We start from the raw sequence: 553,251 nt of genomic DNA, 5'->3' as shown, positions 1-553,251 counted from the left end.
ATCATTTGGAATACATGTACAGTGGTACCTCGGTTCTCAAACCTATTTGGTTCAGGAAGACAGTTTGAAAACTAAGCAGTGTTTTCCCATAGGAAATAATGTAAATGTGTTTAATTGGTTCTAGCAGCCACCAATAATTACCTACAGTACCAATATATTACATTGAAAAGTGCCCAGTTTATTCTCAGTAAAGCACTATACTGTACAGGACATTATACACAAGAAACATTCAACAAAACCAGCAATTATAGTATAGTAGTCAGTAACTCCTCACTCATCCTTTACTGTATAGAGTCCCCCCATCCCAGCACTGTAAAGTATGGGAGATGGTGGTGCACTGACTGTACTACTACTATACTGTATATACACTCCGGCAATCTCATACAGTACAAGTTGGGAGATGATTGTGAACTGACTGTACTACTACTGTACTGTATATGCACTCCAGCAATCTGTACTGTATGTGAGTCCTCACCAGTGCTAAACTCACAATGTACAAACCACTATCCACGCTCGCTTCCGATACTGAGCAAAGTCTGAATTCTAAACGTCACTTCCAGGTAAATTTTCGTTTGAATACCGCGGTATTACTGTAGCAAGAGTTTGAGAACCGAGGCAAACTTTCCTGGAAAATACAGTTTGAGAACCAAGGTATGGCTGTATCCTAAAATAATACTTACAACACCAGCAACTCGTTTTTATATGGTAAGACTTCAAAGCTTTCCAAAGCCCCTGGCTGCTGAAAAACAACGTTTGTAAAAGTTTTCAGGGAGTGGATCATAAGCAGGGCCATATTAACAGCTGCTGCTGCCCTAGGCACAAAACCTGAAGACGCCCCAGCGTGGGGGAGCGTGGTTTTGGCCACATGCATTTCTTTACTTGTTGAAACATTGAATCATTGAAGATTGAATTTTCATGGTTTTTAATTGCTTATAACATAAATTTCCACATTGAATGAATGATTAGAGCCGTCTGCATATTGTCTGAAGGAATTCTCACCACAGGATTGGTAGATTGGTAGGTAATAGCTCCAGGCTTCACAGTCATAGCAGACCTGAACAATACTGCCACACCAGACCTGATCATACCTCCCCCACCCCCACCCCCCTCAAAAAGTCACCAGGTTTACTGGCAAGTCTGACCAGGAGGTGGGAGACTAAAAAAATAAAAATAAAAAAAAAAGTAGTTTCCCCCCCCCTGCAAGGTGCTGCCCTAGGCACCGGACCACGGGTGCCTAGTGGTAAATACGGCCCTGATCATAAGCCTCCTTTATGAGGGGAATAAAGTCCTCTGACACTCACTCGATACCCAGTGATCACATGATCACCAGGAGAGGAAGCAGGAAGGTGACTAATCCATCAGCCCACACCTCCTCCCCACCTTGCCATGTCCCTCTCCCCACTCATCAGGAAAGTGGGGCCTTTACCATGGAAAAAAGGTGCAGATTTTTGTGCAAAGAGGGTGGTTTGCACAAAAATCTGCACCTTTTTTCTGTGGCGTATACCAGGGTGTATAATAATAAATGTGCCCGTTTGTGTACACATATATTACCGGACAGTACAGAGATCTGCTTTATTATCTTATACCAAAGTTGATTATTGCAGGTTTAAAAAATACAAAAAAATTAGATGGGCTTTATCACTTTAAAAAAAACTTGGCGTGTGAGTGTTCAGACCTCCATCAGTCAACTGCTTCACCACCCAGTTTGCCACCATTTTACCTATAGAAAACGGCCTTTATTATATTATCTACTGCAGCCAGCCGGGGAGGACCCTTTTCCCAGCTCTATATAACAAATGTTGGGGTCTAAACCACCAGACCCCCGACCGATCAACAGTTTTATAATCTTTGTAACCATTGCTGGTAGCCTTATAGTCTTCTAACAGGCACATGCGTGTATGGGCCCCTCACCCACTTCTTGTTACTGCATTATTTATTTTGTTTCTCTCCCTATCGATGATTGCTGTTTTTGTTAGCTTGTTGGTAAGGAAAGCTGAAAGAGCTCAAATAGCCGTCTGTGAAAGCTGCCAGAGGAACTAGCTAAATTGTTCGTTATCATGACAATCTTAAAGCCTGAACTCTAATTGAAATGGGAGGGAACTGGTACTGAGTGATACCCAAATCAAAAAAAAAAAAACTTGGTGGAACTTTTAAAGCTGAGAGAAAATACACAGAGAGACAGAGATTATGCAGCAGCAGCGACAGGAGATCACTGAATCCAAATGTATTGCAGAAATAAAGAATACAAAGCGGAGTAGTTTATCAATATGAAAGCTGCCATAGAAATCTGAATACAGCGTCTGGAACATTCACCCCACTTCTACATATTAAAGAATAAAGTCGCATTGGTGGACTGTTCAGAAGGATTAACGCTAAGAATAAAAACAGAAAGGTAAGGAAGACAGCATTTTTATTTATTTCATATACTTTTCATGCATTTTGGAGATTTACTATTTATTTATAACATGCTGTAATGCTGCGTTTACACGGAGCGATAATTCGCCCGATCGTACGATTAACGATTTCGAAGTAACGGTTTTTTTTATAACGATCAGCGTTTAGACGTAACGATATATTGTACGGAAAAATCGTTTTGTGATCGCTTAAGCCTATCTCGCACATAGGTTAAATCGGTGAACGACTGTTTACGCGGAACGATCTGCGAATTTTTTGCGAACGACCAACGACCATTTGAGAACATGTTCAAAGATCAAAATGAACGATTTCTCGCTCGTGGCTTGATTGTTCGCTGTGTTTACACGTATGACTATCGTTCGAATTTGATAGTTATCGTGCAAATTCGCACAATAATCGTTCCATGTAAACGCAGCATTAGCTTACATTATATAATTGTATCAACTAGTGGTAAAGTTAGGTAAAGTCCACTGAAGTGATGAAGCAGTGATGAAGATAATACAGCATAACATGGACAGGACTGACTAAAAAATTTGGAGACTACAAACCATGTACTATCAACATCATGCCCATGAACGTACTGTGTACTGTGTATGTATTTCGAGCCAGGAATGGAATAGGTTCCCATTCGTCATACACGTATAGTGTTCCTGCACGGTAATGTAATGTGTATTGGAGCTCCTAATATAGTTCAGTAAATACAGTTTATGTAAATATCTCAGGTGTTACCATAGGCAAATATTTCAACCGATACGACTCTAACTATACTATAGCTAAATTCACGGGTTATACCAAAAACAGATGCATGGACGCGCATATTCTGTGCTTGTTTCCATAGACTTTTTTTTTTCTAAAGGTGTATGAAAGAAAAATTATACATTTAACACACAATGGGGGAGATTTATCAAAGGGTGTAAAATTTAGACTGGTGCAAACTACCCACAGCAACCAATCACACCTCCTCTTTCCTTTCAGCACTGCCTAAAGCTGAGCTGTGATTGGTTGCTGTGGGTAGTTTGCACCAGTCTAAATTTTACACCCTTTGATAAATCTCCCCCAATATGTTCTGTGCGTTGAAATGAAAATCTGGTTTAGAAAACATAGGGGGAAATTTATCAAGGGCTTTGCGTCTATTTTTAGGCGAATAATTTGATTTTTCACCCATTTAAGTCCCCATTTTTAATCTGCCTGTTTTGAGGGGGCTAATTCGGGTTTAGCACCCAATTTATCATTTGCGATTTTTTAAAAAGTCACATAAACAGGTGCAGGCCGACGTCTGGGCAATACCAGGTGAATATGCTTGCGCAATTTTTGCAACTTTTTGTGCGACTTTTTTACTGCGATACATTCACTGTAGCAGTGCTACATTTTAATAAATCGGTCACAAGATATTGGAACAAAGTATACAGCAATCCTCAATAGAGGAGTTGCACACATTAGACTCCTTAGTAAATGTCCCACATAGACTGTAAAAGCCTGTTAGGGTAATTTATTTTTACTATGTATTACAATGGCAGCATATACAACAGTGTTTGAGTCTAGTGTCGGACTGGGATACCTGGGGCCCACCAGAGAAAATGATCCTCGGGGCCCACCTATATAGAACCAGTGAGACACGACATGATGACCCCATCCTTTCCTGGATTAATCTGTATCTGTGACAAATCTTAGAACACCCTACATTTATACAGCTCTCAGGGTATGCTGGGAGTTGTAGTCTCTGAGAGGACAACCCTTTAATAAATCACTGTGTAAGAAACTACTGGTGGCTGCAATCAGTGGGTGACAACCATCAGCCCTGAAGGTCCAGCAATACATGTCTACAGCAGCAGTTATCTGAGAATTATACTACTGTACTACAACTTCCAGCATATCCTGAGGGCTGCAGACTGTCAGTAAATGCTGGGATTTGTAGTGCCGGCAGCTGTTGTAGTTGGGTCCTAGGTGCATTATACACTGGATGCTTTGTGGGAGATCAGACTACATAGATCTGTGGGGGCTCAGTGTAGGGAAGTGACCCCAGAACATCACTAATAGGGGATAGAACAAAAACATCTACCCCTTCCAGCTCTACACAGGCTCTATACACCATATACATTACAGTGCAGTTATATCAGGTGACTCACAGGGGATGTCTTCTCTGATCAGAGTTCTTCACTTTTCATCTTCTTCTCCATCTGCCCTGGGCCATTAGAACTTCTCCAAGCACGAATCCACAGAATCTGCAATATCTGACAGACATATTAGGCTCCTCACTCTGGCACCATCCTCATCTCTATACACACTGCACATCTGTATTGGCCTCTTTACACCCTCATTTAGTGGGTGATCCCCCTTATAGTATATGTCCCCCTCTGTGTATTCCCTCTTATAGATGGCCCGTTATCCCCTTATAGATTGCACTCCTGTTAGCCCCCTCATAGATGCCCCCTGTTAGCCCCCCTTATAGATGTGTCCCCCTGTTAGCCCCCCTTATAGATGCCCCTGTTGATGTCCCCCTGTTAGCCCCCTTATAGATGCCCCCTGTTAGCCTTTCTTAAAGATGGCCCCCGTTAGCCCCCCCTTATAGATGGGCCCTGTTGATGTCCCCCCTGTTAGCCCCCTTTATAGATGCCTCCTGTTAGCCCCCCTGATAGATGCCCCCTGTTAGCCCCCCTTATAGATGCCCCCTATTAGCCTTCCTTATAGATGGTCCCCTGTTAGCCCTCTTATAGATGCCCCCTATTAGCCCCCCTTATAGAGGCCCCCTGTTAGCCCCCCTTATAGATGCCCCCTGTTAGCCCCCTTATAGATTGCCCCCTGTGCAGATAAAAAGAAAAAAAAACCTCACCTAACCACTCGCTCCCCCGCCGGCTGTCTTCTCTTCTTCCCCGGCTGACGCTCTGCTCCCTGGAGGGGTGTCCCGGGGATTCTCGTCCGCTGCACGCATCAGGAAGCTCAGTGTGCGCCAGGGCCAGTACTTCCGGTAACACGGGCACCCTGTACTGTAAGTTCCGCCCCCCCGGCACACACAGAGCTTCCTGATGCGTGCGGCGGCCGGTGCGGGACACCCCCCAGCGAGCGGAGAGTCAGCTGGGGGCCGGTGAGGGACACCCCCCAGGGAGCGGAGAGTCAGCTGGGGGCCGGTGTGGGACACCCCCCAGAGAGCGGAGAGTCAGCTGGGGACCGTGGCAGCACTGTAACTGTCGGGGGCCCCTGCCACCCGACAGTCTGTGCATCGCATCAGCGTGGGGACCGGGGCTGTTTGAGTCTGATCGCTTGTTCTCTAAGGAGAGGTGTCTGGCAGTGGCTTATTCTCCTCTCTCCAATAAGGTCACATGTACTCTCGACTGAGAAAAATGTATGTAGGGAAGTGTTGGTGTTAGAAAGTAGCAAGCTGGGGATTTACTCAAGATTTTGATCCTTAAGGAAGCCGCTCAGGGACCTGGGGTACCAGACGTTTGGTTTGGTGCTGCAGATCAGATCCAGGACAATAGGTAAGTACTCACCTAGGGTGTTGTAGAACTTCTAGCAGTGATAGCAACAGGGAATTCAGGTCACTTGCCTTGTCACATGTTAATACCACTTTAACTATATGAACATTGTTAGGACATGCATGCAGTTGAAGGCTGGGTTCACACTACATATATTTCAGTCAGTATTGTGGTCCTCATATTGCAACCAAAACCAGGAGTGGATTAAAAACACAGAAAGGCTCTGTTCACACAATATTGAAATTGAGTGGATGGCCGCCATATAACGGTAAATATCTGCCATTATAGTAACATAGTAAATAAGGTTGAAAGAAGACAAGAGTCCATCAGGTTCAACCTAGGGAAACCCTACTGTGTTGATCCAGGGAAGGCAAAACCCCTATGAGGCAGACGACAATTATTTCAATATAACAGCCGTTGTTTTAAAATAACAGCAAATATTTGCCAACATTGTGTGAACAGAGCCTTTCTGTGTTTTTAATCCACTCCTGGTTTTGGTTGCAATACTGACTGAAATATACGTAGTGTGAACCCAGCGAAAGCTGTGATGGAGGAAAGAGCATTGGTGCCTTTGTACTGCTACTTAATCTTTGAGTTCATGGGCTGTCTTTGACCTGCACCATACAAGAGGTCAGAATCTGCTCACGATTTCCTTGTCCACAACTGTAAAGACATCACTCATCGCTTCGTCTGTAAGAAAGGAAAGGTCCTACTGTTTGACATGGGATTTCTTTTCATGTAGGTTATGTTCACACTGAGGAATAGGCAAGGAGGATTAAAGTGGAAAGTTTTCTGCTTAAATTTTCCTCTTTTTTAGCTCTGGTGGAATTCAAACAGATTCAAGCAAAATTCAAACCCCCAATGACTTCTATAAGACTTCTCTAGTGGAATGAGCAACAGAACAGAAATCCCATTGAACACAATGGAACATTGCTCTGTACATATTTTACAGGTGGAATTTCAAACAGAATTCCACTTGAAATTTCTCCCCTATTCCTCAGTGTGAACATGTGTTGTCCCAAAATAGATAGGCCAACCTACTTACTAGGGGGGAACTACCTATCTACTGAGGAGACTTACCTACTTATTAGGCAGACATACCTACCTATCTAGACATGGAGAGAAAGGATGCTGCTGCACCTCACACCTATGGCTGACACTAATGCCTCTCGGCTACATTTAAAAACCATCACCAGGATGTTGGTATATAATTTGATTAAACCATATTGCTTTATGTAACACGTGCAGGTCCTTTGGTTCACATGAGTCCCTACACTAAACCAACACTGTGTCGGTGAAAAACCGCCAACCCCGCAAAGTGAGCGCAAGCAGGTCACAAAATGGCCCTGCAACCCCAGTGTCAAATGACTAAACCCCAAGGGCCCCCAAAACCCAGCAGGCAATGCTGGTGGAGAAAGCGGCCATCAAGCAAGGTCCATTTCAGCAGCAGTTATACCCAGTGTTTTACCACTTAAGACATAACTGTACAACCTCACATTTAACCCCTTCACATGCAGCCACAGTCAAGCAGCTGCCTGTCATTAAAGCGACTCTGTACCCACAATCTGACCACCCCTCCCCACCCTCTTCATCATTAGAAATGCTCCAGGCAATGTCTCCTATTCCGTGTTCCTGTTCCGTGTGACTACGGAACATGGGCTGGATCGTTAAGCACCTGTGCAATGTTCAGCATGGAGAAAATGTTCCAGTGGCATTCCTAATGATCAAGAGGGTGGGGAGGAGGGACGGAGGGGTGATGCAAAGTTAGGGAACAAATACTCCCGTTTGGCACGGGATGCAAGTTTAAAAGTAGTTTTTTTGGACAATAACTGCATCACCTGCTGAACGGACCCCAGGACAGATCTTGGTTTAAAAGCGGCTATCTGAAGGTACAAGTGGTTTGGGGGGTCAGATTGTGGGTACAGAGTCGCTTTAAACCCCTTAAACGCTGCAATGCATAGGGATCGTGGAGTATAAGGAAGTCAGTGACAGGAAGGCACCTGTTCCAGTCATATTCTATGGGCGTCGGACTCACCTCTGATGAGTGCATGCACGGCTTCGGACGGGGATTCCTTGGCAACGGGACGGGATCTGGGACCGGGACTTAGGGCAAGGGGTAAGTATAAGGGGCTCCACTGGGGGGTCGGGAGGGCGTCACCCTGGCAGCGGAGGTGACAGATTCCCTTTAAATAGTAGTTTACAAGTTTACAAATTTATATAACTTTCTGACACCAGTTAAGTTAATAGTGTTCCCCTTTAGGTCAGGGCACCCTTTGTATTAGAAAAATCACTGTATAAGGATGGTTACATACTTTTTGAATGCTGCAGATGTTTGCCAACAAAAAATTTTGTGAACATGGAAATGCTTGTTAAAAACTGTAAATGATGACAGTGTATACATTAGAAAATCTAATAGTTGGGTCATGCTTCTTTGGGAAGCTGAGCTGGGTAACTGTTACATACATTTAATTTTTAACCCCTTTGCGTCCACAATACGTTTAAATACGCTCCTGCTTCAGATGCCCCATGCAGCAGGAGCGTATATAAACATTCCTGACTTTAGGGGCTTTAGAAGTGTGCAGGACTACTGCAGTGAGATTAGTCCCACACAGATCAGTGCGTCTGTGATCCCGCAGCTGGCTGTCATTAACCCCTTAAACTCCGCAATCTATAGCGATCGCAGTTATGCACCTGTCACTGACTGATCGGGACTGACAGGGGGGAGGGGTAAGCCACTTACCTCCGCTCTGTTGGTTTAGCGATCTGTGCATCTCAGTGGCTCTCAGTGAATCTGTGCTCTCAGGCTGGCGCTATGCACAGATTGCCGATAGTACTGATCTATGCTTTGCCATGGCATAGCATAGATCAGTATATGCAATCTAATCTAATTGCATGCTTTACAGTGAAATAAAAGTGTAAAAAAAAGTAATTAAATAAAAGTATTAAAAATAACCCTTCTATACCATCCAATAAAAGTTCAAAATACCCCCTTGCCCATTCTAAAAATAAAAATATGTAAAAAAAAATTAAAATAAATAAACATATTACATCGTAGCGTGCGGAATTGTCCGATTTACTAAAATATAACAATATTGTTCCCGGCGTAAACAGAAAAAACCCCAAAACAAAACACCGGGATTGCGGATTTTTGAAGGTCATAAAGGGGTTAATGACTATATAGAAGTGATAATTATGTAACAAATATTATCTCTGCATATAATAATTCTTAAAAAAGTGTGATTTTGATTTTCTTTGGTTTTAACTATTTTTCACAGGCGGCACAATGGTGACAACCACTCTACCTGAAGAGATCTCCGTGGAGCCAGACGAAAATAGAGTCGAGTTCAGAACCTGTGAGAGTGAACGACCTAAAAAGAGCACTGAGGATCCACATTTGCTCAGCACTACCACTGGAGGGATGGAAAACTCCTGCCACAGCTGCCTGCTGGGTTTCGGAATGGTCACCCTTATAATTGGCATATCAACGACAGGATTATACTATGCGAGCAAACCCCATGATTTCATCCTATCAGTTATTGGACACTCAATTCTGGCCCTAGGGATTACAGCCATCCTATTTAGTTGTGTTTGGCGCTACTATAGAAAGAAACGTAAGGCAAAGATAAATGAGGATTTAGCAGAATTATTTTATGAGAATCAGCAGAAGAGATATCGCATCTAATAAATGGTTTATAGATATGGAAGCGGGATTAGAATGAGGCCTACAATGTTTGCCTTTTACTTCACTTGATGCACAAAGCTTTATAGATGTTCATTCATACTTCTAGATAAAGGGGTTGGCCACTATAGAGCAAAATTGCTCAGTGTACAGTATTAGTATGTGCACTCACTGTATATACTGACAGCAGCTTCCTTTGTACCTCATAGAGCTAAAATCAGACTTCCCTCCTCCAGGCTGTGCTGTCCTGCTCTGTGGTGAGTCTGTCCATAAGATGGCTGACATGGAGGAGCATGTGACCATGCCTTGTCCACCCCTGAACCTGTATATGCCTTTGGAGGACACTGGGGCGCGAGGCATGGTCACATGCTCCTTCAAGTCGGCCATCTTAAGGACAGAATCACCACAGAGCAGGGCAGCCCAGCCTGGTGGAGGGGAGTCTGATATTAGCTCTATAAGGTACACAGGGAGCTATTGTCATATATATAGTGAGTACACTTACTAATACTGTACACTGAGTAATTTTACAATAAAGTGGCCAACCCCTTTAATTTCTTTCAAGTGGAGTATTCACAAAGAAACAATTAGCTGCAGATATCAGAATATAAATATCTGTCCCCATTCTCAGAACATTCAGATCTCCCAAGCTACGCTGGTGTCTAGAGCCAAAGCACAATATAAACAGTCAGATACTACTGAAATAAAAGGAATATATTATGTATTTAATTTTAGTTCCATCTAAGTGTGTTAAAGGTTTTTTTATTTTTATATTTTATTATGTAGTTCTCTTCCCTATGCCCTGTGGCTGCCGGATAAGGGTATATTAATATACAACAGAAATTTCTGTGCTGTGTAATTTATTTAGTTTGCAGAAATGCAGGTGGTTTATTCCAAATCATCCCCATTTATAAAGCGTAACTGTCATGTACAAGCGATTTTAAGAAACTCTATCATAGGTCTTAAAGGGAACCAATCACCGGAAAAACGCATATAGAGCTTTTGAAATGTGCTGTTAGAGCACACAGCACACTTGCCACACGTGTTTCCATAGCCTCCGTGCCTTCCCCGTGTAAGCCGCAAAGTAGCTTTATAAAACTGGCGCCCTATATGCTAATTACCTGAGGTAGTCACCTGGGCGGTGTTCGGCTAGCAGGTAGTCACTGTCCCCTGGGCGTTCTACCGCTGTAATCACGCCCCTCTGGGCGTGATTCAAATGGCCGAGTAGCTGTGACATTCTGATGCCAGACGCCGCCGCACATGTGCAGTGCAGCCGCTTCCATTCCGGCGGTACTGCGCCTGTGCAGAATAGCCTCAAATAGCCTGTTAGCCGGAGTTCGAGGCTATTCTGCACAGGCGCAGTCCAACCGGAATGGAAGCGGCTGCATGTGCGGCGGCGTCCGGCATCAGTACGTAAGCGCGCCGACGTTGGGCACGGCGCGCTCCCAAGTGACGCCACAGCCACTCTGCCGTTTGAATCACGCCCAGAGGGGCGTGATTACAGAGGAAGAACGCCCAGGGGACCGTGACTACCTGCTAGCCGAACACCGCCCAGGTGACTACCTCAGGTAATTAGCATACAGGGCGCCAGTTTTATAAAGCTACTTTGCGGCTTACACGGGGAAGGCACGGAGGCTATGGAAACACGTGTGGCAAGTGTGCTGTGTGCTCTAACAGCACATTTCAAAAGCTATATATGCTTTTTTCCAGTGATTGGTTCCCTTTAAGCCAAAGTGTTTCCTCCTGTACTCAAAAAGCAGTTTTCCTACCTCCCCCTTCACGTCAGAAGAAGCAGGGGAGGGGTCAGGGGGTGAGGGAGCATGGAAAGGAGAAAAGTCAACCCTGCAAAACACTACATCCTGCAATCTTACCTCACCAAGATCCTATATAAGCACTGATCTTTCTGTCTGTGCTCAGACAGTCCGACAAACAGCAGAGCTGCTTGTCTCCTCTTCCTGCTCACTCATCCCCCTTGACCCCTCCCCATATATCCATAGGATATATGGGACTTAGCAAACCCGTCTTCACTTTGTGCCTTTGTAATGAAGACGGCTTTGCCTGATAATGCATAGATAGAAAGTTAGGGGGGAGGTAGGAAAACAGCTTTTTGAGTACAGAAAGAACATTACAACATTATGTGAACAGAGCCTTTCTGTGTTTTCAATCCACTCCTGGTTTTGGTTGCTATGAGGACCTGACATGAGGACCAAATACTGCCTGAAATATACATATTGTGAACCCAGCTTAAATAGGTATAGAACTAATTTTGAATACCATAGAATAACAAGATCTATTATATTCATATGTATTCTTGCAATAGAATTTCACATGGTAGAATTTGAGGCCATAAACGTAGTCACAATGTCTACATGCAGCTTTTGATGTTGTTTTTGCCACAGACTCTTGTGGTGCACAGTTTTGCATTTTCTGCTTCATGACATCTGCAATGATTGGGAATTATTGCTCAGAAATTGGTCAACAAACTGGGGGCGATCATTAGCCAAATAGGCCAATAACCACTGTGTAATATGCCTGGTGATAAACAAATGCTCTTATATTGGCTGACCACATGGTTTTGACCTGCGAAAAAACTTATTACACATCTGGGGTTGTAATAGGGCATGTGCAGCCAACAAATAATAACAAAGTATAGACCCACACAAACGGTCCAGCAATTATTTGACCCTGCTTGCTGGAAAGCCGAGCCATGTAGAGGTACTATTACACTGCGTGATTATCTGCCAAATCAAGTATCTCCCAGTGTAATGGAGACAGAGATTAACATGTCAGAAAATCAAATCATCTGCTGCAGGCTGCACATCTCTCTCTGTAATAGGTGATGCACAGCCAATGGCAGACTAAAGTAAGGACTGCATTGATATCGCTGAAGATGTCTGTGCAGCCCTGCCTGCAAAATTATCGAGCCGTGTAATAGACTGGGTTTACAGGGCCGTATTACCAGCTGTTGCTGCCCAAGGAACTAAACCTGCAGACGCCCCATCTTCCCTCACCAATTAGCATCATGATTTTCTAGTTTCTGATCATCATAGTGATATCTGATCAGTCTTAGGCTGCGTTCCCACATTTACTGTATGTCACCACATGCAGCCGAAGCCAGATCCAATAGTCGTAATAATCCTGGTAACAGCACACGACTACTGGGAAAGAAATGGGAGCGTGGTTCCGGCCACATGCATTTCTCTACATGTAGAAACATTGTCTGAATCTCGTTTTTCATGGTTTTTAACTGCTTAAACATAAACAAATTTCCACATTGAATCAATGATTAGAGCAGTCTGCATATTGTCTGATGGAATTCTCACCTCAGGATTGGTAGATTGGTAGGTAATAGTTCCGGGTGTCAAATTTAACACCGCCACACCAGACCTGACCAATACCGCCATACTGTGGCTGAAAAACACCACCATACCAGACCTGAACAATACCGCCATGCTGTCACTTAATAACACCCCCACACCAGACCTGAACAATACCGCCATGCTGTCGCTTAATAACACCTCCACACCAGACCTGAACAATATCGCCATACTCTGCCAACACCGCCATACCAGTCCTGACCAATACCAACATACTCCCCCCCCCTCTCTTGAAAAGACGCCAGATTTACTGGCAAGGCTGAATGGGAGGTGGAAGACTACAAAATAAATAAAAAAAAAAAGTTGTTTCCTTCCCTCTGCTCCTGGTGCTGCCCCCCTGCAAGGTGCTGCCCTAGGCAGTGGACTATGGGTGCCTATTGGTAAATACGGCCCAGTTGGTGTAGTTAAAGAAGTGGCAATCTACTTGATCAGAGTTTGGATTGGGCAGTAGTTCTCTATTACATTACATCTCTACGCTATAATGATTATAGCACGACTTTACTGAACCTATCCCAGTGGATGCGGCAAAGCTGACAAATACACTGCATAAACGTGTGCTTCCGTAGCTACTGGGATTACTGGAATATTTTGAGATTTTTTTGTCATTATCACTCGGAAATTTGCTTTGCGAACTTCACGACTATTACAGAGTAGCGATTTTTTTCAACAGATGTTACAGTGTCAAAATTGGAAAATGTAAATAAAAAAAATGGCAATCAGCTTGTTAATCATTCAATTTCTGCCATGGACAGTAGTGGACGTTGGTGGATCATCGGCGTAATATCAGTTTTCTCCCAGGACAGCAGTGGACATTGCTAAATTAGCACCCAGTGAGTTTTTTTAAGATGGACACTGTGTTCCCTGTGACTTCCTATAATGCACACCCAGCACCCAGTGACTTGGTATAATGCACACCCAGCACCCAGTGACTTGGTATAATGCACACCCAGCACCCAGTGACTTCCTATAATGCACACCCAGCACCCAGTGACTTGGTATAATGCACACCCAGCACCCAGTGACTTGGTATAATGCACACCCAGCACCAAGTGACTTGGTATAATGCACACCCAGCACCCAGTGACTTGGTATAATGCACACCCAGCACCCAGTGACTTGGTATAATGCACACCCAGCACCAAGTGACTTGGTATAATGCACACCCAGCACCCAGTGACTTGGTATAATGCACACCCAGCACCCAGTGACTTGGTATAATGCACACCCAGCACCCAGAAACTTGGTATAATGCACACCCAGCACCAAGTTACTTGGTATAATGCACAGCCAGCACCCAGTGACTTGGTATAATGCACACCCAGCACCCAGTGACTTGGTATAATGCACACCTAGCACCCAGTTACTTGGTATACTGGACATTTGGTTCACTGCTCCCACAGAAGAAAACCACCCACACTCTACCCTCCTCTCTTCTCTGTTCCTATATCTCCCCTATTTCTCTCCCTGCTCTAACTGCCTGCTCTCCACTATACACAGCCAACTGGCCGCCTCCTGGAAGCCAATCACCTTCTATACAGGGTGAGGGGGGGATGCTGACATTACAGTGGGGCTTGCAGCTGATTGGATAGGTGCTAGGTATTATAGATAATCCCTTGCTCCGGCCAAAAGACAGTTCTGTAAGCTAGCATGTGCAGCCACCATATTTAGAAATTTGTGAAGCGAATCTGGCACATTCACTAATTGCTGCAAAGCGAACTTATTGCCTGATTTGCTGTGAATCGGAATTCATCAGATTCCCTTCGCTCATCTCTTTCTATAATATACCTGCTATAAATAATATTAACCAATGATACATTCTCTTTACAACTTTCTAAATCTGAGTGCCTTAGTTGATCATTCTATTTGGTGCTATCCTCTTTTCCTTTTTCATAGACTCCATGAAACATACCAGTAAATCACCAACTGCATGTGACATTGTGTAATAACCATAACTATTAGCATTGCCCAAGCATACAGTCCCTGCGGTTCTGCCTATGCATTTATATACTGTGCCTTCTTATGGTCATCTGACTATGGGACCATCCACAACCAGCAGCAATGCTTCTAGAGACCAATATGCCTGGTCTGGTTTTGTTACTCTTTCCATAGAGATACGGCCACTTTGTTTAGTAGTCAGGGATGAAGCTAATGATTGTCTCTGGTTATAATCCAGGACACCACACAATGCTCTGAATATATCCAAGCCTCAGCTTGACCTTCTATACGGCTCAGCTTATGTTAACCTTGAATGTGTCACGTCAGTCGGCTGCAACAGATCTCTGCATCAGATATGAATTATTATCTGTCTATGGGCACCTGAGTTCAGTGGCGATGGTTCAATCGAGTGTATCTGGTTAAATGAAACAGATACATTCTTTTGTATATAAGATTTACTAAAATGTTATTGTTATGTCGTAAAATGTGTTTATTGTATTACGTGTATTTATAGAATGGAATCCACATAATAAAACCCTTCTCGTCCAATCATTAGCAGGGCTTTCATTTGCTATGGTGGGAACAATGTCTATTCCCATCCACTGTCTCTAAATGTTTAATTGGGTAAATGACTTTGTAACTTGAGAGCTTCATTACATTCCTTGACTTTTCTTTCTATACATTACATTGACATTTGCATTGTTTTGTGCCCTACTATTTTGTGTTGTGTAACATTCAGATTCAGGCACTAAGTTTAGCCACAATTTATTTAGATGATGTTTTAGAACAAGGGCGGGAAATATTCTTTCTGCCAAGGGCCATTTGTGTGCCTGATAGCATAGTGCCCTTTGAGGAAGCTGAAGCATGGCAGCTAGGGATGGTCCGAACCGAGTTTGCTTCGGGTTCGTACGAACCCGAACCCTCGGCAATGATTCCCGCTGTCTGCCCTCTCCGTGGAGTGGGCGGATCCAGCGGGAGGACCGCCTGGAAAACTGGGATACAGCCATAGCCATAGGCTGTATCCCAGTTTTCCAGGCGTTCCTCCCGCTGTATCCGCCCACTCCACGGAGCGGGCAGACAGCGGGAATCTGCTGCCGAGGGTTCGGGTTCATACGAACCCGAAGCAAACTCGGTTCGGACCATCCCTAGCTGCCATGCTTCAGCTTCCTCAAAGGGCACTATGCTATCAGGGAATCTGCTGCCGAACCCCAACCTCGGCAGGTTCGGACCATCCCTAATGACAGCTATTAAGTTGGCGTCTGCCACATCCGTATTTATTTTGGTCTGTGGGTCAGTTTGATCACAGCAATATCTAATATCTATAATTTTACTTCATTTTTACTACTTTAAAGAGATTAAACAATATTTTTTTTACTGTACATACTGTATTCAAGTGTCAGGACTGGTCACATATGTAGCTTATTGACATCCTGAATTACAACCCCACCATGGTGCATTCAGTTTCTGGAAGTGTTCAGCAAATGTCTGCTCCCGTCCAAATAGGTGAAGATTGGTGCATGTACTGGAAGAAACACACACTGAACACCAGCTCAGCTGTGACAGACTTCCGCTATATTGTGGGTTACATTGGTTCACATGGATGGCTTGGTCAGTGCCGTGTGCAAAGCACTACGTAACCTTTCCATAGTGGACTGGTCTCTTAGGATTTGTTGTCTCCTCATACGGGCGCTCTTCCTCTCGGACTTAGGGTGGGTCCACACTGTGTTTTTGCAATCCGTTTAACGGATCCGTTTTTTTTAACGGTCAAAAAAGTAGTGTCAACAGTACTTTATTGTGCTTAAAAAAAAACGCATCCGTTTTGATCCATTTTTTTTTTATAATGGAAGTCAATGGAAAAACGGATCAAAAACGGATGCACACAAATGCATCCGTTTTTTGCAAAAAACGGATCCGTTAAACGGATGCTAAAAACGCAGTGTGAACCTAGCCTTAGGGTGTTATTACACGGGCCGATAAAGGCCAGATAGTAACTGTAAATGAGCACCGATCTGCTAGGTCGGCGCTCGTTTGCTGGGCCTATTACATGGCCCGATTATTGTTTAACAAGGACTGCAGGGACATCATTACCGATGTCCTTGCAGCTTTTGCTTTTACTTAAAGGACAAGTTCCATGAAAAACTTTTTCCCAGTAATTGAAGCACATTACAAAGTTATATAACTCTGTAATATGCTTCAATCACCCATCTGCCTCCCTTCCCTGTCTTTTCCCCCCTCCACCCCCACCAGGAAGTATCCTAACTCACACAGACCTAATGACTGCCGTCACCGTCACCTGGCAGCTCCTTCTTGTGAGGATGAGTCATCAGCAGGAGGGCTGCTCTAGGTCCTGTTACACCAGCCTCCCTCTCCCCAGTCCAAGTGATGGCTTGCAGTTGTTCAGCCAATGGGAGCTGAGCAAGCCTGTCACCTGACAAGGCAGGGGAGGGGGGAGGCTATTGTAACAGGAGAAGGAGCTGAGAGAAGAGCCTGGTGACGGTGACGACAGTAATCAGGTCTGTGTGAGTCAGGACACTTCCTGGTGGGGGGTGGAGGGGGGAAAAGACAGGGAAGGGAGGCAGATAGGTGATTGAAGCATATTACAGAGTTATATAACTTTGTAATGTGCTTCAATTACTGGAAAAAGGTTTTTCATGGCACTTGTCCTTTAATACATTATCTGTCCATGCTGCAGGGCTCCTCTTGCAGTCTTCTCCCCGGGTCCCACGCGCTCCAGCTTCAGAGCAGCCTGTCTCAGCTGACAGGCCGCTTAGCCAATCACTGGCCATGGTGGTCCCGGCCAGTGATTGGCTGAGCAGCCTGTCAGCTCAGACAGGCCGCTCTGAAGCTAGAGCGTGCGGGACCCGGGGAAAAGAAGTGCACAAGAGGAGCCCTGCATGTATATTGTCAGCCACCGGCCGCGCATCGCTATTACACGTAGACATGCACGGTCGGAGCCCGACAATTATAGGTCCAAACTATATCAACGATCCGCCGATGATCGTTGTCATCGGCTGATCATTGTATTTATTACACGGAGCGATAATCAGCAGAATAAGGCCGATTATCGTTCTGTGTAATAGTACCCTAAGTAGAGCTCAAAATCTATGTCTACAGGTTCTCTTGTGATCTAGGAGGGAAAAGGGTGGCATTTTTGGAGAAAAAAAAAAGATTTTCTGTGAGGTATTTAACAAAGTTTCTTGTTTTTGCTTGTACTATTGATGTAATGTAAGTGTGTTACTTCAAAATATAGCTATTCAAAAAGTATATATTTACTTAGAGACCTTACTTTATTTTTCCAGACCTCTGCACTTTCTTCTATTTGTAATTTTCTTGCCTGTGTTTTATGTTTATCCACTTTTTATGCTAAAACAGGGATGGAGAACCCCTTGTCTGTTTACGGGCCACGTGATCCTTTACTTTGGCTTTTGTGATGGTGAATATTACTGAAGTGGCAAGACAGGCTCCCTATCACAGTGCCCAGAAGAGTCCCCTGTGGCTTCCCCTGTGTTGTAAGCGGAGTATGCCTCATTTTTGTGCGCTGTGTGCATGCTGCCGCCATGGCTCTGTCTGCTCACTGGGCCTGCACGTCATTTTTCAACTGTCACTGCCAGCTAGCAGTGTGCAGCACCACCAAAAAGTGAGTCACTGAGACTGTCCAAGCCACACATGCTTTTGTACGCTCACACCTATATAGTTTTGCATGCTTCACCTATATACTTCTGTATGCTTACGCCTATATACTTTGCCCGCTGAAGAAACTCCCAGGAGTACAAAGATGGCACCTCCACGTGAGACTACACCCAATATGTTGATATCTAAGTTCAGGTTACAGATACCTGTAGAGTTCCGTGGGTAAGGTATAGGGAGGAGGAAACACTTATTACTGACTTGCTGCAATGATGTGTACCATACACAGCATACAGGGAAAATCTTGCTCCCCTATTGCTTACACACACACACACATACACACACACGTGGCAACTGAATGGAGAACAATTTACAGCAGTAAGCAGCAGTGTCATGTAAATTCAGAACTGCAGTCAGGAAGAACACATTGGAAGAGATTTATGAAAGGGTGTAAATATACACCTGGTGTAAACTGCCCACAGCAACCAATCACAGCTCAGATTTTATTCTACCAGAGCTGAAAGCTGAGCTGTGATTGGTTGCTGTGAGCAGTTTACACTAGGTGTATATTTACACCTTTTCATAAATCTCCCCCATTGTCTCTGCTTCAGACCCCTTCTTGTATCCCCCCCTTATTGAGTTTTATGACTAGCTGTACTCTATTCCAGTGTTTCTCAACCTTAGGGGGAGCATCACTGGAGCATTGATTGGTCATCAGTGACAGCTTTAACCCCGCCCTCCCCTCGCTGACCCCACCAGCCTTCATGCTTCAGCAACCAGCCAGTTTGCACAAAAATCGGAGACTTTTTTGCGGATGTGCACCCTGCTCACCATATGTGCTAGTGTGGGGACGTGGCAAAGTGCAGAGGGAACATGGCCTCATCTTGTGCTTGATTTACCATTGTAAAAACCTGTACCTGCGCAGACCTGTTGTAGATTTCACCAAATATAATGACGTGCACCTCTAAAGAAATCTGCCATGGGGCATGTCAGCAGGGGTTTAGGTAAGACTGGCATACAGGTACACCAGTCTTGATAAATCACCCCCCCCCCCATAGACCTGCAGAGTTTACCCGTTAGTGACTATCTGTAAATGTTTTAATGGCAGCCATTAAGGCGTCTTTAGCTAGGCTGCTGCATTTAAAGGGATCGCATTACAGCTAGGCTCCCAAGCTAAATGCCGCCAATTAAAGGGGTTATCCAGTGCTACAAAAACATGGCCACTTTCTTCCAGAGACAGCCCCACTCTTGTCTTCAGCTGGGGTTTTGCTCCTCTGTTCCTTTGAAGTGAATGGAGCTTAATTGCAAACCGCAGCTGAATTGGAGACAAGAGTCGTGTTGTCTTTGAAAGAAAGAGGCCATGTTTTTGTAGCGCTGGATAACCCCTTTAACCCTTTGTTTGCATAATGATCAGAAAAAAACGGTGCAAGAATCAAGGTAAGAAAATACCCTACATCCTCACTATGTGCTATAGTGGCATCTTCTTTCCTCTACTTCTAACCTCTCTTTAATGCCCCGCTGATCTCTGAGGTTACAGTCAGTAGTATTTGTGAAAAACATTTTTTTTTATAGATTATTAAAGTCACCTCTGTTTCAAATATTAGCCTATATGGCTATGTGTGGGGGCTTTTCTGTAGTTTTCCTCAGGTAGCAGAGTGGCTTGATTCACCCATGACTACAGATACCAGCAAATTCCCTATTAAACTGCTGGGGTATACGCAGGTATACCCACCACCCTCTGTACTGCCCCACCACAAGACCTGTGAATTACAGAACCACCTCTGTGTTGTCTGATGGTTTTCTCATATTATAGTTGTTGTTTTTTTGTAATAGTATTCATCTGTATATTAAACTGTACTGTATGTAATGTATATACGTAAAAAAAAAAAACTTAAAAATATTTCTTATAATATTATTATTATTACTATTATTATTGTTATTATTATTATTATTATTATTATTATTAATAATCTAAATCTAGTTTATTGTTCTTATTCTGAAGCTGAGAGGCAGCGATCTCTCTGGTCAGTTCATGGCCAGTATAGGAAATAGAAATGCAGACAAAAACTAAGCAACACCAACATAAATTTAAATTTTTTATTCTTAAAAAAAAAAGAAAAAGAAAAAAAAATAGCAGTATGCAACATTGTAATGAAATATTACCGTCCCTTTAATAACCAGTTGATCCGGTGACTCTCAGGTCAGGTCTGGTGGAGAATACAGAACGTGCTGCAGTCATTCCCACTCGTCCTCTATTATCCTGGTCTGAGAGTCACCGGACATAAAGATCCAGAGGAAGGCGAAGAAACCCCCCGGAGAGTTCTACCTCAGGGGGGAAAAAAATTCCTTCCTGACCCCACAAGTGGCGATCGGATCTGATCTCCCTGGATCACCACTAGCCTGCCGCATACAGCTGTATATGTGTATGGAGTATACAGGATCAGGAGACTTCACTCTGTAACGAAAGAGAGAGACATTAATGCTGCACAATATGTTGTCCCTATAGAAATAACTATAATTATTACATATACATCCATCTTATATAGAAAACATGTCCTGCTCCTAACAGCTTACAATCTTTATAGTTCGGAAGACCTGCCCTTAAAGGACAACTCCCACAAAAAATTTTTTTGCTCATTTAACACACATTACAAAGTTATATAACTTTGTAATGTGGTTAAATACCCGGCCTGGCCCCCTTCCCCCACTTTCGGACCCCCGACCCCCCACCCCGGAAGTTAAGGAATGTATACATTACCTATTACGATCGTCACGGTCCTCTTCTCCGGGGCGGCATCTGGTGAAGACCACGTCAGAGCCGAGGGGCGGTCCGGGTCTTCTTCCTCCTCGGCGTCTTCATGCAAAGTGAATGGGGATGAAAAGGCTGCTGGTGCACATGCGCACCAGCAGCCTTTTCATTGGCTGGAGCGCATCACATGGCTTCCAGCTTGCTCAGCCCTGATTGGCTGAGCTTGCTGGAAGCCATGTGATGCGCTCCAGCCAATGAAAAGGCTGCCGGTGCGCAAGCGCACTGGCAGCCTTTTCCATCCCCTGGACCCGGAAGTCGGAGACATCGCTGGATGGCGGACGGCGGCGACGGAGAGGCGGACGGCGGGCGAATCGAGTGGCGATCGTCACCGGAGAGATGGTGAGTATGGTGTCTGTGTGTGTCTGTGTTTTGTTTTTTTTTGGGGTCCCGCGGGAGTTGTCCTTTAAGAGTTTAAAAGCTAATATTCACAATACATGTCCTGCCCACAGAGCTTACAATCCAATATACAGTACATGTCCTGCCGACAGAGCTTACACTCTAATATACAGTACATGTCCTGCCCACAGAGCTTACAATCCAATATACAGTACATGTCCTGCCCACAGAGCTTACACTCTAATATACAGTACATGTCCTGCCCACAGAGCTTACACTCTAATATACAGTACATGTCCTGCCCACAGAGCTTACACTCTAATATACAGTACATGTCCTGCCCACAGAGCTTACAATCTAATATACAGTACATGTCCTGCCCACATAGCTTACAATCCAATATACAGTACATGTCCTGCCCACAGAGCTTACACTCTAATATACAGTACATGTCCTGCTCACAGAGCTTACAATCTAATATATAATACAATCTCTGGAATAGAAGGCAACGATCAGCCGACATCGTTCATGTTGGCTGATTGCTGCAGTCATTTGTTTTTCAACATGTTGAAAAACAACGACTGATACTGATCTGCTGCCATCGCTCCGCGGAATAGGAGCGTCGGCAGCAGACGCTGCTGTATGCTATAGGCTCCCCGGCCCTCCCCAGACTCACCCGCTCGCTGCTGCCGCGTGGAATAGCGGCGGCAGTGAGCGGGGAACGAGGAGCAAACGAGCGCTGAGAGCGCTCGTTTGCTCCTCAAGTCGGCCCATGGAATAGGGCCTTAAGTGAAGAGCTCCCTACCTGGACGTTTCTTCTCCAAGCTGCCAACCTGTAAATAACAGCAGAAGCCTCAGCTCTACAACCAAGTTCCGCACCATGTGTGACATCATCAGCCTTGTACTTGTGATGTCATCATAACTGCCACTGTTGTTTATGTAAAGCATATAATCAATAATAAGTGCTCCGCTGAGATTGGTTGCTATGGGCAACAAAGGACATTAGTGCTCAGTTAGGATTGGTTGCTATAGGCAACAAAGGACATTAGTGCCCAGCTGGGATTGGTTGCTATGGGCAACAGAGGACATTAGTGCTCAGCTGGGATTGGTTGCTATGGGCAACAAAGGACATATCTACTGTACTATGCGATAAATCTCCACCTAAGTGATTAATTCCAACCGATGGAAACAACGTTTCATCCATTTTCAATCAATGCATGATGGTCAATGGTCCATATTTATAGAGTGCAAACTAACTAACATACATCCATATTCATGAATGAATGTATAAAGTGCTAACAGTGCATAGAAGTTATGCACATATATAATATCAGTTATTATATAAACATTGAGACATAATCATAGAAAGTGCTAATGTGAAAGATAAAAACAATTATTGAGTCCATAGAATAAACTAAACTAAGTGCGGAGGTGCAAAAAAAAAACCCAAAAACCTTTTGCTTTTGCTGCCGAGACATTGCCGGGACATCTACCCTCTGGTAGCTCTTCCCACCAGCCTTGTCCTTCCTACTTTAGCACCTGCTGACCAACTGGCAAAGAGAAACGTATCTACCTAGATCTACATGTATCTGGCTACAAGGGGGAAACATACCTAGCAGAAAGAGGAATATGTGGCTGCAGGGGGCATACCTGTCTAGGGATGTATCTGGCTCCATGGGACACATCTGGCTGCAAGGGTCATATGTGACTGCAGAGCATACCTGGCAACGAGACTTATGTGGCTGCAGTGGTTGTACTTGGTTGTATGTGTCATACCTAGGAGGGCATATCTGGCTACAAGATGAATACCCGGCTACTGAGGCTATAGGAAGCATTGCACCTAGCTACTGGGTGGGCATTATTACTGGCCACAGGGCTGTTATTATTGAGAAGGGGGAGGGGGTTATAAATGGCTACAGGGGGTATTATTATTTGATATAACTTGCCACATTGTTATGGGAGGATCTGATCTGGGAATCAATTGCTGACAGAGACTTTATACAGGCAGCAGGCATTGGGCAGTCTGTAAACCACCAGTGACAGCATGACAGGACAGGAAAGTATACATGTTTGTTATGTTCCCGCAGCCCCAGCAGCATGATTAATTATTAGTGTTAATTGGACAACCCCTTTAATAATTTTGTACTTATTAATACTACTTTTTTACTGTGCTCCACTGAACCTTAATTCGCTTCTCTTGTCGGTTTTGAACAATTTTTTTATTTTTTTTTATTTTTTGTAAACATTTATTCTTGCCTGAGGAGGTGTAATTTCCAAGCGGAAGACACAGCTTTTCTGTATCAAGTGTTGTACTTGTGTTTAATTTTACCATGCCAATCACAGCACAGAAACATTATCCAGTATATTGCAAAGGAGGGCTGATGAGAGTACCCCAACTTATCATACCCTGCTTGATCTATTCTTGGAGACATTTAAAACTGGACTTCAGTACAGACTACTTTTAAGAATCGTGATGATTGATCCAGGTCTTTAATCTAAAGTCAGGAAGGAACTCTTCTGAATGTAGGCATTTATTTTGCCTTCCTTTGGTTGAAAACAAAGCTGTAACAATTAGAATTAGATAAGCATGTATCTTTCTTATCTTACATTTAGAAGCGATGAGCGAGCGAGTTAGAAGAACAAATGTAAATATCCTTTAAATGTGTAGTTATGGGCCAAGATGGATCAAAACTGGACGCAAATCTACAAATGTAGCATATTTATATAGTTTATCAGGTTTGGTATATGATTATAATTTTCTGCTGTTCTTTGTGCTATTGCAACTTTGCCGCATTAATGTAAATGTGATGCAACGGCTTGCTGTTTCAGACACAGCACTTATAGTACAAGAGTATAATCCATGAACAACTGCAGTGATTAAAAAAAGAACACTTTGTAGACAAAAAAAAAACCAATGAAAACATCTTTCACAGAGAATTATAGCATCATTCCAATAAACTAACCGTTTATGTGGAAAACTAACTTTAAGTTCGATGATAGTTTCCTAAGAATAAAACACTAAAAGTGGATGAATTACTATCTCATATGTTATTCTCATAGAAATGTCTCTAAGGATCAGTATCAAATGTCTCTAGGGTCTAATAAATTCTGCCTGTAAAATCTTCTTATCTCTCCATCCCCTTTACCCACTGATCTGAAGGGCCTTTCACATGGGCTGATTATCGCCAAGGAGTAATGCTAGAAATGGATGAGGATCAGAGAGGCCACTAACAGCCCTCTCTGCCTGTCAATCACCCCTGCACTGCGTGCTGACAGGCGGAGATCAGTGACTAGTAATGGGCGTCTTCCCATCCAGATGATTAGTTGCCGCCCCTCTTTTCTGCTTAGCGGGGCAGAATAAAAGTACTTTTTCTCCTTACTAAGGCTACTGCTCCAGCCATGCTGGTATGTGCCACGAGCTGCACAGTAGCTCTATACTATGATTCATGGAACCATATCAGCACAATCTTGCTGATTGGTTCCCTTTAAAGGGGTTATCCAATTAGGTAAAATATATCATGAAACATCCCCCCCCCCCCTCCTAGGGGTCTAACAATTCATTTCATTCATGTATTTACCTTATCAGTCTCCTTCCCTCAGTTTTGAGCTGCTGCTTTTTGCTAAAGACACAGAAAACTGAGTAAGAGCTGTTCAGGCCATCTCTGTTCTCAACCCCCTCCTTCCCCCTACCTTCCACACTGCTGATGTCCACGTGTCTCGCAGGTGTTTTCTGCAACAGTGTAGCTTCTTTGAAATGCTGGGAGGGTTAATCTGAGGTCATATTGCTGAAGAACTCACTGTGACTATCTCTCCCTTCATTACAACATTGGCACAATGTTGCAGATAGGGAGTTATTTACATCACCCATCTGGAAGGGAGGGGGGAGGAGGTCGAGAGCAGAAACCGACTGAACAAACTCACACACAGTTTTCTGTGTCTTTAGCAGAAAGCAACATGCTAAAAACTAAAGGAAGGAGACAGATAAGGTAATGACATGTATGGAGTAAATTGTTGTTAGTCTCCAAGAGTCTCCATTTCTCTAGATGTTAACCCCTTTAACCTCTCCTACCATTCTTTTTCCACACTTCAAAACCTTCCTTCCCAAAACGTTCCCGACATCATAGTTACATAGACACATGTTCATCAAGTTAAACCGAGGAGGGGGTGGATGCAGAAAAGGATAAATTCTGCATTCTATACATATGCATTTATGTTACCTAAGGGTTTGTTATCTGTGGTCTAAGTTATCTGTGGTCTAGTGTTTTTGCTGTGACCAGATCCTGGGGTAGACCGGTATACAGGCTTCTCACCTCTGGAGTTTGAACCTTTTTTTCTCCAGTCGGAGGCAGTGCCGCCTTGTCTTTTGAGCGATTTTTACCTGGGACATCTTTTTCGCATATTTCTTGTAGGAGCCATTTATATATTTAAATTAATTAATTTAATTAAATTTAATTATTTTAATCTTTCCTTGTAACTTAGTCTGCATTCCCACGTTCGTGGAATGCATGTACCGGAGTCCCCCTGGGAGACTGTATTCATAAGCGCTGCGCTGTAGTAACAGCACCGCGCGGCTGGTTCATTACAGCACGGCGCTTTAGAATACAGTCTCCCCCGCTCCCAGCATCTAATTACAGATGCTGTCCGGGCGCGGGGGGACTCCGGTACATGCATTCCACGTCTGTGATCCGTCAGGATCACGGAACGTGGGAATGCAGCCTAAGATGCTCCATTCCCCTTGTACCTTTTCCAGCTCTAGGACATCCTTTCTTTGAATCGGTGCGCAGAACTGAACAGCCTACTCCACATAAGCCCCCACCAAAGCTTTATAAATATTATATATTATAATATTTTATCCCGAGAGTCCATGTCTGTTTTAATGCATGACAATATCCTGCTGGCCTTAGAAGCAGCTGACTGACATTGTGTGCTGTTCTGTAGTCTATTATCTACAAGTACACCCAGATCCTTCTCTATCAGTGACTCTTGCAGTGTAACTCCTCCTAGGAGTTACGTGTTATTAGTACCCAAGTGCATAACTTTACATTTACCCACATTGAACCTGCCAACTGGATGCCCCAACACTTAGTGTGTCTACGTTAGCCTGCAACATATGCACATAGACTGTCCCTATCTACAAAGCCTGGTGTCAATTTGCACACTACCCCTACTCGCTCAGGGAACAGCGGGGTGATTGTCCTTATAAGGTTGGCCCCTGCCCCGTACTTCCCTCACCCTACACTCACCCTTCCTATCCTCCTGACACCAATATTTCGTTGGGTTACTCATCAGGGGATCAAGCAGTAGGAAAGGATAATAGACATTAAACAATTGTGGCAGAACGGCGACCCATCACAAATAGGTTAGGGACACTGCACTCACGTGGCCCAATGGCTTCCCATTCAAACCTACTCACTGGGGTCATGCACTAAGAAAGAACACACCACTGTTTGGAGTCTCCATTCGAATGGTCACAGGATGGCAGCAGTGGAGCCCTCAGTGATCAGATGTTTATTCCGTATCATGTGGATAGGTAATACATCTTCATTGTGAACAAAATACTTATAAAATCTAACAATTAACATGATAATATTTCCAGCAATTTTTTAAACACAGGTCCATTTCTCTAGATGTTTGCTTACAGAATTTCAGCACTAATGCACTGTAACGCCCGGAGTAGTGGATCCACTGGACCGGCACCAGCGATGGCACAAACCTCACCAGGGAGCGGAGTCTAAGGGGCCGCTGGTTTTCACCAGAGCCCGCCGCAAGGCGGGATGGACTTGCTGCGGCAGGCGACCCCCAGGTCGCTACCCCTGGCTTGGTTGCTGGTGTCGGCAGGCGAGGCGTGGCAGGAGCGGTAGGCAGGAGATGGCACTGGCAATGGTCTGCAGGTGAGAGCGCACGTGACAGGCTGAACGCAGGAACAGATGGAGTGACAGGGAAACAGGAACCAGGAACAGGGACTAGGGACCGGGTAACGGATAGGACTCAGGAAAAGGGACTTGGGACCAGGTAACGGATAGGACTCAGGAACAACAGGGGGCTGGGCAAACGCTATGGGAAGCATGTAGAGGCTCCAACCCTAAGGACAGGGCATGCTGGGATTTATAGGGGAGTGATTGGTGACACTAACCAATTAGGAGCGCACTGCCCCTTTAAATCTGAGACAGCCGGCGCGCGCGCGCCCTAGGAGGCGGGGACGCGCGCGTCGGCCGGCACAGACCGCGACATGCACGGAGGAGAGGTGAGGCGCCCCAGGGGCCGAAGCAGCAGCAGCGCCGGGTCCCTACACAAGGACCCCGGCGGCTGCACGGGACAGGAGGCGGTCGCGGCGGCAACCCGGAACGCGGGAAGCCGCCGCGGCCGTGACATGCACATTGACCCAATGAAAATAATGTCACTTGAGGTTGATATTCATATTGCACATAAACTTGGCAAGAGGTATTCATGTTTTCAGTGAACAGAAGAACATTTAGGAGCCTCTTTGTTATGCCAGTCCTGGATAAGCTTATCAGCTGATGGTTGGCGGGAATAACAAGAGGTCACTGTATTGTTAAACTGTCCCTGGATATGGTAAATGAATTTTGAAGTCTTCTATAAACCATACAGGATGTCTACAGCAATACAGGGTGGTTAATGATACAAAAGGAGGGGTACTTCCTGCTTCAGAATTCAAAATCCACCTGCTTTAAATATTTAATCAGAAAGCAGTCTTATTACACTGGATATGTTCACACACAGCATGTGGCATGTATATCAAAAAGGAGAAATCTGTTAAATAAATACACATTTCTCCTTTTTTAATTTGCGGCAAATTTTTACTTTAACCCCTTGCCTCTAAAGCCTGTTTTGGCCTTAATGACCAGGCTCATTTTTCAAAATCTGACCTGTCTCACTTCATGCGCTTATAGCTCAGTGATGCTGTAATGTATGCTAGCGATTCTGAGATTGTTTTTTCGTCACATATGGCACTTTATATTAGTAGCAAAATTTGGTCACTACTCTGTGTATTTTTTGTGAAAAACATCAAAATATCATGAAAAATTTGAAAATTTTGCATTTTATGAACTTCTGAAATTCTCTGCTTCTAAAAAAGCAAGTCATAGCACATAAATTAGTTGCTAAATCACATTACCAATATGTCCTCTTTATTCTGGCATAATTTGGGAAACATATTTTACTTTTTTAGGGTGTTACTGGGCTTAGAAATTTATTAGCAAATTATCACATTTTGTGAAAATTTCCAAAACTGATTTTTTTTAGGGACCAGTTATTTTTTTAAATGGATTTAGAAGGCTTGTATACTGGAAACCCCCATAAGTGACCCCATTTTGGAAACTAGACACCTTAAAGAATTAATCTAGGGGTATAATGAGCATTTTAACCCTACAGGGGCTGGAGGAAAGTATTCACAATTAGGCCGTAAAAAAATCGAAAATTTAAATTTTCAAATAATATAAACGTTTAGATTAAAGTTTCTCATTTTCAAAAGGAACATGAGTAAAAAAGCATGCCAAAATTTGTAACGCAGGTTTTCTTGAATACAACTGTACCCCATATGTGGGCGTAAACCACTGTATGGGCACACAGCAGGGCTCAGAAGGAAGGGAGCGACAATTGGCTTTTTTAATGCAGATTTTGCTGAAGAAGTTTCTGAGCGCCAGGTGCGTTTGCAGAGCCCCTGTAGTGTCCGCAGAATAGAATCCCCCCAAAAGTCACCCCATTTTCGAAAGTACACCCCTCAAACAATTCATCTTTGGGTAGGATGAGCACTTTGACCCCACAGGTATTAGAGGAAAGTATTCAGAATTAGACAGTAAAAATGAAAAACACGAATTTTTCCAATAATATGTTTGTTTAGTTTGAAATTTCTCAATTTCACGAGGAACAAGAGAAAAAAAGTACCCCAAAATTTGTAACGCAGGTTCTCCTGAATACAACGGTACCCCATATGTGGGCATAAACCACTGTATGGCCACACAGCCGGGCTCAGAAGGGAAGGAGCGCCAATTAGCTTTTTCAATGCAGATTTTTCTGAAGAAGTTTCTGAGCGCCAGGAGCGTTTGCAGCGCCCCTGTAGTGTCCGCAGACGAGAAACCCCCCATAAGTCACTCCATTTTGGAAAGTACACCCCTCAAGGAATTCATCTTTGGGTGTGGTGACCATTTTGACCCCACAGGTATTAGAGGAAAGTATTCAAAATAAGACAGTAAAATTGAAAAACTAGAATTTTTCCAATAATATGTTCGTTTAGTTGGAAATTTCTCAATTTCACGAGGAACAGGGGAGAAGCTGCATGCCAAAATCTGTAACGCAGGTTCTCCTGAGTAGAATGGTACCCCATATGTGGGCATAAACCACTGTATGGGCACCCAGCTGGGCTCAGAAGGGAAGGAGCGCCAATTAGCATTTTCAGTGCAGATTTTTCCGAAGAAGTTTCTGAGCGCCAGGTGCGTTTGCAGCGCCCCTGTAGTGTCAGCAGAATAGAACCCCCCAAAAGTCCCCCCATTTAGGAAAGTACACCCCTCAAAGAATTCATCTTGGGGTGTGGTGACCATTTTGACCCAACAGGTATTAGAGGAAAGTATTTAAAAGTAGAGAGTAAAAAAGAAAAACTCAAATTTTTCCAATAATATGTTTGTTTAGTTTGAAATTTCTCAATTTCACGAGGAACAGGAGAGAAAATGTACCCAAAAATTTATAACGCAGGTTCTCGTGAGTAGAACGGTACCGCATATGTGGGTATAAACCACTCTATGGGCACACAGCAGGGATCAGAAGGAAGGGAGCGCCAATTAGCATTTTCAGTGCAGATTTTGCTGAAGAAGTTTCTGAGCGCCAGGTGCATTTTTTAGTGCACCTGTAGTGCCAGCGTAGTAAAATCTCGCCATAAGTCATTCCATTTTGGAAAGTACACCCCTCAAAGAATTCATCTTGGGGTGTGGTGACCATTTTGACCCCACAGGTATTAGAGGAAAGTATTCAAAAGTAGACAGTAAAAATGAAAAACTCGAATTTTTCCAGTAATATGTTCCTTTAGTTGGAAATTTCTAAATTTCACGAGGAACAGGAAAGAAATCGTACCCCAAAATCTGTAACGCAGGTTCTCCTGAGTAGAACGGTACCCCATATGTGGGCATAAACCACTGTATGGGCACACAGCAGGGCTCAGAAGGAAGGGAGCGCCAATTTGCTGGAGCAAAACCGCAGCTAGAAACAGTTATTAGAATAGCGCAGTTACTAAAATACAATAAAAAAATTAGATTACAGGTAATGTGGGGTGGTTATGGGTAATCTGGAGGTGGTTATGGGTAATCTGCGGTGGTTACAGACAATCTGGGGTGGTTACAGGTAACCTGCTGTGGTTACGGCCAACGTGGGGTGGTTACGGACAATCTGGGTTGGTTACGGATAAACTGAAGTGCTTATATGTAATTTGGGTTGGTTACGGCAATCTGGAGGGGGTCTTTGGCAATTTGGGGTGGTTAGAGGCAACGTGCGGCCATCAGTGGCAACGTGCGGCCGTCAGTGGCAACGTGCGGCCGTCAGTGGCAACGTGCGGTCGTCAGTGGCAACGTGCGGTGGTTACGTGTAATCTGGCGTGATTACGGGCAACCTGGGGTGATTAGGGGCAACGTGCAGTGGTTACGGGTAATCTGGTGTGATTACAGGCAACCTGGGGCGGTTAGGGGCAACGTGCGGTGGTTACGTGCAATCTGGCGTGATTACGGGCAACGTGCGGTGGTTACCGGCAACGTGCGGTGGTTACGGGCAACGTGCGGTGGTTAAGTGTAATCTGGCGTGATTATGGGCAACCTGGGGTGGTTACGGGTAATCTGTTGTGATTACATGCAACCTGGGGTGGTTAGAAGCAACGTGCGGTGGTTAGGGGCAACGTGTGGTTGTTACGGGCAATCTGGCATGATTACGGGCAACGTGCGGTGGTTACCGGCAACGTGCGGTGGTTACGGACAACGTGCGGTGGTTACGTGCAATCTGGCATGATTACGGGCAACGTGCGGTGGTTACGGGCAACGTGCGGTGGTTACGGGCAACGTGCGGTGGTTACGGGCAACGTGCGGTGGTTACGGGCAACGTGCGGTTGTTACGGGCAATGTGCGGTTGTTACGGGCAATGTGCGGTGGTTAAGTGTAATCTGGCGTGATTACGGGCAACCTGGGGTGGTTAGGGGCAACGTGCAGTGGTTACGGGTAATCTGGTGTGATTACAGGCAACCTGGGGCGGTTAGGGGCAACGTGCGGTGGTTACGTGCAATCTGGCGTGATTACGGGCAACGTGCGGTGGTTACCGGCAACGTGCGGTGGTTACGGGCAACGTGCGGTGGTTAAGTGTAATCTGGCGTGATTATGGGCAACCTGGGGTGGTTACGGGTAATCTGTTGTGATTACATGCAACCTGGAGTGGTTAGGGGCAACGTGCGGTGGTTAGGGGCAACGTGTGGTTGTTACGGGCAATCTGGCATGATTACGGGCAACGTGCAGTGGTTACGAGCAACGTGCGGTGGTTACGGGCAACGTGCGGTGGTTACGGGCAATGTGCGGTTGTTACGGGCAACGTGCGGTGGTTACGTGCAATCTGGCGTGATTTCGGCCAACCTGGGGCGGTTATGGGCAACATGCGGTGGTTACGGGTAATCTGGGGGGGTTAGGGGTAATTTGGGAGTAAACTGCAATTATTACTATAATAAAAAGTGTGTGTTTTTTTTTTGTGTGTTTTTCACTTTTTGTACTTTATCCATTCATTTTCACTGTATTACTATGATTACTGTGATATTTTCTATCTCAGTAATCATAGTTTAGTGACAGAGACCAAATTGGTCTCTGTCACTTTAAATTTTCAGAGCTGGATGCTTCTGGCGCACATGCGCACATCAGAAGCAGCCAGGACACCGAAGAGGAAGGAGCTCCAGGATCAGGTAACGTATAATGGGAAGGGCGGGTGACTGGGGGACGGGGGTGACTGGGGGGGTGGGGGGCGACTTGGGGGGCGACACTGTAACACTTTTTATCCCCTGTCACCAATGATTTATGGTGACAGGGGATAAAAAGTGGCGGCAGCACTGGGAACAGGCGATCGGCGGTATATAGTATATACCGCCGATCGCCTGCTCCGGGACCACACGGGGGGGTCCCCGATCACTGCCCCATGCTCTCCGCTACCTCCGGTGGCGGAGAGCATGGGGCTTTGATCATTCTTTCATTTCCATCCCTGCGAACAAACATCGTTTGTTCGCTGGGATGGGGGCGGCCATCTTGGATCTGATGGCCGCCCGGGGAGGGAGCGGGTTAGTGATCGGGGCACTAGGGCGGCTGATCTGGGGTCTGATTATTACATTTTCATCTCCCCCCACCGTGGATTCACGGTGGGGGGGAGATGAAAGCTGTCGGCGGCGCCGGTACCGGAGATTGCCGGTATAATGTTGATATCGGCGATCTCCGGTACCGGCGGCAGTGGAAGGGGGGCCAGGGGACACTGTGACAGTGGCGGCGGGAGGAGGCAACGTGCTGCAGCCTCCTCCCGCCGCCCGATCGGCGGAAAACACCACATCTCCCCCATAGACGCTGCGGTCGCATCGACCGCGGCGTTTATGGGGTTAACTGCCCGGGGGGAGCGCGGCTCCCCTCCGGGCAGAGGCAGCGGGAGGATGTGGTGTGATACTGCCTCCTCCCGCTGCCCGATCTCACTTACAGACAGCGGGGGGAGGCAGGAACAACATGACGTTTGGGGAACGTCATGTTGCATTAACTACCTACTTTACATGACGTTCCCCAAACGTCATTTTGCGGCAAGGGGTTAAAGGGATATTTTCATCTCCACTAATGTAGTTGATCTCTTAGGGCTCATCAAATTATACATTTTTGCGTATACATTCATTTAGCAAACTTGCCTTCTCCTGAAACTCTGCTCTTTTTGCTCCAGTTTGCTACAATTGATGACAGCTCATTGTCCAGGTTACCCACCACCACTCTGCTCTAAAAAAGGGATTTGGTTGGTGCATATATATACAGTAAATATAATTTACCTATCTATATATACACAATGGTGCCTTGGATTACGAGGACTGTGCTTCGTTCCAGGACCGTGCTTGTAATCCAAATCACTCTTAAACCAAAGCAAATGTTCCCATAAGAAATTATTGAAATGCAGAAAATTGGTTCCACATCCCAAAAATATATATATTTTTTTTCTAAACATGTAAAACGGATAAAACAAACATTAGGAAACGGCAGAAGTTTGTAGATACAGGATGGAACTGCAGTTCCTTATTATTCAGTAGCGTAGTACAACATGCTAGAATAGAGAAGCAGGGCTGCTGTCAGAGGCAGGGCCATCTCTAGGGCCGGGTGAGCCGGGCCACCGCATGGGGCTCCCACAGCTTGGGGCACCCTGCGGCGCCCGACAGTACCCGGCCCGCACCCCCCCAACATCCTCAGGGCTCCTCAGGGCTTGCCCCTCTCCAACTCCGCCTCCCACCCAGTATAAGGAGCTCTTAAACCAAGTTACAATTTTGAAAAACTGTGAGCTCTTCTTGCAAAATGCTCTTAAAACCAAGGTACCACTGTATGTATTATATACAAACACTATCTCAATATATCTACAATTTAGTTATATATACACCAGACAGACCACTGCTTTTACAGCATTTGCACAAACTTGCAGAATAAAGTTCACATGCATGGTGAAAGAAAAAAAAACTAAAGCCCCACATTTTTTATTTTTGACCCAATTTAATCCAACATATTTTACATTAAATGGTAGACAGCTTGCCCTTGGTATGGCAATTTGTTTTTGGTCATTTTCACTTTTCTATAGGAATTGAAAGATGCCAGGAAAAAGGAAGGTACAAACAGGGCCATATTTCCGACTAGGCAGTGGGAGTTCACCGCCTAGGGCTGCAGCTGGTGTGTGTGTGTGGGGGGGGGGGGGGGGCTCAGCACTTCTGGGCAATAATAAAAGTACTTTTTGTTTAACAACCCCTCCACTGTCCCCTCCTGGAATTACCATTCAAAATTATTATTTGGAGGGGGTAGGGGTGTCTCCAGCAGCTACAGGGTAGAATGGAGTACTCCGCAGTGAAGCAGGGAGAATTTATCTCTGATGTTTAATTCATCAGCTCCTGCCCTGCACAAGACTCAGCTGGCAGCACCAGACAGGAAAGAGGAAGCTTACCAAGAGGAGTGGAGGACTGATTTCCAGCAGCATCCATTCTCCAGCCACCGGGAGTCAAATGCGAGTTTTTGCGAACCCGGACTTAAACCTGAACTGTAAATTCACTTATCTTTACTTATAAGGCCATTTCCAAACAATTTAAAGTCCAACATTTTATAGAAAGAAAGATTATTCACAAGTGGAAAACATTCAGGACAGTTGCCAATTTTCCAGCAATTTCATCCTAGTGAAATAAAAAAAAAAGAAAAAGCAAGAAAGATACATTGCAGTCTCTACAGACCCCAGTTAACATGGTAGATGTTTAAGGTTCTGACTGTACAATTGTTTCACAATTTTTAGACGGCTTCTGAGAGACTCCGATAAATGTTTAATGTTTAAATTCATGACAGTAAAATTAGAACAAGACTGGTTTGTTTGGAGATTCTGCAAGGGAAAACTGTTTTAGCTTGCAAAGTAGCATCTGAACAAACCACAAGACTTCTGGAACAATATCCTGTGGAGACAATAGACTAAAGTAGAGATGTTTGGCCGCTTCACTTCGTTCCTACTGTAAATTCCTACTGTAAATTCGCTTGGCTCATGGCCAATGTTCCCTCTAAGCTTCGGCCAATGCTGAGCAATGTTCAAGCAAAGTTGGGCAAACCAAAAACCTAACGCAGGAACGTCGTCTAACCTAAGTCTAATGTAAGATAGCAAATTAACTCTAGTGGAAAAGTTAGTGTACATTCACATGGACATCAGTTACAGATTTGAGGCAATAGTTAGAAATTAAGATTAATTGGTTTACATCATACAGCATCCGATCAGTGCAGTTACATTCAGCGACTCACGTGGGTCTTCTTCTCTGATCAGTCACTCAATCTCCAAATGTTTCTCCAGAATCTGCGAGAGAAATCTTTTAGGTTTCTTGCTCCAGCACATATAGTAATGGATTTTAGTTAGGCACCTCTGTGCCCCTATATAGTTTTAAGGCCCCCTCTAGGATGCCCCTGAGTATTATTGTTAACTCCTCCACTGCCAGGATGCCCCTAGTAACATATATAACCCATCCCCCATCCAGGATTCCCCTAGTAATGTATATAACTTCTGTCTCCTCCAGGATGCCCCCAGTATAACTCCCCCCCTCCCCCTTGGATGCCCCCAGTATAAATCTCCCCCTCCCCCTTGGATGTCCCCTGTATAACTCCCGCCTCCCCTTGGATGCCCCCAGTATAACTCTCCCCCTTGGATGTCCCCAGTATAACTCTCTCCTCCCCCCTTGGATGCCCCCAGTATAACTCCCCCCCTTGGATTCCCCCAGTATAAACCCCTCCCCCCTTGGATGTATAGTTAAGTCCAATTAAAAAATATATATATATCCCACTCACCTGTCCTGCTGCCCAGCCTCATCCTTCTGTAGTCTATAAGGCTTACAGATCTTCTCCTACAGGCGGCGCGTGATGAAATGACGTCATCACGCATGGCAAGCAAAAGAGGAGGTGCGCCGTTCTTCTGTACAGGAGCAGGGAGTCCCTGCTTCTGTACGCACATTAAGTAGAAAGCTACGAAATGTAGATAGAGGAGCAGGGATTTCCCTCCTCCTGTACTGTAGTGAGTGGCAATGCATACATAGTACGCATTGGCCCATACTTTACAAAGTTTTGAGCCGCTGAGCGGATGGCCGGAGTCAGTGAGCACAGCTTAAAGGGAACACTGCTCATGGCCAAACATCTCTACTTTAGTCTATTGTCTCCAAAGGACATTGTTTCAGAAGTCTTGGGGTTTGTTCAGATGCTGCTTTGCATAGTGCATAGTGGTAGGTTTGGTGAAAACCAGACACACTATAAGGGCTTATTCCTACATCCCATATCTTACGAATGCTACGAAGGGGGAAGCCCTGTGTTTCCCTGCCCGGCATGATATCAATACATGCAAGAAAACGGTTTGTATCAGCACTGTAGTCACAATTTCGGAGATGAATTGTGCATCTGTGGTAAAATAGTGCCACTTTTTTAAAAATATATTTTGCAAAATCCTAGCAACAACTCAATGTATGAACACAGCCTGAGAAAGCTGTGCCCAAATCCTACTGACCTGAAGAAATTTTGTAAAGAAAAGAGGGACAAGTGACATCCAGTGCTAAGGACTCCACCAGCAGACATGCCTTTTCTTCAGCTCGCAGGGGATCGCAGCAGTCACACCATCACCAATAAAACTTTTATAACATAAATTTATTATGTAACAATTCTCCTTTAAACAACAGAGTGAGTGAGTGAGTGTGTGTGTGAAAAAGCTGCATTTGTTTTATTAGTCTTACATCCCTTTTTAACTAGCATATACTGACATCTAAAGGTGTCCTGCTGTAATTACATGAGCTGCAGCTGAAACCAGTGAAGTCCCTTTTTATAGTCAGTAAACTGCTAATAGTATTTATAAGGTACTAGAACACATTTCATCATTTCCAGTATACTATACAACTGAGCCACCAGAATGGTGAACTTAACCCCTTAGTGCTGCAGCTAGTTTGGTCCCTAATGATCAGGCTCATTTTTCAAAATCTGACCTGTCTCACTTTATGCAATTACAGCTCAGTGATGCTTTAATGTATGTCCTCTTTATTCTGGCATAATTTGGTAAACACATTTTACTTCTTTAGGGTGTTACGGGACCTAGAAATTTATCAGCAAATTGTCCTATTTTTGTGACAGTTTCCAAAACTGATTTTTTTTTAGGGACCAGTTCTTTTTTTAAATAGATTTAGGAGGCTTGTATACTGGAAAAACCCATAAGTGACCCCATTTTGGAAACTACACACCTAAAAGAATTAATCTAGGGGTATAATGAGCATTTTGACCCTACAGGGGCTGGAGGAAAGTATTCACCATTAGTCCATAAAAAATTGAAAATTTAAATTTTCCAATAATATATCCGTTTAGATTAAAGTTTCTCATTTTGAAAAGGGACATGAGAAAAAAAAGCACCACAAAATTTGTAACGCAGGTTCTCCTGAGTAAAAAGGTACCCCATATGTGGGCATAAGCCACTGCATGGGCACACAGCAGGACTCAGAAGGGAAGGAGCGCCAATTAGCTTTTTCAATGGAGATTTTGCTGAAGAAGTTTCTGAGCACCAGGTGCGTTTGCAGAGCCCCTATAGTGCTAGCAGAGAGAAAAACCCCCATAAGTCACCCCATTTTGGAAAGTACACCCCACAAGGAATTCATCTTGCGGTGTGGTGACCATTTTGACCCCACAGGTATTACAGGAAAGTATTCAAAATTAGCAATAAAAATGAAAAACTCGAATTTTTCCAATAATATGTTGGTTTAGTTTGAAATTTCTCAATTTCCTGAGAAACAGGAGAGAAAATACCCCCCAAAGTCTGTAACACAGGTTCTTCTGAATACAACAGTACCCCATATGTGGGCATAAACCACTGTATGGGCACACAGCTGGGCTCAGAAGAGAAGTAGTGCCAATTAACATATTCAGTGCAGATTTTGCTGAGGAAATTTCTGAGCCCCAGATGCATTTGCAGTGCCCCTGTAGTGTCAGCAGAGTGAAATACCCCCATAAGTCTCCCCATTTTGGAAAGTGCACCCCTCAAAGAATTCATCTTGCGGTGTGGTAAGCATTTTGACCACACAGGTATAAGAAGAAAGTATTTAAAATTGGCCAGTAAAAATGAAAAACTAGAATTTTTCCAATACGATGTTCTTTTAATTAAAAATTTCTCAATTTCCAGAGGAACAGGAGAGAAAATGCACCCCAAAATATGTAACACAGGTTCTTCTGAGTACAATGGTACCCCATATGTGGGCATAAACCACTGTATGGGCACACAGCAGGGCTCAGAAGGGAAGGAGCGACAATTTGCTGGAGCAAAACTGCAGCTAGTAACAGTTATTAGAATAGTTACTAAAATAAAATAAAAAATTAGATTACAGGTAAACTGGGGGTGGTGACAACAATCTGGGGTGGTTACAAACAACCTGGGGTGGTCACGAGCAATGTGCAGTGGTTACGGGCAACCTGCGGTGGTTACAGGCAACCTGTGGTGGTTACAGACAATCTGGTTATGACCAATCTGGGGTGGTTGTGAACAATCAGGAGTGGTTGTGAACAATCTGGGGTGGCTACAAACAATCTGGGGTGGTCACGGGCAATGTGCGGTGCTTACAGACAATCTGGGGTGGTTACGGACAACCTGGGGTGGTTACCGGCAATGTGCGGTGGTTACGGACAACCTGCGGTAGTTACGGGCAACCTGCGGTGGTTACGGGCAACCTGGGGTGGTTACGGACAATCTGGGGTGGTTACGGATAAACTGAAGTACTTATAGTTACACTGGGGTGGGTACATGTAATTTGAGGTGGTTACAGCAATCTGGCATAGTTAAGGACAATCTGGAGGGGGTCACTGGCAACTTGCGGTGGTTACGGGCAACGTGAGGTGGTTACGGGCAACGTGCGGTGGTTACGTGTAATCTGGCGTGATTACGGGCAACCTGCGGTGGTTATAGGTAATCTGCGAGGGCTACGGACGATCTGGGGGGTTACAGACGATCTGGGGTGGTTACGGGCAATTTGCAGTGGTTATGGGTAATCTGCAGGGGCTACGGACAATCTAGGGGGTTACGGACGATCTGGGGTGGTTACGGATGATCTGATGGTGGTTACAGATAATCTGGGGTAGTTATGGATAAACTGAAGTGCTTATAGGTAATCTGGGGTAGGTACATGTAATTTGAGGTGGTTACGGCAATCTGGCATGGTTACGGGCAATATGGAGGGGGTCACTGGCAATTTGGGGTGGTTATGGGCAACGTGCGGTAGCTACAGGCAATGTGCAGTGGTTACATGCAATCTGGCGTGATTACGGGCAACCTGGGGCGGTAACGGGCAACCGGCGGTGGTTACGGGTAATCTGGGAGTAAACCGCAATTATTACTATAATAAAAAGTGTGTGTTTTATTTTATTTGTAAGTTTTTCACTTTTTGTACACTTAACACTTTTTTTTTTTACTATATTACTATGATCACTGTGATATTTCTATCACAGTAATCATAGTTCAGTGACAGGGACCAAATTGGTCTCTGTCACTTAAAATTTTCAGAGATGACTGGTTCTGGAGCGCATGCGCACTTCAGAAGCAGTCTGGACGCCGAGGAGGAAGGACCTCCCTGTATGAGGTGAGTATAGGGGTTGGGGGGGTGGGGGGTGGAGCACACTTCACTTTTTATCCCCTGTCACCAATGATTTATGGTGAATTCATGTGGATTCATGGTGAGGGGAGATGAAAGTCAGCAGCGGCGCCGCCGATGCGGGGGCCGGCCGCGACGGACCCCACATACTTCCCCAACCCCTCAGCTACCTCCGGTAGCTGGGGGGACGGGGTGGGGGCCTTACCGGCGCCATTGCCTTATTCTCTGCCATCGCCGTAAAAAGCTGATGACAGCGGAATAAGGCCCCTTAGTGACTGCCGTAAAAAGCCATATGGGCGGTCACTAAGGGGTTAAACGTTACAATATTAACTGGTTCCAGGACGACCATTGTTTGTTGGAACTTATGGAAAACTGGTTATTGGTTTAGGAGCCTCCAAAATGTCAACCCAAATGAGAAAAAAAATTAAGGTTTAAAGAAAAATAAGCAGATAACTAATCTGAATAAAGCAAGTCCTTACATATAACAGTGAAAAAGAGCTAATGGCAGGGTTGCACTGGGCATCTGGCAGTTTGGACAAATGCCAAAGGGGCCTCTGTGCTAGGTGGGCCAGTCTCTTCTTCCCTTGCATGATGCTGAGGCTGTGTAGTACAGACTGGGCCATGCAGGAGAAAAGCAGCCATCACACTATATGCAGCCGCTGGTATTCTCCTCTACAGGTCCATAACAGTCCCCATCTCTTCAGGAGCCATATTCACAGGAGCATAGTTGCCAACAGTCCCGTTTTCGCCGGGACTGTCCTGGGTTTGTCCTGGTAAGCTCCGCCCCCGATTCGGCCGGTATGGGATTCGGTTCGGATTTTTCCAAAAGTCCGATCGGATTCGGATTTTTGGAAGTCCACTCCGAATTTTTTTTCTTGATTTCTAAAATGGCAGCCGCCTTGCGAGAGTGTATATGACATAGGTGTTTTCCTGAGGCACAAATATATACCTGGCCTCCATGTTGACTACTGCTGCTCTTGTACTGGCCTCAAATGATTATTGCTGGACCTTCACTAGCCTTCAATGACTACTGCTGCTTCTTCACTGCATTTGTGACATTTTTCCTGCATAGACCCTGTAATGGTGAATTTCCTGCATAGACCCTGTAATGGTGAATATTGAAGTCTAAAAAAAAAAAAGATTTGAGATATTGAAAAGATAATGATGTTACTGACATGTAGAGCCCTAAATTCAACCAAATACACTACCCCCGTATCATATAGATGCTTTAAACTATAAAATCCGAAGAAATCCAAAATTCGATCAAACCAAACTTTTCAAAAAAATCCGGAAGTCCGGTCGGAACGAACTTTTGAAAAGTTCGCTCATCTCTACCTGTGACGTCACGCTCACTTTTTGGCTGGAGGCTGTATATTCTGCCTCCAGCCACCAGAGGCCGCTCATTCCTCCTAGCTACAGGGCCTGACAGTAAGGTCTCTCACTCCTGCCTCTAGGATAGAAGAGCCTTAACCCCTTCACGTCAGCCATCTGTATATATACGTTCCTATTGCACATGCCCCGTGCAGTAGGAATGTACATATAGGTTCCTGCTTTGACGGGGGTTTGTGATGAGAACGGGATCGCTGCAGGGACAGCGATCCCACTCTCATCTGAGTGAGGCACCGGAGATAATGAGAATCAGCTGCGATCCCGCAGCTGACCCCCATTAGCCCCTTAGTGACCGCCGAAACGGCGGTCACTAATGGGCCGGTGCCGACGCTATATTTCATCTCCCCCCACCGTGAATCCACGGTGGGGGGAGATGAAATAGTTAAAATCAGACCCCAGACCAGCCCCCCTAGTGCCCCGGTATCTAACCCCCCCTCCCCGCGGCGGCCATCAGATCCAAGATGGCCGCCGTGATCACTGTGAACAGACTAATGTCTGTTCACAGTGATCTCTTTGTAAAAATGAATGAAAACCCCATGCTCTCCGCCACCGGAGGTAGCGGAGAGCATGGGGCAGTCATCGGGGACCCCCCCCTGTCGGGTCCCGGTACAAGCGATCAGCGGTATATACTATATACCGCTGATCGCTTGTGCCATGTGCCGCCGGAACATTTTATCCCGTCACCATGAATGATTGGTGACAGGAGATAAAAAGTGATGTCCCCCCAGTCGCCCCCGTCCCCGAGTCACCCTCCCCTACCCCATATACTCACCTGATCCTGGAGCTCCTTCCTCCTCGGTGTCCTGGCTGGTTATGAAGTGCGCATGCGCTCCACAACCAGCCAGCTCTGAAAATTTAAAGTGACAGGGACCAATTTGGTCTCTTTCACTAAACTATGATTACTGTGATAGAAAATATCACAGTAATCATAGTAATACAGTGAAAAAGAATGTGAAAAGTACAAAAAGTGAAAAATATACAAAAAAATAAAAAACACACACTTTCTATTATAGTAATAATTGCAGTTTACTCCCAAATTACCCCTAACCCCCCCAGATTACCCGTAACTACCGCAGCTAGCCCGTAACCACCCCAGGTTGTCCGTAATCACGTCAGATTGCACGTAACCCCCCAGATTACCCGTAACCACCGCACGTTGACTGCAACCACCGCACGTTGCCCGTAACCACCGCACGTTGACCGCAACCACCGCACGTTGCCCGTAACCACCGCACGTTGCCCGTAACCACCGCACGTTGCCAGTGACCCCCTCCAGATTGTCCGTAATCACCCCAGATTGCCTGTAACCACCCCAAATTACATGTACCCACCCCAGATTACCTATAAGCACTTCAGTCTATCCGTAACAATTCTAGATTGTCTGTAACCCCTCCAGGTTGCCCGTAACCACCGCAGGTTGCGCATAACCACCCCAGGTTGCCCGTAATCATGCCAGATTACATGTATCCCCCCAGATTGCACGCAACCACCGCAGGTCGCGTCTGACCACCGCACGTCGCCTCTGACCACCGCACCTTGCCTCTCACCACCGCACCTTGCCTCTCACCACCGCACCTTGCCTCTCACCACCGCACCTTGCCTCTCACCACCGCACCTTGCCTCTCACCACCCCAAATTGCCAGTGACCCCCTCCAGATTGCCCGCAACCACGCCAGATTACAGGTACCCACCTCAGATTACCAATTAGCACTTCAGTTTATCCGTAACCACAGCAGGTTGCCTGTAACCACCCCAGATTGTCTGTAACCACCCCAGACTGTCTGTAACCACCCCAGACTGTCTGTAACCACCCCAGACTGTCTGTAACCACCCCATGTTGCCCGTAACCACAGCAGGTTGCCCGTAACCACAGCAGGTTGCCTATAACCACCCCAGGTTGCCTGTAACCACCCCAGGTTGCCTGTAACCACCCCAGGTTGCCCGTGACCACCCCAGGTTGCCCGTGACCTCCCCATGTTGACGGTATCCACCCCAGATTACCCGTAACCACCCCAGATTACCCGTAACCACCTCAGACTGCCCGTAACCACCCCAGACTGCCCGTAACCACCCCAGACTGCCCGTAACCACCTCCAAATTTTTTTTATTTTATTTTAGTAACTGCGCTATTCTAATAAACTATTACTAGCTACTGTTTTGCTCCAGCAAATTGGCACTCCTTCCCTTCTGAGCCCTGCTGTGTGCCCATACAGTGGTTTATGCCCACATATGGGGTACCGTTGTACTCGGGAGAACCTGAGTTACAGATTTTGGGGTACGTTTTGTCTCATGTTCCTTGTGAAATTTAGAAATTTCAAACTAAACCAACATATTATTGGAAAAATTCAAGTTTTTCATTTTTACTGGCCAATTTTGAATACTTTCCTCTAATACCTGTGGGGTCAAAATGCTCACCACACCCCAAAATGAATTATTTGAGGGGTGTACTTTCCAAAATGGGGTGACTATGGGCGAGATTTTACTCCGCTGGCACTACAGGGGCACTGCAAACGCACCTGGCGCTCAGAAACTTCTTCAGCAAAATCTGCATTGAAAAAGCTAATTGGCACTCCTTCCGTTCTGAGCCCTGCTGTGTGCCCATACAGTGGATTATGCCCACATATGAGGTACCTTTTTACTCAGGAGAACCTGCGTTACAGATTTTGGGGTGAATTTTCTCTCCTGTTCCTCGTGAAATGGAGAAAATTCAAACTAAAGGAACATATTATTGGAAAAATTCGAGTTTTTCATTTTTACTGTCTAATTTTGAATACTTTCCTCTAACACCTGTGGGGTCAAAATGCTCATCCTACCCCAAGATGAATTCTTTGAGGGGTGTACTTTCCAAAATGGGGTGACTTATGGGGGGGTTTCTCTCTGCTGACACTACAGGGGCACTGCAAATGCACCTGGCGCTCGGAAACTTCTTCAGCAAAATCTGCAATGGAAAAGCTAGATGGCGCTCCCTTCCTTCTGAGCCCCGCTGTGTGCCCATACAGTGGTTTACGCCCACATATGGGGTACCGTAGTACTCAAGAGAACCTGCGTTACAAATTTTGGGGTGCGTTTTCTCTCATGTTCCTTTTGAAAATGAGAAACTTTAATCTAAACGTATATATTATTGGAAAATTTTAATTTTTCATTTTTTTACGGCCTTAGGCTGGGTTCACACACAGTATATTTGAGGCTGTATTTGTGAGGCTGTATAGCAACCAAAACCAGGAGTGGATTGAAAACACAGAAAGGCTATGTTCACATAATGTTGTAATTGAGTGGATGGCCGTCATTTAATGGCAAATTTTTGCTGTTATTTCAAAACAACGGCTGTTATATTGAAATAATGGCAGTTATTTACCGTTATATGACGGCCCTCCACTCAATTTCAACATTGTGTGAACAGATCTTTTCTGTGTTTTCAATCCACTCCTGGTTTTGGTTGCAATGAGGACCTGACATGAGGACCAAATACAGCCTGAAATATACTGTGTGTGAACCCAGCCTAATGGTGAATACTTTCCTCCAGCCCCTGTAGGGTTAAAATGCTCATTATACCCCTAGATTAATTCTTTAAGGTGTCTAGTTTCCAAAATGGGGTCACTTATGGGGGTTTCCAATATACAAGCCTCCTAAATCAACTTAAGAAAAGAACTGGTCCCTAAAAAAATCAGTTTTGGAAACTTTTATGAAAATGTGGTAATTTGCTGATAAATTTCTAAGCCCCGTAACACCCTAAAAAAGTAAAATATGTTTATGAAATGAAGCCAGAATAAAGAGGACATATCGGTAATGTGACTTAGTAACTAATTTATGTGATACGACTTTCTTTTTTAGAAGCAGAGAATTTCAAAGTTCATAAAATGCTAATTTTTTCAATTTTTCATGATATTTTGATGTTTTTCACAAAAAACACACAAAGTAGTGACCAAATTTTGCCACTAATATAAAGTGCCATATGTGACGAAAAAAACTATCTCAGAATCGCTAGCATACGTTAAAGCATCACTGAGCTATAAGAGCATAAAGTGAGACAGGTCAGATTTTGAAAAATGAGCCTGGTCTTTTAGGTGCAAATAGGCTTGGTCTTGAAGGGGTTAAGGAACAAGATGGCCGTATGCTGCAGGGAGCCAGGTAATAAGGTGACCACATGAGGGGGATTATGCTGAAGGACTGGTATACAGTGTATACCAGTGACTGGTATACACTGTATACCAGTCATAGCTCTGGTTACCAGTCTTCCAGTATACTAGACTCTCACACCAATGTATAGTTTATAATCCCCCTCATGAGGGCTTCTCATTATACCACCAGTATTATTCAGTGCTGTGAGACTGCTGGTATACTGAGGTGCCCACATGATAGGATGATGCTGAAGGACATAAAGCTATATACACTGGTTTGAGAGGATAGTATACTGGAAGACTGGTAATCAGAGCTGTGACTGATATACAGTGTCCCAGCCTCTCACACCCAGGGGCGGGCTGGGCCGGGGGGCAGGAGGGCATGTGCCCCCCGGGCCGGTCTTCCCCACCAATGAGTGGGCCGCAACCCGCGGCCGACTCTCTGCAGTAGTTGAGACTGAAAGAATAGCGCGGCCGGCCGCCGCGCTATTCCCTCAGTCTCTTCCGGGCCGCCTGATCCCCCCAGGAGCCGCAGACGTGCTGTACGCAGGCACGTCTGCAGGCACCTACATCAGGTCCCCAGCGGTGACGTCACTTCCCTGACGCGCCGCTGAGGACCTGATAGGAAAGGGAGAGGAGAGGAGCCGCCGCGCTGCAGCAGCAGGGAGAAGCTGCTGCACACTGAAGATCCGGCCCGAGGAGAGGTGAGTTGTTTTTCTTTTTTTTTAAACCCATTAACAAGTGGCCACACCGGGGGGGGGGGGCGGGGGGGCGGGGGGCGGGGGGGGGGGGGGGATGGGAGGATGCGCAGGGGGGCTATTCTAGATTGCGGGGATGCACAGGGGGGCTATTCTATGAAGGGGGATGCGCAGGGGGGCTATTCTATGAAGGGGGAGGCACAGGGAGCTATTCTATGAGGGGGGAGGCTCAGGAGGCTATTCTATGAGGGGGGATGGACAAGGAGGCTATTCTATATGGGGGGGGGTGCATGGGGGGCTATTATATGAGGGGGGATGCGCAGGGGGGCTATTCTATGAAGGGGGATGCGCAGGGGGGCTATTCTATGAAGGGGGATGCACAGGGAGCTATTCTATGAGGGGGGAGGCTCAGGAGGCTATTCTATGAGGGGGGATGGACAAGGAGGCTATTCTATATGGGGGGGGGGGTGCATGGGGGGCTATTATATGAGGGGGGATGGACAAGGAGGCTATTCTATATGGGGGGGGGGTGCATGGGGGGCTATTATATGAGGGGGGATGGACAAGGAGGCTATTCTAAATGGGGGGGGTGCATGGGGGGCTATTATATGAGGGGGGATGGACAAGGAGGCTATTCTATATGGGGGGGGGGGTGCATGGGGGGCTATTATATGAGGGGGGATGGACAAGGAGGCTATTCTATATTGGGGGGATGCACAGGGGGGCTATTCTATGAAGGGGGATGCACAGGGGGCTATTCTATGAAGGGGGATGCACAGGGGGGCTATTCTATGAAGGGGGATGCACAGGGGGGCTATTCTATGAAGGGGGATGCACAGGGGGCTATTCTATGAGGGGGGAGGCTCAGGAGGCTATTCTATATGGGGGGGGGTGCATGGGGGGCTATTATATGAGGGGGGATGGACAAGGAGGCTATTCTATATGGGGGGGTGCATGGGGGGCTATTATATGAGGGGGGATGCACAGGGGGCTATTCTATGAGGGGGGATGCGCAGGGGGGCTATTCTATGAAGGGGGATGCACAGGGGGCTATTCTATGAGGGGGATGCACAGGGGGAGCTATTCTATGAGGGGGGATGCTCAGGAGGCTATTCTATGAGGGGGGGTGCACAAGGGGGCTATTCTATATTGCGGGGATGCACAGGGGGGCTATTCTATGAAGGGGGATGCACAAGGGGCTATTCTATGAGGGGGGAGGCTCAGGAGGCTATTCTATGAGGGGGGATGGACAAGGAGGCTATTCTATATGGGGGGGGGTGCATGGGGGGCTATTATATGAGGGGGGATGGACAAGGAGGCTATTCTATATGGGGGGGGTGCATGGGGGGCTATTCTATGAAGGGGGATGCACAGGGGGCTATTCTATATGGGGGGGGTGCATGGGGGGCTATTATATGAGGGGGGATGGACAAGGAGGCTATTCTATATTGGGGGGATGCACAGGGGGGCTATTCTATGAAGGGGGATGCACAGGGGGCTATTCTATGAAGGGGGATGCACAGGGGGGCTATTCTATGAAGGGGGATGCACAGGGGGCTATTCTATGAGGGGGGAGGCTCAGGAGGCTATTCTATGAGGGGGATGGACAAGGAGGCTATTCTATATGGGGGGGGGGGGTGCATGGGGGGCTATTATATGAGGGGGGATGGACAAGGAGGCTATTCTATATGGGGGGGGTGCATGGGGGGCTATTATATGAGGGGGGATGCACAGGGGGCTATTCTATGAGGGGGGATGCGCAGGGGGGCTATTCTATGAAGGGGGATGCACAGGGGGGCTATTCTATGAAGGGGGATGCACAGGGGGCTATTCTATGAGGGGGGATGCACAGGGGGGAGCTATTCTATGAGGGGGATGCACAGGGGGAGCTATTCTATGAGGGGGATGCACAGGGGGAGCTATTCTATGAGGGGGATGCACAGGGGGAGCTATTCTATGAGGGGGATGCACAGGGGGAGCTATTCTATGAGGGGGGATGCTCAGGAGGCTATTCTATGAGGGGGGGTGCACAAGGGGGCTATTCTATGAAGGGGGATGCACAGGGGGCTATTCTATGAGGGGGGAGGCTCAGGAGGCTATTCTATGAGGGGGATGGACAAGGAGGCTATTCTATATGGGGGGGGGGTGCATGGGGGGCTATTATATGAGGGGGGATGGACAAGGAGGCTATTCTATATGGGGGGGGTGCATGGGGGGCTATTATATGAGGGGGGATGCACAGGGGGCTATTCTATGAGGGGGGATGCGCAGGGGGGCTATTCTATGAAGGGATGCACAGGGGGGCTATTCTATGAGGGGGGATGCGCAGGGGGGCTATTCTAGATTGCGGGGATGCACAGGGGGGCTATTCTATGAAGGGGGATGCGCAGGGGGCTATTCTATGAAGGGGGAGGCACAGGGAGCTATTCTATGAGGGGGGAGGCTCAGGAGGCTATTCTATGAGGGGGGATGGACAAGGAGGCTATTCTATATGGGGGGGGGGTGCATGGGGGGCTATTATATGAGGGGGAATGCACAGGGGGGCTATTCTATGAAGGGGGATGCGCAGGGGGGCTATTCTATGAAGGGGGATGCACAGGGAGCTATTCTATGAGGGGGGAGGCTCAGGAGGCTATTCTATGAGGGGGGATGGACAAGGAGGCTATTCTATATGGGGGGGGGGTGCATGGGGGGCTATTCTATGAGGGGGGATGGACAAGGAGGCTATTCTATATGGGGGGGGTGCATGGGGGGCTATTATATGAGGGGGGATGGACAAGGAGGCTATTCTATATTGGGGGGATGCACAGGGGGCTATTCTATGAAGGGGGATGCACAGGGGGGCTATTCTATGAAGGGGGATGCACAGGGGGCTATTCTATGAAGGGGGATGCACAGGGGGGCTATTCTATGAAGGGGGATGCACAGGGGGCTATTCTATGAAGGGGGATGCACAGGGGGCTATTCTATGAAGGGGGATGCACAGGGGGGCTATTCTATGAAGGGGGATGCACAGGGGGCTATTCTATGAAGGGGGATGCACAGGGGGGCTATTCTATGAAGGGGGATGCACAGGGGGCTATTCTATGAAGGGGGATGCACAGGGAGCTATTCTATGAGGGGGGAGGCTCAGGAGGCTATTCTATGAGGGGGGATGGACAAGGAGGCTATTCTATATGGGGGGGGGTGCATGGGGGGCTATTATATGAGGGGGGATGGACAAGGAGGCTATTCTATATGGGGGGGGGTGCATGGGGGGCTATTATATGAGGGGGGATGGACAAGGAGGCTATTCTATATGGGGGGGGTGCATGGGGGGCTATTATATGAGGGGGGATGGACAAGGAGGCTATTCTATATGGGGGGGGGGTGCATGGGGGGCTATTATATGAGGGGGGATGGACAAGGAGGCTATTCTATATTGGGGGGATGCACAGGGGGGCTATTCTATGAAGGGGGATGCGCAGGGGGGCTATTCTATGAAGGGGGATGCACAGGGAGCTATTCTATGAGGGGGGAGGCTCAGGAGGCTATTCTATGAGGGGGGATGGACAAGGAGGCTATTCTATATGGGGGGGGGTGCATGGGGGGCTATTCTATGAGGGGGGATGGACAAGGAGGCTATTCTATATGGGGGGGGTGCATGGGGGGCTATTATATGAGGGGGGATGGACAAGGAGGCTATTCTATATTGGGGGGATGCACAGGGGGGCTATTCTATGAAGGGGGATGCACAAGGGGGCTATTCTATGAAGGGGGATGCACAGGGGGCTATTCTATGAAGGGGGATGCACAGGGGGCTATTCTATGAAGGGGGATGCACAGGGGGGCTATTCTATGAAGGGGGATGCACAGGGGGCTATTCTATGAAGGGGGATGCACAGGGGGGCTATTCTATGAAGGGGGATGCACAGGGGGCTATTCTATGAAGGGGGATGCACAGGGGGGCTATTCTATGAAGGGGGATGCACAGGGGGCTATTCTATGAAGGGGGGTGCACAGGGGGGCTATTCTATGAAGGGGGATGCACAGGGAGCTATTCTATGAGGGGGGAGGCTCAGGAGGCTATTCTATGAGGGGGGATGGACAAGGAGGCTATTCTATATGGGGGGGGGGTGCATGGGGGGCTATTATATGAGGGGGGATGGACAAGGAGGCTATTCTATATGGGGGGGGGGGTGCATGGGGGGCTATTATATGAGGGGGGATGGACAAGGAGGCTATTCTATATGGGGGGGGTGCATGGGGGGCTATTATATGAGGGGGGATGGACAAGGAGGCTATTCTATATGGGGGGGGGGGTGCATGGGGGGCTATTATATGAGGGGGGATGGACAAGGAGGCTATTCTATATTGGGGGGATGCACAGGGGGGCTATTCTATGAAGGGGGATGCACAGGGGGCTATTCTATGAAGGGGGATGCACAGGGGGGCTATTCTATGAAGGGGGATGCACAGGGGGGCTATTCTATGAAGGGGGATGCACAGGGGGCTATTCTATGAGGGGGGAGGCTCAGGAGGCTATTCTATATGGGGGGGGTGCATGGGGGGCTATTATATGAGGGGGGATGGACAAGGAGGCTATTCTATATGGGGGGGTGCATGGGGGGCTATTATATGAGGGGGGATGCACAGGGGGCTATTCTATGAGGGGGGATGCGCAGGGGGGCTATTCTATGAAGGGGGATGCACAGGGGGCTATTCTATGAGGGGGATGCACAGGGGGAGCTATTCTATGAGGGGGGATGCTCAGGAGGCTATTCTATGAGGGGGGGTGCACAAGGGGGCTATTCTATATTGCGGGGATGCACAGGGGGGCTATTCTATGAAGGGGGATGCACAAGGGGCTATTCTATGAGGAGGGAGGCTCAGGAGGCTATTCTATGAGGGGGGATGGACAAGGAGGCTATTCTATATGGGGGGGGGTGCATGGGGGGCTATTATATGAGGGGGGATGGACAAGGAGGCTATTCTATATGGGGGGGGTGCATGGGGGGCTATTCTATGAAGGGGGATGCACAGGGGGCTATTCTATATGGGGGGGGTGCATGGGGGGCTATTATATGAGGGGGGATGGACAAGGAGGCTATTCTATATTGGGGGGATGCACAGGGGGGCTATTCTATGAAGGGGGATGCACAGGGGGCTATTCTATGAAGGGGGATGCACAGGGGGGCTATTCTATGAAGGGGGATGCACAGGGGGCTATTCTATGAGGGGGGAGGCTCAGGAGGCTATTCTATGAGGGGGATGGACAAGGAGGCTATTCTATATGGGGGGGGGTGCATGGGGGGCTATTATATGAGGGGGGATGGACAAGGAGGCTATTCTATATGGGGGGGGTGCATGGGGGGCTATTATATGAGGGGGGATGCACAGGGGGCTATTCTATGAGGGGGGATGCGCAGGGGGGCTATTCTATGAAGGGGGATGCACAGGGGGGCTATTCTATGAAGGGGGATGCACAGGGGGCTATTCTATGAGGGGGGATGCACAGGGGGGAGCTATTCTATGAGGGGGATGCACAGGGGGAGCTATTCTATGAGGGGGATGCACAGGGGGAGCTATTCTATGAGGGGGATGCACAGGGGGAGCTATTCTATGAGGGGGATGCACAGGGGGAGCTATTCTATGAGGGGGATGCACAGGGGGAGCTATTCTATGAGGGGGATGCACAGGGGGAGCTATTCTATGAGGGGGGATGCTCAGGAGGCTATTCTATGAGGGGGGGTGCACAAGGGGGCTATTCTATGAAGGGGGATGCACAGGGGGCTATTCTATGAGGGGGGAGGCTCAGGAGGCTATTCTATGAGGGGGATGGACAAGGAGGCTATTCTATATGGGGGGGGGTGCATGGGGGGCTATTATATGAGGGGGGATGGACAAGGAGGCTATTCTATATGGGGGGGGTGCATGGGGGGCTATTATATGAGGGGGGATGCACAGGGGGCTATTCTATGAGGGGGGATGCGCAGGGGGGCTATTCTATGAAGGGATGCACAGGGGGCTATTCTATGAGGGGGGATGCGCAGGGGGGCTATTCTATGAAGGGGGATGCACAGGGGGGCTATTCTATGAAGGGGGATGCACAGGGGGCTATTCTATGAGGGGGGATGCACAGGGGGAGCTATTCTATGAGGGGGATGCACAGGGGGAGCTATTCTATGAGGGGGATGCACAGGGGGAGCTATTCTATGAGGGGGATGCACAGGGGGAGCTATTCTATGAGGGGGATGCACAGGGGGAGCTATTCTATGAGGGGGGATGCTCAGGAGGCTATTCTATGAGGGGGGGTGCACAAGGGGGCTATTCTATATTGCGGGGATGCACAGGGGGGCTATTCTATGAAGGGGGATGCACAAGGGGCTATTCTATGAGGGGGGAGGCTCAGGAGGCTATTCTATGAGGGGGGATGGACAAGGAGGCTATTCTATATGGGGGGGGGGGTGCATGGGGGGCTATTATATGAGGGGGGATGGACAAGGAGGCTATTCTATATGGGGGGGGGTGCATGGGGGGCTATTATATGAGGGGGGATGGACAAGGAGGCTATTCTATATGGGGGGGGGTGCATGGGGGGCTATTATATGAGGGGGGATGCACAGGGGGCTATTCTATGAGGGGGGATGCGCAGGGGGGCTATTCTATGAAGGGGGATGCACAGGGGGCTATTCTATGAAGGGGGATGCACAGGGTGCTATTCTATGAGGGGGGATGCACAGGGGGAGCTATTCTATGAGGGGGATGCACAGGGGGAGCTATTCTATGAGGGGGGATGCTCAGGAGGCTATTCTATGAGGGGGGATGCTCAGGAGGCTATTCTATGAGGGGGGGTGCACAAGGGGGCTATTCTATGAGGGGGGATGCACAAGGGGGCTATTCTATATTGCGGGGATGCACAGGGGGGCTATTCTATGAAGGGGGATGCACAGGGGGGCTATTCTATGAAGGGGGATGCACAGGGGGCTATTCTATGAGGGGGGATGCTCAGGAGGCTATTCTATGAGGGGGGGTGCACAAGGGGGCTATTCTATATGGGAGGATGCGCAGGGGGCTATTCTATATTGCGGGGATGCACAGGGGGGCTATTCTATGAAGGGGGATGCACAGGGGGGCTATTCTATGAAGGGGGATGCACAGGGGGCTATTCTATGAGGGGGGATGCACAGGGGGAGCTATTCTATATGGGGGGATGCACAGGGGGGCTATTCTATGAGGGGGGATGCACAGGGGGAGCTATTCTATGAGGGGGATGCACAGGGGGCTATTCTATGAGGGGGTGCACAGGGGGCTATTCTATATGGGAGGATGCACAGGGGGGCTATTCTATATTGGGGGGATGCACAGGGGGGCTATTCTATGAGGGGGGATGCACAGGGGGCTATTCTATAAGGGGGATGCACAGGGGGAGCTATTCTATAAAGGAGAACGCACAGGGGGGCTATTCTATGAAGGGGGATGCACAGGGGGCTATTCTATGAGGGGGGATGCACAGGGGGCTATTCTACGAGGGGGGTTGCACAAGGGGGCTATTCTATATGGGGGGATGCACAGGGGGGGCTATTCTATATGGGGAGATGCACAGGGGGGGGCTATTCTAAATGGGGGGATGCACAGGGGGGGGCTATCCTATATGGGGGATGCACAGGTGGGCTTTTCTTTATGGAGAGATGTGCAGCGGGGGGGGGGCTATTCTATATGGAGAGATGTGCAGCGGGGGGGAGCTATTCTATATGTAGAGATGTGCTGCGGGGGGCTATTCTATATGGAGGGATGTATTGATGAGGATGTTGCTGGAGCAAGAAGCCTAAAATGTCTGTCTGACAGATCCCGTGGAGAGGAGTCATGGCCAGAGAAGCCTTCATGATGGCCGGAGACGGATGGAGAAGAAAAGGAAAAGTGGACGTCTCTTCATGCAGAGAAGACGCCTACCGTGAGTCACTGAATGTAACTGCACTATAATAACTTATAAGGTCTTATAACTTATCAGGGGTGTCAAACTATGTCCCTCCAGATGTTGCAAAACTACAATTCCCGTCATGGTTTATCTGTCCAGTCATGATGGGATTTGTAGTGTTGTAACAACTGGAGGGACGGAGTTTGACAACTGTGTTCTATTGTCAGTGTTCTTATACCGGAGATAGATAGGAGATAGATAGGAGATAGATAGGAGATAGATAGGAGATAGATAGGAGATAGATAGGAGATAGATAGGAGATAGATAGGAGATAGATAGGAGATAGATGATAGATAGATAAGAGATAGATAGATAGGAGATAGATAGATAGGAGATAGATATATAGATAGATAGATAGATAGATAGATAGATAGATAGATAGATAGATAGATAGGAGATAGATAGATAGATAGATAGATAGATAGATAGATAGATAGGAGATAGATAGATAGATAGATAGATAGATAGATAGGAGATAGATAGATAGATAGATAGATAGGAGATAGATAGATAGATAGATAGATAGATAGATAGATAGATAGATAGATAGATAGATAGATAGGAGATAGATAGATAGGAGATAGATAGATAGATAGATAGATAGATAGATAGATAGGAGATAGATAGATAGGAGATGGATAGATAGATAGATAGATAGATAGATAGATAGGAGATAGATAGATAGATAATGGATAGATAGATAGATAGATAGATAGATAGATAGATAGATAGATAGATAGATAGATAGGAGATGGATAGATAGATAGGAGATAGATAGATGGATAGATAGATAGATGGATAGATAGATAGATAGATAGATAGATAGATAGATAGATAGATAGATAGGAGATAGATAGGAGATGGATAGATAGATAGATAGATAGATAGATAGATAGATAGATAGATAGATAGATAGATAGATAGATAGATATCCAGTAGGAAATAGCTATCTAGCAGTTCATTATGTATCTTTGATTACACATGAGATCACGACCATTCGACACATTTTAATAATGAGAACCTTCTATGTGGATGATCCTGGTATTTGTACGGTGGATGTTAGTTAGTAATGGCGGCGGTGAAGGGGTTGTGATATTTGTTTCTTTTATACTGGTATTATTGGTCTTGTTATACTGGATCTCAGTTATGGTGTGGTGGTATTAGTTAGTATAGGGTGGTAATGGTTGTGGTCACAGTGACAATATATGTTTCTTATATACTGGTGTATTGGATTTGGTCAGTAACGGTATATTTCTTCTATCCCCTATTAGTTCTGTTCTGGGGTCACATCCACATACTGATCCCCCACAGAACTCTGTATACTGATCTCTCACAAAGCCTCCAGTATACAATACACCAGGAATCCTCCAAGTACAACAGCTGCAAACACTACAACTCCCAGCATTTACTGACAGTCTGCAGCCCTCAGGATATGCTGGGAGTTGTAGTACATCCTCTGATAACAGCTGGTGCTGCAGAGATTCAGGGCTGATGGTTTTAACATGATAAGAGAACCAAAAGGGCATTACAGCACTGATAACAGGGTCACCGGGTACACAGCATGGTACCTTAAGGGTGCATTCACACAGACAGATTTAGCTGACAGATTTTTGAAGCCAAAGCCAGGAATGGAGTTGAAAAGAGGAGAAATCTCAGTTTTTCCTTTATTACCTGTTCTCTGCTTATAGTCTGTTCCTGGCTTTGGCTTCAAACAACGGTCAGATAAATCTCTCTGTTTAAAGGCATCCTAAGGTACTATGCTGTGCACCTGGAGCTAGGTTCCCTTTAATCCAATAGATGTATATCACAAGGGCTTTTCGTGGCTGGGAACACTGGCCACAATACTATAATTCTGTGGCGCATGTGTAATCTTCCTTTCCCGCACTTATTTGGGGAGGGTAATACCAGGTAAGGGCCAGGGTGGTGGATGGGCCGCTAGCCTGCCAGTCAAGGGCCAGTGCCGTGTGCTTGCCCCCCAGGCTAAAATCTGCCAGCCAGCCCCTGCTCACACCAATGTATATAGCTTTACCTCCTTCAGCATCATCCCCTCATGTGGGCCCCTCAGTATACCATCAGCCTCACACCTCACTGTATTATACTGGTGGTATAATGAGGGCCCACATGAGGGGGATGATGGTGGAGGAGGAAAAGCTATATTCATCAGTGTGAGAGGACAGGAGAATAGTGATCAGAGCTGTGACTGGTATACACTGTATACACAGCTCTGATTACTAGTCCCTCATGCCAATGTATATAGCTTTACCTCCTTCAGCACCATCAGTCTCACATCACTGTATTATACTGGTGGTATAATGAGGGGCCCACATGAGGGGATGATGCTAAAGTCTGCCCCAGTCACCCCCCAGTCTGCCTCAGCTACCCCAAGTAGCCCCCAGTCTGCCCCAGTCACCCCCCAGTCTGCTTCAGCCACCCCCAGTCTGCTCGTCACCCTCAGTCTGCCCCAGCTACCCCCAGTCTCCACCAGTCACCCCCCAGTCTGCTCCAGCCACCCCTCAGTCACCCTCAGTCTGCCAAGGTTTCATGGGGCCCCATGACTCCTAGCTGCACCCCTGCCCCTCATCTGTTCCTGTACTACTACACCCCTCATGTATTCCTGTACTACTAGTACATCCCTTATCCTTTTGTATTGTTCTGACTGTAAAGTTCTAACTGGAAAATTCTGGACACCCCCCCCAAAAAAAACTCTGGTGACAAGCCACACCCCGTAAACACCCACAATAGGCCACACCCACCCAGACCACACCTACTATAAGCCACACCCCTTGTTGACAATGCTAATGTGTCCCTGGAACAATTTTTCAAATGTTGGCAACTATGCAGGAGTATTTTTTTTTAAATTGTCTAAAATTGTGGAACTAAAGGGGCGGGGCTTGAACAATGGGCAGGGCTTAATTGAGGGCAGGGCTCATACAGAGTTTAGTGATGGCCAGGAATGTTAGGTGCAGGGTTCTGGTTCTGTCAGCTCCTGTTCACCTACAGGAAAAACGTATTATTTTTATATGTAGTTTCTTCATATGACATCACATTTGTGACATCACATTTTATTTTATTTTTAGAGGAAATGAAGCCTGTCTGATCTACTAAACTGAGAGAAATAGCACTTTGGGGAGATTTATGAAAGAGTGTAAATATACACCTGGTGTAAACTGCCAACCGCAACCAATCACAGCTCCTCTTATATTTTACCAGAGCTGAAAGCTGAGCTGTGATTGGTTGCTGTGGGCAGTTTACACCAGATGGATATTTACACCCTTTCATAAAACTCCCCCTATGTGTGCATTTCCCATAATTTCCCACATTAGGAATTTGTCTAACTTTGCTTATGATATAACATATTAATAAAAAAATTTGGGCTGGAGTTTTCCTTTAATGGCACATGTGGTATGTAGCGGGTATATTGGTGGCACATGTGGTATGTACTGGGTTTGTTAGTAGCACATAAGTATATTGGCGCCACATGTGGTATGTACTGGGTATGTTATTGGCACATGCGATATGTAGCAGATCCCCTGCTGAACGCTGCTGTCACCACTTCCGAGACTAACTCGTTTCAGCAGTGACAGCCCACGTAGCCTGTCACTGCCCGTGGTGCTTTCCCGTCTCAGTCAGTGATTGGCTGAGTGGCTATCACTGCTGAGACAAGTTTATCCTAGCTGCAGCATTTGGCAGGGGACACAGGAAATGCCACAGAATGATATTGGGAAAGCATGGTAAAGTAAGGATAAGATGTTTATTATGTCCTCACCTCACACCCAATGGAGCAATTCATCCTGGCACAGATAAAGAGCAGTACAGGCCATGTTCACACAACGTATGTTTAGCATAAATCATGACCGTTGTGTGCAGCGGTAAATTAGATGCGAGCGCACACGGAGATACTTGACACACACAGCAATAAAGGACATGTAGTATCACACTGTACTGTAGAGAAGAGATACTAGACACACAGCAGTACATGACATGTAGTATCACACTATACTGTAGAGAGGAGATACTAGACACACCAGTACAGGACATGTAGTATCACACTATACTGTAGAGAGGAGATACTAGACACACAGCAGTACAGGACATGTAGTATCACACTGTACTGTAGAGAGGAGATACTAGACACACCAGTACAGGACATGTAGTATCACACTATACTGTAGAGAGGAGATACTAGATACACTCAGCAGTACAGGACATTTAGTATCACACTGCACTATATGCACTATAGAGAGGAGACATTAGACACACACAGCAGTACAGGACATGTAGTATCACACTAATATAGAGAGGAGATACTAGACACACAACAGTACAGGACATGTAGTATCACACTGTAATATAGAGAGGAGATACTAGACACACAGCAGTACAGGACTTGTAGTATGACACTGCACTATAGAGAGGAGGTATTAGACACACGCAGCAGTACAGGACATTTTGTATCACACTGTACTGTAGAAAGGAGATACTGGACACACACAGCAGTACAGCACATGTAGTATCACCCTGCACTGTAGAGAGGAGATACTAGACACACAGAAGTACAGGACATGTAGTATCACCCTGCACTGTAGAGAGGAGATACTAGACACACACAGCAGTACAGGACATGTAGTATCACACTATACTGTAGAGAGGAGATACTAGACACACACAGCAGTACAGGACATGCAGTAATAAAGTACAGTAATACTGGGGTTTTACCAGTAAAATGACCACTCAATCATCTAGTTATTCACATGTGCCGCAGATCATGACTTTCTGTAGCATTGCATGTTGAATCAGTATTGTATGTTTCAACTTACAATGGTTCAGAAAGGGCCATTGTATATTTTGTATATTAACAATCTTCTCCACCTACTGGGAGTGAAAAGAACAGAGTTCGGTGTTTCACCAACCCGAACTTACTGTAGTTTTGCTCATCTCTAATGGTGATGCAAAAATATCTTTTGTTTTTTAATTGACTTTATAGGGAAAAAAAATTAAAAAGAACTATATAATTTGGTATCATCGTAATCTTATTGCATTGCAGAATAAATAAATGAATAAATAAATAACATAAATAACAGATTTTGGGGTACGTTTTCTCTCATGTTCCTTGTGAAATTTAGAAATTTCAAACTAAACCAACATATTATTGGAAAAATTCAAGTTTTTCATTTTTACTGGCCAATTTTGAATACTTTCCTCTAATACCTGTGGGGTCAAAATGCTCACCACACCCCAAAATGAATTATTTGAGGGGTGTACTTTCCAAAATGGGGTGACTATGGGCGAGATTTTACTCCGCTGGCACTACAGGGGCACTGCAAACGCACCTGGCGCTCAGAAACTTCTTCAGCAAAATCTGCATTGAAAAAGCTAATTGGCACTCCTTCCGTTCTGAGCCCTGCTGTGTGCCCATACAGTGGATTATGCCCACATATGAGGTACCTTTTTACTCAGGAGAACCTGCGTTAGATTTTGGGGTGAATTTTCTCTCCTGTTCCTCGTGAAATGGAGAAAATTCAAACTAAAGGAACATATTATTGGAAAAATTCGAGTTTTTCATTTTTACTGTCTAATTTTGAATACTTTCCTCTAACACCTGTGGGGTCAAAATGCTCATCCTAGTGGCGTGGCCTGGACATGGCGCTGACCGGACGCGTGGTGTGAGAGCTCCGTCCCGCCGCCGGCCCTGACCGCCCTTCTCCAGCGTCTGACAGCTTCAGCATTGAGCCCACATGCCGGTGAAGCCCCGCCGCAGGTCCCCGCTCGTCTCTACAGCCCCCCCGGGTCGCACCAGAAGCGGTATTCGGCAGTTTCTCCTGGACGCTGCCGGCTCTAGTCTTGCCGCGGACGGATCCAAGATGGCCGCCCGCAACACTCTCTCTGCTGCACGCCAGAGCCCTCTGCAGGACGCGGCACCCGCTCTCTCACAGGACTTTCCTGCCCGTTAAGGGAACAACCACCTCCTGACCAGCCTGCCACCTCCACCTTCAGCCTGTCTGGACCATCGGGTAAGGAATTGCAAGCTTTACAGTCTCATATAGCTGCAATGCCCACAAAAGCAGACATGGAGGGCTACATAGCCCGTATGGAGGCTGTTTGCAAGTCTGAAATTAGATCCTTAAAAGACGACCTGGTCTCTCTCACTACTACGGTGCAGGCCCTAGAACATACTACAGGGGACCTACAGGACGAGCAGCAAACGCAGCGATCTCAGCTCGATCTCCATACGCAGCAGATACAGATGTTGTTCGACATGGCGGATGACGCCGAAAACAGAAACCGCCGGAACAATATCCGGGTAAGGGGGATCCCAGAATCAATTAAGCCCCCGGACCTCATGTCCACTTTGCAGGGTCTCTTTAACCACTTTTGGGGAAACCCCCCACTGCACCCCTGGAAATAGACCGAGCCCATAGGACACTAGGACCACCTAGTAATGACCCTGCCAGACCCCGGGACATAGTGTGCAGGGTGCATTATTTTCAGGTCAAAGAGACTATAATGCGCAAAGCCAGAGATCGCGATCATATTGACTTATATGGTGCCGCTATTCAGCTCCTAACGGACCTGTCCAGGACCACTCTGGCTAAACGGAGAGCGCTTCGTCCCTTATTATCCCTGCTCCGGGAACGCAATGTCCCTTACTCGTGGGGCTACCCGTTCCAGCTTCAGATCCGCCATGAAGGGGGCCAGGTTCATCTTCGTACACCTTCTAACCTACCACATGTCCTGGAGACCCTGGACCTCCCCCGCTTAGAGATCCCGGAATGGCCGTTTCAGCCTCCCCTACTACAAGGTGCAACGCGAGCAGACCGACCAAGACCCCCACGGGAGCGGAGACGTGGACGCCGCTCTCCAGAGATGGTGTGACCTGACAGTTGCACGGGAGCTGTCTTTATTTAGCCCACATCAATGACTTCCATCGCATGTTAAGGCCTCGTCGGTGATTGCTGAGACTACTGCGGATGCTGTAATTGTGATGTCACTACCATCGAGGTTGAGACGCCCTCACTCCCCCCGCTCCCTCCCCACCCCTCCTCTCCACCCTTCCATGCCGCAGTAACCCCGCTCCTCTCCACCCTTCCTTCCCCCCCCTCCCCCCACTCCTTTCCCCCTTCCCCCTTCCCCCCCCCCTTCCCTCTCCCTTTCACCCCTTCCCTCCCTTGGAGTGTTACGTCCTCCTCCCTGGGGACCATTAAGGAGGTCATGCATCGTGGACATTATAGCCCTGGTTAAGGTTGGCCTGTTTGTCAGCTATTGGGGGGTGGCGTTGATGCGACTTGTTTGGGGGCCGGCCTGGGGTGGTCTCTCGTTTAGGCACCCTATCAGGGGCCGAATGTGGAACCGCTTTCGCGGTTAGTTAGTTATTACTACCTGCCGATTGTTGGGACCCACCCGGGGCCGGCTACCCATGTATTCCATAACTCTGACTGGACAACTGTTGCTCTACCGCCAGGTTGGGTTTGTGTTGTACACATACATTGTCTTGTCCCTGGGTATTGCGGCCTTTAGACGTGGACTACCCCTGAATCGGGTGTACCCGGTTACATACAGTCATGGGCTGCACATGAGGGGGACCGCATATGTGAGAGCGAGTCGGGTGTGCGATAACATACCTAGTGGCACGGCCGCGACCCTGATTTTACCTTGCAGACTGCATATGCGCTCCTCCTCAGCACTCCCTCACATATTTTTTTTCTTGAGGTCCCCCCTTTGGGGTAGTTTATATGTTTATGCTTTCTGGGTTTGCTGACACAAGATGTTTAGGCGGCGAGGTGCTGGAGGCGTTTGGTGCGTACGTTGGTGTCACTCCAGTCACTTCCCCACATAGCCTACCTTAGGTGTTTACTATAAACACGATAACACGTAAGTGTTTATACTTTCCTCTGTCCTTAGTGGATTGAGGCGGGCAGAATCTATCCTTCTGCCTTTTTCTTTCCTTCAGTGCTTTCACTCATCTACCTATTTGCTTCTTCTCTTTCTTCTGCTCCCTGTCCTCCGCCTTCCTCTCCTCCCTCGGTACCACCCTCTCCCCCTCCACCTCCCTATACCCACCATGACGTCCCTACGGGTCACGACATTGAATGTGCGAGGTTTTAACAAGCCTGAAAAACGCTCACAAATTCTTTATCATATGCACAAAAAAAGGATCCATGTTCTACTCCTTCAGGAAACCCATTTCAGGACGGGTCATGTCCCGGCACTACCCACCCGTCATTACAACTTATGGTTCCATAGTACCAACACAGCTGCTAAGACAAAGGGCGTCAGTATTGCCTTGCATAAATCACTAGCGGCATCTGTGGTGGATACCTGTGTAGACACTGAGGGGCGGTACCTCTTTTTAAAACTCAAACTTTCTGAGAGAGTGTTTACTATCGCTAATCTCTATCTTCCCAATCATAATCAGGTACAGGTGGGCAGGCGATACCTCCGGGAGTTCAACCGCTTCGCTGAGGGCCTTCTCATCACGGCAGGCGATTTCAATTTGGTGATGGACCGACAGTCGGACTCTTCCGCGGGTAGATCTTCTATTCCCTCCTCACAGCTTTGCGCTCTGAAAAGAACGCTATTTGACAATAGACTAGTGGATGTCTGGAGGATTCTCCACCCAGGGGTAAGAGACTACACGTATTACTCATCTGTGCATGACTCCTATAGCCGGATTGATCTCATCCAAGTCGATCACCACCTCCTCTCCTGGCGCCCTCAAGTAGTCATAGACCCGATCATATGGGCAGACCATGCCGCGGTTACCCTGTCACTCCCCCTTCCTGACCGGGTACCGCGTGAATGGACGTGGCGCCTGAACCCTAATCTACTGAAAGACACAGTGTGTCAGGCTCAGGTCAGATCCGCCATCTCGGACTTTCTTGCCACCCACGGGGCTGATGATACCCAGTTACCCCTACAATGGGAAGCGCTTAAGTGTGTAATTAGGGGGGTCTTCATTCAGAACGGAGCTAGACTTAAGAAAGACAATGGCCTTAAAATTCAAAAACTCCTATCCCACATACAGACTGAACTCACGCACAAACAGACACGGGATACGGAGGTCCTGGCGACCCTCCTGGAAGCCAGAACTCAACTAAAAGCCCTGATCGATCAAAAATATACACGCTTCCGTGAACGCCTACGGCGTTTTTATTACGAACACTCCAACAAATGTGGCGCACCGCTGGCCAGATTCCTGCACCCCAAATCGGGCAGTACATTTATCCCCTCCATAGACTTTGGACATGGAACTAAGCACAACCCGACGGACATAGTCACGGTTTTCAGAGAGTATTATCAAAACCTATATAATCTGAAAGGACCCTTGCACGACATGGACCCGACTGCCTTCTCGGACAGGGTGGAGTCATACGCCACGTCTAGTGCGTTGCCAGTCCTTTCGGGGGAGGCAGTTGATTCGTTGGAGGCCCCATTTTCTGAGATTGAGCTATCCACAGTCATTAAAAATACGCCAAATGGGAAGAGCCCGGGTCCGGACGGGTACACCGCACAGTTCTATAAGCAGTTCTCTGGCCAGCTCGCGCCCTTTCTTGCCCGGGTTTTCAACTCCATTTCCCCGTCCTGTCCCTTCCCACCCCAGTCCCTAATGGCCACAATTGTAGTGATCCCCAAACCGGGTAAAGACGCGTCTTCGTGCGCCAACTACCGGCCAATCTCCCTGATTAACTCAGACATTAAATTCTTCTCTAAAATGATAGCCGGCAGACTGGCCCCCTCGCTCCCCTCGATCATCCATACCGATCAAGTGGGTTTTGTCCCTAGACGTGAAGCGAGGGATAACCTCAATAAAACGTTGCTGTTGATGTCCCATGCCCAGGGGACGCGGTCCCCAGCGTGTATGCTATCAATCGATGCTGAGAAAGGATTTGACCGCGTCCACTGGGCATTTCTCTGGGCCACACTACGCCAGCTGGGTATGGGAGATGGGATGATGGGCAAGATAGGCGCCTTATACCGCGGACCAACAGCTAGGGTTAAAGTAAACGGACTCCTCTCAGCCCCCCTTACAATTGCAAATGGGACACATCAGGGGTGCCCGCTTTCTCCTCTGCTGTATGTCCTGGTTATGGAACACTTGGCGGTGGCACTGCGGGCATCTCCTGATATAGCGGGTATACGTCTGAAGGGCTCCCATTATAAGGCGGCACTTTACGCAGATGACCTGCTGCTGTATATATCTAACCCTGTTATAACCCTTCCAGCAGTCTTGCGGGAATTAGAGCTCTTTGGCCAGGTCAGCAACTTTAGGGTCAACTATTCAAAAACGGAGGCCTTAAATATTTCCCTCCCGGCCCCTATGGTACGGCAGCTCAGGGAAGCCTTTTCATTTAAATGGCAATCACAGGCCCTCAAATATCTGGGAATCTGGGTTCCAACGGACCTGTCATTGCTGTTCTCTCTAAATTTCTCCCCATTGCTGGCCCGAACAAAGACTGACCTTTCTAACTATAATCGATACCTCCTCTCCTGGTTCGGAAGAGTCAACGTGATCAAAATGGATGTCCTGCCCAGATTTTTATATCTCTTCCAGGCCCTTCCTCTACACATACCCGGCCCGTTCTTTAAACAATTACGAACCGTTGTCCGGAACTTTGTCTGGGGCTCCGTCAGACCCCGCATCAAATACAAGACGCTCACGCGTGCGAAGCACTCGGGAGGCGCTGGACTGCCAGATTTCTCCATCTACAGTAAGGCATGTACGCTGTTACGCCTTGTGGATTGGTTCCACAGAGCCTCAGACAAACAGTGGGTGGGGTTGGAGGGGGCCCTGTCCCCGATTCCATTAAAATCTCTGCCTTGGGTGCTTCCTGTGGACCGCCCTGCTATCTCTGCCTTTCCCCCGCTGACTGGACAGTTCCTGTCGGTGTGGGACAGGCTCCTACCGTTATATAGTCTCTCACATCGCCCAGGTCTCATGAGCCCCCTGTTTGGTGACCCAGCTTTCCCTCCAGCTTGCGATAGGGAGTCTTTTCTGCTATGGTCAGCCTCGGAGGGCGCCCGGATAGCCCAGGTCTTAGGCGCTAATGCCACTCTTCCACCGCTAGCAACTATGCAACAACTTTGCCCCGAGAAAAATCTATCCTGGTTCGAGCATGCACAGTTGAGAGCGTACCTGACCCTGCATTTCCCAGGAGGAGTCCGCACTGTAGAACAAACTGACTTGGAGTCCTTGCTCCTGTCACCGTCGCCGCCCGAGAGGGTTGTCTCCCGGCTGTATCGTCTTCTCATGGCTAAAGATGCAGATACGGCTCTTGCCTTCATCTCGGCCTGGGAAACGGACCTAGGCGTCACATTCTCAGAGCCAGACTTGCAGAAAATCTTCACCCTGACGCATAAATGGCCACTGGCTTGTCACACGCAGGAGAAGAACTTTAAGATACTCACCCGATGGTACCGTTGTCCCTCGCTGCTTCACAGGTTCTACCCGGACGTGCCCGACACATGTTGGCGCTGCACCACAGGGGTGGGATCTATGCTCCACATCTGGTGGGACTGCCCGGTCCTGCGCCCCTTCTGGAATGCAGTCTTCGAAATCTATACCACGGTCACGGATAAGAGGTTGGTCCCTTCCCCTGCTCTCCTTGGTCCCGGGCCCTCCCTCGGCCGCCAAGAGGGGCCTACTTCGTCATTTTCTGACGGCTGCCAGGGCTGTTATTCCTAGGTACTGGAAGTCCACAGCAGCCCCTTCCATTGCTGATTGGCTAGCCGAGATGGACTCCCTCTATCGAATGGAATCCTTGACGGCAGAGGAGCACGGCCGCAGTAAAAAAGTGGACCGTACCTGGCTCCCGTGGGTGACCTTCAAAACCAGCCCTTCCCTTGCGAGATGGCTCACGTGAGCTGCCAGGACGAGGTTAGCCCTCTCCCGGGCCCCGGTACTGGGGGTTGTCTCTCCTGCCCTGGGGACGTCATGGCCCCCCCCTATCCTCACATGTACCCCCCCCTCCCCCCACATGTTCCCCCCCCTCCCTCCTGACCCCCCCCCCCCATATGTACCCCCTCCCCCTCCCTGACCCCCCCCCCCTCCTTCCTCTTTTCTTCTTTCTCTCACTTTTTTTATCCTCCTGATGGGAGGTAGAATTACGCACCATCTGCCTCTTCTCTCCTACTCTGTATTTTTCTTTCTCCTTTTCTACGGAGTAGTGCTTTGAACGAGTTAACCGCCTAGACAGGCGATTCTGTTACGCTATTGAATTGTATGGTGGACACCAAAGCCCACATTTCCGTCCTGCGTGGGCGGAATTGTTCCAATATACTGCTTGCTTCGACGAATACCTCGAACTGTTCCTCTCCTGGACTACTAGCTGTCTGAGGACCCATTATTTGTTGGACTCTGTTTGGTCTACCATTACTTTACTACTTTATTACTTTGTTCTTTGTCTGCTTTGTTATTGTGACATACCTTTCAATAAAAGCCTGATTTACAAAAAAAAAAAAAAAAATGCTCATCCTACCCCAAGATGAATTCTTTGAGGGGTGTACTTTCCAAAATGGGGTGACTTATGGGGGTTTTTCTCTCTGCTGACACTACAGGGGCACTGCAAATGCACCTGGCGCTCGGAAACTTCTTCAGCAAAATCTGCAATGGAAAAGCTAGATGGCGCTCCCTTCCTTCTGAGCCCCGCTGTGTGCCCATACAGTGGTTTACGCCCACATATGGGGTACCGTAGTACTCAAGAGAACCTGCGTTACAAATTTTGGGGTGCGTTTTCTCTCATGTTCCTTTTGAAAATGAGAAACTTTAATCTAAACGTATATATTATTGGAAAATTTTAATTTTTCATTTTTTTACGGCCGGGGGCTGGGTTCACACTATGTATATTTCAGGCTGTATTTGGTCCTCATGTCAGGTCCTCATAGCAACCAAAACCAGGAGTGGATTGAAAACCCAGAAAGGATCTGTTCACACAATGTTGAAATTGAGTGGATGGCCGCCATATAACGGTAAATAACTTCCATTATTTCAATATAACAGCCGTTGTTTTAAAATAACAGCAAATATTTGCCATTAAATGACGGCCATCCACTCAATTACAACATTATGTGAACAGAGCCTTTCTGTGTTTTCAATCCACTCCTTGTTTTGGTTGCTATACAGCCTCAAACATACAGCCTCAAATATACGTAGTGTGAACGTATATGTGAACGTAGTGTGAACGTAGTGTAAAATGCTCATTATACCCCTAGATACTAGACACACACAGCAGTACAGGACATGCAGTAATAAAGTACAGTAATACTGGGGTTTTACCAGTAAAATGACCACTCAATCATCTAGTTATTCACATGTGCCGCAGATCATGACTTTCTGTAGCATTGCATGTTGAATCAGTATTGTATGTTTCAACTTACAATGGTTCAGAAAGGGCCATTGTATATTTTGTATATTAACAATCTTCTCCACCTACTGGGAGTGAAAAGAACAGAGTTCGGTGTTTCACCAACCCGAACTTACTGTAGTTTTGCTCATCTCTAATGGTGATGCAAAAATATCTTTTGTTTTTTAATTGACTTTATAGGAAATAAAATTAAAAAGAACTATATAATTTGGTATCATCGTAATCTTATTGCATTGCAGAATAAATAAATGAATAAATAAATAACATGTCATTTATACTGCACAGGGAATACAATAAATAAAAAAACAGAATTAATATTTTTTTCCATCTCACCTCCCCTCAAAATTGTCTAAAGTTTCACAAAACCACAGCTCGTTCCACAAAATGCCAAGCCTCTAAACAACCCCATTACTTTATTGCACAATATTAGAGTAAAAATACGACCATGTTTTATACCTATTTTATTGTCGTATTTTGCTTTTATTTTATTGTGTTTGAATATAGCCTTAGGCAATGTTTTCCGACCTTTTCCACCTTTCACCCCTTGGAGGTAGTCTGCTCCTTGTTGGTAGGAACCCAACCCCTAGGTATTCTTACCCTTTAGGTAAGACTCCCCTGTAAGAAGGATTCCTCTGTATGTAGTTAAGCCCCCTGTAAAAGGGACCCCCTTGAAGGTAGTTTGTCCCCTGTAGGTAGGATCCTGTGAATACAGTAGGTAGGATCCCTCTGAAGGTAGCTTGCCCCTAAGGATGGAGTCCTACTTAAAGGGGTTATCCAGCGCTACAAAAACATGGCCACTTTCCCCCTACTGTTGCCTCCAGTTTGGGTTGGGTTTTGAAACTCAGTTGCATTGAAGTAAATGGAGCTTAAAGGGGTTATCCAGCGCTACAAAAAACATGGCCACTTTTCCCCCTACTGTTGTCTCCAATTCAGGTGTGGTTTGCATTTAAGCTCCATTTACTTCAATGGAACTGAGTTTCAAAGCCCCACCCTAACTGGAGACAATAGTAGGGAGAAAGTGGTCATGTTTTTGTAGCGCTGGATAACCCCTTTAATTGCAAACCACACCTTACCTGGAGACAACAGTAGGGGGAAAAGTGGTCATGTTTTTGTAGCGCTGGATAACCCCATTTAAAGGGAATCTAGCAGCTGCACATCACGGTCCAACCCACTGACAATGTTAGATAGTGGTTATATCATGGGACTCCATAACATAGAAAAATGCTTTTTTATATATAGTAATTAGAGTCAAAGAGGCTTTTCTGAGCTCCTGAAGTGCAGCAAGCTGTAACATCTCCTGGCTCCCCCTCCCATACCTGACCCTGCTTGGGACTCAGTTTCCAGGTGTCAATCAAGCAGAGAAGAAGGAGAGAGGAGACATTACAGCTTGCTGCAGATCAGGAGCTTGGAAAAGCGTCTTTAACTTGTTGTACCAGAGAATAAAATAATTTTTCTACATCCTGGTAGCACTGCTGTATATATGAAAGGCACAGTGGGCCCCCTGTTTTGCCGTAGTTTGTGTTGTATTATTTATTATCTAGTTTACTTATGTGTCCCATCGTCCTAAGTAAATCTAGCATGTGATTCACATGGCAAAACTAAAACCCGACCATCCCGTCACACTAGAAGTGGCTGATGGGGACCGACAGGAGCTGGGAGCCTCACACAGCCGCGGCGCCGAGCAGGTAATGCATGCTCCGGGCCGGTGTTGCGGGCTACAGAATGCAGGGGATTAAAGGGGCCGGGTCACATACCTGCAGCGGAATGAAAATGGACACAAAACCGACACTTTTCTGACAGACGCACATTAGTAAATGAGCCCCAGAGTGTCTCCTTCATCTAACAGTCAGCAGTTTGGTACCTGTGTTTACACAAAGAGATTTATCTGACAGATTTTTGAAGCCAAAGCCAGGAATGGAAATGAAAAGAAGAGAAATCTCAGTCTTTCCTTTATGACTTGTTCCCTGTTTATTGTCTGTTCTTGGCTTTGGCTTCAAAAATCTGTCAGAAAATGTTTTACATGTAAACCCACCATTAAAGGGGTTATCCAGAGAAAATCTTTTTATTTCAAATCAACTGATATTAGAAAGTTATATAGATTTGTAATTTACTTCTATTAGAAAATGTCTTCCCATACTTATCAGCTGCTGTATGTCCTGCAGGAAATGTTTTCTTTTCAGTCTGAAACGGTATGTGCCAGCAGAGAGAGGCAGTAAGCAGCGGTGGAGAGAGGCAGTAAGCAGCGGTAGAGAGAGGCAGTAAGCAGCGGTAGAGAGAGGCAGTAAGCAGCGGTAGAGAGAGGCAGTAAGCAGCGGTAGAGAGAGGCAGTAAGCAGCGGTAGAGAGAGGCAGTAAGCAGCGGTAGAGAGAGGCAGTAAGCAGCGGTAGAGAGAGGCAGTAAGCAGCGGTAGAGAGAGGCAGTAAGCAGCGGTGGAGAGAAGCAGTAAGCAGCGGTGGAGAGAAGCAGTAAGCAGCGGTGAAGAGAGGCAGTAAGCGGCGGCGATGATCGACGCAATAGTTACAACTTGTTAGCAAGGACACTTGCTCCCCAAAGTATTTCATAAATGAATTCAATCAAAAACATACTGTATAGTACATTCCCATACACATTCATTGTAATTCCAATGGAGTGTCCAGCAGGGGCGCACTATATATAGAAGTCAATGGTACTCATTGACTTCTATATATAGTGCGCCCCTGCTGGACACTCCATTGTAATTACACTCCCGGTTTGTGACGTCATCTCTTTTTAGAGAATCTGAAGTCTCCCTGATCTACTAAATTAAGGGAAATAGCCCTACATGTGCATTTCCCATAATTAATGTACATTAAAAATTAGTCTAACTTTCCAGAAGTAATAACATATTAAAAAATAGCTTTGGCCGGACTTCTTTTTTAAATTCCCCCAACCCCCTAGCAGTGTAATTATCAAATGTGCTGGACTTCTCATGTTATATTTGAATAGTTTGGACAATTTGATTTGTGATGATACTAAACATGTTAGACTTTTAATCGCAGGTCCATTTACACAGAAAGATTATCTGACAGATTATCTGACAAAGATTTAAAGGACAACTCCGGCGAAATTTTTTTTTGGCTTATTTAACACACATTACAAAGTTATATAACTTTGTAATGTGGTTAAATACCCGGTCTGGCCCCCTTCCCCCACTTTCCGACCCCCGACCCCCCACCCCGGAAGTTAAAGACTGTAAACATTACCTATTACGGTCGTCACGGTCCTCTTCTCTGGTGTCGGGTGACGTCAGAGCTGGGGGGCGGTCCGGGTCTTCTTCCTCTTCGGCGTCTTCATTGAGAGTGAATGGGAGAGAAAAGGCTGCTGGTGCACATGCGCACCATCAGCCTTTTCATTGGCTGGAGCGCATCACATGGCTTCCAGCTTGCTCAGCCCTGATTGGCTGAGCTTGCTGGAAGCCATGTGATGCGCTCCAGCCAATGAAAAGGCTGCCGGTGCGCAAGCGCACTGGCAGCCTTTTCTCTCTCATGGACCGGGAAGCAAGAGACATCGCTGGACGGCGGACGCAGGTGACGGTGAGGCGGACGGCGGGCGAATGGAGTGGCGATCGTCACCGGAGGGATGGTGAGTATGGTGTCTGTGTTTTTTTTTTGGGGGGGGGGGGGGTCCCGCCGGAGTTGTCCTTTAAAGCCAAAGCCAGAAATGGATTTGAAAAGAGGAGAAATCTCAGGCTTTCCTTTATGACCTGATCTCTGTTTATAGTCTGTTTCTGGCTTTGGCTTCAAATCTTTGGCAGATAATCTGTCAGATAATCTTTCTGTGTAAATGGACCCTGACTCTCCCGCATTATAGATTGCATAATAAGCCAGCCAGGGACGAGGGATCATTGTTTACATGAGCCATCTCGGAAGGGGGGGAGGAGGGGGAGACAGAGTGAACAGCTCTTATACAGTTATTTGCGTCTTCAGCAGAAAGCAGCAGGCTCAGAACTAGGGGAAATAGACAGATAAGGTAATGACATGTATGGAATAAATTGTTAGTCTCCAGGAGGGGGGGGGGGGTGATTTAGCATGTTTTTTTCCTGAGTAGAATACCCCTTTAAATCTTGCAATCAATAATAATCTTGGCATTTAAAAGCTAAATAACATGTGCCCAATTAGCACCCAAGCAAGACAATTGTGGGTCGTAAGTTACCACGGTAGCCAGAGGCCTTTGTGCCTGCCATATGGTAAAGTAGCTGTAGTAGATGAGCAACAATTCAACTGACTAATGGTGTGTTTACACAGACAGATTTATCTGACAGATTTTTGAAGCCAAAGCCAGGAACAGAATATAAACAGGGAACAGATCATAAAGGAAAGACTGAGATTTTTCTTCTTCTCAAATCCATCCCTGGCTTTGGCTTCTAAAATCTGCCAGATAAATCTGTCTGTGTAAACGCACCATCATTCTAAGGTCAATTTACTTGTGACCGTACTGTAATTAACCCTCCTGGCCGGACAGAGAGCAGAAACAGTGCAAATGCAGCTGGTCAGGGACACTGTTTACATGAGCCATCTCGAAAGGGCGGGCGAAGGCAACATCTCTTTTTCAGTTTTCTGTGTCTTCAGCAGAAAGCAGCAGGCTCAGAACTGGGGGAAGGAGACAAAAAAGGTAACGAAATGTATGGAATAAATTGTTAGTCTCCACAAGAGGGGACGATTTGACATGTATTTTACCTGAGTGGGAAACCCCTTTTAAGGGCCCTTTTACACAGAAAGATTATCTGACAGATTATCTGCCAAAGATTTGAAGCCAAAGCCAGGACTGGATTTGAAAAGAGGAGAAATCTCAGGCTTTCCTTTATGACCTGATCTCTGTTTATAGTCTGTTCCTGGTTTTGGCTTCAAATCTTTGGCAGATAATCTGTCAGATAATCTTTCTGTGTAAAAGGGCCCTAAGGTGTTAAGTGACCACTGATTATGGTAATTTCATGGTAAGGGTTAAATTCTATGCATTTATACATAGCCAGGGGTTGTGTACTGATTACAAGGGTTGTCCAGAGAGCAGAAAAAGTTCCTCACCTTCTGCTCTCTGACACTCCACTTCCTCCTTCTGACCCATCTCTTGTCTGACAAGGGCTGGGGGGAGGATGTTGCAGTATTGTGTGTGGGCACATTTATCATTGCCTCCAATATGCTCCCACTCCTCTTGAAAGTTATCACCAGTGGTGTATTCTTTCCAGTCTAACACCTCTGTCCATATCAGGAACTGTACAAAGCAGGAAAAGTTTTCTATGGGGATTTGTTACTGCTCTGGACAGTTCCTGTCAGGGAGATAGCCGCAGAGAGCACTGTGTCAGACTGGAAAGAATACACCACTTCCTATAGAACATACAGCAGCTGACAAGTACTGGAAGGATTGAAATTTTTAAAGGGGAACAATCAGCAAGTTAGACGAATCTAACCTACTGCTAGCCTCCTATAGTGCCCAGCACGCTGAGGAGCAAGGTGTGTCTGTTACCTTCATCCTCAGGGCTGGTCCCCTGCTGTTAGTCAGCTGGGAGCATAGTTAGAACCACTGCCCTGCCCCCACAGTGTCATCCAGCCCACCCACTCCAATGATTATCAATGGCACATACCTTCCTCCTCCTCCTCTGACACAGTGCTCTCTGCTGCCACCTCTGTCCCTGCAAGGAACTGTCCAGAGCAGCAGCAAATCCCCATAGAAAACCTCTCCTGCTCTGGGCAGTTCCTGACATGGACAGAGGTGGCAGCAGAGAGCACTGTCAGACTGGAAAGAATACACCACTTCCTGCAGAACATACAGCAGCTGATAAGTAGAAGAAAATTTACTTAAAACATTTTTTCTTTGAAGTACCCCTTTAAGGTTTGTGGAAGGAGGGATGCGCAGTGCAAGAAGGAAATTAGCAAAATTGGACGCAATAATATAAGCCAGGTGTGAACAGAGTCATATCACAGGATGTTTAGAGGAGTCCGATGGTCCGGCATTTGAATGGCTGAAGCTGTATGCAATGTTTATTATAAGAGTTAGTATAGCGACACATACACGACATCCAATGAATTCAGTGCTTATTAGCTATATATATATGTATAGCTGTGTGCATACATAACCATACAGCACAAGTATATGGAAGACCACGTGACAGTATTTCCCAGGCGGCTGAATAGCAGATGTTACGTCAGTATATGTGAGCCCGACATGTCCGTATACCAGCGCCCATAACTCTCTCTCATATTCTCAGCGCTCTCGTTGCCAAGAACCAGCCCAGCCGCCCCTAACAGCAGGAACTTCCCGTGTTACCTCAGCGACACTTTGCTATATTCAAACCGACCAATCCGGATGCGTGTAGTTTTCGTCCAGCGAATCGCTCTTACATTCTTTCCTGTTATTGGTTGCTGTAAGTGTCAATCATACGGGAGTCCCGGCAACGGGTCAAAATTCGTTTGCGTGTGCGTCCATTGGTCAGCCTTCCGTGACGTTGCTGCGCTCTAATAGGATGGTAAGAGCGATTTTTAAGTGGGCGTGTCCAGAAAGAGGCGAAGGTTATATGAAGGGGTGTCGGTGGGCCGTGGAGGCTTAGTGCCGGGGAGCCAAAGCTAGGAAAGGTGGCCTGGGTGTCGGGAGACCGGGCGAGTGACTTGAGGGGGGAAGGGCCCCGTGAGCTGACGAACGAGAACGGACGTCACCGCCTGTAAATAAAGACTAGGCCCGAACTTGGCAGCGGCGGCGCATTTGTTTCCTAAGCACTGGTTGGTACCCAGGCCTACCTCTCCTAGCTCCCCAGACACCTCGGAGGAGAGTGCGGTATCGTGTGTGGCGGCCGGTAACCTGCTGCGGCATGGTGAGTGTCGGTACCGGGTCTGGGCCTGTGGGGTGCTGTGAGGCCGGGGGTTCAGCATCTTCTATTGTCTATGGCTACTGTGTATGGCAATGCTCTGTGTGTCCTGACCACTGAGGGCTCTGTCACCTGCCTGGCTGTACATGGAGGACTGAGGGCTCTATCACCTGCCTGGCTGTACATGGCTGAGGATGGAGGACTGAGGGCTCTATCACCTGCCTGGCTGTACATGGAGGACTGAGGGCTCTATCACCTGCCTGGCTGTACATGGAGGACTGAGGGCTCTATCACCTGCCTGGCTGTACATGGCTGAGGATGGAGGACTGAGGGCTCTATCACCTGCCTGGCTGTACATGGAGGACTGAGGGCTCTATCACCTGCCTGGCTGTACATGGAGGACTGAGGGCTCTATCACCTGCCTGGCTGTACATGGCTGAGGATGGAGGACTGAGGGCTCTATGACCTGGCTGTACATGGCAGTGGATGGAGTACTGAGGGCTCTATGACCTGGCTATACATGGCAGTGGATGGAGGACTCCGGGATTCTATAACCTGCCTGGTTGACCATTGCTGTGGATCATTCCTTATAGTCATATCCTCTCATCTTTCCTATACAGTGCTATGGGTTTCCTGTTGCTGCTTGTAGCTCATAGTGGTAACTTATGGCGCTGTCCACTATTAGGAACAGACAGAACACAATGTGTCTATATTGACAGAAAAGGATAGCACTGCCACTATTTCTCCTGTGGGAGCTATAGTCCCTTGGAGTATGAAGGACCCCAGTATCACTTGAAGGGATGCATTGGGTGCTGCTGGTCAGTTTTGTTGCCTTCTCCACCAGGCAGCGCTCAGTTACATTACTGAAATGTTCCCAGCCCAGAGTATTTGGTAGCCCACTAGCCACCTTATTTACACGGTTTCCTATAAGGTACCAATTACTTTCACTTAGAAGTCTTATACCTGAGTACTCATGTGATTTGTTGCCTCACCAAAGGACCTTCAGATACTGATGTTTCTTATCTCTTGCTTGTTTCCAGAATTCAAACGTTGAAAACTTGCCCCCACACATAATCCGCCAGGTTTACAAGGAGGTCTCTACGTTAACGTCTGACCCACCAGAAGGCATAAAGATCATTCCCAATGAAGAGGATATAACTGATGTACAAGTCAGCATTGAAGGACCAGGTTGGTATTATATAAAAAAATATCCTCCAAAGCAGGTAAAGCATACACTGCCTAATGTAGTGTGACAGAACGGTGCCCTCACCTCTTCCTCATCATTTCCAGCCTCATAGCTATACACTTTCAGTATGCCTTTTGTACTGTGATTTTTATTAACAGTAGCAGATGGGACGATTCCAGTTAAAGGGACCCAATCACACCGAATCTGCCCCTAATGTTAAGGAAACGTGCTGGTACATCCCCCAGCACGCTTCCCAAACATCCCCCTGTAGCCTCCGTCCCCTCCTTGGTTATGCCGCAATCTTACATTTTTGAAGTCCCGCGCTGTATGGTAATAAGGTGTATGTAGTCATGGTCCTGGGCGGCTGTAGTCATGGTCCTGGGCGGCTGTAGTCATGGTCCTGGGCGGCTGTAGTCATGGTCCTGGGCGGCTGTAGTCATGGTCCTGGGCGGCTGTAGTCATGGTCCTGGGCGGCTGTAGTCATGGTCCTGGGCGGCTGTGAACGCTGTAATCACACCCAGAGGGGTGTGATTGAAGGAGCTGGCTCTGCTGACGTCACCTGTGGATTGCGTTCGGCGGCGCGGCGACATCTTTAGCACGCCATTCATGTGTAGTACGGCAGGAGAAGAAGCTGATGTTCTGCGCTTGCACGGCGTGCTGAAGACGACACAGAGCTGCAGACGTGAACGCAGTCCCCCGGGTGACGTCGGCAGAGACAGCTCCTTCAATCACGCCCCTCTGGGCGTGATTACAGCGTTCACAGCCGCCCAGGACCATGACTACATACGCCCACCGTGACTACTTACACCTTATTACCGTACAGCACGGGACTTCAAAAGTGTAAGATTGCGGCATAACCAAGGAGGGGGCGGAGGGTACAGGGGGATGTTTGGGAAGCGTGCTGGGTGATGTACCAGCACGTTTCCTTAACATTAGGGGCATATTCGGTGTGATTGGTTCCCTTTAATGTTTATCTGAAAATTGTATGGCATGATCATGTGAGGCCACAGGTATTAGGCCTTATTCACACACACCTTGTTTTACGGACGTTCTGCATCATTACAGTGCAGTGAATATTAGAAGACTCCCCACCACCCCAGCAGTATATTGGCAGATAATGCTGTGAGGGGGGATGGGGGACTCCACGTCAGGCCTTCCACGGACATGAAACGGAACGTGTGAAGGATAAAGTGTGGTGTCGTTTATTGTGGCAGGCCCATTCACTTTATTCCTTTTTGCTTTCTGGAATAGTCAGCACATCTTCATACATGTTCGATGGTCGCCTGGCCCTGCTTAAAGGGGTTATCCGGTGTGTTTTTTTTTTTTTAATATACACGGCTGTCATGTTGGTAATCATAATAAACAAACACCTTTCTGATTACTTCTCTGTGCTCCTCCGGTGTCCCTCACAGACTGCAGCCCCCGCTACTTCCGAGATGAACTTTTCTCAGGAGTGACAGCTTGCTTAGCTAATTCGTGCCCGCTGGGCGTTCCCATCTCAGTCAGTGACTGGCTGAGTGGCCTGTTACTCCTGACACAAGCTCATCTCAGACGTAGCAGGGCTGACAAATTTCCAGGGTTCTTTTTTTCTGTTCAAGTCCAGATATGGACTTTTTTTTTTTTTTTTTTTTAACTGCAGGGGAGGAGGTGCAAAGCATACACTTACCTGGCCCCATGACTGGGGGTCTGTTCTCCGCTCTGGTCCCTGGCCGCTGCTTGGTTTATAGAGGAAACTGGGATGTGACATTCCAAACCTGTTAAGCCAGTCAGCAGCCATAGTGGTGTCCTGCCGCTGTCTCGCTGAGTGGGCCTGGCACGTCACATCCCAGATCAGACTCAGGCCTAGTAGCAGCTGGGTACTAGAGCGGAGGACAGCAGACCCCAGCGATGGGACCGGGGAGGTAAGTGCATGTTTTGTTTACCCATCTCCTCCCCAGCAGTTTTGGAAAAAAAGTCCGGTCTTATACTTTAATACAATTTTACCTGTCCACAGGTGATAAATGCTGGAGCTCTGTGCACAGGGACTGCCAGCACTTTTGTGGAGGCATTCGTTCCTCTCAAAGTAGTAGGAATAACTTAAAGATGCCTAAATTGGCCTAAAGTTGTGTTTCCACATTCTGAGCGCAGTCAAAATCCCTAATAGTTGGGTTACAATTTGAGAATGCAACTCGGCCTATACAATACCCCTGCTTTTCTACTGTCAGTTTCATACAATACTAACAAGTATTTTCTTTTTCTTTTTAGAGGGGACTCCATATGCAGGAGGGATTTTCAGAATGAAGTTAATCTTGGGCAAAGATTTTCCAGCTGCTCCTCCCAAAGGATACTTCCTTACAAAGATATTTCATCCAAATGTTAGCAACAATGGAGAAATCTGTGTTAATGTTTTAAAGAGAGACTGGAAAGCTGAACTTGGCATTAGACACGTGTTACTGGTGAGTAAATGGATTATAAAATGCACCCAAACTGCGTTAAAAACTAGATTGCAGGACTGAGCTTCAATAAAATTACTGCCATACACGCATTCTAATGCCTCTTGTGACATCTAAAGTGAATCTTGCTATCAAAACTTCTGTCAGTCTCATAGACTATAGGAGTGGGAGTGGAATAATTCTTGGTGATGCAACTGGTATTGTCAAGGCTGCCGCAAGTGTCTTAAGTGGCAGGCTCTTATGTCTAAAAGGCTGTTTGCGTGAAGCGCTCTCCTGGTTCCTCTTCCTATATGATTGATAGCTCTACTGCTGCGTTTACACGGAACGATAATTTGCCTGATCATACGATTAACTATTTCGAAGTAACAATTTTTTTTTTTTTTAATCAGCATTTAGATGGAACAATCTTTTATGGAAAAATCGTTTTGCGATCACTTAAGCATATCTCGCACATTGGTTAAATTGGTGAACGACTGTTTACACGGAACGATATGCGAATTTTTGCGAACAACCAACGACTATTTGAGAACATATTCAAAGATCAAAATGAACGAATTCTCGCTCGTCACTTGATTGTTCGCTGCGTTTACACATACGATTATTGTTCGAATTCGATCGTTATCGTGCAAATTCGCACGATAATCGTTCCGTGTAAACACAGCATTACATTCACTCACAGGTCATAATTAGAGAGGCTGTGAAAGCTGACAATGTGGAGAGCTCCATGCATGGAAGAGTCCTGATTCTTGCAGCATCTGCCAGGGAATAGATTGGTGTTTATATTTGTGCAGGATAGAGCCCTTAACTTTGACTACTTTCCCTGTTTTCCTAGTCTGCTCTCCCCACCCTCCCATTTGGTTAACATGCAGAGCTCTCTGAGCCAAACTTGGAGACCAGTGTGTACAAGCACTAAGCAGCTAGAGCAGTGTAAGAGCTCTAATAAGCTGACAGTGATGGTGTACATACAGTGTGGCAGTGACGCTGGCATGCTCACCATGTCTGTGCTGTAATTGAAATGCATGATGCAGGACTCATCCCTGTCTTTCATTGGAGGAGGGCTAGGGAGAAGGTAAAGATATGGCAAATATTTTAAGGTGGGAGAAAAAGTGGGTGAGGACACCCTGCAGCGAGTCGGGTAAATGAACCTGCTCACAGCTTCCTTCAGCTGCGTACCTCATGTTTCTGACGAAGGTCGATCCTGCCGATTTCAATAAATATTTAAATTAGTGCCATAGCAGCACTTGGGATGTTCCTCAGCCCACTTCCTCCTTTGGTCACACCAAAGAAGGTGGCAGGTGGGCCGAACAGCGCTCTGGGGGGGGCAGGGGATCGCCCCCAGTACTTCTAAGGCACTAATTTACAGTATTTGTTTTAAAGTTGTCAAATGACGGGACAAACAAAGGAAAGACTGGCCCCGGGAAAGGTAAGGTACGTGGATTGCGCGAACCTGCCCATAGCTTACATTTAAACCATGTGAGGCATGCTTTTTAAGGGCACATTTACACAGATTATCTGCCAAAGATTTGAAGCCAAAGCCAGGAATGGATTTGAAAAGAGGAGAAATCTCTGGCTTTCCTTTATGACCTGATCTGTTTATAGTCTTTCTGGTTTTGACTTCAAATCTTTGCAGATAATCTGTCAGATAGTCTATCTGTGTAAATGGGCCCTAACTTCTCTAGATGAAGGTATGAACTTTTCATTGACAGTAATTACTGCTGCCAGCCAGTGCTCTGGGCAGTTCCTGACGTGGCTGCAGTACAGTGCACTTTGGTGGATTGGGAAGAACTACATGGTTTCTGGGTATACAGCTGATAATCGCTGAAAGGCTTAAAATTATTAAATGGAGGTAATTTAATCTGTATAACTTTCTCTCGCACCAGTTTTTAATTTTTCCCTTTGGTATACCCCTATTTAAAGGGGTATTCTAGCTCACGGTAAACTGCTGCCAGGGCAGGAAAAACAATACTTAGCCTGGTTCCCTGGTGCTCCTGTTCTCCTCTTGGAGCGCTGATCTTAGAGATAAACGAACCGGTTTTGAGTCAACCCGAACGTTCGGCATTTGATTAGCAGTGGCTGCTGAACTTGGATAAAGCTCTAAGGTTGTCTGGAAAATATGGATACAGCCAATGACTATATCCATGTTTTCCACATAGGGCTTTATCCAACTTCAGCAGCCACTGCTAATCAAATGCCGAAAGTTCGGGTTCGGATGGACTCGAACCCGAACCTGTTTCGCTCATCTCTAATCTTTCTCCTTCTTGCTACTCAGATGCGGACTCACAGCAGGACTATCACTGACTTAGATGGGACATTGCTGTGGCCAGTGACTGGCTGGGGCAACAAGTGCTCCACTGAACGCTTGTCTGGGAACCAGGAAGATAAGGGAAAAACCAGGGGGACCAGTAGGAGAACAGGATAAATGAATAAGCCAGTATAGGTGGTGGTGATCTCTGCATCTTTCTGTATAAATTGTACATACATGCACAAAGCTATAACTTTTATAGGACCAAAGGAATACTAATTCTCCTTGGAGAGTCGTAATTTTTGTATGCATCAGACATGGGGAGACTGCTTTTATTTCTGGTATTTTGTAGCTTTCTTACACATATATTTTTTTCTTTTGAAAGACCATAAAGTGTTTGCTGATTCACCCGAACCCAGAATCTGCTCTGAATGAGGAGGCTGGTCGCCTATTATTGGAGAATTATGAGGAGTATGCATCCCGAGCAAGACTTATGACAGAAATTCATGCGCAGAGCTCATCGTCGAGGGGCAAGGACGCAACAGACCCCTGCTCATCTGCATCAGGCACGGTTGGGGATGGACCCATGGCCAAGAAACATGCAGGAGACCGTGACAAGAAACTGGCAGCCAAAAAGAAAACAGACAAAAAGCGTGCTTTGAGGCGACTTTAAATGGAAGTATTAGGGGAGGGTTCAGTGGACTTTTAGACGAGTAGGGGAGGGACTGTGCAAGGAAGTTCGGGGTGGGGGGAGTAATAAATCCATAACCATTTTTTTCCTGTTCTTTCTTTTGTTTTTTAAGCCTGCTTTTGTTAGTTTTTTCCAATCTAAGTTATTTAAATTATAAATCTATTAAAATACATTTTTTCGTAAAGAAATCTGGTTTTGCTCCTAATCTTCTATTACGAATGCTCCTTATGACACAAGATTATTAAAGTAAGGGAAGTGTACATTAATTTTTGGTTTGCCATGAACACAATTTGCTGCCCTACATTTCATAAACTAAATCTATTTTTATTCATTATTGGGGAAACACATTAGTAGCTTTGATTCAAACTTTGCAACCTGTAGTCAAATGCAAAATAAGCATTAAAATAGGAATCACAACCTGTGTGTGTCATAACTTGGCCTTTTGAAGAGCTTATCCAGGGTTAAAAAAAAAGCACTACCCAGTCAGGTTGTGTGGGGTATTACAATTCAGCTCCATTCACTTCTGTGGAACTGAGCTGCAAAACCCACACTGAAACCGAGGACAGGAGAGGTGCAGTTTTTGAACCTGGACAAACTCTTCTTTAAAGGGGTAGTGCGGCGGTAAAGAATTATTGACAGAATAACACACATTACAAAGTTATACAACTTTATGTCTGTGAATGGCCCCCTTCCCCGTGTCCCACCACCCCCACCCATGTACCCGGAAGTGTGGTGCGCTATACATACCTGTCACTGCCGACTCGTCTCCGATCTTCAGTCTGCGATGTCGTCTTCGGACGGCCTGGCCGAATCCCTCCGAGCGTCCTGAGTGCCGGCTGCCCTCATAACTGTGCTCAGCCAATCGCGGCTGAGCATCTGATGACACTGAAGAGGGCGGCCGGCACTCAGGACGCTCGGAGGGATTCGGCCAGGCCGTCCGAAGACGACATCGCAGACTGAACATCGAAGACTAGTCAGCACGTGACAGGTATGTATAGCGCACCACACTTCCGGGTACATGGGTGGGGGTGGTGGGACACGGGGAAGGGGGCCATTCACAGACATAACATACATTACAAAGTTGTATAACTTTGTAATGTGTGTTATTCTGTCAATAATTCTTTACCGCCGCACTACCCCTTTAACATATTTTACTTTCATATGTTTTTCTTTGCTGTATTATGCTTACGTATATGATTGCTCCCTGTTTACACTATATGGTTTGTTTGTGTTATGTGCGTTTTTGTGCTTTTTGGATGGCATGTATCATTTGTGCATTTTTATTTACTTTTTCCAAGCTCCCCAAAAATCTCTGGCCCATGTGCAAGAATTATGAATAGGAGCACCAGCCTTGATAAGTGTACAAATTTTGCAGTCTTTTCCTTTTGTCTTAAAAAAGATAGACTACACCAGGGTTTGACTGGAGTACTAATGCGTAATAAGTTTTGTAAGGGTACAAACCCACTTGACGTATTTGCTGCGTGAATCAGTCTTAAAAATAAGCAGGCAAAACGCAGGTTGGCTTTATACAATTGTTCTGTGTTAAAATACGCAATTGCGTATTTTTGAAGCATGAAGCTACATGCGTTTTTCGTACAGGTTGTTAACAACTGATGCTTTGCTAACAACAAGCTTCATGCTTCAAAAATACGCAATTGCGTATTTTAACGCAGAACAATCGTATAAAGCCAACCTGCGTTTTGCCTGCTTATTTTTAAGACTGATTCACGCAGCAAATACGTCAAGTGGGTTTGTACCCTAAAAAATAAATTGATCAGATTAGAGATGAGCGAGTTCACAGTAGAAACGAAGCAAACCGCTTAGATCCTATCTGCATTCTGCTCATCAGCCTGCAGGCTTTGAAGTCTGTTCCACTCAGTAACGCTCCTTCCTGGGTGCTGGGAAAAGCTGGATCCAGTTCTGGGAAACTCCAACCGGCACCCGGGCAGGAGCGGAGCAGACAGTCTGCAGCCTAATGAGCAAAATGCAGATAGGAAGGAAACGGTTCCCTTCGTTCCTACTGTAAATTTGCTCATCTCCACATGATAAATCTGGCTTAGGGTCCATTTACACAAAGATTATCTGACAGATTATCTGCCAAAGATTTGAAGCCAAAACCAGCAACGGACTATAAACAGGAAACAGGTCATAAAGAAAAGTCTGAGATTTCTCCTTTTCAAATCCATTCCTGGCTTTGGCTTCAAATCTTTGGCAGATAATCTGTCAGATAATCTTTCTGTGTAAATGGACCCTTTAGTAGCGAAGGTTGAAAAAATACTCAAAATATACACCATGCACAAAATCACCTTTTGCGCCGAAATAGTGCTCAATACCCTTTTTGTTTTTATTTTATTGTATATTTCATTCCTGCAAGTTTTGAAAAAAAGACTTCTTAGGGGTGATCTGATCCCAATGTACAAATACGTAAATGGACAGTACAGGGATCTTCCTAGTGATCTTTTTACACCTAGGTCTGTAACCATGACAAGTGGGCATCTTCTAACTCTAGAGTAGACGTGTCAAACTCAGGCCCTCCAGCTGTTTTAAAACTATAATTCCCATCATACCTGGACAGCTAAAGCTATGGCAGTCCAGGCATGATGGGACTTGTAGTTTTGCAGCTGGAGGGCCTGAGTTTGAGATCCCTGGTCTAGATGAAAGAAGGTTTAACCACCAGCGCAGACACGGATTCTTTATTGTAAGAGCAGTGGGGCTGTGGAAAGCTGTGCCACACGGTGGTGTGAGGTTAATTTATTGAAAAGAAATGCTGTATGCCTTTCTTGAAAAATATATAATTTTATGATCACTAAATTTTAGAAATTTGTGTGTAAAAACGAGCATCTGTCTTCCTCTGGAGACAGTAGGGTTAGAGGTTAAACTTGATGGGCTGTTTTTTTTTTTTCTTCAACCTAATCAGCTACAGTATGTAACTATTAGAAGTAAGTGAACCTTGAGCATGCTCAGTTTCACTCGAACTGTCTGCATTTGAATACTAGTGGCTTAAGTTGCATGCAGGCCTATGGGGTCCTGGAAAACATGGATACAGCCAGGCCTATGGGGTCCTGGTAAACATGGATACAGCATACGGATTTCAGACAGCCTTAGGGATGCATTCAACTTCCTTAACCACTGGTAAATGCACAGCGTTTGGGTTCAGAACCCTTGTACCCTTTCCCTGTGTTTTTTTTTTTTCCCTTTTTCCCCCCCCCCCCCCCCTCATTCTTATCTGCTCTGGAGGTCTAAAATCCTTTCCTCTTGGTCGACTCTGACTAAGCTCAGCTCCTACCCCCCTTCCCTTGTAGACACAGAATGTGATCTCTGGGGGCTGGGTTAGCTGTCTATTGTAACCCAACCTTCAGGAGATATCTGCATCATCTCCATGCACCTGTGCTGCTTCCATAGACTTACATGTGTCCTTGAGCCTAGGTTTCTGTAGTATGAGAAGTTATAGTTCTGTCTCTGCTTGCTGTCAGTAAATGCAGGCCTATGTACGTGTCACAGCCAGGGCAGCAATCAGGAATTTTGGGGCCCCCATACAGCTGAAGTGTCTGGGCCCCCCATTAACAAAAACAAATCTGAGGCATATCTTTGAAGTCACTGGAGCTGTGTTCAGAGGCAGCTGCCACTGGAAGATTGGGTTGTTTTAGACATGTCCCATGCCAGCTGATTTCCATGCACAAGCCCTATTTAAAAACAAAACAAAACATGGTAACCCAATCTCCCAACAGCATATACATCTGCACACCACCCTGAAGACGTCAAGTTTGTGATAGGTACCCTTTAATGGGGTAGTGCGGCGCTAAACATTTATTCACTAACACACATTACAAAGTTATACAGCATTGTTATGTATGTGAATGGCCCCCTTCCCTGTGTCGACCCCGGCCGCAATCTTGGGTTGAACATGTCATCTTCAGGAGGCCGGCCTTGGACTGATAATTGGAGGAAGGCTGGAGCAGTCAGGCCAGCCTCCTAAAGATGATGCGATTGAGCCAAGATGGCGGCCGGGGGTTGACAGTGATTCGGTGATGCACCACACTTCCGGGTCTAGCGTGGGTGGTGGGACACGGGGAAGGGGGCCATTCACATACATAACATACATTACAAAGTTGTATAACTTTGTAATGTGTTTTATTTAGTGAATAAATGTTTAGCGCTGCACTACTTAAAGTTGTGCTGAACGTTCATATGTTTGGGAACGGCGAGAGAGATACCTTTAAAAAATACATATAGGGAGAGATTTATCAAACTGGTGTAAAGTGAACCTGGCCCAGTTGCCCCTAGCAACCAATCAGATTCCACTTTTTATTCCTCACAGACTCTTTGGAAAATGATTGCTAGAGGCAACTGAGAAAATTCAACGGCCCTGATTTATGCAGAAAATAGGTTGTACTTGAATGAATGGAATCCCGGCTGGAGCGTATACACACACTTCCAACCGGCCGCACAAAAAACTGACATGTCACATTTTCTGCGACCACTATTCATCGAATAGCGGCCGCACAGGCAGGCTCAGGCCGCATACTCCATTGTGTGAAGCCATGAATTGGGATGCGGGTGTACACTGATGTGCCCGCATTCGAATTCATCAGAAATGAAGATCATACGGCCAGTACGGAACTACTGGCCGGGATGATCTTCAGTAACACTGGGTGTTCTGTGGGCTGGCTGGGTCACAGAATGGCCAGTGTTATACCATGTGTGAACATGGCCTAACACTGATTCTGTTCTCATGTGCACTCTTTGTATAACACACTCCTTTGCTCCACCTTGTTTATACACGTACTGTATATTAGAACCAACATACACATGTATACATTACATACATCATATACACCCAACACATGCTGTATACATTACATACATCATATACACCCAACACATGCTGTATACTTAACATTCATCACATACACCCAACACATGCTGTATACATTACAGCCACACTTTACACAGATATAAACACACGCACACACACACGTATACACCAGTATACTTACTGTGAACAGCAGGAAGCTACAGGGGGTCCATGAGGTCTCAGCTTGAGCTCTTCTCCTCACAGCCGGCTGTGGGCCCCTCCCCCTCCTCCTCCTCTCTTGTCCCGGCATCATAGAGAGCAGGAAGCCGCAGAGAAAACAGTGAGTGTGCGGGGGAGTGAGGAGGGGGCCCTGCTTGCACCTCCCTGTCACCCATCTCCATATAGTACGCTTACTGTATAGAGACCGTGAGCAGGCTGACAGGAAGGTGCAGTATGCGGTACAGCTGTCAGGAGCCTCTGTGCAGGAAGACTGGATGGCCGGGCCCCCCTGATTCCAGTTTTGGAACGGGCCCCTGACAGCTGTACCGCCAATACTGCCCTGATGGCTGCCCTGGGCACAGCTCTGTATATTGTAAGTGTTATGGATGTTCTTAGAGTCTGGATGGAACTAGAATGTTTTCATTAATAGTCAACAAGTATCTAAAAAGAGATCTAAACCTACACTGCATCCCCCCCACCCCCAGTAAACAGATGCCTGTTAAAGGGGTACTCCGGGCTAGGGGGCTTTTTTGCCTATGGCCTGGGAGGAGGTGGCTGAGGGCAATGACGTCCCATTACCTCCCTGGTTCCAGCGCGGCGTCCTGGATCACTCTGCCCGGCTGCTTCCTGGTCTCTGCAGGGGCTTGTGATGTGACCCAATCAGTGGGGTGATGTGATGCAAAATCAGCCAAAAAAAAAAAATCCTGTGTTTAGTATCCATTAGTAACAACAGTAGTGGGCAGGAAAGAAAGCTAAGGGGGCGAGTGCGCAAATGGACCAATCAGGGAAATGCATGATGGGAAATTATGTAGTTTCCTATCTTGGCTAGTAGTCCCCCTATAGATTACCCCTCTGTAGTCCCCTTTGTGCATGCTCTATTGTATACACCCCCCGTGTAGTCCCCCTTATAGATGGCCCCCTCTGTGCATACCCTATTGTATATGCCCTCCCCCGTGTTGTCCCCCTTATAAATGATGCCACCCTGTGTTGTTGCCCTTATGTTGTCCCTCTTATTGATGGCCACCCTGTGTTGTCCCCCATAGAGATGGCCCCTCTGTTTTCCCTCTTATAGATGGCCCTCCCGTGTTGTCCCCCTTATAGATTGCCTCCCCGTGTTGTCCCCCTTATAGAAGGCCTCCCCTGTGTTGTCCTCCTAAAGATGCCCCCCTTATAGATGGCCTCCCCTGTTTTGTCACCCTTATTGATGGACCCTTATGTTGTCTCCCTTATAGTTCCCCCCTTATGTTGTCCCACTTATTGATGGCCCCCTGTGTTGTTCCCCATAGAGATGGCCCCTCTATGTTGTCCACTCTGTGTTGTCCCTCTTATAGATGGCCCTTTTATGATGTCCCCCTTATAGATGGCCTCTCGTGTTGTCCCCCTTATAGTTGGCCTCCCCTGTGTTGTCCCCCTTAAAGATGCCCCCCTTATAGATGGCCTCCCCTGTGTTGTCCCCCTTATTGATGCCCCCTTATGTTGTCTCCCTTATAGATGGCCCATCTTTGCAAAGCAGATAAAAGGAAAAGAAAAAAAAAAACTCACAACTTTCACCCCGTCGCAGCTCTCTGCTTCTCTCTCCTTCTGCAGTGTTAGTCTGGTGCGCAGCTCCCTGGGGGTGCCCCCAGGATTCCAGGGCAGTGCACACACCAGTGACCTCAGAAGTTCCGGCCACCGGTGCACACTGGGCTCACTGGTGCGCGTGGTGCCCAGGAATCCCCGGGACACCCCTAGGCAGCTGCACAACAGCCGGGGGCAAGTCCAACATTGCCTCTTGTGACTGCAAGCAAAACACTGCTTGCAGTCACAAGAGGGATTGATAGGACTGGGGGGCGCAGTACGGTGGCAGGGAGGGGCCTTGCTGGCAGGCCTGATTGCAGTGGCGACCGCTGTAGCTGTGCCATTAGCTGCAGCAGGCTGTGTGCGTGTGTGCGTGTGTGCGCGCACGCTATGGCTGCACCAGGCTGCGTGTTAATGGGTGCTATGGCTACAGCTGGCTGTGTGTGTGTGTGTTTCAGAGAGAAAGAGATTCACAAATTAAAGGGGTATTCTGGGCAACAGTGAAAAGTCCTGGGGGCACAGAGGGTTGGGTTCATAATATAGAAGTCCTATTTGACCGTCCGCATGCCCCTGCTGTGCAACGTTACTGCTCTTTGTCCCCCACTGGGTTCCCGATCCTGTGATATCAAGGCCCCACTCTGAAATGCCCACTTAGCCAATCAGTGAGTGAGGTGGGGCACAACTGCAGTCACTGACTGGCTGAGCAGGTAGTTCCTGTGGGGCCGCAATGATTCAGGAGCGCGAACGCTGACACAGAGCTGATAAATCTGGGCCTATAGCTGACCTTTATATGACTTGTATCTGGCATTGTTAACAGTTTTTCTTTGTGTATGATGAAAATTTAGTTAGAAACATATACACTCACCGGCCACTTTATTAGGTACACCATGCTAGTAACGGGTTGGACCCCCTTTTGCCTTCAGAACTGCCTCAATTCTTCGTGGCATAGATTCAACAAGGTGCTGGAAGCATTCCTCAGATATTTTGGTCCATATTGACATGATGGCATCACACAGTTGCCGCAGATTTGTCGGCTGCACATCCATGATGCAAATCTCCCGTTCCACCACATCCCAAAGATGCTCTATTGGATTGTGATCTGGTGACTGTGGAGGCCATTGGAGTACAGTGAACTCATTGTCATGTTCAAGAAACCAGTCTGAGATGATTCTAGCTTTATGACATGGCGCATTATCCTGCTGAAAGTAGCCATCAGATGTTGGGTACATTGTGGTCATAAAGGGATGGACATGGTCAGCAACAATACTCAGGTAGGCTGTGGCGTTGCAACGATGCTCAATTGGTACCAAGAGGCCCAAAGAGTGCCAAGAAAATATTCCCCACACCATGACACCACCACCACCAGCCTGAACCGTTGATACAAGGCAGGATGGATCCATGCTTTCATGTTGTTGACGCCAAATTCTGACCCTACCATCCGAATGTCGCAGCAGAAATCGAGACTCGTCAGACCAGGCAACGTTTTTCCAATCTTCTACTGTCCAGTTTCGATGAGCTTGTGCAAATTGTAGCCTCAGTTTCCTGTTCTTAGCTGAAAGGAGTGGCACCCGGTGTGGTCTTCTGCTGCTGTAGCCCATCTGCCTCAAAGTTCGACGTACTGTGCATTCAGAGATGCTCTTCTGCCTACCTTGGTTGTAACGGTTGGCTATTTGAGTCACTGTTGCCTTTCTATCAGCTCGAACCAGTCTGCCCATTCTCCTCTGACTTCTGGCATCAACAAGGCATTTCCACCCACAGAACTGCCGCTCACTGGATGTTTTTTCTTTTTCGGACCATTCTTTGTTAACCCTAGAGATGGTTGTGCGTGAAAATCCCAGTAGATCAGCAGTTTCTGAAATACTCAGACCAGCCCTTCTGGCACCAACAACCATGCCACGTTCAAAGGCACTCAAATCACCTTTCTTCCCCATACTGATGCTCGGTTTGAACTGCAGGAGATTGTCTTGACCATGTCTACATGCCTAAATGCACTGAGTTGCCGCCATGAAATTGGCTGATTAGAAATTAAGTGGTAACGTGCAGTTGGACAGGTGTACCTAATAAAGTGGCCGGTGAGTGTAAGACTGTCAGCAGAAAAAACACCTGGTCCATCTAGTCTAGTTCTGGATTGTTCAGGACTTAGTGGCTGGAGACTGGCTGCATCCACTGCACACTCCACACACAGGAGAATCTGCTTCATATCTTTTCCTTATTCACTCAGCAGTGTACCGGATTATGTAGGACATTAGGAAGAAGCTGCTGAGCCAAATCCACCTTACACCCGTGTTATGAATAAGTCTGGTGTCTGATTGGCCATTTATGAAGGGGCTGGTCCCTGATAAAATTCAGGAGTTGGAGCTGCGGCTTACCCACTCCACAGCCCTGTTAGCTGTACTACAATAAACCCCAAAACAAATGTGCCAACATGAAGCAAAAAAAGACAGACAATTAGACCAATGTAATCTATTCAAGGCATTTGGCTCAAGTCAAGATGCTCATCTATACTATAATGAATAAAAAAGACGAGTCAACAATGAAGGTAAAATGCTTTTAATGTGATTGATTACAGCAAACAATTTATAGTGGGATTGTTTCTTTTAAGACAACATGGCTCATTTGCAAGAATAAGGTCAAATCAAAGAAAAATATGATTGAAAGCAGAAATCTAAAAAACAGTAGAATTCTCTTAACCTTTTTGTTGACCTAGTAGCAAAGGTTTTTGACATTTTATGACATTACAAAGTAGATGGTGCTGTTGATCAAACCTAAGTTTCTAAGAACCTATGTATTACAAGAGTTGCCACAACAATGTTATTGGCATTTGTGCAAGGCCCAAGTTGTACTATAACATTGTACTTGCAACAAAAAGGTCAAGTGTTTTGTGATTATAGTCCATTGTACAGTATCATGCAGTTGTTATAATGTTCAGGCACAATTTTGCCGAACATCACTGTACTATTTGTGGAATCATAAGTCGCCTTCTGGTGAATTTCAGGATGGTCGTAACACAAATTTTATTTTTTAGCATGTTTATGTATCTGTCCAACAATGGCATTGAGGGAAGCACAACAAGTTCTAGAGTACTTTGATATAGTTGCATGCAAGCATTAAAAAAATAGACCCTTACTTTAAACATTGGACACTTACGATGAAGGCTTTACTTGTGAAGGATCTGTGTTAAACGGCTTGCTTTAAAACACAAAATGTCACTATTTTAACCTTATATTACTGGTTGGGAAAAAGAACAGAGGAAGCAAAATAAATAATAATAAAAAAAAATCAATCTGTGCTATCATGGGGATCTGTTTTTTGAAAAAAAAAATCCAAAATTTTTCTTACAAAATCATTTTCTATGTATAATTAAAATCGATGTAACCACATTTTTTTTTCTTCACATAGATAGATAGATATATATATGTATTTGACATTCCAAACATATGTTAAGAGAATGACAAAAAAAAGTTTCAAAAAAATCTATGGGACAAAAAAAAAAAAAAGAACACTTTATACATTGAGGAACGGCACCCTACACAATTCTATGTAGGTGCCTATTGGCAGCAAAAGGTTTGTGTAGCATTTATTAGCCCTTACGAGGTTTACAGAGGTCTACCCATTCTGGGTAGGCTCCAACACGCACACAACACATAGGAAGAATTAAAAAGCTTCTACAATTCTGAAACCTAGTCTTAAGAAGATGTAGTGTCAATGTAAAAATGAAGCGGAGGAATATAGCATGTAAGTGCATGGGATATATAAAGCACTCTTATGTTATATCACCTGTGCTTACATACAGGATCGTGGAATGGGCTTAGGTATATCAGAGTTAATAAAAAACACTTGTTATAAAGTCAATCTGCAATCTATATCTCGTATATAATGTAAAAATGAAGGTGTCAATGTAATGTTGAATAGGAAAAGTAGTTGAGCATTTAACAGGCAGGTCATTAACATTTTAGCTGTTACAATAATCGATCACTTATGGGTTAGTAAATCTTTGCTATCCAGCGATAAATACTTCAACTATTATAGACTTTATGGAAGCACACTGACTTTTTACAGTTCAGCAGTGTATGTAGTGCAAAAACAAAGTTACCAAAACCAGCCTATACAGCTTCTTAATAAAATAGTTATCGTCACAGCAGAAGAGGATTCACTCTAGATGTGCATCCTCCATTAAAAAGATGGCTAATAGAGTATGCGGACCTATAACGTAACTTTTTATCGTTTACCTAAAATGTGTAGTGTAAGTTAGTGAGTGCATCTACTGTGTGTGCGTAGCAATATCACAAACACCGCTCGAGACTGTGAGAAAATAAAACACAGCCTATAAAAAGCAAAAGAAAACCACCCAGAGGTACAAAGACCATGTCCTCCATGTTAAAGTCACAACACTAGTAGGTATAAGCCAGGAATAATCTGTACTATAAAATTAGTTACCAGTTCAAAATAGCAAAAAGGGACTATCATGAACTATGAGCAGTCGTAGAAAGGTAAGGCTTTGGATGAGTATACTCCGATGGGAATGACAAGTACCAGATCTACAAGAAAATGTGTCCATTACTCACAATTTTACACTGATCGCCCAACTTTGTGTTAGGGATTCATCGCTGTTCATGCTAAGTGTAGGGACAGCTAAGATGTTCAACCCTTTCTACTTTCCTTCCGTTAAATGTGAAAGCCCCCTATATGAGCTATACAAATGCCTATTATTACTTCCACATTTGGCACACTTGATTCACAATCACTTTTAAGATATGGTTTACTAAATGCAAATAACTATCTAAAGTAGTCCTCAAAAATCTCAGATGGCACTCTATACAATACGTAAAAGTAGATTGGTTGTTGAATGGTCATCATGCCAATGTACATAGTCTGTATTAGCCATTACAGTCGTTCAATGACCCTGGGTAAAGGATGAATAATCTTTCGCTGAGAACATTATTTCATGAAATGATCTGTCATGTAACTGCACTATGCACAGTCAAGGACGAGTGACTATCAGAGGCTGGCTGCTTTTCAAAGCAATTCTTTGTTGTTAAATTTCACCTGGACAATGACTGAGGTGGTTAAAATCATCCACTTTGATCAACTTTAGTCCCCTTACACACGTCTGTATTTGACTCCATAGTACACAGTCCATGATTGCAGGCAGCGCAAGGATCACAGTCTGTGGGCTGCCTGCACAGAACTTAAGAAGGGGTCTAAAGCCCATGGAGCCCAGACCGTGTGTATTCACGGTCATGTGCATTGGCCCGTCAAGTTAAATAGGTCATATACTGTCAATAATTGCAGATGCAGATTTGTGCGCCAAAGCCAGAAATGGATCTAATAATTAGAATAATAGGTCCTTCCATTATGTTTCTCATTCCTTTTAAATCCACCCCCACGTTAAAATGTATATAGGCATCTTTATGTATGACTGTGGACAGCATGATGACAGCCAAATACAACACTTTGGTAGCTCCCATAAAGAAAGAATAGAGCAGCGGCACACATGTACAACTCGTCGCTCCATGCATAACAAAGACCCAGGGCCCTGTTCTGGAGTATACAATGGAGGAGTACCCTTTTAGAGATCAAAATACTCATAAACTACCTTATCCAGTTTTGTAGAAAACTGCTAGTTACACGATACATCTCCTCCCATGACCAGTACTAATAATTGTAGCAAAGAAAAGCTGAAAGGAATGTGTACATTGGCCCAGGTTTAGACAGTGCAAACTTAAACAGTCTTTTATTGCACCAGATTTATCACAGTGTATGAGGCTGATAAAGTTGGCGCATCTAAAGACTGTCTAGTCTAAGTTTTGACCAAATATTAGTTGGCTTACTCCAAACCGTGCGCCGAAATTTTGAAGCATTTTTGGTGCATTTACCACCCATTTTCAATAAACCCACCCCTCCTTATTCCAGACCCTTTTGAGTGGCCCAGCAGAAAATTATCTACAAATCATAATAAATGTGTCCTGGAAGACAATTTTTGTAAATTGCATTTGCATTAGTAAATCTGGGCCCATACGTTCAGCCTTCTGTCAGACGGAAAGAACCCAGTAAATGTTACTAGTACCCAGGGAGTTGAATTCCCTCTGCTGTAAACCCTACACTACTGTACACTACCAGTGAAGACGATACTAACTCATGCACTGCCCTAGACCACCACCTATCTGAACGGTCTACGGCCTTGAGGCTATGTTCACACACCGGGAAAAGGCAGCCATCTATTGAAAATCATGATCATAAAGTGAAAAATTGCAGTTGATAATTATCACAATCATTTTTTACAGCTGTTATTATTGAAAAGTGGCTGCTTTTTCACTTTTTTAACTTTGTCAACATAGCTTTAAAAAATATTTTTTTATGCCAACAAATGGCTGTAACCTAATTTAGAATATTAACATGTTCAGATGAGTTAAATGTAGATGGGAAGGGGGGGGGGGGCAGTTGGGAGAAATAGGTAAGAGATTTATAATCTTTATGACCAGTCTTATCAGTATTGGTGGCTACAACAATAGATCTATTTACTATGTAATAAACAATCTGCAATTGTATTCAGATTTTTTTTTCTATAAACATTACTCATGGATGTATTGGAGCTGTCTTTTTGTGTGACTTTTGTTTCCCCCTTCACATATAAAGTAAAAACCTAAAATGATTTTATTGATTACTTATATGGCTCATTTAACATGTTTGTCAACTTTTCTTCACTGTCCCTATGAAACAATGAACAGAAACATCCTTTTTAAAATATGTCACATTACTTCTCACTAAAGCATTTAAAGGGGTTTCCTGGCCCTTTAAATTGTGGGATAAAAAAAAAAAACATACTCACCCCTCTGCTCGCCTCCCATGCAGCCGCTATGGCCTGCCCAGTAGAAGTGTCCTAGTGGCATCACTCTACACAGTAAATAACATGCTGCAGCCAATCACTGGCCTCGGCCATCACATGCTTGAATATAACCCCTAAAGCCACAGATTGACAGCTGCACCCTGGGCACAGCATACAATGACACCGCAGGGGCACTTCTACTGGGCAGTCTAGATCAGTGGTGGGAATGAATGAGAGGTGAATAGAACAGTGAATGTGGATTTTTTTTTTTTTATTTCCTACAAGGCCCGAAAATCCTTATGAAACAAACAAAAAAAAACTATGGATTTTGTGGACCCTTGTCATTCAACTTCATGGCAATTAAACTTTAAAACGTTAGAACAGTAGATACAAAAAGGATTTGGGGGGATTTGGAGCACTTGACAATGCAGTTGGATAGGTGCCACCTACTGATAGGGTCTGAATCTCTACCCACTTATTATTTTCAGAACAAATTAGCTTCATCACATATGGTTGTACATGGCACCTTTCTCATACCCATTTATTCTGTCTGCATTTTCAGAGCCACAAATGTAGACAGTAGAAGGACCCATTTATTTCTGCGGCCCTATACACACACCAGTAGGTGTTACGAGTCTATAACCTACTCTCACCTATTCTCAGTGAATAGGTTGGTGCTGATGCGGATGGTTACAGATGTACATCTGTAGTGTTGGCCGTAGCTTTGGTTCCACGGCTGGGGATTACTTTACGGATGTGTGAATCAGGCCTGTTGATAAACATCTTAAAGAGACTCTGTGAGCAGGTATCTGCTGTCCTATTTAAAGGGAATGTACCATCAGGCCTGGGCTGAAGCACTGGAGGCGGGCTGACCCACTCCCAGTGGGAGGAAACCCCCGCCACCTCTGACACAGCTCTATTAGAATCAATAGAGCTGCATCATAGAGGGGTGGGGGGTTTTGCCCACTGGGGGTGGGTTGGCCCGCCTCCAGTGCTTCAGCCCAGGCCTGATGGTACATTCCCTTTAAGGGTAGCATAAACTAGGGACAGAGAAGCTGAACAGAATGATTTATCACGTTCTGTACAGCTGATCCATAGATATCCTCCTGAATTACTTGGACAATAAATAGTCCTCTCCATTATGTGCATGAGCCCGTTAGTCCTCAATATTCAGGAGAAACAGAAAACTCCGCCCAAAAGCTGCTGATTGGCAGTTATCTATCCATGCTGTGTATGGTCAGTTAGCTGTCAGTCAGCAGCTGGAGGGTGGGGGGGAGGGGTGTAACAAGAATTCTACTCACCTGCATATTAGGAGAACAACTGAACAAAATGATGTAAATAATACACCGATCTGTTCAGTATTTCTGTCACTAGTTTATGCTGCCCTCAATTAAGTGTCTATTATAGTAAGACAGGATAAAATGTGTGAGAATGTGTTCTGTACTGCAAGCTGCAATATAGTACTTAAAGACTATAGGCCTCATCTATAAAAAGTAGAGAAGACAAGAATTGGAGTGTTGTCCATAGCAATTGATATGATCATGGTTCACATTTGTAGGCTTGATTTAAAAAAATAGAAAATCTGATTGGTTAACACCTCCAGTTCTTGTTCCCATTGCTTTTCACATCTTGAACTCACTGTTTTACTGTATATAAATCTTATGCTGTTTATGCAGAGGTGTTACACCAGCATGCATCTAGATTATATGGGATGAACCGAGCTTAACAGGTGGTTCAGCTCTTGTCCTGCTGTAGAACATCTTTTCTAGCTAGCATTGTTATTAGACCCCATTCACATTTTGCCAATATGGCCGACATCTGGATATCAGCACAGGTTACATCGACATATATTGTGGTAAACCTGTAGCCTGTTTAATGGACTGAACATAGTCTGCTAGTAAATTTGTTTAGTGTATTTTCTAAATCTATTCAATACAAATAGGCCGACGTATTGGTGACACGTGATGTCAGTGGGGTCTTCTCAATGCACAACTAGTCCTATAGCGTATGCATGTAATTTGCACACACAGTGGGAGAGGCTTTTGCTGTTCCTACTCTATTATTAATGGGTTTATCCAGCGCTACAAAAACATGTCCACTTTTCCTCCGCTCTTGTTTCCAGATTGGGTGGGGTTTGAAACTCAGTTCCATTGAAGTAAATAGAGCTTAATTGCAAACCACACCTGAACTGGAGATAACAGTAGGGGGAAAAGTGGCCATGTTTTTGTAGCGCTGGATAACTTCTTTAATACTAATGAATAGAAGGCAAATTGCTGGTATGGTAAATGTACTCGGTATCTCCTCTTACTGGGAAGAAGCTAGAAAGGAACTTTTTCTTCCAATAATAACATTTATTACATATGTTAAGGCTAAGCAACCCTGAAATTCTGAAATGGATGAATTGCCCAAATTTTTTGGGGTGATCGGTATCTTAAAGATGCCTCTAAAGTCTCTAAATATTTTAGATAGTTATATGAATTTTTGAAACATAGTAATGAATTTGATTTTGTAGTCAGTCTTTTTCCCATCATAGTTTGCGGGTTGTCACTTTATGGCTATAATCGTTTTTACTCTTGTGGCTCTTTTTATAGAACAGTCTATTCATGGGGGAAGGGGGGATCGGGGTACTGCTGGTGTAATTGGATGGGCCAACATTATCATGGCACCATTCGGCTATTCGCAAGTTATTTGGTAGTGGTTAGATATTATGCAAATGTTTGATTGTACAGAATGGGTTGGAGTGAGGATCGTTTTAAGCTGTAGGGAATACAAATAATTTCCTTTTGAGATATCAGAAGTACACACACACTGAGATCACATTGTATATAAGTATATTTTACAAAGTGAAATTAAGCAAAGTACCTATTGGTTTGAATGAATTTGTAAAAGTGCCACTTTCTAACATTGGTTCTGGTGGATCCAGCCTGTCCATACATGACATGACCAGCGTGCAGTTTCCTCTGCAAGGGACGCTGCAGTCGAGCTGGCTGCAGATTTAGAAAACGAATCGGTACCAATAAGTTGATCACTGGCCCAACTTCCTGTAAGACAAAACTAACTGAACTTACACCTGCTCTTTAATTAATACTAACTCCAAACCCCGAGGAAATACTGCCTGGGGTGAAAGTGGCTAAAACTTAAATAAATAAATATTAGCCATGATTATTTAATTGAATAAATAAATAAAAAATATAGATTTTTTTTTTTACTAAATAGAAGTATTTATAGTTTTTTATTTATTTATTGCCTCATGTACTAATAGGTATACATAATTGATCTGAGAGAGTTCTTAATGTTGCTTTTCATAGCTCTAGCAATATATTACAACCCTATAACCAATCCTGTTCTGACTATATGTCTCTGTTGTTACTATTTTAGTTTTGGTGTGAAGGCATTATTTTTCTTATGAGGAAACAATAGATCTCTTATCAGAAATGTAATGGCTATAGGTGAGCGGTCAAATTGGGCAGTAGAACTTTGAAAGAGTTCCTTACATCATGCTACATGCTGTAGGTTTATATAGGTAAATATATACTGAAAAGTTGTTGACTATCCTTCTCAAATAAGCATATTCACGTTGATCAATGTAATATAATGAATGTACCATTCAGTAGTTGGGGCTCCACTCCATCATTTTCCTTGTATAATTTGAACATATGTAGGTACATTATATTGGCATGTTCTATAATGCCCCTAAAAACGTGCCAACCACGCATATTCACTTTCCGGCTCCATTAAAGTGGAGCTTACACCTTATAAATGACCTGTATGTTTCCTCATACATGTTTTACATTGTGAAAACCCAAACATTGTTTGGTTTACTTTTGCGCAACAGTTTATAAAGCTCAAAATCTCAACTTCTACAATGATATAGTATGAAATACAAAAGAAGGTATTTAGGAATCCTCACGTCAGACATCACTGTAGCAAAAAACACATTTGGCAATGCTTAAAAAAGTTTTTTTTTCCCCCATAAATAAACTTGCTACATGGTTTAAAAGTACAACACAGTCATTTGTTTATGATCCTACTACACGTTAAGCTTCTCCGATGGAGTTTTGCTGTCTGCGTGAATCCATTATCACATAACAGTGGGGCGTGTTATTATATGGTTAAAGATATAGTCAGTATCTTAGTAATGTTAATACTTTAGCAGCAAGATGTGACCTATGTATGTGAGACTCTCATTTAAATGAAGGTCAAACCGAACAGTTTAGCCAGAACAGTTAGTAAAACCCCAATAAATCATCTAAATAATCATTTTTTTTTGGGGGGGAAGGGATATTATAGCTTTTTGACATCTTGATTGATATTATGGCAAAAAGAAATGTCACACATGGCACATCTATAAGTTTGAAAGTGGCAGAATACACAATTCTGGAATTAGTATAATAATTCAAAGTACTGCCTGAGGGGAGATATTATTGAAACAGTTAAGGCCATTTGTGTTTGAGAGAACTCCATGGAAGTGTAGGGGAGGAGGGGGACTTTACAGGTCAGGTTGCCAGCAATGTCAGTCATGGCATGGAGATAAAAAGTTAAGAAAGAAGTCTGAAATAGCGTGACGTCATTGAGGTAAGAAATATAATAATAAAATAAAGATTTCTTTATGGCACAATCCTTTTTTTTAATAAAATGACTAAATCATGTGAAGCGTTGTTACCACACTATAAGGAACTAGATGGCTTTCTTTCGATGCAGGATTTTTTTTTTTTTTTTAATAATAGGTGATGCAGCTAGTAAACAAATCATACTATATACTTCGAGAGGAGTGAAAGGTTGTTCTTGTAGACCACAGCAAGCTTTTTTCCAATGTCTTTTTATCTTTTATTGATGGCAAATGCAACAAAAGTGGGTGGAGTTCATTGTAGCTGCTTACATTGTGAAGAAAGTTGTAATAGCGTTGAACTGAATAGCTGGCACAGTTTGTGCTCTGCGGAACCGCCGGCTTTAACATTTACACTAGATTGTAGAAAGTTCCTTCTTTAGCAAAAGTAACGAAATCAAGTTTGGGAATCAAGCATATATCCATTATAGTCTTTGTAGTGCTACTCTGAGCCATCGCTGTGGTCATCCTATGTTTATCTGTCATTGTAGAAATGTTACTGTGCAACTTTTTTTTGTTTTTTGTGTTTTTTTGTTCTCGGCTCCATTTTTTACCCCATTCTTTTTAGATACAGACTGCCAGTTATTATCATTTCAGTGACACATCTTTTCACTGGCAAAAGTAAATGTAAGTTCTGTGTTCCTTTTCTATATTCTCAATCTTTCAGCGTAACATGTAACCAAGTAAGGTGCTGTGTTTTCGACTTGCTTCATTTTTAACACCATCACCCTTGACATCATTTAATGCCAATGACTGTTCCATCAACTTGGCGGTGGAGGCAGCTTCATACAATAAAGCGATTAAATAAAATTGCAAAAAAACCTGCTCTTTTCCAATACCCCAGGAAAACGGCTCTTCGCTAAGTTTCAAGAGCAGTCGATTACAAAGTAAGCGATAAGAAAATCGTAAGGAAGCCACATAACAAAATCAATCGCCTTTTTACCTAATATAGAAAAAGGGAACAGTAAAAATAAGCAGCTTAGACTGTAACCTCATTCTTGCTTCCAGTACGCAGATGTTGGCTGGGGAGATGACCAGGAATAAATTGGAGTTGTTCAATTGTGTTTTGACGCTTAGATGCAAATGCTTGCCGTCGATTGGCAGTGTGGTTGGGCATATCCCAGGTTGTCTTGGGAGAATTGGAAGAAGTTGGGTGGGAATTCATTTTAATCATGTGGTGACGGTCTAACATCGGTGTGCTAACACAAACGTTGGTGTGGGAAAGGGCTTTCTGGTGCCCAAGACGCATTTCCTGGAAAGGTGTTGGCCCACGATGGTGGATTCTTTCAGGAGACAGAAGATGCTCCTGTGAGTGCAAGACCTCACGAGAAAGAAGGCGTTCTTGAGAGATGAGACGATCTCTGGGTATGGTATAATCATAATGAACAGGATAGTGATTGTCTGAAAGAATGTGCTCCTGGGACATGACACGTCTTGGTGCCTGTGATTTCTCCAGATAGCCGTCACGTTCATAGTTCATCTTCATGACATGAAGGGGGAGAGTTCCACGAGTTAATTCTGCCAGGTGTTTCCGCTTTAGGTAAAAGTCATCCATATCTTTCTCTGCTTTAGGTAAAAAAAAATGCAAACTGTCAGGTTGTTGTACACAACTTAGACCTAGCTTCAAGAGGTTTTTCAAGGCTACAAAACAGATGGCCAAGCCTTAGGACAGACCATTAATATAAGATTATTGAGTATCGCCATCAAGTAGTTATTCTGCCCCACTGAGCACAATATCCCATTCAATGTTAACCAAGCACAACTCTGTTCAGCCAGATTTTCCTACTGACTGTGAATTGTTGAGTATCTGATTGCAAGAATATACCGAATTCTGGAATAGCAGTTCCTGAGTGCCCCTTGTAAATGAAGCAGTATTGCACTTTCATGACCCCTGCTCTATTTACTGCTATGGGCCTGGTGGACATTACCGAGTATGATCTACTTTAGTCCCAAAAAGTGCTTAGACATACAAGCTACATTCACAAAGAGCACTTGGGGACCGCCATTCTCATAATCACTGGGGGTCCCAGTGGTTGGACTCCCAGTAACTACACATTTATCACTTATCCTGTGAATAAGTGATGCACTAATTTATAGTAGCAAAAAAAATCCCTTAAATGAAATAAACTGAAACATGCATTTATTTGACCAAAAACCACCCATGAAGGAAGGTGTTGGGTGGGAAGTGTACATCTTGCTGTAGTGGGGAGAGGAGCCATGTTGAGGACTAAGATAGGGATGCCATGATCGGGGCCAGAAATAGCTGGGGGGTTATGCTGAGGATAAGGAATGAAAGGGGAGCTATCATGAGGATCAAGAATGAACATGGGAATCCATGTTGGAAGCTAGAAGGTACAATACTGGAGCAAGGGATGAGAGGGAAAACATTCTGTGAAAAAGGAAAAAGCTCCAGATTCATGCCTTGGTCTAAAAGTTAGGATAAAGCCATGCTGGGGCAAGGAATGAGAGGGGAACTATGGTGGTAACCAGAAATGAGATGGAAAGCCAGGCTCCAGACAGAGGGTAAAATGGTGAGACTTGAGATGGGGGAGCCATGCTGTAGCTAGTAATGAGATAGGGAGCCATGCTAGGGACCAACGATAAGAGGGAGCCATGCTGTAACCAGGATGAGATGGGCAGCTATCTTGTGAATGAGAAATTAGATAGGGAGCAATGCTGGGGACCAGAAATAAGATGGGAAGCCATACCAAGGACTAGGAAAGAGAGAGGTCATGCCGTGGTCTGAGAATGACATGACTGGAAAAATTCTTAAATGGCTAAAATGGTATGGTATATTAGAAAACTTACCCAGCCTCTTGAGAGAAGAATACCTGCTGATGTCAGCCTTAATGGCAGATTCATAAGATGGTGGTAAGTGAGAGAGATTATGAAACGACCGAGAGAAGGACATGGTATTGTATTTTGTGGAAGAAGTTGGAAGTTGAGTGTTGTTAATCCGGTAATCTAGAATAAGGATAGATAAATCAGTAGTGTAAGTAGTGTATATCAGTTCAGAAATTAGAAGAGAAATAAAATAAAAAAAAAGGAACACATTCATATTGCCTTAACATTGCCACCCCATCAGGGGTCCATTTTTATCACTCATTGGGACCCACTGCAATCAATAACTTTTGACATGTCTGATCACATGCCAAAATCATTTTACATGATGGTAATGCTTTAAATGTCAGCTTTGTAAACCATTTAGCTGACCTAACCGGTCTGCTCTGTTGTCCTTCACCCACTGTCTATGTGCAACACGGAAGAGATTCGGCAGATTGTATGATGCTATTTTTTAAAAGAGTTTTTATATACTCTACATATATATATATATATATATATATATATATATATATATATATATATATATATAACAAGAATCAAAATAAGGAACACCTTTTAAGAAAAGTACATGAAGCTCTTTTCCCATTACAACTGATCTTACTATAATCTGAAACACTATGGGGGATATTTACTAACAAATCTAAAAACGATTTTGTCAAAGATGTTTTGGCATAATTTCCAATCTAATGTGTTTAGTCAAATTTATGTAAATTGTCTAATAGCATAGTTAATGTGTCTTAAAAATAATGGTCTTTTAATTAGTCTAAAAAATTCACCTGGTTCGGAGCAGACATAGGCGATGCGCCAATAAATGCAACTTTTTAAAAAATTGAGCAGTTAATAAATTTAGCTAAAAAAGAATTCTGGCGCACTTTCGATCTAATTAACAACCAAAAATCTAAGTCAAAAAGTTGCATCTAATTTGCATAGGCTTGTCTAAAAAAGCTTCATAAATTTATATTAGATTTATTTTGAGCGCAAACTAGATGTATTAGACTAAAAACAGGCGCAATTAGTTTGATAAATGTCCCCCTATGTCCCTATGTCCTATTATTCCCATAGGTGAGCAATGAAAACATAAGAGTAACTGATTTTTTTATGGAATAAGAACCCGCACAATGTAATGTATGTTCTGGAGTTAGGATGTGGTATCGTTGTATATCCATTTTGGGAGATTTACTTATATGTTGCTGATCCCTTTTGTAATGCTTGGTTTTTTTTTAGCTTCTACAAATGTATGCTCAGTTATCTAATGATGTATGGTAAAACACTTTCCTCCCTCCTGCTGGGTGCTCACAGTCTCAGTAAATTGTATTGTGGCACATACAGTAACACACACCTCTCTCCTGCTGCGTGAGCTCATTCTCTCCTACACTTAGGCAGCTTATGTCTTCCTACCCCCCTCCTATCATTCTACTGTGGCTTGTAATGTCTTGTCAGTTCTCCCTATCTCCCTGCTGCTACCAAGATGGTTCCTCTAGTCACTGGAGGATGCATTTGCAACGTCAGCTATAGAAAATTTAGCTGCACGGCCTAAAGCCCTATTCATACTTCCGTAATATAAAGTCTTGGCATGGACGGTATACCATGGACTAGACCTCCATTCATTATGATGCTGTGAGCTTTGAAAGACTTAAATCTGTGCAATGTCAGTACAGTAGTGCAGAGATTTACCAGTTTCCCCATCCCCCAAACATATGCAAGAGGAGAGTCCACCACACACATTAGATGGTTGTCTGGTCCCTCCAAAATAAGTGGATTTAGCCACCATATATCTAATGTGTATGGCTAGCTTTAATGGTGTTCAATGTGGTAAAAACATTTTTTCTCACATCTCTCCAATCCTTAGCTGCTGCTGTTCTGATCTGATCCCCACTGTTGAGCACTTCCTGTTTTCCATCCTGACATAGGGAGTGCCCGAGACATGGAACTAAGACAGAAACTAAGTTACAGAAGCTTTAGTTGTCTTCTGCTCCCCTGACAAGGCCTTTAACATAAAACTGTCATTTCAAGCAACTTTGCAGAAATGTAGTACTAGTAAATATGACAAACTGTGTAATATATCTTATTAGGGAAAAAAACGTCCTTCTTCCTACTTACAAGGCTCCTCCGCCCTCTGTTTGTCAAGGAACAACTGTCAACAGCAGAGTGGAGCAGAGTAAAGACAGGCTTAGGACCCATTAATGCAGACAGTATAGTACCCATTGATTTCAATGAACCCTTTTATACATCTGTAGTAGGGATGGTCCGAACCCGCCGAGGTTCGGGTTCGGCCGAACCCGAACGCTCGGCATCGGATTCCCGCTGTCTGCCCACTCCGTGCAGCGAGCGGATACAGCGGGAGGACCGCCTGGAAAACTGGGATACAGCCTATGGCTATGGCTGTATCCCAGTTTTCCAGGCGTTCCTCCCGCTGGATCCGCCCGCTGCACGGAGTGGGCAGACAGCGGGAATCATTGCGGAGGGTTCAGGTTCGTTCGGACCATCCCTAATCTGTAGTTGCCACAGATCCATAAAAAGACTATGATGCATGCCACAAGAAAAAAAAATACTGGCAAGCCAATACACAGCCTGTATTTGTGGCACGGATCCACCCATTTCAGTCAATGGGTCTGCGCAAATGCAGACAGTTATGGATGCACATCTATAATCCTGTCTGTAGTTGCGGGTCCGCAGTTGTGAATAGGGCCTTACCTTGCCCATACAAGTTGATGAAGGAGGGGAATGAGTGAGCAGGAAGTGCTGAGAAGAACATAGAGAGGATGCAGGGTTTCTGGCCAGAGTAACAACTGAAATCACTGGTTAAACTGCTCAGTACTGATCGGTAACTTCTGGAGGTTTGCTACATTGAGGTAGGATTGTAGGGTCACCTTTTTAGTGTGTATATAGTGTATAGGAGCCAGCACGGACGGAGACACAGGGATGGAGCTTTCATGGTGGTAACCAAGGGGGACAATGCCATATTCTAGTGATAGAATGCACAGAAATAGTGCTGCTCCTCATGTACACACAGGACAGCTAATGCTACACTACGACTACACTTTAGACTAGGGCTACACTGCAAACTATGTAGCACCATTTAATTCATTTTTACTATTTGCAGGGCAAAGCAATACATTGAGTTTGTGGCTGGACTGTAGGTAAAAGTGTAGCCTTAGCCTAAAGCATACATCATTGTAAGTGATAAAGGTAAAACTTACCTAATGTTGCTGCATGCTTTGGGCTGTTAACAGTAAGGATGAAATTATGGTGCATATTATCTAGAAAAAGATACAAAAACATAGATTTATAGTGTATTCAATAGTAAGTACAAATGTATGTGTAAAGATGCAGCAGGTAGGCCGCTATCACACAGGGGTAATACAGACATATTGCTGCATCCGTATTAAGACCACAAGCCCTGGTGGGTTCCATGACCAGAACTGATACCTCTCAGTTTGGGGCATTAGACCCGTAATCAGACTGGGACATGCAGCCATAATACAGACGCAAAGATATATCCAGAATAATGTGAAGCCAGCCTTACAGTACATGTCAAGGCTTTTGTACTCTAACCTCATGGTCCCATATACTATTGTATCTTGTAATAAACCAGTTGGTGTCTAAGGTTTGCTGACAAATACATTTTCTTTCTTTTTATGAAGTAATGATGTAAACTGTTTTAATCACACGGCTATCCTAGTTATAATGGCATCCTTCTATGGATAGTTAATGTGCAACAGAAATTAGGGTTCACAATGTTTTTTGCTCAGAGGGCCACATCGTCAGATTACATCATTTCCCACAATAAAACTTAGAAGGAGCTCTGGGAGTTATAGGTACAGGGTGTTACGACCAGGGCCTGATTGAATGGTGCAGAACACAGGGATTTAAGGGGCGAAAAAGTCAGTATACTAAACATTAAGTTCTACAGAAACTCAATAATAGTCCCAGCCATAAAAACTGTACCATAATAGTGCCAGCCATACAGTGTTTCCGATAATAGTGCCAGCCACACAGTGTCTCCCATAATAGTGCCAGCCACACAGTGCCTCCCATAATAGTGCCAGCCACACAGTGTCTCCCATAATAGTGCCAGCCACACAGTGTCTCCCATAATAGTGCCAGCCACACAGTGCCTCCCATAATAGTGCCAGCCACACAGTGTCTCCCATAATAGTGCCAGCCACACAGTGTCTCCCATAATAGTGCCAGCCACACAGTGTCTCCCATAATAGTGGCAGCCACACAGTGTCTCCCATAATAGTGCCAGCCACACAGTGCCTCCCATAATAGTGCCAGCCACACAGTGTCTCCCATAATAGTGCCAGCCACACAGTGCCTCCATAATAGTGCCAGCCACACAGTGTCTCCCATAATAGTGCCAGCCATACAGTGTCTCCCATAATAGTGCCAGCCACACAGTGTCTCCCATAATAGTGCCAGCCACACAGTGTCTCCCATAATAGTGCCAGCCACACAGTGTCTCCCATAATAGTGGCAGCCACACAGTGTCTCCAATAATAGTGCCAGCCACACAGTGCTTCCATAATAGTGCCAGCCACACAGTGTCTCCCATAATAGTGCCAGCCATAAAAACTCTCCCATAACAGTGGCAGCCATACAGTGCCTCCCATAATAGTGGCAGCCATAAAAACTCTCCCATAATAGTGCCAGCCATAAAAACTCTCCCATAATAGTGCCAGCCATAAAAACTCTCCCATAATAGTGCCAACCATAAAAACCTTCCCATAATAGTGCCAGCCACACAGTGCCTCCCATAATAGTGGCAGCCACAGAACACAGCAACCAAATAATAACTGCCATCAGGGGCATAGCTAGGGATAATGGGACCCCATAGCAGAGAACTGTATGGGGCCCTATGGATCCTGTACACTTCACCAACCCCCCAACCCCCAGCACACACATATACTCACCCTGCCCAGCCCATCTGTCCGACAGCTGTCTGGAGACAGGAGGCTGATGCATGCCAGTGGCTGTCCCAAGCTGAGGGGTGGGTGGGGTTCTGGTGTGGGCCGGCGGCTGTCCGGAGGTGGGGCAGAGGGGCCTGTGTGGGTAGGTGGCTGTCTGAGGTTGGTCTGCTGGTGCAGACGGCTGTATAGGGTTGGGGGGCTTGTGTGGGTCGACAACTGTAAAGGGTCGGGTGGGGTACTGGTGCAGGATGGCAGCGAGGTGGGGGGCCTGTGCAGGCCGGCGGCTGTCCAGGGCCGGGCGGGGGGGGGGGGGGGTTCGGCAGGTGGGGGTTGGCAGCTGTACGCGGTCAGGCTGGGGCACTGGTGTGGGCCAGCAGCTGTCTGGAGGCGGGAGGCTGGTGCTGGCTGGCGGCCATCCGAGGGGAGGGTGGGTGGTTGCTGGTGGCCCTAGGCCCCCCTACCGCACATGCCCCGTAGCATCTGTATGGTCTGCCTCTATGGTAGCTACTCAAATGACTGCCATCGGAAGAGTACCAGCCAGGAAAAGAACAAAGGAGAAATACATGTCTGATGCTGGATAGTTGGAACTGCACAAAAAAGCTCCAAAAAGATCCAAAGATCATTCATCTTTCTTGAGGTCCTTAATTGCAATTCTTAGTAATTACACAGTTATATATGGGTGCTTATTTGTATTCACAGCACAAGATCACAGATTTGCTGCTGCTAATGAATATAGCATATATGATATATTTCTGTTCTTACAAAACCGTGCCAAATGAAAGCAAAAAAAAGTCTAATACACTTACTGTAAAATGTTCTCACCAGTAACTGCCTCATTTGTATGTGATGCCCAGTGACATTTCGTTCATATATAATGTCACAAAGCCACTGTGAATTCTTGTCCATAGGAATGCTATTGGATGATGTACCCATGATGACCAGGGGCATATCTTGAGTAAGGTTGACTGGTGGGGAATCTGCCACAGGGGCTGACGTGCCAACAAGCAATATTGCCTTGGCCAGGATATTGAAATGTTGGATTAGGACAGCAAAAGAAATGCTGATAGCATATATATATAGTGATGGAGTAAATAAAGGGACGCTTTTCTAAGATTACTGCCTTCAGTTTGTATCTCTGTATTTTTTGGTATTTGGATCACTTATTACCTTTTTATTTTATACACTGAAGAAATAAATGAGAAAACTCCCCCAATGGCCACTAGGTGTCAGCATTTACACAGTTTAAATAAATCAGACAATTATTACAGTCACCCCAAGAATTATCATCCCTATGGTCGCAGGACAAGTCTCTTAATGGCGATCCAGCACCCTACCCTGTAATAACCAGGGGAAATAACCCCAGAACAGCTGTCTGCAGATCGGTATTCTTTCCTTTTGGAAAGATTCTTAGCTTGACATACACTCACCGGCCACTTTATTAGGTACACCATGCTAGTAACGGGTGGTCTTCTGCTGCTGTAGCCCATCTGCCTCAAAGTTCAACGTACTGTGCGTTCAGAGATGCTCTTCTGCCTACCTTGGTTGTAACGGTTGGCTATTTGAGTCACTGTTGCCTTTCTATCAGCTCAAACCAGTCTGCCCATTCTCCTCTGACCTCTGGCATCAACAAGGTATTTCCGCCCACAGAACTGCCGCTCACTGGATGTTTTTTCTTTTTTGGACCATTCTCTGTAAACCCTAGAGATGGTTGTGCGTGAAAATCCCAGTAGATCAGCAGTTTCTGAAATACTCAGACCAGCCCTTCTGGCACCAACAACCATGCCATGTTCAAAGGCACTCACATCACCTTTCTTCCCCATACTTATGCTCGGTTTGAACTGCAGGAGATTGTCTTGACCATGTCTACATGCCTAAATGCACTGAGTTGCCGCCATGTGATTGGCTGATTAGAAATTAAGTGGTAACGTGCAGTTGTACAGGTGTACCTAATAAAGTGGCCAGTGAGTGTATATTAAAATTATAAACTCAAGTTTAACATTTCTAAAATATTTGATTTGTGATTAATTTCAAAAGATAATACTTAAAATGAGTAAGTGTAATCAATTATCTGAACAGTTATGGAACTCTATGCATAATACCCCTCCTTATAATTGTCGGTAAGAGGCTGTTGGGACCCTCCTTATAATTGTGGGTAAGAGCCTATTGTGACCCTGTTAAAGCGAATGTACCACCAGTACATTACTTTTTTGTTTTATACATGAATAGACCGACGCTGGTGTGGGGATGCCGGCGCCACAGTCCTCTTTTTTAACCACCGCTCAGTTCCCTCTCCCAGCATCCGTCTACTACCGATCACCGCCCAGGCATAAAGCACTGGAAGCGGGTTGGCCCTCTGTACTGCGGCTCCATTGAAGAATGGAGTTGCATCACAGAGGGGATGGCAGATCATCACACTGGGGGCCGGTGGACCGCAGCACCGGTATCGCCGCATCACCACCACTCTATTCATGTAAAAAAAATTAAAAAGTGATGTACCTAGGTGATGTACACCTTGTTAAAAATTGTGGCCAAGAGCATGTTGGGACCCTGTTAAAATTGTCGATGAGAGCCTGGTGTGACCCTCTCACAAATTGTGGGCAAGGGGGGTGGATGCAAGGTGGGGGGTGTGACCCTGGTGCTCATTGAGGAGCACGGCCTTCATCCCAGTTATTTGGGTGCTTCACTGACATGTGTCGGTGCATGCTAGAAGTGGTCAGCCTGATAGTGGTAGCTCCCCTGCTAATGTTTGTGTGTGTCCCTACTAACCCTGCTGCGTGCGGTGGTCAGGAATCCTACATAAGCCGTGCTCTTGTTCTCCTTCCGCAGCAGGCCCTGTTTTAACATGCCCAGATCCTCATCAGTACACTCACACTCTCGTTCCTCTACACTAGTCTTTACCAAGTTTCCTGTTAATAGCAGGTTACAAGCAGTATACGCTTCCACATGTGGGGATGAGACTAACAATGTTATTCGAGCACAACACAGTATTCATTTGAGTATCAAGTATTTTCAAGTAACGTGATACTAGAGTAAATAGTGTGCTTGAACAAGCATTTTCGCTCATCTCTAGTGGGGAGCCTTCTCCTTTATGTCTCTGTAGCATTCACTCAGAAGCAGAAGAAGAAGGGAGAACATTATCTTCTAATAAGATATATTACAAAGGTAAATATTTACTTGTATTATGCAATTTTTTAAAAGTGCATATTTCAGTGTGCCCTAAAAACACTTTTTTTCAGCGAGGCCTAATATATTCCCTGATCTGTCGTCCCTCCTCTCCATCCCGCTTAAAACCAGATCTTTTCAGTAAAAAGTGTCCTCCACATTCCACAGACACTGACAGGGTGATCATTGAACAAAAAAAGTACTTTAACCTCTCATGGCACACCTATTTCCTTAACCCCAGACCCTTGAAACATTCAGGAACCTTTTTTTTAGGTGATTAAAGTCTAAGACAATTACAATAAAGGTATAAATAGTCCTACTGCTTACATAGCTATATAGCCAGTGATATATTACATTTTTGCAATTTCCTTCATACATTTTTTGCTTGTATTCCGTAGGATATAAATTCAGCCACTAGGTGTCTCACTTTCTGGAAAACTGCAGTCAAGGGTCCATCACTAAGGCCATTTGGTCTTTAGTAACAGCAAAAAATGCAGGAAGTGATGTCAGCTGGTCCTGTGAAGATAACTATATGGTGTTTTTTTATTTTTTTATGTGTCATGACAGGTACACTAAAGATTTTAAGTGCTTGCGGACAGGGCCTTTACTCCTTTTAATGGTGTTATTCAAATTATGAGCTACTATGTAATGTAACTGTATGCACTGACACAAAGGGGTTTTGGGGATGTTGATGGATAGTTAACATTATTTTATCTACAAGCAGGCTTAGAAAATCATGGCTACTTTCTTTCAGAAACAGCGCCTCTCCTGCCCTCAGTTTGGGTGTGATTTTGCAGTTCAGTTCCATTAACATATATTGAGCGGAATTGGAACACTAAGCATAACCAGGACTGGGACGATGCTGTTTTTTTTTGGGAGAAAAAAAAAAAGCTGTGCTTTTTGTAATCCTGGATAACCCCTTTAAATATTTAACCCAAAATCTATACAAAACACAAAGAAACACTTTTGAATAAGACCGTGTCCTTTTAAATGTGCAATTCTTAAGTGTAACATCTTGTGATCGTTCAAGATTTATGAAAATTTGAAGCTTCACACCTTCTGTCACTTCCTAAACATACAGAAACAATTATCTGTTTCTAATTCATAGTTTTGTAAAACTTCACACCATGAACACATTCTGCCATTATTGTATAAAATATGTCAGGACGGAAGAATCTTTTACATCCAAACTGCATTGTGTCACAACAATAGATAGTATATAAATAGATACAAATACCATCTATATGATGTCAAATAACATCACTGCCTCGCTCTCTCCCTGCTGTATCTCTATATGACAGCGGGTCTTAGCAGTGAGTCCCGCTACGATCAATGACTTTGGGTATGTCTGATGACGTTTTTAATATCCCAATTATGTTTTTCTTTTATATAAAATGGAATAAGAAAATATTTATAAAATGCATTAAATGCTCATTGTGGTTTAAAAAAATTAAATATAATTTCTAGCAGATTTGAAATCCACTTTATTTAACAAAAAGTACTTTTTACTAGTGATGACCAAACATGTTCGGATGTTCGTGCAAACATGCTGCTAATTGTTCATGTTCGCCAATCGCAAACAATTTGTTCGAAGATCAGAATGGTTATAACCATCATTTTTTAACATATTTGAACATGCGAACGCTTTTCTCGCGTAAGTTTCCTCCCACCAATGTGAAAAAGCCAATTAACATGTGGGGAAGGAAGGGCTCATCAGGTAATGTACTGTAGTAGCCATGTTCACTACTAGCATTACTATGATTGGCTGTACGATTAGGGTCATTACGTACATGCGCCACTGAGGCAAATTTTCTCTCAGTCTTTCCTGATTCTTGTGCCGTTCAGTAGGGAGAGTGCAACGAGCAGGGACAGCAACTGAATTTAGTTAAGCAGCAATATTCACAGTGGTAGTTAGTCAGTGTAGGGAGGGAGAGCGCACCGAGTAGGGCTTAGAATGTTGTGAAATTGTCAGTGCAGGTAGGGAGGCAGAATACAGCATTTTAGCACTATAAAAATCTATTTCTTAAACCTGTAGTGACCAGGTGTCCTCTGTGGAAAAAAAACTTAAGAATCCAACAGTCCTTTTTGGGCTAATTTATATATATTTTTTCATTAATATTTCTGTCTGGCTCTGCAGCATTTTAGAACTAAAAGGATTCATCTTGACTTGCTGAGCTGACTGTAGCATTCCTTGCGCGTATTGCGTGAGACATGTATGCACGTCCTTGCATATATACACATTGGCGAATAAAAAATGCACTAATGCTACGCAATTTGTAATTGCACTGCTATTGTGTATTTTACGCTTTGCAACTGATAATATGTACACATGTGTGGAACTCTAGACCGAAACGTACATAATGTTCGTTCTTATTTGTTTGTGAGTGTTCGGCAAACGTGAACCAATCACAATCTTTTTTTAATGTCTGGCACGTTCGCTCATCACTACTTTTTACCCTTTTTACCCCATTTTACCACTGCTTTAAAGTCATGGCCTCTAGGTGTTTCACTTTCTTGCAAACTGCTGTTCACTGCCTGCTGTTAGGGAAATCCCATCTCTAGAAGCAGATAGACCAAGATGGAACTCAGGAAGAGGGGGTGTGGCATAGGTAGTGCAGCTCCCCCAGTGCTAGACACTATGGCCCAGATATAATAATCTGCCTCACACCAAAACTATTTGGTTTTTCGAAAATCACAGCTTAGTTTTAATATCCTAATTGACTGTGGTAAAATGAAGCAAGTTAATATATAAGGGTCTATATACATGTAATTTGATTCTGGCAGCCTCCTGCAAAGGGTCCACGCTGTTCCTGAAAGGTAAATCAACGCTTTCCTCCTATTTTTTTTTACCACTGATGATTTTTACCACTGATGAAGTTCCAGGAAACTGTTCTTTGTGAAAATGTAAAACATATTTAAGTCTGGCAACTTATTATCATATCATTATTAACATCTCATTTCTATGAGATTACTGCTGAGACCTGGACTGATAACGTGATGTAACCCACCCCTGTGACCTACATAGCTCACTGCTGCTCTTTTCTTTCTAGTAACGTTCTGTAAATCAACTCAAAACAGTGCCAGTCTGTTCAGTCCAGTGTGCACTGTGTGTGCACAGACTTCTCTGTAAAAGTTATACAGGCATGATAGACAGGGAAAGGAGGTGGAAGGGTGGCTGAACTGCTGTTCAATATTTTTCTGAACAACTGCACCAAAAATCACAGATGGCTTAAATATTTTACAACTGTACGACTCTCTCCTTTTAAAAGACCATGCCTGCTCCAATATATATATATATATATATATATATATATATATATATATATATATATATATATTTTTTTTTTTTTTTTTTTTTTTTTTTCCAAAGACTGCAATGCATATTATACCATTTTAGTGGGCTGCTATTATGCCCCATGTATTGGTATTATACTGTTCCCACAGGCTGCATACTATATAAGTGCATACTGTTCTCTAGCTATATGGATTTCCAGCTGATGTGTGTGGCTGTGATATAAAATGCTAGTCACCTAGGTTAGTTCTGCTGTCAGTCACATTGAGTCCCTGACTCAGCTCTGACTCAGCTGCATAGCACACTAACTATTGTTAGTAAAAAATATTTCCCACCACAGGGAGAAGCTAAGAAAGCTAACCTATTCTTGGTGGACATGTGTTCTTCCTCCTGGCTGAGCCCTGTTCCCAGCCAGTAGCAGTAGCTTGCTGCCCGAGGGGCCTGTCACAACCATAAATACACACAGACTACATAGACTAGTGGCAACATTGCTGGAAACCAATAAGATAAAACGCAACTAGCAATCCGCTTCCTCCTTCCAGGCTTTTCTTGGCTGCATTGCAAACAGTTCTTTTTCTGTGCTGGTTACTATGGGTGGCAGAAGATTGCACTTGGCTTTTATGGACTGCCTGTGAATTCACGGATGTTTGGCAGCCCTGGGAGGAGGACTCTCTAGTAATTGGCCAGAGGAGTAGAAATCGAAGCACTTCGTTTGATCAGCGCTCCACTCATCAAGTCGCCTGCCAGTCAGTGCTGCTCTGCTCCCTGCTGCTCCACCCCTGGTGCAAGGGAAAAGCTGGATCCAATCCTGAGAAACTTTCCCAGGCGTGGATCCAGCTTTTCCCTGCACCCAGGGTGGAGCAGCAGGGAGCGGAGCAGCGCTAAAAGGCAGCCTACTTGATGAGCGGAGCGCTGATCAAATGAACCACTTCTCTACAGAAAAGTAATGGAAAGGATGGGAAGACATGTTGGGGGGGGGGGGGGATTATCTAACTCTCCCCCCCCCCCCTTCCCTGTTTATTTTTGTTTGGCTCATGCATAAAACAGTATATCTGAACTTAAGAGATTTTTTGGGGATTTGTTATATGATATTTTGGTAAGATATGGTCCTTTTAGGCTGGTTTCAGAACATTCGTTTAGGAAATTACCCCTCCCTCCCTTCCCTGTTCCTTGAATCGATTTTTAGTTTCTTCCATAGAAATTAATGGGAGCTACAGAAAAAGTGTAGAACAGCTTGCTCACCTGTATTTGGATTCCCACCCACCTCTGGCCACCACTTATGGTTACTATATGGGGAGCATATTGGTTTCTTGGCAGTGAACCGGTACAGTGTTACTGAGTTATTATTGAGTGACAGTGGTATAATGGTCACAATGCAGTGTTTTTATCTGTCCCTTGGTTAGGACTATAATTGTTCTTTGTAAAGTGCTCTTTGTTTAGTAACAGTATGAAGGGGACTTTTAACCACTGCATCGTGGTAAAACTTGCTCTTGGTATAGTGCTTTAAGTATGTACAGTAAATAAATATTTCTTTGATAACCCATTGTATGCAGTCTTTTGAAGTAACTGTGTTAAATATTTACAATATGTACAATATTTCATCATTTGGAGCCCCACTTTTAATTTAGCCCGGGGCCACACTTTGCCAAAAACAGCCCTGCTCTGGCCCCACCTAATGAAATGAAGTGAATGAGAACTAGCTGTACACCATAAAGCGCATTAAGAGCAGTGAATCTAAAAATCACCTTGTGAAGCTGTAATGTAACAAAACCATGCAGATGTTTTAACTTCTTTTTATAGTAATATCTGTCTATTTCTCTGTCAGTCTACTCCCTGTTTGGGGTCTTAAAGTCACAAAATAGATTCTTTCTTTTTTTCCTAAGAGGAAGCCTACCATTTTTCATTCTGTGCAGTCTCTCTTCCATCGGGTAACCTGGCACAGCCATTGCATACTGTCTTGCGCTTTGGGGAATGTGTCCTAATGAGAAAAATAGACGTAATGCTAGGCATCTTCCCATCTAATATCTATACTAGATTGGAGGCATCCTAGAAGTCTGAAATGACAATTATTAAAATGATACTGTCACCACATTTGGGTAGGTGGCGTTTTCGGCACCATCAGGTACTAAGCCAAGTGTACGTTCCAAAAATACCTTTAAGAAAAGGTAGACAAGGGAGAGAAAAAAAAGCCAGGCAGCAGCGCCTCGTGTGATACCGTACAAACAAGTCAGTTAAAAATGCAAGGTGCTGATGGGGTGCTCACCTTCAAGCCCCTTGGGCTTTATGCATATCACCCAAATGGGTACCAGGTCTTCAGAAGATGCCAGGATATGGTGCTTTGGTGGAGAGTGCAGGGCTGCAAGCAAACTAGGATAGCCCAAACAGGATGCTCCCAAGTAGGGGCCCGTGGGAATAAGGCTAGTCTAAGTACAAAAATGGTGCGTGGCTAATCCATATGCCTCAAATTGGAGTTTTTTGGGCAGCGCTAACATTTATGGATTAGCCACGCACCATTTTTGTACTTAGACTAGCTTTAAGAAAAGGTGTCCTGGTCCTCCTTTCGGTGAAAAAAATGACTATAATCATTTGTGGACAGTGTCATTGACGTGGGCTTCTTGGTCATTGAGTCCTCTTTCCCTGCCTCGGTCTGCCTCTGCAATCCACACCTCTCCCTTGTGATGTCGCTGGGAGGGGCTGGGGGGGAGATCGATCCTAATGAAGCAAGAGACGGACCGGGGTAGGTAGTGGGGACTCAACAGCCAAGAAGCCCTGCCTCAGTGACACTGTCCACCAATGGTTTAAAGCCTTTTTTCACCTAAAGGAGGACCAGGACACCTGTCTCAAAGGTATTTTTGAAACATATAGCATGCACAGTTCCCGATTGTGCCAAAAACAGCACCTACCCAAAGGGGGTGACAGTATCACTTTAAACAAGATTATGTCTAGTGGAGCAGACTTCAAAATCTACCTCCCAAATTCTGCATGCTATAGGTCATACGTAGCTTTACAACAGGAATAATTTTTGTTTTACGTTTTACAAAAGTCAAGGCTATTTAGAACAAAGTCAAAGCTGTTTTATAGTACCAGAGCTAGGACAATTGAAAACTCTGGACACTACTTACACATAGGTAAACAGTATCAACTTAATTACCCTCGTTTTTTATGGGGTCTTGATGCCCAGAACATCAAGTCTTTTTGGACAACTGTATTCTAAAGTAATATCAGTTTATTTCTTTGACTAACCCAAAGCCATTTAACTTTATATGAGCAGCACATAGGGCTTCCACTCAGATAAAAAAGAAAACTATAAGGGCGGGCCTTGTGGCCTTTTTGTGCTGCCAACTATTTGTGAAGCTTGCGTCAAACCAGGTTCTGTCCAAATGCTGCTGGTGCTGTAGTTTATTTTATTTCAAGGAGACAAGGCATACAGCTATAGGTCTGCAACACCACACTGCCATACAGTAGACCTGCAACGCGTCTCTTCTTCCCCACCCTTCTTCTTTGTAGCTATGCCCCTGGGCCAGGTTTTCTTCTTAGTTTACAGCCTGTGCCACTTCACATAACAATGGCGTATGCGCAGGATTCCTTCAGCACCGAAGGAGAAAACCCAGTCGAGGGTCTACAGAGAAGAAGAGATGTGTTGCAAGTCTAGTGTATGGCAGTTTTTGGCCCCGGCACTTTGATGACCCAGCTCTGCAGGAATAAAAGACCTTTTGTTTTATAGAAACAATGGCACCAGCGGCAATTTGGACCCAAGGAAAGAACTTAGTGCAGGCTTCACAATGGTACCAGCAGTTTGGAGGGGGGTCAGGTTGGGCACAGATTCACTATAAGGTATATTACTTGTTGACTACCCCCCCCCCTTTTCTGTGTATAGTAATGTGTACATTGTGTATTGCTGCTATAGCACAGACAGCTCTATTTTATCTCTTAACGGCACTATTATACTAGTTCTCTGTTAAAATACAGGATCAGTATAGTCAGTGCGAAATAGCTACAATGCAGAGGGCACTGTTTAGAGGATCGCAAAGTGCCACCTATATTAACTGGCTCCTATGGCAAGGATCATGACATTAATTTAATTAGGGAAGAAGCATGATGGGGGTTATAATTTTGTGCTCTCAGCCTACTTAGTTATCACATTTTTATGTATATGCTGCATACTCTTATATAACTATACAGGAAAGATACCTTAAGAGTTAACTCACCATGGTTGCTCTTTGCAGACTTTACTGGGTTATAGAGGTTTTTCGGTGGACGTGATGGTCCATTATCATGTGTTCCTGAACTCACAGTAGTGCTGTTATTTCTCTCGCCATGGCTCCCTTGAATTGACTGGTGACGCAGAATGTCCACGAGAGCTCTGAAACAGTTATAATAATAAAAAAAAAATCACAATAAAATGGAACTATACACTGACATCACGGACAACAAAGAAAGCTGAAAATTTGTAAGAAGCTGGATTGTTGGAATTGCATGCACCCTACAGATCTTTCTGTAACCCTTACAAAAATAAACCTATGTTACTGATGTGGTCACTTAAAGGGTTTGTCCAGGATAAATTTATTATCAGCGATGCTGCCAGGGCTATGACGGTGCTATATGCTTACCTGTACACCACAGCTGACGGTTTTCAGGCCACCTGCTCTCCACCAAAACGACAGCCAGATCTGTAATTTAGGATGTGAAAATCTGAGGCAAAAATCCAAGAGATTCCACCACAGATTTTTCCATCTGTGTGAACATACGGCGTTCCCATTATTAAGTACTTAGTACCTACCAAAAGTGGTCCAAAGAAGGAAAACTGTGAACTGGTGAACAGTTCATAGGCCACTCAAGCTCATTATTGTGTATGGAGAACATAGTCTAAAGATCTGACTTCAACTCATCAGGTATTGTGCAGGGGTTTCTAATATACACTGGTTAGTACCTACCTACCTACCTCAGTAAGTGGAGATTGCAGTCACCACTCGCTGTGCAGAGACTGCTGCACACAACTATCATGTTGGGCCCCTTCCATGAAATGTACATACGAATATACAGTACACAATATACAGGGGAACGGGACGCCACTCTGCATAGCGCTGTGTGGCATCACTAGAACAGAGCAGTGGATCAGGAACTGCAGGGCTTAGAAAGCCCTGTAGTTCCCAACACAGACACTGGTGGCAGCAGAGTGGGCCATGTCCACCATGTCAAAAATCAATATAACTTTATTAAAGCAATGTATTATAAATTATTTTTGGTCTCTAGAGCTCCCCTTTAATAAACAATTACAATCAAAGTACAGTGCTGGCCAAAAGTTTTGAGACTGACACCAATTTGGTTTTCACAAAGTTTGCTGCCTAAGTGTTATAGTGACAATTTGCATTATAAATGAAGAGTGATCAGATACATTTCAATATATTGAAATGGAAATAGTTAACAGGAAAATAACTTAAAATGCGAAAAATGGCCAGCACTCCAACACCTCAGTTCACACTATGCAGTTTGCACATCTCCTTGTTACTCCTAGAGAGAGTATAGAAAAGGACAAGGCAGATGAAATCACTCTGTCATGCTAAGGGTATGTGCGCAGGAATCCGGGCAGATCACCCGTCGCGGATTCCGCCACTCATCTCTGGGTTCTTTCTTGAGGTACATTCTATGCTAAGGGTATGTGCACAATAAGGAATCCGGGCAGATCACCCGCACACGTGCACATCTCCGCCCATGCCATAGACTCCGCTGTCTGCCCGAAGAATGTACCTCAAGAAAGAACCCAGAGATGAGGGTGAGTGGCGGAATCCGCGACGGGTGATCTGCCCAGATTTCTTAGTGTGCACATACCCTTAGCATGACAGAGTGATTTCATCTGCCTTGTCCTTTTTTACACTCTCTCCCGGAGTAACAAGGACGCTCTGAGGGTGCTCTTAGGGTCCTTTTAGACACAAAGATTGTGCAATTGTGGGGGCCCTGCTCGTTTGCTGTGCCTTCACGCAGTACAAGAAATCAAGCAGATGGGACGATAATCGGGCATTTGCTCGGTCTTCGGCTGATCACTGACACTGCTAGGCTGGGTTCACACTGCGTTTTTGCAGTCCGTTTAAGATATATTTTTTATGGAAAAAAAGGCAGTTGCAAAAAACGGATGCAAATGTGTGCAATCTTTTTGGATCAGTTTTTCCATTGACTTCCACTCTCTTTTTTTAGCACACACAAAACATTGTTGACCTCGTTTTTGTGTAGGTTAAAAGTAACCATTTAAAAACGGATACATTAAACAGAGTGCAAAAACGTAGTGTAAGTCCAGCCTTACGCAATTATCGGCTGAAGGAGGGTTTTTAGCGACGCTCCTGGCCAATAATTTGCCCGTGTAAAAGGACCATTACCCAGATCAGTTTTGGTGCAGTTTTGTGGTGTCGCGTTGAAACCAAAACCAGATGTGGATCACAATGAATTAGGTAATATAAAGAACAGATGTTACTTCTACTCTTTTTAATCCACTCCTGGTGTATAGCATCTGTTCTTTATTTTATCCAATTCATTATGATCCACACCTGCTTTGATTGCGCACATTGGAATTTCATTGCGTTAACACAATGAAGGACACCTGGACAGCAATAAAATGATTAATTACAGCAATGGTGCAGTAAAGCGATGAAATGATCAATAACTGCAATTAAATGATGCATTCGCATTGCATTTTCATTGTGTTACTGAAAAACTGAGCAACCTTACACAGCGCAGTATTGCATCAATAACGTATACATTACACATTGCATAGAAAGATAGAAGATTGTCGGCAGAAAAAGCGCACCTGGTCCACCAAATCTGCCCTTCAATTATTTCCTTTCTTATTATTTCGCATGTCACTTTTCAGAAATCAACGAGTATCAATATAGTAATATCAATAGTACAAGTGATTACCTATTGTAATAGGTTTTATTAAGCAAAACTCCATTATAGTCTATGGAGGAGGGAGGGGCCGAGGGGGATGAGTGAATATGGAGAGAAGAAAAAACAACTCTGCAAAACATCCTTCAAGCTTATCTCATCAAGTTTCCAGATAAGCACTAACCTTTCTGACCTGTGAATGCAGCTTTTTATGTGCCTAGTCTTGTGGTGCCTAGTCTAGTCGTGCCTGGTTTCTGTGCCTAACAGCAGAGGTGGTTCCCTCCTCTTTCTGCTCACTCATCCCGCTCGGCCCCTCCCTTCTCCATAGGATATAATGGACTCAGCAAGCCCGTCTTCACTTTGCTCCTATGTGCCTAGTCTTGTCGTGCCTAGTCTAGTCGTGCCTAGTTTATGTGCCTAACAGCAGAGGTGGTTCCCTCCTCTTCCTGCTCACTCATCCCGCTCGGCCCCTCCCTTCTCCATAGGATATAATGGACTCAGCAAGCCCGTCTTCACTTTGCTCCTTTGTGACGAAGACGGCTTTGCCTTATAATGCACAGATAATAAGTGAGGGGGGAGGCTGAAAAACAGCTTTTTGAGTAGAGAAAGAGGCTTTTTTTGCCTAATAAAACCCATTACAGAGTTCATTAAAATCGCTTGTACTATTGATTTCTGCAAAAAATAAAAATAAAACGTAAATGACAGTTTCACTTTAAATCTTTCCTGATAGTTTTATGCCTGACACCCTCCACCATTTTTGTAGCCCATCTTTTGCCCCATTCTATTTTATCATCTTTCTGTAGGTGAGGTCTCCAGAACTGGACACAATATTCCAGTTGTGGTCTCACCAGAGCTCTATACAGCAGGATCACAATATCCCTCTTCCTACTGGTTATACCTCTAGCTACACAGCGCAGTATACATTTAGCTTTCCCTACTGATTCATTTTACGTCTGTCAGAAATCCCTACCCTTAAATCCTTTTCTTCTGAAGTCTTTGCTAACACAGAACTACTGATGTCATACTTGGATAGAGGATACCTCCTCCCCAAGTGCATTATTTTACATTTGGAAACACTGAACTGCAGTTTACGTTGTTTTGACCACTTATCTAGTAAAGCTAAATCCTTTTCCATATTACTGACACTTCCAGGAATATCAACCCTATTTCACTCTTTTCTGTCTTAAGCAAACATACAAACCTTACCTACCAAACCTTCTCCTACGTCACTCACAATCATATTTAAACAAATAAGGCCCAGAACAGACCCTTTGGCACACCACTTGTAACCAGTCTCTGCTCCGAATACACTCCATTAACAACAACTCTCTGATTGACCGGACTCTCCAGCTAACAGCTGATTACATGCTTCACTTTCTAAACACAATTTACCTAAAACTTTACAAAACCAATAGGGTTAAAGTGTAAAAGAGGCTTTTGCTTTTTTTAGTTTGTTATGATCCTGAAAACTGCTCTATGTAAGGGCCCTATTACACAGGGTGTTAATCTGCCCAATCAGGCCGACTCAGACAGGACTGAATGTAATAGAAGGTGCCTGGACGATTAAAGTGCATAGAAAATAATAAAGCTATACTTTCCATGCTCCCCAGTATCCTACTGGCTTCTCCAGGCTCACCGCTGAAACTCCTGAAACTGTCTCTGCAGTGACATGCTGCTCAGCCAATGACTGGCTGGGGCTATGTCCCACCTAAGCCAGTGACTGGCTGAGTTGCTTGTCACTACCGAGACCACTCAGATGTGCCAGTGGCAGCTGCAGGGAGAATCCAGAAGGACAGAAATAAGCCAAGGAGCATGAAGAGATAAAGTATTGCTTTATTATTTTCTATATACGCAGCAAGGTCTGGACGGACATCGCTAAAGATGTCTGTGCAGCCCTTGCTGCATGATCCTCAAGTTGTGTAATAGGCTCGGTAAGCAAGCACCAATCGAGCTTAGGACGGCGCTCACTTACATGGAATATTGGGCCATGTAATATGGCTCTAAGAGGTAATTTCTGCATGTATTGAATCAGTTATTAGCTATGTAACTAAAATTGATGCAATTCTGCATTGTTTAAGAATGGAGTAAGAGCAGACTGGTTGCTTCAAAATGAGAATGCTTGAAATCAATTATTTTTTAAATATTGCTCAGGGATTTATCAGAGCAGTGTATAGAGATAATTTAAGCAAATGATATTTCATTCATTCAATTACATCCTAGCTAACATGCCTAATGACGTTTCTTATTTATTAAGACTCTATTACAGGGTCATTTTTTAACCAAAGGCAGCCAGGTAGTAGGGAAAGCTAGAAAGCTTGGATGCTAGACTATATAGCTAGAGGTAAAACCAGAAAGAAGAGGGAGATTGTGATCCTGCTGTATAGAGCTCTAGTGAGACCACATCTGGAATACTGTGTCCAGTACTGGAGACCTCCACTAGAAGGTCCATACAAATAGACCAGTGATACAGATTATACATCAGGGCTTAATAGTTTAAACAGAATCTGTCATCACTTTCATGCTGCTTGAATCCCAAGTCATTGGGGCAGACCCTGGTGTCTTCTCCCTGATTGATCGATCTCTAACTACATCCAAACAGAAAGAGATTTATCAATCAAGACTGAGGAGAAGCCATTGTGGTCTGCCCAATGACCCTAACAACAAAAGGGAGATGTTTATCAAACATGACATCACAGGTTTGTGTGACATCTAATTTACCTTGTAAACCCAAAGAACCCCAGTCCTGCACTGTCATTAGGAGTAAAGCATATTTCGATAAATATTTGTGTTTCGTCACTAAGGGTATGTGCACACTACGAAATTTGCACGGATAACTTCCAGCGGATCTTGCTTGCTCCCGCTTGAAGTTCCGCCCATCCCATAGGCTCCATTCTATGATCATACAGATACCGCTGTCCGCCCGATGAATTGACATGACAATTCTTTGGGCGGACGACAAAATCTATATCATTTATACAGTCACATATGAATTGACCATTTAAAAAAGCAAAAACCTTTAAGTAGTTAAATACCTAAAGCAGATTAGAATATGCAAAATAGCTCCTCTTAGGTCTTATTCCCACGTTCCGTATTTTATGGACGCTACAGACGTAGAAGCCCTTTAGTGGAGTGTTTCCCCGACCAGTATGATGTATCGATATCATGACGGGAGCGGGGTAACTGTTCGAATCCCCCTGGCACTGTAATCATGCAGGGCAGGGAAACACTCCACTACAGGGCTTCCCCGTCTGTAGCGTCCATAAAATACAGGAAGTGGGAAAAATTCCTTAGGCAAACAGGTGTCCCCTCAAGTCAATGTTTCACTCTAGAACTAGAAGTCTTAAAACATTGACTGGGGATGTGTGGCAATCCAGACAATCTCTCAAAAAGGAAAGACTTCCCATCAGCAGACAGCTGTTTTGGGGTTGTTGTTCCTCTTCAGTGCAGAGCAGGGTGTTGACATACCATGACTGCTCATTGAGTGAGTGGGAGAAACACCTGGTGTACGCCAGGGAGAAGCCAAGTGTCTGCACCTTCTCTGTGTCGTACACCCCGGCCACAGCATTCATACATCTCCCCCATAGTATACAGAATTTTCCATTCTCCACCCTTCCCGATTTTGTTAACCCCTTTTGTTATCTGTAACTGTTTTAAACAAAAGTAAACAATTTAGGAAAAAAACACCTCTTTGGTTTTTGCAATAGTATGCTAGCATATAAAATTATTTTCTTCGACCTTGTTATGTGCATGTTGGTTAAATCAACATTGTGACTGTATCAGGTTAAACTAATTTCTAATCTAAACTTATTTTTAGGTTAGGAACTAGTAAACAGACTCCTAAAAAAAGAAAGGAAATCTTCTTAAACCTACCAATGCCTAATTCTGTGCTTAACACATAACCATTGTATTGGCCCATATTTATATATGACAAAGCTGACTAATGAAGTATTATCCTGTACCGTGTCTTGCCATAATCCTGTTAAATTTAATTCAGCTGAACTACAGAACATAAAGCAATATTGGTTTTACATTTTGTAATTCATTTACATCTGAGGAAAACAATTCTTTCCTGGAATTCCATTTTTTTACCAACTCACCTGGGTACATTAATCTCTCTCCCCCGTGGGCGCCGGGAAGCCTTGTTAAAGGCAATCTTGGCTCCGATGCCCACGGCTAGGGTGAAACTAATGACACCACAGATGACATAGACGGTGCTATTGGTCTGGTCTGCATGTCCATTATCGTTCAACTTGCTGTTAGCACTGGTGGTAATAGGCTGGGTTGTGTGTGCCCAGAACGGGCTGTTATAGTTTTTACAACTGTCCTGGTCCAAGCGCTTGTGACGATGCTCACAACAAAATCGATAATGGCACGTGCCACAGCAATAACGATATGTACCTGTGGTACAGTTAAAGGTAGCATCATATTGCCCCATCACATCATAGTATCCATAACACATATCTGGTATGTTCTGGCTCAATGCTGAAGAGGCATTCGGGGATGCCTGGGGTCGCTTCATGAGAGCAAGCAGCATTGGCAATGCTTGTGTTTGGTTCATTTGTTTTCGACTCTGGACAGCACCAACACTGAGAGCTGAGTGCACCCCAAGAGCATCTAAAGTAATACTGATTAACACTGTTAACAGATGATACATGGCAGATGAGAACTATGGCAATCTGTGGCAGTAACAAATATAGTTTTCTTTTGATGTGTGGAAGAAGAGCCTTTGTTCTTCGGCTGTAGTGCTTTTGAAGTCTTCAAACGAGGAATGATGGAGGACCATGTACATTGAACTCAGTTTCAATTTGTAATTTTGCTTTAATAAACTTTATAAAAAGTTGTCTTCATTACAAAAATGGCTCTGAACAAAACCTGAAAGAAAGAAAAAAGCCAATAAGATAAAAAAATTTTTTTTTTTTTATCCAACGTTACATTATTTTGTTCGCAACTTTTCAATGCCATTTTAATTATAGGTAAATTATATATTATTCTATTTTGTAAAATTGTATACCAGTGAAAATTAGTAAATTTTTATTATGATTTAAAAAAAAAAAAAAAAATGAGCTTCACTTAGAAAATTAAGGCTAGGTTCACACTGCATTTTTGCAATCTGTTTTATGCAATTTTTTAATGCAATTTTTCCATTGACTTTCATTATAAAAAAAACGTATCAAAACATATAAATTTTTGTTGACGTACACTAAAACATGTACTCTTCACTGAAACTGAATCACTGAGACCCCCACTGATTGATGGACAGAGCCAGAAAAACCACATGGCTTTGCACTTCAATTCCTGCCCCACTGTTTTTTGCGACTTGCTGCAGGAGAGGGGCTTCATAGACTTACAATGGAGTCTTTCCCCTGCAACAAGTCGGATCAAGCAGCGAGCCAGCAAAGTGTTCAACTATATGCTTCACCTGACGACTCTATCTAGGTATTGGTGGTGGTCTCAGCATTGATACTAATAAATAAACTACAGTTTCAGGCTATGTTTACACTACGCATGAGAGGCCGGGTGATCTTTCCGGCCGCGGAGCTCTGATGTGGGCGCATCAGCGCGTGCCCGCATCAGAGCTTCCCATAGCACACAGTGAAGCGAGCGTCCGGAGCCGCTCGCTTCACTGTGTGAACTGACAGGTCTTTCTGCGGCCGGAATTCACTGAATTCCGGCCGCAGAAAACTGACCTGTCAGTTTTTTCCGGCGCCGCACAGATCCCTGCCGGAGCGTATACGTTGTGTGTATGCTCCGGCCGGGATCCAATTGCACACAAGGCTATGTCCCACCCCACAAAACTAGGGCCGTAGTTCTGCGGCGAGAACTACGGCCGTAGTTTTACGTAGTGTGAACATAGCCTCAATCTGTAGTCACATATCAAGTAAGAGCCCTATTTCACAGGGCAATAATCTGCCGAATCAGGACGATTCTGTGTAATGCAACATCACATGCTCTCATATATTATAGATCAGAAAAATATTTATAAAAAGTGAATAAAATTTTTCTGTTACACCAATATGATATAATAATAAAAACTACAGATCATGGCACAAAAATGACTCCCCAACCAGCCCTGTAGGTGGAAAAATAAAAGCGCTATGGCTCTTAGAAGGCGGGGAGGAACATTGCATTAAAGGGGTTATCCAGCGCTACAAAAACATGGGCACTTTTCCCCCTACTGTTGTCTCCAGTTCAGGTGGAGTTTGCAATTAAGCTCCATTTACTTCAATGGAACTGAGTTTCAAAACCCCACCCAAACTGGAGACAACAGTAAGGGGAAAGTGGCCATGTTTTTGTAGCGCTGGATAACCCCTTTAATTTGACCCGGACTTTTGTGCATCAAAGGGCTCTGTCTTGAAGGGGTTAATGACCCTGAAGTGGCAGAGACAAATCACATTGGTTGACTTCCAGTAGTAGAAGTGGTCTGAACCTAACTGGGGGTCTACTAAGGTAACATACTGCTAACAGGAAGGCCACAGAACAGATGTCCCTTAGGCCAGGGCAAGCTGACTATGCAAGGTATTCATTATGTTTAGTCCTCATGTATGGATAATTATATGAAGATCTCTGTAATGTTTGATTTTTGTCTATGTATATACCCCCAGAATTGTAAAGTGCTGCGGAATCTGTTGGCGCTATATAAATAAAAAATTGTTATTATTATTATTATTGTGCCCATATTTTTAGGGGGAGATTTATTAAACATGGTGAAGTGAAACTGGCTCAATTGCCCCTAGCAACCAATCACATTCCACTTAACATTCCTCACAGACTCTTTGGAAAATGAAAGGTGGAATCTGATTGGTTGCTAGGGGCAACTGAGCCAGTTTTACTTTACACCATGTTTGATAAATCTTCCCCTATGGCCCCGGCGGAAGGCGGAATTGTCCGCTACGAAATGCCGCCAACCTCCGTGTCATAATGACACTCTATGGGAGACGCACACACTGCATCGCTCAGCGTCTCTCTGCGCTGAAGAATGAACGTTTATTCTTCAGCACCAAGAGATGCATTGCGTGCGCCTCCTATAGAGTGTCATTATGACACGGAGGCTGGCGGTATTTCACAGCGGACAATTCCGCCTCTGTGTGAACGAGGCCTACTCACTATTATCCTCAACTCTTTAAAATACACATGTAAATCACACATGTTTTCTTTTTTTCTTGTTTTGTTTTTTTTATTTGTTTTATTCAGCCCGTGACTATTTCCTTTATACAGGTTGGTTAAAGTAAAGTAATGTTTTGTCCTTAATAGCGCCTAAATACAGTGTATATATAAAGGACTGTATGTCAGTACATTCAGTGCATGGTAGTACTGCAGACAGTTAAACACTATGTAAAATCATACCTGGTTTAGGTTTGTTCTCTAGTGTTGCTAAGGTAACCATTTGATATCTATCTACAGATGATCATTGTTAGCTTAAAGTGGCCGTACACGTGATATCATTTCCAGCCAACAGCTATTTCTCCCAAATCTACCATAAATATGCACACACCCAGTCGGACATTAATATTCATGCCAGAGTGATCTGCCAACAACTTATCTCCCATAGGACCAAAGGGTTGGAAATATTAAACTCCATTATGTAGGATGCTTTCTATCCCGCACATCTGCTGTTGAGGAGGTTTCACCAACCTTTATACTTTATTATTATTGTACATACAGTAGATGTGCACCAGTTACTACATCTCTGTGTTTATCACATACTCTAGTGGACCCTGTAGGCTTGCCTGGTGCTAAAGTGATTTTAATGGCCCATGAGTGAGGAGTGGGCATGTGTATGAGCAGGAGGCCTGGCAGGCAAGCAGAACGGATGAAGGCATGCTATAGCAGCTATGTTGTTTATGGGTGCGTTCACACATACAGGATCCGCAGCAGATCCGCAACAGATTTGATGGTGCAGATTTGATGCTATGTTCAGTTATTTAAATCAAATCTGTTGTGGATCTGCTGCAGATCTGCACCATCATGGCTCACCCATTTTACATGAATGGGTAAGCCACAATTAAACAGTTGTTTACTATGAGTGATGAGTGAACATGTTCCTAAATGTTTGTATGTTTGTACGAACATGGCGCTAATTGTTCGTGTTTGCCAATCACGAACAATTTATAAATAAAGATTGTTTTCAAACATATTCAAACTTGCGAATGTACGCAACTGCGTAATTCACACTTTGCGTCTGACAATCTGTATGCATGTGCGTAACTCTAGACCAAAACGTACGGAATCTGTACGCCGCTGCGTAGACAATTGCGTACGCAAATGCGTAATTTACACTTTGCACCTGACAATCTGTACGCATGTGCGTAGACTGAAGCGTACAAACTGATCATGATCATTTTTTTTATGTTCGTGTTCGGGATCCATTGTGTATGGAGAAATCTTGTGGCAGCTGACACCTTTTTACAAAAAATCCTGGCTAAAGTAAAAAAAAAAAAAAAAAGAAGGGGGATTTCGTTTTGGGTGTTAATATGAAGTGTTTTTTCACACTGGACAATATTTTGGGCTTTAGCGTACACAAAAAAAATGGTTGACCACATTTTTGTGTACTTTAAAAGTAACCATTTAAAAATGGATATGTTAAACAGACTGCTAGAAAGCGGACTGCTATACAGTGTGTCTCTAGCCTCAGGTCTGGCTGTCATAACTGCCAGACTAGGGATGCAACATGTGTATTACCTTTAATGGGGGAAATGTTACTAGAGTACTCAACAGCACCACTGCTGAGGGAGCATCAGGAAGGTCTGATGCGATTCAAACCAAATGTAGTACTTTGCTTAGCAGTAACTTTTTTTTAGACTATCTGGTAGGTGTCTGTGTCTGCCTTCACAGCATAGAGCGGGCCACATTGCAGATCGAGAAACCAGCACAGATGTCGGGAACTGGGTGGTGGTTTGAAAAATGGTCTGACTTATTGCAGGCTCTAAATAATACAATTGATGGCAGACATACCGTATTTTCCGGTGTATAAGGCGACTGGGTGTATAAGACGACCCCCAACGGCTCCAGGTAAAATATAGAGTTTGCGATATAATCGCTGTATAAGACTACCCCTCTTCCAACGCACACCAAATAAAAATTAATAAAAAAACATCAGACAGCAGCGAGATCTGAGAAGCAGATGAGGTACAGTAATACTGGAAGGATACAAGGACAGCCAGACTGGTAAAGAGGTGTGTTTTACTGGGCACATCGCCGCTTTACCGCATCTCTTTTTTTCCATATCCCAGACGCCTGCAGCTTGCTCTGCCTCTTCATACGGTCGCTGCGGGGATGCGACCGTTTTTGAGCTTCCCCCACAATATGCAGCAACCGTAGATTCTCCATTCCAGTTAGAAAAAGTTACAGCAACTGCCCATAAGACGACACCCTGCGTACAGGACGACCCCTGACTTTTAAGAAGATTTTCCTGGGTTAAAAAGTAGTCTTATACGCAGGAAAATACAGAACTTATTTTCCCAATTGTACTCCTGAATCCTATTACGCTCTCTAAATGAGTGCAGTACAATGTACACAGACAGTTTTGCCCCTTCCTTAAACTTCCTTCACATAAATCAATTTTTGGGCCATCTTCAACAAGGTCTCTTTAGGAGTAATAATGGCCATTGTTTTAAAAATATTATTTTATAATAATAATAAACTGCAGTTTTTTGTTTTTTTGTATATCCACAAATACATGGATACACACACTCACTTTCAACACATGCGTATACATATTCAAACATATATAACACACATTGGGCACATGCTTTATGCACACAGACACATTGCACACATTCATATCTATATAATCCTACATTCTAGTCGCTCCTTTGGCTTCAGATACAAATGATACTGTTGCTTGACACCTTCCTATAGCATGGTCCTCTGTACTACAGCAGACATGTTTTGTCTCTCCACAGCAGTGTTTTAAGGAAGCAGCAGGGGAGGGGGAGCAGGGCACTGCACAGTTACTCTTCCTCCAGGCTAGAAGCATCTTAGGGGAAGGGGGGCTGCAGTATTAGCAGGGCTTAGGAAGCAGGAGAAGAACGCCTGCAGCAATTGATGGCACTAAACAGCCTGGAGAGTTAGGGAGAATCTTGGGCAGCAGCTATACATGTCATAAGCGCTCAGTCAAAGAGTTGTGCGGTGATGACATGTATATCTAGTGCTTACTGAAATAGAAGCGGAGAGGGACTGCTGGATGACTGCTTTATACGCCAGCACCCCAAGCTGAAGTTATTGGCTCAGTGTGCTATGCATGTATTAAGCAGCAGCCTGAAGGTCCCATTTGGCATCTTATTCTCATCCTTCTGTGTGCCAACTGGGACCAAATCCCAGATCGCCAGCCACCCACGGTGCTGCCAGATTTTAAAACAATCATCTGGCAGCAGTATCATGTCTATATTTGTTATCTGCTTTCCATCTCACAGTGGTTCACATGGTCAATGTGGAATGTTTTAACCTTTGTCCTCCTTCTTGTCATGGCAGCCTATGGATGGTGAGCCTCCTGTGACAGACATGGGGGTCATGATGCCTTATCTGTGCTCTGGCTGTCACAACACTTGTTAGCTACCAGGAGCTACACCTGCTATAGTTATTTCAACAAACATAACAGCAAAGGGGTTTTCCATGCATTATACCTTGGTGGCCTATCCATGTCTTTGGGCCCCATTCCTTGTGTATATGTAGCTTGCCTGAACAACTAATCGGCAGCACTGTGACGTGTTGGCACCTCACCGATCAGACATTGATAGCCTATCTTGGGTAATGCCCAACAAAAACTTTAACCTCTTAAGGACGGAGACTTTTTTGCAATTTTGTTTTTTCCTTCTTGTGTTTAAAAGGCCATAGCACTTGCATTTTTCCACCTAGAAACCCACATGAGTCCTTATTTTTTGCGTCACTAATTGTACTTTGCAATAACAGGCTGAATTTTTGCATAAAGTACACTGCGAAACCAGAAAAAAATTCAAAAAAAGCATTTCTTTTACTTGGGTGGTATTTGTTTTTATGCCATTCTCCCTGGGGTAAAACTGACTTGTTACGCATGTTCCTTAATTTGTTACGATTACAGCGATATGTAACATGTATAACTTTTCTTTTATCTGATGGCTTGTAAAAAAATTAAACCATTGTTAACAAATATATATATATCAAATATTATAGCGCTTTTATCCTTTGGTCTATGGGGCTGTATGAGGTGTCATTTTTTGCGCCATGATGTGTTCTTTCTATCGGTACCTTGATTGTGCATATACGACTTTTTGATCGCTTTTTATTCAATTTTTTCTGGATTTGATGAGACCAAAAATGCACAATTTTGCACTTTGGGATTTTTTTTTGCATTTACGCCATTTACCGTGCGAGATCAGGAATCAGGAATTAATTAATATTTTGGGCGATTACTCATGCGGCGATAGCAAACATGTTTATTTATATATTTATTTTTATTTAAAACATGGGAAAAGGGGGGGTGATTCAGACTTTTATTAGGGGAGGGGCCTTTTAATAATAACAACACTTTTTTTTTTTATTATTTACACTTATACTAGAAGCCCCCCTGGGGGACTTTTAGTATAAGTGCACTGATCTCTCATTGAGATCTTTGCTGTATACTTATACAGCAAAGATCAATGAGATCGGCACTCGTTTGCTTTCGGCTGCTGCAGCCAAAAGCATCCGAGTGCTGAGCCGGGATCAGCGGCATTTGGCGAAGACCCTGGCCGGAGCAGGATGTGTGAATCTGCCTTCATGATATCAAGTCTAATTGTTCTTTATGGGTCTAAATAGTGGGGTGCCTGTAGATTGCCATAAAGGAGCCAGGATGCTAACATTAAGCAGTTGCTGTATGGTAGTATAATTTCATAAGTGCATGGTGGTATTAGTTTTCACTTTATGGTAAGAGTATGGACTCAGAAGCCTGTGGCAGTGTCCCTGATCTGTTCCTCATACTTAGTTGTATTATTTATCCTTAATATGGTTCAGCCACTATGCGGTTAATCATACTGAATATAGTGCATATTTAGTGGAGGATATATAACAGTTCCAGCATGATTTCCAGGTATGTACTATATACTGTCTTGAAGGCTTCTCCAGTGGGTAATAAGGCTCAGCTCGGTAAGCAGGTTTAATAGAAATAATCACAATCTGATCATTTTAGCTGAAAGAAACTTGATCGTTGCTAGGCTGATCGTTTGTGTTTCAGCCTGTGGAAAGACAACGATCAGCCCGCATCGTGCATGTCAGCTGATTGCCGTCTTCTATAAGATGGAACGATTATAGAACGTAATGTTCAATATCAGCTGAGTATGGCCGATATTTGCCTTGTGTAATAGGGCCTTTACTATGCTAGTTAAGGGTTAGTCTCACAAAGACATTTTTGGATTGAAGACACCCTGGTAAACAGCTGCCAACTAATAGATAGCCAAAACCAAGAATCTCTTTTTGAGAAAGCTTCTTTACTTTTTTTAATCAATGGATTTATAATAAAGCATATTATTCGGATTTTAGTACAGTATAGGGCTATGTTTACACAACGTCAAAAATATTGAAAAGGCGGGCAATTTTCATATTTAAAATAACGTCCGTTTTTGCCGCGTTTTAACTGACTGCAATGGCAATGCTTTGAAGTCAATGGGAAGACGGACGTCCAATGCACACAATGTATTGAATAACGGCCGTTTTTGCCACGAACATCAAAATAATGAATATTATCATTATTTTCGGACGTCTTTTGCAAACAGCGGACATTTTTTATTAGTTGTTCACACGCAGTTTTTCTTTTTTCACCGTTCTTTCTCCGTTTTTACTATTAGATTCAATGGACTTTTCAATTAAGACACACCCAAAGAACAATTAGTAATTCCAAACTAGATTAATGTACCAACACCAGTCATTGCACTAAGGGGAGGCCAGACAACTAAATGACGTCTAAAATAACGGACGTAATTTTAAACGGAGCTGAAAAATCGTGTGTGAACATAGCCTTTAAATGTAAAAACATGTTAATAAGTGTGGATAAAAAATGTGTAGAAATATGACTTTAAAGTCAATGTACCGCCAGGCCCAGGCTGAAGCACTGGAGGGGGCCGACCCACCCTTAGTGGGAGGAAACCCTAGCCCCTCTATGATAGGGTTCCATTGATTCTAATGGAGTCAAGTAATGGAGGGGCTGAAGTTTCTTCCCACTAAGGGTGGGTTGGCCCCCTCCAGTGCTTCAGCCTGGACCTGGTGATACAGTCACTTTAAATTGCTGAAGACTGGACTGATGTCAAGAGAAAAGAAAGCAAAGAGGAAGTGTGTATGAAAAAGTGTGATTTAAAATGCAAATGTGAGAAAGTACAAAAAGGTTAAGCCTGCTGTAGTTGTAACTTGGATTCTGATATGGGAAGTCAATGACTGGTCTCTAAAAATATAAGGGCACTAAGTGAAAAGCATAAAGCGAATCTAGCATTAACCTTGCCCATGCCATGATTTCAGAATAGATAGATCAGCCATTGGATGTACACTACCGTTCAAAAGTTTGGGGTCACATTGAAATGTCCTTATTTTTGAAGGAAAAGCACTGTACTTTTCAATGAAGATAACTTTAAACTAGTCCTAACTTTAAAGAAATACACTCTATACATTGCTAATGTGGTAAATGACTATTCTAGCTGCAAATGTCTGGTTTTTGGTGCAATATCTACATAGGTGTATAGAGGCCCATTTCCAGCAACTATCACTCCAGTGTTCTAATGGTACAATGTGTTTGCTCATTGGCTCAAAAGGCTAATTGATGATTAGAAAACCCTTGTGCAATCATGTTCACACATCTGAAAACAGTCTAGCTCGTTACAGAAGCTACAAAACTGACCTTCCTTTGAGAAGATTGTGTTTCTGGAGCATCACATTTGTGGGGTCAATTAAACGCTCAAAATGGCCAAAAAAACAGAACTTTCATCTAAAACTCGACAGTCTATTCTTGTTCTTAGAAATGAAGGCTATTCCATGCGAGTAATTGCTAAGAAATTGAAGATTTCCTACAACGGTGTGTACTACTCCCTTCAGAGGACAGCACAAACAGGCTCTAACCAGAGTAGAAAATAAAGTGGGAGGCCGCGTTGCACAACTAAGCAAGAAGATAAGCACATTAGAGTCTCTAGTTTGAGAAACAGACGCCTCACAGGTCCCCAACTGGCATCTTCATTAAATAGCACCCGCAAAACACCAGTGTCAACATCTACAGTGAAGAGGCGGCTGCGGGATTTTGGGCTTCAGGCAGAGTGGCAAAGAAAAAGCCATATCTGAGACTGACCAATAAAAGAAAAAGATTAAGATGGGCAAAAGAACACAGACATTGGACAGAGGAAGACTGGAAAAAAGTGTTGTGGACGGATGAATCCAAGTTTGAGGTGTTTGGATCACAAAGAGGAACTTTTGTGAGATGCAGAACAAATGAAAAGATGCTGGAAGAATGCCTGACGCCATCTGTTAAGCATGGTGGAGGTAATGTGATGGTCTGGGGTGGCTTTGGTGCTTGTAAGGTGGGAGATTTGTACAGTGTAAAAGAGATTCTGAATAAGGAAGGCTATCACTCAATTTTGCAACGCCATACCATACCCAGTGGACAGCGCTTGATTGGAGCCAATTTCATCCTACAACAGGACAATGACCCTAAACACACCTCCAAATTGTGCAAGAACTATTTACAGCAGAAGCAGGCAGCTGGTATTCTATCGGTAATGGAGTGGCCAGCGCAGTCACCAGATCTGAACCCCATTGAGCTGTTGTGGGAGCAGCTGGACCGTATGGTACGCCAGAGGTGCCCATCCAACCAATCCAACTTGTGGGAGCTGCTTCTAGAAGCGTGGGGTGCAATTTCTCCAGCTTACCTCAACAGATTAATAGCTAGAATGCCAAAGGTGTGCAATGCTGTAATTGCTGCAAAAGGTGGATTCTTTGACGAAAGCAAAGTTTGATGTAAAAACAATGTTATTTCAAATACAAATCATTATTTCTAACCTTGTCAATGTCTTGACTCTATTTTCTATTCATTTCCAACGTATGGTGGTGAATAAGTGTGACTTTTCATGGAAAACACAAAATTGTTTGGGTGACCCCAAACTTTTGGACGGTAGTGTAGATTCCAGCTATGTGCCACTTTTCTTAATCCGAGGTCCGGTTGCTGAGTATTAGCAATAATCTGTTTAAGGTAATGAGTTTAATTAGTTCCCTGCTGCCACCTCTGTCTGGAACTGCCCAGAGCAGCGGCCGCTTTCTGTGGGGATATGCTGCTTCTCTGGACTGTTCCAGGACAAAAGGATGTCATATGCTTCCATACAGTCACATGTACACAGCACACAAGAACTTGTATTTTTATTGTATTGTTGCAATGGTTAGACAAAAGGCTATGTTCACACGTCTTCAGACGTTTTTTTTTTTTTTTAATGACGGCCGGAAATAATGTCCATGTATTTGTGTCTGTCCTTATATCCGTATAAAATAATGGTTGTTAAAAGGGAAACATAGCCTTACACTGTAGGGAGGGCCTTATAGACTTTCTATATTATATAGAGTTTTCTCCCGGTTCTGGTCATACACAGAAGGATCAGTAACAAAGCACAGGATCTTCGGCCAGGGAAGGGATACATACATACATGTGCATAAGTATGATTAAGAGTCTGTTGAAAAGGATCCAGCAGCAAAAATTATTTAAATCAGCGTGAGTACTACCAGCAGGTTTGTATGTTTCCCTTTAAAGAGGAACTATCAGCAGGTTAGGCAAATCTAACCTGCTGATAGCCCCCTATAGTTTGTGTCGGGGATGTGATCTGCACTGCAAAAAAGGTGGCCAGCCCTATGAATGGGTTCATGCATTGAGGATCACTATGAATGCTTATCCGTAGTGCCGCTCAGAGCTGCGGGTTACCGGCCATGGATAGCACTATGGAGATGTGAATGCAATCTTAGGCCATGTTCACATGGCGTCTAACACTGGCCGTTCTGTCACCTGGCCTGGTCACCCGGCTGGTACGGCAGTGTAGATGATCTTCATTTCTTGTGAATTCGGATGCGGATGCACCCGTGTGTGCCCGCAATCCCAATTCACCGCTACACACAATTAAGCGTGAGGCCGGAGCCTTTAATGAATAGCAGCCGCAGAAAACTGACATGTCAGTTTTTTTGTGTAGCCAGATGGAATCCCGTCCGGAGAGTATACTATGTGTATATGCTCCGGCCGGGATTCCATTCATTCAAATACAATGTATGTTTAGCATATATCACGGTCGTTGTTGCAAATTGCAACAACGGCTGTGATTTATGGTAAACATACGTTGTGTGAACATGGCCTTAGGGTAAGTATGTTCTATGTCGCTAAAAGGCAAGCAATCACAGCTCAGCTTTCAAATAATAAAAAGCCCCTGTAAAATGAATGGTGTACTGTGATTGGTTTCTGTGGGCAAAAAGAACATTCTTACTGTAGGAATTCTTGATACATCTCCCCCTATAGAATTTAGTGGACAAGGATGAAATAGGATGTTTGCATGCAGTGTCAGAGAACACAGAGTCATGAGTACGCCTATAAATTGTAGAAAAAAAAAATTCAGCACATAGTACAAGTTTTACGAAAAGCTTCAGCAGTGCTGGGTACTTTATTTTTTACTATTTCCATATGTGGCGAATTGTTTGCACCGGCAGCTGATAGCTGATCTGGGCACGCTGGCAATAGTGGTGAGCTAAAACATTGTCTCTTTTATTTGTGGACTACATGAATACAGATATACACTAAGGCTATGCTCAAACAATGGATTTTGAGGTGAAAAAAAAGATGTATTAAGGTAATTATCGCTGAAAATAACAATCAATATTTACACCCGCAATCATCAAAATACGTGTTATGTCTCAGGTCACAGAGATGCAGGAGAGACTAGCTCAATAACCAGCAAGTAGTACTCAGACAGGGGTTGTTATATAGGAGGCCACAAGTCTGGTCCAGAATACAATTGGACTATCCCCCTGATCTCCAACCACAGGCACCTGACAACAAAACACATCCACTGGCAGGAAGACCTGTCAGTCACAGAAAGAACCAAAACAAGATTAACCATGTAGTGGCCAGACAGAACTCAGCAGGTAGAGTGTGTCCAAGAAACCAAATGAACAGACAAAATAAACCGGTGTTCAGGCTAATGCAAAACAAAACACAGAAAAACTGACAATATGGATGTATTTTGCCCTTATTTTCACATTGTGTGAACATAGCCTAAAAGTAGTCAAAAAATTTGGTTCAATCCTTGGGCAGGATAAAATATCAACATAATGATACAAAAAGCATAAAAAGAAAACATTTTCACATGGTCGTCTTTTAGTGCTAAAATGATGGCCTTCTGGGAACATGGCCATCATTTATACATTGTCGGAACATAGCCTTAGGCTATGTTCACACAACGTCAAAAATAGAGAAAAGAAGTCCGCCTTTTCTATTTAAAAAGACGACCGTTATTGCAGCGATTTAACTGACTGAAATGCATTGAAGTCAATGGGATGATGGACGCCCAATGCACACAATGTATTAAATAACAGACGTTATCTGAACGGACATCAAAATAATGATCATGACAATTATTTTCGGACATCTTTACACCGGACATAATTTTCTTGTTGTTCACACAAAGTCTTTCTTTTTTCTCCATCCTTTCTTCTTTTTACTATTAAATTCAATGGACTTTTCAATTAGAGACACATCCAAGGGCAATTAGTAAGCCCAAACTAGAATAATGCAATCCAACATCAATACCGGCACTCACCAATTGATGCTTGAAATATTTATTAGTAAATTCACATATCCAATTGTTGCACTGTAGCACAGATAGCCAACGGAGGCAGTTAATAAAGGCTGATGCCGAAGTGCGTCCTGTGCTACTGCGCTACATTGCAACAATTGGATATGTGAATTTACATCGATTGGTGAGTGCTGGAATTGATGTTGGATTGCTGTATGAAGACTTATTCCTTTTACATGCACCACCCCTGTTGCCTGGAAGTGCCGCCAGAAATTGCTTCCAAACAAGAATAATGTACCAGCGGCTGTCATTGCACCGACGTGCGTTTCCTATGCATCACCCCATTTTGAAAAGTTGCTACTTGTCACCGATGAGGCGCTGTGCCTTTGTTCTCTTTATATATCCTGACAGATTTCTATTGAGTAGTACTACTACTTTTTGGAATATTTTACACAGAGTAAAGCCCCTATTACAGAGGGCAATGAGAGGGAGGAAGTGAGCACTGACCTTGACTTGCTCCTCATTCCCCGCTCGATGTCTATGCTATTACACGGGCCAGCAGGGATTGGCAGGGGCATGGGGGGGCCATGGGGAGCTGCGGGAGGGCTGCCCGGGTGATCGCTAGATTGTCCGGGCAGCCGATAGAAGATAGAGGCGGTCTGCTGCCACCGCTCCTATTCCACGTAGCGACAGCAGCATATCGCTGCTATCATGATCGTCGATTTTTCAATGTGTTGAAAGACAACAATCGGCCGACATTGTGCATGTCGGCTGAGCGTTGTCTTCTATTACACAAGAAGATTATCGGCTGTAATGGCTAATGGCTTCGTGTAATAAGGCCTTAAGGCTAGGTTCAAACTACATTTTTGCACTCCGTTTTTTTTTCATTGTTTTTTACAAAAAAAGGTCAAAATGCCCTAATAATAGCTATTTGTTTTACCAGCAGCAACGGTCATCTGCAAAGTAACTTGGAATATGTGTCAAATGAAATGAACCAGTTAGTTATTCTATGTACAAAAAAAAAAAAAACAGAAATAACAAAGACTAGAAAACAGGTGAGAAGGTGAGAAATGGAGCATGAAGTCACCTTTGCAATTAAAGTTATTGTCACATTACATTTTCATGGGGAGTCTGATGTTTGCTGGAGAAAACCCCTTTATCCTCGCTCCCAGATGGTCCTTTTGAATATTGACAGTACACAACCATCCACAAACCAAAGAACAACAGTATGTCACATCCATAGAAGTGCCAGATTGTTGATTGCTAAGCAATGGAGAAGTAATGCACTCCCACACACTGTGGGTATTATAAATAACATACAGAAAAGAGGCACAAAAAAAAATTTCTAAACCCCATTTCAAATACATGCCCAACTAAATCTCCCTGTGGTCGTCTTCTCCTTTCCAAAACCGCCATGAACTTCAAACCATATTCAATATTCTACACAATACACTGTTTGTAGTGCTTTTATTATGTCCCTATAGGCTTCCATGTGATATCGGACTATTCATGTAAGATATAGTTTAACGGGAGCCTGTCACATCGGTCTTAATCTTTTACCAGAAAATATATCAATCTGCTCAGCTCCTGCTATGTAACATGCCGCCTGTAGCTCAGACACCATGATCAGTCTGACATCAATCTGTTCCCTTTAACTATAGTTGCCTAGAAAATCATCCAACACCTGCCTGACAGCGCATGCATACTATAAAGCAGAATACATCTGGCATGTAGTGGTAGTGGAGTACGGAAAAAAAGTTACAAAGAACTATGGCTCAGGTTTATCAAAGGGTGTAAAATATAGACTGGTGTTGCCCATAGCAACCAATCACAGCTCAGCTTTAATTTCACCAGAGCTGAAAGCTGAGCTGTGATTGGTTGCTATGGGCAGTTTACGCCAGTGTATATTTTACACCCTTTAATAAATCTCCCCCTATATTCATTATTGTTTTTTGTGGGGCTGCCTTTTTCTGCAATCACATATGCAAATCTCTTGCAGTATGCTTCTATTATTTTAGTACTTCTACACACAGTTTTTTTCTATTCTTCCAGGCAAAACTGCTACTAGTCCTTAGGCCTCATTTAGGGTATGTTCCCTAATCCCGCCTGTCTCAGTGTGCCATAGCCCCTCTATGGGAGAGAGCGCGCGCTCCTCCGCAGGGACAGGTCACTTCTTTGAGCGGAGATCAGCGGCAGAGAAGGAGCGCGCGCCCTCTCATTCTGTCACATCGGGACACTGAGCATGGCGGTATTTCTCTGCCGCGGAATTCCACCATATTTCATCAGTGTGAACATACCCTTACATTTCGGTATATTTTTACGGACCATATTTTGAGTTTGTAGTTTTCTGTCCGCACTCTGCAAAAATGAATCCTCTAGTGCATCTGTAGTATCGTCCGTATCATCCTTTATTTATTTATTTATTTTTTCCGGTTCTGTAAAAGTGGACACTAACTAGAATTGTGGACCCTTTTTTTTTTTTGCAGAGGTAACATCCGCAAAACACACAGATCCCATAGATCTCTATTGATGTGTCTGTGGTACAAATACTGGCCACACTAGAGCGTGTCCTTCTTTGGTTTGGCTGCAGGGATCATGGATCCACAAAATTTGCGGATATGTTAATAGGCAAAAAGAAATTGCGCAAGATCCGCAATTACGGACAAATTTTGTACACATGTGGCCTTCTGGGTTCACACACTGCAAATTGAGAACAAAAAAACAACAATTTTTAAAAATCTAATAATATTTTCTTTTATGATTATGAAAAGAGACTTAATAGAACACATTATTACTAGAGATGACGGAACCTTTAGCATGCTCAAGTCCATCCGAACCCGAACTTTCGCCATTTGATTAGCGGTGGCTGCTGAAGTTGGATAAAGCCCTAAGGCTATGTGGAAATCATGGATATAGTCATTGGCTGTATCCATGTTTTCCAGACAACCTTAGAGCTTTATCCAAGTTCTGCAGCCCCCGCTTATCAAATGGCGAAAGTTCGGGTTCGGATGGACTTGAGCATGCTCGAGGTTCGCTCATCTCTAAAATTTATTACATGTAAAACTGAAGCTTTCTATATTGATTTTACAGACTTTTTTTTCCATTTTACAATGTGTGAACCCAGGCTTAAAGGAGTACTCTGGAGAGAAAAAGGTATACAGATTTGTAAATTACTTTTATTACAAAATCTCAGGCCTTACAGTACCTATCAGCTACTGTATGTCCTACAGGAAGTGGTGTATAAATTCCAGTCTGACACAGAGCTCTCTGCTGCCACCTCTGTCTGTGAATGGAACTGTCTGAAGCAGGAGAGGTTTTTCATGGGCACTGTTTGTATGATGTTGTGGGTATATGACGTTCTGGAAATCTGTTGTTGGGTGTATGTGGTAGAAGTGGGGGGTTGGGTCTGCGTTGTGTACAATCTTTATATGTGAGATGCATTGTTTGTTGGTATGTGAGATATTGTGGTTTGTATGGAGGATTGTATTTGTGCCTGTATGTGGGTTTTTTGTCTTGTGTAAGTAGGAGCCATGGCATTACAATAACAGCACACCTAAGTACACTATACTTACTATAACAGTACACCTATTTCATTAATAAGTGCCCAACCCCCTTAATTGATTAAATCAGATTTTAGTTACGTGTTTTGCAACAAGGGTGGTAAATTTAAATGCCGTTTTTTAAATTAATAAACTAAAACAAAATAAAAAAAAATGCCAGCTCCATTATATAAAATATAAATAAAAGTCCATTTAAATTTCATGTTGTAATTCACAAGGCACTGTAAAAAAATATGTTTTTGTTTTTTTTTTTTACTTACAGCCCTCTTTATAGGACTTGAATAATTCCAGAAAGAATTAACATTTTAAATGTTACAAAATAAAAAAAAATGTAGAAATGTTAGAGTCCTACACAGTGGGTATATATCAAAGGATCAAAGGATCACAATGGATAAACACCATTGAAAAAAAAAACACAACAAAAAACGTAAACTACTATAAATACTACAAGTTGGTTGAAATAACTATGTGGTAAAAAAAAAAAGAATAGATTAAATAGGGACCATAAAAGTGGCAACATAGTCATAGGCAATAGAAAAAACTGGAGTAGGAACATGTATGTTACACTTGTGATTTTCTATACTGTATGTATGAGCCTTAATTCTCTGACGCTGTTATTTTTGTTGTTGTTATCTGGCATGTTGTGTCACACTATTGTGTTTTCCTTGTCAAAACTTGAAAAAAGTGTAAACTGAAGTATATAAGTATTGCACTGTACAAAGTGAGCAATTGAGCAATCAAACACCACTATAATAATATAGGCAGGGGGAACTTAATTAACAAAGTATACTTACCTATCCTTGTGCCCCATAACGCCACATCCCAAGTCCAGCAGACAGTCACCAGTCTTCCGCAACTATTCCAGCTGCAATGTCACGTACCTAGCTGATTGACTGCCCGCTCAGCAATCAGTGACTGGGACAGGACACCGCCCCAGTCACTGAATGGCTGAGCGGGCAATTTATCAGCTGGACCATGATGTTGCAGCTGGAAGAGCTGGGTACGTGAACTTACCTGTCACTGTGCCTGTGGTGAGCAGCAGGATCTCTGGGATCTCCAGGGTGTCCACGTCCTGGATCGTTCGCTCAGCCAGTCAGGGATTGGGGCAGGATGCTGCTCCAGTCAATGATTGGCTGAGCTGCCAGTCCATCAGCCGAGACAGGCATTTTCACCCCAAGTCATGAGGTCTCCACGCCGCTTCAGCCTCTCACCGCGGGCACGGGGAGAGGCAAGTTGCTACTTGAAATTAATTTCCCCCCTCCCCCTGCAGGCTGCTGGCTTTTAGAAAATGCTGGACTTCTCCTTTAAGTTCCCGCACCCCCCTGCCGGGCTGCTTGCTTTGAATTTCGCTGGACTTCTCTTTTAATATTCTAAAAAAAAATATTAAAAACAAATAAAGATTTGAAGTAGCAATTTTTTTTTCCCAGAAATCCTGACATGATGTAAAAATATACAAATAAAAGGCACATATTATGTATTGCTATATTTGTAACACCTAATGCTGGAAAACTACCAGTGCAGCTTTTGAGCCAAAGTTGGAAGTGTATCCAGCTGAAGTGTACTTCCCTCCTTATTTCTCATTCCATTTACATCATTGTTTTACTGCTTTATTATTAGGCATTATTTTTGCATGGGAGCATAGTGGGGGCATTACAATAAGGCTCAGGAAGCATTATTAGTGAGTGGGGGCACAGTTAGTTTCGAATTTTCACTGCATGGTATACTTAGTTTGATTTAGATGGAGAAGAAAAGGAGAAAAAAACTTCTGTCAATCATAATAAGTGATGTTCAGGGGAAGAATAATGATGAGGGGGGGTATATCTACGCTTGTGTTTTACAAGTGTCCAAACATGCCTTGGGGCATTTTTTCTGGATCCTAGCATTGCCCCTGGTTAACCACGTACTAAATTCTCAGCGGTCAATATCTCACAGAGATTGCATCTCCACGATCAAGACATCAAAAACTTATCTATACCATGACAAGCTGAGACCACAGACTTTTCTTCAACCCACAGCAAGCAGTGCACATATTACGCAAAAAAAAAGCCACAAAATAATAATAATAATAATAATAATAATAATAATAATATTAATAATAATAATACACAGAGCGATAATCGGCCGAATCATGTAATAAAGGGAACAATTACTTGATGAAACAATCATCAGCTGATTGTTTTTTTAGGTCCAGATCTAAAATCAATGGGCGTTGGGTGTACATCACTACGTGTAATAACGATGCGCAGTCGACGGCTGATAATTGTAGCATAAAATAATAAAGTATTAACTTACCTTACCACGGGCCTTCTCCAATGTCCTCAGAGGCCTTCCCTGGTCTTTGCAGCTCTGCCTTCTGCTTACTTCTGATCTGGTCTCTGCATTGACAGGCTGCGGCCAGGCAGCCAATCACTGGCCAAGACAGGTCGCTGCCAGTGATTGGCTGAGAGACCGGAACAGAAGGCAGAGCTGCAGACAGACTCCGGGGAAGGCCTTTGAGGACACCTGGGAAGGCCCAAGGACATCAGGGAATGTGATATGGTAAGTTAATACAGTCCTTTTTGTTTAAACAAAGAATGCCCAGAATAATTCAGTCCTGAACGCACATAGAAATATATTATACCAAAACAAAAATCCACAAGGGATCAAAAAAGTGCAGGACAATCACAAATAAATATAATTGTATCTCTTTATTAGGGATCAGGGATATCCCTTGATAAAGCGAGCCACGCGAAACGTGCGTAGGGTGAGTAGGTGTGTGGGACTTGTTGCAGTGTACGCATCCTCCTAGTTTGTATTTACATTAGTATATACTTGTTGGTGATTTCACCCCAGTGTGTTGCTTACTTAGCAACTGCAGCTTTAAATAGGTTGTTTACCTTGTGCACTTTATCCTTTGCTGCTTATCAATACTGTTTACACTATTTTTTACTCAGTAGAGGGTGCCTACATTGCCACAGCCATATTAGTCTCTTTCAACTTCCATGCATGTGCAATATATGATTTCATAAAATATTTTTCTATGTCCCCTCACCGATTTATGTATTTGGTTTTGTTTCATTCCCCCAACTTCCTTGTTTTTTATCTTTTCTCATTCATTTTTGTATGTATTTTAAATTAAAATCTACCTTAATAAAGAGATACAATTATATTTATTTGTGATTGTCCTGCACTTTTTTGATCCCTTGTGGATTTTTGTTTTGGTATAAGTCCTTTTTGTTTGTTGTCTTTATTACACACAACGATATCTGTCTGATTCAGCAGATAATCTCCCTGTGTAATAGGGCCTTAGCAGCCTCTCTATATCCTCTGAAGGATATTCTTCTCTCCAGTCAATAGAGATATACAGCACCAGCAATTAGGCAAAAACAGGAAAAATGCACACCTCACCAGACTGGACTGACGTCCAGAGAGAATCCAAAGTAATGGTAGTGGAGACCAAAAAACTGTCACTTTACTCATCATTCCAGTGACATAAAACTGTTTTCTCAAGAGGCACAATTCCATACCCTACATCACAAGAATGGCATGTAGCAAAAAAAAAATAAAAAAACACTATTGGGATCGGGTCAATAGAGGCTACGACATTATATAAAAAAAAAAAACGTATATATTTTTAAAACAAGCAATAAATGTCTATGGAGGAAGGAGGAGGAAGAGGAGTGCCTCGGGATCCTGGAGACAGCTAAGATTCAACCCTGTTGTCTTGCACCAAGCATTCAACACAAAGGAGGGTTAAAGCATGGTGATGTTTTGGGCTGCTTGAAAGTCCAGGATACATCTGTTCGACTGTCTGTGAAGGTTTGGTAGGAATATGTTGTGACACAGATGTCCAACTCCCACAAGGTTGATGACTTACACTTTACCAACTTACTGAAGCAGTAGTGATACTGAATGGTATAAACATATATCTATTCTAAGGGTATGTCCACGCTACAGAATCCCGGCGGATCACCCACTGCTTGCCCCCGCTCGCAGCCAAGCGCATCTCCACTGGTCCCATAGGCTTTATTCTATGGTTTGGTAGATTCCACCACCACCCAAATAATGAGCAGGTTTATTCTTCGGGTGGACAGCTGAATCTGCCAAACCATAGAATGAAGCCTATGGGACCAGCAGAGATGCGCGCAGCCGAGCTGCAGAATCCGCGGCAAGTGATACACCGGGATTCTGTAGTGTGGACATACCCTAAGATACTAAGAAGGTAAAAAAAAGGGTGGACTAGAAGGACCAATCTTTTATGTTTTTTACTTGATGTGGTTTTTATATCTTGTTTATAGTGGTTGGGACTAGCCTAATTTAGGAAATGTTACTTAGGGACTAATATAGGGACTGTAACAGAGACTGATGTGCAAAGCATGGGAGAGGGGGATATTAAGAGACTGAGGCTGTGGGCATTGTCTAGCCACCAGCTCTATTTTGAGATAATGGTGGAGTCACTTATTTTCCTTTTTTCCGCCCATTCTTTGGTTGAGGGCAAATCCATTTATGGGTGGCATAAGGGCAGTGCCCCATCTGGAAGCTTGATACAGCTGGGTATACTTTTATTCATGTACATCAGTACAGGACTTTTGAGCTTCAAAAGAGAAAAAAATTGTGCTAAAGGTCATTTCTAACAACCAGTGGGCCAGAGGTGGCGGAGAGTCACACTGATGGTAATGACGTGGGTCAGTTAATGCCAATCGTTTCTCTGATTGTAGTGTGGTCAGAAGCTCTCATCAGGTATGACGAGGGGTTCAAACCTTTAGGGGCCATCCGGTGTGGGCCTTCCACTATGTTCATTCATTGGGAGAAGTAGCTAGTTAAACATCGTATGTTTTAAGAAAATAGCAAAGAGTTGTTGTTGCTGGATCGGGTTGGGGTGAACTCACTTGGTACAGATATATTTTCTTTTTTGTTTACAAGATGTTGAAAAAGCGTTAGTGAATAGGGGTAAGGATACATTGTCTCCTCCGTGGCAGGTTAGTGTTTGTCCTAAAGATAGAAATAGCTGGGTTGCTAACTGCTCTAACAGTGGTAGACATTTGTCTGATAGTAAAGAAGTCAGTGAAATGGTCATGACAAGACTGCTGTTTTGTAGAAATGATTTACTATTATTATAACTATTATGGTTTATGTTAAATAATAAAACTGGCAAATAAACCTGTGGCCACTGCCATCGGGGCCCGAGTCCATAATTTAAGTGGATAAAAGTTATAGGTCGTAGGGGAGATTGTTTGTCCCTTCAGTAAAGGGGGAAGGCGTTAGCTGGCAGTAATAAAAACAACACTCATCTTCCTGCTTGGCTCTCTTGTATGATTTACATTCAGCGTTTCATTTGACAATGTTGTCCTGTGATATTACATCACTTTTCACAGGCATACCAATTACAGAGGCAATTGAGGTCACAAAAATATTCTAAAATGGAAGCTTCGTAGGCAGCAGAACATGGCTTGTTCCTGCCCTAATAGAAAAAATACTATGCTTCAAGTACAAATAATAAATAACAAAGACAGTAATAAAAAATATTAGCATGCCAATAGATTGATAGGTATACGTTAACACAAAATGCTCTTAAAAGAATATTGCATTTATCAAGGATGACATTTTATTCAAACGTATATAAACATATTGTGCTCTAAAATCTAATAAATAGTTGTGCCTCCATCAACAGCAACAACTGCAATGTTTTAATTTGGCTACATTGGAGGTTTTACAACTGTGAACTGCCTAGTTAAAGGAGAAGTCCGACTGTTGGCATGATGTCATTATAGTATTAACATCAGATTGAACAGGACCCAAGGCTTCAAAATATTTAGTTTCTGCCCAGTGTCTTGCTATTTTGGAATCATGTACAGTATATTTTAACTATGGCAAGTGAGGCCTGCATGGAATGATCATGAAAACGATCATCATTGTTTTAAGTTTTCCACAATTGTGGATAATGGCTCTCACAGTGGTATGATGGAGTTCCAGAGCCTGGAAAACCTTTGGCATCTGTATTTGAATTTTTTTAGGGTATAGCTTCAGGTGCTGCTTTTTGAGACTTTTTGTCTGCTTTACTTTGCCAGACAAAGGGCTTATCCAGCATTGGCAAACTTTTCATTTATAGCTGCAGTCATATAGAAAAAATTAAAGAGACCATGCTTACCTCTCTGCGCTCCCCCGATGTCTCCTGCTGTTGCATCTCAAGTGTCTCAGGCTTACTGCAGCTCCACCACTTCTGAGATGGACTAGTCTCTGGAGTGACAGCCTGCTCAAATAATAACTGGCTGTGGCGCTTTCCTGTCTTGGTCAATGATTGGCTGAGGGCGCTTTCACTTCTAAGACGACTCCGTCTCAGAGGTGGTGGGGCTGTGGTCAGCAGTGGACACTGGAGACACTGGGGGAGTACAGAGAGGTAAGCATAGTCTATTTGTTATTTTCTATATGACTGCAGCTATAAATGAAAAGTTTGCTAACGCCAGATAACCCCATTTCAGTGATGTCTACATTAAACAGGTCTAGTAATTATGCCTGGGTTTGGTGAGTGAAATTTAACCCAATTCTCAGTTAACTTAGGTTAACTGGTTCATTTAGTGGTTAAGGTTGTGATCACACATTGAAGTTTTACTGCGGTACTTTATCAATAGCATTTGTATTTACTTATATTATCTTAGAAGCAGAAAAGGTAACAAGTATGCAAGAGAAATGGCAGTGACTACCTACATCATAATGGATCAGTCATCTCCAAGCAAGTAAAGCATTGAAATGACCTGATATCCTAAAATATCAACAAAGTGGGTTAGCAGTCATTTGCACCTTCAGACATGGCCATGGAAATCTTAACACTTTGGCGAACAGACAATGTAAATTTATGTATGGTGATTTTAAAGCTTTATACCTGCAATCTATGTAAATGAGAAAATGAAATTGAATTAAAAATTTTTAAAATTAAATAACCTGAAAAGAACTGAAAAAATTACTGAACAGTGAACATGTCTGTTCATTTTGTATCATAAGCCGTGTAGTATTTTAGCCTCAAAGGGGTTGGCCAATTTTAAACACGTTGGGGGCGCTTTTTCTTTTTAAAATGATGTCCATTATTACTGCATTTTAATTGACCTTAATGAAATGCATTGAAGTCAATGGAATGACGGACAACCAATGCACACAGTGTGTTAAATAATGGATGTTGTTTGCACGGACATTAAAATAATGATCATGCCACGACTAGAGATGATCGACATTTGACTCCCGCTGCCTTCCCGTTCCATGGGGAAGGTGGAGACAGCCCGAGTACCGCCTGGAAAACCTATTACCTAGGCTGTATCCCTGTTTTCCAGGCGGGCTGTCTCCACCTTCCCCACGGAACGGGTAGTTAGCGGGAGTTAAATGCTGATGGTTCGAGTTCGAACTAACTTGAACATCAGCGTTGTTCAATAATCTCTATCCACGATCCCTGGTGTCCTGGCATCTCCCCGCTCACAGCAGCCGTCACTGGCACATCTGAAGCACTCTCTACAGTGACCGGCAGGGCCGCTTCTGCCATTAAGGGCGGAATGAGCATTCCGCCTCAGGTGGCAGATTCAGCGGTCCAGCAGGGGCGACATTATGTCCCCCCCCTGCTATCATTTTAGTTAAGTTTCACTAAACAAAAATGACAGCAGCCGCTCACCTGTCCTGCTGCAACCAGCCCGCCGCCCACACTCACCGCTGTCTCTTCGTCCCGCCGGGCCACGCAATGTCACCCGGCAGCTCTTAACAACCTCCAGGCTGTGGTAAGTGCCCGGGGCGGCAGGGGCCGCGTTGTGGTGATTGGGTCGCGCGGGGGGATGCCGGGGTTGGGGGGACAGATGATATGGCTTCCGGGGGGGCGCTAGTGAGAGAGCGGCCATCTGAGGTTTGTCTTAGGCGGCAGAGACCCCAGAATCGGCCCTGGTGACAGGCTGCTCCACTTTGGCCACTGATTGGCTGAGCGGCCTGTCACTTGTGAGACAGCTAGACATGCCAGCAGCGGCTGCAGTGAGCAGGGAAAAGCTTTAAGGACACCGGGAAGCAGAGAGACGTAAGTAAATTTTACACTTTTAGGCTATGTTCACACTTCGTATGAGTCCGGCTGTGGGAAAAATCGGCATGCGGCCGGATGCGTACGAACCGCGAACATACGCCCGTAGTACAGTTATGCTTCGCTAGCTTGTTTCGAAGCGATCCGAAACAGGTCATTTACTTGGAAATCTTCGCCCAGCCCAATAAAACTCACAGAACCTTTTGGATCAAAAAATCGAGTTAAATTTGGCTGAAATAAGTACTTTGTACGGGACCGCATGGAAATCCACGGCCGTGAGTTGGAACATTTCCGTCCTCAAACAATGGTCTTGTTAATTTTTCACGGCGCCGCATACGATCTGGCCGTAAGCTCATACGTAGTGTGCATTGTGCGGGCGTATATCGTATACTTTCAAGCGAACGCATCAACCTCAAAACTACGTGCGTATATTCCTGCTTCGCACTACGGCCGGACTCATAGGCAGTGTGAACATAGCCTAACAATTTATTTGCAGTGCTTGCTTCACGATCATCGAGCCATGTAATAAGCAAGCAAGTGCCGATCTAGCAGATCAGAGCTCGCTTACATTAAATGTTGGCTGTCTAATGTGGCCCTTAGTCATTAAACAGTGCCAATTCTGTACTAAATGTCTATGTTTATTTTATTCTAGATCCACTGTAAATGCTTAAAAAATATGCTCAGAGCTGTAAGGCTAGCTAGATAGAGTGCAGGGGATAACTGAGTTAAACAATTATTTGGGTGACACATTTCTCCTGTCACTCCAGCATGAGCATACTAGTTCCACACCCAAGTAATTTCTTTCTGTGGTCACCTTAAAGGGTTAAATAGTATATGAATGTAACATCTCAATAAAAACATTTACCACCTTTCTGTGGTATTTCCATTTGATACAAACAGTCTGCTTTGTCATTATCGTTACCATACTTCTTGTCTACATCTTGCCAATTCCTGCTGTACAGTGTAGCCAGAAAATTAATCAACTCTGTGCCCCCCCCCCCTTCCCCAATGTGGACAAGAATATACAGTATTTAAATAGGTTATGTAGTCTTTGTAAAACAAGGCCACACTTGTCCTCAGTTTGCATGGGGTTTAGCACTCAGTCTATTGAAGTAAATAGAGTTAATTTTGTAATACCATACACAACCTGAGGAAAGGGGTGGTGCTACTTTTTTTTTTTTTTAATAACTTTGCTTTTTCTACTGCTGGATAACTCTCTTAAGAGGGTGTAGAGGGAGGAATAAATAATTGAAAGAATTACCGGCTTAAATGTACAACAGCAACAGGAAGTCTGTTATAGGATGTACACTAGACAGCAAGTTAGCCTAATAAAGATAACACAGCAGGCAGTTTGTCTCAAAAGCAAACGGAAAGCACAATAGTCCACATAAAAGTTGTAAAATAACTTTATTTACCAATACATGTTGATTTATTAGCCTGTTGTAAATAGGTTTAATGGTGGGGACCACACAGATCATTTTAAAAGCATCTAACCTGGTAAAATGTTCCTATAACATACAGGACGCTGAGGATGAAGCTACATTTCTTAATTCAATCCTCAGCACTGTTTTCAGCAACTTTGTAGTTTATCAGATATGTAAATCAGGTGGTTTGGTGCATTGGGGATGAGACTACTACCCTCAGTGCACCAATCTGCCCTGGTCTGCCCCCTCTAATAAATAATTATTTGCTCTAATATTCATTAGAAGGGGCAGGTCAGCTGGGGCGGGTTGTTAGTCCCGCCTCCCAGTGCACCAAACCGCCTAATTTACATATCTTATAAACTACAAACTTCCCTGAAAGTGTCGCTGAGGATCAAGGTAAGAAACTTACCTTCATCCTCAGAGCCCCATGCTCTATAGGGACATACCAGGTGTTTCCCTTTAAAGGGGTACTCCGGGCAAAATTTATTTTTAAATATGTTATTACATAAATAAAGTTATACAAATCTCTACTATACACTAATTATGGGAAATACACGTATTCTGCTATTTCCCTTAGTTCAGTAGATCAGGCAGGCTTTACTTCCTCAATAAAAAAGTGATGTCACGTCTCAAGTCTATCCACCAGCAGGGGCCGCATGTACAAGTATAGAAAGGGAATAGACGTCTATTCTCCCTCCCCGTGCTGTTCCCCCCTCCCCCTGCCCGGTCCTATTACAGCTGCTGCAGTGGGGTGAGTGCTTCATATCCGACGCTCACCCCAACTAGCCGTCTGTCTCTCCCCTGCCCGGTCTCATTACCCCTTACCTTTTACCCCAGATGTAAGCCGGCCGCCCCGTCCCTGCACAAGGGCTCACCCGCCGCGGTGAGCGCTCATTAATCTTCTTACATACTGCCCCAGATGTAAGCCGGCCATCCCCTGAACAAGCGCTCACCCGCTGCCCCGTCCCGGCGGGGTGAGCGCTCATTCATCTACTTACATGCGGCCCCAGATGCAAGCCGGCCGTCCCCTGCACGAGCACTCACCCGCAGCCCGGTCCCGGCGGGCTAAGCGCTCATGCATCTTCTTCTAAGCAGCTGTACCTTCTGCCAAGGTGCTCACCCTGCCAGGACCAGGCGGCGGGTGGTCGCTCGTGCAGGGGACGGGCGGCTTGTATCAAGGGGCAGAAAGTTAGATGAATGAGCGCTCACCCCGCCGGGGCGGGGCAGCGGCTGAGTGCTTGTGCAGGGGACAGCCGGCTTACATCTGGGGCAGTATGTAAGAAGATGAATGAGCGCTCGTGCAAGGGCGGGTGAGCACTCGTGCAAGGGAAGGGCCGGACGGCTTACATCTGGGGTAAAAGGTATGGGGTAATGAGACCGGGCAGGGGAGAGACGGATGGCTAGTTGGGGTGAGCGTCAGATATGAAGCACTCCCCCCCCACTGCAGCAGCTGTAATAGGACCGGGCAGGGGGAGGGGGGAACAGCACAGGGAGGGAGAATAGACGTCTATTCCCTTTCTATACTTGTACATGCGGCCCCTGCTGGTGGATAGACTTGAGACGTGACGTCACTTTTTTTTTGAGGAAGTAAAGCCTGCCTGATCTACTGAACTGAGGGAAATAGCAGAATACATGCATTTCCCATAATTAGTGTATATTAGAGATTTGTATAACTTTCTTTATGTAATAACATATTTAAAAATACATTTTGCCCGGAGTACCCCTTTAAGAAAACACTACATGAATGAAGCCTTGGACTTCAGAAATGCTCAAGTTTGAAAAGTCAAACCATTGCCACTACTTGAAAGTACAAGATTTTGGTATGAATACAGAAAAGGAGGTATAATAATATTTGGATCAGCCATCCCATTAAAGTGTCTGGGCATCATAACTTTAGAGGACAGGTGTCAAACTGTGGCCCTCTACCTATTGCAAAACTACAATTCCTATCACGGCGGGACAGCGAAAGCTGTTCTCTTTATCTGAAATTCACATGGCAGCATTGACTACATTGTGATGCTGGTGGGGGTGTCAGATATTGGCACCAAACAAATGTACATTAAATAATCAACATTTAATTATTAAGTCTTGGAAAACCGCTTTAAAGCGACTCTGTACCCACTGATTCCCCCCCCCCCCCAGCTACTTATACCTGATTGTAGCTTATCTGAAGTGCTGTCTCCTCTGTTTGTACTTTCGGCTGAAAAACAAAGTTTACTGGAGTATATGCCGTGTCTAAGAGGCGGGCCGAGAGAGTTCGTGCCCAGGGGAAGCACCGCCTGTGTAGTCTTGGGCTCGCCTCCCCCTGCCTTTCGTTCCGCCCTCAGCCAGCCCTCTGCGCCATGGTTGCCGGGTGAGCGACGTTCCCGGGTCAGCGCCGCCTCCGTGGTGTGTCCCTGCACCGCCTCCCATGCCTGTGTGCGGCCAACCCTCCCCCCCAACACCCCCACCCCTCTTACACTGTTTACGTCCGCTTCCAAGTCCTCTTCTCGGCTTCCGTTGTGCGCAGGTGCGAACATATCCCGCGCAGGCGAATTGATGCAAGCGGTCTTCTACAGTCAGTCTAGTTGGTCAATGCGCCTGCGCGGGATACGTTCGCACCTGCGCACAACGGAAGCCGAGAAGAGGACTCTGAAGCGAACGTAAACAGTGTAAGAGGGGTGGGGGGGTGGGGGGCGGGTTGGCTGTACACAGGCATGGGAGGCAGTGCAGGGACACACCACGGAGGCGGCGCTGACCCGGGAACGTCGCTGACCCGGCAACCATGGAGCAGAGGGCGGGCTGAGGGCGGAACGAAAGCCAGGGGGAGGCGAGCCCAAGACCACACAGGTGGCGCTTCCCCTGGGCACGAACGCTCTCGGCCCGCCTCTTAGACACGGCATATACTCCAGTAAACTTTGTTTTTTAGCCGAAAGAAAGTACAAACAGAGGGGACAAACATACCAGGAGACAGCACTTCAGATAAGCTACAAGCAGGTATAAGTAGTTGGGGGGGGGGGAAATCAGTGGGTACAGAGTCACTTTAAGAGCATAGATACTGCTAGATTCCCAAACATCCACAGGACAACAAGCAGAATAATCCCAAGGATTCAGCACAAAAAAATGTCCTCATTGACATTGAGCACACTTTGAAAAATCTTCACACCCATCCTCCAAAACATCTGTGATTAGCCGAGAAAGTAATCTAACAATGCAGATGTGACACTACTATGGAGACAATGCTCATCAGCGACGTACTCTCATCAATATACAATTTAGTGTATTCATCTGCTGTATGTACAATCAGTATCATTATACAACACAGCTTGTTCATTAACACTGCATAGAAAAGTAGCAGCCTAGGTTTTCAGAATTTTCATTATCACTTAAAACAGTCAGCAGTTATTAAAACACTGTGAAATGTGTCCCGCATTAAAGGGGCTCTCTGAGATTTCGTGCATGTCGTACACTGTGCAGTAAGACGGGCTTGCTCTACTTTCATATTATGCACATTCTGCAGGGAAAGTGAATGCCTATTTATTAACAAAGCTCCATTATGGATAAGATACACTAAAAACTTATATATATATATATATATATACTTCCCGTGTGTAATGTTCTGTTGCATTTCAGCCAAGTGTTAGCTTTTGGGTAGATGGCCTCACATTTGAATACGTTGTTGTTTGACAGATTTGTAATACATAAAATTCGACAATTTTTTTTTGCACTCTGTCCAACAGAGGGCAGTGCCTAACACAAAATATGTGGTCTGAATAAAATAGGGCTTGAATGCACCAAAACTGCCAAAAACTCTTTGTGTGCATTTAAGAGGGGGCCATAGACTTTCTATGACACAAGGTTTCTGCACTCGGGAGATGGCAGGGAGAAACATGAGCATTTGTGCCTGTTTCTTACAGCAACCATGGGGGTTACAGCTCCTGTAAACCCACTCCTATAAACATCTCATGTCTCTATGATAAACTTCTTGCAGTGACAGTTATACTTGAAACAATGCTGCTGTGTTTTTTGTTGGAAGAAGGGGCTTTCTCCTTGCAAAGCCTCCAAATAAGCCATACTTGTTTAGTGTATTTCTAATCATACTGTCATGCATTTGGACATTTAACATACTAACCGAATCCTGTAGATTCCTTATCACTGGTTGTTTTTATTTTGTAATTTCTCCGGGCATTGCACAGTCTGACCTTAGGGTAGATTTGCTTTAACGTTCACTCCAGAGAAGATTGTCAGCTGCCTTGTGAATAATCTTTCCCACTGTGGAATGATGGACTTCAATTTGTTAGGAAACAGCCTTATGACCGTTCCTAAATAGCTGGACAGCAACAATTGCTTCTCTAAGGTTATTGTCTTTGCTTCTTGCCGTTGTTTTAACACACATCTGAATGTGCCAGCAAACTGCCAAAACTTCTGCACCTATATAGGTGATCACACTTGCTGATGATCAAGAGCAGTTGATGAGCAGCATCTGGCCATTACTTACCCTTTTAATGCCTATCGAAGCTGTAGGCTTGTACTTAATTTTACACACACTGCTTCTGCATTTTGGCTTAGTTTTTTTGTATAACTAATGACACTGTGTGATTTGTCATGTGTTGGTCATCTGAGGTTGTATTTACCAAATTTTAATACCTTCTAAAGACCATTCTTTTTTTTTAAATGACTTGTACAGACCATGCCACTGCTACGGGGCCCATGCACTAAGCGGACCTGCAGGCCCCTGGACTTTTAATTGTGAGCGTTTGTGGTGAACACTCACAGTTAAATGCTGCGGTGCTCTTAATGGCTTCCAGCCCTGCCAGTCACTCTTGTGGCTGGAATCAGCATTGCACCTCACGCCACAAGAGCTACCCTATCCCATACACATACTCACTTGGCCTGATGCAGTCCCTTGACATTTGGTCCCAGCTCCCTGATGCACGATTGACGACACTTGTGCAACGGGAACCTGGGAGGAACACAGGGGGGACCAAGGAACTCCGGGGGACTACACTGGGCCCGTTGAGTATTGAAGTTGGGGCGGGGGGGGGGGGGGGGGGGGGCATAAAGGATTCATAAGGCCCTGTACTATTTTTTGGAATAGGGCCCCATGAATCCTAGCTACGCACATAGGGGGACATTTATCAAAGGGTTTGCGCCTATTTTTTGGTGAATAATTGCATTTTTCACCCATTTTTGGTCTAAGTTCTATTTATGAACCAGTATTCGACAGGTGAATATTTTTAGATGCGACTTTTTTTTCATCTGCCTGTTTTAAGTATTCACCCAAAAAGTTTGCATAATCTGGGATTATCGCCCAATTTATCGCATAAACAGGCGCAGGCTTATGTCTGGTCAGAACCAGGTGAATAAAACTGCACAATTTTTTCATAGTTGCGCCTTTTTATTTAGATACATGTACTATGGCAGTGCTACATGTTAATGAATCAGTCACAAGATATTAGAACAAAATGCACACTAATCCTCATTAGAATAGTTGCACACATTAGACTCCTTAGTAAATGTCCCACATAGTGTCAGAAAGTTATACAGATTTGTAAATTACTTTTTAAAAATCTTAAACCATGTACTTATCAGCTGCTGTATGTTCTGGGGAACTGTCCAGAGCAGGAGAGGTTTCAATTGAGATTTGCTACTGCTCTGGACAGTTCCTGACATGGACAAAGGTGGCAGCAGAGAGAACTATGTCAGACTGGAGAGAATACGCCACTTCCTGTGGGACATGCGGAAGTTCATAAGTACAGATTTTTAAATAGAAGAAAATTACAAATTTGTTTAACTTTCTCATACCAGTTAACTTAAAAAACTTTCTTTTTTTTGAAATAGCTATCTTGTTAGTTGTCTTATAACATTTGTACACAGTGAAACCCCTGTTGAGACAATCACCCAAACTTGAAAAGTGGTCTTCTAGTGGGGTGCCCTTCTTAAAGAAGATGGCCAACATAGATAATAAATATTAAAATTGACACAAAAAATCTAATACGAATAAGTGAACTTCTCAAAGAAGTAATCTTTTGTAGAGGTTTTAATGCATTAGACTTGTCGCTGTTTGCTTTTTGATCTCTATATTTTACTGATTAAAATATGGTAATTTTTCTCATTTAAAAAAATCCTTTATCTGGTAGCAAATTACCATAATACAGAAGCTTTTAGGTGCATTAGTGTCCAGTTTTAGAGCAGCAAATTGTTTCAAGCTATATTTTATGGTGGCTTTAAGTTAAAGTGTACCTGTCGTTTCAAACATTTTTACATAGTTACATAATTAGTACGGTTGAAAAAAAGACACATGTCCATCAAGTTCAACCAAGGAAGGGATGGAGAGAAGGGGGACAATGATGGGTAGGTTTTATACATATGCATTAATGTATGTCATAGAGACATGTCAAAAGTTTTGATCGGTTCAGGTCTGAGTGTTCAGACCTGTACCGACCGAGAGAAGGAATGGGGAGAAGACCGCACTGCATTGCATCCTCTCCCCGCTCTGTGAAAAAAATAAAGTCGGGCTCCATAGAGCTCCATTATAAGTCTGACTCTTTTTTCTAACTCAGAGCAGACAGTGGACCGTGCTGCAATGCGTCTTCCCCTGATTCATTTTCCCGATTGGTACGGGTCTCAACACTCAGACCTGGAACGATCAAAACTTTTGACATTTCTCTATGAAAGTTTTTGAAACGACTAGTACACTTTAAATGGAACCTGTCACCCCCCCCCCGCGGGGGCAGAGCCCGGCCGACCCTGCCGGTGGAGACCCTTATACTTACCCCGTGCACGAAGTCCCGCTCCTGGTCCCACTCCCGTTGCCGGAATCACTGCTCTATTCATTCTCTATGAGCATCAGACTCATCTCTGATGAGCGTGCGCCGGGCTTCTGACGGCCATATCTCGGCAATAGTAGCGGGTCCAGGAGCGGGACTTCGTGCACAGGGTAAGTATAAGGGTCTCCACAGGGGGGTTGGCTGAGCTATGCCCCGGCACGGCGGGGTGACAGGTCCTCTTTAAGTTCATTAGAAGTATGGGATGACTGGCTATTGTGGTTACAATATCGACTCTGTAACATATCCATATTAGAGCTGCCTGAAAGCAGTCCTAGGTTATGTGAGCTGAAACATACATACAAGTTCAGACCCTTACAAGAATGTATTAAAATCTAAAAGTATTGACGTATACAGCTAAAATGTAGAATGCAGAACAAACAGACGTTCTGTATGTATATCTACAAACTTATACAAGCATTAGGTGGGAGACTTACTGTTAAGAATTAGTTAAAAGAATCTGTCAAAGGCCAATCCCATCCAGGGCTTAGAGATTACAAATGCAGTGATGGTAATAGAAAATATGGTGTTTTTTTACCCTAAAGCACAGAGATACATTCAGTGAGAATAAGGCTAACAGCAACATACTGAGACTTACACTTAATGCTAACAATTATTTTGATGACTTAGTAACTCTGATACATGGAGATAAGCTTTATAGGTTTTGTCATCTCCCTAGCACTTCTAAGGACATCAAGCGTTTGGTTAAGTCTCTTTGTCTCAAAGGGAGAGCGATCTTACCAATAATGTAAGGAATTAACCCAATTACTATTTTGGGGATCAGGAAAAAATTATTTTGATGTTAACACAAGGAGTAGCAGGAAGGAATGTTGTTTTTGCACCTAAATAACCTACATCCTTTTTATCTTTACAGTTTCATGATTTTCACACCACATTAGTAATAGTCTTCTTATTCAAGGAGACTATTTTAATAAATAAAAGCTTTAGTTTAGTGATTTAAAAAAATGCCACTTTTGAAATAAAGTTTTTTTAGCCCCAGATTTATCAAAGTGTAAAATAGAAACTGGTGTAAACTGCTCAGAGCAACCAATCACAGCTCAGCTATCACTTTACCAGAGCTAAAGGCTGAGCTGTGATTGGTTGGTTGTCATGGGCATACCAGTTGCATTACAATTAGTAGCATTGAGAACAAGGCTTCACAGTCCATATAAAAGTCAACCCCATCCCCCAACAAGATTGCTGCATGATGATGGGCTACCCTAGCAACAAGCATCCTAATAAAACACCCAGGTCTTCCATAGGTGTCAGCCTTTTAGGCATACCTCCCAACTGAAAAGAAGGATGTAGACACACCCCTAACCACACCCACATCCCAAGACATGCCTCTCCCCCTAACCACACCCAAACATTTCTCGCTGTTTTTCACACAATCATAGGACAGCGCCACAGAAATTTTCTTGCAAAGCTATGCATTAGGAGTAAGAAAGGAGAATGGTACCTGGCAGAATAATTCTATATGTGGCTCCCACAAGTCCGTAGTACAAACAACAGTTAAGGAAGAAGGACTATTGTGGTGAGCCCAACATATTATACAAAAAGCAACTTTATTAGATGATCATAAAGTGCAGAGTACATAGAAAGTGCAATTATTCCATAAGTGTGCAATAGAGGTGTGAATGAGTTATAAAAAAAGGTAGGGTGCTGTCGGGTAAGGTGACCCTGTTATACCCTACCTATACTAGTTGAGGGACCGCTGGGTAAGGTGTCCCTCCGCCAGACGGTTTCTGGCCCTGCACTGGTTCGTCATATAGAGGTATGTAGGCTGTCAAAGAAGTATATATGTCAGATCGATAGCTTTAGTAAAATAGGCACCGATCGGTTGTGCAGTAAGGGGAGTTAGGAGACTAGGATGGTGTCTCAGGTCAGTACACGGCAATAATGACTCATAACATTCGTATATGCTATCATGTGTGCTTTCTACAATTCCTATGATATTAGGAGTGTGTAGCAAGTTTCCACTTCTTCCAGTTACTCCATGGCATACCAGTGGCATACCAGTTGCATAACAATTAGTAGCATTGAGAACAAGGCTTCACAGTCCATATAAAAGTCAACCCCATCCCCCAACAAGATTGCTGCATGATGATGGGCTACCCTAGCAACAAGCATCCTAATAAAACACCCAGGTCTTCCATAGGTGTCAGCCTTTTAGGCATACCTCCCAACTGCAAAGAAGGAAGTAGACACACCCTTAACCACACCCACATCCCAAGACATGCCCCTCCCTCTAACCACACCCAAACATTTCTCTCTGTTTTTCACACAATAATAGGACAGCGCCACACAATTTTCTTGCAGCAGAAGCTATGCACCATTCTATTACACTGGTATCAGGATCTATGTACCATTCTATTAGACTGGTATCAGGATCTATGCACCATGATATTACACTGGTATCAGTATCTATGTACCATTCTATTACACTGGTATCAGGATCTATACACCATTCTATTACACTGGTATCAGGATCTATGTACCATTCTATTACACTGGTATCAGGATCTATACACCATTCTATTACACTGGTATCAGGATCTATGCACCAATCTATTACACTGGTATCAGGATCTATGCACCAATCTATTACACTGGTATCAGGATCTATACACCATTCTATTACACTGGTATCAGGATCTATGCACCAATCTATTACACTGGTATCAGGATCTATGCACCATTCTATTACACTGGTATCAGGATCTATGCACCATTCTATTACACTGGTATCAGGATCTATGCACCATGATATTACACTGGTATCAGGATCTATGCACCATTCTATTACACTGGTATCAGGATCTATGCACCATGATATTACACTGGTATCAGGATCTATACACCATTCTATTATACTGGTATCAGGATCTATACACCATTCTATTACACTGGTATCAGGATCTATGCACCATGATATTACACTGGTATCAGGATCTATGCACCATGATATTACACTGGTATCAGGATCTATGCACCATTCTATTACACTGGTATCAGGATCGATGTACCATTCTATTACACTGGTATCAGGATCTATGCACCATTCTATTACACTGGTATCAGCTCTATACACCATTCTATTACACTGGTATCAGGATCTATGCACAATTCTATTATACTGGTATCAGCTCTATACACCATTCTATTACACTGGTATCAGCTGTAAGTGGCAGGGAAGAGGGAGCAGAGATCGTGGCAGTGTGCTCTGACAGCCTTTTCCTCTCTCCCTGACAGGCTCTCCTCTCTCCCTGCACTCCCCACTCTCTTTCTGCAGCTTCCCCTCTCTCCCGACCCTCCCTTCTCTACCTATCCGCCTCTGTAAGCAGCCAGGACACGTGCCCATGGCTACCATTGGGACTCTGCAATCACATCGCAGAGCCATGTTGGTGAACAGGGGGAGAATTCTCCCTCTGTACGGGGAGAGTTCTCTCTCTAAAGCCCTATAGATGCAGAGGTCACGCTGACCACAGCATTTATACAGTTAACTGTCAGCACTGGAGCACTGATCCAGTGTTGACAGTTGCAGCGAGCCCCGACTATCACTGTCAGCTTCTCTGTTTTGGTGTCATCCAGAGAACATTAACTAACATCACTGCAGCAAAGTTAATTAACAGGGCAAGAGGGGGTCAGTCTGGGGGGTCCCGGTGGCTGCTGGACCTCTACTAAACAAAGCAAAATTCTTGCAGCCCGGTAAACTGACAGGACAGATATATATATGTATATATATATATATATGTCCTGTCAGTTTAAAGCTCACAAGCAGCAGTGTATACTTACATTTTGTGCTACTTGTGATCCGGCATCCAGGTTTCCCATCCTCCGGCTGCCAGCAGGGTCTTCAGGCCCCGCTTCCTTGAGAAATATTGACAGCAAAAGGAGGTGGGGCCTAAAGATATCGCTGTTGGCTGGAAGACGGGAGACCTGGATGCAGCGTGGATGTAAGTATACACTGTTGCTTGTGATAGTTAAACTGACGGCATAGGCATATACATATCTGGGGTCAGTTTGCTGGGCTGCAAAAAGGACACATTCTGGAGACACTGCATATGAGTGCCGATCTCACTGACCAGTGCTTGTATACATCCTTGCACCACCCTTTATCGGACCTTATGGTTAGGAATGCCAAGGTCTGCTTGCTGTAATTGTTGTGATGTCCTGCAGTAAGGATCAATATATCACAACCTGCTTCTGGCTGTTATCCATGGTGGTACCACCCGGTGGTCCGAAAAAAGTTTCCTGCATAAAACAGTCCATTCAGGTGTTTTCAGCTTCTCAACCACCATGGTTAACCACAAATAGGCACATGGAAGGAGGGTAAGGGGGGTTGGAACTGCCCAAGCCTCCAACTTATCCACATAAACTGTCCTCTTTTATATTTAACTGATTTCCATTGTTTAGAATCATCTCCAAAAATGTATATTACTGTACAATCCCTTTACAATGTCTTAAAAGGAGTAATCCAAAGTGTGTCCAGTCCCACTCTACCTGCTCATCTGGTCACAGTGATGTCCCAACTGAGCCCCTGACTGGCTGCAAGGCCGCCCCTTTTACAGTAGTAGGACCATGCACTGCTGAAACTGCAGGGGTGGGGAATGAAGAAAGGTCAGTATTAGAGATGAGTGAACCGGCCGAGGTTCAGGTTCGTATGAACCTGAACCATGGCCGTTTCTAGGGGCGGGCGGGCCGGGCGACCGCACGGGGCGCCGAGAGGTTGGGGGCGCTGGTGGCACCCCCAGGACCTCACTTAGCGGCGCGTACTCCCGGCCGTCAGCCCGCCCGCCCCATGACCTGCTCCGACCCCTGTACCGCCCGCTGCACTGCAGCTCCGCTCCCCCCCCCGGACAGCGCTTGGCCGAGCCGAGCGCTCATCACCCAGCTGGCTGCTGCCGCCCCTTCCTCTGGGTCCTGGCCTGACCTCCCCATCACCTGCTCAGACCACTGGACCGCCCGCCGGACCGCAGCTCCGCCCCCTTGACCGAGCTCATTACCCGGCTGGCTGCTGCCGCTCCCTCACACATCGTCTCCCTCCAGCATATGACGTCATCTGACTGTGCTGGAGGGAGAAGATGTGTGCAGGGGCGGCGGCGGACCATCTATTGAGGTGAGTATAATGTTGTTTTTTTTTGTGTGTGTGTGTTTTGGGGGGTGGGGTGCAGAGCACAGGGGGAGATTATTTATATGAGGACAGCATAGGGGGGATTTTTTACTATGGGGGGCAGAGCACAGGGGGGGATTATTAATATGAGGATAGCATTGGGGGGAATTATTAATATGAGGACAGCATTGGGGGGGATTATTAATATGAGGACAGCATTGGGGGGATTATTAATATGGGGACAGCATTGGGGGATTATTAATGTGAGGACAGCATTGGGGGGATTATTAATATGGGGACAGCATTGGGGGGATTATTAATGTGAGGACAACATTGGGGGGATTATTAATATGGGGACAGCATTGGGGGGATTATTAATATGGGGACAGCATTGGGGGGATTATTAATATGAGGACAGCATTGGGGGGATTATTAATATGAGGACAGCATTGGGGGGATTATTAATATGAGGACAGCACAGGGGGATTATTAATATGAGGACAGCATTAGGGGGGATTATTAATATGGGGACAGCATTGGGGGGGATTATTAATGTGAGGACAGCATTGGGGGGATTATTAATATGGGGACAGCATTGGGGGGATTATTAATATGGGGACAGCATTGGGGGGGATTATTAATATGAGGACAGCATTGGGGGGATTATTAATATGAGGACAGCATTGGGGGGATTATTAATATGAGGACAGCATTGGGGGGATTATTAATATGAGGACAGCATTGGGGGGGATTATTAATATGGGGACAGCATTGGGGGGGATTATTAATATGGGGACAGCATTGGAGGGATTATTAATATGGGGACAGCATTGGGGGGGATTATTAATATGGGGACAGCATTGGGGGGATTATTAATATGGGGACAGCATTGGGGGGGATTATTAATATGAGGACAGCATTGGGGGGATTATTAATATGAGGACAGCATTGGGGGGATTATTAATATGGGGACAGCATTGGGGGGGATTATTAATATCAGGACAGCATTGGGGGGGATTATTAATATCAGGACAGCATTGGGGGGATTATTAATATGGGGACAGCATTGGGGGGGATTATTAATATCAGGACAGCATTGGGGGGATTATTAATATCAGGACAGCATTGGGGGGATTATTAATATGGGGACAGCATTGGGGGGATTATTAATATGGGGACAGCATTGGGGGGATTATTAATATGAGGACAGCATTGGGGGGATTATTAATATGGGGACAGCATTGGGGGAAATATTAATATGGGGACAGCATTGGGGGGATTATTAATATGGGACAGCATTGGGGGGATTATTAATATGGGGACAGCATTGGGGGGATTATTAATATGAGGATAGCATTGGGGGGATTATTAATATCAGGACAGCATTGGGGGGATTATTAATATCAGGACAGCATTGGGGGGATTATTAATATCAGGACAGCATTGGGGGGATTATTAATATGAGGACAGCACAGGGGGATTATTACTATGGGGACAGCATTGGGGGGATTATTAATATGAGGACAGCACAGGGGGATTATTACTATGGGGACAGCACGGGGGGGGGATTATTACTAATTTGGATGCAGCACGGCAAATTATTACTATGAGGACAGCACAGGTGGCATTATTACTATATGGGGGCACAGCAGGGGATGCTACATACAGGGGGCAACCCACATACCTACTCACTTTACTGCACATGACACAAAAAAGTGGAAATTGTAAAAGTGCAGAGCCTAAAAATGTTTGTCTGGCAGGTTCACAAGAGATCATCATGGTGGTCCGGGCCAGAAGGGGAGGAAAAGGGAACAAAGAAGACGTCACCTGTGAGTCACTGAATTACTTTTTTTTGCCCCACGTAGAAAAAGGTTGAATAACACTGCTGTATGCCATGATACACACACTGCTTCCCCCTAGTAACACCCGCCCCCCCTCCACATATCACTTTGGAGGGGGGGGGGGGGGGCGCTTTCAGCAGGATTCGCCCTGTAGTTCAAATTACCTAGAAACTGCCCTGACCTGAACTATCGGCTTCTGATTCCCACTGTCTGCCCGCTCCGTGGAGAAGGTGGATACAACCTTGAGGACCGCCTGGAAAACTGGGATACAGCCATAGCCATAGGCTGTATCCCAGTTTTCCAGGCGGTCCTCAGGCTGTATCCACTCTCTCCACAGAGCGGGCAGACAGCCGTAATCAGAAGCCAAGAGTTCAGGTTCATAAGAAACCGGACCTCGGCCGGTTCGCTCATCTCTAGTCAGTATACATTTTCTTGTTTTTTCTTTAAGAATATTTACCTAAAAATCATCTCTGGGTTGTCTCTCGAATAATTATATTAATGATAATAAGGCCCTGTGGTACTAACAGTCACCCAGTCACCTTGTTCATAACCAGCCCCTGTTTTCTATTGCAGAGCCAGTTACCTACTTACAAACATTTCCCCTAGTTAAAGCATGCTAAAAATGGTTAAAAAAAATACAACTCACTCTGCAAAAACAACAACAACAACAACGAGCTTTTATAAAACTAAATCAATGATGAGAAAGAGGCAATGGTCCTTGAAATGTGATGATGGAGAAACAAAGATAAATCAGTTGGTCTTGACAGTAGACAACAGTAGGACCCCCCCCCCCCCCCCAGAAGTAAACAGATGTGATTTTACACCCTGAATGGATTACCTTAACTTGCGATTTCAGAGAAATTGCATGAAGTACAATATTTACAACAATTTGGGGGAGAATCACTAAATTTAGTGCAAAAAAACTGTGGAGAAGTTATAGTAGCCGCTCTTTACACTGCAGGTGGTACTACACATTCTCTACGGCCCTTTATCTGTGCCAGGTTGTGCTGGCCCTTTTAGTCTACTGTACTGAATAAGCTTCTGTACATATAAAGTGATTCAGTAGATTCCAGCAGTTCTTCAGTGGTTCCACAATTCACTATATTCATTGGTTCTATGACAACATTTTTGTGGGTTTGCAACAAATTATTTTTTTTTTTTTCATATGGAATCAACTTATAATGTTAACCCCAGGATCACCCAAGAAAAAAAATATCACCTGGCACCTGCATATGTGCACTGTTGAGACCAGCAATGAATAGAAATCCTGCCTGACGGTGTTTCTAATGATGAGGAAGGTGGGGAGGAAGAAAGGAGAGGCGTCGCAGACCTGGGGCACAGACACTCTAGGCCACGCCAGTATGACACAGCGCTGCACGGAAATGTCTTTTTTCCATTGCTCTGTAAATGCAAACTTTTAGGCAGAGTAAACAATGGCCGCACTAAATTCATACATTAGTTGTTATGCAGGCGTTTGTTATTCACTTGTGTATTTTCCTCCCGATGTTTGGGCAGATGGATAGTCAGAGGCTGCTGCAAAACTATGCTTGAAACAATCTAAAATCTGTTCAAATGTACTCATGTCCATTTATTCAGAAAACACTAAACAAATATGTGATGAATAAAAGACCGAGTGTACGGCCTATTATGAGAAAATTGTGATAACATAAGCTATTATATGATTGTACAGCTTATTATGGGAAAATTGCGATAATATGACATATTATATGATTGTACGCCCTATTATGAGAAAATTGTGATAGAGGATTTGTAAGTGGATTTTCCCTAATTGTTTCCTTACAGTTTGCTGAGAAGCCAGTGTATAGAAAACTGCTTGTACAAATGGATTGTCTGGGCTGGATGGTCTTTTTTATTGTCCTTAAAGTGACACTGTTTCCCCCTTTCTGTATGAGGACTTCTCTACACAGCTGTAAAGCCTAAATTCTGCAGTTTTAATACTGTACTTTATAATAGATTTCTTGGTGCTTGGTCCAGTGAAAAATTCTTTTTATTATTGGTGAATTGTGCCCCCTGGGCGGGGCTTCGCGTCCTTGGTGCCACTACGCCACACCCACATCTATGTCTAGGCCCCACCCCTTTTAGATCGGCCCATTCCAATGGCCACCAAAGGGGCAGGGCCTAGACGCCAATGACATCACAGAGGAGTGGGGCCTACATCGCAGATGTGGGCAGGGCAAAGTGGTACAGTGTTCGTGAAGCCCCGCCCAGGTGGCACAATCCAGCAAAGATAAGAGGCATTTTTCACTGGACCAAGCACCAGGAAATCTATTAAAAAGTAAGATATGAAAACTGCAGAACTTAGGCTTTACAGCTGTGTAGAGGATTCCTCATACAGAAAGGAGGTGACAGTGTCACTTTTAACTCCCATGCTACCATAAATTAAACAATTTTGTAAATGATTTATACTCAGAATTATTAAATGTTATTATTTCTACTGACCCACCCCACCCCCCCATGTAGACATAAAAAAGGAGCTTTTTGTGTTGTAAGGTAAGGTGAATAAAATAATGAGGAACTGGATTAGAAACTATATCAATAAATATTTGTAATCAATAATTGTAATTTTTTTCTTATACAAATAACTTTGTATAAGAACCCATAACATGAATTGTTACAATAATAATCCCTATTTATATAGTACTAACACATTCTGCGACACTTTACAAATCACACATATAGACAATAATCACACATTCCAAAGTAACAAACAAGCCAATCATTTTACTGGTAGAAGTCAGGACAAAGGAGGTAAATTACATATGCTGCCATGAAACGCTCACTTGATGTTTTTACCTATAATTTATGATGGTTCAAATTTCTCAGACAATGTCCCTCCAACCCCTTGAAAATGTCTCCTCCAACTCCAAGACGTACAGTACTTTACCTATCCCATGCCACATTGTAAGCAGGGCTGATTCTGGGGTTTCAGCCTCCTGAGGCAAACCTCAGGCGGCCGCCCCCTGACAACCATCCCCCCCCCCCCGCCGCCGTAACCGAATCACCCGCGCCTGCACCCCTTCGCACCCCCCCCCCCCCCCCCGCCGTAACCGAATCACCCGCGCCTGGTAAATTTCAATGTTTGTCACACAGGTAATGAAAAATGTACCACCTTTATTAGAGGGGAACTATCAACAGTTTGAATATAACTTGCTGATATGTCCCTATTGCACAGGAGACATTAAGGAGGAAGGTATGTCTATTGCCTTCCTCCTTGGTGGTGTTACGGTGCAGTTAGTCACGTTCTCCATGGTCCGGTGAGACTGTTAGACAGTCTGGAACACTGCTTGCACCCATAGTGCCAATCTGGCCGCCCCCCCCGGCTGTCCCCCTCCATTCTTTATCATTAGAAAAGGGGCCGGGCTGGCCAGGGGCGGATCAGCGCTATGGGGGCGGGTAGTGTTCCTAACGTCTCACTGCACCGAAACAGTACCAAGGATAAAAAGACATACTTTCCTCCTCTGCGTCTCCTGAGCATTAGGGACCTATCAGCAGGTTAAATTCGTCTAACCTGCTGATAGTTCCCCTTTAAGAATCTTGCACATATTAATTTGATACATAGTAAGGCAGTGCATTTTAAAAAAAATCAAAAATGAAGAAAAAATATGTTTTTCACCCACAATGGTACATCATGTAGGTGTAGAGAGAGGACAAAAAAAAGCCATTTAGCTAGGGCTATTTCCTTTCAGAACGCTTAGTGTTAAAACTGCTACATTTTAAGATGTACTGTACCTGTCTTACGCCACATTGTAAGACGTACCAGTCCTGTCTCACGCCACATTGTAAGACGTACTATACCTGTCTCATGCCACATTGTAAGACGTACTGTACCTGTCTCATGCCACATTGTAAGACGTACTGTACCTGTCTCATGCCACATTGTAAGACGTACCAGTCCTGTCTCACGCCACATTGTAAGACGTACTATACCTGTCTCATGCCACATTGTAAGATGTACTGTACCTGTCTCATGCCACATTGTAAGATGTACTGTACCTGTCTCAAGCCACATTGTAAGACGTACTGTACTTCTCTTTTCACATTGTAAGACGTACTGTACCTGTCTCAAGCCACATTGTAAGACGTACTGTACCTGTCTCAAGCCACATTGTAAGACGTACTGTACTTCTCTTTTCACATTGTAAGACGTACTGTACCTGTCTCAAGCCACATTGTAAGACGTACTGTGCCTCATTGTAAGACGTAAAAGTCCTGTCTCACTCCACATTGTAAGACGTTCTGTACCTATCTCATTCCACATTATAAGATGTACTGTACCTATCTCATTCCACATTGTAAGACGTACCAGTCCTGTCTCACGCCACATTGTAAGACGTACTGTAACTGTCTCACGCCACATTGTAAGACGTACCAGTCCTGTCTCACGCCACCTTGTAAGACGTACTGTACTTATCTCACTCTACATTATAAGACGTACTATACCTGTCTCATGCCACATTGTAACATGTACGGTACTTTTCATTCCACATTGTAAGACGTACTATACCTGTCTCATGCCACATTGTAAGACGTACTGTACCTGTCTCACACCACATTGTAAGATGTACTGTACCTGTCTCACGCCACATTATAAGATGTACTGTACCTCCAGGCCCAGTTGTTACTTTTTCAAAGTAGTTTTCCTCCAGAAGAAGGAAAACTGTAATATTGTCTTTCTATTGCCACCATGTAAATCAACTGAAAATAGTAACATGGTTACTGGACTGGAAATTGTGACATAGCTAAGCTAAGTTCACACAACGTAAATTATCAATTAATCACAGCCGTTGTTGCAATTTGCAAAATTTACGTTGCACTGCAGTCAATGGGATCCCGGACGGAGTGTATACACATAGTATACACTTCGTCCGAGATCCCTAGTGGCCACAGCGAAAACTGATATTTGAGTTTTGTGCGGCCGCACACAATGGAAAGTGCAGCTCCAGCCTATGGTGCTATGGTGAATTGGGATGCGGGCACACACAGATGCGTCTGCATCCCAATTCAGCACAAATGAAGTTTATGCAACCAGTACTGCAGTACTGGCCAGGATGATCTTCACAGACACCGGCCGTTCTGTGACAAGGCCAGGTCACAGCACGGCCAGTGTCTTACAGCGTGTGAACCCAGCCTTACATAGTTGGTATGGTTGAAAGAAAAACACAAGTCTATCAAGTTCAACAAAGGAGGAGATGGATCAACTAAGGGGGGATGGATATGTGGACCAGTTTGTTAAAGCTACTCTGTACCCAGAATCTGACCCCCCTAAACCACTTGTACCTTCGGATAGCTGCTTTTAATCCAAGATCCGTCCTGGGGTCCGTTCGGCAGGTGATGCAGTTATTGTTCTAAAAAAACAACTTTTAAACTTAAAGCCTGTGACAAAAGGGAGTATCTGTGCCCTAACTTTGCACCACCCCTCCGTCCCTCCTCCCCACCCTCCTCATCGTTAGGAATGCTCCAGGCAGATTGTCTCTTATTCACCATCTGTGCCAGCACGGCACATGGGCTGAATCGTTAATCACCTGTGCAATGTTCAGCATGGAGAAAATGTTCCAGTGGCATTCCTAATGATGAAGAGGGTGGGGAGGAGGGATAGAGGGGTGGTGCAAAGTTAGGGCACAGATACTACTATTTGACACAGGGCTGTAAGTTTATAAGTATTTTTTTAGCACAATAACTGCATCACCTGCCGAACGGACCGCAGGACAGATCTTGTATTAAAAGCAGCTATCCGAAGGTACAAGTGGTTTGGGAGGGTCAGATTGTGGGTACAGAGTCGCTTTAAAGGGATTTTCTGGTAAAACAGACTGATAAGCTATTCACAGTTTTAACTGTTCACTGTGTAGCAGTGGCGACTAGAGATGAGCGAGCCAGCCGAGGTTCGGGTTCGTATAAACCTGAACTCCCGGATTTCTGATTCCCGCTATTTTGCCCAGAAACCCCCTTTAGGGGTGTAAGGCTTTTCATACGTTTGGTGCAAATTACTGCAACTACTTAAACTAGCATAAAAATGCCGGACTTCGTAAAGGTCGGCCAAGGTGTTTGAATTGATCACACTTTTTGCCATGTCTAATTGATATTCCATGAAAGTGTGAAAATCCTGTGCAAATGCAATAAATACTGATCGCTTTCCATAGATTTGTTTTCTGTTCCAAAGATTTGAAAGCTTGGGGAAAGTCCAGACATGGCAGATCATTTTTTATAATAAATGCAGATTTTGTTGTGAATTTACCATGGTTTTTACTCTTTGCATTGTAAAGGGTAAAATCTACAGCGACAATTAGTGCAATTCTATTATATTAGCTGCTCTTTTTATAATTTTTTTCCCCCAAAGGTTTGATAACATCTTTAATCTTTGCTACCAGGCAAAATAAAGGAATTAGACATCTATAGAATAGGTTGCCAGCCATCGATAGATGGGGTGCCGAGCTGTTCAGCGCCCATGTTACACAATGCAGCTGGCTGGCTCCAAGCACTGTGTACTGGATGAACCTGGTTACTGCAGCTTAGCAATTTATTGTGTAGTACAGGCTCTAAATAGCTGATCGTTGACGGTGTCAGCACTCCAACGATCATTGACTTTCTAATATAACTTTATTAAAATAAATTGCTGTGTCTGGCAGCCTCTGCACAGTGAGCGGTGATAGTGATAGATAGTCCTGCAGTTCCCAACACAAACGTTGGTGGCAGCAGAGAGGGCTGTTTCACCACTTCCTGCTGCCAGTCATTAGTATATATGTAATTAAAAAAACTATACATTTATTTTAAATGAAGTTATATTGCAAAGTTATATAACATTATGAACGGGATCCAACCCGAGTTGCTGAAAATATTATATACATCACAACACCCTGTTGAACATGGTACCTGTAGCTTATCCATCCGAGCAGCAAAAAATGTGCAATTTTCATTTTCTTACTGTAACCAAATTTAAAAAAGGAGTTACAACCCTCAGGCCGTGCCGGGCTCTGACATGTCTCATCCCTGGATCCTCCTACATTTGAATAATAGTTTCGACCCGGCCCCCAGTTCTTGCGCCACTGATGGAGCACACATCTTGTGTCCTAACTCGTTCAAGCACTGCCGTCAAAAAGAGCACGCGCATTAAGACGGAAGTAAGCTGCAGCTGCTCAGCAGGTATACAACAATCTTCCTGGCTACAGCGCTTGAACGAGTTTAGTAGGCAGGACGTGTGCGCCATCAGTGACGTGCAAACTGGAGGCTGAGATGAAAATATTATTCAAATGGAGGAGGAACCAAGGATGAGGCCGGAGAGCCACAACTCCTTTTTGAGATTTGGTTACACTTGGTTACATGGACAGATAAGCTACAGGTACCATGTTCAATAGGGTGCTGTGACCTATATAACACTGTCAGCAACTCGGGTAGAGTGCAAGTACTGACAGATTCCCTTTAAAGCAATGTATTAGAAATATATTTTTAGTCTCCAGAATACCCCTTTAAATTACCCACTTTATTACATGGATGCAATGCCTGAGATAGCAATATATAGAATATCTTGTGCTGCTTAACCCCTTAAGGACGGGGCCAATTTTCGTTTTTTCCTTCTTGTGTTTAAAAGGCCATAGCACTTGTATTTTTCCGCCTAGAAACCCACATGAGCCCTTCTTTTTTGCGTCACTAATTGTACTTTGCAATGACAGGCTGAATTTTTGCATAAAGTACACTGCGAAACCAGAAAAAAATTCAAAGTGTGGTGAAATTGAACAAAAAAACGCATTTCTTTTATTTGGGGGGTATTTGTTATTACGCCATTCGCCCTGGGGTAAAACTGACTTGTTATATATCTTCCTCAAGTTGTTACGATTACAACGATATGTAACATGTATAACTTTTATATTATGTGATGGCCTGTAAAAAATTCAAACCATTGTTAACAAATATATGTTCCTTAAAATCGCTCCATTCCCATACATATAGCGCTTTTATCCTTTGGTCTATGGGGCTGTGTGAGGTGTCATTTTTTGCGCCATGATGTGTTCTTTCTATCGATACCTTGATTGCGCATATACGACTTTTTGATCACTTTTTATTACATTTTTTCTGGATTTGATGTGACCAAAAATGGCCAATTTTGCACTTTGGGATTTTTTTGACGCCATTTACCGTGTGAGATCAGGAATGTGATTAATTAATAGTTCAGGCGATTACGCACGCGGTGATACCCAACATGTTTGTTTATTTATTTTTATTTATAACATGGGGAAAGGGGGGTGATTCAGACTTTTATTAGGGGAGGGGGCTTTTTATTAACAACATTTTTTTTTTACACTTATACTAGAAGCCCCCCTGGGGGACTTCTAGTATATGCACTCTGATCTCCTATTGATCTATGCTGTATATAGTTATACAGCATAGATTAATGAGATCGGCACTTGATTGCTTTTGGCTGCTGCAGCCAAAAACAACCAATTGCCAAGCCGGGGTCAGTGCCATTTTGGCGAAGACCCCGGCAGGTAATAGACACGGAGATCGCTCCTCCGGGATGTTGTCACGGAGGAGCGATCTCCGCCACTAGACACCAGGGAACGGCTAGATTGTGCCTAGTTCTTCTTGTGTTCAGGTTCTTATTTAAAACGTTTCTCCCCTGAACCTTATCTAGCCTTTTATTTAAAGGTTTCAATCATGTCCTCTCTTTGTCTTCTTTCCTCCAGACTATACAGATTTAGATCCTTAAGTCTTTCCTGATATGGTTTATGCCTCACACCCTCCACCATTTTTGTAGCCCATCTTTGGAACCGTTCTATTTTATCAATATCCTTTTTTAGATGAGGTCTCCAGAACTGGACACAGTATTCCAGATGTGGTCTCACCAGAGTTCTATACAGCGGGATCACAATCTCCCTCTTCCTACTGGTTATACCTCTAGCTATACAGCCCCGCATAGGACTTTCTTTCTCTATTACTTGGCTGCAGTGTTGAAGGAGCTTTTAACATATTTTTTTATTATTATTGTTATTATTATTATTATAAAATAAGTAATGAGCATGCAGCACTCATATTTCCATTTTATCTACATATCCAGAATATAAGAAGACTCCATTTGACATCTCTCTGTGTTTTCCATCTAACACACTTTCAAGAATCAAATGAATCACTTTGTGGCTCTAACAATTTTGAATAGAATTCTATCTAAAACTGAAATGATGACAACGCTAATAAGGCCCTGTTCTTTTCTGTGTCTGAGATCCTGGTAGGAGCCTCTAATACAGATCTTGCCAGACCTCAGAAATCACAGCAGGTCCTATAATAATGGAGTCTGATGGGTGTTGTGTGTCCGTCTATTCAGTCCATCATCACCAGCATTTTCGTTGTTCTGTTGTACTAGATGGTGTAGGGGATGTATATGAAAGAAACACTGCACAGTGGACCACTGCCACAACTTCTCCTGTTACAGCCAGAGATTCTGCCACATCCCTGGCAGTCATATGGAAGTTTTTCTTTGCATACCTGTTCAGCTTGTGAGCAGCACTATAATATGTTTTCCTTTGTTTCATTTTAGCTTTGGCTCAACCAGGGCCGTTTCTAGCGCCGGGCGGGCCGGGTGTCTGCACAGGGTGCCGACAGCTGGGGGGCGCTGGTGGCACCCCCGGGATCTAACTCTGTGGCCTCAGCCCCTACCCCCCGCCTTCCCGGTGGGCACCCATCACTCGCTCACTGCCTCAAGCACCCCACTTCCCAACAGCGCTCATCGTCCGTAACTGCCCAACCCCCCAGGACCGTGCTCAGTTGTGCGCTAGTCTACCTCCAATACCTGCCCGCCTCCCGGACAGCGCTCAGCTGAGCGCCCCTCACCCGCACAAGCCACCGCCCGAGATACCCCAGACCTCATCTTCTCCCTCAACCGGGACGTAGACTCCCTCCAGCAGGCGCAGTGATATGATGTTACTGTGCCTGCTGGAGGATCAGTCCTGCTCCTCACAGGTGAAGAGAGAAGATCAGAGGGTAGTGGGACCCGCCAGGATTAGGTGAGTATACAGTATAGTAGTGGACAGTATAGCTATGGGGCAGAGCACAGGGGGGTTATTACTAGAGGGGGGAGGGACGGGGGTTATTACTATGAGGACACACGGGGGTTATTACTATGGGGTCACAGGGGACATTGTTACTATGGGGACACAGGGGGATTATTAATTTGGGGACATATGGGGATTGTTACTATGGGGACACAGGGGGGATTATTAATTTGGGGACACATGGGGATTGTTACTATGGGGACACGGGGGGATTATTAATTTGGGGACACATAGCGATTGTTACTATGGGGACACAGGGGGGATTATTAATATGGGGACATGGGGATTATTACTATGGGGACACAGGGGGGATTATTAATATGGGGACATGGGGATTATTACTATGGGGAAACAGGGGGGATTATTACTGTGGGGACATGGTAGGATTATTACACATGACACAAAAAAGTGGAAGTTGTTGTAAAAGTGCGGAGCCTAAAATGTTTGTCTGGCAGGTTCAGAAGACATGAATTGTAGCTGCAAGAAATCATCATAGTGGTCCGAGCCAGATGGAGAGGAAATGGAAAGTGACGCCTCAGATCAAAGAAGACGTCACCTGTGAGTCACTAAATGACTTTTTTGCCTCAAGTTGAAAAAGGCTGCGTAACACTGCTCCATGTCATCACACACACACACTGCTTCTTCATAGCAACGACCCCCCCCCCCCCCCCCCGACATCACTTGGGGGGGGGGGGGGGGGCGCTTTTATGAAGATTCGCCCTGTAGTCAGAATCATCTAGAAACGGCCCTGGGCTCAACAAGTGCATACCTAATCTGAGCCATAGAGCTCATAACATTAAATTAAATAAAGGGGTTATCCAGGCTTAGAAAAACATAGAAACTTTCTTCCATAAACAGCACCACCCTTGTGCTCAGTCTGGATGTGGTTTTGCAGCTTAATTTAATGAAGTTTAACTGTAATACCACACAAAAACTGAGGACAGGGGTGGTGCTAGTTTTGGCATGAAAGTAGCTGTATTTTTTCTAATACTTGGATAATCCAATTAGGGCTAACAAGTTTTAAAGCGAATGTACATCAGGTACATGCCTTTAAGGTTTTATATCACTAGACTGGCGCCGGCGCAGGGATGCCGCAGTCCTTTTTTTTTTACTTTGGCCCAGTTCCCGGGGTTCGTTTTCTCAAAGAAAATGGCCACTACTCATAGTGTACAGTGGACTAAAAATATAACCAAAAATCTTGCCTGGACAAGGGGGTGGTCATTTCAAAGAGGTGGTCTTTTATAGCTCTTTCATTGTATAATATTTCTGACATCCAGTTATATTAATTTACATTGCAGATTTGTGCTGCTGTCAGTGTGACCATACTTAGGAGGGTGCCATAATGACTGATCATCTTATTAGTGTTCATGATCCCAGTCATTCCCATGGCAGGTCTATAAGGATAGGTTTATACCACATTCCTGTTGAAATACAGAATCATGTATGATTCACTCCTTGCATTTTACAATTATATAGCGAAAGAGTAAAGAGCAAAATAAGCCCTGTTGTACACTATTACACCATCCTGTTTAACGTCTGATTTTTTTTTTTACTGATAAAGAAACAGGATGTTTCAATAAGGCAAAAAAACATGAAGTGAACCAAGCATAGGCTTGTTCACTGCAAAATGAGCTTCTCTATTATTGATAACAAGTTTTATGTCATTTTATGTAATACAGGTAACGCACTCACTGTGTATGCCTTGCACACAAGAACTGGGCAACCTGTTGTCTATAATAGTACAGAAGCACACTTTCACCTGTCCTATTACCTGCAGCATGGTCACTATATGACACAGACCATTACATTCAATCCTGGCTATTAGCCAAACGCTATTGTGTTCAAACCCCATGAACATAAAAACTACTTTAATATTTTACACAAGTAGGTCTTTAAAGAGATTTAGGGTTTCTGTGCACATATTAAGGGAAGTTCACCAATATCATTCAATTGGTGGTGTATCGGACACACATGTATTTTTAAACAAGTTTATTAAGTAGGTGCATTCTGTTCGGTAACTGCACACCAAAATGTATGTGCTCAGTACTAGAACTCATAGATGGGAAAACCCATTTTATAGGATTGGGACAACAAAAGTATGTATAATTTGGAAACACCACAAATGGGAAAAAGAAAAAAGGCTCAATAAATTGTTATATATTTAAGGGTTTCTTTCACTTTTTTTGTCTATATAACCATCACCGCGAGGTTATTGTGATTCAGACCCCAAGTTTTTCTAAAAGCTCAAGTCTCAGCTTGACCTTTAATCCTCGTGGTTCTTTATAGGAGCTGGGCAGTACCAATCCTGCAAGGCTTTAGAATTATTAAGGAATTGGTGAGGCATGTAAAGGACTACATCCCTTACATTTATTTAGGAATATTCATGAAGGCAAACAATCCATTTTAGTCAATGCCAATGCTGATTGATTTGCTTTCTTATTTAAATGGTTGCATGGTTACCACTGTATATACGTTTAGACATATAGCTTTGGCAGTGTCAATTTTGACTCATTTACCGGTATACAGTATTCAGGTTAACAAAGGGGAGGCTGCGGCCGGTTGAAAAGCTTTTGTTATGCCCCTATTCCACAGGTCGTTTAGAGGAGCAAACGAGCGCTCTCAGCGCTCGTTTGCTCCTCGTTCCCCGATCGCTGCCGTCGCTATTCAACGCGGCTGCAGCGAGCGGGTGAGTGCGGGAGGGGGCGGCGGGGAGCTGCGGGGGGGGGGCTGCCCGGGGGATCGCTGATCATCCGGGCAGCCCATAGGATATAGCAGCGTCTGCTGCCGATGCTCCTATTCAACGGAGCGACGGCAGCAGATCGCTGCTATATCAGTCGCTTGTTTTTCAGCATGTTGAAAAACAAGCGACTGCAATGATCAGCCGACATGAACGATGTCGGCTGATCATTGCACTCTATTCCACCGGATGATTATCGTCCATAGCGGCCGATATCGGCCGAATACGAACGATAATCGTTCCGTGGAATAGGGCCTTTAGAGTTGTGCCTTATGTGCATCAGTTTAAGAGGTGAGTTTTGTTACCTTTAGCTATCAGTGGTCTGGTATGATCACATTTTAGCCTATTTTTGCACCAGTATAAGAGGTGAGTTTAGTTACCTTTACCTATGAGTGCCCTGGTATGATCTCATTTCAGCCTCATGGGCACCAGTATGAGCGATGCCCTGTATGATCAGTGCCCTGGTACCATCACATTTCAGCCTAATGTGCACCAGTATGGGGGATGCCCTGGTATGATCAGTGCCCTGGTATGATCACATTTCAGCCTAATGTGCACCAGTATGGGGGATGCCCTGGTATGATCAGTGTCCAGGTATGATCACATTTCAGCCTATTGGTGAACCAGTATATGGGGTGAGTTTTGTTACCTTTACCTATGAGTGCCCTGGTATGATCACATTTCAGCCTATTGGTGCACCAGTATATGGGGTGAGCTTTGTTACCTTTACCTATGAGTGCCCTGGTATGATCACATTTCAGCCTAATGTGCACCAGTATGGGGGATGCCCTGGTATGATCAGTGCCCTGGTATGATCACATTTCAGCCTAATGGGCACCAGTATGAGGTATGCCCTGATATGATCAGTGCCCTGGTATGATCACATTTCAGCCTAATGGTGCACCAGTATATGGGGTGAGTTTTGTTACCTTTACCTATGTGTGCCCTGGTATGATCACATTTCAACCTAATGTGCACCAGTATGGGGGATGCCCTGGTATAATCAGTGCCCTGGTATGATCACATTTCAGCCTAATGGGCACCAGTATGAGGTATGCCCTGGTATGATCAGTGCCCTAGTATGATCACATTTCAGCCTAATGGGCACCAGTATGAGGTATGCCCTGGTATGATCAGTGCCCTGGTATGATCCCATTTCAGCCTAATGGGCACCAGTATGAGGTATGCCCTGGTATGATCCCATTTCAGCCTAATGGGCACCAGTATGAGGTATGCCCTGGTATGATCAGTGCCCTGGTATGATCACATTTCAGCCTAATGTGCACCAGTATGAGGTATGCCCTGGTATGATCAGTGCCCTGGTATGATCACATTTCAGCCTAATGTGCACCAGTATGAGGTATGCCCTGGTATGATCACATTTCAGCCTAATGGTGCACCAGTATGGGGGATGCCCTGGTATGATCAGTGCCCAGGTATGATCACATTTCAGCCTAATGGTGCACCAGTACATGAGTTTTGTTACCTTTACCTATGAGTTCCCTGTGTGATCACATTTCAGCCTATTGGTGCACTCTATGATTTGTTTTATTATAGTGTGGAAGCTGTTGTGGACTAGAAGTGACATTTGCATGGGGTGTCTATATGAGGCTATGCCAGCTACTTGACTTTGCTCTCATAGTCTAAAACACCTTGGCTTCTTATGAAATAGGCCCTCATGTGTTTGGCTGACTGAGATATAGAATGTGGTCCTCAGTAAGGACAGGGACTAGGGCCATCACAGCGCTCAGGAATGTGTTAGCATTACATAAGAAATGGCATCTCAATCATAAATGTGATGGTTAAATACGGTAGTTTATGAGGCTGGATCCGTAAACCGTCATGTTTAACAGGCTGTAATTCTACTGGGTTTATGATTTTGTTCCTTTGTGCATTCTTTTAATGAATTATTGACCGACTGGTAAATCTATTATAATGGGCTGTAATTTTGTCTGTGAATTTAGTTAAACACAAGAGAGTTACCTTAGTATTACATCTGAGTGATTCTAACCGGCACTACCTCCTTACCTCACGGCCAGGTAAGGACCCACACCAGTGACATAGCTGATAAGGCAGAAAGAAGACAAGTTCCACCTGTAACTTTACACCAGTGATCCGTCATTGTTTAAATCTACCAATTTCCAAACATAATATATATACATATAATTAGCCATAAATTAGCTAACAAATGCACAAAACAGCAAATCATCCTAATTTCCGACATGTTGCTTTTCAACAAATTCTAATGATATTCTTACAGTAGACAAATTGCCCTTTTATTTTTACCATTTCTTTTCACCCTTCACCATCCATTCATTTTACAAAGCCGTCAGCCCATGTAAAGCATGCCAGGCAGTCTGTACTGTTTCCATGGCAACCAACACTGTGGAAATGGCACCCTTCCCCCTATCCCCTTACTGATGCTTTAGGGATGCTGTTTTTACTCTTCCTGATTACTCCCCTCCTCCTCACACCAACTATACACAATCCCATATTATTGTCGGGTACATACCGGACAATAAAGAGTTTATATCATGCACCAAAAATGTGCACTTTCAATATCCACAAGTTCCTCCCTTGCATGCAGTAGACAGTAGCCATGCACACAACGATGCACATAGTGTTGCGCAGTGTTCATAAAATGGTGTATTTCAAGATCTACATTCCCTCAGAGGCAAATTAAACAATGTCTCCAATGCTCTTCGCCACTGATGCACCTTACTCCGGATTGACTGCTCCATGGGGTGTTATAAATCTCACAGTATAATTGTCAGCACCATTGATGGCCGGTCAGAGTAATCATAACGTTAGCAGCCTTGTTTGCATCCAGTCGTAAAAATGATTATTATTCTGTACACACGTTCGCACAAACAGGCTGCGCCTGGCTCTATACTTCACACAGAGAGATGCAAATCCATTGTAGTAAATGTCTACATCAAATGACTGGGTATATCCATTGCTCGTAAATGTAACAAAATATGGCAAACCACTATGTGAAAAAAAAAGGACACTTGTTCGACGGCATATTAGATAAGGAATTTGCCGAGTGATTTAATCACCCTATATTTCTTAGTCTATAAAGCAGCACACACCATGCAACACTACTGGTCATGATCTACTGCTGAACCGAAAGCACAAAGAGCAGCATAGCACAGCTAATGCCAGTGCAGGAAACATTGTTTCCCTCCCCATAGACAGACACAGGCTTATCTCAATTACAGCAATCCTTTCAATCTGCATAATAGCATTACCGCTGCAACAATGATAACGTTAGCAAGGAATTAGCAAAAAAAACGCCTTACCTCGTTCGTAGAAAATGTATCAAGTATAAAATCCTGTATTGTTGCACATATTCTGAATCTTCTGCGAACAGTATCCATGCAAAAAAAATATAGAAAAGAGGAGGAAAAAAGTATGCCGCTTATTAGCTTGTCTTGTCTTGCAATTTCTTCCTTTGATTCTATGTAAATAGCTTGATACAAAAGAAACAGACAATAAAAATTAAGCACTTCTTTTAAAAAATGAAATTCTTCTATGCTTACAAAAAGACTGGAAAAAAAATACATCTAATGTCTATTTGATTCCATTGGATAAAATAGCCCTCCCTCTTTTTTGACGTGGTGTCCCTATTGGCCGGAGACATCAATGGGTGTCTGTTTTTTTTTTTTATAAATCCACCTAGCTCCCTCCTCATTTCCAATATATCTCCTCCTTTCCAGTAAAGATTGCATCAAGAAACAGTCAATTCTCCACGTTCGATTGGTTTTGCAGGGGAGACATAAAGAATTGGCAGCTGTATTAACCTTTCCCATGCTATGGTGTTCTGCAGCATGAATTAGGTTGCAGATCTCTATAGAAGTGAATAGGTCTTCTTTTTACCTAGGAAATTCTGTTTCTGAGAGGCGTCTTCCAACAAACTGTATCCCTTAATCTACTAATAGCTTTTAATTTTATTCGCCACCCTCTCTATCTGTCAGATGTCAGGAGAACAGCAGCAGGATTGGCTGTGTTAGAATATTGATTCAGGGGTGAGCAGCTTGTAGCCTACAGACATTTCGCATAACAAGCCTATGTGAATACATGACAAGGGATGAAGCTTTGGACCAATGCACACATATACTGGTTGATATCAACTTGCATTAAAGACCAGTAAGAGACTTACATGGAAGAACCCTGCAAACTGTGGCACTAGGATTAAGCAAATGTTCGACATCTTGCAAGTAAACTGCCTGCCCTCTAAAATCGCATAGAAGACGTTAACATTATTTAAGCATAGAGTAACAGATTGCTAGCCCCTGTAGGCAAGGTCATCCCTGTGCCATATGTCATAAGAACATGCATGCTTTCACTCTAGTATATTATATGCAGTACTAGCTAAAAGACATAAAGGGTAAACTGAAAATCTCAAAGCAATTTGTCACTTCAGCGCACATAATTTTAGGTATTTAATAGACAAAATATCCAAGACAACAGACGTATGGCCCCTGGATCTACCTAGTACTATAGCATTAGAGCTGGATTTCTGGGTTTTAATAGTTCCATTGATTTTTTTTTTTAATAACTCAAATGGGTTTTTGGTATTGCACTGATGGCCTATCTTCATGGTAGGCCATTAATATATGATTGCTGGTCCCTATCCGATAAAACATAACTAAGGAGCAACAGGGTTACTGGAGCACTGCAGCTACTGTAGTACCATAAGGTAAGCATTAGTTGTGTCTGGTATGTCAGCTCAGCCCTGTTCACTTGAATATGCTGCAGTATCAGAGAAGACTACTGCTTACTGACATTGCTGTGTCAGGTACTGCAGTCAAGGGGCAGCAGTGCTCCAGAGAGCATTGTTGCCCTTTCATTATAATCATTAATGGGGAACCAGGGGTGGAAGCATAACCAATCACATGGTCAGTGAGTCAATGGCACAGTGACAAGAAGGTATTACGGATACAAAACTTTCCAAGAGCCCATCGACCCCCCACCAAACCCATCGCTCCTGAAAATTTTAGAAAAAATATATTTATCAATTAGGATAAGGGTTGAATTAAAAGGAAGCCAATGATGCGTTCCCTGGAACCTCCACCACTAGAGGCTAAAGTAACAGGGTGGGATTATCATTAGAAAGCCTTCTGCTTGGCACAAGTTATAATTTTACCTAGGCCCATAATGTCCTTTTTATAAACTTTTCTTAAATATTCCTGTCATGACTGCAACAGGCAGTACTACAGCACAGGGATGAAGACCGGAAGAGTCATTGCCAGCAGCATATACCCTTAAGCTACTTAGTTTCTTCTTGTTCTCTACTGGCGCTAGCGGAGTATAAAAGACTAAAGACTTGAAACTAGCCAAGGGGGCATCTCAGGTGGACAGCACCCTCCTCCTCAGCCTCCTCCATGCTTATTCTTAGTATCCTCCCTCTTTCTGGTCCTCAGTCCCCATAGCCTCCTCCAACCTCTTCTTCAGCTGCCTCTCTCTTCACTCTCCTCAGCCTCCTCTACCATCCCTCCTCTTTGCTTCTTCCTTAATCCTCCCCTCTTCCTGCCTTTGTGTGTCTTCGTCCCTCATCCTCCTCTCAGCATGTGTGTCCTCCTCCCTCATCCTCCTCCACATATCCATTCATTCCTTCATCCTCCTCCCAAGCCTCTGGGGCCTCATTTCTAATTACCCTGCTCAGTTTCCCTGCCCTCCTCCTTTGCCCACCTCAGCTTCTGTGTCCTCTTCTCTGAGCCTCTGTACCCTCCCCCCTCAGACTCCTCTGTTTCTGTGTCCTCTCTAGTCTTCCTAATCTACCTTTGTGCCCTCCTCCTTTCTCATCCTCCATGCCAACCCTAATTGTCCCTCTCAGACTCTAAGTATACCCTCCTTCTTCAGTCTTCATGTCCTCCTCCGCCTCCTCCCTCATCTTTCTTCATGCACCCCTCCATCCTCTTTCTCAGTCTCTAGTTCCTCCTCTAAAATCCTCCTGCTCAGCCTCCATGTTCTCCTTCCCATCCTCCTCTGCAGCATGAGCCCCTGAGCCAACTTGACTCTACCTACCTACTTATGGAACCTACCTACCTAATGGAGAAAACTACCAGCTACAGAAACTTGTTTACCCTGTAGGGGAGACTGCTGCAGGGAACTATTTACTTATTAGGGTAACCTATGTACCCCTCCAATTTTTTACAAACTTTACTGTGCAGGACACCAAGGGGGCATCAATGTAATTTCAGGCACTACAGATAAGGAACAAATGGGGGATAGTTTTTGAAAAGTGAGGAGCCTAAGATGTTTGCCGGGGTTTGTAGAGTTAAGTTATAGCTAGACTCCAATTAGTTACCTTTGAGTCAATGGATATAACTGCACTGTAGTCACTGACATAGTCTATAATGACAATGATAATGGTCATGGTGGTGAGGTATTATTTACGCATTTATGTCAGCTACAATGGTATATGCTAACTATATGTATTCACATTTTAAAGGGGGGCCCTGACCTTTTAAAAACCTAGTTTTATCCTACACTTAGGGCGACATGTATCATCCGGCGTACAGACGATTTTCGGCGGAAAGTGGCGATTCGCGTATTTTTTTATTCGCAAATGGCCGATTTGCGAATAAAATATTCGCATATCGGCACTTCACGCCGAGTACTCCGGGGGGGGGACAGGAGGGGGCGTTACAGGGGGGCGCGGACTCAGAGTCCGCGCGATTTATAATTTTTTCAGCGCAAAGTTACGCCAAAAACCTACTCCACCTTTCAGGTGGCATAGGTTTTCGGCTTTGCGCACCGACGCGCACAGGATTTATGTAGAGGCAGTCCGCCTCTACATAAATCTCCGTAGCACCGGAGATGTGGGGACATTTATAAGTCCGGCGTAAAAAACGCCGGACTTCATAAATGTCCCCCTTAGAGTTCATCTATAATTGGTAGGGGGCCCTTGTTAGTTGAGGACCCTGATAGGTTAATGTCTCAATACCATTTATTTGCACATCAAACCGGCCTTATAGATTAAATAGCATGCATTACTTTTCACAGTTTATAGCACCCAGGCCCCCCACCCTCTAAGTAAAATTTCGGAGTGTGCTACTGTTCACTGCAATTACGTATCTACAGAAAGAACACCAATATACTGTAAAAAAAGAAAAGAAAAAAGAAAAGAAAATTAAAGTAACAGTTTTCTACCTATTCATGTTATTAAAGGGGCAATTAAAGGACAAGTGCCATGAAAAACTTTTTCCCAGTAATTGAAGCACATTACAAAGTTATATAACTCTGTAATATGCTTCAATCACCTATCTGCCTCCCTTCCCTGTCTTTTCCCCCCTCCACCCCCCACCAGGAAGTGCACTAAACTCACACAGACCTGATTACTGTCGTCACCGTCACCAGGCAGCTCCTTCTTGTGTGTGAGGATGAGTCATCAGCAGGAGGGCTGCTCTAGGTCCTGTCACACCAGCCTCCCCCTCCCCTCCTTGTCAGGTGACTCTGCTTGCTCAGCTTATCTTCTCTAGTGACATGACTCCTTCAGTCCACGTCAGCAGGAGAGAGGGTATGAGGGGAGGGGGGAGCAAGCCTGTCACCTGACAAGGCAGGGGAGGGGGGAGGCTGCTGTAACAGGAGAAGGAGCTGAGAGAAGAGCTTGGTGATGGTGAGGACAGTAATTAGGTCTGTGTGAGTCAGGACACTTCCTGGTGGGGGGTGGAGGGGGGAAAAGACAGGGAAGGGAGGCAGATAGGTGATTGAAGCATATTACAGAGTTATATAACTTTGTAATGTGCTTCAATTACTGGGAAAAAGGTTTTCATGGCACTTGTCCTTTAAGAAAAAAAAATTCTTTCAAGTCAACTGTCAAGTCAACTATCACCAGCTGATTTGAATTTATTTATTCTTTTTATTTATTTTTGCTGAACTACCCCTTGAAAAATGTTTAAATTAAATATTTGTTTTTTATTGTGTACCAGCATTGAAACGCAGGAATATATTATGCTTTTTTTTATCCACAGCAACAAAGAAAAATTTAAAGAGCAAACATATCGAAAATAAGGTGCCTTCATTTATTGTACTGCTAAAATTATAAATGACAAATTGAGCAGCACTTATGGTATAAAGTCTATACAGATGGTTGCAAAATTGTTTATTGTGTACCTAAATGTACATGTGTTACTACCTCATGCACACACCTAAACTCCATCTTAATGTATTCTCTACCTTCTGTTTCTTCTAACATGAGGCATGGGAGGCAGATTCTTGCTATGTATTAACCCTTCCTTCTTCCCACCAGCGCACACTAAAGTCCTTATATGTTTAATATTCTACCTTTCTGTTTGGGTATTTCCTGTTTCTATTACCTTTTCAATTGAATAAAAGTTATTCCTTGTGTGCACTTCTGTCTACTCACAGATACCAGGAAGTATTATTCGAAGGTCATTGTAAATGTATCATTATTTTACAGATCAGAATAATGATCTTATATCAGTATATTGAGCTACAGAAATGTATACCTTATAAGCTTTCTGACCCCTTAGGATTTTTCCTTTTTTTTTTAAGTAAATGGTGGTCCAGAAAAAAAAGAACAATTCAGGTTGTCAACCCAAGAAAGTCAGGTTCACTGAAAGGGCCTGCACCTTCCCCGCTGCTGACAGCAGATGCAAGCACCACAAGTAAAGTCAAAGTGAAAATTTCTGAGGCGGGGGAGGTGCATTGCAGTGCCATTGGTCTCTGGAAATTTGCAGCTGGAGGGACGAAGGTTCCCGATCCCTGCTGTAGACATATAGGCAGGGCTGTATTTACCACTAGGCACCCGTGGTCCGGTGCCTAGGGCAGCACCTTTCAGGGGGGAGCAGCACCAAGGAGCAGGTAGAAAGAAACACTTTTTTTTTTTTTTTTAATCTCACCTCCTGTTTAGACTTGCCAGTAAATCCGGTGTCTTTTGGAGGGGGGGGGGATATGGTGGAGTTATTTAGGTCTCGTAAATGTAATACCTGGAGCTATTACCTTCCAATCCTGTGAGAATTCCCTCAGACAATATGCAGATGGCTCTAATCATTGATTCAATGTGGAAATTTGTTTATGTTTAAGTAGTTAAAGACCATGAAAAAGTCAATTCCGAAACCACGCTCCCCAAGAGGGGGCGTCTTCAGGTTTAGTGCCTAGGGCAGCAGCAGCTGTTAATACGGCCATGCATGTAGGATGCATATAATAATGCATCCTATATGTCTACAGCAGGGATCGGGAACCTTCGGCCCTTCAGCTGTTGAAGAACTACAATTCCCATCACTGTTTTGCAACAGTTGGAGGACCGAAGGTTCCTCATCCCTGGTCTAGACAGAAGAAGGCTTCACAATTGTAGATGGTTACAAACCTAGGTGTAAAAGATTTCACCAGAGCGGTCTATGTGCTGTCCATTCATATATTTATACGGTACATTGTAATTGCCTTTAAGTCATCTTTTTCCAAGCTGAAAAACCCAAATCTTGAATAGCCTGGTACAGTAATGCACCCCTTTCCTTGGGGTTAACTCCTCTTAAGCTACTCCAGGTCAGCCATGCCGTTTAGATATACATCAGAAATTGTGTACAATGGGGGTGATTTATCTACCAGTTTTCTTTAGTGAGTAAAAGTCATAAGATTCTAATTAACTGCATAACTACACAAAATTTTGTGACTTTTCCCGGAAGTACACTGTTCATGCCTACTTCAGGTTATGCTGATAGTAAGCTTGATTTATCAAATGCTACTTCAAATAATAGAGCTGGTTTCACAATCCATAGGGTGGGTGCAGAGTGAAGTGTAAGAGGTTAATAGGTGATGCAATAGTCTCACCTTTTGCCTACTCCCGCCACACAGTAAGTAGTGGTGCACAGTTCACTGCTGCCTACTGTAACAGAGCCAGGACTCCTGTCATAATGACTAGAGTCCCTGTTCTGCACAGGATTTCCTGCCCAAGAGCAGAAAGCTTCTGCTCTTGAGCAGGCCTGTCTGTCTACTGTCAGTAAAGGGTTAATTTGGATTGCTGTGTTTTGTTCTTTACTACCACCACTGGTGTAGGTGTCTGTAAGGATACAAGGGGCATTGGTCACATGACTCTCCTCAAATTGGTCTGAGAGAGGAGTCTCACAAGTCCAATCTTTTCTTTGCAGAGAAAGTTGGTAGTCTGACTTTGGCCAGGCAGTGTGAGCATCTAGTTAAGGTCTTTTTGCTTCACACACCACTGTAATAACCTACAACCATCAAAGATACTTCTATATCAAATAAAATAGGTTACTAATAACATAAAGATTACAAAGCAATAAACATTACACACAGATACAATACATTACATTGAGATACAATACCTTATATAGAAAACACAACCACACACAGCTGTCTTCTTTCCTACCACCCCCGGATTCTAAGCACATATGGCTGTAATGTATATACGGTGTATTATGTATCCAGATCTTGATGCTATATCATCTCCTGGATGGTATAGAGACAGATGTGTAAGCAATATATCTGAGTCTACATATATACTGGTATACTGTCTACTGTGATTTTATTATACTGAACACAAAAAGGGTTACACAGAAAAATTCTATCCAAATGAGATGTATAAATAGATGTATAATATATATATACACACATTCATATGAAAAGAGAAAAACACATCATGTCCAGTGGGCATGTGCCATGTGCCATGTACCATGTGGGCATGGTACCTGTGTTCTGGCAGGCTGGTTGAGAACTGAGCAGTTTTTTTCCCCATAAGTCGTAATGTAAATGTGTTTCATTTGTTGCAGCATGCACCAATAGCTAATACTGTGCCTGTATGTTTCATTGAAAAGTGTACAATATAATCTTTACAGTACAGTACTATACATACAAAACAAAATAGTCCACACAGGGACCCTCACACCTCATTCTTTATAGTGCAGGTACATGGTGTCAGCAGAAGGAGCTGCACAGTACAGACAATATAGCAGAGGAGAGGACCGGAGGGGAAAGCTGAAGCAGGGGGCACAAAGCAGCGCAGCCATACAGTGATGCCAACAGCACCTGCACTCTGTCAGTGTCTCTTTGTGTGATCCGCGGTGTGTTGCAGAGCCTTTATACACAAGAGTTCAAGAGTGGGTGCTGAAAAAGTGTTTGAGAATCAAGCAAGCGTTTGAGTTGTGAAGCAAACTTTCCATGAAAATATTGTTTGGGAAACAAATTATTTGATTTCAGAGCATTTTGAGAACTGAGGTACCACTATATATTATTTTAATGATAACATGGGAGAATCAACATGGAAGAACCAATAGTTCCATCACCATACGTGGAGACGGACATTGTTGTTTTGCTTTATTGTGGAACAGGTTATACAAAAACTGCAAGATACATACTCTAACAGGCTGAGTTATAAAAGCCCTATTACACCAAGCGATTATCGGCTGTATTTGGCCGATTATCTGCCAATAATCACTATGTGTAATAGGTAATGTTAAAAGGCAACGATCAGCCGACATCCATGATGTTGGCCAATCGTTGTCTTTCAACATGTTGATAGAAAACGATCCAGCTGGCGATGGTCTGATGGCCATCTCTCTGTGTAATAGGAGTGGTTGCAGCAGACCGCCGCTATCTTCTATGAACTACCTGCCCGCTCTTACCCACTCGGGTATAATAGCACCGTCAGCAAGCGGGGAACCAGAAGCAAGCGATTTCTGACTGGTCGGCCCCCACTCCTAATATCGAGACGTGTTATAGGTCTTAGTGTAATAATGGCTATTTTAATTTGATTAGTGGGGTCAGTAACTGGAGGTCGCACGGTAACAGAAACCAGAAAAAAAACGGGTAGAGTCCAAGGGTCATATATCAGCAGAATCAGCATACAGTGGGGTAACAGAGTATGGGCCAAGTCCAAACCAGAATGTCGCACAGTAACAGAATAAACCAGAGGGTCAGAGATCACTATGTTGGAATACAAGAAACCGAGCTAGTGAAGGCTGTATGGTGCAGGAGCACGACAACCAGCACTGCCTTGGATGTGGAACCAGTGACAAGTCATTATCAGGTGAATTCATATGCTGTTATATACTCCAAGTAATGTGGACTGACAGCTCTATGTAGAGCCATAGTATAAAAATTTAATGCTACCAGTATATTTTATATAATGCATCTCACAGGGAGCTTTTCTAAGTAATCTAACAATGAGAATAAATTCCTTTTCTATTTCCTAAGCATTAATGGTGAACATACTCTGTTCAGTCATATGTAAGTCAAATTAATCACTTAAAGGAGTATTCCCAACCACCCTATTCACCTCTAAGGAATAACTATGTTCTGTTCCTCCTAATGAATTAGAGGAGGGACGTTGGTGGCTGATTTACACTTCAGGCAAGCAGCACTCTGGTGACGTCACCCCACTGCTTGCCTGAATGTGCTGGCTCCTGATGCTGATCTATAGCCGGTATAGATCAGTGTCAGACATTCAGGAAGCCTGCGTCTCATGCCAATCTGTGGTGAACTCTGGGCATACATTTGTTCTGAGGTGAGTTTTATGAAGAGCGACTTTTCCATTTTTGCCATTCCAGCTCAGACCAGGCTTAAATAATAGTGAAAGCCCCACCTTTAATGGACAGAGTTGTATGACTAAGAGTGACTTGAGAAACATGGCAATGATGCTGGTGACCTTTTCCCAGCAAATAAAGCATCCTCGCTTGCTCCTCGTTCCCTGCTTGCTGCCGCCGATATTGCATGTGCTGACAGTGAGCAGGTAAGAGCAGGAGTTGCGGGATCTAAAGATCGTCCGGGGAGCCCACAGGAGATAGTGGCGGTCTACTACCACCACTCCTATTACACGGAGCAATGGCTGGAAGACCGTCGTGATCACTGAAAATTCTTTCAACATGTTAAAAGACAAGGATCAGCCCACATCAGCTGATCAGTGCCTTTTACCAGGAGCTATTACACGAAAGTGATTAATGGGCGATAATCGGCCAAATACGGCTGATAATCGTGTGGTGTAATAGGGCCTTAATTGTAGAGCATCTAATTGGTCAGGCTTCTTACAGCAGCTCCTTGTGGCGTTCTTGGCCCTCCAACCCCTTCTGTATTTACTGCAGATGTTTCTTCTTCTAATGAGATCAGCAGCTGCACCCCAGCTGAATGAGGACTATACAGAAACCATGTAACAAAACTTATCAAACTCAGATAACTGTTAAACAAAGTTAAAAACAGATTCCCTAGAACTTTTATATCATCATCTTAAAGAGGTATTCTCATTGCTCAAAAGAATGGAATAGTATATGACTAGGATGTAACCCCACCAGCCGTGAGAATGAAGAGAGCAATTTCCCATCACGCCTTAACAGCCAAAACCATGACAGGGTGATATTCAGAGCAAAAAAGATTCCATCATCAACACTGGCAGGGATTCTCTCCTTGTTAACTATGTTATACAAATTACCAAGGGACATAAAGTGCTTTTTTCCCTGCACTTACTACTGCATCAAGGCTTCACTTCCTGGATAACATGGTGATGTCAATTCCTGGATAAAATGGTGATGTCACTTCCTGGATAACATGGTGATGTCACGCCCCAACTCCCAGAGCTGTGCAGGCTGTGGCTGCTGGAGAGGATGATGGCAGGGGGACACTGAGGGACACAGGGCACTGGAGGGACACTGAGCATCCCTCTGCCATCATCCTCTCCACAGCCACAGCCTCAGCCACAGCCCACACAGCTCTGGGAGTCGGGTCGTGACATCACCATTTTATCCAAGAAGTGAAGCCTTGATGCAGTAGTAAGTGCAGGGAAAAAAGTACTTTATAAGCATTTCACATAATAAGTGTATATTGGGGATTTGCATATCTTTTGGGGAGCAATACAATACTTTAATAAGAGATGTAACCAAGAAGTAAGTTACAAAAAAATACGTTAGACATAAGATGTATAAAAATACTGTAAATTAAGTAAAAAAGTAAATTACTGAATTAAAGCAAGATTTATACATTTGCTTTGCATGTAGTTCATAATCCATTTAGATCAAAGGCTTTGACTATGAAATAAAATGCACACATGCAAGTCATTATATGCACATATTTCTGCCGATACATGCCGTGACAATGTGCGACCCCTCAGGAGTGAGATTTTACCACTTTACATCAAGGGAGGGGGAAGAGAGGGGGGGAAGGAAGGGTGGAAGGGAAGATGGACAGAAAAGCTCACATACAAAAAGCAGCAGCTCAGAACTGGAGGAAGGAGACTGAATAGATAATAACAAGTATGGAATGGATTGTTAATCTCACCATATGCAGCAACATATAAAAGTTTATGTTTGAATGGAATACCCCTTTAAATCTGTAGTACATAGAGATGGAACAAATACAAGAAATGAAACATGCATAGTTTATGAAAAGTCTTTTCTTCTTTCTTTATGCTTTTATCACCCCTTTATTTTTATTCAATGCTTCCTAAATGAAATATAGGCTACTTTCACCTATCGGGGGGTTCAGTATTGCCCACTTTGGGATAAAATGATGTAAAGGAAATAAGTTTTGGTCATTATTACTGTGAAACTCTCTGTTGGAGCTATTAGTACTAGATTTTTTCCAAATTTTTTCTCCAAATATGATAAAATTCCATTCATTCCAGTGGTTTTCACCTTTCTCTGGAAGATTACGGGAGGATTATAGGTTGAACTTGATGGACCTGCGTCTTTATTTCAACCTTATAAACCCTGTAACTATGTAACAGTTCCTCATAATGTTACCTCTGCAGTGTAATTAACTGAACTCTTGTGATAGGAAGAAGAAAGATTTAAAATCCCCAAAGCGGTGACTTGACTTTTAATTTAATTAGATTTGACGGATGCCTGCTAGTCATCAAGGCCCTAGAAAAGCAGTCTGAGCACATGGGCAGCATGAGCAAATCATATCATCTTATCCAGTAAATCCAGTCCTCAGATGATCAGAATAGGGAGTCAGAGACCAAGCAGGAGGAAATAATCTTGAGAATAAAGCACTTAAAACAAAATTATCTTTCATCTAATAAATGCTTAAGAGCAATTACACGTGAAGTCACTATTGTACTCCCACACATTTACGGTGTCTTAAGAGTCAGAAATGATATTTTGTAGCATTATTCAGTTTAATATGATTTTTTTTTCTATTTGTGGGACAATACAGTGGCATAACATTGTGAATAAATAGACATGGTCATTGATTATAATGTATACTGTTAGTATTTCTGTGAGACATCACTGTAATTTACATTAGTATAATGAAAATGAAATTGACATGTAACATGAGTCATGATGTATAACATCATTTGTGATTCATGGTCTCCATTTTTAAGGACTGCATATCGCCTCTGTAATGAAGTGCCTAATATTTTACTATTAGGGTATGTTCACACTGAGGAATAGGCAAAGGATTGAAGAGAAAAGTTTTCTGCTTGAAATTCCTCATCTATTTAGCTCTGGCAGAAGCGGGTGCATTCGCACTACGGAATCCACATGGATAAGCTCCGGCAGATTCCGTGCGTTCGCCCCCCCCGCGCTCCTGCTTAAAGATCTGCCCGTCCCATAGGCTCCATTCTATTCAGGCAGATTCCGCCATCTGCTCTAAAAAGAACTGACATGTCAATTCTTTGGACTGACTGTGGAATACGGCGGACCATAAAATGGAGCCTATGGGATGGCCAGATGTTCAAGCGTGAGTGCGCACGGAATCTGCTGGAGCTTATCCGTGAGGATTGCGTAGTGTGAACGCACCCTTAGTCTATGTTCCCACTACGTGTAGAGACCAGCTGTTCCGTGACCCAGCCGGGTCATGGAACGGCTGGTCTCTGCACAGATCATCGGCCGCAGATCTTTCGGCCGCAGGGTTCTGATGCGGGCGCATCAGCGCTCGCCCGCATCAGAACCTCCCATAGCACACAGTGAAGCAAGCAGCCGGAGCCACTCGCTTCATTATGTGAACTGACCGGGTTTCCTTTGGCCGCAATTCACTGAATTGCGGCCGCAGAAAACTGACATGTCAGTTATTTGCGGCCCCGTGCAGGATCCCGGCCGGAGCGCATACGATGTGTATAGGCTCCTGCCGGGATCCCATAGAACAATAGGCATTGACCGATGGCAACAACGGCCGTACTCTTACGTAGTGTGAACATAGCCTTAAAGTGGAATTCAAGTAGAATTCAAGCCCCATTCTACCAGCAGAATCAATGTCAATTCTTGAAGCGGAACGCAGACCTGCGATGTAAAATACAGCAGGGAAATTCCTAGGTGTGCACAAATGAGCAGAAATCAAAATAAAAATAATGGAACAAGGCTATGTTCATTCTTTACAGGTGGAATTTGAAGCAGATTTTGGCGCGGATTCTACTTTAAATACCTTGCGGATTCCTCAGTGTGAATATACCCAGAGGGTACAAACACACACAGCAGATACGCAGCAGATACGCAGCAGATTTGATACTGTGTTCAGTTATTTAGATCTAATCTGCTGTGTATCTGCTGCATATCTGCTGTGTATCCCCCCCCCCCCCCCCCCCCCCCCAACGCACATTTCGCATTCGCTTTTTCCCAGGAGGATCTTAATATATCTAGCAGGTTTAATGGGGGCAGGGCTTAATAGCTATCTAACACGCCGGTCTTAATAAATTTCGCCCATCGTGTAGAATAAATGCTTGTTAGGGTTAAATACAAATGGTATAGTCTCAACTTTCACTAAGTGTTTTCAAATTTCTCCTTAGGAGTCTCAATTCTTACACAGAAAAATTCCATTTAATCTGATCGATAAAAATATCGATAAGAGGGGAAAATATTGAACCAATGAGAAACAGATCACAGCACTAACCTTGATATTTGATTTCTTATTTTATTGGAGTCTTCTTACAAATCATAGAAGGGGACTTGAACTGTGTAGTGAATAGCTATGTAGATAGGTGAACAAACCCTCTTGGTGAGAAATATGTTAGAGATGGTGTGGTACAATGTATGCATATAGATTTAGTTCTCTGTAATTATACAGCACTACCTCGGGTAAGTAGGCTGACATATGAGCTGGGATCTGTATCTGACCACACTCTAGTTCTAGTAGGACAAGTTTGTACATAGTAAATCCTCTCTATCTAGAGCATTCAATTGGTTTACAATTATTGATAGAAAAAGTCTGATCCGGGAATTTGTTTGGGATGCACTTAAAACTTTTAAGACCTAAGAAGTGAAACTCATGGAATTAATTAGGGAAGCAGATAGAAAGTATAGTGAAGATCCAACACCCGGTAGAGTGGATAAGATTAAGAAATTGCAGGAGCAATACGTTGCATTTTTGGTAGAGAAAGCACAACAGAAACATTTCCTTCAAGGGCAAAAATATTGTGCTGAGTCCGGAAAACCAGGCAAATTATTGGCAGGGATTAGAAGGGCTCAGGAGGAGAGGAAACAAATCTCTGCTATGTACGGTAAGGAGAGAGTTATCAGACATCAATCGGAAAAAAAACAAGGAGGTCATATTAACATTTTATTCCCAGCTTTATAAATTGGAATTAAAGGAAATGAGAGGCTTTTTTTTTTTTTGCAACAGGGTAATTTTCCCAGAGCTGCTCAAGTACAAAACGACACAAGCTTCTTTCTATAGAGAAGCTAAAGAGGACTTTAAATAGCTTTTCAGGTTCCTCTGCTCCAGGGTCAGATTCCATTTGAGGTGTATAAGAAATTTGATGATGCCCCATTACCCATATTATTAGATATATTTAATAAATCCTGTAAAGAATCTGTTTTCCCTAGGTCAATGCGAGAGGTAAATATCGTATTAATCCTGAAAAAATAAGGAGCCACGTAAAATAGAATCATTCCGCCCAATCTCTTTATTGAATTTTTGTTGTACCGTTCTAGCTCTGAGATTGGCAGAGGCGCCGAGCCTGATAGCATTAGATCAATCTGATTGTCCCAAAAATATCCATTTTTGATATTTCGATATACATTTTACAAACTGTGACATACTTTCTCAGTTTCTCTTTGTTTCTTGTTATATTTGGAAAACTTTACACAATTGGAAAAAAATAAATAATAAAAACACTAAACTGTAACTGAATAATACCACCCCATTGTGATTAAATCACCAAGATGTGGCTGAATGCTACTGTCCCATCTGAGGGGAACAGTGAACCCAGCCCACTGTCCCTGGGCAATGGTCCCTATGCTAAGTGCATGGAGCAGTCGAGGAAAGTCAAATCAACGTCAACGTCAATGTCAATCAGTTCAAACTAAAACCAGTCAGTAATGCTAAGAGCCAGAGAATCGAAGCAAAGACATAGACCCAACAAGGGTCAAAACAAGGGAATAGCAAACAAGAACTAAATCCGCGACTATACCTGAATACAGGTCAGGTCAATCCAAGAAGTCACACAGTATCCAAATCACAAATCAAAGACAGAAGTCACTAGGACGCAAACAGTCAAAACCAGTCAAAACGATGGAAGGCTTGCTGATACAGGGCTGGCATGTCCGGTGACTGTGCCTAGTTGGCCCGCATTTACATACAGCGCACAAATCTTCAGGTCATACGGGGCAGGGATAGTGGCTACATGTATACGTTTGGGAAGTGTGTTGGGTGATGTATAAGCACTAGAGATGAGCAAACCGGGTTCGGGTTCGAGTCGATCCGAACCCGAACGTTTGGTATTTGATTAGCTGGGGCTGCTGAACTTGGATAAAGCTCTAAGGTTGTCTGGAAAACATGGATACAGCCAATGACTATATCTATGTTTTCCACATAGCCTTAGGGCTTTATCCAGCTTCAGCAGCCACTGCTAATCAAATGCCGAAAGTTCGGGTTCGGATCGACTCGAGCATGCTCCAGGTTCGCTCAGCACATTACTTAGCTTTATACCAATTTTTTTGCTGATGACAGCAGGACCGGGAAACCAATCCTCGCTTCCAACCCTCAAAAATGGTTATGAGCCATTACTGCCCAGTGCTTACCATAAACGTTTTGCCACATCCATTTATTAAAATGAGGAAATTTCTTTCTATTTAATAGACAAATAGGTAATCCTCCTATTACTGTTGGTGCTGTGAATGGACATGCTTGATCAACAAGCTTAAAAGGGTAGTCCCGTGCCAAGAAGTTATTTCCCATCTACCATCAACCTCCGATTTGTCATACAATGTACCTATCATGTCTATTTATGCTATTAGTATGGGTTTAAAGTAAAATTTTGTTTTCTCATGTTCATCTGAGGGAATTTGTAATACATCTTTAGTTTACAATGTTCACAAAAAGTAAAACAGCCGGTCGATGGTGCTCAGCAATGATAGTTTATAGTCCCAGAGCAAGTTCATGTAACAAAAGAAGAACTGTGGTACTCATCACCGGGAAGTCCAGTCATCTTTAATGCAATCTTTAACTAATCTATAGGTCACAGGATACAGAGAAAATAAGCAACAGTCATTTCAAGTGTATATTCATGCTTCTTCCAGCTCAAATGCAACTTTATACATAACAAGATGTCACAGTTATACTGACTATACAGATCTCTATAGAGATCTCCAGAAAAGGTTAAAGAGACAAGGTTATCCCAATAGGGCGATGAAAAAAGCCTAGGATCTGAAACATGGTCCAGATCCACCTTCAGGCTGGGTTCACACTACGTATATTTCAGTCAGTATTGTGGTCCTCATATTGCAACAAAAACCAGGAGTGGATTAAAAACACAGAAAGGCTATGTCCACACAATGTTGAAATTGAGTGGATAGCCGCCATATAACAGTAAATAACTCCCATTATTTCAATATAACAGCCGTTGTTTTAAAATAACAGCAAATATTTGCCATTATATGGCGGCCATCCACTCAATTTCAACATTGTGTGAACAGAGCCTTTCTGTGTTTTCAATCCACTCCTGGTTTTGCTTGCAATATGAGGACCACAATACTGACTGAAATATACATAGTGTGAACCCAGCCTCATGGTCTATGCGATTTTCTGTGAATTTCATTCCTTTATTACACCGCTTAATAAACAGTCTGGTGAACTCTTAAGGTCACTTAGTACTGTAAAAAGTTGTCCTGGTATGAAAGCACACATAGAGAAGGATCATGCCAATGATTTAAAAGGGTTAAATTTTATGGGCCTCCAGCAATTAAAAATACCACTAGGGTGGTGGTGACCAACATAAAATACTCCAGCGGAAGGAGACTGAAATAACGCTCTGCACCACTAAGTGACCATAGCGACATCAGTATATACAATAATAATAATAAGGGCATAATATGCAGCTGGTATATTGATTCTTGGTAGTGAGAACAACAATGGTAATGTTAATTTGTTGGTCTGCTTGTTATGTAGGAAAGTATATTTAAAGGGGAGGGGCCTATGACATGTTGTGGGTCAGAAGAAACACGAGTAGACATGTGAAATGGCCTTGGCTTGTTTTCCCTGTATCCCGTGCCTCGTGGATTAATCACAGATTGCATATGGACGTCCTGGTGATGAGTGCTGCAATTCTTCTTTTGATGCCGTTTTAGTTCAGCTTGATGGTTTCACAATGTACCTGTCTCCTTCATTCATGTTACAAGAGGGGATTTTAAATAAATTTTTGTCTAGTCATGTTCATCTGGAAGAGTCTGTGATACGATGTGATACTGTTAGTTCAGCTTGATGCACATTTGTACAATGTACCTGTCTCCTCAATTCATGTTACAAGCCCTATGCAGAGCTGCATATATCTGGTGCTGTCTACCATGTTCTACACTTATGCCATTGCTGCTGCAGCTACTACTACCTCTGGTGTCGCTTCTTTGAGTCCTATGCAGCCACACATCTCCTACGCTATCTTGTTTTATAGTGTACAGCTGCTACTACTAGCCCCTCACACACGCAAATCTCCTGCCTTGCTCTTCATGCTTTCAAAAATGGGATTAATTTTTAATAGGCTTTGTTAAAAACCCATTGCTTTTTCACTTTCAAGGTCGATCAGGTTCACACTGTCACAGCACATGTAGCCTTGGCACTGGATGTGCTGGATAACATCTACAGCATCTATCTTCTCAAATAATATCAAGCCTGTTACTACTACATTTTTGGAACGTCCTGGTAAGAACCATCTGTGTCTAAACACGGTCAGGCACCTGCCCCCCTCCCCCCCCCCCCCCAAAAAAAGGGATAATTTTATAGTTTTCTAATTTTAGAATTTTTTAGTGCTTTCACTTGTATTTAACTGATGGAAATAATGGTGCGTTTAACACAGAGAGATTAATCTGACAGATTTGGAAAGCCAAAGCCAGGAATGGATTTCAAAAGAGGAGAAATCTCAGTCTTTCCTTTATGGCTTATTCCTTGTTTATAGTCTGTTCCTGGCTTTGGCTTCAAAAATCTGTCAGATAAATCTCTCTGTGTAAACACACCATAAGGATGGAAATATACAACGATTTCCGATCGTATGACTGTTAACCGCCATGTCGCATGACCCCTTTACTCATACAAGTGGGCGCAAGCTGCTGCGCCTGTAGTGTTCTGTGTCAATCTAACCTTCTCACAGGCCATACAAATTGAGTCGGTGTCAAAATAATATAGGAACCAAAATATTACCTATAGACTCATACACCGTGGTACCGTGCTACAAAAGAAAGGTGTATTGTTCTGCATCAATCTAATGTTCTCACAAGCCCTACAGATTGTCTAATCTAAATAATAGAGTTTATAATCTTGCAGATAGACTCACACACTGTCTCATGTAATTTCTTATAAAATTAGGCTATGTTCACACTGCGTATATGTCCGGCCGCATATTTTCGCGGCCGAACATATACGCGGTAAACTCCGGCTGGGGATTTACGCTACTTGCGGCCGGCTACATACGGAGCGCGAACTTACGCCCGAAGTCTACTTACGCTTCCCGAGCGCCCTACGTAGCGATCTGACAGCGGTCTTTTACTTGGAAATCTTCGCCTAGGCCCGGACACCCCACAGAACCTTTTGGATCGGCACAAAAAGCTGGCAAAATGAAGAAATCACCACTACGTACGGGACCGCATGTTAAGCTACGGGCGTAAGTTACGGCATTTTTGTCCTCAAACAATGGTCTGGTTCATTTTATACGGCGCCGCGTGTACGATCCTCGCGAAAGTTCTTACGTAGTGTGAACTGTGCCGCCGTATATCGTATATTTTCCATTATACGCAAACTACGTAAGTCTCCGGACGCTTATTCACGGAACGCGCTACGTCCGGAGACGTACGTAGTGTGAACATAGCCCCTAAAGGTGTATTGTTCTGCGTCAATCTATTGTTCTTACATTACAAGAATTCAAATCAAAATTGAACTCTTATTTTTGATGATAGAAGGTGGTTGAGGAGGAATTGGTGGTATAGGGTGATATGTTGGGGGCACATAATTTTGGGAAGCATGCCATGGCTAAGGAACAAGGCTTACACTAAGGCTAGGTTTACACTGCGTTTTTGCAAAGCATTTGTGTGCATCCGTTTTTCCATTGACTTCCATTGTAAAAAAAGGGATCAAAACGGATCCGTTTTTTTTTACGGATACAAAAGTAGTGTCAGCTACGTTTTTGTGTCCGTCCAAAAAAATCACACAAATGCATCCGTTTTTTTTCATCAAAATGGTTGCAAAAAACGGATGAAAAAGATGGATTGCAAAAACGCAGTGTGAACCTAGCCTTACTATGTAAGAAGCGATGAAGATGTTGACAATGGCATGTCGAGGAGGCACTTCACCATTCGCTGCTGTCACTACAGCTGTGTAGCAGCAGGCAGCCAATTTAGCTTGCTTACCATTCCTTGTTGGAACAGTTTTTAAATTTGCTTTGAGAAAGATACAAACTGTTGCTCAGAGCTTGCTCCCCTTCCTATACATGTCCTCTACAAGGGTCACACAGCATGCCTATCAAACGTTCCCACAGAAGTCAATATGGTTAGCTCCAGTCTATTGTTTTCTATGTCTATGGGACTTGCTGTACTTCTAAATGATGTGTGGAGTCACACTTTATTTATATGCTACGCGTTTCGAGGGTGAGAACCCCCTCTTCATCAGGCAGTGACTTGACTCTAGAAGCCGTGAGCTGTCTCTCTTGCTATGTTTGAGACACCTGAACAGTTTTAAGATGAGGGTTTGGTGCCAACAGGAATCCACCACTTTTTTCTCAACTTGCTGAAGTTCAACATTGCACCGTTTACCCAGCTGGGGATTGGAAGGTGGCCGGCAGCAACCGTTATATATAACTAAATGCGCATTAGAGTCGTGCCTCATAGTGTACGACCCCTCCAGAAGCGTGCATGAGCACAGTTTTCATCTATATGTTATTTTTTTTATTGACCTGCACATGCAGCGCCGTTGTATCCTTCTTTCTATTCACATATCTAAATGCTGTGTTGGAAGCCCAGGCAAGATGTCTGCCCCTCCCCCCCACACACACATAAAAGTACAAAAATTACGAAAATAGAATCTAATTCTAATGAGCAAAAACCTAGGTAACATTATTGGTATTTATATAGGCATGTGCCTCATAGTAAATCTGTTGGGCTCAGTAGGGGTGGGGCCTAATTTAAAAATGTTCATGTTACAGTGGTATTTTAATATGAAAGTAGGGCTTACTACTCTTTTTGAAGGGTGGCCCTCAGGTCATTAAGGTTCTAGGGTACAGAGTTACAAGCCTCTACATGGTGTTGATCCCATAGCTATTCTATAGGATTCATGTCTGGAGAACACGCAGGCCACTCCATTTGAGGTACCCCAGCCTCCAGCCGCCGTTCTCTAATGATGAGACCACCATGAGCTACAGCATTGTCATCCATGAAAATGAAATTAGACCTATGTTGTTCATGCAGGGACACAACGACTGGATTATTGATATTATTCAAGTAGTATGGGCTTGTCACTGAACCATTCACAAAGTGCATGACAGTTTTGTATTGACTAGACAGACCGGCCCACACTGTATCACCACCACCAAGCACCCACTAACAAGCTCCTTGTTAGAGAACAGAAAGTTGTGCAAAATATACTGAAACATTGAACAGTTGGACATGGAGCATTCCAACTGTTCAATGTTTCAGTACTGAAATGAGTAATGAGTCTGTAACTATATCTGTGTGCCAACTTCTCCAATAAGGCAAATAAAAGCCACTGGAAATGAATCTTCATGTGTGCTCTACATGCTAGACTGATATAGAAATATAAAGCGTATATAATTAAAGTTATAATTAGAAAGAGCAATTGAATAAAACAACATTTTAATGGATTTATTGAAACAGGTTTCTTGTGATGTTCACATACTGCCAAACTGGCAACGGCATGCACAACTATGTAAAGAGGGGATTCTGGTTTTGAAACAGAGCTAAAAGTCCACTGTCAGGAGCAGAATCCTTAATAATCTTCTGAACCTGGAAAACAAAAAGAAAAAGTTTATGTTGTTGTTAGTGAGATATTAACCCCTTCACGTCAGCAATCCGTATATATACATTGCTACTGCACACACCACGTGCAGTAGGAATGTATATATCCGTTCCTGACTGAAGGGGCTGACTGATATGTGTGGGACCGCTGCCTCTCATTAACTCCTTAAACGCAGAGATCTATATCGATCACAGCGTTTAAGGTACCCGGGACCCGTCCCGATCGCTTGTACCGACAGGCGGGGGTAAGTCACTTACCTGCGTCCTGTCGGATCGGCCATCTGTGCATAGAGTCTGATCTCAGGCAGGCTCTATGCATAGATCACCGATAACACTGATCTATGCTATGCTATGGCGTAGCAAAGATCAGTACATGCAATCTAGTGATTGCATGTTTTACTCTAAAATAAAAGTGCAAAAAAAAAAAAAAGTGTAATAATTTTTTTTAGGTCTTAAAAACGCCTTATAAACCCCCTCCCAATAAAGGTTTAAAATACCCCCTTGCCCATTATAAAACTAAAAATATAAAATAAATAAACCTATTATATTTCGTAGCGTGCGGAATTGTCCAATCTATTAAAATATAACATTATTGTTCCCACACTGTGGATGGCATAAACAAAGAAAAAAAAATCAATGAAAAGCGATCAAAATTTTTCTGTTACACCAATATGATATTAATAAAAACTAGAGATCATGGCACAAAAAATGACACCCCAACCAGCCGTGTAGGTAGAAAAATAAAAGCGCTATGGCTCTTAGAAGGTGGGGAGGAACATTGCATTAATTTGACCCGGACATCCGTGCATTAATGGGCTCTGTCTTGAAGGGGTTGAAGAACCTTTCCAGAGAACACTCTTATTTCCCTCCCAGCCTGGTAAGATTAGTCACCTGCCCTGATCCCCCTCTTACTGCATGGCTTTATTTTTCTGATTCAACATTGGTTTCGGCCCCTGCTGCTCTCAAGTGACCGGACGACTCAGACTCTTTGTATAACTCAATGAGACACTCAATCTCACAGAGATACATAACGAAGGTGACTTATGGTACACACAGGAAACACTGTGTGAATTCGGACGGTAGGGTATGTTTCAGGGAAATGAAATCACCTGGTAAGATGTGAAGCAGAGTGGCTATTTATCCTTATCATGCTGGGAGGGGAAAAAAAAGTGGTTCTTTAAGAATTGATTGATAGTGTTTTGTGTTTTGTTTTTTTTTAAGTACTGCAATTTTTGTGGTAGTCTTCTGTTCAGTTTTTGAAGCAAACCTAAACTTGGATTCAGAATAAATAGAAAATGTTAAGGATGTAAGCTGCAGTCACACGTCAGGTTTCTTGGAAAACTGACACTGCAGTTTTTGAGCCAAAACTAAGATTTTCAAAAGAAAAGTAAAATTCTAAAGATTGCTGCAAAACTCGACATGCAGTTGTGTCTCAGTATTACCAGTAAAGTATTACCAGAGTGGTCCAATTAGGTTACAGGTGAGCTCTGAATACAAAACGCCACAAAAAGCCACAAAAGGGGCTTAAAAAGGTGCTCACTCCGCTGCCCTATATAATTTCTCTCACAGGCTACTTTTGGGTAGTGTACATCTTGGAGAAATAGTGTTTACAGCTAGAGATGCCTCTACTGCACACTCAAAAGACATTTTGCCCTGACTGAGAGGGGCGCATTTGATGTGTAATGGTCATTTTGGCCTACTGCCTGCTATGTGGACTCTTCTAACCAAGCTGTTCGGAGATGTTGGGAGTAGTGGTTACATTTAGGCATGCACACATGACAAGCAGGCTCCAGACAGCCCAGACCACCAGTAGAGAGGAGTTTAATCCACCAACCAGCACCCACAGTTTACCTGTCCAGTCCACCATCTGCTAGGACCATTTCCTGGCACTTTGCATATGAAAATTTGGGGTCATGGCACCCATTACGTGTCCTACCATAGATAGGCAGCCACTATCACCTTTATTTGCAGAGTTGTGAAAAATGAGAAACCTGACTGCCAAGGAAAGGAACTTGACTGCCCTCAGTAATGAACCAGGAACCAGGCTCTGGCATCTAATAGTCAGGTTTGAGTATGGAGGCTTCTTGGTACCTGAGCCTCCTTTCAATTACAGTTTTACAGTTTTCAACAATAAAATTATCTTTTTGCACACATATTGTAATCACATCTATCATCATTACATTTACACATATAAAGTTCCATTCTATTTCGTGGGTTTATATGGCAGCCAGGGGCCTGACAAAGGATACCCAGAAGAAATACACAGGTGACAGAAAGACATGGTAAAAATGCTAAGGAATCTTAGAACAGGAAACATGCAAACGGCAAATATGAATACTATAAAGAGTGAGGAAGTTTACCTCCTTGAATTTCGGATGTGCGGCATCCTGTAGTAACTGTAAGATGACTCCTTCACTGGTGGTTAGAAATGCTCCACTCTGCTTCATTCTGGAGAGAGCTACAAGGCGGTCTACCTGACTATTAAAAATAAATAATCCCATTATTATAGTACATTATCTCACACAACTTTACAGTACATTTTACAAGTAATAATTTAAATAAACATAAAAAAGCTATTAAAGTTTGCTAATAGATTTTTAGCCATTTTGACTTATTTCATGGCGCCTTCTCAACTCTTCACTGCTTTGAAAGGACGTCCAAAATTCTGTGCTGGTCTGACGTTTTGGTCTAAGTATTTTGTTACATAAGTTCAAAATCACAAAATCAACCACTTTCCAGTCATAGCAAAAAATGGTTGGTACCATGTCAGCCAGAAAAACCTACGTGTTTATAAAGATTACAATAGAAGTAATATCTTTAATGGCTAATCAGAAAAAAATCTATGTTTTCAGATCACAGACGTGCCTTCAAATATATGTATACATTCATGTTTTCCCAATGAGGAGGGGGTAAGCTCTGGTGGTGGCTTATCCCTCAGAGGACAAAAGGGTCTGGCACTGTAAAATCCATCACACCCGAACCCTATCTCAACTATATGGAAGGCCTTAGCAATCTAGAGATCTGGGGCCAGTCTGATGTAAGATGTTATGTGTATCCATAATGGGTCATATGGCCAGGTGGTAAACTGAACTCCTGTGTCAGCATCTGGAAAGTTAACAGTCTGAATTGCCAGATTGCCCTGTGAAATATTTAAATATATATATATATATATATATATATATATATATATATATATATGAAGATTTGGCAGTAGGAGTGATATTGAAATATGATGATTGTGCACATCCCTATATTTTGGAATCAGGCTGACACCAGTGGTACATAGCACTCTTCTGATTGCTTATTGTTTACCATTAAAGGGATTCCCCAGGATTCTATTATTGATGGCAGTTATCTCCATCAATAACCAATTACCCGTGCACTGACCCGTGCATAGACTCCCAGCACCACTGCCAATCAGCTGATTAAAGGTTCTGCAATATAAGTACTATGAGTGTGGTATATTTGCGTGTGTAAGTGTGTATGTGAGTGCATGTGTACTTGTATGTGTGACTGTACATGCATGTGTATGTATGTGCATATACATGTATGAGTGTTCAAATGTATATGTACTGTACATGAGTGTGTACGCATGTTTATGTGTGTGTGTATATACACTCACCGGCCACTTTATTAGGTACTCCTGTCCAACTGCACGTTACCACTTAATTTCTAATCAGCCAATCACATGGCGGCAACTAGACATGGTCAAGACAATCTCCTGCAGTTCAAACCGAGCATCAGTATGGGGAAGAAAGGTGATTTGAGTGCCTGTGAACGTGGCATGGTTGTTGGTGCCAGAAGGGCTGGTCTGAGTATTTCAGAAACTGCTGATCTACTGGGATTTTCACGCACAACCATCTCTAGGGTTTACAGAGAATGGTCCGAAAAAGAAAAAACATCCAGTGAGCGGCAGTTCTGTGGGTGGAAATGCCTTGTTGATGCCAGAGGTCAGAGGAGAATGGGCAGACTGGTTCGAGCTGATAGAAAGGCAACAGTGACTCAAATAGCCAACCGTTACAACCAAGGTAGGCAGAAGAGCATCTCTGAACGCACAGTACGTCCAACTTTGAGGCAGATGGGCTACAGCAGCAGAAGACCACACCGGGTGCCACTCCTTTCAGCTAAGAACAGGAAACTGAGGCTACAATTTGCACAAGCTCATCGAAATTGGACAGTAGAAGATTGGAAAAACGTTGCCTGGTCTGATGAGTCTCGATTTCTGCTTGAACATGACAATGAGTTCACTGTACTCCAATGGCCTCCACAGTCACCAGATCTCAATCCAATAGAGCATCTTTGGGATGTGGTGGAACGGGAGATTCGCATCATGGATGTGCAGCCGACAAATCTGCGGCAACTGTGTGATGCAATCATGTCAATATGGACCAAAATCTCTGAGGAATGCTTCCAGCACCTTGTTGTATCTATGCCACGAAGAATTGAGGCAGTTCTGAAGGCAAAAGGGGGTCCAACCCGTTACTAGCATGGTGTACCTAATAAAGTGGCCGGTGAGTGTAAGTGTGCATACATACACAAAAAAGTATGTGCGCATGTGTACATGTCTGCATGTGAGAATTTCGACGCATATGTGTGACAGTGTGCATGTGTAAGTGTATGCATGTGAAAGTGTGTATGTGTGTGCATGTGTACATGTGTGTATATTCAGTCCAAGCACCTAGGGCAGCATGAGCTGTAAATATAACCCTGCATTCATGCAGCCTTTCCCTGCAATCAGACATTGGCGGCACATCCCCATTACACAGGGAGATGTGCAGCTGGCAGCCAATGATTTTACAGTACAAAAGAATGGACCAAAAAACAAAGTTGCTTCCCATGCATATTAAGTTTAAATATACTCTCACACCCTTTATACTCCTTGAATAGAGACAATCTGATATCTATAGTCTTTATCAACTGTTTATGGTATGTTATAAGGAAGATTGTTTGAAAACTTAAAACCTGATGCAGTGGCTTATGTGTGAATAAAACTCTAAAATAATAGAGCAATAGAGTAGATCACACCCATCTGCTCAAGAGAAAGGTAAAAAAGCAACCTGGTCTTCACCTGTTTTAAAGGGGTTATCCAGCGCTACAAAAACATGGCCACTTTTCCCCCCACTCTTGTCTCCAGGTCAGGTGTGGTTTGCAATTAAACTCTATTTACTTCAATGGAACGGAGTTTCAAACCCCACCCAATCTGGAGACAAGAGTGGTGCAAAAGTGGCCACGTTTTTGTAGCACTGGATAATAATGCTTTTTATTTGTATAGCGCACACAATTTCCGCAGCACTTCACCTATCTGTATGTTTTGGGTGTGGGGGGAAACCTGAGTACCCGGAGGAAACCACGCAAACACGAGAGAACATACAAACTCTTTGCCCTTGGTGGGATTTGAACCCAGGACTCCAGTGCTTCAAGGCTACAGTGCTAACCACTGAGCCACCGTGCTGTCCAACAGCTACTGTAAAGAGATGAGCACAACTCGAGCATGCCTGGTCCAATTGTTCAGCATTTGTATACCGGTATGGCTGTATCCACTCCAGCCACTGGTAATTAAATGCCGTATGATCGGACAAAATAAATATTTGCAGTCACAACAACCTTTATGCAATTTTCCATTAAACAGTGATATAACACCATCAGCTCTCTGGTCTGGATGGCTTGGTCAATGATTGGTATGGAGAGAAATGTATAGTATGTTTGATAGCAGACACATACCTAATTCTATGCGTGAGAGTTCTAACTCTCAAGCCGGGTAAGGATCCTCTATACCCAGATTCCTACCGGCCTAGTTCCTAGCTGAATACTGACATCAAGGTCTTAGTTTAAATTGTGGCAATGTACTGTATCCTGTCACTCATCTTAATATCGCAGAGGCACATGCAGTCCTCACTCCGGGCTTTGTACTTTCACTAGATACTTATAAAGCCTTTGATTCTGTTGGATGGGATTACCTTTGGGAGCTCCTTGCTAGGTTGAATTTTGGTCTGCGTTTCTGTACCTGGGTCCAACTGGTATACCAATGCCTGAGGACACGTACACATACCAATCTAGACGTCTCTGAATATTTTCCACTGGGGAAGGAGACCAGGCAGGGCTGCCCACTCTCTGCTCTTCTATTTGCCCTAGCCGTTGAGCTCAAGAAGTCCGCCAGTCCCCTTCTATCATTAGTTTGTGCTGAGAAGGCCTAGTTAAAAACTGTATGTGGATGATACCCTTATATACTTAGCATATATTCAGCCATCTCTCTCTGCCCTCCTGACCCTGATATGCAGTTTAAGTTCCTTTTCAGGGTTTCGTGTGAATTGGGCCGTGTCAATTATTTGGGCAGATGGCGAAATCTGCCTGAGCAAAGAATGGACTTTTTAGCACAGGCAGAGATTTAAGTGGGATGGTGCGGTGATGAGTGGCGGAATCCGCAGGAAGTTCTCAGCGCGGATTGCTTAGTGTGAGCGCTCCCAATCAGTAAGAAAGGGGTTAACAGTGTGCAGGTCCATGATAATTACACAATTGTAAGGAGGGTACAGGCTACACAAGCATTACCTACGGGATGAGCAAGCATCAGCCACAACATGGACATCAAACCCTTTATCCAGCAGGTCCAGGGTGGTACTCTAAAGAAAAATAGGAAAACCAACACGAACATTTTAAAGAAGAAAATAAAAGGTATGTAATGTCGCATGTTACACCTTTATATACTGCTCTATTCTATCAATCTACGCATTAAAACTCAGTGGGATTAATTGATAGATCCTAAAATAAATGTCTGGAAACTTTTGCATTAACACTTAAAGGGGTATCACATAGAAAAATAATTAAATAGTTGGTCATTGGAGTGCTGACTCCTGTTTTGTACAACCAAGGTGCCTGGATGTAAGCAATAGATGGAGTTGATCAAACTGGCACACATTGGAATAAAGACACCAATTTTGGTCAATAAGTAGTCCTCTCCATTATGTGCATGAGCCCAGTAGTCCTTATTATTCATAAGAAGCAGAAAACTCCACCCACTAGCTGCTGATTGGCAGTTATCTATCGATGCTGTGTATGGTCAGTCAACTGTCAATCAGCAGCTGGAGGGCGGGGGAAGAGGTGTGGCAAGAATCCCATTCTCCTGCATACTAGGAGAATGGCTGAACAAAATAATGTAAGTAATACAGCGATCTGATTAGGATTTCTGTCACAAGCTTATGCTGCCCTCATTTAAGGCAGCATAAACCGAGTGACAGATTTCCTTTAAAAAAAAATACTACAGTGCACAGTGCTGCACTAAATCAGTTTCACATAAGCTCTACAGATACACATTTAGGTGTTAACATAATGCTACAATGTACTGTTTACGACAATATTATCATCAAACATACACTATATAACATGTACTACACATACCATGATACATGCTTGTGCTTCAATGCCACACAAAATAACAGAGCGTCGTTCAGGGATGGATTGAAGTTCCTTCTCCACCTCGGGAATAAGCATACTGAAACATGTTTTAGTATATTTTTTTATATCATCAGCACCAAGTTCAGGCACAGTATGACCAAGGCCTTTAGGGTATTGCTCAGTTACAACAACTGGTATTTCCAATATCTTTGCAGTCTGCAAATAAAAGAGAGATTAAATCTTGTTAATATTAGGTTAGTATGACTATTGCTTCCACGAAATTTTAATGTACTGGAACGCTAGGTTCACACATAATAAAATAAGAATAGTAAAATAAAAGCTAAATATGACCATAATTTCGAGTGAACATAAAACAATGTGCAAACAGAAGGAGAAAAAAAAACGGACATATTTTGCAAAAGCAGGTGGTAAATAATGAGTATGATTATTTGGATGTTTGTATTTAATTACGGCCGTTACTCTATATGGTGTCTGCACTGTCATCCAATTTTCTATAGACATTATGGGTATATTCACACAACATTTGTGACGTATTTTGATAATTATGGCATTAAATAATGATCATGCTCAATATTTACTACAGTAAATATCAAAATATGGCTGTATTTTCGCTTCAAATAACATTTTATTAATATATCCTAATAGACCGCATTATTATTTTACAAATAAGGCCATATTTAAACCTTTAAAATTATTATTTAATTAGTATTTTGGTATTATTTTACTTTATATAAACACATAGCCTAAAAGTTTAATACATAGAAGTAAAACATATCAATAAAGAGGATCTGCACCAAATCTAAAATTACCCCCCAAAGAATAAGACAAAGTTTGATAAGTAGATTATCCTTATTTAAAATTACCGCCATTTTTGTTTTGTTCTGTGTAATCTGGAGATTCTAGTGATGTCTACTGAGCTGCACAATGAGATCAGCATGTAGCTTGCACCAGGCAGCATCCAGTAGACGGCACAGCAGCATGGGAGCGATTGGAGAGGTGAGTAGTTTGTAAGTTTGTTTTACCTTTGGTGCAGAAATTGTGGCTAATAATGAGAGAAGGGGAGTGGGCAGAGAAAGGGGAGGTATAATAATGTGGGGGCACTGAACAGGTATTATTTAAATGTGGAAAAAATGGGCATTAGAATAGTGTAGAGGCACAGAAAAGATCCTATTAAAAAGTGGGAGCAGAAAGGAGAGTGTTTACAGTGTGGAGGTACAGAAGGTGACAATAACTGTGTGGGACATCAATGGGGCACTAAAGATTAGGAGTTTGCAGAAAAGTGTGAAGTCTAACTTGTTTCTATGATAAATTCTGCATAGATAGGTCATGGCTGGAAAAAGTCTTCACGGGGGTCTGGGCAAGATGAAAAAAAAAAAAGGTAAAGTGATTGATCACCTGTGAATCGCTGGATGTAACTGTATTGTAATCACTGTATAGAGGTAATTATGGTGTTTTTATAGTGGTTTCTATTTAGTAACAGTATTGTGATACTTTGTAGTCATTATATGGTGGTAATATGTAGTCAGGATGTGGCAGTACTATTGGTCCCTTGGACAGCATTGTGCTATACTCAGTTTTATGCAGTAACAGCATGGAAATAATATTTAGTCACTCCGCAGTGATCATGGTGTGGTGGTATTATTTGGCCTTTCTATAATGTTGGTCTCAGTACAGTGGGTTTTATTCAGTAACAGTATGAAGGTAATATGTATGATGATAATATTTATTCCCTGTATAGTGTTATTTGGTATCTTACTGTGTGACTATTATTTTAAAGGTATAAAGGTATACAGTCTACTTTACTGGTATTGGTATAGACTGCAGATTTTTCACTTTTCACTGAGATAGCATAAAATCTAGACTTGACCCTGGTTGTAGCACCCATTTTTACAGGAATGACAACATTAAGTTTAACCATTACATTAGTGTCTCAGAAAGTTATTGCATAATATAAAAAAAAAAACTTGTTCTGTTATCATAACAATATTTCCAAAGTATTCTTTGTAATTGTCTGAAAGTCCTCAACTACTAGCTTTTCACCCGTCTGTTCTTATCATCCTGCAATTGTAACCCTGTCGCTTGGCCAGACTTTCCATTTTGAACCTGGATCCATGACCTCCGATATTGATAAATCTAGTTAGTTATAGACGTGTCAGTATGACAGCCAGGACCTCTTTAAAGTTCCTCGGTGTCCAACAAAAAGAAGTAGCAGAACCACATTGAATTCTGCTAAGCTGAGAAGCTATATTAAGTACATAGCACAGGGAAACTCTGGAATCAAATAGCATACTAAATCGTTCTTAAAGGATGACTGACAGCAGTCAGAAGAGTACTGATCCTAAATAGCAAGACACTCATTGTTCTATTTACATCAAGTATTTCCACTAGCAATAAACACAGCAGGTTGTCCGAGCCGCTTCTTCTTCACTTCTCTCTCCTCTCCACAGTGAGGCACTAGAATCAAAGAAATATCAGCTAGTAGTAAGTATAGCTGGATGCAGGAAAGACTTTCCATGCTGTATTAAAAGGGCCATTCCAGAAATTTAAATATGTTTGCACCCAGTGTACAACCACAGAAAAGCATAGAAGTTTCATACATATTATTAGCCTATGTTCACATCAACTTTGTATTACCTTGACTTATGGGCATATGGGCTGCATTAGCTTTATGGGAGTCAAAGAGTGTCCCCTACTTGTGCTAAGATGTTTATTTATAATGCAGTTTAAGGCCATGTTTAGACCTCGTAAGAGACCTGCCGGGTCACGGAACGTGCGGTCTCAGAAAACATCATCGCGCCGAAATGATCTTTCGCGCTGCTGAGTTCTGATGCGGGCGCATCCGCACGTGCACCCGCATCAGAACTCTCCACTGCACACTATGGAGCGTGTGGCCGGAGCCGCTCGCTCCATAGTGTGCACTGACAGGGTTTTCTGCGACTGCTATTCATTGAATAGTGGCCGCAGAAAACTGACATGTCAGTTTCTCACGGCGCCACTAGGGATCCCGGCCGGAGTGTATACTATGGGGGACATGTATGAAAAGGCAAATATTTTTTTTTTGGTGCAGATGGGGCAGATTGGCGTCAAAATATTCTCAAAGGGTATTTTGTTCGCATCTGCCCCATCTACGCCACCTTCGCCAGTGGGGCGGAGAGGGGCAAAGAGGGGGGTGCGGCAGCACGCAGAGGGGGCGTGGCCTCTGCGTGCGCAGCATTTATCATTTTTCTGATGGAAAAATGACGCTGAAACCTATGCCAGCTCAGAACTGGCATAGGTTTCAAATTCTTGGCGCAATGCGCCTCTACATAAATCCCCTGAGCTCCGGGGCTGGGGGGACATTTGTAAGCCCGGCGTAAAAAACGCTGGACTTCATAAATGTCCCCTATACTCTGGCCAGGATTCCATAGACAGTAGTGCAACGTATATTTTCGTATTATTCACGGCCATTGTTGCAATAGGCAACAACAGCCGTAGCTGTACAAAAATATACTTAGTGTGAACAAAGCCTAACACTGTGAGCCCAGGGATAAAAAACGTTTTTTAAGAAAACTCCGGATCACAGAGAAGCATGGACGGTACATACAGGATGCTCACCTAATCGACAATGGGAAACTGGCAGCACAGATATATGCACATCCGTGCTGTCAGTTTCCCTTTAATTTGAATAAACATCCCTTACTTAGGGGAATGGCTATGTTATGGCTTTTAGCACATAAAGTGTGTTTTAAAAGTTTGTTTTTATTTTATTTGTTATTCTTTCACTGTATTTTAGCTGTAGTTTTATTTCTTTTGTCCCCTATAAAGTAAAAAGCCAGGGTTCACAAACTTTTAGGCACCACTGTGTGCATCTGTGTGTGTTTTTGTTTTTAGGATTGCTAGGTGGAGATTCACTTGGATAAAGAGAACAATGAGTGCTATGTCACACAGGTTTCTCCTCCAATATGACGGTGTCTCTTTGAAGCCAAAACAGGAGCACGGCAAGTTCAATGAAAAAGGAAATTGTTTAATGGCAAGTTATTTTTACATAATAAATCCATTGAGTGACACAATAAAAGAAGCGGATTATATGTTAACTTGTGTAAGCAATTTAATTAATCTGGCCACTGAGAGTGATATCTATATCAGATATGGCATGGCTACCAGATAACAGGTGCCCGCACCACATAAATAGCACTAAAGTTCAGCTGGCAGAAGAGAAAGCACGGACTGAATGGAAAAACAGTCTGTCATTGCTGATTGAAATAAAAGACAGAACACTTCATAAACTGCCAACAAGCTTATCAGGGTACTTGTATATCACAGCACCAAGAAGGATGAGTCAGAAGAATTTATAGGGAACAGGAAAACACTTAAAATAAGTTAAAGTTATGCAGTGTGGATTAGCTGTAGCTCATGCCGGATTTCAAACAGCTGATATTTATCATGATTTAAGCTGATGGGTCATGGAAATATTAGTCAAATTTTCTTTGCGATGGCAAAAGGGTAAAAGAGGAAAACTGCTAGAAGATGGTACCATAACGGTTAGAATGCACAGATATCTTTGCAGTTTTTCTAGAAATGGAAATTCTATAGACAAACGTGGACAAAATTGTTGGTACCCCTCATTTAATGAAAGAAAAACCCACAATGGGCTCAGAAATAAGGCTACGTTCACATTAGCGTTCGTCCTTCCGGCACCATTCCGTCATCCTTTTCTGTTTCAGGGAAAGCAAAACGGAAATTGTCAGATCCGTTATAATCCCCATAGGTTTCAATGATATTTTATTGTGCTCAGTTTGACCAAATAGTGCTCCTATAGGCTAGGTTCACACTATGTAACTGTGCGGCTGTATTTGCGGCTGTAATTGTGCGGCGGTATTTTTGGTGGTTCATGCGTACGCTGGAAAGTATAGGATATACGGCTGCACAGTGCACACTATGTATGAATCTACGGCCCGATCGTAAACGGACCCGTAAAAAATGAACAAGACCATTGTTTGCGGCTGGACATGCGGCCGTGGATTGATAGGCGGTCCGTACGGAGTACTTCAAAAATAGCCGGCAATGATGCCGAATGCCGATGCCTCTAATAGTTAATATATTAAATTAATAAAACACATTTTCTTTGTAATAAAGTCCCTTTCGCTGTTCAATAATTTAATTCTAACGAATCCATCATTGTGCAATTAAATATACTGTTAAAATAAATATATATATAAATAAATGTATATTTATATATATATTTATTTTTGACAGTATATTTAATTGCACAATGATGGATTCGTTAGAATTAAATTATTGAACAACGAAACTGATTTTATTTCAACGAAAATGTGTTTTATTAATTAAATATTAATTAGTACAGGAAGCTCCATAAGTCGTTAATTTATATTGCCGGCAAAACAGCATTCTGTACTAATCATCACTTTACTTTAATTAAAACATCAAATGTTTCTTCTAATTAGGTTATCACAATAGCATTATTAGAAGAAACATTTAGAATTATATGTGCGCTCAGCTGATTGGCTGATCAGCTGAGCGCACATATAATAAGCCGGTCCGCAGCACAGTGACTTCATTGTGCTGCGGACCAGCGAAGAGGACACATCGGGGTGAGTATACAGATCTCCCCACCCCCTCCCCAGCACTGCACCCCTCCCAGCAAGGAAGGGGGGGGTCACTTAACCCCTTCCTTGCTGGGATGGGTGCAGTATGACATCAGTCTGGCCCCCAAGGGGTTAAGGGGGATACAATACATCCTCCCTTAACCCCTTGGGGGCCAGACTGTAAGCAGCGATCTGTAAAGATGCTGCATACTGTAAGGAGCACAACGCCGCTCACAATGATGGGTGTTGTGCTCCTGTTTGTGTGTTTTTTGTGTGTTTCTCCCTTTTTGTTTTTCAGATATCGGTATCCTGGGGATTACGTCGGATTCGGTGGACTACGTCGATGACCAGCGGTTGTTTGTTGTTTTTTTTTTTATAAAATGGTCAATGAGGGGTGTGGTGGTGTTTTTATTTGAATACATTTTTTTTTTAACTTGTGTCTTGTCTTTATTTCTTTACTTTATAGACTTAGTAGTGGAAGCCATCTAATAGACGGAATCTATTACTAAGTTGGGGCCTAGTGTTAGCCGGTATAAAATGGCTAACACTAACCCCCTATTATTACCCCAGTACCCAATGCCACCAGGGGTACTGGGAAGAGCCGGGTGCCAGTGGTCCGGGAGCGTCAAAATTGTGTTTGCGATATTTTTTTTTCCGTTTTCAAAAACGGAACTTAAACGGATTGATGCAACCTGTTTTTTTAAAATGATAGTCAGCGGTGACGGATCGAAAAGGAAGGTTAATCCGTTTGTGTCCGTTGTTCAAGTTTCCGTCCTATTCTGTTTTTTAGTTGGAGCATGCGCAGAAGGGGAGAGAAGACAGGAAGTAAATAAAAAAAAAAACTGTGAAAAAAGAACACGAACGGAATTACAAACAGATGACAACGGAAGCAAACGGATCGCAAGCTTCCGCTAATTTTACTAAAATAAACGGATACACTAACATTTTTGGCTATCTGTTTGCATCCATTGACATCCATTAGCAAATCCGTCTTTAGCTATCCGTTTCAGTTTCATGTAAAAACGCTAGTGTGGCCGAGCCCTAACTTGAATCTGACAAATGTAATAATAAATACAAATTCTATGAAAATGAACAAATGAAAGTCAGACATTGCTTTTTAACCATGCATCAACAGAATAAAAAATAATAAATAAAACTTGTGAAATAGGTCTGAACTGAAATGATGGTGCCCCTGAAAATAATGTGGCCAAAGGGGCATGTTAGATTAGGGTGTGTCCACTAATCAGCATCACAGGTGTCTACAGTCAGTCAGTTGAAATCAGTCAGTGGTCCTGTATATAGGGCTACAGATACTCACTGTGCTGTTTGGTGACATGGTGTGTACCACACTCAACATGGGCAAGGGGAAGCAAAGGAAAGACTTGTTTTAGGAGATTTGAAAGAAATTGATAGAGAAGCAGGAACTTTTTGGCAAGGCACATCATGTTCACAGAAGGAAAAATGAGTCATACCAAGAAAAGAACACTACTGTGAAGAATGGGGGAGGCTCTGTTATGTTCTGGGGCTGCATAGCTGCATCTGGCACAGGGTGCCTTGAATCTGTGCAGAGTATAATGAAATATCAAGACTATCAAGGGATTCTAGAGAGAAATGTACTGCCCAGGGTGAGAAAGCTTGGTCTCAGTCGCGGGTCAGGATAATGACCCAAACACACAGCTAAAAACATCCAAGAATGGCTAAAAGGAAAACATTGGACTACTGTGAAGTTGCCTTCGATAAGCCATGATCTAAATCCTATTGAGCATCTTTGGAAGGAGATGAAACATGAGCAAGGGTAGGTGCACGCTACAGATTTTGGGCGGAAATTTCAAGCGGTGCCATAGACTCAATGATATTCTGAAGCTCAATTCACCGTCCGCCAAAGAATTGACATGTCAATTCTTTGGGCGGACAGCCCTAAGAGGACCCCAACCCCTTGAAACATTGTGGAAGCAGGTGAGAGGATGCCATATTTTGCATGGAATTAGAATAGACTTTGGCCATCCACTTCTTCTGAATCTCAATGCACCGCCTTCTCAATCTCAGTTACCGTACAAATGCAGAAACGGCAAGATATCCTGTGGAAGTGTGTTCTACTAAGTATTACTTATACCTGTCAGGGACAGCTAAGACACCATAAGCAGTTGTCAACAGTAAAATAAATAGGGAATACAGAATATCTGCCCGTATAATTTCAATTTCAGATATATCGCTTCCAAGTAAGTGAAGAATATGACATTTGCACAGAATGGGTTTTGAGATCAGAATTATCTTTTCTTTGGGTAAAGAATATGACTAAAGGCCCTATTCCACGGAACGATTAATGGCCGATTTCGGCCGTTACGTCCAATAATCGTCCCATGGAATAAAAGGCAACGATCAGCCGACGTCGTTCATGTCGGCTGATCGTTGCAGTTGTTTGTCTTTCAACCATGTTGAAAAACAAACGACTGTCATAGCAGCGATCTGCTGCCGTCGCTCCGTGGAATAGGAGCAGTGGCAGCAGACCGCCACTATCCTCTATGGGCTGCCCGGACGATCTAGCGATCAACCGGGCAGTTCCCCACCCCCCGCAGCTCCTCCCGCACTAACGCGCTCGCTGCTGCAGCGTGTAATAGCGGTGACAGCGAGCGGGGAACGAGGAGCAATCGAGCGCTGATGGCGCTCCTTACAAGCGACCGTTGTGCTCTGTGCACTACACCATCAGATGAGCGAGTTTCCAACTTCTTTTTATCATTCAGTATTTTATGTAAATTCAAGTGGAAAATATATGGATTTAGGTCATCAGTGAAAAGTAATAATTTGAATGTGTGATCTCTCACTAGAATAGCCTGAATATCAGTATAAGTGAGGAGAGTGGCTCTACGGAAAGCACAAATAGTTAAAGGGAATCAATCGGCATGAATGTGCTGACATAGCTCCCAGCTTCTCTAAATACCAATGGTACACAGCTTCCCTACCGTATGTCCTGTGTCTTGATCGGTATGTGGATTTTAGCGAAAAACGTCTTTATTTCTAGTGCAGAGAGCAGGAGAGAGGCGGGAACTAGTCATCTGGGTAGTGTCCATCCCGTAACTAGTCACGGCTCTCTGTTGGTCAGCATGCTCTGCAAGGGTGATTGACAGGCAAAGAGGTTACTAATGGCAGTCTCCACCTGTAACTCGCCCCTGCAGAGCGTGCCGACACAGACGTAACTAGTTACGGGCTAAACACCACCCAGATGACTAGTTACCGCCTCTCTCCTGCTCTCTGCACCAGAATAAAACAACATTTTTCGCAGAAATCCACATACCGATCAGCTCATAAGGTAGGGAAGCTGTGTACAATCAGTATTTAGTGCAGCTGAAAGCTATACCAGCACAAGCGTACTGATAAGTTTCCTTAAGGAAGCATACAGAGGTGCCATTGGAAGCTTAAAGGGGTACTCTGCAGAAAAAAATATTTTGTAGTAAACAGGTATCAGAAAGTTATCTGGATCTCTGCCATCTATCTCTCAAGGTGCACGGCTCACAGCTCACGTGCAAGGATCCCTACTAAATCACACAGTATTTTACACTTATTTGTTTTTGTTTTTAACACCTATCCTCTAAATATACTAAATGGCATACTAGTGTACAATACTGTGTGGCTTAGGCGTGGGACTGGCAGGTGAGCTTTCAGCCATATATCTGGTTTGGTAGATGCCATAGTAACATGGCTTTTGAGGTGGGGAAGACATTCAACAGCTGGATGAAAAAGTGTTGCTGCAGTTCTCAAAACCGACAGTGGGAGCAGCAGCGAGCCAGATCATACAGAAGTACAGAACTTATGCTGGGGAAAGCAGGAGCTGCTTGTATATGATAAAGTGTAGCTAAATTACTTTATACTTGATAGATTACTTTCTTAGATTTGTTAATTACAAAAATCTTTTTTTCTCTTAAAATGACAGAATAATATAAACATCTTCCATAAATCTAGTCTGTGAAATAGTACCCGATCTCTCTGTAGTTAAAGGGGTACTCCAGCAAAAAAATAAATATTTTTCTTTCAAATCAACTGGTTTTAGAAAGTTATATAGATTTGTAGTTTACCGACAGTAAAAAATCTGAAGTCGTCCTATATTTATCAGCTGCTGTATGTTCTGCAAGAAGTGTTGTTTTATTTTCAGTCTGACACAGTGCTCTCTGCTGCCACCCCTTTCCAAGGCAGGAACTGTCCAGAGTAGGAAAGGTTTTCTATGGGAATTTGTGGCTGCTCTGGACAGTTTCTGTCTCGGCCAGAGATGTCAGCAGAGAGCACTGTGTCAGATTGAAAAGAAAACATTTCCTGCAGGACATGCAGCAGCTGATAAGTACTAGAAGAAATGAGATTTTTTAATAGAAGTAAATTACAAATCTATATAACTTTCTAAACCAGTTCATTTGAAAGAAAAAGATTTTCGCTTGATAACCCCTTTAATCAGGCAGGACTTACCCCTGTCTATTTAATAGCGTTCTCCTGAACATTTTCAAGTATAAATTAGGTAACAATATAGGGTGGTAATTAAAATACTGAGAGAGGTCTGTTCCTGGTTTCGGAATTACAGATATAGGAGATAAGCATAGATAGGGGGATCAGTTCCCTTGACATAAAACAGAGTTAGATAGTTCTAGAATCCCTACGTTTAAAGTGTCATTATAATGTTTTACAGTAAAGACATGTGAATCCATTGGGGTCTGATCATTTACCATTAGGGAATTTATTAATGGTGTCTAGGAGTTCCTGTGTGGAAATGGGGTCATTAAGTATCTGTAGCACTTCTGCCATAAGGGTCAGAACTTGGCAGGAATCTGAGGAGTTTCCAAGGTGCTCATCTCGGATATGTGGGTCATTCGGCAAATCGAAAGGGAGGAAATATAGCCGAGAGCATTTGGATTTTGTTTTTATGACATTCAGAGAGTAATATTCACTACAAATTAAATTTATTCTACAAATTTATTACAGCAACACAAATTTATATGGTTTTTACATTTTACTACTTTTGCACAATAAAAGTAAATAAATAAATTTGCTTTTGTGTCACCATGTTTACCGCAACTTTTTACGTTTTCTATCAATAAAGCTTGTGGGGTAAGCCGCAGCCAGACAGCTCTGGCGACGGCTTATCTCTCCAATAACAAAAGGGTCGGGCAGTAAAATTTCTACACGGCTTATCCCCTTTCTCCACGAACATCATCTGTCAGCGGAGTCTCAGCTTTATGGCAGAAAGAAGCATCTGTTTAGTAAAACACATTTCAAAGCCTAACTAAAGTTTGCAGAAAAGCACCTAAAGGACTCAAGATTCTCTAGTCTGATGAAACCACAACTGAACTTTTCCTAAGTATCATGTCTGGGGGAAACTGCTCAGTACTAGAGATGAGCGAACCGGCCGAGGTTCGGGTTCGTACAAACCTGAATTATCGGCTTCTGATTCCCGCTGTCTACAGGCTCAGTGGAGAGGGTGGATACAGCCTGAGGACTGCCTGGAAAACTGGGATACAGCCATAGCCATAGGCTGTTTCCCAGTTTTCTAGGCGGTCCTCAGGCTGTATCCACCCTCTCCACGGAGCCTGTAGACAGCGGGAATCAGAAGCTGATAATTCAGGTTTAAATGAACCGGAACTTTAGCCGGTTCGCTCATGCCTACTCAGTACCATCCCTACAACGATTTAAAAAAAAAATCCTGTATAGTCAGTGCTGTCCACAAAAACTTTGTAAGGGTACAAACCCACTTGACGTATTTGCTGCGTGAATCAGTGTTAAAAATAAGAAGCAAAACGCAGGTTGGCTTTATACGATTGTTCTGTGTTAAAATACGCAATTGCGTATTTTTGAAGCGTGAAGCTACATGCGTTTTCACTGATGCTTTGCTTACAACAAGCTTCACGCTTCAAAAATACGCAATTGCGTATTTTAACGCAGAACAATTGTATAAAGCCAACCTGCGTTTTGCCTGCTTATTTTTAACACTGATTCACGCAGCAAATACGTCAAGTGGGTTTGTACCCTAAAGCCCAAATTTTGGAAAAACAAATAAAATTTATTGGCTAAAAAAACTAAATATAATGCACATATGACATGTTTCAGGAGAACAATCTACCTTCCTGAGATTACAAAAGTTCCAATCAGCTGTTTGCCCATTCATGAGATGATTGCTGGTGTTTTTACACGGTACGATTATAATCATTTAGTGCTCCTAGGAAAACCTATTTGCCTAATGATTGGCCTGAGTAAAAGGCCCTCAGGGACAACTCGGTGAATGTCCTTGTGTGGCCCAGCCTTGAACTCAATCAAACATCTCTGGAGAGAAATGAAAATAGCTCCACTGAACGTTCCTATCTGGTTCAATGTTTGGATTTTTCATTTTACATCGATATTACGACACAGTAACATAGTGGCATAAGTAAGGAAAACAATATAATACAATTACCAACAAAGTGATCATTCTAAGCACATCAGTGACCGTACAGATAAGCGACAATATCATTTATATACAGTTATGTATACAGTAATGCGCTTGTATCTATTGAGGCAGTATAGGTGGAAAATGTTCAGAACTGAATTTCTATGTTCTGGGTTCAATAATAGAGCCAACAAGGCAACAAACAAATAACAAACAAACCAACAAACTGTACCAACCAGCCGATCCCAGTAGCCATTGGAGTATGGATAGGGGACTGAGTATTCTGATACAAGAGGTGTCTGGTATCAGTAGCCCTATACATATCTCTCCTAAGGCTGGGACATGAACATGGGTAGTAAATAACAACCCAGCGTCGTCACCCGTACAACAGCTCAATCCATATCTATGTTAAGGAGAGAGGGGGATAGGAGGAGATGGGCTGTAGGCCATTCGCGTTAATGCTAGATGCAGTACTGAGTCCATCCACCGTTTTCATTTGTTATTATTTTTTTTGTAAGACATTGCTCCCATGGTGATAGTTTTTACATACAAGAAAGTGGTATTAATTGTGGTGATGACCTCCGCTAGAAGGGGCGAGTCTGGGGATTTCCAATACCGAGTTAGGATCAATTTTCCTAATAGAAAGAGTTGGCATGCTAAGGGGCGATAGAAGATGGGGATATCTTTAAAGCCTATAAATAAGAGCACCAATTGGGGGGGGGGGCAACTTGTTATGTATTGGCAGAATTTCCGAATGTTCCTATCAGGCCTAGTCACGCTGGATAAGATTTGCAGAAAAAAATGTTGGGAATTCCTACCAGATACTAATGTATTTAATGCAATGGGACAACCCATGTTTTATTTAAATTCTTTTCTTTACAAATGTATGTTGCAACACTGTGGTTTACACTTCCCAAACTTCCCAAATACATTGTATATTCAGTGTATACTGTATATTAAAGGGGTTGTCCACCGAAAATATTTATCTTTCAAATCAACTGGTGTCAGAAAGTTATATAGGTTTGTAATTTAATTCTATTTAAAAAATCTCCAGTCTTCCCATACTTATCAGCTACTAAATGTCATGCAGGAAATGTTTTCAGTCTGACACAGTGCTCTCTACTGACATCTCTGGCAGGAACTCTGACTCAAGTTTTCTATAAATCCTCATAGAAAACCTCTCCTGCTCTGGACAGTTCCAGTCTCGGCCAGAGATTTCAGCAGAGAGTACTGTGTCAGACTGAAAATAAAACAACATTTCCTGCAGGACATACAGCAGCTGATAAGTATGGGAAGACTTGAGATTTTTTAATAGAAGTAAATTACAAATCTATATAACTTTCTGACACCAGTTGATTTGAAAGAAAAAGATTTTCGCTGGACAACCCCTTTAATTAAATCTCAGTGTACAATTTATATGTTGTCCTATTTATGGAAATATTTATTTTAGATATGTCCTATATATATTTTTTTTTTGTATGTTATGCATATTTAATAAAGCTTTTTATCCACAATCTTTAACCCCTTAAGGACGGGGCCCATTTTCGTTTTTGCGTTTTCGGTTTTTCCTCCTTGTGTTTAAAAGGCCATAGCACTTGCATTTTTCCACCTAGAAACCCACATGACCCCTTATTTTTTGCGTCACTAATTGTACTTTGCAATGACAGGCTGAATTTTTGCATTTGGTACACTACGAAACGAGAAAAAAATTCAAAGTGTGGTGAAATTAAAAAAAAAACACATTTCTTTTATTTGGGGGAACTGTTTTTACGCCATTCGCCCTGGGGTAAAACTGACTTGTTATGCATGTTCCACAAGTCGTTACAATTAAAACGATATATAACATGTATAACTTATATTGTATCTGATGGCCTATAAAAAATTCAAACCATTGTTAACAAATATATGTTCCTTAAAATCGCTCCATTCCCAGGCTTATAGCGCTTTTATCCTTTGGTCTATGGGGCTGTGCGAGGTGTCATTTTTTGCGCCATGATGTGTACTTTCTATCGGTACCTTGATTGCGCATATATACGACTTTTTGATCGCTTTTTATTAAATTTTTTCTGGATTTGATGCGACCAAAAATGCGCAATTTTGCACTTTGGGATTTTTTTGCGCTGACGCCGTTTACCGTGCGAGATCAGGAATGTGATTAATTAATAGTTCGGGCGATTACGCACGCGGCGATACCAAACATGTTTATTTATTTATTTGTTTACTTTTATTTAAAACCTGGGAAAAGGGGGGTGATTCTGACTTTTATTAGGGGAGGGGGCTTTTTACTATAAACAACACTTTTTTTTCTTTTTTTTTACACATATACTAGAAGCCCCCCTGGGGGACTTCTAGTATATATATACTTTGATCTCTCATTGAGATCTTTGCTGTATAGATATACAGCAAAGATCAATGAGACAGGCACTCGTTTGCTTTCGGCTGCTGCAGCCGGAAACAAACGAGTGCCGAGCCGGGGACGGCGCCATCTTGGACGAGTCCCCGGCCGGCATCAGTAACGGAGATCGCTCCTCCGGGACAACGTTCTACGTATTCTCTACCTGTAACACCACACAGCACACTATATTCTCTACCTGTAACACCACACAGCACTGTATTTTCTACCTGTAACACCACACAGCACACTGTATTCTCTACCTGTAACACCACACAGCACACTGTATTTTCTACCTGTAACACCACACTGTATTCTCTACCTGTAACACCACACAGCACTCTGTATTCTCTACCTGTAACACCACACTGTATTCTCTACCTGTTACACCACACAGCACGTTGTATTCTCTACCTGTAACACCACACAGCACACTGTATTCTCTACCTGCAACACCACACAGCACGCTGTATTCTCTACCTGTAACACCACACAGCACGCTGTATTCTCTACCTGTAACACCACACAGCACACTGTATTCTCTACCTGTAACACCACACAGCACACTGTATTCTCTACCTGTAACACCACACAGCACTGTATTTTCTACCTGTAACACCAGACAGCACACTGTATTTTCTACCTGTAACACCACACAGCACACTGTATTTTCTACCTGTAACACCACACAGCAAGCTGTATTTTCTACCTTTAACGCCACACAGCACACTGTATTTTCTACCTGTAACACCACACAGCACACTGTATTTTCTACCTGTAACACCACACTGTATTCTCTACCTGTAACACCACACAGCACTCTGTATTCTCTACCTGTTACACCACACAGCACGTTGTATTCTCTACCTGTAACACCACACAGCACACTGTATTCTCTACCTGTAACACCACACAGCACACTGTATTTTCTACCTGTAACACCAGACAGCACACTGTATTTTCTACCTGTAACGCTGATATTGGAATAAAGTAAAGAACTTTTTAAATTGAATTTAATTTTTTTCTCTTTTCATCTCCACGCACATACAGTGGTTTGCCAGCACAAATCCGCTGCAGAACATCTAGGCTGTGTTCACACATTGCAGTTTCATTGTGTTTTTGGATTATTTGCAGTACTTTATCATTTCATTGTGGTCCCACCCACACAGCACATTGTTACTACCGGTAACATCACACAGCACACTGTATTCTCTACCTGTAACACCACATAGCACGCTGTATTCTCTACCTGTAACACCACATAGCACGCTGTATTCTCTACCTGTAACACCACACAGCGCTGTATTCTCTACCTATAACACCACACAGCACGCTGTATTCTCTACCTGTAACACCACACAGCACGCTGTATTCTCTACCTGTAACACCACACAGCACACTGTATTCTCTACCTGTAACACCACATAGCACGCTGTATTCTCTACCTGTAACACCACACAGCACACTGTATTCTCTACCTGTAACACCACACAGCACTGTATTCTCTACCTGTAACACCACACAGCACACTGTATTCTCTACCTGTAACACCACACAGCACACTGTATTTTCTACCTGTAACACCACACAGTACGCTGTATTCTCTACCTGTAACACCACACAGCACGTTGTATTCTCTACCTGTAACACCACACAGCACACTGTATTCTCTACCTGTAACACCACACAGCACACTGTATTCTCTACCTGTAACACCACACAGCACACTGTATTCTCTACCTGTAACACCACACAGCACACTGTATTTTCTACATGTAACACCACACAGCACACTGTATTCTCTACCTGTAACACCACACAGCACACTGTATTTTCTACCTGTAACGCCACACAGCACACTGTATTTTCTACCTGTAACGCTGATATTGGAATAAAGTAAAGAACTTTTTAAATTGAATTAAATTTTTTTCTCTTTTCATCTCCACGCACATACAGTGGTTTGCAATAAATTAGAGTATCAACAAAAAGTTAATTTTTTTCCCAGTAATTCAATTCAAAAAGTGACCGCATATATTCTATAGAGTCATTACATACAGAGTGAACTTTTTCAAGTGTTTATTTCTGTTAAAGTTAATGATTATGGATTATAGCCAAGAAAAAACCAAAAGTCAGTATTTCAGAAAATTTGAATATTATATAAAACCAACTGAAAAAAATGTTTTTAGCACAGAAATGTCGACCCAATGAAAAGTCTGTACAGTAAATGCCCTCAATACTTGGTCAGGGACCTTTTGCATGAATGACGGCATCAATGCGGCAATGTGGCATGGAGTCGATCAGCTGATGGCACTGCAGAGGTGTTATTGAAGCCCAGGTTGCTTTGATAGCGTCCTTCAGCTCGTCTGCATTGTTGGATCTGGTGTCTTTCATCTTCCTCTTGACAATACCCCCTAAATTCTCTATGGGGTTAAGGTCTGGCGAGTTTGCTGGCCAATCACGCACAGTGATGCTGTGGTTAGTAAACCAGGTATTGGTACTTTTGGCAGTGTGGACAGGTGCCAAATCCTGATGAAAGATGAAAATTCCATCTCCAGAACTCTTTTCAGCACAGGGAAGCATGAAGTGCTCTAAAATTTCCTGGTAGACGGCAGCGTTGACTTTGGTGTTGATGAAACACAGTGAACCTACACCAGCAGATGACATGGCTCCCCAAACCAACACTGATTGTAAAAACTTGAAGCTAGACCTCAAGCAGCTTGGATTGTGCCTCTCCTCTCTTCCTCCAGACTCTGGGACCTTGATTTCCAAATGAAACGCAAAATTTACTTTCATCTGAAATCAGCCCCTTGGACCACTGATTAACAGTCCAGTTCTTCCTTTCCTTTGCCCAGATAAGATGCTTCTGGCATTGTTTATTGGTCAGGAGTGGCTTGACACATGGAATGCAACACTTGTAGCCCATGGCCTGCAGATGTCTGTATGTGGTGACTCCAGCAGCAGTCCACTCTTTGTGAATCTCTCCCAAATTTTTTAATGGCATTTTCGTTACAATCCTGTTAAGACTGCGGCTCTCCGGGTTGCTTTTGCACCTTTTTCTACCATACTTTTTCCTTCCACTCAACTTCCCATTAATATGCTTTGATACAGCACTCTGAGAACAGCCAGCTTCTTTAGCAATGAACTTTTGTGGCTTACCCTCCCTTGTGGAGTGTGTGAATGGCTACCTTCTGGACATCTGTCAAGTCAGCAGTCTTCCCCATGATTGTGTTGAATACTGAACAAGGCTAAGGGACCTTTTATAACACTTAGGAAGCCACTGCAGATGTTTTGGGTAAAATTTTCGAATTTTATGAAATACTGACTTTTGGGTTTTTCTTGGCTGTAATCCATAATCAACTTTAACAGAAATAAACGCTTGAAAAAGTTCACTTTGTATGTAATGACTCTATAGAATACATCAGGTAACTCAGCAAACACACACAATGTGAGACAGAGGCATGGAATCTTTTGTCTCCTATGGGGGGAGAGCAGTGGGAGCAGGAGACAATGTGGATTGGCACAGAGGCCAGTTTTCTTCACTTCCTGGATTTCTATCAGCTACCAGTGTGGCAGAACCGCACAGATATGGTAATACATTATATAGACACTCTATAACTTTTAATGTACTTTTAATTGAAACAAGTTTTCCTTATGTAGAGTTCCCCTCCACAGGAGAGCACTGTGTGAATCAGAGCACTGTCTAGGGAAAGGCAGTATCAGTCAAGTGAACTTTATAACTCTACAGCTAATCATTGTAAGGATCCACCTACTATATTACTGCTCTCCTGGTCCCAGTGCTAGAACAATGTCTCTAAATTACATAACTTTTTTCTATTCAATAGCTTTCCTGCATTCTGACCTACTGTTAACTACACCTTAAATTAAGACTCTGTTCTCTGAGTTATACCCTGATGTATCCGCTTGGATTTTGAGTCATAGATGAAACCTGACAGCCTGTTTTTCCAATTCTGCCATTACGTGACCTCCTGGCCTGGACCATGGACATTAATGCTTATTATCATCTGCTGATTCTGTCACCATGTTTCCTCCAGCTACTGACCGGGCTAGCTAGATTATTCTTCCCACCTGTTAGGTGAGGTTCCCTGTAGCGGGAAGATTTGAATAGGTTTGAAGCTCCTGGTGTCATAATGATACATGACAAGTTCCCCATGCCAGTCCGCAGCTTTGAAGCAGTGGTCAGCTTGTACACTGCTTTGCGAAATAAAGGGGTATTCCCATCTCAGCTTGTCTCTTATCCATAGGAAAGGTGATAACAAGCAAGCTGACCTCTGGGCCCCCACTGATCCCCCAAAAAAGGAGACACAATCACACCTGGAATTAATGGGGTGCTCAACACACCTGCACTCCATTAATTTTTTGTAGAGCCGCCCCTATATGATATTATGAATCAATAATTAATTTTAGTTCTGGAGACTCAATTAAAGTGTCTATGACTGTGTTTTACCCTAAAACTTTATGTACCCAGACATATTGCAGTTTTGCCCATAATACAGCTCTATTTGTCTTTAATTTTACAAAAATAAGTTCTCACATTTAAAAAAAAAAAAAAAACAAAAAAAAAAAAAACATGGCATATGGTGTATTATTAAGGTATTATCATTTCCTAGTACACGTGTCAGACATGCACCATTTATGTTTTCTTTCTATGCAGGCACCCCTGCAGAGAGTCATGCAGCGGGCACAAATAATCAACATCCTTAGGACTTTTATTTATCCATATTACCTGGAGTATTCGTTTTATTTATCCATATTACCTGGAGTGTTCGTTTTATTTATCCATATTACCTGGAGTGTTCGTTTTATTTATCCATATTACCTGGAGTATTCGTTTTATTTATCCATATTACCTGGAGTATTCGTTTTATTTATCCATATTACCTGGAGTGTTCGTTTTATTTATCCATATTACCTGGAGTGTTCGTTTTATTTATCCATATTACCTGGAGTGTTCGTTTTATTTATCCATATTACCTGGAGTGTTCGTTTTATTTATCCATATTACCTGGAGTATTCGTTTTATTTATCCATATTACCTGGAGTATTCGTGACGCCACAGACACAATTTGGTTGAAAAAGGCAATGTTATGTCGAAACTTCTCCTGCATGTCACATAAAAACAGGACACTGGACTGCTGGCCCAGCTTTCCTAATCGACTCAGTGACATTTTCTTTATCTAAAAAAAAATAAAATAATAATCAAGTATTGGAATACAGTTATAGCCCAATAAACACATGGCATGTTTTAATTAATACAAAAGTATAGAAAGCACAGCTGACTATATGAAAGGTACCATGTGTCTCCTTGACGTAAAAGTTATCTAAGGCCCCTTTCACATATCCGCAAATTCTGTCTGTAGTTGCGGGTCCAGGCTGAATACAGACCTATTTATTTCTATGGCCCCATACTGTTACAGGTCCATGTTAGGGCCGGGATTTGAATGATGGAGTCTGTGCCGCTGTAAGCAGGTTGTGGACAGCTGTGGGTGCACATCCATAGTCCTCACTATATGTGAATATAGGTGTAAATGTGGCCTACCAGTGTCAGCAGTTTAAACGTGAATTACAGCTGACAGATCCCTTTTAAGTACTGCTACTGAGATATGGTAGGAAATGGAGGTAGTAGATTGCAAAGCTGGCTCACCATAAACGCTCGATTGGTACAATCTAGTGGAAACATCCTTTTCTGTGTGTAATGGGGCATTTACACAGAGAGATTTATCTGAAAGATCTTTGAAGCCAAAGCCAGGAACAGACTATAAACAGTGAACAGGTCATAAAGGAAAGACTGGGATCTATCCTCTTTTCAAATCTGTTCCTGTCTTTGGCTTCAAAAATCTGTCAGATAAATCTCTCTGTGTAAACGCACCATTAGTATTATCCTGCTCCAAAAGCGTCTTGAGACACTTGAGAAGGGGATCGGTGCAAACGTGAAACGCGTTGTTGTACTTCATTTTGCCTTTTCCTTTTTTGACCTTGACCTGCACCGGTTGGACCCAGATGTGTAGTGGAGGATTTTTGTTGCTGTTACTATCCCATTGTAGTTACCTGGGAGTGGCTGCTGTGGTCGAGTGTTGTGCCTTGTATTTGCACAACACCATTAGGTGAGAATCTTCATTTTCTCTTTTCCTGATGGCCTTCTGCCTGATTTCTACACTATAGAGCACTGTTCATTTTTGTATTGTTCTATGAAATGGCTTCCAAGATCATCACACAGCAGCAGCAGTAATGTGTCAACAAGGGCAGGAATGAAGTGCTCACCATGAGGCCTCCATACTTAAAGTGTCACTGTTGTTTAAATGTTTTTTTGCAGAAATCAATAGTCCAGGTGATTTTAAGAAACTTTGCAACTGGGTTTATTAGCCGAAAAATGCATTTTTATCATGAAAAAGCAGCTTGAAGCTCTCCCCCCTGTCTTCATTGTTCTCTATGGAAAGGAGAGGGGTGGAGGAAGATGAGGCACCAAAACAGGACAACAAAGAGGTAATTTACAGCTACATCACCGGGCTATCTCCTCTGAAGTCAGCACTGACCTCTCTGATCTCTGAATACCAGCTTTCATACAGATCCCACTGTGTAATCCTTTGTTCTCTGCTGGCGACTAATCTCCCTCCTCCTTCTCTCCATAGGTTACACAGGGCTTGACTGATGTAAAATAGTTGAGATTTCCTGATAATGAGCAGTGGATGAGAGAGAGGAGGGGGACCTGGGGAAAGTCTTTTTGAATGCAGATAATGGCATATTTGCCTAATAAACCCAACTACACAGTTTCTTAAAAATCGCTTGTACTAAACAGAACCTTGATGTATCACTAAGCACCATACAGTTCCAGGATGTGGCAGTCCATGTTTTTTTTCACACCACCGCTGCAAATGAATATGATGTTGGCTGGCTGTCAATGTCAGGACACGTAATGGGTGCCATAACACCAAATATCCTTCTGCTAAGTACCAGGAAATGGTTTGGGCAGAGACAAGGCTGTGTAATGAAGGTGCCAGCTGTGTCTGAGCAAACCATTGTTATTGCTGGGACACGTACAGCTGTGGGCCAGCATCGGGAACTCTCTGCATCATGTATCACAATCAGTTCAAATCTTCCAGCTACTGTAGTGACACAGCCAGTGTAAGGGCCAGTTCACACTGAGGAATCAGCGCTGAATTTCATCACTGATTCTTCCTAAAAATTCTGCCTGAAAATACAGTACAGAACCAAATTTGCACTCAGCAGTTCACACAGCGGAATTTCCGCACAGAATTTTCCACGGCGGATCCGCTTTCTGCCAGAAGAACAGATCTGGCAGATTTCCATTGAAATGAATTGAGCTGTGAGTTTCTGCACTGAAATTTTTCAGCGTGGAATGCTTGCGGAAATTCAGCGCAGAATTGGAAGAAAAGAATGAATTTGATTAAAGGAGAAGTCCAACCAAAAGTATTTTTTAATGTTATTACTTATGGAAAGTTAGACAAATTCCTAATGTACATTAATTATGGGAAATGCACATATACTGCTATTTCCCTTAATTTATTAGATCATGGAGTGTTAGAATTCTCTCAGAAACCGTGACGTCATGACGAAGGGTGTAATTCCTATGGAGTGTCCAGCAGGGGGCGCACTATATTTAGAAGTCAATGAGTACCATTGACTTCTATATATATAGTGCGCCCCTGCTGGACACTCTATTGAATCAATGGATGTGTATGTAAAAATGTTATGTACAGTACGTTTTGATTAAATACATTTATGGAATACTTTGGGGAACAAGTGTCCTTGCTCCCCAAAGTATCCCATAAATGTATTCAATGAATACATTTGGAGGGCACCGAGCAGGGAGGGAAAGAGGTGTCTGTGTATCTACCTCCCCCCTCCCTGCTCGGTGCTGGGCACATATACACAGTACTACTCCTCCCATCATCTGCTTATAGTATGAGCAGAGGATGAGAGGAGTAGTACCTGTGCTATCCCCATCACATCGCTGCTCCTCACACAAGGGGTCGCTTCAACATGCCCCCTCCTTCAAATGTGTAACTATCCCGCCGCCGCTCCTCACATTATCCCGCCGCTGACTGCCCGCAGCCGGCCGCCTCTCTCTGCTCCTACATCCCGGCTCCCGGTCCGCATTGCATGCCGGCCGCGTCAGCCCTACCCCACCCCGCAGGGAGGCCAGGGACACCAGGAAGCACTGGGAGTCAGTGGCGGGATAGTGTGAGGAGTGGTGGCGGGATAGGTACACGTTTGAAGGCTGGAGGAGGGGGGCATGATGAAGCGACCCCTTGTGTGAGGAGCGGCGGCCGGCAGCGGGATAGTTACGCGTTTAAAGCCGGGAGGAGGAGGAGGAGGCATGATAAAGCGACCCCTTGTGTGAAGAGCGGGGCGGGCGGCAGCGGCGTTGTGATGGGGATAGCACAGGTACTACTCCTCTCATCCTCTGCTCATACTATAAGCAGATGATGGGAGGAGTAGTACTGTGTATATGTGCCCAGCACCGAGCAGGGAGGGAGGGGGGAGGTAGATACACAGGCACCTCTTTCCCTCCCTGCTCGGTGCCCTCCAAATATATTCATTGAATACATTTATGGGATACTTTGGGGAGCAAGGACACTTGCAAGGACACTTGTTCCCCAAAGTATTCCATAAATGTATTTAATCAAAACGTACTGTACATAACATTTTTACATACACATCCTTTGATTCAATAGAGTGTCCAGCAGGGGCGCACTATATATAGAAGTCAAAGGTACTCATTGACTTCTATATATAGAGCGCCCCCTGCTGGACACTCCATAGGAATTACACCCTTCGTCGTGACGTCACGGTTTCTGAGACAATTCTAACACTCCATGATCTAATAAATTAAGGGAAATAGCAGTATATGTGCATTTCCCATAATTAATGTACATTAGGAATTTGTCTAAATTTCCATAAGTAATAACATATTAAAAAATACTTTTGGCCAGACTTTTCCTTTAAATGAAAAATGAATTTGGGCGGAATTCCGCCAAAGGTGATTTCGGGGCGGAACACTTTCCTCGCTGATTCAGCGGCGATTCCTCAGTATGAACAGGCTCTAACAATTACACACACAAGGGTCTTCCCTCTTTTCCGACCAACCAGTGGAGACAAGTGGTGTGAACGCTGCCCTAGTCTCAAAGTTCCCTCCTTCACAGGTGACCTTCCTCCAGGGACACTGATATGGGACCTTTCCTCCATAGTCCTCCATGTGGATAGTATAGACAGAATGTGTAATGGCACACATGACAACAAGCGGCCAATCACAGAGCAAGCTGTCACTGACTGTCACAATAAGAACAATACAATTCATGGCCAAATGCATAAATCATCACAGACAACAATCCCTCATGTATGATGTAAGAACACGTCACCTGTCTGTAACAGACACGAGCTGCAGCTCTCACCCCCACCGCAGATGGTAGATCCTAGACGACTAATGGACCCAATGATGATGTCATGGTCATGTGATCAGTCACATGTGGAGGAGGGGGGGAGCCTGGTTTGTACTGCTGTGTGTTATGTTATGTGCAGGTACAGCAGATCTGTGCAGCTTATTATCATACATTTGGGTAGATTTGTTTTGTACTAAATTTCAAAAGAGCTGTGTGTGCCTGTGTAATATCCATGTAGCAGAGCTGTGTGTGCCCGTGTAATATCCATGTAGCAGAGCGGTGTGTGCCCGTGTAATATCCATGTAGCAGAGCTGTGTGTGCCCGTGTAATATCCATGTAGCAGAGCGGTGTGTGCCTGTGTAATATCCATGTAGCAGAGCGGTGTGTGCCTGTGTAATATCCATGTAGCAGAGCTGTGTGTGCCCGTGTAATATCCATGTAGCAGAGCTGTGTGTGCCCGTGTAATATCCATGTAGCAGAGCGGTGTGTGCCTGTGTAATATCCATGTAGCAGAGCGGTGTGTGCCTGTGTAATATCCATGTAGCAGAGCTGTGTGTGCCCGTGTAATATCCATGTAGCAGAGCGGTGTGTGCCCGTGTAATATCCATGTAGCAGAGCTGTGTGTGCCTGCAGTATATTCATGTAGCAGAGCGGTGTGTGCCTGTGTAATATCCATGTAGCAGAGCTGTGTGTGCCCGTGTAATATCCATGTAGCAGAGCTGTGTGTGCCCGTGTAATATCCATGTAGCAGAGCGGTGTGTGCCTGTGTAATATCCATGTAGCAGAGCTGTGTGTGCCTGTGTAATATCCATGTAGCAGAGCTGTGTGTGCCTGTGTAATATCCATGTAGCAGAGCTGTGTGTGCCTGTGTAATATCCATGTAGCAGAGCTGTGTGTGCCGTGTAATATCCATGTAGCAGAGCTGTGTGTGCCCGTGTAATATCCATGTAGCAGAGCTGTGTGTGCCTGTGTAATATCCATGTAGCAGAGCTGTGTGTGCCTGCAGTATATTCATGTAGCAGAGCTGTGTGTGCCCGTGTAATATCCATGTAGCAGAGCTGTGTGTGCCCGTGTAATATCCATGTAGCAGAGCTGTGTGTGCCTGTGTAATATCCATGTAGCAGAGCTGTGTGTGCCTGTGTAATATTCATGTAGCAGAGCTGTGTGTGCCGTGTAATATTCATGTAGCAGAGCTGTGTGTGCCCGTGTAATATCCATGTAGCAGAGCTGTGTGTGCCTGTGTAATATCCATGTAGCAGAGCTGTGTGTGCCCGTGTAATATTCATGTAGCAGAGCTGTGTGTGCCGTGTAATATCCATGTAGCAGAGCTGTGTGTGCCTGCAGTATATTCATGTAGCAGAGCGGTGTGTGCCGTATAATATCCATGTAGCAGAGCTGTGTGTGCCTGCAGTATATTCATGTAGCAGAGCGGTGTGTGCCTGTGTAATATCCATGTAGCAGAGCTGTGTGTGCCTGCAGTATATTCATGTAGCAGAGCGGTGTGTGCCCGTGTAATATCCATGTAGCAGAGCTGTGTGTGCCCGTGTAATATCCATGTAGCAGAGCGGTGTGTGCCTGTGTAATATCCATGTAGCAGAGCTGTGTGTGCCTGTGTAATATCCATGTAGCAGAGCTGTGTGTGCCTGTGTAATATCCATGTAGCAGAGCTGTGTGTGCCGTGTAATATCCATGTAGCAGAGCTGTGTGTGCCTGCAGTATATTCATGTAGCAGAGCGGTGTGTGCCGTATAATATCCATGTAGCAGAGCTGTGTGTGCCTGCAGTATATTCATGTAGCAGAGCGGTGTGTGCCTGTGTAATATCCATGTAGCAGAGCTGTGTGTGCCTGCAGTATATTCATGTAGCAGAGCGGTGTGTGCCTGTGTAATATCCATGTAGCAGAGCTGTGTGTGCCTGCAGTATATTCATGTAGCAGAGCGGTGTGTGCCCGTGTAATATCCATGTAGCAGAGCTGTGTGTGCCCGTGTAATATCCATGTAGCAGAGCGGTGTGTGCCTGTGTAATATCCATGTAGCAGAGCTGTGTGTGCCTGTGTAATATCCATGTAGCAGAGCTGTGTGTGCCCGTGTAATATCCATGTAGCAGAGCTGTGTGTGCCCGTGTAATATCCATGTAGCAGAGCTGTGTGTGCCCGTGTAATATCCATGTAGCAGAGCTGTGTGTGCCTGCAGTATATTCATGTAGCAGAGCGGTGTGTGCCTGTGTAATATCCATGTAGCAGAGCTGTGTGTGCCTGTGTAATATCCATGTAGCAGAGCTGTGTGTGCCTGCAGTATATCCATGTAGCAGAGCGGTGTGTGCCTGTATAATATCCATGTAGCAGAGCTGTGTGTGCCCGTGTAATATCCATGTAGCAGAGCTGTGTGTGCCCGTGTAATATCCATGTAGCAGAGCGGTGTGTGCCCGTGTAATATCCATGTAGCAGAGCTGTGTGTGCCCGTGTAATATCCATGTAGCAGAGCGGTGTGTGCCCGTGTAATATCCATGTAGCAGAGCTGTGTGTGCCCGTGTAATATCCATGTAGCAGAGCTGTGTGTGCCCGTGTAATATCCATGTAGTAGAGCTGTGTGTGCCCGTGTAATATCCATGTAGCAGAGCTGTGTGTGCCTGCAGTATATCCATGTAGCAGAGCGGTGTGTGCTTGTGTAATATCCATGTAGCAGAGCTGTGTGTGCCTGCAGTATATCCATGTAGCAGAGCGGTGTGTGCCCGTGTAATATCCATGTAGCAGAGCTGTGTGTGCCTGCAGTATATCCATGTAGCAGAGCTGTGTGTGCCGTATAATATCCATGTAGCAGAGCTGTGTGTGCCCGTGTAATATCCATGTAGCAGAGCGGTGTGTGCCCGTGTAATATCCATGTAGCAGAGCTGTGTGTGCCCGTGTAATATCCATGTAGCAGAGCTGTGTGTGCCCGTGTAATATCCATGTAGTAGAGCTGTGTGTGCCCGTGTAATATCCATGTAGCAGAGCTGTGTGTGCCTGCAGTATATCCATGTAGCAGAGCGGTGTGTGCTTGTGTAATATCCATGTAGCAGAGCTGTGTGTGCCTGCAGTATATCCATGTAGCAGAGCGGTGTGTGCCCGTGTAATATCCATGTAGCAGAGCTGTGTGTGCCTGCAGTATATCCATGTAGCAGAGCTGTGTGTGCCGTATAATATCCATGTAGCAGAGCTGTGTGTGCCCGTGTAATATCCATGTAGCAGAGCTGTGTGTGCCTCTGTAATATTCATGTAGCAGAGCTGTGTGTGCCTGTGTAATATCCATGTAGCAGAGCTGTGTGTGCCTGTGTAATATCCATGTAGCAGAGCTGTGTGTGCCGTATAATATCCATGTAGCAGAGCTGTGTGTGCCTGCAGTATATCCATGTAGCAGAGCTGTGTGTGCCCGTGTAATATCCATGTAGCAGAGCTGTGTGTGCCCGTGTAATATCCATGTAGCAGAGCTGTGTGTGCCCGTGTAATATCCATGTAGCAGAGCTGTGTGTGCCTGCAGTATATTCATGTAGCAGAGCTGTGTGTGCCTGTGTAATATCCATGTAGCAGAGCGGTGTGTGCCCGTGTAATATTCATGTAGCAGAGCTGTGTGTGCCCGTGTAATATCCATGTAGCAGAGCGGTGTGTGCCCGTGTAATATCCATGTAGCAGAGCGGTGTGTGCCCGTGTAATATCCATGTAGCAGAGCTGTGTGTGCCCGTGTAATATCCATGTAGCAGAGCGGTGTGTGCCCGTGTAATATCCATGTAGCAGAGCTGTGTGTGCCTGTGTAATATCCATGTAGCAGAGCTGTGTGTGCCTGTGTAATATCCATGTAGCAGAGCTGTGTGTGCCTGTGTAATATCCATGTAGCAGAGCTGTGTGTGCCTGTGTAATATCCATGTAGCAGAGCTGTGTGTGCCCGTGTAATATCCATGTAGCAGAGCTGTGTGTGCCGGCTGTATATCCATGTAGCAGAGCGGTGTGTGCCCGTGTAATATCCATGTAGCAGAGCTGTGTGTGCCTGCAGTATATCCATGTAGCAGAGCTGTGTGTGCCCGTGTAATATCCATGTAGCAGAGCTGTGTGTGCCTGCAGTATATTCATGTAGCAGAGCTGTGTGTGCCTGCAGTATGTCCATGTAGCAGAGCTGTGTGTGCCTGTGTAATATCCATGTAGCAGAGCTGTGTGTGCCTGTGTAATATCCATGTAGCAGAGCTGTGTGTGCCGTATAATATCCATGGAGCAGAGCTGTGTGTGCCTGTGTAATATCCATGTAGCAGAGCTGTGTGTGCCTGTGTAATATCCATGTAGCAGAGCTGTGTGTGCCGTATAATATCCATGGAGCAGAGCTGTGTGTGCCTGCAGTATATCCATGTAGTAGAGCTGTGTGTGCCTGTGTAATATCCATGTAGCAGAGCTGTGTGTGCCCGTGTAATATCCATGTAGCAGAGCTGTGTGTGCCTGTGTAATATTCATGTAGCAGAGCGGTGTGTGCCCGTGTAATATCCATATAGCAGAGCGGTGTGTGCCCGTGTAATATCCATGTAGCAGGGCTGCGTGTGCCGTATAATATCCATGTAGCAGAGCTGTGTGTGCCTGTGTAATATTCATGTAGCAGAGCTGTGTGTGCCTGCAGTATATTCATGTAGCAGAGCTGTGTGTGCCTGTGTAATATCCATGTAGCAGAGCTGTGTGTGCCTGCAGTATATTCATGTAGCAGAGCGGTGTGTGCCGTATAATATCCATGTAGCAGAGCTGTGTGTGCCTGCAGTATATTCATGTAGCAGAGCGGTGTGTGCCTGTGTAATATCCATGTAGCAGAGCTGTGTGTGCCTGCAGTATATTCATGTAGCAGAGCGGTGTGTGCCTGTGTAATATCCATGTAGCAGAGCTGTGTGTGCCTGCAGTATATTCATGTAGCAGAGCGGTGTGTGCCCGTGTAATATCCATGTAGCAGAGCTGTGTGTGCCGTATAATATCCATGTAGCAGAGCTGTGTGTGCCCGTGTAATATCCATGTAGCAGAGCGGTGTGTGCCTGTGTAATATCCATGTAGCAGAGCGGTGTGTGCCTGTGTAATATCCATGTAGCAGAGCTGTGTGTGCCTGTGTAATATCCATGTAGCAGAGCGGTGTGTGCCCGTGTAATATCCATGTAGCAGAGCTGTGTGTGCCCGTGTAATATCCATGTAGCAGAGCTGTGTGTGCCCGTGTAATATCCATGTAGCAGAGCGGTGTGTGCCTGTGTAATATCCATGTAGCAGAGCGGTGTGTGCCTGTGTAATATCCATGTAGCAGAGCTGTGTGTGCCTGTGTAATATCCATGTAGCAGAGCTGTGTGTGCCTGCAGTATATTCATGTAGCAGAGCTGTGTGTGCCTGTGTAATATCCATGTAGCAGAGCTGTGTGTGCCTGTGTAATATCCATGTAGCAGAGCTGTGTGTGCCTCTGTAATATTCATGTAGCAGAGCTGTGTGTGCCTGTGTAATATCCATGTAGCAGAGCTGTGTGTGCCTGTGTAATATCCATGTAGCAGAGCTGTGTGTGCCTGTGTAATATCCATGTAGCAGAGCTGTGTGTGCCGTATAATATCCATGGAGCAGAGCTGTGTGTGCCTGCAGTATATCCATGTAGTAGAGCTGTGTGTGCCTGTGTAATATCCATGTAGCAGAGCTGTGTGTGCCCGTGTAATATCCATGTAGCAGAGCTGTGTGTGCCCGTGTAATATTCATGTAGCAGAGCGGTGTGTGCCCGTGTAATATCCATATAGCAGAGCGGTGTGTGCCCGTGTAATATCCATGTAGCAGAGCGGTGTGTGCCTGTGTAATATCCATGTAGCAGAGCTGTGTGTGTCGGCTGTATATCCATGTAGCAGAGCGGTGTGTGCCCGTGTAATATCCATGTAGCAGAGCTGTGTGTGCCTGCAGTATATCCATGTAGCAGAGCTGTGTGTGCCCGTGTAATATCCATGTAGCAGAGCTGTGTGTGCCTGCAGTATATTCATGTAGCAGAGCTGTGTGTGCCTACAGTATATCCATGTAGCAGAGCTGTGTGTGCCTCTGTAATATTCATGTAGCAGAGCTGTGTGTGCCTGTGTAATATCCATGTAGCAGAGCTGTGTGTGCCTGTGTAATATCCATGTAGCAGAGCTGTGTGTGCCGTATAATATCCATGTAGCAGAGCTGTGTGTGCCCGTGTAATATCCATGTAGCAGAGCTGTGTGTGCCTCTGTAATATTCATGTAGCAGAGCTGTGTGTGCCTGTGTAATATCCATGTAGCAGAGCTGTGTGTGCCTGTGTAATATCCATGTAGCAGAGCTGTGTGTGCCTGTGTAATATCCATGTAGCAGAGCTGTGTGTGCCGTATAATATCCATGGAGCAGAGCTGTGTGTGCCCGTGTAATATCCATGTAGCAGAGCTGTGTGTGCCTGCAGTATATTCATGTAGCAGAGCGGTGTGTGCCTGTGTAATATCCATGTAGCAGAGCTGTGTGTGCCTGCAGTATATTCATGTAGCAGAGCGGTGTGTGCCCGTGTAATATCCATGTAGCAGAGCGGTGTGTGCCCGTGTAATATCCATGTAGCAGAGCTGTGTGTGCCCGTGTAATATCCATGTAGCAGAGCGGTGTGTGCCCGTGTAATATCCATGTAGCAGAGCGGTGTGTGCCCGTGTAATATCCATGTAGCAGAGCGGTGTGTGCCCGTGTAATATCCATGTAGCAGAGCTGTGTGTGCCCGTGTAATATCCATGTAGCAGAGCTGTGTGTGCCCGTGTAATATCCATGTAGTAGAGCTGTGTGTGCCCGTGTAATATCCATGTAGCAGAGCTGTGTGTGCCCGTGTAATATCCATGTAGCAGAGCTGTGTGTGCCCGTGTAATATCCATGTAGCAGAGCTGTGTGTGCCCGTGTAATATCCATGTAGCAGAGCGGTGTGTGCCCGTGTAATATCTATGTAGCAGAGCGGTGTGTGCCCGTGTAATATCCATGTAGCAGAGCTGTGTGTGCCCGTGTAATATCCATGTAGCAGAGCTGTGTGTGCCCGTGTAATATCCATGTAGCAGAGCTGTGTGTGCCCGTGTAATATCCATGTAGCAGAGCTGTGTGTGCCCGTGTAATATCCATGTAGCAGAGCTGTGTGTGCCCGTGTAATATCCATGTAGCAGAGCTGTGTGTGCCCGTGTAATATCCATGTAGCAGAGCTGTGTGTGCCCGTGTAATATCCATGTAGCAGAGCTGTGTGTGCCCGTGTAATATCCATGTAGCAGAGCTGTGTGTGCCCGTGTAATATCCATGTAGCAGAGCTGTGTGTGCCCGTGTAATATCCATGTAGCAGAGCTGTGTGTGCCCGTGTAATATCCATGTAGCAGAGCGGTGTGTGCCCGTGTAATATCCATATAGCAGAGCGGTGTGTGCCCGTGTAATATCCATGTAGCAGAGCTGTGTGTGCCCGTGTAATATCCATGTAGTAGAGCTGTGTGTGCCTGCAGTATGTCCATGTAGCAGAGCTGTGTGTGCCTGCAGTATATTCATGTAGCAGAGCTGTGTGTGCCCGTGTAATATCCATGTAGCAGAGCTGTGTGTGCCCGTGTAATATCCATGTAGCAGAGCTGTGTGTGCCCGTGTAATATCCATGTAGCAGAGCTGTGTGTGCCCGTGTAATATCCATGTAGCAGAGCTGTGTGTGCCTGTGTAATATCCATGTAGCAGAGCTGTGTGTGCCTGTGTAATATCCATGTAGCAGAGCGGTGTGTGCCCGTGTAATATCCATGTAGCAGAGCGGTGTGTGCCGTATAATATCCATGTAGCAGAGCTGTGTGTGCCTGTGTAATATTCATGTAGCAGAGCTGTGTGTGCCTGCAGTATATTCATGTAGCAGAGCGGTGTGTGCCTGTGTAATATCCATGTAGCAGAGCTGTGTGTGCCTGCAGTATATTCATGTAGCAGAGCGGTGTGTGCCCGTGTAATATCCATGTAGCAGAGCTGTGTGTGCCTGCAGTATATTCATGTAGCAGAGCGGTGTGTGCCCGTGTAATATCCATGTAGCAGAGCTGTGTGTGCCCGTGTAATATCCATGTAGCAGAGCGGTGTGTGCCTGTGTAATATCCATGTAGCAGAGCTGTGTGTGCCCGTGTAATATCCATGTAGCAGAGCTGTGTGTGCCCGTGTAATATCCATGTAGCAGAGCTGTGTGTGCCCGTGTAATATCCATGTAGTAGAGCTGTGTGTGCCCGTGTAATATCCATGTAGCAGAGCTGTGTGTGCCCGTGTAATATCCATGTAGCAGAGCGGTGTGTGCCCGTGTAATATCCATGTAGCAGAGCTGTGTGTGCCCGTGTAATATCCATGTAGCAGAGCTGTGTGTGCCCGTGTAATATCCATGTAGCAGAGCTGTGTGTGCCCGTGTAATATCCATGTAGCAGAGCTGTGTGTGCCCGTGTAATATCCATGTAGCAGAGCTGTGTGTGCCCGTGTAATATCCATGTAGCAGAGCTGTGTGTGCCCGTGTAATATCCATGTAGCAGAGCTGTGTGTGCCCGTGTAATATCCATGTAGCAGAGCTGTGTGTGCCCGTGTAATATCCATGTAGCAGAGCTGTGTGTGCCCGTGTAATATCCATGTAGCAGAGCTGTGTGTGCCCGTGTAATATCCATGTAGCAGAGCGGTGTGTGCCCGTGTAATATCCATGTAGCAGAGCGGTGTGTGCCCGTGTAATATCCATATAGCAGAGCGGTGTGTGCCCGTGTAATATCCATGTAGCAGAGCTGTGTGTGCCCGTGTAATATCCATGTAGTAGAGCTGTGTGTGCCTGCAGTATGTCCATGTAGTAGAGCTGTGTGTGCCTGCAGTATGTCCATGTAGCAGAGCTGTGTGTGCCTGCAGTATATTCATGTAGCAGAGCTGTGTGTGCCCGTGTAATATCCATGTAGCAGAGCTGTGTGTGCCCGTGTAATATCCATGTAGCAGAGCTGTGTGTGCCCGTGTAATATCCATGTAGCAGAGCTGTGTGTGCCCGTGTAATATCCATGTAGCAGAGCTGTGTGTGCCTGCAGTATATTCATGTAGCAGAGCTGTGTGTGCCGTGTAATATCCATGTAGCAGAGCGGTGTGTGCCTGTGTAATATCCATGTAGCAGAGCGGTGTGTGCCCGTGTAATATCCATGTAGCAGAGCTGTGTGTGCCCGTGTAATATCCATGTAGCAGAGCTGTGTGTGCCTGCAGTATATTCATGTAGCAGAGCTGTGTGTGCCGTGTAATATCCATGTAGCAGAGCGGTGTGTGCCTGTGTAATATCCATGTAGCAGAGCGGTGTGTGCCCGTGTAATATCCATGTAGCAGAGCGGTGTGTGCCCGTGTAATATCCATGTAGCAGAGCTGTGTGTGCCTGCAGTATATTCATGTAGCAGAGCTGTGTGTGCCGTGTAATATCCATGTAGCAGAGCGGTGTGTGCCTGCAGTATATTCATGTAGCAGAGCTGTGTGCCTGCAGTATATTCATGTAGCAGAGCTGTGTGTGCCTGCAGTATATTCATGTAGCAGAGCTGTGTGTGCCTGCAGTATATTCATGTAGCAGAGCTGTGTGTGCCTGCAGTATATTCATGTAGCAGAGCTGTGTGTGCCTGCAGTATATTCATGTAGCAGAGCTATGTGTGCCTGCAGTATATTCATGTAGGAGGGCTGTGTGTGCAGTATAATTATATAGCAGAGCTGTTTGTGCATAATATCCATATAGCAGAGCTGTGTGCCTGCAGTATATCCATGTAGCAGAGCTGTGTGTGCCTGCATAATATTCATGTAGCAGAGCTGTGTGTGCCTGCCTAATATTCATGTAGCAGAGCTGTGTGTGCCTGCATAATATTTACGTAGCAGAGCCGTGTGCCTGCATAATATTCATGTAGCAGAGCTGTGTGTGCCTGCAGTATATTCATGTAGCAAAGCTGTGTGCATAACATTTATGTAGCAGAGCTGTGTGTGTGTAAGGATACTTTTTTTACTTGCATAGTTTGATCCAAATATTTAAGACCAAGCGCTTTCATTTTTTCCTTCACGTGTTTAACCCCTAGACTACCCATGACGTACAGTTACATCATGGATGTCTGTCACCAGATGACCCTTCATGGGTCTCTAAGCGCACTTCATAGCAGGTTGGGGCCATGATTGCGGCGTTTAATGCAGGGTTTACACGGAACGATCGAATTTCGAACGTTAATCGTACGTGTAAACGCGGCGAACGATTGAACGACGAGCGAGAAATCGTTAATTTTGATCTTTTATCTTGTTCTTAAATCGTCGTTCACCAAAAATTCGCCAGTCGTTCCGTGTAAACAGTCGTCGCGCGAAAGTCTGTTCGCTCACCCCCGCCCCGCATTGATTGGCTGAAGAGGAGCCATTTGAAATTCCCGCCTCCCCTCTTCAGCTAATCAATGCACGGCAGCACTGATTGGCTGAAGAGGAGCAGTTTGAAATTCCCGGCTACCCTCTTCGGCCAATTAGTGCTGCCGTGCACTGAACGCAAAACGGTTTTTCCGTACGATATATCGTATAGGCTAAACGCTGATCGTTATGAAAAAAAATTGTTACTCCGATATTGTTAATTGTACGATCGGGCCAATTATCGTTTCGTGTAAACCCAGCATTAGTGTAAGTAACATCAGCAATTTTGCAATTCAGCTGTTTTTTTGTGCAAGATCAGGAATGTAATAATTTAATAGTTTGGGTGATTACACACGCGGCAATACCAAATATGTTTATTTAAAAAAAATCGGGTGATTTCAATTTTTATTAGGGGAGGAGATTTTTTTGTCTTAATGAAAACAACTTTTTTTTCAAACACTATAACTTTTAGTCCCCCTGGGGGACTTTTATTATTATTGCACTGATAGATTAAGTATACTTAATACCACACTGATCGATTAGATCAGTGCTGTATAACTCTGGTCTGCTGCAGGCTAGATCTATAGATTACAGAACCAGGATAAGTATCTATTTTGACATCTGCATTTAAATGCTACTTAGCGGGTGTGGCTATTGTACCGATAATAGCCGCGGTACCCAGCTACTAATAGTGGTTCAAAGAAAGGCTGCCCTCCAACCGTAGCAGGACGTGCATTTATGTTTTGGTTTGAAAAGGGGTTAAAGGGAAGCTAACAGCAGGTTAGAAGACTGTATTATTTTTCCATAGGACCAGTTATTATTATTAGGGCCAAAATTAATGAGGCAGGGGGTAATTTACAAATTGATTAAAGTGAAGATTTTGCTGTGATGATGAAGGCAAAGAAAATACTTTCATTTTTTGCACCCCTGCTGCTACGGGAACATAACAGGAAGTTACAGTCTTTTAACATGGTGTTAGTTTCCCTTTAAAGGGGAACTCCACATAAGGAAAACTTGCTTTCTTTTAAAAGTACATTGAAAGTTATATAGATGTGTCAATATAATGTATAACCATATCTGTACGGTTCTGCCACACTGGTAGCTGATAGAAATCCAGGAAGTGAAGAAAAATGGCCCCTGTGCAAATCCACATTGTCTCCTGCACCCTCTGCTCTCACCATCTCTGAGTGGCCAGAATCAGCTGATTTCACAGATTGTGCAGAAGTCTGCAGAGAAATTAGGGCTGTGTTCACACATGTTGGAGTGTCAGTGCAGTACTGCAGCGCATTCACAAAAATGATGCAGTAACACAAGCAAATTATGCTAAACGGCAGAGCGGATCAGAGCCGACACTGCCAATCCCACCTGGAGAAAAAACAAGGCATAAACGGTATATCTAATGTAAGATCGTATTGGATAAACTCCTTATTGAGGGTCTCAACTTCAAAGATAAAAGATGCTTGATCATAATATGTGCATGGAAATGAAAAAAAAATGTAATTGAAAAAAGTTCTTTACTTTATTCCAATATCAGCGTTACAGGTAGTATCTGTGTATTGTGGCACCACAAGTACTGCAAATAATTCAGTAACACAATGAAACTGCAATGTGTGAACACAGCCTAGATGCTCTGCAACAGATTTGAGCGGGGAATGGGCAGGGTGGGGGACTGTGACTAAGAGCTGAGGGAAAGCATTGCATTCTGGAAACTTCTCAACCAGGAAGTACAGAGACATAATACAGAACATGTCTGGTGGCATCTGAGCCGGCCGGGGGTCTGCGCCGAAATGGTGCTATTCCTGGCTCAGCTATGTATTGTTCCTGGCTGCAGCAAGCCAGAGCAATAGACCACCTATCTCATTGATCTATGCAGTATATCTATACTGCATAGATCTCAATGAAAGATAAAGAGTTGTAATACTGGAAGTCCCCCAGATAGTGTGTAAAAAAAAAAAAAAAATCCCCTCCCCTAATAAAAGTCTGAATCACCCCCCTTTCCCCATTTTATAAATAAAAATAAACAAACATTTGATATCGCCGCCATCAGCGCCATGTGGTGGTGATGAGGGCATGGTTTCAGCTGCATGCGGTGACTGCAATGTAGGAACATGGCCTAGGGGGACTAAAAGAAATTGCTTTCTCTGTAGTGATATAATTTTCAGCACACCTGTTTTACCCCGCTGGCACTTTTTTAAGTAGAGTTTTTTTAAGTACAGTTTAACATATGGTTAGAGAAGTGGTAGTGGTAACATTAAAATAGTGGGAACATACCCTTACAGCTTGCCTGGCAACAGAAAAGACAGATCATGTGACCTTCGTATCAGATTGGAGGGGGAAGAGGAGGAGACAGAGTGGACCAGGAAGTGAGAATTTTAAGCTGCTTTACGGTGTCAGGACATGCTGCAAACAGTCCAATTTATATAACAGAAACCTATTACACACAAGCTTAGGATTATGGGTGGGAATTGAATAGGGTTAAATCTTTGTTAGAGTTCCCATTTAAGTGATTGCTATAAAATCAGGGTTTTACAGATTACAATACAATGCAAGTGAACAGAGTTGAGACAGAACTCCTGGAAGTGCTGTTCACTGCATTAAAATACATGTACAATGCAGTTTGACACTTCCGGGCATTCTGTCCCCAATTTGCACTGAGGAGACCGTATACCTGCAGTAGTCTTACAGCGTATGCTGCCGCAGTCACAGAATGATAGGTACACCTTAATCCATTACTGTGACCACCACTAACTTATTTCTATAGTGGTCATTAAGAGGCTCTATACCAAAATGACCTAATAAAGTATTTTTTGACCTATTCAAGGATTTTTTTTAATAAAAAGTGAACTAATGTGTATGCACACACACACACCTGTCAATCATACACAAAGCCAGGCCCCTATCACACTGAGCCATATATTAAAATAACCTATGCAGAATGGTAGAAAAAAAATACTATTTTTATTATAGGATTCTTTAAATGTTAAAAAAAATTATCTTTACTTTTTTCATACATTAAAATGCCAATATTAAAAAGAAAAATGCATTTCTTATTTGGTAAAAAAATGACTGCCCTATTTGGAAAAGACACAATTTACTTTAATAACCTAATTATTAGAAGCGCATCCAGCAGGAAGGGTTAACCAACCCAGACTGTGTGTGGGTGTATGTGTGTTTTTTTTTTAATTTTCCTGTAATGTCCAGCAAACCTCTAGAACTACTAACAGTACCTTTTAAGTAATCTTGCATTTCTACTGTCTTTACTTGGTAAAGACCGCTAACGGCAAATGTGAATTCCAGTGTAAACTGTAAGTACAGCAATCTTGTTATTGCCTTTTTTCCCCCCTCAAATGCACTTTATTTGTAAAGACACAGTAAGCTAGAAAACAAAAGCCAGTCCTTGTATAAATAGGGTTAAATATAAAGACGCTTATACCGATCACAAAATAAGTACTAAAACATAAAAATTCAAATATTTTGTGACAAGAAGAAAAGGACTCCAACAGCAAGTATTGGAAAGATTCATCTATATTTACATGCAGATCCAAAATATTGACTTGAGAAAAGACTTATATAAAGATTACAATAAATCCAAAAGTCTTAAGGAGATCCGAGAGCTTCAGAGATGACAAATTATCCAAGCTGGAGCACAAGACTAATTCAACACAGGGGGTCCACTTGCTTCTGTTGAGACACAATGAAGATTCTATTTAGATACAAAGAGTTTTCTATAGGTTATTTTGACTATATATTAGCAGTAAATAAAGTTAACATCCTTATCCCAATGTTTAAAGTTATCCCCCATCCACAAGCTAAGTATAAACCAGCTGATCTTGGGGGGGTGGGTGCAACTACTCCGACATCACTGATCATGGGAACGGAGCTTTACTGTCCACCAAGTGAATGGAGCAACAGCATGCATGCTTGGTCATTAATCTACTGACTCTCTATGGGACTTCCAAACATAGCTGAGTGCTATATGTAGCTATTCTCAGAAATCCAGGAGCCGTGACTGAGCATTTATGCTGCTCGTCAATCTAAGAACAACAGACCTCCTTCTTATGGTCAGTGGGGGTCCATGTGGTCAGAGCACCTTATATAAGGCTGTTATAAGCGACACATTTTAAAGGGAATGTATCAAGATTCAGAACTGTCCAAACTGTTAAAATATAACATTATTGATACAGCATGCTGAACATCAAAACTAACACCCCCCTTCCCCCCACCAAATTAGCAAAAGTGCATTTTCATTCTCACTCTTACCTTACAGTTGGTGCTGCAAAAAAAAAAAAAAAAAAGCCCCCATATGGCTCTATATATAGTTATGGCACTTAACAAGCAAAGAGAAAACATTTGAAAGTTAAAGGGGTATTCCCCCCAAGAGCTAAAAAAAATTACACTGTCCCCAAACCTAGGTCTTACTCACAAAGTCCCCCTGAGTATTTTGAGCAGTCTCCTGCCTTTCTAGCCGCTGCCGTTCCCAAGAAAAAGATTTTTCTATAAGCCATCTATATCCAATATGGTGCCAGACAGGAAACTACATTTCCCAGAATGCAGTGCTTTAACCTGCTTACTGGGACCTGTAGTTCAACAGAAGTTCTGTGACCTGATATGTTATGATGTAGATGGATAGCAGCTTGCTGAGACCTGTATGGCGTATTGTATTGACGTATGACCTGTATGGCGTATGATTGTGCTGTTGGTCCCGGGTCGACAGCAGCAGTGGCGGCGACGGGGTAGGGGTGATGGGATGCAGGCGGAGGATGATGTGGGCAATGTGATGTCTCATAACATATGGGGGTGCAACAGAGGGAGACGGGCCAGCTGTGTGCCTCTCTTCAGGGGGAGACTACCATCCCACTCTTCAGTGGGCAGGGTTATAATCGCTCACTCTGCCCATTAGAGAGATGGAGGGCACGTCACGGAGGGTGGGGGCCAGGAGCAGGGAGTGGTGACTGACAGGACTGGGCTTTGTTGATTTTATTCAACCAGAGGAAGTGAGTGCACCCAGAAAACAGCAAAACTGTGCAGAATCCTTAATAACTTTATATTGGAAAGATGAAAAGCTATGGGTGGGCAATTTATTAAAGCAAAAATGTTTTGGGGGGGAATACCCCTTTAAAACTTGCCCACTCCTTAAAGGGGTTATCCAGCGCTACAAAAACATGGCCACTTTCCCCCTACTGTTGTCTCCAGTTTGGGTGGGGTTTTGAAACTCAGTTCCATAGAAGTAAACGGAGCTTAACCCATAGCTGCACCAGGACGTTACTGAACGTCCTCGTGCCGCTATGGGAGTTACTGCCGCGATCCCGGGTGCCGCATGTAGCCCGGGATCGCGGCTATTAGTGGGCACGGTCCGATCGCCGTGCCCGCTAATTAAGTGCTTAGAAGCAGCTGTCCAAGTTGACAGCTGCTTCTAAATACTTGCTCATATCCATCCCTGGTGGTCTAGTGGGGGGATAGTCCACCTGCGGCGCGATTGTGGGGGGGGGCGATCCCCGCATCCATCCCGGGCCGGGGTCTGCTCCGTAATGGCGCTGATCCCGGCTCGGCATTCTATTGCTTTTGGCTGCAGCAGCCAAAAGCAATAGAACACCGATCTCATGGATTCATGCAGTATAACTATACTGCATGGATCTCTATGAGAGATCAGAGTGCATATACTAGAAGTCCCCCAGGGGGGCTTCTAGTATATGTGTAAAGTAAAAGAAAAATGTAATTTTAATAACACAAAATCCCCTCCCCTAATAAAAGTCTGAATCACCCCCCTTTCCCCATTTTATAAATAAAAATAAATAAATTAAGAAACAAACATGTTTGCTATCGCCGCATGCGTAATCGCCCGAACTATTAATTAATCACATTCCTGATCTCACACGGTAAATGGCGTCAGCGCAAAAAAATCCCAAAGTGCAAAATTGTGCATTTTTGGTCGCATCAAATCCAGAATAATTGTAATAAAAAGCGATCAAAAAGTCATATGCCCAATCAAGGTACCGATAGAAAGATCACATCATGGCGCAAAAAATGACACCTCACACAGACCCATAGACCGAAGGATAAAAGCGCTATAAGCCTGGGAATGGAGCCATTTTAAGGAACATATATTTTCTTTAAAAGGTTTTAATTTTTTACAAGCCATCAAATCTAATAAAAGTTATACATGTTACATATCGTTGTAATCGTAACAACTTAAGGAACATATATAACGAGTCAGTTTTACCCCAGGGCGAATGGAGTAAAAACAAAGCGCCCCCCCCCCCCCCCCCCCCCCAAATAAAAAAAAAAAAAAATTGTTTTCAATTTCACCACACAAATAATTTTTTTCTGCTTTCCCGGCACATTTTAGGCAAAAATTACATCTGCCATAGCAAAGTACAATTAGTTGCGCAAAAAATAAGGGCTCATTTGGGTCTCTAGGTGGAAAAATGCAGGCGCTATGGCCTTATATACACGAGGAGGGAAAAACGAAAACGCAAAAATGAAAACTGGCTGTGTCCTCTAAGGGTTAATTGCAAACCGCACCTGACCTGGAGACAACAGAAGGGGGAAAAGTGGCCATGTTTTTGTAGCGCTTGATAACCCCTTTAAGGGGTCAAATAAAAATAGATAAAGATCCCCTCTCATTCTAGATCTTATGCTGCAATACTAATTGTATCGCTAAATCAGGAAAATTATAATTAACAATAAATAACAAGGACAATACCTCTTCTGTACTATTGTGTGACGTAGCATCCTGCAAACTGGTTTCTTTCTGCTCAGGAGGCTCTGGGACCTTTTAAGAAGAGGGAGCAAAAAGTATATATGAATACTGTATACACACACACCTTACATATATATCATTTACATACATGACTAATCTATAGCAGATATCTGAGTGTACTGCCTATTACATAAACTTTCATGTTTTAAAGGACTACTCCTGTGAAAAACTTTTTTCCATTTATTGAAACACATTACAAAAGTTATATAACTTTGTAATGTGCTTCAATCACATATCTGCCCCCCTTCCCTATCTTTCCCCCTGGAAGTGTAGGAAACTCATACATACCTAATTATTGTGGACCCCAGGCTCTTCTCTCAGCTCCATCTTGTGACAATGTTGTCATCAGGAGGAGGGCTGGTCTTGGTCCTGTTACACCAGCCTCCCCCTCTCCTGCCTTGTCAGGTGACTCAGCTTGCTCAGCTCTGATTGGCTGAGCAACTGCAAGCCATCTGACCTTGTGCAGCAACAGGGAAGGCTGCTGGCTGTCAGTGAATGATTTCTTCTGCTTTTCTTTACTTCTTCCAGCACATAAGCTACACCGACCCCCCTCCGCTCTCCTCTCTCAGCCAGTAAGTAAGTCAGGGAGTCGCTTTATTTGTTTATATTTGTCCTCCGTGACTGTCTCCCAGCAAGCCTTCAGCTACAGGGCCCCCCCTCTAAAACCCAGCGATGGAGTCATTGAGTGGGGGAGTCATCTGCTTCTCTTTCCTCTGTGACTCTCTCCCTGCATCTTATCAGCTGCAGGAGACCCCTCTCCCTCCTCTCTCCCCCCAGTCAGGGACAGCCATCCCACAGCTTTCACATTGCAGTGTACACTACTTACATTGCACAGTGAAAGTGTGTGTGTGCAGCTGCTGTGCAGGCTGAGACCCTGTGTGTTTTGGGGCATGATTGAATAAAGAGAGAGAGGGCAGTGTTTAGTGTACCAGGGGAAATAAATGGAGGGATAGGTACTTGCAAGAGGGGCGAGACTAGATGCCACAGGAGCCAAAGTGCATCATGGAAAGCCTAAACCGGGAAGAAATTAAGATGCAGATCTGAACTCATTGAGGCTATGAACGGTGGGAAATTCAAACAGAGACGGACTTAGAAGCAAAGGTAACTATGAAAACTGTGTTGGATATTGGTCAGTAAAGCCTTAGGTGCTAAAGAGCTAATGCAGCAGGTTCCTGCACTGAAACACGTCACTAAGAGCCTTATACAACACAGAATGATTATGTCTCTACACCATGGGTCTCCAAACTGCGGCCCTCCAGCTGTTGCAAAACCACAATTCCCATCATGCTAGGACAGCTAAAGCTTTGGATTTGGCTGTCCAGGCATGATGGGAAATGTATTACAAAAGCTGGAGGGCTGCAGTTTGTAGACCCATGCTCTAGACAACCAATAACTGAGCTGTGTATTAGGGTCATTAAATTCATTAATCTATTAAATTAGTGCTTTTTGGACTGGGTTGTGCACAACAGAGCAACACAAAAACCACTTCCCAAGCAGAAGTTGTAGTCACTACAGAACAAAGCCACTAGGTGGTGCTGCGTATATCTGCTATAGCCAGGGTGCAGTGTGAAATATCTACAAGCCTCGATATGTTACAGATTGTTTACCTGTTGATTCAGAAGTGGAACTGGGGGGTTTTCATAATCACATAAAGATGAAAAATCAGCTCTCTGGATGTGGAGGTCATTGCCCGCTGCTTTCGCTGGGTTGTCAAGTATAGAACAAAGGCATTGATGCAGAGAAGGCATATAGCCAACAGCATGCTTGAGCTTAACGTGACTGACAGACACAAGTCCCGACATATTTCTTTCAGACTCTTCAGTCCTGTTATCTTTTTTTACCCACATTTTTCTACGTGGATGCCAGGTCTCAAAATAATACTGAAAAACTCTTTCTGGACAAATGGCTTTTAGGTCATTCAAATATCGTTCGTAGACCTTGATGGAGCAAGTCTGTGACAGAATGTGTAGGAAGTTTTTAATCTGCGCTTCAACAGTGGTTTCAAGGCGAGAGATTCTGCTGTACATCATATTAAGAACTAAATGCATACAGTATCGCAGATTAGCGTGTGGGAAATGAGCTTCCAGGCTAATGGTTTCTTGGATGTCAGGACTGAGAGTGACTAGTTTTACTTTGTTACTGATGGTCGGTAGAATCTCCAGAAGCAAGTCTAAAAGAAACTTGAATATGCCCTCTATTCCTTTTTTGGCAATGCAATAGGCACACGGTGTCCACCCTTCTCCCTTTACGTCGCAAAAAATAGTATACAAATCAAAACTATGACTAAAGTCTAGAAAAACATCAATAAAAAGATATTCGGGATAATTCTGAGCTAGATTTCTCATAGTGGAGGTCATTAAAAAGATCTTCTTCACATGCAGCTTATCTTCCACAAATACCAATTTGACCTTTGCTTCAGGGTCAATTAAGAAAAGGGACTGTAACTCTCCCAGCACTTGCATACGGTCCTCGAAAGCGCCAGAACGAAAACGGAGAAGTCGTTTCAGGTCACTTGGTTCCAGAAATTTCTTGGATATGTTGTTAGCAACTTGTGCTGGTAAACCTACTGCATGAGTCAACTTTACTTTTTTCTCTGGTGGGGCCTCGGCGGTATCTTCATCGACATGATTATGATGCAGATTGCTTTGAGTGATGACAAGTTTGTCTTTCTGTGGACCCAGTGCCAGCTCAACAAAGGATGAACAGCTATTCCTGAAAGAGGAGGCAGAGAAAAAGTTTTAACGGCTTCAGAACAAGTCCATAGGTAATGTGAACACTGCAGTTTCCATTCTTTCTTCTCTGCAAAACTGTTTATAGGAGTTCTCCAATCTCCCCATACTCTGCTTGACCTGCTGAAAATGAGCTCTTTTTATTTCACTTGAAGAGTTGGTACCAAGCCCTGAGGTGCCATGGGTTGCCTCTCCACTCCCCCTCCCGTCCCATCTTAATTGGCTTGGCTTCTAGTGCAGAGCCCAGAACACATCTAAGGCATGCATCGTGGATGTAAATCTTGTCGCACACATGGTCAGTCGTCCTGCTGCTGACAGCGCTTGCTTTTATTGTGTGTGTGCGCGCTAACAGTTACAGTCACTGCATATGCCCAAGATTTGCAGTCAAGACTCGGCATAATTAAGCCATGATAGGTAATCAAGATAGCATTGAGCAGGGAGTGGAGAAACGTGACAGCCTATGGCACTTCAGGGCTTGGCACTACCTCTCTGACTCTTAATACGTCGTATTTTACTGCACAGACAACCAAATAAAAAAGGGACAATGGGGATTAGTGCTCTAAAAGCTATGTTACATGGGCATGTTATTGCCCGGAACCAAGCACACTAAGGGTGGTATTACATGGGCCGATGGGGGCCCAATAATACCTGTAAACGAGCAGCGATCTGCTAGATCATCGCTCGTTTACTGGACCTATTACACGGCCCGATAATCGTTAAACAAGGGCTGCAGGGACATCGTTACCGATGTCCTTTCAGCCCTTGTTTAAACTAGATACATTACCTATCCAATCATAGGATGGGACCACCACGGCCTGTGATTGGCTGGGCGGCCGCTCTGAAGCTAGAGCGCGCAGGACACGGTGAGAAGAAGACTGCAGCAGCAGCCCTGGAACGTGGATAGGTAATGTATATCGTCAGTCGACGGCCGCGCACCGTTATTACACGTATCGGTGCGCGGTCGGCGCCCAACGAAAACAAACCTGTATCAACGATCAGCCGATGATTGTTGTCATCGGCTAATCGTTGTATTTATTACATGGAGCGATAATCGTCCGAATCGGGTTCCGTGTAATAGTACCCTAAGACTCACAAACCATTGGAATGCTATTCAGCACATAGTTGTGGCAGTAGAAAAGTATTATATATCACTATATACTATTGTGCCCAATGTATAACCAATCATCACCAAAAAATACAGACAACCTATTACACAGTAATGTTCTTTTCTAAAGAGGTCATCAACAGACAAAATAAATGGGCTCCATCATTACCAATAAATAATATTAAATCAGCAGGGGAGGTGATATGCAACCTATTTATTTATGCAATTTTTTTCTGTTTTTTAATCTAAAATACGATGCTATAAAACCGTCCACTAGGTGTCTGACTTACTGTAAAACTGCAGCTGAGGCTCCATCACTAATGCCATGAGGTCATTAGAAACAGAAAAAAAAAATGCAGGAGGTGATGTCATTTTTCCCTCTGCACTGCACAGACTGGCCAAGTGAAGATGAATGATGATTGGCCAGAAGCTGTGCACGTCCATGTGCACTGCTGCCGCTGAGTAAACTAACTGATCTAAGGGGCCTGCCCTGCTAAGATGCAGAAGCATGAGCAGCACAGTGGAGCACTAAGTGGACAGCTGGAGGTGTGATATTAAAATCAAAACAAATACCACACATAAGGCTAGCATTAACTATATATTTGTTGTTTTATATATTTTTTTTATATGGCATGACAGGTAACCTTTAACAACTAAATTAGCTACCCCTTGGGATAAGCGAAAAAATTTTAATCTGTTACATGTCACTTTAAGTAATGACGTGTGTAGTGTACCACTCAACTGAGACAAAACTATAAAAGATTTTTAAAGAAAATAAGAGCCGCAGCAACTCACAAATCTGCAGAATCTTTTTTTTTTTAAAAAACAAGAAATCCATTACGGGAACAAACTGAGGGAGAACAGACACACGTGCATGCATTACAGCGACGATCGTTTTGTGCACTAGGCGTACTTCATCTGGCTGATGCATCGGCCAGATGAAGAGCCCCTAGCGCACGAAACAGTCGTCCCTGTATTGCATGCACATGTATGTCTCCTCACTCACCCTGCATCATGATTGTTTTGTTTCTGTAATGGATTTCTAATAAAAGAAGAAGATTCTGCAGATTGGCGCGTTGACCTGGCTCTTTTCTTCTCTTTTAAAAACTGGTTACATGTTGCTGCTGAGCACCGCTAGCACTGCATTTGCTGTTAACTCTTCAGTCACCAAAGTGCTATATTACTCCACCAGCAAAGGTTAGTGCCAGGTGATTTTTTTCCTTTTTGAACTGAAAATAATAGAAGGGTTACTTAGCAGCAAACTGGAATTCCATAAATGTACACTGAATGTTGAGGGCACAAGGGACGTTGATACTTATGAAAATGTGGCATACCAAGTGCATAAAAGCTGTGCCCAGCTGAACTTCAAAGATTCATTCACATTTGGTACTAAGGGCACTTCAGCCTTATCCTCTTCAGCAAGTGGTGAACAGCGGAGATTATACTTTGCACTGGTAAAGCTTTGAAAATATGCCCAGAATTCATCCCAGCTGTTAAATTCTTTGCCGTTTAACTGCGTTTTCTCTGGATCTTCACAATCCTGTAGGATGAAATGTAGCGATTATGACAAAGCTTAAAGCATTTATAAAACAGCTATGAGCACAGTAAAAAATCTATGCTGCAGATTATTTAGCTCAAAGGACTGTGGAAACTGTCAGCTTTAGGGCCACTCTCTTCTTGCTCCCTGTCCTACCCCACCCAGGCCAGCAAGAGGCTGCAGTATATATATATATTCATTTTTTTTTTTCAACGTTAGGGCTTTTTCAGAAGACCAAAACATGACAGAATGCTAGCGTATAGACTCACAGGCAGGTTGGGACTTTTGATAGCAGTAAAATGTGGCCACATAACAGTTGTCTGACATGCATTTCAAAATGCTGAATTTCAGCCGATAATCACATATACATATGGACATTGCATACCTGATTATATTCACATTCTGCAGTTTGCTCCATACTGGTATCGCTTTCCTCTTTGATTGTTATGGATGGTGTTGGTACGGAAGGTTCTGCTATGGATGGTTCTTCTACTTCACAGATAGGTAAGCTTACCTCAGTGAGGGAAGCATTTTTAGATTCAGAGTGTTCTTGAACCAGGCCTTCATCTTTAACAAGTAAAGCATGTAGACATTGGCTCAGAGTGGGCAATAATCCGAGCTGAGCTTTTAATTCTTCATGCTTTTGTTTCACATAAGTACAAATTGAGTTTTCCAATTCATTGGTCCTACTGTCCTTTCCAGACCAGAAATTCCACAATGGATGCCAAACATCAAAATAGTATTGAAAAACCTCATCTGGGCAGGCCGCCTTTAAGTCACGAAGGTGCTGCATATAGATCTCAGTCGAAGAAGCGCGAGAAAGACTCATGAGCAGTTCTTTTATTTGAGACTGTTCCATTTGACTCAAGAATGTAATTTGCTGATACATAAAATCAAGGACAAATGGTAAGCAAAGCTTCACCGTAGAATTAGGAAACAGTAGCTTTGCATCTGCAAGATTCAGGATATCTGGGTTAAGGGTTAAAAACTTGACTTGTTTGTTCAAATCTGGGCGTACCTGTAGAACAGAAAGCAGCAGGAACCTTAATGTCTCCTGGGACTGCTTTCGCGTAATGCAATAGGCACATACCTTCCACGTAAAATGTTCATCCTGGCAAAAAATGGTATACAAATCAAAGTCTTGATTGAGACTTGGAAGGAACGCAATATAGAGATGCTCTGAAAAATGCTGCATCAAATTCTGCATGCCAGTAGTCATGAAAAATATATTTTTCACTGTAAACTTATCATCTAAATAAATAAGTTTGATTTTTACACCAGGATCTGTATTAAAAAGGGATTCCACTTCATCAAGAAACTGAGACTCCCTGCCGAATGGGAAGTGTAAGTGAAGAAGCTTTGTCAAATCTGTTCTATCCATAAACTTATCGGAAACTTCCGAAGGCTTGATCTCTGGAACTTCCAAAAAGGATGCAGGTTTTCTAGTAAAACGGGATGGTAGGTCAATTTCGGAATCATGGCTATGGTTTAGATCAGCTTTTGTGATAATAAGTTTGTCCATTTCTGGGCCCAATCGCAGCTGAATGGTGGCAGGACACCGCTTCCTGTGAAATATACAACCACAACAAATAACTTAGTTTTACACGTTTTTGGACAGATCTAACAAATAGAAAAACTGATACTTTGCTGATAGGTATAAACTAGTGATGAAAAATATGTATTTGCTACAACATATAAGTCATGAGTTTCTGAACGTTTCCCAAATGCAGGACAGAAGCATCCTGCATGTAGGTTCCACTGCAGAGCACCATGCTCAGCATTTTTGTAACATGACTTTAAGCTTCATGTTACTTCAGAAGGATTAAGCAGACAGTAAAAGCCCAGTCACTTCAATGGCAAACTGCTGAATGACAATGTATATTCAGCTCCAAGTTATTGGTTCATATGCTTACAGGTTCATGTGTAAATGACATTGGCTGCCTTTATAGCTAACTGTTAACCATCCCTTTCAATCTGAACAGTTCTCTTGAGGTAGGCCACATGGAGTGTCCACCAGCAAGACAAAATGGGTCCAAAGCTTTGCAGGCAATCAGTAATTTAACCACAAACTGTGGTGATTATCAGTATATCTGTGGGCCTGATCAGTCAGGGTCCTGGGTGTTCAGACTAAGTGAGAAGAGGCCACCTGCTGTGCACTTCACTTATAGTAAACCCCATCCAGTAGACACATGCCACATACACTCACCGGCCACTTTATTAGGTACACCATGCTATAACGGGTTGGACCCCCTTTTGCCTTCAGAACTGCCTCAATTCTTCGTGGCATAGATTCAACAAGGTGCTGGAAGCTTCCTCAGAGATTTTGGTCCATATTGACATAATGGCATCACATAGTTGCCGCAGATTTGTCGGCTGCACATCCATGATGCCAATCTCCCGTTCCACCACATCCCAAAGATGCTCTATTGGATTGAGATCTGGTGACTATGGAGGCCATTTGAGTACAGTGAACTCATAGTCATGTTCAAGAAACCAGTCTGAGATGATTCCAGCTTTATGACATGGCGCATTATCCTGCTGAAAGTAGCCATCAGATGTTGGGTACATTGTGGTCATAAAGGGATGGACATGGTCAACAACAATACTCAGGTAGGCTGTGGAGTTGCAACGATGCTCAATTGGTACCAAGGGGCCCAAAGAGTGCCAAGAAAATATTCCCCACACCAAGACACCACCACCACCAGCCTGAACCGTTGATACAAGGCAGGATGGATCCATGCTTTCATGTTGTTGACGCCAAATTCTGACCCTACCATCCGAATGTCGCAGCAGAAATCGAGACTCATCAGACCAGGCAACGTTTTTCCAATCTTCTACTGTCCAATTTCGATGAGCTTGTGCAAATTGTAGCCTCAGTTTCCTGTTCTTAACTGAAAGGAGTGGCACCCGGTGTGGTCTTCTGCTGCTGTAGCCCATCTGCCTCAAAGTTGGACGTACTGTGCGTTCAGAGATGCTCTTCTGCCTACCTTGGTTGTAACGGTTGGCTATTTGAGTCACTGTTGCCTTTCTATCAGCTGGAACCAGTCTGCCCATTCTCCTCTGACCTCTGGCATCAACAAGGCATTTCCGCCCACAGAACTGCCGCTCACTGGATGTTTTTTCTTTTTCGGACCATTCTCTGTAAACCCTAGAGATGGTTGTGCGTGAAAATCCCAGTAGATCAGCAGTTTCTGAAATACTCAGACCAGCCCTTCTGGCACCAACAACCATGCTACGTTCAAAGGCACTCAAATCACCTTTCTTCCCCATACTGATGCTCGGTTTGAACTGCAGGAGATTGTCTTGACCATGTCTACATGCCTAAATGCACTGAGTTGCCGCCATGTGATTGGCTTATTAGAAATTAAGTGGTAATGTGCAGTTGGACCGGTGTACCTAATAAAGTGGCCGGTGAGTGTAGACTTATAATGCAGCAAGTCTTCTACCATGCACTCATTATAATGATCAGTGGAGGTAAGAACACCTATGTTCCATCTGACCAAAACTTTTAATGTCAAACATTTTGTTAGATGACGAGACAGTAATAGCACACAAACCTACCACCCTCCCCATTTTAAAGCATAGAAAACCCAGAAGTACCTTGTATAACTGCTGCAGCCGAGGTTCACCATGCTGTACTTGAGAGACTGCATCAGATCACTACTCATATCCTCATTACTCAGGGGAACTGAATTACGGATAACAAATATAATCTTCTGCTCTTCACACCAAATATTCAGGAAGGACTGAAAATCATCCCAACTATAAAACTCCATCTGCTCCAATTCATTCTTTTTATCTTCACAAGCCTGAGAAATAGGAGTAAAAGATTTCATAAATACGGTAGTAAATTTTACAATTTTTTTTAACTGTGTACACTTCTTCAAAAGTTGAGTAACATTTTGAGTTGACTGACTCTACAGTTGATTTATACACTCTTGTAATAGTTATTTCACTTATCAAGTGTTCTGATTCCAAAGAGATGACATGAATGGGACAGTCTCCAGATTTCTCTCTGGAATTGAAAAGCAGAACAACTATTACAACACTATATGAATTGACAATCAATTAGATTTTAGTGCAGCAAATTTTACTGTAGATATATACTGTATTTTACGGCGTACAAGGCGACTGGGCATATAAGACGACCCCTGACTTTCAATCAGATTGTCAGGGATTCGCCTTATACGCTGGAAAATGTTAACCCCTGCCTGACCGCAGCACTGCTACGATCAAGCAGGGGTTAACTGCAGCTAAACGAATAAAATAAACAGTTAACTCACCTGGGACCGTTCCCGGCCTCCACTTTTCTTCTCCGGTCCCATTCCCCGGCGCAGGCAGTGTGACGTACACTAGCTGCACCGGGGATACTCGAAGCCCTTCCGAAGAGCCGAGTGTCTAATCGGAGACGCTTTGCTGCTCGGGAGAGCTTCGGAAGAATGACAGAGGCTTCGGGTACTTCCGGAGCCTCCCGAAGCTCTCCCGAGCGTCTCTGATTAAACGCTTGGCTCCTCGGGAGGGCTTTGGGCATCCCCGGCGCAGCCAGTGTATGTCACACGGGGAACGGGAACGGAGAAGACGACGGGCGGAGGCCGGGAACGAGCCCAGGTGAGTTAACTGTTGTTTTTTTTTAAATGGTTGCCCCATACGGTGGCCATTTTTGAGCCCCCCCCCCCCCCCCCGTATGGGATGACCATACCCGGCGTATAAGACGACCCCCAAATTCTGACAAGATTTTTCGGGGTTAAAAAGTCGTCTTATACACCAGAAAATACGGTACATATACAGTTAAGGGCCAGAAATATTTGGACAGTGACAATTTTCGCGAGTTGGGCTCTGCATGCCACCGCATTGGATTTGAAATGAAACCTCTACAACAGAATTCAAGCACAGATTGTAACGTTTAATTTGAAGGGTTGAACAAAAATATCTGATAGAAAATGTAGGAATTGTGCAAATTTTTTTTAAACACTCCACATTTTAGGAGCTCAAAAGAAATTGGACAAATAAAAATAACCCAAACAAAATATTTTTTTTTTCAATATTTTGTTGCGAATCCTTTGGAGGCAATCTTTGCCTTAAGTCTGGAACCCATGGACATCACCAAACGCTGGGTTTCCTCCTTCTTAATGCTTTGCCAGGCCTTTACAGCCGCAGCCTTCAGGTCTTGCTTGTTTGTGGGTCTTTCCGTCTTAAGTCTGGATTTGAGCAAGTGAAATGCATGCTTAATTGGGTTAAGATCTGGTGATTGACTTACTTGGCCATTGCAGAATGTTCCACTTTTTTGCACTCATGAACTCCTGGGTAGCTTTGGCTGTATGCTTGGGGTCATTGTCCATCTGTACTATTAAGCGCCGTCCGATCAACTTTGCAGCATTTGGCTGAATCTGGGCTGAAAGTATATCCCAGTACACTTCAGAATTCATCCGGCTACTCTTGTCTGCGGTTATGTCATCAATAAACACAAGTGACCCAGTGCCATTGAAAGCCATGCATGCCCATGCCATCACGTTGCCTCCACCATGTTTTACAGAGGATGTGGTGTGCCTTGGATCATGTGCCGTTCCCTTTCTTCTCCAAACTTTTTTCTTCCCATCATTCTGGTACAGGTTGATCTTTGTCTCATCTGTCCATAGAATACTTTTCCAGAACTAAGCTGGCTTCTTGAGGTGTTTTTTGGCAAATTTATGTCTGGCCTGTCTATTTTTGGAATTGATGAATTGTTTGCATCTAGATGTGAACCCTTTGCATTTACTTTCATGGAGTCTTCTTTTTACTGTTGACTTAGAGACAGATACACCTACTTCCCTGAGAGAGTGTTCTGGACTTCAGTTGATGTTGTGAACGGGTTCTTCTTCATCAAAGAAACTATGCGGCGATCATCCACCACTGTTGTCTTCCGTGGACGCCCAGGCCTTTTTGAGTTCCTAAGCTCACCAGTCAATTCCTTTTTTCTCAGAATGTACCCGACTGTTGATTTTGCTACTCCAAGCATGTCTGCTATCTCACTGATGGTTTTTTCTTTTTTTTTCAGCCTCAGGATGTTCTGCTTCACCTCAATTGAGAGTTCCTTTGACCGCATGTTGTCTGGTCACAGCAACAGCTTCCAAATGCAAAACCACACACCTGGAATCAACCCCAGACCTTTTACCTACTTCATTGATTACAGGTTAACGAGGGAGACGCCTTCAGAGTTAATTGCAGCCCTTATGGTGCGTTTACACAGACAGATATATCTGACAGATCTTTGAAGCCAAAACCAGGAGCAGACTATAAACAGGGATCAGGTCATAAAGGAAAGACTGGGATCTATCCTCTTTTTAAATCCATTCCTGGCTTTGGCTTCCAAAATCTGTCAGATAAATCTTTCTGTGTAAACGCACCCTTAAGAGTCCATTATCCAATTACTTTTGGTCCCTTGAAAAAAAAAAGGAGGCTATGCATTACAGAGCTATGATTCCTAAACCCTTTCTCCGATTTGGATGTGGAAACTCTCATATTGCAGCTGGGAGTGTGCACTTTCAGCCCATATTATATATTTAATTGTATTTCTGAACATGTTTATGTAAACAGCTAAAATAACAAAACTTGTGTCACTGTCCAAATATTTCTGGCCCTAACTGTATATGGTCGGTAACCTAGACAACGAGCTGCCAACCATGGGAGTGAAAGGGCAGCATATCAGGAGAAGGAGGCAAGTTTGCTAAATGAATGTATATGCAAAAATATTTAACTTGATGAACCCTACAAGTAAGGGGGTCCCTCCTCTGCCACCAGCATGTGTGTGGGAGACTACAGGGCTCACTAAGCCCTGCAGTTCCTGATACCCTTCTTTGATCAAGTATACTGTGCGGCAGTCTCTGTGATTGCCATCATTACTACTGGTCCTAGCTAATGGAGCACCGATAGCAATCACCACTGGCTGTAGAGAGACTGCCACACACAGCAATCATGTTGGGAAGCCTCCCCCTAGTAAATGTATATGAAATTATACAACACATATGGGAATGGGACCCTGCTCTGTACAGCCCTGTGGGGCAACACTTGAGCAGTGCAGGGCATAAACAGCACTGCAGTTCTCGACACTGGTGGTAGCAGAGGGGGCCTTGTCGCCCCTTACTGCTGCCAGGGGAAGAAAGGGCATATGTAAATAAAAAGCTATACATTTATATGTAATAAAGTTATATTGCAAAGTAATAGAACTTTATTAAAGCAATGTTTTAGCAAACTAATTTTTTTTTCAGTCTGTCGAGACACGTCTATCTAGTAAAACCAAGGAAAAACTAATCAATATCCTAAATTTATCAGTGTTTACAAGTCTAATTGGCACAGTGCACTTGAAGCATAAAAAAACAACATTACACAACAGGCATAATGTTTATTTCACCATACCTCTTCAACTAGATTCGAAGAAGAATCCATCTCAGGCTGAGAATCCACCTCAGGTAACGCCTCTGGAACACTTTTCAGTTCATGGGTTTGACGAAGGATGACTCGTAAACAATGATAGAGGGACGGCAAAATGCCCATTTTTGCTGACAGTGTGTAATGAAGGGATGCAACGTATGCTTGTATAGCTTTTTCTGTTCGTATCCTTTTGCTGTCTTTTGTGCACCATAATTTCCTACTTTCATGCCACGTATCAATATAATATTGGTAAAAATCTCCAGGGCTTGATGCTTTCAAGTCATTGAGTTTGCGATTGTAGACTTTCAGAGAGCAAGCGTAAAGCATGGCTTGCAAGATAGACTTTATTTTGATTTGGCTTTCCGCTTCTAAATGAACAATTCTTTGTTCCAAAACTTTAACAAGTAAAGACATACAGTGTCTGACTGTTGCGTTTGGCACAAGCATGCTCAGGTCTAAAGAATCGGAAATCTCCGGGTGGATTATGATGGACTTGATCTGCGCTTTCATTTTTGGAATACTTTGCAAAACGGAAACGATCACAAACCTTAATGTATCTTGGTTATTTGTTTTAGATAAGCAACAAGCACACAACTTCCAACCCGACTCGTCTTCACAGGAAACGCTGTACAAGTTTAGTCCAGGGCCAATATTACAGAAGAAATCAATATATAGATTCTCTGGGTAGTTTTGTGCTACCTCTTGCATAGATGAGGACATGAAAAAAATGTTCTTTACTAAAACGCTGTCTTCTACAAAGACAAGTTTTATTTTGGCGTTGGGATCATAAACAAAGAAACTATCTAGTTCATTCAACACCTGAGTATGATCTTTAAGAAAATTTGAAGCAATTCTTAAAAGTCTGGACAAATCATTGCGATCCAAAAATTTTCTAGAAATGTCATTGGAGACTTGAGCAATCCCTGCAAGACTTAGTGACCTAGCTTTCCTTGCCTCTTGTTTAAAAGCCATATTTGGTAATTCAGTCAATTGTCTATAATATGTCCTTAATTGTACTTTTTGTAAATCCCACAATATAAATAAGAGGAATCCTAATAAAGAGGAGACAGAAAAAAAAAAAAAGTATAAATGGTTAAAGATATTACAATTTTCAAATTAATCTACAAATATAGTTAAGTATTTAATCCTTAAAGGAGTTGTCCGGGGAGGGGGGGGGGGTCTCAGGTGCTGGGGGTATATTCTGATCATTTACAGTAGCTGCATGATGTTTCTGATGTTGTCTAACAGCTGGGACCCAGAGTCGAGTATCTTATTTAGCCATCTTTGGCATTATATATAAGGGACATTTTTGTTATTTACTTCTATTTGAAAATCTGAATTGAAAAGCACTGCCGTAGACTGTTTGCATTAGCAGTCTATAGAATTCATCTCCCTCTGGCAATCAGTGGGGTTCTCAGCAGCCGATATACACCTCTGAAACGTCGCTATGACATGTCAGAAGTTTTCTAAAATGGTAGTTACTAGAGATGAGCGAATACTAAAATATTTGATTGGATTCGATTAGCTCGCGATATTCGACTATTCTATCGAATATCGAAACCCATTATAGTCTATGGGAGAAAAATGCTTGGGACCTGAAAATAAAGATTTGACGAATTGGAGGTCACCAAGTTCAAGACATCTTTAGAAAGTGATGCAAACACCTCTGGAATGCATCTGGGAAAGAAGGGAATCAGTATTACAGGGACAAATTCTGTAATAGTTAATATTTAATTTTGTTCAAAAAAAAGTTTTTTTAGTTTTTCAATAGCTTAATTAAAACGAATCCATGCTTTTGCAATTAAATATACTGTTAATAAAAAATAAAATATGTATATTTATTTACAGTATATTTAATTGCAAAAGTATGTATTCATTTTAATTAAGCTATTGAACAACGAAAATAACTATTAGAACAAAAATGTGTTTTATTAATATTAAACTACTACAGGAAGCTCTATTGCCGGCAATACATATTGCTGATAATAAAGCTCAATGTACAAATTAATACTTTAATTAAAAAAGCAAATGTTTCTTCTAATGATGCTATTTTTTTTATCACAATAGCAACATTAGAAGAAACATTTAGATTTATATGTCCGCTCAGCTGATTGGCTGAGCGGACATATAAAGAGCCGGTCCCGTCACACTAAGCTCAGTGTCCCGAGAACCAGGGAAGAGAGAAGATAGAAGAGAGAAGATAGAAGACATCGGAGGGTGAGAAGAAGCTGAGCAGACATATAAATCTAAATGTTTCTTCTAATGTTGCTATTGTGATAAAAAAATAGCATCATTAGAAGAAACATTTGCTGTTTTAGGTTACAAACACACTTGGCGGGTCTGCAGCGAGTCTCCATGCTGCGTTTTTGCAGGGAGACTCGCTGCAGATCCCGGCCCTATACTTTTAATGGCAGACAAACACGCAGCAGGGATTGGGGGGCGGGGCGTGCGATCGGTGCTGCCGGGGGGCGATCGGGCGGCTGGCTGGAGCATATACTTCACCTGGTCCCCGCTCCGGCTTGCTGAAGACATCGTGAACCGTCGGAGCCGGGATCAGGTGAAGTATCAGCTCCCGCGGCCGGGGGGTTAATGGGGTGGGCTGCAAACAAACTCGCAGCAGGGATGTACATCCCTGCTGCGTGTTTGTCTGCCATTAAAAGTATAGGGCCGGGATCTGCAGCGAGTCTCGCTGCAAAAACGCAGCATGGAGACTCGCTGCAGACCCGCCAAGTGTGTTTGTAACCTTAATTAAAGTATTGTACTTTAGTACAAGTATTTAGTAAAGTATTAGTACATTGAGCTTTATTATCAGCAATAGGTTTTGCCGGCAATAGAGCTTCCTGTAGTAGTTAATATTTAATTAATAAAACACATTTTTGTTCTAATAAAGTTATTTTCGTTGTTCAGAAGCTTAAAACAAATCCATACTTTCGCAATTAAATATACTGTAAATACATATTTATTTTTTTATTAACAGTATATTAAATTGCAAAAGCATGGATTTGTTTTAATTAAGCTATTGAACAATGAAAATAACTTTTTTAGAACAAATTTTTTTTTTATTAATTAAATATTAACTATTTCAGGAATCTACATTATTGCTGGGGATTGCTAAGCCCGGTAATGCCGATCCCTGTAATATTGCTTCCCTGCTCTCCCAGGGAGCAGTAAACTTTATTAAAACAGCTAAATAATTGTTTAGCTGTTTTAGTAAAGTTAATTTAGATTCGAATATTCGATCACATATTCGATCGAACTCGAATCTTTCGAATACTGCAGTATTCGATTGAATACTATTCGATCATCTCTAGTAGTTACACGTTAAGTCTTCCAGTACTAATCAGTTGCTGTATGTCCTGTAGGAAGTGGTGTATCAGTCTGTTTCAGTCTGACACAGTGCTCTCTGCTGACACCTCTGCCCATGTCAAGAACTGTCCAGAGCAGGAGAGTTTTTTTTTTTAATTGGGGATTTGCTCCTGCTCTGGACAGATACTGTCTCGGACAGAGGTGGCAGCAGAGAGCAGTGCGTCAGACTGGAAAGTAAACACCACTTCCTGCAGGGCATACAGCAGCTGCTAAGTACTGAAAGACTTGAGATTTATAAATAGAAATAAATTACAAGCCTTTATAACTTTCTGAAACTAGTTGATTCGAAAGGATGTTTCCTCCGGAGTACCACTTTAAATGGTTTTAAAATAAAATGAAGTCTTTCATCTCACATACCCAGGATAAAAACCTTAATTGTTCCAACTCGTCACGTAGCATAATTCACATCTTCAACCCATGGGGAGTCTTGCATTAGGTAAAATGTAAAGCCTGAAAATAAAGTAAAAGACACATCATGAGATCCTCTCAGAAAGCAATTTTAGTAACTATGGTCATTGTGAATAGAAAGTTCTAATAAATATCACAGTGGTCGCAAGTAGACAACTCATGGTCTAAAGCAACAGATCCAAGATTCAGTAGATCACTGCACAACAAACATTATTTGGCCATACAAAATTCACATCAGGTCATGAGACTCTCTTTGCAAAGTCTTCACCTTACCTAGTGTGATGGCATTGTGCCAGAAGTTGTTAAAGAGAGCCTACCACTATGCATCATTCCAGAGTTCAGCGTGTAGATGCAGCTGATGCTGCTATCCACACCTGGTGAGTTCTTTGCACAAACCGTATTCTAATTAAAGGGGTTATTCAGGATTAGCAATAAAAAAAATTTAAGAACAACCTGTCTTCAGTTTGTGTGCGGTATTACAATTCACGTCATTTTCAAAAGTGGTGCTGTTTCTGATAGAAAGCAGCCATGTTTTTGTAAGTCTGAATATCCCCTTGATGCAAAATAGCATACCGGCACGTCATGAAAAGGAGCAAGTTCCAGCATCATGATGTATTGCCAGGGCCGTTGGGTTGGTAAGCCGCAGCTCCGACTCCTGAATTTTATAAGGCACCAATTCTCGTCTCCTTCATAAATGGTCAATCAGACACCAGGGAGTTATTTATGACACTGGTGTAAAATAGATCTGGCTCAGCAGCTTCTTTCTAATGCCCTACATGATCCTGGGGCAACTTCCGAGTGAAAAAGGCAAAGATATAAAGCAGATTCTCCTGTGAGTGCAGTGTATGCAGCCAGTCTCCACGTCCTGAACAACTCACAACTAGACTAGATGGAGCAGGTGGTCTTTACTGCTAACAATCTTCGATGTTGCTGCAGCCGAAAGCAATCGAGTGCCGAGCCAGGATCAGCGCCATTACGGAGCAGACCCCGGCTGGTGCTGGGTGTGCCTCACTAGACACCAGGGATGGCTGACCGCAAGCAATCAGATGCAGCTGTCAACTGACCTGGGACCGCACCCTGCTCTGAACACCCGGGCACAATCCTGGACATACCTGTACGCCCAGGGTCGTCTAGGGGTTAAGGAACATTTATAAAATCACATGAAAATTTAATAGAAAAATTTTTAAAGGTTTTTTTTTAAAGCTGAGTGAGAGTCAGTACATCTTTTCCGAAACTAGCTTTAACTACACATGTGCCAGTACACCATATTGCGCAAGGGCTCTATGAAGTGAACTCAGGAGCTGAGTACCGGCTGCTATCAGCGGTGTGTTTTTTCCCTGACTGTTCGAGGTAAAATACTTACCTCCATGCAGTCCAATTGGCAATCTTGTCATAGAATTATGAAAAGATTGCAGATTACACTGATCAATGCTATGCAATGACATGTGGGTTCACTCTCTCACATCCTAGATCTCACCAACTTTTTGACACACTACCAATTACCGTTTACCAAAACTGCACATTTTACTGCAGATTTTGGCTACACAGCTTATACAGGTGTAAAGCATTTGTCTCAATTGTAGCAGCCAAGCAACAACCCAACAAGAAACTAAAATAATCAGCGTTCTGCCCCTAAACTCCCCTGAATGCTCAATTTCCACATTAAGGGTAGCTTCACACGTACCGAATCCGTAGTGGATTTCACACTGCGAATTTACACTGCGGATATGTAACCCAGCCCCTTTAAGAGCCTGCAGCCCCCGGCCCGCAGCATACATTACCTGCTCGGCGCCGCGGCTGCGTGCAAGGCTCCTGGCTACCCATCAGCCAATCAGTGCACGGCAGCCCTGATAGACTGATGGGGAGCTGGGAGCCTCACACACAGCCGCAATGCCGGGCAGGCAATGTATGCTGCGGGCTGTTAAAGGGGCCGGTTTACATATCCGCAGTGGAATGAAAATTATGGGGTATGTGACCCCCATAGACCTTCACACTACCAGGATCCGCAGCACATTTCGCTGCAAACTCGCAGCATGAAATCCTCTACGGATCCGGTACGTGTGAAGCTACCCTAAGAGTAGCTTCACACGTACCGTATCGCAGCAGATTTGATCTAAATAACTGAACACAGCATTAAACTATTTTTTATGACCTATTAAGAATTTTAGGTGATTTTTTTTTTTCAATTTAACTACTGTATCTATATTATTAAATCTATAAATAATCCTGTAATCTTGCAGTTTTCATTTTCACCACAGAGCGATTATTAGCCAAATCAGGCCGATGTCGCTCTGTGTAGTACAGACAGCGATCAGCCAAGGAGCGAGTAACCACTTGCTTCTCAGCTGAATCTGGTTTTCCAACATGCTTAAAAAATCATTGGCCACCGGCTGCGCATCACTCTGTAATTGGTGATGAACAGCCAATGGCTGATTAAAGGGATACTCCTGTCCCACCCACCACATTAAAAAAAAAAAAAAAAAAAAAGGGATACTCCTGTATACAGATAATAAAGATTATGTCTCTGCAGAGACAGCCCCCTCAGCCAATCACAGAGACGGGACAGTGCTGCGGCCAGTGAGTGGCTGAGCAGGCTGTCGCTGTAAGAATGGGTTCTAAGGTGTCTGTGGCAGCTGCTGTCAGCAGGGAACCCAGAGATATAGCAGGACATCAGGGGAGCGTGAAGTAGTGAGCATGAAGTAGTGAGCATCAACTTTATTATTCCATATATATGCCGGAATACTCCTTTAAAGAAAGGGATGCACTGACATGGCTAATGATGTCCATGAAGCCCTTGCCACATGATCATCAACTGGCTAATAGGCTCTGTAAGTGAGCACCGATCTAGCACATCGGCACTCACTTACTTAGCTCATCAGGCCATGTAATATGTGATACTTGCTACTCTGTGTGCGGTCATGACAGGTGACTGCTGTAAAGTGATCTGTGCAGCATTACAGCAACAAGTGACACCAGTAGATAGATAGCACCAGTATAGGACAATGACAGCTCCCTATGGAATAACCTCTTCAAAAGGTCACAGAATATACTCAGTAATGTTTCACGTTCACCTCAATGATAGTACTTTACTATGAATCAGGAATGGAGAGACAGGTAGCCTGCACTGCATACACGTAAATCCAGTCTATATTGAGCGGAGGCTAATAGTATGACCAATGTGAGGACTGCTGGGGTGCTATGGTGAATAGGTAGAGACATATAACAAGCAATAGGAGAAAATCCAGCACTCACCAGTTGAAGTCTTCATAGATTTATTGCGTAGAAAACATATGCAGGGAAGGGGAGATGGAACAGTGAAGGTGCAGGCGCATCACCTGGGATAGCTATTTCGGGACTCCTCCCTTCGTCTAGCCAGGCTAGACGAAGGGAGGAGTCCCGAAATAGCTATCCCAGGTGATGCGCCTGCACCTTCACTGTTCCATCTCCCCTTCCCTGCATATGTTTTCTACGCAATAAATCTATGAAGACTTCAACTGGTGAGTGCTGGATTTTCTCCTATTGCACTTTACTATGAATGTTGGACTCATCTCTACTCATTAGCATAATGCACACCAAAAGTATTTCTCGGCAATGAGAGTGGCATCCCGAGCATCACCGGGACAGAAAGGGTAAGTATAAAAATCTTCATTACAGGGTAGGGTGGGTTTTGCAGTTTTTGTTTAAGACCAAAGAATATAAGTGAATGTCAGACCTGGACACTGCTCTCTAATGCTTGTGTTCCTCCAGTATGGAACAGTTAGGCCCCATGCAAACATCAGAAAAAATTATTTAGATTTCTTGATGAATTTCCTCACCCAAAGGGTTCTATCGGGTGGATATTTGCTGAAGGGTGTCTATTAAGGACAATAGGTCAGGATATTATAAATCCTGTCATTTTTCATCTGGGATTTTGGCATGGATGCCCCCACAGAAGCTTTTGGGAGCATCTGGAATTCTAGACAGCACCGGATGGGCAACCAGAAACCGTCCAGAATTCCAGACAAGCTGCTGCTAATGACTCTTATGGCCAGAGGCAGCGTTATGCCTCTGGCCACTCCAGGGCTCCAGACTAAAAAATTTACCTAGGAGCCATTGGCTCCTAACCTGAAAAATTTAGGCGCCAAATAGAATATTTGGTCGCCAACATTTTAAACCATGTAAAATTAATGTTATGTTAAATGGGACTTACTGTGTGCAGAGGCCACGGCAGCCTCCTCCTCCTTTAGATCCTTTCTTTTCTTAGTTTGAAAACGTTCAACATGGAAACTTGCAACTTGACAACCATAAACAGTCTGACAACCATATCCAGTCTGACAACCATATCCAGTCTGACAACCATATACAGTCTGACTCACTTGGCTAGCCTTTTAATGAGGCTTACTCTTCTGAACTTGAACTTAAAGGGAACCTGTCGACCCCCGTGCCGGGGTGACAGGCTCCCAACCCCCCGTTAGAGACCCCTATACTCACCTCATCTTCACCCCGCTTCTGAAGATGGTCGGGTCACGGAGATCTCAGCCGCTGCAGCCCGGCGTGCGCTGAGAGATGAGTCCAACGCTCATAGAGAATGACGGGAGAGTCCAGCGCTCCGTCATTCTCTATGAGTGTTGGACTCATCTCTCAGTGTGCGCGCCGGGCTGCAGCGGCTGAGATCTCCGTGACCCGACCATCTTCAGAAGCGGGACCCGGCGCGATGAGGTGAGTATAGGGGGTTCTAACGGGGGGTTAGGAGCCTGTCACCCCGGCACCGGGGGTGACAGGTTCCCTTTAAAAGCTTGCAACAGTCTATACATACTGAGCTAGACTTATGACTGCAGCCATAGTGACCCCCCACAAGATGTGTATATAAATAGATATATCTCTCACCTAGTGACTAATGCAAGTGACCCCCTACAATACAGACACCTGAGGGGCCCTGATAATAATAATTGTGCATATATCTATCTCCCAGTGTCTGCAGCCAGTTTGCCCTACACTTATAGATGGCCCCCTCCCCTTATAGATGACCCCCTCTACCCCCATTATAGATGCCCCCTCCTCTCCCCCCCATTATAGATGGCCCCCTCCCCTTATAGATGACCCCCTCTACCCCCATTATAGATGCCCTCTCCCCCCCCCCATTATAGATGCCCCCTCTTCTCCCCCCCTTATAGATACCCCCTCCCCTTATGGATGACCCCCTCTACCCCCATTATAGATGCCCCCTCCTCCCCCCCATTATAGATGCCCCCTCCTCCCCCCCATTATAGATGCCCCCTCCTCCCCCCCATTATAGATGCCCCCTCTCCCCCCCATTATAGATGCCCCCTCTCCCCCCCATTATAGATGCCCCCTCTTCTCCCCCCCTTATAGATACCCCCTCCCCTTATAGATGGCCCCCTCTCCCCCCCTTGAATATGGCCCCTCTCCCCCCCATTATAGATGCCCCCTCTTCTCCCCCCCTTATAGATACCCCCTCCCCTTATAGATGCCCCCTCTCCCCCCCATTATAGATGCCCCCTCTTCTCCCCCCCTTATAGATACCCCCTCCCCTTATAGATAGCCCCCTCTCCCCCCCTTGAATATGGCCCCTCTTCTCCCCCCATTATAAAGCCCCCCCTTTCCTCTATGCTAAGCAATATTTAAAAAAAACAAACACACAAACTCACCTGACAACCCGCTCCCCCGGCGATCCTCTTCTTCTTCGGGCGCTGTCCCCGGCTGATGCGCGGCTGCCGGGGGTGTCCCGTCCTATCCCCGGCAGCGTGGCGCGTCAGTGAGCTCCCTGTACGCCGGGGCTGTGACTTCTGACACAGGAAGCGTCTCTGACGCGCGCTTCCTGTGCCGGAAGTCAGGGCCCCAGGCAGCTCACTGATGCGCCGCGCTGCCGGGGATAGGACGGGACACCCCTGGCAGCCGCGCATCAGCCGCGCATCTTAAAGAGACAGCGCGCTGCCGCCGGGGCCAGTCGCAAATGGCGCCCAGATTAATAAATCTGGGCGCCATTTGCAAAATGTCAGTCGCATTGGCGACCATTTTGGTCGCCATCTGGAGCCCTGCACTCCCTTCCCTTGCAATAATTATTGATCGTACTGGGTCTCAAATCTGACTCTTTTGCTTTATAATAGCCAAATCTTTAGCTGACTGGGAGCGGTGCACACTGCCATGCTCTCCTCGGCTGTATCTCAGGATCACAACAGGTGTCCGCAGTGAGACCTGATGTGTTCAATAAATTTTGTTCTCAGGAAAATAAGCCACTTTGAGAAGTGTCTGACTGTTTTTCTACTCTTCACGTTGTCAACACATTGAAGGATTAGTTAATGAATACATGCATGTATATGAAAATCTGCATTATACTCTAAGGGTACAAACACACACGGCATATACGCTGCGTATTTACTGCTGCGATACGCAGCAGATTAGATCTAAATAACTGAACACAGCATCAAATTTGCACCATCAAATCTGCTGCGTATACGCTGTGTGTGTTTGTACCCTTAGCAGATACGCAGCAGATACGCAACAAATACGCAGCAGATTTGATGGTGAAGATTTGATGCTGTGTTCAGTTATTTAGATCTAATCTGCTGCGTATTTGGTGCGTGTTTGTTGCGTATTTGCTGCGTATCGCAGCAGTAAATATGCTGCGTATACGGTGTGTGGGTTTATACCCTTAAGGTATGTTCCCACTACGGAATGTGTGGTCGACTCCGCTTGAAGTTCCACCTGTCCCACAGAGTGACATTCTCAAGCTAAATAGTCCGTCCGCACAAAGAACTGACATGTCAATTCTTTGGACGAACGGCGGATTTCGATTGAGAATATCATTGGGTCTCTAGGACAGGGGAGCTTCAAATAGAGCCTGGCGCACGACCTCCACTTGTAATTCCGTCACTTATTACAGACTTGGAACCATTAATATTATTAACTTAAAATTCAATAGTTACTTTTTAATTTTTCCTTCTAAGGGCCATAGCTCTTATTTACGGGGCATGTTTTTGTGGGACCAAATGTACTTTAAAACAACACTAAAACATTTAAAGTTGTAAAGATGTCAGTTTTACTTTCATTGTGTAGTAAAACTCACGTTATCGGTATTCCTTAGGTTGGTGTGATTACAACGATACCCAAATTGTATAGATTTTCATGTTTACTATCTGTAACAGTCATTAAAAATAACTTGATATGTCATGAGGTATAAGTAGATATAATGGGAAGAGATTGTGGCAGCCGTGCCATCACCTCCCTGGTCGTATCTCTATCAGCTAATTCCGACAATACAAGTCTATGAGGGTACATTGCTGGAACTAGCGTCTGGCCAAATAATTGATCTCGCTGCTGTCTCCCCGCCTATATCTCCTGATCAGTGTGTGTCTGTGATCAATAACTTTTGACGTGTCTAATAAATGTTTCGTAACAGTGACTCTTCAAACCATTTAAATTCCTACTACATATATAATTTTATTTTACATCTATAGAGCTGTATTAGGACTCATTTTTAGCTTCACAGCTTCTTGCTTATACCATGCTGACGTAGATGGGACCAACTAATCACGTATGCCAGTAGGATTGCAGAAACCTATTCACATGCACTAGAGATCCAGATTGTAGAGCGTTATGCAAAATTCATGTCAAATACAAAAATCTTATCGACCGTGTGTGACCGTCGCCTTATTTATTGCCTGATGTAACTAAGGAATCCTGCCTAACTGATACTTTAGCAGAAGTGATGTAGTTAAAGCAGGGAATCTGTGCCAAAGCACTGAAAGCAATGGGTATCAGAATCCAGACTGATTAGTACAGACTACACAGTGTGAACACACCCCAATAGAAGCCATATATAAGGGGGTCAGACACCATGGGGGAGATTTATCAAACATGGTGTAAAGTAAAACTGGCTCAGTTGCCCCTAGCAACCAATCAGATTCCACCTTTCATTGCTCACAGACTCTTTGGAAAATGAAAGGTGGAATCTGATTGGTTGCTAGGGGCAACTGAGCCAGTTTCACTTTACACCATGTTTGATAAACCTCCCCCATGTATCTCTGTAAGGAAACAACCACCTGCAGCTCATCACTTGAATCTATCATACACGAGAAAGTAAAAACTAAGCAAACAGGTGGAAAATAAAAGGGCCAAGTATCCATGGTAACCTTGCTGGGCCTCTTCAGGTGCCCAGGCTCGTGCTATGAGTAAGCTGCGCTGTGATTGGCTGCCCTGGGCCTCTCCTTCGCTCTCCATCTGCTCGGCGCTGTCAGGCTCGGTATGGCTCCAGTCACACCCGGCTCACAGGGCGCCATTGCTTCTAGCCTAGCACTTTTAGAGGATTCCATAGTAACTAGAGGATGGTTGCGGTGACTGGGCGCCCGCAGCTCCATAAGGCGGCAATGCAGGGTGCAGTGGCCTCCTACACACAGAGCGAGCAGCAGGCAGGCAGCGTGTCCTGGCCGAGCTCAATAACACCTAGCGACCCGCCACCCCCCGCCAGCACTTTTCTTCTGGGAGTTTCTTACAAAGAAATAACAGACACGAGGTCACTTACTGCAGCGCTTCCCGGTGCACTTGTAACTTCCCTATATTCATGAGCGGCTTCCGGTAAGTGACGCAAAGAAAAAAAAAAAAAAGCTTTTCCTATAACAACCGATACAAAGGAGGATCCTCTAGCGGAAGAAAGGCGCCGACCAATGGGATGAGGACAAAGCGCAACGTCATCACATGTTGGACGGAGCTTTGGATTCTGGAGGGTTCGCGCCATATAGAAAATGCGAGCGCAAAAGCGTCTTCAAATGTGTGAGGAGAAGCGCGGCGGCGGCGGCCATCTTGATGGCGCTCACAGATGGAATGAGCGGCTTATCTGCTGGAGTTTTCTACACTATCCCATCCGCTTTTTAGAGTCCTGGCCACGTGAATGTATAATGGGAAAAGGCAGTAAGAAACAAAACAATAATATGAGGTTAATAATAAAAAATAAAAGTTACGTTATGACAAGTCTCTTCTGGTGGTATAAATATATATATATATATATATATATATATATATATATATATATATATATATATAGGTATAGTCCCTGTACTGGTTCCAGTGCCGCTGCCATATGCCAATTGGCTAACCAGGCCATTCCAACAAAGTAAATAGGTAAGTATAGCTTTTTTATTTTATTTTTTTTTAATACCCATGTAAAAGCATATCCCCATCTTCAGTCATGGCTGTTACAAGGATTCCTGTCACAAGCTCGGGAACAGGCACAAGCATAAATGTCTGAGATGGGAATACCCAGGTCCGTTCTCCCAGGCCTCATACACTGACCTGATGGATAAGGTAAACAATATTACAATGCTGTACTCCACCACTCTATGTGATGCCTCATAGAGCTGCTTAATACCAGGCATGCAGTGACTGGTGACCAGCCATGGGAAAGGAAAAGTGTCAATTTCCAGTTTTTTAAGGGATTTTTGCTGGACTCTGGGTGTCAATCAAACCAGTCTGGGGGGAAGGAGGACAAAGCACAACTGAAAGCCGCTGCATCCTCTCCCACAGGGCTGGATACCAGTCACAGCACACCTGGTTTAACGCCTTTGCGACATCCACCTTACATGTTTGGTGGCTGTGTGCTCATTTGGTCACCATCCTTTTACTTTTCTATGATGCTAGGGTTTCAAGTTTACCAGCGAATTTGTACATTTTCATGAACATTTCTTTATGCTAGAAGCCCCCTTGACTTGTCTATGGCACGGGCAGAAATGCACATGGGGGTAAGCGGCGAGTTATTAGCCCAGATTCCGTAGTATGTACGCACCCTTATTAGGCTGGGTTTACACTACGTATATTACCGTTATTTACCGTTATATGGCGGAGTGGATGGCCGCCATATAACGGTAAATAACTTCCATTATTTCAATACAACAGCCGTTGTTTTAAAATAACAGCACATATTTGCCATTAAATGACGGCCATACACTCAATTACAACATTATGTGAACAGAGCCTTTCTGTGTTTTCAATCCGCTCCTTGTTTTGGTTGCTATACAGCCTCAAACATACAGCCTCAAATATACGTAGTGTGAACATAGCCTTAAAGTGTATTTGAGGGGACTGCATGTTAGAAAGCCCCTAAAAGCACCCCATTTCAGAAACTGCACCCCACAAACTCTGCAAAAGCAGATCCAAAAATTTTTTTTAACCCTTTAGGAGAGTCACAGAAATAAAAATTAAGTGTGCAAGAAATTTGAAAATTTAAATTTTCTGTGCAGAGATTTTATTGTAATCCAAATTTGTCATAATTATAAACCTATTAGCAGAGAAATGCACCCCAATATTGATTGCCCCGTTTCTGCAGTTTATAGAAATACCCCATATGTGGCCCTATTGCATTATTTGACGCAACCACAAGCCTCAGATATAAGGGAGCGCCTAGTGAATTTCAATGGCTCCGTTATATTTGGTAATTTATGACTGTACCACTTCAGGTTGGCAGAGGCTCTGGGGTTTCAAAACCTAAAAAACACCCCTAAAGGGACACCATTTAGAAAACTACACCCCTCAAGGAATGTAACAAGGGGTGCGGTGAGCATCTGGACCCCACAGGTGCTTCACAGATTTTCAGAACAATGTGGCGTGAAAAAGAAAAAATTTTTTTTACACTACGTTGTTCTAGCCTTCAATTTTTCATTTTCACAATGGGATAAAGGGAAAAAAAAACACCAAACGTGTAGCGCAGTTTCTCCCGAGTACAGAAATACCCCACATGTGGAGATAAAGTGCCAAGCGGGCGCAGGACGAGCCTCCAAAGGGAAGGAGCGCCAATTGGCTTTTGGAAGCTAAATTTCACTGGAATGGATTTCAAGGGAAATGTCGCATTTACAGAGCCCTCGTGCTGCCAAAACACTGGAAACCCCCCACAAGTGACCCCATTCTGGAAATTACACCCCTCAAGGAATCTAACAAGGGGTGCAGTGAGCTTATGGACCCCACTGGTGACGGGCACAAATGTGGAACAATGTTACGTGAAAGGGAAATTTTCCCTTTCACGGCACAAATGTGCCCGTCATCAAGGGGTCCATATCCTCACTGCACCCCTTGTTAGATTCCTTGAGGGGTGTAGTTTCCAGAATGGGGTCACTTGTGGGGGGTTTCCAGTGTTTTGGCAGCACGAGGGCTCTGTAAATGCGACATGGCGTTCATCATCCATTCTGGCCGAATCCAGCCTCCAAAATCCAAATGGCGCTCCTTCCCTTTGGAGGCTTGCCCCGCGCCCATATGGCGCTTTATGTCCACATGTGGGGTATTTACAGACTCGGGGGAAATTGCTCTACACATTTTGTGTGTTTTTTTTATCTTTTAACCCCTTGTGAAAATGAAAAAATCAAGGCAAGATCAATGATTTAGTGTAAAAATTAAGCATTTTTTACTCTAAATGTTGGTCTAGCCTTGATTTTCCCCATTTCCACAAGGGGTTAAAAAAGAAAATGAACACAAATTGTGTAGAGTAATTTCCCCTGAGTACGAAAATACCCCACATGTGGACATTATGTGCCATATGGGCACAGGGCAAGCGACCAAAGGGACAGAGCGCCATTTAGAGGCTGGAATGGAGGATGGAGGTCATGTCGCAATTACAAAGCTCCTGTGCTGCCAGAACAGTAGAAACCCCCCACAAGTGACCCCTGTCTGGAAACTACACCCCATAAGGAATCTAAAAAGGGGTGCAGTGAGCATATGGACCCCACTAGTGACGAGCAAATTTGTCGAACATGTGCCATGAAAATAAATAATTGTTTTTTCATTTTCATGTCCCAAATGTGGCCGTCACCAGGGGGCCATATACCCGCTGCCCCCCTTGTTAGATTCCTTATGGGGTGTAGTTTCCAGAATGGGGTCACGTGTGGGGGGTTTCTACTGTCCTGGCCGCACAGAGGCTTTGTAATTGCATCATGGCATCCTCTAATGGGAATGGCGGCCATACCTATTTAGCTGGGGAAAAGGGCCAATTCTAATTTATTTGGGGGTATTAGGCCAATTATTAGTTTATAAGGTTGAAAATGACAGGAGTCCATCAAATTCAACCTGTGTTGATCCAGAGGAAGGCAAAAAACCCTCGTAAGGCAGACGACAGTAGCCTCATCACAGGGGAAAAATTACTTCCTGACTCCATAATGGAGATCAGAATAATCCCAGGATCAACGTGACCCCTGAAATAGGAATAAGGGACAGAATTTAGAAAATGTAGAACCCCAATGACGTGTGGTACGCCTTGAAGCGATCCAGTATGCAGAGGCCGGGTGATCAGGACACTGGAAAATGGCGTCCTTCCTGATCCCCCTGTTACACCACACTCTGCACTTCTTCTGGGGTCTCCTGTTTTCCAGTGTGGGGGACGTCACCTGGAAAATGTTGTCCTGGTGCGATACGGGGTCCTTCATATCCAGAAGCGCTGGGTCCGCTCCATGGCTGCTAAATATTAGGGCTTTATTACTGCTTCTGATATTTTCGGATCGTGCCGCAAGCTACAGAAGCTCGTGCAGCGAGGGACCAGAAGAGGGGGTGCTGGTATAAAAGTTATCCCCGTACAGGTGGTGACCTTTATCCAGCAGTGGGAAGATCATTTCCCGAATGATCTCCCCACTAACTCCGAGGATGGGAGGGGTGGGGGGGATATACAGGATTCAGGTGTCCCTTCCTTCATACACTCTAAGGGTACGTGCACACTGCGGAATCTCGACAGATAACCCTTCACGCATTCCGCAGCTGGCACCCACCGGCAGACTGATGCAGGCGCGTCTCCGTCCGTGTCATAGACTCCATTCTATGCACGGGCGGATTCCGCTCCCCGACCAATGTGTTCATTCTTTGGATGGACGATGGAATCCGCCCATGCATAGAATGTAGTCTATGACACGGGTGGAGACGCACGTCCACATCAGTCCGCCGGTGGGTGCCAGCTGCGGAATGCACAAAGGGTTATCCTTCGCCATTCCCCAGTGTGCACGTACCCTAAATCTGTAAGTGTACCCTGAGGTACTCTCACAGAGTTTGGAGAATTTCACGCCATACCATCATTTCTTATTGGGACGGTACTGGCGGAAAAGACTTGTCTGGGGGGCAGCGTACGCTACGCTACCCCCAGACACGTCACTGGATGATGAGGATGATGACGATGGAGGAAAGAAGGATCCCCCCATTCATCCTCACTGGCTGTTTCGGCATCGGAGGCAATAATAACGTATGCGTCCGACGCCGAACACCCTGGGGGCCATCTTTATACCGGGACTAGTATATGGGGTATGTAAATGTGTTCTGGTGTAGTGTAAAACTTTATTTTGTGTAGTGTGGTGTAATGTAGTGTTTTTTTACGTTTTTTTTGACAGTAAGAAAAAATATACCTACGCCAAAAAAGAAGCTGCTGATAAATGCTGCACTTATGTGCGGCACTTATCAGCAGACAGTGGCGGTAGGATATAGGGGGGAAAAACGCCCCTACGCCAAAAAGGAGGAGTTGCTGATCAGCGGCGCACTTACATGCGATGCTGATCAGCACTCAGCGGCGTTAGGGCGAATAAAAAGAAAAAAAAAAACATTTTGAAAAAAAATAAATAATCTTTTTACTCCAAAGCAAATGATCAGTGTATAATATACACTGATCAGCCGCTAGAGGGCAGTAGAATGGAGCTGGCGGAGATGGCCGAAGATGGGGGCGACGGAAAAGCCCGAAGAGCCGAAGATTCCCGACGAAGACAGAACGAAGACCGAACGAACCCAGAAGTGGCGGCGACGAGGAGAAGAGGACGCGCGGGACCGCGAATCTTCGTTCCGGAGGCCAGGATCAGGTGAGTATAGTGCACTACACTATACACACACCTGTTCTGCACCCCTCAGCTACCTAGCTGAGGGGTGCAGAACCCAGCTGGACACTTTTTAACTGTTAGATCGTGGGGGTGCCATCTTTGTTGGGGACATTAATGGCGATGGGTGCTGTCCTGGACAGCACCAATGGCCATTGCTTTCCGGGTCACCGATGACCCGGAAAGCTGTATTCAGCTGCTATCGGCTGATCTGTATTGATCAGCCGATAGCAGCGATCGCAGAGCAGAGATGGCCTGCTATACATTATAGCAGGCCATCTTCCCCGATCGCTGTGTGTGAACACACAGCGATCGGGGAAACATCGGGCGCAAATTTACGTCCATTTGCGCAAGTACCAGGGCGCGGGGGCGTAAATTTACGCCCGATGTCGTTAAAGGGTTAAACAACTCCCTTTGACATTTCCATTTCTTTTAGTGGCACAACCAGAAAGGTCCTTTTACACAAACTGATTAATGGCCAGGACTAGGGATAGTCCGAACCTGCCGAGGTTCGGGTTCGTATAAACCCGAACACTCGGCAGCAGATTCTTGCAGGATACAGCGGGAGGAACGCCTGGAAAACTAGGATACAGCCTATGGCTGTGACTGTATCCCAGTTTTCCAGGCGGTCCTCCCGCTGGATCCGCCCGCTGCACGGAGCGGGCAGACAGCGGGAATCATTACCGAGGGTTTGTACGAACCCGAATCGAACTCGGTTCGGACCATCCCTAGCCAGGACCATTGCTAGAAGCGCTCCAGCAGTCAATAATGGGCCCATGTAAAAGAGCCAATGATCAGCCAAGGGGGAAATGCCTGATCCTTGGCTGATCGCATTCCTTTTAAGGAAGATTTCAAATTTATCTTTATCGGCCACACATCTTTCTGTGTAAGCCGTTGAAACAGTTAATAAAAATGGGCAATACCGAGACAAAGCTAAAATAGACAGTCAAAATTTTAAGATCGCTTCAAAGGTTACTAGTCTAGTGGGAACTAATGGTGTTGGCTGGGGTAAAAGGTTAGTGTCTTTTCTACACTAAGACAACATTGGCTGTGAACTCTGCAACCTGGGGCACATAAGCAGTAGCAGGAGTCCCGCTGGGGTCCCTGGATAGTGCAGTAAAACTATCATGCCAACGAGGGGGTTTGTCTAGTGATGAATCACTAGGAGGATGAAAGTAGAAACACAACCTAAGCTCCACTGACTCGGAACCTGACCATAGGATAGTGAATGCCTCCTCAGCATTTTATTGCTGTTGGAACACTTTAGGGTAGTTTCACACGTACCGGATCCGCAGCACACACTTTAAGCTGGGAGTTTGCGTTAAAATCCGCTGCATGGATGGGACCCGGCCCGTTTAAAGGGGTCGGGTCGGCTGCGTGTATGGGACCCATTCAGCTTCACACTACAGGATCCGCAGAGGATTTCGCAGCAAACTCGCAGGGTGAAATCCGCTGCGGATCCGATACGTGTGAAGCTACCCTTAACCCCTTAGTGACCGCCAATACGGCTTTTTACGGCGCTCACTAAGGGTCCTTATTCTGCTGCCATCAGCTTTTTACGGCGATGGCAGAGAATAAGGCTGCGGGGCCGGGACGGCCCCCACCCCATCCCCCCAGCTAGCGACGATCGCCGCTATCAACGTTATAGCGGCGGCCGTCGGTAAAGGGGATTACCGGTGCCCCTGCTGCTTTTCATCTCCCCCCGCCGTGAATCCACGGCGGGGGGAGATGAAATAAGTGTCCCCTCAGACCCCAGATCAGCCCCCCCTAGTAGGGAATCACTAACCCCCCTCCCCTGGCGGCCATCATTTCCAAGATGGCCGCCGCCATCCCTGCGAACAAACGTTGTTTGTTCGCAGGGATGGAAACGTTTAAATGAATGAAAGCCCCATGCTCTCCGCCACCGGAGGTAGCGGAGAGCATGGGGCAGTCATCGCGGACCCCCCTGTGGGGTCCCGGTACAAGCGATCAGCGGTATATACTATATACCGCTGATCGCTTATACCATGTGCCGCCGGCACTTTTTATCCCCTGTCACCATGAATGATTGGTGACGGGATAAAAAATTGATGTCCCCCCACCCCCCAAGTCGCCCCCCACCCCCCCCTGTCACCCCCGTCCCCCAGTCACCCCCCCCCCCTTCCCCATATACTCACCTGATCCTGGAGCTCCGTCCTCCTTGACGTCCTGGCTGGTTATGAAGTGCGCATGCGCTTCACAACCAGCCAACTCTGGAAAATTTAAAGTGACAGAGACCAATTTGGTCTCTGTCACTGAACTATGATTACTGTGATAGAAAATATCACAGTAATCATAGTAATACAGTGAAAATGAATGTATAAAGTACAAAAAGTGACAAACATACAAGAAAATAAAACACACACTTTTTATTATAGTAATAATTGCAGTTTACTCCCAAATTACCCCTAACCCCCCCAGATTACCCGTAAACACCGCACGTTGCCCGTAACCACCGCACGTTGCCCGTAACCACCGCACGTTGCCCGTAACCACTGCACATTGCCCGTAACCACCCCAAATTGCCAGTGACCCCCTACAGATTGCCCGTAACCACCCCAAATTACATTTACCAACCCCAGATTACCCCAGATTGTCTGTAACCCTTCCAGGTTGCACATAACCCCCCCAGGTTTCCCGTAATCACCCCAGATTGCACGTAACCACCGCACGTTGCCTCTGGCCACGCCACGATGCCTCTGACCACCGCACGTTGCCTCTGACCACCGCACATTGCCTCTGACCACGCCACGATGCCTCTGGCCACGCCACGGCGCCTCTGACCACCCCAAATTGCCAATGACCCCCTCCAGATTGCGGTGCCCATGCCAGATTACAGGTATCCACCCCAGATTGCCTATAAGAACTTCAGTTTATCCGTAACCACCCCACGTTGCCCGTATCCACCCCAGATTGTCTGTAAACACTGCAGGTTGCCCGTAACCAGCCCACGTTGCCCATAACTACCCCACGTTGCCTCTGACCACCTCACGTCGCCTCTGACCACGCCACGTCGCCTCTGACCACGCCACGTCGCCTCTGACCACCGTAGGTTGCCTCCGACCAACGCAGGTTGCCTCTGACCACTGCATGTTGCCTCTGACCACCCCAAATTGCCAATTACCCCCTCCAGATTGCGGTAACCATGCCAGATTACAGGTACCCACCCGAGATTACCTATAAGCACTTCAGTTTATCCGTAACCACCCCACATTGCCCGTAACCACCCCACATTGCCCGTAACCACCCCACGTTGCCCGTAACCACCCCAGATTGTCTGTAAGCACTGCAGGTTGCCCGTAACCACCCCAGGTTGCCGTAACCACAGCAGGTTGCCCGTGACCACCCCATGTTGTCCGTAACCACCCCAGATTACCTGTAACCACCTCAGGTTGCCCATAACCACCCCAGGTTGCCCGTAACCACCCCACATTACCTGTAATCTCATTTTTTTTTTATTTTATTTTAGTAACTGCGCTATTCTAATAACCATTACTAGCTGCGGTTTTGCTCCAGTAAATTGGCACTCCTTCCCTTCTGAGCCCTGCTGTGTGCCCATACAGTGGTTTATGCCCACATATGGGGTACCGTTTTACTCGGGAGAACCTGAGTTACAGATTTTGAGGTACGTTTTCTCTCCTGTCCCTCGTCAAATTGAGAAATTTCAAACTAAACCAACATATTATTGGAAAAATTTGAGTTTTTCATTTTTACTGGCCAATTTTGAATACTTTCCTCTAATACCTGTGGGGTAAAAATGGTCACCACACCCCAAAATGAATTCTCTGAGGGGTGTACTTTCCAAAATGGGGTGACTTATTGGGAGATTTTACTCTGCTGGCACTACAGGGGCGCTGCAAACGGACCTGGCGCTCAGAAACTTCTTCAGCAAAATCTGCATTCAAAAAGCTAATTGGCGCTCCTTTCCTCCTGAGCCCTCCTGTGTGCCCATGCAGTGGTTTATGCCCACATATGAGGTACCTTTTCACTCAGGAGAACCTGCGTTACAAAGTTTGGGGTACTTTTTTTCTCTTGTTCCTCATAAAATTGAGAAATTTCAAACTAAAAGAACATAATATTGGAAATAATTGAGTTTTTCATTTTTACTGTCTAATTTTGAATACTTTCCTCTAATACCTGTGGGGTCAAAATGCTCATCACACCCCAAAATGAATTCTTTGAGGGGTGCACTTTCCAAAATGGGGTGACTTATGGCAAGATTTTACTCTGATGACACTACAAGGGGGCTGCAAACGCACCTGGCGCTCGGAAACTTCTTCAGCAAAATCTGCATTGAAAAAGCTAATTGGCGCTCCTTCCCTTCTGAGCCCTCCTGTGTGCCCATACAGTGGTTTACGCCCACATATGGGGTACCATTGTACTCAGGAGAACCTGCGTTACAAATTTTTGGGTACTTTTTTTCTCTTGTTCCTCGTGAAATTGAGAAATTTCAAACTAAACAAACATATTATTGGAAGAATTCGAGTTTTTTATATTTACTGTCTTCTTTTGAATACTTTCCTGTAATACCTGTGGGGTCAAAATGCTCACCTCACACCAAGATGAATTCTATGAGGGGTGCACTTTCCAAAATCGGGTGACTTATGGGGGGTTTTCTCTCTCTTGACACTACAGGGGCACTGCAAACGCACCTGGCGCTCAGAAACTTCTTCAGCAAAATCTGCATTGGAAAAGCTAATTGGCGCTGCCTTCCTTCTGAGCCCTCCTGTGTGCCCATACAGTGGTTTACGCCCACATATGGGGTACCGTTGTACTCAAGAGAACCTGCGTTACAAATTTTGGGGTACTTTTTTTTCTCTTGTTCCTTGTGAAATTGAGAAATTTCAAACTAAACGAACATATTATTGGAAGAATTCGAGTTTTTCATTTTTACTGTCTTCTTTTGAATACTTTCCTCTAATACCTGTGGGGTCAAAATGGTCACCACACACCAAGATGAATTCTTTGAGGGGTGCACTTTCCAAAATGGGGTGACTTATGGGGGGTTTTCTCTCTGCTGACACTACAGGGGCACTGCAAACGCACCTGGCGCTCAGAAACTTCTTCAGCAAAATCTGCATTGGAAAAGCTAATTGGCGCTCCTTCCCTTCTGAGCCCGGCTGTGTGCCCATACAGTGGTTTACACCCACATATGGGGTACCGTTGTACTCAAGAGAACCTGCGTTACAAATTTTGGGGTGCTTTTTCTCTCATTTTCCTTTTGAAAATGAGAAACTTTAATCTAATCGTATTTATTATTGGAAAATTTTAATTTTCCATTTTTTTTACTGCCTAATTGTGAATACTTTCCTCCAGCCCCTGTAGGGTTAAAATGCTCATTATACCCCTAGATTAATTCTTTAAGGTGTGTAGTTTCCAAAATGGGGTCACTTATGGGGGTTTTCAGGATACCAGACTTCTAAATCCATTTAAAAAAAGAACTGGTCCCTAAAAAATCAGTTTTGGAAACTTTCACGAAAATGTGATAATTTGCTGATGAATTTCTAAGCCCCGTAACACCCTAAAAAAGTAAAATATGTTTACCAAATTATGCCAGAATAAAGAAGACATATTGGTAATGTGACTTAGTAACTAATTTATGTGCTATGACTTTCTTTTTTTAGAAGCAGAGAATTTCAAAGTTCATAAAATGCATTTTTTTTTATTTTTCATGATATTTTGATGTTTTTCACAAAAAACACACAAAGTAGTGACCAAATTTTGCCACTAACATAAAGTGCCATATGTGACGAAAAAAACAATCTCAGAATCGCTAGCATACGTTAAAGCATCACTGAGCTATAAGAGCATAAAGTGAGACAGGTCAGATTTTGAAAAATTAGCCTGGTCATTAAAGAAGCAGTTCACTTTTTATTTTTTTCGCCCCCCCGGGTAGCCGCTGTCATGTATACTTACAGAAGATGATCGATGTCCCGTTCCCGTCGGTCAGTTCCGTCCCGCGGTGCCGTTCACATCGGGCGCGCACTCACTTCCGCCGGCTGCTGCGAGTCCTCTTCTCTGCCCAGTGATTATACGCCGGAAGTCACTCGCTTCCATGCATTCTCTATGGAAGCGCGTGACTTCCGGCGTTCAAATGACAAGGGAGAGAAGAGGAGTCAGAGCGCCGGCGGAAGTGAGCGCGCGCCCGATGTGAACGGCACCGCGGGACGGAACTGACCGACGGGAACGGGACACCGATCATCTTCTGTAAGTATACTTGACAGCGGCTACCTGGGGGGGAGAAAAAAATAAAAAGTGAACTGCTTCTTTAAGGCCCAAACTAGCTGCAGCACGAAGGGGTTAAAGAGTCACTGTCTTAATTTTTTTTTTGCAGAAATTAATAGTCCAGGCGATTTTAAGAAACTTTGTAATTGGGTTTATTAGCCAAATCTGCCATTATCTGCATGTAAAAAGCCTTTTCCCAGGTCCCCCCCTCCTTCCTCTTTTTCATCCACTGCAAAAAAATCTGAAAATTGTGACTTGTTGCAGGAGACGTACCCTGTCTGCTCTAGGGAGAGGGGAGGGGGGAGGAGGAAGGAGGGAGTTAGCCGACAGCAGATAACAGAGGATAACAGAGGATTACAGGCACAGAGCTGGGTGACAGCTGTAATCTGAGCTCAGACAGGTCAGTGGTGACTGTCCCAGGAGATAATGGGTCAGGTATTTGTAGATTAACTCTTTGTTGTCCTGTTTTGGTCTTTTCTTTAGCTCTCTCCATAGGAGAACAATGAAGACGGGGGGAGAGCTTCAAACTGCTTTTTCATGATAAAAATGCATTTTTTTGGCTAATAAACCTAATTACAAAGCTTCTTAAAATCGCCTAGACTATTGATTTTTGAAAAAAAAAAAAAAATTCACGACAGTGACACTTTAAGGTACGCTGCGGATCCCTGCCCTGTACACTATATGGGCAAACATCTGACAAACACACATAAAAACCAGAGGGCAGCAGATCATGTGAAAATATAATATTTGTGTCATTCTCAAAACTTTTGGCCATGACTGTAGATAACATCCAGAAGACCCCCTGTCACTAACACTGCGATTGGTCCACCTGTAAGGATGAACCAATCACAATGATCCCAGGCGACTGATGATAGATCCCAGCAGGGACCTATCACTTGCTGACATGACTCAGAGTTAAACTGTTGCAACACAATTTTGTGCGGTGACAGTGTAACTTTCTCACATGCATGTATGTGGGGTTGTGTTCAAATGCAAATGTATGTAAAAATGCGTTAAAACGTACCTGCCACCACAGCTGTTGTCAAACCATTGGCAAAGTCAACTCTTTATCAAGAAGTTTGGGTGTCAATGGTTACCAACTATGCATGACAGAAATGTGACTTCCATTGACTCAAGAGTCGACCTCATTGCTGCTTCGGCAGCTGCTATGCTGGCCGGTCAGCTTTAACCTCTTAAGGACGGAGCCAATTTTCGTTTTTTCCTCCTTGTGCTTAAAAGGCCATAGCACTTGCATTTTTCCACCTAGAGACCCACATGAGCCCTTATTTTTTGCGTCACTAATTGTACTTTGCAATGACAGGCTGAATTTCTGCATAAAGTACACTGCGAAACCAGAAAAAAATCAATGTGTGGTGAAATTGAACCCCCCCCCCCCCCCCCCCCCCCCCCCGCATTTTAGGGTTTTTTTGTTTTTACTTCGTTCACCCTGGGGTAAAACTGACTTGTTATATATGTTCCTCAAGTTGTTACGATTACAGTGATACATAACATGTACAACTTTTTTTTTATCTGATGGCCTGTAAAAAATTCAAACCATTGTTAACAAATATATGTTCCTTAAAATCGCTCTATTCCCAGGGTTATAACGCTTTTATCCTTTGGTCTATGGGGCTGTGTCAGGTGTCATTTTTTGCGCCATGATGTGTACTTTCTATCGGTACCTTGATTGCGCATATACGACTTTTTGATCGCTTTTTATTACATTTTTTCTGGATTTGATGCGTCTGAAAATGCGCAATTTTGCACTTTGGGATTTTTTTGCACTTACGCCGTTTACCGTGCGAGATCAGGAATGTAATTAATTAATAGTTTGGGCGATAGCAAACATGTTTGTTTATTTTTATTTATAACATGGGAAAAGGGGGGTGATTCAAACTTTTATTAGGGGAGGGGGCTCTGAACACCTCTTGCGGACACATGACGCACCGGTACGTCATGTGTCCTTAAGAGGTTAAGGAATTAACCCTTTGAGGACCAGGCCCAAAATGACCCAGTGGACCGCGCAAATTTTGATCTTAGTGCTTTCGTTTTTCCCTCCTCCCCTTCTAAGAGCTCTAGCACTCTCAGTTTTCTATCTACAAGCCATGTAAGTGCTTGTTTTTTACAGGAATAGTTGTACTGTGTAATGGCGTCATTCATTTTACCATAACATGTATGATGGAATTCCAAATATATTATTTATGAAGATATAAATAGGTGAAATCATAAAAAAGAATGCAATATGGTAATGTTTGGGGGGTTCCTGTGTCTACGTAATGAACTATATGGTAACAGCGACATGATACTATTACTCTATAGGTCTGTCTGAACACAACCATATGCAGGTTACACAGATTCTCTAATGTTATATGTATTTTTTTTTTATGAAATCCTTTTTTTTGGCAATTAAATATTAATAAAATGGGCCTATTGTGACGCTTATAACGGTTTTATTTTTTCACCTATGGGGCTGTATGGGGTGTCATTTTTTCCGCCATGATCTCTAGTTTTTATTAATACCATATTTGTGAAGATCGGACGTTTTGATCACTTTTTATTGATTTTTTTTAATATATAATGTAACATAAAATCGGTAATCTGCGCACTTTTTCCCCTCTTTTCGTGTACGCCGTTTACCGGTCGCAATGACGCTTGTTATATTTTAATAGATCGGACAATTACGCACGCTACGGTATATTATATGTTTATCTATTTATTCATTTTTATATGTTTTATTTATATAATGGGAAAGGGGGGTGATTTAGACTTTTATTGGGGGAGGGGCTTTGGGGTTGTGTGTTAGTGTTTTGAACTTTTTTTTTTTTACACTTTTGAAGTCCCTTTGGGGGACTTGTACATAGATTAGTCTGATTTCTACACTGATGAATGCTATGCCATAGGCATAGCATTGATCAGTGTTATCGGCGATCTGCTCATTGAGCCTGCCTGTGCAGGCTTGGAGTAGCAGATCGCCGATCGGACCGCACGGAGGCAGGTGAGAGACCTCCTGCAGTCCGTTTTACCGATCGGGACCCCCGCAGTGTGACTGCGGGGGTCCCGATCGGTAAGTGACAGGGGACTCCCCCTGTCACTTACACTTAAACGCTGCGGTCGCGCCGCGATCGCGGCGTTTAAGGGGTTAATGACACGCGGCAGCGCGATCGCTGCCGCGTGTCATTACCGGTGAGGTCCCGGCTGCTCACTGCAGCCGGCCCCCACCTCCTATGAAGCGCGCTCCGCTCCGGAGCGCGCTTCATAGCGGGAATAACACCCATGACGTAAGGTTACGTCATGGGTCGTCTGGGAACAGACTTCCATGACGTAACCCTACGTCCAGGGTCGTCTAGGGGTTAAAGGGGTTGTCCAGCGAAAATCTTTTTCTTTTAAATAAACTGGCTTGAGAAAGTTATATAGATTTGTAATGTACTTCTATTTAAAAAATCTCATCTTCCAATACTTATCAGCTGCTGTATGTGCTGCATGAAAATGTTTTCTCTTCAGTCTGACACAGTGCTCTCTGCTGACATCTCTGTCTGAGACAGGAACTGTCCAGAGCAGGAGAGGTTTTCTATGGGGATTTGCTGCTGCTCTGGACAGAGGTGGCAACTTAGGGCTGGGCGATATGGGCCTAAATCAATATCGCGGTTTATCGGACAGGCGCGGGGACATAAAAATACAAAAATACCGCAATTACCGTCCTGGCTACGTTGAAGTCGGTTAACCGACGCCAGTGACGGTATCGGTATTTTTGCGGTATACCGCCCAGCCCTATTACAAATCTATATAACTTCGTGAAACAAGTGGATTTGAATTAAAAATATTTTCACTGGATAGCCCCTTTATTACTTCCCATAAAAGCCTTTGTTGGTGAAAACCATTTCAAGTCACCTCCTATATGGAAGAAGTAGTGGCATGCATTGCTCAGATGTAGAGATGAGCGAACCCGAACGTTTGGTATTTGATTAGCTGGGGCTGCTGAACTTGGATAAAGTTCTAAGGTTGTCTGGAAAACATGGATACAGCCAATGACTATATCCATGATTTCCACATAGCCTTAGGGCTTTATCCAACTTCAGCAGCCACCACTAATCAAATGCCGAAAGTTCGGGTTCGGATGGACTCCAGCATGCTCCAGGTTCGCTCATCTCTACTCAGATGTAATTCTTTCATACTCTTTGAAGAGGATGTACCACCTGGTACATCCTCTTTAACATGAACCCACCTATCGAACGGCGCCGGCACGGGGAAGCCGATGCCGCGGTCCGTTTTTTGGACCGAGGCCCCGTTCCCGTGCTCGGCGCCGTTCAATAGGTGGGTTCATGTTAAAGAACCACTTTGCATCACTTTGCTCACTTAAATAAGTCTACAGGCAGGGGGTGGGGGGTTCAACGTCCCAGGGTGGGATTTAGCCCACTCAGCCAATCAGTGAATGCAGTGGTGTCCCACCCCAGTCACTGACTGGCAGAGTGGGGCATTCATCAACCGGGCTGTGACGTTGCTGGTAGGGAGCTAAGAAGATAGCCAGCGGGGTACAGGAGCAGAAGGCGGCACTGCGCAGGGACAGGCATATATGTCTTGTTTATTCAGTTCCCCCACTCACAGCCCGAAAAAATCTTTTGGCCCTGCGCCAGACTTCTCCTTTGATAAAAGGTGCAGGATATAGGTGCATTTCCCATAATAAGTGTCTATTAGTTATTTCAACTTTTGTGTGGCAATAACATATCTTAAAGGGGTAGTGCGGCGCTAAACATTTATTTACAAAATAACACACATTACAAAGTTATACAACTTTGTAATGTGTGTTATGTATGTGAATGGCCCCCTTCCCCGTGTTCCCCCCACCCCCACCCACGCTAGACCACATCATCAGCTGCTCAGCCGCGATTGGCTGAGCATACTGTGCTCAGCCAATGGCAGCTGAGCAGCTGATGACACGGCAGAGGGGGGCCGGCATGAGGGCCGGCTCACTCCTGAGCCCTCACTCTCCTCATGTCCCCCAACATACAGTCCCATGTAAGTATCATCACTCCTGAGCCCTCAATCTCCTCATGTCCCCCAACATGCAGTCCTATGTAAGTAGCATCACTCCTGAGCCCTCACACTCTCCTCATGCCCCCCAACATGCAGTCCCATGTAAGTAGCATCACTCCTGAGCCCTCACTCTCCTCATGTCCCCCAACATACAGTCCCATGTAAGTAGCATCACTCCTGAGCCCTCACACTCGCCTCATGTGTCCCATCATACAGTCCCATGTAAGTATCATCACTCCTGAGCCCTCACACTCTCCTCATGTGTCCCATCATACAGTCCCATGTAAGTATCATCACTCCTGAGCCCTCACACTCTCCTCATGTCCCCCAACATGCAGTCCCATGTAAGTATCATCACTCCTGAGACCTCACTCTCCCCTTGTGTCCCATCATACAGTCCCATGTAAGTATCATCACTCCTGAGCCCTCACTCTCCTCATGTGTCCCAACATGCAGTCCCATGTAAGTATCATCACTCCTGAGCCCTCACTCTCCCCTTGTGTCCCATCATACAGTCCCATGTAAGTATCATCACTCCTGAGCCCTCACTCTCCTCATGCCCCCCCATCATACAGTCCCATGTAAGTATCATCACTAATGAGCCCTCACACTCACCCCTTGTGTCCCATCATGCAGTCCCATGTAAGTATCATCACTAATGAGCCCCCACACTCCCCCCTTGTGGCCCATCATGCAGTCCCATGTAAGTATCATCACTCCTAAGCCTTCACACTCTCATTTTGTGTCCATCATACAGTCCCATGTAAGTATTATTACTCCTGAGCCCTCACTCTCCCCTTGTGTCCCAACATGCAGTCCCATGTAAGTATCATCACTCCTGAGCCCTCACATTCTTCCCTTGTGTCCCATCATACAGTCCCATGTAAGTTTCATCACTAATGAGCCCTCACACTCTCCTCATGTGTCCCATCATACAGTCCCATGTAAGTATCATCACTCCTGAGCCCTCACACTCTCCCCTTGTGTCCCATCATACAGTCCCATGTAAGTATCATCACTCCTAAGCCCTCACTCTCCCCTTGTGTCCCATTATACAGTCCCATGTAAGTATCATCACTCCTGAGCCCTCACTCTCATGTCCCCCCATCATACAGTCCCATGTAAGTATCATCACTCCTGAGCCTTCACACTCTCCCCTTGTGTCCCGTCATACAGTCCCATGTAAGTATCATCACTCCTGAGCCTTCACACTCTCATCTTGTGTCCATCATACAGTCCCATGTAAGTATTATCACTCCTGAGCCCTCACACTCTCCCCTTGTGTCCCAACATGCAGTCCCATGTAAGTATCATCACTCCTGAGCCCTCACATTCTTTCCTTGTGTCCATCATACAGTCCCATGTAAGTATCATCACTCCTGAGCCCTCACACTCTCCTCATGTGTCCCAACATGCAGTCCCATGTAAGTATCATCACTCCTGAGCCCTCACATTCTTCCCTTGTGTCCCATCATACAGTCCCATGTAAGTATCATCACTAATGAGCCCTCACACTCTCCTCATGTGTCCCATCGTACAGTCCCATGTAAGTATCATCACTCCTGAGCCCTCACTCTCATGTCCCCCCATCATACAGTCCCATGTAAGTATCATCACTCCTGAGCCCTCACACTCTCCTCATGTGTCCCAACATGCAGTCCCATGTAAGTATCATCACTCCTGAGCCCTCACTCTCCCCTTGTGTCCCATCATACAGTCCCATGTAAGTATCATCACTCCTGAGCCCTCACTCTCCCCTTGTGTCCCATCATACAGTCCCATGTAAGTATTATCACTCCTGAGCCCTCACTCTCATGTCCCCCCATCATACAGTCCCATGTAAGTATCATCACTCCTGAGCCCTCACTCTCATGTCCCCCCATCATACAGTCCCATGTAAGTATCATCACTCCTGAGCCCTCACACTCTCCTCATGTGTCCCAACATGCAGTCCCATGTAAGTATCATCACTCCTGAGCCCTCACATTCTTCCCTTGTGTCCCATCATACAGTCCCATGTAAGTTTCATCACTAATGAGCCCTCACACTCTCATGTGTCCCATCATACAGTCCCATGTAAGTATCATCACTAATGAGCCCTCACACTCTCCTCATGTGTCCCATCGTACAGTCCCATGTAAGTATCATCACTCCTGAGCCCTCACTCTCATGTCCCCCCATCATACAGTCCCATGTAAGTATCATCACTCCTGAGCCCTCACACTCTCCTCATGTGTCCCATCATACAGTCCCATGTAAGTATCATCACTCCTGAGCCCTCACTCTCATGTCCCCCCATCATACAGTCCTATGTAAGTATCATCACTCCTGAGCCCTCTCTCCCCTTGTGTCCCGTCATACAGTCCCATGTAAGTATCATCACTAATGAGCCCTCACACTCCCCCCTTGTGTCCCATCATGCAGTCCCATGTAAGTATCATCACTCCTGAGCCTTCACACTCTCATCTTGTGTCCATCATACAGTCCCATGTAAGTATCATCACTCCTGAGCCCTCACATTCTTTCCTTGTGTCCATCATACAGTCCCATGTAAGTATCATCACTCCTAAGCCCTCACTCTCCCCTTGTGTCCCATCATACAGTCCCATGTAAGTATCATCACTCCTGAGCCCTCACATTCTTTCCTTGTGTCCATCATACAGTCCCATGTAAGTATCATCACTCCTGAGCCCTCACACTCTCCTCATGTGTCCCAACATGCAGTCCCATGTAAGTATCATCACTCCTGAGCCCTCACATTCTTTCCTTGTGTCCATCATACAGTCCCATGTAAGTATCATCACTCCTGAGCCCTCACACTCTCCTCATGTGTCCCAACATGCAGTCCCATGTAAGTATCATCACTCCTGAGCCCTCACATTCTTTCCTTGTGTCCATCATACAGTCCCATGTAAGTATCATCACTCCTGAGCCCTCACACTCTCCTCATGTGTCCCAACATGCAGTCCCATGTAAGTATCATCACTCCTGAGCCCTCACATTCTTTCCTTGTGTCCATCATACAGTCCCATGTAAGTATCATCACTCCTGAGCCCTCACACTCTCCTCATGTGTCCCAACATGCAGTCCCATGTAAGTATCATCACTCCTGAGCCCTCACATTCTTTCCTTGTGTCCATCATACAGTCCCATGTAAGTATCATCACTCCTGAGCCCTCACACTCTCCTCATGTGTCCCAACATGCAGTCCCATGTAAGTATCATCACTCCTGAGCCCTCACATTCTTTCCTTGTGTCCATCATACAGTCCCATGTAAGTATCATCACTCCTGAGCCCTCACACTCTCCTCATGTGTCCCAACATGCAGTCCCATGTAAGTATCATCACTCCTGAGCCCTCACATTCTTCCCTTGTGTCCCATCATACAGTCCCATGTAAGTTTCATCACTAATGAGCCCTCACACTCTCATGTGTCCCATCATACAGTCCCATGTAAGTATCATCACTCCTGAGCCCTCACTCTCCCCTTGTGTCCCATCATACAGTCCCATGTAAGTATCATCACTCCTGAGCCCTCACTCTCATGTCCCCCCATCATACAGTCCCATGTAAGTATCATCACTCCTGAGCCCTCACACTCTCCTCATGTGTCCCAACATGCAGTCCCATGTAAGTATCATCACTCCTGAGCCCTCACATTCTTCCCTTGTGTCCCATCATACAGTCCCATGTAAGTATCATCACTAATGAGCCCTCACTCTCATGTCCCCCCATCATACAGTCCCATGTAAGTATCATCACTCCTGAGCCCTCACTCTCATGTCCCCCCATCATACAGTCCTATGTAAGTATCATCACTCCTGAGCCCTCTCTCCCCTTGTGTCCCGTCATACAGTCCCATGTAAGTATCATCACTAATGAGCCCTCACACTCCCCCCTTGTGTCCCATCATGCAGTCCCATGTAAGTATCATCACTCCTGAGCCTTCACACTCTCATCTTGTGTCCATCATACAGTCCCATGTAAGTATTATCACTCCTGAGCCCTCACACTCTCCCCTTGTGTCCCAACATGCAGTCCCATGTAAGTATCATCACTCCTGAGCCCTCACATTCTTTCCTTGTGTCCATCATACAGTCCCATGTAAGTATCATCACTCCTGAGCCCTCACACTCTCCTCATGTGTCCCAACATGCAGTCCCATGTAAGTATCATCACTCCTGAGCCCTCACATTCTTCCCTTGTGTCCCATCATACAGTCCCATGTAAGTTTCATCACTAATGAGCCCTCACACTCTCATGTGTCCCATCATACAGTCCCATGTAAGTATCATCACTCCTGAGCCCTCACTCTCATGTCCCCCCATTATACAGTCCCATGTTAGTATCATCACTCCTGAGCCCTCACTCTCATGTCCCCCCATCATACATTCCCCTGTAAGTATCATCACTCCTGAGCCCTCACACTCTCCTCATGTGTCCCAACATGCAGTCCCATGTAAGTATCATCACTCCTGAGCCCTCACACTCTCATGTGTCCCATCATGCAGTCCCATGTAAGTATCATCACTCCTGAGCCCTCACATTCTTCCCTTGTGTCCCATCATACAGTCCCATGTAAGTTTCATCACTAATGAGCCCTCACACTCTCATGTGTCCCATCATACAGTCCCATGTAAGTATCATCACTCCTGAGCCCTCACTCTCATGTCCCCCCATCATACAGTCCCATGTAAGTATCATCACTCCTGAGCTCTCACTTTCCCCTTGTGTCCCGTCATACAGTCCCATGTAAGTATCATCACTAATGAGCCCTCACACTCCCCCCTTGTGTCCCATCACGCAGTCCCATGTAAGTATCATCACTCCTGAGCCTTCACACTCTCATCTTGTGTCCATCATACAGTCCCATGTAAGTATTATCACTCCTGAGCCCTCACTCTCCCCTTGTGTCCCAACATGCAGTCCCATGTAAGTATCATCACTCCTGAGCCCTCACATTCTTTCCTTGTGTCCATCATACAGTCCCATGTAAGTATTATCACTCCTGAGCCCTCACACTCTCCCCTTGTGTCCCAACATGCAGTCCCATGTAAGTATCATCACTCCTGAGCCCTCACTCTCCCCTTGTGTCCCATCATACAGTCCCATGTAAGTATTATCACTCCTGAGCCCTCACACTCTCCCCTTGTGTCCCAACATACAGTCCCATGTAAGTATCATCGCTCCTGAGCCCTCACACTCTCCTCATGTGTCCCAACATGCAGTCCCATGTAAGTATCAACACTCCAGAGCCCTCACATTCTTCCCTTGTGTCCCATCATACAGTCCCATGTAAGTTTCATCACTAATGAGCCCTCACACTCTCATGTGTCCCATCATACAGTCCCATGTAAGTATCATCACTCCTGAGCCCTCACTCTCATGTCCCCCCATCATACAGTCCCATGTAAGTATCATCACTCCTGAGCTCTCACTTTCCCCTTGTGTCCCGTCATACAGTCCCATGTAAGTATCATCACTAATGAGCCCTCACACTCCCCCCTTGTGTCCCATCACGCAGTCCCATGTAAGTATCATCACTCCTGAGCCTTCACACTCTCATCTTGTGTCCATCATACAGTCCCATGTAAGTATTATCACTCCTGAGCCCTCACTCTCCCCTTGTGTCCCAACATGCAGTCCCATGTAAGTATCATCACTCCTGAGCCCTCACATTCTTTCCTTGTGTCCATCATACAGTCCCATGTAAGTATTATCACTCCTGAGCCCTCACACTCCCCCCTTGTGTCCCATCATGCAGTCCCATGTAAGTATCATCACTCCTGAGCCTTCACACTCTCATCTTGTGTCCATCATACAGTCCCATGTAAGTATCATCACTCCTGAGCCCTCACACTCTCCCCTTGTGTCCCAACATGCAGTCCCATGTAAGTATCATCACTCCTGAGCCCTCACATTCTTTCCTTGTGCCCATCATACAGTCCCATGTAAGTATCAACACACACACACACACACACACACACACACACACACACACACACACACACACACACACACACACACACACACACACACACACACACACACACACACACACACACACACACACACACACACACACACACACACACACACACACACCACGTGACCGAGCCCCATGACTTAGGAGTGTCACGTGACTTTATAATCTTGTCACAAGCCACGACGAGACACCCGTCAGCACGTAGAGCGCACGGGCCGTTGGATTTCGCGCGACGCGCAGAACGTGTTTTCGTGCGTATCACGTGATACGGATGACAGCGTAGGGTGGGCGGGACAATCAGCGCTGAAGCGGAGTTTTCGCGCGAAAGCTGAACGCGGTGTGAAGAGCGTGAAGCCGTGAGTGTCGTGCAGGCAGCCGGCGGTCTCGTTACTGAGGTCAGGGCCGGGGTTCTCTGTTGTTGCTTCTCTCCTTTACGCATGTCATCTAAGGGCATGTTCACACTGACAGGAAGCGGTTTAGTCATACTATCCCATCTCTTATTTATTTCAGTGGGAAGTTAGTAACTGGGCAGAAAAAGTGACGTCACGTTTCCCCTAAACGTAGTGGCGCTCCATCACCTGTGTGCACATGCCCTTAGCCGGCCCGGGTACTCAGCTCTGTAGCAGATAGGGCTCAGCCGCAAATGAGTTGCTTGGACGTTAGCTGACTGCACCATTGTAGCAGTTTTAAAGGGGTTAATCAGGCATAAAAAACATGGCTGCCTCCTTAACCCCTTTAGGACAGAGCCTGAAATGGCCTTAAAGGGGTTGTCCGGCGATAAAAAATTATTCACAGAATAACACACATTACAAAGTTATACAACTTTGTAATGTATGTTATGTCTGTGAATGGCCCCCTTCCCCGTGTCCCACCACCCCCACCCGTGTACCCGGAAGTGTGGTGCGCTATACATTACCTGTCACGTGCCGACCACGGTCTCCGATCCTCAGCAGTGACGTCTTCTTCGGGAGGCCGGCGGATCTTCCCGAGTGGCGGCCGCCCTCTGCAGCGTCATCCGAAGCTCAGCCGCGATTGGCTGAGCATAGCTGTGCTCAGCCAATCGCAGCTGAGCAGCTGATGACGTGGCCGCGTCATCAGCCGCGATTGGCTGAGCACAGTTATGCTCAGCGATTGGCTGAGCATTGGATGACGCTGCAGAGGGCGGCCGCCACTCGGGAAGATCCGCCAGCCTCCCGAAGAAGACGTCACTGCTGAGGATCGGAGACCGTGGACGACAAGAGATGCGGTGAGTATAATGCACCACACTTCCGGGTCTAGCGTGGGTGGGGGGAAACACGGGGAAGGGGGCCATTCACAGACATAACATACATTACAAAGTTGTATAACTTTGTTATGTGTGTTATTCTGTGAATAATTTTTTATCGCCGGACAACCCCTTTAAGGACAGAGACAAATTTTATGAATATGACCAGTGTCACTTTAGTCATTAATAACTTCGGGATGCTTTTACCTATCCGGCTGATTCTGAGATTGTTTTCTCGTGACATATTGTACTTCACATTTCTGGTAAATTGGAGTCGATACTCATAACAAATTTTTATGAAAAAAACCCAAATAATGTGAAAAAATGCATTTTTCCAACTTTGAAACTTTTTTGCGTATACAGAAAGTGGTTATACCACATAAATTATATATTAAATAGCATTAGCAACATGTCTACTTTATGTTGGCGGCATTTATTAAACTATCTTTCATTTTGTTTAGACAATAGGAAGCTTAAAACATTAACAGCAAATTTCCAAATTTTCAGTAAAATTTCAAAATCAGATATTTTTAGGGACCTTTTCAGGTTTAAAGTGTATTTGAGGGGCCTGTATGTTAGAAAGCCCCACAAAGCACCCCATTTCAGAAACTGCACCCCCCAAACTCTGCAAAAGCACATCCAGAAAGTGTTTTAACCCTTTAGGGGAGTCACAGAAATAAAAGCTAAGTGTGTAGGGAATTTTAAAATTTTAATTTTCTGTGCAGAGATTTTATTGTAATCCAATATTTTTCATAATTATAAACCTATTACCAGAGAAATGCACCCCAATAATTATTGCCCCGTTTCTGCAGTTTATAGAAATACCCCATATGTGGCCCTATTGCGCTATTTGACGCAACCACAAGCCTCAGATATAAAGGAGCGCCTAGTGAATTTCAACGCCTCCGTTATATTTGGTCATTTTTGACCGTACCACTTCAGGTTGGCAGAGGCTCTGGGGTGCCAAAACCTAAAAAACACCCCTAAAGGGACACCATTTAGAAAACTACACCCCTCAAGGAATGTAACAAGGGGTGCGGTGAGCATCTGGACCCCACAGGTGCTTCACAGATTTTCAGAACAATGTGGCGTGAAAAAAGAAAAATTTATTTTTTACACTAAAATGTTGTTCTAGCCTTCAATTTTTCATTTTCTTAAAGGGATAAGAGGCAAAAAAAGACACAAAATGTGTAGCGCAGTTTCTCCCGAGTACGGAAATACCCCACATGTGGACATAAAGTGCCAAGGGGGCGCAGGACGAGCCTCCAAAGGGAAGGAGCGCCAATTGGCTTTTGGAAGCTGAATTTTACTGAAAAGGATTTCAAGGGCCATGTCGCATTTACAGAGCCCTCGTGCTGCCAAGACACTGGAAACCCCCCACAAGTGACCCCATTCTGGAAACTACACCCCTCAAGGAATCTAACAAGGGGTGCAGTGAGCATATGGACCCCACTGGTGACGGGCACAAATGTGGAACAATGTGACTTAAAAGTAAAAAATTTCATTTTTTCACTTTCATGGCACAAATGTGCCCGTCATCAAGGGGTCCATATCCTCGGTGCACCCCTTGTTAGATTCCCTGAGGGCTGCAGTTTCCAGAATGGGGTCACTTGTGGGGGGTTTCCAGTGTTTTGGCAGCACGAGGGCTCTGTAAATGCGACATGGCGTTCATCATCCATTCTAGCCAAATCCAACCTCCAAAATCCAAATGGCGCTCCTTCCCTTCGGAGGCTTGCCCCGCGCCCACATGGCGCTTTATGTCCACATGTGGGGTATTTACGGACTCAGGGGGAATTGCTCTACACATTTTGTGTGTTTTTTTCCTCTTTTAACCCCTTGTGAAAATGATAAATTCAAGGCTAAACCAACATTATAGTGTAAAAAATGTAATATTTCATTTTTACGCCACATTGTTCCACATTTGTGCCCGTCACCAGTGGGGTCTATATGCTCACTACACCCCTTGTTACATTCCCTGAGGGGTGCAGTTTCCATAATGGGGTCACTTGTGGGGGGTTTCAACTGTCTTGGCAACACAGGGGCCTTTTGAATGGAACATGGCCCCTCGAAATCCATTCCATTCAAATCCAGCCTTCAAAAACCAAATGGCGCTCCTTCCCTTTGGAGGCTTACCCTGCACCCGAATGGCGCTTTATGTACAAATGTGGGGTATTTCCGTACTCAGGGGAAATTGCGCTACACATTAAATGTTTTTTTTTATCTTTTAACCCCTTGTGAAAATGAAAAAATCATGACAAGATTAATGATTTAGAGTAAAAATTTTACAAAAATTACACTAAATGTTGGTCTAGCCTTGATTTTTTTCCATTTCCACAAGGGGTTAAAAAAGAAAATGAACACAAAACGTGTAGGGTAGTTTCCCCTGAGTACGAAAATACCCCACATGTGGGCATAATGTGCCATATGGGCACAGGGCAAGTCACCAAAGGGACAGAGCGCCATTTAGAGGATGAAATGGAGGATGGAGGCCATGTCGCAATTACAAAGCTCCTGTGCTGCCAGGACAGTAGAAACCCCCGACAAGTGACCCCATTCTGGAAACTACACCCCATAAGGAATCTAACAAGGGGTGCAGTGAGGATATGGACCCCACTGGTGACGGGCACTTACGTAGAACATGAAAATAAAAAATACAATTTGTTTCATTTTCACGTCCCAAATGTGTCCGTCACCAGGGAGCCATATCCCCTCTGCCCCCCTTGTTAGATTCCTTATGGGGTGTAGTTTCCAGAATGGGGTCACATGTGGGGGGTTTCTACTGTCCTGGCCGCACAGAGGCTTTGTAATTGCATCATGGCCTCCTCTAATGGGAATGGTGGCCATACCTACTTAGCTGGGGAAAAGGGACAATTCTAATTTATTTGGGGGTATTAGGCCAATTATTGGTTTATAAGGTTGAAAATGACAGGAGTCCATCAAACTCAACCTGTGTTGATCCAGAGGAAGGCAAAAACCCCTCGTGAGGCAGACGACAGTAGCCTCATCACTGGGAAAAATTCCTTCCCGACTCCATAATGGCGATCAGAATAATCCCTGGATCAACGTGACCCCTGAAATAGGAATAAGGGACAGAATTTAGATAATGTAGAACCCCAGTGACGTGTGGTGCGCCTTGGAGCGATCCAGTATGCAGAGGCCGGGGGGATCAGGACAGGTGTCACACTGGAAAATTTTGTCCTTCCTGATCCCCTTGTTACGCCACACTTTGCACTTCTTCTGGGGTCTCCCTTTCTCCAGTGTGGGGGACGTCACCTGGAAAATGTTGTCCTGGTGAGATACGGGGTCCTTCATATCCAGAAGCGCTGGGTCCGCTCCATGGCTGCTAAATATTAGGGTTCTATTACTACTTCTGATATTTTCGGATCGTGCCGCAAGCTACAGGGCAGCGAGGGACCAGAAGAGGGGGCGCTGGTATAAAAGTTATCCCCGTACAGGTGGTAACCTTTATCCAGCAGTGGGAAGATCAGTTCCCGGACGATCTTCCCACTTGTTCCGAGGATGGGGGGGGGGGAGGGGGCATCTGGGGGCTGCATTCGGGTGTCCCTTCCTACATACACTTTAAGGGTACGTGCACACTGCGGAATCGCGACAGATAACCCTTCGTGCATTCCGCAGTTGGCACCCGCCGGCGGACTGATGCAGGCGCACGTCTCCACACGTGTCATAGACTCCATTCTATGCACGGGCGGATTCCGCTCTCCGTCCAACGTGTTCATTCTTTGGACGGACGATGGAATCCGCCCATGCATAACATGGGAGTCTATGATACGGGTGGAGACGCGCGCCCGCATCAGTCCGCCGGCGGGTGCCAGCTGCGGAATGCACAAAGGGTTATCCTTCGCCATTCCGCAGTGTGCACGTACCCTAAATCTGTAAGTGTACCCTTAGGTACTCTCACAGAGTGTGTAGAATTTCACTCCATACCGTGATCTCTTATTGGGACGGTACTGGCAGAAAAGACGTGTCTGGGGGGCAGCGTACGCTACGCTACCCCCCCAGACATGTCACTGGATGATGAGGATGAATGGTGGAAAGAAGGATCCCTCCCATTCATCCTCACTGGCTGTTTCGGTGTCGGAGGCAATAACGTATCCCTCTGACGCCGAAAACACCCTGGGGGCCATCTTTATACGGGGATTGGTATATGGGGTATGTAGTGGTGTAGTGTCAAACTTTATTCAATGTAGTGTGGTGTAATGTAGTGTTTTTTATGTGTTTTTTTACAGTAAGTATAAAAAAAAAAACCTACGCCAACAAAGGAGTTGCTGATAAATGCCGCACTTATAAGCAGACCGTGGCAGTAGAATATAGAAAAAAAAACACCCTACGCCAAAAAGGAGGAGTTGCTGATTAGCAGCGCACTTTCGTGCGATGCTGATCAACACTCAGCGGCGATAGGGTGCGGAAAATAGAAAAAAAAAAATTTGAAAAAAAAAAAAAACAAAAAAACTTTTTCTACATTCTGAACATCCCTGTAGCTGCTGATAAGTGTATTACACATATCAGCCGCTAGAGGGCAGCAGAGCGCAAAATACGGAAAAAGCCGACGCTGGAGCCGAAAATAGCCGAGAGAAGCCGAACGTGACGTCACGGAGGAAGTCGAAGACCCGAACGAGGACGCCGCGAACCCGGAAGACGCCGATCAGGAGCCCGGGACAGGTGAGTAATGTACAAATACCTGCTCTGGACCCCTCGGCTACCTAGCAGAGGGGTCTAGGGCAGGTATTTACTATTTTGTGGGACTCTGATCGCCGTGCCACCGGCCCGATCGCCGTGAACGGCCGGCTGGTACCGGACAGCCGTTCACGGCGATCGGGCCGGTGGCACGGTGACCACCATTACTTTTTACAGTAATGGCGGTCGGTGCCGTCCTCGGACAGCACCGACCGCCATTTTTTTCCGGGTCATCGGGTCACCGATGACCCGGAAAGGTTCCGATCGCCGCTATTGGCTGATCTGAATTGATCAGCCTATAGCGGCGATCGTAAGCACGGGGGGTGTTAACCACCCCCCGTGCCGTGAAGCTAAGATGGCCTGCTATGATTTATAGCAGGCCATCTTCCCCGATCGCTGTGTGCGAACACGCAGCGATCGGGGAAACATCGGGCGTAAATTTACGCCCTGATGCGCCAAGTACCAGGGCGCGAGGGCGTAAGTTTACGCCCGATGTCGTTAAGGGGTTAAAAACAAAAGAACTAGCACCATGACCTGTGTGTTGTTTGGCAACTCTCCATTCACTTCAATGAAACTGAGCAGCAATACCACATACAGACTGAGGGTAAGGGTATGTTCACACTGAGGAATCCCCACTGTGTCATAGACTCCATTCTGTGGTAGGGCAAATTCTGCCGTCCATCGAAGTGACATGTGAATTGTTACAGTGGGATCCGCCCGACTATAGAATGGAGTCTATGGCACGAGCGGAGATGCCAGCGGCGGGTGATCTGCCCTAATTCATAAGTGTGAACATACCCTCAGTGTCTCTGTTTTTTCTACTTCTGTCCTATTCCATGGGACTATTATCATTCGCATAATCGTTAACGATAAACAATCCAAACGACCGCTATTGCGAAAGACCTGAAATCGTTCACCTGTTTACTATCAAGCTGTTCAGGTTCAGCAATGTTACCCGAACACTCTGCCTTTGGTTCCCCATGGCTAAAGAGGTTAGATGCCACCCTAGGGAGTACAGGAAAACTTGGGTACAGCCATAGGCGTCCAACTTCTGCAACTGCAGGAAATCAAATGCAGAGGGTTTGTAGAGCGTACCCGAACAGCTTGACAGGTTCTCGCTGAACATTAGAGATTCTGATTATAGAGAGATGCACAGGCCGTTATAGCAGTCCCTTTGTTAAAGGAGTCGTCTAGGCAAAACTAACATTTATTCCAGGGTTGGGCGTGGTGTAAAAATTATCAACTTATTGTACCTGCATTTACTCCCCCACAGGTGCCGCACCAATGCTTCCAATCATCTAATTGTCTCTGCTTCTTCTGGGCCTTGGTTATGTTCAAACCGAGGATCCCGCAGCTCGCCACTGCTCACAGCCGCACGCATCTCCGCCCGTGCCATAGATTCCATTCTATGCACAGGCAGATTCCGCCGTCCATTTACAGAATGAATCTGTTTGTTCTTTGGACCAATGGCGGAATCCGCCTATGCATAGAATGGAGTCTATGGCCCAGGAGGCGATGCATGCAGCCGTGAGCGGGGACAAGTGACGGAATCCGCAAACTTCTCCATGCGGATTCCTCAGTCTGAACATACTCATAGTGTCATCCTGTCCCCACAAGACCTACTTGCTCTGCCACAGTGTCCTTCCTCACAGATTGGCTGAGTGGACAGGCCCTGTGCAGTTGGGCCAACACGGAACCTAGAAGAAGCAGAGGACCGTGAGCATTGGTATGACAGAGAGCTGGAAGAGGTGAATAACCCTAGGTTTAGGCCCAGACAGCCCCTTTAAGAAGGGGGTTCACATTTCTGTTATCCACTTTTCTAAAGCCCGTATTACACTTAGCGATTATCAGTCTTATTCGGCCGATAATCGCTTTGTGTATTGGTGCGTTTACACAAAGAGGTTTATCTGACAGATTTTAGAAGCCAAAGCCAGGAATGGATTTGAGAAGAGAAGAAATCTCAGTCTTTCTTTTATGACTTGTTCCCTGTTTATAGTCTAGTACTGGTTTTGGTTTAAAAAAATCTGTCAGGTAAATCTGTCTGTGTAAACGCACCATAATAGAAGACAATGATCAGCCAACATGCACAATGTCGGCCGATCGTTGTCTTTGAACTGGACGCTTTCTCCTATGGGCTGGCCGGACGATCTGAAGATCACCAGGGCAGCCCCCCCCCCCCTCTGGTTCTACCCAGGAAGCAAGCGAACGCTGACCTGACAGGTTCACATTGCCCTGTGAAATAGGGGCTTAATCTGTTCTGCAATAAGAGAAACAGAAATAAACTGATTTGTTTGAATTCTTCTTCAATAGTATTTTTATTTTAATCAGTTTATCTTTTTATGTCTATTTAGTTTGCTTTCTGTTTTTGCAATGGAGCAAAAAATGTCATGCACAAATTTTATTTCCATTACAAAAAAAAAAGAAAAATAAGAAAACATAATGGTGCAAGATATGTACAGAGATTCACACATCCATTAAAGGGGTTATCCAGCGTGGGGGCTATTTTTAGATCTGGCCGGGGAGGAGGTGGCTGAAAGAAATTACGGGGATCCCACCTCCTTCACTAAGTGGCTGAGCGGACCTGGGACATCACGTCTCAGGCCCCCTGGAAGCGGCCGGGCACCGGAGCGCCGCAACGCGGGACCCGCCGCTGGAACCGGGGAGGTGAGTGGACGTCTTTTCTTTCAGCCACCTCCTCCCCGGCCAGATCTAAAAATAGCCCCCACGCTGGTTAACCCCTTTAATCTCTGTGGGATTGTGGATCACTTTTTCAAATGAATGGGACATAGTAATGTGGACGGTTGCACATAGTTGCAGGCTTTCTCTTTTCACTGCATCATGCATGGACCAGAGATGTTGGGGAATTAGGGCCCGTTCACAATTCTTTAAGCAAAGAGGCGTGCGATCCCTCCCATTCAAACAGATAGCAGACAGGATTCAGCGCAGAGGTTCTGCTCAGACTTTTCGCCTGGAATTTCGGTGCTGATGCCGTAATGTCAATGGGCCCTCACCTCTAATGCCAAATATGAAGTTTTCAGTCCTACATACAGTTCCCTTTTAAGAATAAAGAAATAAACATGCAGCCTAATACATGTTTCCATGTTAATGGCTCTAAGGATTTGCTTATAACTGTTTATTTTGGGGTATATATTGGCATACCAGCAAAAAAGTGTGCAGACATATTCTGGTATGTGGCATACCAGTGCTAGGTTCTTTTAGTTCAGTGGACCTAATGTAGTCTGCAGTTGACTGTTTGGTCAAATTTTGGGACATTTGTGGGACACAAAGAAAAAAATGCTCAGAAATGAACCCACCGTTATCACCTTGCTGTGAAGGCTTAAATGGGTAGTTCAGGAAAAAAAAAGTCTTTTAAATCAACTAGTGCCAGAGGTTTGTAATTTACTTCTATTAAGAAATCTCAAGTCTTCCAGTACTTATCAGCTGCTGGATGTCCTGTGGGAAGTGGTATATTCTTTCCAGTCTGACATAGTGCTCTCTGCTGCCACCTCTGTCCATCTCAGGAATTGTCCAAATCAGTAGCGAATTCCCATAGAAAACCTCTCCTGCTCTCCAGACTGAAACGAATATCACTACCTGCAGTACATACAGCATCTGATAAGTACTGGAAGACTTGGGATTTTTTTTTATAGTACTAAATTACCAGTCTCTGGCACCAGTTGATTTGAAAGAATATTTTTTTCGCTTAACTATCCCTTTAAGAAAGTCTCCTCACTGTAAAACTACTCAGATGTAGAGGTCTGTATGAATTGGACTTATTGTTGTACCATACTACCATGACACCCATGACATGCAAGTGATGGGGCAGTGCATGTACCCCCTGCATACCTTCATCATGATGTATTATTGCAACAAGTTGCAGGTATGTACCATTATGTACCAGGGCGTTAGAACTGCATCATCACTAAGCATGTTGAATTCACACACTCCTGCCAAGGTTGTTGATTCAGGGATTTATTCTTATTTGGATTACAGAAAAGCAGTGGGTGTGAACAGTGGCATTGCACAGGCATCAGGACAGGGAAGTACAACTTGATTACTTTGTTCCCGCCACCGCCTGCCCTCCCTGGTATGTTAAGTTTGTTCAGAGTACCCTTTTAAGATTTTAGTGTACAAGCATGCTTGAAACTACTGTTTGAGAGATATGGACTTACTGCCAGGCATGCTCATGTCAACTACAATCTCCAGGGACTACTGGCAGTTGGTCTCCACTGAGCCCTTTGGGAGAATGTGTGCAAAGCTGCATGGCAATAGCAGGGTCAAAGTTCAAAGAGAAAGCCAGGAAGTGATTAGATCCATGTGAGAGAACAGTGCAGGGGTGTAAATTACTTTCTAGTCATAATCTAATATTCATCAGGCAGTAAAGACTGTATTGTCTAGAGGTCCTGGTGGACCTGTCACCAGGACCCCAAGAAATGCAGTCTTCAGTGCCTGATACATATTAGGTAATGAGTTGTAATTCCATTTTGAGCCCACAGCTGGTCAAATACGTTTTACAAACTTTTCAAATGTAGAAAAATGATGTACTTTTCCTGATGATGTATTCTTTTTAACTGATGTACAGATGTAATGAAAACTTAAATTCACACTTCCATTCACTTTTGCAGGTTCTTCTGGACTTGTCACTTTTGGCTTAAGAATGCAACGCACTATAAAGTAAGTTAGGGATATAATGGCACGTGGGACAAGTATTATAAATATGCTATGGTTCTGTATCTGTGTTTCCAGGGAATTCACTGAAAATCCTTCATGGGCGATGTCTCTTTTTAACATTTTTTTTACTTGCACTAAAAGGTGCTTTTTTTCCCCCCATAAAAGCAAAAGGTAGTTGGTAGTTATCTACACATTTAGGCTTCTTTTACTGCTGGCTTTCAACTGGTATAACCATTACAGAATGAATGACCATTTGGATAAATGAGCTTTCCTTGTAATGTGTGTATGATACTGGGTTGACGTGGTTGGAACCGCTGTTGGAACATAGCGTTAAAGTGACTCTGTACCCACAAACTGTCCCTCCCAAACCGCTTATACCTTCGGATAGTGGCTTTTAATCCAAGATCTGTCCTGGGGTCCGTTCGGCAGGTGATGCAGTTATTGTCCTAAAAAACAACTTTAAGGCCCCCTTCACACGTCCGGAAAAACCGTCCGGATTTCCTGATCCATTTGATAATGGATTTCCGGACCCATAGACTTTAATTGGTCACTGACACCCTGACACTGACACTGACATGTCCTATTTTTGTCCAGAATTCCGGTCCGGACGCGCCCCATAGATGTCTATGGGAGCGCCGGAATCACGGGCACTTTCCTGATGTACATCAGGAAAGTGCCCGCGATTCCGGATTACCTGCGCACCCCCCACCACCCGCATAACTCACCTCCCTGCTTCCTGGTGCCGCGCTGTGTTCACCTGCTGCTGCCGTCCCCGTCTGCTCCCCCGGCTCCTGCTTCCTGGTGCCGCGCCCGGACCCCTCACCCAGCGGCACCCCCGGACCTCAGGTTAGTGCCCCCGCCTGGACCCCCTCGCCCAGCATTCCCCCCGGACTTCAGATTAGCGGCCCGGAACCCTCGCCCAGCAGCAGCCGGCAGCACTCTGTCCTGCAATCACATCGCTTCCCCCCCCCCCCCATGGATCCTCGCGTCGTCCAGCTGCTGTCTATCTCCATGATAGGAGTTGTACTTCTGCAGCCTGCGGCCATCCAGGTTTCAGAAATACAACTCCCATCATGCTTTGCTGACTGGCCATGATGGGATATGTACTTCTGCAGCCTGCGGCCATCCAGGTTTCAGAAGTACAACTCCCATCATGTTTTGCTGACAGGTCATGATGAGAGTTGTACTTCTGCAAGCTGTGGCCATCCAGTTTGCAGAAATACATCTTCCACCATGTCCTATTTTTCCTTCTGATCAGGAAATCCTGAAGGTTTTTCCTGATGGTTTCCTGAAGGTAAAAACTGATTACTGTCAGGAAATCCTGATACTTTACTGATGACATTTGAGGTCTCCTGATCAGGATTTCCTGACCGTAAAAACTGACACGGACGTGTGAATGGGGCCTTAAACTTGCAGCAGCAAACTTGGAGCATTCCCAATGATGAGGAGGGACAGAGAGGGTGTGCCAGCCTAATGCACACACGATCTAGGCCACGGCCGTTTGGCACAGGGCTGCCAGTTTAAAAGTTGCTTTTTTTTTTTTGGTAAATCTAGTTTTATTGAAAGACCAGCATCATAAAAGGTCAAACAGATAGAACATCATCAGGATAGCCAGAAAAGCATGTCACACCATATCACGAAGATGACAATAATCACTTTAAAGAAATAGGAGACCTGAGTAAGCAACACAGAACCACTCTGTATGCTCCACAATATCACAGTAGATTAAGCAGCCTTTATAACAAGAGGCAGTAGTTAACAGAATTTAACATAAAGTTGGGCCACATCGAACTAGGAACATGAGGTAAAGAGGGGAAAGGGAAGGGGGGGGAGGGGGGGAGAGGACAAACAGTAGGAATAGGGGAAGGGAAGAACAGAGAAAAGAAAAAGGGGATGAAAAGAAAGAGGGAGCACTACCAAGCAACAGATAAAGTGGAGAGACCGTTTCTGAGAGAAGGCTAACGCCAATGCGAGATCCAGGTTACAACGTCACCTGAATCACTGAACACGTCCCAACAGAACCATGTCTTAGTAAAAAGGGTTTTATCACGTTCAGAATGGGCTGAAAGATCCTCCATACGCTTAATATCCAGGAGACAGTCTAAGAAATCCCCAGAGGTAGGGGGAACAGTTGATTTCCACTTACGTGGAATCGCCTGTCTGGCAGCATGCAGGAAGTGGCGGACAAGGCCCTTCCGGAAGGACTTTATGGAGTCCACTGGGGAGGATAACAGAGCCAATCCCATAGAGGGGGAAACGGTATCAGCGCTTACCTTATTGTATAGGGCAAAGACTGAGGTCCAGAAATTGGAAATCTCCGGGCAGGACCACCAAACATGTTCGAGGCTTCCCTCTCCGACACCACACCGCCAACACTCAGGAGCCACAGAGGGAAACAGTCTATGAAGTCTTTCAGGGTAATAATACCAGTGAGACAGAATCTGAAAATTCTTTTCCTGGGCATAACTGGAAAGGGATGACTTGTGAACCAGACTAAAAATCGAGTTCCATTCACCTTCTGTGAGCTGCTTCCTAAGTCCTCTTTCCCATTTGGCAACATACGCAGGCGTGTAAATACCATCTTTGACATCCAGAAGCAGAGCATACAGTAGAGATACTGCGTGCCCTGGATGAGCAGTTCCAGCACACAATTTCTCAAAACTGGTCAATTCACCCATGACACCCCAACTATCTTTAATGGTGAGAAACAGTTCCCTTAACTGATCATAAGCCAAACATTCCCTGGGTTGCAGAACAGCCGCCTCAACCAGCTCAGCAAAGGGGCGCACCCCCCTGCTGGTGCACAGGTGGCGAAACTGTAAATCTAAAGCCTTTTCGCCCAGACGACGAAATCTGGTCTCTTAAGTCAGGAGGAAGGGCACTGTACTCCAGCAAGGGGGTCAGGGGGCCCGGTCTAAACCACAACTTAGGTGTCTTAACCACATTATCGCCAAAGGACAACAGGACCCTAATAAGAGCCGGGAGGTTGCCTAGAGCAGGTCTAGTCCTGGGCTCCTTCCAGAGAAGAGCAAGAGGGGGGCGTACAGACAAGTCCTCAAGCAAAGATACCCATTGTTTAGAGGCTTTAGAGTGGATCAGATCAAGTATGCATGAACCCAGCACAGCTTGATGATAAACTCTAAAGTCAGGCAGACCTGTGCCTCCTCTCAATTTGGGCCTGGCAAGCAATCTATAGGGTAGGCGGGCTCTTTTAGCACCCCAGATAAATTTGTTTAACAGCGATTTCAGCTTTCGTAGGAATGGGCCTATAGGCACCATCGGTAAGGTCTGAAAGAAATAAAGGACCCTGGGCAAAACATCCATTTTGACTGCTGCCAGGCGGCCAAACCAAGAGAGGTTAAGGCGCCGCCACTCCTCCAGGTCCCTTTCCAGAGTTTTTAGTAACGGGGCAAAGTTCATCGCATATAGAGAGCCTATGTCTGGGGTTAGGTGTACCCCTAAGTACTTGAGGGAGGAGAGCTGCCATTTAAAAGGGAAATTTGATCTCAAGTGGGACACGGCAGGGCTAGACAAGGAAACATTGATAATCTCAGACTTTGCGTGTGTTAATTTTAAAGTTGCTGACTTCTCCATAGCGATGAATTTCATCCATGATGTTTGGGAGACTAGTCAGTGGCTGAAAAATATATAGGAGAACATCGTCCGTGTACATAGCAATTTTCTGGGACCCACCACGGGGCCTTTGATAGAGTCATTGTTCCTAATAGCTTCAGCCAGAAATTCCATAACTATGATATACAACAGGGGAGAAAGGGGACATCCCTGCCGTGTCCCATTCGAGATCGGGAAGGGGTCAGAAAGTATTCCATTAACCCTAACCTGGGCCGAGGGGCCCCTATACAAAGCCATAATGCCTCCTCGCATTGCTTGTCCCAGACCAATATGTTCTAGAGCAGCCTCTAAGAACCCCCAATTCACCCTGTCAAACGCTTTTTCTGTGTCAAGTGACAGGATGCACAGGGGGGCCCCCGCCACCCTGGCCCGTTCCATAAGAGTCAGTGTCCTGATAGTATTGTCCCTTGCTTCTCTCTGCTTCATGAAACCAACTTGGTCTTTATCTATGATGTGGTACAGGTGAGGACTCAATCTAGACGCCAAAATCTTTGAGTAGAACTTGATATCTAGATTGATTAAGGATATTGGCCTATAATTGCCACATAACTCCGAAGATTTCCCAGGTTTGGGGATCACAGATATGTGAGCCAGAAGTGCCGAAGAGGGAAAGGACCCACCTTGCCATACCTCATTAAAAGCAGAGAGAAGCACGGGAGAAAGTTCACCCTCAAGAAGTTTATAGAACCTCGCGGAATAACCGTCCGGTCCAGGGCATTTACCATGTTTTGCCTCTTTAATGACCGAAGCCAGTTCAACAGGGGAAATATCAGCCTCCAGAACATCTGTGATCTCTGCTGGGAAGCGAGGGATAGGAGATCTGGACATATAAGACCGAATCCGACGTTGCACCTCCTCAGGTGGCAAGTGGGCCAAGCGACCTTTCAGCGAGTACAGGGACGCGTAAAAGTCGCGAAACTGTACCAGGATATCTTTAGTAGCATACGCCTTGCCTCCCTGGGGACGTGCAATTGAAGGAATAAAGGTATTATGTACTCTGGGATGCAGGGCTCTGGACAAGACGCCCACTCTTATCTCCGAATTCATAGTACCGGGCCCGTAGCTTGGCTCGGAGGCATGCGGAGCGCTGATCTAAGATCAGTAACAACTCAGCATAAGTATCAGGGGCCAAGGACTTTTTATGGGTCACCTCTAAAGAAGCAATGCGATCTGCCAGTTTACGTACAGTGGCACCCCTCTCCTTCTTTAGCCGCGAGCCATGGGCAATGAGGACTCCCCTCAAGACCGCCTTTAAGGCCTCCCATTTCATAGGGGCAGCAGTTGCGTCCGTATCATGGGCCTCCTTAAAGGTGACAATAGCTTTCCGAAGGTCTGCCATGCACGCCACATCCTCCAGCAAATTTTCATTAAGGCGCCAGGAAAAGGGGCGTTTAGAGTGAGATAGTAAACAGAGGGAACTGTGGACCGGGGCATGGTCCGACCATAAGATCTTATCTACATGGGCCTTAGGGGAGGCATCCAGCAGACCATGAGAAATTAAAAGGACATCAATTCTACTGTAGGTGGAATGAACCGGGGAATAGAAGCTATAATCTTTCTCATTCGGATGTAAGGTGCGCCATAAATCCACTAGGTGGAGACGTTGTAATAGGACCTGAACCTTGCGTGTTGCCAAACGGGAAAGAGCGGACTTACCAGAGGAGGAGTCCAGACATGGATCTAAGATGCAGTTAAGGTCACCCCCTAGGATGATGGGGAGGGATTCAGCAAACCTTTCCAGCTTACCCAGGACCATTCGGGCAAACGAGTCTTGGCCCTGATTGGGGAAGTACACATTAGCCAACACATATTGGTGGTCCTGTTAGGAGATTCGAAGGAATAGAAATCTACCATCAGTATCTATAAGAGAAGAAAGAACAGTGGGGTTGAAATATTTATGAAATGCTACAGAGACACCCTTAGACTTCCCCAGTGGATTAGAACTATGGTACCATGTCGGATAGAAAAACAAGGCACAGCTGGGAACATGTTCCGTTTTGAAATGCGTCTCCTGGAAAAAAGCTACAGACACCCGCTGCTTATGAAGTGAGTACGCAATTTGGCGTCTACGTTCAGGGACATTTAGGCCTTTCACGTTAAAAGTACAAAACTTAAACGTCTCCATCACTCAGAAAGGGAAGAGAAGTAGAAGCCCAAAGGGGAGTAGTGCTCCAAAGAAAGACAAGAGGGAAAGGAAAAAGAAACAGAGTGAAGTAGAGGAAAGGGAAGCTGGGAGAAGGAGAGGTAAGAGGGAAGGAAGGAACATGAGGAAGAGACAAACAGGCCCAAAACAACAAAAAAGGAACAAGTAGGTGAAACATATGGAAGACACATAGAACCAACAAACATACAGTGTCACGTGGCTAAATTTTGTACGGTGAAGAGCACTGCGCTCAGCACCACACTCGTCAGAGTGACGAGTAAGCCCTTGGGTTTGTGGAAACCAAAACGGAAAGAAAACCAACAAAACTCCCCCAGGCCCTCCCCCCCACCCCCAACCTAAAACACCATATATATAATACCATAACATTACAATTGAACGGGTACTTAGGAAATGACTGGAAGAGAAGCAAAAGAATAAGGCCACTGATAAAAAATAAAAAGGAAAAAGGGAAAAAACCGCAGTGGGCTACATAAGTAAAGGACAAAAGAAACAAGTGTGACCAAGGCAAGAAAAATCTACAGGACCAGGAAATGGCCCGATATCCAACATGGCATGTCCAACAGTCAGTCGGCACAAACTAGTGCCAACCTAGAGGGCACTGGAGACAATCTCAGAGTTCCTAAAGTGTCACCGGAATCAGCTAGGGTTTCCATCCCTCTCTTCGGTCTCTTCCTGGTTGCTACTGGAGACCACTCCTGCGCCTCGTCGGAACTAGGATCCAGCAGCAATGGGGGTGTCGGCCAGTCCGGGAGACGAACTGTAGGGAGCTCAAAAGTCCCCAAGAACTTAGGGAGGTCGCCCAGCTGGCGAAAGATCCCAGTAACTCCATCCTTATGTGCTCGCAGGTGAAAGGGGAAACCCCAGCGATAGGAGATCCCGTTAGTGGGGACCAACTCCAGCAAAGGCTTTAGAGCACGGCATAATTGTAAAGTGCGGCTAGAGAGATCTTGCAGCAGCATAACGGATGAGCCATCATAGTCTATTTCCCCTTTCTCTCTTGCTGCCGCCATGATAGCATCTTTAACTTTAAAGACGTGCACCCGGCATATGATGTCGCGTGGTCTGCCATTTTGTGGCGGTTTAGGCCCTAAGGCCCTATGAATCCTGTCCAGCTCCACTGGGCCTGGATGGTCAGGCGGCAATAGTTGCGCAAAAATAGTTTGTGCTGCGGCCTCCAGGTCGGATACTGATTCCGCCTGATTCCGCCTAACATTATTTCTCCGGTTGCGGTTTTCCGCATCCTCCTGACGTACCAACAGTTCCTCTATTTTCATAGAATGGTATTGGATCACTGTGCGCTGAGCTGCCAAATGCGAGTGAAATCCCTCATGGATCTTGTCAATGTCGTCAAAGCGTATGCCAATATCTTTTTTCAGAGTGCGTAACTCTTTTTATAAGTCTCCTCAATTCTATGCACACAATGCTCAAAGTCTTGCTTAGTCGGTAACGACTTAATGTACTTGCCCAAATCTCTCAGGCTCCAGTCTTCATCTTCTGACTCTGGTAATGTTTCCCTGCTGTCAGCGTCCTTACTCAGTGCAGGAGAGATGGAGCGCTGGCTAGCTGTGGTGTGAGGAGAGGTAGCGCGTGTCGCTCTCGGCGCCATCTTGTATTCTCTCCGGGTGCTGGTTCCTTGCTGCGTAGCAGCGAAAAACTGCTGAATCCCGGGGGGATCAGTCTCGGGGGGCCCCCTGTTCTTGCCTGTCTTCCCCATGGTATGTTTAGTCGGCTTTAGTACCCGTTAGCTGCGGTCAGGGAGGGTGGAAGTGGAGGGTGGAAGTGAAATCGGGGCCCAGGAGCTCAGCCGCCGTGCTGCTCACTCCGCCATAGGCAAGCCACGCCCCCCTAAAAGTTGCTTTTTAGGAAAATACCTGCATCACCTGCCGAATGGATCCCAAGACAGATCTTGGATTAAAAGCAGCTATCCAAAGGTACAAGCGGTTTGGGGGGGTCAGATTGTGGGTACAGAGTCACTTTAACATAACATAGCTACCTAGTCCATGATCCCTATTGACAGAAAAATTTGAACGAACCTATCAGAGTGAAATATGGATGTAAATAAGCCCTTGGCTAGGTAAGAGTTGCCATAAGGATTCTGGTTGTAACTTTTATCTCCGTAGTCTTTTCCGTGTTAAGACGCAAGCTTTTTTGTTACTATGTAAATGAGATTCCAAAGGAGGGAGATTAAAAACTAATTTTAACTGAAAGTATTGTATATTTAAAGGGAACCATTCACCCCGTGGCCCCCGTTAGAAACAGACATACAGTAACATAAAGGTCAATATACTTACCACATCGCTCCCGGTCCCGTCCCGGATCCCGTTGTTGACACGGAGAAATCGCCGATTCTTCTTCTCCCGCCCATTATGGTAATGAGCTGAGATGAGTCCAACGTCCATAGGAAACGACGGACGAGTCCAACTTATTCATGAGGTCCTCTTCTCGTCGCCGCCCATCCACGCCTCCTGGAACTTGATTGACGTCTTCAGTCTTCAGTCTTCTGCCGAATTCCCGCGCAGGCGCCGTTGCGATGGTCTCGTCACCTCTTCTGCGCCTGCGCGGTAAACAGGATACGTGTTCGAGCCAATCGGCGCACGCGCAGTAAACAGTGAAGCTGCGGAGCGGCTTCAATTGTGAACTGCGCATGCGCCGAAAACGACTGTCACGGCGCCTGCGCGGGATCCGGCGAGAAGATAGAAGACGAGGAGGAAGAAGATCCGGCGTCAATCAAGTGTCGGAGGCGGGGAGAAGGCTGGACTTCGGGCCGGCGGCGCTCATTACCATAATGGGCGCGAGAAGAAGAATCGGCGATTTCTCCGTGTCAACAACGGGATCCGGGACGGGACCGGGAGCGATGTGGTAAGTATATTGACCTTTATGTTACTGTATGTCTGTTTCTAACGGGGGCCACGGGGTGAATGGTTCCCTTTAAATTTTCTTGACCAATGCTAAAAACTTTCCTCAAAGACCTGTGGGGTCCAAATACTCACTACACCCATAGACAAATTGTGTGACGGATGTCGGTTCCAAAGTGGTGTAATTTCTTGGGGGTTTTCTGCTATACTGGAACAATGGGGCCTATGCAAATGCATATGTCTAAAAATGGTTAAAAAAAATGGCAGTCCTTTTCTGAGCCCTATGCTCAAACAACATACAGAATGGATATGGATACTACCATACTCGAGAGATTGTGTAACAGATTATTGGGTGCTTATTCTTTTTGTAAGGCAGAGAATGTAATCCCTAACTAAATAATATTGGAAAAATAGTAATTTTTCATTTTATGAGCTAATACTAACATTCTGTAAAACACATGTTGGAGCCATCAGCTCACTAACCTAGCCCTAATTTTTCAAACTTGGGTCTTTTGAGGGGTTTATTAAAGGGGTACTCTGGACTAGGGGTACCTCCCCGATTCCAGCGCCGGGTCCCAGATCGCGGCGCCCCGTTCTCCCGTCCCGCTGTCTGGTCTGAGCTGCAGCTTCAGACGGGACGTCTCAAGGCAGCTTAGCCATTCAGCGGCCGAGGCGGGACCCTGCTACAACCGCTGAATGGCCGCTGAGTGGCCTTGAGACGTCACGACGTAACTAACGATGATCGTTGTAATATGGTGAACAGTTTCAGGTTTGTGATCATTTATCGTTAATCATTAAAAATAGCTTAATCTAATAGGACCCTAAGGCTGCTTAGAAAACATGGGTACTGCCTTAGGCCCAGTTCTTACTAAGCAAAAACGTCAGGATTCCGCTTGTCCTCCCCTCTCCCCTGTCCTCACCTCTCCGCTCAAAGAAGTGACATGTTTATTCTTTGAGCGGAGATCAGCGGCAGCGGAGGGGGGCGCTACTATAGAGATACTGCAGGACACTGAGCATGGCAGGATTCCACCGCTTTTGCTCAGTGTGAACTGGGCCTTAGGGTGCGTGCACGCTACGGAATCGCCCCCCGTGTCATTCTATGCTTGGGCGGATTTTGCTGTCCGCTGAAAGAATTGATATGTTAGTTCTTTTGGCGGAAGGCGGAATCTGCCCGTGCATGCAATGTAGTCTATGACACAAGCGGATACGGGCGCAGCTGCGGAATCCGTGACTGATTTTACGTCGCAATTCCATAGTGTGCACGTACCCATAGGCTCTATCCATGTTTTCCATGACTTTAGCCACTCGTAATAAAATGCCTTACGCTTGGGTTTGATCATCTCTAACTAGGAACACACACAAAATATTTAGAAAAACGGCACATGTAAGGTAATAAACATTTGGTTAATTTTCTGTCAATACTATCTGTGTATGGATATGTTCTCACTGCGTTTTTGCAATCTGTTTTTATTTTTCACTGATTTATGCAAAAAACTAATGGAAAATGGATGCATTTGTGTGCATCTGTTTTGATCCATTTTTCCATTGACCTCCATTATAAAAAAAAAAAAAAAAAAAAAAAAAGCAGGTGTAGATATGGTGCGCCTGGTGCAGTTTTGGGTGCCCAGCTGGCTGGATTCACTAAGAGGCATAAGAATCTTAGTAAATCCTTCCGAGAAAAAGGTGACACAGGGTGGTACACCCCCCCCATAGCGTAAGAACGGCGAAAGTATCACTTTATGGGTGCATTCACACGTACAGGATCCGCAGCAGATTTGATGCTATGTTCAGTTATTTAGATGAAATCTGCTGTGGATCCTTAGCAGAAGATCCGCTGCAGATCCAGTATGTGTGAACGTACCCTAACAAAGTTTCAAGAACTTCCAGGGTTCCATTTCATTTATCTAGCAACACTGTTTGCAGTCACTCTGATCATTTTCTCTCCTGCATTCACGGACTAAGAATATATATTAATCGGGATACAAGGTTAATTCGTCTAAATCTGAGGCAATGTCCCTAAACCTTCCTGGCTCCTTAGTGACTCAATTGAAATCTAATTTCCCATATAGATGGACGACAACGTCCATTAAATATCTAAGTATTCGTCTCACCCCTACGTATGCCACCTTATATGCAGCCAATTACCCCCATCTGTTTCGGGACCTTAAGTCCCTGATGTCCAAATGGTCTTCCCATTACATCTCCCTCCTGGGCCGGATTGCTTCAGTTAAAATGACTATCCTTCCGAAGCTCCTCTACTGTTTTGAAACCTTGCCGGTGAGGGTGCCCTTAGATGAACTTAAAGCAATACAGAGCGCTATGTTTAAGTTCATATGGAATTCTGGGAGACATCGTATCCCCAGGTCAGTCATGATGAGCAGTAAGATGAGCAGTTCGGGCTGTCCCGAACATCCAATATTATTATTGGGCAACTCACTTGCGACAAATGGTAGCTTGGGCAAAGTACCACGCTTACAAAAAATGGGTGGACATTGAGCGAATATGGTTGGCCCCCTTCCATCCTAAGGCCCCCTTCACACGTCCGGAAAATCTGTCCGGATTTCCTATCAGGAAATCCGGACGGATTTCCGGACTCATAGGCTAACATTAGACACGGACACCCTTCCGGATTTTTCCGGAAGGGTGTCCGTTCCGGAAAATAGGACCGGATTTTTTAGATCCTGCCCTATTTTCGTCCAGAAATCCGGCACAGACGCCCCCATAGAAGTCTATGGGAGCGCTGGAATCACGGGCATTTTCCTGATGTATATCAGGAAAGTGCCCGTGATTCCGGAATGGTAGAGAGCCAGGACCTCACCACGGGGCCGACCACCCGCACCGCACACTGTGCCCGGTACGACAGGGCTGGCCGGCCAGAGTGCGGTGCAGCTCGCCCGCCCGCTCGCTCCGCTGCAGCCTGTGGCCATCCAGGTTGCAGAAGTACAACTCCCATCATGGCTCTGCTGACAGGCCATGATGGGAGTTGTAGTTCTGCAGCCTGTGGCCATCCAGGTACACTAGGGGCTGTGTGGGTACCTGTGATTTATGTTGGCATACTAGACCATCTCATCAGGAAATCCTGAAGGTTTTTCCTGATGGTTTCCTGATGGTAAAAACGGATTACTGTCAGGAAATCCTGATACTTTCCTGATGACATTTGAGGTCTCCTGATCAGGATTTCCTGACAGTAAAAACTGACACAGATGTGTGAATGGGGCGTAATTCTTTCTTTTGGCATTCCTCTCCTCCTTCCTGCACTCATCTGTGTCTCCTAGGCCCTATGCGTTTCACCTTCTCTATCTGGTGGGCGTGCGCCTCCAGGTTTGCCTTGTTTTCCCCAGCCTCTCCTATGAATTCCTTTTTGTTGTGCCCAGACTTCCCTCCAGGCCCGGATTCGGCCACGGTGAAGGCTTGGTCTTCCAGAAAGCTATTCCAGTTTGCAGATGTAGTGGACCCCCTGTCCCGCACTTTGCTATCTTTTGAGAAATTGGCTGAGAAATATGATCTAGCCTCTACTGAACGCTTCTCCTATATGAAGATGAGACACTTCATGTTGACGCGTTTGGGGACACTGACAGTCTCAAAACCCTCCGCCTTTGAACAACTGGTGCGCATGGGGACATCCACGAGTGGACTTATCTCGGCCATATATAACATCCTTAACTCTCCGATAGGGGACACCATTGTTAGACATAAATATATGGATAAATGGGAGTAGATGCTGGGTAGGACTCTCTCCCCTGAATGTTGGAAAATAATATGGGAAAAGGCTGCTACATCATCAATCTGTACGACCTATAAAGAAGCCAACTACAAAGTTATGATGATGTGGTACCATACCCCTGAGCTTCTCCACAGACTGAATAATTCTGTTTCCCCGCTGTGTTGGCGGTGCCTGTCAGGTGGAGGCTCCCTATTCCACATTTTCTGGAGATTTCCTCTTATTAGGGGTTTTTGGTTAGAGGTCTGTGGTCTGGCTACTAGAATTTTTGAGAAGACTATTCCCTTGGACCCGGTCCTATGTCTTCTCAGTTTACCCCCTAAAACAATAGGGAAAAAGGCCTCTAAATTGCTCTTAATTATATTAAAGGCCGCCAATTTGCTGATTGCACGGTCCTGGAAGCAAACTGCTCCTCCATCTATTACCTGCCTGACTGCTAAAATTAAGGAATTACGTTCTCTTGAGCATATGACGGCTTCTCTGAATAATACTCTAGACACCTTTGATCAAGTTTGGGCCCCATGGGACAATTATGTTTCCCCTACGTCTCTCTGAGTTGGTAGTGATTGCTGCTATTTGTGCCACTTCCCCCCCCCCCCATACCCTTTCCTTGTCCGTCCCCCCTAGTCGTGTTTGTCTGTGTTGTTTGTCCCTTTTCTTGTTTTTTTTTTTTTTTTGATAGATGTTCTCCCCGTTTGGATACGGTGCTCATACTGTTAGACGCCCATGTATACAAATCTTCTGTTTTACTTATGTACTATTTATGGCGACTGTTTGCTTATGCTACATTCCACTGTATCTTCGGCTGGATGCTATGTCTGTTATTCTTATAATAATATTGAAATCTTCCAATAAAAATACATTTATTAAAAAAAAAAAAAAAAAAAAGAATATATATTAAGAGTTGTAAAAGAGCATGTATATCTATTAAAGTGTTCACACACGTCCTTGTATAATTTAATACCCTGTGCACTTCCTTGGGTAACAACAGAAGGTGGTGCTGTTACTAAGGTTCTGAGTTTACATAATCCCTTGTTTTCACATTAGGCCAATGTCCCCACAAGTTATGTCTCTAAATCCATGCCAGTTGTGAATACCGAGCTTTCAGCAACAAGTTGTAGTAAGTGTAAGAGAGAGCCTGCTATTTGTCCTATGTTGTTATGGAACAGGTGGAATACCACTCATGCTGACAGAACAGATAATCAATGAATGCTGAACAGATGGTAAACTATAAATTCTGGTTCTTAGGCTGCTGCTTTGTGGGAAAGTGTGATGTCTGTAAGAATCAGTGGTTTTGGGATTTAATTAATAAATTATATAAATTATTTTTCACACTAACTATATGTATGTGTATATATATAAATAAATATATATATATAGTGTGAAAAACAGCAGCTTTTGTGCTGACATATAAGTGTACACAAGGTTGCTACAAATATATGTATAGGAGTACCCTAGGTCCACAGCACACAGATACAAAGTGAAGAAACAGGATTGCTTCAGCACTGTTGTAAATTTAAGGGGTTGTCAGGCGTTGAGTATTTTTTAACATATTGCTGCTGGTGCATATAACACCATCGGTATCCTATGCTTGCCTCTCTGCGCTCCCCCAGTGTCCTGTTGTGGTGTTCTCTCTGGGAGAAAATTGTGTGTCTTTCTATAGTGTGCTATGACTGCAGAAGGCTGTGTGTGTGTTTGAGAGAGAGGCAGAAAGTAAAGGGTATTCACGAACCTCTCGGCATCATGTATCATTATGATGCCGAGTGGTTTGTGAATCCGGTCTATAGCACACCTGTGCACGGACCTTATTTACAAAACGTTTTAATGGTTCCTTACTACCGGTATGTGTATCAAGGGTACAGCAACAATTCAATAAAGGTGTGCTAATGACAGGCCTGTTCAGTTTAATAGACCAAACTAGTGAATACATTTTGGTCCTTTTACTGAATATACACTCACCGGCTACTTTATTAGGTACACCTGTCCAACTGCACGTTACCACTTAATTTCTAATCAGCCAATCACATGGCGGCAACTCATTTAGGTATGTAGACATGGTCAAGACAATCTCCTGCATTTCAAACTGAGCATCAGTATGGGGAAGAAAGGTGATTTGAGTGCCTTTGAACGTGGCATGGTTGTTGGTGCCAGAAGGGCTGGTCTGAGTATTTCAGAAACTGCTGATCTACTGGGATTTTCACACACAACCATCTCTAGGGTTTACAGAGAATGGTCCGAAAAAGAAAAAACATCCAGTGAGCGGCAGTTCTGTGGGTGGAAATGCCTTGTTGATGCCAGAGGTCAGAGGAGAATGGGCAGACTGGTTTGAGCTGATAGAAAGGCAACAGTGACTCAAATAGCCAACCGTTACAACCAAGGTAGGCAGAAGAGCATCTCTGAACGCACAGTACGTCGAACTTTGAGGCAGACGGGCTACAGCAGCAGAAGACCACACCGGGTGCCACTCCTTTCAGCTAAGAACAGGAAACTGAGGCTACAATTTGCACAAGCTCATCGAAATTGGACAGTAGAAGATTGGAAAAACGTTGCCTGGTCTGATGAGTCTCGATTTCTGCTGCGACATTCGGATGGTAGGGTCAGAATTTGGCGTCAACAACATGAAAGCATGGATCCATCCTGCCTTGTATCAACGGTTCAGGCTGGTGGTGGTGGTGTCATGGTGTGGGGAATATTTTCTTGGCACTCTTTGGGCCCCTTGGAACCAATTGAGCATCGTTGCAACGCCACAGCCTACCTGAGTATTGTTGCTGACCATGTCCATCCCTTTATGACCACAATGTACCCAACATCTGATGGCTACTTTCAGCAGGATAATGCGCCATGTCATAAAGCTAGAATCATCTCAGACTGGTTTCTTGAACATGACAATGAGTTCACTGTACTCCAATGGCCTCCACAGTCACCAGATCTCAATCCAATAGAGCATCTTTGGGATGTGGTGGAACGGGAGATTGGCATCATGGATGTGCAGCCGACAAATCTGCGGCAACTGTGTGATGCCATCATGTCAATATGGACCAAAATCTCTGAGGAAGCTTCCAGCACCTTGTTGTATCTATGCCACAAAGAATTGAGGCAGTTCTGAAGGCAAAAGGGGGTCCAACCCGTTACTAGCATGGTGTACTTAATAAAGTGGCCGGTGAGTGTATACGGTTGTTCAGTGAGACTCAAAATTGTAATCTTGTTGTGCTTTTAATCCCTGCAGTCCCTGTGTATGATCAGGAAATAGACCAATTAGAGTCAGTTGACGACGTTTGGTTTATTAAAGTGAATGGGACAGTTGGAATTATAGCGTGGTATACATCACATCCGCACGAGTTATTGATAGCTTGCCTCAGGTGGCCCCTAATACAAAGTGTAAGCAGCCCTACACAGCTGGATGCAGCAGGCTCCCCCTCCCCTTCTGTATCTGCAGTGTAATACAAAGATTAAACTCTTGTTCTCCAGCCTCCTCCAGCTGTAGGCTGCATGTACCATGGAGGCAAGGCTAAAATAGAGTTTTTACAATTCTGTTGAAAATTAAAATTGTAAAAAGTAATTAATTGTTCAGCCCTACTTGATATAGGTCACATTTTCTTTTATGTTAATTAGTTTTTTTCCTTCCCATTCTACACATACTACCTAATCTAGAGTAGTAGGCATTTTTGTTCCCTATCATGTAGAGAGTAAAATAGATTTGGAGAACAGTTTCATCTTTTTACTGAGCCAAACCTTGTTAAATAGTACAGCAGTGGAGCACTTTTTTGTATTTTGGCAGCGGATTCTGCTCTACCCCTTTATATTTTGGGAGTTAAGAATACATTTATTCCCACTCTGATATAATTGCGTCACATTGGCGGGGAAGTCCATGTACTTTGACTGTGGTTTCTGGTCAGATGGTAACGGAAGGTTTTGCTTTCTGTTTTCTAAGTATTGGTTCTATCGCAGTGAGGATGGATCGGGATGCCATAAAGCATATTTCCGGCCTCTCTTAATACAGCTTATTAGTAGGATTATACAATGTTCATGCTGATTAGACACAACTGCTAAATGCCATTGATAATTTGAAGCCTGAAATAGTGTGTTATAAATCTCTTGACACAGTATCAGCTTGCCAGATTGGTTACATTGGAGGTGGCCTCTCCAAAAAGTTTATTTTAAAAGCAACAGAGAACGATGGGGAAAACGCTAGACATCTCTTTGCCAAAACAGCTCTGTCTTGCTATTATATGTCTTAGGTTTCCCATTTTCTCTTTCCCATTTTTTTTTTGTATTTTTCATTTGATAAACAAATGTAAAATGACCTTGGATATCCTTTTTGACAAAGTACCATAGTCAATGTTACATCCCTGTTAAAGTACCGTGCAGCAGGAAGGAAGTCTACAACTTAGGAATTGGTGGCTAGAGCTGACTATCATACACAAGCTGCCGCCACCATGGCTGTGGGGTCAGATTTGTAGTCAGTAGAAATGTACCGGTAGGTATTGTTAGAAGTAGTAATATACCGACTCCGGTTTAAAACAAATTTACTAGGAGATCAAATAAAATTAACTAAAAAATTACGATTTTTCATACCATCTGATGAGCGCTACCATGCAGATTCTAGAGGTGCCATTTATTTCTTATACTGCTGCCTTGTCCCCAAGATCTCCATTTTGTAAATCTGCCACTTTGGTGCACTGTACCCGAGCCCGGTGCACTAATGTCTCCTAAGTTCGGTGACACGCCACCTCTAGAATGACGTCTGTTCCCGGCCTGATATGTCACCGAGGGGAGGAGAGATGGGGGCACTGGGCCTGCCCACAGTGCACCAAAGTAGCATATTTGCATATTTTCAAAATGGAGGAGATCTTGGGAATTGGGTGGCAGTATGAGGAATGGAAATCTTTATTTAGTTAATCTTAAAAAAAAACAAAAAAAAAAAGTTTTACCTTTTTTTTTTTTTTTTTTTTTTAAGAATGCCCACTGTTCTTTATGCTGCAGGTCATGTTTAAAAAAAGCACAGTGTATGTGGGTGGTAGTACACACAGGGATATGATTTCATGTCACTCAAAAAAGGTCTTCAGAGAGCATCTGACAGCTGCAGAGATTTGAGACTTCACAAATCTAAAGGCTAGTTAACACCCTTTGAAAGAAGATCATGGTAGTGGGTGCAAAGCACATGTTATAAACCTAATAGATTAAAACTTACATCATTTATGATAAACAGCTTGAACGCTTTATGTATAGTAAATTAAGAGCACGTTCAGTGGACCATTGGGTATACTGTAGGGACAAATATGTCTTGTACAGAATGCTGTTTTATATATTGTGCGTCAGTTTCTGTGCACATTATTTGCCAGCTCATCCTATTCTCAAACATGGTTATTTACGTCTTAGGGTGCCTTTACACAGGGAGATTTATCTGACAGATTTTTGAAGCCAAAGCCAGGAACAGATTTGAAATGAGGAGAATCTCAATCTTTATTTTATGGCGTGTTCTCTGTTTATTGTCTGTTCCTGGCTTTGGTTTAAAAACTGTCAGATAAATCTCTGTGTAAAGGCACCCTTAGATTAAACTGTCCTCCTTTCTCTGTCCTTCCTCTCTACTCGCCTGTAAATTCCCTCTGCTCCAGCATTGGCATTATATTTACAAGTTATAGTACATGACGCCACAGCCAGCAGTCTTGGGTTGTACATATGGAAATCACGGCTGTGCTGAATACAGTGATTGGGGATCAAAAGGTGTCCATGACACCTCATCCTCATCACTGCTGGAACACTATTGTGGTGTTTGTGCCAGAGTATAAAAAGGGGTTATCCAGCGCTACAAAAACATGGCCACTTTCTTCCAGAGACAGCCCCGCTCTTCAGCTTGGGCGGGGTTTTGCAGCTGCTCAGTTCCATTGAAGTGAATGGAGCTTAATTGCAATCCGCACCTGAACTGGAGACAAGAGTCGTGTTGTCTCTGAAAAGAAGTGGCCATGGTTTTGTCAGCACACCTCCTGCTTGGGTCTGAAAGGATCCTCATACAAAGAAGAGGGTGCACGGGTCCGGCTTTGGCCAGCTGCCTATTCAAAATAAAGGTAACAAAAGTGGTGGTCCCAGCACTCTGCGGTAAAAAATATCAAAAACTTTATTTCAGTTTACCATCATATGAGCTTTTTAATTCTTTTGAGATTAAATAAAGTTTTTGATATTTTTAACTTCGGAGTGCTGGGACCACCACTTTTGTTAACTTGTGTTTTTCTTGTACTTCTGAGTTGAATTGGTTGTCGACAGAGGTGGAACCCCCGCTATCTCTTCCTTGTCCCATAGTTAGTTAGTTTTGGGTGGACAACCTCTTTAAGTCCCATAAGGGTCACCATAAACCCATGGAGAATGTTTTTTTCAAACAATATTCTTTATTCTTGGATCACTGTAAGGTGTTTTATCAATTAAAAAGTGCTTTTAGGACTGAGTTTTTATATCATATTCCTTATGACGTTTTACTAGTTATTCTCCTTTACTGTTTAAGGTCATTTTTTCAACCCAAAGCAGAAGCTGTTACAAAGAAGGACAAGAAAGTGGATGAGGTTGATTCTGAATCTAAAAGAAAGAAACCTAGCAGCAAAGATAAAAGGTGAGCACTTAGGCCGGCTTCACAGTGCCTTAAAATGTGGGGAAAACGCCTATAAAAAAAAATGCCATGGTAAGTTCCACTGGTCGTTTAGAGGAGCAAACGAGCGCTCTCAGCGCTCGTTTGCTCCTCGTTCCCCGTTCGCTGCCGCCGCTATTCGACGCAGCTGCAGCGATCGGGAGGAGGCGGCGGGGAGCTGCGGGGGGGCTGCCCGGGTGATCGCTGATCATCCGGGCAGCCCATAGGATATAGCAGCGTCTGCTGCCGATGCTCCTATTCAACGGAGCGACGGCAGCAGATCGCTGCTATATCAGTCACTTGTTTTTCAACATGTTGAACATTGCTTTGCTTTGTTAATACTGTAAATTTGCTCATCTCGAGTACCAGAGTATAAAAGAATTTTTTTACGTTTTGTAGCAAAGCTGAATGTATGAAAGGTACAATGTGTCTCCTTTACCTCTCAGCTATCTATCAGTGTGAGAAGTTTGGAATGTTAATTACTCCTGACAGATTTCCTTTAATACTTATGCTGCTTTTACACGGAACGATTATCGTTCGAATTTGCACGATAACGATCTAATTCGAACGATAATCGTACGTGTAGACGCAGCGAACGATTAAACGACAAGCGAGAAATCGTTCATTTTGATCTTACAACATGTTCTTAAATCGTTGTTCGTAAAAAATTCGCAGATCTTTCACCGATTTAACCAATGTGTGAGATAGGCTTAAGCGATCGCAAAATGATTTTTCCGTACGATATATCGTTCCGTCTAAACGCTGATCGTTATATAAAAAAAAAAAATTGGTACTTCGAAATCAATAATCATACGATCGGGCAAATTATCGCTCCGTGTAAAACGCAGCATTAGAGTACCTTTACACCGAGAGATTTACCTGACAGATTTTTGAAGACAAAGCCAGGAACAGACTATAAACAGAACAGGTCATAAAGGAAAGACTGAGGTGATTTCCTCTTTTCGAATCCATTCCTGGCTTTGGCTTCACAAATCTGTCAGATAAATCTCTGTGTAACGGCACCCTTAGACAACCCATGCTGTGTAGCGCCTTCATAGAGGGTGAGGACCGGCTAGGCCCTTGCCGTCAGTGACGGGCAGCAGTACAGTAGTGCCAACTGTTTTGGTGCTCCCTACATCCTAATGATAAAGATGCCGGGGATTCCATGATTCCAGTCTGTAGCACATCTTCCATACGCAGACTGTAATCATGGAACGTGTGCATGCCCCCTTAGGATCCAAGTTCACATATGCCCGAAGAGCTGCAGCACATTTCTTCCAGAAACCTCAAAGGATAATTAGCACAAAGTGTGTCATGTGTGATATGATGCGATATACTATGGCAAAGTAAATTACCCTTGCAATACTGAAGTATTGTCCTGCGGCTCTTTGAACATACTTAAAATTTTTAGCTATGGCTGGGTTAAGCCTTAACATTATTTGTAGAGGGTCTGTGCTACGAGGACCCCCTCCTGGGAATAAAAAAGCAAGGTAGCTCTTAGATTCTATCAGTACTCGAGCAGTCCTATTAGACAGCTATTTAGAGGAGGAAGTGAGTGCTTCCTATTATGTGGAACCACGGGCAGCAGACTGTTGCTATCCTTATCCGGATTTTAGAACATGCTGAAAGACAACAATCAGCTGACTTCGTGCATGTCAGCTGATCGTTGCCTTTCAACGTGAAAGGAACGGACGGTAATTGGCCAAGTACGGCTAGCTAGCTTCACACTGCGTTTTGAAGCTCATTGAACGTATCAATTTTATGGAAAAACGGATGCAAAAATGGATGCAATTGTGTGCAGTTGACTTCCATTATTAAAAAAAAAAAAAAAAAAAGGGGGGGTCAGAAAGGATGTGGCTTTTTTTTGTGTGTGTGTGTGTACACAAAAACATGGTTGACTGCGTTTTTCTATATGTTTAAAAATGAAACGGTAAACTAACTGCAAAAACGCAGTGTGAACCCAGTCTTAACCACAGCAGCACAGCTCCAGGTGAAGAGGCTGTGTTGTAGTTTCCCTGTACAGTGAGTGGATTGTTCTGTTGGTGCTCTCAACAATTTTTAAGAAGTATTCTGGGGTTTAGTACGTCCCTACAGTCAGAAAGAGAGAGCATGTACTAGCTATGGGCCATCAGTCACATTCTGTCATAAACACTTTTCTGTTAATAACATGCAGCCTCGTTCCATGTAAGGAAAAACAGCCTCAAAACTATGAGGAATCCTTATTTCTATAGAGACTAGTTGGCATGATCACTTTGATTGTATTTTTATATTTTCTTTCCTTCTCTTTTAATAGTACTGATCATCCATCTAAAGAGAAAAATGGTAAATTATCTACTGAAGATGCAGATTCCCCCATAAAATCCGTGTCCAAAAAATCTGCACGAGTTCTAAACAGTGAAAGTGAAGATGAGGAACTAATGGATGTTGATGTGTCAGCTACAGAAAAAGATAGCAAACCTGATGGGGATAAGGTAAATCGGAGACCCTGTAGTGTGTCCGTGTTAGAAAGTCAAGGTCACTGGTTTGGATAAATTTGGGAAATAGATAAAAACAGAAAAAACACAGAATAAAATGTTTCCAAATGGTTGGCTGGTGCTGTACATATAGAAAAGGTGTCATGCATATCCTTTCTTTCCATGGATCTTAATAAAATTCTACAGATGGTATTTTAGATACAACCAGCAGGGGGAGCATTTGTATTATCTTTGTTTTTCTGCATAGGAGAAGTCATCTGGCTAATGAAATTAATAGGAATGCCCACGCTTGTTAGAATATTAAAGCAGCAGTTCCCTGGTAGGCGCTGGTTTTTTATGTCAACATTAGTTTTTGTCTCTTTCTTCCTGTATGTGTGCGTTATTGTTTTTTTTTTTTTCTTTAAACCAACTAAATATTTGGTGGTGAGAGAGAGGATTGTTGAAAAGTAGAAATTGAAAGGGATTTTCCCACCAACAACACATTTCACATCCTCATTATTGTTCTTGTGATCAGTGGGGCTGTTTGTAGACAGAGCCAGATGAGGCTTGTGATTTTTGTTTTTTTTCCCCCCCAAGGCACCCTTTATTTAACTTTTTTAAAAATATAGTGTTAATATTATGTTTGGGGGGGATGTCCTATCTTGTAAATCCTCCACTATGTGGAGGATGTCTTATTTTTGGGGAAACAGGGTAAGAAGTGAATCCAGATGGGTTCTCACCTTTTACCCCTTGGGCTTTATGCATATCGCCTCAGTGTACCGTTAGTAACAACACCAAAGCCAGCTGGGATCCGACATGCGTATAAACTATGTAACTATTAAATACTCTCACTTCTGCGGATTCGCAGCGAGATCAGCTGCGGATCCAGTATCAATTCACCCCTATGATAGCACATATTCGCAGCGGAATTGACATCCCGCTGTGAATATGTGCTTTAACCTCCCACTGTTCGCAGCCCCGCCACATCCCCCATCCCCGGCCGCATCCCCCCATCCCCGGCCGCATCCTGCAGCCCGCCGCAGAGAGCATACAGTACCTGCTCGGCGGCACAGCTGCAGTGAGGCTGCCGGCTCCGCTCCCGCTCAGATCAGCTGAGCGGGACCGGAGCCGGGAGCCTCACTGCAGCCTCGTCGATGAGCAGGTAATGTATGCTCTCGGCGTCGGGCTGCAGGATGCTGCCGGGGATGGGGGTTATGCGGGCTGCAGGATGCGGCCGGGGATGGGGGGATGATGGACATGCTTCTTTTTTCAACCGTATAATATATGTAACTATTCCAGCTGGGTGGTTAGTCAGCCGTTTGCGGTCGGCTCCCAATCGATATAACTCACCAAGCCAAGTCTTTACTGGAACAAATTTATTTAAAACAAGCGACGCGTTTCGGCACACTAATCTCTCCGTGCCTTTCTCAAGCTTAACAGAACACACAACAAAGTGCCATACATATACCCCTGTAGTACAACAGGTCCCAGGACGGCACTTCCGGTATCACGGACTCTCAAGTTGCAACAATTACAGGCCGCCCGGTTACCACATGCCATCCTATATGTGGACAATACATACATTAAACAGATTATCATAGATATAAAGAACATAATACGCTTACTGTCATCCCAGCGTCCATATCTCTCACATGCTGCGTCCATTATGGCCGCGACGGAAGTGACGTCGGACTTAGGAGACAGCATTCGCGAGTAACGTAAATGGCGTAAAGTTACGCCTTTTGCTTAAATGTAATTGCATGTAAGCTCCACTAGATGGCAACCCTTCACTCTCTATGTGAAATCACACACAGAGGAAATAGTAATTCATACTCATGATATGTAAAAGAATCATTAAATAAATCAATATCTAATAAATTACATAAATAGATAATTAAATAAATAAATACATGACCTTTCTAAAATTCTCTGCACTCATACAAAAAACTATATACACTACCTCTAAGTTTCACACAAAATTATATAGTTATATATGCTCTATAACCTCATTAAGGCCATCCGGATATAACGAATGAATCCTATATATCCAGTATGTTTCACGTTTATTCAATGTGGTAACTCTATTGTGTGTATTAACTGGGATTTGTTCAATGGGAGTGATAGATATTTTATTAAAATCTCCATTATGTAAACATGTAAGGTGTCGTGACACACTATGTTTCATGAATCCTTTAGTGGTGTTGTGTCTATGTGAGTTTATCCTCTTGTGTAGAGGTTGGATAGTTCGTCCAATATATTGTAATCCACATTCACATGTGAGGAGATATACTACGAAGGGACAAGAGCAATCCAAGTGCTGTTTAATTTTAAAGGTTTCCCCTGTTTTTATAGATTTAAAGGATTTTACCCCTACTGTTATATTTTGACAGCACTTGCATTGTTTCCTTCCACATTTCCACACTCCTTTCTTTATGCTTTCTTCTGGCAAAGGTGAATTTCCTCCATTTTCAGGCTTTTTTAGCCTACTAGGAGCTATTATGTTCCGTATTGTTTTTCCCCTTCTATAGGTCAAACCCGGTTTTTCTGGAATGAATTTTTTTCAGGACAGGATCCGTGGTCAATAAATGCCAATGTTTCTGCAGATAACTGTAGGTAACACGTTATTTGAGAATACTTTTTTTTGAGAAGATCCTGATCTTATTTTTTTGAGAAGATCAGGATGCTCCCAAAGATATGGACCCTAAAATCCATACAGCAAAGAATAACATGTTTTGGGAGTTTGTCCTCCCTTCCTCAGATGAAAATTATTAGTGCACCTTATTGCTGATTGCAGTGGATTTCTTTTCTCTTTGGACACCAATTTTCTTAACTTTTTCACTTTTTTCCCATTTACCCTCTTTGAGATAAAGAATGTTATATTGTAATAATTTAGGTGGTGTATGATACCAATAGTGTTATCTATATCCTTGTTTTACATAGTATATCCATGGGATAACACTTGATCACTTACAACTACATATGTATTGCAGTATATAATAGCAGAGGTCCTGTCCTGTATTGTATTGGGGGTAGGGAGGGGCATTTAGCGTCTTTGCCATTCTTGTTAACATCCACATACTGTATGTATCTGTCATGTGGGCATTAATGAGTTAAAATTAATGTATCACCTAAAGTTGTTTTTACAAGTGTCAGATACTGGAACAAGCTGCCATGTTGTGTAAGCTGTTTTAACAGCATTTAGGGTCCTACTTTATGATGGTAAGCCCCATGGACATACACAGTGAACATCTCCAGACCCTATTCTTTGTATCAGAAACATTTGTAAGCATGCTCTGTGGTCTCATTCTACATGGAATGGGATATGTTGCTGCTGTTCTTGTTCTCTACTGGTGTCCTTTTTAGTATAATTCTGTACAGATCACTCCCCAGCAGCCCCCATACCCATCTATACAGACAGAACGGGAAGTTTCAGCCTAGTTTTAAGCCTAGTGGCCAAAATGAAAACCACAAGATTACTGAATTACTCTATAATATAGATGGTAGAATGAAAATTTAGAAAAAAAAAAATATCACCAAAATTCTTAAAACGTGTATTATATAAACAGTAGATCATTTTCTGAAGACACATTCCCTTTAAGTAATTTGAATAGGGGATAAAATAGTAGGGGGTGGGGGTGCAGCTTAAAGGGGTTGTCCAATGAAAATATTTTTCTTTCAAATCAACTGGTGTCTGAAAGTTGTATAGATTTGTTATTTACTTCAATTAAAAAAAAAATCTCAATTCTTCCCATACTTATTAGCTGCTGTATGTCATGCAGGAAATGTTTTATTTTCAGTCTGACACAATGCTCTCTGCTGACATCTCTGGCCAAGCCAGGAACTGTCCAGAGCAGGAAAGGTTTTCTATGCGGATTCGTAGAAAACCGAGACAGAGTTCCTGTCTCTGCCAGAAATGTCAGCAGAGAGCAGTGTCAGACTGAAAATAAAACAACATTTTCTGCATGACATATTGTAGCTAATAAGTATGGGAAGACTTGAGATTTTTTTAATAGAAGTAAATTACAAATCTATATAACTTTCTGATATCAGTTGATTTAAAAGAAAAAGATATTTTCGCTGGACAACCCCTTTAATACATGGTATTCTATTAAAACTGTATGGGAGGCAGCACACAGGAGACAAAACTCTCTCACGAGTACCACTTGCTCATATATCTACAATTATGAAGACACCCAGAACCATTAACATCCACGTGTGCATGGTATTAGCAGCTCTTATGTTTAAGCTGAACTTTTATTAGCTTTAACTTTTTTTGTTGTTACTTTAAATTTTCATGATGAGCATTCCTGTTTTGTTTTGTTTCCCAATCTGTATCACAGGGAGCTACAATCCATCTCACTGTACACAAGCATTAACACATTTGAAAATACCTCAAGTATGTCATTTACACTCTGCTTTTAGTGCTTAATGAAATGATCATTGGCCGTTGTTTATCTGCAACCACTTGTTAGAGCAGGTGCAGTTAAAGATCTGACATTGCAAGTCCTATGGCTGTTAAGATTGCCATGGCACTTTAGAACTGTGTCCTGGACTTCATCCAAAAGAGATTCTAGCTTAGTATGGCTCGCAGCTTTTGGGAATATATCCAGAAAGGTCTAAGCATATTAGAGTGTCAAATAAAAACGTGCTTAAATCGGAGGTGTTGAGGTTCAAGTTCCCCTTAACCAGATACTTGATTTCTTTGTTAAATTGGCTACATGGTTTATGAAATGTGTACTCTGATCTCTGAACATGTATTTGGGGCACGGGCGCCTGACGTTTTCTGGAAACCAAGTTACCAGGATGCTAGGAAATCACGATGCTGCCTTGAGGATGACCTGTGTCTAACTCACAAAATAACTTATTTGCCCCTTCCTCTATATGACCCCCCCCCCCCAAAAAAAAATAAAAAAAATAATTAGTTGAAGGGAAATTACACGATCATTGCATACAAACCCTTAGTGATGCTGTGTGATACGGCGTCTCTGGGGAAAACATTGTTCCTTTTGGTCTGATGGCATTACAGAGGCGGGTCTGTGACACTATCTTTGCCAGCTCTCTGGCCACTGTCTTTAGGCTGCACTTGTCTCCTCCAAAAGGATCAACAGCTGGCTAATTTTCAGCTGCGTAGGATTTCAACACTAGGCGGCTGTCGATTATTTTGGAGGAGATGGGGCAGCCTAAGGACAGAGCAGCGGCTTGAGAGTGGGGCGGGCACAGACAGTATCACAGACCCGCCTCTCTGACACCATCAGCCTGAAATAACATTTTTACCAAAGGTGCCGAGTGAAAAATTCCTGGTTACTGAATTAGAAGTAAGATATTGTTTTAAATCTAATTTAACACACTAGACAATCACTAATTATTGTTTTAGGTCTCGGGTGGAGGCTTTCTATGAATAAGTGCCACATAGGGCTTTGGAAACAGGTGCGTGTCAAGGGATTTTAAAGAAAAGGCAAATAAACATTTTATGTCTTTTATATTGGATGCTGTGTTTCAGCTTGTCCTTATGGATCTTTTTTTTCCAGTGGGTTTTGCTCCGTTGATATAGCTTCCTGAAACCATTATCTAGTCTGTCAAAAAAAGCTTACAAAAATCATAATCTTTTTCTGAGGCGCAAGAAGCCTGTTTTGCAAAGTTCAGCTTGATTAGAGACAACACAAACTTGGAGGTCAGCTGCACAATGCCTCATGACTTCCATGTGTGGTGTCGTACCACCGTGATGATGATGTGCTGGTGGTTGTGGTATAGCTCAGCCAGTTATGGTACTGTCATGATGCCAGTGCTAGTTCAGCACACAGGTGGGGTGTTGCAGCTGCTTTTATGTTATGGCTGGCTATACTGTTCCCCAATGGTCAGTGACCAATAATCACAGAGTCCCAGTTGAATAAAGTGGTTTTACTGATGGTCTCTTGCAATACAGAATAGCTTGATCAACAACTTCTGGAATACAGACGAGCTCATGGAATTTGTGTTAGGAGATACCTTAAGAGTTGAGGTAGAGTAGCAGTGTTTGTGCAGTTGAGCGTTGAGGAAAGTAGAGAAGTTTAGATGATAGTAGTAGTAGTTGTAGTAGTGTGCTCTTTCGGAACTTGAGAGAAGTACTTGAAGAATACTTGTGTCTGTGTTTACTTAATCACCACCTGCTCTGCAGTGTCTGGGTATGCTACCTGGGTGAAGCTAAGTGTCTGAGGGTTTCCCGGTTTCACCTGCGCTGCGAGAGAGAGTACATAGACCTTGGTTATGGTTGCTTTGCTCTATCCGGGTCAGTTCCTCTGTCCTAGGATAAGAGAGGTTGGGGTGATCTCTGACTTGTCCTCCTTTAGTGGTATAGTGTCTGTAGTTATAGTTGTAGAAAGTAAAGTCTCTTGAGTTATCCATACAAGTGTGTCTGACCACTGACACAGCTGGTCTGTCCTGGACAGGGAACCTGGCAGAGCCAGGCCCTGGCTAAGTACAGCAGGGATGCCTGTTCTGTGTGTGTCCTACTCCTCAGAGAATCAGAGGAAAACTACTACACTTCCTCTCCCCAAGTGACTATTTACTGCAGGGTGTAAGAGTCCATGTGAGTGGAGGAGAAGAGAGTGTGCAGAGAAAGGAGAATAGAGATAGGTAGAAAGGAAAAGGTATCTCCTAATGATCCACAGAATCATGTGGTACAAAAACAGTAAAGGGGTACTCTAGGCAAAATTTATGTTTAATATGTTACAAAAGAAAAGTTATACAAATCCCTAATATACACTAATTATGGGAAATGCATATATGGTGCTATTTTCCCTCAACTTAGGAGATTAGGCAGGCTGACTTCCTGTAAAAAAAAGGTGACGTCACGTCTCAAGTGTCAGGTCCAGCAGGGGGCGCATGTATGCATCTATATAGCTGTATCTCCCTCTCTGTGCTGGCTGATACTGACCCCGCTGTGGAGGCCCCTCCCCACAACTAGCTCACCCTGCCGCCGGGTCAGTGTTCCCCCAACTAGCTCTGAGCCCACCCGTCCTGTGCAGGAGCGCTCACCCGCCGCTCGTTCCTGGCAGGGTGAGCGCTCCTGTGCCTCCCCATGCAGCCGTCCGTGCTCTCATCCGCCCTTTCCCTTGCAGGAGCGCTCACCTGCCGCCCGGCCGCGGTGCTGTGAGCGTTCCTGCACCTCTGTATGCATCAACCTGTCCCCTCTCAGATACCCACAGTGCAGGAGCGGGCGTCCGGGTGAGCGCTGAGGCCAAGAGAGGACAGCCTCTGTGCCCCACTGTGCCTCAGCGCTCACCTGGACGCCCGCTCCTGCTCCTGCGCTGTGGGTGTCTGAGAGGGGACAGGTTGATGCATACGGAGGTGCAGCAACGCTCACAGCACCGCGACCGGGCGGCAAGTGAGCTCTCCTGCAAGGGACCGGGCGAATCAGTGCACGGGCGGCTGGATGGGGAGGTAAAGGAGCGCTCACCCTGTCAGGAACAAGCGGCGGGTGAGCGCTCCTGCAAGGCATCGGGCGGCTGGATGGAGGGGCACAGGAGGGTGAGCTAGTTGGGGGGAGGGGCCTCCACAGCGGGGTCAGTATCAGCCAGCACAGAGAGGGATATACACACAGAGGGAGATACATCTATATAGATGCATACATGCGCCCCCTGCTGGACCCGGCACTTGAGACGTGACGTCACCTTTTTTTTACAGGAAGTCAGCCTGCCTTATCTCCTAAGTTGAGGGAAAATAGCACCTTATGTGGGATTTGTAGGGATTTGTATAACTTTTCTTTTGTAATAACATATTAAAAATAAATTTTGCCCGGAGTACACCTTAACCCTATAGTGACTACAGCTGTGCAATATATACATACAAAGTTATACATAGGATACTGACATCTGGTGGCGAAACTCATATACAACCTCATCACCACCTTACCTTACTAGAGTGTAAGGCTTTTGCGACAGGTGTCAGACAAAAAAAACACCCATGATGGGACACCACACATGCAAAAACCTTTGTCTATTTAATAGGACAGAATCTATAGGAAAAGCCAACCATATGCTGGGCTGTATAGCTAGTAAGCTAGTAGGAAAAGGAAGATTGTGATCTGTATAGAGCTCTAGTGACATCACATCTGGAATACTGTGTCCAGTTCTGGAGACCTCACAAAAGGAGATTGATAAAAATAGAATGGGTTTAAAGACCGGCTGCAAATATGGTGGAGGGTGTCAGGCATAAAAGATATCAGGAAAGACTTGAGACTAAACTCAAGAACAAAGGGGACACAGTGAGAGGTTAGTTGGGGGAAAGATCAGAAACAACATGAGAGAATATTACATTAGTAAAAGCATATTTGATGACTGGACTGAACTTTCAGCCGATGTGGCAGGTAAAGCTACAATAACTTAATGTTAACCCCTTAAGGTCAAAGCCTATTTTTGTTTTTGCGCTTTTGCTTATTCCATTTTAAGTTTAAAAGTCCATAGCGCTTGCATTTTTTCACCTAGAGACGTATATGAGCGTTTATTTTTTGCGAAACCAATTGTACTTTGCAATGACAGGCATTATTTTTCCATAACATATGCTGCGAAACCGGAAAAAAATCATTTGCGCTGTGAAATTGAAAAAAAAAACGAATTTGTTTTGATTTCGGGAAGTTTTGCATTTACGCCGTCCGTCCTATGGTAAAACTGACTTGTTATGCATGTTCCTCAAGTCGTTACGATTACTATGATATATAACATGTATAACTTATATTGTATCTGATGGCCTGTAAAAAATTCAAACCATTGTTAACAAATATACGTTCCTTAAAATCGCTCCATTCCCAGGCTTATAGCGCTTTTATCCTTTGGTCTATGGGGCTGTGTGAGGTGTCCGTTTTTGCGCCATGATGTGTTCTTTCTATCGGTACCTTGATTGCGCATATGCGACTTTTTGATTGTTTTTTATTACATTTTTTCTGGATTTGATGCGTCCAAAAATGCGCAATCTTGCACTTTGGAATTTTTTGCGCTGACGCTGTTTACCGTGCGAGATCAGGAATGTGATTAATTAATAGTTCGGGCGATTACGTGCGCGGCGATACTAAATATGTTTATTTATTTATTAATTTATATTTATAAAATGGGAAAAGGGGGGTGATTTGGACTTTTATTAGGGGAGGGGATTTTTTTATTAATAAAAACACTTTTTGACTTTTTTTTTTTTTTTTACTGCAACTAGAAGCCCCCCCTGGGGGACTTGTATATAGACAGCACTGATCTCTCATAGAGATCAATGCTGTGTATATACACAGCAAAGATCAATTAGATCGGTCATAGATTACTATGGCCTGCTGCAGGCCATAGCAATCTATTGCCGAGCCGGGATCAGCGTCATTCCGACGCTGAGGCCCGGCACGGGCAGAAGAACGGATCTCCCCCCCGCGATCGCATCGCAACGGGACCCGCGCCGGCTAATAGAGGCACTGCCCGGCTGCACGTGTCAGCCGGGATCAGCGCCGTTCAGAGCGGGGTCCCGGCGGGACCCCGCTCTGAACACCCCGAGCGGCACCATGATGTATCAGATACGTCATGGGTCGCTAAGGGGTTAATCTTAATGGGATAAACATATCTATCCTAAGATAATAAAAAAGGAGATAATTTAAGGGCAGACTAAATGGACCAGGTGGTCTTTTTTTTGCCTTTTGCCAGAATACCACTTAACGCGACTCTGTACCCACAATCTGACCCCCTCAAACCGCTTGTACCAACAGATAGCTGCTTTAATCCAAGCTCTGTCCTGGGGTCCGTTTGGCAGGTGATGCAGTTATTGTCTTAAAAAGAACTTTTAAACTTGCAGCCCTGTGTCAAATTGGCGTGGCCTAGAGTGTTTGTGCCCAAGCCTTTCCCCGTCCCTCCTCCCCATCATTAGGAATGCCCTGGGTAGTATTTTTGCTGTTCATCACTTGTGTGAAGACTGCACATGGGCCTTAACGATCCAGCACATGTGCAGTGCTCAGACAGGTGATGAATAGGAAAAATCCTGCCCAGGGCATTTCTAATAATGAGGAGGGACAGAGAGGGGGTGCAAGGCTTGGGCACACACACTCTAGGCCACGCCACTTTGACACAGGGCTGCAGGTTGAGGGTACGTTCACGCTTACCGTATCCGCAGCTGATTTCATTTAAATAACTGAACACAGCATCAAATCTGCTTCGGATCTGCTGCGGATCCTGTAGGTGTGAATGCACCCTTAAAGCGTAACTGTCATGGTTTTTTTATTGCAGCAATCAGTAGTATAAGCGATTTTAAGAAACTCTGTAATAGGTTTCATCAGCCAAAAAAGCATCCTTCTGTACTCAAGAAGCAATTTCCCAGCCTCCCCCCCCTGACTTCTTATCTGTGCATTATCAGGCAAACACGTCTTCATTACAGAGAAGTCAGTGAAGACGGGTTCTGCTCTCTCCATTGTAAGCCTATGAAGGGGGGAGGGGCTGAGGGAGATGAGGGAGCAGGAAGAGGTGACATGAAGGTCAGCTGTTTGTAGACTCTCTGTGCACCTAAGACGCTGGATTCTGGGGTCAGAAAGGTCAGTGCTTATCTATGAATTTACTGAGAGAAGATTGCAGGGTGTTGTGCTTTGCAGGACTGCTCCGTGCTCAGTCACTCCTAACAGCCCCTCCCCTCTTCATAGCCACATAACGGAGACAGAAATCCTGCTTCATTTGATGTGAGGGGGGAGGCTGGGAGATTGCTTTTTCACTACAGAAGGAAACTCTTTTAGTACATAAAACCTACTAAAACCTATTACAGAGTTTCTTAAAATCGCTTGTACTGTTGATATTTAATGTTTTCAGAAAAATGACCCTGAAATGACTGTTACGCTTTAAGTTGTTTTCTAGGACAATAACTGCATCACCTGCTGAATGGACCACAGGACAGATCTTGGATAAAAAGCAGCCATCGAAAAGTATAAGTGGTTTGGGGGGGTCAGATTGTGGGTACAGAGCCCCTTTAAAGGACATTTTCACTTAGCATATTCTGGTCAGTATCTTGCATTTCCATTTATAGATTAGAATGACAAATGGAACCTACACAGAGGAGGGATATAATGGAAACATTTGTACTTCTGTGTTTTGACAACTCCGATGTAGTCTTGTTCTAACCACACCAGCAAGGAGCAGAGTTCCAGCTTCTTCAGGGAAGTACTGCTAAATTATGTTTTTGTTTGATTTGGTAAATTTATAGTATTCTTTTTTTGCACAGGGCGTCGTTGAAGCAGCTGATACATCTGGAAGAAGCCATTCCCCAGATACCTCCTGTAGCACTGGTGAGCCTGATGTGCCGCCTCCTAGCATCCCTAAACGTAAAACAGGTACTATGAAGATACATTTAAAATTGTATTTGCATGAAGTTAAATAATTATGGGTCTTTGTGGGTTTACCTGTTGAATTTACAGTTAAATGTTTATTTTATGCATAGCTCGTAAGCAGATACCAAAACGGAAATTAGAAAGTGTTGTTGGGAAATCTAATGGACAGAATGAAGAACCTAATGTCCAAGAAACTTCGGCAAAGCGTCCACTGCAGGAAACAGGTAAATATACAATTTATGATAGGGAATTTTAGTTATTTAGGCCAGGATTAGCCAGTGTCTTTGCAAGCATCTTTGCCACCATAGACCTCATTCCAAATTGCGGGCAACTTTATTGCGATTTGGGTATATTGTTAACAGCCCAGTAGCATTTATAGTAAAGTTATGCGACGGCAATTTGCACAAAATACTTAGGTCTTGGATGAGTTTTGCTGTTGTACGACCAAAGTGATGGTGTAGCCCTTAGTCTTAGGATGAATACATTTATTACAACTGTAATTTATTTTCTCCTGGATAATACACACTTGCTACAAGTGTTCCTGAGTGCCATCTGCTTCATTGCAGCTCTGTATTCACACACTTTGCTCACATGTAGTGCATCTGTGCTACGTGACCTCTGATCAACCACTAATTTGACTTCAAAACTGCATCCTTTCCTTTTCAAATCCATTTTCAATCCCATGATGCATCAGCACAGCATCACCTGGGCAGATAGAGCCCTTACCGTGCAATAATCCTCATCTCTGTATTTTTCTAAATAAGCTACAGTCAGGAAGGCTGAACTCAATATAACTATGTGACAAGAGCTGTATAAGCCTCATCCGCAACTCCGATGGGAGTTTCTGGGGGTGTAATTTTTAGATAGAAAGGGATATCTAATATGTTGTAAAATTAGAAAAATAGCTCTGTTGGTTGCTCTTAAGTGTCTCAAGAGCCTACTCCTTGGCCGAACAATCGGACTTGAGCATGCTGAAGTTGTGCTCATCTCTAATAAGCACATTTAATGGACTCTATTTGGACGGGTTATTAAGAATATGTAGTAACATGCGGTTATTAGTGGTCATAAGATTTTGCATGTTAACAGTAGTTTACCTGCAAAGCTGCACAGCCATTCACAGAACTAACTGCTCTGTTTTGCAGCAAAACTTCATACTGGCACAGCTGTTGGTTGTATAGCTGCTTCTTCTTGTAGCCTTGCCCCTAGCTATCCATATTAGTAAATCAGTGTAAGCATTTAGCGCTGGGTGCACTGAACCTGGAAGCACTGCAATACCAGGTCAATGTTTGGAGAGGACAGACTAAGCTCTTTTTCCATCTCCTTGTTCTAAAAATCCATTTAATAGATGTTCCCCAGAAAGGGAACATATCCAATATTAAACTGATGAGATCAGATACTGCTCTTGATCTTAGCCAAAAGGCAGAGAAGTGACAATGATGTTTCTTTTTAGACATGCGGCTGTAGCATTGGCACTTCAGAATTATTTTACCCAAATGAAATACCTTTTTGTAAAATAATTTTTTTATTTATTTCAATAATATCAATATAAATGTTACAAATTCCTTCCCTACCTCCCCAAAAACCCCTCCCCCCTCCCTCGAGCAAATGTCATTGTAATACATACATTCAGTACATTATTCATCATAAATATTTTATCAGCCTTTCCTCCTTATTTCCTAACTAACTGGGTCTTTCTTTTCATAACTTCCATATAACCTGCTAGCTTCCCTCCAGCTTGCCACACTCGGAGTATTAGGGGACATCCAATTCTTAACCACTTGCAGTCTTGCTATGAAAAGTATCTTATTTAATCTCAATCTATCTTTTTTCCTTTTTACTTGGGAATCCTCCCCCAGCAGCACTAGACCTGGTGTAAAGGGTACCTCCAGACGGACTTCTCTTACTATTTCCTCTATCACCACACTCCAATAATCCCTTATTCTTGGACAATCCCACATTAAGTGCAACCAATCTCCCGGACTTCCTTCACATCTTACACATTTCGGGGGAATCTCTCTTTCTTATTTTGGCTAGAAAAGAGGGGGTATAATATAATCTGTAAACAATATTAAACTGTATCATTTGGTGATTACTATTTACGACGACGGAGACTAATTTGATATTTTGCATAATTCTATGCCATTCTTCCTCCCAAAATTTACCCAGATCACTTTCCCATTTATCCCTGCTCTTTATTGGCATATCTGTATATACATAGTCCCTAATCTTAGAGTAAATTCTCTTTTTCCTATTTTCCATTACCAGTAAACTTAATACTTCTGGGGATTCTTGCACCAAAAATAAACCCTTCTCTTTTGATGACATACATGCATATTGTAGTCTCTCATACTCGAGCCAACTTATACCTTTCAAGCTATATTTTCTTTGCAAATCTAACCAAGTTCTAAGTTTCCCCTCTACAAAGGCATCCTGTATTCTTTCTATACCCCCCCTTTCTCAGTTCTTGTACATCTTTAATTTTATAGATTTCTTCCAAATTAGGATTATCCCACAACGGAGTTTTATTTATTGACCCTGTTAATTTAAATATCTTCCTTAAAGAGTTCCAACATTTTGTCCACATTCTGACTGTGGGGAAACAATCCCATTCCCTATTCTCTAGCTGTCCCGATTCCAAACTCTCAATTATAATCTCTCCTGTCACCTTTTCCTTTCTTTAATACCCACTGAAGGAAGGGAACGTTCTCTCCCTCCCACCATAAATACAATTGGGCAGAATAATAGTACAATTTGAGATCTGGTACCCCAAATCCACCATTATTCCGAGGGATACAGACATTTTTTGTAAGATAAGTTTTGAGCCTTTTTATAATTGCAAATCTTTAAGAAAGTTATATTGCCATATTTTTTTCTTGAACAGCTCCTAAGATGGAAATTAAGTCAGAGGAAAAAGATGAGACCAAAAGTGTTGTTACATCATCTGATCTGGAAAAGGAAAAAAGTAAGTTGCCAAAGGAAAAAGGCGTTGCCATAATGTACATCGCTGTCCGTAAATAAGGGCAAGTCTCTTCAATTACTTAATGAATGTAAAATTATACAAAATTCTGATATGATAGTGAAGCGAAACAGAATATATTTGTTAGTGAATCAACATGGTTAATTTGGATGGGGGTCACACACAGATTTTCATTCCATTTTTTTTGAGCCTAAGTGAGAAGAGGATCAAGCGGTAAGAAGCGGCATTAATCCTCCTTTATGTTTCCCATTGGGTATGAATCCACTAGTGTCTTGGCTTCAAACAGTGAGGGGAAAGCTGCCACAGAAAGCTGTTTGTGAATCTCTCCTTACAGTCACAGACTGAAGACTCAAATTTAGCTAATCCTTACAGCGAAGAAGGGGAAAAGTTGTATCTGTTCATGTTTAAGGCAATGCTCTATGAGATAAACAGCTTAGACTGCTAACTGATTATTATAGCAAACAATTGACAGAGAAATCAGTCAATTTGTAAGTCTTTAAGAAGTGATAAAAAATAGCCTCCTTCCATGAAAACCTAGGGGAGTTGCATGCAGAGCATTAGGATCTTGCACATAGCCATGTTCAGTCTGTGAAAATCTGTCCATATGCTAACTACATTTCATGGTCTAAACACCTCCATATCAATCATTGAAACATGGCTAGAACAGGGATGTGTGTATTTGTCCTTACGTGTGTGCATAGTGTGAGCCTGTATTCCCACTGCATATTTTTCCTGAGCTTTCCTCTGATGTTAAGATGTAGCCTTTGCCTGCATGATTGGCAGTCTTCCACTCCTCTTTTTTTCTTTTGTGCTCATACAACATTGCTGCTCACCTCGCTGACACTGTACATGTTGTACTCTAATTTTCCCTTGCCCTGAAAAATAGATACAGGAGCAAGGACTTATTGGAAAGGCTGGACTCCCTGCTCCTATAAACTAAGCAGTGAACACCTTCACCGGCCTGGGTGTGAGAGTGCCTGTGGAATGTAGTGATGCTTACAGCATAGCTGTCCACTTCATAAATGCAGTAACCATTCGCCGAGCTGGGAGGTGTATGCCTGGTGAATGTAGTGCTCATCAATGCATACAGTACGCGAATGTCATAGAAACTGGTACATACAGTGCAATGTATACATTTCCATGCATTTGTCTAGATTGCTTGCGGCCTTCTGGTACTGGGCAGGTGTAAGGGCTACAGTATGCATGGTTACCATGATATTGTGCAGCCACGCTCATGTTGGTGGGGCCTACATCTGTCTAATGGGACATTTACTTTTGGGAAATGTTCTATTGTTTTTCTCTTAATACTTGGCTTCTCTGGTAAGTGCTGTGCTTTAACCCCTCAAGGACCGGGCCAATTTCGGGTTTTTTTTTTTTGCACTTCAGTTTTTTCCTCCTTGTGCTTAAAAGGCCATAGCACTTGCATTTTTTCACCTAGAAACCCACATGAGCCCTTATTTTTTGCACCACTAATTGTACTTTGCAATGACAGGCTGAATTTTTGCATAAAGTAATGTGTGGTGAAATTGAGGGGGGTATTTGTTTTTATGCCGCTCTCCCTGGGGTAAAACTGACTTGTTATATATGTTCCTCAAGTCGTTACGATTAAAACTATATGTAACATGTATAACTTTTATATTATCTGATGGCCTGTAAAAAATTCGAACTATTAACAAATATATGTTCATTAAAATCGCTCCATTCCCAGGCTTATAGCGCTTTTATCCTTTGGTGTATGGGGTGTTAGGTGTCATTTTTTTGCGCCATGATGTTTACTTTCTATCGGTACCTTGATTGCGCATATGCGACTTTTTGATCGCTTTTTATGACAACTTTTCTGGATTTGATGAGACCGAAAATGTGCAATTTTGCACTTTTTTTGCGCTTGCGCCGTTTACCGTACACAATCTGGAATGTGATAAATTAATAGTTTGGGCGATTACGCACGTGGCGATACCAAACATGTTTGTTTGTTTATTTGTTTATTTTTATTTATAACATGGGAAAAGGGGGGTTGATTCAAACTTTTATTAGGGGAGGGGGCTTTTTTTTTTTTTTACACTTATACTAGAAGCCCTCCTGGGGGACTTCTAGTATAAGCACACTGATCTCTCATTGAGATCTATGCTGCATAGATATACAGCATAGATTAATGAGATAGACACTCGATTGCTTTCGGCTGCTGCAGCCGAAAGCATTCGAGTGCTGAGCCGGGACCCCGGCCGGGTGAAGATTCGGGGATCGCTCCTCTGGGACAACGTCCCGGGGGGTGATCTCCGCCACTAGACACCAGGGATTGGCAAAAGTAAGTAATCGGATGCAGCTGTCAACTTTGGCAGCTGCATCTGATTACTTTATTAGCGGGCACGGCGATCAGACTGTGCCCGCTAATAGCCGCGGCCCCGGGCTACATGCCGCACCCGGGGCCGCGGTGGTTCAGAGCGGGGTCGCCGCGTGGTCCCGCTCTGAACTCCCCGAGGAGGCCGCAGGGTGTAAATATACGCCCGTGGTCGTTAAGGGGTTAAAGCGTCTCTTTCCACAATCTGCCCTACCGAACTGCATGTACCGTTGGATAGCTGCTTTTAATCCAAAATCTGTCCTGTGATCTGTTCGTCAGGTGATGCAGTTATTGTCTTAAAACATCATTTTTAAACTTGCAGCCCTGTGTCAAACTGGCGTGACCTAGAGTATCCGTTCCCTAGACCTACACCGCCTCTCCACTCCTCCTCCCCAACCTCTTCACTATTAGGAATGACACTGGCAGGATTTCTCTTATTCATCACCTGTCTGAACACTGCACATGTGCTGGATCGTTAACGCACCTGTGCAATGTTCTGACAACTGATGATTAGGAGAGATCCTGACCTGGAGCAGTTTGGGGGGCAAATTGTGGGTACAGAGTTGCTTTAATTTAAAGGGGTAGTGCGGCGGTAAACAATTATTCACAGAATAACACACATTACAAAGTTATACAACTTTGTAATGTATGTTATGTCTGTGAATGGCCCCCTTCCCCGTGTCCCACCACCCCCACCCGTGTACCCGGAAGTGTGGTGCGCTATACATACCTGTCACGTGCCGACTCGTCTCCGACCTTCAGTCTGCGATGCAGGCGGCCGGGCCGAATCCCTCCAAGCGTCCTGAGTGCCGGCCGCCCTCTTCAGCGTCATCAGATGCTCAGCCGTGATTGGCTGAGCACAGTTATCGCGGCTGAGCATCCGATGACGCGGCAGAGGGCTGCCGGCACTCAGGACGGACGGAGGGATTCGGCCGAAGACGACATCGCTGACTGAAGATCGGAGACGAGTCGGCACGTGACAGGTATGTATAGTGCACCACACTTCCGGGTACACAGGTGGGGGTGGTGGGACACGGGGAAGGGGGCCATTCACAGACATAACATACATTACAAAGTTGTATAACTTTGTAATGTGTGTTATTCTGTGAATAATTGTTTACCGCCGCACTACCCCTTTAATAGGATAAAATTAACATTTAAAATGCTTACCAGTCTCCTCCAGGTTATCTTCTGACAGTGCTGGTCCTTGCTGTCAATACTTCCTCTTCTATATCTTTTATGCAGAGGAAATACCTACTCATCAAAGACTACGGCGGAGTCACAGCCACATACAAAACATACATTGTTGACTGTTCTAGTGTGTAAACTGGAATGAAATATTTATAATAAAACTTTATATTTAGTAGAAGTAAATGCAATGTTTTTCAGTCTTTTGTTAATATTTATTTTTAATATAGAGGGCCACACTGTGCCTGTCAAGTCAGAACAAGATGCAGAAATGTCTGAAAAAAAGATTGTGGACAAGTCTCCTCCCTCAGCACCGGTAACCAAAAATATGGGCAGGTAAGAGCTAAGTGGATTGAGTACTCTGTGCTTATTCTAGTTCTTGAGTTTAGACTGAGTTCACACTATGTTTTTGCAGTCCATTTAACTTATCCTTTTAATCGAAAAAAATGGAGGCATTTGTGTGCATCATCATTTTCCATTGACTTCAGTTTTTTTTTTGTTTTTTTTTTATCGTCATGGTTGACCACGTTTTTGTGTACACTAAAAAAAACAAAAAACTTTCTGACAATGTATTTAAAAAAATATATATATCATTCCGGGGTACCCAGTTACTATCATTGCTTATATTAGCCTTATATTAACCTCTAGTCTAGTGTCTGAAACACTCTACTACAATGTACTGAACAGTCTGCTTTACTGATTATTATTTTTAGTTTTTTCGGTTCCTCAAAGCAAGATGTTTCACAGAAAGAGACAAATTATAATCCATCCAAAAGTGGTTACCATCCCATAAAGGATGCCTGCTGGAATACTGGCCAATTGTAAGTTATTATTTGTCTTGAATTTCTTTTAAGCATAAAATACATATGAAGGATATTATAATAGATTAATACATTTTATAATGCCTGTTAACATTTCTTTTGTGATTTGGTGCCGTTGACTTTGTGATTTGTAGTACATTTCTATCTGCAGTCCAGTCTGCCGAAAGTTGTTGGAAATTAATAGATTGCACTACCTTTTAAGGTTTAAAGGGGTTATCCAGTGCTACAAAAACATGGCCACTTTCTTCCAGAGACAGCCCCACTCTTGGCTTCAGCTTGGGCAGGGTTTTGCTGCTCAGTTCCATTGAAGTGAATGGAGCTTAATTGCAAACCACACCTGACCTGGAGACAAGAGTCATGTTGACTCTGAAAGAAAGTGGCCATGTTTTTGTAGCTGGATAACACCTTTAAGGATTATTGTTTTGTTGCAATGACTACCATTTTGGTGTTGTAGGTGACTAGACACATGCAATTTATTGAGTACAAGAAGTGACCTTTTTGGTCTACATAAAGGACAGTCATCAGACACTGATAGGTTTTCCTTTCATCCTTTCTAGAGCGATCAGTGTCCAATAAATTGCATACCTCTTTATTGCTATACTTTGTTCACAGGCTTCTCCTTCACACTATATGGGAAACCTTTGCAGTGAACCATTTATTCTCGTTTTTTATTTTCTAGGGTTCCATACTTGGCTGTGGCACGTACATTTGAGATGATAGAAAATGAGTCTGCTCGGTAAGTTTGCTTTGCTGCACTAACAATCTTTTTTCTGTGTGGCTTCCTAAATATCTGCAGTGCCATACCCTGTCCACATTTGCCTTTGTTATGCCTTTTTAAAAAGAGGATGAAGGCAGGGCTAAGAAGTCGATTATAATGGAGAAGTAGATAGGAAACATAGAAAAGTTCTTAGTGGGTGTTAGGCCTAAGTTTTGGTTTTGTAATATACTTTTGCTTTTTGTTGTTTAAATATTACTATTATGTTAATATTAATATTACCATGTTATTATTACCATTATTACCATGTCTTTGTGATTTAATTTACAAAAAGTAATGGCCTGTTGTTGGGATAAGTAATTACTATATGATTAGTGGGTGTCTGACTACCAAGACCCCCACTAGTCCTGAGAATAAGGTATTACAACATTGGTTCAGGGTCCTACCCCTCTCCCCCTTTTAAGTTTTCCAGCATAGTGGCAGTCTTAGTGATCTCTTCTAGGTATTGCAGAATACCCCAGTCATTAGCTATATGCATAATATTCCTGTAGGTAATATAGAATAAAGCACATGGTCCAGCTGTATGAAATTAACTGGCGGAGTACTGCTGTTCTTGTGACCGGTGAGGGTCTCAGCAATGGGACGCTCCACGCCACTATCTTTTGGATAGTGATGAAAGTTTTTGAAGTAAAAAAAAAATCACTTTAATCTTTTGTTGTTGTCTTCACTTTCAGCTTACATATTTGTGAATTTACTGTTTAAAATTTGTTTAGCTTAAAGAACATAGAAACACTGAGCAATCTTCTGCGATCTGTGATCTGTTTGTCTCCGGGGGATCTACTACCCTGCATCTATCTCTGTCTGAATCGTCTGGGTCCTGCCTATGAAGGTCTTGAGCTCGGCATTGGAGAAACCATATTAATGAAAGCTGTTGCACAAGCAACAGGTAAACACGGTGGTATTATTTATATGTGTTTTGAGATCAAGTTTTTATGTTAAGCGTATAAGCATATTTCTTTTCTTTTTTTTTAATTGATTTTACTTTAACACTGCCTGTTTAATAAAGAAAACTTTTGATCAGTCTCATAATTATCACATGCATTTACAATGGAAGGTCACATCAGTGTGTAGAGAATACAGGATCAGGCCATTTACTGTAGGTACTGTAGTAGTTACAGGTCACATACTCTCCTTCCCAACACAATGACCTCTGCACAGGTTACAGAACATGCCTTGTGCTTATTGCATTCTCTACCGGCTCCATGTCACATGACCAAGATGTCATATAATGTGTGTCAATGGGACGTCTCTCTCTCATTGCTAATTGGAATTTGAACATAGAGACCCTGACTGATTAAATGTTTATTTTTCTCATGATCGATATACTTTAAGTCTTTCCTTATATAAAAGACTTAAAGCGTAACTGTCATATTTTTTTTTATTGCAGAAATCAGTAGTATAAGCGATCTTAAGAAACTCTGTAATAGGTTTCATCAGCCAAAAAAGCCTCCTTCTCTACTGAAAAAGCAATCTCCCAGCCTCCCTCCCTGACTTCTTATCTGTCCATTATCAGGCAAACACGTCTTCATTACAGAGAAGCCAGTGAAGACAGTTCTGCTCTCTCCATTGTATCCTTATGGAGGGGGGAGGGGCTGGGGGAGATGAGGGAGCAGGAAGAGGTGACATGAAGGTCAGCTGTTTGTAGCCTCTCTGGGCACCTAAACTGTAGGATTCTGGGGTCAGAAAGGTCAGTGCTTATCTATGAACTTACTGAGAGAAGATTGCAGGGTGTTGTGCTTTGCAGGACTGCTCCGTGCTCAGTCACTCCTAACAGCCCCTCCCCTCTCCATAGCCACATAATGGAGACAGAAATCCTGCTGCTTCTGCAGTCAGGGGGGAGGCTGGGAGATTGCTTTTTCAGTCCAGAAGGAAACTCTTTTGGTTTATAAAACCTATTAGAGTTGTTTTTAAATCGCTTGTACTATTGATATTTAATGTTTTCAAAAAAATGGCCCTGAAATGACAGTTATGCTTTAAAAATATGAAACACTTTTTTAATGTTGAATATAGCGCTTACATTGCAGTCCTGGAAATAATGTGGAATTTCTAACATCTAAGACTAAGCAGGGATAATCCATTAGGAAATAGGGCCAGTCTCCATATGAATACAGACCAGGTGCACAATCTTAAAGGGAACTTCTACAGATAGAACAAACTTAGCAAACTTTTCGAATGATAAATTCCCTCTCGTGGCTGAAAGTTTGTTGACACCAACCTTAATAAATAGGTATACTGTATAAATTCAAATATACACCTATACAGTCCCTATACATATATACTTTGGTAGTAGAGCTGAAGAGGTCAGGGATGTGGCAATGTCATTGGATGTCACCTGTGCCACAAGTCAGTCTGTGACAGGTATTTGTTGTGAAGTGAAGGATCTAGGAGTCACAGCTCAGCCACAAAGTGTTAAATCTATCAAACTGAGAGCGGGCCTGCACGCTGCAAGGAACAATCACTGTTATTCTGTTATTTCCACATTACGTAATTTCAAACTGGGTCTGGAAGTGACATCACCCCTTGAACTGGGTGCCAGGAGGTTTATATAATGGTTTTCCATGGTAGAACAGCTGCACAGAAGACTTCAGAACTTCATGCAGGATTCCAAGCATTAACCAGCGAGACATGAAGTCGTCCATCATCAGACTTTGCAGTGGGATTAAAATGTGTTTCTTGGAGTTATGAATCACGTTTCACTGTCTAGTAGTTTGAGGGACACATCTTGGTTTGGTGTCAGAGAAGGCTATTTACTGAAATACGTGTGGCCTATTGTAAAATTTGGTGAAGAAAAGATAATGGTATGGGATGGAATGCTGTGGAATACTAAGACATTTTAGACAAGTGTATGCTTTTACTTCCAGCAAGGCTCTTTCCTATTCTCAATGTCTGTAACCCTGTCCCAAGCTGAGGTTTTGTAAGTTTGTTGTGGACGGACCAATTCAGGTGAGCTTTACATAGCCCTGACCTTAACCCTGTCAATGTCCATCAGGACTAGCTATCCAGTTTGTTTGGCTGAATGACAATTCTCAATATACGCCTTCTAGAAGTATTTTCCAGGATTCCGTAGTTGCAAATGATGCTCAATGCCATACTAAATCCTAAGTTTTTTGAATGGAATATGCAACAAGCTCATATAGGGTCAGGTGCCCAGATTCTTTGACTTATCATGCAGATACTGTATGAACAGAATCCCTTTACATACTTATGTGTAGCTGAATCATACTGTGTCATAGAATTATTTATGCCATCTCTGTGTGACAACTATATTTTATGGACATACCAGGGAAATCCATTATTTTTTGTGATGTTTTGAAACTATAAGATTTTTTGTTATGTAACATTGCCTTCCAAATGGATCTGCCTGTTTTTATTTAAAATTTAATGTTAAGATAAAGTTAATAAATTTTTTTTTATGTTTTCTCAGGCCGCCAGTTAGACAAAATAAAAGCTGAAGCTCAGGAGAAAGGTGATCTAGGATTGGTTGCAGAGAGCAGCCGCGGTACTCAGCGCACCATGTTTACACCTCCCAAGCTCACTGTCCCAGGCGTTTTTAACAAACTAAAAGAGATAGCCAGGATGACTGGTAATGCTGTAAGTGATGAGTGTTATGTGCACATATACGCAAAATCACTGCCGTTCTGTTAGGCCAAACCATTTAGCTTAATGTCAAATGCTGATGATATATAGTAGATATATGTTGACTATTCTTATAGATAATTGGTATGGGGCAGGAGAGGCCTCACTGTCAGGCGTGATGTAATTCACCCAAGAGCAGGCTATCCTTATCTATTAGGATGCATTTTTGATAAGTGTGAGCATACATATGTGTATAGGTTTAGTGGGTGATGAGAATAAGGGCCCCTTTAAGCAGGCCAAGGAAGTGCCAATCACAGAGCGGCACTTGTTTTGAGTCTTCACAAACGCTCGAGAAAGATGTCTAGCCGACTACTAATGATTTAAATGGCCACACAAGAGGTGTGATCAGAGATTTCTTGTTCATCAGCTGATCACTGGTCCTATTACATGGATCAATCATCTTCAGTTACCATTCCTACCTGTCAATCATCCCAATCAATAACTACTGATTCATGTAATACATTGTATACACGTATTAGTAATACTCTTCTTAAGAGAAAAAAAAAGTTTACAAGTTGGCTAATAAATATATAAATAGACCAAAAAATCACAACAATCACTGAACTCAAGGAGAACAGTGAAAAATTCCAATGGAGTGCTCATTTACTCATTATCTGGCTATTCCCGTGTTTTGAGACTCGTAACTGAGGCTCCATGGACCCCTTTTTTGCATAATAAATATATACCCTTAAGTATTGCCATTGGCAAACACCTCTTGCCTGACAAAAAAACAAGCCTCTATACAGCAGCATTAGGCTTTCCTTTAAGCTGGCAATAAACATAAAATAATAATAATCTGATAATCTGTGAGAGTAGGAGCCTCCAATCTATTACCTGACAACAGGTATGACAGAGAAGCATGAAGCAGGTTGGATTATAACTTCCCAGTACCTGTTGTAGACCTTGTAGACTGTTGAAAAATCTTTTCATTCTGTATCCGTTTCATTGCAGGCTATGAATAAGAAGATTGATATAATTAAAGGGTTGTTTGTTGCATGCAGGCATTCAGAAGCACGTTACATAGCTAGGTAGGAATTTTCACCCAAAGATCCATTTTAATTGATATTTAGATTTTCCCTCTTGTCACCTATTTTTTTCCCCATTGTTTTTCCAGAGCTCTAGGAGGAAAACTTCGAATAGGACTGGCAGAGCTATCTGTTCTTTCAGCTATTGCCCAAGCAGTTTCTCTAACACCACCTGGTCAATGTGAGTAATGGTGTTAGTAAATCTCATTTAATAAAGTTCATAATGAGATATGGAAAATCTGATTGCAGCAATCTATTTCTGAGACTATTCTCGTCTTTTATGTGCTACATGACCACCTACACATTGGAAAAATGTGCCCGTGCTCCAGTGTGGCAGCCATGTTCAAGACATAGCCTAACAGATAGGCCCCCTCACCCATTACTTGCCAGGCTATTCAGATATGTCATTTCTACTTTAGTTTCTGAATAAAATAGGTGTCCTTAGAATTTTGACCGTGTGTGTATATGTGTATAGATATATTACTTAAGGAAGGACAAGCAGTGAACCATGTTTTCTGTTACGTCATGGGATGTGGTGCGCATTACTAAGGGAATGTGTCATCAGAAACCTATTGTTTAAATCCAGCTTTTATGTCAAACCTAATCAAGAATTTTACCATCTATATTTCTAAATAATTCCTGTAGTTTTCATCCTGGCCTCCAGGCTTAAACTAAATGGAGACAACTTGTTCTGTACAGATCATTTTCCAGCAGTGCCCTCCTTATCACAGACAGGACTACAGTGAGAGGTGACACCAGTATATAGATATACAGAAGTGCACACAATAGCTGTTGCTTACAAGTCGGTATCACCCTCCCTGCAGAATGACCTTTAATAAAGGTAACTGAGCACAGAAACAGTAAAAAATAATGCATCCTGCTTTACTGTAAAATAAATGTCCAGGAATGGTTTGACGAGCAGGTGTTGACTTTGCTTTTATACGTCCCTGATATCAGTCAGATTGAGCATATGTGTGGCCTCACCTTCTTTCTTTTTATATTTTTTTTTAACGTATAGGATAGGTTTTTAAGATTTTTTTTTTCCCACCAGCACCTCCAGATGCAGTATTAGATGCTTCAAAGGGTATGAGTACGGATGCCAGAAAAGCTTGGATTGAAGAGAATGCCATGATTTTGAAGCAGACATACTGGTGAGATTTGTTTGTACTTAGTATTTTTAATGTAAAATGACCTGAAGTATAAAATTATACTTCAGATATCTTATAATTTTATGGATTTTAGAGTTTGAGGTTATCCCAGATGCACTTTATATGCATTTCTCGTAATAAGTGTACATTTGTATAACTTTTGGGGGGCAATACAATACTTTAATAAAAATTTTCGCCTGACTTCTCCTTTAAGGTCTAGACAGTGTGGGCTTCAGACTGAGCCATTGTAGCAGAGTATCAGTGAAAATTATTCAGCTGCTGCTGATGTCTTCAGCTCACAGAGCATTACGTATATTGACTAAACGTGCATCTGCTTCTTAGATAATAGTCTGACACAAATGATCACATTCATTGTGTGCCGCACCTGACACGACACCTGATTTGTGCAGATATACTATGACCTTTTACCCACACTGTGCCTCCCTCACTAAGTAGGCTTGGCTTCACATAAACATTGGGTGGCCTCCCTTTTGCACCAAATTTACTACAATTTACACCTGCTGACAGCTTTAAACATGATTGGTTTCTAAGATTGCCCAACTTGAAGCTGACACAAGTGCAATTTTACATAAGGCCAGCATATGAAATGCCGGTGGTATATCCTACCCTAAAGTGTTCTAGAAAGTTGTCTAACTTTTTCTTTGTACAGTGATTGATCTCTGTCTTGTGTGTGTGTTTTTTTTTTTAAGTGAGTTGCCAAACTACGATTTGGTTATTCCTGCCCTCCTGAAGCATGGAATTAAAGAACTTCCTCAACACTGTAAACTTACTCCTGGTAATAATCACTCTTATTTTCCATTGTATTCTCTTCTAATTCAGTAGGAAGTTTATTAGAGCACTACTGTTTTTCCTATGTGTTTTTAGGGGTGCCATTAAAGCCAATGTTGGCACACCCTACCAAGGGTGTAGGTGAAGTACTTAAAAGGTTTGACGAAGCCGCTTTTACGTGTGAATATAAATATGATGGAGAGCGTGCCCAGGTATACAATCTACTAAAAATGCTAACAGCATGCTGACTAAATATTACACATGCATGGAGTAACACTTAATGATTTATCCGTACATTTCTCTTTCATAGATCCATATATTAGAGAATGGGGAAGTACACGTCTACAGCAGGAATCAAGAAAATAATACTACAAAATATCCAGATATCATCAGCAGGATTCCACAGGTAATCAATGGGGAGCTTTATGAGATATCTCACATTTTTTTTATCCCTTTCGTCTGCATTTGCAACAGTCTGCTGTCCATTATAAATAAAACAGCTGGGTGAGTGCATAGGCATTACATTAGTGGTCATGACAGCTGGGAGCCTATTGAAGGCGCTCATGGATCTTTCTACACCTAGAAGGGTACATGTTTAATTTTATGCTGATGAACATTAAACACTGCAATACGAAAGTAGGACTATAGAAAGGGACGAAAAAAAATATTATATTATGAATGTACTTTTCCAGTTAAACATACCCATTTACTTTCATCCTTATTCCAAGATAGAGTATACATTGACTGAATAATAGTAAAGAAAAAATGCCACATCCTCAAGCCCAAAACAGACCGTGTTTTGATTTTTTTAAAACATTTTTAAAAACAAATATATGAAATAAATGTCACTAAATAATAATCTGTAACACCTACTAAGTTTTTATCACAAAGTATGCTACTTGTAAATTGCTTCTATTTAAAAAAAATCTCGTCTTCCAGTACTTATTAGCTAATGTGTGTTCTGCAGGAAATGTTTTTTTTCTTTCCAGTCTGATACAGAGCTCTCTGCTTCCACCTCTGTTCATGACAAGAACTGTCCAGAGCAGGAGAGGTTTTCTATGAGGATTTGCTGCTGCTCTGGACAGTTCCTGTCTTGAAAAAGAGGTGGCAGCAGAGAGAACTATGTCAGACTGAAAAGAAAACAACATTGCCTGCAGACATACAGCAGATGATTAGTACTGGAAGACTGGAGATTTTTAAATTGAAGCAAATTACTAATCTATCTAACTTTCTGAAACCAGTTGATTTAAAGAAAAACATTTTCGCTGGATATTGGTCACAAAACAGTGTTATGTCTGAAAGAATTATATTCTATGCAATGAAAGTAATGATTTGTTATGAAAAGGTATTTCCTCATACAATGTAATTTGTGTCACAGAATGTTCTGCTATTTGTTAATACCACTTTTAAAGTGAACAGCTAGTTATGAATGAAACTCTTGTGCTTTAATACATTTAAGTGTCAAATGGCTGTACTTACCAGAAATCCTGGTCCAGCCTCCTTTTTTAGTTTTGTGCTGAAACAAACTAAACTAAAAAGACTAAATGCAGGAAGTCCTGGTTAGTGCAGAGTGTCACTGCTCAATGTGTCTGTCAATCATGTGACTGCCTTCTCTCAAAGCGTGCAGATGACTGGAACTTCCTGTGTTTAGTCAAACATAGGACCAAGTTAGGTAGTTCCTAACAGATGCAATTATTTTTTTTTTGTATTTCACCCACGTAAGTTTAAAGAGTATGTACCACCAGGTACATCCTCTTTAAGCTGAACCCACGGATTGAACGGCACCGTCACGGGGAAGTCGGTGCCCGTGCACGGCGCCATTCTGTGCACCGGAAGCGGCCGGTGCTCAAGCACTGGAGGTAGGCCGGGCCGCCCCCAGTGGGAGGGAATTCCCTCCCCTCTGACGCGGCTCCATTCGTTCTAAGGGAGCCGCGTCATACAGGGAAGGGAATTCCCTCCCAGTGGGGGTGGGCCGGCCTACCTCCAGTGCTTGAGCACCGGCCGCTTCCGGTGCATAGAACGGCGCCGTGCACGGGAATCGGGCCACGGTCCGAAAAACGGACCGCGGCATCGGCTTCCCCGTGGCGGTGCCGTTCGATCTGTGGGTTCAGCTGAAAAAGGATGTACCTGGTGGTACATCCTCTTTAAACAGATTGTTCGGCGTTAGGCATTTTGCTGGTGCATATAAAACAAAAAACATGGTATGTTCATCTGTTGGCACTACCCCGGTGTCCTGTTGCGGTGTTGCTGCTTTCCACCGCTAACTGCAGAGCCTCCACTTCCTAAATGAACTTGTCTTGGGACAGAAAGCCGGCTCAGCTAATCTGACTCAGGACAGCCCAGCAGCCAGTGATTGGCTGAATGGGCTGTCACTCCTGAGATGAATCTGTCTCGGAAGTGGAGGCACTGCACCGCCACAGGACACTGTGGGAGAGTGTAGACATGAGCATAGGCTGTTAATTGTCTTATATGCACCAGCAGCAATATGTTCAAAATGCCTAATGCCAGACAACCCCGTTAAATGAATTACAAAAAAGAGGTCAGCCCAGAAAGTATAGTTATGTGTTACTTTGCATTCATGTTTTTTTTTCCTTTTTAATATTAGGTGAAAAAAGATACAGTAAAATCTTGTATCTTTGACTCAGAAGCTGTTGCATGGGACCCACAAAAAAAACAGATCCAGCCATTTCAAGTTTTGACAACACGAAAACGAAAGGTTTGTGCATATATATATATTTATATTTTAGGGGCGGGGATTACTTTAAATATTGTTATGCTAATAAATCATCAGCAAGTGTCTCTCCTTAAAGGGAACCTGTCACCCCCCGTGTCGGGGTGACAGGCTCCCGACCCCCCGTTAGAGCCCCATATACTCACCTAATCCCGCCGGGTCCCGCTTCTGGAGGTGGTCGGGTGATGAAGATCTCAGCCGCTGCAGCCCGGCGCGCGCGCTGAGAGATGAGTCCAACACCCATAGAGAATGACAGGAGAGTCCAGCGCTCCATCATTCTCTATGAGCGTTGGACTCATCTCTCAGCACGCGCCGGGCTGCAGCGACTGAGATCTTCATCACCCGACCACCTCCAGAAGCGGAACCCGGCGGGATTAGGTAAGTATATGGGGCTCTAACGGGGGGTCGGGAGCCTGTCACCCGGCACGGGGGGTGACAGGTTCCCTTTAAAGCGAATATGAACACTCAACACCGCCCTCCCCCCACCTTCCCCAACTGCTTGTACCGTCGGATAGCTGCCTTTAATCAAAGATCTGTCCCGGGGTCCGTTGGGTAGGTGATGAAGTTATTCTCCCCCCAAAAAATCTTTTATTTTTATTTTAGTATGGAATTGTTTATGGGGTGGATTGTGGGTACATATTCCCTTTTACCACTTGCAAACATCTTTTAACATCTGGTTGGTCCATATATAACTGCAGAAATCATGACCCTACCAGTCAACAGAGGTAGCCATACTCTCTATAGAGAGGGCAAAGAGAGATTTACTATTGCTGCCTTTCCCCTACCCAACAAACAGTGTATATAATTGCTAAATTCTCCCACTAGTGTGTTTACTGTGAAGAGCTGCCTCTACTTTGGTTTATCCTATATGGTCACTATGTTGTTAACCGTTTTAGGATGTTGAAGCTTCTGACATAAAAGTTCAAGTATGTGTGTATGCTTTTGACCTGCTTTACCTGAATGGAGAGGTAAGTAATATATATGCATTTATAATTGCTAGAAAAGTTTTTCTTGTATTAATAAAGTTTTACTCTCATTTGACTATTGTCCTAAAATCACAGACTCAAAATATTCACTATATAATTAGAAAAAAAATAGACACACTTAGCATAAGCTAAAAACACATTAAACTACCTGGAGTCTCTCTGTAAGCACATTTATATGTATGACTTGTAAATCTGTTTGTAATTTTTGAAAATAATAAAAAAGTGATTAAAAAAAAAAACTACTACCCTGAAGTAAATATAGCAATCCAAGTAAAATAATAAGGGCAAGCTGAGCTTGTTGTCTAGCTGAAGTAGTTCACACGTACCGGATCGCAGCGGATTTCATGCTGCGAGTTCTGCAGCGAAATCCTTTGAGATTCCAAGTACTTTCATTTTGTATAGGTTTATATACTTGTAGCGGAACGAAAATTCTGCTGCAAGTATGTAAACCTAAACAAAATGACAGTACCCGGAATCTCAGCGGGAAATCCGCTGCGATCCGGCACGTGTGGACCCACCCTAAGTGTTTTTGCCGACAAACTAAAAATATGGTTTGCCAGCCACCTCCAGCTTATTTATGGCCGGCGTAGAAGGTTGGGTGCAAAGAACAGCCAAGATGGCTTTCATGCAGTTTGTGTAACTCCCATTGACATGAGCGTGAGTTGTGCCAATGCTTTGCCACACAAGTTATGCAGTTTACATATCTTCCAGTGCTATGTCATTTGCACACCTCCCATTAAGGTAAATGAGGAGTTATGCAAATTGCATAACATTTTCGGGGCCTGACCATCTCAGACAGCCACAAGCAGACTGGAGATGGCCGTGCAGCCGTATATTTTGTTTGTGGGCAAATCCATTTGAAGATATTTTCCAGCGAAAATAGATTGATTAAAGACATACTCCAGTGTCAGAACTTTTTTTATTTAGTGCTGCAGAAAAAAATAAAGAAGCTATTCTTGCCTCCCCCTGCTCCCCCAGCATTCTCTAGCAGGTTCTCTGTTCAGGAGTATCAGATCGTCAGGTTTAGCTGAAGGAGCAGGAAGGGGACTTTCCGAGGGCGCTGACCGGCATAAATCAGCCAGTAGATCCCACTTGTAGAAAGGCTGGGTTTATTGGTCTCATAGAAACAACACGTTTTGGGGTTCATACCCCTTTATCAAGTTTAGAGACTCTTTCATCTCCCATTCACTTTACTGAGAGATTAGCTTTATAGTATCCCATAACTACCGCTACACAGTTATCCACACTGGCTCCTGTTGTGGTTTTGTTTTATTCTGTATTTATTTTTATTATTTCTCAGTTATTGCATTGCAAAAAATATATTTTTAAGCATAAGTGGTACTTTTTTTTGTCAATTTCCTTTTAGTCTTTAGTTACAGAACCATTTTCGAAACGGAGGCAACTACTTAGAGACTCCTTTACTGAACTTGAAGGACAGTTCATGTTTGCTACATATATGGATACTTCAAACACAGATGAAATTTCAGAATTTCTTGATCAGTCTATAAAAGGTATTTTGCTCGTATAAATTGAACACTCTGTATACCTTTTATATACATTTACATTGCTGATTATTTCTCTCCCATAATGTCTTCTCTTATTTAGATTCTTGTGAAGGTTTGATGGTAAAGACGCTGGACCAAAATGCAACATATGAAATTGCTAAACGGTCTCATAATTGGTTAAAGGTTGGTACTACCATATTTCTATACTCTTTTCTGTTATAGCTCTATCTTTCTGTCACACCTTGTATATGTTTTTTTTTAATGTTTTTAAAGAGAGTTCAGCTGCTTTGCACTAGTTCAGCTTGAGTGACTGGTCTCACTTTATACAAATGAGACGAGACATATGAACAAACAGCTGGGTGGGGAGATGTCAGCAAGACTGCCATTGCTGACAATGTGTGTTACTGCATTGTAAAAAATTTAACATAAAACTCTATGGGCTTCCTTCTTGAATTGCTATACACATTTATTATGACAGCTGCTGGTAACAAAAGTAAGAGCGCAGCACTTCTGAGTATTGTCTGCATGCGCATGCCTCTCTTTTTTTTTCTCTTTATAATTTTCAGTAGAAAAAAAAACTAATATTACATTGACAATCTTACATTAAAGCTAGGCTTAGAATTCCCAAACACTGCAGTGATGTGTGAAAGCAACCATAGGTTATCACAAGCAGTAATTTTACCTTATTTGTAACGGTACTTTAGACCACAGAAGCCAGATGTTACGCACTACAGTGTTTTGATTTATAAAATTTGTTGTTTTTTTTTTCTGTTTAAAGAAGGTTTTTTCAGGACAACTTGTGCTTTTTTTTTTTTTTTATAATTGTCTTATCTTGTTTGTGGGCCATTTTACCAATGATAGTTCATTAAAATGGCCAAAACTTTCAGAACGTTTTCTTAGACCTGTTTACAAAGCCATGTATTGGTTATAGATTCCTGTACCAATTACTGCTTAGTATGACACTTGGGGATGTTTTTTGATGGTTCCACATGTAAAATGCTAGAAGTAATCGTCTTGCAACATTGAATCTATAGCAGGAAATAGCCCATGCCATCAAACAGAAGCAAATATTTTCCCTTAAAATACAGTGTATAGGCAACTTGACCCTGACCTGGGCAAACATTACCTAGTTCTTGAAGCTAATTCAAAAATAATTATAAACCTTTAATTACATTCTTACTAGGATATATTCAGGGATGGTTTCAGGTTTTTGCGACAGAGCCTCAGCGGGCCCCTCTTCCATCCACTATGCACAATCATTTGAGACACCACTAACATACACACACATTATTGACACTGACTGACTGACACACACAGTACTTACAGTTCAGTCTTCTCCCTCTTGTTCTGCAGGACGCTCACAGGTCCGTCTCCTGTGTCTTCTGATGATCAGGCCTCATCCTGCTCTACAGTGAGTGGGCTGAACATCAGAGCACTGGACCCCTCTACCTCTCTGGGCTGCTAGAAGCACTGTGGGCCCCGGCACTTGCCCACGTAAGCCCTGTGCTGACGCTGAGGCTTAACTTAATATTCCCACACAGTGAAAACTGGTATACCAACGTTTTATAAAGGTATAATGACACTCTTGGCATACTTCTTCTAGTGCATTGGGTCCTTTATATACCTTACAGCAACACATAAGAAAGTTGGCCAGTCCCAATTTACTCCAACTTATTTCCAATGACTTTTATGTAAAGGTTTAATCTATCCCAAGTTATATAGGGAAGGCAAGGAAAGAAAACACCCACAAATGCAAGGCATGAGTCAGTTCACTGTAAAATGACTATTGGCACTGTTTTATTTTATCTATTTATTTATTATAGTTAAAAAAAGACTATTTAGAAGGTGTAGGAGACACATTGGATCTGGTGGTAATTGGTGGGTACTTGGGCAAAGGAAAACGAACTGGCATTTATGGAGGATTTTTACTGGCATCATATGACGAAGAAAGTGAAGAATATCAAACCATCTGCAAGGTTTGTCTGAAATAATACAGCCTAATTTGGTCAAATGGGTTTTCACAGGTTATTCCCTTTTTAAAGCATGTTTAATGGGTGTGTATATGGGTTAAAGACCATATTTACAGTGGCAATTATCCACACTTATATCAGCATGATGTTCTTAAGAATGTTACTATGAGACTTTTATTATCAGATTTGTTAAACCGTGTCAGTAAGTGGCAGTAATTTAATATTTGGATAACTACTAAAATTCATATTGGTAGACATAGTATTACTACTTTATCTGAGTGCAGAGCGCTAGGCTTCAGCTGCTTGTTGGTATTAGAGAGCAGAACAGAATAGTGACTACAGCTTATTTACTTAGGGGTTTAGAGTATTAAACATGACATACAGATAGGCACTTTCAGCTGAAAACATAGCAGGTTGTGCATCAACAAATGTCACATTGTTAAGCTGGATCTCATCATCTTGGCTTTTGTACAACTGCACATGAGCTGATGTGTGTTGTTTGTGTTGGTTATTTAGCCTTATGGGCATTTAGTGTCTTTTATAATATAAAGGTGTGATCAGTCACTTTGTCATAAGGGCATGGTGAGTGTATAGGGCACAGATGACACGTGTATTTTATGCACTTATATTTTTTATGACTTGCTCTTTTTGTTTTATTTAGATTGGCACAGGATTTACAGATGAAGACCTAGAAAAACATCACACTTTTCTAAAGGTAATTCTGTATGTGGTGCTATCCTGTAAAGTAGTTATAGTACCTTTTAACTTCCAGATTACAAAAATATGAAAAAATGGCATTTAAATTAATGAGAATATAAACCAGTATAATAAGTACATAACCAGTAAATAAAGGGAAATTGTGTATAGAGCACTGGTCATTCCACATCTGGAATAGTGGCCCATGATGTGCATCTGTAATCATACACATTAATTTAATAGGTGGATCTGCGTCGCAAATACAGTCAGTATAATGGCTTGCTTGTTTTTTGAGGGGGTTTCGTTGGATGCATATGTGGGGCCATATAAAACTATGGGTTCTTAGTCTGTTCGTATTTGTTAGTTCGCAAATGTGGACAGAATAAATGCATGTGTGAAAAGGGGCTTAAAACTGATAAAACCACCAACAAATCATAGAAGACAATGAGGTGCACCAAAGAAACTTTAAATTAATTAGAATTCATCACCAATGCTTTACTCAATTTGTTAATAAAAAGACAAAAAAAGAACTGTTTTATTGCTGTTTTTACTTATTTTCTTTAGTGTGTAAGTCACATCCATGGTATATAGAGTCAGTATTTTAAACACGATACTCCGTAGGAAGACCTTCAAGAACATTTATAAGAGTTACTTTTTTTTTTTTTTTTTTACTAAAAGGTTTGTCAGATGCCACCTGGCACACCATTACCACTGACTAGTGGGTATAGGGGCTTGCCATTATTGACAAGGGGAAATCTTTATATTCAGTTTTCAGTTTGCTCATAGTATTTCCAGGAGCAATACCAGAGAAACTGTGCAATACACTTCTAAGGGTGCACTATGTGTTTTTTTTTTTTTTTTTTACACACACACACCGCTTAAATTCACTGATTGTGGGCTGCAGCTTGCTGTGTGAACGTGGCCTAACAGTGCTGTGTGTGAAGTTTATGATGATGGTCTTTTAATAAATTAAATGTTTTGGAATGTTGCTTGAAATTCTCAACCAAGATATATTTTTGTTGTCTTTTCTAGGATCATGTAATTGATAGTCCAAGAAGTTACTACCGCTGGGACAGTTCTGCAGAGCCAGACCAATGGTTTGAACCAGTTCAAGTCTGGGAAGTGAAATGTGCAGATCTTTCTATTTCCCCTGTCCATAAGGCAGCGATTGGACTGGTATGTGTTCATCACTCATAAAGCTGTATATGTAATTAAAGCATATCTGTCACCTTCTTGCTAGATACAGGGCTCCAGACTAAAAAATTTACCTAGGAGCCATTGGCTCCTAACCTGAAAAATTTAGGCGCCAAATAGAATATTTGGTCGCCAACATTTTAAAACATGTAAAATTAATGTTATGTTTAATGGGACTTACTGTGTGCAGAGGCCACGGCAGCATCCTCCTTTAGATTCTCTCTTTTCTTAGTTTGAAAACGTTCAACATGGAAACTTGCAACTTGACAACCATATACAGTCTGACTCAGTACTTCAGCTTCACTTGGCTAGCCTATTAATGAGGCTTACTCTTCTGAACTTGAACTTAAAAGCTTGCAACTTGACAACAATATACAGTCCACTAGAATGTGTGAGGTGGTCTACAAGTCAGGTTCTGAGTCAGTGTCACTGACTCCCAGTATGTAAGTGCCCCGTGGCCATCCTTTATATTGTGGCCTTCTCTTCCTCTTTGAGTTGAACCAGCGCTTCACAGAGGGCTCAGGATTGAACAGTTCAAGGGAAGGGCCTTCGGAGCTTATGCGAATTAAGTCCTCCAGTGTTGAAATATGAAGAGAACTCCGGACTTGTGACTTGATTCTGTTTTGGGCAGAAAAACCCCTTTCGCATTGTGCAGCTGATATAGGAAGTATTAACATAATATGAATTAAATGTAAAACATTCCTAAAGTCAGTACAGTATGGCTCCTTTGAGATGACCGTTTCCCACAAACTGCTGTAAGAAAGGTCAGCAAACTGCCCTTTAACTAAAAATTTCAATTGCCTCCATTCAGCTTGGATTGCTTCCACTTCGCAGCCATTTTTTAACAAAATGGTTTTATACCATTTTGTTAATGTGTCAATCTCCTCCTCTCCATATGTAACAAGATCATCAGGCCAGGAATCATGACAAAAGACAGAGAAACACTGGATGATGTCTGGACAGCCTGTTCTACCCTCCTTCTCACTACTTAGCATTACTTCAATTCTTCGTTCCAGTTCACCAACTGTTACTTCCACTGTTCTTCTAATGTGGTCATTTAGGTTTTCCATAAACTCCTCCTGTGCACCAAAATCTTTTAGCTGGATATTCTGAAAAGCAATACACCTGGTATGACTCGTCTTGCGTCTTTTAGCCATTTGACTTGCTCTCTGTGTGCCAGTCTGCATTTCCTCTACATTAATTTTTTTATAAAACTCTTGCAATTTGCCATTTCTCAGTGGGACTTCTTTAAAGTTGTTAACTGTCATGATACACGTTTTAATGGCAGCAACTGCTTGGGGAAGGATGAGAGAGTTCTTCTGGAGAGTCAGACTTAACTTTGAGATCTCCCCAAAAAGGTCATGGAGGAAATGACAAAATGCAACAAACATCAGGTTCTCCATTTGCTGCACAATGTGCTTGGCTCTTCCTGAAATGTCACTATTTTTTGAGGATACAGAAAGATGTTCCATATAATGGTGCACAGCTGTGTACTGCCCTTGCCCAGTTTCTTGATCAAACGACAGGAAAACAGAGAGTGCCTGGAAGATATGAGGTAGCCAGCGCTGAGTCTTTACTGCTGAGGGACAGTGGATTTTACAGCCTAACTCTGCACCAATGACTCTCAACTCCCGTTTACTTTTGGGACTAAAGTGATAAGTCTTCCAGACAAGATGCAGAAGATCATATACTTTTTGGACCATAGGTAGACATTTTTGTGTATTTAACATGGCCAGTTCCAAACGATGCGGTAAGCAGTGAAATGAGAGTATATGCTCTCCTATCTCTTTTCTCATTAGGGCACCTATACCACCTGATGCACCCATATTGACACTAGCTCCATCTGCACCAAAAGCACTGAGCTTATGGTGCCACCAATATGGATCTCTGTGGTCTGCACTAAAAATATCTCCAATACTTTCTAGTATTCCCCGAGCATGGCTATGCTGAAGTGCACCTAATCCTACCAGACGGTTCACAGGGACACCTGACAAAATATACCTGCAGTATACTATCACATTATCACTTCCTGATACATCAGTTCCACAGTCTGTTATGATTGAAATGTAAGTTGCCTTTGCAGCTTCATTTAATGTTTGAGCTTTAAATTCCTCTGCAATGCAACCAATAATCTCTGCACATGCAGTGTCATTGTCATATGTCTTGGATATATCCATTCCATTTTTCTTCATAAGTAAGATTTGAGCCGCATACTTTGTAAATGGTAGCTCTTCACGTGCTATCATGTAGGCCACATTAAATTTAATCTTCATTTCTTTAAAGTCTTTCTCAGCTGTTTTTTCACAAGCATGAGCTACAGCACGAGCTAAAGGTGTCTGTTTTGGGGCACTCCTAGCTATTATACAGTCACGAGCATTTTTATGCTTCAGACTATCTCCATGTTTTTTTATTGTTTCTTTCTTGAAATGATCTGTTCCTTTAATGAAATCTGTCTTTCCAGCAACATCACCTGCCTTGGAACAAAACTCACAGTACATCACTCCTTTCTCTTTATTGTATTTAAGCCAAGGAAATTCCTGAAGCCACACACTCTTAAAATGTCTGCTCCTGTGGACGGAAATTCTTGTTGCACTGCTGGAATTGCTTGCTTGATCTGATGTGCCGTTTTCACTGACTAATGAAAGCGTTTCATCTGAATTATCCTGATCTATTATAGTAGACTGGCTGAAAGATGCATGAGCATCCTAAAAAAAAATCTGTAATTTTATGTTTCGCCATTGAGCCAATTGCAGTAGCCTGTATATAACAATAAGGATAATTACCTAATTGTCATGGACAAGTCCATTATATTAGTAATATAAAAGCCCAGGCCCCCCCCCCCCCTGCTGCCGGTGTGTTCCCTCAGCCAGCTGCCATCTTACCGGCAATGATCTACTATATATATATATATATATATATATATATATATATATCTATCCCGGCAGCCGATGACATATAGCCCCTGTGACAATGTATATGGGAAGTGGTACTGTGCAGTGTATACATACACACACACTGAGGGAAGTGGTACTGTGCAGTCTATATATACAGACAGAGGGAAGTGGTACTGTGCAGTCTATATATATACAGACACTGAGGGAAGTGGTACTGTGCAGTCTATATATATACAGACACTGAGGGAAGTGGTACTGTGCAGTCTATATATATATATACAGACACTGAGGGAAGTGGTACTGTGCAGTCTATACATACAGACACTGAGGGAAGTGGTACTGTGCAGTGTATATACATACAGACACTGAGGGAAGTGGTACTACTGTGCAGTGTGTATACATACAGACACTGAGGGAAGTGGTACTGTGCAGTGTATATATATACAGACACTGAGGGAAGTGGCACTGTGCAGTCTATTACACATACAGACACTGAGGGAAGTGGCACTGTGCAGTCTATTACACATACAGACACTGAGGGAAGTGGTACTGTGCAGTCTATACATACAGACACTGAGGGAAGTGGTACTGTGCAGTGTATATACATACAGACACTGAGGCAAGTGGTACTGTGCAGTCTATACATACAGACACTGAGGGAAGTGGTACTGTGCAGTGTATATACATACAGACACTGAGGGAAGTGGTACTGTGCAGTGTATACATCCCCCCCACCCCCACGCACTGACTACCGCACCTGGCCACCATCACAATAGACACACTACCCAGGCCGCGGTCCCCCCCACACACATTACTGGCCGGCCGCCGCCCCTGCCGCCGCTACGGTTATACTCACCCAGTCACCAACAATCTAAGTATGGTGCCGCTGGGGTGAACTTGAGGATCCGCCGGGTGAGGAGAGGCGGGAGAGAGGCGCTGGATGAGTGTGGCGCCTCTGCGGCCGTCCGTCCAATGAATGACGGACGTGCTAGATGACGTCACTGGAGAAGCGTGTCCCCAGTGTGCGGAGACACGCTTCGGTGCAGCGTGCGGAAGGCGGTCACTGTCCTTAAAGAGACAGTGCGCCGCCGCCGGGGCCAGTCGCAAATGGCGCCCAGATTAATAAATCTGGGCGCCATTTGCAAAATGTCAGTCGCATTGGCGACCATTTTGGTCGCCATCTGGAGCCCTGAGATATGATGTTACATATCTGGGCAGATAGATGCTGCAACTCCAGTTTAACTCTTCAGCTGCTAACAAAAAAAAAAAAAACTTTACAAAAAAGCAATCAGCAGACTTAAAGGAGAAGTCAGGCGAAAATTTTCATGAAAGTATTGTATTGCCCCCCAAAAGATATACAAATCACCAATATACACTTATTACAGGAAATGCGCATAAAGTGCTTTTTTCCCTGCATTTACTACTGCATCAAGGCCTCACTTCCTGGATAATATGGTGATGTCACGACCCGACTCCCAGAGCTGTGCGGGCTGTGGCTGCTGGAGAAGATGATGGCAGGGGGACACTGAGGGACACAGAGCACTGGAGGGACACCAAGCATCCCCCTGCCATCATCCTCTCAGGCAGCCAAAGCCCGTCTGACCACTGGAATCCCCACCGGTCACAAGAATTTAGGTCTCTTGTGCCCTAAGTAAATTGAGCATCAACATTCATTCATCCACTGACCATTCATTGTAAGTGGGATTTTTGAATGTAGCAGAGTACAACACTTGTTATGTGCAGATGTTATAGAGAAAATGAATGGAGTGGTGGCTGAGCATATGTGACTTAAAACTACGCAGCCAAAGTAATTGATTATCTATGTTTTTTTCAAGCTGTCCCTACAACTTTCAGAGAGGCAGCCACAAAAGATGATGTAACACGCTTATATTTACATTATATATAAATTATAAATATCTATCTCCCTGTGTGTTGTCACCATAACATGGAGGGTCAATGGAATAAAAAAAAAAAATGTAATCCCATTTATAATTAATAATGTCATTTCCAACCAAGCCTTAACATTTGAAGGGATCCTGACTGTTCCCTAACAGCAGATGTCAAGGAAGCGAAGAGTTGAGCATGCTGAATTTCAGCATGTCTGATCCAGTTCTTCTTGGGGCATAAAACTTGACGCCAGAATTATTTGGCCATAACATGTTCCCGTTTGCATAGCTCACGTGTATGTGGGGATCGGCAGTGGTGGCCTGTGACGTGAACATTCATTCTGTGCTATGTAAAATTTTTGGCAGGCTTTGTGTGCTCTGCCTTAGAATATCAGGATCCCTTGGACTTCTATACCACCAAATCCCTCATTCGTTCTTTGGAATGTCTCCAGTCTCTTGTCTGTAACTTGAGTTGTATCTGTAGAATTTTTATTATTACTTTTTGTAGACCTTCAGGCAAGAGTAATGCACATGTGCTAATATTAAAACTACGACACAAAGGTGTTATCCCCATTTCAAATGACTGTCTAAGATCTTTTAGCCTTGATCTTTTAAAGTGTCACTGTTGTTAATTTTTTTTTTTTTTTTGCAGAAATCAATAGTCCAGGCGATTTTAAGAAACTTTGTAATTGAGTTTATTAGCTGAAAAATGAATTTTCATAATGAAAAAGAAGTTTGAAGCTCTCCCCCCGTCTTCACTGTTCTACTATTGAAAGAGAAAGTAGAGGCACCAAAACAGGACAACAAAGAGTTAATTTACATTCACATCACAGGCTCTCTCCTCTGCAGTCACCACTGACCTCTCTGACCTCTGAATAGCATTCTCAATAGCTCCCCCACTGTGTTATCCTTTGTCCTCGGCTCTCAGCTGCCCACTGTCTCGCACCTTCCTCCTCCCCCCTCCCCTTTCCATAGCACAGACAGCATCTGACTGATGAAAAAACAGTCAAGATTTCCTGATTCTGAGCAGTGGATGACAGAAAGGAGAGGAGGGGGGGACCTGGGAAAAGGCTTTTTGAATGCTGATGGCGTATTTGCCTAATAAACCCAATTACAAAGTTTCTTAATCGCCTGGACTATTGATTTCTGCAAAAAAAAAATTAACGACAGTGACTCTTTAAGACTCAAGAAACTTCATTGTTTGCAGTGCAGCTTCAATCGATGGAGAGGTGAAAGTTATAAATAGGATTGCAACTGTGAAGAGAAGTTGCATTAGGGGACTTGTGCCCATGCCAAACTTTTGCACCAAGGCCCATGACCCCTTAGCTACATCCCTACCCTTTTGTAGTCCAAACAGATAGGTATCCATATTTGGATTCCAAATCCAGACAGATAGTTAAAAAGTGATTTTTAAACTTTTAAAAACCCTGTGATCAGCAAACACCTGTTTGTTGGCTGATCGCTATCCCTATTACACATGTCTATAATGAGCCGAAAAGGTAGAGTAAAGGTGCCCTTAGTTATGGTAAAGCGAGCATTGCCGATATTTTATGCATCAGCAGCCCTTGTACTTACAGATTTTCAGTCAGTGATAGTATATGTTTATGAATATATAAGTAAATTTGATCAGACAGTAGCACTGCTGCTTCACAGGGATTATCCTACAAAGAAAAGTTGATCCTTATCCATTGGATAGGTTTTAAGTAGCTGATCAGTAGGGGGCTGACCGATCGAACCCTCCTTGATCACAAGACGTGAGAGATGTGATGTTCCCCGGAATAAATAGGTGCACAGCACATGTGCAGCCAGCTCTTTTTAAATATAAAATAAACTCACTTAATGTCTTTGGTTTTAGGTGGAAGATGAAAGGGGTATCTCCCTGCGTTTCCCTCGTTTCCTTCGTATTCGAGATGATAAAAAGCCTGAAGAAGCAACAAACAGTTTTCAGGTAACACATTACTTTAAATTATTATTCTGATATTTTCATTTTTTAATGTACATTTAGACAAAAATGACTTGTTTCTGCAAGAAACACAGGGGTATCTGCACCCCAAAATTTGTTACACCGATTTCTCCCGAGTATGGCAGTATGCTATATGTGACTTTATACTACTGTTTGGGCACCCAGCAGGGCTCAGAAGGGAAGGAGTGCCATTTTTAGTACAGATTTTGCTGGACTCGTTTTGGGGTGCCATGTTGCATATGCATAAGTTGCTAAACTTCTGATTTACCGGTACAGTGTTGATGCCTGAAAAGTAACCTCATTTAGGGCACTCTCTCCCTCAGCATGGGAGTGTGGAAATTAACAAAATGAAGAGTGTATAATGTCAATCTAAACCCAATCAAAGCATGACCACCCTTTGTCTTCAGAACCGCAGCAGTAGTTCTAGGTCAGTGTTTCTCAACTCCAGTATTCTCAGAAGGCCAGAAACGGTGGCTCAGTGGTTAGCACTGTAGCCTTGCAGCACTGGGGTCCTGGGTTCACGGAGAGAACATGCAAACTCTTTGCAGATGTTGCCCTTGGTGGGCCAACATCTGCAAAGACTTTGTATGTTCTCTCCGTGTTTGTGTGGGTTTCCTTCCACACCCAAAAACATACAGATAGGTGAATTTAGATTGTGGGCCCTATTGGGGACAGGGAGCAATAATTGGCAAAAACTATGTGAAGTGCTGTGGAATCTGTGTGCGCTATACAAATAAAAAGCATTATTATTATTATTATTATTATTATTATTATTATTATTATTATTAATGCCGTAGAAAGAACTCTTGATGCACTTACTATATGACTGTGAAATAGTAAGGAAATCCACAAAACATGACCTGTTGGGGGTAGTTTAGGACTGGAGTGGAGTGTAAATAGTTTTCATTAGAACTTTCCAGAAATGTTGCTGCTGTACAATCAGTTTAGTTCCAACTGCACACTGCCAGAGCTCTCTGGCTGCAGCCTAAAGGGTTAGTCTGGTGAGAAGAAGATGGCTAAATATAGATGAGGGAAAACTCAAGCATGCTCTGGATTTGATCGAACCCAAGCGTGTGTTGTTTGATTACTGGGGGCTGCAGAAGTTGGATGCAGCCCTAATGCTGCCTGGAAAATGTGGGTATAGCCATAGGCTGTATCCATGTTTTCCAGGATTTCCTAGGGCTGCATCCAACTTCTGCAGCCCGCAGTAATCAAATGTCACACGCTTGGGTTTGATCAAAACCAGAGCATGCTTGAGGTTCCCTCATCTAGCCTTCTGCTCACTGGCACTCACTTCATAAGATAACTTACTTCCAAGATGTGTTAGGGTAAAGTCTCGATCATTGTGTGCGGGCAAAACTACGCTCACACTGTGTCTCTGTCATTGAGGCATTGCAGCTATTTGACATTGCGGTAATCATGACTTAGCCCCGTGTCTTGCAAGAAGGCTTTTGCCGGAACAACCCCTTTAACCCGCACTATACGTTCTGTATAGGATCACTCGGCCATGTCGAACATTCCTGTGTATGGGATGGACGGGGGAGATACCTGACAGCTGAATGATTGTTTGCCCATCAGTTATTGAAGGTGTATACCTACCTTTAGAGAGAGCAGCAGGAAGGGGAGGGGTGGAAGGATAGTACAAGGTAGATGAGTGTAGAGAGGGGTCATTTTGATTCCTTTATTGATGGAGATAAGTCAGTTGCTGCCCATCTGAATAGCTACTTCTGCTCACTGTTTTCAGAAGGCGACTTTTACAATTACAAAGTGGTTGGACATAGCTTTGCCTCCAGCTGTAAAGTTTAAGCTCCAGTGTTTTTAGAGGCTGATATTTTAAAGGAACTTGCCCCTTTAGGGTGCATGCACACTACGAAATACGTGCGTAAAGGCTGCTGCACGTTCCGTCGCTGGCCCCTGCTCACAGGTGCGCGCATCTCCGTCTGTGCCGTAGACTCCATTCTAGGCACAGACTGATTCCGCCGTCTGTCGAAAGAATTGACATGTCTATTCTTTCAGCGGATGGTGGGATTGGCCCGACCATAAAATAGTGTTTATGTCACGGGCGGAGATGCTCACCGCCGCAAGCGGGTATGAGCGATGGTATCTGCGGCGGGCCGTATGCGCGAATTCCGTAGTGTGCATGCTAGAAACTTAGAAAGATTAGTGATCACCTAAAAATCAATACCTTGATGGATCCAAACAGCATGGCTTTACTGCAGGCAGATCATGTCAGACTAATCTCATCGATTTCTTTGACTAGGTCTAAAATTCTTCAATGTTAAACTTATTTTAAAGTATAGTTGATTTTCTAACACATTCCATATAACTTTTTACCCCAGTTGTATTGTATCAGAATGTAAGTAGGGAAAAGAGCACCCATGGCAAACTGCAGTGGCAGGGAATTACTCCTATACATCAATGTTGGCCAGCCCATAGGAATAGAGATCTCTCTTGCATTGTAGAAGAACCAAGTGCTATAGGGATTCAAGCTGTGCTAGTACTTATCAGCTAGTAAAGGCGGCAGCATCCTAACAAGTCATGATTTAAAAAGGCAGCTGGCATTTTTTTTACATGTGTACTTACGTAGCCACAAAAAGCTAAAGAAAAAAAAATTGTGATGCCGATGGATGCACATCATCACTTATTTTTTGCTGCTCCAGAGATTAGGTTGGCGGGGCTAGATTTCTTTTCATTAGGAGATGTCTGCCGGTTCATTTACATAGAGGGTCATATAATGATACAGGTGCAAGGTATGTGGCAAGTGAGATTTTAGGCACATTTGCTTTTACATAAGCATTTGGTGAGCTCAGGGAGACCAGCGAAAATAAATCAAATGGAGTACTCACCCCCCTTGGCAATAGGCTTTCCTCTCCTGGAGGGATATCTGGCTATTCCTGTGTTTTGAGACTTGTAACTGAGACTCCAAAGACCCCTCTTTTGCATATTTGTATTTAAAGGGGGCAATGCATCAGTATAGACTCTTCAGTGAGTACTCCATTTGATTTTTTTTTTTCCGCTGGTCTCCCTAAGCTCAGCGATTGCTGTGTTTTGTTGGTCTATTTTTCATTGCCCCTGTTAGCCAGAATCCTACTCCACACTGACGAGGGGCAACTACCTCGAAACGGCAGTCTGTGGATGATTGCCTGCCTTGGTAAACCCTTGTCATGTCGCAATACCCGCCACAGAGTTAGACTTTGACACAAAAAGGGGCCACTCTGGTATTTCCCTATTTGTGTTCCAATACTCGCAACCGAGTGGGACTTAAGGGGCTACTTATCAGGTTGGTTTGGTGATCTCCCCACTGGGAGTCACCCCCTTGGCAATAGGCTTTCCTCCCATGGAGGGATATCTGGCTATTCCTGTGTTTTGAGACTCGTAACTGAGACTCCACAGACCCCTCTTTTGCATACAAAAGCATTTGGATAGGAGGTTTCATCTATCAATAAGGGTCCCATTGGTTAGTGACAAATATATGTGCTGAACCCAAACCCTTTGCGACCCTCACCCCCTGACAAAGCTGGGAACCGCAGTGTATGTTTGGGATCACAGGTGGTCAGTATTCTCAATGGTGGTGGTGTATATATATTTTATTTTTTTGCATTGATATTGATTGTATATTCCTACATATACTAGATGTTTTGTATATTTTCTAATATTCATTCATGTCAGTTTGTAGGGACTGCAGACATTATTACTGTGTGTATTATTTATGCCTTATTCCTCCTTGGGCACTTTTTGTACGGGTTTTATTATGTTGGGTTGGATTTATACTCTATTTCCACTCCATGGATTTTCTTGGTGTTGGATTACCAAAACAAGTGGCAAACAAGGGTGAATAAGAGGGGGATTATCACTTTTGTTTTTCTACAGTACAAGACCACGGTGAGGAACAAAGAACTCTGCTATTAAGTGTCAGCAAAGGCAATATCTACACTCTCACTGTGTAAATTGAGCGGTATCATGTTAGTAATACGCCTTTATACTACATCTGGGAGATTGGCTCTCATACATCTTTATTACATCAAGGTGGGAATGGATCCAGGCATAAAATAGAAGTTTATTGGGCAGATGTTTGGCGAACTTTACTTTCTTTGCACTAGGATTTGTTAACACATTTGATAAAAAAAAATAAAAAAAGTGTGGGATAGCAAATCATCTGAAACACAGCGTGAAAATAGATTTATGGTGGAATTTGATTTGGGCAGCTTCTGACGGATGACGTATTTGACAGGTTGCACTCCAGAAGGGGGATTTAGCCTTCCTGGCTCCTAGAAGTATTATAAATCTTATTTGTGGAGAACGGCACTAAACACATGCTCTTCCATTTCATAATCATTATGAGGGAGCAGTTTTCCAGCAGGGCAGAAGTGAGATGAAGTGTGTCTTGTTTTTTTCCCCATGGTTGTCAGTGGAAGCTCATAAATGTATAAGAATACAATTACATTTTATAATGTGTATTAGACCAGGGTTTCTCAACCTGCGGGGCAAGTTGGGGGGTACGCAGGAGCCGGGCTGAGAGAAGCGGGAGCGCGGCAGTAAAGGAGCTGAAGGCGCACATGTCTGTGCACTGTGCCTCAGCTCCCCTGTCTGCTGCTGCAGTGTGAGGCTGGTAATGGTCGGGAAGGAGGAGGAGGCTGTGTGGTGCGCTGCCGGGGCTCCAGCAGCTTCCTGTGGGCTCCGGTCACCGTGCAGTACATGTACTGCGGGCTCTGTCTGTGAGGGAGCCGAGGAGAGGCACTGCGGCTGCTGAAGCATCCAGTTGACAAGTATCTCCCTGGGAAGAGTTGGCTGACTGCACTTGGCAGCTGCTGGAGGCCAGGGAGCACCACTATAAATGTAGGTAGTAGGCTTGGTGTTGGGGAGGGCAGGTTACTCAAAGGCTGGGGGCCACTGATATAGGATTTACTACCCCTGACTGATCCCGGGTATGTCCCGATAAGCTCCGCCCCTTGATAACAAGCCCCACCCCCTGGCGCCAACCGCAGGTTGTATGTGAACTCTCACTGCCAGTTAGGTCAACCAGCACATTGTATACCCGAGGAGGTCATCCAACACATTGTATACCCGAGGAGGTCATCCAGCACATTGTATACCCGAGGAGGTCATCCAGCACATTGTATACCCGAGGTCACACAGCTTTCCAGCATCTTATACTCAGTATGATTCCCAGTGTCCCCAGTACCTGGCTACATGGGGCGGGTAACTGGCTACATGGGGAGGGTAACTGGCTACATGGGGGGAGGTAACTGACTACATGGGGAGGGTAACTGGCTACATGGGGGGAGGTATCTGACTACATGGGGGGAAGTATCTGACTACCTGAGGGGGAGGTATCTGACTACATGAGGGGGAGGTATCTGACTACATGAGGGGGAGGTATCTGACTACATGAGGGGGAGTTATCTGACTACATGGGGGGAGGTATCTGACTACATGAGGGGGAGGTATCTGACTACATGAGGGGGAGGTATCTGACTACATGAGGGGGAGGTATCTGACTACATGAGGGGGAGGTATCTGACTACATGAGGGGGAGGTATCTGACTACCTGAGGGGGAGGTATCTGACTACCTGAGGGGGAGGTATCTGACTACCTGAGGGGGAGGTATCTGACTACCTGAGGGGGAGGTATCTGACTACATGAGGGGGAGGTATCTGACTACATGAGGGGGAGGTATCTGACTACATGAGGGGGAGGTATCTGACTACATGAGGGGGAGGTATCTGACTACATGAGGGGGAGGTATCTGACTACATGAGGGGGAGGTATCTGACTACATGAGGGGGAGGTATCTGACTACATGGGGGAGGTATCTGACTACATGGGGGAGGTATCTGACTACATGGGGGAGGTATCTGACTACATGAGGGGGAGGTATCTGACTACATGAGGGGGAGGTATCTGACTACATGAGGGGGAGGTATCTGACTACATGAGGGGGAGGTATCTGACTGCAAAAGGACATACCTGGCTGCATAGTGTGGAAGTATCTTGCTACATGCGGACATATCCAGCTGCAAGGGGCATACCTAAAAGAAAGCGACATACAGCTACAGGCTACATGGGTGAAGTGGGCATACTAGGCATCCATAGGTCATACTTGGCTGCAGGGGGCATATCTGGTTGCAAGGGACATACTTAGCTACTGGCATATCTGGCTACAGGAGACATTACATCCAGCTACAGGGTGGGCATTAATACCGGCCAAGGAGAGCATTAATATTGGGAAGAGGGCATTATTATTTCTACATGGGGCATTTTTCTTTTTAATTTTTTTTGCCATTTTTCTGTCAGAAAAATTGTATTAATAAATTACCCTTAAGGGAGGTGCCCATTTTTTTTTTTTTTTCCTGTTGTTCTGCATTGTTGTGGGAAGAATATTAAAGGAGATAGGGAATTTAGAGGAGGGAGGAGGGGAGGAAGGAAAAGAGAAAGAAAAGACCCAGCAATATGGAAAAGTCTATTATCGTACCTCAAGGGGCCAAAAGAATTTCCATCATGTATGGGATTCATGGGTACAATGAGATTATTGATTATTATGTTTATGCATATATATATATATACTTTGTTTTTGTTTGTTTTTTCTCTTTTTCTCCTCCTTTTCCTCCGCTTCCCCTCTTCCTCCTTCACGGCATGGGTGGGATGGGTGGGGTTGGTTGGGGTTTTATAGGGGTTAATAAAGATTTTTTTAGATTGTATGGGTTGCAGATAACAGTCCGTATTTCCTGAGGGGAACACGTAATGATATGATGGACTAAAAATTTGTGATTCATGTCTGTGTATGTGTATTATGTATGATCTTGAATAACTTATTGTAACCCATTAATTATGTATAGTGAATTGTTAAATGTATATTTTGGAAAATAAAAAAATATTTGAAATTAAAAAAAAAAAAAAAGGGAGGTGCCCTTTAGGGTGCAGTTGAAAATCAGTCCCCCAAAGTAATTTTTTTTTAAATCACAATTTTGTATTTTCACTTTGATGCCCTTTTTTATGTCAACCACTGAGTAGTTTGGGCTGTTTTCAAGTGCATTTTCTTCAGGACACCTCACTTAGGGGTCAATTATGATTAATATAAATGTTCTGTTAAAAAAAAAAAAAAAAAAAAAAAGAGGGGGCTAAAAAAATCCTGTGAATAAGAAAACAACAGACTTAGCATCATACAGGTCAGTCACATTGTTATGGGAGGATGTGATCTGGGAATCAACTGGTGACAGAGACTGCATACTAGGGCTGGGCGATATTGGCCTAAATCAATATCGCGGTTTATCACATATATAGCTGCGGTAACGATAAATGGACGATAACTATGACACGCCCCTTTGTAAGCAACACCCCCTTTTACAAGCCACACCCACTTGGCCATACCAAACTGGGAATATTATGTTTTTAAAAAAGTACAGTAACTCAATGAGCAGCAACCCAAACTATGTACACACCACAGGTCGTGTATATACAGCATACAGCTATGGACACACCACAGGACATGTATATAGCTATGTACTATAGGGACTCAGAGTGTATACAGTATGATGTGTATGTAGTATATACAGGTTAATCTGTCATCTATCAATCTATCATCTATTTCCTCTGCCTATCTATCTCCTATCTATCTATCCATCTATCTCCTTGATCAATCAATAGATAGATAGATAGGAGATAGATAGATAGATAGATAGATAGATAGGAGATAGATATAGATAGATAGGAGATAGATAGATAGGAGATAGATAGATAGATAGGAGAAAGGTAGATAGATAGATAGATAGATAGGAGATAGATAGAGAGATAGGAGATAGATAGATAGAGAGATAGGAGATAGATAGAGAGATAGATAGATAGGAGATAGATAGATAGATAGATAGGAGATAGATAGATAGATAGATAGGAGATAGATAGATAGGAGATAGATAGATAGGAGATAGATAGATAGGAGATAGATAGATAGGAGATAGATAGGAGATAGATAGGAGATAGATAGGAGATAGATAGGAGATAGATAGGAGATAGATAGGAGATAGATAGGAGATAGATAGGAGATAGATAGGAGATAGATAGGAGATAGATAGGAGATAGATAGGAGATAGATAGGAGATAGATAGGAGATAGATAGGAGATAGATAGGAGATAGATAGGAGATAGATAGGAGATAGATAGGAGATAGATAGGAGATAGATAGGAGATAGATAGGAGATAGATCTATCTACCTATCTATCTCCTATCTATCTATCTATCCATCTATCTCCTTGATCGATCAATAGATGATAGATAGCTAGATATGCTTGTGCTTGCCGCGGAAACTGGCGAGAAGGGTGGTGTGCCATGCCGGGCGGGTGACGCGGGGCGCTCTGACACGCCGAGAGGTTGGGAGACGCGGGGGCGGGCGGGTGGCGGCTCCGTTGTGCTGTGCCGGGCGATGCGGGGCGCTCTGACACGCCGGGGGGTTGGGGGACGTAGGGACGGGCGGGTGGCGGCTCCGTTGTTGCTGTGCCGGGCGGGTGATGCGGGGCGCGCTCTGACACACAGTGCTAGTCTCTTATGTGCTGTCTGTGCATCCCTGCACACACAGCACACGAGACATCCTTCAACCTGTGCAGCTTAGGGCTCAGACGGGTAGATGAAAGTGAAAATACCGCAGATACCGTCCTGGCAAAGTTGAGGTCGGTTAACCGACGCCAGTGACGGTATCTGTATTTTCACGGTATACCGCCCAGCCCTACTGCATACAGAGCCTATGGTTGCAGTGTGATCTCTGCATTATTAAGGCAATGTTTGTAATCAATCGTATCCTTGGGGGTACTTGGCTCGAAAAGGTTGAGAAACACTATTAGACGTTCAATTTTATGATTTCTATACTGATATCTTATTCTGTTTTTTATCTTTATCAGGTTGCAGAACTATACAAAAAGCAACAGCAAATTCAGAATGTAGGTTCTACAGAGAAAGAAGACGATGACTTCTATTAGAAAAGTGCAAGATTGTTGTCATGGCTTGGGATAAACAGTACACTTATTGTGCTTTTTTATTTTTTAATAAAGATTTCTTTATAGGCTTCATGTGGTCATCAAATCATTTAACAGGGCTGTCCATGTAATACAAAAGAAAACTTTACTCACCTGTTTAAGCCCAGCCATGTCTAAAGTTGCTCCTCTGGTCGTCCTCTCTGGGTTTGTTACATAGCTGCAGTAATGACATACACCATACATACAACCATCTATAAAATTGTTCATATTGTGGGGAATAGCTCTGGTCGATCCTAGGTAGCAGTGCAGTAAGCAGGGACACAGACAGGGTAACGTCCAATTTAAGTGTTTTTATTTCACACTTAGCGTCAAAACACAAAGCAAACCTTAACAAAGGCTTAAACACAAATAAACCCTGCTCGGCTGAGCACTTACTAGTACATAACCAATCCCTGACTATACATGGGACCAACTATCCAGCCCCCGGGTACAAATAACAAAGTATGGTGTGGCCCATGCAATACCTTCAGTATTCCAGCAGACAGGGATGAGGCCATCCCTGGGTAGCATCGACCTTGTTGACCTGGGGCTTAATTATACCTCGTCCAATCACATACCCCAAGTAGCGCGTCTCCTCCATCCCAACAGCACACTTCTTGGGGTTTGTAGTGAGGCCAGATGCCCTTAGAGAGTCCACTACGGCCTGTACTTTGGCCAAGTGACTCTCCCAGCCATAGCTGAAGATGATAATATCATCCAGATATGCTGATGTGTATCTCCTGTGAGGCTTCAGCACTATGTCCATTAGGCGTTGGAACGTCACGGGGGCCCCGTGAAGTCCGAACGGTAACATGACATAGTGGAAAAGACCCTCAGGGGTGATGAGGGCTGTCTTTTCTTTAGCGCTCTCCGTTAGTGGTACTTGCCAGTATCCCTTGGTGAGATCGAGCGTAGTGAAATACTGAGCGCTTCCCAGTCTTTCAATAAGCTCGTCTACACGTGGCATGGGATAGACGTCAAATTTGGAAACTTTGTTTAACTTTCTAAAATCGTTACAAAAACGAAGAGTCCCACCTGGTTTGGGAGTCAGAACAATGGGACTGGCCCATTCACTTTTGGACTCTTCTATGACGCCTAACTGTAGCATGTTCCGTACCTCTTCTGCAATGGCCTGCCGACGTGCCTCAGGGACTCTGTATGGTCTTAGACAAATTTTTACCCCTGGCTCTGTGACAGTCATGCTTGATTACAGATGTGTGCCCAGGTAATTCCGAAAACACGTCTGTATTCCTGGCTACAAATTCCCTAGCCTCTTGGCATTGTCCTTTTGTGAGGGTTTCCGAAATTGTCACCTCCGCACCGGCCACCGCAGGCGCAACTGTAGCCTTAGGGGGTAGTACAAAAGGGAGATTAGCTGGAGACCTTTCTGTAAGCAGACTCTCCCTGTCCTTCCAAGCTTTCAGCAAATTGACATGGTACACCTGCTCGGGCTTCCTCCTACCAGGCTGACGTACCCTGTAGTTAACTTCCCCCACCTGCTCGATTATCTCATAGGGTCCCTGCCACTTGGCAAAAAATTTGCTTTCCACGGTGGGAATTAGAACCAAAACCCGGTCGCCCCGGGTTAAAGGTCCTTCTTTTTTTTTTTTTTTTTTTTTTTTAATCAAATAGTGTTTATTAGAAGTTTTGTATTATAAAAGTACACAGAACTACAGGGAGGCTAGCACAGTAGCTCAAACCCTGCTCAAAACAGTACAAAACAGGAAACTAGGAAGATAAAAGGAAAAGGAAGTAAGAGAAAGAAAAAGAAACTCAACAAATTGGCAACAACCAACCTAGTCCGAAGAGGCAACCCTTCAGAAGAGGAGAAGCATACAGCAGTGCAAACAGCCAACCAGTAAATAGGTTCTATATCCTCCATTATAAGCAAAAACTCCTAGATACATAATTAGGTGGCCGGTGAGGGAGAGAGCCTGCCTCTAGTAAGTGACAGCGGTGCCATGCCGGGGGTGTCTAGCCAAGGGGCCCAGATCTTCTCAAACTTTTTCATTGCCTCCCGCTTTTCATAGGCATATTTATCATTGGCAATAAGCCAATTGACTTTAGCTACAAAGACAGTAGTCGTCGGAGGGTCCTGGTCGAGCCAGGATTGAGCTATCAGCTTCCTAGCCATATACAATATTCTAGCAACAGCTATTTTACCAGGATTAGGTAAGGCTATATCCTCTATGTAGCCTAAAATGCAAACTAAGGGGGACTGTTCAAGGTGAACAGAATAGACTTTGTGAATAATTGAGGCCACCTCCTGCCAATACCTCGTTAATTTTGGGCACCGCCAGAACATGTGCAGGATCCCTCCCTCATCTCTCCGGCACCTAGGACATAGGGCATCGGGACGAAGTCCCACTCTAAATAAGAACTCCGGGGTTCTGTAGACACGGTGTAATAGATACAAGTGGGACAGTCGGTGCTGCTCCCCCACGGACAACCGGGGCGTCATCTCCAAGATTTCCCTCCACAACTCATCCTCTAGGGGACCCAAGTCGGCCTCCCACTTCTCCTTTATGTTTAACGGATGTTTTTCTAAAAACTTGTCGTGCAAGTGGATATATAGTAAGGAAATGAGACCAGATGTGGAAGTAGAATCACCCACTATATGAATAGGCGGAATAATTACCCGTTCCCGGGACAAAATGTCCCCCTCACTATCACGCGCATGGCGTAACTGGAGGTATTTGTAAAAATGTGTCCTAGGGATGGGGAATTCTTCACACAGCCGCTGGAAACTTTTTAGCTGACCATTGACATATAGCTGCTCCACTCGTCTAAGGCCAAGTGCCCGCCATGGTGTAAACCCTTCCAAGAAAAATAACTCGCTCAACCAGGGGGTATCCCATATAGAGGTGTATGCAGAGCATCTGGACAACCCATACATGTCTCTAACCTTCCACCAGACTCTATGATAAAGCTGAAGTGTAGGGAGGCCTGCTGCAGCCGTTGAGAAACGTTTAGCCTCCAGGACCTCAAATAACTGCCCCGTACCAAAGTGAGCTTGTAATAATTGGAAAGTAGGGTCCATTAACGCATCTGTCTCCCACCCCCTAAGATGTTGGAGCTGAGAGGCTAAGAAATAGATCATGGCGTTAGGCACCGCCAGCCCCCATGCTGTCTTAGCTCTCTGCAAGGTTTCTAGCTTTATACGAGGGCGCTGGGAACCCCAGATAAGGTCTCTGAATAAACTGTGTATTTTATGAAAGTAACGGAGAGGAATCCATATCGGGGAATTATGCAGTACATATAATAGTTGGGGCATCCATACCATTTTTATCAAATTAGAGCGTCCCACCACTGATAAAGGGAGCTTACGCCACACCCCCATTTTGGCCTGAAATTTGGAAAGAATCGGTGTGAGATTCAATCGCTCATAGGCTTTAATATCCTTGGAGATAACAATGCCAAGGTATTTGAATTCCGTGACAATCTTGAGAGGAAAGGGGAGGACAGGCATGTGTGCCACATCAACATCCAGTGGCAGCAGCACCGTCTTGTCCCAACCAATACACAATCCCGAAAATCTGCCAAAGTCATCAATAAGCGTGATAGCCGTAGCCAGAGATGCTTCAGTGTCATTTAGATATAACAATAAGTCATCTGCGTACAAGGCTATTTTCTCCTCTTGGGGACCCCTCTTAAAACCACACACACCCGGGTGGCAACGTATCAGGGATGCCAACGGCTCTATGGCTAATGCAAAAAGCAGCGTACCCCGCTGCAAATCAAATCTGGCAGACAGGCCACCATTTATTTTCACACGCGCGCAGGGTGAGGAATATAGCAGCCGGATCCAAGAAATAAAGTGTGGCCCGAACCCAATTTTGTCCAGCACTGCCCATAGGAAGGCCCACTCAACACTGTCAAAAGCTTTGACAGCGTCGAGTGAACACACCGCCCTCCCCCCCGAATCCTCCGAAGGCAACTGGAGATTAACATACAACCGTCTATTATTCATGGCAGTGGACCTGGCTGGAATGAAGCCTGTTTGGTTGGGATGAACTAGAGCATTCATGTAGAGGGAGAGTCTGTTGGCTATGGCCTTGGCCACTATCTTGATATCCGTAGATAACAGAGAGATGGGTCTATAGGAGCCCGGCAAGGTTACATCTCTCCCCGGCTTGGGTAGAACTACAATTATTGCTTCCCTCATGGACTCCGGAAGGGAGCCTGATTCCACAGAGGCCTTCCATACCTCCAACAGTTTGGGTAACAGCACTTCTCCCACCTTTTTAAATAATTCTCCCGGCAACCCATCCATCCCCGGTGCCCTGTTGTTGGTGATAGAGGAGGCCGTAGCCTCTAGCTCTTCTAATGTCAGTGGGGTCTCCAATGTTTCCCGTACATCAGCAGTTAGGACCGGGAGGGGGATAGAAGACAGGAAATCCCTGATATGATTGGGAGTGGCCTCCAATTTGGAGCTATAAAGATTGGAATAATAAGAATAAAAAACTTGTAAAATGTCAGGGGTAGAGGTCACCAGGGCTCCCTCATTATTCCGTATGTGGGTGAGGAAGGTCGAACTTTTTTGAGCACTCGTGATGACCGATAAGAGATGCCCAGTACGTTCGCCTTCTACAAAAAACATATGCTTAGCAAAGTTTCTCTTATGGGCAGCGGATTCAAGGTCAAAATCTGTAAGTACCTGTTGGGCGTCTCTAAGTCTAGCTGAGGTAACAGCAGAAGTACCTGCAATGTGATTCTCCTCCGCCTGTAGAAGGGAGTCCTGGAGAGCAGCCTCTTGCTCGCTTAGTTCGGGTAATAGTTTGTATAAAATATCCTCTTAAATACGCCTTCATGGCATCCCACTCAATCTGCGGAGTGGCAGTACCAGAATTGTGGTTAAAGAATTCTTCTGCTGCCATTTGAATACCAGGCGTCTCGATAATAGAAAGCCAATGCGGATTAAGGCGCCAGGACCGCACTGTGGGTCGCCACACCCCAGGGTGTTCCAGGAGGAGGCTCAGGGGGGAATGGTCAGAGAGTGACCGCGGCAAATATTCTACCTCTATCACCAAGGACAGCGTCCGGGCATCCCCAAGGGCAAGGTCTATGCGAGACAGGCTAGTGTGTGGCCGAGTAACATGAGTAGGCGCGCACACCCGGATGCCGTGCCCTCCAAAGATCAAAGAGAGCTACCTAGGGTAAGAGCGCACCCAATGGGGTCAGGCGCGCAGTAGAGGTCGATGCCACCACAGACATCCTATGAAGGGTGCCATTCACAACAGAATTGAAATCACCTATGAGGAGCAGTGAGGCATCCGGGTGTGACGCAGCAAAACTCAAAATTGTTTTTAAGACTGAGCCATTGTATGGTGGAGGTATGTAGAGTGAACACAATACCCACTTAGTAGCATAAATGGAGCAACACAAACAAACTAACTGTCCGTGAGGGTCTGCATGAACCTTTAGACAAACAAACGGTATATTTTTATGGACCAGTATGCTCACCCCCCGGGAATACTGTGAATAGTAAGAATGATAGCTCCAGCCTATCCACGACCTGTGTAACAAATGAGCTGTGTCTTTAGTAAGGTGGGTCTCCTGCAGACACAAGATGAGGGGGTGGAAAGTACGTAATTTATCAAACAGTGCGTAACGCTTATCAGCCTCACCCAGACCTCTTATGTTCCAGGAGACCACTCTAATGCCATTCGCCATAGGGGAACAGAAAGAAATACATTTGTAAATATGGACATATCAATGCACAGTACATAGTACAATGAAAAATATCGGAGGGCAGAGAGTACATGCATAATGTGTGGGAGTTGCCAAGAAATACAGGGCCTGATAGACCCAGCAACTAGAAAAAGAACAAATAGAAAAAAGAAAAACAGAAAAAAGAACAAAGAACAAAAACAGGAACAATTGCCCACTACGTGTGGACAGTGGGGGCCACCAGTTCTCCACACTACCGAGTGTAGGTGAAAAGCTCGCATCTTCTTTGGGCCACCCCGCTTCAATCAGGATACAAGGTGCAACTGCGGGCTTAGGACAAAAGGCACCAAAAGGAATTATGTACTCTCCACAGCAGAGGGAGAGAACTTCCACACGCCATGGAGGAAAACAAAGGGACGTGGAATACATCAGAGGTTGGCCCCTTGCCAAATCTGCTGCTGGTGGGCTTCAAGCCAGCGGTCAGCATCTCGTGGCTCAGTGAAGAAATGCGTGTCTCCCATAGCGACAACTCGTAATTTGGCCGGGTACAGCATGGCATAGGGAACATGAAGTTGGCGTAGCCTGCGTTTAATTTCTGTAAAGCGTGCCCGCTTCTTTTGAATTTCGGCTGAATAATCCGGATAGAAGGAAATGCGACAACCATTGTAGGTAATATCAGGGTTTTGGCGTGCAGCCTGCAGGATAGCATCTCTGTCTTTGTAATGTAGCAGTTTCGCCAGAACCGAGCGCGGCTGGGCCCCAGGTGGCAGCGGGCGGGCAGGGACTCGGTGGGCTCTTTCTATAGCATACAAAGGTGACAGCGTCCCCTCTCCCATAGCATCCTTAATCCAGGATTCAAAGAAACGGGTGGGATTAGGGCCTTCTGCTTTTTCTGGGAAGCCCACAATGCGCACATTGTTGCGCCTCAGTCTATTTTCCAGATCATCTGCTTTGAGGAGGAGAGCAGAAATTTGCTGATCATGTCTGCGAGTATCCCTAGCAACAGGGCCTAGCTTATCCTCCAGATCACTGATTCTGCCCTCAGCAGCAGCCATTCTCTCATTGACTTTTTGCACATTTTGGCGCATAAAGGACAGCTCTTCCTGAATAGAGCCTACTTGCTGTTGTAGGGAGGCAATGGCCATGTTACCTTTCATTACTGCTCGAAATACCTCCCTCATTGTGGGCTCAGGCATGTCGTCCTCCTCCTCCTCTTCCCTGTGGACCTGGGCCTCATGGCTTTGCTGCCTCATAATGGCGGGCCCCAGTGAGGAAGGATCGGGCAGGATTGCGTCTGGGGAACGCGGGCTCCGGCTCTGGCTGATGCCTGGGCTGCCCTCCTGCTCCCCCGGCAAGTCCCCAACACACACCGCTAACCTGCCTGCAGCTTGCTGTATGGGCGCCCCGCCGGACCGCAGCACAGTGGAGCCGGCGCCATCTTGGAGGCCTCTGTGGGATGGCGCCGCCGTGTCTCTGGGCTCCCGGGTGCTCTTTTTAGATGTCCCGCCGGTCATATCTGATCCCCGTCGTGTCCTCTGTCCTCCGGTCTGTGGGGTGTGTGGGTGCCGCCGTCCTCCAACCCGCAGGAGCATGTATGAGACGGTAGTGTGCGGGAGCTCACGCGGCGTGCGTCTTACTCCATCCCCGGTCAGGCTCCGCCCCCCGGGTTAAAGGTCCTTACTGTGGCGGACCTGTTGTAGACCCGGCTTTGAGCCCTTTGAGCAGCCTCCATGTGCTCCTTTACAATGGGCATAATGGCCGCCATCCTGTCCTGCATACCAGCAATGTGGTCTATAATACTTTTGTGGGGGGTGGGTTCCTGCTCCCAAGTCTCCTTTGCAATATCCAAAAGGCCTCTGGGATGTCTGCCATAGATCAACTCAAAGGGAAAAAACCCAGTAGAGGCCTGTGGTACCTCCCGAATGGCAAACATTAAATAGGGTAACATTACATCCCAGTCCCTCCCATCCTTGTCCACCACCTTTTTCAGCATACTCTTCAAGGTTTTACTAAACCTTTCTATTAGTCCATCTGTCTGAGGATGGTATACAGACGTGCGTAGCTGTTTTATGTTGAAGAGTTTACACAGTTCCCTGGTGACTTTGGACATGAAAGGGGTACCCTGATCCGTAAGGATTTCCTTGGGTAGTCCCACTCGGCAAAACATGGCAAATAGCTCCTTGGCTATAAGCTTTGCCGATGTGTGCCGCAGTGGGATGGCCTCAGGATAACGGGTAGCATAGTCCATTACTACCAGTATATGCTGGTGCCCTCGAGCAGACCTAACCAATGGACCTACCAAGTCCATGGCGATCCTTTCAAATGGGACCTCGATGATGGGTAGAGGTACCAGCTGATTTCGAAAATGTCCCATGGGTGCATGTAATTGACATTCGGGGCACGACTCACAGTAATGTTTAACCTCACCGTATACCCCTGGCCAATAGAATTGCTGCAAGATGTGATCCAGCGTTTTTGTGGTCCCTAGGTGTCCACCAAGCACATGTTTATGAGCCAACAACTTATTAACTCGGTATAGTAGGTCTTGGTCAACCATAAAGTGGGGAAATATTTGATTAGCATTGGCAGGCTGTGGCAACCCATTCACTACCACAACATTTTCCCTGGCCCGGACCAGTGTGGGGTCTTGGAGCTGTGCGGTGCCAAAGTTGTCACGGGATACCTCCAAATCCGACAACTGTGGCCCGGTCACTGACTCCTCAGTCTCACCTGCCATTACCTCTAGGGGAAATACAAAATTAACATTATTTTCTTCACAGGTCACCCCTACGGCAGGTACCCCAGAGTCTGGGTCATTGGGCTCAGGGTCTAGGTCTTGTCCTTTCTGTTTGGGGCGTACTCTAGGCGGTGGGCTCCCCAACCTTTGATTTCTCCGCCACAGAGTCCAGAACAAGGGGAAGTCCCGTCCCAAAATAAGGTCATGGGGCAAGTTCATGACAACCCCTACCTCATGTTGTCTCTCTCCACAGGAGGTCTGGATGGCTACAGCCACGGTGGGATAGACTTTTACATCTCCATGAATACACAGGACCCCTACTGTGTGGCCCGTTACAGACCCAGGGTCGATATGGGACCCATTAATTAGTGTCACCCGACTTCCAGAGTCCAGCAGGGCCAGGACCTGGTGCCCTGCTACCGTCACCTGGCATAGGTGGCACTCATCGACAGAGCCTGGAATGGCAGCGTAAAAACCGGGGCTGCATAAAGGGACACCCTCCGTGCAGAGCTGCAGTCCATAGGCTCAGTTACGTGGGGGCAATTGGCTGCAATATGGCCAGGCTCCTGGCAGGACCAACAGATGGGAGCCTCCCCCCTCCTCCTCCCCTGGGGTATCTCTCGGACATAGGGATTTGATCTTGCCCGGAACTAGCAGATACCATGGGCCTTTGGGGCTTGGGGTTGGCCGGGGACTGAGAGGCCTTCTTCATCAGAGCTTGGGTAGCCCAGTACCTCTCCACCATCCCCACCAGAGCATTAGCATCAGTTGAGTCCCCATGCCCCACCCACTGCTGTATCTCCCTCGGCAAGGCCCTCAGAAAGCGGTCCAAGACAACTTTCACCACCATCTGGGTCGGGGTTGATGTCTCCGGCTGAAGCCACTTGCGGATGAGGTGGTGCATCTGGGCCCTGGGTGGGAACGCCTCTTGGTACCTCCAGCTATGGACTCTTTGAGCCCGAAGGTGTAGATCAACTCCTAAGCGGGCTAAGATCTCTGCTTTCACCGTGGCATAATCCCGGGCTTCCTGCTCGCTTAGGTCAAAGTAGGCCTGCTGTGGCTCTGCGATGAGGAAGGGTGCCAACACCTCAGTCCAGTATTGCTGCGGCAGCCTTTCGCGGGTGGCCAATCTTTCGAAGCCCATCAGGAATGCCTCTATGTCATCCTCGGACGTCATCTTTGTCATGGCTTTCCGGACTTCCCTCCTGGCGTCATGTTCCGGCATCGCTGCACCCAGCTTTTTTTGTGCAGCCGCTAGTGCTGTCATCTGCTGTCCTAGCAGTCTGTTAGTTTCTTGCTGCTGTAAGTTGGACTGAACCAGCTGCTTAATCAGCTCCTCCATGGTTGTGGCTTTTTGCTTCAGCGCTGTTGAAAGCCAGGACATGCAACAAGTGTATGCTTCACTGCACCATGCCCGCTCCGAGCCACCATATGTGGGGAATAGCTCTGGTCGATCCTAGCAGTGCAGTAAGCAGGGACACAGACAGGGTCACGTCCAATTTAAGTGTTTTTATTTCACACTTAGCGTCAAAACACAAAGCAAACCTTAACAAAGGCTTAAACACAAATAAACCCTGCTCGGCTGAGCACTTACTAGTACATAACCAATCCCTGACTATACATGGGACCAGCTATCCAGCCCCCGGGTACAAATAACAAAGTATGGTGTGGCCCATGCAATACCTTCAGTATTCCAGCAGACAGTTCTCCAGGTCTGGCCACACTCAGCACTGCAGTGAGCTTCTCTTTAAGGCCCTGATGACCCCCAGCTGAGGGTTATGGAAGCCCAGGACCAAAGCCCGGGTGGAGTGAGCGTCCCACTTCCAACCTCACTCCAGAAAAAGCAGGTCCAAGTACGTATTTTTACAATCTGTCTATGTTAGCTATGGCCAACACAGACAACCAGGCTATCAATCCTGCTTTACCTGTGTCTGGGTTAACCCATTGGTTACCAGAGACACACCCAGGGCTTACCAGACACAGTTTAACCACTTCAGTGGCAGATATCTGTGCTCCCAAACCATGCCTCTCTTGCAATATTTTACATGGTGCAAAAAGGAATCCAGCAAGGACAAACCGAAACCACAGTACTACAATGATATAATAATCTACATATATATGGGCAAGCGTCACTAAGACATAGGTATCAGCACATGCAGTGTATCCACATGGCCTCAGGGTCGCAACCGCAGACCTGCACAACCTGAGACTATCTATCCAAGGTACAGTGTCTCTTACCCATAGTGGATTCTGGCGTCCGTAACCCCTTTTTTAATCCTATTAATAATAAAATTTATATTTTTAAATGTTTAGCCTTGTTGTGTGTCAGTGGTTATTTATTAAGGCTATTATTTGGTATAGTTGTGGACAGAACTCAATGTGGTTAATTAACCCTGCTAGTCAGAGACTAATATACTGTTGTTAATGTCCATTGGAACTATTGTGTATAAACTCTCTTGCAATATGTATGCACCATAATTGTATCTACATATGCTTGATTCCAAGTTAACTTTGATTGGCAGTCGAGGTGAGAGGCACAGCTGCGGCACACTCCCCACGGCTATGTCTCACGTTTGCAGCCTGCCTTAGAAGGAAGATCAGTAACTGTTGACATATCTGATAACATGTCAAAAGTTACTCCAAATGACCATAACGCTTTAAGATTCTATTATATTTACCTACAAAAAAAGGGCCAACATTAAAACATCCTTTGCTTTATTATACAATATTAAAATACATAAAATGGATAAAAAATAAAGTGCATATGCGCTAGTTATGGCAGAACTGGAAAAGCAGATAAACCAACGTGTTTTGACCTATCACAGGTCATGGCTAACACAAGTCAAACTACATCCTCTTTAAATAGGGATACATGGTACAAACGTTCCTCTTGTATACTATTAGTAGTGTAGGATTAGATCTTTTCTGTAATTTAACCCCATTTGGGTACACAGTATCTAAAATGAACATCCTATATGTTTCTCTACTTTCCAAGTTTCATCCATGCACCCCCACAGAAAAACAGCTACTTATACCCACCTTAAATGGTCAGACACATCTAAGTAACACATTTACTGTAACAGCCAAACCAGGGTCACCCATCTTTGTTAGAAGTGAAAAGTCACAAAAACACATAATAAGGATGCAGTGTGTGACATGATACTTGTGTGTTAGTTTCTCCCGTTATGTTCACAGTATATTGCTTACTTAAGAGGATTGCATGATTGAGACAACTAGGCAAAACCGATGCATTATGTGACATTAAACATATTTTCAGAAAGTATTTCTGAAATTGTACTGTTTGAGATATAGATTTACTTATCTCCTAAGTGCCTGCATTGTCTTGATAACATGCTGCCTGTGGTTACGACCCACCAAGGCATGCTCAGTTCAACCGCAGTCTCCTTGAAGTACTGGCAGTTAGTCTCCAGTGAGCTTATGAGTGTGAGGGATTGTGAAAAGGTGTTGCACAATTGCAAGGCAATAGCGGGGTCACAGTTCAAAGAGGAAACAGGAAGTGATTCCATGGGGGAGAAAAACAGTACATGGGGTGTAAGTTGCTAAAGTTGCCTTTGTGGGCAAAAAGTCTGGACTAAAAAATGCTGCATAGTAGGTACTATGCTAAATATCAGCATGAGCTGGCGATAGAGCTGGCTCCACTTTTGGATGTGCCAGTCTAGGAAACATAGCAGCTCCCTCTCTCCTAGTTATGAGAGAAAGCCAGTGGGCACTCCTGTGTAGAGCCAGAAAAAAAAGCCAGTGTTATAAAAACCATTATTGTGTACGCTTTTGCCCTATAGTCTTTTGTTTTTTTTTTAGTAGAGAGACTTTACATAAAAAAGCCTATGACATTTATATATAGACATCAGTGCATCCTACTGATCTACAGTATAGCATAGATATAGTGTATTGTCCTTTTGTACCTGAATTTGATTTCTAATAAGCTGCTTTTAGTGTGTCCTATGTTGGTACGTTGGACTTGCGTAGATAAACCATAAACCAATAATGACAGATGTATTGTGTATATTCACCTATCTCTACTGTTAAGGTTTCAGATACATTTTCTACTGTTCACGTGAAGCAAGCCTACAACCCCATAGGGCAGTCTGAATGAGGCCTTACTATGTTAAATGTTTTTTTTTTTTCAATATAACCTCTTTTTGTACATAGTTTTAATCTGTATCCTTTTCCAAGGTGATTTGACATAATTGATAACTTCAGTTGAAATACATCTATTGCCTGGGTCTGGTACCAGCAATTTTCTGAGCATTTCTAGGGCCTCTGTGCTGAATGCTTTCCACTGATTTGGAATCTGAAAAATTTTACTGCTTTTGTGCCATTTAGTGTATTGAACAAAATTTTTGTCAGTTTGCACTGCTGAGGCCCATGGGAAATATCCTGTCAGTATACAGAAGAGCAGTACCCCAAATCCCCAAGTGTCCAGACTTCCTTGCACGTTGAGCTTATCTGCTGTTCCTAGACTGCACATCTCAGGGGCCGTATACGGCAAATTTTCAGGCATTGATTCAACAAAAGTTCCAGCTCTGCATGAGAGACCAAAGTCGGTCAGTTTCACTTTATGGCATTCTTGATCAAAGATGAGAATGTTTTCAGGCTTTACATCACGATGAACAAGGCCTTTCTTGTGCATGTACTCTAGAGCACTAGAGAGTTGGATAGCGCACCGCTTAACCGAATTTTCAGGCAATCCGATCTGAGTGGCAAAAGATTGGAGTAGGTTAGGTTAGATTATCTATGGTTGTATGAAAGCATTATATAGCAAAACCGAAAAGTAGGAATGATTCTAGACATCAGTATATTTATCCGCATCCCCTAATCGGATGTCTACTGGATTTGAATACTAAACTAGCAGAATACATAAGACGAGAGCGGGACATAGATGTACTACAACAGTTTAAGGGTACTTCACACAGGACGGATATGTGGATGCAAAGTGATCTGTAGATTAGATTTTAGTGTAACAGTTTATTCAGGATGTGCTGTCCTATGTGTTCATGAGGGGCAGCACTCCTGGCCATTCTGTATCTAGTATATGGCATTTTCCCTCTGGTATCCACCCTGCAAACTCCATCTCTTTGTCTACTTTCCCTATGATCAGCTGCAGCGTGGATGCAGACTGCTGGCTCCCATATACTAGGAACACTAGGAATGTTTTGACCATATCCAATGTGTTGAGAAAAAGACATAAATTAACTGTCAAAGACTTGGGAAGACTTAAACTTGAAGGAACGAGGCACCCATTATTCTCCAGTTCTGTCATATTCCAGAACTGCAACCTCTCCGGAGTGCCCAGAAGTACAAGGTGTTCAGTGCTCAGAGACATGGCTAAAGGTAAGGAAGCCTGAAACCTGATACCAGGACACATAAGTTGAAGTGTCAAGACTGGGCCAAGAAATATCCGATGAGATGAGTGACTAGATGGATGGGCACATGACTGGATCAGTATTGGGCACATTGCTCCACTTTGACTTAGAAGCCAGCAAGGTGGAGGTGGCGTACTGAAATGTCTTCACTCCCATATATATTGGTCAGTACGAGATGGTAGAAATAATAACTATTGTCTCTATTCCTAACTTTACGTGTCTTTCTGAGTCTGCAGTATTTTTAATATCTTGCTCCATAAAAGGCGTATAGCTCTGTTATTGGGTTTTCCCCATTCTAGACAGTTAAAAGAGTTTTTAAGTTTAAAGTTTAGAAAGTTGTAGATTCTTGGAAGATCCATGGGTCTCATCAATATCCTATCCACTGGAAAGGGTACCCGTCAGATGTGTACATGCTGATATTTTAGGTTACTAGTTTTTAAAATCTTTCCTTCTAATTTAGGCCCAATGAAAGGGTCCTAGTAGATGGACCCTAGTAGATGAGCAGTTAATGTAAAAGACTTTGTCCAGGTTCACAGGTTGATGGTGGTCTCCAGAAGCCACCACTCAGCCCGGCAAGGCTTTGAGAGTCTGCACTGCAGGTCAGCTATAGCCCCCAGCCACTAAAGAGGGCATATTGGGCATATCAGTGATTCTGTATGCTGAGCTAATCAGGGCTATGGCTTGGCATCCAGTACTGGTGCCCAGCAGTCTATTTTAAACAGGGCCATGACATTGGGTAAGTGCCTGTAATTAAAGGGGAATTCCAAGATAAAATAAATTTCTCTATCCACGGGATAGGGGAAAAGTAAGAGATCCATACCTCCTGTTGATCTCCATATCACCCACGGCTCCTTTGTTTCGAATAGATCTGTATTCATTCCTATGGAGCTGTCGAAAAGAGCCGAGCACAGCACTCTGCTCTTTCCGGTGGTTCCATCGAGAATCAATAGAGTTGTGGGTCATGTGCCGTACCCATGCCTCTATTTAAAACAAAGGAGCCGTAGGCCGATACTGAGATGGACAGGGGTACGGAAGTCGGACCCCCTGCAATCTCTTATTTGTTCCCTATCCTGTGACTAGGAGACAAGTTATTTTACCGAATGTCCTGACTCCTTTATTCTGTGTTTTGGTGTACTCTTGTTCTCCTTGCTTCTGACTTTTGGACCAGTTTAACCCCTTTCTGGCCAGTTGTGACTTTATTTGCTCTCCTGGCTTCTGACCCAGGCTAGTTGGCGCCTCTACTACCTTCCCAGGGTTTACAGGGTTTCTTTGTGACCTTTTCACTCACTCCTGTTCTCTTTTATCACACTTTGCAGATGCAACCTGTGTCCCTGGCAGCCAAGTCCATCTGGTCTTGTGGCGTGCTTAGGTGAAATTAAAAGGGGTAGCCTTAGCCGCTGCTATCTAAAGTGGTATAGAATATAGCTTCTTTCAGGTCATCTATCTGTCCTTTACCCTAACCCTTAGTGTATAATTACACCCAGGCATGTATAACTTTCTTTTTCCGAATGCCTCGGAGAGCTTTAAATCTAAGCATGGAGATACCATACATTTCAGTAGCTATTTTCAGAAGTGGCAAACCTGTTGTAAAATACATTACAAAGTACAGTAAAATGATGGGGAATATGATTTTGGAAACCATTCCATTTAAAAAAAAAAATGAAATTATTATGTAAAATTGAGAATAAAATCACTACATCCTTGTAGTGTTTAAAGTAATAATGCATTTGAAGTGTTGCTTGGCTGTTTGTGGTCACCAGCCTTTATCCTGTTTGAATGCAGAAATAAAGCGCCTTATGCAGTTATTTGCCCCCTCATATATAGTGCTATACATATTGCCCAAGTATTGTCTAATTGTTTTATTAGAGGGTTTTCTATTAGGATAAATAGGTCTAAACTGATGCAATTTGTGAACATATGCATTTTTTTTTTTTTAGTACCAATTTTTTCTGAAAATACACTGTTTGAGACACAAATTCCTAATGTGCCAGATTTGTTTTGCCCTTACAACCATCTTGGGTTCCGGTATCATCATTCATTATGATGCCATGAACACTGAAATAGGTAAATATTCGTGCTATTGTACTGACACAGACATTTTGAACTGTTTTGCAGTTTTTTTTAAACTCTTTTGCCATTTTTTTTTTTAACTGTTTTAAAGCTCATTACATAATAATGAATGATGATACTGTCCATGTATGGAACATGTGAATGTAGCCTAACACAGCATATAATAGTACCACAAATGGTATATCCATGGGGGAGAAGAACTGTACAGGAATGCAAGTTCCTTCACTTATGTATCTGTACTCCTTTACAAGCTGAGCATTGAAGTGTATGGGAATATGGGAAGATTTAGCTGTCTGTCAACCTTAAGCCAGCTGTTTTCTTGTGTATGGCTGCTTTTAGTGTTAAAGTGACACAGTTGTATTTTTTTGTTGTTGCAGAAATCAATAGTCCAGGCAATTTTAAGAAACTTTGTAATTGGGTTTATTAGGCAAATATGCCATTATCTGCATTCAAAAAGCCTTTCCCCAGGTCCCCCCTCCCCTCCTCTCTCTCCCACTCACTGCTCATTATCAGGAAATCTCAACTCTTACATCAGTCGAGCCCTGTGTAACCTATGGAGAGGGGAGGAGGGAGATTATTCGCCAGCAAAGAGCAGAGAACAAAGAATTACACAGCAGGACCTGTGTGAAAGCCGTTATTCAGAGGTCACTGCTGACTTCAGTGCTGTAAATTAACTTTGTTTTCCTGTTTTGGTGCCTCATCTGCCTCAACACCTCCCCTCTCCATAAGAGAACAATGAAGATAGGGGGGAGAGCTTCACACTGCTTTTTCATGATAAAAATGCATTTTTCGGCTAATAAACCCAATTACAACGATTCTTAAAATTGCCTGTACTATTGATTTCTGTAAAAAAATTTTTTAACATTACATAAGTAATAATCTGCTAAAAACACAATAAAATCTACTGCAGCCTAATACTTAACAAGTCAAGGTATAAGCAATTTCATATTTTTATTACATACCTGAGGCTTCATTAGAGAGAAGAGGTTATCATGTGCTAGTTCTTGGGCAAATATGTAATGTCTCTCTGTCTGGAAGGCGATTCCGAATGTGTCAATAATGCATGGATGAGTTGATAGACATAGTGAAACACAGTATTCAACCAGGAACATGTGAAGATCTGTCTTGTTCTTCTGCATAAATTTCAGAGCCATTAAATTTCCTAAAAGTGGAAACAAAATATTTCCTTGTTATTTTATAAATTTTTGTAATTCCTTTAATTAGCATAAAAAATTCTGAAAAAATATGGAATATAACTGATGAAGTCTGATTTTTAACCTGACACCACTGTCTATATGTAATTTAAATGCATGATAAAATTCTACTGCGTAAATCAATATAAATATAAAAAGAAGTAGCTAATATAAGGGTGACAGCCACAATATGTATACAACCTGTACTCCAATAAATATAGTTGCATGGGTTAATACCTTAAAAATTTCAAAAAAGTTCTCAGACACTGAAAAGAGTCACACTCATTATTACAACTATATTTCTTGCTAGGGTCCGTGCACTGTATGAGATAAATACTAGAAGCCTCCTTAGTCTTGGTAACTGTCAAGGAGAAGTGGCACAGGCATCACCTGTCATCATTGGTAGTCTCAGTCCTGGTTTTGTGGTAGTGGTTAGACTATTTTCAAAGTGTTGAAAGTAAATATATGCACAAGACCATTGGCATCTCACTCCACACACTAATGTACTGTGCTGCTCCAAGAGTGGTGACATCACCTGGTGATAGTGTTTTTGGCAGCAAACTGCAACTTCCAATGTGTTTCATAGACAGGTCTCCTCAGGGGAATTACTGCGCTGAATTGCGTGCCGTACAGCACATTAGTGTACAGGATTAGATGCTGGCGTCAGCACAGGGCTTACCCAGGCAAGGGGCCTGGTGTTCTGATGTTCGGCCCAGTCACTAGTGCAAGGTGGGTGCTGGACACCAGAACACACAGGAGACAGAGCAGGACCTGCACAGATAGAGAAAAGGGTGAAGGACCTGATCACATGACCTAAAGGTCCTCAACATTACAGTGTGGAGATCAGCCTGGCAGGGAGGAAGAGGGAGAAGACTGAGCTATAAGTGCTGTGTGTCAATGTCTGAGTGTATCAGTGTCAATAATGTGTGTTTATGTATGTTTGTGGTGTCTCAAGTGATTGTGCATAGTGGATGAATGAGGGGCCTACTGAGGCTCTGTAGCCCAAGGGCTCGCAAAAACCAGGAGCCGGCCCTAGCCACAATCTGGGGTTCTACTCCTGCTTACTTTCGGCACTTAGAAAGACTTTAATAAAGACACCTAATCCCCACCGCAAAAAAAATGATGGCCTATTCTGCAGATGTCAACTAGAGATGAGCAAAACCATATTTGTTTAGCTTTGTACAAAGCAAAGCTGATCTGCACTTGTATCCCTAAGGCTGACCGCTCCATACAAAAGGAGGATAACACCCGTGGGCCGCCTGGAAACCATGGATTCAGTCATAGCCATATCCAAAATCAATCTGGTTCGCTCATCTTTAGTGTCAATATTAAATTGGCAGGGATCTGACTTAACACCTCTACTAATCTGCTGTTGAAGGGGGCTGCAGCGCTTGTGTGAGCCCTTTAGCCTCCTCATTCCTTACATGTGTTTGGACTAGCAGATGCTGTACTCTTTCAGTGGCGGCACTAACTATTGAAGCTGTATGTCATTCTCTATGATGGACACAGCTGCAATACCTAGTACAGCTGCTACCAAAAGGTCAAGAACATGTTACCAATGAGAAGGCTTTAGAGCTCACTGTAGTGCTGCAGCCCCTTTAAACAACTTGGGTCTGAGAGTTGGATCCCATATTAATGGCCTATTCTGACGATAGGCTATCAATTTTAAAAGCAGAGATGGGAACCCCTTTTTTAGGATGGTTTTACAGATGATTTTTTTTGTTTTTTTGTACAAAAATGCTGTACCCAGATGTTCAACAATCATTGATTCTTCCATCATAAGATCAAAGGATCACATGACTTGTTAGAAAAAAAGCGAATTGAAAAAAAAACCACCACAAAAACTGCAGAATATGGGTCCAGAATTAAGTCCATTTTTATGACATTCTTTTTAAGGAAAAAAATGCTGTATAAAAAAAATGTTTAGTACAACCAATATAAGTCCTTTATTACTGCATTTTTCTTCTCTGCCTTGAGCTCAGGTAGGGTCTGTCCCCAATTAAGGGTCCAAACATAGTCCGCGAGCGACTACATATACCATTTTTTCAGTGCATACAGGTTTTTGTACAGTTTCTGTAAAGTGCTTTCTATCGCCTTATATTTTCTATACTCTAGGGAAAACCTAACTTTAAATTTATGGGTTCTGCCATGAAAAGTTCTTGTCAGCTGCTTATTTCCCCTGCAGCGGCTGCTTCAGGAGAAACGTGGCATTACAGGCAGTAATTCAAGTGAAATGTAATACAGGCGTAAATCAAGTCCACCAGAGCAGACACTGCAGCCTGTTACTGGCGGTCTATGGAAAAAAAAGCCATCTGTCCGCACATTGTAAAAAAAATGTTTCTTTTTACAACGTGTACACAGACAGACATTTTTACATAGACTTTAATGTAGCACAATATTAGATCAGAAAAACTACCATATTTTGCTGTGTATGTGAACCTAGCCTAATAGTCAAAATTACAACTGAACAATGTTTATGTACTCTCCTTAATATTAAAAATGCCTTACATCCCCATATTATAATCCCTACAACTTTTTATAACATATACAAAGTAATACACATTGTTTATTTTATTCATATGATAAAGAAAGGCATTGATTTAATGCATGTGGTTCTTTATAGTTTTTGTCTTTTTAATGTTTTTTTTTTTGTTTTTGTTTTACTTTTTAGAGATAAAATACATTCTATAATAGTTTTTCACAGTTTCCACTGTTGACCAGCAGAGGGAGCTAACAGGGATCCCCCTAGGAGGAACGCAGGACCAGAAGGTTATAGCTCAGAGGAACAGGGAGAGGACCTAGAGTCACTAAACACTGAAGGTGTAGCTGCAGAAGCATGCTTCATTAAAAAAAAAAAAAAAAAAGATTAATCCAAAGGTTCCCAAAGCTTTTAAGTGTTTCTCTATAAACAGTGTAAAATGTTACATTTATTTAATACATATATTACATTCCATACAGTTTTGCATCATAATACAAATATCTTGCTACACAGTCTCATACCTTTTGTTTGGTTTAATGCAAGCAGAACATGTCCATAAGAACCACTGCCCAGCTCTTTAACAATAACATAGTTTTCTTCTATCTTGATCATGGGAAGGTTTTGGGAAGTATGAAGGAGCATTTCATTCAGATAGTTGTCATTCCACTTTATCTCATTGAGGTTCATTTTTCTTAGGTGGTAGACACGTCTTTCAGTATTCTGGTGAAATAATATAATCAATAATTATTAAAAGTCACCCTGTCCTCATCATGAGTACTGGTGTTATTACAATAACAACAACTCTTAAAGGGATTATTCCCATTAGAGCTTAAAATGAAATGCTAGCTGGCCTTACTCAGCAAGCCCCCCTGAGAATTTTGAGCAATCATCTGTTTTTCTAGCTGCTGCCATTCCTGAGTTGCAAGTTTTATTTAAAAGCTGATCTATATCCAGTATAGGAAACTACATTTCCCATCATGCATTTCACTGATTAGTCCATTTGTGTGCTTGCCCCCTTAGCTTTCTTTCCTGCCCACTGCTGTCATTACTATTGCACAGTAAACACAGGACCAGTTTTTTTTTTAACTGATTTTGCATCACATGACCCCAGTATGTATTCCATACTAGCTGATGATGTAGCAGAGCTGACGTGTGCATGGTGTAGCTGTGCTGCATAACTACCATCTGTTTACCGGGGGTGTAGTGTAGGTTTAGATCTCTGATTGCTGACTGTAAATGAAAACATTCTAGTTCTATCCAGACCCTAAGAACATCTATAACACTTATAATATACAGAGCTGTGACACAAAGACAGGTACATATGCCTACATTCACTGAGAGCAAGCAGAGATAGAACTATAACTTTTCATATTACAGAAACCTAGGCTCAGAGACACATGTAAGTCTATGGAAGCAGCACAGGTGCATGGAGATGATGCAGATAATGTCTCTCGGGGGTCAGGTTACCAAGTCAATAGACAGCTAACCCAGCCCCCAGAGAAGCTGATGAAGGCCACGAGCCGAAACGCTGCGTCCTCTTGTTTGTACCTGTACTATGTGATACTTCAATAAAAAAAGAACACTTTGAATTGGTGAGTGCCGGGATCATCCTTTAACTATCTGCTGACCAGTTCCGACCACGAGCAATACAACGGTTGATCAGTTTTATCCCTCCCTATAAATACACAAGCTTCCTTCTGTATAAGGTTTATGCCTTACGAGATTCATAACCAGCATTGCTGCTAATCAACAGGTTAGCAATTACAATCAGTATTGATCCAAGAGAAGGAAATTCAGCACCCACAGCCTTTTTAAAGGGTTAGAAAACACATTACTTTCTAGAAAAAAAATAGCATCACCTCTGTCCTTAGGTTGTGTGTGGTCTCTTTTTTTTAACAGAGAAAAGACCAAAAATCTGCATGGACAACAGTTTGGCCATTTGTTTAATATTGATTTAAACATAAAAAATAAAAAGTAAAGCGATTAAATTGCAAAACTGCTTGCGATCACAACCCCTATTGATTTCTTAATCGTGACAGGTACACTTTAAAAAAAACTTTTGACATCTCATCAGGCATGTTAAAAGTTATTGATGGCAGAGTCTCACTGCTCAGGCCCGCGGAAATCAGGAGATATAGCCGCACGACAGCAGCACAGTCCACTCTCCGGCTGTATCTCCTGGTTGGCTAACTCTGACTCTACTGTAATGTAACTCTATGGGGCTATACTGTTGGAAATCACATACAATAAATAAGTAAAAGTATGAGATGAGTCCCAGCACATGAGCCTCATAGAACATATATCCAAGCACAGCATTCAATAGACCTCTCTAGCCATCAAGCCATCTCTTGGTGGCTTGGAAACTTTCTTTATTGGGATAACCTGTCGTGTATGAATGGAACCTTTATGGAAATGACAAGAAGCCCTATAAATACTATGGATAGCATTAGTGTGTACATTAGATAGGGCTGCGTGTTTCACTATGCGTTTCTTTGGAGCTTTCTAGGACTCCACATATTAAACTTCACATTCCAAGTAATACAGTTCTCGGTATATGCAGTTTTACAATTTGTATATAATCTTATAATACACATGGCCTGTATAATGTGGATTCTGTTAGTAACTGTTTAGCACACAGTGTAATTTGCTGCAGCCGACATTCCCCTATTTGTCAGCCAGTCTCAGAATAGCTTTCCATACCTTGTTTGGATATGTTACTTATGGTGGGCTACTGGCTTTTCTGTTTTTACAGGAAAAAGTTTCCCAGGCAATCCCTTGTTGTTTATTACCAATGGTCTTTCTAAATATGTCACCAAATATTTCTCAATAGGAGATTATGTAAGAGCAGGGAAATCTTGCTTAACTGATGCTCTTTACAAAGAAGACAGTAACATTATCGGGCACAGAGAATATGGCATTTATCCATCAAATAGGGCCAAGAATAGTAGAGAATCATCTAAGATCCCACAACTTAACAACACAAGCTAGTAACAGAGGTTTGGTCATCGACTATCAAGGTGGGGACCAACACAACGGTATTTTTCCAGGATTTTTTGGATCAAGCACATTATACAAAATAGATTCAGACATCATGGCCATATTATTCTGGGGCTGTAGATATATAGTTAAGACTGGTTATAAGGAACATGTTGCCCCTATGTAACTATCTGACTCAAACCTGGCTGCTATGTTGGCTGCAGCAAATCACACATGTGGTTACACAAGGTAAACCCAAGTTATATGGTCACAGTCCATGTTTCCTATTAGAGCGTGCATAAATTATGAAATCTCATTCCTTATATTGTATTACTTGCACATAATGTGAAGCCCAATATGTGGGAAGGCCTACAGGCAATACCACTGCTTTCATGGAAAGGGAAGACCGAGTATAAACTCAAATACAAGTAACCTTTCCAACTATATAGATCTATAACTGCAGTGATTCATCCTCGCCTAAAAGACACCCTTCTTTAACTATAAGGCTGGGTTCACACTACGTATATTTCAGTCAGTATTGCAACCAAAACCAGGAGTGGATTAAAAACACAGAAAGGATCTGTTCACACAATGGTGAAATTAAGTGGATGGCCGCCATATAACGGTAAATAACTGCCATTATTTCAATATAACGGCCGTTGTTCTAAAATAACAGCAAATATTTGCCATTAAATGGCGGCCATCCACTCAATTTCAACAGTGTGTGAACAGATCCTTTCTGTGTTTTTAATCCACTCCTGGTTTTGGTTGCAATACTGACTGAAATATACTGACTGAAATATACATATACTGACTGAAATATACGTAGTGTGAACGCAGCCTTATACTGGGCCCCCCAACATTTAACATCGTGTGACTATACTCTAACCACTCCAACAATAAGGAAGTCTAAGTGGTTGACTCCATCCTAACATCTGATGCCTTAATGCTAAAACAATAGAAACTCGCAGTATCACATTAGTTTTAAAACACAACATCAAGTTCAATTTCCAGTGGTACCTAAACACAAAAGGTACAGCGATGGGCATGCAGTTTGCATAAAATTTGCTAACCTTAATAATAGCCCCTTCAAGAAACAATACAAATAACAATTACAATTACAAAAAGCTTCATAAAACCTGTAAAAAGGTCACGAAAGCAGCAAAAATTCACAATGAAAGGCAGATGGCCATAACAAAAGAAACCTCAAAATTTCTTCAATAATATTAATGTAAAAAACATGGTCAGAGTATGTAGGACCCCTAAATATTGGTAAATGAGAGTAAATTACTGGGGATCAAGAGAAAGCTGAGTTACTGAATGGGTTCTTCAGCTCTGTATATACAAACAATCAAAAGAGGATGGAGCTGAGGTATGTGGGCTCAGTGCTGGTAACACAATATGTAATGTACTCAGGGGCTTACTGTAGATATGGTCTGTGATATATAAATTGAATGTAAGCAAAGCTCCAGGGGATGATTAATTACACCCCAGAGCTCTTAGGGAACTCAGTTCTGTAATTTCTATACTCTTGTACAAAATATATTACCACTTTATAAAGCTTTGGTGCGGCCTCATCTGGAGAATGCTGTCCAGTTTTGGAACCCAATAGAAAGGTTTCCTAGAGCTGGAAAAGGTATCAAGGTGGGCAACTATAAGGATAGATTAAAAGAATTTAATTTGTTTAGTCTGGAGATGTTTAAGGAGAGATATGATTATTTTTTTAAAATATATGAATGTTCCCTACAAGAAATAGGAGAAAAGATGTTCCAGGTAAAACCCCCTTAAAAGACAAGAGGGCACTGCCTCCACCTGGAGAAAAAAAAGGTTCAATCTCCGGAAGCGACAAGTCTTCTTTACCATGAGAACTGTGAATCTGTGGAACAGTCTACCACAGGATCTGGTCACAGCAAAAACAGTGGAGGGCTTCAAAACAGGGCTAGACAAGTTCTTAGACCAAAATAACATTAATGTGTATGTATAGAATCTACCCATCATCCATCCCCCTCCCCTTCTTCCATCCCCTCCTTCGTGGACATGTGTCTTTTTTCAACCATACTAACTATGTATATGTAACCTTAGACAACCTCATATATATAAGGTAAGGGAACCCCAAAAACTTGACTGTAGTTTACCACTTACCTTAACTACAATGACTGGAACTTTTCCTTTTCTGGCAGGTGCTCAGGTTCATCTCTGGATCTTGGCCTGTCATCCGATGGAAAAAAAATTATCACCAAACGCTAATTCAAAACAGTTCTTAGTAATGGCTTATATAACTAGCTGCAGAGAAACTGCACAAAAGCATCCAAGTTGATCACATAAAGCAATATTATCAAGAAGAAACTGAAAAAGAAGGGTTACCCAGAAAGAGTTGTTCAAGTTGTGTTCAAGAGAGCCCTCATCAGGTCACCCACAAAGAGGGGCACAAGTAAGCATGCACATTATAATAGAGTTGTGACCTTTGATCTTTACTACCAATAACACTTCACTGTCAGATCTGCCCTGAACAAACAGTGGCATGCTTCAACTATGAATTATTGGGACTTCAGCAGTTTTACCAATACCGTCACAAAGAGTTCAAACTCCCAAAAGAGAAATTTATTGGATATTTAAATTTAAAGGTGTACTCTGGAGACTAGGGATGGTGCGAACCGGCCGAGGTTCGGGTTCGTACGAACCCGAACTCTCGGCAATGATTCCCGCTGTCTGCCAGCTCTGTGGAGAGGGTGGATACAGCGGGAGGACCGCCTGGAAAACTGGGATACAGTCATAACCATAGGCTGTATCCCAGTTTTCCAGGCGGTCCTCCTGCTGTATCCAAACGCTGCACGGAGCGGCCAGACAGCGGGAATCTGATGCCGAGCGTTCGGGTTCATACTAACCCGAACCTCGGCAGGTTCGGACCATCCTTACTGGAGACTAAACAAAAATATATATTTTTTTGCTTATACAGGCAGCCTCCCCCTGTGTGCTGTATGTAAGAATATGCGGGACACTGGTGGAACAGGACCCTGCTCTGTATAGTGCTGTGCAGCATCACTAGAACAGAGCAGGGGATAGGGAACTGCAGGATTTAGAGCCCTGCAGTTCACAACACAAACTCTAGTTGCAGCAGAGGGGGCCATGTCGCCCCTTACTGCTGCCAGTCGATGGAAGTATGTTAGTAAAAAAACATACTTTTTTTTTTTAATAGTTATATTAGTATTGTACAGTAGTATACAGGAGCAGGGAATCCGGTGGTAAACAGGAGACCCTGCTCCTGTACAGTACATACATCCCATGTTGCCCTATTCCAATAGCTTACAGAATGCACATAGAGGAGCTGAGCTTCTAGTGCGGCCAGATTGCTGCAAGTACTCCTTCATTCTTTACACAGGACTGCTGCACCCATTCTTTCTTTATCCCTGATTCTTTTTTTTCCTGTGGCTGCTTGTGGTCCCCTCCCCCTCTCGTGTGCCCCTCTAACCTTTCAGACTTGTAGAGAACTGCCATGTCAGGTATATAAATAGATGTGCATGGCTTTTTGGCTTTTGAGATAGAATATATACAAGTATGAGATAACATCTGGTATGATATAAGATAAATTGGGGGGGGGGGGGGGGTGTTGGGTTAGGTCAACTAATGGTGATAGCAAAGTGTGGAATTCCCTGTCAAAGGTGGAAATCCCCGGCCTATGGGAATATTTAGTTTTAGTGGTGCCTTGGATTATGAGCATAATTCGTTCCAGGACTGTGCTTGTAATCCAAATACACTATTGAACCAAAGCAAAACTTCCCATAAGAAATCATTGAAATGCAGACAATTGGTTCCACACCCCAAAAATAATTATTTTTTTTATTCTGAATAACATGTAGAACAGATGAAACAGCTGAATATGTGATATTATAAGTTGCTGTACAGTATAGCAATCAGCATGTGGTGTATAATGTATAGTAAGGGCATAAACTTGAAAAAACATCAGCAGTAGAGATGAGCGAACCTGGAGCATGCTCGAGTGCATCCGAACCTGAACTTTCGGCATTTGATTAGCGGTGGCTGCTGAAGTTGGATAAAGCCCTAAGGCTATGTGGAAATCATGGATATAGTCATTGGCTGTATCCATGTTTTCCAGACAACCTTAGAGCTTTATCCAACTTCAGCAGCCCCAGCTAATCAAATGCTGATCGTTTGGGTCTGGATGGACTCAAACCCGAACCCGGTTCGCTCATCTCTAATCAGCAGTTTGTAGATACAGGATGGAACTGCAGATCCCCATAATGGAGAGGATGGAAAAAAACAAAGGCTGACAAAGACTGCAAGGAGCATGAAGGAATGAGCAGGACAGATATGAGCACAGTATAGCAGAGGTTACAGCTATGGAGAGATTACCTCCACAGTCCTTTCCTCGGATGCAAGCCTCAGCCTAAAGTGTATTTTCCATGATTTGGAAGGTAAGGGAGACTCCCTCGGTCAGATTACAGTGCTGTAGACCATACCCTCCCCCACTCGCTCTCCCACCCAGTACAGGGAGCTCTTAAACCAAGGTGATGTTCCTAAACCAAGTCAAAATTATGGAAAACTGTGAGCTCTTAAACCAAAATGCTCTTAATCCAAGTTACTCTTGAACCAAGGTACCACTGTAATTTAAATTTTACTACTTAAAAAAAATTTTTTTTTGAATATAGATAAAACTGCCCTATTCTGACCCTCATTTTTTGTGTTTTGATCTGCAATTTTTATTTAGACCATTTTTTTTATGCTTTTTATCAATTTGTTTTCTAAGCAACCATTAGATTGCCTACACTATTGCATTGATCAGTTAGATTGGTGCTCTGCTAGTACAGCCTGCCTGAGGAAAGTTGTATTAGCAGACTTCACCATAAGAGGCCCAGTATAGGCCTCCAGCTGACATGGTAACCAATCGACACTTCACAATCACATTGCAGGGGCACCAATTATGCACCCAACAGACAATGCTCCTGCCTTTTTACCTTTTAAATGCTCTGATTGCTATTAATTGTGGCAGTTAGCATGATGACTGATGTTTGTCATTGATAGTTGTGGGTTAAGGCCCCGTGCAAACTATGGAATCCTCACGTGCCTCCTTGAAGGCAGAATTCGGCACCGATTCCGTAGTGTGAACAGGGCCTATAGACACATCATTGCTGCAATGCCAACAGAGGACCATAGTAGTGGCTTTGGACAAAGCATAAACAGGTAAGTTAAGCATTTCATTTCAGTTTTATTCCAGTGCTGAGTCATGGTCAATTTTTTGAATAAGTTGGACAACCTTTTCAACCATAGCAAACTTAGCCCTCCGGGGATATTATATTTAACCCATTTACCACTCATGACCACTAGACACATTTGCTGACTGAGCCTTGAGGAAAAGAAACTTTTGTGAAAGTGTATGTCTCAGCATGACATTTGTAGCCCCACTTCATTCAACTAAATTGCTCAAAAAACGTAAAAATTGCCCAATTTAACATAAACCCCTCCCCTTTCTAATTAAATTTTTGGCAAGTATGTCAGCTTGCTGTACCATGGCTGCAGACAGACAGAAAAAATAAAATCGTATTTCAATTTTTGTCACTTTATTTCTTGCCTACCGTTGATACCAAATAAGAGATGCACATAAATTTTTATTGCCCATATTAAAGGGATGCGATATCTCTCGGCATACTTAGAAGCTTAAAGCTGTCCTGCTCATATGCGCTCAGATTGAAGGCAGATAGTCTATGAAGAAGAAGGGTGGCTGCACACTACTGCATATGGTCAGAACTATTTTATTCACATTTATGTGCCTTTATAGTAGTGGCCAAGTGGGAAGCTACTGCCCCTGAGCAGCCAAGCCAGGGTGGGGGAGGACTATCTGTGCATGCATGGCCACTGGACATGAACTAAAGCATGCACTGGTTTTAAAAAGGTCCAATGGATATCACAGTAAATTGAGAGCGGTCACAGCATTTTGGTAAGAATTTATCTAGGAATAGAAATTCTTTTGAAATTTGATTGATATTGTTGAAATGCAAAATTTTAGCTAAAATGCAGAATTAGATTTTGCACAAAACTACACTTTGTGACATTTTTCTTTTCAGTAGATTGCTGTACAGTAAATGCTAAGTAAACCTCTGCATAGTGGCTGTAGAATTACATTTCAAACTTACAAATCAAATATACAGTACATATATAATATACTTCTTATATACTGAAAAATATATGCAAAGTACTGTTTATATAAGCAACAATATTCTCTAGTTTACAATTAAACACATATAAAGCATTTGCATTGAGCACATATAAGTAACATTGCATACCTTAGACATGGAGAAGATGTTTGATGCTGTCCTCCTAACTTGAAAAGTTTCCTTGACCACAATGTAACAGTACTGATAGACGACTGTCAAAAAAATCCAAATTCTTCTAAGTATTTATTTCAAATGGTCAGAGACCTTTTTACCATGAGGCTGAAGTGAGGTTTAACAAAATAGTGCTAGAGGTGAATCTGCATGGGAGTCGTTTATAAACCACTTTCCAGAATGTGGTTCTAAATTTAGTCTACACCCTCCTCATACTTCTACTTGTTATTAACATCATTCAACTAGTCTGAACCAGCACCTTTGTAGCTTGCACGTTATCAACTACTTTCTGTTATCAGTCATTCTTTTAATTTGTGTTTCCATATCAATATTGTAGGACTGTGCAAAGATACTGAAATACCATTCAAATTAAAAAATATGAACAAATTTCTATAAAGATGTAAAAAAGTGTAAAGAATGTTGAAAAATTTAGAAATATATTACAAGGTCTAGAAGAATAACAAAACAAAACAAAAATAGATGCACTATAATAACATTTGTTTTTATATAAATATATCTCCTTAAAGGGGTATTCCCTTCTCATCTAATATTATTAAACTTCATTTGGCAAACTTTTTTCTCCTGATATACGGACCACTGTTCTACTCTAAAATGCATTGGTCAGGCTGATATATATAATGTGAATGTATAGAAATATAGTGTGTACACTGTATACACTGTATAAAATATATGTATTATCGCCATATATGACACAATGGGAGGGAAAGAACAACATATAAGGAGAAGGAGACAAGTATTAGTATAGATTGGGATACCCGGTTAAGGAATTAGCCTATTTTGGCCTTTAGGGGCATAGAAATTAGTTTTTGAATTGTTACTTTCAGAGAACAATAATGCTTTTATTTTCAATTAAAGGTAAAGTCCGGGCAAAGCAATTTTTTTGAGAAAAGTAACATGCTCTTACCTCACCCGCTCCAGCGCTGGTGGCCGCGAACAATTGCTCTGGTCCCTGGGTCCCCAGCCGCTTCCTGGACTGAGCCGGGACCCGAGTTGTGCTGAGTGTGGTCCACTTAGCCGTCAGCAGTTGTAGCAGGGATCCTGCCTCGGTCGCTGACAGGCTAAGCGGACCGCACACATCACCACCCGGGACCCCGTCCGCTTCATGGTCTGAACCGGGACCCAGGGACCAAAGCGGCAGTTCGTGGCCCCCAGCGCTGGAACGGGGGAGGTAAGAGCACTTTACTTTTATTCTCCTTTGATTTAGTTTTTATGGGTGATGTTGCAGTTTTTAATGGCATAATTTTAGAGTACATGTAACATACTGATTATCTTTTATTAAAGGTGTTGTGATGTATTTACCTGTCTTCATTCTAGCAGTGCTCCCAGTCTTCTCCTTTTCACACTGCAGCTACGGCTATCAGCCCCACTGAGGGGCTCACATACCTCCTGGTTTTGACTCATCTGGTTCAGGCATCCTACTCTGGTTTAGTTTCTGACTTTCTCTCTGACCTCCTGGCGGTGACCTTGGCTCTGGCTGTTGACTACAGTTTTGGTTCTGATTTTGTTATTAATGTATTGTTCTGACCTGGCTTGCTGAATATTTTTACCTTACCTGTGCACTTAAGAAGTGACTGTTCCCAGTTGGGGGCCATTGCCCAGAAGAGCTACTCTAAGTAGGTAGGGGTGCAAGTGGAGCATAGGGCTTTACGTCTCTTAAGGTCCCCATGCACCTTATAATTTTGTTGGCTGTACCCGCTGGTATAAGGTTTATGGGGCTCTCCTCACTGACCACCAACAGATGTTAACAGTGTAGATAGGGGTTTGGCGTGAAGGAAAATCACTGCCCAACTCTTTTGTTCTGGGAGACCTAAGCTGCAGCTAGTGAAAATTTAAAAACAAATGTCATTTAGCCAGTCAATCATTCAATTTCCACCATGGACAGCAGTGGACCTTGGTGGATTAGCAGCGTAATATCAATTTTCTCCCAGTACAGCAGTGGACATTGATAAATTAGCGGCGTAAAATGACACTTTCTCCTAGGACTACAGTGGACATTGGTGGACAAGCGGCATCAAATCAGAGACACTGGGGGGGGAGTGCTGTCCTCACCAGGAGCTCTCTTGCTGACTGCCCTGGCAGGCGGAATTGGGTCTGAGACACCACAGGAGACAGGGTAGAGGAGACATCCTGACCTTGCCATGGAATGGTGGTCGTACTCTGGGATGACCCTTCTGTTGACTGCCGTGGACTGGCATGCCGTGAAGCTTGAACTTTGAAGTCAACAATCCTAGCCTGGCTGGTGTTCGCCTGCCCACTAGTTCTAACTGGTAGCTAAAACCTTCATCCAATACAGTTAGGATCACCACTCCCACGACTCCCACTGACAGTGCCCATACCCTGAAAAGGGCCTGTTTTTTTTTTTTTTACACACCTGGACATAATGCTTGTTTTCGGAATTTTAGAAGGCGCAAGATAAATTTTATTGAATGGTGGATAGTGCCACTAATTTCCGAGCACCTACTATCTGACAATAGGAAGTTTTGTCAGTTTTCACAGCCTCCAGTAAGTTATTAAGACAGACGCTATCTTCACTGATATCAGTGAATTGGTATAACATACTTTGGGGGAGATTTATCAAACATGGTGTAAAGTGAAACTGGCTCAGTTGCCCCTAGCAACCATTTAGATTTTAGCTTTCATTTTCCTAAGAGTCTGTGAGAAATGAAAAGTGGAATCTGATTGGTTGCTAGGGGCAACTGAGCCAGTTTCACTTTACACCATGTTTGATAAATCTCCTCCTACGTGTTTACAGAGCCAACTAAGTTATTAAGGCGGATGTTGTCTTCACTCAACCAAGTGAATTGGTTCAGTGAATCATCATCAGGCGTAAATCATGATCCAAATCTACCCCTGCAGGGGTAGGTTTGTTGTGCTGAGCGCAGGTCTGGGCACAGGTCTGGGCGTCCGTCCAGATTAATTAAGAGGCGTGTGCCTCTTAGTGAATACTGCCAGGGGAAAGAGGGCGGGGCCTAATTTAAGACCGGCCTACAAGTACGCCAGTCTTCATAATCCCCCTCAATGAGTTTACAACACTCAGGGAGAGATTTATCAAACATGGTGTAAAGTGAAACTGGCTCAGTTGCCCCTAGCAACCAATCAGATTCCACCTTTCATTCCTCAGACACTTTGGAAAATGAAAAGTGGAATCTGATTGGTTGCTAGGGGCAGCTGAGCCAATCTCACTTTACACCATGTTTGATAAATCTCCCACAATCAACTCACAATCCACCCTCCTCTCTGTCCCTATATCTCGCTATTGCTCTCCCTGCTCTGCTCTAACTGCCTGCTGCGATCTTGCTCTGCACTACACACTCAACCAGCCTACTGTATATGGGGGGGGGGGGGGGGGGCGCAATATCACAGTGGGGTTTGCAGGTGATTGGAGGGGTGCAAGGGATTATGGATATCATGGCTTTATTCTATAGAAAATACCAAATGTATACAGGTTGTTTATTAATACTCATTTTTACTACTTATAGTACATTTAATGAAAACAAACAATTTAAAGGGAACCTGTCACCGCGTATGCGTACACAGAGCCCGCCTGACGCATCCCCCCCCCCCCGGTGCAGCCCCCGGATACTTAGGGCCCTATTCCACAGTAACGATAATCGACCGGATCGGCCCCATTTGGCCCGATTTGGCCAATTATCGTTCATTTAGGGCCAGACCTAAAATCATCGTTCCCCCACCACACATCGCTACGGTTGAATAGCGGTGCGTGGCGGGCGAATGACGATTTGACAAGCAGCAGCAGCAGCATACATTACCTATTCAGGCTTCTTCTCCGCGCTGTCTTCATCCCCGGGTCCCGCGCGCTCTATCTTCAGAATGGCCGGTCAGCTGATGGAGCGCTCAGCCAATCACAGGCCGGGACCACCGCGGCCTGTGATTGGCTGAGTGTGGTCTTTCAGCTGACCGTTCATTCTGAAGATAGAGCGTGCGGGACCCGGGGATGAAGACAGCGCGGAGAAGACCTGACAGGTAATGTATGATGCTTCAAGGGTTGCAAGGACATTGGTAACGATGTCCCTGCAGCCCTCGCTCAACGACCATCGGCCCGTGGAATAGGCCCAGTAAACGTGTGGCGATCTAGCAGATCGCCGCTCGTTTACATCGTTGATCGGGCCCTCCTTGTCCCGTGGAATAGGACCCTTACCCTTTCTGGTGAGTGACGGTCCCGGGACAAAGATATCAGCGCCTGAAGCTATGCGCGCACTGCAGGGTTAAGTCCGACGCCCATAGAGAATGACTGCTCCATCCATTCATTCTCTATGGGCATCTGACTCATCTAAGGTAATTTGCATACAGCGCGCACACGGCTTCGGGTGCTGATATCTTTATCCCGGGACCGGCTCCAGGAGCGGGACTTGCCGGAAAGGGTAAGTATCTGGGGGCTGCACCGGGGGGGGGGGGGGGGTCATGCGGGCTCTGTGACTGCATCCCCGGTGACAGGTTCCCTTTAACATTCTAAACTATAACTTTTTGCTTAGGAAAGAACTTTTGCCCTTGTTTTTTTTTGTATTATTTGTTTAGGACTCAAATAAAATGCTCAATTTCACAGTGTCATAATGCAACCCTCTGATTATGAAAACGTGTGTGTGTGTGTGTGTGTGTGTGTGTGGGGGGGAGGAATAAAAACTAACAGCAAAAAAATACTTGCTTTCCCGTAGTAACCAGCCAATCAGAGCTAAGCTTTAATAGCTTACGTAGCTTTGATAAAATAAACCCTGTGCTATGATTGTTTGCTATGGGAAAACAACCCAGTTTTGCAGTCAGTTTTATTATTGGTAAAGCAAAACATTACTGCTTATCAGGAGGAAGCAGTCAGGGAGGTAATCATTTAGACCTTGTCTTGACACAGCCTAATAGGCATGCAGCTATGGCAGGCCTGGAGGCCTTTGTCAGACCCCTGTTTGCCATGGGAACCCAACAATAGGTGACAAAGCGACTCCCCTGCCTCCCTAACAACTTTTATTGCTCAATAGGTATCGAACTTGGGACATAAGGGAGTAAATGGCTGGGAACTGAGATTTCTCTGATTCCAGGCTCCTGCTCATTGCTTGGGCATAGCTTTTCTGATTATTTATTATGTGACTGAACAAATCATCAAGGCTACTCAGAGGCTTTAAAAATCTTCAATATACTGCTTCACTTATACAAAAAATAATAAAGAGCCTACTCTCACCTCAGCATGGTCCCCCGAGATCCCCCTGTGGTATCTTCGGGTCCCTTGCTGCCACTTCCAAAATGGACTCATATCAGCAGTTACAGCATGCTCAGCCAATCACTGCCAGCAGAGCTGTCCCGTCTCAGTCAGTGATTGGCTAAGCGGGTTGTCACTGCCAAGAGTGGTCTGTGTTGGATATGGCAGGGGGGTGCCTAAAAGACACCACAAGAGGGGGAGCATAGTGAGGTAAGAATACATATATAAAAAATGGTAAAGGGCCAGAGTACCCCTTTAAAGGCTATTGGGACCCTAGCACCGTTTTACAACTGTTTTAAAAACTGTTTTGCACTAAGAAAAGTCCATTGACTGTGAAGTCTTCACTCGTGGCTCTGTTACACTGACTGTGCATCTCCTTTTTCCTTCACAGTCATTAGCATAGATGGCTAGTAAGTACTTTACAAGCCCTCATGTTTGGGAACTAGAGGACAATGCAGGAAACCAGCATAACCAGCATTTTTTTTATTACATACTGGCAGTCTTTAAAAGCACCATTACAGTCACTGAAGGAACCATTACCGTGTAGGGATGTTGCTGTAACCTGACCATGACATTTGGACACAGTAGTGGTTGTTTTAGTGAGTCTGCCAGTAAGTAGCAACAAATGCTATACATGCTGCTTGTCTGCATAGTCTCACAGTTCCCAAACATGAAGCTAAAGACAGTAGTGGCCGTAAATTATGCAGAGATGGACAGGTACAAATATTTCCAATGCACACTAAACATAACTTTATTTTTCTCGGACATCACAATCTCTATTCTAGTCCTAACCCTGCAAAAAAAAAAAACATGCAGCAATAACAGTGATAAGTGGTCCTGCTTTTTTTGCAGGAAGTTTAAGCATCTACAGCGCTGACAGAGAGATCAGGCTAGGCAACTATCCAACTACCCTGATAGAATTGGGACACATTATTGCAACATATCACTGAATGTGCCACATAGGCTGCTGAAAATGTACATGCTGAGTGCTAGTAATCCATGATATTAATTTGTTAAATCTCAGAATGATTGATGTCGTAAGCTATAAAATCTGGGTAACTAAAACAAAACGCACATTTTTCTACATTCTCTATAATTACATGTTGTTTTACAATAGCAGTGATTGTACCATTCCTATATTAAAAACCCTAGTGTTGAAACTTGCTGGAGAAAATACGTTGACATTGTTAAAGAAAAATAAAATTAATAATAATAGTAATATATATATATATATATATATATATATATATGTGTGTGTGTAAATTTCAATAGCTTTAACAAATGATAGATGTCAAATACCATGTCAAAATGTACCCATCTGTACTGTACACCTAATATTAGCACTGTTACGGGTAATGGTAAATCTAGAAGACTCTTAACGGAAGATTAAAGTGGTTGTGATGCGGTGGGGGGAAGAAGAAGGCCATTTACTATGTCATTCCTTAACCTTTCTCACAAAGTGCCAACAGTAAACAATTTATCTTGACTGTAGCTGAATTCCTGGTCCACGTGGCCGCACTAGGAAGACTGAGATGGATAGTGTTGTTTAAAAAAGTTGCTGGGGGTAACTAGTAGGCTATTAATGCTGCATAATCTGGGAACTAGCCAGTACAACTTGTACACATATCACTTGTTAAGTAGATAGGGGGGACAATTTAATGTGTAATAGATGAAGGAATTTTTCCCATGATGTTCTTGTACATCCTGGGAATAGCAGGCAGGACACAAAGTAAAAGCATGAAGGAATATGATAGTATGGACATATAACACATGTTTGCCCCCCCCCCCCATAAATGTAATGTAAACTTTTATTACATAATTTAAGGTGGTTATCCAGATTGATGCTTAATGGGTTTGACTTCTGATACCTCCCTTCCCAGGAATCAGTGTTCCTTGAATGCTAATAGTGCAAATAGTATGGTGATTGCAAGTACTATATAAATAGGCTTGTCACTAGTGCAAACACTGAGGAGGCTGCAGCACTTGCATAGGCATTGCACCTCTTCAAAGAACTGGGAATCAGACTGGTGACAAATGTACCAAGCTGAAGTTTGCAGCTGGTAGTTAAGACCACCAGCGTACAGGAAAGAACTTCGATGGGGCCGCAGCACTATATTAGCACTAAGGCCCTTCATTCTCAGGATCAGTGAGAAGTCCTACAAGCAGCTGGACCCACACCAATCAGAAAGTGATGACATATCCTCGCAATATGCCATTGCTTTCTTCAACGGGAAAATCCTGTACGTGTGCATATATATGTAAACGAATACAGATAAGTAGATATTAGATAGAGTTGTGCGCTCAGCACAGTCAAGGAGGAAGATGACGTGACAGCTTTAAATCTTCGGAGGGGCAGATGTCACCCCATGGAAAACTGTCCTCTGCTAAAGATTAGATAGTGCTGCAGCTCCCCCTATATACAGTTGTTAGTATGTTATTAGGCTAGCTTCCAACCTGTGTTATTGAGTTCCATTTTTCTAATGCGTCCAGGCACCAGAAAAACAGAAACAAACGTATCTCATTGATTTCCGTTTGGCTCACTGTCCTTCACTGTTCTTGAACAGAGATAAAATTGTTGCATTCACAACCAAGCAAACGTTCCAATTTTTTCATTAAAGTCTTTGGGGGAAATTTATCAAACATGGTGTAAAGTGAAACTGGCTCAGGTGCCCCTAGCAACCATTTAGATTCCACCTTTCATTTTCCAAAGAGTCGGTGAGGAATGAAAAGTGGAATCTGATTGGTTGGTAGGGGCAACTGAGCCAGTTTCACTTTACACCATGTTTGGTATATCTCCCCCTTTGGGTCTAATCAGTAAAAAAAAATAATCTAGCCGATATACAGTATTCCTTTTAAGTACATGCGTTACAGTTCCAAGACAATTTCAAAATCAATCAGAACAGTCTTAATAGGTTATGGTCGGATCTTCACATGTGAAATAATGACCAGAAGAAGCCTTGAAACCAACTGGGCAAATATCTGGCTTGACTGATGCTGGGATTCCACCCACCCACTAAGTCACATTGGGGGAGATTTATGAAACTGGTGTAAAGTAGAATTGTCTTAGTAGCCTCTAGCAACCAATCAGATTCAACTTTTCATTCCTCACAGATTCTTTGAAAAATGAAAGGTGGAATCTGATTGGTTGCTAGGGGCAACTAAGACAATTCTACTTTACACCAGTTTCATAAATCTTCCCCATTGTCTTTTGCTCTTTCTTCAATCTCCTGGTCAGAGGTACCCATCCATCCATCCATCCATCCACTTTTTTGCTCCTGCAACATGGCTTTCTCTTCTGTGCACCCATTGCTCCTACCAATGACATCATGGCATCTCAAGAGAAGGGACTTCTTAACACTTAGCAGCAGAACATCTAACTATACAAATATACCGTCTATTCTCAAAAAACCCAAGGATAGCTGGTTGTAAGTAGTTCCCAGCATATATACAGTAGCTCATTTTTCCACATGTCCACTCTTAGGGGCCTATTCCACGGAGCGATAATTGGCCGAATCGTCTTGATTCAGCCGATTATCGCCTTGTGGAATAGAGAGAACGATCAGCCGATGATCGTGTCATCAGCTGATCGTTCATTTAGGTCCAAACCTAAAATCATCGGTCGCCACCCGCGCATCGCTACGTGGAATAGCGGGTGCGGCGGGCGACTGACGATTTCATAACATCATACATTACCTGTCCAGGCGCAGGTCTTCTCCTTCTCCCGGGCCGCAGCAGCTTCGGAGCAGCCTGTCTGAGCTGACAGAGCGCTCAGCCAATCACTGCAGATCGGCACTCGTTTACATTGTTGATCGAGCCCCCATTGGCCCGTGGAATAGGACCCTTAGTGGATGCTTCATCTGCTAGGTGTTCCATCATGTCTATGTTGCTTATATGTAAGGGCAGTAAGCTGCACAGGCAGTGATTATGTTTATTAGTTTATTGTTTCACACTAGCAATGGCCTCTCTTGGGCTGAATAAGCCTACATCTGGGCAGATAGGAGCCAAATGACCTCTTTATATAGCACCCTTGGGACATGGGTGGAGTGCAAGCCAACAGGAGGTAGACCCCCCCCCCACATTCAACAGAAAAAAAGGAAAAATTGCCCGCACATCTATGACTCTGTTCACACTGCAGGTTGCACGCTGCTTGTGGCTAAAGTATAGACAAAAAAACAGAAGGTGCAGCAGCAACCGACAGGTGCAAGGGCTTAACGTATATACTCCTCCCAGCGTACACCCGGTAAACACCTGCTCTGTAGATATTAAAAAGTGAGGATCTTAGCAAACTATTTGATCAAACAGAGTGTACCATGTCGCCCATGTTTTTGTAGCACTGGATAACCCCTTTAAATATTGCCCCTCCCCAACTTTCCCAACCTGATTTACTAAGAGGCACACACCTGTTGATAAATCCACTGTGACCTTGCTGCATGGTGGGCACACAAATCTACACCTACTTGGGAGCATGTGTAAATTTGTGCCAAGATTTACACTTCTTTCCAGGCGCAAATCTCCGCTTTGCCTCGCCCCCATGCCTGCCCATCAGGCAAGCAGGGATTACAGGAGCCATATATCAGCTGTCGCTGCTGGAGAGGATGATGGCAGGGGGCACTGAGGGACACAGGACACTGGAGGGACACTGAGCATCCCTCTGCCATCATCCTCTCCAGCAGCCACAGCCTGCACAGCTCTGGGAGTCGGGTCGTGACATCACCATGTTATCCAGGAAGTGAAGCCTTGATGCAGTAGTAAGTGCAGGGAAAAAAGCACTTTATGTACATTTCCCGTAATAAGTGTATATTGGGGATTTGTAAAACTTTTGGGGCGCAATACAATACTTTAATAAAATTTTTTACCGGACTTCTCCTTTAATCCTGAATTACTTAATTCTGAAGGTACTAGAAATAAGTGCAACTCAAGCATGCTTGAGTCTGTTCAAACCCAAGCGTGCAGCCTTTGATTACTGTGGCTGAAGAAGTTGGATCTAGTTTTAGGGAGTCCTGAAAAACATAGATACAGCCATGTTTTCCAGGTAGCCTTATGGCTGCATCTGACTTCTCCAGCCACCGGTAATATAATGCCGCAAGCTTGAGTTTGGACGGATCTGAGGATGCTTGAGTTGCACTCAAGTAAGTCTGGAATCTGTAGAAACAATTAGGGGGCAACCAGATGGGGGAGGTATGTATAATAAACAGCAATTGAGGTATTAAAGCTATTTTAATTAGGTTTGTGCGGATTAACAAGAGGGGGTTATACAGGGGCAACAAAGAGGCATCAGGATCAGAAGATACAACTATACCTAAATACTTTATATACCTAAAATTTAATTTATCACAGGGTAGCAGGGTATGCAAAACTCTAGTCATTAGAATAACATATGAACAAGTAATTAAGCTGATTTGTCTGATTATCCGAGTAGTTCCAAATTGGTCGATAACAGACATAGCTAAAGACAGAGCAGCCTCTGTACACAAGAACAGAAGCAGGTCTTTCACATATTGGCCAAATGTTTTCCACCCATAAACAAACCTCTGAATTTCCTGAGATTTCCTGAGCCAGTGGTTCAGCAGCCAGTGTAAATGGAAGAAGCAATAAAAGACCTTTTGCATGTATGCAATGTCTAGGACCATTGTGCAAGCTTTACCTGTGACATAAAGTGCCATCTAAATCCCATATTCACTATGACCATCCATATTTACTTGAAAGCTATCAAAAGACTTTGTACCCCCAATTTCCTCAGGGGAGAATTGTAGCTTCAGATAAAGCTGTCTCAAGTAAAAGAGTACATGTCTTGCTGATTTTCTGTATAGCAGAGCAGTCACAGCTGATATCAGGAGATCACATTGCCATAGCAAGTCCCACACCAGCACAAGTTCAGTGCACAAGCCCTAATAATTAGGGTTGGGCTTGTGCTCAAAACTTGATCAGAGTGGGGTATATCCAATACCTCCACCGAAAACCCATCCACCAGGTGCCTTATTGTTCTCAAAAGTGAATGAAGGTAGAATCCAGCTGTGCTTTAATAATGGTAGCTAGTAACCGGCATCTTTCCCTTCAATGTAATGCTGCTTAGTAAAGAATTTTGTATTTGCCACTTGCTTAAAGTGTACCTGTCGTTATAACTTTCAAAATCTAAACCAAAAGTAGATGTGATATAAGGCAAGTTTGCAATTTACATACATTTTTTTAAGTTATCATGGAGAACACAGCACTTCCTTTGCGCTGACTCTTTTTTCAGAAAACAGGAAGTCCAGTGTAACCCAGGCCATCTGAGCACTCACAGAGAGAAGGCAGTCATGTGACTGATGGACTCATTGAGCGGTGACTCTCTGTACTGGCCGGAATTCCTGGGTTTAGTCTGTTTTTTTTTTCCAACCAGCACAAGTCAGAAAATTTGCCTTCAGGAGACTGGACCTGGATTTCTGGTAAGTTCAGCTTTGTTTTACAGCATGATAACAACAAAAAATAATGAATGTATATTGCAAACTTGCTTTATATCACATTTATTGTTAATTTAGATTTTGAAAGTTATAACGACAGGTACACTTTAAGGATATGATCAATAAGCAGCTTTTGAGTAATTGACCTTATTGCATAGTACAGTTGTTAAGGTCCTAGTTTTACTTTTGGTTCTAAAGATAACCGTCATATAAAGGCCTTAAAGATAGGTCTTCAATGTTTCTTAAACAGCGATTTCATTGGTCACAGAGAAATCCCTGAGATAAGACACAATTTAGGACTTACTATGCACTGGTCAATAGCAATGGTCAAGGGAAAATAGAGTGGGGACGCATGCAATATTCTGGAGAAGATAAATCAGATAAAGACCTCTTTACCTATTGCTGGGCATATGATAATGACATATTACAGAGGAGGATAATATCATATTACAGAGGGATTTGGAGAAGCTAGAGGCTTGGGCAGAGAAATGGCAAATGAAGTTTAATGTGGATAAATGTAAGGTTATGCATTTGGGCCATAGAAATAATAAGTACAGTTATGTGCTAAATAATAAAACACTGGGTAAAACTACTTCCGAAAAGGACCTGGGGGTATTGGTGGACAGTAAACTCAACTTTAGTGATCAGTGCCAGGCAGCAGCTGCCAAGGCTAATAAAATAATGGGGTGCATCAAAAGAGGTATAGATGCTAAAGATGAGAACATAGTTTTGCCTCTTTATAAATCACTGGTCAGACCACATATGGAATACTGTGTACAGTTTTGGGCACCGGTATATAAGAAGGACATAGGTGAACTGGAGCGGGTGCAGAGGAGGGCAACAAAGGTCATTAAGGGAATGGGTGGGTTACAGTACCAGGACAGGTTATCACGCTTGGGGTTATTTACGCTAGAAAAAAGACGTCTTAGGGGCGATCTGATCACAATGTACAAATATATGAATGGACAGTACAGAGATTTTTGTAGTGGTCTTTTTACTCCTAGGTCTGTAACAATGACAAGGGGGCATCCTCTACGTCTAGAGGAAAGAAGATTTCATCATCAGCATCGACGCGGGTTCTTTACTGTACGAGCGGTAAGACTGTGGAACTCTCTGCCACATGATGTTGTCATGGCTGATTCAGTAAATAAGTTCAAGGGAGGCCTGGATGCTTTTCTTGAAAAATATAATATTACAAGTTATGGGCATTAGATTTCTGGTGATACGTTGATCCGGGGATTGTTCTGGTTGCCATTGCGGTCGGGGGGGGGGGGGGGGGGGGGGGGGGGAGTTTCTCCCTGTGGTGGGGCGTTTGTCTTCTGCCCCATAAAGGTTTTTCGCCTTCCTGGATCAACACAGTAGGATTTTCCTAGGTTGAACCTGATGGACTCTTGTCTTCTTTCAACCTTATTTACTATGTTACTATGTTACTATGTTACTATATGAGTAGTAGAAAAACAAGAATAACAAACTGCCATAAATATCCCAATTGTATCTCATTAGGAATCTTAGCAAGAACAGTTTTCAAAACATTATAAGGGCAAACACAGGGTATCCAGGAAAAAGTCAACCAGAAATAGTACTACAAATGGATGGCTATAAATAGATGCCAGAACCATTTGTCTATTATGTATATAGCATAAGACTAAAGTCCCTCTGCATCAGTGACAGATCTCTGTCATATTGAAGTGGGTACTGTCTGTGAATAAGACTCTAACTCCCCTAGCATGTAAACTATACAGGGAATGATAAGTAGACTGCAGCCAGGGCCTTTTTACAAAGACAAAGTGTTGATGGTTAAATGATTCTCCGGAAGACAAGAAATTACATTAGGAGCTTTTAGATACCACAGAACAGCATGTCTTTTATCTGCATTGCCCTAGCCCACACATGTTCCAGGACACATTAACAGTAAGAGCCACTTCAATGAGAAAAATATAATATTACAGACAAGTCTAATACACCACCCTCCCCCACTCCAGCATTGGTACGGTCACATAGGCATGTTTCCCAAAACAAAAAAGTAAGATGTACACTTATATAAAACACAAAGGGGAGTACTTATAATATTGTATAGATTAATGCTTATACTTCATTAAGGAATTGACTTAAGCATCTGTGGAAGTTTTACTCCATGTATGGTGGAATAATGCAAATCTTGCTCCCACATTGTCAGGCTGGTTGTCCTTCTTTTTGAAGTTGTTGTGGTTGTCAGTTCTAGGCTTAAATCCTTGCTGATGATTTGCTCTGAACTACCTGTTTCTAGGGGGGTATCCTCAATAGGGAACAAAAGCATTTGAAGGGCGGCTTCTTATTTGATGAAAACCTGTAAAATAACATGTAAAATAATAAACCTTATACATACCTCTTTGCGTTCCCTGGTGTCCTCCAATCACTGGCTGAGACGGGACAGTGCCATGGCCAGTAATCGCCTGAGCGGTCTGTCACTTCAGAGACCGGCTCTGAAGTAGCAGTAGCGGCTGCGGGCAGAGGGCAACCACATGGAGGACACTGTGGAAAGCAGAGAGGTAGAGTATGTATAAGGTTTAATATTTGTATTATATAGTCATTAGCCATCCGCCATGCATCACTATTACACATAGCGATGCACACCCAGCGGCTGATGATCTTTAGGTTGGAATAAGTTACATGATCAGCCGATGATCGTTTCCTCAGCTGATCGCTGTCTTTATTACATGGAGTCGAATCAGCCTGATTTGGCCAATTGATTTGTGGAATAGAACCCTTAGAGGGCATATTCAAGTAGAATTGGATACGGCCATATTCTTTGCTACAGGTGTAAGAGAATCCACTGAGCGTCACAGAGAATGTCCGCAGCTGATTTCAAGATGGAAATATTTTTTAGAATTTCTTCTCTTCAGGCTCCATTTTTCAGATCATGGGTTAACTGGCTGAGCCAGACCCTAAGAGCTCTGGCTACAGGACCTGCGGACAAGACCACCTTATGGCTGGATGCCAACAGATGTATGATTTTTTTTGCTAAGCATCCCTAAGGGAGGAGGATTGATGGGAAGATTTACTTCATAGTCAGCTCAATGACAGGGAGATTGACTTTAAGTGGTGGCCACATCCAGACAATCAACAGAAGAGAATCTGGAGCCTAGGACAGTCTGGTTTTTTCCATTTAGTCTCCCTCTTTAGTAACTGCTTCCTCAAGAATGGGATGCTCAGGGAGATATTTCCCTTGTTTAAACGGGAAGTAGAAGAGCTTTTCGTTAGCTGGTAAATCTGGTTAGCTAGTAGATCTTTAATGAATTTTATTTGTATAGCGCACACATTGTATAACGATTCTGCAGCACTTTACATAGTTTTTTTTGGCAATTATTGCTCCCTGTCCCCATTAGGGCTCACAATCTAAATTCACCTATATGTATGTTTTTTTTGGGGAAACCTGAGTACCCGGAGGAAACCCATACAAACATGGAGAGAACATACAAACTCTTTGCAGATGTTGCCCTTGATGGATTTGAACCCAGGACTGCAGCGCTGCATGGAGGAATTAAATAAATAATAATCATTTTCCTCGACTTTGTCATCTGAAGATGTAGATAACTCTTCTTCTGACTGGTCAGAGGACTGAAGAGATGTGGTAGACGAGCTATGTTTACTCCTTCCATAATGGGCAGGTGTAGAGGCGACCAATTCAGATAGTGTGCTAGATAGCTGGTCTTCGAACTTGGACAAGAAGTCTCCTGCTTAAGACTGGAAAGAGGGCTGATTTTCAAACACACAGACACAGAGCAGATATCTCCTTACAACTTGTCTGGAAGAGGTTGCTGGCAGGAAGCACAGGATCTAGGGTGAGCTTTTCTTGACCTTTTCGCCTGGCTGGACATCTCAGAACATATATCTTTATTAAAATAATATGTGACACAATGATTGACATAATTAAAGTCTATGACAAGTACCTGATATGCTAAGGGTCCTGCTGCCCAGCAAGTGTGGGTATAAGCACACCTTCTCAGTGTTTAAATGTGCAATTTGGCACCAAACCCACCCCTGATGGGGAAAGGATTGGGGAGGGGGGGGCGTTTGACAGAAGTGATGTGGGGCAGAACCCTAACCCTGCCCACAGAAAGGGCAATCAAGAGGAGAGAGAACAGCCCCAAGAAAAATCAATCGTTGAGCGACGCATCACCAGACTTCTCTGCTCAGCTGCATACACATTCAGGCCCACCCAGTACTGGGAGCGGATACCAGGAGAAAGAAAGCTAGGTCACCAGAAATGCCCATACATTGCTGTCCAAAAGTATTGCCCCCCCCCCCCCTGCAATTCTGTCAGATAATACTCTATTTCTTCCAGAAAATTATTGCAATCACAAATGCTTTGGTAATAATCTCTTCAATTATTTTGCTTGCAATGAAAAAACACAAAAGAGAGTGAAAAAAAAGTCAAATCATTGATCATTTTACACAAAACTACAAAAGTATTGGCACCCTCAGCCTAATACTTGGTAGCACAACCTTTAGACAAAATAACTGTGAAGAACCACTTCCGGTAACCATCAATGAGTTTCTTACAATGCTCTGCTGGAATTTTAGACCATTCTTCTTTGGCAAATTGTTCCAGGTCCCTGATATTTGAAGGGCGCCTTCTCCAAACTGCCATTTTGAGATCTCTCACCAGGTGTTCCATGGGATTCGGGTCTGGACTCATTGCTGGCCATTTTAGAAGTCTCCTGTGCTTTCTCTCAAACCATTTTCTAGTGCTTTTTGAAGTGTGTTGTCCTGCTGGAAGACCCATGACCTCTGAGGGAGACCCAGCTTTCTCACACTGGGCCCTACTTTATGCTGCAAAATTAGTTGGAAGTCTTTAGACTGTGCCATGCACAGGGTCAAGCAGTCCAGTGCCAGAGGCAGCAAAGCAACCCTAAAACATCAGGGAACCTCCGCCATGTTTGACTGTAGGGTCCGTGTTCTTTTCTTTGAAGGCCTCTTTTTTTTTTTTTTCCCTGTAAACTCTGTGTTGATGCCTTTTCCCAAAAAGCTCTACTTTTGTCTCATCTGACTAGAGAACATTCTTCCAAAAAGTTTTTGGCTTTCTCAGGTAAGTTTTGGCAAACTCCAGCCTGGCTTTTTTATGTGTCTGGGTCAGAAGTGGGGTCTTCCTCGGTATCCTACCATAGAGTCCCTTTTCATTCAGACGCCGACGGATACTTGTTTGGATGTTAGTCGAGGTTCTTTAGCCACCATTCGCACAATCTTTCGTTGAAATTTCTCGTCAATTTTTCTTTTCCGTCCACATCTAGGGAGGTTAGCCACAGTGTCATGGGCTTTAAACTTCTTGATGACACTGTGCACGGTAGACACAGGAACCTTCAGGTCTTTGGAGATGGACTTGTAGCTCTTGGACTTGAGATTGCTCATGTTTCCTCACAATTTTGCTTCTCAAGTCCTCAGACAGTTCTTTGGTCTTCTTTCTTTTCTCCATGCTCAATGAGGTACATACAAGGACACAGGACAGAGGTTGAGTCAACTGTAATCCATTTCAACTGGCTGCAAGTGTGATTTAGTTATTGCCACCACCTGTTATGTGCCACAGCTAAGTAACAGGGGCTGTTAATTACACAAATTAGAGAAGCATCACATGATTTTTCTAAGGGTGCCAATACTTTTGTCCACTTTTTTATGTTTGGTGTGGAATTATATCCAATTTGGCTTTTTGACAATTTTTTTGTGGTTTTCCATTGAAGACAAATTAAATGAAGACATTAATACCAAAGCATTTGTGATTGCAATCATTTTCTGGAAGAAATTGAGAATTATCTGACAGAATTGCAGGGGTGCCAATACTTTTGTCCGGCACTGTAAACATGGAGCAAGGCCTGCTCCACACTGTAAATGTACGCCACTAATGCCACAGCCACAGACTTAGAATAGCTGGATCAGCAAATCTAGGGACAGACATGCCAGAGGGACAGCCTTTGGAGCACAGAAAAACTGTATTTCCAAGGTACCGGATAACAGTTTGACCAGTAAGGGGATTTTCACAGAGGGACAGGAAGAACTGCTTCATGCTCCATGTGCAGCTAGACGCCGTTATAACAACCAGCCAGGAGCTTATATTGTGGAGAGATAGGTTAATGGTTTAGCTCTTTAGCTCAGCACCATCACAATGTAGGGACAGGGATTAGCTGTTTGCCACTTCCTCCCAGGATAACCCCATAGGGGGATATTTATGAAGTCCGGCGTTTTTTATGCCGGGCTCCAGAGCTCAGGGGATTTATGTAGAGGAGCATTGCCTCTACATAAATCCTGATCGCATGGAGCCTCTCCGTTCAAAAATTTTTTAACAGAAAAAATTATAAATGCCGCGCACGCAGAGGCCGTGCCCCATCTGCGTGCAGCCGCACCCCCTGTAACGCCCCCTCTCCGCCCCATCTGCGCCTAAAAAAGGCATTTACGCCTTTTCATACATGTTCCCCATAAAAGAATTAAAAAAAACTGAAATCCAATAGGGACAGAATAAAAAACACACAAACTCTGTGTGGGGATCCTGATTTTGTAGCCTGGTGCTAATGGCTAACGGTTAATTGTCTTATTTCTAATTAATTGAGATCTGTCCAATAGGGTCGGCACTCTGTGTAACCCCTTGTGTGCTGCCTGAGGACATCAAGTAAAAGAATGTTTATTAAATTATGACATAAAGTAGATATATTGTAAATGATAACTAATTTATATGGCGTGACTGGCTTTAAAACTTATTTCATGAAAATTAGTTTGTCACAAAAAATGCTAAATTTTTTGACCAGAATTTATTATAAACCAGTATAATGTGTCATGAAACACTCAGAATCACTATCATCGTTTCCATACTATTAGGAGTTTAATTTATATGCTAATTAAGTGTTTTGGTGCACTGGAGACAGGTCTACTGCACCAGGGCACTGATCTGCCTACTTTCCTGATCTTCATTAGAAGGGGTGGGCTAACCGGGGGCGGATCGATGCACTGGGGGCTGTAGTATTGCCCCCAGTATAGCATAACACTTAATTAGCATATGAATTAAACTCCTAATAGCACAGAAATCCTCAGCGCCCCATGAGTTATAGGGAGATTTCAACAGGTTAGATCCTTCTTTTGCATTTAAAATAAACAGCTGCCTTAGCAAACGTCTCTGCTGTCCTGCCTTTGGATTGGGGACCACATACCCAGGTCCTTTTCTTCACTATTTGTTGCATCACTGACCGATATGCACTCCACCTCCACAGATCCATGGTGGCTGCACCCAGGCAGAAAAGCTTCTACAAACTTTTGTAACTCTATGGCTATGTTCATACAACGTCAAAAATATTAAAAAGTCGGCCGATTTTCGAATTTAAAAAAGTCAATTTTTGCAGAGATTTAACTGACTGCAATAGCAATGCATTGAAATCAATGGGAAGACGGACATCCAATGCACACAGTGTATTAAATAACGAACGTTTTTTGCTGCGGGTGTCAAAATAATGAACATGATAATTATTTTCGGACGTCTTTTGCAAACAGCAGACGTTTTTTATTAGTTGTTCACATGCAGTTTTTCTTTTTTAACCATTCTTTTGACGTTTTTGCTATTAAGTTCAATTGACTTTTCAATTAGACCACACCCAAAGTCCAATTAGTAATCTCAAACTAAAATAATGTGCAAACACCAGAGGAGGACAGATTTCTAAATGATGTCCGTTATTTTAGACTCAAAATAACAGACGTAATTTTTAACGGAGCTGAAAAAACATTGTGTGACCATAGCCTTACACAAGACCACAAGGTGAGCAGATCCCCCAAAGAGGCCACCTAGACAGCTGACATTACTCTCCACTCATTACATACATACACTTGTGTTTTTTACAGACAGCTCTTGTGTATCCTTAGGATAGGGCATCATAGTCTGATTAATTGGATGCAGACTCTCAACAACCCTTTGGATCAGCTGTTTAGCAGAGTGTCAGCTCCAACATATACATAATAAATGGACCAGAAGCAGATGGCTCAGTTCATTGTGTAATCGTGGTGCTGGGTTACAGCATCACAGCTCCCAGTGATGTGAATGGGAGCTGTGCTGCAGTAATTCTGCTCTACCGCTGCACAAGGAACAGAGCCAACTGCTACTGGCCCCCTACGGTGTGTATATTCTACAGCTGGGGCCCTGCCAAAGAGATGATCAGCAAGGGTGCCTGGTATTTCAACAAACATATATGACCTATATGTGACCTATAGCTATGCACTATACCACCACCACTAAAAACATCAATGAATAACAGTGTCAGAGTGGGGTACCTTGGGCCCACCCTGTATACACCAGATATAACCAGAGCCAAACCTTTCATTTTGCTATAGTGACCTTGCACTTGTTAGTCACCCTATGCAAACAGCATAGTGTGCCATATAAGTTTCAAGAAAGGAGAGGTCCCATGAAGCAAACAAATCTAAGGCAGGCAGGGAAAGCGGTAACATAATAAACAAAATATACTTTCCATTCTGTGTGCCCCTGTTACGCTTCCTTGAAGATATCTGACAGCTACCAGTCTCCTCCAGCTCCTCCAGCTGCAATGTCACGAACCGGCTGATGGATCACCCGCTCAGCCAATCATTAAGCTGAGCAGGCAATCCAACAGCCAGTCTGTGACATTGCCGCTCCGAGGACCCTGGGCCGTGACGTACATAGAAATTTGCTGGAAATGGCTTCTGTCGGCTGTGGGAGAGACCCAAGAGCGGCACTATGGAGGCACAGGGACTGGTAAGTATACTTTCTTTATTATCTTCTTGTACCCCCCTGCCCGCCTATCATTTGTTAGTTTCACAAGACTCCTTTAAAGGGAACCTGTCAGCTGCAATTCATATTCCAAACTGCTGACACTGTTAGATGCTGTTAGGTCAAGTAGACACGTGGTATATATTTGTCTGTGCTTCAATAACATAGAAATTGCTTTTATTCTCTGGTATAAAGAGTCAAAAAGGCTTCTTCAAGCTCCTGAAAATGTAGTCGACCACGCTTTTGAGTCCTGCACAATAGCAGTGTACGTCCCGCAAATGAGCAGAACACAGTAACATAATGACTCCGTCGGCCGCACGTCGGGCTGCACGTTAGCATCCTTTTTTCACTGATTCCTGACGTGCAGCCTGATGTGGGACCGAAAACGAGGTGTGAACTTACCCTAACACAGACAAACACACATAGACAGCATACACACAGACTTGCATTCATACTTCATGTACACAGATTTACCTCTGGTACAGGAAAGCACCAGGTACAGCTCACATGCTGTAACCCCCAGGTTACTATATAAAGGCGGTGAGTGACCGGGTGACACGCATGTGCAGCAGTGCTGGGGGTTTTATGTGATCCTGGAGCTGCTAAACAAGCAGGCCCACCTCCTGCTCAGGGGGCCACCAAGGGGTAGGGCCCACCGGGGGATTCCCCTGCTCCCCTGTGGGTCGGTCTGAGCCTAATTACAACTCTTTTCCAGTGAACTTATGGTGAACTTAATATTGTTTGGTCTGAAAAGATATGCAAATGTTTCCTCCTTTGATGTTTTGGAGTCTCATGGCCGTACACATGTGTGAGTATGTGTTGTTTAACAATAATGCAGTACTGAACTACTGAAGGAAGTGATTATTGTGTAGCAGTAGGTTTGTTACAATACATATAATGACAATAACCACAATGCAATAGACATAGGGGGAGATTTATCCAACATGGTGTAAAGTGAAACTGGCTTAGTTGCCCCTAGCAACCAATCAGATTCCACCTTTCATTTTCCAAAGAGTCCGTGGAATCTGTGGAAAAGGGGAATCTGATTGGTTGCTAGGGGCAACTGAGCCATATTCACTTTACACCATGTTTGATAAATCTCCTCCATAGTGTATCACTTCTTATGTGTGCACACTGGGGGAATTTATAAAGACCTGCTCCTCACCTTGCCCCCCTGCCTGCTTATCAGGTGGGTAGGATGTACTTCAGGGATAGTCGCACATTTCTGTGGGTGATTTGCACAAAAATCTGTGTCTTTTTACTGACGTATGCCAGGTGCACTTTTGATAAACTCCCCCTCCCCCCCCCCCCCCACCCCCCATATGACACAGAACTAATATCCTTACCACACAGTCTAGATAACCTATGCAAGGAGTCCTCAAGTCCAGCTGTCTCCACCCAGAGGACTGGAGCAAACCAGTTGGTTCTGGCTTTGGCCAGAGAGGAGAAACATTATAGGATGGGTGTTTTTAAATAAATATATTTGGCATATTCACGGCATATATGAAAGAAAAATACCAAATGACAGAATTTTGGGAGTCTTTTTGTTCAAATTAAATGCCATAAAAAAACAATACTAAGCAATCAGAAAGTCCCATCTAAATTAAAATGGTACCAATAAAATCACACTGCTGTGCATCATTTGGACGGGTTCCGATCGTAGGAAGCTGATCCATTGTCAATGCAGCCCCATGCTTCTGCTAGGCCTCCCAGGGCGTTCAGCAGACCAAAGCAATAGAGTGCTGAGATAAAACATCAAGATTTGGCTCATAGAATTCCCCTATGGCAACAAAAAGTGTTGAAAGACATTGGCTGAGCGGGCTGTCACTCCTAAGATGAGCTCATCTGGATGTAACTTTTTTTTTTTGTCCTTTTTGCCGCAACAGACTTTTCCAGCAATCACTATGAATTGGTTCCTTCAAGGCAGGGGTTTCAATCATTCAGGCCAGAGCTCCCAAGATCACCTTTCACTGTCTTGAGTAGAATGGTGGAGTTGCCCCCCACTCCACCATTCACTCATAGGCCATGTTCACAAGACATAAGACACCAGCCGTTCCGTGCGCGCCCGCATCTCAATTCCCTGCTGCACACAATGGAGCGTGCGGCCTGAGCTGCATACTCCTTTGTGTGCACTGACAGGTTCTCTGCGGCCGCTATTCAATGAATAGTGGCTGCAGAAAACTGACATGTCAGTTTTTTGTGGTGCCGCTAGGGATCCCAGCCACAGTGTATACTATGGGGGAGATTTATCAAAGGGTGTAAAATTTAGACTGGTGCAAACTGCCCACAGCAACCAATCACAGCTCAACTTTCCTTTCAGCACTGCCTAAAGCTGAGCTGTGATTGGTTGCTGTGGGTAGTTTGCACCAGTCTAAATTTTACACCCTTTGATAAATCTCCCCCTATGTGTATACAATTCGGCCGGGATTCCATAAACGGGAGCTCTACGTAAGTTGCGTAGTAATCACGGCCGTTGTTGCAAATCGGCAACAACGGCTGTAATTATTACGTAACTTACGTAGTGTGAACATAGCCATAAACTGCAGGCACTTCAGGCCTGCAACTTATATGTATACAACATACTGTAATTGCACCTGCCTGGAGATCCCATTGCTGTGGCTCTCACTGACTAAAGAGAGAGAGAGATGATCCTTGGAGCAAGGAATAGGTGAGTATTATTTTTTTTCTGAATAGATGCACAGGGGACAAAACACAGTAATCACTGAACTCAAGGAGAACAGCGAAAAAAATTCCAATGAAGTACTCAATCAAGAGTCTCCACTGATGCCCCCAAAAATTTAAATATGCAAAACAAGAGTCCATGGAGCCTCAGTTACGAGTCTCAAAACACGGGATAGCCAGATATCTCTAGCCTGTTGCCAACGGGGTGCCTCCATGATGGGGAGAGCACCACACCACCCTGATAAATAACCCCTTAAGTCCCACTCGGTTGCGAGTATTGGAACATAGACAGGGAAACAACAAGGTGGCCCCTTTTGTCAATGTCTAACTCAAGGTGCGAGTATTGCGATCATGACAAGGGCTTGCAAAGGGTGGAAGCCTGCCTTTGCAAGCCCTTGTCATGATCGCAATACTCGCACCTTGAGTTAGACATTGACAAAAGGGGCCACCCTGTTGTTTCCCTGTCTATGTTCCAATACTCGCAACCGAGTGGGACTTAAGGGGTTATTTATCAGGGTGGTGTGGTGCTCTCCCCATCATGGAGGCACCCCGTTGGCAACAGGCTAGAGATATCTGGCTATCCCGTGTTTTGAGACTCGTAACTGAGGCTCCATGGACTCTTGTTTTGCATATTTAAATTTTTGGGGGCATCAGTGGAGACTCTTGATTGAGTACTTCATTGGAATTTTTTTCGCTGTTCTCCTTGAGTTCAGTGATTACTGTGTTTTGTTGGTTGATTTTTCATTGCCCCAACTAGCCAGAATCCTATCCCACACTGACGAGGGGCAAAAACCCCGAAACGGCTGTCTGTGGGTGGAAGCCTGCCTTTGCAAGCCCTTGTCATGATCGCAATACTCGCACCTTGAGTTAGACATTGACAAAAGGGGCCACCCTGTTGTTTCCCTGTCTATGTTCCAATACTCGCAACCGAGTGGGACTTAAAGGGTTATTTATCAGGGTGGTGTGGTGCTCTCCCCATCATGGAGGCACCCCGTTGGCAACAGGCTAGAGATATCTGGCTATCCCGTGTTTTGAGACTCGTAACTGAGGCTCCATGGACTCTTGTTTTGCATATTTAGATGCACAGGGGACATTATTACTATATAAGGGCACTGGGTGGGGGCATTATCACTGTATGGAGGCACGTGGTGAAACTATTAAGTAAAGGCACAGGGGGCATTATTACTATATGGGGCACAGGGTAATTATTGCTGTATGGAGGCATAAGGAGGTATTATTATTGATTAAAGGCACCAGGGGCATTATTACCAAATGGGAGCACTGGTGTGCATTATTTCTGAATGGAGGCGCAGGTTTGTCTGTTGTTTAATGTTTTAGCCAACAAATAATTTTTTTCCATTTCTATGGTAAAATAAAGGTGTTCAAAAATTCTACTTGTGGCACAAAATCATTGGAGTCAAGGTTAATTTCTTGCGCAAGTCACAAAGCAAATGCTTGGAGTCTGCGCATGAATACAATCACAAGATATTTATACATCATTTAATTTTATGGTCAGCTCATAATGTGTGATTAAGGGCACACAAAAAATTTTCATTAGTTGTTTGAACGTTGCCTGCATACACATGGAAAGATTATCGCTTAAAGTCAAATGATATAACGATTTTTGGCACAATAACTGCCCAGTGTAATAGGGTCCTTAGGGTCTATTCACATGTCAGTATATTTTTCACTTTGCAACGTTGAGTCCACTATTTTTCATTAGCAATCTGCAAATTTTCGTATTGAATCCATATTGCATCCGTATTTTTGTCTGTCCCCAATTGCGGACAATGTATTTCAATGGCCCTATTCACACATGCATAGTTGTGTACTGGGCTGTAATCTGTACCTCAAAAAAAAAAAAAAAAAGGACAGGCTCTAGTGCGAACTGAAATTTCTCCATAGACACACCAATAGAACCCTGTGGGATCCACAATCCGCAAAAAGTGACTAGATTATTATTAACCACACCTTTTTTTTATTATTATTAACTACACTCATTTTTGCGGACAAGCAAAAAATAATGATGCAATATGGATGGAAATTTGCAGATTGCCAATTAGAGGACCCTTTAGAGGACCGGGCAAACTTCGTTTTTTCCTCCTTGTGCTTAAAAGGCCATAGCAATTGCAATTTTTCACCTAGAAACCCACATGAGTCCTTATTTTTTGCGCCACTACTTGTACTTTGCAATGACAGACTGAATTTTTTCATAAAGTACACTGCAAAACCCCAAAAAAATTCAATGTGTATTGAAATTGAAAAAAAAAAAACGCATTTTGTTTATTTGGGTTTTTTTTTTTACTCCATTTGTCCTGGGGTAAAACTGACTTCTTATAAATGTCCATCAAGTCGTTACATTTACAACGATATGTAACATGTATAACTTTTATTTTATGTGATAGCTTGTAAAAAATTCAAACCATTGTTAACAAAAATATGTTCCTTAAAATTGCTCTATTCCGAGGCTTATAGCGCTTTTATCCTTTGGTCTATGGGTCTGTGTGAGGTGTCATTTTTTGCGTCATGATGTTTACTTTCTATCGGTACCTTAATTGTGCATATGCGACTTTTTGATCGCTTGTTATTACAATTTTTCTGGATCTGATACGACCGAAAATGCGCAATTTGGCAATTTGGAATTTTTTGCGCTTACGCCATTTACCGTGCGAGATCAGGAATGTGATAAATTAATAGTTCGGGCGATTATGCATGCGGCGATACCAAACATGTTTATTTATTTATTTATTTTTATTTATAACATGGGAAAAGGGGGGTGAATTTTTTTTTTTTTTTAACACTTATACTAGAAGCCCCCCTGGGGCACTCTGATCTTTTTATTGAGATCTATGCTGCATAGATATACAGCATAGATCGATGAGATAGGCACTCGATTGCTTCCGGCTTCTGCAGCCAGAAGCAACCGAATGCCGAGCCGGGATCAGCGCCATTACGGCACAGACCCCGGCCGGGTGAAGACACGGGGATCGCTCCTCCAGAACAACGACCTCCAGGGAACGGCTGCATCAGGTAAACAGATGCAGCTGTCATCTTTGACAGCTGCATCCAATTACCTTATTAGCGGGCACGGCGATCGGACCGTGCCCGCTAATAGCCGCAGCGGTTCAGAGCGGGGTCGCCACGCGGCCCTGCTCTGAACACCCTTAACGACCACAGGACGTAAATATACGCCCGCAGTCGTTAAGGGGTTAAAGATAGCAGACGGGGGCTAGGTTCACACTATGTAACTGTGCGGCTGTATTTTTTATGCGTCTGTAAATGTGCGGATGAAACTACGGCCGTGGGAAAAAATAGACATGCGGCTCAAAACATACGGTCATTTACTTGGAAATCTGGTTCAAATAAAAATAACAAATAAAATCTTTAGAAAGTGATGCAAACACCTCTGGATGCATCTGGGAAAGCAGGGAAACAGTTTACATGAATTGCTATTACCGGGGTTTGCGATGCTCTGCAGTATGCCAATGCCTCTCATGGTTAATCTATTAAAATAATAAAACACATTTTCTTTGTAATAAAGTCCCTTTCGTTGTTCAATAAATAAATTTAAACTAATCCATCATTTTGCACTTAAATATACTGTTAAAATAAATATATATAAATAAATGTATATTTATATATATATTTATTTTTTGACAGTATATTTAATTGCAAAATGATGGATTCGTTAGAATTAAATTATTGACCAACGAAACTGATTTTATTTCAACGAAAATGTGTTTTATTAATTAAATATTAATTAGTACAGGAAGCTCCATAAGCCGTTAATTCATATGCCGGCAATAGAGCTTTCTGTACTAATCATCACTTTACTTTAATGAAAACATCAAATGTTTCTTCTAATTATGTTATCACAATAGCATTATTAGAAGAAACATTTAGAATTATATGTGCGCTCAGCTGATTGGCTGATCGGCTGAGCGCACATATAATTAGCGGGTCCGCAGCACAGTGACTTCATTGTGCTGCGGACCAGCGAAGAGGACACATCGGGGTGAGTATAGAGCTCTCCCCACCCCCTCCCCAGCACTGCACCCCTCCCAGCAAGGAAGGGGGGGTCAGTTAACCCCTTCCTTGCTGGGATGGGTGCAGTCTGACATCAGTCTGGCCCCCAAGGGGTTAAGGGGGATGCAATACATCCTCCCTTAACCCCTTGGGGGCCAGTCTGTAAGCAGCGATCTGTAAAGATGCTGCATACTGTAAGGAGCACAACACCGCTCACAATGATGGGTGTTGTGCTCCTGTTTGTGTGTTTTTTGTGTGTTTCTCCCTTTTTGTTTTTCAGATATCGGTATTCTGGGGATTACGTCGGATTCCGTGGACTACGTCGATGACCAGCGTTTTTTTTTTTTTTATAAAATGGTCAATGAGGGGTGTGGGGGTGTTTTTATTTGAATAAAATTTTTTTTTAACTTGTGTCTTGTCTTTATTTCTTTACTTTATAGACTTAGTAGTGGAAGCCGTCTAATAGACGGAATCCATTACTAAGTTGGGGCCTAGTGTTAGCCGGTATAAAATGGCTAACACTAACCCCCTATTATTACCCCAGTACCCAATGCCACCAGGGGTACTGGGAAGAGCCGGGTGCCAGTGGTCCCGGAGAGTCAAAATTGGCGCTCCTGGACCGGGCGGCAGCAGGCTGGTAAGATCTAGGCTGGGGAGGGCCTAAACCAATGGCTCTTCTCACCCTGGTAATACCAGTCTATAAAGTAAAGAAATAAAGACAAGACACAAGTTAAAAAAAATTTTTATTCAAATAAAAACACCCCCACACCCCTCATTGACCATTTTATTAAAAAATAAAAAATAAAAAACGCTGGTCATCGACGGAATCCACGTAATCCGACGTAATCCCCAGGATACCGATATCTGAAAAACAAAAAGGGAGAAACACACAAAAAACACACAAACAGGAGCACAACACCCATCATTGTGAGCGGTGTTGTGCTCCTTACAGTATGCAGCATCTTTACAGATCGCTGCTTACAGTCTGGCCCCCAAGGGGTTAAGGGAGGATGTATTGCATCCCCCTTAACCCCTTGGGGGCCAGACTGATGTCAGACTGCACCCATCCCAGCAAGGAAGGGGTTAACTGACCCCCCCCTTCCTTGCTGGGAGGGGTGCAGTGCTGGGGATGAGGTGGGGAGAGCTCTATACTCACCCCGATGTTGTCTCTTCGCTGGTCCGCAGCACAATGAAGTCACTGTGCTGCGGACCCGCTTATTATACGTGCGCTCAGCCGATCAGCCAATCAGCTGAGCGCACATATAATTCTAAATGTTTCTTCTAATAATGCTATTGTGATAACATAATTAAAATAAACATTTGATGTTTTCATTAAAGTAAAGTGATGATTAGTACAGAATGCTCTTTTGCCGGCAATATGAATTAACGGCTTATGGAGCTTCCTGTACTAATTAATATTTAATTAATAAAACACATTTTCGATTAAATAAATTCAGTTTCGTTGTTCAATAATTTAATTCTAACAAATCCATCATTGTGCAATTAAATATACTGTCAAAAAATAAATATATATATAAATATACATTTATTTATATATCTATTTATTTTAACAGTATATTTAATTGCAAAATGATGGATTCGTTAGAATTAAATTATTGAACAACGAAAGGGACTTTATTACAAAGAAAATGTGTTTTATTAATTTAATATATTAACTATTAGAGGCATCGGCATTCGGCATCATTGCCGGTTATTTTTGAAGTACTCCGTACGGACCGCCTGTCAATCCACGGCCGCGTTTCCAGCCGCAAACAATGGTCTTGTTCATTTTTTACGGGTCCGTTTACGATCGGGCCGTAGATTCATACATAGTGTGCACTGTGCAGCCGTATATCCTATACTTTCCAGCGTACGCATGAACCACCAAAAATACCGCCGCACAATTACAGCCGCAAATACAGCCGCACACTTACATAGTCTGAACCTGGCCTTAAAGTGTAACTGTCATTTCAGGGTCATTTTTCTGAAAACAATAAATATCTATAGTACAAGCGATTTTAAGAAACTCTGTGATAGGTTTTATTTACCAAAAGAGTTTCCTTCTGTACTGAAAAAGCTGTTTTCCTAGCTCCCACTGATTTCAGAAAAAGCAGGATTTCTGTTTCCATTATGCTCTATGGAGAGGGGATTGGCTGAGAGGAGTGAGTGAGTACGGAGCAGTCCTGCACAGCACAACACCCTGCAATCTTCTCTCAGCAAGTTACTAGATAAGCACTGACCTTTCAGACCCCTGAATCCAGCGTTTTAGGTGCCCAGACAGTCTACAATCAGCTGACCTTCATGTCTCTTCTTCCTGCTCCCTCATCTCCCTCTGCCCCTCCCCCCTCCTTAGGGATATAATGGACACAGCAGAGCCTGTCTTCACTGGCTTCTCTGTAATGAAGACAGCTTTGCCTGATAATGCACAGGTTGGGGGGGGGGGGGGTGCTTGGAAATTGCTTTTTGAGTACAGAAAGAGGCTTTTTTGCCTAATAAAACCTATTATAGAGTTTCTTAAAATCGCTTATACTACTGATTTCTGCAAAAAAAATAAAATAAAAAAAATTGACACTTACGCTTTGAGGCTAGGTTCAGACTATGTAACTGTGCGGCTGTATCTGCGGCTGTAATTGTGCGGCAGTATTTTTGGTGGTTCATGCGTACGCTGGAAAGTATACGATATACGGCTGCACAGTGCAGACTATGTATGAATCTACGGCCCTATCGTAAACGGACCCGTAAAAAATGAACAAGACCATTGTTTGCGGCTGGAAATGCGGCCGTGGATTGACAGGCGGTCCGTACGGAGTACTTCAAAAATAGCCGGCAATGATGCCGAATGCTGATGCCTCTAATAGTTAATATATTAAATTAATAAAACACATTTTCGTTGAAATAAAATCAGTTTCGTTTTTCAATAATTTAATTCTAACGAATCCATCATTGTGCAAATAAATATATTGTCAAAAAATAAATATATATATATAAATATACATTTATTTATATATATATTTATTTTAACAGTATATTTAATTGCAAAATGATGGATTTGTTAGAATAAAATTATTGAACAACGAAAAGGACTTTATTACAAAGAAAATGTGTTTTATTAATTCAATATATAAACCATGAGAGGCGTCGGCATCGGCATACTGCAGAGGATCGCAAACCCCGGTAATAGCAATTCATGTAAACTGTTTCCCTGCTTTCCCAGATGTATCCAGAGGTGTTTGCATCACTTTCTTAAGATTTTATTTGTTATTTTTAGTTGAACCAGATTTCCAAGTAAATGACCGTATGTTTTCAGCCGCATGTCTATTTTTTCCCACGGCCGTAGTAAAAAATACAGCCGCACATATACATAGTGTGAACATAGCCTTAATTTGCGAGTGGAAAATAAAGTGACTACTATCACTGATATTCAGGGTACGGAACCCAGGACCCCCACTGATCGGCTGTTCAGTGGGGCTGCTGTGGCCAGATCTATGCATGAGTGGGGCTAAAAGCAGTTGGCTTTAATTAATACGTAGTGACTTTGCCTGGTTACTGCATCTCGGTTCCCATTGTAGTGAACAGGAGCTAAGCAGCAGTAACTATGCATGACCACTATCTTGTGCAAACCCTTCCCTATAATGGTGCGTTTACACGAAACGATAATTGGCCCGATCGTACGATTAACGATGTCGGAGTTACAATTTTTTTTCCTAACGATCAGCGTTTAGACGGTACGATATATCGTACGGAAAAATCGTTTTGCGAACGTTTTGCAATCACGCTCCCGCAGCCAGGCCCGCCCGCGACCTGGCCTCCCGCTCGCAGCTTGGCCCTCTGCTCGCAGCCCAGTCCCCCGCTCATCCGCAGCCCGGCCCCACGCGCAACTGCTGCCCCCTGCGCCGCCCCGATCGCCACCCCCGTACCCCCGCCGCCCCGATCACCACCCCTGTCGCCGCTCCAATCGCCACCCCCCGCCGCCGCTCCAATCGCCACCCCCCCGCCGCCGCCGTTCCAATCGCCCCCGCCGGCCTGGCCGCGAGCATGCGTTACGGGTAGCAGGTCTTCAAAATCCCCGGCTCCTCTTTTCAGCTCACTGATTGGCTGAAGAGGGGAGCTGGGAATTTCAAACGGCTCCTCTTCAGCCAATCAGTGCTCCTCTTCAGCACTGATTGGCTGAAGAGGAGCCGTTTGAAATTCCCGGCTCCCCTCTTCAGCCAATCAATGCAAGGCAGGGGGGGCGACCGGAGCGGCGGCGGCGGGGTGTGTGTGTGATCGGAACGGCGGCGGCGGGGGGGGGGGGCGCAATTTCGCACGATAATCGTTACGTGTAAATGCACCTTAAGCATTACATCTGTCATTGGATTTTCCTGTGTGACTATTGTAGAGAAGAATGCTTTTAATAGATTGGCCTTTTCTTTATCTACCTCCACTATTACACCGTTATGATTTATCATCGTTAATCGTTTGCTAATCGTTCGCTGTAATTCCACATTCGTTCATTGCTTTGCTGGGATCAGATGGAGTAAACGATCTTAGTAACGATTGCAATTACGATCGTAACTAATGCTGCGTTTACACGTAACGATTATCGTGCGAATTTGCGCGATAACGGTCGAATTCGAACGATAATCGTACGTGTAAACGCAGCGAACGATCGAACGACGCACGATAAATCGTACATTTTGATCTTTCATCAGGTCATCAAATCATCGTTCATCGTACGCAAAAAATTCACAAATCGTTCCGTGTGAACAGTCGTTTGCCGATTTAACCAATGTGTGAGATAGGCTTAAACGATTGCAAAACGATCGCAGTGCGAATTTTCGTACGATATATCGTACCATCTAAACGCTGATCGTTTTAAAAAAAAATCGTAAATCCGACATCGCTAATCGTATGATCGGGCCAATAATCGTTACGTGTAAACGCAGCATAACAACTAGAGATGAGCAAACTTTTCAAAAGTTCAGTCCGACCGGACTTTTGGATTTTTTTGGAACGTTCGGTCCGACCGAATTTCGGATTTCTTCGGATTTCATTGTTTAAAGCATCTATATGATACGGGGGTAGTGTATTTGGTTGACTTTAGGGCTCTACATGTCAGTAACATCATTATCTTTTCGATATCTCAAAGTCAAATTTTTTTTTTTTTTTTACTTTAATATTCACCATTACAGGGTCTGTGCAGGAAACTCACCATTACAGGGTCTATGCAGGAAATTTACCATTACAGGGTCTATGCAGGAAATTCACTATTACAGGGTCTATGCAGGAAAAAGGTCACGAATGCAGTAAAGGAGAAGCAGTAGTCATCGGAGGCAAGTGGAGGTCCAGCAATAGTAATTTCAGGCCAGTACAGCAGCAGCAGTAGTCAACATGGAGGCCAGGCAGGAGCAGCAGTAGCCAACATGGAGGCCAGGCAGGAGCAGCAGTAGCCAACATGGAGGCCAGGCAGGAGCAACAGTAGCCAACATGGAGGCCAGGCAGGATCAGCAGTCTCTCAGGATAAGACGGATGTGATATACACACTTTCAATAAGAAGGGTCCAAGTATGGAAATTGGGTATATAGCACTTTTTTAAAGATACATTGCTATACACCTGAACCAGGTATTTTAGTCTCTCAGGATAAGACTGATGTGATATACACACTTTCAATCAGAAGGGTCCAAGTATAGAAATTGGGTATATAGCACTTTTTTAAAGATACAATGCTACACACCTGAACCAGGTATTTTTGTCTCTCAGGATAAGTCCGATGTGATATACACACTATCAGAAGTATAGGACTTGTATATCTGTACTGCACGTTTTGGTTCCGTGCACCCTTTTCCAATGCCTAATCTATCTATCTTTCGCCCTCTCTATATTTCTCTCTCAATCACTAGATGTTTCTCCTCTCCACTTTCCTAATCTTTCCTTTCGAACAATATCTTCTCAGTAGTCTGTAGTACACAACAGCAGCTTGCTTCCTCTCTCTCCCCCCACACACTGCGTGGTGCGGTCATGTGACCGCTCCTTTTAAAGAAATACCGACGTCATACAGGGGGTGGGCTAATACAAGATCCCTGCTGATTAGATGTGTCATCATGGGAAAGCGCTTTTCCCGCCCGGAACACTTCCTGTTTTCTAGAATGGCGGCTGCCATTTTAGATAGCAAGGAAAAAAAAAATTGGAGAGGATTTCCAAAAATCCGAATCCGACGGACTCTGACTTTTGAGAAAATCCGAACCAGATCCCATACCGGGCAAACCGGTTCGCTCATCTCTACTAACGACTATCATTCTGTGTAATATAGTGAATGATTTCAAGTTAATGATAAACAATCTCGTTTGTGATCGTTTATCATTAGTTGTTAATCCTTTAAATAAAAACAATGGGGTGGGTTTTTTAAAATAATTTTTAAAAAACATTTGTTACTATTATTATTATTATTTTACGCTAAGTCCCTCTAGGGGACTACTACAAGCAATGTTTTGATCTATTGCACAACAATGATTAGTTACATCATTGCTCTGGTAAAATTTGCCTCAAACAGCAGTGTCACTATGGCTGGTATGGAGACATAGGAAAGGCTTTTGGCTGCCATAGTGACCAATCGGTACCCTGAAACAGGTCAGTGAGCTTTGAAATGCTGTGATCTCTAATGATCACAACATTTGAATGATTTAAGTATACCTGGATCAGCGGCAATTTCCTCTCTTTATGGGTGCCTTCACACGTACCGTATCGCTGTGTATTTATCGCTTCGAGTTTCTCGCACATAAATCCACAGTGATACTGATTGCTATCAAGCCAATGTATATGTATTCTCACTGTGTGTTTGGTGCGATTTTTACATGCGAGTTTTGATTTTCATATGATTTTCACAGGTGAGTTCAACACCACAAAAAACGCAGCTACTTTCATGCGAGTTTTGTGCGAGAAATAAGCAGCGATACGGTACGTGTGAAGGCACCCTATCCGGATGTTCTGGTATCCATAGCTACAAACCACGCCATGACAAAAATGTGTGTGACCTCCATTCTGATTCAATGGAGGTTAAGTGCATTGCTGTCACAATGTAGTTTGTAGCCATGCTAAGCTATAAAATACAAAATTCAAAGGATGGTGCAAAAGTAAAGGCCCATAATTAAAATAATATTGATGGTAAAAGGCCAGTGACTGAAAATCAAAGCAACACTGGCCTAGTGTCCCATAGCAACCAATGGGCCACTAAGCCAGCACAGCTTTTATTTTGAAGAGCGAAAATTTAAAATTTGTATGGTGAAAGATGGCAAAATCATTGCAAGAAAAAGCTTTTTGTGTATTTGTAAATTTTCAAGAGCTGGGCCTGTAGTGACAGTACAGGGAAACCTTCATTATAAATTCCCTGCATAGCGATTGCTTTTCACATGGAGTAAAGCATTTTAACCCCTTCCCCCAATATGACGTCCAGGGACGTCATGAAAAGCAGTGCCAGAATGCATCATGACGTCCCTGGACGTCATGCTCATCCTGCCTCTTTCCACTGTCCCTGGCTGAGATCGGGTAGCAGGAGGAGGCTGTGTCACACAGCCTCCTCCTGCTGCCACTGCCCGGAGGGGAGCCGCGCCCCCCCCCCCCGGAGCCGCGCGCCCCACGGCCCCCCCCCCCGCAGCCGCGCCCCCCCCCCCCCGGAGCCGCGCGAGTAATCGCTCGACTCCGGGAGGGTAACCATAGCAACCCAGACGCTTCCCAGTGCGTCTGGGCTGCTATGATTTCTAATGATCAGGCCCCTGCACTGAGGCTGGGACCTGATCATTTGAATGATCTGTCAGTGTGACACTGACAGATCATTCAATATATAATGCATTACAGCACTGATCATGTGCTGTAATGCATTATATATGTGAAAAAGTGAAAGTTAAAAAAAAAAAAAAAAAAACACTAAACACACTTACATACATAAATAAAGAAATAATTAATTACAATAAATAAATTAAATAAACACATAATAAGTACATAATAAATAAAATAAATAAATAAAAAAAATAATTGAAATAAATAAATAAATATAAATACATATATATACACATTCCCCATCCCCCCTTTATAAATGATCCCCTATAAATAAAGTACACATATTTGGTATCGCCGCGTCCGTAATGACCCCATCTATTAACCCATTACATTAATTATTCCACCCGATTAACGCCATTAAAATAAATAAAGATCTAATAAGATCGAGTGTGACACAGCCTCCTCCTGCTGCCACTGCCCGGAGGGGAGCCGTGCTCCCCCCGGGCAGTTAACCCCATAAACGCCGCGGTCAATGCGACTGCAGCGTCTATGGGGAGATTCAATGTCCTCCCGCCGATGGGGCGGCGGGGGGAGGCTGCAGAATGTTGCCTCCCCCCACCGCCACTACATGTATGTCCCCCTCCCCTCGTTCTCCGATACTGGCGGATCGCCGCTATTACCGTTATATCGGCGATCCGCCGATACCGGGCATTACCATCGCCGTTGCCTTTCATCTCCCCCCACTGTGAATCTCCCACGGTGGGGGGAGATGAAAAAGTATCAATCAGACCCCAGATCAGCCCCCCTAGTGGACGATCACTAACCCGCTCCCCTCCCCGGGCGGCCATCACATCCAAGATGGCCGCCCCATCCCTGTGAACAGACTATCTCTGTTCACAGGGATGGAAATAAAATAATAATCAAAGCCCCATGCTCTCCGCGACCAGAGGTAGCGGAGAGCATGGGGCAGTGATCGGGGACCCCCCTGTGTGGTCCCGGAGCAGGTGATCGGCGGTATATACTATATACCGCTGATCGCCTGTTCCCAGTGCAAAGAAGCACTTTTTATCCCGTCACCATAAATGATTGGTGACAGGGGATAAAAAGTGATACAGTGTCGTCACCCCCGTCCCCCAGTCACCTCCCTTCCCTATATACATTACCTGATCCAGGGAGGTCCTTCCTCCTTGGCGTCCAGGCTGATTCTGAAGTGCGCATGCGCTCCAGAATCAGTTATCTCGGAAAATTTAAAGTTGCCCGTAACCACCCCAGATTGTCTGTAACCACCGCAGGTTGCCCATGACCACCCCAGGTTGCCCGTGACCACCCCACATTACCTGTAATCTAAATTTTTATTGTATTTTAGTAACTGCGCTATTCTAATAACTATTACTAGCTGCGGTTTTCCTCCAGCAAATTGGCACTCCCTTCCTTCTGAGCCCTGCTGTGAGCCCATACAGTGGTTTATGCCCACATATGGGGTACCGTTTTACTCAGAAGAAGCTGTGTTACAGATTTTGGGGTACGTTTTTTCTCTTATTCCTCGTGAAATTGAGAAATTTTAAACTAAACAAACATATTATTGGAAAAATTTGAGTTTTTCATTTTTACTGTCTTATTTTGAATACTTTCCTCTAATACCTGTGGGGTCAAACCGCTCACTGCACCCCAAGATGAGTTCTTTGAGGGGTGCACCTTCCTAAATGGGGTGACTTTTGGGGGTGTTCTATTCTGCTGACACTACAAGGGCGCTGCAAACGCACCTGGCGCTCAGAAACTTCTTCGGAAAAATCTGCACTGAAAATGCTAATTGGCGCTCCTTCCCTTCTGAGCCCGGCTGGGTGCCCATACAGTGGTTTATGCCCACATATGGGGTACCGTTCTACTCAGGAGAACCTGCGTTACAGATTTTGGCATGCAGCTTCTCCCCTGTTCCTAGTGAAATTGAGAAATTTCCAACTAAACGAACATATTATTGGAAAAATTCTAGTTTTTCAATTTTACTGTCTTATTTTGAATACTTTGCTCTAATACCTGCGGGGTCAAAATGGTCACCACACCCCAAGATGAATTCTTTGAGGGGTGTACTTTCCAAAATGGGCTGACTTTTGGGGGGGTTCTCTTCTGCGGACACTACAGGGGCGCTGCAAACGCACCTGGCGCTCAGAAACTTCTTCAGCAAAATCTGCATTAAAAAAGCGAATTGGCTATCCTTCCCTTCTGAGCCCGGCTGTGTGCCCATACAGTGGTTTATGCCCACATATGGGGTGCCGTTGTATTTAGGAGAACCTGCTTTACAAATTTTGGGGTACTTTTTTTCTCTTGTTCCTCGTGAAATTGAGAAATTTCAAACTAAACGAACATATTATTGGAAAAATTTGTGTTTTTCATTTTTACTGTCTAATTTTGAATACTTTCCTCTAATGCATGTGGGGTCAAAATGCTCATCCTACCCAAAGATGAATTCTTTGAGGGGTGTACTTTCGAAAATGGGGTGACTTTTGGGGGGATTCTATTCTGCGGACATAACAGGGGCACTGCAAACGCACCTGGCGCTCAGAAACTTCTTCAGCAAATCTGCATTAAAAAAGCTAATTGGCGCTCCTTTCCTTCTGAGCCCGGCTGTGTGCCCATACAGTGGTTTACGCCCACATCTGGGGTACCGTTGTATTCAGGAGAACCTGCGTTACAAATTTTGGCATGCTTTTTTTCTCATGTTCCTTTTGAAAATGAGAAACTTTAATCTAAACGTATATATTATTTTAAAATTTAAAGCTTCGATTTTTTTACGGCCTAATTGTGAATACTTTCCTCCAGCCCCTGTAGGGTTAAAATGCTCATTATACCCCTAGATTAATTCTTTAAGATGTCTAGTTTTCAAAATGGGGTCACTTATGGGGGTTTCCAGTATACAAGCCTTCTAAATCCATTTAAAAAAAGAACTGGTCCCTAAAAAAAAATCAGTTTTGGAAACTTTCACAAAATGTGCTAATTTGCTAATAAATTTCTAAACCCCATAACACCCTAAAAAAGTAAAATATGTTTCCCAAATTATACAAGAATAAAGAGGACATATTGGTAATGTGATTTAGTAACTAATTTATGTGCTATGACTTCCTTTTTTAGAAGAAGAGAATTTCAGAAGTTCATTAAATGATAAATTTTCTAATTTTTCATGATATTTTGATGTTTTTCACAAAAAACACACAAAGTAGTGACCAAATTTTGCCACTAATATAAAGTGCCATATGTGACGAAAAAACAATCTCAGAATCGCTAGCATACGTTAAACCATCACTGAGCTATAAGAGCATAAAGTGAGACAGGTCAGATTTTGAAAAATGAGCTTGGTCATTAAGGCCAAAACAGGCTGCGGAGGCAAGGGGTTAAAACCACTGGATGGTTATTGTCATTGGAAAAGTCTAAGCTACACGAAGATTATGGAAGAGACAGTAAACAGAAATTAAGGGTCTTAAGGGTGCCTTTACACAGAAAGATTTATCTGACAGATATTTGAAGCCAAAGCCAGGAATGGATTTGAAAAGAGGAGAAATCTCAGTCTTTCCTTTATGACCTGTTTCCTGGTTAAAGTCTTTGATTTAAAAAAATAAGTCAGATCAATCTCTCTCCGTAAACGCACCATAGGGCCATTTTACATGGGCCAATAATCGCTAACAAGTGTTCCTAGAAACACCCATATTTAGCCCATGTAAAGGTGCCTGCGGTCAGCCTACGAGCTGATTAGTTCTTTTGTTTTGTGGTAAAATGTGTTGTAATCAAATCTCTCTGCAAACACAATCGAGTGGCCGGGTCCATTATTGGCCGAATGGTTTCTAGGAATGCTTGTTACCGATAACTGGCCTACGTAAATAAAAGGGCCCCTAGGATCAATAGGAGTTTACAGTTTATTTAATACATTCAATGTTTATTTGTGAAGAACACAAACTTTAAAAACTACATTGGGAAATCAGTTTTTTTTTAGGGTTTAAAAATGTATGCTTGTAAGAAAGATAGTCCCACAGTTAATAAATAACAATTATCATTTGGGAGGTCTTTGTATTTAACTTCTTCATGCCCATGACTTACTATTCTGCCATGGGTTGGGTGGGGGTGGGGTGATGGGTATAAGGGCCTGCATCATACTCCACTGCCAATGTTATTTTAATATTTCCATCAATAGCATTCATAATATTTTGATTTTTCCATCATATGTGGCCTTTTTTTTATGAGACAATTTTTTTTAGTGGCACCATACATTTTATAAAAAAAAAAACTTTTGTTTTCTTTGTGGAAGACAAACATGTTATAGTGATTTTTCAGGTCAGTACAATTACAATTTTTTATAATGTATGGGTGGATTTACACGTATCGTATTGCAGTGGATTTCACAATGGGAGTTGCACCGTGATTTGAATTTTTATTAGGAAAGGGATTTTTTTTGTTTTGCACTTTTGAAGCAAAAGTTGAGCTCATAGGGATCAATCAGTGTAATACTACAGTACTACATTGATCCATCTGAGTTGCACCCAATAGATGGGCATACACTTTCAATACCCGTAGGCCGAACTATCATCAGTTATGTCTTCCATCATCCCCAAGGGATTCTTGTGTTCTCTCTGGGTAGAGGATGGGTATCTCCCACAGAACAAAGGCGGTAGGGCAGTCATTTTTTAGATGATGTTGGCGGAGTCTCAGGAGGGCCACAGATCCTTTTTACTCATGGGCCAACAGAAGTATAAAGTGTATGGGGACTCTATGGCAGGCTGTAACAATGGAAAGGGCATGGCAGCCACTGGCCCTGGGCTGCCATTACAATAGATAATCTCCCATTGATCTTGTTGTCTCACTATATAACTGATGATATGCATTTATTGTGTTTAAATGTTTTGACTGTGGTATTTAACCCTTAGGCAACCCTGGATGTACCCGTACGTCCAGGGCCACCTACATGTGTTCAGAGTGGGGCCGTGCAGATTACTTGAATGCAGCCATTCCCGGTGTCTAGTGGGGTGGATCGCTCCTCTGGGACGTTGTCCCGGAGGAGCGATCCACACATCCTACTGCCACCGGGCTCAGCACCGTAATAGGCTCGGCACTCGATTGCTTCCGGCTGCAGCAGCCAGAAGCAATCAAAGTGCCTATCTCATCGAACTATGCTGCATATCTATGCAGCATAGATCTCAATGAGAGATCAGTGTACTTATACTAGAAGTCCCCCAGGGGGGCTTCTGGAATAAGTGTAAAAGTTAAAAAAAAAGTGTTATTATTATTAAAAAGCTCCCTCCCCTAATAAAAGTGTGAAACACCCCCTTATCCCATGTTATAAATAAAAATAAATAAATAAACATGTTTGCTATCGCTGCGTGCGTAATCGCCCGAACTATTAATTTATGCCATTCCTGATCTCGCACGGTAAATAGCGTAAGCGTAAAAAAAAATCCCAAATTGCAAAATTGTGCATTTTTGGTCGCATCAAATCCAGAAAAATTGTCGCATATGCGCAATCAAGGTACCGATAGAAAGAACACATCATGGCACAAAAAATGACACCTCATACAGCCCCATAGACCAAAGGATAAAAGCGCTATAAGCATGGGAATAGAGCGATTTTAAGGAACATGGTTAACAATGGTTAACAACTTTTTACAGGCCATCAGATACAATAAAAGTTATACATGTTACCTATCGTTGTAATTGTAACAACTTGAGGAACATATATAACAAGTCAGTTTTACCCCAGGGTGAACGGCGTAAAAACGGAAACCCCTTAAATAAAAGAAATGCGTTTTTTTTTCCAATGTCACTACACATTAAATTTTTTTTTGGTTTTCCAGTGTACTTTATGAAAAAATTCAGTCTGTCATTGCAAAGTACAATTAGTGGCACAAAAAATAAGGGCTCATGTGGGTTTCTAGGTGAAACAATGCAAGTGCTATGGCCTTTTAAGCACAAGGAGGGAAAAACGAAAACACAAAAATTTTAACTTGCCCCGGTCCTCTAAGGGTTAAGTGGAAACTAACAGCAAGTTAGAAGACTCTGAGCCCTTGGGAGGTTTAGAATGAAGGTAGTTTTCTTACCTCACACCTTAGCGCTGTTCTTGCTTTAGTTTAAGTAATATGTAAATACGATGGTTTGGTGCAATGGCCAGTATTAGTATTTCTGCCAGTATTTTAATAAGTCTTTTTTCAACCAAAACCAGGAGTGGGTTGAAAACACATAAAATGAGCAAATCTTTCTATTATAATTTTACCTTGTTAGTTCCACTCCTGACTTTGGTTGAAAAAAAACTGACCAAAGACTGAGGGAAATACTATGTGTGAACATAGCCCAAGGCTGCGTTCTGCATTGATGTCACACTTATCATTGCAGAGTACTAGATGAATATTCATCCAAAGAAGGTAATAAGTGATCAGTGGGGTTCTGATAAAAAAAATCACAAGGTGGGGGGTCCTGAGAGTCAGTGTTAGTGTGGTATTCCACGGGCCAATGGGGGCCCGATCAACAATGTAAACGAGTGCCGATCTGCTAGATTGGCGCTCGTTTACTGGGCCTATTCCACGGCCCGATAATCTTTTAGCAAGGGCTGCAAGGACATAGTTACCGATGTCCTTGCAGCGCTTGTTTAGCATACATTACCAACTATGCTGCAGGACTTCTCCTCCGCTTCTTCTCACTGGGTCCCGCGCACAGCAGCAGTTTCAGAGCAGCCTGTCTGTGCTGACAGGCCGCTCAGTCAATCACTGGCAAGGACCGCAGCGGCAAGTGTTTGGCTGAGCGGTCTGTCAGCTCAGACAGGCCACTCCGAAGCTACTGCTGGGCGCGAGACCCAGTGAGAAGCGGAGGAGAAGACCTGCAGCATAGTAGGTAATGTATGCTGTTTTATGAAATCGTCGGTCACCAGCCACGCACTGCTATTCCACATAGCGAAGCATGATCGGTGACCGATGATTTTAGGTTTTCACCTAAATAAACGATCAGCTGATGACACGATCATCGGCTGATCCTTGTCTCTATTCCAGGGAGCGATAATTAGAGATGAGCGAACCAGCCGGATTTCTGGTTCGGTGGATACATCGGTGGATACATCGTAAGGAACTCCTGGAAAACTGGGATACAGCCAATGCCAATGGCTGTATACCAGTTTTCCAGGCGTTCCTTACGATGTATCCACCCGCTGCAGGGAGGGAACAGACAGCGGGAGTCAGCCGCCGAGATTTCTCATTCATACGAACCAGAAATCCGTCTGGTTCGCTCATCTCTAGCGATAATCAGCCGAATCGGGCCAATTCAGACGATTATCGCTCGGTGGAATAGGCCACTTAGAATAAAGCAGTGGTCAGATATGCACAGTGCCATGCCAGCTACAATATATGGGACTGTTGAAGAAAGAAGAGTACAGCTGGACCTTAACTTTATTCAAAAAGTGGCATTCAGGACCTCCATTTATGTGATCATAAATTAAGTGACCATTATGTTGGGGGTGGATCCTGGTTGTTTTAGGCTGTGGATCCTGAATATCACTTATCATCTATCCTCTGGATAGGTCATACCATGTCAAAATATGACAGCCAAGTTTATTTTGTGGAGTTGTGCAAGGGTTTTTTTTTGCCAGTTTGGGTTACATAGAAACATTGAAGATTGTCACTAGAAAAAGGTCACTAGGTCCATCTAGTCTGCCCCTTTAATATTTCCTTCTTATTATCTTATCTTATCTTATTATCTCTTTTATAATTAAAAAAAAAAAAGAATGTATATATATATATATAGATAGATAGATAGATAGATAGTATACTGATAAGAGAGGAAAACTTTAAAATGTTACTTTTATTTATTTACCTTGTTTAAAACACTTTTCTCAGTTCTTGAATCAGCAAATTATACTTTCACTTATACAGTGGCCATCACCAGAACACTGTACACAAATTAATCTAATAGTTCATATTGCATTGTCTTGTTTCTTATTGCACTTCTCACATTTATATCTTTGCACTTTTCCCGCAGCTGTGTGATGTGCATGGCAATTATAAGGTGCTTAATTTCATTTTAGTTCATATTGCACCTTAGTAAAAAATTGCTAAGTCCCCTTGACTCTATTGCACTATTCACTGGTGTATTTTACACTCTTCCCGCAACAGTGTAGCATGTATTGCAATTTTAAGGTGCTTATTTTATTTCATTTATTTCTATAGTTCATACCACAGTTTTATGTTCATTCCACATGTAATATCTTTTCTGTGAGCTCAAATATCATACTTTATTAGAATTTCAAAGAAGGTTTTTTGTACTTCCCTTTGTTTATTTTCTTTACTTTTTTAGGGGTTCCTTCACACTTCATTCCGCTGGCCCAACGCGTTTCTTGAACCACTCATCATCAGGGGCCGGTTGGTAGGTATCCAGTTGGTATATCCATATGCACAGCACTGGTGATGGCCGCACACTGATTCCCACTACTGAGCTCTCTTTTATATCACTCGAGGATCCTCCTCCCGGTTTGGTTAATTGCTATTGTGGCCTATTCCCTCCTCTGGGTCCGGCCCACCTAGTACACAACAGAGAGGTGATCACATGATCGCTTGTTTCCTTATACCATATCAAATGACCTGAAGCGCATTCTGCGTGTCAAGCCTCGCTACGGACTTTCAACCTGAACGGTAATTTCTCTTCCATCTTGGAGACATTGATCTTGTCATTGCTAGGAGACCTGAGACGCTGTTTGCGTGTCAAGCCTCCTCCTGAATATTTATTCTAGCAGCGCAAAGTCAACATGTCTCTTTTAACCCCTCTTTTATCGGAAGCATACATATGAAATGTAGTCATTTAAGCCGTGCGGCTTCACAGTATTTAGCTGATAGGTCCACCGTGCCTCACATTGCAATAGTTTTTTATCATAGTTTCCCCGGAGCCATGATCTTTCTACCACTTCTATCACTTGACATCTGAGAAATTCGTAATCACTCGGCAAATTGCAAAGCTACAGGGGTCTCTCTTTGATTCCTTATATCTCCCACATGCTCGCTCAGTCTCTTTTTCAATGGTCTGAACATCTTTCCCACATAATTCAGTGGGCATGGGCAAGTGAGCATATATATATCTCTCCACTCGTAGAGCAGTTAGCAAAACGTCTTGTTTCGTATGATTCTCCTGTGCTGCTGCTTGTAAATGTTTTGCCAGGAATTATATATTTGCACATAGTGCAGTTGTTACACTTGTACGTTCCTGTTGGTTTTGTTGATTTTGCATTATTATTTTTATTTGTGAGTGGTAGATAACTGTGGACCAGGCGGTCCCTTAGATTACGTCCCCATCTGAACGTGATATGTGGGGTCTCTGATATCGCATTTGCGATTGTAGAGTCTAGTTGCAACACCGGCCAATATTGTGTTAATATGGCTCTTATCTCCTCCGATTTCACATCATAGGTCCCTATAATGCGAGATTGCTGGTCATCTCCTATTTCTTTTTGTCCTATGGCAAGCAGTTCATTTCTGTTTTTTTGTATCGCTTTCCAATAAGCCTGCCTGAGGACTTTTTTCGGGTACCCTCTATCCACTAGTCTATTTCTCAGATCATCAGCCTTAGTTTTGAATTCTCCTAAGCTCGAACAATTGCGACGTAGGCGCAAATATTGGCCAACAGGTATACCGGCTTTTAATGGCCGAGGATGACAACTGTCCCATTGTAATAAGGAGTTTGTAGCTGTCTCCTTTTGGTGGACAGTAGTTTTAAGTTTCGTAGTGGACGCTACCTGTATATCCAGATCCAAGAAGACCATATGATGTTGATCAATGGTCTTTGTGAATCGTAGGCCCATTTCATTTGTATTGAGCTCATCAACGAATTTGCTGAAGTCTTCAGGAGTAGAGGACCAAACCAGCAGCACATCGTCTATGAATCTAATCCACAGCTGGATGTGCCTGGACCACCACACCATCTCCTCTCCGAAGACGACCCTATCCTCCCACCAGCCGAGGTACAGATTTGCGTAAGTTGGGGCGCATGGACTCCCCATCGCTGTACCTCGCTGCTGGTGGAAAAAGTCGTCCCCGAAGAGGAAATAATTTTTCGTGAGGACAAAATCGAGGAGTACCATAATCAGCTCATTATGAGCTTCATACTGTACCCACCTTGTCCTCAGAAAATGTCTGACTGCCATCTTACCTCCCTCATGGGGAATCGACGAGTACAGAGCCTCAACATCAAGGAAGTCTAGATATGAGTTTGAATCCAACTGTATTTCGTCGATTCTCCTGAGGACATCTGTGGTGCCTCTAACATAAGACGGCAGTTATGCCACTATGCCCCGACGGTTGGACGGCTAATGCTCAAGGACTGCCAGTGGTGGCCCAATTTAAATATCTGGGCATCATAATTTGTAGACAATATTCTCTAGATGCCAAGGCAAATGTTTATCCCCTATTGGAATACATAAAATCCAAGTTTAAGATCTGGTCGACTCTCCCTCTTGCAGTGCCCGGACGTATTAATCTCATTAAAATGGTGATTTTGCCTAAATGCCTGTATATACTGGAACATGCTTCTGCCCCGGTTCCCATGTCCTTTTTCAGAAACCTACACTCTTTATTTCCCTCCTTTGTGTGGGGGGCATCTAGATCCAAACTGAGCTTACTGACACTTCAGAGGCCCAAGGCGTATGGTGGAATGTCTCTACCAGATATATACTTGTACTATCTGGCGGGACAGTTGAGGTATCTCGAGAGGTGGGTAGAAGCAAAGATTTTACCTAATAGGGAACATCATTTGGCTCACTTCCTGGATCTCCAGCATTTATGGCCAGTCTTGGAAGGTGGATATTTAAAACCCTCCCGGCTTTTGCCGCTACACAAGCTAGCATCACAAGTATGGGGCGCAGTCAAAAAACTACTGCATTATCAGGGAGTGATGACAGAGACACCCTTATGGTATCACCCTAATTTACCACATTTTTCTGAACACCTGGAACCCCGCTTCTGGATACGACATGGGGTCTGTACAGTGGGGGATGTGTGTCGGGGCCAGGTCTTCTGCTCATTCCAACAATTGCAAGATAAATTTGACTTACCACGGGGATCTATGTACAGATATTTACAACTCTGGCATGCTTTCAACGCCCAATTCCCGAGACCCTCTCTACCCTTCTCAGATTATCCTCTTATCGGTGTGTTTAGATCTCAGGGCCCTGGTGGCCTGATCTCTGCACTATACTCATTCCTCATACAGTACCGAATAGAGAATAATCCTTTACCAGTGGAGGACAGGTGGCGCTCTTCCTTAGGGGAGTTGTCTGAGGACGAGTGGTCTGACATCCTATCCTCTCATTTGTATGTTTCCCCTGCCGTCAACAATAGATTGACACAGTTGTTTATCATTCACCAAAGTTATCTCACTCCTGTTAGAATGCACAGAATGGGTAGATACCCCTCGGAGGAATGTCATAGATGCCACTACCCGAGATCCGACTTTTGTCATATGCTCTGGACTTGTCCAGATGTTGGATCCTTTTGGCAGGAAGTAACGGTCCAGCTGTCTCAGATGATAGGTATCCCGGTACCGTGTACCCACAAAATATGTTTGTTAGGCTTACTGGACGAAGAGGAGTGGCCTCATCATTGTAGAATTTTCCTCAGGGCATCTTTATTCATGGCACGAAAGACAATAGCGATGAGATGGATGGATGTCAGACCCCCCTCAGTGAGTAAATGGAAAAAACTAGTTAATTCCACGCTATCGTATGAGTTTATTGTATACAAGCACAGAGGCTGCCCTGGAAAGTTTCGCAAGGTATGGGGATGGTGGTGTGACTCACCTCTGACGGCGTTTCAGCCTAGTAGATTTATACGGATTGGAGAACACAATCTCCCTTCCCCTCAAGGAGGGGACTAGTATGACTCCGTGTAATTCTTATATGCGGATGTTCTTCCTAGTTGTAATGTGACTTGTGTGATGTTTGTTACATTGTGCTACCTTCTCTTTTCTGTACTGCCAATTTTGTTTTATGTTTAATCATTTATTGGATGCAAGTATACTTCTTTCTGCTCTGCTGAGCTGTCATGTACATGTTATGTTATGATATGTGTAATGCTTGTGTCTGCTCTTTATCCTTCAATAAAAGGAGTTTAAAAAAAACATAAGACGGCAGTGCTTCCACAAATGGTCTTAGCACTGCATCGACATACTGACATTTTGAGTCACATTGTCGATGCCCGCTACAATTGGGCGTCCTCGTAAAGGGGGGTACCCTTTATGTATTTTAGGGAGACTATAGAAACTCGCAATTTTCAGGTATTTAGGTTTAAGATAGTTGTACTCATTGAGATCTATCAATCTAGACTCTCTTGCTGCATTTAAGATCTGAGCTAGCTCTCTAGCAAAGGTCTCCGTAGGGTCTGATTTAAGCTTTTTATAACAATCCTTATCATTTAGTAAATTCAGGCACATTGCGTCATATTCCTCCCTGGCCATCAATACAATATTACCCCCCTTGTCAGAGGGTTTGATGACCAGGGAGGAATCACGCTCAAGAGCTACCAATGCTGCCCTCTCTTCCCTTGGAAGGTTTTGATTGGTTATTGTTTTCTGCTCCAAATTTCTAAAGGCCCTAGATACCAGTTCTACAAATGTGTCAATATGACTATAGTCACCCAGGGGAGGATTTTTTATACTTTTTTCTTTTAAACTGGTAAAGGGATCTTCACCCTCCACCCGTTCCCCCCGACTGAGCCAATTCATACATATCTCTAAACACCGTCATGTCCTCTTCTTCTAGACCAAGTTGTTGGCCATCTTTGAGATTTTTTATTGCAAAATATTTTTTCCATTTAAGACCACGTGCGAACATGTGGACATCTTTTGTCCACATGAACGCATTGAATTTCATCGATGGAACAAAGGACAGACCATTTGCCAGCACACTCATTTCAGAATAATTTAGTTGCAACGAGACCCCACAGATCACGTTCAGACGGGGACGTAATCTAAGGGACCGCCTGGTCCACAGTTATCTACCACTCACAAATAAAAATAATAATGCAAAATCAACAAAACCGACAGGAACGTACAAGTGTAACAACTGCACTGTGTGCAAATATATAATTTCTGACAAAACATTTACAAGCAGCAGCACAGGAGAATCATACGAAACAAGAAGTTTTGCTAACTGCTCTACGAGTGGAGAGATATATATATATGCTCACTTGCCCATGCCCACTGAATTATGTGGGAAAGACGTTCAGACCATTGAAAAAGAGACTGAGCGAGCATGTGGGAGATATAAGGAATCAAAGAGAGACCCCTGTAGCCTTGCATTTTGCCGAAAAACCCCGGAGTGATTACGAATCTCTCAGATGTCAAGTGATAGAAGTGGTAGAAAGATCACGGCTCCAGGGAAACTATGATAAAAAACTATTGCAATGTGAGGCACGGTGGACCTATTGGCTAAATACTGTGAAGCCGCACGGCTTAAATGACTACATTTCATATGTATGCTTCCGATAAAAGAGGGGTTAAAAGAGACATGTTGACTTTGCGCTGCTAGAATAAATATTCAGGAGGAGGCTTGACACGCAAACAGCGTCTCAGGTCTCCTAGCAATGACAAGATCAATGTCTCCAAGATGGAAGAGAAATTACCGTTCAGGTTGAAAGTCCGTAGCGAGGCTTGACACGCAGAATGCGTTTCAGGTCACTTAATATGGTATAAGGAAACAAGCGATCATGTGATCACCTCTCTGTTGCGTACTAGGTGGGCCGGACCCAGAGGAGGGAATAGGCCACAATAGCAATTAACCAAACCGGGAGGAGGATCCTCGAGTGATATAAAAGAGAGCTCAGTAGTGGGAATCAGTGTGCGGCCATCACCAGTGCTGTGCATATGGATATACCAACTGGATACCTGTGAAGCTACCAACCGGCCCCTGATGATGAGTGGTTCAAGAAACGCGTTGGACCAGCGGAATGAAGTGTAAAGGAACCCCTAAAAAAGTAAAGAAAATAAACAAAGGGAAGTACAAAAAACCTTCTTTGAAATTCTAATAAAGTATGATATTTGAGCTCACAGAAAAGATATTACATGTGGAATGAACATAAAACTGTGGTATGAACTATAGAAATAAATGAAATAAAATAAGCACCTTAAAATTGCAATAGATGCTACACTGTTGCGGGAAGAGTGTAAAATACACCAGTGAATAGTGCAATAGAGTCAAGGGGACTTAGCAATTTTTTTACTAAGGTGCAATATGAACTAAAATGAAATTAAGCACCTTATAATTGCCAGGCACATCACACAGTTGCGGGAAAAGTGCAAAGATATAAATGTGAGAAGTGCAATAAGAAACAAGACTGTGCAATTATCTTTATGAGTGCAATATGAACTATTAGATTAATTTGTGTACGGTGTTCTGGTGATGGCCACTGTATAGGTGAAAGTATTTGCTGATTCAAGAACTGAGAAAAGTGTTTTAAACAAAGTAAATAAATAAAAGTTACATTTTAAAGTTTTCCTTTCTTATCAGTATACTATTCTAAATAGGAAATCTAATATTGTGAAATTAAAGTAAAATGATTATTTATATATATATATATATATATATATATATATATATATATATGTGTACATTTTAGAAAGAAGATAAAAGAAATAGTAATTGTCGTAATTTTTAACTCTACAACCTTATAGTAAAAAGTTTTGCAAAACTCCCTTCTTCCCACCAACTGCTGAGAAAGAGAAAGGAAAAAAATAGAAAAACAAAACCCTCAAATTAATAATCATTTATTCTTTATGTATCATATATTGTAAAGTTTTCATTAGTTATTTTCCATCTTTTTTCAAGCACAAGAGGTGGGGCTCTAGGAGATACACAATTTTTGACACTCAATTCCCTTGCACAGAATAATATTCTTAACAATTCACATTTTTTTTCTGAAATGGGAGTTGTATTTTTTTTATAACCTCCCAATATTCCTATATGCGGAGAGATATATATACACCAATTTCTATTTTGGACTTTAACCTAATATTAATTTTCTCTAGTATTTCTTTATTGCAATACAAGACCAACTAATATGCAGCAATTTTTCATCTCCTGCTTACATCTCGGTCAGTTAGAATTACTACGACTGTGTATGTTATGGACAATGCTCAGTGGGAAGTACCGTCTGTGTATTATGTTGAATTGCATTCTTTCATAATTGCCGTAAGGGGAAATTTATTTTACATTTTGATAAATTCTTTCCCATTTGTTCAGTACTCCTAGATCTTCCTGCCAAATCTGACAGCTTGTAAATTTCAATTTTACAGTTAAGTTAGCATATATAACTGATAAAGGCTGCTCTATTCAGTGAAGTATGGAAACCATGCCTCGGTCTTATGTATTCAAACAATGCACTTAAGTTAAACATAGCTTTGATTTTTTTGCGAAATCCTTTATTTATCCCACGTTCTGAATATTTGAAATATTCAAAATTTTGCACAATGTTTTTTAAAGACCCCTAATTTCTTTATTTGTACTAAGCTCATATTATGCCATACTGACGCTATCTACAACAATTTAGTTGACCCTGTCTTCTTTTTCAAAAGCTTTCACATCCTTATTAGTGTGCTAACCATTCGAATGCTATTCCAATGGAACACTGAGTGGCTAAAAAATACCTCCTAATATTTAGCATTCTAGATTTAGTTCTTTTTTCAGATTGCCTTAATAGGGGTTTAGAACAACTGAGCTTTTAAAAACTAATTTATATTTTACCCCTAGATACCCCCGTATCTAAAAAAACAAAAAACCTCTTTCCAATTTTATGTTGTGTGTTTTCCCCATCAATCAGCTCTTTAGTAAAACTAAAAACTGTGGTACATTTGACTAGACATGTAATATATACACATGGTCTCACAGCTGACAATATATTTCAGAGCAAAAACCAAGCCGTGAGTGGGAAGAACTGCTTGTAGAGCTTTGAGACAGGATTGGAAGAATAGATCTGGAAAAGGGTATAAAAATGTTTCTGTTGCACAGTGCTGCAAAGTTCACAAGAGCACAATGGCCTCCACAATTAATAAATGGAAGAAATTTGGAACAACCAGGACTCTCTCTAGGATTGGTTGCCCCACCGTACAAGATGTGACCAAGAACCCCATGGTCACTCTGTCTGTGTGCTGATCTGTGCTGTATCCAGAAAAAATCCTATAATTAGTAAAATACACAGGAAAGCCCATCTGGAGTTTGCAAAAAAGTGTGTAAGGGAGGAAACCAGTCACTGCTCATCACTTGACTAATTCCATCTCTACAGTAAAGCATGGTGGTGGCAGCATCTTGCTGAGTGAATTTTTTTTTTATCAAATGGGATAAAGTACTAGTCAGGGACTGCAGATTAAGCCAAAGGTTAACATATCAACTATACAGTCACCCTAAGCACACAGCCAAGTAAATACTGAAATGAATTAGGGACAACTCTATGTATGTCCTTGAGTAGCCCAGACAGAGCTCTGACTTAAACCCGATCAAACATCTCTGAAAAAGAAATTGAGAATGGTTGTCCACCGACAGTCCCCCGAGCTTGACAAGATCTGCAGAGAAGAATGGAAGAAAATCCAGCCAGGTGTACAAACCTTGTGGCATCATACCCACAAGACTGAAGGTTTTACCAAAGTGGATTCAACTTTGTACTAAGGGCCCTATTACACAGGACGATTATCATGCGAAAAATCGTTAAATCATTCGAATTTAAACAATAATCGTTCTGTGTAATTGCAGGCAACGATCGAAAAATCATTCATATGTCGTTGATTGTTTATTTAGATCTGAACCAAAAATTATCGTTAATCGTTCGCTAATCATTTTTTCACTAATCGTTCAATGTTATAGCACATTGTTCATTGTTTTTCTGGGATCAGTAGAAATAAACGATCATAGTAACGATTGCAATAACGATCATAGTAACGATCGTAACTAACGATTATCGTTCTGCAAACGATAACAATCTCAGTTGCAAACGTTTATCGTTAGTCTTTAATTGTTAAAAATCGCTCAATGTAATAGGACCCTAAGTAAAGGGTCAGAATCCTTATTCCAATGCAAGATTTTAATTTTAATTCTTCAATAAATCATTGAAAAATCCGACATTTCGGAGATACACATGTAACATCAAAGTCTAACATGAGAAGCCTGGGTGCTGCTCAGAAGAGCTTATAGACTATGAGATTTTATTTTAGAACAAGGTCGCAATAAAACAAAATGTGAAAAAGTGAAAGGGTCTGACCTTCTGAATGCACTATATATATATGAATGTATTGTCATAAGGTCATTTGAAGATCAGCAAAAATGTTTCCTCATTTCTAAACATTGGTTTTATCAATACCAAGTGTACTAGTTCCATGTTCCTTTAGCCTTCCTACTGCACATTCTCTGCTATCTCTTTTCCAGTATCATAGTTTTTACCAAAGGTTTCGTCAATGGAATATCAGTTTGTCAACAAACCTGAAACTACTATATACCGTATGTTAAAATGGAAAAATGACTCACAAAGTACCCTAACTCCTGCAATGGCATCAAACACTTTTTGTACACTCGCTACTCTAATTACATTGATCACATGGAACTGCTCCATTATAAACAGAAGCTATGACGCTAAGCATGGAACAGAGCCTAAAAATGTTAGGTCGTGAACTCTCTGTCCTATAGTACATACAGAGATGATAAATATAATAAGTAATTCTATAACTCCTAAGTAAGTGACACTAAGAGGTAAGAAGCCAATTTTAAGGCTATGATTAACTCTGAATAGATATGTGCATTCTTCTATGCAGTTTCATATGTTCACATTGTCGGACTTGGACTTTAAGAACTCTTCAACGCATAGTAATGTACTGGCATTTGAATAAAAGATCATTAATTAGCTATGAAGAAATATTTATCCTGTTCTATTCAAAAGACAGCTGACCTTCTTTAAAAAAGCCTAGTGTGAAATTATTTATAGAATTGGATGAACAGAGAATAGAGTGTGTGGAAAAAAACAGCTGTTGTAACTGCGTGGGAGGAGAAGTGGGATCATTTCTCTACAGCTCAGGTGGAAAAAAATCTTGTCAAAATGCAATATGAGATTGCAGGCTGATATCTAGTAAGCGTGGTAGTGTCCTGTGACACATTGGCAGTTAACAGGAAACCTTTTTGCTTCTGGAACAATATCTCATATTACCATTTTATTTGATCAGAAAATATATTAGCAGACGGAGAAAATTTATTAAGTTCCACCACAATTTTATAGGTTTGAGTGCTAGTACACAACATTATTAGGTAAGGTGCCTAAGGTGACCTTTCAGGAGTGTTTTTCCGTATCATTAGTTAACAAGTATTCTGCAGCTTTTAAAGTATTAGTAAAGTAAAAATAATAAATTAGCCATTGATTTTAAGATTGAACATAAACCACCAAGGAATAAAAAATCTAATTTATCTAGTTCATTTATGTTTAGAATCTGGTTTAGATTTTAAAATGTGAACATACAGATCTTTATCACTTTATTTATGTGAACATTCATTGTACACAATATTCTTACAATATACCCAAAACCTAAAACAAGAATTAAAATTGTATAAAGATATGATTTGCAAAGAGTGATGGGAAATTCAAAGAGTACATCGAGTATATCAAGAAACAAGCTTGGTAAGTAGCAATTAGAGATGAGCGAACCTCAAGCATGCTCAAGTTCATTTGAATCTAAGAGTGCAGCATTTGATTACCGATGGTAAAAAAAAATGCTGTGCTCTTGGGTAAAGACAAACCTGAGCATGCTTGCTGTTCACTTATCTCTTGTACTAAGCCCTGCCTGGGTGATACAGCAAAATATGCTGTGTTAAGTTAATATACAGTAGAAAAGCTGGCAGCTATAATGCAATAGATGCAATCCCCTTCAGAAGAAGAAATAGCAACTCTTATTTAACCCCTTCAGGACTGGACTAATTTTGGCCTTTAGGACAAGAGCCCATTTTTTAAATTGCAACCTGTCTCACTTTATGTGGTTGTAGCAACATGATGCTATAACTTTTCTTTCGGATTCTGAGATCGTTTTTTTTGTGACACATTGTACTTTAGGTTAGTGGTAAATTTTGGCCGATATGTAAAAAATATTTTGTAAAAAATGCAATTTTTTCCATGAAAAAAATGCCAAAATTAGCATTTTTCTCATTTGAAATTTTCTGCAGTCACCGCGCAGGTTTAACCCTTTCCCCTAAAATGACATCCAGGGACATCATGAAAGCAGTGCCATTCTGCATCATGACATCCCTAGACGTCATGCTTTTACTGCCTCCCCCCATTGCCCCTAGCTGAGCCGTGCTCCCCCCCGGCAGTTAACCCCATAGACGTTGTGGTCGGTGTGACCACAGCATCTATAGGGAGATTCTCTGCCTCTGCTGATGGGGCGGTGAGAGGAGGCTGCAGCACATTGCTTCCTCCCACCGTCACTGCCGTGATGCTCCCCCCAAGTCCCCCTTCCTTCTCCCTGTCCATCCGTGTTCCTCCGCCCCGATCCAGGTTCTTCCCCAGTGCTCTCCCCCGCCCCGATCCAGCTTACCCCCTCCCCCCGTGTTCCCCTTCTCCTCCCTTCTCCGGCTCCCTCCCGTTGTTCTTTAATGTTTGTATGCAACATGTATGTGCTGTAATGTATTATGCATGTACCTGCAAAAGTAAAAACACACAAACAAATTAAATAAAAAAATAAATATTTAAAATAAATATACACATTCCCCATCCACCTTTATAAATGATCCCCTATAAATAAGATACATACATTTGGTATCGCCGCGTCCATAATGACCCCGTATATTAACCCATTACATTAATTATACCGCCCGATTAATGCCTTTAAAAAAAATAAATAAAAAAACTAACCAAAATGGCAATTTTTTGTTAATTCCACTCCCTAAAAAATATAGAAAAAAGCTATCAAAAAGTCACATGTACCCAAACGTCAGGTGTACCACTAAAAATGTCAGCTTATGCCGCAAAAAAAAAGCCTCACATAACCCCATTGGTAAAAATTTTTTAAATATTACTGCCCTTACAATATGCAAGAAACAAATGCCTTATAGTTAAATGCCTTAACTATAACTAAAGTTATATAAAATGTATATCACTGTAATCGTACCGACCTGACGAATAAAGATAACACGTCATATGTAACATATAGTAAACGGCGTACAAAAAAAATGGTGAAAAACAGCTGCCAAATTGTGTTTTTTATTCGTACCACCTCATAAAAAAATTAAATAAATATTGATCAGGGTGTCACATGTCCCTCAGAATGGTACAGATGAAAACGTCAACTTGTCTTACAAAAATATTTTGGCACTGCAAGGCCTCTGTGATATGGTATATTGGTTAAAAAATCCTGAAATAAAAAAAATTCCCCAAAATTTACCAGTTCTCTGTCATGTCTGCGGCCTGTGGTTGAGTCAGGTGACGCACTGCGGCCACATATAGGGGGATTTCTAGAAACATTGGAATCGGGAATCATTAGTGAGTTCCATTTCTCAGTTAGTATTTGCTGTGTTAGAGGGTAAAAAATGGATTAAATTGAATATCTTCCAAAAAAAATTAAAAATTTCCCCTCCAACTTGCTTAAATTTCTGTGAGACACCCAAAAGGGTTAACACACTTATGAAATGTTACTTTGAATACTGAGGGGTGCAGTTTTTACAGTGGATGGATTTATGGGGGTGACTAACATATAGGGCCTACAAATCCACTTCAGAACTAAACTGGTCACTAAAAAAAAAAATCTGAATTTAACATTTTCCAGAAAATCGCTGCAAAATTTTAAAGCCCTCTAACATCCTAAAAAGTAAAAGGACGTTCACCAAATGACGTCACAATAAAGTAGACATGTTGCAGATGTTGCAGTAAAAATTAATTCATGTGGCATGACTATTTTTCTTAGAACAAGAGAATTTTCAATATAAAGGATTGGAAATTTTTCAAATTTTTGCACACATTAACCAATTTTTGAGTGTATCAACCAAAGTATACCACCAACATAAAGATGAATATGTCCCGAAAAATGTTGAAAATCTCAAATCGCGATAGTTAAAAGCATCTGAAAGTGCATTAGCACTGCAATGCAATGTGCCTGTAATAGGCAAAGCTTATCAGACTCAGCCTTAGGCTGAGCCTGATCAGCTTCTGTAGCTGAGACACCAGAAGGCTTTGAGGAAGCCTCCTGACGTCACAGCAACCATCTGGGCTGTGCGATCTCACCACACAGCCCCGATGGGGAACGAAGGGAGGATTCTCCTTTCTTGCAGCACTATAGGTCGCACGGATCACAGCACCTATAGGGTTAACTGCAGAGATCTGGGCTAACAGATCTTGTCAGTTGCGACGGGTGTCTGGCTATCACTGACAGTAGGGCCCCCCCCGTGGATGACACGGGTGCAGGAGCATCCTTGACCCCTACCGGCACATCCATCTGTTGGAATGCTGTGCAGAAATGGACGTGTCTGTACGTAACTATGGGGGAAGGGGTTAACGGGGTACTCCGGCCCGGCCATATTTTTTAGATATGGCCAGGGAGGGGGTGGTTATGGATGCCGGAGGTCACTTACCTCCCCGGTTCCAGCGCCGGGTCCCGGATCGCTGCGCCCCGTACCCCCGACCTGCAGGCGCTTCATGGTCTGAGCTGCCGCACGAGACGTCTCCAGGCAGCTCAGCCATTCAGTGGCTGAGCCCCGTACCCCCGTACCCCCGACCAGCCGCCGAATGGCTGAGCTGCCTGGAGACGTCTCCAGGCAGCTCAGACCAGGAAGCGGCCACGGGAGAAGGGTACAAGGCGCCGCGATCCGGGAACCGGCGCAGGAACCGGGGAGGTAAGTGACCTCCGTCATCCATAAACACCCCCTCCCCGGCCATATCTCAAAAATACAGCCGGGCCGGAGTACCCCTGTAAAGACATGCCCTGGCTGGCACTGCCATACCATGAGAAGCATAAGAAGTTAAACCTGACACAGAGATTTATTTGACATATTTTTGAAGCCAAAGCCAGGAATATACTTGAAAGGAAGAGAAATCTCAGTCTTACCTTTATGATGTTCTCTGTTTTTAGTCTGTTCCTGGCTTTCTGTGTAAAGGCACCCTTATTTATCTTTATTATACTCATATTGGGTCAATGAGTACATTCATGCTACATTGAACACGCAAGGCAATTACTCAATTAACTAAGTGAACATTTTAATCAACCCTATATGAGCATGCTGTTTTAAGAATGACTCCTGTAGCAAGTAATTGATATGAATCACTGCTCTGTTCTCTGCTCTGACACAAAGGCATCATTAATGTTACTTGGGACATAGCAAAAAAAAAAAAAAAACTATTCACAAATAAATGTAAAAAATGCCAGAAAAACACCAACATCATCATTGGCATTTTTTCTAGCATTTTTTGGAGGCCAGGAAAATGCCACAAAAAACTGCACCTGGGCGCACCCTAAAACTTTTTTTTCAGAACTCATTGTCTGGAATAATTAATACAAGTCTTGGAGATGTGAATTGGAAGTTCACATCATGTGATGTTAATCCTAGATCCTTTTTAGGCCACAGAGCCCAACAGTTTTTTTTTTAAATCCTGTTTTTTTTAAATTAAATCAATGTTATTGTGGCTTTTTCTATTATTCTTGTATGTTAATATGCTCAGTAATGCCCACCTGGGGACAGCAGTGATATTTTGCTCTTGTGTATCTTATTTTTCCTCCTTCTTTAAGTTGAATTAATCACCTTACATGCATTGTCTATTGCTCTAGTGTTGTTGTTATCTTTAGATTAGCGTTAGCTATACCACTAATGAACATGCATCTAAAAATGACCATCTTAGGTTGAAATGCTCTCGTGATGACATAAGATCTTGCTCCATGTGGAAGGATGTTAGGTTGCTGTGTGGAAGGACACGTTGCTAACATAGTTTACTAGCCTGTCTATCTTATATAGATTATTGGTGGAGGCTAATTTTCTCATTTTAAGAAGATAAATTCCTTCCTGACTTTACATCTAGCAAAATCTATGGATCAACAACCCCTTCTCAGAATCTGTTAAAGTGTTCACTGTTGTTTGAGAAATGATTATTGTGCAGTATTGTCACTTCTGTTTTTTAAATTAATAGGCTTTCAAGTGCCTATTCACCCTGCACCCCACCACATAATGATGTACCTTATAAGATGGAGCTTACTGCTGCACCTCAATAGCTTCTGTCTCTAGTGAGAGACCCAATACAATATAAGTCTAAAGTATGTGCTGGGCCTCACGCTGGCGACGCAAACTATGCAGAATCAGAGGGAAGCTCTGTCTTATAGGGCGCACGTGTATGTGGCAAGGAGTGGAGAGAACTGTTGAAAGCCTGTTCTGGTGCCGAAATTCAAAATAGATGTGCTTTAGACAAATGACTATTGTGCAGATAAGAACAAAGACTTCTTCTGCAGAGGACCTTGGACTACCATTTGGTAGTAGAAGCCAACAATGCTGGTCCAGACACTTTGGTTCAGGGATACAAAGCCTATGTGAGATGTTGTGTCTATTGGGTCAGTATGTCGAGTGACATAGACAACATAGAGGCCTACTCCACTTTAGCCTTTAAAGCGCTACAAAAACACAGACACTTTTTTCCAAAGACAGCACCACTCTTGTCTCCAGTTTGGGTGTAGGTCTTGTAACTCTGTTCAATTTAAGTGAATGGAGCTTAATTGCAAACCACACCTGAACTGGAGACAAGAGAGGTGCTGTCACTGGCCATGTTTTTGTAATGCTGGAAGCTAGTCATTCAGGCTGCTTGCTCATTTTGACCATCACAGACCATTATACCAAGTTCATGGTGGTTGTTGTACTGTAGGTGGCTTAAACGCTAAGGCTACCGCAGCTATTCTGAAATATTTTTTACAATGGTAAACCAAACTCTCAGATATGCTTAGGGCTATGTTCCCATGATGTACTAAAAATCGCAAGAACGTTGGAACATAACCTAGGACTTAATCATCTGCAAAAAAAGCTGACTAGCCAACTTTGCTAAATGAGCCGATGTACATCTATAGTAACACCATACTTTTTCAACAAGGTATACTCTCTACTACCAGAAAAGTTGAAGAAAGATTATCAAAAGATTGCATGTAATGGACCTCAAAGGTGGTACCAATAAAACAACAGCCCATTCTGCAAAAAAACACTTAACACTGTGAGTCAAAAAATACAAAAGCTTTCCTTCTAGCAAAATCTGTGCTAAAAATGTCATATGCTTAAAGAACAGCTTACAACCTTATTAGAGGGACTCCCACAGAAATTGAGAAATTTTGCAAATATTTTGGAATGCTTATTCTTTTCTGTTCCCTAAAAATTAGAAAATTTCAGCTAAAACGATATATTATTGAAAGAAATATAAATTTTCATTTTATGGCCTAACTCTATTAAATTCTATAAAATATCTTTAAAAATTGCATCAGAAAAAAACATCTTAAACATTTTAAAATAAGCTTCTCAACTTCTAAGCCCCTATAAAAGTAAAAGTATGTTTTTCAAATAAAGCCAACATACTGTGAATGTGAAGTATTAACTAATTTATGCGTTATGACGATTTATAACAAGCAAAGAATTTCAGATTTCAAGAAAGGAACATTTTTCAAAAATTTTTACGAATTTCAAAAATATGTTTTTCATAAATTATCATTGAATGGGTCCACTAAAATGGACCAGTAGCATAAAGTACAATGCATCATGAATGTCTCAAAATCTCTTAGATAAGTGAAAGCATCACAAAGTTATTATCACAAGTAAGACAGGTCAGCCCCCAAAGTTTGCTAAATTGCTGGGTTTTCTTTTCACTTTCACCCCATCAATATTTTTATTTTTCAGTTCCGCTGTACATTTTATAGGAAAATGTCTTCTTCACCACAATCTCACAATATTTTTCTCCTTTAGGCATTCACCTTGGCTGAGTTTGAGGTTCAGCTCATAGGCTGTCAGGACAGGGGAGGCAGGGACAAGACACAACAGTGAGCCCTGATGCTGAACCCACCAACTGTCCCTACCTACTTGCCTCAATCGGCCCTAGGCGGCCGTGGACAACCACGAAGACGTTCCCTATACTGAGTATGTGCAACACAGAACAAGAAAGACATACAAACACAATATAGAATAGTCGAACAGGTAAAGTCAAAAACCAAGCAGGCAGCGCAGTACAAAACAAGTAGCAGTCGGATAGTCAAAAGTCAAAGCCAGAGGTCAGGTAACACAGACGAGCAAGCTGAGGGATTTAGGATGGGGAGCGCAGGAATAGACAAGGGTAGCTGGGATCCGGATGTTACTCAAAATAGCCAGCGCTGGGACTGAGTCCCAGCTTTGATTTATGCTGACCAAGAGCCCGGTCTGGATCCCTATTGGACCAGCGCTCTGATCTTCCAGGTTACAGACAGGCAGAGAGACCCATCAATCGCAGAGACCAGACAGGTGCAAAATCAAGTCCAGAAGCTTCTCAGCTTAACTCCTGCATTGCTGGAAGCTGAGAAGCAATCGGGTGTGGCACACAAAAGCAAAACACCAGGCCCAGTTCAGACCAGGCTACTGCAGATTGCTGACATAGGCACTTTGCAAAAGCCCCTTTGGGTAGTTATTTTTATTGAAATGACTGGTAAGTGTACTTGCTTGTTCTGTATAATCCAAGATTGGTATTGTCATTCATATGGTTAACTTCCATGTCTAGAAACACAACTTTATTGTGACCTACATTAGTGTAAAAGCAGGAGCCCAGTTATTGTTTTTTAAGTGGTCAGCAAACTGGCTCAAATCAACGTGACTACCTTTCCAGATGATGAAGAGATCAGCAGTATATTTTCAGTAAAATCTGTCTTTCCTAATCCACCAGGATCGCTTTATAAATGAGAAGTTATACTGCCCCATAAATAAGTATCTATTGCAGTCCCCAAGTAAATACATTAGGAGAGTTTACTTCAGCCAGATAAATCAGCTTTTAATACATTACCTATGACAAAAAATTAAAATCTTTTTTAAAATGTGTCCATATGTAAAACACACACATGGTACCTCTGTTCTCAATCACAATCCATTCTGGCAGGCTGTTTCGAGAGCCGAGCAGTTTTTTCCCCCATGAGTAATGTAAATGTGTTTGATTGGTTCCAGCATCCACCAATAGCTAATACAGTGCCTGTATGTTTCATTAAAAAATGTATGATTCAATCACTAAAGTACAGTTGTGATGAGCGAACATGTTCGTAAATGTTGGTACGTTCTTACGAACATGACACTTATTGTTAGTGTTTGCCTATCACGAACAATATGTTCGATGATCGGGATGGTTATAACGATCATTTTCAAACATATTCAAACATGCGAACGTTTATCTCGTGATGTACACAACTGCGTAATTTACGCTTTGCACCTGATAATCTGTATGCATGTGTCTAGTTTAATATGTACGCTTCTACTGTACGTTCGTTGTTTGTTTGTGAATGTTCGGCGAACACGAACCGATCTCAATAATTTTTTTTTATGTTCGCTCATCACTACAGTACAGTACTATACGTGTCAAACAGAATAGTGGACACAGGGACCCTTACACCTCATTTTTTTTTATAGGGCAGGTGCATAAAGGAGCCAGTCTGTACAGACAATACAGCAGAGGAACCGATGGGTAGTCCCAGAATTATATGGTAATAATAATAATAATAATAATTATAATAATAATAATAATAATAAACATCATCATCATATTAAAGTTTATGTCATGTTTAAGTCATGGATATAGTTATCATAAAAAATAATCTCTATTAGGGCATTATTATGTCTATCTATCTATTATGTATGCACATACATATAATATTCCTTTCTGTATAATTTTTATTATTTTTTCCTATATAATTTTATGATTTCTTTCATGTTTTTTTTTTACGCAGTTACTGTTAATTAACCTTGTGCTTTGTTTATTAATCATGTGCTCAAACGTGCTAACACAGTATTGGCTTATGTTCCTCTTAGGTATACGGACACACGTGATGTGGGATTTGCTGCAGCTTCTATGTACATGTAGGTCTGTATTTGGAGTTCATGCGGCCCTAGGCACTTTGAGTGCTGACACCCCAAACCAACGCTCCTAGGACCAGTAAGGGGTAAGTGTTGGGCTGTTTTCCTACATTGCATTTATATAAAAACACAGTGTAGGAACACAGCATTTCAGCACTTTGTGGGTACTCTCCACTGGCCTAGCGCTACAGGTACAGATCCCACATCCAGTTTATTACCAAATATGGTAGCTACTAGCACAGCAGGTACAGCACCATCCATCCATTTATTTGTTTGTTTTTTCTTTCTCTTTTTTTGTTTTTCAGATCCTGAGGACTTCGTCGGATTCGGTGTCATTGACCTACATATATATTTTTTTTTGGTCAACAAGGGATATGGGGCTGTTTTTATTTTAATGAAAAAAGTGTGTTTGGTGTATTGTTTTTTTTTTTTACTCCGTTTCCAAGCTTAGTAGTGGAAGCCATCAGAAGGAAATTTTTATTAAAATAAAAACACCGCCATATCCCTTGTTAACCATTTTATTAAAGTAAAAAATCTGCCGGCCATTGACGCAGCCACCAAATCTTTAACAACTAAGCAGTGGAAGTATATCAATATACATACTTGCCCGAGTGCATAAAAGTATCTCAGATATATACAAAGCCAACAAACAACACTATATATAGTATTAAAAACTCTGGGGGATCAAAACCCATACCACCTTCTAACCAAGTAACCGAATCCAACGTACCATACCAGTATCTAAACAACAAAAAAGAGAGACAAAAAAACAAAAAAGAGAGAGAAAAAAACATTAGTAAATGGAGAGTGCTGTTGCTGCTGTGCTTGTGGCTAACACATGTGGTTGTGAACTGCAGGTGGGACCTGGCCTTACAAGTTCAGGTCTTGCCTGCAATTTACATGTGTTAGCCCAGGTGGCTAGCACAGCAGGGAAGAGCATCCATAAAGTTTGAAATACTCTGTTTCCACATTATGTTTTTAACATAAATGCAATGCAACACTTACCCCTTCCTACTCCTGGGGGCGTTAGTATGGGGTGTCAGCACTCAAATTGCCTTGGGCACCATAAAATTCAAATACAGGCCTGTGTTTTGGAGCCAGACAGTAAGCATCCACGCTTACCCCCCCCCCCCCTTGAGGCCAGACAACAACTAGTGATCTGTATAGATTGCTGCTTACTTTCCCCTACTCATTCTGATGAGTGATTTAACCCCTTCCCCACTGGTTCTGGAGCAGTGTGCTCAGCAAAACGAGTGGGGACAGTAAGTAGTGATCTATACAGATTGCTGCTTACTGTCTGGCTCCAAAAGAGTTAAGTGGAGAGGCACTGCATCCCCACTTAAACCCTTCCTTGCAAACTGGGCAGGAGGCATACAATGAATGCTTCCTGTTCAGCCTAAGTAGTGGAGACAGAAAGAGAATTATTACTATATGGTGGCACATAGGAGACCTTTACTGTGTGTAGGCACAGGGGGCATTATTACCTTGGAAAGGAACAGTGAGCCATTATTTCTATATAGGGGAGCACATAGGGCATTATTACCATATGGGGACACATGGGCCATTATATATATATATATGGAGGACACATTTAATTCTGTGTGGAGGCACAAGAGGTGTTATTACTGTAAAGAGACGTGTGTGTGTGTGTGTGTGTGTGTGTGTGTGTGTGCGTGTGTGTGTGTGGGATTATTTATGTATGGGGCATTATTATTATATAGGGAAGCACAGGCACAGGGGTGATTATAACTGTATAGGGGCACAAGGGTTGTTTAATGATATGTGAGCACAATTACTATATGGGGCTTTATTACAGCTGTATGGAGGCACAAAAGGTGTTATTATTGTATGGAGGCATGGGGGCAATATTTATGTATGGTCACTGTTACTCTGTGGGGGCATTCTTACTGCATGGGAGTTCAGGGGGAATGATTATCATATTACATATCCTATCACATTTAGGGCATTATTATAATGATTATATTATAAGGACATTAGTACTGGATGGTACACTAATGGGGGCACCATACTCTGCAGAATCGAGTCCCACTTGGAAGAAGTCTTTGTGGTGGTTTGAGTCAGATAAAGAAGAAAATGAAAAGAGCTTGCCTCCAGTCAGAGAAGACGTCACCTGTAAGTTACTGGATGCAATTGTAATAATTTATAAGATCTGCAGAGCTACTATATAATACTAGAATCTATCACTATATGGGGGCATATTGGTTATGTTGGTCTCTACATTAGATACAGTGTATTTGATTATGATGTGTGTAAGTGCTTTGGCCCTTGTATAGCACTGGTAGTACTCTATTCTAGCCTCTATTATACACTGTTGTATATACTACACATATTACTTGGCAGAAGGGTTGGCATATCAATGAATAACTATCACACTTGTATGCAGATATTTTGATGGTAATTTCAGATCAAATGACTAGCAAAATTACCCAGGTTTGCACAAATCTATTTTCTTTAACTATCTGTTCTGTGTCTGCGATTGGTTTACTTGCTACTAATATTAAGCTGGCATATCCAGTAAAGTAAACCTTTTACTACAAAATACAAAATAAATTTTTCTTTTTTTTTTTTTCAATTGTAATTTTTATTATTTTTCAAAAAAAGAAAGACAAAAAATTGTACAAACTGGGTGATGCATATGTAAAGGCAGCAGAACATTGTTATAACACATAACATACCATAGATGTCAAGAAGATAACTTAACCCCTCAACAGGAGCAGGCAGGAAATTCAGAATAATATACCGTAACAGAACAGCAGCTACCAGGTCCCGGTCAGGGTTGAGAGAGAACAACGTCTGTATGGGTGGGGTCCGGAGACCATACTAAGCCAGTAACAAAAACAACACAGGACAAGACAGAGACGTGGGACAAGAAGGGAGCAAGAAATGATGGGGGGGGGGAGGGAGGGAGAGGGGGGGAAGACAAGGACAGGGGAAGACGACGACGGGAAGAGACGGACAAGGACGGGAACCTAGGATGGACCAGAGGCAAGTGCTGCCGGGGAGGAATACAAGTCCCAAGGAGCCCAGATAGAGTCAAAGGCCTCCAGCCGGTTGTTCAGGGATGCCGTAAGGCGCTCGAGGGAGCGTAACTCCCTGATTCTGGCCTTAAAATGCGGGATGGAAGGGGAGGACGATTGCCTCCAACATTTGGCGATTAGGGACTTGGCTGCAGTCAGGAGGACCAATAACAGTTTGGCTTGTTTTTTCCTGATAGTTTTAGGGAAAAGGTTGAGGAGGCAGAGGCCTGGGTCCCTATGGATTGTGACACTGAGGATAGCTGATGATATCTCGCACACCTCCCTCCAGAAGGGTCGAATAAGCTCACATTCCCAGAAGATATGGAACTGGGAGCCTAATTCCCTAGTACATCTCCAACATAGAGGGGATATTGAGGCATTGAACTTATGTAGCACCTCCGGAGTGCGGTACCAGAACATCAGGACTTTATAATGGGATTCCTTATAGGTAGTACATATGGAGGAGGTGGCAGCCCTGTCCCATATAGTGGCCCAGCACTCCGGAGGCAGAGTCCTCCCTAATAGCGTTTCCCATTTAATCATATAGGCGTGCTGCACCTGGGTTCCCTCAGCAGGGGAGCCAAGGATGCGATAAATGTCAGAGATAAGGCCCGAAGTGGAGGTCCCCATCCTGACTAGTTGCTCGAAAGCTGAAGGTTTAGAGACTGTGAGGGCTCCCAGGCGCGACATCATAAAATGTCGGAGTTGGAGGTACATAAAGTGCGCCGAGGGAGGGAGAGCATATTTGTCAGTCAATTTATCATATGGAAGGAGTGTACGAGATATGGGGTCAACAATGTCTGCAAACTGAAAGAGTGCCTTAGATCCCCAGAGCTTGACAGTATGGGACTGAAGACCAGGAGGGAAATTTGGGAAGAGCAGGAAAGAGTTCAGGGGGGAGGCAGAAGAGGTGAGCCCAAACCTGGCAGAGCACGAGGACCATATGTGGAAGGTAAAACGGATAGGTCCCAGGAGTGAGAGATGTGAGAAGCTAGGCGGTGAAGAGTGCCACAGGAAGGAGTTAGGATGGAAGGGAGCTAGCCATATTTTTTCAATCTCCGCCCACTTCTTGTACGCCAGATATTTGGACCACGCCGTAATTTGGCGGAGGTGCGCCGCCCAGTAGTAGTGGAGAAAGTTAGGGACCCCCAGCCCTCCTCGAGATCTGCTACTCATCATAACCGAGTTGGGGATGCGGTGCCCCTTGGACGCCCAGATAAACTTGAATGCTGCTCTTTGAACACTTCGCAGCTCTGAAAGGGGGATACGAACTGGGAGCGTCTCAAAGTAGTATAGAAGTTTAGGCAAAATGGTCATTTTTACCGCCGCCACACGGCCTAGGAGCGAGATGTAGTGGGGGGACCATTTAGTCAGGAGGTTCCGTATATCTCGGAAGAGGGCTGGGTAGTTAGCTGAGTATAGGGACGGATAGGAGGGAGTAAGACGGATACCCAAATATTTAATGGAGGCAGAGGTCCATTTAAATTTAAAATTTGAGCTAAGCTGGGCAATCAAGGAGGCCGGGAGATTTAGGGGCATAGCTTCAGATTTAGAGGTATTGACCTTGTACCCTGATAGACGACCATACGTACCCAAGAGGGAATGTAGGTTCGGGAGGGAGATGAGCGGGTCTGACAGGGTGAGGAGGACATCATCTGCGAATAACATGATTTTAAACTCCTTACCTCTAACCGACACACCTCTGATGTCTGGGCAGTTTCGAATCGCCGCCGCCAGGGGCTCAATGCAGAGAACAAAAAGCAGGGGTGACAAAGGGCAGCCCTGGCGGGTGCCATTCGAAAGGGAAAAAGTCCCAGACAACATATGAGGAAATTTAAGGGCTGCTGTGGGATTGGAGTATAAGGCCCTGACCGCTGTTAGGAAAGGCCCAGAGAAGCCATAGCATTGCAATGCCTCAAACATAAAAGGCCACCCAAGGCGGTCAAAGGCCTTTTCAGCATCCAAACTCAGCACAAGGGCACTCTCTTCTTGTTGATTAACAACATCAATGAGGTCAATAGCCCTCCTCGTGTTGTCCCCACCCTGTCTCCCCGGCACAAACCCCACCTGGTCTGCATTAACAAGGGAAGGGAGCCAATACCCCAATCGAGTAGCCAGCAATTTGGTGAATATTTTAAAGTCCGAGTTTAGGAGGGCAATCGGCCAGTAGTTGGAGCAATCCAGAGGGTCCTTGCCAGGTTTGGGGATAAGAGTGATGAAAGAGTGAGACATAGAAGTAGGGATAGGAGAACCCTGGAGAAAGGAGTTGTAGAGAGAAAGTAGTTTAGGGGACAGTTCAGAAGAAAAGGTTTTGTAGTAGAGGTAGGAAAAGCCATCCGGCCCGGGTGCCCGCCCTGATGGAAGGGCCTTAATAACCTCAGCAAGTTCCTCCACGGTAATCGGCGCATTCAGTTCCTCGAGCGCACTAGCGGTCAGGGAAGGCAGATCACATTCGCTAAGGAAATCAGAAAGGCATCGGGTTCGGGCCTCCGGGTCCGATGGTAAGGTTGAGGGGAGGGAATACAGTTTAGAATAGAATTGATGGAAAATGGAGGAGATGTCTTTAGGATGATAATGTAGAGTCCCCGTTTCATCCCTGAGAGCCTGCGGAGACCGTGCAGCAGCCCGGTCGTTGAGCATCCTTGCCAGGAGGGTATGAGCTTTATTGCCCTTTTCATAGAAGCGTTGCCTAGAGTAGAGGAGAAGCTTCTCCACTTTTAGCAGCAAAAGGTCTTTGAGTTTTTCACGAGCCGCCACAAGCCTCCGCAGGACCCCCAGGGAGGGGCGACGAGCCAGACGCTGTTCCAGGGAAGCTATGGCGGATTTAGCATTCTGAATGGCTATCATGGAGTCTTTTTTCTGTCGGGAACCTAGTGCTATGCAATGACCCCGTACAACTGCTTTGTGGGCCTCCCATAGAACCCCTTCAGAGGTAACAGACCCCTCGTTTTCCGAGAAGTAATTAGAGATACTAGTCTTGATAGAGTCTCTGGTGATCTGGTTTTTTAAAAGGGTGTCATTCATACGCCAGTGACAGTGTCGTGTAGGGGAGAGAATGGCCTTGAGGTGAACTATCACGGGGCCATGATCAGACCATGAAATGGGGTCAATGGTCGCACTCTGGAGCAGTCGAACAGTAGGAATGTTGCCAAAGAGGTAGTCAATGCGAGAGTGGAGTTTGTGGGGATGGGAAAAGAAGGTATACCCCCGCTCCGTAGGGTGGTCAAGTCGCCAAAGGTCATAGAGCTTATGAGCACGTATGAGCTTGCGGAATTCTGTAGATAGTTTGGCCTGCTCCGTAGGGGCAGGCCGGCCGTCTACTGAGTGCCTATCCATGATCTCAGAGAACGGTAAATTGAAATCTCCCCCAAGGATCCGTGGAGCCGGAGGGTATTTCGCCAATCGGTTGAGGACCCTACGGAGGAAGGGTATCTGGGAGCGGTTAGGGGCATAAACGTTGCAGAAAATAAATTGGCGGCCCTGTAGGGTGCCGTCTACAATAACGTATCTCCCCCCTGGGTCCGAATATGAGGAGGAGATCTGTATGGGGCACCTGTGAGAGAATAGGATAGCCACTCCCGCCGTCTTATTGCCTCTAGAGGCCGAAGCAACAGTGGGATAAGAATGGCGTGCGAACCTAAAAGTTGCCTCCAGATCAAAGTGCGTCTCCTGAAGGAAGGCAACATCTGCATGCAGGTTGCGGAGTTCCCTCAGGAGAAGGCGTCTTTTGGTGTTAGAGTTTAGGCCCTTGACATTGAGAGATATACACTTAGCCATTGGGAAGGCATAAGAGAATACTAACGAAGATGAGGGTACTCACTCTGTCCCAGTGGGTGGAAGGGAGCAGTCTCCAGAGCAGCATCGGCCAACATGGAATCCTAGGGGGTAAGGGAGAAAAAAGGGGGGGGAGGGAACAAGAGGGAAAACACATAGACACATAGACACAACAAAAAACAGAAACGAGAAACCAAGAAAAGGAAGGGCGCATGGCCCAAAAAACAAGCCTAAGCGGCCTGCAACGAGGCAGGAAAAAATGCCAAAACAGCACCATGGCTGTCAACTGGCAGCCCCACGGGGGAAGAGGGCGCCACCTGAGGGGAACAAAGAACACGAGAATACTCCGAAGAGGAGGGCCAAATGTGACCACACAGCTACATATAACAAATGAGTAACGGAAAAAAGGGACCCAGAATATCAGCAATAATGTAAATCACTATAACAGATCATGGAGGGGAGGGAGGGAGGGGAGGGGGTCTCCCTCAACCAGTAGGACCAGGTGGGGAGCGGGAGCTCTCAGATCTGGGACGTCGCCTCTTCTGGCTAGCCGAGTGCCAGATGGATGGTGGGGGAGGGGGTGGGGGAGCCACCGTCCAGTCAGAGATTTTGGGGACTGGAAGGTCCAAGGTGTCGCAAAACACAGGCAAATCAGCCAGACTTCGGAGAACAGCAGAGCGTCCATCCCGTCTTGCCGTAAGGCCAAACGGAAAGTTCCATCTGTAGGAAGCGTCATGGTCCTTGAGGGTAGTCAGCAGAGGCCGCAGAAGTCGTCGCTTTTGGAGGGTAATCCAGGAGAGATCCGGAAAGAGCTGTATTTGGGCACCATAGAAATCCAGCTCACGGAGGGAACGGGCCTTGGCCATGATGCTTTCCTTCAAGGTATAATCATGCAAGCAGCAGATGACATCTCTAGGTGGACCGGAAGAGTTCCTGGGTCGTAGGGCCCGGTGAGCTCTATCGAACTTAATTTTGTGGGTAGATGGCTCGCCCAGAAGCATATTGAAGAGGCCTTCCAGGGTAGATTCGAGGTCATTGTCCTGTGTCGCCTCTGGGAGACCCCTGACCCTGATGTTATTGCGTCTGCCTCTGTTGTCGAGATCCTCAATGTGGCGCTGCATATCATCCAAGGCAGAGGCTTGTGAGGAGGCAGTGGAGTGTAGGCTAGAAATGTATGCCCGAGTAGAGTCGTGGTCATCCTCCAAGGTTTCAACCCTTAGTGCAATGTGTTGAATGTCCTTCCGGACAGCAGCGATCTCAACCCTGAACGCATCTTTCACTTCAGTGATTAGGGTGAGCAGGTCACTCTTCGTAGGCAATTGTGAAAGCATATCCCGAACTTCCTGGGGGGACGCAGGCCCCAGTAGGGAAGCTTCAGAGTCCGAGTCAGAGTGCCGTCCCCCCGGATTACGCGGGACCCCAGATCGGGCAACAGATTGAGAGGTTCTGGGCAGGGTGGCATCTTGGTTATTATTGCTAGCCTTAGTTTTGTCTTTTTTTGGCGGTTTTGAGGTCGCCATCATGTAAGCAGAAATGCGCTGCTGGCCCTTTAAGAGCCCGTGAGATTTGGCTGTAAGGTCACTGGGAGGAGATGGAGGATGATGGGGGTCTAAGGCACTGGGATGGAGAGTGCCAGGGATGGGATGAGGCAGGGATAACCTCTGGCTGCTGGCAGGCTCCAGGGAAGGGGTTAACTCACCCACAAGGCCGGAGGCGCGCTCCGGAAAACAAGATGGCGCTGCGGCCTCCTCAGGCTGCACAGAGGACTCTGCAGGGCAGCTCGGCTCCAGGATCCGGGCAGACAACGCCTGCGGCTGCAGCTCAGCGGAGAGGCCGGCGGATGGGAGCGGATCTCCAGGCCCCCGGTTCCCAGGTGATTCTCGGGCCTCCGGAGCGGCGGGAAAAGATGGCCGCGGTCGCGGCGTGTTAGCAGCGGCGCCCCGTGTAAGGTACGGGGACGCCGACGGAGCCCCGGAATCCGGTCCCGCTGGAGGCGGCCGATGTCTGGGGGTCCCCCTCTTGCCCCTCCACATATGCTGGGGGTGCTGGGTCGGGTATAGCGGGTCTGGGTCCCTGTATTGTAGCTGTGTGGCTGAGGAGCTCCCTCACTGCACGTCCATTCTCCTCAGCGGCTCGCCACGCCCCCCCCCCAAAATAAATTTTTCTATGAGATATCCCCAAAATTAATTATTAAAGGAAAAGATGCATGGTGTTTTTAAAGGGTCACACCAGATTTAAAAGGCAATTTCGGCCAAAACAACGGATGCAGTGCAGTGTGTGTAATAAAGAAGCTCTACCTACTCGTCCGTGTGCCCCTGCAGTACTGTATCACAGGCTCACTGGCCTACCGGTTACAGTTTCTCCTAAGTTGTGGTGTCTAGAGATGAGAGAACCAGCTGGATTTCTGGTTCGTATGAATCAGAAATCTCGGCGGCTGACTCCTGCTGTCTGTTCCCTCCGTGCGGCGGGTGGATACATCGTAAGGAACGCCTGGAAAACTGGGATACAGCCATTTGCATTGGCTGTATCACAGTTTTCCAGGCGTTCCTTATGATGTATCCACCCGCTGCACGGAGGGAACAGACAGCGGGAGTCAGCCGCCGAGATTTCTGATTCATACGAACCAGAAATCCGTCTGGTTTGCTCATCTCTAGTGGTGTCATTACGACCTGGTGGGAAGAGCCCGCTAAGCCAGTCAGTGGTTGTAGCGGTGCGTCCCCCCCCCCCCCCCCCCCCCGTCACTAACTAGCTGAGCGGACATTCCTTAGCTGGGTTGTGAAGTTGGAGGACTGAAAGCTGCAGGAGGCTGGCAGGGTTTCAGGAGAAATGATGCAGTGATGCTGGTGGGGGCACAGAGCTTCTTTATTATGTTTCCACATTACCCTGCATGCACAGTATTTTCTTTTAACTCCCTCTAAATCTCTGAATAGAAGGAGAATGGACTAAAAATATATCAGAGTGTGCTCAGAGTGTGCTCTGATAAAAATGTGCTCTGATAAAAATATATCAGCCTGTGACACATAGGGGGAGATTTATCAAAGGGTGTAAAATTTAGACTAGTGCAAACTTGCCACAGCAACCAATCACAGCTCAGATTCCAGCTCTGGTGAAAGGAAAGAGGAGCTGTGATTGGTTGCTGTGGCAAGTTTGCACCAGTCTAAATTTTACATCCTTTGATAAATCTCACCCATAGTGTGCTCCTCTAATAATGTGACTGCAGCCTGTGGCACATATTGTGCTCCTCTAATAATGTGACTGCAGCCTGTGGCACATAGTATGCTCCTCTAATAATGTGACTGCAGCCTGTGACACATAGTGTGCTCCTCTAATAATGTGACTGCAGCCTGTGGCACATAGTATGCTCCTCTAATAATGTGACTGCAGCCTGTGACACATAGTGTGCTCCTCTAATAATGTGACTGCAGCCTGTGACACATAGTGTGCTCCTCTAATAATGTGACTGCAGCCTGTGACACATAGTGTGCTCCTCTAATAATGTGACTGCAGCCTGTGACACATACTATGCTCCTCTAATAATGTGACTGCAGCCTGTGACACATTGTATGCTCCTCTAATAATGTGACTGCAGCCTGTGGCACATATGGGATTTAACGGACATACTAGGTTACCTTCTAAAAATAAGAGACCAACACCATACTTATTGGAGAAAAATGAGGCCGCGGCCATTTATTAAAGATAATATTAAATAAATAAACTTTGTACTTAATTCAATTTTAACCATCAAAACCAACACTTACCAAATACTATAAAGACCTGAGTAGATAAACTGAACCTTTAAACCATAAATCAGAATTATTCACCCGCCAGAGGCGAGCAACATTACCCCTCCTTCTAATAAATGACCGCGACAAGAAATGAAAACAGATAAAGCAAATAGACAAAAATAGGGGAGGGCGGGCGGGCAACTGCCCTACAGCACCGGTATGTGAGCTCCAGATGCTGAGGTAAGAAAGCACCTCACATCTGGAATCCAAATGTTAAATAACTTTAGGCCAGGAGGATCATGGGACAGAATTGACCAATGATCCTCCTGTCACTGGGGCTCTGACTTGTTCTGACACCCCAACGACGACTTCCCATAGGCCAGAAACCGACCTATGAGAACCCGTCAACACACAGCTGTGTACAAACACCACAGCTGTAATTTACCACACAGGTTTTCCCGCCCTCAGCCCCAGCATTAAAGATGTCCCCAAATCCCATGTAAAGCCCTCCATAATGTCCGGGCTCTTGCCATGGGATTTTACGGACATACTAGGTTACCTTCTAAAAATAAGAGACCGACACCATACTTATTGGAGAAAAATGACTCTGCGGCCATTTATTAAAGATAATATTAAATAAATAAACTTTGTACTTAATTCAATTTTAACCATCAAAACCAACACTTACCAAATACTATAAAGACCTGAGTAGATAAACTGAACCTTAAGGGTACAAACCCACTTGGCGGGTCTGCAGCGAGTCTCCATGCTGCGTTTTTGCAGCGAGACTCGCTGCAGATCCCGGCCCTATACTTTTAATGGCAGACAAACACGCAGCAGGGATGTACATCCCTGCTGCGAGTTTGTCTGCAGCCCACCCCATTAACCCCCCGGACGCCGGAGCTGATACTTCACCTGATCCCGGCTCCGGCGGTTCCCGATGTCTTCAGCAAGCCGGAGCGGGGACCAGGTGAAGTATATGCTCCAGCCAGCCGCCCGCAGCCCCGGCCGCCCGATCGCCCCCCCCCCCGCAGCCCCGGCCGCCCCCCCGCAGCCCCGGCCGCCCGATCGCCCCCCCGCAGCCCCGGCCGCCAGATCGCCCCCCCCGCAGCCCCGGCCGCCCCCCCGCAGCCCCGGCCGCCCGATCGCTCCCCCGCAGCCCCGGCCGCCCGATGGCCCCCCCGCAGCACCGATCGCACGCCCCCCGCAGCACCGATCGAGCGGCCGGGGCTGCAGGGGGGCGTGTAAGCGATCGCTGCTGCGGGGGGGGGCGTGCGATCGGTGCTGCGGGGGGGGGGCGATCTGGCGGCCGGGGCTGCGGGGGGGCGAACGGGCGGCCGGGGCTTCGGGGGGGCGATCGGGCGGCCGGGGCTGCGGGGGGGGCGATCTGGCGGCCGGGGCTGCGGGGGGGGCGATCTGGCGGCCGGGGCTGCGGGGGGGCGATCGGGCGGCCGGGGCTGCGGGGGGGGCGGCCGGGGCTGCGGTGGGGCGATCGGGCGGCCGGGGCTGCGGGTGGCTGGCTGGAGCATATACTTCACCTGGTCCTTCAGCCGGGATCAAGTGAAGTATCAGCTCCGGCGGCCGGGGGGTTAATGGGGAGGGCTGCAGACAAACTCGCAGCAGGGATGTACATCCCTGCTGCGTGTTTGTCTGCCATTAAAAGCATAGGGCCGGGATCTGCAGCGAGTCTCGCTGCAAAAACGCAGCATGGAGACTCGCTGCAGACCCGCCAAGTGGGTTTGTACCCTTAAACAATAAATCAGAATTATTCACCCGCCAGAGGCGAGCAACATTACCCCACACGGCACATGCCACTAAACAAGCGGCATGGGCCCCACCCCACCCAGAGCTAGCTCTACCATTGCTTGGAGATTAAGATTGAAAATATCCAAACCCACTTCAGATAAATGAACCCAATCAGAAAAATAAAGGCCAGGCAGCCCCCCTTCCAAGTCATGGTGCCGAAAAGAAAACCCCCCCACCTGAGGCAAAAACTTAGCCAAAACCCTGTTGACCCGAATACGGATCCGGTCCATAAATTTGAGATGGCGAGAAGACAGCCAAAGCAAACGAGGGACCATTTCCGAAAAAACCAGACGAGAGTCTGGAAACAGACGGCGAAGCCGCACCACAGTCTTTTTCATGCTAAAAATGAGCTCAATCGTACCCAGCTTACCCACATCATTACCCCCACAGTGGAGCACGATCACATCTGGATCCGGATAGCGGTCACCCATGTCGAGAAGCACATCCAGCAGATCCGACCAGCGGAGGCCCCGAACTCCATTCCAGTAGACTCGAACCGATTCCTCAGGCAGGGAAAGATTCAGTCCATAACACCTCCCGCTGGCACGCTGCTGAGCCCAGTGAATGAAGGAATGGCCCACTATCCAGACCGTGGAACCTGCAAAAACTGAGTAATGCAAACAAAAACTTAAATAAACAACAGCTCAGGACGAACATACAACTCAAAACAGTTGGAAGACCACCGACCCACCCGCTGCACCACCGAAGAGGGCAACCCACACTGGACCGCCGTGGTGGCGGCCCCAATCCGAAAGGAATGGGGAGAGAAACACTCACCTTGCAAGCCCAAGTGCCTCAGACAACGATAAAAAACAGCTCTGAATTGAAACTGAGACACAGGGACAAGATTAGCATGAACAAACAATAAACCACCACAAACAGGACGCACAGACAGATAAGACGACATCAGAGCAACGGGACAGGCAGGAGAACCTGTGACCCGGCCTACTCTAACCCAGGCCCCCACCCCCGCCTGATCAGTTTTTGAGAAAGGAACATAAAACAAGACAAAAGACTCACATAGACGCACATAAGACAAGGACATACCAGCACACAAATTTCTACTCCTCGGGAAAACCTCGCCAATACGAAAGGCCCCAAAAAACCTACAGCTGAAGGCTGTGGAGAACAACAGCGCTTCATAACCCGACATATATACTGACCGAGCAGCCTCACACAACAAACATAACAGAGCAGGGGAGATTGGGCACCGCCCATCAGGTAAATGGTTACCCCTCTTGTAACCCTTCAGCATTTGCCTAATAAAGAAAAAAGAAGAAAAGGGAGGGGAATGTAACAATTTAAAAAAGAAAGAAACACCTGCGAGAATCCTCAACACAGAGGCGTACGCCAGGCGCTCAGAGAACAAGGACGTACAAAAAGCCACAGCATGAAACTCCTTACTAGTGAAAGGAGACCAACCCCGTGCCTTAGCAAAGGAATACCAGTGGGACCATGAGGACACATAACCCGACCAGGTAGAAACAGCGACAGACCGCTGGACCAATTGCAGACCTAAGTCCAAATCACTTGCCAGAGATGAGGAGGACAATCCAATCCCACCGGATCCGCACCAGGCGCTAGGTCCCGAAACCGCTGAAAATGAAAACGGGACAAGGAGTCAGCGATGCCATTCGACACCCCTGCAATATGTTTAGCTTTAATCCAAATATTTAACCTCAAACACAACAGCACCAGATGACGCAAGAGGCGGACAACCAACACATTTTTTGATGACAAGCAGTTCACCGCATAGATCACACCTAAGTTATCTGAACGCAGTAACAAACGTTTATTCGCAAACTGCTGACCCCACAAAGCCAAGGAAACCACTACAGGAAAGAGTTCCAGAAGCACAATATTGGAAGTGACCTTGCCAGCTAGCCAAGAGTCATACCACCGCTCTGCACACCAATGGCCATCAAAATACGCCCCAAAGCTGGACGAACCCGCCGCATCAGTGAACAAACACAAGCTATCCAGATCAACAAAGTCCGCCTGCCAAATAGCCCGACCATTAAATTCCCGCAAGAAGGTGGACCACATCAATAAGTCTTTCCTAACATCTTTACCCAAACGAACATGCAAAGCAGGATTACGTAAGCCCGCTATCCTCTGAGAGAGCTGGCGGCAAAACACCCTGCCCATAGGCAAAATGCGCGAGGCAAACGCCAACTTGCCCAACAGAGATTGAATCTCTTTAACGGTAACTTTACGCTGATTCAAAACAGCAACAATACAAGCATCCAGAGCCAAAACCTTTTCTCGCGAAAGCCGACACTCACCAACCACAGTGTCTATGACGACACCCAAAAATTCCAGACAAGACGTAGGGAGAACTGACTTCTCGGCCGCAACAGGCACCCCGAACGCAGCACAGACAGACATAAACATATCAAACAGATCACTGCACACAGAAGAACCAGCTGGACCAACAAACATAAAATCATCAAGGTAGTGGATGACTCCGCCACGCATACAATTAGATTCTACAACCCAATGCAAAAAGGATGAAAAGGCTTCAAAATAAAAACAGGAGAGAGAACAACCCATAGGGAGACAGCGATCAAAGAAAAAGGAACCGTCAAAGTGAAAACCAAGGGAAGAAAAAGCAGAGGGGTGGATAGGCAAGAGACGAAAAGCAGACTGAACATCAGCTTTAGACATAAGACAACCGTAACCAAAACAACGAACCAGACACACGGCATCATCAAAAGAAGAATAAGAAACCGAACACAGGGACCTATCAATCTCATCATTCAACGAAGAACCAACCGGATAAGACAGGTGATGAATCAAACGATAGGAGTTAGGCTCCTTCTTGGGAACCACACCCAAGGGGGACAAACGAAAATCTGGAAAAGGAGGGGAAATGAAAGGGCCAGAGATACGACCTAAAGACAATTCTTTAACCAACTTGTCAAACACAACATCGGAAAACTGCGAAACGGAAACCAGATTCTTAACCATTACACACCCAGAACCTTTGAACACAGGCAGAGGAAAACCATCCCTAAAACCACTAGTGAGGAGATCCGCTAGGCACTGATTGGGGAACCTGCCTAGCCAGGGCAGCATTGCTTCCAGATTTACTGGCATCCACGCTTTTTGAAAGAAAGTCAGACGAAGGCAGCTGGCCAGGCAGGTTAGCCCTTTTAAAACACAGTGACAAAGGATGAGAACCAGAACACAATGAACATTCATGACGATATTTACAAGACGCTGGCCACTTGCATTGTGACTCATTAAAAGCAAAGCAAGTTCCCTTCTTTAACATCGGGGCCAAAGGAGACTGAGAGCGAGGCTGTGCAGAAGCAGGATTATGCAAAGGGGGGCGCTGCGGCAGCAAAAGATTCAACCATAAGCCCACATCCTTACTGCCCCAACGCAAAGAAGGAAAAACGGACATCTTTTGTCTAAAATTCTCATCATACAAAAACCAACCAATGCCTCCAAAATTTTTATAATTTCCAGAATGATATCCACGTGCTGGAAAAGACCCGAGCACTTCTGTGGATAACGTTCACCCATCACACTACTGTAAATACAGAAGGCTTGAAGCCAGTTGTTAAAAGTACGAGAAACGGGGCGACGACGAAGTTCCTCGGGTTTGTCATCCCGTTTCTCGGACTTGAGAAACTCTTTTGCAGTAGGAAGCAAACTCAACAGGTCAACGAACTCATTGCGCCAATTTTTTTCTTTAACGGCAGGCGCCAAATGAAAACCTAAGGGTGAAACCTCACAAGGGAGGGATTCTCTCATACAGACCTCAGGCACCCCACTCACCCTCTCAGGCACATGCTGCACAGCAACATCATCAACATCACTAAAATCATCAGGTTGAAAATTCCATGCAGCAGCAACAGCCTCAGGAGGCTGACACACAGGCTGAGCAGGGGGAAGGGGCCGGGGGGGAGGCAGTGGGGAAGAGGCAGGGGGGGGGTCAAAACAGACTGCAATGAGGAAAGAACAGCGGACAGGGATGACAATACAGGTGCCAGACGGGAGACCGACTCACCCTGTACAGGATTCTCTCCAGAACTGCCGGCAGAGGAAGAAATCCGGTCCCGAGCGGCCCCCAATGGCCGGGATGCCCGCGCTCCAGAAGGCCCAGCAGGAGGAAAGCCCACGACCGGAACCCCACAAAGATCCGAGCCAGGCTGGGGGTGACGAGGAGGCGCAGATCGTCTAGGAGGCGGAAGGCCGGCCGCAGACCTTGACCGGCGACGAGTCCTCCTCTCCGGTCCCGGAGCGTCCAACGCAGCCACAGACTCGGCCGGAAGTGAAGGCCTGCTGCACCCGGAAGTTCCAGCCTGGGCGCCGGAAGTGACGCCATCGCGGAGGCCGCAAGGGGCGGAGTCAGATGACGGGCTGTAGCGCTGCCGGGAACGCCGGTTCCGCTCCGACGCCCGTCTCTCAGACCGGACCACAGGCTGTGCCGGGGGATCATCAAGGGGGGGGGGGCATCCGGAAAGTCCACCAAATCTTCGGCTGGCTCCCGACCAGAAGCAGCATCCAGAGCAGTCACATCAGCATCCATGGCAGCCATACCCAGGTCCCGCAGGCAATCCTCAAGCCAGCCAGAGGCAGAACCAGGAGCAGCACGACGTCTCAGCTCGGCCACCAGCCCCTCCATTGCAGCAGAAGACATGGCAAAGTCCCAAGGAGAAGAGAAGAGAAGCAACTGCCCTACAGCACCGGTATGTGAGCTCCAGATGCTGAGGTAAGAAAGCACCTCACATCTGGAATCCAAATGTTAAATAACTTTAGGCCAGGAGGATCATGGGACAGAATTGACCAATGATCCTCCTGTCACTGGGGCTCTGACTTGTTCTGACACCCCAACGACGACTTCCCATAGGCCAGAAACCGACCTATGAGAACCCGTCAACACACAGCTGTGTACAAACACCACAGCTGTAATTTACCACACAGGTTTTCCCGCCCTCAGCCCCAGCATTAAAGATGTCCCCAAATCCCATGTAGAGCCCTCCATAATGTCCGGGCTCTTGCCATTGTGCTCCTCTAATAATGTGACTGCAGCCTGTGACACATATTGTGCTCCTCTGATAATGTGACTGCAGCCTGTGGCACATTGTGTGCTCCTCTAATAATGTGACTGCAGCCTGTGACACATAGTGTGCTCCTCTAATAATGTGACTGCAGCCTGTGGCACATTGTGTGCTCCTCTAATAATGTGACTGCAGCCTGTGGCACATTGTGTGCTCCTCTAATAATGTGACTGCAGCCTGTGGCACATATTGTGCTCCTCTAATAATGTGACTGCAGCCTGTGACACATAGTGTGCTCCTCTGATAATGTGACTGTGAGACACTTCTTGCACTTCTAATAATGTAATTGTCTGTGGGATATAACCCCTCCTTCACTTCTGGTTCACAAGATACAGACACCTCAGAAGCTTGGCATATACCTCATGGTTTGGCCTCCATAAAGAATGCCAACAGACTACAGCCTACAGACAACTTTCATTTTTATACATATAAGATGTACTGTATGAGCTATTATAAAAGTTTTGCTTGTGCTTTTACACAGACTTTAACCTAAGACCTTGGCTCCTCACGAATCTTTGCTAAGGGGGCAATAAGATCAATGTTCAAAGCAGGGTCTGGTTTTGCAAATAATCCATGCCTTTTTCCAGTGTTACATTCTTAGCCCAATAGTGAGTTTCAGAGATTACTAAGAACCTTTGAGGGTGAGGGTCCTGACATTTACTCTTGTATTCATGCCTTGATATGACTCCTTAATATCTTAACTACATCATTCACTAAAATTAATAGTGATACACTTGGAAGTACACCCTTTGTGGCATCTGCCAGCACTAATTTCAGTACATGAGCAAAGAACCACGCATGGATTTGGCCTGATGACCTTGTCGAGACACCATACAGAGAACCTTCTTTAACGTCTCTCCATTATTGCAGGACTATCCGTAAAACTGGTCTGTTTTGTATGACTAGAGAACTTGCATAACTGTAGCAAGTTTTGCCAGGTTGAGGAGTCACAATCTACTAGAGCTACTAAATTGACGTCAATGCAGTCTGTTAAATACCAAACAGTTAGGCTCCCCACACAGTAAGTAGCCTACCCTTAATAGTGCCTCCAAACAGTAGTTAGCCCACAATAGTGCCCACATAACATCTATACTTTGACAGTTATACTCATACACACAGCATATTACACACATACATTGAACAAACACATGTATGTAACATAGATACATCCACAGTATGCACACAAATTGGCTCAGAAACACAAATGCATTCATACAAACACACACACTTACTTTTCATCCAGGACTGGAAGCTCCAGATAAATCAAACCTCGTGTTAAGTCATCACATCCTGCTCCCAGCTCTGCACTGTGCGGCCTGTCCTGTAGACCCTTCCCATCTCCCATCTCAGGGCTGTTTCCACCATGCGGCGTAATGAGTTTATTGTCCAGGCGGCAGATTTGTAGGGGTGGCAGATTTTATGGAGTGACGAAAAATCCTACTGTCTGCTACACACCACTGACTTTATTGACCCCATGACCTGCAGATGATAGCTGGACACAGATGTAGAATACAAGTAAGTCAGGACTGCAAACACTTTGCAGGTATTGTTATATGCTTCAGACATCACCACACTAGCCCTTTATATGGAGCACAAGGTGTAATGGTAGTATCACCATGAAAAATATCACCATGAGCAGTCACAATGCATTGACTCTTGTATATGTCAGGTACTTTTATCCTTGCAGAAGCATTAATGTTTATAGAACTGTCAGGGTGTTTCCTGAATCTGTATCTTCCTGTCTTTCATTTGGTTGCTGTATTTGTACAGTAAACTACAGGTTTATTTACTGTATGGAGGAATCAATGCTGGTGATAAGCAGGAAGATGGAGTTGTGGCAGTGCTGACCTTGGAGCTTCTGCAGAAGTAGGCCGGTGACAGCATGTGTGTGGGGCAAGCCAGAACCCTTTGGGTATATTCACACGGATGGGCTCGCAGCGAGATTCTCGCTGCGAGCCCGGCAGGTCCTGGCAGTTCCCATACACTACATACTTGCTGCGGTCTAAACGACCCCAGCGAGTATGTAATTATACCGCCCTTAACCCCTTCTGCTCCTCCGCTGTAAGCATACTTTACCTGTCCTTGCTGCACGGGTCCGGCGTCCTGCTCTCCTGTCCGCCCAATCAGTGTGTTGCCCAGCCGCAGCCACTGATTGGCCGGCGGGAGAGCAGGCCGCCTGACCCGTGCAGCAAGGACAGGTAAAGTATGCTTACAGCGGGGGAGCAGAAGGGGTTAAGGGCGGCAGAATTACATACTCGCTGCGATCGTTCAGACCGCAGCAAGTATGTAGTGTATGGGAACTGCCAGGACCTGCCGGGCTCGCAGCGAGAATCTCGCTGCGAGCCCGTCCGTGTGAATATACCCTTAATGTATTTTTTTCACCCTGGGCCCTGTGTATATACTGTATACACACACACACACACACACACATATGAGAAATGTAGCAGTGGCAGCAAAACTTACTAGTGCTTGGGGTGGGCGTGTTGAGGTACAGTATTTGAAATCTTGGCCTTTAAAAATTATACTTTAGCACAGGACCTGTGCAATATACTTTTTTCATGCTCTTACATTAAGCCCTACCTGCACAATGACTTTCAGTTGTGTTGTGATGTCAGGAAGTGGGTGTAAAGAGGGCTCATGACTCAAGCACTCTCTATACTGAGTGGCTCCTGGCTGCTACCAGCAGTTAAGGACCAAGGCTAATAGCAGTCACAGAGTGATCTCTGTTGCCAGCTATTTTAACTGTTTACATGCTGCTGTAAATTTTGACAGTGGCATTAAAACATTGCAAATACCTGTCATTGGTGGTTTGGTGGTCAGATCAGGTCCCTATGATGCGATTGTAGGATGCTGATTCATTGTAGAGGCAGCTCAAGGCCTAGCATAGGCTGTGGGGGTTTGGTGATTACTCTAGGTTCTCTTCAGCAGCATTGGTCAATGCAGTACATAGGTATTACGTTGATCCCTTTGAGCAATCAAAGTATTAAAGTGTGCATAGAAGTATAATGAAAAATAAATAATCAAATAATCGTTTAAATAACCTCCTTTTACTATTTTTGAAATAAAACATGTTGTTGTTCTGGTGACAGGAATTTCTGCTCCTTTATAGTTCAAAATCTCCTTAATACTGTGGCTAGATAATTTAGGAATTGCCATTGGTTCTCATCACTTTATTTTTATCCCTCAAGTGTATGTCGCTACAGCAACACTCCAACAATACAGACTCTATGCTTTGGATTTATCCCCCTGGGGAATGCTGTTACAGCTCCAGGGATGCAGAACTAGAGTTGCTCATGGTTTATACTACTAAGTGTCCACTGTTCTTTGTAAGCCAAGTATTCACTTCTCAGTCTGATGAGAAATTACATTTTCACGTACCTTTTAACTTTATTTTTAGTTTTTCAGTACTCTCCATTTTATTGACCCAAGAGAAGAATAAACTGACACAGAACAGTACATCTCTATTTTGAAGGTTCCAGATTTCATGAGCAATTCAAAAATGGTGTAGAAGGCTTGTGGTTGTGGCTGCAGCAACAATTTCATTGGACCAGAACATGACAGGAAATGAGCACCTGTGTCTGAATAATACTTAGGGATGAGCGAATTTACAGTAGTAGCGAAGCTTGTCAGCCGTCCGCCTTTGAACTCTGTGTCAATCAGTGCCACTCTTCTCCGGGTCCCTGGAAAAGCTGGATCTAGTCCTGGGAAACTTCTCCTAGTTCCCACAAGTTTAAAGGCAGCCGAATAATAAGTTTAGCAAAGCACTTCGCTACTATTGTAAATTTGCTCATCCCTAATATTGATAGTTTTAGCAGCAGCAGTATAGTATGGAATATGATGGATAGACAGACAGAGGCATCATTAGGCAACATGGAGGAGTTTGCCATTGGGAATAGTCGCAGGTGAGTATATATCTTTACAGTTCCACACCTGATTTATTTTATTTAACAAAAGAAAAAGCCACCTGCCATGCTAATACCTGCTCTAATAACGTGCTGGAGGGCAGACATGTTAGTACACCTGACTTAGGAGTTAGTGGGGTCAAGGATCTGGAGAATTAGCAGAGAAATGGCACAGTTCACTGAACCCGGTTGTATGTATAAGTTTCTGCTTGGTGCAACAGTTGGAAAATCAGTTCTATCATGTTTATATGCCTGTAGCTGCAGCTGCTTTGTGACTTGTATCGGCAGGGAGGGTGGAGTGCTGACAAATCTGGGAGTACCAAAGTGCCTCCAGCTGACACGTGGCATGTGCTTGGTGAAAGCGGCAACAAGCTGCTGGGTATACGAATGTTGTTTATCTGTGTCATAGCTACAGTGACCGATCAGGTTTAGCATTAAAGGGGGTGTTCAGGAAAAGCTGTCCCCAAGTACAGTTTCATATTAAGTGCAGACCAGCAGTTCTTTAATTGACCTACATTTTGCATAATTGACCGTTCTGCAGATAGAGCCACATGTCACGTGAACGGCCTGACCATGATTCTCTGCCATTTGGTAATGTCCTGCTCTCTCTTCCCTTCTGCCCATGGGGTACAGGGCATCAGCAGTAATGTTTTGTACTCTTCTCCTGAACAGAAAGCACCACTCTGGTGCCTGCACAATGCGATCACAGAATGATTGCAGTAAGCAAACACTAGCAGACAGGAGCGTCTTGGCTTTGACGGCAGTCTGTCCCGGTGTGCGATGATCACAGACACAGGACTTCCTCAAAGGAAAAAACAATATGCAAAAAGGTCCATGGAGTCTCAGTTACCAGTCTTAAAACACATGACTAGCCAGATATCTCTCCAGGGAAAGACCTAGCAAAGGGATGGCTCCCGTACAGAGATCACCAAAATCACCATATTAAGTGGTCCCATCAGTGAATATCAAACCCAATTACGAGCCTGATGATATTACCAGGGAGATACAAAAGCCAGGTATCCATCCACAGACAGCTGTTTCAGGGTGTTGCCCCTCATCAGTATAGAGCAGGATTCTGGCTAGGATGGAGCAATGCCTAGTAGACCAATACGGCAAACAGATCACTGATTTCAGGGAGACCAGCCAAAGAAGACACTGTCATCTGCTGGTCATTACAGTGAAATCCTAGCTGCATTGCTCTCTGGGAAACATCAATATGCAAAAATGTCCGCAGAGCCTCAGTTACAAGTCTCGAAACACCTGGCTTTCATATTTCCCTGGTCATGTCATCAGGCTCGTAATTGAGTTGGATACTTACTGAAGGGGCTACTTAATATGGTGGTTTTGGTGGTCTCTTTAAAGGAGCCATCCCTTTGCTGGGTCCTCCCCTGTAGAGATATTGCATATTGATGTTTCCCAGGAGACCCCTGCAACCGACAGTGTCTTCTTTGGCTGGTCTCCCTGAAATTAGTGATCTGTTTGCCATATCAGTTATAATGGGCCTTAGTAAATTAGGAAATAAATATACTTAATAAAGATTTATTTGAGTGTGCATGTGTGAGTGTACATGCATGTCTTCAGGTTTTATTGTTGCTCAACATATGAACATGCAGGGAGGGAGAGACAACAGTGGACTCTATCCCAGCCCAGTATGATGTATCAACAGGGCCGTTTCTACAGGGAGATGCCTACATAAGGGGGGATCTAACAGGGAAGATGCCTACATAAGGGGGGATCTAACAGGGGAGATGCCTACATAAGGGGGGGATCTAACAGGGGAGATGCCTACATGGGGGGGGGATCTAACAGGGGAGATGCCTACATAAGGGGGGGATCTAACAGGGGAGATTCCTCCATAAGGGGGGATCTAACAGGGGAGATGCCTGCATAAGGGGGGATCTAACAGGGGAGATGCCTACATAAGGGGGGGATCTAACAGGGGAGATGCCTGCATAAGGGGGGGATCTAACAGGGGAGATGCCTACATAAGGGGGGATCTAACAGGGAAGATGCCTACATAAGGGGGGATCTAACAGGGGAGATGCCTACATAAGGGGGGGGGGATCTAATAGGGGAGATGCCTGCATAAGGGGGGGATCTAACAGGGAAGATGCCTACATAAGGGGGGATCTAACAGGGGAGATGCCTACATAAGGGGGGGATCTAACAGGGGAGATGCCTACATAAAAGGGGGATCTAACAGGGGAGATGCCTGCATAAGGGGGGGATCTAACAGGGGAGATGCCTGCATAAGGGGGGGATCTAACAGGGGAGATGCCTACATAAAAGGGGGATCTAACAGGGGAGATGCCTACATAAGGGGGGATCTAACAGGGAAGATGTCTACATAAGGGGGGATCTAACAGGGGAGATGCCTACATAAGGGGGGGATCTAACAGGGGAGATGCCTACATAAAAGGGGGATCTAACAGGGGAGATGCCTGCATAAGGGGGGATCTAACAGGGGAGATGCCTGCATAAGGGGGGGATCTAACAGGGGAGATGCCTACATGGGGGGGGGGGATCTAACAGGGGAGATGCCTGCATAAGGGGGGGATCTAACAGGGGAGATTCCATCATAAAGGGGATCTAACACAGGAGATGCCTACATAAAAGGGAGATCTAACAGGGGAGATGCCTGCATAAGGGGGGATCTAACAGGGGAGATGCCTGCATAAGGGGGGGATCTAACAGGGGAGATGCCTACATAAGGGGGATCTAACAGGGGAGATGCCTACATAAGGGGGGATCTAACAGGGGAGATGCCTACATAAGGGGGGATCTAACAGGGGAGATGCCTGCATAAGGGGGGATCTAACAGGGGAGATGCCTGCATAAGGGGGGGGGATCTAACAGGGGAGATGCCTACATAAAGGGGATCTAACAGGGGAGATGCCTACATAAAGGGGTTCTAACAGGGGAGATGCCTACATAAAGGGGATCTAACAGGGGAGATGCCTACATAAAAGGGAGATCTAACAGAGGAGATGCCTGCATAAGTGGGGATCTAACAGGGGAGATGCCTGCATAAGGGGGGGATCTAACAGGGGAGATGCCTTCATAAGGGGGGGGGGGGATCTAACAGGGGAAATGCCTGCATAAGGGGGGGATCTAACAGGGGAGATGCCTGCATTAGGGGGAATCTAACAGGGGAGTTTGCCTGCATAAGGGGGGATCTAACAGGGGAGATGCCTGCATAAGGGGGGGGGGGGATCTAACAGGGGAGATGCCTGCATAAGGGGGGGATCTAACAGGGGAGATGCCTGCATAAGGGGGGGAGGGGGCTAAACCATAGTGGGGAAGCCTACATAGCAGGTGAGTAGGGCTAAAAGAGGAGATGTCTAAAAGAGGCAGGGGGCTAACTACCAGGGGGAGTGCCTACCATGGGGATGCTATCTGCTGGGGGGCTAACTAACTACCTAAACTGGGATGTCTCCTACATTGGGGGTTACTATATATAGGGGGGATGTTTAACTATCAGGGAGATTACTTACAGGGTGTATGGCTAAATGCCTAAGGTGGTGGGGGCTAACTAACGGGGGATCACCTACAGAGGGAATACTACATACTGGTGGGCTTACTATTGGGGGGATCCCTACCTGCTACGTGCTGTGGAGACTACCTACAGGGGATTAGCTACATTGCGGACACTACTTATTGGGGGAGGGGGACCAACCTGCACAGAGAGGCCTAACTTCTACACAGATGCACACAGGGGGGGCCTGTGGACACTATTACTATATAAGGGCACAACAGTGGAACCTACATACAGGGGCAACCCACATACCTACTGACTTTACTGCACATGACACAAAAAAGTGGAAGTTGTTGAAAAAGTGCGGAGCCTAAGATGGCAGGTTCAGAAGAGATGAATTGTTGCTGCAAGAAATCATCATGGAGGTCTGGGCCAGATGGAGAGGAAAAGAAAAGTGATGCCTCAGACCAAAGAAGACGTCACCTGTGAGTTACTGAAATACTTTTTTTTTGCCTCAAGTTGAAAAGGGTTGAATACCACTGCTCTATGCCATAATACACACACTGCTTCTTTCTAGTAACAAACGCCACCCCCCACCCCAAGATCACGGGGGAGGGGGGGGGGGGGCGCTTTTAGCAAGATTCGCCCTGTAGTTAAAATTACCTAGAAACGGCCCTGTGTATCAATATGATGCCGGGAACAGGGAGAGTGTCAGAATCTTTGTGGCTCTGTAATGACAAAGCCGCATGGCTGATTTAAGTCCTATTAGGTCAGAATCATAGTGGTGCGCTCAGTGAATAGAGCTGCAACCCACCTAATGACGGTAAATAGGGTACTAGATGGATTTATTGCATTTTGTCAGTTTGCAGTTACAACCAGTTGCAGTTTGGTGATTCCACTTACACAGATTACATTACAAACCAAGGACATTTTAACAAAATTAGAATTACCTTCCAACCTCACACAATGCACTCCCTATTCCACACACAGCTGTCCACAATACTGCTCTAATCCCTATAGTTCATTCCGCTGCTCCATTAGACATTTTTGGAGGAGGACACTTTGGGCCACATTTTGGGCCTTAGTGATTAAGCAATTTTCTTTGCTTTTTTTTAGCGTCACATTCCAAGAAAATACCTTTTTTTTTATTTCTCATCAACATAGCCATGTGAGGGCTTGTTTTTTGCAGGACAAATGTAACTTTTTAATGGTGTAATTTTTGATTAACTTTTATTTTTTAAAAAAAATATTTTTTTTTTAATTTTTTTTTTTTTGCAGTTAAAAACTTGTCGCCACATACCAAGACCCATAGCTTTTATTTTTATATAACAGCCATTCTGGCACTGTTTTTTTACATTATTTTTTACAGTGGTCCCCCCCCCGGCGAACTCCAGATTAGCACCGGCTCCTTTGTTTTGTATTGCTGGGAGGGTTATTCTGAGGTCAAGTTGTTAATGAACTCACTGTGATTAACCCTCCCAGCATTACAAAGAAGCTACAATGTTGCAGATAAGGCCAGTCAGGGACTTGTTTACATCAGCTGTCTCAGAAGGGGGGGGGAGAGAGAGAAAAAGGCTCACACACAAATTTTTGTGTTTTCTGTAGAAAGCAGCAGCTGAGAACTAGGGAAAGCAGACTAAAAAGGTGATACCAAGCCTGGAATGAATAGTTAGTCTCACCATGGGCAGCAACATATGAAAAGTTATGTTTGAGTGTTATACCCCTTTAAGTAATCTCATCTCACATTTCAGCGTTCACTATGAGGTCAAAATATACATCACATGGCACAATCTTGAAGGCAAGCGCAGCAGCCAAAGCAGCACAATGGGGCAGAGATAGAGGCAAGTGAAAATCAAAGAAAGACAGAAATAGAAGCTCTTAAGAAAACAATGTGACCATGCGACAGCAAGGTTAAATGGATAAGCCATCAGCAGGAGTGAAAGAGACAACAGAGTGAAAGAGACAACATATTTGAGTAAAATGGACACAGAGGAGTCTCTAAAGTGCAAAAAAAATTTAAGTCAAAATACTGAACCCCTGATTGCTGCAAGTGTTCCTGACAGGTCACACATTTCCCCAGAATTACAGGGCACAGACTCTTTTGTGACCTGCAACCCACATTTAAGGTCAGCACAACACCCCACACCAGTGCCGGACTGGGCATCTGGTAGTTCTGGAAAATGCCAGAAGGGCTGCAGTGCTGAGTGGGCCGGTCTTCTCTTCCCCTGTACAGCCCTTCCTGCACTTCACAGCTGGGCAAACCAGAGGGTATAGAAGGCTGTGTAGTGCAAACAGGATGGTGCAGGGAAAGAACAGCCATCACACTGTAGCCATCCAGCCTGATATTTCTCCTCTACAGGCCCCCAACTTTCTTACAGGGATAATAAAAGGAGAATTTTTAAGTCTTAAAAAAATAGTGGGCATTGAGAGGTGGAACCAAATCAAAGGGCAGGTTTTAGAAGGAGCAGGAAACTTAGGCACAGGGTCCTGCAAGTACCAGCTCCTGCTCTTAAACAACAAGACCCATCAACCGAGAAAGCAGGTGAGTATAGCTGTATGTGTAGTGTGTGTGTGGTATTTAGTGGGTATGTTAGTGGCACATCTGTGTAGTGGGTATGTCAGTGGTACATGCAGTAAGTAGCTGCTCTGTTAATGACACGTGTATATGTAGTGGGTATGTTAGTGAGGCATGTGGTATGTTAGTGGCATATGTCCATTGAGTAAATGCACGGTATATAAACACACACACACACATATAGATATATACTGTATATACACTGTATTTTCAGGCATATAAGACAACTTTTTAACCCCAAAAAATCTGTTCAGAATTCGGGGGTCGTCTTGTACGCCGGGAATGGTTACCACATACGGTGGGGGAGCTAAAAAATGGACACATCCCCACCGTATGCAGCGACCGCTATAAAAAAAACAACAACAAAAAAACAATTAAACTCACCTGTCACCCATTCCCGGCAGCCCTACATCTCCCCTCATGTTCTAGGAGCAGGCAGCAAGATGCAGAAACTCTGCCTGCGCCGGAGGTCTCCGAAGCTCTCCCGGGCAGTTGTGCATCTCATCGGAAAAGCATGGAGATGCTCGGCTGCTGGGAGAGCTTCAGGAGAATGGTAGAGGATTCTAGGACTTCCAACACCTCTGCCATTCTCCTGCAGCTCCCCGTCTCCGTGCTTCTCTGATGAGACACATGGCTGCTCGGGAGAGCTTCGGGGACCTCCGGAGCAGGCAGTGTCTCTGCATCACGCTGCCTGCGCCGGGAACATGAGGGGAGACGTGCAGCTGCCAGGAGGAGCTGCGGGGAACGAGTGACAGGGGAGTCCATTGTTTTTTCTTCTTCAATGGCGGCCCTGCAGCCAGGAGAAGTCTGGCGGTGAGGGGGTTCCTGCCTCCCGCTTTAGTTAACCCCTGCCTGACCGCAGCAGGGCCCCAGCTGGTAAACCCTGCTGTGGTCAGTAAGGGGTTAACATTTTCCGGCATATAAGACAAACCCCTAAAAATGTATTTAATAGTCAGGGGTCGTCTTATATGCCAAGTCGTCTTATATGCCGGAAAATACAAATTATATGCAGTGATACACTAACACTTTTTCTAATACATTTTTAGTTTTTTTTTAAAAAATGCAGCAAGCTGTGGTTTTCGTATGCTGTAGGTATTTTTGTTCATATGCCCAAAAGTCAGCCAAAAAGATCATCTTAAACGACCAGAGTAACAGATCATTTACAAGATCAGAACACCCTGATCTGTTTAACCTTTTCATGACCCAGCCCAAAATAGTGTAAATGACTGCGCCAATTTTCATTTTTGCATTTTCGTTTTTTCCTTCTCGCTTTCTATGACTATAGCACTTTCATTTTTCTACAGGGCCATGTAATGGCTTGTTTTTTTCTGGAACGAGTGTACTTTTTAATGAAAACATAAATTGGTGAAATTGGGGGAAAATGCAATTTTGTAACTTTGGAGGGTTCCTGTGTCTAAGTAATGCACTTTACATAAAAAGAAACATGATACCATTATTCCATAGGTCAGTCCGTACACAACGATATGCGAGTTTACATAGATTTAAATTTTTTTTTCCTTTTAAGCTTTAAAGCTTTTTATTTATTTATTTATTTATTATTAAAATGGCCCTATTGTTACTCTTATAACTATTTTATTTTTTCACCCATGGGGCTGTATGGGATGTCATGTTTTTTTGCCATGATCTCTAGTTTTTGTTAATACCATTTTTGTGAAGATCAGACATTTTGATCACCTTTTATTATATATATATATATAATGTAAAACAAAAAATCAGCAATCCCAGCATTTTCCCCCCTCTTTTCGTTTACGCAGTTGACCGTACGGGAACACTATTGTTATATTTTAATAGATCGGACAATTGTGCATTCTCCTGAGCTCGCTTCATAGCGGTTAATGCAGTCTGTACGTACTGTTACGCCGAGGGTAGTCTGGTGACAGGTGGCCCTGGCGTACCAGTACATCTGGGATCGTCTAGGGGTTAACTTAAAGGGACTGTCACCTTAAAAAAACTTGCTAAACTTAGGTTATCAGTAGATTATACATCAGTAGAGTATACAATGCTGATTCCATATCAGCAATTCTTATTTTTCTATGTTCTTGAATTCCTTAGCTATAAGGCCACATTTGAAGTAGTCTAAGTAAGTCCTCTCCATTATATCCTTGAGCTAAGTAGTCCTCTCTATGCATCAACATGCCAGTATGTAGACTTACAATGGTGAATTACAAAGGAGTAGAAAGCTAAAAATTACAGATTTGGATTCAGCATCCTTTATCCTGCTTACAGATGACTTTAGTTTAGGGTTTTAAGGAGGGTGGGTTGAAGGTGACAGAGAGATTCTTACCCATATACTTGGGTACTTGCAGTGGCATTACAGAGGTTTTAGGGAGAAAAAACTGTGAACTTATAGTATACTATATTAAGGACAATCTAGAGATACCTCAAACAAATGCCACCAACAGAGGGGAGATTCCTACATCACAAGCTGCTCTCCAGCATCCTCATCTAAGGGTTATAGGAAAGAGTAGACATTCTCAGGTTGCACCAAATACGCCAATAAATTAATGGATCACATGTTGCATCTGCCCAGTGCCTCGATTTAGGTTGGGTTATTACAGGCAATGTCTGTACAAACAGGATAAGGCTGCCTGCCAAGATTTCCTTATTCAAGACACACCTCTTGACAAATGTTTGCAGCCCTTATTTTCAGCCATACCTACATCGTTACCAGGTGCGAGAGAACAACAATAAGTGTCAGCAAGACCAGCAAGATAACACAAACACTTTCCTGTATGACAGCCTTGGATCAACAGTGTACAATACAACAAGTGATGACAGCGAGTTGGCAACGGCTGGAGAAGATAGAGGATTTCTCAAGGTTATGGATAAGTGAATCACTCAAGATGATTCCAACAGCTGTTTAGCACTATTGCCCTTCCATTCTACAAGAACAAATCTACCAAACAATCTGTAGTAAGCAGTCACTAGTCTTCGCTTTTTTAAATGCACCCTCAAGAGAAAACGAGAAACTTTGTAGACTTCTTGCACAAGATATTTGATGGAGATCAAGCAGAACCTGCACCACCACTAAAGGAAGGAGAAGAATGCCAGGATCTTCCATCCTATGATGTGTATTACCCTCACAAGCCTGATCCAATCAGAGTTGTGGTTGATTTCAGATCTCAATATGAAGTTATCTCTCTCAACAATCTGGTCCTCTGGTCAGTCTGGTAATCTAAACAATAGCCCCATGGACATCCTAATCTTCATCAAGAGCCTATTGTAGAACTGATCGACATCCAGCAGATGTTTCAGTTCTTCGTTGATAAGAATGATGACAGAAGCTCTCACAGGTTCCTGTGGGACAAGGAGTACAATGTCAACAAGGAGGTCATAGATTGCCAGATGAAAGTAAATGTCTTTGGCAACAGCCCAGTCCCTGCTGAGAAGGACAACCCAAGAAGATGAGACTATGGATTTTCCAGCAGGTGGCAAGGTGTACCCGAGGGGACAGGACATATCAACAGGGGCAGGGCTTATTATGATTGATCTCTTCTTCAGAACAGTAGATGCTATCTGTAGTAGGCCTCAGACTTTACAAATTTATTTCCAAGAACCAGGAGGCAATGAAGGCCTTTAAATTTGAACGATCAACAGAAAAGACCTGGACTTTAGTTTTGACGCTCATCCTATGAAAACATCTTTAGGCTGCTGTTGAACATCCAAATGGGTGGCAAACTTTTATTAACCAAATGAGCAATTTTATCTGACATGAACATTCATGAACTTTTTAATTTTATAGCTCCATTACAATTCAAGGCAAGATACTCCTAAGACAGTATACTAGAAAGAGCATTACCATGGATTTGTCCTAGGAAAGGCCAAACTAACCCTAGAACGGTACATTCCATACCAAAACTTCAAGACTAGCTGTGGTTGCAGATGAAATAGCAGAATTGATCAGAGACAAAATGAACATTGCAATTGGTTTGATTTTGTTCTACACAGGCAGTAGAGTCATGCTCGGTTATATAAGCAACAAAGTGAAAAACAAAACAAAAAAAGTATTCGTTTCTTAGCTCCTGAACAATGGTATTACCTTACCCTGAACTTAACCTAACTGACATGGGAAACTTCCACCGACTGCTCTCTAAAGTTCCTATGTGAAGATCCCTGTTTGACTACTGACAATGTTGTCTAAGATCAAATAAATCCGAATGACAAGAAAATCAGTCATACCACTGAAGTCATACCACTTTGGATGTTTCTCGACTATTATTTCTCCTCATCCATTGTGTGAGCCATCAATCCACTAATTCACATCACTCACTGTTTTGCAAGGACACATCAACAGAGTGCAATGGCTGGCATATTTTTAAAGAACACCCTACAGCTGTAGACATTGAACATGCCAAAGAAGTTATCATCTGGTGTGTACAACAAGAGGTATATCATCCAGGAGATAGTATGTCAAGGAATGTCAATCTGTCCAATTAACACCCAACCCTATCAATTAAAAATAATAGTTTTTTTTATTTAATTAGTGCCAACTTATTCCAAAGCGCTTTACCATACCTGTGGCTTGCTACATGGGTTGTTAGCAAAATGTGGCTTCCTCAGTGTAAAGATGGGATGTTTGAACTTTCTTCCTACACTTTTCTATTTTGTGGATTACAAATATTAAGACTTTTCCGCAACATGGACTGTTCGCTGATTATTGTTTGCGTTTTCTTTTTCTTTTCACTATTTTTATTTTTTATTTTTAAAGTTTCAAGTTTCAGGGTTCAAGTTTCACTTTCTTCTGGATTTCATACTAAAACATTGTTCAGACATTTATAGTACAGATTTTAGGTGGGGAATACTCTGACCCACGACTTGATTATATTCATTGTCGTGTATCTGTTGTACTGCTTTGCTATGTATTTGCTTTTTTTAGGTTTAGCCCTCCTGTTTCCCTCTACCCTAGCTGTGATATAATAGCAATGCCCCTCTCCCTGCTGGTACAATCCATCTTGCATTTTCACGTGTGCTCTGAACCTATATACAACCCTGGCATGCTGTCATCCTTCTCACATACTGTACTGAGCATTTCTACCTGCAATAATCCCTGGAATCTTACTACATGCCTCGCAGTCGAACTGAATCCATGTAATCGGAGTGAGTACTGGTCAAAGACATAGGCACTGTCTAGTCTCAGACATACAGCCGGTTATTCAGTCACAATAGTGTATGTGTTTCTATTCTGTCATATCATTCCTGATGAAGAGACCTGAATATAAAATGTGTTAGTATAAGGTATATCTGTAACATTGCTATTTTTTCTGCTTTCTAATATAGTATCAGTTTTTTTCTTCCATCTTTTTTTCTTTCCTTTTCTTTCTTTCATGCATGTTGGTGGCTGTGTTATACTATGGAGATGTTTTTTACCATTGAAAGAAGTGGAAGACATGTCAGAATTGAGGGAAAGATGTGTGGCCTGGACCTCTGGCATAAAGACGATTACAATCTTTTAACTCTGCAAATGGATCATATTCATTTTTAGTTTTAGGTGTAAATGCTCTTAAAAGAACAGTATATGTAAAAATGGATGATCAATGGTAACAGGATTAACTTAACTACACTGTTTGTCCGTTTGCAGGATTATCTGCATGTTCCGGGAACAGTCTTATAGAAATCCTACAAAGGAAATGGGTTAATTGACCTTCGATCTGTTTGAAGGGGTTACCCAGGCTTAGGAAAACACAGCTGCTTTCTTCCACAAACAGCAGCTCTCCTGTTCTCTGTTTGGGGTTGTTATTGCATCCTAGTTCCAGTGAATGGAGCTGAATTGTGAAACCACACACAACCAGGGAAGAGGTATGTTGCTCTATTTGCAAGAAAGTAGCTGTGCATTTTTTTTTAAATAATCCCCTAAATGACTGAGGAGCAGACATTTACAAACTTTGAAGGGAATCTATGAAAGCTGTGCCAAGTGCAGACCCTGAAAACAGGCACAAAATATTGATATACTTGCCAGGGGGGCAGGCAAGGGGCACAGCATGTTGCAAATGGGGCTTTTCCTCTCTCTGCACCAGATTTCTAGAATCATTGAGATGAATAGGACTTGAGTTAAGACCTGTGCATCAATATGCCAATCTTAATAAATGTTCCACTTTTGTGTCCTGCTATAGAGAAGGCAGAGTGGGCCAGCTCCGGCTGCAGTCTGTTCTCTTGTAACCAGATGCAAGATTATGAGGAGGCAGATGGGTTCATGGCTGATATCCTGGGAAACACAGGCTATTTCTATATATTTATTAATAGTATCAAATTGGAGGATGAGAATAAGGCCTTATTCACATGTCCCATAATCTATGGATCCGTATTTCGGTATTTAAGTTAGTGCACTTTGTTGTCTATTGGGCTATTCACACTATCAGTAGATTACAAGGACACAAGCCAATGCTGAAAAAAAAAGACATGTGCTAGTGCGGACTAAATTTCTTTACGGATCCTCTAATTGAAATCAATCTAGCCGCTATTTTTCATGGACTGTAACCTGTTTAGAATCCGTATTTCAGTAAAAAATACGGATAAGTTATTATTGACATGTTGGAAAAAAAAAAAGCATTTACAGAAATACGGATGCACTACATATTCCCGATCTGTAATTTTTTGCGGATTGTACAGGTGGACAGCGGGAGGAATCTACGTACTTGAAAAAAATACTGAACGTGTGCATAAGGCCTAAATGTAATAGGAATATCTGGAATATTGTTTGTTTTTTTTTTTGTAAAACTGCTCTGCTAACCACCCCAGCCAGTTCTGAACCATCAGCCAATTCAGTTCTGTTCATAGAAGTTAAGTTCTTTTTGAGAAAAGAAGAATTATTTAAAAAAAAAAAAGTGGAAAACTCAACCTAGAAACTCATGAAGGGACATACAGTTTTACATTTCTCACATTTATCTGTGTTCGGATAGTTTACTTTAGTTTACACGTCTAATTATTCTGCATTTATTTGTCTTTATAGCCTAAATTCACCCCGAGCAGAACGTTAAACATAATATCTAGAAACAATTACATAAAATGAAGGGCAACTTGTAAATACATTGCTGACTTGTCTTGTACTGGCATCAAGTTACAGTCTGCGGTTGCTACTAGACTAAAATGAAAACCTGATGACAGATACATCAACAAGAGCTTAGCTGAGCTCCTATAATACACTGCACCCTACTGTACTGTACCCTGCATAAGTTCATTCTATGTTAGATCATTGCAGATTTGGATTTTTGGTGAAATCAGATGGCAGATTCCCTTCAGAATTGCACATACCATAATGTGATAGTCAGATGTGCATATTGTAGTTTAGCAGAGGTTTTAAATCTTGGTTATAACACCAGAAAATAAGGCTAATTTTGTAAACAAAAGCATAACTGATGCACATAATGTAGTGTATAGTCTGTGATGTTCATTAAATCAGTCATCCAGAAGTAAAACCATAGCTGCTTTCTTACAGAAACAGCGCCACCCTTGTCCTCGGTTTGTGTGTGATATTGCAGCTCAGTTTCACTAAAATTAATGGAGTTGCAATGCCACACACAATCTGAGGACTGGTTTCTGGAAGAAGGATGCTGTTTTTTTGTTTTTATCTGGATCATTCCTTTAAGGCTATGTTGCAGTACCGGCAGGATGATCTTCATTTCTGGTGTATTCGAATGCGGGAGCACACGTGTATGTCCGCATCCTAATTCACCGTTGCACACAATGCATCGCTGTGCGGCCACTATTCAGTGAATAGTGGTTGCACAAAACTGACATGTCAGTTTTTTGTGCGGCCGGATGAAATCCCGGCCGGAGCGTATACAATGTGTATACCCTTCGGAAAGGATTCCATTCATTCCAATACAATGTATGTTTAGCATAAATCATGGCCGTTGTTGCAAATTGCACATTTATCAAGGATGCGCCTCTTGATAAATTCATTGATCACATCGAATACAGCAAACTCGGTAAAAAAAATTTTTTTAAGTTCAGTGTAAAAAAAAAAGTCAGCTCTTGGTAAATGTTCCCCATAGTCCTTTTTTGAACTTACACATAATACACTAATTGGAAAAAAATATAATGCATACTATACAGTAATGTCAGATTGCTGCAACACGGCATGAAGCAATGTCTTTGGTTCGACACCTGGTCTTGCCACAAAAGTGCTTCCCCCATTGCCCTATGCAAAGGCTGTCTAGGGAGAGATCAATGACTGCTACACATGCCTCTACAATACACTCAAAAACATTCCCCCTGTTGACAGTATTTAAGAGGATGTGCATCATTGGACCAGAAGAAGCAGGATGGCCCTTTGGGTGAATTACGCACTATCTATGCCATTCTGACAAAGCTGTAAGGTGTTCACATCAGTGGTCATATGAGGGCATGCAGTAGAAAAATGTGGTAGAAGATATGGAGGGAGCATGTCTGGTGGCTGTAGTGGAGCCTTCTGACACACAGTTACCATGTCTTGCTAAAGGTCAGGGATTGACCGAAACATTGCCTTACTCTATTCTCTGTTGTGGACATTTTGCCTTGACTTGACATTACTTCTCTGGTTGGAATATATTCTTGCTGACAGTGGAATAAAACTTTTCTTCACTAGCAACCCACTTTTTGAATGCCGTGATTTTTCTCAGGTATACAGAAGGGCAGGCACAAATGACAAAGAGGATCCAGGTGGCCCAAACAGACCACCAGTAAAGGATTATGTGATCGACCAACATTCAATGAGAAACTTAGACTGCAACGGCTTGGAACTGTATTGTCTTTAGAGATGCATCTGTCTTGGATCTGATGATGGTTCTAGTGTGGAGGTCTCATAGAGAGTAACTTCTCCCTTTGCTTTGGATGACATGTTGCCCCAAGTTCTGGTATGATGATGTCACCACCACTTTTGTCAGTTGGTAATCTCTAGTGGTAACACATGGAACACTAAGAGCTCAGCAATAGATGCAGGACATTTTGTGGCCACATATGTTGTCTCTCATGGCAGGGATTCCAACTGGCATTTTTCAGCAGGATAATGTTCACCCACACAGCAAGAGTTTCCCAGGAATGTCACTGCCATATTGCAGCACTTCCTTGGCCTGCCCTTGTCACCCGATTTATTGCCAATCAAGCATTCATGAGACCAGCTGTGAGAACAACTTTAGCAACCTATGAGTGTGCAACATCTAATTATTACTTAGACTGGCAGAGCAATAATCTAACTGGTCAATGCTAAACAACAGTATAGCATTGATAAGTATAAGCAATCTAATGACTGCCTATAATAATCCCCTAGGAGGACTTAAATGGGAGATGCTTAATGCTAAAACAAGTGAAATTTTTAAAAATGCAAAATAATAAACTGCTTGTTTTCCTCATCCCCCAAATGTCATATACATGACCACTAATACAGGAAAAACCCAACTATTAGGTAGGCAGGACTATGAAATTTTATCCGGTCACATAATTGTGCCCTGCCTAACCCTACTTATAATGCTCACCTGATCTCGACCCCTCAATTCTAATCCAAGCCTCTCCTGAACCTAACATTCCCCACCCCACCATACTCAACCCATCATCCCCATTTAGTTTGTGCCTGCCTAGACACTACATAAACAACCTAGCCCACTGCACTATTCGAGGCATTCCTCCTTTTGTGATGAATCAAAAATGGTCTCACTTGTGTTTTTTCCCTCCTCACCTTCTAAAAAGTAGGGCTTAATTTTTGCAAGACAAAGTAGATTTTAAGTGGAATCTTTCATAATTAACCCCTTAAAGACGCATACATGTACACCCTGGTGCCGCTAGGGAAGTTCAGAGGAGGGCTGCGCAGCGACCCCGCTCTGAACCACCGCGATCCTGGCTGCTATGTGCACAGTCCGATTGCCGTGCCCGCTAATTAGGCATTAAATGCAGCTGTCAAAGCTGACAGCTGCATTTAAATGGCTGCTTTTCCCCTGTGGTCTAGTGGGGGGGATCGCCCCCCCCCCGTGCGACACGATCACGGAGGAGGGGCCCCTCCATCTGCTCCGGCCAGGGGTCTGCCCCATAATGGTGCTGATCCCAGCTCGGCAATCTATTGTTCTTGGCTGCAACAGGCCAGAGCAATAGATTGCTGATCTAATTTATCTATGCAGTAAATATGTACTGCATAGATCTCAATGAGAGATAAATGTAGTAATATAAAAAGTCCCCCAGGGGGAATAACCCTAAACCCAGATAAACCCAGGCAAACTTCTAGTAAGTGAGTTAAAAATAAAATTGTTTTTTATTTATAAAGAAAAAAAATCCCCTCCCCTAATAAGATTCTAAATCACCCCCTTTTCCAATGTTATAAATAAAAAAATAAACAAACGTATTTGGTATTGCCACATGCATAATCGCCCAATCTATTAAATGATCACATTCCTAATCTAGCACGTTAAATGGCGTAAGCACAAAAAAATTCCAAAGTGCAAAATTGCACATTTTTGGTCGCATCAAATCCAGAAAAATTGTAATAAAAAGCAATAAAAAGTCGCATAAACACAAACAAGGTACCGATAGAAAGTACAGATCATGGTGCAAAAAATAACACATTTTACACAGCCCCATAGACCAAAAAATAAAAGTATCATAAGCATAGTCATACAGCAATTTTAAGGAACTTTAAATAAGGGCTGATGTCAGGTCTCTAGGTAAAAAAAAAATGCAAGCGCTATGGCATTTAAAGCACAAGGAGAAAAAAACGAAAGCGCAAAAATGAAAATTGGGTTACATTTTTTTTTTTTTATTTGAACAAGTTGCATAAGCCTGTTTACATGCATAAGATACAGATTGCATTAAATTAAATGTGGGTCTTGGTGCATCAAATCTGACAAGCCCTAATAGTACAAACCATGAACAAAGTATCTCAGATTGATAAAGTAAATGTTAAGCCAATGCAGTATGTAAGTTCTTTTAATCAATTGTGCAAGAATTATTTGGCTATAATTCAATAAAGAGCTCTTCTGTCTCTTTCATCAAGCTTTGAACTTGTGACCTCAACTATTTCTGACTGCAGATGTTTTGACGGTCTTCGCATACTGAGCTGTGATCAAGGTAACTGGAGACCTTGACATGCTCATTAACTCATGAACTAGAGTCACAGATGCCCCTACCAGGCACCCACCAACAGTCATTCCCCTTTAGAACTCTGTCAGGCCTGACAAATAACACCCCTAAAACAAACAGCACAAGCAATAAAGTTTACCACCAGTTATATAAGTTACAAGACTGCAAATAAATGGGGTGTTACCAGTGAGGACCAGTGTAAGGAAGAGTTGTACTGGAATAGGGGTGTTTTAGTTGTTTTGTCCAACCTCTGTATGTGGATAAGGGTGAATGATTGGACAAACCCCATATCGCATATTTCACACCTATCACTTTAGGTAGCATAGAAACATTACTCGTGACCACATGAGTTATGGACAATGAATCAAGCACACCAAAATGACGGGTAAACTAATCTTCCCAGATTCATCCAATCTATTATATCAACCTATTATATCAGCAGTTCTGTGTTGGCAAAGACTTCAGAAGAGAAGGATTTAGGGATAATGATTTCTGACAGCCTTAGAACGAGTCACCAGTGTGTGTTGGTGGTTGTAGGGAAAGCTAATCCTATGCTTGGCTGTATAGCTAGAGGTATAACCAGTAGGAGGAGGGAGATTGTGATTTGTGATCCCGCTGTATAGAGCTTTAGTAACACCCCGTCTGGAATACTGTGTCTAGTTCTGGAGACCTCACCTAAAAAAAGATATTAATAAATAAGAACGGGTCCAAAGACGGGCTACAAAAATGGTAGAGAGTGTCAGGTATAAAACATGTCAGGAAAGACTTAAGATTTGAATCTGTATAGTCTGGAGGAAAGAAGGTGGTGGGGGGGGGGGGACATGATCGAAACAGAAAGTATGTTAAGGGAAATGTTTTTAGTTAAAAAAAAAAAAAAAAAAAAAAAAGAGGACACAGTTAGAGGTTAGTTGGGGGAAAAATCAGAAGCAACATGAGAAAATATTACTTTACTGAGAGTAGTAGATGCTTGAAATTAATGTCCATCAGATGTGGTTGGTAAATCTACAATAACAGAATTTAAACCTGCCTGGGATAAACATATATCTTTCCTAAGATAATAAGAAGGGAAATACTAAAAGGGCAGACTAGATGCACCCAGTGGTCTTTTTCTGTCGACAATCTTCTATGTTTCTATAAAAGTATGGATGCACCTGAATAAATGAATGACGTGAAGGGATGCATGTGACATATATTTCTGATAGAGTATATGCTAAGGAATCTAAATCTGTGCTTAAACCCTTCACGTCAACAATACATATATATATATATATATATATATATATATATATACACATTCCTGCTGCACATGCCCTGTGCAGCAGGAGCGTATATATATACGTTCCTGACTTATGCGAGCGGGACCTATGCAGTGAGAGCAGTGCCACACACATCAGTGTGTCCAGGACAGAGGATAATGACAGGCAGCTGCGATTCCACATGACAGGACAAGCACCTGTCACTGACTGAGCATGTACAGACAGGTGGGGGTAAGACACTTACCTCTGTCCTGTTGGATTGGCCATCTATGTATAGAGTAGGCAGGCTCTATGCACAGATCGCCGATAACACTGATCTATCCCCTGCTATGGCATAGCATAAATCACTATACGCAATCTAATGATTGCACGTTTTACAGTAAAATATAAGTGTAAAAAAAGTGTAAATAAAAAATAAGTTTTAAAAAGAATTAAAAAAAACAACTTATGAACCCCGCCCAAATAAAAGTTTAAAATACCTCTGTGCCCATTATAAAAATAATATGTTTAAAAAAAATATGTGGCTTTCACTTTGGTTGTCCAGGCATGATGGGAAGTAGTTTTGCAACAGCTGGAGGGCTGAAGGTTCCCCATCCCTGTATTAAAGCATAACATTATTGTTCCTGCAAGGTGAACGGCGTAAACGAAAAAAAGAAAACACCAGGGTTGCTGATTTTTAAAAAAAATTATATGAGATATCGGGAAAAAATAATAAAAAGCAATCCAAATTTTTCTCTTACACCAATATGATACTAATAAAAACTAGAGATTGTGGTGCAAAAAATGACACCCCAACCAGCCCTGTAGGTGGAAAAATAAAAAGCAATATGGCTCTTACAAGGTGGGGAGAAACATTGCATTAATTTGGCCCGGACATCTGGGCATCAATGACCTCGGTCATGAAGGGGTTAAGTATAACATACCTTTATTCCTGAAAATTAAAAACAATGGGGGGGGGGTACATTGATTAAATCCTGTAGTGGATTAGATAATTGTTTAAAACTTTGACAAGAATAATGGTATCCACACAAAAACACAAAAAAATGCAACAGCTCACCGCAATGGCAAGATACAGACCCACTACAGACATGGAAATAGTTAAAAGCAGCCCCCCCCAAACTGCCAAAAAAACTTCCACAAAAATAATGATGCTCTTGGTTACCATTTGAAAATGGTGTAAACTACCCCACCACGTTACGGTGGCCTCATACACGGGGCAGTCCTACACTGTACTATGGCCTCTCCATGGCATGTAATATGCCTATGCTCTGGGCATGCAAGATCTGTCTTATACCGGCACAAGTAATTACACCACCTGGGTGGGAAAGGCGGAGTGCACGACCAAGTAGAGGCAGCCACTCCCCCATCTGGAACGCAGAAAAAAAAGACAAATTTGGTCACCTCTCCTAGAACACCATTCACACTAGGCAGGAGCACGTTGCTATGGCTGAAGTTGCAAACACACAAAAAAATGCAACAGCTCACCGCAATGGCAAGATGTAGACCCACTACAGACATGAAAATAATTAAAAGCAGCCGCCCCCCCCCCCCCCAACTGCCAGAAAAAACTTCCACAAAAATAATGAAACTCTTGGTTACCATTTGAAAATGCCGGTATAAGACAGATCTTGCATGCCCAGAGCATAGGCGTATTTTATGCCACGGAGAGGTCATAGTACAGTGTAGGACTGTCCTGTGTATTAGGCCACCTTAACGTGGTGGGGTAGTTTACACCATTTTTAAATGATAACCAAGAGCCTCATTATTTTTGTGGAAGGTTTTTTTTGGTAGTTGGGGGGGGGGGGCTGTATACTTTATAGAAAAATAAAGAACATTATTAGAAAGTACAATTGCTCCAGCAAAAACAAGTTATCACATAGCTCTGTAGATAGAAGAGTGAAAAAAGGTGAGGAGATAGAAACGAAAACCAATCTCTAGTTCTTCCGGTACCTATCAGCTGCTGTATGTCCTGCAGGAAGTGGTGTGTTCTTTAGTTGGTATTAACTGATTTAGTTGTTCCTTTTTATCTAAAAATTCATGGAATCATTTTCCTTAGTTGGGTCATGTTATCTTATGGTGACCCCCTGAATAATACATGTGTTCCTGTGCTCTCAATGAAATTACTATCTCAGCCAAACTTCCTGTATATTCAAACTGCAGGAACTGCTTCACACAAGCTCTCCACAAGGCGGAGACAGAAACTCTCATCACAATTACTGATCATGATTATGCAGCTCCTGCCACACAGTTATGGCTTTGATGTCAGTTTAACCTGCCTGACTGTATACTTACAGTCTCTTAGCTTATTAAGGGATAGAGAGTCATGAGGATTATTACACTGTCTCCAAACAAGCAGATATAGTAATGCCTCAAACTGTTCTTGTAAGGTTATGCTCACAATGAAACTTCTGCAGAAGCATTACTTACTTCTGCAGAAGCATTACTTACCTATCTATGCCAGTTTTGAAACTACAAAAAATCCATTTGTGTTGTGTGTTTTTTTTGTTGTTTTGTATTGTGTTTCTGTACTTCCTGGTTGAGCAGTTCCCAGAATGCAGTACTGGTTCCAGAATACAATGCTTTCCCTCAGCTGTTCATCACAGTCCTCCCCCCTGCCTATTCCCCACCCAAATCTGTTGCAGAACATCTAGGCTGTTCACACATTGCAGTTTCATTTGTGTTACAGAATTTTTTGCATTTTTTGCTGTACTTTATTATTGCATTGTGTTCCCACCCCCACAGCACGCTGTATTCTCTACCTGTAACACCACACAGCACACTGTATTCTCTACCTGTAACACCACACAGCACACTGTATTCTCTACCTGTAACACCACACTGCACACTGCATTCTCTACCTGTAACACCACACAGCACACTGTATTCTCTACCTGTAACACCACACAGCGCTGTATTTTCTACCTGTAACACCACACAGCACGCTGTATTCTCTACCTGTAACACCACACAGCACACTGTATTCTCTACCTGTAACACCACACAGCACACTGTATTCTCTACCTGTAACACCACACAGCACTCTGTATTCTCTACCTGTAACATCACACAGCACGCTGTATTCTCTACCTGTAACACCACACAGCACGCTGTATTCTCTACCTGTGACACCCCACAGCACACTGTATTCTCTACCTGTAACACCACACAGCACGCTGTATTCTCTACCTGTAACACCACACAGCACACAGTTACTACCTGTAACACCACACAGCACACTGTATTCTCTACCTGTAACACCACACAGCACACTGTATTCTCTATCTATAACACCACACAGCACGCTGTATTCCCTACCTGTAACACCACACAGCACGCTGTATTCTCTACCTGTAACACCACACAGCACACAGTTACTACCTGTAACACCACACAGCACACTGTATTCTCTACCTGTAACACCACACAGCACACTATATTCTCTACCTGTAACACCACACAACACACAGTTACTACCTGTAACACCACACAGCACGCTGTATTCTCTACCTGTAACACCACACAACACACAGTTACTACCTGTAACACCACACAGCACGCTGTATTCTCTACCTGTAACACCACACAGCACACTGTATTCTCTACCTGTAACACCACACAGCACGCTGTATTCTCTACCTGTGACACCCCACAGCACACTGTATTCTCTACCTGTAACACCACACAGCACGCTGTATTCTCTACCTGTAACACCACACAGCACACAGTTACTACCTGTAACACCACACAGCACACTGTATTCTCTACCTGTAACACCACACAGCACACTATATTCTCTACCTGTAACACCACACAACACACAGTTACTACCTGTAACACCACACAGCACGCTGTATTCTCTACCTGTAACACCACACAACACACAGTTACTACCTGTAACACCACACAGCACGCTGTATTCTCTACCTGTAACACCACACAGCACACTGTATTCTCTACCTGTAACATCACACAGCACGCTGTATTCTCTACCTGAAACACCACACAGAACACTGTATTCTCTACCTGAAACACCACACAGAACACTGTATTCTCTACCTGTAACACCACACAGCACACAGTTACTACCTGTAACACCACACAGCACACTGTATTCTCTACCTGTAACACCACACAGCACACTATATTCTCTACCTGTAATACCACACAACACACAGTTACTACCTGTAACGTGTACTGTATGTGGCTGCACAGGTAGGAGACATGTACTGTATGTGGCTGCACAGGTGGGATACATGTACTGTATGTGACTGCACAGGTGGGAGACATGTACTGTAAGTGACTGCACAGGTAGGAGACATGTACTGTATGTGGCTGCTTAGGGGGGAGATGAAAGAGAAAAACAACCATGCTGCAGTGGGGAGGGAGGCACAGATATTGGCTAAAAAGGCATAAACTTACAATAAACCTTGCAGCACCAGAGAGGGAAATCGGGGGCTCTGTGCTTTCTCTTACATAGTCCACCCTCTATCTTACAACTTCCAACAGCCTAAAAGACACACTGACAATAATCCCTCACTCAGCTGCTGCCGTTGCTCCTCTTCACAGTCCTGTCCTTGGCAGCCATAACCCTGCAGGATCCCTTCAGCCCCTGTCATCACATGCTCTCCCTCCTCTCCTCCTCATACAAGGTATGCCAGACAGTGGAGTACAGGAGGGGGTGTTAGCAGCATGCAGTAGAGGAGGAAAGAGGAGAACCAGCCCTGACCGGGCACAGCATCCGGTCACTAAGTGGGCCCCACAGGAGCATGGGACCCGCACTTCCTGGGTGCTGATACTGCCTGGGGGGCCCACTACAGACATGTACCATGCTGAGCTGACACTTTAGAGTCTGAGCCTGGCGGGCCCCTCTATTGGCCTGGGCCCCTGTGCAGTTGAACAAGCTGCACAAGTGATAGGTCAGTCTCTGACTTTTAATGTACTTTCAATAGAAAACAAGTTTTCTTTATGTGGAGTTCCCCTTTAATAGAACACTTTCCATAAGAAAACTGTACATTAAAAGTCAGCATAGCACCATACAAATTTTTATTTAATAATACAATAGCTCAAAGATACTAACATGTAGCAATCTGGCAATTTTCTTGGCTGAGAGACTGATATTGATGAGCTGGATGATGCTATTTCTCTTTCCTTGGGAAATCTTCTTCATGGCTGCCCCTTAATCTAAAAGACCTAATAACACACTTACCTATTAGGAAATGTGAGAACAGGTTGGAATTTGTAGTATACAAAGAAGAAAAAGATTACAAGGAGCACAACACTAACAATGCAGTTGTATAAGAATCTTTATACAGCTAGGTTCACACTACGTAATTTTTATGTAAAGATCAGACGCTGATTGCAATGGAATCAGCGTCCGTACTTTACTGCAGGGGCGGTGCTGCATTGAAGTCAATGCAATGCCGCATGCTGTGTTCATATATTGTTCTTTAAAATGGGCGTTAAAATAATGTAGCTGCCTATTATTTCTGGACGTTGTTCTGTAAAAAGCGTCTGGAAATAATAGCTGTTTACACAATGTAAAGTGCATCGGCAGATGCATGTTACATTGAAGTGAATGGCTAATTGATTTGCGGGCACAACCGACGGTGCACGCAAATCAATAGAAAGAAAAAAAACGTCCCTGCAGCCAATACAGAGGTATCGTCTGCAAGAACGCCCTGAATGCAGCTCGGCGGTCGGCAGTTAAACAGCGTCCATTGCTGTGCACTGTTGCTATGTAACAGACCCTGTTAAATGTTAACTTATGCTAGCATATGCTAAATAGTTACATGTTAAATTATAGATTATTTAGATTAATATTAAATAGTCAAGATGATTCTCTAGAAAACAATGGTACTCTCACATTCAAAGCTATAGTGTATGGGGAGATATGGAATCCGAAAATCAAAAATTCAAAACCTTGTTACCCTTTTTCTTGTCAGTGTAAATAACGAAAAGCTAAAACAAACATTTAAAGCAGTGCTGTCATTATAAATACGTTTGAAATGTCATTCAAACATATCAAAGTTAAGATTGCAGACCAGCTGCAAACATTGGTTATAGCCGGATAAAAAAAACCGTGTCCACGTAGACGCTAAGAAATGCACAGCATGCAGTGATGTTATTCCAGTAAAATGATGGACGCCACACCCATTAGATCTATTATAACTTAGTGGGGCCCAATAGGCACAGTTGGTTTTTGGAGTTTGGTGGATTTTGCACTCTGCCTTGATTTCTGTTATAATCTAAGGTGATACTGTACATAGCATATAGAGGTAGTATTATATTGGTATTATTTATGTATCTATAGACTATACATCTTTTTACATACAACATGCAGACACAGTATTATATACTGTGCATACATATATATAGGGGGAGATTTATGAAAGGGTGTAAATATACACCAGGTGTAAACTGCCCACAGCAACCAATCACAGCTCAGCTTTTAGCTCTGGTAAAATATAAGAGGAGCTGTGATTGGTTGCTGTGGGCAGTTTACACCAGGTGTATATTTACATCCTTTCATAAATCTCCCCCATAATGTTTTAGGCAGTTGTGGAAAAAATGCTGCAAAGCAAGAATGGTTTCAAAAATAAAGGGACACCTGCACAATCAAGGACTTTGTAGAACTATAGTCAGGTGTTTTATTAACCAATCATACCAAACAGGTTATAATGACCATCTTTTTCCTATGTAGGTTGAGTCATTGACTCAAACACACACACAGCTGTTTCAGAGGCTTAAAACGGAACAGCCAAGGTCTGATATAAGGAGGCTATGGAAGACAGTTTGGTGTCACGGGTCACACACCATGGCAACACTAAGCACCGCAACAAGCAGGGTGGATATACTGCATCAACAAGGTCTCTTCCAAGTTTTTAAAGCAGACTGGGGTTTTAAGATGTGCAGCTCAAGCTCATTTGAAGAAGCTGTAGTGGGCAACAAATGCTGGACCAATGAGTAAAGAACAGCAGGCAGTATGTTCTCCAAAGGGCCAGACAGCGGCAAATGTGTGCAGGCCTAAAGGAGGTTCCTTATTAGGTTTGAGGGGGGCATATCAGTAAATGGAGAGTTGGGTAGAATTAGAGATGAGTGATTTGCTCATCTAAACAAAGCGAAGCTCATCCAGCCGCTGGCCTTTCAGCGCTGCTCTCCTTCCTGCCGCTTCACCTGGGTGCTGAGGAAAAGCTGGATCCAATACTGGGAAACTGGGAGAAGTCTCCCAGGATTAGATCCATCTTTTCTCAGAATCCTGGGAGGAGTGGCAGGGAGCGGAACAGCGCTGAAAGGCTGGCGGCTTGATGAGCTCAAACAAAGCTCAAACAAATCAAACAAAGAGATCAAACGAAGCGCTTCACTTTGTCCACTCATCTCTAGTTAGAAATAATGATATCCTCAGTGCTGAAAAATACAGGCAGACACTTTCCCATCATGTAATACCACGAAGAACTATCTTCAGTGTAACAAAGAACAGGGAAAACTGAAAGTGGTGACCTGTCCCCCACAAAGCCTTCATCTTAACATTAGCGAAACTGTTAGAGGTTCTAGGAAGAGACAGATGGATTTGAGAAGTGACATCCACAGAAGGTCTGTAGTTAGTTCTCCATGATGTTTGGGACACCCTCCCTCCTGAGTTCCTTCAAAATCTTATATCTAGAATTGATGCTGTTGTAAAATCAAATAGTGATCAAATGATTTAAAGGAGTATTCCAGATAAATACAATTATACTACTCTGAAACCCTAATAGATATATATTTCAGACTGCCATGTAATGTTATGAGCATATGTGCACCATTTTCCCAGTCATGCCTCACCCCTGGCAGTGCAGTAAAACATATTGCCCGTGGTCCACTCAGTCTTACTTTCCCTGCTCTCTCTCCCTTCCAAGACGTGGACTGGATACAGAAAAAACGAGAATCGCAATTCTCCTTTTTCTGTATACATTCCTCTTTGAGAATACCTCTGTCTGGCTTTAAGACCAATTGGGATATTGATTCGCTGTCTCTCCCTATGGGATATCATTGTTTGATGGATGACTGATTGATGTTGACCTGGCTCTTGGTGATGTGGGGGACCACTCTACCCACTATCAGCTGGTGAGTTTTATATATTGACCTTTTTCGATGTCCCTTCTTGCTACCCCTTACATAACGTGATCTCTGTCTCCCAAAGGAGCTTGACCTGACTTGCTGTAGTGTTTGTGCCACCCTCCCTAGTATACAGAGTAATGCTGGTAAATGTAGTGTGTCAATGGTGCATAATACTCAGCTATCTCAGTTATGTCAGTTTCTTTGACTTTGAATGTCATCAGGTACAGTTGAGTTCCTTTTTCCAAGTTACTCGCACTGTTGTCATGAGGATGATCTGTAGACTCCAAAACTGTATTGTAGTAATCGGTTGGGGGTCAGCCAACGGACATTGCCATTACACATGGCATTTTTGCTATTTTGTTTTAGCTGTTAAGGTCTCCAAAAACATTGAACAGCATGAAAATGAAAACAAAACAAATTTTTAAAATGTATGTACCCAGGTCCTGCATCGCTTCCAATTTTATGCCTTCCAGGTCACCACTGACTACTCTCCATTCTTTTTGGATGGACACCTCGTAAATCCTTTAAACAGCATATTTACAGGTCAAAAACAAGCTTAAATCACCAGTGCTATAAGAAAAAATATCATCTGGCAAAGTGTCTAAACCCAACAAATTTGTTTCCCATGCTTCCCCCCAAGTGTGATTGTCAATGTTTCCAAAAAAAAAAGGTGAAAAACACCAGAAAAAAAGGCCATGGATAACACATTAGGGGACATTTATCAAGGGCTTTTTACCTCTTTTCAAGTGAATAATTGAATTCTTTTAATCTATTTATGAACCAGTTTTTGATGGACGAATATTTTTTAGATGCATCTTTTCTATAATCTGCCTGTTTTCAGTATTCACCAAAAATCTGCATAATCAAGGATTTGTGCCCAATTTATAATTTGCGACTTTTAAAAAAGTTGCATGAACTGGTGCAGACCTACAAGTGGTCAGTACCAGGTGAATTTGTTTGCGCATTTTTTTGCAAATATTCTAGTCACAAATTTATGAAAAAGTTTGTTAAATTAGTCCTATCGGCTGGATAAAAAAACGAGTACAAAAATTGCACGTTTTAGACTCAATCCTAAATGAGTCTCTCAGATTCAGCTTCTTTTCAGGTGAAAGACATACACAGTTGGATCCTCAGCCGAAAACCAAGTATCTCAATAATGCTGCTCTTTATTATTTATTTATTATAAAACACATATCAATGTGCTTCGAAGTTGGAAAGGCTTCTTCCGCAGGATAGTGCATTGCAAATAAACAATTTGCTATGCACTATCCAGGAGTGATGATGAAACGAGAAGCCGGTGGTGGCAAATGTCCATCTCCCTCCCCATTTTTCATCACATGGCAACATATGGGTAACAAATACATTCAGAGATAGAAAATATAAAAGCCCATATAAAAAATATATAAAAATGATAAAAGAATGTATTAAATATATATACAGTTTATATAAAGATCTAAAAATATAGGGGGGGGGGGGTATCAAAAGGGGTAAATTATGCACTGGTGTAACCTGCCCATAGAAACTAATTACAGCTTCTCATTCATTTTACCAGAACTCATAGCTGATCTGTAATTGGCTACTATGGGCAGGTAACGCCAGTATCTATTTTACACCCTTTGATAAGTCTTCCCCATAGAGTATATAAAGGTATACATATATGTGCACCGGCTTAGCAATGACACGTTAGTGCATAAAATTTGTCCTGAGGTCCATGGGATTCTCGTGATACCCCATGCCTAGATCTATTTGTTACCGTAAATCCCCTAATACTCTTCCACACGCTCCACTCATTTGGCTAAAATGATTCTATACAATCCTGTTAATTCTCCTATCTATCTAAAAGAACTTTCTTTGAGTCTTTGTCTGGCTCCTCTTTCTCAGCGGGGGTTTCCAAGGTTCAGTATCGGGCCTCCTTCTGCTTTCTCTCTATCTAATCCCAGTTGTGCAAACTATCAGCAGTTTTGATTTTCAGCACCATCTTTATGCTGATGACACCCAACTATATATATCCTCCAAGTACATTTCTCCTGCTGTCTTAAGAAACTCTAGTGAGTGTTTGTTGGCTGGCTCCGATGTCTGTATCTATATCTCAAGCCAAACATATAGGTGGGAATTCATCAATGCTTTCACCAGGAAACTAATGGAAAAGGTCAACAATTTTGAGAAAAATAACAGGAAAAGTCACAAATGTTCACACATCTAAGCAATTGCTCATAAATTTGCAGCAATATTGTTTACCAAAATTCACACAAAAATCACTTGTAATTCTTCTTTTGTTTTATTTTATTTTTTTCAAACATTGAACCGCTTCTGTTTCCCCTATCAATTTTTTCAACTGAACCTGCTATTCCCATCTTTGTAACAACACAGTGCTCTGTAGATTTGAGGCCTAATTTCTTAAAATTTTACTTCAATTTACTTTACTTTAATACTTAAAATTTAATTCAAATAGATCAATTCTTCTTCACATTCAGTGCATTGCCATTTTTTTCTACTATTTATTTCTTTTTTTACCATTGACACTGTCAAAAAAAAAAAAAATCCAGGACCTTAAAATGTCTTGTCTGGACTGCTGTGCTACTGTACTGTATTGTTAATGGGCATTCCATTAAACAGACTGACTTTGTCTGTAATTCAATGTCGGAAAAAGGTCAGCAGCATTAGAACAATAAACATTCAGAGAATGCATTCCTCACCAGACCAGGCCCAACAGCTTGAGGAAGGCTGTTGTAGCCGAAACGTCGCATTGGTCTGAAATTCATCATGAACATAATAGCCATTAGTGTTTTCATACTAACGCCTCTGCCACTCATTAGCATATATGCATACAGTAAATAGTCCATGAAACCTCATTTAAGAGTCTCCAAGCACAGGACTAACCAGATATCCCTCCAGGGAAGCACCTAGCAAAGATGGTCTCCTGTAAGGTGACCACCAAAGCTGCCGTATTACATAGCCATGCCAGTCGATATCCTACTTAATGTAGAGGTTTAAGGGAAATACCAAAGCCATGTATCCATTCACAGACAGCTGTTTTGGGGTGTAGCCCCTCATCAGTTTGGAGCAGAATTCTAGATAGGCTGGAGCAATGCCTAGTAGACCACCATGGTGGTAAAAGTCTCTTGAAGAATTCATTTCAAAACTCACCTACCAGTTCACAAGGTTCTTCCCAATTCTGTACCATTATGCATCTCTACTATTATCAACCTACTCATGTTCCTCATTGAGTCAAAGACCTGCAAATTTAATCTTTTCCAATTATACCTTCTGCAGGGCCTCTCCTATGCTTCACCCATTCTGGTACTCTACACCACCAGACTAACTCCCGTTCATAGTTGTTAGATGTGCCTTGAAAACTTACTTTTTCAAGGAGGTCAGTGTTGCATAACAATAGTCCATGGCGCATGCCCAACCTGACCTGGTCTCAGATATCTCCTCTGTACCCTCTCTTCAACTAGCTAATCTTGTCCCATCACTCTGCACTTTTTATCCTTGCTGGCTCAGATACTGGCTTGATGATGGGCTCACGCAGCTTTATTTATAATCCCCACACAAGAGGTTAGCCCCTAGACTAAATTAGCACCGTGTACCTATTGTGTAACTCCTCCCATTCCATTTAGATTATAAGTTTATTATATATTTATATATATATCATTTTACTTGTGTATAAAATACTGCTCCGTACATCTGCATTATATAAATTCTTGGAATTTCACTGTTTTAGTTTTGAAAAGGAAAAAAAAAAACTAAGTAAACGGTAACAATGTAATAAGTTAAAGCTTTTAGTTTAGTTTCTTAAACTTCTAGTTGGTGATATAGCCATTGCAGGCACATTATCTCTCTTTTGTACTAAGTAGTTCCTTTGTATTGCTGTAAATAGACAGAAGAGATATTTAAGATTTTTTCTTTGTTGTCAGCTGACATGGCACAACAGGGTTGATGTACTGTTCTGCTGTCTAATTTTAGAAATCAACTAGAATTGATGTGTGAATGACATGACCCAAGGAAAAGAGTGTGTGACTCAAACACAAGGGAACAACTTGCCAGAATGACTTATGTACAGTATGTACTCACAGAACACAAATAGACAAAAAACGCAAGCAACTTACTAACCCACGTTTTGTTAGCAAGAGATAGAAAGCAAAGAAAAAAGAACAAACAGGTTCCCTTATTATTCTAAGCTTAACACCATTGTAGCAGCATACAGATGCACGGGTAGTGCCCTGCACTAGGACTATGTTAACCCTGTTAGTTTGCACTGCTGTGAGTTCTTGTTAGGAAGGCAGGTAGTGTAATACAACGTTTTACTTCTGAGTGATAGAAATAGCTGCAGGAGAGAGACAGTTTCCCATACAATAGCAAAGTCAGCACCACCCATGATAATGCTTAAATCAGCAAGACACTCATCCAGTACACTGCATTTCTTCAGCTACTCTTTAGAACTCTAGCCACTTGAACAGTTAAACATTTGGGACTCTTACTCCAGCTAAGACCTGTAAGCAAACGTAATGAAAAGACCCATCTGTAAAGGTAAGTCATGATTGCATGTGAAACGTTCCGAGGAAATGTTTGATCTCTAGCGCTGATTTTCTGCCTGGTTATCACCGATGGCTTTTTCTAGTTGTGTGTATGTTTTGGATACAGTGTGCACCAAGCGCATACATCTGTTCAGTGTGACATTCATGTCATGTTTTAAATACATTTTAGATCAATCTCGATATCAACTTTGACTGCTATCTAGAATGTCATATACTGTAACAGTGTTGTCCTATTGTATATTTAACTGAACGTACAATCGATTATAGAGGAAACGTGTTCCGGTGTTTCTTATAATTCTTTTTAGTGCATTCTTTGTCACACATTATCGTGTTGCAGATTAACTTATCGCCAATGAGAATAGTTCGGGTCTTTATGATAAAATTCCAACAAGATGTGAAATGTTTCCTTGATTCTACTTAACACGTTCAAAGGAAAACTACAAAATGGTAGTGCTTGTGTATTTTGGACAAACCCCTCCGCTCCCTCCGCTGTACCGTAAGGCCGTAGAATAAGTTAGGCTTCTCTTCCGATAGAATTGTTGGCTGTTGATTTTAGATTGAGAGGATTCAGTGCTTTATGTATTTGTACAATTCCCATGTGCTTTATTTATAACAATGTCAATTGCACACATATATTAATGTACGGTACATTGGGACAAAATAGCTGTTAAAGGGGAATTTTGGGGAAAACATATATCACCTATTCAGTCCTTTCTTCAGTCATGCATACACTTAGTAGGTTTCTCGGCACTACTAGCACAATTCCGGACTGCTGCGTAAATAAATGTGTGTTCAGATTGGGGAACCTGAAATTGTTGAACTTTGAAATGGTGCTCAACATAAAAGTCTTAGTCTTGTAAAAATGATTGAATATAGAAACAGTGTGGCACTCATCATATGTTCATTTAAAAGTAGAAAAATTTTATTTCATGCTGGTGCTGGGATGTGGACTAGCGGGATACGATCGTTTCGTGCACACACCTGTGGCGCGCTTCCTCTCAGCCTAGAGGAGGTGCGCCACAGGTGTGTGCGCGAAACAATCATCCTCTGTTGGGATGTGGACTAGCAGGGGACAATTGTTTTGCGTGCATACCTGTGGTGCACTTCCTCTAGGCTGAGAGAAAGTGCGCCACAGGTGTGCGCGGGAAACAATCGTCGCCCGCTAGTCCACATCCCAGCAACAGCATGAAATAAACTTTTTCTACTTTTGCATAAACGGATGGTGAGTGCCACACTGTTTCTATATTCAAGCTTTCTTTAGTCATGCTGGGGGTTGGAGGGCAGGGTTGAAGGATAAGGAACTCTAATGACTGGTGGGCATTCCAGTTGGACTCCCATCACTGATGTATCACTAATCCAGGTTATAAATGACAAATGTTTTTGGATGGAGCATATAACCCTTTAAAGTAGAGACTCGTGGTTCCCATCTAAATTATCTATCCGAAATACTTTTTACAGTATAATTTTTTAATTGTCCCGGTAAGGGGTTGGTGGTCCATACTGTATTTATATGCACCAGCAGGACTGCTAGAACTGCAAGAAGAAGACATTCAAATCCAGCTAGGGAAAAGGGGGAAATAGGATATTTGGATTGATCCCTCTTGACTGCTCTTGAAATCGGCCTAGTAATGGGACTGAAATTTGAGGGATCACTTATTCCCTATCTTTAACATTTAGTAGGGTAAAATCCAGAGTCAAGGAAAATTACTGTTGGGAGCACTGGATCAGAAATGGTAGACTAACATGTATCAGGAGAGGTAGCATTGACTCACAGGCTGATGTAAGGAACAGGTCATATAGAGAACATAAGCAAGGTCAAGTCATTGGATAGAGCTAGGTCAAATAACAACCCTTTGCAAATCACATGAAATGTAATAAACTTTTTACTCAGGTAATAAACGCATGCATTGTGCCAGAGCATGCAAGAATAGCCACAATAACTCATTGGCCAGCACCTGAAGGTATCTTGAGCACTCCCCCTTTAAATCGTTTGAGCAGATACATGCCAATCACAGTTCTAGCAGCGGCCAGGGAGAGCAGAAGCTACTGGACAGTGCCCAGGATGGAGAGTGGCATAAACAAGGACCCAGGAGCAGGTACAAAGTGCCTGTGACCCAATGGGGATTATTGCTTGGGGGTATTAGAATCTATCAGTAGATTATCTTTCAACTTTTCTATTCCCACCTAAGGAACATTCTTTCCTGGGGAATTGGATAATATGAAAATATGTGACAAATAAACTATAGCAGAGAAATACTTTCATGGCTAATTGCTGTTGGCCATGAACAAATGTTTCTTCAATGGCAGATTTATTATACTCTTTTATTTGTACCACCAATTTTAATGGCAGCCATAATATTGCATCTTGCTTATGGTCACATGGGACATGCCCTACTTAAATTATAGATAAGAACATTATAGCAATACAGGACACAATTTATTCTGCACAGCAGGTGATAACCCACAAACTTCATTTATTTAAACATCTTAAAGGTAATGTGTTTTTTTGTTGTATTGAACAGATTGAATTACTATGTGTAGGGAAATTATAAAATACATAAACTCCCCTATGCTTCCAGAAAAGAAGGTGGTGGAGATTTTCATGATTAATTAGAAATGTTGCTGAGTGCTGAATTAAAATTTAAATTAATGTATGTAAAAAAATATATATAAAAAAAAAACCTTTGGTACAGCCATAAACAGCTAGTTTATGGTACAGCTGTGTGGTCTAGCCACTATATTCTAATTTGTATCTAGTCCTCTATCGTCAGATAGTATAATGACTTTAGTGGTCACTATAATTTAAAACAACTTCTCTCCATCTGATACAAAACATGATCTGTACAGTATTAGTAAATCACTACCAGTAAATCACGACTAGAAGTCACTGCTTAGTCTTGATAAAAAGTTCTAAAAAAATTATTTCCTTGCAAACTACTGTCTATAATCTGTTGTTATAAAAATCCTGTCTCTTGTGACAGGGGGACAAAGACAGAATACAGGAAGTGGGGGCAGGACTTAGCTTGTGCTATGTGCAAAAGAAAACATGGAATGTGTGATTGCAAAACTGAGCCTGTCTACCTATGCAAAGGTAAATCAAGGTTTCCATCTTATCTCAGAAAGACAACAAAGTTCTGGAAAGCTGTCTCTCGCATGACTAGTCATCATTTTAATCTCCTTTAGCTTGTCATCATCAACATCAGCATTATCGGTACACAGCTTACACCGAGACTTTTGCTTTTGTGGTGTAACCCCTTCTTCTTGTAATGCTGTTGCTCACATAGAACATTGAAACCCCAGAGCATCAATGACAAGAATCCCCAAAGATGCTATAGTTCCCAGTATACTATAAATTCTCCACCAGCACAGTGCCAGCTTGTTTAGTCCAGTACACTTTCTCCAGCACTATATTATGACTTAACAGTGAGCAGTAGGTGCTGTCCTGTGATTGGTCAGGGATGTAAGGAAGGAAAATTCTCTGAAATTGAGAGAATGAGAAATAGCAAAAACAACCTTAGCTAGAAGTCAGGTGATCAAACTTTTTTCTAGCAATATAATTTTCCTGTCACTAATTATTTTCGGACGTCTTTGCAAACAGCAGACGTTATTTTTTGTTGTTCACACACAGTTTTTCTTTTTTCACTGTCCTTTCTCCATTTTTACTATTAAATTTAATGGAGTTTACAATTAAAGACTCCCATTTAATAAATTGTTGGATGTGCTGTATAAGTTAGTGCTTGGACACTAGCTTACAAGATATAAACATATAACTTCTAACTTGGAGATTATTTGGTTTCCTTTGTTACTATCCCTAGAGTATAAATGTTTGTGGGTATATCTTTGATATTTAGATATTTTAAAATATAATGCTGTGCTCCAGTGATAACTGATGTTCGTTTTTAGCAATGCAGAACATGTTGACACTACTGTATGTAAGCACAATTGAATAAGTAGAGCACTATTGGTTTGGGGTCTACACAGTAAAAGGGTTCTGACCTTACAAAGTAATTACCAGGAAATGCCATCACATTATGATCGGTTAAGGGTTTAAACTCAGGGACCTGATCCTACAAATATGGACCCACAGCACTAATATATAAAGTCAGATACAGTGGTCACCACTACTCTTCCTTGCTCATGGAGTTAGAAGCAGACAGCTAGAAAACATCTTCAGTCAATAGGGGGGTGCTCAATCCTTATAGCATAAGATACATACATGAAAATGGAATAAAAAGTTGATGACAGCACTCACCGATGCTTCCTGATCCTTTGATTATTCAAACCTTCATTAAAACATTCCTTGCAGACAGCAAGGATGCCAGCAAGGTAGTAATGTGTTACAGCTGTTTTACACTTGCATGCGTGCTTCTTCAGACCACATTACTACTTTGCTGACATCCTTGCTGTCTGCATGGAATGTTCTAATGAAGTTCTAAATAATAATCAGTGAGTGCTGTCATCTACTTCTTATTCAGCAATAATATATTAAGATGCCCTCCTTAGTGACACTCCACGGCTTCCAGAATGGGATGTAGCACTAAACTAGCACTGTAAGCCCTTTATATCCAAGATCAGTGGGGGTCCTAAAGGTTTGTAACCTCACTAATCATAAAGTGATTGAATATCCTAGCAATATGCCATCACTTTAAAAATGGGTAGATCACTTTAAATATATTTTACATTGCTTTTTGCAGTGAAGAAATCACTACACTACAATTATAAATTTTTATTTAGAAATGTATTTAAGCTATAAAATGTTTAGTCCTGATTTTTTTCTTCTAATAGACGAGAACCACCTGTCGATACAGGAGACTCAATCCCAAGATAATCACATGGATGAGATAGATGAATATGAAAATGAAAATGAAGCGATACTGAGAGGAATGATGAACCTGACATTACAAAGGATGCCACATATAACATTGAAAAACCAGTACAGAGTAATCAAGAAGCTTGGCAGTGGTACTTATGGAAGTGTTCTACTAGCTGAACGTAAATTACAAGGTAATTTTCATTGTTTGCTTCCGTAATTGTACAACTTGTATGTAAACACTATTGTCTATGGCCCAGATTTAGGCTATGTTCACACTACGTAAGTTTCCGGCCGTAGCGCGTTCCGTGAATAAGTGGCCGGAGACTCACGTAGTTTGCGTATAATGAAAAGTATACGAAGTACGGCTGCACCGTTCACACTACGTATGAACTTACGCCCGGATCGTACGCGGCGGCGTAAAAAATGAACCAGACCATTGTTTGCGGACGAAAATGCCGTAACTTACGCCCGTAGCGTTACATGCGGTCCCGTACGTAGTGGTGATTTCTTCATTTTTGCAGCTTTTTGTGCCGATCCAAAAGGTTCTGTGGGGTGTCCGGGGCTAGGCGAAGATTTCCAAGTAAAAGACCACTGTCAGATCGCTACGTAGGGCGCTCGGGAAGCGTAAGTAGACTTCGGGCGTAAGTTCGTGCTCCGTACGTAGCCGGCCGCAAGTAGCGTAAATCTCCGGCCGGAGTTTACCGCGTATATGTCCGGCCGCGAAAATATGCGGCCGGACATATACGCAGTATGAACATAGCCTTAGGGTGTGAATATCAACTAGTGTTAACTGCCCACAGCAGCCAATCACAGCTCAGTTTTCACCTTACCAGAGCTGAAAGCTGAGCTGTGATTGGTTGCTGTGGGCAGTTTACACCCGTCTTTATTTTACACCCTTTGATAAATCTTCCCCATGTGTTTATATGCTTTTATATATATATATATATATATATATATATATATATATATGTATATGTGTGTATATATATATATATATATATATATATATATATTATTTTTTTTTGAGGAACGAAGAATGAGGAACGAAGAAATAAACTTACACAGCCTGTAATCCTATAGTTAGACAATGTAAAATGCTAAAAAATATTAGTATAGTCAGTTTGTTGACAACAAATGGAATTTAACCCCTTAGTGACCGCCGATACGGCTTTTTACTGCGGTCACTAAGGGTCCTTATTCTGCTGCCATCAGCTTTTTACGGCGATGGCAGAGAATAAGGCTGCGGGGCCGGGGCCGCCCCCCCCCCTAACCGACGATCGCCGCTATTAACGTTATAGCGGCGGCCGGCGGCAAAGGGGATGAAATAAGTGGCCGCGGGGGGAGATGAAATAAGTGTCCCCCAGACCTCAGATCAGCCCCCCTAGTAGGGCGATCACTAACCCCCCTCCCCCGGCGGCCATCATTTCCAAGATGGCCGCCGCCATCGCTGTGAACCGACTAATGTCGGTCCACAGCGATGGAAAAGTTAAAATGAATGAAAGCCCCATGCTCTCCGCCTGGGGTCCCGGTACAAGCGATCAGCGGTATATACTATATACCGCTGATCGCTTGTACCATGTGCTCCTGGCACTTTTTATCCCCTGTCACCATGAATGATTGGTGACAGGGGATAAAAAGTGATGTCCCCCCACCCCCCAAGTCGACCCCCACCCCCCCTCTCACCCCCGTCCCTGGAGCTCCTTCCTCCTCGACGTCCTGGCTGGTTATGAAGTGCGCATGCGCTTCACAACCAGCCAACTCTGAAAATTTAAAGTGACAGAGACCAATTTGGTCTGTCACTGAACTATGATTACTGAGATAGAAAATATCACAGTAATCATAGTAATACAGTGAAAATGAATACGTAAAGTACAAAAAGTGACAAACATACAAAAAAATAAAACACACACTTTTTATTATAGTAATAATTGCAGTTTACTCCCAAATTACCCCTAACCCCTCCCCAGATTACCCGTAACCACCGCACGTTGCCCGTAACCACCGCACGTTGCCCGTAACCACCTCAAATTGCCAGTGACCCCCTCCCGATTGCCCGTAACCACCCCAAATTACATGTACCCACCCCAGATTACCTATAAGCACTTCAGTTTATCAGTAACAATCCCAGATTGTCTGTAACCCTTCCAGGTTGCACATAACCCCCCCAGGTTCCCCGTAATCATGCCAGATTACATGTAACCCCCCCCAGATTGCACGTAACCACCGCACGTCGCCTCTGACCACCACACGTTGCCTCTGACCACCACACGTCGCCTCTGACCACCACACGTCGCCTCTGACCACCACACGTCGCCTCTGACCATGCCACGGCGCCTCTGACCACCCCAAATTGCCAATGACCCCCTCCAGATTGCGGTGCCCATGCCAGATTACAGGTATCCACCCCAGATTGCCATTAAGAACTTCAGTTTATCCGTAACCACCCCACATTGCCCGTAACCACCCCACGTTGCCCGTAACCACCCCAGATTGTCTGTAAGCACTGCAGGTTGCCCGTAACCACCCCACGTTGCCCGTATCCACCCCAGATTGTCTGTAAGCACTGCAGGTTGCCCGTAACCACCCCACGTTGCCCGTAACCACCCCAGCTTGTCTGTAAGCACTGCAGGTTGCCCGTAACCACCCCACGTTGCCCGTATCCACCCCAGATTGTCTGTAAGCACTGCAGGTTGCCCGTAACCACCCCACATTTCCCGTAACCATCCCAGATTGTCTGTAAGCACAGCAGGTTGCCCGTAACCAGCCCACGTTGCCTGTAACCAGCCCACGTTGCCTGTAACCAGCCCACGTTGCCGTAACCACGGCAGGTTGCCCGTGACCACCACACGTTGCCCATAACCACCCCACGTTGCCCGTAACCAGCCCACGTTGCCTGTAACCACCCCAGGTTGCCGTAACCACAGCAGGTTGCCCGTGACCACCCCATGTTGTCCGTAACCACCCCAGATTACCTGTAACCACCTCAGGTTGCCCATAACCACCCCTGGTTGCCCGTAACCACCCCACATTACCTGTAATCTCATTTTTTTTATTTTATTTTAGTAACTGCGCTATTCTAATAACCATTACTAGCTGCGGTTTTGCTCCTGTAAATTGGCGCTCCTTCCCTTCTGAGCCCTGCTGTGTGCCCATACAGTGGTTTATGCCCACTTATGGGGTACCGTTGTACTCAGGAGAACCTGTGTTACAGATTTTGGGGTACGTTTTCTCTCCTGTTCCTTGTCAAATTGAGAAATTTCAAACTAAACCAACATATTATTGGAAAAATTCGAGTTTTTCATTTTTACTGGCCAATTTTGAATACTTTCCTCTAATACCTGTGGGGTAAAAATGGTCACCACACCCCACGATGAATTCTTTGAGGGGTGCACTTTCCAAAATGGGGTGACTTTTGGGGGGAATCTATTCTGCTGACACTACAGGGGCTCTGCAAACGCACCTGGTGCTCAGAAACTTCTTCAGAAAAATCTGCACTGAAAATGCTAATTGGCGCTCTTTCCCTTCTGAGCCCGGCTGTGTGCCCATGCAGTGGTTTATGCCCACATATGGGGTACCATTCTACTCAGGAGAACCTGCTTTATATATATTGCGATGACATTTCTCTCCTTTCAAACTAAAGGAACATATTATTGGAAAAAATCGAGTTTTTCATTTTTACTGTCTACTTTTGAATACTTTCCTCAAATACCTGTGGGGTCAAAATGCTCACCACACCCCAAAGTAAATTCTTTGAGGGGGGCACTTTCCAAAATGGGGTGACTTATTGGGAGATTTTACTCTGCGGACACTACAGGGGCTCTGCAAACGCACCTGGCACTCGGAAACTTCTTCAGCAAAATCTGCATTGAAAAAGCTAATTGGCGCTCCATTCCTTCTGAGCCCTCCTGTGTGCCCATGCAGTGGTTTATGCCCACATATGAGGTACCTTTTCACTTAGGAGAACCTGTGTTACAAATTTTGGGGTACTTTTTTCCTCTTGTTCCTCATAAAATTGAGAAATTTCAAACTAAAAGAACATAATATTGGAAAAATTTGAGTTTTTCATTTTTACTGTCTACTTTTGAATACTTTCCTCTAATACCTGTGGGGTCAAAATGGTCACCACACACCAAGATGAATACTTTGAGGGGTGCACTTTCCAAAATGGAGTGACTTATGGCGAGATTTTACTCCGCTGGCACTACAGGAGCACTGCAAACGCACCTGTCGCTCGGAAACTTCTGCAGCAAAATCTGCATTGAAAAAGCTAATTGGCGCTCCTTCCCTTCTGAGCCCTCCTGTGTGCCCATACAGTGGTTTACGCCCACATATGGGGTACCATTGTACTCAGGAGAACCTGCGTTACAAATTTTGGGGTACTTTTTTCCTCTTGTTCCTCGTGAAATTGAGAAATTTCAAACTAAACCAACATATTATTGGAAGAATTCGAGTTTTTCACTTTTACTGTCTTCTTTTGAATACTTTCCTGTAATACCTGTGGGGTCAAAATGGTCACCACACACCAAGATGAATTCTTTGAGGGGTGCACTTTCCAAAATGGGGTGACTTATGGGGGGTTTTCTCTCTGCTGACACTACAGGGGCACTGCAAACGCACCTGGCGCTCAGAAACTTCTTCAGCAAAATTTGCATTGGAAAAGCTAATTGGCGCTCCCTTCCTTCTGAGCCCTGCTGTGTGCCCATACAGTGGTTTACGCCCACATATGGGGTACCGTTGTACTCAAGAGAACCTGCATTACAAATTTTGGGGTGCTTTTTGTCTCATATTCCTTTTGAAAATGAGAAACTTTAATCTAAACATATATATTATTGGAAAATTAAAATTTTCCATTTTTTTACTGCCTAATTGTGAATACTTTCCTCCATCCCCTGTAGGGTTAAAATGCTCATTATACCCCTAGATTAATTCTTTAAGGTGTGTAGTTTCCAAAATGGGGTCACTTATGGGGGTTTTCAGGATACCAGACTTCTAAATCCATTTAAAAAAGAACTGGTCCCTAAAAAAATCAGTTTCACGAAAATGTGATAATTTGCTGATAAATTTCTAAGCCCCATAACACCCTAAAAAAGTAAAATATGTTTACCAAATTATGCCAGAATAAAGAGGACATATTGGTTATGTGACTTAGTAACTAATTTATGTGCTACGACTTTCTTTTTTTAGAAGCAGAGAATTTCAAAGTTCATAAAATGCAAATTTTTTAAATTTTTCATGATATTTTGATGTTTTTCACAAAAAACACACAAAGTAGTGACCAAATTTTGCCACTAACATAAAGTGCCATATGTCACGAAAAAACAATCTCAGAATCGCTAGCATACGTTAAAGCATCACTGAGCTATAAGAGCATAAAGTGAGACAGGTCAGATTTTGAAAAATTAGCCTGGTCATTAAGGCCCAAACTAGCTGCAGCACGAAGGGGTTAAGTTTATAATTTATAAATTAAAAACAAGGACAAAGACTGATGGTAATAACAAAAGCATGGTAAACACAAGACAATTGGCCAAGAAGTGCAGACAAATTAATAAATCATAACCTTTACCAGTCAAAAGTGGATATCTAAAACAATAGCAAAAAAGCAACTTTGTGAGTATTATACTTGCCCTTATGTTAAAATTATATTTATAATTATACAAATCACCAATATACACTTATTATGAGAGATGCACATAAAGTGCGTTTTTTCCTGAACTTACTACTGCATTAAGGCTTCACTTCCTGGATAACATGGTGATGTCACTTCCTGGATAACATGGTGATGCCACAACCTGACTCCTAGAGCTGTGTGGGCTGTGGCTGCTGGAGAGGATGATGGCAGAGGGATGCTCAGTGTCCCTCCAGTGCCCTGTGTCCCTCAGTGTCCCCCTGCCATCATCCTCTCCAGCAGCCACAGCCTGCACAGCTCTGGGAGTCGGACCGTGACATCACCATTTTATCCAGGAAGTGACATCACCATGTTATCCAGGAAGTGAAGCCTTAATGCAGTAGTAAGTGCAGAAAAAAAACACACTTTATGTGCATTTCCCATTATAAGTGGATATTGGCGATTTGTATAACTTTGGGGGGCAATATAATACTTCAATAACATTTTTTGCCGGACTTCTCCTTTAAAGGGGTTATCCAGCGCTACAAAAACAATGCGGCTAGTGTATTCATTTGTGAACTGCAGGTGGTACTTGCACTTGCATGTTCCGGACCTATATGCAGTTTACAACCCCATATGACTACCACATGGGATAGTGAACTGCAGGTGGGGCCTCAACCTACAAGTTCAGGTCCAACCTGCAGTTCAAATCCCCATACAGTAGATACAGCTGCTAGCACAGCAGAGAAGAGGGCCATTTGCTATTTTTCTTTTCTTTTGTTTTTTTGTCACTGATACCAAGGGCTATTCTGAGTAAACTATGTTGATGACCAACATTTTATTTTTTATAAAATGGCCAGTGAGGGGTGTGGGAGTTTTAGTCATAGTAATAATATTTCTCTAGTTTTTTACCTTTCTTTCTCACTTCTACAGGCTCGCTAGTAGAAGCCATCTAATTTTTACAGGCTTAAAGAGTCACTGTCGTATTTTTTTTTTTTGCAGAAATCAATAGTCCAGGCGATTTTAAGAAACTTTGTAATTGGGTTTATTAGCCAAATCTGCCATTATCTGCATGTAAAAAGCCTTTTCCCAGGTCCCCCCCTCCTTCCTCTTTTTCATCCACTCTGAAAAATCTGAAAATTGTGACTTGTTGCAGGAGACGTCCCCTGTCTGTTCTAGGGAGAGGGGAGGGGGGAGGAGGAAGGAGGGAGTTAGCCGGCAGCAGAAAGCAGATAACAGAGGATTACAGGCACGGAGCTGGGTGACAGCTGTAATCCGAGCTCAGACAGGTCACTGGTGATGGTCAGAACAGATAACGGGTGAGGGATTTGTAGATTAACTCTTTGTTGTCCTGTTTTGGTCTTCTCTTTAGCTCTCTCCATAGGAGAACAATGAAGACAGGGGTGAGAGCTTCAAACTGCTTTTTCATGATAAAAATGCATTTTTCGGATAATAAACCCAATTACAAAGTTTCTTAAAATCGCCTGGACTATTGATTTCTGCAAAAAAAAATTTCACGACAGTGACACTTTAAACTAAGCCGCAGCTAATAGATGCCATCTAACGCTAAACTCTGCATTATTACCCTAGTACCCACTGCCACATAGGTATTGGGGAAAGCCAGGTACCATCAATCCTGAAGTGCAAAAAATGGCACGCCCAGTCTGGAGTGGTAATAAGCTAGTATTATTAGGTGGGAAAGACAAATATATGTAGACAGGTAAATGGCCCTTCCCACCCTGGTATTACTAGGCTGTTGCTGTTTGTTTTCTCCCCTTGCTGGCCATGGAAAAGAGGGGGGACAACACGCTTTTTTATTTGGCCCTTCCCAGCCTAATAATAGTGGCCTGCTACTATTGCAGACCATGAGTGCCATTTTGTTTAACGCTCCAGTAATAACCTAGGGAGGTGAGTTTTAGCCATTTTATGGATGCCATCTATCAGATGGCTTCCACTGCCAAGCCTGTACAATGAGAGAAAAACACAAAAACAATACAGCAGAGAAAGAAAAAAAAACTGACATAAAAACACCCCCTCACCCCTCAATGACCATTTTCTTTAAAAAAGAAAGATCAACAGTCATCAACATAGTCCAGGAAACTGGTGCCTAGAAAATAAAAATATAAAAATAATGTTAGTAAATGAAGGGTATGTCATGCTGTGCTAGCGACTGAGGATACCAATGCGATTGTGAACTGCAAGTGAGACCTGGACTTGTAAGTCCAGTAGTTTGCAAATGCAAAAGATATCCACAGTGGCTAATGCAGCGGAAAAGAGCAACAACAAAGTCCTGAAAGGCTGTGTGGCTATATTGCATTTTTAACATAAACACAATGTGGTAGCCTAAAACTGACCCCTCTCCACTCATGCCTGTATGGCCTGCCAAATTTTCTATACTGCAGCCTTTAGTGATCATGTGATGGTCACTACTATCTGCAGTGCAGCTAAAGATGCTTTGACACAGCCAGGAGCAATAAGGGGTAAGTGCAAAGTTCTGACTTAGGAGCAGAACACCTGTCGTTTCAACAGGTGCTCTGGTCCTCTAAAGTAAGCAGCAATCTGTAAAGTTCACTGCTTGCTGTCTGGGCCCTAGTGGGTTGAATGGTGGTGCTATGAATCCCCACCTAACCCCATTCTCCCTGGGCTGAGCACACTGCATCAGGAGGGAAGGGGAAGTAAGTGATCTTTATTTACCATATAGGCATGACCCCTTTAGGCAGGCCTTCTAGTAGTTATACACCTGTCTCCCTGCCAAGTGCCACTTAATGCTTTTGGCGCAGATATTAAGATCTGATACTGTAGTCTATAATATACATAAAAACATAGAAGATTGTCAGCAGAAAAAAAAACCACTTGGTCCATCTAGTTTGCCCTTTTAGGCTATGTTCACACTGCGTATGAATCCGTCCGTAGTGCGAACTGCGAATATACGCACGTAGTTTTGAGGTTGATGCGTTTGCTTGAAAGTATACAATATACGCCCGCACAATGCACGCTACGTATGAGCTTATGGCCGGATTGTATGCGGTGCCGTGAAAAATGAAGAAGACCATTGTTTGAGGACGGAAATGTTGAAACTCACGGCCGTAGATTTCCATGCGGTCCCGTACGAAGTACTTATTTCAGCCAAATTGAACTTGATTTTTTGATCCAAAAGGTTCTGTGTGGTTGACGGGGCTGGGCGAAGATTTCCAAGTAAATGACCAGCCTCAGATCGCTTCGAAACAAGCTAGGGAAGCATAACTGCACTACGGGCGTATATGTTCGCGGTTCGTACGCATCCGGCCGCATGTCGATTTTTCCCACGCCCGTAGTTTTAGCCGCACATGTACGTCGCCATACGAACTACGGACAGACTCATACGCAGTGTGAACATAGCCTTTGTATTTCCCTACTTAGGATAGATATATGTTTATCCCAGGCAGGTTTAAATTCTATTATGGTAGATTTACCAACCACACCGGCTAGAAGTTTGTTCAAACCATCTACTACTCTTTAAGTAAAGTAATATTTTCTCACATTGCTTCTGTTCTTTCCCCTAACTAACCTCTCACTGTGTCCTCTTGTTCTTGAGCTCAGTTTTTTTTTCTAAAAGCACTTCCCCCTGAACCCTATTTAGTCCTTTAACATATATAAAGGTTTCAATCATGTCCCCCCTTCTTTTTTTTTTCTCCAGACTATACAGATTTAAAGTCTTAAGCCCCTATTCCACGGGTCGTTAAGCGCTCTCAGCGCTCGTTTGCTCCTCGTTCCGGGGGGGGCTGCCCGGGTGATCGCTGATCGTCCGGGCAGCCCATAGGATATAGCAGCATCTGCTGCCGATGCTCCTATTCAACGGAGCGACGGCAGCAGATCGTTGCTATATCAGTCGCTTGTTTTTAAACATGTTGAAAAACAAGCGACTGCAACGATCAGCCGACATGAACGATGTTGGCTGATCGTTGCACTCTATTCCACGGGACGACTATCGTTCGTAGCGGCCGATATCGGCCGAATACAAATGGTATGCGTTCCGTGCAATAGGGCCTTTACTTAATATGGTTTATGCCTCACACCCTCCACTATTTTTGTAGCCCATCTTTGGACCCGTTCTATTTTATCAATATCCTTTTTTAGGTGAGGTCTCCAGTACTGGACACAGTATTGCAGATGTGGTCTCACCAGAGCTCTATACAGCTAGATCACAATCTCCCTCTTCCTACTGGTTAATCTGCCCCTCTATGACGCGGCTTCATTGATTCTAATGGAGCCGCGTCATGGTTCATTCACTATAAGGACACAGCAATGGTGATGGTTTAATGTATCCAAGTGATTGTCAGATTATTATTGTCATTGTATTTTATTGTACTAATAAATATTGTTCAATACATCCGGCAATTATTTGTGATGAAATCTTTTAGAAATTCTGACAGTATGAAACATAATCATGTCTTATAATTCGGATTTCTTAAGAAAAAAGAAGTGTCAAAGCAGTCTGGAGGTTAGATTTAAACATTTCCATTTTTTTGCAGATTTAAAAAAAAAAAAGTAAACTCAACATTTGTTATCCTGAACCTGAAGTTTTTAGATACATTGTCTGTGTGGTCCTAGTGTGCACCTTTTATGGGATTTATAGCCCTATACAGCATCTATAGGACACATAGCCAGTGACATGGTATATAGTCCCCTCAGGCCCCTTTCTGTAGCATGTCCCTATATAGAATAGCCCACTCTGTGTAGCATGCCCCTATATAGAATAGCCACCTATGTGTAGCATCCCCCATATAGAGTACCTCCCTCTGTGTAGCATCCCCCATATAGAATACCTCCCTCTGTGAAGCATCACCCATGTAGAATAGGCCCCTCTGCTTTGCAGTGAATGAACAAGAGGGAAAAAAAAACACAGGATTGCTGATTTTTTTAAATTATATATTAGGGAAAACAAATTAATATAAAGCTACATTTTTATTTTACACCAATATGATACAAATAAAAACTATAGATCATGGTGCAAAAAAATGAGCCCCCAACCAGCCCTGTAGGTGGAAAAATAAAATGGCTTTTAGAAAGCAAGGAGGAGAACATTGTTTCAATGTGACCTGGACATCCACGCATCAATGAGCTTTGGTCATATAAGCTTGAGACTCGCTAAGAACTAAGGGGGAGATTTATCAAACTGGTGTAAAGTAGAACTGGCTCATTGTGGTACGGATTACCATTAGAAGTCTATGGCATCTGTATTTTTTACGGACGTCACAGATGTCACATCCATGATGTCCGCAAAAAAACACAGATCAAAACTAAGCAAACTAGTACTGTTCACATTTTACGGATACGGAAACGGATGCAATTACGGATACAAATATAGATGATTTTCCATGGAGAAAAAATAGCAGTTTTTTTAATAGAGTTTTTGCGCCCCAGAAAAATCACAGAATGTGAAAATGAGGCCTAAGGCTATGTTTCCACGCTGTAGATACAACAGCCATTTCCCGAGCAGCCATTGTTTAACAATATTCACGGTCGGAATAAATTATAATGATCATTATTTCTGGCCATAGGCAGTGTTAAATTACGGCCATTCATGTTGAGCGACCTTTGTTCATACAGCGTGGCAACATAGTCTAATACTTGTTTAGCTGCTCATTTCAATAGTAAATAGGAAATTTTGGGTGCTGACCTATTTACATACAGATGTCTACTTTATATAGTGAAATTTCTAGATATTGTTTACTCTGTTCCCTTCAGTTAGAGCTGATGAGAGGCTTCTCTTCCTGGTTGACACCGAATGTTCCTTAGTTAATGTCTGGAAACCATTAACACATTTTGACAAACTTGTCCATCAACTAGGATAAGTCTGAACTGTCACCGGTGGATGATAACTGTCTTAACGTCATAGCACTACTATCCTGTTAAAATGTAAAACAGTTATTAAAAATCTTGGTATTATGTTGTCTATGGTATATTGTTTAAAAAAATTCAAATCTAAAAGGGACACATAGAGGGAGATTTCTCAAAGGGTGTAAAAAACTGGCCATAGCAACCAATCACAGCTCAGCTTTCAGCTCTGGTGAAAGGAAAGATGAGCTGTGATTGGTTATTGTGGGCAGTTTACACCAGTCTAAATTTTACACCCTTTGATAAATCTTCCCTATAGTGTTGATTACCTGTGTCAGTGATGGAATGAGTCAATTGAAATAAAATGGTGAAGATGCCCCAGCTGCTCTACCCCCTACATAACAGCCCAGTGTGGGTACCCCTATGTTTTTAATAGGTTTAATCTTATGTTTGGAACGGGTGGGTTGGGCTTGCATTAAGCACAGGAAGGGCAAAGGTGGTACCAAACCCAATCTCATATAATTTTCCGAATCACTGTAATGCATATGGTGTAGTAGAAAGTGAGGGACAAACTTGGAGTGGAGAACTTTACCAGATATATAACTTTACCAATATATATGCATGTGCAATACTGATTGGCTACTGAGTTGACTAGTCTCGAGGACTTTGGGAGGTGGAAGTTTAGAGGGGTGCATTGACTGATCCACGTATACTTGGCGTGCAGTCGAAACATCATGTTGTATTGGGTGCACTATAGACTTATGATACTTTGAAACCACCAGTCAATGCTGTTGGACTTCTTCTTGGACTCCCAACCAATGTGGGATTGTTGGCTTCCAGTGTGCATCACCTACACTGCTACCATCAAGGATCATAAGTGTTGTTGGATTGCTTTGATCCACGTAATGTCAGCGGGGGCTTGAAGCAATTTGCCGATACACACACAGAATATGATATTCCCAACCTGCAATTTTTCTCTCTCTTTTTTTTATCTAACTATACTGTACCAAGGATTTGATTATGAGGTTGAGAGAGGGACATTTAAGCCACTATATGTGACACTGGATGGCCTACTAGAAAGCATTATGCAGGTCTCATATAGCGTATCCATATGTGTTTATTAGCAAAAACTCATGAGAGATACCCCTTAAGGCTGAAGGATAAATGAAAGGGTAACATTGGGCCCATTGAAGAAGATAGTTGTATGTTTGCGTTGTATGTTGCTGTATCATTTAAATTACTTGGAAACTTTAATAAAAATGTAAAAAAAGAAGTGGTAATACTATTCCAGCCAGTATGTGCTGCCAAGCAACCCTGTAATCAGCCACCAACAATCTCAAAAGAGAAGGGCTGTATGGGCAACAGTTGGACCTGGGAGATGAAGAGTAGTGGAACATATGCAAAAAAAAAAAAAGTAATTTTAATAGTACAAAACATGAATCCAGCACTCTCTGTAAAATCTTCAAATTTATTGAAAAACATGCATAAAAATGAACACACCATGTAACAGCAAAAGGAGAAAAATTACTCCATAAAAAGGAAAAAGAGGAAGGATCGTTTGTTTTAGATATATTAATCCTGTATTTAAAATTCATAAGCCCCACTTCTAAAATGACATCATAACCGTAAATAAAAAAAAAATGGAAACACATAGTAGGACATACAACATACACACATTCACAATAAACACAAAAGCCCCTCCAATCTGATCCTCTATGAGGTTGTTTAACTCTCTCTTTGTCACAGAACTTAAAGGGGTTATCCAGCCTTAGACAACTTTTAATATCTTGCTGCTATAGAAAACAATAAAGAGCCTATGCTTACCTTTCCACACTCCCCCAGTGTCCTACTGCAGTGTCCCTGGGTTTTCTCTGCTTCTACAGAGTCTTCACTTCCAGGATTAACTCATCTCAGGAGTGACAACTAGCTCAGCCAATCAGTGCTGTCCCATCTCAGTCAGTGATTGGCTGAGTGGGCTGTCACTCCTGAGATAAGTTCATCCTGGAAGTGAAGACTGTAGTTAGCAGAGAAAACTGGCGGCACCGCAGGAAGACACTGGGGGAGCGTGGAAAGGTAAGCATAGGCTCTTTATTGTTTTTTACATAATAGCAGCAAGATATTAAAAGTTGTTTACAGAACTTGGGTCCTCTTACTTTTGAAAAATATTTCTGGTCCCTCCAGTTGTGGTTATATGAGAAAATGTGTATGTAAATTAGACATACACTCACCGGCCACTTTATTAGGTACACCATGCTAGTAACGGGTTGGACCCCCTTTTGCCTTCAGAACTGCCTCAATTCTTCGTGGCATAGATTCAACAAGGTGCTGGAAGCATTCCTCAGAGATTTTGGTCCATATTGACATGATGGCATCACACAGTTGCCGCAGATTTGTCGGCTGCACATCCATGATGCGAATCTCCCATTCCACCACATTCCAAAGATGCTCTATTGGATTGAGATCTGGTGACTGTGGAGGCCATTTGAGTACAGTGAACTCATTGTCATGTTCAAGAAACCAGTCTGAGATGATTCTAGCTTTATGACATGGTGCATTATCCTGCTGAAAGTGGCCATCAGATGTTGGGTACATTGTGGTCATAAAGGGATGGACATAGTCAGCAACAATACTCAGGTAGGCTGTGGCGTTGCAACGATGCTCAATTGGTACCAAGGGGCCCAAAGAGTGCCAAGAAAATATTCCCCACACCATGACACCACCACCACCAGCCTGAACCGTTGATACAAGGCAGGATGGATCCATGCTTTTATGTTGTTGACGCCAAATTCTGACCCTACCATCCGAATGTCGCAACAGAAATCGAGACTCATCAGACCAGGCAACGTGTTTCCAATCTTCTACTGTTCTATTTCGATGAGCTTGTGCAAATTGTAGCCTCAGTTTCCTGTTCTTAGCTGAAAGAAGTGGCACCCGGTGTGGTCTTCTGCTGCTGTAGCCCATCTGCCTCAAAGTTGGACGTACTGTGCGTTCAGAGATGCTCTTCTGCCTACCTTGGTTGTAACGGTTGGCTATTTGAGTCACTGTTGCCTTTCTATCAGCTCGAACCAGTCTACCCATTCTCCTCTGACCTCTGGCATCAACAAGGCATTTCCGCCCACAGAACTGCCGCTCACTGGATGTTTTTTCTTTTTCGGACCATTCTCTGTAAACCCTAGAGATGGTTGTGCGTGAAAATCCCAGTAGATCAGCAGTTTCTGAAATACTCAGACCAGCCCTTCTGGCACCAACAACCATGCCACGTTCAAAGGCACTCAAATCACCTTTCTTCCCCATACTGATGCTCGGTTTGAACTGCAGGAGATTGTCTTGACCATGTCTACATGCCTAAATGCACTGAGTTGCCGCCATGTGATTGGCTGATTAGAAATTAAGTGGTAACGTGCAGTTGGACAGGTGTACCTAATAAAGTGGCCGGTGAGTGTATGTGGCATATATAAATTGTCCACATCTTTATTTCAAGGTGGTTTTAGACCTTTATTTATTTGGGTCATACTTATACTTAGTCATTTAAAAGTTGTTGTTGTTGTTGCTGTTTTTTTTTTTTTACTGTTTACATGTAGCCTGTCTTTGTACATGTCATATCGTATTAAAAGTATCCTAAGTACCAGATGTGCAAAAGGCCTAAAAACCCTGTCAGTAAAATAGCTATACCCCTGAATTAACTGTATTTAGTGCCGCATTGCTTATTTTGAAAGACTAACTGTAATTTTATTTTTAAAATCTGTTTCTTAATTTTCAGGTAAAATTATGGCTCTAAAACTAATGAAGAAAAGGACTACCAAGGTGGAGAACTTCCTAATGGAATACTGTGTATCTCTGTGCCTGGGATCACACCCTAATATTATTAAAACTTTTGCAGTGGCCTTTGAAACCAATAGGTATTTTGCATTTGCTCAGGAGCTAGCACCCGCTGGTGACCTGTACTCCATCATTTCATGTCAAGTAAGTTTCCGTGAAGAAAGGGAAATACTTAATCACATCAGTCTTTAACCTCTTACCGCCACCGCACTGTAAATTAACGTCGCTGCAGCCTATGCCTGAGGCTACAGCAACGTTAATTTACGATCCAGGATGACACAGGCGCAGGAGCTGCGCCTGTGTCATCCGCGGAGGGTCCCGGCTATCAATGATAGCCGGGGACCCGCTGCAACTCTCAGCACCGGAGCCGCGCTCCGGTGCTGAGAGTCAACCCTATAGATACTGCGGTCAGCATGACCACAGCATCTACAGGACTCCTGACAGAGAATTCTCAATCTAAAGAGGAAGAGAATTTTGCACTTGCGAGATAAGGAATGTGATTAATTAATAGTTCGGGCGATTATGCACGTGGCGATACCAATCATGTTTATTTATTTATTTATGTTTATTTATAACATGGGGAAAGGGGAGTGATTCAAACTTTTATTAGGGGAGGGGGCTTTTTATTAATAACAACACTTTATTTTTTTCTTTTTACACTTATACTAGAAGCCCCCATGGGGGACTTCTAGTATAAGCACTCTAATCTTTCATTGATCTATGCTGTATATAGTAATACAGCATAGATCGATGAGATAGGCACTCGTTTGCTTCCGGCTGCTGCGGCCAAAAGCAACCGAGTGCCGAGCCGGGATCAGTGCCATTACGGCGCAGACCCTGGCCGGCAGCAGACATGGGGATCGCTCCTCCGGGACAATCTCCACCACTAGACACCAGGGAACAGCTGCATCAGGTAATCGGATGCAGCTGTCATCTTTGACAGCTGCATCTGATTACCTTATTAGCGGGCACGGCGATCGGACCCTGACCGCTAATAGCCGCGGTCCCGGGCTACATGCGGCACCCGGCCCTGCTCTGAACACCCTTACCGACCGCAGGGCGTAAATATACGCCTGCAGTCGTTAAGGGGTTAAAATACAATTAAAGTGTTCTCCATAGACCATATTGGACACAATATGATGTGAGAGGGAGGAAAGGCTCATCCCTAATTTTGAGCACTGAAACCGATCCTCTTGGATATGCCCAGTAAACCCACCTAAAATAACCGTTGTAGAAATAATTTGCTTACACCCTGCTTCTTTTGTACTGCATTAGGCTATGTTCACACTTGGTTTAAGAGCGTCCATTGCATAGCAACAGACGCTGTTAAACTGCCGGCCTTCGGGCTGCATTCAGGCCGTTCCTGCAGCCGATACCTCTGCTTCTCTGTCAATAGTTTGTTCTACCTTCAGATAGGACTGGATAAAACTCACAGATTCTTTTAAAAAGGAAAAAAATCACTTCCCTGAATGAGTGTGATTTGGTCCTAGTACCTTATAGCTTCCGGGCACAGTGCTTGAGAGCAAGGCGACAATTAAAAAAAATCTAACTTTAATCCTCGATCCTGGCGACTGGTAACTAGGCATGAGGGCAGAGCCATAGCAGTATGTTATCAGGTACTGGGGCCAGATCACACTTCCTCAGGGAAGGTATTTGTTCTCTTTAAGGACCGGTTCACACTGAGTAAACACTGCACAATTCTGTGGCGAAGATCTCCGCCGCAGAATCCCGCCATGCTCAGTGTCCTGATTTGAATGAATGGGAGAGTGCGCGCTCATCCGCTCCCTCTACTCTCCGCTCAAAGAATGAACATGTTCATTCTTTGAGTGGAGAGCGGCGGCAGCGGACAGACGCGCGCTCTCCCATTCACTCAAAGCAGGACACTGAGCTTGGCGGGATTCCGCGTCGTGTTTACTCAGTTTGAACTGGACCTAAGGGGTTAAATAGTACAATATTATGAGGTATGTCAATATGTCATATTATATTTTTATCTTTTCAGGTAGGTTTGCCTGAGACAATGGTAAAACGGTGTGCCATGCAGTTGTGTGAAGCACTGGACTTTATGCACAGCAAAGCCCTTGTTCACCGAGATGTCAAACTGGATAATATTTTGCTTTTTGACACAGATTGTCACTGCATAAAACTGGCTGATTTTGGATTAACAAGGCTTGAAGGTTTCTACATATCTCCCATGAAAGGAACTCTTCCTTATTCACCCCCTGAACTATGTTGCTTGCAAGAAAATGATACTCTTGAACTTGACTCCAGCCTTGATGTGTGGGCACTCGGTATACTTCTGTTCTGCATCTCAACTGGATACTTTCCTTGGGATACAGCATCCATTCAAGACAGGAAGTATGAAGAATTCGTTACGTGGCAAACTACAGGAAATTACCAGAAAATCCCTTCTCAATGGAAACAATTTACATGGCAAGCACTAGACATGTTTCAGAAGCTACTAGCAATAAACTCAATGACGCGAAGCCCGGCTATTGAAGTTCAAAAATATCTAAGTGACCCATGGAAAATTAACAGCGTGAACGATAACAGCAACTTACAAGATAACTGAAATGTTACAGAACGGAACGTGACTACCATGAACTTTCTGGAAGATAAAACTAACACTGAAAAGTATGCCAACCAGATTTACTCTGGCAATAAAACATCCCGGCACAATATTACCTACTGAAACTGGTTAGGATAAATGATTAGAAACTGAAACTGACTTCTTAAAGGGAACCTGTCTCCACTTTGATGCTGCCTGAACAATGAGTCAGTGGGGGAAACTTCTGTCTACTTCAGCGGTCTGGAGTGTAATATCCAAGCAGAAAGAGATCTATCAATCAAGGCTGATGGAGCCATGAGGGACTGCCTTTACCGCCTCAAACCATGCTTTACAAAATATTTAACAAAAATGCGAGGCTAGGGTTTTTATAACATCAGATTCGCTCACAGTTTTGCAGGGTTAGGCCAGGTTCACACTACGTAAAAAAACACGGCCCTATTTCATAACAACGGCCGTATTTGTTAAAAAACGGCGGTTGTTTGCTCAAATACGGCCATTGTTATGAAATACGGCCGTGTTTTTTACGTAGTGTGAACATAGCCTAATAATGGCATCACTGTAACTACTGGATTAAATCAATGTTTTTTTTTAATGGAAAAGAACGCAAACTATCTTGCAAAAATCATGAAAATGTTTTTTCCCACTGTTTTTGAATTTTTATTCTGCAGGAAAACATTGACATGGCTTGCAAGCTGCAGTCATATCACAGTTTTCTATATATTTTACTATAACTGCATTGCTCTGGAGTTGTAGTCTTAAAGTGTCACTGTTATAACTTTCAAAATTTAAATCAACAGTAGATGTGATATAAAGCAGGTTTGCCATATACATTCATTATTTTTTTGTGTGTTATCATGCTGTAAAACAAAGCTGTACTTACCAGAAATCCAGGTCCAGTCTCCTGAAGGCAGATTTTTTGACTTGTGCTGGTTGAAAAAAAACAGACTTAACTCCATGTGTCCACCAATCACGTGACTGTCTTCTCTGTGAGCGCTCAGATGACCTGGGAAACACAGGATGTCCTTTTTTCTGACTGTTTCCTGTTTTATGAGAAAAAAAAAGACTCCGAAAATAGGACGTGCCGTGTTTTCCATAACTAAAAAAAATAATGAATGTAAATTGCAAACTTGCTTTATATCACATCTACTGTTGATTTAGATTTTGAAAGCTATGACAGTGACACTTTAAGGGATTCCTATAATTTCAAACTATTTCAAAAGAAGGTTATTCTTGGTCTCCCATTACTGTTATCAAGCCCTTATGAGTCCCCTTCATGGTGCACAGCTTTATCTCATTCTCTCCATTTCAGGGGTCAGGACCAGAGCAGGGCTATTTGCCAGCAGTACACAAGCAGGACTTCTCTCCTCAGTTGCCTGTCCAATCACAGCACAGTGCAGGACGTATTTCTCTCAGCAATGCTGTGACATAGTGCTGGTACCAATGTACTGGACTGAACAGGCTGCGTTGTGCTGAACTGTTGGTTGCACGGTGTATTACTATAGATGGCAGGTTACTGATGCACTGCTTTTTCAAGGTGCTATGTGAGCAGACATGAAAAGGAAGGATTAACACTAATGGCTGTATTAGACGGCCCCACTCTCTTACCGAGCCTATTAGATAGCTTGATAATTGTGTAGCCATCGCTATCAATGTTTGCACGGTCCTTTACGTTTTTCTGTTGTCAACCAAGCATCTCCTATTACACGGACAGATGCATGGCCATCGGAAGTTTTTTTTAAAAACATGTTGAAAGACAGTGATCAGTCAATGAGTGTGCTGATTGCTGACTCTATAACATGGGGAGACATCTGCCTGATTTGCCAGACAATCGCTTTGTGTAATAGGGCCTTAAAGCGACTCTGTACCCACAATCTGACCCCCCCCAAACCGCTTGTACCTTCGGATAGCTGCTTTTAATACAAGATCTGTTCTGAGTCCATTCAACAGGTGATGCAGTTATTGTCCTAAAAAACTACTTTTAAACTGGCAGCCCCGTGCCCAACGGGCGTGGCCTAGATTGTGTGTGCATTAGGCTGGCACAACCTCTCTGTCCCTCCTCCCTGCCCTCCTCATCATTAGGAATGCTCCAGGCAGATTGTCTCCTATTCGTCAACTGCGTGAATACTGAACATGGGCTGGATCATTAAGCACCTGTGCAATGTTCCAGAAATGTTCCAGTGGCATTCTTAATGATGAAGAGGGTTGGGAGGAGGGACGGAGGGGGTGGTGCAAAGTTAGGGCACAGATACTCCAGTTTGGCACAGGCTGCATGTCTAAAAGTTGTTTTTTAAGGAAACGGACCCCAGGACAGGTCTTGGATTAAAAGCAGCTATCCGAAGGTACAAGTGGTTTGGGGGGTCAGATTGTGGGTACAGAGTCGCTTTAAGTTCTGCCAGAATTAGTAGGGGACCTTCATTTACCCTGCACAAACAGTGCAGATCATTTGGAGAACTGAAATAGCTTTCACGCCTTCTTCTCTCTCTTCTAGTAGCTAAGCTGTGCCCACCCCTGTGCTTTCTCTTGACCCTAACAAAAGGCGGTGCACAGCAGATTAGAGGGAAGGGAGACACCTAGTGGCCAAGCTGTTATTCTGGGGTACAGAAATTTTTTTTAAATGAAATGATTTACAGAAATGTTAGGAATCACACAGCGGGAAGCTATTTAAAAATGACTGTAACTGTTTAAGAAGTGGGCCTGTCAAGGTCTTACCAATGCTGCAAGAGAGGCACAGAATAGAGGGAGAGACACTAAACCTGAAGATATAATTTCATATACTTTCAGTTGAAGTATAATATTTTGGTCAGTAGTTTTAGCCAAAACCAGGAGTGTGTCCATTATTGTGTTGGGTTTGACTCTTGGTTTTGGCTAAAAATACTGACCAATAAAATAACCAAAATGCTATGCATGAAGCCTATCTGAGTTAAATTTATATGTTTACATTGTTTTCTTCAAACTGTAAGAAAAACGTGGATTATAACTACTTAAAAAGTATATAAGGTTGTAAGTATTTAGTTTTCTGAAACTGCACTAAAATGACATATTTTGATGTTTTCTATACATTTTTGTTTTGTATTTTTCCGCACATAATTGTGTTTTCCTCCACTGTAATGTAAGTATAATTTGCATGATAGCTGCACATAATAATATGTGGATTATATTTTTGGAAATTCAGTGGTTTGTGTATACTTTTTTAGTTGCATGTTTATGCTGGGAAAAATGCAAACATATCCATACAGTAAACCCTGCCATCCTTACCTTCACAGAGGGAAATCTGTTAAAGTATGAGCATAAGGGATCAGAAACATTAACTTTTAAAGGGACTCTGTCACCTCCAATGCACCCTCCTCAAAACCCTAAACTGAAGTAATCTGTAAGCAGCATAAAGGATGCGGATTCCAAATCTGTACTTTGTAGCTTTCTGCTCCTTTGTAGTTCCCTATTGTAAGCCTCCAAACTGGGCATGTTGATGCAAAGAGAGGACTACTAAGCTCAAGATTATAATGGAGAGGACTACTTAGACTCAGGCTCCGACTGGCCCATAGGGGAGCAGAGGAATCCCCCGGTGGGCCCTACCCCTTTGTGGGCCCCTCAGCAGGGGGTGGGCCTCCCTGTCTAGCAGCTCCAGGATGACATATAATACCCCAACACTGCTGCACATGTCTTTCACTCGGTCACTTACTGCCTCTATGTAGTAATCTGGGGTTTATTATATTATTTAGAGGGAGGGAGCGATTGAGGTTACAAGCAACAGCATGTAGTATGCAGATTTAGCACAGCCCCTCTCCTCTCCCCTTGGACCCTCTGCCACCTTCTCCTCTCAGGCTGCCTCCATCTGCTTTTCGTGCTGCTGGCTGTACCTGGTGCTTTCCTGTACCATAGGTAAATTTGTGTGTGTGAACATGAAGTATGTATATTATATAAGTCTAAGTGTATGGTGTATGTGTGTTATCTATGCATATATGTAATATGCATTTGTTTAGATGTGTGTGTGTGGTTACTATTATTTATATCTGTGTATGGTGTGTATATTCTGTGTGTGTGTGTGTGTGTACTATGTATGTATATAGGTAATGTGCATTTCTTTATATCTGTGTATGATGTGTGTATGTATTGTGCATAGTAGTATATAATATGTATGTACACATTATGTACACTCACTTGTAACTCCCCCTCCCATACCTAAACCTGCTGGGGACTCCAGGTGTCAATAAAGCAGGGAGGGAGGAGAGAGGAGACTTCCTAGCCCGTAGCTATTAAGAAGCTTGGAGAAGCCTCTTTGACTCTTTGTACCAGAGAATAGAAACATTTTCTATGCTATAGAAGTGCAGACAGATATATTAAAGGTACCATGTGTCTTCTTGACCTAACAGCATCTAGCAGTGTCAACAGTTTGGAACACGCATTAAAGCTGACAGATTCCCTTCAAGAGTACACTGGGCGAATCCGCAGCGAGTTTCTCCACTGTGGATCCCTGCCCTGTACAGTCTATGGGCAGACAAACTTATGCAGGATGCACATCCCGCTTCGAGTTTGTCCACAGCCCGCCCTGTTAACCCCCTGCCAGCTGGAGCGTATACATCACCTGGTCCCAGCTCCGGCTTGCTTTGGGGCTCCGGGTGTCTTCACGTCCCGCTCAGCCAATCAGTGCGCTACGGTGGGGCAGCACACTGATTGGCTGAGCGGGAGGTGTCGAAGCAAGCCAGGGCGGGGACCCGGTGATGTATACGTTCCAGCTGGCGGGGGGTTAACGGGGCGGGCTGTGGACAAACTCGAAGCGGGATGTGCATCCTGCTGAGAGTTTGTCTGCCCATAGGGTGTACTGGGCAGGGATCCCCAGCGGGTCTCTCTGCAAATTCGCCCAGTGAGTTTGTACCCTATAGGAGAAGTCTTGTGAAACTAAAAAATGTCAGGCAGGGGGGTGTGGGAAGATAATAAAGAAACAATACTCATCAGTCCCCGTGTCCCTGTGCCGCTCTCTCTCTCCCACAGCCGCTGGAGTTCATTTTCAGTCATGTATGTCACAGCCCCAGCTCCTTTAGCTGCAATGTCACATACTAGATTGATGGATTGCCTGCTCAGCCAGTCAATGACTGCAGCGGTGTCCATCCCCAGTCAATGATTGGGCGATCCATCAGCCGAGTATGTGACGTTGCAGCTGGAGGAGCTGCAGGAGGCCGGTGGCTATTGGATATCACTAAGGACGTACTACCCTATAGACAGAAGTGGAGCTGTTTCTGGGAGAAGGCTGTGTTCACACAATGTAGATCTGTTGCTTTTGTTAAATAGGACCTGTCACCCCCGGTGACAGGGTGACAGGCTCCCGACCCCCCGTTAGAGTCCCCTATACTCACGTGATCACGCCAGGTCCCGCTTCTGAAGATGGTCGGGTCACGGAGATATTGGTGCCCGAAGCCTGGCGCGTGCGCTCCTCAGATGAGTCCAACACTCATAGAGAATGACAGGAGAGTCCAGCGCTCCATCATTCTCTATGAGCGTTGGACTCTCTATGAGCGCGCACTCCGGGCTGCAGCGGCTGAGATCTCCGTCACCCGACCATCTCCAGAAGAGGGACCCGGTGGGATTAGGTGAGTATAGGGTGCTCTAACGGGCAGGGCCGGTTTTAGACTAGATGTGGCCCTGGGCGAAGTTAAAGGTGGGGCCCCAAATGCTGAAATATTTTAGCAACAATTTAAGGTCCCCATACATGTTACTCTTTTGTTGGTGGTACCTGTTGCTCCTGGTGGGTTCGGCCATCAGCGTAAGGTGTATGGGGCTCTCTGGACAGTCCTCTGACAGATGATATCAGTGGACATAGGGGGTCGAGCTTGATGGAAAATCAACGCCCAACCTCTTTGTTCTCAGAGAGATAAGCCGGCATCAGATCTGTATGGCTATGGCTTTCCCCTCTCATAGAGAACACAGGAACACTCAGATGTGCCAAATTTCTGTGTATGGGGAGGACGGGACCGGATGGGAGAGATAATTGTCAGCTGAAGGATTGTTCAGCCAGCAGTTATTGGAAGCATACGGCCACTTTTAAGGCCGTATTACACGGCCTGATATTCCGCAGAAGCGAGCGCCAATCTGGTAGAATGGAGCTCGCTTAGAGAGCCTACTACATGGCTCTTTTATGATGCAGCAAAAGCTATGGAGGAGATTTATCAAACTGGTGTAAAGAAGAATTGGCTCAGTTGCCCCTAGCAACCAATCAGATTCCACCTACTTAGAATGTGAGTAATGAAAGGTGGAATCTGATTGGTTGCTAGGGGCAACTGAGCAAGTTTCATTTTACACCATGTTTGATAAATTTCCCCCCCTATGTGTATATATACAGTATATCATTAGTGATGTGTGCAATCCTTGCTGTATATAGTAAACAATAAAGATATATACTACCTGATTAAGGTCCCCCGGTGTCCTCAGGCCTTGTCTGTGATATATACTACCTGATCATGTTCCCCAGTGTCCTCTCAGAGCGATAGCATCCTGATTCGGACAATTTTCGCTCCATGTATTAGGGCCCTTACTCAGTTCAGAAGGTTACATGCCGGGACTGCCGCTATATGCCAGGACTGCCGCTACATGTCAGGACTGCAGCTACATTATGGGTCTGCCGCTACATGTCGGGACTGCCGCTACATGTCGGGACTGCCGCTACATGTCGGGACTGCCGCTACATGTCGGGACTGCCGCTACATGTCGGGACTGCCGCTACATGTCGGGACTGCCCCTACATGCCGGGACTGCCGCTACATTATGGGACTGCCCCTACATTATGGGACTGCCCCTACATGGCAGGACTGCCGCTACATTCTGGGACTGCCGCTACATTCTGGGACTGCCGCTACATTATGGGACTGCCACTACATGCCAGGACTGCCGCTAGTGGTGTAAACACAAGAACTATTTATATGAATTGCATTAAAAAAATAAAATAAAAAAATCACTATAATCAGGACCAAATATTACCTCCATACCGTTATTGAAG

At 43.6% G+C, this 553,251-nt stretch overlaps 7 protein-coding genes and 1 non-coding gene across 11 annotated transcripts; 3 read left to right on the top strand and 5 right to left on the bottom strand.

Annotated features, from left to right (window-relative positions):
• The first annotated feature begins 73,913 nt into the window (after positions 1-73,913).
• Positions 73,914-81,043, top strand: UBE2S (ubiquitin conjugating enzyme E2 S). 2 transcript variants are annotated; one of them, XM_069947368.1, is made up of 4 exons: positions 73,914-74,019; positions 75,396-75,543; positions 77,786-77,976; positions 80,601-81,043. In XM_069947368.1, the coding sequence occupies exons 1-4, from the start codon at positions 74,017-74,019 to the stop codon at positions 80,886-80,888; spliced, it is 630 nt and encodes a 209-aa protein (XP_069803469.1). In that variant the 5' UTR covers positions 73,914-74,016; the 3' UTR covers positions 80,889-81,043. The 2 variants fall into 2 exon arrangements, with proteins under 2 accessions (XP_069803469.1, XP_069803470.1); XM_069947369.1 differs by lacking the exon at positions 73,914-74,019 and adding an exon at positions 74,230-74,361.
• An 18,735-nt stretch (positions 81,044-99,778) lies between these two features.
• SHISA7 (shisa family member 7) lies at positions 99,779-474,067 on the bottom strand. The gene is made up of 6 exons (XM_069948146.1): positions 474,024-474,067; positions 124,094-124,868; positions 117,329-117,483; positions 104,954-105,013; positions 101,718-101,873; positions 99,779-100,475 (listed from the first exon to the last, which is right to left on the bottom strand). Exons 2-6 carry the CDS (start codon positions 124,648-124,650, stop codon positions 99,889-99,891), a joined length of 1,515 nt encoding a protein of 504 aa, XP_069804247.1. The 5' UTR covers positions 124,651-124,868; positions 474,024-474,067; the 3' UTR covers positions 99,779-99,888.
• On the bottom strand, positions 201,491-232,956 carry ISOC2 (isochorismatase domain containing 2). Its single transcript, XM_069947640.1, has 6 exons — positions 232,850-232,956; positions 228,506-228,646; positions 209,057-209,269; positions 208,211-208,281; positions 204,025-204,142; positions 201,491-201,652 (listed from the first exon to the last, which is right to left on the bottom strand). Exons 2-6 carry the CDS (start codon positions 228,635-228,637, stop codon positions 201,572-201,574), a joined length of 615 nt encoding a protein of 204 aa, XP_069803741.1. The 5' UTR covers positions 228,638-228,646; positions 232,850-232,956; the 3' UTR covers positions 201,491-201,571.
• On the bottom strand, positions 246,175-275,198 carry ZSWIM9 (zinc finger SWIM-type containing 9). Its single transcript, XM_069947730.1, has 9 exons — positions 275,072-275,198; positions 266,500-266,592; positions 262,762-263,828; positions 258,970-259,178; positions 255,755-256,934; positions 255,167-255,372; positions 251,606-252,710; positions 249,942-250,010; positions 246,175-246,919 (listed from the first exon to the last, which is right to left on the bottom strand). The coding sequence occupies exons 3-9, from the start codon at positions 263,746-263,748 to the stop codon at positions 246,896-246,898; spliced, it is 3,780 nt and encodes a 1,259-aa protein (XP_069803831.1). The 5' UTR covers positions 263,749-263,828; positions 266,500-266,592; positions 275,072-275,198; the 3' UTR covers positions 246,175-246,895.
• On the top strand, positions 297,815-380,583 carry LIG1 (DNA ligase 1). Of its 3 annotated transcripts, none has more exons than XM_069949088.1 (27): positions 297,815-297,987; positions 308,216-308,264; positions 327,131-327,235; positions 329,544-329,721; positions 340,909-341,017; positions 341,125-341,238; positions 343,896-343,976; positions 347,748-347,853; positions 348,231-348,338; positions 349,018-349,074; positions 349,827-349,999; positions 352,538-352,704; positions 353,701-353,777; positions 353,864-353,955; positions 354,826-354,925; positions 355,633-355,718; positions 355,808-355,923; positions 356,022-356,117; positions 358,317-358,427; positions 359,339-359,410; positions 360,795-360,939; positions 361,034-361,116; positions 362,757-362,909; positions 363,565-363,618; positions 364,632-364,775; positions 371,429-371,521; positions 380,426-380,583. In XM_069949088.1, the coding sequence occupies exons 2-27, from the start codon at positions 308,248-308,250 to the stop codon at positions 380,501-380,503; spliced, it is 2,715 nt and encodes a 904-aa protein (XP_069805189.1). In that variant the 5' UTR covers positions 297,815-297,987; positions 308,216-308,247; the 3' UTR covers positions 380,504-380,583. The 3 variants fall into 3 exon arrangements, with proteins under 3 accessions (XP_069805189.1, XP_069805188.1, XP_069805190.1); XM_069949087.1 differs by having other exon boundaries at positions 297,815-298,026; XM_069949089.1 differs by lacking the exon at positions 297,815-297,987 and adding an exon at positions 307,605-307,677.
• Positions 342,256-342,446, bottom strand: LOC138770174 (U2 spliceosomal RNA). The gene has a single exon (XR_011359425.1). It is a non-coding gene; the product is annotated as a U2 spliceosomal RNA (small nuclear RNA).
• Positions 392,749-409,528, bottom strand: LOC138769088 (serine/threonine-protein kinase SBK1-like). Its single transcript, XM_069947295.1, has 5 exons — positions 409,348-409,528; positions 405,191-405,256; positions 400,594-400,792; positions 397,363-397,562; positions 392,749-393,660 (listed from the first exon to the last, which is right to left on the bottom strand). Exons 3-5 carry the CDS (start codon positions 400,757-400,759, stop codon positions 393,091-393,093), a joined length of 936 nt encoding a protein of 311 aa, XP_069803396.1. The 5' UTR covers positions 400,760-400,792; positions 405,191-405,256; positions 409,348-409,528; the 3' UTR covers positions 392,749-393,090.
• A 51,640-nt stretch (positions 474,068-525,707) lies between the features above and the next one.
• On the top strand, positions 525,708-546,654 carry LOC138769394 (serine/threonine-protein kinase SBK1-like). The gene is made up of 5 exons (XM_069947829.1): positions 525,708-525,739; positions 526,625-526,734; positions 528,429-528,647; positions 543,639-543,841; positions 545,697-546,654. Exons 2-5 carry the CDS (start codon positions 526,674-526,676, stop codon positions 546,264-546,266), a joined length of 1,053 nt encoding a protein of 350 aa, XP_069803930.1. The 5' UTR covers positions 525,708-525,739; positions 526,625-526,673; the 3' UTR covers positions 546,267-546,654.
• Positions 546,655-553,251: the final 6,597 nt, after the last annotated feature.

This window comes from Dendropsophus ebraccatus, chromosome 12 (genome assembly GCF_027789765.1).
Source record: "Dendropsophus ebraccatus isolate aDenEbr1 chromosome 12, aDenEbr1.pat, whole genome shotgun sequence".
Taxonomy (NCBI): Eukaryota; Metazoa; Chordata; class Amphibia; order Anura; family Hylidae; genus Dendropsophus; species Dendropsophus ebraccatus.
Note: the sequence above shows the minus strand (reverse complement) of the source record. Positions and strands in the feature narration are given on the sequence as shown.

Coding starts and splice junctions, on each gene's coding strand:
- UBE2S (XM_069947368.1), top strand. Junction 75,544..77,785: donor AGTCAGCATTGAAGGACCAG/GTTGGTATTATA, acceptor TTTTCTTTTTAG/AGGGGACTCCATATGCAGGA. Junction 77,977..80,600: donor GCATTAGACACGTGTTACTG/GTGAGTAAATGG, acceptor TTCTTTTGAAAG/ACCATAAAGTGTTTGCTGAT.
- SHISA7 (XM_069948146.1), bottom strand. CDS start 124,650: ATGTATCATCTGTTAACAGTGTTAATCAGTATTACTTTAGATGCTCTT. Junction 117,484..124,093: donor AGAGAGATTAATGTACCCAG/GTGAGTTGGTAA, acceptor TAACTGTTTCAG/AGCTCTCGTGGACATTCTGC. Junction 105,014..117,328: donor GTCTGCAAAGAGCAACCATG/GTGAGTTAACTC, acceptor ATCTTTTTCTAG/ATAATATGCACCATAATTTC.
- ISOC2 (XM_069947640.1), bottom strand. CDS start 228,637: ATGTCACTGAGTCGATTAGGAAAGCTGGGCCAGCAGTCCAGTGTCCTG. Junction 208,282..209,056: donor AAGCACAAGCATGTATCATG/GTATGTGTAGTA, acceptor ATTTTTCTTTAG/AGTACCACCCTGGACCTGCT. Junction 204,143..208,210: donor GATGCTTGCTCATCCCGTAG/GTAATGCTTGTG, acceptor TATTTTTAATAG/TCAGGTAGACCGCCTTGTAG.
- LIG1 (XM_069949088.1), top strand. Junction 355,924..356,021: donor ATGATGGAGAGCGTGCCCAG/GTATACAATCTA, acceptor TCTCTTTCATAG/ATCCATATATTAGAGAATGG. Junction 356,118..358,316: donor TCATCAGCAGGATTCCACAG/GTAATCAATGGG, acceptor TTTTAATATTAG/GTGAAAAAAGATACAGTAAA.
- LOC138769394 (XM_069947829.1), top strand. CDS start 526,674: ATGTGCAAAAGAAAACATGGAATGTGTGATTGCAAAACTGAGCCTGTC. Junction 526,735..528,428: donor GCCTGTCTACCTATGCAAAG/GTAAATCAAGGT, acceptor TTCTTCTAATAG/ACGAGAACCACCTGTCGATA. Junction 543,842..545,696: donor ACTCCATCATTTCATGTCAA/GTAAGTTTCCGT, acceptor TTATCTTTTCAG/GTAGGTTTGCCTGAGACAAT.
- LOC138769088 (XM_069947295.1), bottom strand. CDS start 400,759: ATGAACCTCAATGAGATAAAGTGGAATGACAACTATCTGAATGAAATG. Junction 397,563..400,593: donor TGCATTAAACCAAACAAAAG/GTATGAGACTGT, acceptor TTCCACTTTTAG/GAAATTTAATGGCTCTGAAA. Junction 393,661..397,362: donor TCTCTCTAATGAAGCCTCAG/GTATGTAATAAA, acceptor TTTGCCACTCAG/ATCGGATTGCCTGAAAATTC.
- ZSWIM9 (XM_069947730.1), bottom strand. CDS start 263,748: ATGGCTTTTAAACAAGAGGCAAGGAAAGCTAGGTCACTAAGTCTTGCA. Junction 256,935..258,969: donor GGCTGCAGCAGTTATACAAG/GTACTTCTGGGT, acceptor TATATTTCACAG/GAAGCGGTGTCCTGCCACCA. Junction 255,373..255,754: donor CAGAATGTGAATATAATCAG/GTATGCAATGTC, acceptor TTCATCCTACAG/GATTGTGAAGATCCAGAGAA.